General features: G+C 39.5%; 28 protein-coding genes across 52 annotated transcripts; 9 read left to right on the forward strand and 19 right to left on the reverse strand.

Moving 5' to 3' along the window:
• Window positions 1-6,985: 6,985 nt before the first annotated feature.
• Window positions 6,986-28,909, reverse strand: LOC120731223 (glutamate decarboxylase 1). Of its 3 annotated transcripts, none has more exons than XM_040028134.1 (17): window positions 28,431-28,909; window positions 20,199-20,365; window positions 18,558-18,620; window positions 17,387-17,542; window positions 16,817-17,059; window positions 16,615-16,705; window positions 12,737-12,849; window positions 12,254-12,369; window positions 12,053-12,132; window positions 11,906-11,960; window positions 11,357-11,473; window positions 11,170-11,234; window positions 10,086-10,164; window positions 9,813-9,962; window positions 9,620-9,727; window positions 9,228-9,317; window positions 6,986-8,212 (listed from the first exon to the last, which is right to left on the reverse strand). In XM_040028134.1, the coding sequence occupies exons 2-17, from the start codon at window positions 20,272-20,274 to the stop codon at window positions 8,039-8,041; spliced, it is 1,776 nt and encodes a 591-aa protein (XP_039884068.1). In that variant the 5' UTR covers window positions 20,275-20,365; window positions 28,431-28,909; the 3' UTR covers window positions 6,986-8,038. The 3 variants fall into 3 exon arrangements, with proteins under 3 accessions (XP_039884068.1, XP_039884066.1, XP_039884069.1); XM_040028132.1 differs by lacking the exon at window positions 28,431-28,909 and adding an exon at window positions 21,251-21,731; XM_040028135.1 differs by lacking the exon at window positions 20,199-20,365 and having other exon boundaries at window positions 28,431-28,907.
• Window positions 28,910-33,604: 4,695 nt separating this feature from the next.
• On the reverse strand, window positions 33,605-36,361 carry sp5a (Sp5 transcription factor a). The gene is made up of 2 exons (XM_040028137.1): window positions 35,465-36,361; window positions 33,605-35,157 (listed from the first exon to the last, which is right to left on the reverse strand). Exons 1-2 carry the CDS (start codon window positions 35,513-35,515, stop codon window positions 34,093-34,095), a joined length of 1,116 nt encoding a protein of 371 aa, XP_039884071.1. The 5' UTR covers window positions 35,516-36,361; the 3' UTR covers window positions 33,605-34,092.
• Window positions 36,362-38,565: 2,204 nt separating this feature from the next.
• myo3b (myosin IIIB) lies at window positions 38,566-108,709 on the reverse strand. 2 transcript variants are annotated; one of them, XM_040028130.1, is made up of 37 exons: window positions 107,889-108,709; window positions 107,551-107,587; window positions 101,606-101,789; window positions 99,181-99,315; window positions 97,274-97,378; window positions 96,894-96,993; window positions 96,266-96,342; window positions 95,487-95,632; window positions 88,499-88,564; window positions 85,225-85,380; window positions 81,823-81,907; window positions 81,611-81,727; window positions 81,032-81,136; window positions 80,668-80,751; window positions 80,320-80,522; window positions 80,141-80,239; window positions 79,948-80,062; window positions 79,708-79,834; window positions 78,902-79,112; window positions 77,945-78,092; window positions 76,657-76,810; window positions 76,435-76,523; window positions 74,847-74,976; window positions 68,765-68,844; window positions 67,974-67,994; window positions 66,729-66,806; window positions 65,057-65,262; window positions 62,334-62,445; window positions 62,033-62,195; window positions 61,518-61,598; window positions 59,996-60,092; window positions 58,643-58,694; window positions 57,575-57,698; window positions 47,340-47,440; window positions 46,915-46,961; window positions 46,354-46,509; window positions 38,566-39,057 (listed from the first exon to the last, which is right to left on the reverse strand). In XM_040028130.1, exons 1-36 carry the CDS (start codon window positions 107,998-108,000, stop codon window positions 46,401-46,403), a joined length of 4,056 nt encoding a protein of 1,351 aa, XP_039884064.1. In that variant the 5' UTR covers window positions 108,001-108,709; the 3' UTR covers window positions 38,566-39,057; window positions 46,354-46,400. The 2 variants fall into 2 exon arrangements, with proteins under 2 accessions (XP_039884064.1, XP_039884065.1); XM_040028131.1 differs by having other exon boundaries at window positions 107,708-108,000.
• A 112-nt stretch (window positions 108,710-108,821) lies between these two features.
• ubr3 (ubiquitin protein ligase E3 component n-recognin 3) lies at window positions 108,822-146,395 on the reverse strand. 2 transcript variants are annotated; one of them, XM_040028128.1, is made up of 40 exons: window positions 145,783-146,395; window positions 144,265-144,404; window positions 143,829-143,981; window positions 143,482-143,637; window positions 143,083-143,123; window positions 142,785-142,851; window positions 142,571-142,701; window positions 141,094-141,322; window positions 140,159-140,338; window positions 139,195-139,328; window positions 138,995-139,081; window positions 138,847-138,912; window positions 138,664-138,753; window positions 138,330-138,458; window positions 138,156-138,208; window positions 137,930-138,063; window positions 136,546-136,631; window positions 136,295-136,436; window positions 135,005-135,101; window positions 133,977-134,118; window positions 133,555-133,659; window positions 133,263-133,433; window positions 132,627-132,659; window positions 131,385-131,830; window positions 130,063-130,151; window positions 126,411-126,560; window positions 125,864-125,997; window positions 125,305-125,415; window positions 124,803-125,003; window positions 124,104-124,240; window positions 121,379-121,464; window positions 117,869-117,974; window positions 116,085-116,185; window positions 114,979-115,103; window positions 112,824-112,931; window positions 112,476-112,601; window positions 112,212-112,391; window positions 111,712-111,921; window positions 111,429-111,568; window positions 108,822-111,249 (listed from the first exon to the last, which is right to left on the reverse strand). In XM_040028128.1, exons 1-40 carry the CDS (start codon window positions 146,214-146,216, stop codon window positions 111,132-111,134), a joined length of 5,568 nt encoding a protein of 1,855 aa, XP_039884062.1. In that variant the 5' UTR covers window positions 146,217-146,395; the 3' UTR covers window positions 108,822-111,131. The 2 variants fall into 2 exon arrangements, with proteins under 2 accessions (XP_039884062.1, XP_039884063.1); XM_040028129.1 differs by lacking the exon at window positions 132,627-132,659 and having other exon boundaries at window positions 145,783-146,394.
• A 1,291-nt stretch (window positions 146,396-147,686) lies between these two features.
• mettl5 (methyltransferase like 5) lies at window positions 147,687-149,894 on the forward strand. Its single transcript, XM_040028138.1, has 7 exons — window positions 147,687-147,943; window positions 148,029-148,143; window positions 148,234-148,418; window positions 148,960-149,042; window positions 149,214-149,265; window positions 149,345-149,394; window positions 149,755-149,894. Exons 1-7 carry the CDS (start codon window positions 147,844-147,846, stop codon window positions 149,794-149,796), a joined length of 627 nt encoding a protein of 208 aa, XP_039884072.1. The 5' UTR covers window positions 147,687-147,843; the 3' UTR covers window positions 149,797-149,894.
• Window positions 149,453-157,743, reverse strand: ssb (small RNA binding exonuclease protection factor La). The gene is made up of 12 exons (XM_040028136.1): window positions 157,602-157,743; window positions 155,608-155,674; window positions 155,417-155,520; window positions 153,628-153,802; window positions 153,272-153,379; window positions 153,063-153,166; window positions 152,366-152,437; window positions 152,232-152,274; window positions 151,993-152,133; window positions 151,296-151,482; window positions 151,059-151,166; window positions 149,453-149,974 (listed from the first exon to the last, which is right to left on the reverse strand). The coding sequence occupies exons 2-12, from the start codon at window positions 155,665-155,667 to the stop codon at window positions 149,895-149,897; spliced, it is 1,182 nt and encodes a 393-aa protein (XP_039884070.1). The 5' UTR covers window positions 155,668-155,674; window positions 157,602-157,743; the 3' UTR covers window positions 149,453-149,894.
• A 1,015-nt stretch (window positions 157,744-158,758) lies between these two features.
• klhl23 (kelch-like family member 23) lies at window positions 158,759-163,540 on the reverse strand. Its single transcript, XM_040028139.1, has 4 exons — window positions 162,985-163,540; window positions 161,549-162,778; window positions 160,421-160,573; window positions 158,759-160,341 (listed from the first exon to the last, which is right to left on the reverse strand). The coding sequence occupies exons 2-4, from the start codon at window positions 162,771-162,773 to the stop codon at window positions 160,031-160,033; spliced, it is 1,689 nt and encodes a 562-aa protein (XP_039884073.1). The 5' UTR covers window positions 162,774-162,778; window positions 162,985-163,540; the 3' UTR covers window positions 158,759-160,030.
• A 1,355-nt stretch (window positions 163,541-164,895) lies between these two features.
• Window positions 164,896-172,066, reverse strand: phgdh (phosphoglycerate dehydrogenase). Its single transcript, XM_040028140.1, has 12 exons — window positions 171,770-172,066; window positions 169,870-170,021; window positions 169,717-169,782; window positions 169,564-169,618; window positions 169,277-169,375; window positions 169,058-169,190; window positions 168,818-168,966; window positions 168,566-168,718; window positions 167,550-167,688; window positions 167,154-167,281; window positions 166,837-167,059; window positions 164,896-166,135 (listed from the first exon to the last, which is right to left on the reverse strand). The coding sequence occupies exons 1-12, from the start codon at window positions 171,905-171,907 to the stop codon at window positions 165,981-165,983; spliced, it is 1,590 nt and encodes a 529-aa protein (XP_039884074.1). The 5' UTR covers window positions 171,908-172,066; the 3' UTR covers window positions 164,896-165,980.
• Window positions 172,067-175,218: 3,152 nt separating this feature from the next.
• Window positions 175,219-180,223, forward strand: ccdc173 (coiled-coil domain containing 173). Its single transcript, XM_040028144.1, has 9 exons — window positions 175,219-175,478; window positions 175,845-176,041; window positions 176,179-176,352; window positions 176,438-176,643; window positions 176,748-176,904; window positions 176,976-177,115; window positions 177,225-177,417; window positions 178,006-178,170; window positions 178,256-180,223. Exons 1-9 carry the CDS (start codon window positions 175,430-175,432, stop codon window positions 178,607-178,609), a joined length of 1,635 nt encoding a protein of 544 aa, XP_039884078.1. The 5' UTR covers window positions 175,219-175,429; the 3' UTR covers window positions 178,610-180,223.
• A 1,839-nt stretch (window positions 180,224-182,062) lies between these two features.
• ppig (peptidylprolyl isomerase G (cyclophilin G)) lies at window positions 182,063-189,360 on the reverse strand. 3 transcript variants are annotated; one of them, XM_040028143.1, is made up of 13 exons: window positions 189,236-189,360; window positions 188,596-188,662; window positions 187,477-187,551; window positions 187,283-187,390; window positions 187,123-187,167; window positions 186,944-187,031; window positions 186,790-186,819; window positions 186,552-186,691; window positions 186,285-186,459; window positions 186,015-186,200; window positions 185,842-185,932; window positions 185,577-185,716; window positions 182,063-183,942 (listed from the first exon to the last, which is right to left on the reverse strand). In XM_040028143.1, exons 2-13 carry the CDS (start codon window positions 188,654-188,656, stop codon window positions 182,958-182,960), a joined length of 2,124 nt encoding a protein of 707 aa, XP_039884077.1. In that variant the 5' UTR covers window positions 188,657-188,662; window positions 189,236-189,360; the 3' UTR covers window positions 182,063-182,957. The 3 variants fall into 3 exon arrangements, with proteins under 3 accessions (XP_039884077.1, XP_039884076.1, XP_039884075.1); XM_040028142.1 differs by having other exon boundaries at window positions 189,213-189,360; XM_040028141.1 differs by lacking the exon at window positions 189,236-189,360 and adding an exon at window positions 188,741-189,177.
• Window positions 189,361-189,965: 605 nt separating this feature from the next.
• On the forward strand, window positions 189,966-195,007 carry fastkd1 (FAST kinase domains 1). 4 transcript variants are annotated; one of them, XM_040028148.1, is made up of 16 exons: window positions 189,966-190,054; window positions 190,142-190,306; window positions 190,408-190,836; window positions 190,914-190,982; window positions 191,061-191,186; window positions 191,276-191,674; window positions 191,763-191,873; window positions 192,026-192,157; window positions 192,238-192,724; window positions 192,807-192,921; window positions 192,997-193,125; window positions 193,224-193,355; window positions 193,461-193,574; window positions 194,241-194,385; window positions 194,470-194,584; window positions 194,704-195,007. In XM_040028148.1, the coding sequence occupies exons 3-16, from the start codon at window positions 190,499-190,501 to the stop codon at window positions 194,785-194,787; spliced, it is 2,496 nt and encodes an 831-aa protein (XP_039884082.1). In that variant the 5' UTR covers window positions 189,966-190,054; window positions 190,142-190,306; window positions 190,408-190,498; the 3' UTR covers window positions 194,788-195,007. The 4 variants fall into 4 exon arrangements, with proteins under 4 accessions (XP_039884082.1, XP_039884081.1, XP_039884083.1 ...); XM_040028149.1 differs by having other exon boundaries at window positions 189,994-190,306; window positions 190,408-190,591; window positions 190,697-190,836; XM_040028147.1 differs by having other exon boundaries at window positions 189,993-190,324.
• An 877-nt stretch (window positions 195,008-195,884) lies between these two features.
• klhl41a (kelch-like family member 41a) lies at window positions 195,885-199,535 on the reverse strand. 2 transcript variants are annotated; one of them, XM_040028151.1, is made up of 7 exons: window positions 199,121-199,535; window positions 198,231-199,033; window positions 197,998-198,155; window positions 197,807-197,914; window positions 197,521-197,706; window positions 196,268-196,414; window positions 195,885-196,138 (listed from the first exon to the last, which is right to left on the reverse strand). In XM_040028151.1, the coding sequence occupies exons 1-7, from the start codon at window positions 199,314-199,316 to the stop codon at window positions 196,027-196,029; spliced, it is 1,710 nt and encodes a 569-aa protein (XP_039884085.1). In that variant the 5' UTR covers window positions 199,317-199,535; the 3' UTR covers window positions 195,885-196,026. The 2 variants fall into 2 exon arrangements, with proteins under 2 accessions (XP_039884085.1, XP_039884084.1); XM_040028150.1 differs by having other exon boundaries at window positions 198,231-199,530.
• Window positions 199,536-199,966: 431 nt separating this feature from the next.
• On the reverse strand, window positions 199,967-206,607 carry bbs5 (Bardet-Biedl syndrome 5). The gene is made up of 12 exons (XM_040028152.1): window positions 206,399-206,607; window positions 206,115-206,197; window positions 205,804-205,869; window positions 203,253-203,302; window positions 202,816-202,943; window positions 202,594-202,729; window positions 202,103-202,198; window positions 201,121-201,183; window positions 200,873-201,007; window positions 200,627-200,710; window positions 200,368-200,391; window positions 199,967-200,267 (listed from the first exon to the last, which is right to left on the reverse strand). The coding sequence occupies exons 1-12, from the start codon at window positions 206,458-206,460 to the stop codon at window positions 200,166-200,168; spliced, it is 1,029 nt and encodes a 342-aa protein (XP_039884086.1). The 5' UTR covers window positions 206,461-206,607; the 3' UTR covers window positions 199,967-200,165.
• Window positions 206,608-208,273: 1,666 nt separating this feature from the next.
• col28a2a (collagen, type XXVIII, alpha 2a) lies at window positions 208,274-227,367 on the reverse strand. 2 transcript variants are annotated; one of them, XM_040028153.1, is made up of 37 exons: window positions 225,148-227,367; window positions 224,834-224,971; window positions 224,006-224,580; window positions 223,388-223,408; window positions 223,178-223,237; window positions 222,171-222,224; window positions 221,432-221,476; window positions 221,322-221,348; window positions 221,196-221,240; window positions 221,022-221,066; window positions 220,450-220,539; window positions 220,058-220,111; window positions 219,138-219,206; window positions 218,984-219,052; window positions 218,774-218,842; window positions 217,340-217,408; window positions 216,487-216,555; window positions 216,289-216,357; window positions 215,896-215,964; window positions 215,713-215,784; window positions 215,558-215,626; window positions 215,404-215,475; window positions 215,145-215,213; window positions 214,961-215,029; window positions 214,813-214,881; window positions 214,629-214,697; window positions 214,426-214,494; window positions 214,194-214,262; window positions 213,923-213,991; window positions 213,754-213,834; window positions 213,610-213,645; window positions 213,488-213,524; window positions 210,304-210,861; window positions 209,929-210,218; window positions 209,593-209,833; window positions 208,830-209,006; window positions 208,274-208,735 (listed from the first exon to the last, which is right to left on the reverse strand). In XM_040028153.1, exons 2-37 carry the CDS (start codon window positions 224,961-224,963, stop codon window positions 208,728-208,730), a joined length of 3,753 nt encoding a protein of 1,250 aa, XP_039884087.1. In that variant the 5' UTR covers window positions 224,964-224,971; window positions 225,148-227,367; the 3' UTR covers window positions 208,274-208,727. The 2 variants fall into 2 exon arrangements, with proteins under 2 accessions (XP_039884087.1, XP_039884088.1); XM_040028154.1 differs by lacking the exon at window positions 220,450-220,539.
• Window positions 227,368-227,918: 551 nt separating this feature from the next.
• On the forward strand, window positions 227,919-231,059 carry LOC120731237 (ATP synthase subunit beta, mitochondrial-like). The gene is made up of 10 exons (XM_040028158.1): window positions 227,919-228,085; window positions 228,595-228,768; window positions 228,849-229,023; window positions 229,207-229,328; window positions 229,429-229,613; window positions 229,745-229,903; window positions 229,991-230,113; window positions 230,197-230,409; window positions 230,519-230,720; window positions 230,827-231,059. The coding sequence occupies exons 1-10, from the start codon at window positions 227,980-227,982 to the stop codon at window positions 230,922-230,924; spliced, it is 1,557 nt and encodes a 518-aa protein (XP_039884092.1). The 5' UTR covers window positions 227,919-227,979; the 3' UTR covers window positions 230,925-231,059.
• Window positions 230,487-234,553, reverse strand: zgc:172182 (coiled-coil domain-containing protein 89). Of its 3 annotated transcripts, none has more exons than XM_040028162.1 (8): window positions 234,465-234,553; window positions 232,755-233,227; window positions 232,478-232,608; window positions 232,276-232,412; window positions 232,100-232,176; window positions 231,381-231,480; window positions 231,203-231,296; window positions 230,487-230,680 (listed from the first exon to the last, which is right to left on the reverse strand). In XM_040028162.1, exons 2-7 carry the CDS (start codon window positions 233,222-233,224, stop codon window positions 231,210-231,212), a joined length of 1,002 nt encoding a protein of 333 aa, XP_039884096.1. In that variant the 5' UTR covers window positions 233,225-233,227; window positions 234,465-234,553; the 3' UTR covers window positions 230,487-230,680; window positions 231,203-231,209. The 3 variants fall into 3 exon arrangements, with proteins under 3 accessions (XP_039884096.1, XP_039884095.1, XP_039884094.1); XM_040028161.1 differs by having other exon boundaries at window positions 234,360-234,534; XM_040028160.1 differs by having other exon boundaries at window positions 234,333-234,534.
• Window positions 234,554-234,631: 78 nt separating this feature from the next.
• Window positions 234,632-287,670, forward strand: lrp2a (low density lipoprotein receptor-related protein 2a). 2 transcript variants are annotated; one of them, XM_040028156.1, is made up of 81 exons: window positions 234,632-235,402; window positions 240,236-240,343; window positions 240,645-240,767; window positions 241,051-241,167; window positions 241,587-241,697; window positions 241,834-241,947; window positions 242,036-242,152; window positions 242,703-242,846; window positions 242,960-243,079; window positions 245,496-245,624; window positions 245,948-246,117; window positions 248,525-248,748; window positions 249,176-249,382; window positions 249,470-249,672; window positions 249,816-249,956; window positions 250,156-250,359; window positions 250,924-251,116; window positions 252,126-252,251; window positions 252,370-252,500; window positions 252,700-252,837; window positions 252,944-253,225; window positions 253,363-253,602; window positions 255,066-255,185; window positions 255,635-255,751; window positions 255,844-256,224; window positions 256,563-256,577; window positions 256,875-257,123; window positions 257,700-257,911; window positions 257,996-258,180; window positions 258,281-258,509; window positions 258,643-258,820; window positions 258,960-259,088; window positions 259,842-260,008; window positions 260,215-260,358; window positions 260,453-260,562; window positions 261,031-261,208; window positions 261,310-261,523; window positions 261,614-261,853; window positions 262,049-262,237; window positions 262,927-263,859; window positions 263,939-264,104; window positions 264,182-264,340; window positions 264,426-264,715; window positions 264,810-265,010; window positions 265,198-265,224; window positions 265,329-265,364; window positions 265,464-265,706; window positions 265,794-265,919; window positions 266,973-267,092; window positions 267,681-267,812; window positions 269,157-269,358; window positions 269,438-269,733; window positions 271,107-271,773; window positions 272,856-273,026; window positions 273,111-273,334; window positions 273,440-273,617; window positions 274,180-274,376; window positions 274,472-274,717; window positions 274,867-274,995; window positions 276,375-276,494; window positions 278,276-278,392; window positions 278,938-279,054; window positions 279,232-279,369; window positions 279,523-279,645; window positions 279,743-279,871; window positions 280,673-280,804; window positions 280,907-281,038; window positions 281,123-281,266; window positions 281,347-281,512; window positions 281,592-281,720; window positions 281,813-282,036; window positions 282,133-282,312; window positions 283,655-283,774; window positions 283,954-284,044; window positions 284,194-284,261; window positions 285,082-285,199; window positions 285,309-285,429; window positions 285,612-285,719; window positions 286,222-286,338; window positions 286,438-286,509; window positions 286,602-287,670. In XM_040028156.1, exons 1-81 carry the CDS (start codon window positions 235,333-235,335, stop codon window positions 286,770-286,772), a joined length of 14,049 nt encoding a protein of 4,682 aa, XP_039884090.1. In that variant the 5' UTR covers window positions 234,632-235,332; the 3' UTR covers window positions 286,773-287,670. The 2 variants fall into 2 exon arrangements, with proteins under 2 accessions (XP_039884090.1, XP_039884091.1); XM_040028157.1 differs by lacking the exons at window positions 265,198-265,224; window positions 265,329-265,364.
• Window positions 287,671-288,252: 582 nt separating this feature from the next.
• Window positions 288,253-294,009, reverse strand: rdh1 (retinol dehydrogenase 1). Its single transcript, XM_040028159.1, has 6 exons — window positions 293,860-294,009; window positions 291,471-291,506; window positions 291,019-291,349; window positions 289,787-290,045; window positions 288,896-289,059; window positions 288,253-288,804 (listed from the first exon to the last, which is right to left on the reverse strand). The coding sequence occupies exons 1-6, from the start codon at window positions 293,980-293,982 to the stop codon at window positions 288,584-288,586; spliced, it is 1,134 nt and encodes a 377-aa protein (XP_039884093.1). The 5' UTR covers window positions 293,983-294,009; the 3' UTR covers window positions 288,253-288,583.
• Window positions 294,010-294,387: 378 nt separating this feature from the next.
• Window positions 294,388-299,667, reverse strand: dhrs9 (dehydrogenase/reductase (SDR family) member 9). 2 transcript variants are annotated; one of them, XM_040028164.1, is made up of 5 exons: window positions 299,535-299,667; window positions 296,708-297,024; window positions 295,187-295,445; window positions 294,940-295,103; window positions 294,388-294,641 (listed from the first exon to the last, which is right to left on the reverse strand). In XM_040028164.1, the coding sequence occupies exons 2-5, from the start codon at window positions 297,018-297,020 to the stop codon at window positions 294,418-294,420; spliced, it is 960 nt and encodes a 319-aa protein (XP_039884098.1). In that variant the 5' UTR covers window positions 297,021-297,024; window positions 299,535-299,667; the 3' UTR covers window positions 294,388-294,417. The 2 variants fall into 2 exon arrangements, with proteins under 2 accessions (XP_039884098.1, XP_039884097.1); XM_040028163.1 differs by having other exon boundaries at window positions 299,531-299,645.
• A 3,900-nt stretch (window positions 299,668-303,567) lies between these two features.
• abcb11a (ATP-binding cassette, sub-family B (MDR/TAP), member 11a) lies at window positions 303,568-313,534 on the forward strand. The gene is made up of 28 exons (XM_040028165.1): window positions 303,568-303,836; window positions 304,240-304,326; window positions 304,444-304,459; window positions 304,547-304,595; window positions 304,736-304,977; window positions 305,065-305,149; window positions 305,585-305,718; window positions 305,813-305,984; window positions 306,095-306,219; window positions 306,290-306,464; window positions 306,554-306,667; window positions 306,756-306,866; window positions 306,942-307,067; window positions 307,155-307,358; window positions 307,477-307,647; window positions 307,735-307,924; window positions 308,658-308,739; window positions 308,824-308,932; window positions 309,025-309,186; window positions 309,283-309,387; window positions 310,477-310,638; window positions 310,735-310,938; window positions 311,022-311,263; window positions 311,348-311,504; window positions 311,598-311,795; window positions 311,899-312,105; window positions 312,415-312,561; window positions 312,680-313,534. Exons 2-28 carry the CDS (start codon window positions 304,278-304,280, stop codon window positions 312,878-312,880), a joined length of 3,939 nt encoding a protein of 1,312 aa, XP_039884099.1. The 5' UTR covers window positions 303,568-303,836; window positions 304,240-304,277; the 3' UTR covers window positions 312,881-313,534.
• Window positions 313,535-314,874: 1,340 nt separating this feature from the next.
• On the reverse strand, window positions 314,875-317,552 carry LOC120731244 (glucose-6-phosphatase 2-like). 2 transcript variants are annotated; one of them, XM_040028170.1, is made up of 6 exons: window positions 317,262-317,552; window positions 316,474-316,542; window positions 316,286-316,395; window positions 316,099-316,210; window positions 315,905-316,026; window positions 314,875-315,814 (listed from the first exon to the last, which is right to left on the reverse strand). In XM_040028170.1, exons 1-6 carry the CDS (start codon window positions 317,315-317,317, stop codon window positions 315,300-315,302), a joined length of 984 nt encoding a protein of 327 aa, XP_039884104.1. In that variant the 5' UTR covers window positions 317,318-317,552; the 3' UTR covers window positions 314,875-315,299. The 2 variants fall into 2 exon arrangements, with proteins under 2 accessions (XP_039884104.1, XP_039884103.1); XM_040028169.1 differs by lacking the exon at window positions 317,262-317,552 and having other exon boundaries at window positions 316,474-317,255.
• Window positions 317,434-322,103, forward strand: spc25 (SPC25 component of NDC80 kinetochore complex). Its single transcript, XM_040028171.1, has 7 exons — window positions 317,434-317,551; window positions 318,996-319,163; window positions 319,557-319,622; window positions 319,803-319,949; window positions 320,052-320,177; window positions 320,871-320,969; window positions 321,252-322,103. Exons 2-7 carry the CDS (start codon window positions 319,016-319,018, stop codon window positions 321,374-321,376), a joined length of 711 nt encoding a protein of 236 aa, XP_039884105.1. The 5' UTR covers window positions 317,434-317,551; window positions 318,996-319,015; the 3' UTR covers window positions 321,377-322,103.
• nostrin (nitric oxide synthase trafficking) lies at window positions 321,838-329,292 on the reverse strand. 2 transcript variants are annotated; one of them, XM_040028168.1, is made up of 16 exons: window positions 328,034-329,292; window positions 327,859-327,944; window positions 327,671-327,754; window positions 327,411-327,473; window positions 327,226-327,307; window positions 327,082-327,144; window positions 326,275-326,373; window positions 326,032-326,157; window positions 325,130-325,228; window positions 324,911-325,036; window positions 324,343-324,451; window positions 324,169-324,257; window positions 323,917-324,042; window positions 322,646-322,904; window positions 322,454-322,546; window positions 321,838-322,362 (listed from the first exon to the last, which is right to left on the reverse strand). In XM_040028168.1, exons 1-16 carry the CDS (start codon window positions 328,127-328,129, stop codon window positions 322,226-322,228), a joined length of 1,737 nt encoding a protein of 578 aa, XP_039884102.1. In that variant the 5' UTR covers window positions 328,130-329,292; the 3' UTR covers window positions 321,838-322,225. The 2 variants fall into 2 exon arrangements, with proteins under 2 accessions (XP_039884102.1, XP_039884100.1); XM_040028166.1 differs by having other exon boundaries at window positions 322,454-322,549.
• A 939-nt stretch (window positions 329,293-330,231) lies between these two features.
• On the reverse strand, window positions 330,232-353,322 carry cers6 (ceramide synthase 6). 2 transcript variants are annotated; one of them, XM_040028175.1, is made up of 11 exons: window positions 352,945-353,322; window positions 350,726-350,831; window positions 350,498-350,628; window positions 343,805-343,862; window positions 342,445-342,495; window positions 342,238-342,330; window positions 338,631-338,759; window positions 336,315-336,421; window positions 334,677-334,833; window positions 334,501-334,524; window positions 330,232-331,210 (listed from the first exon to the last, which is right to left on the reverse strand). In XM_040028175.1, exons 2-11 carry the CDS (start codon window positions 350,807-350,809, stop codon window positions 331,052-331,054), a joined length of 993 nt encoding a protein of 330 aa, XP_039884109.1. In that variant the 5' UTR covers window positions 350,810-350,831; window positions 352,945-353,322; the 3' UTR covers window positions 330,232-331,051. The 2 variants fall into 2 exon arrangements, with proteins under 2 accessions (XP_039884109.1, XP_039884108.1); XM_040028174.1 differs by lacking the exon at window positions 352,945-353,322 and adding an exon at window positions 351,813-352,265.
• A 164-nt stretch (window positions 353,323-353,486) lies between these two features.
• On the forward strand, window positions 353,487-387,329 carry stk39 (serine threonine kinase 39). Of its 3 annotated transcripts, XM_040028172.1 has the most exons (18): window positions 353,487-353,748; window positions 355,086-355,198; window positions 355,458-355,566; window positions 357,068-357,206; window positions 357,519-357,574; window positions 358,596-358,705; window positions 361,700-361,801; window positions 362,162-362,295; window positions 362,439-362,487; window positions 363,735-363,800; window positions 367,937-368,059; window positions 368,781-368,810; window positions 369,232-369,288; window positions 370,052-370,113; window positions 380,194-380,246; window positions 380,444-380,512; window positions 380,787-380,851; window positions 385,887-387,329. In XM_040028172.1, the coding sequence occupies exons 1-18, from the start codon at window positions 353,643-353,645 to the stop codon at window positions 385,959-385,961; spliced, it is 1,518 nt and encodes a 505-aa protein (XP_039884106.1). In that variant the 5' UTR covers window positions 353,487-353,642; the 3' UTR covers window positions 385,962-387,329. The 3 variants fall into 3 exon arrangements, 2 of the variants coding, with proteins under 2 accessions (XP_039884106.1, XP_039884107.1); XR_005695316.1 differs by lacking the exons at window positions 380,444-380,512; window positions 380,787-380,851; window positions 385,887-387,329 and having other exon boundaries at window positions 353,488-353,748; window positions 370,036-370,113; XM_040028173.1 differs by lacking the exons at window positions 380,194-380,246; window positions 380,444-380,512; window positions 380,787-380,851; window positions 385,887-387,329 and having other exon boundaries at window positions 353,488-353,748; window positions 370,036-371,067.
• Window positions 387,330-389,715: 2,386 nt separating this feature from the next.
• On the reverse strand, window positions 389,716-444,877 carry b3galt1b (UDP-Gal:betaGlcNAc beta 1,3-galactosyltransferase, polypeptide 1b). Its single transcript, XM_040028176.1, has 2 exons — window positions 444,780-444,877; window positions 389,716-391,528 (listed from the first exon to the last, which is right to left on the reverse strand). The coding sequence occupies exon 2, from the start codon at window positions 391,295-391,297 to the stop codon at window positions 390,311-390,313; it is 987 nt and encodes a 328-aa protein (XP_039884110.1). The 5' UTR covers window positions 391,298-391,528; window positions 444,780-444,877; the 3' UTR covers window positions 389,716-390,310.
• Window positions 444,878-450,885: 6,008 nt separating this feature from the next.
• xirp2b (xin actin binding repeat containing 2b) lies at window positions 450,886-484,773 on the reverse strand. Of its 3 annotated transcripts, XM_040028177.1 has the most exons (9): window positions 469,183-469,638; window positions 466,891-467,053; window positions 466,188-466,316; window positions 465,432-465,521; window positions 465,072-465,129; window positions 464,886-464,974; window positions 454,128-463,557; window positions 452,611-452,741; window positions 450,886-452,351 (listed from the first exon to the last, which is right to left on the reverse strand). In XM_040028177.1, the coding sequence occupies exons 2-8, from the start codon at window positions 466,939-466,941 to the stop codon at window positions 452,650-452,652; spliced, it is 9,939 nt and encodes a 3,312-aa protein (XP_039884111.1). In that variant the 5' UTR covers window positions 466,942-467,053; window positions 469,183-469,638; the 3' UTR covers window positions 450,886-452,351; window positions 452,611-452,649. The 3 variants fall into 3 exon arrangements, with proteins under 3 accessions (XP_039884111.1, XP_039884112.1, XP_039884113.1); XM_040028178.1 differs by lacking the exon at window positions 469,183-469,638 and having other exon boundaries at window positions 466,829-466,920; XM_040028179.1 differs by lacking the exons at window positions 466,188-466,316; window positions 466,891-467,053; window positions 469,183-469,638 and adding an exon at window positions 484,497-484,773.
• Window positions 484,774-488,546: 3,773 nt separating this feature from the next.
• csrnp3 (cysteine-serine-rich nuclear protein 3) lies at window positions 488,547-511,901 on the forward strand. 3 transcript variants are annotated; one of them, XM_040028182.1, is made up of 6 exons: window positions 488,548-488,830; window positions 489,714-489,753; window positions 506,586-506,754; window positions 509,330-509,589; window positions 509,797-510,093; window positions 510,285-511,901. In XM_040028182.1, the coding sequence occupies exons 3-6, from the start codon at window positions 506,592-506,594 to the stop codon at window positions 511,425-511,427; spliced, it is 1,863 nt and encodes a 620-aa protein (XP_039884116.1). In that variant the 5' UTR covers window positions 488,548-488,830; window positions 489,714-489,753; window positions 506,586-506,591; the 3' UTR covers window positions 511,428-511,901. The 3 variants fall into 3 exon arrangements, with proteins under 3 accessions (XP_039884115.1, XP_039884116.1, XP_039884117.1); XM_040028181.1 differs by lacking the exon at window positions 489,714-489,753 and having other exon boundaries at window positions 488,547-488,830; XM_040028183.1 differs by lacking the exons at window positions 488,548-488,830; window positions 489,714-489,753 and adding an exon at window positions 502,830-503,217.
• The last annotated feature ends 817 nt before the right edge of the window (window positions 511,902-512,718 follow it).

A 512,718-nucleotide genomic window follows, 5' to 3' on the forward strand; every position in this document is an offset into this window, starting at 1 on the left:
AGGGATTCTGCTCTGTGTGCACAGTTGAAAGTCGGAAACAGCCTCTTCCACCTCCAGATCACGTAGTCTACCTCACCAGCAGGACGACTCATGACTCAAAATGTCCTCTTTCTCACTGACATTTTCAGATTAGGAAACCAGACAGTGTGGAGAACAGGAAAGACTGAAATAAGACAGGACGTCACACCCAGTTTCAAGCTTGTCACGTGCAGTGTGTTTGCTTAATTGTTTTTAGTGATAGTTTCATTTAGTTGAAATCATTTGAATCTCTTAGGTTGTCAGTTTCAAATCATGTCTGGTGTTGTTGTTTGCACTTGTTGTTTGCTGTTCTTAAATAAAGTGACTTATGATATTTAAGGTTTGTGGCCTTTCAAAGTTTGTCTGGGGATGTTTTATTCATGCTGAGATTCACCAAATTAAGCGTGAGGTCACATTTTGACATTCGTAATTTAAAAAAAATGTGCTGTAGTCCAGTTAAGGCTTCTTTTGCAAATGACCAACCCATGCACCATGAAGATAGAGGGATTTAGTTTGCAGTGCTGTTTGACTAATGCTGAGGATTTTGAATTGTGGATAATTTGTATTTCAATTACATATTCTATACATTTTGTGGCTTAAAATTACAAAAATTGGAGAATTGCTGCATTACTGCCGCATTACTGCCTTCTGCAAACACAGTATCAGTTGTCATGCTTTGCCAAAGAGCACGGTGCTACAGTTTAAGATCCTGTCCTGTCACCTTCTGTAACATCAACTTGACTGAGAAATGTCTGTAGAATTCTCAGTTTATTCACATCATGGCTGATTTCATTTCAGTATAGCTCTGCCAGAGCAGATATGAGAGACCGAAGATGAAAAAAAACTATCTCTATGATCAAACTGTGATGGGAGAGATCATCAGCTCTATAAAGAGCATGAGCTCACCGAGTAGATTAATGCATATAAATTTGAATATCTCTGTAGTGCAGCAGCTCTTATCAAATAATTTGAAATAAACTTGCTCGGCGCTGTTATTCCCCTCATCAGTCATCAGTTATCCTGTCAGTCTCCAGATCCACAAGAGCTCAGCCTGATCGTGTGTCTATGCAGGCTGTAAGCTGGATTGTGATGTAAGACAGGAAGTCAGGCTTTACTCTAATAAATTCTGAGAATAATGTTTTATTCTTTATACTGAAATAATAAAAATACAAATAAGGATTGCAATTTAATTCTGATTTTACAGTTTATTTCATGTAAAAAAAATTAGGAAACAGTGAAAATGGAAAAGAAATTCAGTTTTCTTAATTATGAAAATACTGAAATGTGTATAACAAGTTTTAAAAAAAATCACACGTTTCCAAGGAAACAACAGAAAAGTTTAACACATACACAAATGCAAATATTACTAATGTTCCCAGTAGGTTCTGCTATGCTTTATGTTTAGGACTAAAAGGCAAGCTATGGGATGCAGCAGTAATTGTCGTAAGCTGTCAACATTCACATGTATATTTTTTTAATGATACAAAAACTTCTTAAAATCCTGCTCAGTCTTTGCATTTTAGGGATGGTAAGCATTCCACCTGCTAAACATCAGCATGTCATATTAGAAAGCATTCAGCTCCAAGCAGACTATAAGAACAGCATCACAGGGCTGCAAGAGCAACATTCCTGCATTAGTAATTAAACCAAACAATAAGATGCTCAGTAAGAATTCTGTTTGCTGATGTAAAAGATGGAAAACATTTTTAGTTATGCATTTTTTTTCTTTTAGACAATCAGTATTTTTTCTGTTGTTAGATGACTGTGACTTTAAACTTATAAGGTATTAGTTAAATGGCCATGAGGAGTTTATGCAAATATAGCTGCTGCTAGAATATAAGACTTCATCATTGCTTCAAGAAAAATGTAAACAACTCATGTGTTCAATCTTCTAAGTAAATAAGCATTTTATTTCAAATTCCATTTAAAAGCAATATGATATCAGTAGCTGGAACAACTTTTCAGATAAAAGCACAATCAATTCTTTGTTTTAAAAAACCCTGGTGATTACCATTTTTATCACTGGCCAAATTGTAATGTATTGACTATTTGCATTACTTATTCTCATTATTATTATGATTACTTATCATTATTTTATGTTATTTTCTTATTTTATGCTATTTATGAAGTTGAAGGCCTTTGGCTTCATGTCCCTTTCATTTATCATGCACTGTGATCAACAGCATGCTAATAAACCATTCATTCACACTTAAACCTTTCATTGTACACAGCGATTCCTCGTGTCACCTTGTATGCCAGTTAGAAATATACTTTACATGTTGACGCTTGCTCCTTCCAGAAGCAGATAAATAAACGCTGTATTTCAGCAGCAGCTTGCTGACGCCTGAAAACTGCACAATCACTGATCTGGATCTGGTTCTCAGATTTATACTTCTTCAGTCCCTCAACGAATTTATAGCTAAAGCTGCAAAGAAATGCACCGTCCTTTTGTTCAGGCGTTTTTACCACAGATGCCTAGTTTGAGCTTGTGAGGAAGACATTAATGGCCCCTCTCTGGTGTCCACACACACACACACAAACATGCACACATGAACACGCACACTGCATTTCGACACAGAAAGCAAAGCCAGAGCTACAAACATAATAAGCCATTACTGTCAGGGTTACTTGCTTAATGCCGAGCATCTGCGAGAGGTCAGTTTTTGTAGCATGAAAGCATCTAATAAATACATGCTCTCTGCTGACATAATGTACTCTGCTGTTCTGGGAGGTAGAGATAAAATGCTAAGTGAATTAGAAAGACCTGCGTTAAGATGACAAAGCAGTGGAGCCAAATACCTGGACAGGCCTTTGTTGCGTTATCATTATCATTGTTGCTGTTTATCATTTTAATTTAAGCAGCATGACCAGACACACGTTTCCCGCACTATTGTTCCTGTTCAAAAGAGGAAAACTATGATGGTTCACTGTGTGGTATTGTGCAGAAAACAGCGCCAACACTTCTGCCGAGGGTTTTTTTAGTTCATCTAGCATGCGTGGTAGCAATCACCATGGGGAAACTTGGTAAGCTGCTTTGTAATTGCTCCAGGGCTTGAGCTTATTCCTTTAGAAAATGTCCAGCAGAGACATTTACTAGCAGCCTTTCAATTTTAACAAGCACCACATTAGGTTTACACTCCCCAGCTATGGAGACAAGCAAGTTACAGTCTCTGCACTATTAATTTTCTACTTTCTGCCAGGATTAATCAAGCTGGGGGCGCGCAGTCAATAAGAGCAAGCTATTTAGATAAGTTTAACCCATTATAATTACTTTAGAAGTGAAAGGCGCCAAGGTTTGATAATTGATTCTCTTATCACCCTGTTGTCAAGCGAGGCTGCCGTTTGGCTTGAATTTGAGAGCATGCACGGATTTCATTAGCACATAAACACCTTTTAAAGGAGAGAGGAGCACAGGATTATCTCCCTTAACCAAAAAGAATAGAAGCAGGAACATTTTTACTTTTGCTAATAAAACATGAATTGTTTGCTGCATGTGTGTATTGATGTTGTGTGGAGAAAAAAGAAGTGGGAGGGGGAGGGCGAGGGCTGGCAAGCAGCCTGCAGTCAATATCATCATCATCATCATTTCATTAGACTTGCCTCACACAATGGGACTGTCAGTATCTATCAGGAAGCTAATGTGGCAGTGATTCCCAGGGGTGGGAGATATATTTGGCACATTGGGAAACCACTGACAAGAATCATAGATATATAAGAGAGGGGAGCAGCAGCTGAGGGGGGCTGGATGGGTAAAGTGGGTGTAGGAGGAAACTTCCGCATTAACCACAAAATATTCAACTAAACCAAAAACGTGTCCGCTGTGGAAATGAAGAAAACAAAACAAAAACACGGAAACAAAAACGCAGAGAGAATGATCACAGCCTTTTATTTCACTTCACTTGCAGTCTCATAACGAGTGCTGAATCCTCAGCGCGTGTGTGCCAGGTGTGAAATGGAGGGTGAACAGACTAGTTCAGAGACAGACATTAAGTGTTTCACGGTCTGGTGTTTAGAGAGGCGGGCCGGCCACACTGCACAGATTACTGCGAAAACAGAGCTGCTACATCCTCCTTTTATTTCACTCCCCCTAATCTTCTTTTCACCAATGTTTAATTATGCCTATAATTAAAACTGATGGAGTTACTGATATTGGATCAAAGCCCTTCACATATTGTTTCTATAGTGTAAATCAACCATAAACCTCCTCTTTCCACATTACATGTATTAATGGGATAGTCTTACTTGTCTGATGCTATGATGAGGAGCATCCAGTCCGGAGTTACTAGACTGTAACAGCCTATAGTAGCTGAAGATTGGGTTTCATTTGCATTTAATCATTATAACATTCTCCAGCACCTGCTCCCAAATTAGCCATGTTATTATCCTTTGGCACATTTAACCTTCAACAATGCCCCCATCCATAGAGCTGCAAGCCAAAAGAAAAAGCTCTCCCCCTTGTAGATGTGGCAAGAAGTGATTATTTCTTTTGAAATACATGATTATTCCTTTAATTCTCTGCTCTCTGTAACTTTACAAAGCAACCCCTGACATCAGCTCTGTAATGATCGCTGCACTGAAGCGTGAAACGAAGAACCAGCGTCTGCCGGGTGGAGGAAGGGAGGAGAGCCGCTAAAACAGTCGAAATAAAACACAGCCAGGCAGATCCTCGAAATGGGCTCTGCGGGGGGAAAATGTTAAGAAATCACAGTCTAATGCATTTTATGATAAAAGTGTGAGTGATGAGAGAAGTGAAAGGATTGGCAGGGGTCGCTCAGGAAATCTCAGCTGTGAGATGGTCAGCCAATAAAAAGTCCCTCCAGGGTGATTAATCTGACCGGCGACTGGTGACAGCTAAGTGGACTGGAAAGATGTACCAGAAGAAATAAAGGGGAAAATCATGTCAGCTTCTCTTTCTTTTCCCCAAATATTCTGCTACATTTTTTTTCATATGTTCAGTTTAGTTATCAGTGATCCTTTACGTCTTACCCATTTTGATGCATTCAATAAATCTTTGGACCGTGAATATCCCGGAGGCCTTTTTTTTCTTTTGTGAAAACATGATGAAAAATCATTATGATGATGAACTGATGAGATATCCTAGAAACCTGTCTGTCATCTAAGTGACAATAAAGTCACAGCACTATACACAGTAAAAATATCCTATTAAATTACAGTAAAATACTGGCAGCTGGACTGTCCAGCATTAAACCGTTATTTTACAGTGTTGTTAAATTAAGCTTTACTGTATAATATTATCATCTGTTTCAATCATTTATTTTAGTGTTCCTACTATGTCCATAAACTGTTTATTACTTTAAAGTGCATCTTTATGGCGACACCAATAAGTTGTTGGACAATTATCTTTCTAGATGTTTGGGAATCACAGAGATTTTTATACACATCATTCAAATTGACTGAACAAACTAACAGAAGGATTGTTTTTTATACTTGGATGAAAATCCTATTTAGTCACTGACTTCTATCAGCAGTTACATCATCAATGAACACTAGTGACCCAATACTGTTGGCAGCCCTACATGCTCATGTCTTCATCATGTTTAACAGATTATGTGGTATAATTTCATATCATGAGCTGTTTCCCATCATTCTGGTTCAAATGAATCTTGATTTCATCTGTCCAAAGATTCTTTTTCAGAGCCTTGCAGGATCTTATAGATGTAGATGCAAAGTCTATATTCTGGTCGTTCTGTTCTTGCATGTAACCACTAGTTTGCACTTTGTTGTAAACCCTCTATATTTCCATTCATGAAGGATTCTCTTGATTGTAGACTTTTACAATAATGTCAACATACATTTCAGTTGTACAAGCAAGAACACCTCACCTGGCCATGAGAATGCTTGTCAGTCATTTGTCCCATTATTCATGAGAATTTGAAATAAAGCAGAAAGTCTGCACTTCAATCATATCTTAATTGTTTCATTAAAAATCTCCTGTGATGGTGTACGGAGACAAAACTACACAAACTACATTTTTGACATTTTGACTACAACTGCATTCACACAATAAGGCACATTACTGCATATTCTATCAAAAAACCTGGTGGTGTATGGGTGTCTTCCTCAAGCTTGGGTTATCTAGAAGCACCGTAGCTTTCCCAGCACTGCACTTTTCTGAACAGAGACCTCTGATGTTGAGTTTGGAATCTGGTGGAGCCAGTCTTCCAGGTAAAGGGGGTTACAGCTCTTAATCAATTTATTACCCACTGGGACCACTTTGGATTTCTATTATCACTGGGATGTCTCAGTTATGCAGTGTATATTACATATAGTCAATCCACATAACCTTAAAACACACAACTTTTCTTTATTTGATGTATTTGTAATACTTTGAGATCATTTCTGTATTTTTTTCTCCCTCAATGTGCACAATGTGGAAGCCCAGTTTCTGGTAAAGGGATTGGATGTTTGTTGAATATAACTGGATTGTTATGGAAGAAAAATGCTTACTTTATAATAATAATAATTATAACTATTATTGTATGTACAACAGTGGGGTCTGTTCAACATAAAGGAATAAAGACGTAACACCAGTTTTGTTAACCTAAAAAAGCCATTCTGACAAAGAACTGTGATCACAGACACCCTAAAGCTTGTGTTTTTATTAGCCTTGTAGATACACCAGTAATACTTTGCAAATGATTTGCCAAAGTACTTACATTGAATATGACAAGAGACATTGCGTCCCTCTAATTCGGGAGTGTACAGTTGTTTAATAAGGCTTGTTATAGTAGCAAACACTGTGCACTTCATTGTTCAGGCAAAACATACTATGATAAACAATCCCCATTTCTCAACACAAAAACATTCCTATGGCGACGACGTTCAGACAGACAAAAGTTTGCATATTATACTTTTACTCCACTCCACACATTATAATACAGACAATCATGTGTCCCTCGAATCAAAGCTGCCCCACGATCAAGGTTTAGCATTGTGCTTTTTTATCATTAACAAAGCACCGGCAGTAGTGGCCACACTGCCAGTCAGTGAATCACAATGACATTGCACGGTTACACAAACACTGATTGCACTAAAGTTAAAGGCATTAAATGAAGTACTCTTATATAAACATCTGAGTCTCTCTGTAAGGGAGAACAAGGAACATGTACATATTCATAACTCTTCTTTGGTTCACAAATACACTAAAAGACATGACTGTTATTCAAAACATTGCGATATAATACAGCAGCGTTTCCCAAAAAGGAAGGAAGGTAGGTTACAAATAGCAGACAACCTATTCACAATTATAATCTCTCAATATAAATAAAGTCATGTAGCTACCACATAACATATGGTTGATTTACATATAGGATTTTCTCACTGTAAAACTAGGACACATTTGGCACAAAGGCAATGTAACAGTACTTTACACAATCTACACAAAAAATTCTAAAAACACAGCAACCAAGTACAGAACCTGTTACAGTGACTGTGTTATATATATTCCCACTTGTGTATATCAAAGGGAAATATTAGCTAAAATGTCATGGTGCAACTGTCTTAATATTTACCTTTTACCGAATGATAATTATCACATATAGTACATATATACTATATAGCGCCCCGAACTGTCATCTGTGAAAAAAATATTTAAATTTTAGATCCTGACCAGTCTTTCATTTTTCATAGCAGCTATATACAGAATCATCAAGTGTTCAGACATTCTTGCTATTGCATATTTCATTGAAAAAGTAACCCATCTTAAACTCAGCTTCATCTCCTCTTCATGTATGTTTTTATCAAGAATGCCACTGTGCTTAAACCTTTTCACTCAGAGAACCTGTTGTGCAAATATGTTAAGTATATGTCACGGTTGCAAAAGACAAGAGACAGAAACACACAGGGCATGGCGTTATTATTTGTTGTGCATTAGCAGAAAAGACCCATAAGCAACATCTCTATATGTCTTGAGGAGATAGACGGGATACGAAGCCAAGCCTGAGTCTCTCCAGAGTTGGAAAAGACAAAATGTTAAGAAAAAAAAATACAGGTATGACTCTTACAAGTCATTCCCCAGTCGCTCAATCTCCTCGACCAGGAAATCGATGTCTGACCTGGTGGCGGCAGGGTTGGAGATGACCATGCGAAAGAAGTTGACCTTATCTCCTTGTGGCTGGTAACCCACCATCGTAGTGCCAGACTCCATCATCATTGCTTTGATCTTCGGAGCCACCTGTTGCAAAAAAAAAAAAAAAAAAAAAAAAAAGTTCAGAATGATCAAAACACTAACCTGCCACACCACCTATATAATCAGCCAATCACATTGCAGCTACTCAGTGCATTAGGCATGTAGACATTGTCACGACGACATGCTGAATTTTCAAACCGAGCATCAGAATGACAAACAAAGGCGATTTAAGTGACTTTAAATGTTGCATGTTTCTTGGTGCCACATGGGCTAATCTGAGTATTTCAGAAACAAATAATGTTCCCACATAACGATCTCCAGAATTCACCAGGAATGGTCAAAAACACCCAAAATATCCAGTGAGTGAAAATATCTTCTTGAGGCCAAACGTCAGAGGAGAATGACCAGACTGCTTCAAGATGGTAGGAAAGCAACAGTGACCACTAAAATAAATAACCACTCATTACAACCAAGGTATGCAGAAGAGCATTTCTGAATACACAGCATGTTGAACCACAAAGCACATGGGCTACAGCAGCAGAAGACCACACTAGGATGAATTTGTGCTGCAGCATTCAGACGGTAGAGTCAGAATCTTGTGTAAATAAAAGTAAAGCATAGATCCATTCTGTCTTGTATGGCTGGTTCAGGCTGTTGTTGCTAAAGAACAGTCAAAGTCATCAAATCATCTCAAGCTGGCTTCTTGAACATGACAACGAGTTCACTCCACAGTCACCAGATCTCAATCACATCAATGATGTTCAGCTGAAAAGTCGACCGTGTGTTCTCATCAATATGGACCAAGATCACTGAGGAATGTTTCCAGCACCCTGTTGAATCTACACTACAATTAATTAATCCAGTTCTGAAAGTAAAAGATTGACCAACTTGGTACTGGCAAGGTGTACCTAACAAAGTGGTCAATGAGAGAATACATTCAAAGCAAATGTATATGTATGCATATTCATATTTGACTTTATGAATCCATAAAACCTGGCAGAAAAGTGGTGCGTAAATCAATCTAAGAGAGCAGGGGAGCTGCAGATTGAGGAGTAATTACCTTGTGCAACCTCTGACGTCTCTCTTCACCATCAGGTAAACTGCGCAGGCTTGGTGGAATGTACCAGAAGCAGACATTAGTGTGCTGCGGCTGATAAGAGAAAATGGGAACAACATTTGTAATGAGTGCTGATAAAAAGCTGCCTTCTGTATTTTCAGCGTTTCTTGTCAACATGTCAGCAAAGCAAAGCGACCCAATCAATCCCAAAACCAAATTAAGGCATCAAGTGCTGAATTATTGCGGTTATTCATCACAAATGAAAAATATATTTTGTGGAGCAGAAAACTCGGATAAAATAAAGCACAGACATTTTTCATCTGTTCGAGTTAGTGCTGCAGGGAATCTCTGGATGTTCATTTTTAAAATGTTTGCTGTGGAAACAGTCATCTCACCTCTCCTTTGAACACCATCTTGAATCCCTCTCTGTTTTTGATTTTATTGTAGAGGTAGGCTGACAGATCCAGGCACTTATCAATATGCTGCTCAAATCCTACTGTTCCCTGTAAGGGGGGAAAAAGAAGCTGTTACCATCTGCTTCTGCATATGGCAGCAAAGCTGACAGAAGCACTGCAGATTAAAGCACACCTTTGCCTTCCACATCAGCCAGAACTTGAAGATATCGACATGCCGCCCACACTGAATGGCTTTGTCACCGGTGTCGTATGTAACGTCGTACTGTTTGTCTGGCTGGAAGAGGTATCCAGCACACATAGAGTTGCAGCCTTGTAACAGTCCCTGCAACGGAAGCGATCGTGATGAGACATGAACAAGATTGTTTTGGTGAAAGTGCACAGATTCGTTTGTGTGTGCAGAGGTGGTACGGTGCGGAGCAGGAAAGTGAAACAAACACATACTCACCCGCTCTCTGACTAGAATGGCAGAGCACTGCAGTGGCACTCCCATCATCTTGTGAGGGTTCCAGGTGACTGAGTTGGCCCTGCAGAGATATTGAAAAAGTAAACACAGCTCTGTGAGGGTGTGGAAATGTGTGTGTGTGCTTATGGAGTCTGGTAGTGAAAGGTAAAAAGATACCGACCCTCTCAAGATTTGAATGTAATAATTTTGCATGTTTGCATTTTGAAATATGGAGTCTACAATCTGTAGCTGGAGCTGAGAACAGATTGCACTCTTGGCTTGAGACTAAAATACAGATTTTCCAGTTTCCTCTCTGGCCAAAGAAACACACTCTACTAAAGACACTGATTTCAATCAAATGGTGTCTCTTAGTATCTTTGAAATTACTGATGTGTCTCTCTGGGTTGTCCCAGTTTCGTTCAATGCAACTATTTTCAAACTTTCCCAAAAAGCAAATAAAAAATACTTCTTGAATGCCAGACAGTGCCTCTTTTGACAAGTTTTGAAGCATTTTTCAAAATCTTTGCCTGTTTTTTTTTTAGGACTTGCACTCTTCTTACATCTTATTGAGACAGGAATGTTTAAAATTCTCAATGACAGAACATATAATACTCAAAAAAAGAAAGAAAAAGACATATGGGCTGTCTTAAGGCTCTGCACCTCATTATTTTCTCTCTCTGTAAATTTGATCACATTTATCACAATATATGCTACTCATCTGTATGTGCCTGTATATTCTGGCCTGCTGGTCTTCTCTGAAAAACTCGAAGTCACATAATTTTCAGCACCTAAATTTTAAGTGGCTGAAAGAATAAATGAGGTCACCAAGAATGCCTCTTTTCACTAACACGACATAGCTGAGATCGTGCGCTTCCTTTGTTAAATTAGAGTGTTGAGATTTTTTTTCTCATTATATGCAGCTTGAAAACGCCTGGTAGGCAAGCTCTTGATTTGTGCTCATTAGACAAAATGACTGTCTTAAATAATATAGAAAAGATGCTGCTTTTTACAGGCTGAGTAGTGAAGCAGATGTGCAAGAAATTCGTCTAAACCCGTGTTTGCAAGATCAGGCGATGTGTTCATTTACCTCTCCACTCCATTCAGCTTGTGTCTGTGTTTCCTGGACATCAGCAAACCTCCTCCCCACGCACCCTGCACGGGTCACAACATGGTAATAACACTGAACATATTGATATTGATCATAATGCCACAGCAGACTGCTGATTTGTACAGCTTTGTGTTCATTTTTTCCTTGGAGATCAATATTCTCTTACATCCACATGAAGCCACATATTGTACTTTTCACAGATGTCGGCAATTTCATTGATGGGATCAAAGGCTCCGTAGACGGTGGTACCAGCGGTGGCAGTCACAAACAGTGGAACATACCCCTACGATGCAAAGGCACAGCACACACAAAAAAGAAAAAGACAATTCTTGGTTGAATTCAGGTTGTTATGTTCTTTTCTTTCTGCCTGATTGTTGACATCAAAGAGATCGGCTAAAACACGTTGCTCAAATGACGCTCTCTTTCCATCTGCACCTATTGTTGGGGCAAAATTGCTTCCCCATTTCTTCTAGTCTACGCATCACTTTGCCTTTGAAGGAAAGAGATACTTAAAAGCAGAGGGAGCGTCGTATGTGAACAGACAGAAGCATTAACTTTATTGAAATAGCCTCACTGCTCCAGCATACCGAGTGTTTTCTTTGCTACAAGCAAATTCTGCAGCTCATGTAAGTGTTTCTTATTTTAAGCAGTAGCTGAACAGAGGGAATAAAAATGTTAGCAGGGCGATGTCTGAGTCCTTGCTGCAGACATTTACCTTTCGCTTGGCCTCTATTACTTTGGCTTCTAAGTCAGCAGGAATGACTCTCCCTCTGGAAAAGAAGAGGATATGCAGTAGTATCTCATCTAGATGTTAAATATGTTTCCTAAACTATGTGCAGGTAGGTTAAATAACAAAACAAACCTTTCATCTGTGTTCAAAAGGATCAGGTTCTCTGTTCCGAAGCCCAGAGCTGCGCTTGCTTTCTTGATGGAGTAGTGGCTCTGCAGGGACAGGAGTTCATCACTCATCACTATGATGCTGATATTTATTTGCCCACCTAACGTAAATATGCTCCGGTGGTGAGATATTAATATTCAGTGACACAGTTAGTGTTTGACTAACATGCTCTGAGGTGAAGAGGACCAGTCTGGGTGCAGCTGCCATGCCTTTGGTCTTCACTTCTGGGAAGAACTTGTATCTGGCAATCATCACACTGTACATGTTGGAAATTGCTCCTCCTGCAGAAACAAAACATGGCTTAAAAATTTGCGACATATGTGATAATATGGATATTTCAAAGGCAAAACTTCTTCTACTACTTTCTTTATTTGTCCCTGACAGTTACTAATAACTTTGTAGATTCACATACTTAAAAATAATTATGATGCATTGATAATGGTAAAGCAGCCAGCTGTATATGAAGCAGTTAATACTAACCTCACCTTTTATTTTTTTACACATTTGTAATTTTATAATCCCAATGTCTGTTTCTTTTGTCTTTAAAACGGGACACTTTGCATCATGAGTATAGTTTGATGATTGCATTTTTACTGTTTTCATGCACATGTGCTTCCATTGGAGGTTGATCATTGGTTGAGATTTTACCTGGAGAAAATATCCCATCACCCTCTCCATCTGGCCAGCCAACAATCTCTCTCATTTTTTTCAGAGTCAGCTGCTCCATTAGCACAAAAACGGGGGCGATCTCGTAGGTGAACCTGAACCAAACCAAAAGCAGAGAAACTTGAAGAGCTACATGTAAATGAAACCCGGCTGTTTGATTTCCAGTTAAAAATGTAGCACAGTCTTTAATTCTAATTAATGTTTTAGAGATGGACAGTATTAGATTAAAAAAAAACCATCAGCTCAGTTGTGAGGTGAGGGGCAGCATGAAGTGCATTTGGATACTTTAATTGTATACAGCATGAGCAGTAAGTTAATTTTTGGTGACACTGAAAGGGCCAGTCTTGGTCAGAACAAAGAGTATTTTTTAAAGGAAAGTAGTCATCTGTTATACTCATGGGGTGAAAAAACGGTTGTTGGAGATGCCAGCACTTGGCTGCTGCTTAAAAACAATATGAAATTCATCTTATTTTTGTATGCCATAAAGCTCTTCTTCTTCTTTTAGCCTTTAGGGGTCACCACAGCAGATCATCTCAAGCGGAAATTTTGCAGCTCTGGAAGGATAAGACCAATATGTGCCCATCAGGGGTTATAAGGAGTGGACGAATTCGCCCAGAGGTCAGACCACGCAATGCTCAGACAAACTTAAAACCCCCCACAGAGAGCTACATCTCAGACTCTACAGGCCATGGGTATGTTAAATGTTAAACTTTATGATAGTGCAATTAGGAAAAGACTGAACAAGTATGGTTTGGAAGGGTTGCCAAGAAAAAGCCTCTCCTGGTGACCAAAGAACATGGCAATGTGTCCTAGGTTTGCAAAGTTCGATTTGAACAAATCACAAGACTTCAACACAAACGCCTCATACCAACTGTCAAGCATGGATGTGGAGGGGTAAGGATTTAGGTTTGTCAAACATAGTCCAACACGAACTCCTCCAAAGTATTCTAAAGACAAATGTGAGGCTATCGCTCCAGCACCTAAGGTTTGGCCTAAATTGACAAGTTACAACAGAATGGGTAAAAAAGAAAAGAATCAAGATGCTGCAAAGGACCGGTCAAAGTCCAGACCTCATGTTGAAATTGAAGTTATTAAAATTTAGTAACTGAACTTTCTCTTCATCCTGACTGTATAAGATTTGTCATATAACAAAACAAGATGAAAACCAACAACCTCAAAGAAGCACACAGCCAATTTGGAATTACAGCACAAAAAGACTCATCCAAATTCTCCAAACCAGTATTCTTCTGCTTGCACAAATATCTGTCCATTCATGTAAAGACAGTAACTAAATCATTAGGAACATTGCAGTATGTCACACTGTAACTCACAGCATCTTCAACATATATAGACCCATGGCAACATGAAGGGGAAAAACATAAACAAGTCAGATTCGTTCATGCAGACGAGGCTCACTCATTCTGATTATGTAAGACCAGGATGTGATTGTCAGTCTATTAGTGTCAGTCAATATCTGCCAGGGGTAATTAGGGTTGATAGAGTAATTAATAAAGGTAAATTGGTGTGTAAGCAACCTCCACCCGTGGGTTCAACTCCTCCACAGGGGTGTTGTTAGCAACACAAAAGGTGAGGGTACTTTTTGAAAGCCACATGATGGACTGATGTCTCAACCAATGAGAGGGAAGAAGACTTTGAAAAGCATTAGTCTACTATAAACCTTCACATCTATTACCCTCTAAAAGCTCCACTAATCTCTAGATAATCTGTTGTGAAGGATGAGCTCTGCTCAGAAATGATGACAGATCGGTTATAAACTTTTAAAAAAAAGAAAATTGCCGTCATTTATTGTGCTGAAGGAGAATAACTAAGCTGACCAATGAGGCAAAGGGATTTTTCAGTTTGGCAACCCATAATTTGTTCTTAACAATGGACTGATCTATAAGACATTAATGAACAATTAAGTTATGTCAACAGCCATTTTTTACAACCCTCTGTCGGCTTTTTTATGTAGCTTAATCACAAGCAAAGTCCAATTTTCATCTGGAGTGCAAGCAGTGTGATTCACAGATGACTTGTCCATGCTGCCAACCCTCCTCGTCTGTTTAGTATATAAGTGGTTTTAGCTGATAGATGCATGTATTGCCATTTAACAGTGAGACTGTAATGTAATGTAAAAGCACTTTTTCTTTTTCTTTTTAAAGATCATTTAATTTCTAATAGGAGACAGGAAACAAGGTCCATGGCTAAAATCAAACCAGGCTTTGACGTTCAGGTGGATGATGTCTACCTGAAGTTCAAAAATCACCAGCACATGTAGTTTTATCACAAGCTTTGTCGTTTTCATGTCGATAGCACTTTTATGAGAATGTTTTATTATATTCTCAGCTCGTTCGGGTCACTAAACCTAAAAAAAAACCCCAATAAGAGACTTTAAGGTATCATTACACTGTGACCCCGAAAGACCTCCCGGCTGATCCTAGCCTCCCTCTATCAAAGGAGTTTAACTTGTTTATGTCTCTGTATTCCAACATGCAGGAAAAATAGACTGGAAAAAGTCATTTCATACTGTAAGTCGTCTGAGTAACTCACTATGATCTCATTGTTATTGTTGCTTTTTTGAATATTTAATAGCCGTTTGATGTTTTTGTTTTTTGTTTTTTTTTTTTAGAATAAATTTCCCCTTAGGAATAATAAAGGTGTCCTTTTTCTCCTATATAAATAAATGATATTTGACTACAGATCAAACAGGTGCACTGACATGTATCCATTAACGTTGACTGTATTGAAGATGTCAGTAAATATAAATATCTGGAATGGGACTGAGAAATTTGTGATGTTTGCTTTATAAAAATTTGTTTTCTTGCATAACTTCATTTGTGGACAGAAATCTAACAGTGCTCTATATGAACATATTCACTAAGCTTGGTAACATTTTCAGTATGACACTGATTTGTGAGTCGTGTTTGTTGGGGTGCTCAGTGATACAGCTCGCCCTGTTACATTGGTACAATGTACAATACTGATTTGATCAGACATCCCTCAGACCTTCCAGCTCTGATAAACAAACCTGCAATGTTTAGTATTTCCATGTTTAGTATTTAAGTATTTCCACCTGTTATTTTATTCATCGGCTAGATTTTGCAGAAATTACCAACAAAACGAATCGCTCATCTTTTTTATTTTACGCTGATGCATGCAAATGCAGCACTATTGCTATGTATGTTTTGTTCCTTCCCCTTTGAACGCATTAGGTGGCAAAACACCGCTCATTCTTCTCAGTCTATAAAGTATGACGTAATGCAGTCCAACATGTCCACAGACTACAGCCCTGACTGCGACCACCTGCACAGTCTTCTCTGACAAAGAGTCATTTAAAACTCACGTTCAGGATTGATTGCACTATAGCAAAACTGAGCAGAGCCCCAATAATGGCTGCTGTACCGATCCTGTGAAGGGAAAAGACTCATTTTTCTCTCCCGGCATTGTTATGTCACAGGAACCAGCAGCACATGGAACAAAGACAACATGTAAACTGTGAATGCAAATCAATATGCAATTTAGTTTGCCTGCAGGGCTGAATTATGTGACCACAGCCTAAGCGCAGGACAACATCGACAATACTGCCAGTGAGTAGCCATCTGAATGTCTTCTTTTGTGCTCTTTATTTTCTTGCTTGACTGACAATCTATTAGAGCATGCTGGGCATTCCTCTGCCAAACACAGTAATTACTGTATGTCCCTTGAAGTATTCCCCTTACTGGGAGCCTCTCTCTTCATGGGCCATTAAAAACAGTGAGTACAAAAAAAGAGCTTTAAAATAGGCTGAATCTAATGAACCTAATAACTTCAAAAACATCACATTTTTATTGCGCTGATCCCGGCTGTATTGGAGTACTCACATATTAGTGTTGGCTGTAGATGTAAGCCACTCTCCTGCCAACCCCACAATATCTAATCCGGTGGACAGCTGGTTAAAGAACCTGGGGTGACCTGCGATTGATGAAGATGCAATAAAGATACTCAGAAAACACTTTATTATCTAAGAATTTGTGTGAGTTAATGAAAGTTATTGATTAGCGCTACAGCCTGCAGGCCTCATACCTGTTCTCACTCCATATTTCAGCGTGTCTCTGCAATCCACTAGGATCTGCTCCAGAGACTCAGGCTGGTCAGAGAGCTCCAGGTTGAAGCCCTCGATGCCCTCCAGCAGCTGGTGGGGATGGTGGAAGTCCAGGACCTTGGTAGACCTGTCAAAGGTCTTCCGGATGTAGCTGGTGAGGATTTCCACGACCTCCAGCAAGAACTGCATGGTTGGCTCCTCTCCATTTTTGGCAGGTAGCAGCTCTAAAAAAATGACAAAGGTCATCTGCATTTATTTGTGTTTTTGAGTTCATCTTTTTTTCTTCTTTTTTAAATTATTCTTTCTGATTTTTACATGTTTTACAATTTTATTTTTTATTTTTGGGAACCTCAGGATCTCTCTACAACTTATTACTTTTATGTTTTCATTTTCTTAAACCATCAAATTCAATAAAGACATTTTTGAGAAAATTATTCTTGCACAAGAATCCAAGAATTTCCCACAGGTTTATGGGTGAATTTAGGCCTAATATATAATGATGATGTTAAAATATAACGAACATACGGGTTTTCTTTGTATTTTAAGCCTACCTCTGGCGTACAGATTGGAGAAGTCGGACTCTGTTCGCCTGAAACGCGCCTCTCCGCCGCTGTTATCGCAGGACAGCAGGTTCTTGGCTGTGCGCTCCTTGAAGGAACTCACAATCCTGCTCCTCTCCTCCAGATTGTTGTTCTTCTGCAGGAATCCTAAATATGAAGAAGAGGAGTCCGGAGGATGAAAACACTTCCCAAACATGATGAGAGCTGCAGCTTTTTCCACTATAACATGCACAATAACGAGTACTTCTGTTTTCGTGTTTCTCCAGTTTATCTCGTCTCTCCCGCTTTCTCTGTCCTTTCTCTGCCTTTATTTTGAATGAGAAGAGGCTCCCATTCTGTCCTATTCATGGACGGGTGGGGTTTGATACCTCTTTGGGAGGCTGAAGCCAGTGACATCAGCACCAAACTCCAGCCAGGCAAAAACAAATGGCTGTCGTTTAGTGGATGTAAATTCTTATTAAGACACGTTGTGCACTTTACTGTGCAGCGGAGAACACAAGTAGTCATACATTCATACGAATATATGAATACAAATAAAATAATACAGCTAAAAACCTCTGACATTTACAGTCTTACTTTAATTCTAAATAAGAAATCGTTGTTTTTGTGTTTCTTTCTCTATTTTGGCGCGTAGTTGTGGATTCTATTTAATGACCATAATAAAAACCAGTAAAACGTGTCGGTGAAAGATACCAAAAAATAATTGTAGTGCGCACTGGTGCGTGACATTCACCAGTATGGTAGCTGTCCTTGGTTAGTTAGTGTCAGGCTCAAATGGACTCTGAAGGTGGAAATCGGAAAATCCATCCCGCATAATTCCCTCTTTAATTTCATCAGCTCTGACTCGGGCTTCAATTGATGGGTTTTTGGCAGCTGAAGCATTTTTTCCCCATTTTGTGTAAAATGGCGAGATGAGATTGGGGGGTGGGGGTAATTTAATAAACTGCATAATGCTGGTTAGTCTTGCGGGTTTTATTTCGCGAGGAAGGGAATTAAAAATCTAATTAGAGCAGCAATCAGCGCTGTTTCCAAACGAGCCGCGAGTAAAACGATGCAGGCCGTGAAGCCTACAGTCATGTTTGTAGAATATTAGCTTCGATCATTGAGAGATGCAGATTTATTCAGAAAAAAATATAATATTGGAAAAAAAGGGCGAACTTACCACATATTTTCATCCCCAATTTTCTAGTACAGCCATGCGCAACTCCACACCAAGCATCATAACCTGACATTTAAAGGAGGGAAAACTATTAGAGAAGGCCTCACAGAAAGAAATGCACTCTTTCATTTTGAATGCATTTATTTATTTTTTAGCTTGAACAGTTACACATGAAAATAAATGATGAGAAGAAAATGAGAATGATGAAGAATGCTAAAGCAAAAGAAATAGTTTCTTTGGAGTATTTTAACATTTAGCAGCACTCTGGGGGGCAGTGCTGTATTTTCAGCGCCTGTCACCGTTCATGACCTGGGCAAGGACTTAAAATTAATTAGCTCTTTGATCCCATGCCAGCCTGATTGAGTGAAAAGATGCTGGTTAAAAATGCAAGCGTGGGTAGACATGAGCCTGCCGGCCAGTGACAGATAGAGAATTACTGTGTTATCAAGTGCTTCCAGCCAGAGAGGGGATGGGGCACCTTGGATGGGAAGCAAAGGCGAAATCCTCGAAAAAAAAAAAAAAGAAAAACACAGCAATTTAGGGGAGGAGGGAGTGCAGGGGTGGGGTGGTAGGAGTGGGGAGATAGGAGGAGGAGGAGGTGATCGGTCCCATTCCCACATCCCAATTTAACCCTTGCTTTGGCTCATTAGATAAATCATCGCTGGGCTCAGCTCACTGGACGCACTTTAACAGATCCCCCCCCCAAGCCAGTAGAAATGAGACAGAGAAAAGAAAAATAGAAAAATGAAAAATAAATAAATAAAAACAGGCTTTTCATATAGGATTAAAAGCACACAATACATTTGCAGACGTGCAGATATATAGAAAAGCCAGGCAATGCATGGGCCTAATGTGAAGCAACCAGCGCAGTGCATTAGAGACACATATACTGCACGCGCAAAGCCATTCCTACAGGTTATCCAAGATCACACAGGACTGGAAGAAACACAGCAAAACCTTAAATTCACCAGCATCTGTGCTTATTTCACGTCTACACCTGTTACATGATTTTAGACCCCAGACTCGTGCTTGTATAACCGCTGCCAGTGAAAGGACTGCACAGTGCCCTTTCTCGAAGGCTACAGCGCTCAAGTGTGCCATTAGGAGCAATTTATTAGGGCAGGCTTTTAACAGCAACTTCAGACGCAATTTCTATTATTCCATGTAGGAACTTTAATTTAGAAATGAGTAAAAACATAAAATTATTATTATTATTATTATTATTATTATTAATAATAATAATAATAATAATAAATCCTCTCTCTCTCTCCGGTGGTGCTCCTCCGGGCTTGTCTTCCAGGCTAATCGCCTGCAGTGTGATGTTAGTAGAGGACATCATTTTCTGACAGCAGCACTGGTCTGCCACGCAGATGCCGGGAGGGGTGGAGGGTGGGGGTGAGGGGACCGTATGGTGAATGAAATGCAGCGGTGATTTGTGGCGAACGAAGCTCTCTCTCTCTCTCTCTCGCAAATGGCAGCGGAATTTTTCTCTTTCTTTCTCCACCCCCCCTCCACCACCACCACCACCACCACCACCCGCACTCTCTCTCTCTTTCTCTCCCTCCCTCGATGAAAATGATTAATGGCATTGCCCACAAAGTAAATAGCACACGTGAAATAGCATTTTATCTGTAATGGACCTACTTGAGCCCGGTGGCCGTAAATTTGTCGAGTTGGGATCCGGATCGCCGCCAGAAGAGGAGGGTGCAGACGCCGCCATCACTCCCGAGACCCTGTGCCAAAGTCCTCACCTCAAAAAGCCTGGTCACTTTTTTTCTCTCCTTTATTCCCCTCCCAAAGCTGTCTCTGGGCTATCCAATGACAGGGGAACAGAAACAATACCGCGTGTATGACTTAAAAAACAAAAATGTGCCTCTTCCTCTTTAACACTGAAAGAGATGCTCAACTTGGAGACTCTGTGGACGACAAGGGCACAGTCTCTCTAACAAGTTGATTTGGGGTTTCAAATTCTCAGCCCAAGCTACAAAAATAAATGTATAACTAAAACATTACCACTTTACGTTTACGCACAACTAACAGTTAACCATTTAATTAAACCCTTTCTGACAGAATCACATCATTTCAGTAACATCGCTCACTGCTCAGGAGATCTGAATGATGGTTATTTTTTTACCACAACAGAGCTTATTAATAACCCTAATTATTCTGGCTAAGCTATTAAAAATGTAAAACATTTAACCATATTGTTTCTGGATGTTAGGCCGAAAGTTTAAAAAAAAATGCAAATAATATAATAATAATAATATTAATACTATTATTTATTTATTTATACTTTCTCCAATTAATATCATGGCCTTATTGGTAATCAGTCATTAGCTTGAGCCACACTAATATCAGTGACAAATATTAGTTCAAGGTGATCATTCCTCTCACCGGCCCAGGTTAAAGTCAACCCACGGAAATAGACGACGTGCATCTTCATTCCCTCCCCCCATGCGGTTATTAAAGATTCAAATATTATTTTTATATTCGAAACCTTTTCAAAAATAAAAAATACAAATACGTGCAATTTGCGTGCAAACTGGGCCAACGTGTAATTTAAACCTAGAAGTGTCAAAGGAACCTCTCCCGCTTTATAAAAACACCTGTTAGAGCATCGATGGCAATAAAGGAGACTTTTGTTCCGTGCTGGCTTCCTACAGTAAACCCTGAAAATGAAGAATGAAGCTACTTACCGCGTCTATGTGTGTCCAGGTGAACAGGTACAGTCCAAAAAACAAAAAAGAAAAAGAAAATTTTTTTGTGACTAAACTGAATCCTGGACGAGAGCCTGCCGCGCTCTTCCACTCAAACAAGACGAAGAAGAAACAATAGACCCGAGTCCCGGCTCTCCGTTAGATCCGACACAAGGTGACCTTGCTTGTGTTGATGAGACTTTGATTTGCTGACATTTAAAGCGAGCTTTGTCTTTCTTTTGTCACTGCGCACGGATGACTCACGGTGCTACCTCCAGCGGTGCAGCATATCTGTGAGGCAGCAGAGCAGTCTGCAGGTGTGACACTGAATGGCGCCGCTTTCGGCCCCCTAAAGAGCCACTTTTTTGGGGTGTGTGGGGGGGGTTGCTTGTCTCCGGATCTATACAGCTCTGGTCTGAATCCTAGTCACGAACATGGAGTTGAAGTTTGATTCTGTGAGCATGAGGAGGGATCAGGATCTTTAAAGGGGGGAGGAGGGGGAGCGCTGCTTTTTTTTTTTTTTTTTTTTTGCTCTTGTGGAAAAAAACAAGAGGGCATCACACAAAGCGACACAATCACGAGCCTGAAACACTCATTTTGTTGCTCTTGTTTATTTATTTATTTATTTATTTATTTATTAGAACCCCACGAACACCACGGGGATTCTTCTATTTCAGCACATCGAACGGGGAATCAATAAGAAGCCATGCCGAGCAGTCCCAACGCCACGTGTGATTAAATGCAGAACATAGAGCTGTCACAAACATCTTATTTCCACACTTTCTGTGCAGACAGATCGGTGCTGAGCGGTGAAGATGTAACCTACGACACCAGCGGCGCGCTGACACGGGCGAAAAATCCACAAGGTGGCAGTGAGAAACCAAGAATGGGTACTCCAGGAGCCCAGCACAAGTGGTCTATTTCCAGAAATACTCCATGAATCTAATTATAAACTGGCCCATTAATCTGGAACACGTCACCGTCATACGTGAAGGCACGGGACATGAGTGGACACGCACGAGGCGGCCAATCAGGAGCAAAGATCACCCACTCCTGGATTCTGGGAGATTTGTTATCCTTGTTCTTCTGATGATGGATCATCTTGAAACCGATTAAAGGTCACATCACACGCTGTGTCACCATCTATAAAAACTGTTTTTGAGACTGTGGTGTTTTCAGCACTGGACAGCTCCATTACAGTCTGTGGAAAAGGCTTTAAGAAGCCTACAGCTGCCCAGCTCTGACTTCCCTGAAGACAGTCTGGGCCGGAATAACCTACAACTACAGTCAGGGGAAGTTGAATTGCTTGAACTTTAACAATATCCACATGTCCATGTCTAAAGCATCATTGACCACTTTAACTCTACATCATGCTAATGCTAAAAGGTTCATGGATGTAGTGAAGGAGGACATGCAGAGGGCTGGTGTGGCTGAAGGGGGTAATAGGGACTGGGTGAGATGGAAGCAGATGATCTGTGGCAAGACTTAAAGAAAGAAGAAGATTTACAGGGTACAATTTAAAGTCCTCATACTATGAAAAAATATGACATTTAAGAATTTGAAATTATTACTAAGCTTTCTGCCAAACTAATAATTGGATTTATTGGATAAACTTGGATTGTGGCTGTGTGGTTGTGGTTAAAGGCAATTATCTCATAAACATCAAGAATATAAGTAAGTAGGTACATTTTATTTATGTAGGATATTTAAAACCAAAGTGCTTTATGGTTAAATAAATGGTTCAGTGCAGTAACAACTTATCTGCCAACCACAGTTCAGATCAGCTGTTTCCAAGACCTTGAAACACAAAAAGGCATGTATTTAGCTTGGGTTCAAAGACAGTCACAGTTGACGCATTTCTGAGGATCATTCCAGATTCTTGGTACAGCGACAGCAAAGGCACAACCCCCTTTTTTAAAAGAAGCTTTGACTGAAGAATGGGACAGAGTGACTGGGAATCAGGCCTTAATGATCTTGAGGGAGTGCGTGGATGAAGTGTATCTACCACATATGCAGGTGTGGAAACATTTAAGGCTATGAACACAAACAGTCTCCCTTTATACTGGATTGTGTAACGCAGAGCCAATACAAGGCTGCCAACACTGAAGTAATGTAATCTCTCTCTCTTTTTCTTTTGGATTTTGGACTATTGTAGACAAGCAAGAGCTGACTGATTAACTCCACAGTGTGGTGCATTACAGCAGTTCAGTCTGGATGTAACAAAATCACATATAACCATTTCCAGATCTCATTGTTTTAAGAAAGATTTTAGTCTGGAGATGGTTCTGAGCTCAAAGAACCAGCTTTTGATCGCAGTATTAATTCATCTGTCGAATTTCAAATTAGTGTGCAAGAGCATCCCAAAGTGGGAAAATCTGTTTTTAATCTGTGCTTCAATAAAAGAACTTAAAGAGCCTAAGTTATCCTTCAGTCCATCAATTAATACTGGAAGGCCAAAATATATGACCTCAGTTTTGGACCTGTATAACTCCAATAAACTGTGGGACATGCATTAATTTGTATATCCAAGATTCACTCATTGAGATGCTGCTGTGTACTTAATTATACTAACAGATTGTAAGTGGTCCCATTTTGTTCTGAGGGAAAATGCAGCATTTTTTTGTGTCCTACTCAGCACTAATTAGTTTCTGAGGATGCACTTTGCTAACCAAGCTTGCTAACATTAACTCATAACTTGGCACTTCAGCCTCTCATCCAGATATGTTTCATAACTCAGAAATGCTAAAACAAAGGCTTTAGAAGCCTTGGCTGCTGCTACTTTTAATCTTCTATATACAAAATACAGCTAATGTGCAAATAATTTAAGGTTCCTGGTTCTGAATCTACTGATTGGCTGGGGTCTTTTCTGTGTAGAGTTTGTATTTTCTCCTCGTGCCTGCATTGATACCCTCTGGGTACTCTGGCTTCCTCTCAAAGACCAAAGACATGCACGTGAGTCTTTGTCTGTATCTCTGGGTTAGCGCTAAAACAATTCAATTTCAGTTTAATTTATTTATATAGCTCCAAATGAAAAGAACAGGTGCCTCAAGAGACTGACTGAAAACTTGTCCTGTGATATGCCCCAGCACCTCTGTCACCCTAAATTGGATAAGCAGAAGAAAATTGATATTTTGCAAATATCAAAAGCAAACAAGCTTTAGCAAATGTATAATTATTTTAAAAAAAAATGTACAGCATTCAGTAATTTGCTATCATTTCACTTCACTTCCAGCTTTATGCATTTCTTCTCAGTCACATCTTTATACACCTATCTGCTTCCAGGAGGTCTTTACTAAGAAGCAGCTGCTGAAGTGTTAAACAGGGAGAGTGTAACCTGAAAAGGAGGAATTATAAAAACAACAACAACAACAAATGATTAAAAACCAGAAGGAATAAGAGTTAAAGTTGATCTCCACCAGAAGCTGTTTAAACTGTCCACAAGAGGGGGCAGAATTCAAGCGTCTACTATATATAGCTAAGTGAGAAGGAGGAATGAAGGAGCTTTCAAGGAGGAAAACTGTTTATCCATTTCTGTTTTTGTGGCAGTAAGAAGGAGACCGTGCGGGGTCCAGTTGCTTCCCCCTGAGCTTGGACCTGGAAGTGAATCTCCTTTGATCCTGACTTTAGTCTTTCCATCTCTGAGTCAAGGCTGCACAGATCTCAAGTGCCACTTTATAATCAATGACTTTACCAAGTCGTACATTATAAAGTTCTCACATAACAATATGCAGACAAGAGACGAAATTACATTTAAACAGCACAGATTAATCATTTGCCATTACGGTCACATCTTTTGCTAACAGTTAAACCCAGAAAAACAACTCTTCTTTTGCCTGCAGCGAACAGACCCCTGCTGAGAGACGAAGCAAGGTGACGTTCAGCTCTTAACCTGGAGCTCAGCGCTGTGGATTAAGGGTAAAATGGGCTAACACTGCACTGTGTGAAAATCATCGTTTGATCTTATTAAAGCAGGTGAAACTATGACACCATCAACAGCAATCATAAAACTTTCAGGGCCGTAGCCAGGATGTTTAGAAGACCTCAAGCTATCAGTCCAAATCCCAGAGTTTCTCCTCTTCTCCAAAACCAAAACGAAAGTGTTTAAAACTGCTTTTATTTCTTTCACAAATAGAATTATTCAATTAAGCATTTAATTGCTAGTTGTTTACAATGCAGCATGTAAAATAAAATACTAAGTAGTTATCTTGGAATCAATGAGGAACAGCTTAATCAAAAATTAACTTATAGAAGGCCTTTGTGCAGCCCTCTATATTTAAGCCATCTTTGACCTGATTGGCTGTCCTGTGAAAACAGAAGGTTTGGACAGACTGTGGGTGGGGCTTACTGCTCAAGATAATCAGCTCTCATCAGGGAAACTGAAGCCCAAGCTTGTGGCTCACAGGTATTGGTTATATCTGCACTAACCTCATTATCTGAAACTTGTGATCTTTATAATAATAACAATAATAATCTCTGACAAAAAATAAGGAAAAAAATAACAGATCCACTTTAAAGACATCTTCTGTTAATGATTAAATGATAGATATCTGTAAATTTACATACTACTGTATGCTGCTTGCTCAGTCATTCATGATTACCTTTACACCACATGACAACATGATAACTAAGCATGCGCCATAAGTGCACCCAGTAGAGTTTTTTTCATTTAGGATGATGCTCAGATTCAGCCTGCATCTGAAAAAGGAAGTCAGTGCAAAAATGCCCTAATTCACTATACCAGCCAGCAGGGGGCATCTTCTCTGTTTTCACAAATAAATATACCATCGGAGAGGGGCACACTTGCTAACTTGCTTTAAAACATCAATAAACACGTTTCTGATTAGTTCATGGTCTGAGTCGATGGTTTCAAGTCTTATTTAACAGGACATGAGGTTTATTTTGTACATTTTAATCTAATTTAAGTTAAAAAAGCATAAATATTTCAGGTGTTTGTATCAACTCTGAAACTCTGAAAATGGAAACATCAAGAAAGGCTGGTTTGAGTATTTCAGAAACTGCTGATGTACTTGGATTTTCCCAAGCAACCATCCCTAGAGTTTACAGGGAATAACCTGAAAAAGTGAAAATATCCAATGAGCAGTTGCAGTTCTCTGGGCCAAAAAAACATGTTGGCTATACTGCAGAGGCCCAGATTTGCATTTGGCCAAAGCCATTTCCCACATATCATTTCCCGCTTTCCTGTCGGCTCTACTATCCTGCTAATGAACGTTAAAGGCAAAAAACAAAAAAACAAAAAAAGATAAATGCCTTGTTGCTGTCAGGGAGAATGCCCAGACCGCTTCAAGCTGACATCAATACAACAGAAGAGCATCTCCGAGAGCATCTCCACACGTCAAACCTTGAAGCAGACGGGTTACGGCAGCAGAAGACCACACTGTTTCCCACTCCTGTCATCATCTAAAACTGCTTTCTTGCTCATAACAATGACTTCATTGTACTTTAAGGCCTCGACGGTTAAAAAATAAATAAATCTCAAACCAAAACGTATTTGGGATGTGGTGGCAAAGGAGATTCACATCATGAATGCGCACGTGATAAATCTATTGCAACTCTGCAACGCTATCATGTCAACATGGACCAAAATCTAAATGTTTGCAGCACATTGTTGAATCAATGCCACAAAGAATTAAGGCAGTTCTGAAGGCTAAAGGGGCTACTACCCTTTTTTAAGCAAGGTGTACATATAAAGTGTCTAATGAGTGTACACATTTAATGTACAGACACAAGAGTGGCATCTTCTGTCACTGTACAGAAAACAATACAAACAAACTGTTTAAGCTGTTAGGAATAAAAACGGCTTTTTACTTCTTTAGTTGAAGTTCACAGAAAAATAATTCCTCAGTGTGGGTCAAATTTAAACAGGGTCAAGGACAGAATATAAACACTGTTAGATCCTGACTCCTTAGGGAATAAAACATGTCCAAGGGGAGCTGCTGGTTCCAGTCACTGCACTGCATTGTGTTACTGGGGCATACACTGAGCAGCTGAGTAAATGCTTATCAGCATTTAAACATATTTATGTAATCAATAAAGGAGAAAAGGGAATTAGTTATAAAGAAAATGACATGTTTTAATTACATTTTAATCACTGTGTACTGATGTATAAAACATGGGGCCCAGCGTGAGACTCAGTCTGTCTGACCTCTTACACATAAATCTCCATTCACGAGTCCCCCTTTTTAATCACAACTAGCATGAAATTTTCTCTTTATCAAAACACTTTTATATGTCTCGATGTAAGAAGTCAAAGTTAGAATCCAATTTAACAATTTTTCATGGTTTAAATACCCAATAGCCTTTTTTCCCCCCTTAAGAGCCAATTAAAACGTACAAAAGTACAATCCTTTAATTTTCTCATAAAAATGTAAATGGCTCAAAATGACTGGTAGCAATCAGAGGAATTATTTCACACTGGAAAATAAATCTCAGCGTCTCCATATAATCATACAGCAATGACATCTGCGATGTAGGAGAAGTACAACATAGGGATTATATTTCTTTTGTGTTTCTGATTCTCTCTCTCACTGTTTTGCTTTACAAATGGGATGAGGTCATCCTGATTAAACTACAATATGAGGTTTACTACCGTCGCCTGATCGAGTCCGTTTTTTAACCACTGAATACGGTTTAAACGGGCCTCCTGTGAGACATGAAAATCACAATCTCCTTCTCGCAGTTAGGGACACTCGGCTGTGAATGCATAGAAGAGCTGAAATCGAGTTTCTCGTGTGATGCATTTCCTCAGCGATTAAAGTGTCAGAAAGCATCTTTCATTCCTATGAAGACAGTTTTAGGATAAGGGCGGAAATTACAAATCAATTTGCTGACTATTTGTTTTCAATGATTTGTTTGCTCACTTTTATCCAAGCCTTGCAAATTCACAGTATGTGAAACTATTGCTTTTCACAAAAGGGAAGCGCCAAGTATTCAGGAATTAGCCAAGCAAGGAAACCACAAGGTAAGGCCCCTCGTTTCAGCTGGCTGGCTAGCATTCAGATTTAAAATAAGGAGGTTTAATATTTTCCATCTAATAATGACAAACAGCAGCTAAGCTCAGTCACAAATGTGTTATTCATGCGGATAATGATAAATAGGACAGAAAGCCTTTTACTGTCTCCAATCTTTGCAAGACATCACCAATAAAGAGGAAAACACAAACCTCTGCAGTCTTCTGTCTCCAGCACCGAAGCACCAAAAACTGCAGTTCTTCCAATGGAGGCCGCTAAACTGGATCTCTTAACAGTGTTTGGGGTGCTGGTTTCTTATTGGAGCATCTTGATGAAATTATCTGACAAACAAATGATCTGGCCCGCTGTGTGGTACAGCCCATATATGCTCCTGTTTTTGTTAGTGAAACTTTTCTTGCTTAGGACTTGATGGATGGATGTAACTTGCTAGCACTGACTAGCTTGGCAACCTTCCGAGCTAAAAATTAAGCTAACACAAAAGTGGTAGTTCCTCCACTGGCTCAAACATGGAGTCAATCCCTTTAGACGCCCATGTAAAACGTTAAAACTTTACCTCATTAAAAAAAAAGAGTCATGTTTAGATCCTGGTACAAAACATTTTTACCTTCTATGGATATTCCCCCCCCCATTATATGAACTCTGAGTGTGCTGGATGTGTTTATAGCTCATCCACATGAATATTTGACTGAAGGGTGTGGCTGTTTTGATTGACAGACATCCCAATATTGGTATCTGGAGCCAGCTGGTGTCTGCTAGGCTTCATCCACTATGTTGAGTGATTAAATTGGACCTCTTCGCTCTGTGTATGTGATGCGGGAGCCCAGCTAATTTCTGGTTTGCTTCTGTTTTAGTGAGAGAAATTCCAGCATTTACTTGTGCTTTAGTAGTACAGTTTGTGATTACTGTTTGCTAACCAAGCTAACGAGTGTTAGCTGATAACTTAGTGCTCCACCCACTGATTATAATGTAGCTAAGTTAATGGCATATTTGGTGAATAATTTTGACTCAGAATAAAGACTTGAGGCCAAACTTAATGAACAAACTAATCTGTATTCAGGTAAGCAGCAGAAAACAAACGTCCATAAATCCAAACAAGGGAAACCAGACAGCAGGAGAACAGTATGAGCGATACAATGTGATGAAGAGCTGAGGAAAACTAAGGGCTTAAATAGATACACACTAGGTTATTGGGGAGAGGGGACACAGCTGTGTAAAACAAAACACAGGTGCACAGAATCTAGCTAACAAGTCAAGGGGAAACAAAACTAAAGAAAACACTAAATTAGCGGTTAACAAATTAAAACAGGAAGTGACTAAACACAGGACGCATAAATGCAAACACAGAAGGAGAGGAAAAATGAGTTCGTGGAATAAATAGTTACTAAAAGTACTAAGAAAACACAACCTGGAAATATCATGAAAAAGCCAAAAGAAAAAAAAAGAAAATAAGGCCTGAATATGAAAATATAAATAACAGAAAATATCAAAATAAACAAAACTTAAATACTAAACTTGGATGGTCACAGACCCCGAAAGATGACAGTTAACTTCTGTCTTAAAGAAGCCAACATGGCAGCAGACAGATAGTTCGACCTAAAGCTTTAAACTGTGGAGTCTAAAACCGAGAGATGACATCACGGTGGCTACGGCTTTTTTAGGCCACTGTCTAAAAGCACACTACTCTCTGTTCTTAAAAAAACACAAACAAAAAAAAACAATAGCCATCAATCTTCAAAATGTTGACAATGTTTTTATTTGACTGTGAAAACTGTTTTAAATCATAGCTGAAAAATAAATTATGCTTAATGGGTCATCCACATAGGAAGTGATTCCCTCATCATGCATCACTCTGTAGCTGTAGACTGGATGCAAGGACAATTCAGCCAATCCGGTTGCCTAGGAAACCCAGTGTTATTGACAAATATAGCTGTCTTGATTTCAGCTTACAGACTCAGTACCTATGAAATGTCTACACAAACCTTTTCTCTTCTTGCTGAACTAAAACGTAGCATCAGCTCCAAGGCTGTAAGATTATCGGCTGTACATGTGTGTCCTCCACTGACTGCAGCAGAGTTGCTGGTATCAGGTTTTTGCTCGTCAGTCATTTTATTCTGAACGTCTGCAGAGTGAGGAAGGATCACTGGCTGAACTGCTATGATGGCTTTGAATATCCTAATGTTACACTAAAGTATTAGCAATGTTCTTTGATCATTTACCCAGCTTTTGTATTAACGCTGCAGTTACAGCAGCTTCACATTTGCGGAGCGGCATACGAAGATGTAACCACTCACAACATGCAGATACAGATGTATTTGTCAAGAGCTGTTAAGTAAGTGAACTTTTAGAAAGCTAAAAAAGATTCACTCACAAATTTAAATCTGGTCACACGTGCACTCATAATCAGCAGAAGTTTCACTTACAAAACGTATCTGGAGCTTTAGTGGATCTTGCCTGTGAAATAGTCACTGAGAGTGAAAATGGACTTTTATGAATAAATACTTAATGAATAAACAGACACAGTTATAAATATTTTCAAGGCAAATTCACTAATGTTCTCATATGGTAACGGCTGCTTTATAGTCAGTCATTCATTATGGTTGCAACAACAATCAGTAGTTTAAAACTGTACCCTACTTGGCTTGAGATTGGGTTAACTATACCATGTAACTATATACTGTTTATAATTTTATACTATTACTTGTTATTTGGACCCAGTACTTTAAAAGGTACCGGTTTTACACACATCTTTAGCTTACCGTCTTAGTGTATTTGTTAAAGTAAGCAGTTCATTTAAGAATAAAAAAAAATATATCACTGGGTAAAAACATCCTTCTGTCTGGATGGTTAATTTATATATTTATAAACCACTTATAGACAGTCTTAAAGTGGGTTAAAGAAGGGGAATCACACTGAGTATAATGATGGGAATGAACATTTAACCTGTGATTATACCTATCCCAGCAAAGCTAATGAAGCTTTTCTGTCAGTCACATTTAAGGAGGTATTTGTGATATGGAATTTAAAAACTTCATAAATCTTTCATTCAACTTTCAGAAGATAAACTTAAGCCACAACATACGATATCCTCACTACAAACGGTTAAGCGTTATGGCCTCCAGCAGAGTCGAAGAATAGCAGCCAAATCGCAGCCATTGTGAGGAGCCGGGTTGGGTGCAATCAACACATCCATCCATAGGCTTCGCTTTATAATAGGATCATGAAATTTGGATAAAGACTTTTACAGTTCAAGTGGTCAAATCACACTTTATATGGTAGCTTTTGATATTTTTTCTACTTTATTCTTCTTCTTTGGCCGAATGTGATACGTTCATATCCTGCAGATTCTTTGGAAAACTAGAAGCAGGCTAATGAAACTCACAGCCTCACACGAACAACACGTCATAAGGGAACGACAAAAACCGGTCTAAATACCACTTTTAAAACATTTAATTCAACATAGAACTGCAACAGTTGTGATCATCTGTTGGGTATTTAAGGCCCAGTTTACAATTATTGGTGGCGTATTGAATATACCTGAACATTTCAAGTAGTGATGACCATACTGTATTTAGCATTTTTCATGTGATTATTCATTAAAACTAATGGGATGAATTCCTGCCACTTAATAAACTTTTTCAAGTTTATTCCACCTGGATTCAGCCCGTCTGTGGTTTGTCCTTTTAAAGAATTTAAAGTTTAAAGAATGACGGCATGTTTGCATCCTGAATTTTCAATTCTGGTGAAGGAACAATACTTGAATTTAAATCAACACATAAAATAGTTTGCAACAGAATAATTAAGTAAACTAAACTAGAGCTAAAGCTGCATGTGCACTGGTGGATAAAGTTCGACAAAGTGACTGAAACATTGGCTCAGTAGGTCGTGCTTTCTAAATTGTCCGTGACTACACTCTGAGCGTTAGAAAAACAGGGAAAAAGATCTGTGAGAGCAAATGTTATTGTTACAATTCTAAGAATAATATTTGCCTGCTTTTATGGATAACAGCAATTTACAAAAGGGGGCGCTGTTGAGGCAGAAAACTCTTTCTGAAAACTCTGAATGGCAGCCCTCCTTTTCATGCTGACATTCTCAGAGATCCCACATAGAGGCAAACAGAGTGACTGCTGGCAGGCAGTGATGCTGCTCTGCTTTACTTACTGAATGAGTAAATTAGATGACTGGATCTGTATCACTATCTGATCTGTAAAAAGTTCAATACTTTTTGTTGTGTTGATAAGTTGTATGAAAAGGAAGAGCCTCAAGGTTCGAAACCCAGGATTTTTTTTTTTCTCCGAAGGTCGACACTTTTACTCCCCAACAACCAAGAGATGACGTGGGCGGAGGAAGTCAAAGTGAAACACTTGAAATAACTGATGAGAAAGCAGCAAATGAGCATGCAGTTGTAAAACAGAGAAATGCTTTTGAGCAAGGCATTACCACAGTGGTAAATGTGACATCTAGTATGCCACAAGTGCCATAAAAATCCAGCTGCTGCATATCCCGGGGTCACCTATTCTATCACATGTTCAGACTAAGAGTTTTTCTGTTGATTGGTCACATTTCCAATTACAATGACACTGCAATACAGGAAATGTCCAACACAGTGGCACAAAACAAATCCACCACCTATCAGAGTGCATAAATACTGAAGAGTGTTCCTGCAATTGAATGTCTGAGAATAAGAAACCATGATAATATGAGCTTATGTGCAATAGCCCAAACACGACAGTGTTACAGGTCTGGAAAACACTTCTGATACAGAAATTTGGAGCTTAATTAAATATTTGAAGCGGTCCTTTTCATTCCTTTTACGAAGACGGATGTTTAATATTTATTTATCCATCTTTTTACCCAGTTGGTGGCCTAATTTCAGCACTCACAGGTACATCTCGACAAGGTGGCTGCACATTTTTCCATTATTTCTGTGGCGATTTTCAAAATTCACTCCCCACCAAATCAAATTCTGTCGCCTCTTCGCCTAAATTTTTCTGGGCTTTTGTTTTAAAAAACAGCAGCAAAGTGGGACTCGACAGAGTTCTTTTACATTTTCAGAACAGCCTCAAAAGTAACGATAATACTAATAATAGTCATAAAAAAATCACTGTCCTGCTACTTTTTTTTTTTTTTTTTTTACCGTAATCAAAAGATGGAAACATTTACGTTTGGAATAACGAGTATTTAAAAATATATAGTCTAAAATTAATGACTGGATTTTACTGGCAGAAAACTTTGACAACATTAAGTCTGCAACATTTTACAAATCACACACATTATTCCAGGTGATATGAATAAAAAATATATATACCGCCTGGATGCCTCATCATCACTCATATAACTGAGGGATATTAAATGAATTGTTCTGAGATGAGGAAAACGTCATAACTTTTATTCTCACACAGCATTTAGGTCATATTAACAATAGCAGATCTTCTGGAGAGCATGCTTTTATAAACACCCCATATGGAGCAAAAACAGACACTTTCATTCAACAAAAGCTATTAAATATCATTTACAGGGGAGTGAAATCTTCCACCGAAGACATTGATCAAAACACAAGTTGAAAACTTGTCTTCCTTGATATGATATAGACAGTGAATTCAAACTTATGAGCTCCTCCATGGTCCCAAATTAACTTATGAAACTTTATATATATATATATATATATACACACACACACAAATGTGCTACACAGACCAGCAATGTTAGAAACTATTGTCAGGATGTAAGAAATCGACCAACAAAATTAACCAAGTACCCTACAAAAATGCAGCTCACTGTGAACTTGTAACTAGTGTAGCACTGACTGTATTGCACTATTTTAAAGTCTACTGTTTAAGATGACTATAAGGTGTGTTACAACATCCTGGTGTCCTCTCTTTTCACGTGATCTAGTGTCTTGTCGTGGCATTTGCTCTTTTTGTTCTGGTGAGTTTTGACGTGTTTTGCCAAGTGGTCACTCCTCATGAACCTTTTGCAGCAGTCCGGGCAAACAAAGCGCTTCTCCCCTGTGTGAGTCCTCAGGTGTCTCTGCAGCTCATCCGACCTGGTGAAACTCTTCCCACAGAACAGCCAGTTGCACACAAACGGCCGCTCCCCCGAGTGCCACCTCAGGTGCGCTTTGAGGTGAGAAGTTTTCCCATAAACTTTCCCGCAACCCGGTATGTGGCAAATGTGCTGCTTCTTCTTCCCGGGCTCGTCGCTGGACGTGGAGGACTGGCAGTTCGGACACCTGCACCTCCTGCACCGCCGCGCAGTCGCGAGGGGGGACTTTGTGTGCAGCAGAGCGGCGATTTGCGTCTGGTATTGCGCAAAGTCCGTGTGTCCCAGAACCAAGCCTCTCTGCAGCTGGAAGCGGTGAGGACCGAGTGAGGAAGAGTGGCTTACGTGGTTCCCCTGCTGGAGGCTCCACCACGGAATATCCTCTCCAGGGTTTGGGGACAATTGTCTCTGCTGCTGGTGCACAAGGCCGGAGGGTCCCGTGACAAAACTTGGCATCGCGGGCGGAATGGGCGCTGGAGCCGCGTAGCTGACGGCGGGGACGTAGGTTGGAGGGCAGGTGGACTGCATGGAGCAAGGCAGCATCTTCACGGGGGAGAAGTCATAGGGGTACGAGGGGTCCGCCGGAGGGGTGAGGGGCAGTTCGTGGTGGGAGCTGAAGGGGCTCTGGATGTGCGCAGAGAGCTGGGGCTTGGAGGATAGTCCGAAAGTAGAGTTGTTGGCCAGGCTGCTCTGAGGGTTTCCCTCGTTAGTCCACGGGTGAAATAAACGCGAAGGAGAACCCAGCGTGGGATCGTAGGGGACCTGGAGGAAATCAGCGGGGTTTGATCCGTGGTTATGCCCGATCCTGTTGCAAGTGGCAGCCAGGAGAGCCAGCGGAGAGTGCTTACAGTTCTCTGGGGAAGAGTTTGGAGTGCGATCCTGGATAACCGAGACACACATTTTTTTAACGTTATGATCTCAGTTTAACACATTTATGACACATTTATGCCACTTTTAATTATGACGAAATGGTCGGTCTGAGTTGGTCTGAAATCTGAATCTAAATGATGAAGTCAATCGTGATGATGCGACACAAAAGTTGGCGGCATGTTGCAGCAGGACTCATTAAGCCCCCAAACAATTAGCGTCGGAAATGAGAAGACACGTATTTTGAGCATAAACTGGAGTTAGCAACTTCACAAGTTCTTAAAAGTGGTGAAAAGTGAAGAGAAACTTGCGCACAAACCTGAAGAAAAGCCTGAAGTGTTTCATTCCGCAGTACAGCCACTGCTGCCATGGTAAACGTCCTCCTCCGCTCGGTAAAGACGAATAAAAAATAAAAGCACTAATTTAGACAAATATACTCATTCGCGGTACACAAAAAATATATCTTGTCGAGCAGGGCTTCACTCTCCAGTGCTTCCTCTCTCCGATATATCCTTGGTCTATCTGAAGAGTGAGGGATCACTTCTTAGAATTTGATAAGGACTTTGGTGGGCCGCCAGCCAGTCAGAAATAAGATTTATTACTTTGAAGTTTGCCGCTGCCCAATCATCAAAGAATAGCGGCTCTTTGAGAGGGGAAAGCAAATCCTTTGAATCCACAAAGCTCCTATGGTGTGTTTGTTGGTCTGGATAAAGGAGCTGATTATTAGGGGGGCTGGGAAGGGAGGAGATAAAGGCGGGACAATTAATGAAGTAATCACTATGTGGGAAATGTATATACACAAATAATTGGATTTTCTTGATCAAAGACCCCCATGCCGCCTGGAGACCCCAGTATTGGATGCTGTAGTCATCTGATCCTCTTTTTTGTAATTAAGGATTTGTAGCAGAACCCTATGTGACAATGTGACATTGTTATCTCTGGAGATCTCCAAGAGCGTTGCCTCACTGTTTGATGGAGGAAAGAGACCAAATCAAGTGACTCAACACAAAGTTCTCATCTCTGAAGAATCTGCGTCTCTTTTACATTTCAAGCTTAAATTACAAAAAAAAAAAAAAAAAAATCTTTGTTGTGCCTTTGAACTGAAACACTTAATTATGCCCTCTCTGAATTATTTAAATACTTATTTCCCCTTCACTCATTTCAATCAGTTGTTTTATCAGAACCTCAATCCAGTTCATTCTTTCCCAACCCAAACTAAAAGCCTGAAGGAAAAAGAAAAAAAAAACTCCCAGCAGGTGATTTAAATGAACGTTTTTAACTTGTCAGATAAGTGAGGTGACAAAGGTAGCACTTAAAATGTGGACATCTCAATTATGTTTTCTTCTTATGTCTTTATGACTGAACAGGAGGTCCCGAAAACCAGAAAGAAACTAATGATCCCATTCCCATCCACTGCAGCTTCTCGAAAAGAAAAAAAAAAGAAACCTGAGCTAACACATCCTGTAATACTGCATCCTTTTTGTTTCAGAGCATTTAATGAAGGCAAAAGTATGCAGTTTTCATAAGATAACATCCGCAACTTCTTTTTAAATGTTTTGCCGAGCTGGAAAAAAATGGAAGTTATAGTTCAACTCTCTGATCTTTATCTGGCTTCCCTGCAGAAACAATCACTGTCCTCTCAACTAGTTTGGAGCGGCAGATTTTGAATTAGATCTGTTCCTTTGAAGGGATTAATGTTCCCAGTTCTCTCCCACGGCTTTACACACAGTCATGAGGGAAAGGGGGAGTCCTGCTGGGCTTCACTGGAGCCATGCTAAACTACAAGACTGGCTACAGGAGTGAGTGGTGTAGTCACACTGTTAACCTTGTTTACATCAAGCTGTGGCAGCCACAGAGCTCGATGCTGCTTCAAAATATGCAAAAAATGTGGCAATCAGGAAGGTTTTAAGACAACAAGCTTGAAAATCACCTCGCAGATTTCATGAAATTATAAATCTGAACAAGCAGTACTAAAAAATGGTGCTATTTACTTTTAATGTGTCACTTTAAAATTGCCCCAACCGTTGATCCTCTAAAATCACACTTTGTTTTCAACTTATCATGAGATGATGACCAATTAAGACACTGCATAGCTTTATTAAAGCTCAAAACAGATTTATTGAATAACCGAATTAGGAGACATTGATAAGATGTAGTTTGGGGTTGCCAGGCTGTGAAAAGTATCCTTTCATTTGTGCTTTTGGTTTATATTTGCTAATAATTTAGTCACCAATACTATAAATATTAATTTTTTTAAACAAGTGTAGCCAAGGAAGTGCAGGCAGAAGAAAAACCTGTTATAAAAAGATTTATAACACATTAATAACGGGTTTATGTGTACACCTAAAAGGAGCAAGCAAAAGAAGGAGAAGAATAAATGCAGGTTTAAAATTTTTATAAAGCTGTTAAAACTTATAAAGGCTTCATAAATGACACCTCATTGCAATTTTTTGTGAGCTTCACTGGTGCGAAACTGTTTGAAGGATCTTAGCACAAAGGAGCTCAAACTACATGAAAGGTACACGATAAAACTACAGGATGCTGTAAATTTGCTTAACCAGCTATTTGTAAGACTTCAGATGTCACTGGTTAAAAAAAAATATCCATAGTCTGTTCTGTAAAGATGTATTTGTGCAGCAAAGTGCTGCCAGTTAGTTTTTACTTCCAGGTTTAAATGTCAGATAAATGTCAAAAGTTGCAATCTGCTCTCTTATGCCAACAGTAAAGGAGGAATCCACCCTAAAACAACATTTTTCTACTACAGCAGCCTGGTTCATAGGCATTAAAAACATCAGATGTTAATTCTGATTTAAGGTGGATTTCCACTTAAATCAGCTTTACATGCGAGCTGTCATATGCCATGCAAGGCATATTTCAGCCATATGTGACAACTGCATGAATTCTGCGAACCATCAGCAGTCAGAAATTATTGATATCTTCCTTTGAGATGTTCGTTTCACCCCTAAATGTGGGCTCTTACATTTTAATGCATCTCAATAGGACGCCACCTGAGGGAAGGATTTGGCTAAGCAGGACTTTGATATAGTTTGTAAGAAATTCATAACAGTGTGCTTAACACATTGTCCAGTCCCTGAGGTAATTTACTTGCTCCAAACCGTCACCATCTTATGGCCATGCCTCAAGTTTTACAGGGCCGCCTCAGCGACAGTTTGGCTAAAGGAAATTTCTGCCCGCGGCATTTGATGGGTAAAATTAACTTGGAGGGACCCCCCCCCCTGCAACAGTTTGCTGCCTGGAAAGGTTTGAACATGGACTCAGTCAGCACCAACTATGTACTTCATACAGCCTTTTCTAGTATAAAGTGGAGAGCTGAGCATCAGAAATAACGTTCAAGGTGCAGATATGCAGGAACCTGCATTCAGGAATCTGTATATAGAAGAACAAAAAACAAAACACTCATAGTAGTTATATATATATATTTTACACTTTCTTGACAGTGCAAATCAAAGAAAACAGTGGGGTGGATCATAGACGTTCAACAGGTGACAATCATTTCTGTAAAGGGCAATTAAGGCAAAGAAAGAACGACTCATTAAGTTTTTCATGCCATAAGTTTTTAACAGTATGTGCAAGTGCCAGCACGCGCTGAAACAATTAGCTGTAACCAAACTATTGTGTCTGATCTAAAAGGGGAGAGGGAAATAATTCATCAATCTAAAATGAGGAAAAAAATGTATAAAACAACAGATTTGTGGCGGGTAAATTGTTTTGCTTACAATATCAAAATACCGTTATACATCAGTAATAAATATGAATTAAAAAACATTTAGACACATTTATTTGACTCTTATAAAACAACAATTTACATGAAATAAATATAAATTTACAACAGATGTCAAGTGCGATGTTGGGAAGCAGGTTGTTTTGATCCATAAGACAAATGAAGGCAATCTGCAGGATAAGAGAGAAAAATAAAGATGTTAAGCAGTACATGTAAAATGCTTTTCATTATCTTTACCCAGGTTTGCACTAACATCCTATTTTAGCAGGGAGAATTCCACCTTATTCTATTGACCTCTAACTTTGGATGTGAAAAAGTGTAGCTGTGTACGGTCTTGACATTTTTGAGTGAACTGACAGCGAGAAGAGAGGATCTGACAGAGTCGCGGGGCGACGCCACAACACGAGCCCTTTTTAACTTTCCATATTCTCTGGACAGTTGGAGAGAAAACAGGTTCCACATCTGTCTCATGCAAGAGATATCAGAGACTTGGGGATGAGTGGAGGTGGGTGATGGGGTGCTGCATGTGTGAGAGGGAGTGTGAATGTGTGGGAGAAACAGAGAAAGACTGGGAGAGAGGGAGAGGCGCTCGAGGCTACTGGGTACTTGAGCCGCTATAATGGTGTCTCGTATGAGAAAACATCTGTGAATTTCCTCAGTGATCTACAACAAAGTATAACTCAGAGCAGTCACTCAGCAGACCTTTGAAGTTGCTGTCTGACAGAAAGCTGCCATTGTTCACAGCCCCCAACACACAGAAACTCCAACTTTGGTCTCACTAATTTTCCCTGCAACGCGATACAAGTCTCTTTTTTTTCCCTCTCTCTCTCCCTCTTCCAGGCCTACGAAGCCGGGGATCTCTGCATATTCAAGAGCAAACAGCAAAGCCTTGGCAATGTGCAGGGTTGGCTTGGGGGTCAAGTAAGGCGGGACAGGTCGTTTTACCTTCTCTGAGCCCACCCTGAATGTGCTAATCCAGTCCAGCCTTAAAGAGGAAAACTCTCTCCCCTCTATGATGATGATGATGTACAGACTTGAACAGAGTGAGTTACAGCCTGCGGCGCTCTCCCAGGAACATTATAATAAAGCAGCCTCACCTCCAATCACCAAACTCAGATCCAATGGACACTCCTGTGATAATCAAGTGCTATCAACCCTTCAGTTTACTGCACTTAGCTTTTTAAACATTTGTTTATTATATGACCGTCATCTTTCGTTGGAAATGTTTGTGAGCTGCTACAAATATATAACCTTTTTCCACGATCTACTAAGCAGCAGGTGGCAACGACATAACCGTGAGAAATTTGAACCTTACACTAGAAATTCTTGTCATCCTCAAAAAGCGTTACGTGTCTGCAGGCTGCATGTTTTCTTTCCCTCTCCTTTTGTTTGCCATTCCCTTAGGTACGCAGACTGCAGCCTGATGTCAATTTGGGGATCTCCAACTAATTAGAGGAGGGAGACCCTGATTGGACAAACCAGGAGGGCACACCTTGATAAGGAGACTGACCTGTGGCTGGGCGTGGCTCTCTTCCCTCCTTCGAATTGTTTGGCATATGTGTAAAACGCCTCTGCTGTCTTTCTTTTGTTTGATGGTTGTGGTGGGAGTAAAGTGGACTAGTTAAGTTTGGGGACCCCATACATTTACTCACGTAGAGTCTTTTTGTTAGAAACACTAGGTAAGTAGGTTGGTGCCACCCATGTAATTTTGAGCTTGTTTTGAATTGAGGTTTAGAGTCTTTCCCCCCTGTTTTTGTTTTTCTAGGATAATAGCTCAGCTAAGTTTTGGTTTTGTCTTTTTGGTGTTTTTTTTGGCACAACCTAACTGTCCCTTTCTCCCCCGCATTTGTTGTTTGAATTTGGGTTATTTATTTTGTGAGCGCGCTGCCATTAAACTTTTTTATAACACCTGTACCGGGTTTCCAGAGTTGTTGTGTTATCCCCTTCTGCCCTCGAGGAGACGTAACAAGCTGTCAGATATTGTGGCAGAATATGTCACTATATAGCTATGCAATGCTTAATGCCGTTTTTGCCTTATAGGAGTTTCAATGCAAGTGCCCCCCCCCCCCCCCCCTTTTATATGTGTATTTCTATAGATTTTTATATTAATATGACATCTCTGCAGGTTTTTTTGCCAGTCAAATTTTAAATTGTAAATTTTGAGTTATGTATCCCAAAATTTCAAGTTAATCAGAAGTAAGCCAAAATGTCAAGATACTTGGTCAGCAAGGCAAAATTTTGAGGTACTAACCAAATTTTTAATCCACTTATTTATTTTCCAGTGGCAGAAACAAATTCAGATCAGGCCAACCGACAACAGGCAAAGTAGCTCTGACCTCAGAGAGTCAATAATACATCATTGAATGTTGCCATGATTACTATGCAGAGCTAGCCATGAAAGTTAATATACAGAGAAAGTGGATCGCCCCATCAACTGGTACACTGGCAGATATAATGGCATTTCTGAAGAGAGGCATTTATTAAGCTATTCTTGAGATTTTAGAGTTGTTCAAAATGAACTTTGTTTTCCCCCCATGTACAATAGTATTAGGAGTCATGAAAAAATGCCTGGGTCTTTAATTAGAAGATCTTTAATTTGCTCAGATTTATATAAAATTAATGTTAGTATGACTTAACCGATATTGGAGGAGCAAAAACAAATAAAAGATAAATAATCTGCATGGAAAAAATGTCCTCCTTCTTCACACAAGTATTGTATCTACCTGAAATAATGAAAGATGAATACTGTGTTAACTACCTGTCTTTTATGGCTATCTTTCATAATTTTGTATTGGTGTTACATAAATATTTCTTATTTCCATTTTGTTGTTAATTTAAGTTGTTTGAAATGTGCTATATAGTTACAGCTTGTTTGCCTAAAAAACCCTGTTTCTATTCAAGAACTGTGTTAAGCCACTTCTCTACTTTAGAAAACTGAGCAAATAAACTAAAAAACACAATTTATAAGCAATTTGCAAATGTCCACCTTTATTTTAAGAGTCTTCTGGTAAAAAAAAGTATTTCATGGGCCATATAAGGAAAGTATTAAAACAATTACACTGTATACTACTTTAGTGTGACCTCAATCAAGGTTGTTTGGTTGAACACCAGGTGACCGCTCCGGTTCCTCCTGGCAGTGGCAAAAATGACAAGCTTTCAGCTATGCATCCCAAACCGAAACAAGGCCGTGGTAATTCTCACACTGTTACCAGTCCAGCGTTTATTCAACGGCAGCTGGTCCCACCATCTGGGAAAGCAATGCTGGGGCAAAACAAAACAGGTTACACCTTTGGCCATGCCAAGTCTGCTAGTGCCCCGCTCCCTCGACAAACTGAGAGGGGCTAATCATAATTTCACGCTCTGATTTGTCAAATCCCATTCCAGCACCGGAGGCACCCAAAAAACTTTTAAGTCAATAAATTTCATGGCATACAGGATAACAGCTTTCCCTATATTGTTCCTATTGTTCTATGCTGGCTTTCTCCAGCTTTGTCCCTCTCACATCAAGGGTAAGATGTCTCCTTTGCAAATGAAAAGGTAGCTGTAATTTGGACCAAAACATTTAGTCACTTGTAAGATTAGCAAACTCTTTCCTCCTCTCATGCATGCATTTTACATTCATGCAAATGCCAACAACAAAAACAGCGCATGGAGCGCCCTCGACAAACTGCAGGTGAGAGGAAGCTGAAACAAAAGCGACTGTAACCCTAATGGCATCCCTTGTCATTAAGAGACCTTTGATGTATGTGCTCAACGGACTCTTTTATCTCCTTCTTCCTCCTCTTCCTCTTCCTCCCTGTGCTTTTACCCGGCTCAACAAGTTTCTTTATTACTGCATTCTTAGGGCATGTTTCTCTTTTTTTGCCCTTTCACATGCATCTGACATCTGGCTGACACTCTTGCATGTCACTCTTTCCAACGCTAGCCAGCAAACAGCACTGCAATGCTGAGTTTGTAGCTATTTTAGTAGTCTGCATTATGAAGCAAGGCATTAATTCTTTACTCACAAAAAACCCCAACATATGGTATGCAACCATAATATAGCAAGATACATTTAGTGTGGTGGAAATGTGACAGATCTGGATATGAAAAGCACGTAAACTGCATTAAAACAGTATTTGAAAAGGCTGCACATGAAATGCTGCATCGAAACTCTCCCTTTGAACTCAAAGGATAGAGAAACAGGACAATGTTGGCCTAATCGTGTTCCCTCTTTGAAGTGAGACATCACTATTAGGTGAAAAGGTAAGTATGCTTCTTTAGAAAATAAAAGCTTTTCATCATTTGTTAAGGCTGCAGCGCAGGCGATTTTCATAAAGGTGGTTTAAAAACTTTGGATAACAGTGTTTGGAGCTGCCTTGGATGTAGCTTTAATGAATGTGCAGCACATGAAGCAAATAGCTAAAATGGCAAGAATAACACCAGCAGTAACGTTAGCCACATTAAAGGAGTCCTCTCCCGCACACCAGATGTTGTCAGATTTAATGAGGGAAAACAAGAAGGAGCTGCTTTTTTGGTTTTTTTTTTTTTTTTACAAAAACGTATTAAAGAAAACACAGGTGTCAGGCCTCCAACGCTGGCCTAACCTACCCGCTGTCCCCCAAAATGACCCGGAGGCTAAACAAACACAGGGGGTTTGGTTCGTCAGGTCAGAACATCCCTCATCGGAATGACAACAGCATTTCATAACATTTGCCTTTTTGCAACACATAATCAGCTATCCGAGGCAATTACGCGCACACCTCTGCTCACCTCCTCTCATATGCTAAAGCAGGCAATCAGCCAGGGAGTTAATTTGGCAGAGGAAAACAGGGGAAGAAACACCCACTCTGGCACCATTTGTCACTACAGTCCAACCTTGTTATTCAAACTAGCGAGCCTATTTGAAATTCCTCTCTGTGGTAAAACAGGGCCAAAATAATCAAGGGAGCATGATCACACTTAATTGATTCAGTGTACTTTTAAGATGCACTACAGGGTGCTGGGGTGACCTATTTCAGACTGCTCTTCAGAGGAACCAACTATCCCAGCAAGGGAGTAATGCACAACGAGGATTTTAATTATTGCAGGATCTGTGGCTACGACCGGAGGTGAAATGCTTCTCAAGTAACTGTGACACTACATTATAACACTGCCAGTGGTCCGGGGTTTTTACGCTTTGAATTTTTATGGACTTAAATATGACAATAAACTGAAAAATAGTTTTTTTTTTTTAGCTTAATTATAAAATCTTAATTTAGAAAAACCAAAAATGTTCCTTTCGTATTTTATTGTAAACTGTGCCGTGTTCAGTTTTAGAGTATTTCAGCTATTTATACTTTACTTATTTATACATTATATTTATACTCTCACCACTTAAATTCACCAAATATGTGGCTGTCAACACATGTCTTCATTTATAATGGGCACATTTTGTAGTCTAGTACTCCTGGGAGATCTGGGATACATAACTCAATTTATATGACCCTTGTACTGTGGGCACAATTCAGTCTATCATCAGAATATCTAATCAGTCTGCCTCTTGTGATGCTAGTTTGTCGTTTTTCTTTATTTTATAGCTCTAATTCTTAAAACATTACTTAAAAAAATAATCTGGATCAGAACAGAATTTATAAATATCACAAATATTTTCAGATATTTTTGTCCTGAACTCCCAAACTTTGTCACAAGGCTATAAAGCATAGAGAAAAAAAGCCCTCATCAATTGACGTTATGCTATAAAAAGCTCAATCAGCTCAAGACCAGCTCAACCAAAGGCTTAATAACATTAAATATGCGTACCTTGCAGTAAGTCTACTGAAAGATGTAAACACCTTTTAGCTACCTCTATTTATGTCTTCCTCACAGGAGACAGTATGTGCAACTTTTAAACCTATGTGGATTAACCACATCACCACTAAAGACGCTGTGGCTGTTTAAAACAACAAACAGCATAGTTATGGTTGGAAAACGGCAGATTTAAACCACAGTGGTGTCAAGTGACAAAAAAAATAGAGACAAAAGCGTCAACCATGCAGAAAATTAAAAGGAGACTTGAGAGGTTAAAGAAGGAAAATCAAAGATTACTACTACAGCTTGTAGTAGTAAAGTAGTAAAGCCTCAGTGTCTCAACCCGAGTCTGACCCTCACAGCATTGAGCTGTAGGATTTGATGAACACCCTGGACCTCGTTAAACCCACCAGGATTCCTGTGAATCTGAACCTAAGTGGAGCTGGGTTTGCTATCAAGGCAGAGCTCTAATGTTTTCCCCGCTGAGTATAAGGAGGATGAGATCCTCAGTCATACCACCCTACTCTTCCTATTAAGATCAAAATCTCCTCTCAGGCCCTCGGGTGTCAACAAAGGGAGATGCAGTAAATGATATGCAAATTGAAAAGAAAAAAAAAAAAAAGCTCTACAAATCAACTCGCCAGCCCTGCATTTCCGACACTTCACATCTTAAAAGAAAATTCCTGTATTTAGGGTGAAATTCAAAGTGAGTTCTAGCTCTGCCTCTGTGAAGCTATGTGTGGTGATTCCAGCTCTCAGACAGCACAAAGCCCCTTTAACTACAGGCAACTCGCTGTGGGAGAACTCGTCGAAAGAGTTTTGGGTTTCACGAGGATTTGTCTCCGGATCCGTCTTAGACAATAGACATAATGCTCGGGAATAGGTAGATGTTTCCACGTCAGGTTAACCCCACTGAGTTGAGCAGCGCACTGCCTGCAAAATGAGGGGCACTTCATTGTAACAGAGAAACGATGGCTCAATTCAACCCTTAGAAAAACAACCGAAAATTATCAATGGCCATTTAATGAGCTTATAATTTATCTAGTCATGAATATAAGAGGATATATAAGACGTGCTTCCTTTTATCTTTTTTTAAACTAAACTATTTAGACTAAAGAATCAATCAATAAACCAATTAACAGCTACATGGACAATAGGAATATTCACTATATGCAGCCCTGTGGAGCTTGGATATTTGGGACAATGTTACTTCCTCTTTATCCTTCTCTTATGTGTGTTTTTATGAATTTCTGCACCATTTTTATTGCAATTTGAAGATTAAATGCAGGATTTCAGCCTCTAGAAATAAAATTCTTTACCATGCAGTAGAACACATATAACAGAAGCTCGGATGTGTAACTTACTAGAGTTAAAGTTATCGTAATAAAAGAAAAAACAAGACTGGAAAAATTGTGCACACGAGGTAGAAATCTAGTACGTCTAGTCTAGTAGAATCTAGTAGAACTATGTGTTCCAAACTCTGAGTCGAAGGAAGAAACTATCCTAACACTGTCACTGATGACGAGCAAATTGCTCCTGTAAACACCTTCTGATCGCTTTGCATTAGCAGACGAGGGCACGGCTCGCGCAGGTCGCTTATTCTGCACCGCTGCTACTTGCTCCACATACCGAAGCACATCCAAAGCAGAGGATGTTCTTTGGAGTGTCTGTCTACACGTCTGAAGCGTCTGTCTTACCGGCTGACATGGTTGTAAGGTTCAGCTCTGACTGACGAGGGGCCCAACTAGAAAGGGTGGGTAGGGGCGGTGGTTGAGTGCTCTTCCTCAGGGATCGACTCCACAGTTGACAGTAATTTGTAGTACTCATCTTCTCCATCCAGCACTTTGATTTGACTATGATTTTTTTTAAGGAGACAAAAAGATAGTGGTGAGACATTACTGTGATAGAGGAATGGTGCCTTTTTTTAGTTTAATATTGTGTAAAGCTAGACATTTGCAATAGTATTATTTTGCAGATGCACCTGAGATGAGGTGTTTGCTTAAGCATACTGCTCTGAAATAGAACGTCAATTACAGTACAGGCACAGTGCAGACCTTCAACAGTTAAAATTAGCATGATGACAAAGGCCCTAATATGTAACCCCCTCTCCAATGACGCAGAGCATCTCCTCATAAAAACCCTGTTATTTTCGGCTCTCCATTTACATTATAAGAAAACAACTCCATTTCTGGATTTTCCTATTCCACAAAGGGCCTGCTCTGTTTAGAGTTGCTGTAAGTAGGAAAGCAGTTATTTACCCAAGTTTTCTCGGCTTCCTCTTGCTCCCCTGGTAATCCAGAGTTCTCTGAGGAAAGGGCCAAGAGCACACAGTCAAAAGATGAGCAGAGAGTCATTAATTTTTAATTCAAAGTGATTTTGTGTTGAATGCGAGCAGATGCTGATAATATCAGAAGTCACAGCATAATTTTTTTCTGATCAAAGGGCTCAAGTGAGTCTGATGAAGCATGCATCTTGCTCAGCTTTGATAAACCACATCAATTATTCACCGTGAAGGCAGACATCCTGACATGAAAGCAACAGATAAAGAGCATAAGCACATGTTCAAGACAAGAGGCAGAGAAGCGTGGGGGTGGGGCTCCAGGGTCTGGCACAGGTAGGTTTAATTGTATTATCATGTGGAACCAAAGTCAGACAAAGGCCTTTATCGGCACTTTGAACTCACATTTAGCTGGTTGTAGTACAGGCTGTCTTCCGGGCTGTTGAGCAGCTTGGGCTGCTGGCCCCGCCGGCGAGGAGTTCTCTGCTGCAGCTTCATCACTGGACCTGCAACAGAGGAAACGAGGGCAGTGATCCAACCAGGCAAAAACAACAACAAGCTCCAACATGATGCCGACGATGATGACAGCGGCGGTAAACCGATTCTGCCTTCTTTTTAAATCGGCGCCCGTGTGTGACGCAAAAGTGACAGAAACACTTTAAATTGACTTAAGTGAGATTATGTCATTTCATTGATGAGATGACTCAATAACAGCTTATTATTATTACATAAACCGCATCTATCACAGGTGCACAGCGGGGGATGTTTGTAGTAGCCGAATTACAAAAGAAACAGGCAGAAGTGACACCGTGCGTTCATGAAAAGTTCACCTTCACACTCAGAGAAGAGTTCATCCTGGTAATAACGTCAGTAGTTTTAAGCTAAGAAAGATCTCATATTTGTTGCTGACAGTCCTGGATCACTCAACTCTGCAGGATGTAGGCACAGAAAAAGTAGGTCAGCATTTAAAAGTGCAGATAATCTCATTAACTGTATTTCACTCAGTAATGAGTACTGCTCATTGCAAATATTCAATGGATGTGTGATTGTAACAAATGGAAAATAAGTATTTGGAATCTTGGGTACTTAAGAGTTTATAGGGTATTAAATGACTATCTTTACAAGATGAGAAATCTTAGTATCTGTTGTTTGAGGAGAAACATTTGGGCAGCACCTTCTAGTCTAGCTTTGTATTACTTTGGTTAATAAGGGATTATTACCGAGTAATAGCCAATTCAACTCTTTACAATACAGAGGAAACTCCAACAATCAGACAGCCCCCTGTGTGCAAGCACTTTGCAACAGTGGGAAGGAAAAACTCAGGTTTAGGGAAGGCCAGCCATCTGCCATAACTGGTTGGGTGTGAGGAGAGGTAGCCAGGACAAAAGAGCCACATGCCAAGTAGTTAATAGTAGTAGTTATAAGACTAATATCACATAATTGGTACTAAGAGGGTAGAAAGTGGGTGTAATAATGTGGAAACAAGTGTATGATTATGAAGCAAAATCAGTTAATAATAGTATATTGGTAACAACAGGACCTGCTAACAATAAAATGTTAATATCTGTGCATTAAAAATTTAAAATACTAACTTGTGGCCTTAATCTCATAAAACAGTAATATTAGTTGATGGTTTAACACATAAGGATACTATTCACAGTGCTGGAATTAATGCTGACTTATGCCTGCAGCATTCTTCTTAGAATAAATAAAGGTAACAGAGTACATATTGTGTTTAATGCTGTGACTTATTACCCAGAAACGTGTGGTAGTTTAATAACCAGAAAACAATTCTCCAAAATGCAAAACTGCCTGTTTCTATCCAATTCCATATTAATAACCTATTAAAGGAAACATCAAAAAGTGTGCTGCTGATCAGTTATACATCTACTAATTGCAGCAGTAGTAGTCAGCGGAGGATTGTTCAGTGGAGCATTGATAGTTTTCTGGATTACACGAGTATGCAGAGGCTTATGATTAGCTACACAGAATTAATTAACTATTTGACAATATACACTATTAGGGTCAGGTGGCAATTTCCAGTGTACCACAACTGAAATTAGTGAAAATGTCAAAGTGTTAATGGCAGAGGCAGAGAGCTCTGCGTGATGGTAAAATTCAAACAAAGTAATAAAGACTGGAAAATAAAGTGGAATCCAACAGGGTGACATTTTGGGAAAAAACACTAGTTAGATGAGACGAAGGATGGCTGCAGGGAGAAAAATGTGATGATACTACAGTGTCATGTCTATCAGAGCTTATAAGCCATAGATCAACATAGTAAAACCAGTGCAGTAATACCTGCATTCTTACTCATATCCAGTAGGGGGCGACTCCTCTGGGTAAAAAAAAAAGGAATCTTAGTTTATGGAAGTCTATTGGAAAATGGCCTTAGTTCTCACTTAATCTACGTATGTGGTAAACACTTATCTGATAAATTTATAGTCTCAATAGCAAGATTTAGGTCTTACAGAATATAAACTGATGCTCATGTTGTAAATTGTGGCCCCCATTGTACTTCAAGAGACGATAAAGATGAGTATGTTTTAGAGCATGGCTACTTTGTAATTGACAAGTACTGCTGTAAGAATGTGCAGTGCCCTTTTCCCCCCTGAGTCAGAGCCTCCCCTTTCTTCCAATATGGTAAAAAAGCTAAAGTCGAGGCTTCCAAGCGGGAGTCCATAAACCAATGGGTGAAGTCACTGTGGCTATGCCCATATGTGGTCTATGGTTATGCCACCCAAACACAAGTGAATGCAATTTAACATTTAAAAGTTTTAGCGGTTTTAAAGAGAAGTGACATCTATTTTATGGCCAATAAATACATATTTTCACCGTGCACACTTCAGTAAGAGCCTGACTAAGCAGGTCTGCAGGATTCTAGACGTAGATTTTCACCCTTCCAATTTCCACTCAAATGAGTGACACATGGAAGCTGCGGTCAGTGTGTCAAAAGGAATAAAAAGCAATTACTACATTCAGATCCTGTCTTACTGAGTGATTTCTTCTCTGCAGATGTGTGAAGGCTGTTCTTCCCAACTGCACCACAGAAAGGGAAATCTTATTGGCTTACCAAAGACAATTAGAAATGTGATAAGGTGGATATTCAAACATAACACAGTAATAAGGGCTGGCTGCTCTTCCTCACTACACCTTGCTTAGCATTTCAAAGTTCATTGGTTACAAAAGTGTGTTTTTAAAGCTCACCATCTATATTTAATGTCTGACAACGTTTCATCCTCTTTGCCTGCATTTCATGTGAGACAGGACATTTCTTCATCATGTCTTGCTACCTCTGCTTCTCTACCTTGACTAAAGCTGCATTTGCCTTTTCCATCTTAACACTACTTTGTACTCACTTTGAACAGACCTCATCACATCTCAATCCTATACATCAAAGAGCAGGATCCCCCGCCACCCCTTCAATCTTTCCTCGGCTTTCTTGATGTTATTCAAACCAGCACAGGTTTACTAAAGTCACACTTTGTAAATGCCCAGAAAGTTCCTGTCAGTTTTGAGATATTAGCCAACTTTTACCGTGAATCTTATCTACCCATGCCTCAGAGGTGCTAGCTGTCCGCTATGTGGATCCCCGTTACCCCTGAGTATTTGAGAATATTTGGAAGAAATCTCATGTACTGAGGCAAATAGCTCAGGAAAAAAAAGCAGCTGTGTTTGGATGCATCAGAAGCACTTAGGTTTTAGTCTCACATTAAAATTAATTGGACATTATGCTCTTGCTTAGCCTTTGAAACCTGAAAGAGCATGACATGCTGCAACGAAGAGAAAAATCAGCACAAATAAAATGTTCACACTTTACGTCTCAGTTAAACAATGTCTGTATGTAGGACGTTGTTCTGCTAATGATGCAGAAAATGGTTTTGATAAGCAAATGTTTTATTCCCCTGAAATTGCATCAAAGCCCTCAATCACAAATAATGAATCCTAACGTCCTTGAACAGACTTTTGAAATTAAATCGTATTATGAAACAGACTGCGTACTCTGTGCTTTCAACAAAACACATTAGCTGTGACAGCACGTCCACAAGTATTTAAGAATAATGCAAACTCTTACCTGCATATAGTGCAATTAGGACAATACCCAATTCCCTGATGACATGAGTGATTCATAGATTATGTTGAAAATGCAGAAAAACAACATTTGGAAACCTCAAGTGAAATTAAATTAAAGGGGATTTATGTCTTTCCTCTTTCTTTACATGTACATATATATATATATATATATATATACAGTTACAGCTTTGGATACTCCTTATAAACACGGCTAAAGATAATAATGAGGCCAGAGTATGTACAAATAATCCCTGTGAGCCAAAAGCTCAGACATCAGTCTGCTTTTGAAGCTCTGTTTCTTTTTTTTTTTCTATTTTTTCTACTCGTGCTTTTATATGTCTGTTTATGAATATCCTCAATATTGTCTTCTCAGGCACGCGGCTCTTGCTGTGAGCACAGCAGTCCTACCCACCTGCTGTTCAAATCTTCTGTTCGCGAGGGACAGCCAATCAGAAAGAAGCTGGGCTGAAGGGAAAGGGAGGTAAAAAGTCTCAGGGGGCCATGCCAAGGCCTACTATGAGATGAACAAGGATTACTTTAAACTGTGAGTCTTTCTCAGTCAGTTATTCTTTTACATTTAAAAAAAAATATATAGGGTAGGAAATGAGCATAATAGGTTTCTTTAGCTGATGCTTTAACTGTGTCCCAAGAACTGTAGCAAGTGAAAGCTAAACCCGATGACTGGCTGTAAAGAAAACTGTGGCCAGTAAGTTTACTCAGCTGCAGCTAATTAACATAAATCCTGCTAAATAAATAGATAAATAAATGTAAACACTGTTTTCTACCAGTTGGTGTCTGTAAACATGAGCTTCAAACGGCTTTGCGAAACAAACAAAACTCTGCATCACTTTTAGTCGTACTGCGAGGAATGACAACATCTGTTCGTTGGCCGATCCCCCCACAACTCTCAACAGCTAGTGAAAATTTTGTTTTAATAGTGTTCAGGTCAGGATAGATTCTAACCCCTTGAGGATATCTTTTTTCCCAGCAAATGTCACAGTAGGTGAAAAGTATTAACTGATCTAAAACGAAAAGACTAAATACCTCCAAATTACATTCCCTACAACCGAAGCTGTGTTTACTGCAAATACCACTATCAAGGCAGAAGCCAAATGTGGAACCTTGTCTGTTTTCCTGCAAAGTTATGTAAAAGCTACTCAGATGGATTTCATGAAATTTGGTTGAGAGGTGGCATTTGTGCAAAAAGAAGAAAAATATTCAGCATTGGCTCGGGATCGCTTACTTCAGATTTGTGGGATAGGGTACTGGCACTGGAATTCGCTCTTTTACAGCTCCTCTTTGTCAGGATGGTGACGTAGAACTTTCAATAAAAATTTATTGAAATGTGGCAGAGGTGGTGAATTTGGAAAATAAGGGCCTACATGATAAAAAAATGATCATGTAGGACAATGACCTTGTAGTTTAGTACCTGCAGTCACACAACAACGACTGCACTCTTTGATGTTTTTAATGGAAAATGTTGCAAAATCTCTCAGCAGCTTTATTATTTTATCAGTTTCTACTAAGACATTTTTTTTCCTACTGACATTGATGAGATATTAATGTGTCTGTTTCTACGGATGCAGTTCTTATCTCTCAGGTGCTGTATCTAACCCTGCAGATCTCACAGGAGGTTTAGCCTCACAATTTATCCATCCTGACCTGCAGCGATCAGAGCGTGTAGCAGATCAGAGGATGGGTCAGGCCTCCCATCTCTGTGCCTCCATTTGGGAAATCATTGTCATTTGATCCAGGCCAGCCCCAGAGGAATGCTGCTCCTGCAGATACATTACAGGCAGGGAGCCTGCCAAACTGGCTTCTGGCATGGGAGCGCAGCTTGGACACGGGCGGGCAGAGCTGGGAAGGGGTCAGGCAGCGGCTCACACCAAGGGTTTGCTAAATGATCGTGGGTAACGTTTGCTGTTTGGGGTGGGGAGGAATAATAGCCAACTGGGAATACAGAGGCAGTAAGTTTCATGCAATATTGATTTCTCCCTATCAAAAGAAAGCCAAGCAGTGTTTGCTCTTCTTGGTGAAAGACTTACATATTGTACATGTTTGCTTCTTGAGATAAAAAGAATTCTTTTTTTTTTTGGGAGATAGGTACTTCTTTTATTTTCAAAGACTAGCAGATGAGACGTATTACATCTCTAAATACCACTTTGAAATCCCTTGAAAATCAGAACGCTCTTCAGAAACAACATAAAAGAGCCGCTAAAAGGGATTTTTAGTGGAATAAATTAGAGATGTATCGATTTACTTCCAAAGTCACGTGCTGCAATCACCTGACTTCTCCCAGACCACAGAGAACCGCTCGGGTTTTGTTTATTCAGATGGAGAGAGCAGAGGCACCAAAAGGCATGGATTATAAGGAAAAATCATCAGCAGAGGCCTTTGATGTCTAAATGAGGCATGTGCAATCCAGACCCCTCTCTTTACCTCACAACCGCCTCTTCACACACATCCACGCACACATTAGCCCAGACAGCATGCACACAAACGTGCACACACATGCACGCAAACAGTAACAGATATTATTCTTAACTTGCAAACAAAGACCCAAACCAGATATGCAAAGTGGAAGAGCATTTCCAGAACTTTCTCTCATTCCTTTAATAGCCAGTCATGTGCTTTAAATTAGAAGCCGAACTGATCAAGCCTCGCAGATAATGCAGAAAAAGGGGACAGATCCTCATCTGTTTTCACTAGTGCAAGCAGAGGATGTTGTTACTTACAAGCAATTTTTCACACTGAAATCAATCATTTCCACTGACAGCAACTTTTGGAACTTTGACTCCTGACAAAAATGCTTGCTAGGAGGAGAAATCTGATTGTGGGAGTCGATCATTTGTCACAAGCTTAATACATGTAATCTATAACCCTGACCAAGAAGGACAAGTAAAAAAGAATAAAGAACGATGAGGGAGAGATGAATGACAAGAAAAGCCAAAAACAGATTAAATATGGAAATGAAGGGCACTGAGCCTTTTCTCTCTTGATCAGTGGAATACCAGCAAATTTTGCTAAATAAAATTAGTACAATAACAACCTAATAACATTTTGTGCTTGGAAAAGTTTGCTAAAGTACACCAAGTGACTCAATCGACATGTGAAAAATCACAGAGAACTCTGAGCATCGTTTTCCACCTTGATTTTAATGTCTGAGGAGATTATTCTGTTGGAATTGTGATGATGAGTAGTTTGGAAGTACATCCTGTTAACTACTCCCACTGACATTAAGAGGATTACGTAGGTAGCGTCAGACAGAGGCAACTCCTTCCGTTAAGTTGAGTCTTTCCTATCCCTTCCAAATCTCTGCTGCCGCTACGTCGAGCCTGTAATTTGCCTAAAACTGAAGGCATCCGGTGGAGACGCGGCGATATGTGGAGACAGACAGATAAATCAAAAGGCTGAGAGACAGCGAGAGGGAGGGAGAGTATTTGTCTAGAGAACATGGAGAGGGTGGATCATTTGTCTGGCAGATGCATGTTGATACCGTGATGCTGCTTTGGTGGTGATGGTGTTGGTGTATGGGGGGGGCGTTGTGGAGCAGCACCTGGTGGCTGCAAACCTTGTGGGAGGACATGCGGGAAGACGTTTAAGAGCTGAGAGAAGGAGCAGGCGGAGAGGAAAGTGAAATGTTCTTGTGAGTGTGGGATGACCTCAGTGTGGGGAAAAACTGCGCCCACATTTCCAACAAGCGCTCCCAGCTGCAGCTATAAAGCACAGAAACAGCTCAGAGCAACAACCCAAATCAATTCTTATTGACTGTACCGTGTTCTGTGCAGAGGGGATGCAACTATAACCATTAAGACATTACTTTAACTATTTTCCTGTTTTTCTTCTTCTTGTTTCATCCTTTCAAGCCAGCAGGTTAACCATCTTCTGAGGCACAGAGGTAATTGGGCTGTGTCGTAGCCCCACTTTATCACTGTCTCTCTCTTGACATGTATGTTTACCACAACTATAATCTTCAAAAAGCCTGTTAACATAAGTAGCTCAGCTTTCATAAACCATAAAGTCAGCTCTGACTGATCCTCGGCACCATCCTGTTTACCACGCTGAGGAGCATAAGCAGCGCTCTGATCATATCTGCTGCTTGCTAGCAAAGGCTTTCTTTCTGCACACATCTCTGTGACTCATTTCCAAACATGTTGCATTAATATTTAGTGCTCAGGAGACAGGTGACGGAAGGTGACATCGCCTTGAACGTGTAGTTTACAAGACAACACTGCGTATGTGTAACTTTTTCCGCTGAGAGAGCGAGAGAGAGAAAAAAAGAAAAATCAAAGGTTGGTGTTGAAGACAACTGCGAGCGCCTGGAGTACAAAGTGTTTTAATGCTCTCTCCCCATCATAAAATACAGCACTGTGGGTATCTGCCTAAAGAGGGAGAACAGTCGCTTAGCCTGGTGTCGGATACACAGTGAAACAGATCTCTCAGTTGAACACCAGGCTTTTTAAAATCATGCAGGAAAGACCCAACGTCCGTCAAACACATTGAGAGGTTCCAGGTCACGCCCTGGTGTTTTGGCTTTAATGGGAGCAGCGTGTAGAGAGCGCGCGGGTGTCTGGAGGGGTGGAGTAATTCGATTACCACGGTTAATTCTCTGTTTTTTTTTCCCTCTACTGGTGTCCTGAAACACTCCAGGTCGAACTCTAGCCCGAGAGAACCAATGCGATCACCAGAGGCGACGGCAGGATGAGACACAGGAAGAAGTCTGGTCTCCAAACATCTGGCAGGGCAAGGCTTCCATGACTCGCTCAACCTCGGGATGAAAAAAAAAGACCCTCAGATCTGCAGGGATCAAAGTGTGCCCTGGGTGCATGAGCCACTGTGGCCTCCCTCAACATATTCAAATGGGGTTTCCTGAAAGACGTCAGAGCCACAAGCAGGAACATAAATGAAGCAGGAAAAGAGGCAATGATGAATACCTGAAAATCTCTCCACATATAATATCTAAGGAATTAGTCCAGGCTATTTTTTCTGTTGAAAATTTCAACATAATTGAACTGTCAGATCTAAAAAACTTACACCTTACCTACTTAAAAAAAGCATTAGAGTTTGATGTGCTGCAGGAAAAGAGACTAAAAGACTAACCTTCATTTACCCCCAGGATAAATCTCAGAGGTTGCAAGATCACTGCAAAAATCCCCTTGTTACATCAACATGAACCCTAAAAGTCTTTTGTACAATGTTTCACAGTGATCCAAAATCAAGTGTAATTTTTCTTCAGTGCACATGAGCGACCTGCTTTTTTTTTATTATTTACAAATAAAGAGGAACATTTCCAGAAACATTACTTTTGCATTTTAATTTCTTAAGGATGGACATTTTATGCATAGCAATCAAAGGATGCTTAAACAATTGCAGAAGCATTTCTTCTGCATTTCTTTTTAATCTCTTTGCATTGCTTATTTGCTTGTAGTGGCTTTATTCTCCTTTCACCTCGCACCGCCCAAAAATGTCCTTCAAACTACTTAATCTAGGAAAGAAAGCAATTTGACACAAGCCATCTTTACAGGTATACCCACGAAGCCTTACTGTGGGCATGCTTTATTATTGATGCAATGATGCTATGAATTCATTGTTTTACATTTGAACAAATTCTTGGGCTTTAAACTGTAAAGAAAAACAAAAAAAAAACAGAAAATCATTCAGCTATTATTTTAAACTTACATGTGGACCGACTGGAGGAAAAAAACGAAGCAAAGCGCCAGTTTAGGCAAAATACCCTCACATTCACCGCCATGTTTCCTCTCAATAATCACTTTGACATTATAAATTCATCAAACACTGCCTCCCTTCAGCGGCAGTGATGCCTGGGAGCGGGGGTCACCTGTATGCAGCATTACCGAATTAGCCGCTATCTAACCCAGACCTGCTGTGGCGTGCTGACACTAATCCCGGGCCTGCTGGAGAGCCCTGTCTGTGTTACATTATCATGTCTAATCCCCATAATCTCTCAGCCGCAACGCTAAACACTATTCCACCTCGGTCTCTTACCTCATACCCCTTTAATAACATTAATGAAGGGCCGGGCCCCATTACCAAGGCTACCCTAGCGGTGGGCTGGGTGACGGCCGTAATCAGAGGCCCCCTGCACAGCCACCCACTCAGCCTTCCAGGCAGCAGGAATTAATGTAATTCGTCGCCTGGGGCAAAAAGCAAACCAAACATATGTTCAACAAATCAGGGTTTGTGTATTTTCGTGTCACCGTTACTGTGCAGGTCTATTAGAGTCACTGATGAGATCCTTAGTGAAGGGCCCGCCATGCAGGAGAACGAAAGCTTTGAAGTGCTCGTGCCACTTCGAAACTCCCCCCCCCTCCACTTGCCTTGAGACGTTTATGATGAGCTGACCTGAGTTATTAAAATACCACAGAAATGATCGCCCATAATGCCGCTCTTTTTTGCTGTCAACAAAGAATGGCAGCAGGGGATTGGCTGGGATGAAAGGTTGAAAGGGGTCTCGTATTAAAAATGGCACTTTATCCATTAAAGCGGGATTTCTGCTGTCTCTTTGTGTAATTACCTGCACCCGCCAGCTCTGTGCTCGGGCTTACCTTGTTTACACTGCGTGTCTTGCAGCCTTGCCGTCTCCCTGCACGGCTTCGTTACAATGTCTTCTGCTCTGCCTTTGTCTCTCTTGATGTCTTTCACTTGTCTGTCTTGGCTGTCAGGGCCAACCTTGAAAGAGGAGGCGTAAACACACCCAGAAGAGCAATGTCAATGAAAGCACTGAATGAATATATACAAGTTAAAGCATGCCCTGTAATGCGTTTTTTTTTTTTTGTTGTTTTGGTTTTTTTCAATTTAGTCATGTAGATGTTGTATTCATTTATTTACAATTTACAATTTGGCACTCATATAACTCAAACCCATTAATGTGCTTTGCAATGTTAATCAAATGCTAATGCAATTGCATATCCCCCCCTTTACTAGCCCTACCTCCTAGCAAACAGCACCACACTGACTTAATTGTGAGAGGGTGAAAAACAGCACATACAGACTTCCTCTCATATTTAATTTTATCTTTGAATAAAAGAGCTATAGGAAAGTATTAATCTGCTTAACATTTCTAAGTACATCCTCCAAAGGATTTTGCTTTTTTAATCTTACATATGCTCAGCAGAGTTACTGGCAAAAACTGTACATTTTCCTCATTTCATCCTTTCAACATCAAATGGTGAGCAGCAAAAATTGGATCAGACTTCAAAGACTGTGATGTGCTCCAAGTCACGGAGTGGCTCTTCTATTTCACATATTGAATCCGAGCAGGATATCAAAGTGCTACCAAAGAACCTCAGGTCTTTACTAAAAAAGGGGTCTAACATCTGTAGAAAGAAGAGCGCAAAGACAAATCACCTCAGGGAAGAGCGAGCATTTATTCTCAGCCGTGAATTTCCAGCCTTTTGATTCTCTCGTTCCTGTACCACCCTGTCTTCTTCTCCGCTGAGATGGAGGTTGGAGCAAGAGAACTCTTTTGTCTCAAGGACTCAAAAAAATTCCCAAAGAATAATCTGGGTTAAAGCTGCTTTGTAGAGGAGCAGCATTGTTTTATTTTATTTTATTTTTTACATACACAGCTAGTAAGGCATAAGGAAAATGCTCATTGATATTCTGCTACTTACATCTTTTTTATGGGTGTAATCTCCGTCTGCCTCTTTGTTGTCCGGGCTGTACCTGTGAAATTAAGACGCACTTTTAACTAAAATGAACGAAAATGATCACTGCAAAATAACGCATATTGCATCAGCTTATTACAAAGAAATCCAGAGCTGAGGATGATTTTTATTTGTCTTTTTTGCTCCTAAAACATCTCCACTTTATGATTATGCAATTTGCGGAGCAAAAAAAGAGCCGATGTGTTTCTGCGCCCGTTCGCTCATGTTGCATTATTTAAAAAGCAAACACCAACGAGACAACATCTGCACGCACAATGCCGCGAGCCAGTGGTAGTCATGCTTCGGGTCTAGAACAACAAAAATCTCATCCAGTTTGGAACTGGCAATGCAACCGGAGGCTCTGCTGTTTGGATGCAAACACAGAATTCATGCATGGCAGACAGGAGGGGTATCAAAAGGGAAAAGAACAGCATGTAGGTGAGAACACAAATCTTACCGCAGGAAAATGGGCCAGATCATGTCAAAATAAATATATATGGAGAGATTCCAACACTGATTAAACAGAATTGTTAAGTGGAGGTTTGAAGTTTTTTCCCACCAAGGAATATGATTGTAAACATGGAGAGAAAAATCCCCAGATGAGGCTCTGCTCGGTTTGAGTATACAACGAGCATAACATTTTCAGATGTGTAAATCTAGTATTTTGGAGTTTTGGAGTCGGGAGAGAAATGCGCAACCTTGACCAAAATGTCGCAGAAGATTTAAACAAGATATGCAATGCATCTCTAATTTTACGGCTTTCTTTCTAAGAGCTAATGTCAAAGGTCTGAAATCATTCGGGGATACTTAAAACAATTTTTAGGATGCTTAGAGACTTTTTTTAGTGACAAAAAAAAGGTAAAAGCTGCCATCAACACCTCGTGTGCCGCTATTCATTCAGTGGCTGCTCCCCCGCTTAGCAAATACTTTCTTAATGTCTGGCCTGCCCATATGCTGAATAAACACAAGCTCGTACATCTGGACACCAGTGCAGCACCCAGCCCCGCTTGTGGTCAGACAAGTGTGCTATCTTGGTGGAAAGTTATTTATTACGTTTATAAAACTGAAAGAGGTGGTGCACAGGGAGGAGCTTTCTCCTTTGGGTGAAACAGCAGTTCATTATGAGGCAAAAGCAGCTCATCCAGCAAAGGCTGAAGATGAATGGCAAGCATGGGAGGCCTCTTGCTCAGTCAGCCATGGCTACTGGTGGACTATTGTCTGTGCAATGAGGAGCAAATGAAATTACAAAAGAAATCAAAGTACAGGAAAAATGAGACCAATGAGAACAGATGCTGAAGGACAACAAATGTCAAAGCTCACCCTAAATGCTCCTCTTTGGTGGTCTTTTCTCCAGCCTCAGGGTGACATCTGTGCTCCTGGGGTCCACAGTCCCGACGCACCCGATGGCCCCTGTAAGCTGCGCAGGATATGAATGCCAGACACGCTGTCAAATGGTCAAATGCCTCACCCCTGTCCTCATATACATGTTGCATGCTCACACAATTACACACAAAGTGTATTTATTATATATTAATCAGGAGCACCAAACAGTTTTGTATTAAGAAACTCTGGATTCACCCGCGAGGAAGTGAGATGTGTTTAGCATGCATATATGGTCTGTGGCGCTGCAGTGAGGAAACTTTGTGCGATTATTGAGACACACTGAGCTCAGACGGATGGTAAAAGGAGCCTGCTGACTTACTCCGTCGACGGGCTTTGTGTTTTTCTGGTAAAATTATATGCACAGGAAAAGAAGGCTCAAGTACATTGTTGAGCAATGGTTCTATTTTGCATGGTCTAATCTGATCGATGGTGAGCATGTCCCCCAGGCCCCGCTGAGATCTGAGAAGCCACCAGGCTCATACATTTGAAAGGCATCTGTTTATTTTCAGAATGCAAATGCAGCCCACCTCAAAGGCTATAAGCTGCAGAGAACACACAAAGTGAATGTGCTGGAGTGCTCCGCCGGGGGGCTGAGGCCCCACTTATGTCAGGTTCAGGTTCTCCCCCCACCCCGCCTTCCATCCCCTTCCCGAACCCCGGCGGCCACACACAAACACGCTTCTCTAAAAAGAAAGACAGCGGCGACAGAGAGGCTTTCCCAACACCAAAACCATGTTTACCCATTCTGCAGCTTTATTTACAAGGGTTTAATGGAGGACATTTACACAAGGTGTGCAGGCGACTGAGATGCTCCATGTGCCAGATGAGGGCAGCCCTTAGGAGAGCCAGGGGAAACAATGCCAGATCTCCTCCCTCCTGCCCTCCTCTCTCCTGCCCCTTTTGGCACCCTCCCTTGTCCTCCAGTGAGAGCCTCCGAGGAGGGGGAGGGGGGCTGGGAAGGTTAATGTGCCCACTTTGATCTTCGTCAAGGCACACTGAGTAAGAATTAATTTACATTTCAGATGAAAAGGTTGACAGTATAAAAAGGCATCTTGTTTCTGGTATGTGAGAGCTGTGTAATAGGCCAGGAATTTGAGAGAGGAAGTCGTGAGGAAACAGAAGGGATAAGCCCCTCTCTTGCCTTTACTGGGAAAGAGATGAAAGGAAAAAAAGGATCTCAGTATGCACTGTTCTTCTGAAACATGGGGACCAAATGCTGCCCAAACTTTCAAAAGCTTTTCTGTATGCATTATTAATTAATTATTACTATTTCGTAGGCCACTCATGGAGATCAAAAAGGTGTTTCACAAAGATGTAAGGTTTCCAGGCCTTTATCCCGTTTCCTTTTGAAAATGTATGAAAACAGTGGCGCGAATTTCCACCGGACATGGGGCCGCGTGAGAAATTCCAGATGTCTCCACTTGAATATTTGAACTTGAAAATTTAAACATTTCTTTACCTGATTGTATGCGGACAGCTGCCTCTTCCCGCTCTTTTTTGATTTGCTTGAGGTTCTGCCGAGCAACATAGCCCCTCCAGGCTAAGGGGAAAAGAAAGAGACAGTGTGTGTATGTGTGTGTGTGTGTGTGTGTGTGTGTGTGCGAGAGATTGCTGACCTACCTCTGTGAAACAAAATAGACTGCGCATACTACACAAGATCCCACTTCAAAACACTGCTAAACCAGGTGGCAGAGGGATGGATCCCTTTGAACTCTCTGAGGTCTTATTGTCTGCTCTGAAGCATTGCTCTTAACCCTCATAGGTCAAGCTGTGGTTATCAAACTATCTCTTTTATGAAGACTCACAGGCACATAATAGGCTAGATGTCATTAAGAAACCACCTCACATCAAATTTGCACCTGTTTCATCACGAGCGATAAAAGAATATATCACAACTCATTTTTCTTTTCATATTTTTGACTTAAGTTTGAATAATCGCTCATCCTGTTTACTGTTTAATCAAAACCAGCGTACCTGACTGGATGATTGTGGCCCCACGGCTTCTCTTCTCCTTCTCTTTTCGATAACGCCGGGCCCCGAGCCAGCCTTTAGTGTAAGCTTGCATCACCACCACCCGAGCTATTACTTCCCGCAGCAGCAGGTTCAGTTGTTCCACATGGTAGTATTTCAGAAAAACCTGACAGGACATTTTGCTCTGGTTAGGACATCCAAAGCTTGATTATGTCTATTTCTTTTATGTCTTTACAAATTTTAATGTCTTTTACAAATAAAAATAACTTCAATATTAAACTTTTTGTTTTAAAAATAACCCCACCTTTGTCTTTCCCAGCACCCAGTCTTTTAATTTGGCCCTCTCCAGTATGACAGCAGCGTTTTCTTTGCTAGTTTCAGGCATCTCGTGAGCCCGAAATGCAAGATAGTAATATCTGGAAGAGGAGACAATGAAGAGAAAAAGGACACCTTTGAACAAATGTAGTTACTCAAGCAGAGATATTGTGTTTTGCTATTATTTTAAAAAAAAATCTGGGAGTATTTGGAGCTGATAAATATAAAAACTAAGCATTATCTTTGCACAGGAAGTCGTTACTTTGTTACATAGTTTTTACGTCCTCAAAAAGCATAACACAATAAAATCAATGTTGGATAAAACACTGAGTTAAGTGAAAAACTTAACTCAGTATGCAGAAAACCCAAAATACAGTGTCCCGATATGAGAACACAGGGTGTCAAGAGGCTAACGAATTGCTGAAGCTGTTTTTATTACAAGCTGCATTCACAGATTCACTGACACACAACTGACAGAGCTTTATTCGACATCTTTAAGCAGTACAAATGCATGCACACAAATGCATGTAGCAGGCAGTCAGATGGATGCAGAGAAGACTATGTGCGAACTAGAAGACCCGGAATCAAACTATGAACTTGTGGACAACCTGCTTTACCTCCTGAGACACTGACATGCCAATAATAGAACAATATAAACAGATTTAAAGAATTTTAAAAAGCTACTTTCAACTGCTTTCTTAGTGACAAGGGATCACATATTTGATTTGGCAACTTTTTTAACACATTTTTAACGTATGTCATTCCCATAAAAGATTGTTCTGCCACTTATTTATTTATTTTTTGGTTAGGCAGTCTAAAAGTTTCAAGTTAGGTATCTAAAAATGTTGACTTACATCCTCAAACTTCTGATTTTTTAAGTGAAATAAGCCTCCATACCCTCCTAATGCAAGCTCAAAGGGATCTTTGTGTTCTCCTGGGATTGAACCAGGAATCTTTCACTTATTAGGAAAATATATAAACCACTAAACTATAGAGAATAAATCAAGCATGTGTCTGAAACTGGAGCCATCTGATATACAAATCTTGAAATGTTGAATATTTGACAAGATATTGATAATTTAGCTAACTTAGTTTTGGTAGATTAGGGGATGATGTAGTGCCTACTTACTTAACTGCCTTCAAGAAATGACATTATCAATGTCAACATCTTGTTGCACATTGCTACTAGAAGTACTGTTAAGAGGACCACAGTTAAAAACTTCCTGCTGCTCAGAAATCTGAGTCAAACATGACTCTTTAACAGAGACCAGCGCTGGATCTCTTTTCAATGCATCATCATCTCCTATTTCAGTGGCCACAGAAGATCCTCATTAGCGCAGGCCTATCAGTGTGCATCACCCACGCCGCTGTTTATTGCTCACATTGTCTGGATCCATCCACTGATCCTGCTGTTTATAAAATACCAGCATAGGACAGAGTGGTTCTAACTGTTTGCTCAGGGACATCAAGGCTCCAGAAATACTCGTTCATCTTTCGTGTTCTGGCAGTGGTCAAAAAGAAGAACAACAACAAGAAGAAAAACTTCTTTGAACTCCCCTCCCCGCCTCAGTCTACAGCCTTTCATTCTAATTCCTGTTGATACCTGTTATTTCTTTGATGGTAAATACAAAGCACTGCAACATCAGACGAGCCTTTGATATGGGAGCACAAATTTAAATCAGTTTTCACTAAAGGTGCAGTTTAGCCATTCAGGTCTGTCTGTATGACTTCTGCCTGGCTCAGGTAGGATGATATGGATTCAATAGCAAGGTTAAAATATATTTACACACTCTCCTTCTCACACAGGCACACTTGAGGCACAGGAGACAACAGGGACCTCATCGTGCCGGGGGTTGTGTGCGATCTTCCAGTAATCGGCCTTCGATACTGGGAGCAAAAGTAGGACATGCAGGGAAACACCATGTGGTCATTCAAAGTTTCAGCTCGCCAAAATTAGGCCCACATTTTTAAAGCTTCCCCCGAAGCAACGACACTAACCAGTCATCTCAAAGTTCTTCTTTCCACAAGTCTAAGTTAATTAAATTTTATATAATCTTAAAGTCTCCACATTAGAGGTGGCTGGAATACTTTTCAAAGGAACACTGATCAAACATAAGCTTTCTGGCATTTTCGCACAGCCTCATCTAAATGTGTGGATTTTTTTCCCCTTAAAATTTAGGTGTACGCTTTTAAATTGGAGGAAGTGTGTAGTGCTTAGTAACAGTTAAACGGATCCTGTCCCATATTTTTAAAAACCCAAAACAACACCCTTACGTAAAGCCCCCCGTTAATGATGAGACTTGTTTTAATTGTGCTCTAATGTAATACCGATGGGACAAGGAGACCATGTTTGAGCTTTTTCAGGTCACCGAGTATAAGAACAAACTCTTTATGAATAGTAAAAGGAAATCTATTAAAATGCATCACCCCTTATAATCACAGTTCCTCCTTGTTTGAATTTAATCCATATCTTCCAGACTGGAGTATCCACCCAGTTAAAAGAGCTGCAGGATTTAGTCTTGCACTATCACTAATGACTGCCAATTAGTCAGCCTCTTGCTCTGCTCAACATGTACCCCTATCTAATTAAAGAACCCGTGTTTTTGTGTGATGTAGAGCACGGCTCACTTGTTCTACGCCATCTCTGGGGTTGTGTCAGCGTGCGTGCGTGCTGCAGAGTGGAGGCGCCGCCTGTCTCGACGCCACTCTTACCTGTTGACAAAGTCTTCAAACAGGATGCGGTGGGAGTAGCCTTGGCGGCGGATGTTCACCGTCTCCAGGATCCCAGTGTAACGCAGCTGCACCATCACCCGCTCCTTGCAGAAGCACAGTGCCTGCCTGTCGTCATTAGGTTTGATGCAGCGCACAAAGTGTGGCTGACCCACGACCATCTTAGACAGCAGGTCCATCAGGGAGTACTGCACAAACACAACAATGAGGGCAGAAGCAAGAGAAGACACGAGAGAGCAGTTATATCGTTTCATATTATCAGGGTTCAAAGGTCAGATCAGATCTGCACTGGAAGAAGCATTCAAACTTTTTCCAGACAGTCTCATAACAAGCTCGATGGTACCCACGAGAATGAATCAGTATGAATCAATAAACAAATCTATCCCAACAGGACACAACAGTGTTTTCAATTCTAAAGTAAAAGACATCATGAATTATTTAGGGATTTGAAAAAAAAGCAACACTGTGTAATTCTATTTGCAGAATTGTTGGTATCAGTTATGATAATGTTAAAAAAAATGCAATGTAATAACAAAACGAATTAAAGTGTGCAAGTAGATTCTCATTCATCCAGGTCCTGGCAGTCTTCAGCACTTAAAAACAAGGTATGTGACCTGCTTTGGGATTAAATATAGGGTTTTGTCCATCAGTTGTTTTAGAATTGACGTCTTCAAAAACCAAAAAAAGTCCACTTGCTTTCTTTTTAAGCACTAATTAAAGATGTATTTACATTTTATGAAATGAAAGGTGTGTTACAGGTTCGTAGTCTATGAGTATGCTAAGGTCCTCTCACTTGGATCCAATTGACCAAAGCTGAGCACATTTCATCATCAGGCCATGAGCATGACATCCCTGCAGACGTTCATGTACCTGCCAATTCTGTGTTAACTCGTTCAACTTCACACTCGTCCTACAAGGCAATATAACAGAAATGACTACTCATCCATGGTGTCTGCAACTATTTGTGTCCACAAGTGAGTACAACCCCTACTTTATAAAGCTGCAGTGGACTTGGCAGACAGTTACTGATTTACACAGAACAAATTCATTAAATTCAATTTTGCTGTCCACCAGCCATCTTCAGCAAACATTCCCCAGCTAGTCCCCAGAGCAAGCTGAGGACATCTTTTAATGCTTTTCATCAGAGGTAAATTGACAAAGAACACATGAATACCCATAATTCATTTAATGTAAATATTAGATCAGTAATAACTGAAGGATCCATTGATATCACAGACTTTGCTGGTTTGATCAGTTACGACATCATATTAATAACAAGTTAATCCACTCATCAGTGGAAGGCTTTTAGTTGTTTTCAGACAATCAGTGCTCCTGCTTTACGTCATTGAATCTTGCTGTTTGGAGTTATTGATACAGCATAAATTAATCATATTTGTATGAGCTTCAAATTAGTCTGCAGCTTCATATGTTATGAAGATCATTAGCTGCTCAGCTGAACCTGAAAAGCAGCTATCATTTTATTTTCACATTTGAAGCTTTTCTTTGTTACTCTTACAAACAAAGTACACAGTTTAAAAATGCTCAACGGCAAAATGAGACCAGCACGCAGACTTCAGTCTCATTTTCCTGCTGATGTATGGTGGAGTATGTGTCATCCGGGCAGTCATTTTTAGTGAGAAATGCAAACACCTACACGGAAATAGGAGGCCACTGTCTGTCTCCTCATCTTGGTGGTTTCTTCTGGGTGGCGAATCATCTCCATGGTGTCCACCTGAACACAAACAGTCACGATAAGCACGCTGCACTGATGATCAGGCCAGACTTAGGCCACTGCAACATAAAATGCAGCAGATTCAAATGAGATGCTGTTCATTTGCCACATGACATCTTCAGCGGGCTCTGCAGAAATAAAGGTATTATTACAGCAGGTCCCCTTCCTCTAAATGGGCCAGTTGGGAAAACACAGCTGTACTAACTGTGCCGTCTGTATAACACAGCCTCATAAACACTTAAAGCTAACAATCTAGAGAATAATTCGGCACTGCTGTGGGGCATGGGAAAATTGCAGAGCATTCTGAGTAATGAGACTAGCCGTCACCGAGCAGACAGTCATCCTGATGACGGCGGATTAACGAGGACACAATATAAGCTTCCTAATGGCCTTCGCAGTTCATGGCTTCATCAAAATTAATGATGCAATAGATATTTTATAGTAAGTGAATATCTTAATACTTTATTTCATCCTTGCACAGAGAAAGGAAGGTACGTGAAAGGCTGTGTGAGCTGCATAGGAACGAGACGCTCCGACACTTTGTACTTCTGTATGATCTGCTTTCAGAATAGCAAACGGCTATCGGAGACTCACTTCCACTGTTCTAACAACTGTCACTTTAATCTGAGCGCACTGGTAGCTTCTCGTAAGCGTCAGTTTCTGTCAACTTTTCTCCAACTCTGATTGAGAACGAGACGCATACATATTACATCAGTCTCACAGAGTTATTACTAAGAAGTCCTCTCTTCTTCAAGAATAACTGAGTAGGTGCTTAGTGGAAGCTCAACAAAGTAGGACTGTTATTATTCCCACTGTTATTCTGGCCTTTGTTTCCGTCTCACATGAAGCATTTTTATAATCTAAAAGACACATCGCAGTGCATTTGTTTACATTAATAACTCAGAAATGTGGCTGTGTGGAGAAAAAATGGTTCAAAAGGGATGATTTACATTTTCCAAAAGCAGCTTGTGATTGATGTTTTATGACTGGAGCTGCACAGTCAGTCTGTGAAGCGCAGTTTGAAGTTTTAGTTTTTGGATTACAATAATGCGATGATAACTTCAGTGAACTATGTTGGGGGGTTTTTTTTTTTCAGATCTGTCCTGTGGTTCAGAGGTGGTGCATTTGGATTCAGAAAGTTTTACTATTATCAAACAGGGGTCTTACCTTCAACAGGTATTTGGGAGACTTTGAGTACAGCACATGTTGTCGAATAACATGGAAGGAAAGGAAGAGAGAAATGGAAAGACAAGAGGAATCTGAAAATCAGTTTTAAGAGAGGTTCGAGTGTTAAAGCATCATGTGACTTCGTATTTCCTACACAAAGATCAGATTAAAGTTAGTCAACATAGGCTGAATATTTTCAGTCATTTAAGAAACGCGATCTTAGAGATATTATTAGCTTGTGAAATTCTGCCCCTTAAACAAAGAAGGTCCAGAAATGAAAGTGTTAAAGTTCAGAGGGAGAGGCAGTAAGAGCTTTTTCTTTTAAGAAAATTTCCAGCCACTGATGCTGCCAAGACTCAGCTCAAACAAACTTAGAGTGAACATGAACAATCAGCATTGCTGGATGCAACAAGAGATTCTACATGAAATATCATGGAAAGAAAACCGTCAAGCCAATGCAGTGATTTAAGCTGATTTAGGAGAATCTGCAAAAGTCATCCTTAAAATTTAAAACGCTGCCTGCCAGCGACAAAAACAACAATATTCACTAAGTCTCAGAAACTACTTTTATGATGTAGACACTGAGTGCCAGATGGCGATGCTGTATCACCACAAGCAAGACAGCAAACATAACAGGGCAGTCAATTAATGTGGCTATGCTTCACAGCACAGGTTTTTACTGGGTTTCTTATGGTGCAATGCCTGTGAGCAACAAATAAAAAAAAAATGTAAAAAAAGCATTATGGGGCTTTTTTTGCACGTGATGATTCGGGCTACGGCTGAATGCTCACCTTGGTGCGTCCTGAACCGAGCTGTGGTGGGAGAGATCTGGAGGCGGCGGTGACTCTCGCTTTGGACGTCGCCAGATTTCCTGTTGAACACAAGAATGAAGCCAGTGGACTTTCATGCAGTAATATGTGAAAGCAAATAATATTTGGGAATGAGCCAGCGGCGTTTCAGTAAACACTCCGGGATTGATTTTCTTTTCGTTTTTATTCAACATACAAGAAAAAGGTGTATAAAGCGTGCACCACTATGTTGGTGTTCATAGAGCAGGAGAGTATAAAGAAAAAAAAACTAAGCTGAATCCATGGGCTCAGGAGTGCATCTGTGTGCACAGCAGTCCAACAGCCCCACACACAGTGGAAAGGATGTGAACATAGCATATGCAAGACAGTCTGAACATTTCAAAGTTTCTGCACAAGATGTCCAAATGTTTTCTCTGGCTATATCTTCAGAGGCTAAACTGTGATTAATAGCAGTGAAAGAAGCCTTTGAAGCAGGATTGGTGACATCAAAGTCCTAATCCATGGGTGGCAGGATTTTTATAATGAGTGGGAAGTATCTTAACACATTTCAAAGGGTTTACTCCATGAATAAACAATAGCTGCACAGATGTGCCACACACACCTTTAGAAAAATACGTCTGCAGACACAGGAGGCAGCATTACCCGAGCAGCCGTGTATGGCAAGAAGGAAAACCTTTTTAAGTTTTTTTTAAAGATAAAGCCAAAGTGACAGCCCAACAATTGTTCTAGATTTTCTACCGCACACAGACAAACTTCGAAAATGCAAATACGCTCTCGTCTTCCGCGATATCATTTCAAGACTCGCATCGGTTGGTGAGGACATCGTCTGACAGCGAGCCAGAAACTTAAACACCGGATCAGCGCCTGCCTTTTCCCAGAGGACGCTGCACTATCAAACGTGTATTAGAAGCTTCAATCAAAAGCCGGACTGATCAAAATCAATTTAGGATGGATTAATTAACAGGCAGTGCACTTCTAAGTTTAGACAAAGGGTGTCCTACTGGTGCCAAAGGGTTTTGCACTGAGCCAAAGCAATGTGCCGTTCATAGCACACATAGATACACACACACAAATATGTGCGCACACACTGCTGTAGTCAAAACAACCAAAAACATATGATGTGAGCACTCTTCAAAAGAGTCTTTTAAGCTAGTACTGATGTTGCTTTTAGCTTTTGACAGTTATCTCCCAATTTCTATTTATGCATCTGCTTGTTTATTCTGCTAATAAATCAGTTTTTTTTTGTATCAGGCAACAAACTAAATGCAAGACATTCTGCCATATTAAAATATGCTTTTTATATTTGTTGTAAATACGTTTGGAAAAATAACCAACGGATCAAAACTGGAACCCAAAAATAGAAGAAAGGACAGAGTAAAGCCCGATATGATGGAAATGTGAGCAGTTAATTGCTCATTATGAACACATGTTTGTGAGAAGGTCTTGTGTTTAGGATACCGGGAACAGATTTTACAACCTCAAAGGCCCCTTCGGCAAAACCTACACACATGCACGCACGCACGCACAAAAAGTATGATCTTTGAGAACAGGGGCTGTTAAACTGTGTCGGGTATATTACCAGCACACAGGCAGGGAGGGCCCTGCTCCAATTAGCCCAGAGTAAAGCTGGATGGATTAATTGGAGTGGGTCTTGTGCAAATGAAGTGCGCTCTCTCCTCTCCCCATTAGTGCTGCTGGGCCAGATCATCTGAGCACATTTGTCATGATGAATTAGCGGCTGCGAGTGGAACGGGCTCGTGGAGTGTCACTGTGCTTTTACGCCTCTCACTTCCATGACACCATCAAGAGGAGATGAAGGGGCTGCGCTGCGATGAGAGAAACTATGACAGTTGTACCTAAGCCTTGCAAATGGACATTCGCTGCTTTCTTCGTGTATTCCTTGGCGGGTCGTATTAATTCATTCTTCCGGCGGGTTTCATATCCCCTCCTGACTAGATGATTAGAGCATTGGTTAATAGTCAGTATCCTCAAAGATTTCTGCCTCCTGAGACACGAAGCCAAGGGAACACCTGTGATGTCCGGCCTGAAAAGAAGACCTTCTAATTTAGATACAGTAAGGAGCTTGTCTAATGATGTGGATAATAATTATTCAAACACAGAGACGAGCTAGAAAAGGAAGATTTGTTCTTTGAAAGCGGATTCAGCTGAAGAATAGGCTACATGTGTTTTAAGTTACAGATGGAGACAGCCCTTATTCTCAGAGTTCTCATGATAAAAATAAAACGAAAAGAGAAAAGGAGTGGAAATATAAGAGGTTAATAATTGAAAAGGAGGGCGAGCAGGTGAGGGGAATATTTCCCAGGTCATTCAGACTTGAGAAACAGGTGGAGGAGCGTCCCACTGATCGTTTCTGCTTCACGCATGTTGCTCTTGGCATGGACTACCAAGACGCAAACAGAGAGAGGCAGAGCGGTGTGTGGGGAGTGGGGGGTAGAAAGAGAAGAAAAAAACCCTTCCTTGGCATCTGTGCGTTCACTTTGAAAATTAAGCCCAGCAAGAATCCTGTAGGAAAAAAAAAGCTCAAGCTGGCAGTTGTATTGGGGTTCTATTGACAAGAATAGTCAATGTGCTCGGGATTAAAAAGCAATCCCGCGTTCAATATGACACCTCCCTACATGCTTTTATGAGTGCCAGTGTGCGCCTTGTACTTCAGAAGCTGTGGATCGAGCTGTCGACACGGGGGACAATCAAAGTTGTAAGAGAGAGCAGCCTTCCTGAGCTGAGTGAGCAGAGCCTTGCTGGATATTTCTGCCCGCTCTCCCGCTCTCTTTTTGAAAACATGTGATCTAGAAACTCAACTCAGCAACCAAGCAAATTAGATTAAAGCACCCGTAACCCCCCGCCACCCTACCCACCCTCTATAACCACCACCGTTTATGCCTAGAGATGGCTTCGGGGGCTGTTGATTTAAATGCCATCCACTACTGTCAAAGCAGATCAATCATAAAAAAGCATGGTGTAATTGGCTTTTAGTGACACAACACAGTGTTGCATTTATCAAAGGATGTTGTACCATGTGACTTAGGAGAGCCGGCTTCTTGCTATTGATGTGCAAGGCCCGTCAAAAAAAAAAAAAAATCCCTCTGCTGACTCAAAACATTCCCCAATACTGCGATTAGGAGAGAATTCAAACAAAAGTATTACTTGGTGAGTGTCTCTCCTGCTAGAGAGAATATGTGGAAGTGCAGTGAAAGACTGCAGTGTCTGCCGACTGGGATGAAAAAAGGCAGAGAACAAAGAGCCAAATATGTCATATCGCTGGGAGAAGCCTGTCACTTCCACACAGGAGGATCTCCTTACATGAAGGGAGACGGAGGGAGATGGCAGAGGATGGGAGAGCTGCAACTGTGGCTTTGTGTGAAGATGTAAAACCAATATGTAAAATTGTTCAATATGAACTCCACAGCCTTAAAGATCTTGCAGAGCATATTAACGGCATGAGCTTCTTTAGCAACTGCAGCAATTGGCAAATGGCATAAATGCTCCAGCTGACAAATATTAGACTTCAGATTGTGATGTGACGTGGTAAAACTGACCATTAAAAACAGCTTTTTGCTTTTAAATCTGCAAAATAACTAGGGGAGTTAGGTATGAGATAAATGTAATCAAAGGGACATTAAATTATAGTATAAACTTGAAAATAAATGGGAAAAACTCAGACAGAGGATAAATATTTCACATTTGTTCTGAAGGATAGTGCAGGATCTATGATATATCTACTTATTTATTCTGCAAATACAATAAGGAAAATACAAAGATGCATACAAACTCAGGGAGGGTTTATTTGTTTAGAAGCTGATAATAAGAAGTCACGAATGCTATGTATTAGGTGCTAATAGCGTCCCTTTCAAAGACGGCATGCAATAGTAAATCTTTATATACAGAAATTATCCCGTGATTAATTTTTTTAAATGGTGGCTTGCTAACGAATAATTCAAATGACACCAAATTACATCAGTGCAGGTCCCGTTCATACCTGTTATTTTTCAGCGTACAGTATAAGATGTTAAAACCTTATCGGTTGAATGAGAATATAGCATGTGTGTGCCTGCGCGGCCCACTATCTGTGAACTCCATCCTCTGACAAAGAACTGGCAGTCTCGATGAGCAGTGTGCATGTGCAGATGTGCTATGCTACAATCAGCAGGGCCAGGCAGCCCTGAGGCCACACACACACGCGCACACACACACGTCCACTGTACTGTGACCGTGGGTTGCCCAAGCCCTGGTAGACCCAAGTGAGCTCTGCCAATTCAAACACTGTGATCCCCCTGATCTGGGAAAGGCCCTGGCTCTGAGGAATTTGTCCATGCAAATACATCCCATTTCCTCTGACAAAACACCACCACATGTCCAAGCCTCAAGGACCCACATTCTGCAAGGCTCAAGTGCCCTCGCTATTCACCGCCTGGGAACTTTTTACTTTCTGAGGCCTTCACACTTCCCTGCTACCCTTCAATCATGAACTGCGTCGACGGTCGGGATATCACATTCTCAAATTGCGGTCGCTTGTTTTACAGTCGACAGAAACCAAAAAGCTAAATTTTCTGATTTATAGGTATTGTGTCCTCACTGCAGTGTGACATGTGCATCACCACAAACATTAACCTCCAGTGCATTCATGCACAATATGTGTAGTCCAAAACCCCAGATCCAGCATTTCGCTTTCATCTCTGCATCCAGGCTGCTGCAGGTCTACGATGGTGTCCCCTAGTGGTGACACACTGAGGGGGCGGCCCAGACAGTGAAACCACCCTGGTGTAAAACAGATTTCCATCAGATCGCCCCAGATAATGGTAATTTCACAGATAACAGAGAATCCATAATGTGGAGTAAAATGCAAATTAAATCTCCCCACAAATTTTACCCCGAAGAATAGATTTATAATTTTCTCATGCGTTACTGTATCTCACTTAAACAGTGCTCCATCTTTTCCGGCACGATAAGACCGAGCAGTGTTTCATAGCTCTTTATCTAACGAGATGATCTGCGGGTCCACAAGCTGCAATATGAAAATCGGACCTCTGACTCTAAAATTAAAAAAGATCTGTGTAAGCACGGTGTTTCTAAAAGAATCTTAAACATTTCAGGATAGTCAGGACAGACACAAACACAGTTGAAAAGAAAAAGGGAAATAAAGAAGCTTTCAGGAGTGCAGCAGTAAACACTGCAGCACATCTTAGTTTCTATTCAGTGCCTTTGTGCACTGAAATTAAGTGTTCACTGAATTGGGTTTTATAGAGTGTACTTTTCTGAAGCTCGTAATTGCAGAAAGGAAGTGGCTGAAGGCTCCCTCGTGCACAGCCAGCAATTGAAGTTTGCAGACACGCTGCACAGATTTCTACAGGAGTCTCAGCTTAGGTGCCTTTTGTGAATCGAATCTCCTTCTAATGCCACTGGGAGAGAAAGCAGGAATTTACAGGTGCCTAAAAAAGGAAGTGAATCACATAAAGTGGCTTAGCTGAAATAAAAGTAGGAAGTGGGAATCTGATAATATAAAACATCTATTAGCATTTCAGCTAAATCAAGTGACCAGGAGGGCCCCAGCCCCAGCTAATGACAAGCACATTACTCTACCTTCATTTAACCAACAGAAAAGAGGTGGGAAGAGTTGCTTTTGTGTTCTCTAAATACTCTTTTTTCATCCCCTGGGTATTTAGAAACCTTATCATAAAAATATCCCACTGCACCCACAATCTGTAGATAGCATTCAGCAGAGGGAAACCAAGAGGGACAGCTTAGTGAAAATAAAAACAGAGCGCCATGCGGAGAGCTGAGCCTCTCAAGAGATAATGGAGACTGCAGATTTATCCGAGCACGGCACGCAGAGGCTTGAAATGAAGGGGGGCTGGGGGGGGGGCAGCAGATGCCTGGGAGTCGCGTCTTAAAGAAACCCACTTACCTGAACATTTATGAGAAGAGTAGACAGCAGCACTATTCACTGAGTGATATAGTCCCGCAATTGTTAACAAAAGGAAAGTTTCCATTTCCTCTGTGGCTAGTGGTTAGTTGCTGAGATTTTCTAAATAGCATTATATCATACCTGTTTTAGTTAAGGGGCTGGAAAACAGCTGCTGCAAAAGTTTGTTCTCTGACGTCCTCAACACCACAACAATGTCTGCAGGGAGAGTGTCTCTGTTTTTCTCCAAAAAGCCATTCACATTGTACATTACCTGTTGAGTAGGACATGAGAAATACACGTATGTGTAACAGTCAATTCACATTTTCTGAATCTGAATTGTCATCACTCTATGATAAGGCTGAAATTAATGCTGGGGTATAGTTTAATATATATATATATATATATATATATATATATACATACATACATACATACATACATACACACATCTTATTATGTGATGGTAAAAAGATCCCAGAGAAAACTGATGTTCCTTTTAACCACAGAAAAACCACAGGTGTGAGCAATAAAAATACTGATGGCTGAAATCCATTTGAGGTTCAGTTGCCGGTGTTGCGCATGCTGCTTCTGCCAAACTGTCAAAGCTTACTGGAATACAGATGTTTTTAGAAACACCTGCGTTTTTCCTCAGTGACATGCGATAGGTTTGCTGTGCCGCTATCCAGTCCTGGATTTATGAAAAATTCCAATAACACAGTTCACACAGCTTGGTGATTCCCAAAGAGCTATTAGCTGAAAGCTTGGCATATCTCGGCATGGTGTGCAGTATGTCATTAAAAAATCTGAGGAAACTGAACAACTAAAGGACAAAGGAAGAAGTAGCAGCACTAAAAAATGTCTAGCAGATGAACAGTATCTGAAAGTCATGGCCTTAAGAAATAGGAAGAAATCTACTGTTTGCTGAACCCTCGTCAAAAATGGTTTCCTAGCAAAGGATGGCTGTCAAGAAGCCATTCTTAAAGAAGGGAAACAGGAAAAAAGGGCTGAGGCCTATCCTAGCTGTCATGAGTTGACAGGCAGGGTTTCTAATCCGTCACAGGGATGACACAGAGAAACAGACAACCATTCACATTCACCCCTTTGGCCAAATTAGAATCACCAGTTACCTACACAGGCAGATCTTTGTAGTATGGGAGCTCGGGTACCCAGAGAGAATCTATGCAGGTGCAGGGAAAGAGGGTAGACTCATTGTAGGGAGCCCCAGCTGGGTGGTAGATTTGAACCCAGGACCTGGTTGCTATGAGGCTCCAGTCCTAACCACTGCTGCACTGTGCCACTCTTCATATGTTCGCATGTCTCATATTATAATCCACTCAAAAAAGTGTCTCTTTTCACATTTTCTTCATATAAGATATTTATAAGAAATAAGTATGAAAAAAGTTAACATTATGAGAAAATGTGAAGGATCAAGATAGACTTTTTAGTAAAATTTCACAGACTTATAGGATTTTGTTTCCTATTTTTCTCTATATGGGATGTAATATTTTTTTAAGTCACAACAAACCTAATCAGACCCCAAAACAGATGTAGAGAAAAATCCTTCCATAAAGTATGCAGATGTTTATGAAATACTCAAAGTAAAGGCATAATCAGAATAGAAGGTTTTACCAAGCATTTCAAAGGCCTGAACACTGGTTTACATGCTCACACCCATCATCATCAAGGCAGTAGATTGTTAGTTAAACACATCCAATGAAGTATCTGATACCTGTCCGGCATAGTGCTGAATTCCAAAACAAAGCTCCACTCGTTTTGGTATCCAAAAATATTTGCAGCGCAAATTGTCCTCAAACTTATCTGTAAAGAAGACATGTAGCAGAAAAGTACGGCACGTGAAGGCTCGTTATGCATTGATCTGTGAACTCTTATGTAACTGAGTCATTTTATGTGCTACATCTCAGCATGTTTGCGACTGTAGTTCCAATCTTACCCACTAGGGTCTGGTCGGTGGCCTGAGGGAAGCGGCTCTCTTCATCCAGCAGGGACAGCAGACCCATGGGCTTCTGCAGAAACATGTCCAGAATGGGCCTATTGTCCTCATACTCCACCAGGCTGGCATCAACTTCCTCGCTCTGGTATTCCATCTAATTAGAACCAGTGAATGCAGAATAATAATCTAGTTATGGTTTCCCTAAATGACCCAATTAAACAATCTAGGCTAAATATGCAATGTGCATGTGTGGTTTTAAAAAAAAAAAAAAAGAGAGTTTCTAATCAAGCAAACCACACACTTGCAGCCAGCTGTGTGTGTCTACGGCTGAAGTTTACAGCGTAATAGAGTCTTTTACTGAATGCATAAAACAGAACAGCTCCAAACCAACAAATAGAGCCACTTACTTATTCATAATTTATTTCAATGTGCAAATAACCCAGAGTCAAATCACATTATTGCATCTGTTTAATTTCAGATCAAAAAGTTGTTTTAAATATATATTTTACTAATAAAGTGGAACCAATGGATCTAAACCATCCTCATGTTTAAATCATTAAGTCAGAATAATCAGTTTCTGTGTACAGCAAGACTGAAGACATCCACACACAAAATAAAGATCCCTTTTCCACCGAGCATTAGCCCTACATCAGGGGAGGATGTTTTCCACAAGCTAAAGGCCTTTTTTTCAGAGATCACTGCTATAATTAATCTGAACGGGGAAAATGTAGCTTCCAATAACACTTCTGGTCCTGGAGAGAGCTAAAAATGAGAATGTAAATGAAAGTGCAGAGGCTATTATTAGTCCATATGCCGTGCGGAGTTTGGCCTCAATAAATAATAGTTTGTATTTTTCTAAAGAAATGCACACTGAGCTATCTAATGAGAAAATGTGCCACATCACTAAACCGAGCCACTTTTCTTGAGTTCTCTTTAAAAAGGACTGTTGCAAAGTTACTTCAAACAAAAGGGTTTCTGATTGATGTCAATTCATCTCCATCGAGGAAAAAAGGCTTTTCGCACTTCAGGGTAAACAGCTTCATTAAATCAATTAAGAGAGTAATTTGGGGTGACTTGTAGGAAAAATTAATGTTGAGAGCTTTTCTGCATTGGTAGCTGTGTAAACACCAAATTTATTTAAGTGACTAATTTCCATAATAGTGTTTTAAATGGAATATTCTCTGCATATTTTGTGTTATTCTTTCACCCCAAACACATTACAGTGGTATCTTCTACTTTGTGCATTAGAGCGGATCATTTAAAACCTATTTATGCATGAAGAACTCACCTGTTCGAGAGCAAATATGTGCTGGTTGAAATAAAACTGAATCTGCTCGTTTGCGATGTTGATGCACAATTGCTCAAACGAGTTCTTCTTGAAGTTTTCAAATCCAAAGATGTCCAGGATTCCCACATTCATGCCGCTCTCTACGGCACTTCAAAGGAAAAAAAGGGGGACAAACAAACTTATTCTTCTATGCGATGGAACAAGCAAATCCCCAGCAGCCATATTAATTGATAAAACTTTAATGATAATCCAAGTTCCACCCAAATACGGAGTCTGGTCTGGATGGCCTAGTCTGACGAGAAATCATAAACACCGTCTTTGAAAAAGTCAGATCTTCTTAAATGGCTTTTATTTCAGTCTCTATTGATTTAACCTCCAGTTATTTTCAATGTCTGCACTAACAATACTCACTTCTGCAACACAGCATAGATATTTATGATCCTGTATTTTATATTCAGTGCTTGGAGCTGCTACTTTCATGATCAGTCATTACCCACAGTATGTAGAGGTCACCTTTAACCAGTGCTACCAGGTTATTAATGGCAATAAGGAAACGGCTAAGATGACTGGAATGCAGACGGGAACTCTGGCTTCATCTCTGAGAGACGACTCCTTGACAGTCAATGCTCATATTTATGAAGGAATTCTTTTGGATCAATGAAAAGCCTCTTTGCAGTCTCTCTGAAGTCTTTTTAATCATCTGAACATTATTTTCTCTGCACGCAACTCTGTATCAAAAATTTATTAAAACTTTTTTTCTTTTTTGCTCTCCTTTTGCTTGTCTTGTGCTTTCCCATTGATATTCCCCTCTTCACGTTTGCATCTACCTCTGCAGACTTCCAGAAAGGTCATCAGAGCTTTGCAGAAACTGAGTGAGAAATTACACCCCAAGAAATTACAGAAAAGACAAAAACAGTGGGCATGCAAACAAATTGTTCATCACTAGCACGCACTGACCAGACATTCATGTCAGGCTGCAGGAGTGAGTTGATGCGATTCACTATCCAGCTGAACAGGCGTCCGTACAAGGCCTTGGACATGGCGTCTCGGACATCGGCGGCTTTGTCCACGGTGTTGGAGCGGATGATGGTTTCGCCCCTCGTGACCACACACTGAGAGGTAAGTGCTTCCTGGAGCTCCTCGGGTCCAATGCTGAGGAGAGACGCAGCTGAGAAAAAGGCGAGACAGTCAATCAGTTTCACAGTGAAGAGATTACTGCATCTTATCACAATACTATAATAACAAACTATAACATGGTTATACTGCAGATATTTAAAGTGGAAAGTGGAAAGATTCCCTTTTCTCAAATTCTACAACATCACCTCAAATCAACAGCTCAATGATCCCAAACACACATCTAAACTGTTTTGGGGATGGATAACAATTTGTGGACTTTATTTAAAAGCCAGCTGAGCTCTACCAATTCTCCCAACAAGATTAGTCAAATATCCAAGCTTGCTGATCATGGTGCAGCTTGCTAAGGGGCATTTAACCAAATATTAGTGAGAGGTAATGTATATGTCTGAGCCTATATGCATACTTTTGACCATGTGTGGTTTAGAGAATATCCAAGATACATTCAAACTCACACTACACCCTACAAGTTCTTGTTTTTAAAGCAACTAAAGACGTACAATCCTGTTTTTTTGCAGCCAGTGATTAACTTCCTAAAACACTTCAGGTCGTACAACTTTATGGGAGTCACCGATGACCATTTTTTATTTACAGTCTATGCTTACAACACACATTGCCTAACATCTCACCGTTCTCTAAGGCCTCTGAGTTAGGCACTTCACTAATATCGGTCTGATGCTGGGATGTGATGGAGGCAAATTCAATATTCCCAGTATTCAAAATTGCTGAGAGAATTTTGTAAGCAGAGTCGACCTCCTAAAAACAAGATATCAAAAGAAAATTGTTACATATTACGTATTTTATATATTACAGCTCTCAATAGATCTGTGCCCAAACATTGCATATGTGATTGCTTGAGTGTTTAGTACCTCTTCTGTAAAGCCGATATTTCGGAAGCACTCCTGAATGGCATCAAACTGCTCTTTATATTGTTTCCTTGACACAATGTCTTGCATCACTTTGCAGTGCTGACTGTCAATGTACCTGCAGATTCATGTTATGACAGTCAAATTAGTTTCCACATTGTGAGGAGCGAATGATGGGATTATTTGCATCACAAACCTGGGAGGTGTCCCATCTGGCAGCCTGTAAGTCTTCAGCTCGTCTTGGTGGTAAAGGCCGGCATATATGTAATAGAATATGTGGAAATTTTCCTCCCCTCTAAAGGAAAAACAAGCAGAAGTTAGATGAATTACTCAAATCCAACCGCAGGAAGGAAAAAAGCAAGGGCAGCTGCTTACGGAGCCTGTTTGATGACCCTCGACTTCTCCAGCAGGTATTCAGATATCTTGGCCCCAATAACCGCTCCTGTCGGCGTGAACTTCATCTCCAAGTACTTGCCGAAGCGACTGGAGTTGTCATTGATTGCCGTGCAAGCGTTTCCAAAGGCCTCGACGAGAGGGTTAACCTGCAAAATCTTCTCACGGAGTGTCCGATTGTTTGCCTGAGAGCAACAAAATAATTATTTCATGAACTCTGGTAGATTTTTAAGATAGTTTATGAAGTAGTTATATGAAGTAGTTAAGTCTGGTATTAATAAGTTAGAAATGATGATGAAACATAGTGACCAAAGAGCTACTATGCAGTACCTTTCCCAGGAAAGTAAGATGCTGAACAATTAAATGAGCACTTTCTGTTTTCCCAGCACCGCTTTCTCCGCTAATGATGATACACTAAACAAACGAGATAACAGTTCATCAAGCGGGAACACTGACATCATATACCATAATTTTTTCATATGTTATTTACCAACATTTCCTTGCTCCTTTGCTTTTGTCCAAAAGTTTCCAAATCGACATTAAAAAATAACTGATTGTAATTAAAAGAAATTGCTCTAAAGCATTTGTAAAACCTACAGTACTTTTTACAAAATAATTTTCATTATTATTCTATCAGTTTTAGGATTGCACAGTACAATGCTTCAACCTATTCAGTCACTTTTCTGGAAGATACCTGGTCTTTGCAGAATGTCACCATGCCTTGGTAAGCTGCATCTGCAGTAGCAAAGATGTGTGGAGGGTTGTCAGCTCGCTTTACGCCATGGTACAGCTTAGAGAACTAAAAGGGGCATAAAAGTATTCATGAAGACTTTTATTTTTATTACGGCTTTGAAGAAATTAACAACCAACAGCTTGGAGAAGACAAAACTCTGCAGCGTCACATAATATCAATATCGGATATCCAGTGAAGAGAAAATTTGAGGAAAAATGCATGCAAAGTTGCTGACTATGCATTAGAGATGTTTAGAGTAATTTAAAAGATTAAAAATAGTTGATTTAAACTGACTGAGCAGAAAATTAATTTTTAAAAATCTGATTTGGGGGCCAGATTGTTGCACTAACTAATATGACAATTGCCATAATAGTTGCTGTTACTGTGAATAAAAACAAAATAATAATAATAACAATAACTAGCCCTACAAATACAGTATCCACTAAAGCAGAACCTGCATCATGACTGGCATCCATTCATCATTTCCACTGTGTTTGTAAAAAAAACACAAAAACTATTTGTGACTGATGTGTTACCGACCTGAGGAGAGTAGATGCTGAGATTCTGGAAAGGATTGAGAGCGATGAGGATGTCACCGACGTAAGTGTACACCTGCAGCTCATCATACCTCTTGTGGAGATGGCTGATGATTGTCTCCTGCAGAAAAGAAAACACACACACGCAGCCTAAAATCAACAACTTTTCAGCTTGGGCTGATCAATGCATGACGAGATAAACACATAAAATCCTACCTCGTCTAAGAACTCCAGGTTCACCAGATCATCATCAGGACAGCTCTCTATTATGATGGTTTTACGAGTATTGATCCGGACGTGCCTGTATGAAGTCAAGGACACGAGATGCCTTTTAAGCCTGTAAAGTGACCACTAAATGAGAAACAGTAGTGTGACTGGCTGAATGTAATACCCAGTCACTTCCACGTTTTTCACGAGGCCCTTTAAGCTTTCCCAGGGGACAAAACTCCTATTATCACAGGATGTGGTTGCACTTTATTCATGTTTTGACCTATCACTCTCCAAAGAGCCCCTGTGGACAGAGGTCAACAAACCTCCAGCTGGCTCCACGAAAACCTCAGGGGAAACCACAGAGTGTGAGAAAGAGAGTAAAACAGAGCGGTGCTTGTGACTGCCTACTGCTTTGTGTGCTGTATGTGTATATGCACAACACAGAGTGGACATTTTGACATTTCTATAACACGTAATGCATCACAAATCTTAGCATGACTACCAATAATAGTCGCTTAGGACAACATGAATGTAGTCAATTCCACAGAGAAGAGACTGACATCAGCCAAACCTAACAGCCATAAAATTTTGACCATTTTTATCAGCGTAATATGGTTTAGTGGAGTCAATAATCCCATATACTACCATGAATCCAGACTCCAATAGTTAAGTCTGCATACAAAGCCTTTTACAAGTGAGTAACTACCAGTACTAGCTAGTCAATCTAGCCCTTTGCTGAGCTTAACCCACTTTGTTCCAATAAAGACTTCAGTGTGAAAATCTTGCTGGGAGCCAATTGTAGCAACATCCAGTCAAAGGCCATCTACAGTCTAAACAGAAAGTTAATAAAGTGTCACAAATCTGAGAATAACTGCCAAAAATAGTTGCTTAAGACAGCATAAAAAAATCAAACTTACAATCTTTCTTAAATTTAGGGGGTTATTTAGTGTTTTTTTTCAGCAATCAAATATTTATATTGTGCTAATAATATAAATATTCATTGTCCAGCCTCCTATGATAACCTTTTTATAATACACCAAATCACTGAAGGTTCTATTATGACATCATGTTGCACAGCAACCACACACCATTGGGCTAAAATGACCCATTTCCTTATCTTCCATATATGACACTTAAGCTCTGTAATGTTTTAATTTCACAACAGTAACAGTCTACTTTAGTAAATACCAATACACTCATTTTGTTATGCATCTCCAAATTGAATTTGCATTTCCATATAATAAATTACACTTATTGTCACATTACCTTGTGAAATCAAGGTTTCTGTATTTGTAGACCATATCAAGATTTTAATATTAGAAAAATATTTGTATATTTGTACTTTAAGGCAAAGGCATTTAAAGCTACTAGAATGAGTCTAGCTGGAATATAATTCCAGCATGTTATTTACACGTATAGGTAATTGTGAAATCCTCTTTGACCATGTGATTTTATATTTAATTGAACAAAATCTTTCATACCAGTTTTTCATTATATATACTTGAATGGGGTGGAAAGTGTGTGGCTGAAAGGGGAAGCAGTGCATTTATATCTAAACAACATCTAACACCCCTAGTTTTTATTTACTTTGGTTTTTTTATTTTTGCTTTTGTAAGTGTGATTAAGTACATCAGTTTATTAGCAGCACGACAGACTAAACAATACTGCAGCATGCACTTCTATAAATAACCAGTAGCTTTGTGGTTGGTACTATTTGGATGGATGGTATTTCTTTCACCACTTTTGTTTCCAGAGTTATTAACGTTCCAAACAAGAAAAAAAAGTAAATACAATTAAAAATGAATCTGACAGATTTTTTCTTTCTTTCTTTTTTTTTAGAAACCACAATAATAATATTGCCGAATGTACTCAGCGAAATCATATAGTAATACTGAGATAGCCATAACATATCTTAACCTAACCAGCCCAGTATTGGTATCATGACATTTTGACTTGTCTATGCTATTTTTTGTAACATGCAGCTGAAAGCCGTCCCAGTTTTCAAACAATATTAATAAGCATTTAATCAAGTGTCAGGTCAGATAAGTGGGCCATATTTAATTTCACTTCTTTGACTCGTAAGCCTGAAGAGCTTATGATAAAACAGGGTTAAGCAACAGTAACAAGTAACCTCTAAACGTGGACTAGTTAGGTTGCATTGTGCAACCTAATTTTAATGCTTGGTGGTTTGGGGCTTCAACAAAAGCACAAACAATTGTTTTTTTCTTTTCTTTTGTCACATTTGTAACATGCATCCATATTCCATTATAATAAATATACAATCATAAGACTAGCTCGAAATATAAATTCAAGCTTCAGGTTAGGAGCTTTTTCCTCATCTACTTTTTGAATTAATTCTCTATTCTGAATATAGTGTAAATGCAACAGCACAGAAATATGCTCGGTATGTGGTCCCTATAAAGTCAATCCCCGTCATCATGTCCCTTAGAGAAAGACTTGAGACCTCTAGCGTCTCACTCGCTCCTGCTTTGAAGTAAATCACACTATTCCACCTACGGCAGCTACTTTTAAGTTCTCTATGTCTTTATTCTTATCTGGAGTCATTGTTTGCTGATCTGTGGCATGAGAGACTAAACCAGGCGAGCCCAGTTCTCGCCCTACAAGCTCCTAATCCCATTATCCACTTTCACTGTGGACAGGAATTCGGGATCAGGCTCAGGCACAGACTCTGCACACTCCCGGGAGTAAACAGAGCTGGCACAACATCAAGACTCTCAGTCAAGGGCAGGTTCAGCAAACTCCTTTATAATGAAGATTAAGCAATGCCAAAGTCAGTATTTCTCCAGTAAACAGGAGACTTTCTGCTCTGTCGCTTGCTGCCATGTGAGTGTCAGGGTGAAGATTTAACTTTCAACATGTGCCTTTTCATATGGCTGCGTTCATTTTTTACACACATAAGGAGGTTGTAAGGTAGTTGCTATTTTAATTAATGAAGGAAATAACTAATTAGCTCATTAAAAGTGAACAGGCTGTAATGCTGCCATGTCACCTATTTCTGGGTGCAAATCTATATTTAATTATTCCATCATTGGGTTAATTGGTTGGAGAAGTGATGTGTACCAAGTACATCCACTGGACTAATTGGGACTTATTAATCTAAGGTTACTCAGCACAATAACTCCTTCTGAATTAGTCACACTGCCCTTACTTCTCTTTAATCACATACTGTAATTTCCATTACTCTGTTTCATCTTCATTTCTGTGCTGGAGTGTAAGAAGATGAGACCCTGCCCCCTACTGGACAGAAAAAATATCAGCACCCAATCCATGCCTATCAGTGAAATAGAGATCTTCAACATCCAAATGAACTAATACAGTTTGCATCTTTACTATTTCATAACAGGGAGATTTAAAAAAACAAACAAACATAAGATTTGGGATACTTACTTGGATTTGGTTTTGCAGCCTATTTGTTGCTGCTCTTGGATGAGAGCTGCTAACTGCTGACGGAGAGCTATGTCCTTGCCATGGGCCTGCTTGATGAAGGGGTGCTCCAGAAGGTGGGTCACAGATGGACGTGCCTCAAAATCCTTTATCAGACACCTTAAAGCAACAAAATATCACACAGTTACCTCTAAAACCCTCAGACAGACAAACTGTCCTTCATCAGTCTATAAATCAGAGTTAATTAAACAGTTAACTGCAGTCACCTGAACATTGCGGGGAGCTGATTTGTCTGGATCAACTGTGAGTGATACTCATACCAGTGCGGTGGCGCTTGCAAGTGTTTTTAAGCGTGGGTCACTAATCGATCCTTCTCCGAGGACCACATGGTCACTATCACCATGGCCCCGAGTCCAAACAAGCCCTGCTGTGGCACAGCGGCAGGTCCTATCTGTGATCTGCAGTGTTTGCCAGCAAGTGATGTCACTTTGTGATACAGGCCTGCCTGCAGCAACCCTTCAGCCACTGATGTCAGTTTGCTGATACAAACGCTCTTCTAATATTGACTCTTCAGCGCCACACACACACTGAAACACCCGCAGAACACATTTGGCTTCACCCTCTGACAGTTTTGATATATTGCTAGACTGGAAATCACTACCCGAGTGCCACGATACATCTACCAGACATTCAGATTCGTGCTGTTCGTTTACAGCCAGAGACTTAAAAGATTCTGAACACCAACAATTGCACTCAGAGGAAAGATAGGAGTAAAAACACTGATCTAGCTTCTAACACCTAATCGACACTGAAATTCTGTTTCTTTTATCAGTTTAGGCTCAGAAAGTTAATTCCATGAATTCATTAGCGTCAGAACATTAAGTGGAGGTTGCTGCTATTAGCAAGGCTGTGCTGCTGGGAGACTGAAAGGCAGGCCACTTTGTCATAGGAGTCAGTTCTTTGGCTGCACAAGTGCAGACACCGGTGATGGATTTATTATCCCCCCCACCCTCCGCCTCAGTTTCCTCCTTCCATACACACACACATACACAACAAGCCTGACAGGACTGTCAGAGGGTTCACAAAAAGCCTGCAAAGCTTGATAACATTGTCCAGCCTCCTCACATTGAACTCTGGTGGGCTTTGTTTGAGGAGATTAACTTTGATATGATATCACACAATCCATTAACCCAGATTACAGAGCTGCAATCCAAAGAGTAGCCAATAAAAACCAGGACAATGACATTGTAAAAAAGTAATATCTGTGCTGATTTAAGGAGAAATATGCCTCCTGACCAATCAAAAACTGAAGTGACATAAAAAAAATCCAACAGGCCTTTGAGGCAGATGACGTCTGCTTGTTTTTACTCTTTTTTCCACCAATGCAATCAGAAACCATCCCTACACAAATAACCCTCCAAACAAATTGAATTTATTTTCTCATTACGGTTAAGGCCTGCACGCCTCTCTGCAGTAGATATTAGGGTTGTATTTTCTAGGCCTCCACTACAAGCCACCTCTGACATTATTAGCTTTGCACAGTGTAGGAAATGATAAGTTATCCGGCCCTCAGATAGCACTGATAACTCAGGTGAATTAGTTTGTTCCTCTGTGGCAGATTTATACAAAAGAAAGTCAATGAATAGAAAGAGAGGTTGATAGAATCGGGCAATAAAATATCAATTTCAGTTCCCTCTATATTTACATGCACATTCCCCCCTGATGTACAGATCTGTCTCCATATGTTTTACAGTTTCACACACTCATTGCACTACTAAAATAGTAATGCAAAAAAAAAAAAGAAAAGAAAAAAGATTTGTCTTATTATTTGTCTTATGTGTGGAGGCACTGTGGAGGCACTGACATGGTATTTTTTATTTGTTTATTTGGATTCCCATTAGGGTAAGGGCAGCTGATCATTTAGGGGTCTCCATTAAAAACACACATCAACACGCTTCAGAACGACATTAATAAAGCACTAAAAATAATAAAAGCAAACAAAAACAAAACGAAAACAGATTTACGAGAGTCACGTCTAAATTAAATTTCAGAGGTCATGTTTTAGTGACCTCTTCAATTAATTCTGTTTTTTTGTTATCCGTCTGTAGAAAACAGCTCTCAGCTGACCAGCACTCACTGGGTGTATCACATAATTATGACAAAAACAAGCCCAGCTCTTCTTTCAGTATACTCTGTGCATGAACAGACGACTGGTGACATAAAAACTGCCATATGTGAAAACTAATAACTAATGAATTAATAATTATTCAATTAATTACCCACAGTTTTTATTGCTTTGTACATTTGACCTTTTCTTATTTGAAGTTTCCTCTTTTATTTGAGGCAATGTAATGAAAGCATTATATTTAAAATTATTATTATTATTTTTCCAGGAACATTTAATGTTTAACATTCTTCATGAACATATTTTGAAAGGTAGTATTACTTTATCCAGTAAATGTAAATCTATACAATTTTACAGACTTTTGGTGTATGTCAGGTTCTTCTTGTAAATCTATGGCTTTAATCTCAGACCTTTTTTTGAGATAGGACAGTGGAGAGAAGACTGAAAAGCTGGGAGAGACAACAGACAACACAGTATAAGGCCACGCAGTGGATTCTAACCATGTCCTCTGCAGCAGCCTCACAGCAAACAGTCTGCCTACTGAACCCACTGAGCTTTACCAGCACCCAAGCTGAGAAATTCTCAGAATGATTATCCTCTGAGCTCAGTATTTGTTATAGTATCAATGGCACTAATACGACATAATGTAGATCACCCATAGTTCTGAGATACAGTATTTTTAGGTTGCCTTGGTACTCACAGCATCTTTAAGGTCACCTCAAAGATCTTCAGTGGCATTTAAAAGGTTAATTCATAAGCTACAGCTTGTATTTCAAAGCTGAAGCCCACTGTGGATCATAATCCTGCTGTGAGAGCAGATATTGTCTCAGTTTCACTTTTATGACATAGCAGATAACAGTAAAAATGTTCTGTTCTTGAAATGCTGCTCCTTTTTTCTCCTTAATACCGTTTGTGCTGTGGATAGAAGTCTGAGCTTCTGTCCACAGCACTTTTTTTTCCCAAATCAATTCCTGTAATGCTTCTATTTGTTTCTTGTCACCATAAATCAGCAAAATCTGTAATTTCCCGCAGGAGGCCCAAATATGAAATGTTTCTTTCTTCACAGCCGTTTCTGTGAAAACGACCACTTTTCTACAAAATCTTGACTGTACGATGACAAAGGCTGACAGGCTGAAGTCAGAGGAGACTTACTGGCTGATGAAATGGCTGAAACTCCTGCTCCACTCTTCAGGATGTCGTAACGTGGGTGAGGGATTTCTGAAACACAAATCAAAACAACATTTTAAAAAAAACAAAAGCTAAGGAGATATTAAAGGAAATTCGCATTAAATGATTATTGCTGTAAATGACCAAGATTGTCAGTATGTCTCCTGAATCATTTGACAAATGACGGCTGACAGTTAGAGTGCGACCATCAGACTCTCAGAGGAGTCTGATGGTCCGAGGACAAGCTGATCGGGGTCCAGGTCTGTGGCAGCCAGAGAAAAAGTGACAAATGATAACTGCTCCTCCACTGTCTGGCAGGAAGCATCTGCCATTGGGAGCCAAAATTATGGGAGCTAGTTATACCTCTGTCAGCAGCATTTACGGAGGCCATCCATAATGAGCCTAACACTTTTCAAGTGTGCACGATGACAGGAAGCAGGTCTGTATGAGGAGCCAAGGCTGGAAAGAGCCTGAGTACAGTCATCTTCACCAGGAGCCGTCAGCCTGACAGCCGGAGGCCGAGCTTTCTGTCACTGTCAGGCAAACAGTGACACACCTGGTCAATGCATTTACTGACTGTGTTAATTAGATCGCACATGCTGCTCTAGAAAGCTGCCAGACAAGCAGAGCAAAGAGGGAAAAACACAGTTTGAATTAAAAATGAAAACAGTTTAGTTTATGAAAAACACGGCATATGTTTAATATCTTTTTTTAAAGATACAAGGACGAGGGGGGTGTTAGGGCACAAAATCTGTCATTTTCTACAGCACTAAGTTAGTCGAGTCTTTGATAAGAATTCAGACAGGCAATCCTTTCCAAAGTGCAGATCAAAGCCAGTAACTGACTGCCTCAATGCAACCTCTAATATGAGCCCGAAGACACGTTCTCGCCTTGATGTCGTACCATACTGCTTATACGTTACGTAGTCAATATAGCAGCGCACTGCTGATAACACTGTCAAGAGCGCTCATTGTGCTTAGCGAACTCAGGCCGCATTTTTTCCTTCAGTTTTTGCGAGTACTGCCAGCTAATATTGTAAACAAGAATGGCTTATTCAAATTTTGGACCAGGCAGAGCTCGTACTGTCAGGCTCGAGTCACTGTGGATCGAGGCAAAACCAGAGAGGTGTCAACAACCCCTGACAGCTGTAGCAAGACAAAAATAAAGTCAGTAAAATGTCTGAATATGATACTAGATATGCGTAATTTTTAAGTCCTGTATTTACCATAGGACATAAAATATTACAATTTATATTCAAGGAGAAACTTAAGAAGTACTTTAAGCCTCTCCATAGTCTATTCTCCAGCCTGGACACACAATGCAGACATTGCAAACAGCACGTGTGATTACAGTCAACATCGTCATTATAAAACCTGACCGTTCTTCAGCATCTGAAACAAGCAGTGACACCCTTTAAATTTCACAAATCAACTAAAGCCACACTTAAGGTTTCAGTACCTTACACACTGCTGTTGTATTCTCCAGCTTGCATTAAGCAGAGACACAGTGGCCTTTATATAAGCTTAACAGAGAAGGAGTACCAGGGCCCCAAATAAAGACTTAGTCAGCGAATGGAGCACATACTTAAAATTTTGGCTCATCCATCACTGCCGCCACAGCACCAGTACTTCTTTGAGCATACATGCATGAACACTGAGAAACTACAGCTACATTTATCATGTCCTTGGTAGCTACATCACCAGTGCCTCCAGTCCAGGACAGTACACAGCGACGGTAAGATAACTGCATCAAAGGTGGAGATATGAGAAGCCTTTAATCGTGATTGGAAAGTCATCCAACCAGACAGTGATTTCCTGTCAGGGATTGTCAGTGTCAGATAATGGGAAATTTGGAACATTAAGTGTACAATTACTTCACTACACTGACTTTTTTTCCTACATAAAATGCCAATATAGAAAAATCAAGGCGATGTGGCAGGTTTTTTACAGTAACAATGAGCGATTTGATAAAACATCGGTGGGGTACACGGTTTCAAAATTTAGCATTATTTCTGCCAGTCATCTGTGACAGAAAATGTGGCAGGTTTTCAACCCTGATCATCCACATGTAAAATATTTCATTTTTGCTGGTGGATGAGGGATTTTGAGCTAAGAAAGCAACTAAGGATGGATGCGTTTTCTCTCAGTCTTAGCTCCATAACCTGTTAAATGTTCATCAGCAGTTATTGCAATAAAAAAATAGCATTTAAAACAAAGCCTAAAAACAGCCTTAGGCACAGATCATTGTCATAACAAGCTACGAGGCTACCAAAGTCTGGACCTTTTAAAGAATACAGTAGAAATTTGTACAAATCACTTGGACAGTCTGACAACCTAGACGGCTTTTATTTTGAAAAGACTTTAGGAAAAATTGGAGAATTGTTGGCCTCTGTTTTGGCGTTTAGGAGGTCAGCTCAATGCATAACTCATGAGGAATCCTAATTGGTGAATCAGAGGCACAGCGAGCCATTGAGTAAGCAATTTTCTCCCTTGTGCTATTTTAATTTCAGGGGAAGGAATAATCTGTATTTTGACATTTTGTTTTATTTCATTGTTTTATACAAACAACACTCTGCGTTCATATTTTTATAGACACTGTTGCTCCTGCAAAAGAGGGAAGCTGTACAAAATAAAATCCTTTATAGCTTTCAAAATTTCTGGGTTTGATTGTGTTGCAGCTTTAGGACCTAGTCTCTACAGAACAATGGCCTTTTCTACTGGGGCACAGTTTGAGGAATAAGGAACCTCACTAATTTCTAACCACTGGTTACAGCACAGGGCACATACATGCTAACATTTCTATATCCACCAGCAACCTTCAGGATTGAAAAATGAAGCCAAGCTAAAGTGCCAGATCTGCAGTTCCTTCAATGGCCACCACAACAGAGAGTGATTTGTTCACACAGGTAAATGTATGCTTGGATAGGCTGAGGCTAAAATGGGAAAAAAATGGGAATATTGATTAATTAGCTGTTGGGGTTTTACTCTACCTAGTCCACATTTTTATAGATATACTGGTAACCTGTCCAGAGTGTACCCCACCTCTTGCCCTATGACAGCTACAATAACCTCCATCTCCCTTGAACATTTACAAAAAAAATAAAACTAATATTGAGTTCAACTTATTGCTGCCGCCAACCACAACAGTTCCAGTTCCTCATGTGGACCTCTCGTCTCTATCTGTGGTGGCTTTCAAAGTTTGTTTTTTTTAATTAATATTTGGCAAAAAAACAGGTTTGTGCTGCACTTTTGGTGAGTAAAATAGCGATAGTAATACTAGTATACATATCCTGCTTTATTAGCAGGTGTCTGTTTCTGTGCGCTCCACCCACGCAGCTTATGAATGCAGCTTCTTGATCGAGCTTGCTAGCATCAGCTGCTGAATTAGCACTCCATCCTCTGGTCTAAATATGGCAGTGTTTGCCATATTTAGACGACCAGCATGGTGGCAGAAAAAAGCGCTGACACCAAGGCTTCAAAATATGGTGTCCTGAAAGCAATAGGGGACACCACTTCTGTTGACATCTGTTCTGCTGCACACACTATAATACAAAACAGCACTCAAGTCTGGATATCTTTCCTTCAGCTGAATGATTGTGTTAGCCTTTGTTGCCTCTGACAAGCCATCACTTACTTTTATTCTGCTTGTCCTGGTCTTACTCAGACACATACATGTACTATCTAATACGTAGCTAATATCGACAGGGGTAACGCTGAATAAACACAACCTTGGACATCTTTGCCAGCCGCCTCTAAGCTTTACAAAGTATTTTACACACACTTTGGTTTGACTTTACATGGAAACTGTGAGGCTGTGTGGCAACGAGAGCACTGGCTCAAGCAATTAACCTTTCCGCATATTAAATATCAGACACCATCTTCGTCTTGAGTATCTATAATTAGTTTTGCAGTTGATTTTACAGCTTTGTCCTCTGACATGCTCCATTACCTTCATTCATGGTCACCATGATCATCATACATCTGTCATACGCACTCAAAACAGCAGGTAATAGTTAAAAAAGCATCATGTACACCTTGGGTTCAATTTAGAAATTAAGCAACAAGCATATGCATGCTTCAACAGGGTGTCACAACTCATCAAGTGTGTGATTTTTCTGTCGCACAAACAGACCATTTACCAAGGTGCCCCTAATTCATCGAGCTCATCAGTGTCCTCTCTGACGGCTGTCAGAGCTTCTCTTATCATCCATGGTAGCCTGCTGGGATGAGAATCATTTCCACCAAAAGCACGGCCAAAGCGGTGACATAATGGCTATCTGCTGCTGGGCACAGGAGTGGCCCCACACATGGGCAATTAAATCCACAGCTTGACTCGAGAGACTGTCCAGCAAACAGCATAGGAAAGCAAGGAATGTGATCCACAACTGTGCATATTTGTCTTCCTTTTTACTATCTGGATGTGTTTCAGCTGAGAAAGAATGACTAAGTGGATAATACAGAAAAGATTAACTAGCCGACAGTGAAACCTTTAGCCTGGAAACACATTACTACGTGCAACTGTAAAATACCAGAGAGATGAAAATGCTTATTACATGTTTTAGCGCTTACACAGGTTTCATAAAACATGCACCACTCAAGGACAATACTCCAGGTAGAGGCTCCTCTAGTAATAGTTTGTGACGTATTAAATTGAGAAGGAAAAAAAAATTTGTGGATTGATCGAAACCTGTGACGATGAATCTCTTGGATTTCATCGTGAATCACTCTCACTGCCAACGAAGACCCAAAGGTGAAACTCATTTCCTTATTCACAAAGTCATAAAAGGTTTTTCTCATGATTTTGCCTGCGCCGCTGCAGCAATGGGGGAAAACATATTTAAGATAAATGACATGTTAACAGAATCATTTCATGGTTCGACACATTCGTGGTGATTTATAACAACTTCTAAACCTTTAAGGTCCCGTTTTACACTAAAAAGCTAAAATACACATTTTGATTGGAAAAGAGATGACGAAATGTCACTGAAGTATTTGTTTCCAATTCTATCATCATCAGAGTTATTCATAAAGGGCGAAAGGTCAAAGAAACCTCAAGGAATGATTGAAAACTGTCTGGTGAAATGGAAATGTCTAATATTATGGCTGGTGATTAATAGGGAAGTATGACTGCAACTTGTTTCTTTATATTTTGCCTCCAAGAAGCCAGACTTTCTTTTAATTTTTGTGGTCTTGACTAACAATCCCGGCTTTGTGAAGGTCTTTAAAACGTTTCTTTGGACACTGGGTGCTTTTATATTCATTTTCAGTCCAGTTCAGTTGTGGTACCTCATCATTTTTTAGAGGACTTTTGGGATTTTTTTTGCTAAGCTACTTAACACTGACCTCTGAATCATACATGCATCTGAAAGGCGCTTAACTCAAGGGATGAACCAGTGTCGCATCTACACATAACATTTTAAAGTGCATCTTTAGGCCCTTTGTTACCAGCAGCCTGTCACAAAAACACATATTTTGTTTCCATGTCTTTAGCTGAATTGACAAAATATGCCAAAGATGGCACAGTTTGACAGGCCCAAAATAAAGTTTTTGCACTATCGAGGTGATTCCCAAAGAGACATTATCCTAAAATGTATAACAGCATGTTGTGCAGTGTGTCCTTACAAATATTAGGAAACTGAGGGATAAAAGACGAAATGGCAGGCCTAAAAAACATCTACAGCAGATGAACAGCATCTGAAAGTCGTGTCTTTAAAAAATAGGAAAGAATTTGACATTTCTGTCTCAAATTCTCATCTATATGTATATATATGTATGTATAGGTGAGAGGTACAACAGTGAGTGTCTACAGCCGTCTGTAAAACATCACGGAGACTGGTTTATGATTTGCAACGGATTTATTTTTCAGCCTGACAATGATCCCAAACACACTGCCAGTGCAGTAGAAGCAAACATTAATAGAAAAGCACACAGTGGGACACTATCAGTCATGGATTGGCCTCCTCAGAGCCCAAACCTCAACATTATTGAAGCAAAAGGCAGCTGACATCCAAAGAAGAGCTTTGAATATCATTCAAGAAGCCTGGAAAACTATTCCTGAAGACTGCTCTAAGAAAATGCGATCAAACCAAGTGTTGACTATCAAACTTGGAATTGTACAAACTCTGTTTTTGCCTTACTTATTTTTTGCACATTTCAATAAATAATTGCATTTATTTCCATGCAAAACATAAAGACATGAATGATGAATCCTCCAAACTCGATCCCGAAGCGAGAAAAAGAGTTACAAATGTGTTACAGAGTCAAAGCCTGACAAAATCTTCACCCACGCGCTCTGCCATCAGCTGTAATTTCTCGTATAATTATTTTACATTCTGGTTAAAATTTGGTGCTGATGAAATGCTGCGTTAGCTCCCATAATTCCTGCTACACAAGGCCTGCTCCCGAGTCTTGGCAGGGAGGAGATAATATTGTGACTGGGAGGAGGTGACAGCCTCATCTCAATGTGAATGGAGCTAATCACCAATGCAAATTGCAATCAGAAGGGGCATATCTCTACCTAACTGAGAGATAATTGCGCGATTGTACTGATAACAAAAGGTCAACTGCGTGTAGCCACTAAGCTCTCAGATGATCATCAGACACACACGGTTTCCAGCAGTGAATATTTTTACAGATTCAATCACTGCATTAATTTTAAGGCCAAACACTTCTACGTTTCTGATGATGGAGATTTTAAACACTGATTATTCAGCAGATGCGTCCTTTCAGACAGCAAAGACGAAAATGCAGCGGCAACTGGGAGAGTGAAGCAGAGCCTACCGATTCAGCTTTTTATTTTCTAAATTCAGCACAAAATCAGTTGTCAGAGAAGCCGCAGTGATTTTTACCTTTTATCCATTTGATCATAAATTTCAGTTCAGAATTTTCCTCCTGACAGTAAGGAAAGGGTTTTTTTATGTCCCTGTGGCAGCTGCCTCCAGCTGTGTGGCAGGAGCGCCCTCTACTGGACTCACCGTGGGATCTTGAAAAGGGCTTTTACTGGATGCATCTCAGCCAGAGGGGGATCTCCGTCTGCCAGCTCGATGGCTGTGATGCCGAGAGACCACACATCGCAGCGGGCATCATAGGAGTAGTCGTACTGCTGTTCACAGGCTATGACCTGGAAACAATTCACAGGGTCCATTTTAGACAGTCACCGAGTGGAAAGTCCGTTTTTCTAGAAAGAGGGGTGAGATTAATTTTGTTTGATGTTTAGGGTATTAAATTCAGATTAATGATTCAAGGAAAATTACTTTTTTTTTAAAAGCATTGTGAACCTGAAAAAATCCTCTTAATGCCAAAAACAGTCAGCCAAGCTTATTCACAGCCCATTTAAAAACAAGCACTGAAAGGCAGGTCAGTGCAGTAGCTCCGGGTACGAGCTACTCTTTGCCACAGTCAATAATTATAACTGACACTACATTTTACAGCTGAGTTTATTCTAATTGCCCCCGAGGTCCCTCCCTACCAGCTCAATCACCGCACCTCATTTCTGCCAAAAGAGTAAGCCGAGGGGCCACAGACTCCCAGCTATTAACCTTGAGGCGACCTCAAGAGCTGCACCCGTGGAGAGGAATACACAATGACACATGGGAGGGAGAGTCACACGGAAATAACTGAGGCGCTCTGTTTAACAGCTACATCACACTGTACATGTATATAAAAAGAATCCATTAGCCACTAAAACACGTGTGCATGTTTTACTGCTGCATTACCAGACATGAACATGCGTGTGCAGCCCTTAGACTCTGACCTCAGGAGCCATCCAAAACGGTGTCCCGACTGACGTGTTCCTCCGCAGTCGTGCGCTCGTCAGTTGAGCTGAAACACCTACAAAAAAATGGAAAAGGAATCGCAAAATTCAATCTTACTTCATTAGCGTGAATATTTCTTGGGATAAATTACAGCAGACAGTAAATGTTTGAACTAATCAATAAATCCTGGCATATAATTTAGTGTGGCAACCTGCCAAGCAGCAATAATAATGGGCTATAATCATTTCAAATTATGTAGGACAGATTTTTATCAGCGTGAGTCCACTTCATCTCCATGACACAGGGGACATAAACATGCCTGGGGGTGACTCAAAGTCATTTGCCATAGCAGCTTTCTTTTAATATGCAAAGGATCAAATAATGCAATTTAAATGAGCAATAATAGCTTCGGGCTAAGGCTACGGTCCATGAATTAAAAGACGTTATGGTGAGCATGGGACTAAAGTGTGGGTTAAATGATTTATCCTGCGCTTGTGTTTGCCTTCACAAACAACGTTGCTGACACTTCCAAAAGATCACTCACAAAAAAAAGAGTCATTTATCTATAACAGCGCACTTCAGAGAAAAGATTGGAGCGGCTAAATTGCCTCTTTCAAAGATCATTACCAAAGTCAACCAGTTTGACTCCTCCCTCAGTTGTCAGGAGGATGTTGTTGCCTTTGACGTCACGATGGATAATCCGGTTGTTGTGCAAATGCTGGAGACCCTTTTAAATTAGAGGACAGATAATGCAAGGTGCTGCTGAGCATGAATCACGACACACAATTAGTCATTTGCGTAAAAAAATAAATAAATCTGCATATGATGCATTAAAAGTTGAGCTGTACAAACTACATAAAAGAACTCCCACAGCTGTTCGTAAGGAGAGACATTCATAACTGCTTGTCACACGTCCCCAGCTGAAAATAAATCCTCAGCCCGCTCTCTGCATGTTGGTTTCCCACCTCCTCCCCCTGCATTTGCAGCTTTGCAGAGGGCCATCTTACCAAGAGGGCACTGCATAAGATGTATGCGATAACAGGCTCCTGCAGACGCTGGCCACGCATCAGCAGGCCTTTGATGAGTTCTGTGACAGAGCCGCCGTTGCACAGCTGGGAGGGAGACAGAGAAACTCCAGTGACTCGTCCATCACTCACCACTCCAGATTATGATTCATGGAAAGAGCTAGCCCACACACACAAGTTAGAGAAAGCAGAGCAGCACAATAGCATTGGCATTCGTGTAGGTGGTGTTTCCTGGCTAACTGAGACCCAGATCAATGCTTTCTTATATACAGAAGAGCGACAAATTAAAGGGTAAACCAACATAAAGTGTCTCAGTATGGTGTTATTGTGTTTGGTCAGTACTTGGTCAGAGAGCAGCTTCAATATGCAAAGATTCTTCATGTCTGTGAATCAGCTAACCTAACACATCACTCCAAAACGTCTCAGAGCATTCAAACAGGTTAAGAACTGGTGACTTCTAATCAAACCAGTCACTGTGATCCTTATCCTGAAAAGCTGTAAAGCTGATAACTCAGAACACTTTATATTGATTTTCACTGACCTTCTGACTAAAGGCAAAAGCTATCCCAGCAAAATGTCTCTGCTGGCATAACTAATTCCCAGGTTTCTCAGACTGTGAGCCACAGTGGATTAATGTTTTTCCTTTAATTTGTCACCGGTCTATGTGAAAAAGGATTTAAGAGTTTTAAACTTCATTTTTTTAAATAGGGGTTTTATTTACTTGAGCCATTTGATTATGAAATTGTGACGAAATACAGGAAAAAGACACTCCAGGTAACAGATTGTTTGGTATCACAATCATTGCACTAACTGTGCATACACGCATGGTTAATTTGAAGCTTGGAATAACCCTGGCATTTCCCACCAACCTCACACTGTGTATCCCTCAGGCCTAATAACGTGTTTTTCTCTCTCATTTTCTTTGTTTCTGAAACTTGTAATGCTATTATTGACTAGCACGCTTCTTCCTTTCTGCCGTTTTGTTGACTGTCAGAGACATGGGTGGTCTTTGAGGTAAATGACAGCTTTATCCACCATTATTATGGCCGAACTGAAGAGTACACCTGACACACAAATGGCCCATTTCCCACTGAGCCAAAGCAGACATAAAGCATTAGCAAAAGCTTCCAAGTGGTATAAACCTGGTAATAAAACCAAAATGTGTTGTTTCTTTCTACACTGTTGTTTGCAGGGATTTAAATAATAGTGACAGAATATCATCTTTACCGAGTTTTAAAGGGGCTGAGAGCCAGATTTAGACAGCTTCAGACAGAGCCAGGCTAGCTGTTTCTTTTGTTATGCTAAGCTAACTGGCTATGGTGTAGATTCGTATTTAACCTACAAACATAAGGATCTAACTCTTATGGCTCAATCACACTAGAGTAAAAACTAGACAGCAACCTCCTTGCAACTATGAAAAATTTGGTGATTGCACTGAATTTGTTTGCTATAAGCAACAGACTGCAAGGAGACTAGCTGTTGATCACAAAGCGATTGCACAGGTTGCTCGACGGGAGGCAACCTATTTCCTAACAATCGCAGTCTGACTCAGAAAGACTGCAGTCAGCCAGTTTCTAAATAAGTTCCAACACATTACATTTAATCTTAGCCTGTCAGGGCCAATGAGATCACATACTGATAACAGACTGACAGAGTGACTGTTTTAATGGCTGTCTTGAAACACCAACGTCACTTTGAAGACAGCAACTAACTGTGTGCTGTGGCAGACCTGGTCCCTGTCTTCAGTTTCTTCAGATTGCCAGTTTATACAACATGGTCGCAATAATTTTCCCAACCACAGTTGCATTAATGAGAACTGACAATAAGCCCTTCATAAAGTATGAAAAGTGTAACACGTGTTATACAAATATACATAATAAAGTGCTCACCTCCAGTATCAGCCAGAGCTGTCCGCCAGTTAATTTGTCCGACTTATGAAACATGCCATAAAACTTCACCACGTTAGGATGGTTGGGCAGGGACCTCAGTATGTTGTATTCTGCCTCAATCTCCTCATCCACATCCTTTAAACAGCATCAGCAAACAAGCAGTGTTTAAGTACAGCAAGGAAAGAGATAAACCAACACTGTGATGTGTTATAAAAGGTGTATTTGTGCTTCAATATTTCAGGCTGCATTTCATTTTTAGTGAACTAGGCTACTATAATAAGAAACCTAAAATTGGGGTTATAAACTCAGTAAATAAGGAAGGGATGGGCCGCTGTGCTGAACTATTTCTGGAAGCACTTTTCTATCAAAGTAAATCTCAGTGGGAGGGAAGATCAACAGTCAGAGAGGCAGAATTTCTCTTCCTGGATGTCTGAGTGATAGTGTCAGCAGTCTAATCAGGGAGAGGGATGGGAGAGGAGGCAGCTTCATCTTCATGGCCATCAGGGGCGCATCATGGTGGATAGCGCTGCCAGGATGAGGATTGTTCCACTGACACAATCACAGGCTCGCCTCAGACCGAGTCACACTCCCACAATATGCTGCCAATTCAGAGTCTACAGTACCCTTATCACGCAAACAAATGGACGGTTATACAGAGAGGATAAAGGCGATGCAGGAGCTACAGTTTCTGGTAAGAGCACGTTAAATTTAGCACGACAGGAAATAAATGAAAAGGGGAGACATTGATATATATCACAGGAGCAAGTGCAAGTACGACTGCATCAAGATGGAGAGGGGGAAAAGTACCGGCAACTTACTCTGTTTGAATGGCTCGAATGCTGAGACAAGTTGGTTACAAAGAAAAACACAGTGGTTTTAGTTTTCTGTCGCAGTATTATGAGGTCCTGCAAGGTAGAAACTTCCTCACCAACACTATATAATAAAAGGTTACAGTGAGCCATACATGCAATGTCAGATATCATATCATTCATCGGGAAAACCTGGAGGTTTAATGTGCATAAAGCCAGCAGTTAAATTACATCTTTAAGCTAAGTTTTACTTCTACAGGATAGGCTTGTGAGTGATGTACAAAGAGCCAAAAAAGGCCATAGAAGGTAACAAACAATAAAAAAGGTGCAGGTTCAACTAAAGAAAGTGTTTAAAAATGGATTTGCAGAGTAATTAAACCTCTTAGGAGTTTTAGGCAGGTTTAGTTATGCTTTTGTTTAGCTATGAGATAACACCTGGCAGAACTGGCTGTATTTACACGTTACATTAGCATGCCCTAATCTAAATCAGTGGTTCCCAACATGTGGGTCAAAGCCCTCAGATTCAATTAACAGCACGGTCCACTGCCATGCAAGTGAATCTAGGAGGCTGACAGTGACATTTCAAAAAGAAAAAGGATTTGTCTCCAATTCTCCCTTTTGTGACAACTCCATGGGGATACATTCTTCTATAACTCAGCTGCTTTACTTGTATTAAGACTTAAAGTCACGTGTGGTTCCTTTGAGCAACATGTGGGTATCTAAACAGGTGGTCGGTTAGACCTCAACTATAATTATTTTTTTACCCCAGTCTCTCGGAGCCCCATCTAACCTGTCATCTTCATCTTCAGTTTCTATCACTGATGGGTGTCCGCTCTGCTGGAATGGTTCATCTGAGTCTGATCACCAAATAGCTTTTATTCAAATTCTGTCTTTGAATAAATAATTTATTTTTCCAAATGATCTTTCTCTTATTGAAATGCAATTATCTGACGAATAACTGCTGTGCAGTTTATATGTTATCTTCATATCCAAGAAGTCTGGGACACCAAGTTTAGTGAAATTCAGGTATTTGAATTTTCCTTGGTCTTAACTGCATGTGTAGGTAGTGGTTTACACATTCACCTAACATGCAAATGATCCCTGGTTCAAGACCAAGAGGAAACACAAATCCCTTGGGGGTAGCACCAGGAAGGGCAAACAGCAAAAGCTCAAATCTACAAAGCATATTCCTCTCATAATCACATAATCACAAAGGTCATGGCAGTCAGGTGAGGAGTTGTTCAACAGATTTCTTCTGCATTTGCAAACATTCATTTGTTCTTTCTGCCTGCTGTCTTGGTTAAATCAAATAGTGTCATTTCAGGGTGCTATAAACCAGATAAGCTGGGAACCACTGAGCTAATGGGCGCTCATCCAGAGCTAGATCTACTCCCACAACAGTCAAACCACCTTAAGATCACCATTACTTCGCTGCCAAACAGCATCAGCATAAACTCATACACCTCAAACCTTCTGACATCATACATACACATCATTACTATTCTGCAAAAATAGCCTGAACAGATACTGCATCTAAACCCTAACCAGTTCTGTGAGATTGAAAACAGTCAACAAGAAGCCGGGTCCAGCAGTAAACACACTTTAATCAGACTTACATTAATCGGGTCCAGCACTTTCACTGCTGCCTGACTCCCATCTTTTTTGTTGGTCACTCTGTAGACTTTTCCATAAGTTCCTTTGCCAATGGTTTCCACTATATCCCAGTCACCTGATGGATCGCCCAGAGTCTCCAGTCCAAGCATGCTGGACTTGTAGGGGTACAGTCCATATAGTGATCTCCTGGACAATAAAAACAGTCATACAAAGATTTTAAAAAATAAATCTTGAATAATTTCCAAAGTTTACAGAAACAAATGGAAATGTTAATTCCCTTAAAACCTTCACTACTTCGTCTTGCAGAAAGGATGCTTGTTGTGAATAACAGTTGAACCTTACCGTGACAGAGCAGCAAGTAATTAAAACCTATAAACTGTGCAGGTAAAGCACACAGAGTACATTTATTCCCTGAGGCATTTTTGTTCAGCTAAAACCAATGACTGCATCGACCTGGACAAATCAAAGCAAAATAAGTCCACAGATATGGATGGAGAGGACAACACTCTACTTACATGGCAAGTGTTATTTTCTCCTGACTCATCTGGGCTGAGAAGAATTACAACCAAAGACTCTCTGGCGATCATAATATAACAACACCAGTAGCAACAGGAATGGCCTCCATGGGAGGACAGGCAACAAGTGGCATTTCCCACAGCTACTGAATTAGCCCTCTCCACAGGGACCTTGTCACTGCACACTAAGAAGTGCAATCTTCTAAAGATCAATCGGATTGGTCAGAGATTATCTTGAGAAGCGCTGTCCTGAGTGAACACTGAAGCATTGCCACACCTCCAAATAAACTGTTGTATAAAACTATAAAGCGTTTGCACGTCTTCAGCACTAATGACCAACGGGAATGGAAAACACCAATGTAAATCATCCTTGTAGTCAACATGTGATGCTTCTGTGGCAAAATACAACATATATGGCCAATGATGCAAAGGATTAAGTGTCAAAACAGCTGAGAACAAATAACATGATGGATCAGCAAGTGATACAGCCACGTCGGGATGCATGAATCTTATTTTTACAAAACGACACATAATCCAGATAAGCGTGATGGAGAGGGATGTTTGTGTGCAATCTCACGAATGCTCCTTTTGTCATAAATGCGTTATGCATCAAGGAGGTTGTATGACCCTGAGAAAGGCTGGGGAAGTTCGCATACTGATGGGAAAAACAGTGAATGATGTTTAACCCTCAGGGGCCCAGCAACTCACACATGAGGACAGATTTATGAAATGTTGTGCATGCACCGTGAGCAATGGCATGCTAACTGATATTAGATAGATATACCACGATTCTGCAGAGACGCACAGACATGCAGCACAGAGTGACACCCTTCAGAGTGTCCTTCAAGGAGCTGCATGTGATCGCAGAAAAAGCCAAAGTGCCTGCTGTAATTATGAGTTTTTTCACGTCACACATTTAAATACAAATATACCAGATCACTTATATATTACTATTTATAAACAAATATGTTGTCTTACCCATCAATCAACATCTCTTTGCAAAACCATCAAAGTGGAGAGTTTTCCCCCCATGAGCTGTAATGTTTTTATCTCATCACATAGAAAGTTAGTTTGCCCACATAAGTGGCGCACACACTGTTGGAATTTACATAAGTAGCAGTAAAGACTAATTACAGTCATTCAGTTTTAATAATAGAGATTTAATAATATATTTTTTCTTTAAGGATGTCTACTGCAAGTTCTGTAAGTACTGTAACATCACCTGTCACTTGTTGCCACCACACCTTCTATTTTTTCCTATAACAGACAGCTCATATTTCTCTACAGTAGCTTTTCTCTGAGATATCTGCAACGTTTTCCTCCAACTAGCCTGTATGCAGATTATTGTTAAATGTACAATTAATTTAGTGATTAATGTGTAAATATTATATTTTTAGAACTTTACAAGAAGCACAAGAACTTTGATCTCACCCAATTTGAGCAACAAACCCTCCCCAAAACCTACCTTTTGAAAAGAATCCATCAAAAACATACCACATGTTAGCTCACTCGCTTAAATCTATTCATAACTCATTTAAAATTAATAAAGTGCAGATGATAAAGCTGTAAGTGAGACATACCTGCTACTGTGAACGTGCTTGCCACTGCCTCACCACAAAACGCTCCAGGCTAGTTCATGCCAATCTATAGGGATTAATAATTCACTAGTAATCTGCAACCTGATGCACAGTGCTGTTAAATATTCAGGTGGCAGATGTAGCCACTCATAATGGTGGCTGATATGAAGCATCCCCTGTTGCAGCCCAGTAACCAGGAAGTCCGTGACAGTTTCTAAGTCACATGGTTTCTGCCTATCTTCACTCAGCTCATAATGTCCTTTACACACCGAGCTGCTGCTGCTTCACTCGTTCAGACAGCTTCTGATGCTCTACAGCCTTATAAACCTTAAAGCAATATGACAAAGATATCCAGAGCCTCCAGAGACAAAAGAACCCTCCCAGGCTATAAGCATATAAGACTACAAATATGTAAGTATTTCAGCTTTTTAGTCTAAGTTTAAGCATTTAAAATGTGCCTGGATCAGTACTTTATACTAATAATAATCAGTTTCACCTGAAAAACCACAATGCTACATATTCCAGGAGCTGGAAAGTGCCCTAACACAAGCCGACACTTGCATCAACTATGTAGAAGTTTCTAACATTTTTATACCGTTCCTCATTTTGAACGTTTTCCCAAATATGGGCATTTGTCACATTTTGATTAATCACTACAGCAGTAGCAAATAAGGGGGTAAAAACACAATATGACTGTAATTTTTTAACAAACTAATTAAAAACACAGAGAGCATGTTTCTTCAGTTTTTTGTGCAAATGAAAAACATTTTTAGACACAAAAGGTTCTCTCCACGCGTGTACTTGGAGCTGAAACAGCCGCTCCAAACAACCATGCCTTCATTTAATCTCCTACACAATTACTGGTATTATATTTCTTGATTAAAACTTTTGTGACTATAATTTGTAGACAGGTACAATCTATGACGAGGGATCACAAAATAGACTGAGCAAAGTTTTATAGCATCTAAGAGAAGAAAAAAAAAAAACAGGCTGGGAGATGCTGAAAGAGAACAAGATCAATTTATTGATTTTTTTTTTCTTGCATTCCACTTGACATGTTTGCTAAGTGATTATCGGCATAATGGTGACCATTAAAGCATTTAAATTATACAATGTATTTGTGGAAGCCAACTAAGGTTAAAAATAGCATCAGCTATAAAATGTCTCTTTTCAGCTCAGCATCAGTTTTATGCTCTGTACTGGAACTGTGTTAAACCGCTCGGTGCCTACTTAATAAATAAACAATGTAAATACATAAATGAGAACCAAATCTGATCAATAAAGACTTGTTCGAGCTCTTTTTTACTGCCAGAAGACAACGAGAATTTCTTTAAATGGGCAGGAGAGACAGTGAAATAGCGCTTAAGAACAGGACACCGCTGCTCTTCGATTGCAGTGCTCAGGTTACCCTTTGTTTACCATTCTTGTCAGCACAGCTAAAAAAGGGATGCTGTGTCTGATACACAGTGGTACATGGTATTTTCAGTTACAAAACAGGAATATGTGCATAGTAACACGGTGATTATATTTGGAAAAACTACCCTGCTCTGCCTTTGCTCATCGGGCACATTTTCTGTGCATCTACATAATGCTAAGTGTAGGTCTGAGGCGGTAACAGCTGCACATGACGTGACCGGCTGCAGCACATCTTTGTCACCAGAAACAGTACAGAGTGAAAGGCAGTAATCTAATTTTCTGCTTCCATCAAACTCGCACAATTCCACCCTCTGTGGCAGAGCCTTATGGGAAGTCCGCTGGGTAAACCCCTTTGGTAAGTCTATGGAGAGGGGAAAAAAAACCAATAATCCCTTTTAAGGGGATATGAAGAGGCTTTACGGTAAACCTCCACTAGCTATGAGTCAGGCCTGAAGCATTTCGCCCTTGTTCTCACCCTGGAAGTGCCAAAGCCTCACACAAGCAGACACAAATGCATTTATTTTAAACATTAACATCTTTAATCTTAGCGGTGCACCTGCATGATTAATGATCCCTGATTGACATCTTTGGATACACAAAGCATCAACCGTAATAACAAAAAGGCACCATCACCATCTAAGTAATCAGTCTTAAATGAATTATAATTTCTTATTTATAAATAATTATAAATTAACCTCAGCCATATCATCACAAACACCACAGCTGTGCCACTGTGATGGATGTGAGTATGGCTGTGCTACTGTTTGAACGCAAGGGAAGCAATTTTTTGTTCTTACATTTGTTTTGGTCAGTCATCAGGCAGTTTGTGAAATTTTCTCCCATTCAAGATAATCAATTGATCTATTGTAAGCAGTATTACTGCAAAGTGGAAAACATTTAGGCATGACAAGCAAACCACGTAAAGTTTACAGACTGGAGTCGAGTGAGGCGGATAGCATGTAAAAGCTGCCGATGCTCTGATAAGTCCATAGCTCTGTACCTCATTTGGCATTAACATCAGCACCAAAACGGTGTGCTGGGAGCTTCATGGCCGGGGTTTCCATGGCCAGGCAGCTCCTGTTAATGTAATGTGTAGGTGACCCAGTGCTTTTTTCTTTAGTGTTACTCTAATAATGTGTTACCTGAAGTCAGGTCTTTAAGTGTTTCACACAGTGTCGTGTATGGACACCAACACATGATGTAATCAGCAAGTGGTTTAATTGTACACTTTAAATTTTAACTCAAGGGGTTTAAGAAACAGGTTTAAAACCTTTTTTTATAAGGTCTGTTCATTTTTACACAGTTTACATGCAGTTTTGAGCCATGTGTGGTCTGTTTCCACATTATTGGCATATAAAGTCTGGAGTTGATTCCAGTTGTTTAAGTTCGGCAGCTGTTGAGAATGAGAATTCATAACATAGAGGCACAAAGAGGCATCAGACCAAGTAAAGAAGGCTAAAGAAGGCTACCATAAGGCAGAAAAATACCAAACTGACCTATCAGAGCGACAGGAAGCTTCCGAAGTGGCCAAATCAACAATGCAGTAAAGAGGGTGATTACAGAATCTTTTACTTGGAAAACCACTTCACAGCATCTAACCAAATCAACAGCAGTTCTGAGGCTTTTGGTGTATTTATTGTGAAAGTCTACAATTAAAGAGATGCAAACAACATGCCAAAATAGTCGCTGGAAAACATCTAGTTCTAAAAGAAATTCTTTGGACCAATGAACTTGGCCCAAAGTTGTACACAGTGATGGGAAAACAAGACTCGAATGGGGTCGTGATCCAAAACAGACCCCTTGAAAACACAGAGGTGGTGTGACAACATGGGCCTGTTTGACTGCCAACTGGGTCACTGATGTTTATTGACCAGAAGCAGGACATCTTCTTAAATGCATGGAGTTATACTTCCTGCTCAAGCCCAATGCCTCTTAATGCCAATAAAGAGAATACTCTTAAACATCAGAGTCAGTCACCTGACCATGTCTTTCACCAAGTAAAGACAAAACTGAAGGTGGTATAGGTCTGGCAAAGCCTATAAAAGAAGGAAATTCAGAGTGTGATGAAGCTTCTGTACTAAAGATGGAAGTGTACATTTCACATCTTTATTGTTCTGCTTTAAACCCACTGTGGTAATGAACAGAGACAAAGAGAAAAGAAAAGAAAAAAGGAGCATTTTAAGCTAAAGTAAGTGTAAAACACAAAAAGTGTTGTATATATTGGGATTTTTGCATAACTATCATAATGTAGCCTATTTAACTTTTTTTCATGTAACTTCCGGTTTCTTCCCTGAATGATTGCTGGTTTACAGTATTTCACAGAGTAAAGTAAAAACCAAATTGACACAGTGATTAAAGATATTTAGGTTTAAGATTTAGGGCTGTACATTTTTTTTGTTGTTGTTTTTTAGCGCTACAGATGAGGAGTCTCGTACCTACCTCGACATTGTCGCCTCAGTATTTCCATCTCTGTCATCTGCAAAAGAGGAACCTGTTTAAGACAGAGTATCACTGCACAGCTGCATCTCCATCTCCGTGTGAGTTTAATAAAGGCCTAAAGCACACTGTCTGAATCAACTCTTTAGACCCAGCTTACCGTCCATAGCAACATATGCGAAGTAATTTCCCTGTTTATTCAGCAAAGACTTTAATTATTAACAGTATGGACACCTGAGCATGTTGTCCTGCAGACCGGAAACGGTTAACTGGCTGACCAGTATCACCTGATGTAACCTTGAATAGTCTATTCATGCTGTGGAGAGCAGCGTTTTACTTACCTGCGTGGGGGGAAAAGAAGGAGATGTCGAGTGATGCCCCCCGGAGGACGGCCTGTAACAGCAGCATCTCCCAGCCTGACACTGGTGACACGGTCTCAGCTGTGTCCTTCATAAAAACTCCCAGCCTGTGCAGATTACTTCTTTTTTTTTTTCTTACTTCTTTTTGGCCTAATTGGTAGCAAACAAAGCCTTTGTGTGACCATTGGTCTTTACCCAGAGGGCCTCACACCAATTATCCTGCTCAGTCACATGGCAGTGAAACCTCTTTTTCAGAGCACTGGGCCAGAGACTAGATGGAGCAGTGCGAGGAGAAACCAGCACAGACGGCTACTTGTTTGCAATTGTATTGTAGTTTTTCTTTTTTATAATGATAATGGTTGAGTACTGGATTTTAAAATATATTCAACTTTTTTTTGCAGCACCTCTATTCTCGTCTTTGTTGAAAACCTGACCAGATCTGTCTGTCTCTACCTCCTCGGATTTGAGCACCAATGGCCCAGAGACCTGCAGTTTTCATTATGAGTTGAACAATGACTAGTCACCACTTCTTCACTCAGCACAGTAAATAATATCATTTCTTTTCAATGTAACCTTCCTGTGGGAATGTTAGCTAAACATTGTTGCAGACCAGTCTACCCCCAGAGAAGGATGGCAGCATCCTCTCACAGCAGGAATAATACAGTAAAGTCTGAATGAGTATCTCCAGAATTTGCTGTTCAGGCTCAGAGGTGTACGTGTCATAACATTTGCATTACCTCTACAAGTCACAATAGTGAAAAGAGACTGAAGTAAGCCAAGATTAGATAAATGAAAGAAAAATATTAATCTCCTGTCCCACCACATCCCAAAGGAGATATATTGGATTGAGATCCAGTACAGAGAAATTACTGTCATGTTCAAAATGATCATAAAAAAATGAAAAAAGACACAAAATCACTGTGTTTATATTTTATTCACATATGTTACATTTTGCATTAAATGTCCCAAGTCACACTTTCTGGTCAAACTCAGAAAGTTTGAGTCAGCACCTACAGTAATGTACTGTATTCTCTCCCCATTCATACAGGAAAACACACAAAAGCTTTCAGTTACAATTTACACCCATCGTTGGCTATTTGGTTGCGGTCATTAACGAAGTGGGTACAACAAAAATAAGAGAGACAGGAAAAAACACAAAAAGCAGCATGCATGAATTCAAGAGGAAGTTTTTCAAGTGTCGACTTGTTCCTTAGAGATTCTGCGATGCAGCACAATGTGACCCAGCATTTCAAAACCAAACATCAGGGATATCAGCTGTGTGCTCATCACTGAAAGTAAGCATTAAAAAAAAAAAAAAGGGGGTCCTATTATGCCTTTTCTCTTTTTCTGTCATTTACAAATAAACTGGGTCATTGATGTGATGGATGCTGATAACAACTAATTCCTTTAAGCTGCTCAGTTCACAACAGTTTTCCCAACTCCTGTGCCAAACTGCAGTTTTGAACGTGAGATGAGGAGGCGGAGCTTACAAGCACTAGGTTTTGGTTTTTGGGACGCCAGGCAAAGGGCAGCCAATCAGAAGAAAATGAGCTTTTAAGTTGACAGAGGTTTGAAGAGACATTTTAAAGAAGAAGAAGAAGAAGAAATGATAATAAATAAGGGGCTTTTTATGTTCTTGTGAACTGTGAAGAAGCAAAGTTTCTCTAATGAAGTCTCATTTAAAATCATGGAGCTGGAAATAAGCATAATAGGCCCCCTTAATCTTGCAGGCACGGCTGGATGAAACTTCTCTTCCAGGAAAAAAAAAAGATGATAATCGCTAAGACACTTAAATAATGGTGGCTTAAAGGATGTCATGCACAGTGTACAACAGATACTCAAGTCTGATAGTCTTGCAATGTTGGAATGCAACTATAAACCACAACTACATGATGCATGATGTATAACAGATAGTTGTTAATAATAATAATAATAATAATAATAATAATAAATGTTCTGTACTGCAGTTTATGACCTGGCAATCAGAAGCGTAAAGGGAAAGCCTTTTTCTGATGGCACAGACAGACGAGTGACAAGTACTGCAGTCTCCTCACAGAAGCAACACAACTCCCACAGAGTTTCATACCTCGAGAGAACACTGACAGAACTCATGTAGCATTTTTGCTCTTGCATGACGCTCAGGACACCAGATGTGCAGTGAGATCTCTTTGCCTTCCCTCAATGTTTAGACTTATATGTTTATATGGGGGTGGTGATGATGAGGCTTAAGACAGCTGAGTGTCTTAAAGGTGGAGTTTTGAGTTAAACAGTGTGAAAAGGCCAACGCTATGAAAAGTGTAGTGGGTGTAACTTGGTGACCGCACACCTCCTTAACCATTAAACTGAGTTTGAGTCAACATTCCCAGCCATCTACGGTAAACCCAAAACACAACCTTAGGAAAAAAACAAAAACAAATTCTTCAAAGTTAAAATTAATTACTTGAACAATGAGCAGCAGCATTTATTTAAATATCTAAAACGTATTTCAGCAAAAACAAAAAAGAACAAAAAAAATTCCTGAGGATGGATTGCAACTAGACCCATAAAAGAAAGAGTCTTTGCTTGTTAGCAAAATAAACTCTAGTGTGTTGATGGGTGGACTTGTCCTGCCTCCTATCACATGTCAGCAGACAATGAGTGCACACTGCAGTAACATTGCTATACTTACCAGGAGCTTGAAACTCATGCCAGCACAGCAGAGCACATTTTGATAAATAATAGGGATATGCGTTTACATCAGAAATGGTGGTAAAGTAATCAAACTTTGCAGGGACAATCGGCAATTGATTTGTGTTTTGTTTTTTTAAACCAAATAAACTGGAGCGACTTTAAAAGCCTGACCCAAACCAATTCGGTTTGTGGGCAAATTTGTGCTTTTTTTTTTTTATATCCCCCCCTCCCTTTTTCTTTTTTGTTTTTTTACTTTTTTACTTTAATCTCACCAAATTCTGTTTTTCCCTGTAGAAAAACCACACAATAAATCACTTGAACACACACACGTGTTAAATCTTTAGGCATGACTGTACACCAAACTTCACATAAACCAAGGCTGTGGCAGAAATAGCCCTCGCTGGATGTTTGTGTTTATCACAGCAAGAGTTTCCAAATATTTTGATCAAGGCAGACACATAAGCCAGAAGGAAAAAAAATCCCTAAAAAAAACAAAACTAAAAAAAAAATCTTCTCCATCATGGGATGTGGTTTTTCAGTGGACTTTGGAAGATCTTAGAGTCCATTATAATGAGGCCCCCAACGCTTGTTGATGTGATCAAAGGTGTGTGAAACCCACTGTTGCTCCAACACTCGATACCGCTCCTCACATAAGTAGAGAGGCTTGCCACGACTGGAAACATCCCAGAGGGGGGAAAACAGGAGTGAGAAGAAAAAAAAAAAAAAAAAGGGAACTACATTTAAATTCATACTAGAATCACACCAAGTGTTATAAGTGTACTTAAAGAGTTGCTCTAAAGACTCTATGCTATCTATTAACAAAAAAGTGTGACTGGGTGTTACGCGTCTTACCGTAAATCCCGATCTTCCTCTCCGTGTGCATCAAGGTAAACAGAGCCCCACAGACAGAAACGATGTCCACGGATGATGATGATGACTGAAGCATTTATCAGTAGAAAGATGCCTGTCGCAGCGCCACAATGTTGGGAGTGCTACAAAGTGACAAGTGTGGGGGGGAAAAAAGGTTTGCTAAAAGCTGACGACTTCAACAAGCAGCTATGTCAATTCTGCATGCTGAGCCTCACAGAGAATGCTTTGAAGATGATAAAAATGGAACTATAATGGGAAAACTCACCAAAACGCATTCACAGATACCCTGCTGCTTGCAGCACACGCCTTTGAGACAGACGAAAGCGCCGCAAACAAGGCAGAGCGCGGGGTCTTTTGGCACCTTTTTGCAGGCAGAGCAGGCCTTTCTGTGATAGTACTGGAAGATGATATTGTAGTTGTCAGGCAGCTGCAGGAGACGGGGCGCTGCCCACTGAGGATCGTGGACCAGCAAGGTCTGAGGAGGAGAAGACAGACACCCAGCAATGAACTGATTTTATCTCCTTACTACACTTTGACCCAAAGGAGGAAGCCACAAGACACGTGGTCAGCTAGACACACGTGAGAGGTACAACAAAGGCTAAAACTAAACTTTAAATACAGGAATCAGATCTGGCACATTAAGTTAAATTAAAATCCAAGTATTTCTTATAGAATATGTGAGTATTTTTTGATTGTCATTTTAAGAAACCTTTACTTGCTTTGCTTGACTGCATGCTGTTAAAAATAAGAAGTTCATAAACATACCAGTGACTCGTCAGCATGTATCTGAGAGAGCCCTTTGACCTCAGCGCCCCACTGCGTCACCAAGTCAAAGGTGTTGACTGGCCACTCCAGACACGAGGCACTTTGCACGGTGTTGGCAGGCTGAGGGGCGGAGGGTAAAAGCCCTAAACATACAGCCAAGGATGCAAACTCCTCTTCCTCCTGTAAGAAGCCAAACCGCTTTGCCGTCAGTTAGTCTGAAAAGGCAGTTTTAACATTTAGGATGACATTTATGATGAATCATACCAAGCAGCCGGTTAGGTTGTCTCCATACAGGTGATGCTGCAAAAGGCAGGAGAGGCGCAGGAAGGGCAGGCAGAACTGCTGCAGGCTGAACTCGATAGACTGTGGGGACCACACACTGGAGCTCAGCTGGAGAGGGAAACAGCAGTAACACCTGATCAATAATCAGCCTACAGCTCGCTGATAATACAGTGATGTATATCTCCCCTAGAGAGATCAGTAGAGATATTAAACACAGTCTCCCACGGTAATGGGCAATTTATTGTTAAAGGGAAAACGAAAGAGGCAGAGAGGAGAAAGAGTGTAATCCTGAAGGCAGTCATGCTCTAAGCAGTCATTTTAGTGCCTCACCATTGTTGCTTCTTCAGAGTTCACCTTGTAGACACTCTTGTCCTTCGAGAGCTCACTGATAACATGACTGAGCAGTGCTTCAAAAGACTTATCAGAATTTGCAGCGCTCTGTGGAAGAAAATAAAAATGCAGACAAACATTAAAAAGGCCAAAACTCTCCGTTTAATCGGACACATAAACTTCTTGGAGGATCAACAGATATAAGCTTTCATCTACTGGTGAACATTAACACAAATCTTCCTGCTGTTTTGATATTATTATGTCTCTCTCCGTGTTCGCCGGTGTCTTGTCTCCACAAACTTAAACCTATAAGAAGGGGCTTAGACGTTAATATCTATTGTACCATTCAGTACAAAACATCTGAAAATGTTTGATGAATTCAAGGAAAAGCTAAAAACAGGTGTTGGATCTTTAAGAGTCTCCAGGAGCTGGCCTAAACTGTTTTCCACACAGTGAGTAAATCAGGCTGGGAAGTTGTCCTTTCTCATGTGAACCAAGGAAGAGTTGGTAGCTTGAATCAAACTCACTCTGATGACTGGAAATGCTCAATTAGATTTACACAAGAACTATAGTCACAGAGGCAAATCTGGACATCACAGAGAGGCTGTCAGGTTAAAGACTGTTTAATGACTGTATTGGAAACTTGTGTGATCATTTCTAAGAAAGTAAGGGCTCAAATACGTTAAAAGAAAAAACAAAACAAACCAAAACCCCTCCATCCATCTGTTCTGCTTATCCAATTCAGGGTTATGCTGGGATTGGAGGCTATCCCAGCTATGATGGGACGAGAGGCATAGTACATCCTGAACATGTGTCCAATCTAACACAGAGACAGACCATGCTCTCTGGTTTGCTACCAGACCACCGTGTCGGACATTTAAAAAACTGTTTTAAATTAGAAATAGCTACTATTAAACCAGCATATTTCTCAATATAAAAAAACAAAATCCCTCTATATAATTCTAGCAAATTCTCCACAGTCCTTCTGTTGTGCATACAATGTGCTGCACTATAGAATATAATGACTAACACAGAATAATTCTTTAATATAACATCTGATAAGCAGTAGAGACATTACTGAATGTGTGTTCTGATAAAAATTCAACCGGTTTGGCTCGTATGTTATACAGAGCAAAAGCTGCGAGCATTTATCAAGCTGAAGGTGGCGGAATATAAAACAGCCACCTTATCTCGTCTGCTGTCCTTTGTCATAGATTTATAGTGGAGGAATTTCAAGTCTACTGATTTCCTTCCTTAAGGCTGTGATATTTCTGCATCTTTTAAAAAAATAAAAAATAAATTCAATTTAATTACAATAGCGTAGATGCTGTTCTCGTTGTAGATTTAAAAATGGAAGCCCGTGAATGCCCTCGCTCCACTGCTCGTGACTGTGTAGGGGGAAGATACAAATCCATACTTCCATTATGGATGACAACACCCCAAAGAGGAGGGTTTCGGCTATTCGTCTTTTGACATTCAAACCAGCCACTCACTAACACAATGGTAATAGACTGAAGACAGATTGCCAATTAATGCAGCACTCTCCAGCAACACTGCTTTTCCAGATAATGAAGATTGATACTGTCGATTGTGGAATGCACATAATTGAAACTGCAGGGCCTAAAACAGCTGAACAGCGACTCACGCGCAATGATTTACAGTGCTGGAAGCTGGTGCTCGCAAACAATCAGGATTCTAGTCGTTCAACAAGTAGGAGATGTCATTTGGACCCAATGATAGTGTTAAGCCTCGGAAAACCACAAAACAGTGACAACAGTTTTAGCAGCACTTTAAGGTTTGTGAAGTCATTAGTGCTCGTCATTATCTATGTGGTACGACCATCTATTTGTGGCCTAAAGTCTGACATAATGACTGCTGATTCACCGACTAGAGAGGAGGAGGCAAACTGCACGAGAGGCAAAGGAGAAAGGGGGAAAAAACCAAAGCAAATAAAGAAATTCAAGTAAAAGGCCAAAAATAAACACAATGCCATAGAATAAATATCAATACAAAATAAGAAATGGGCAGTGTACTGCATCACTAGCAGAAAGGTCACAAACTCAAGTAGTTCTGTCTCCCCCTGCAGCCACCACTCTGTGCGAAGGAGAGGGGGGGACAGAAAAGTACGACGACACTAATGCGATTTCATTTTTACCTTCTTGAGTGCTCCAGATGTGCTCCAGGCCTGCCTTTCCTCTGAGCTGAACTTTGTTGACAGTGCAGCCAGAGCCTGAGTGAACTGCAGGTTGTACAACATCTTCACCACGCAGGTAAAGTGCTCTACAAAAAAGAAAAAAGGACAAAAGGTGACACTGTGAGCATTGTGCCACTTTGAATTCATGAAGATCTTCTCTCGTCAAACACGCTCGCTGGAGGAGGACGGCTGTTATTCACAGGGGCATTGTGTTGCAAAGTAATTAGCAGAGTGTTTCAGCTGGAAAATGTAGCCTGAAAGGTATTTAACTTGGTGACTGAAAAGAGCAACAAAGAGTGCAATTTGTTTTCTGCAGAAAAAGGGGTTGCTGACAGCTTCTGTCCTGGTCACTGTAACTAGTGTCACTACACACAATTATGCATAGAATTTTAAAAACTGGGCTTTTCCCATTATAGGAATCACATGCAGAGGACCTCTCGGAGACAGAAAATGTCTTGCTCCTTCCATTTCCCATAAAGGAATCCACCTGAAAATGCATGTGCATGTTAATTCACGAGCATCTCTCACCACTCTAAAATTAAAATGTATATTCTCCATCTTCCAGAACATTGTAATAATCAGTATATATCTTCAGTTCTCAGTGGTGTGCCATGTGCTACTAAGCGGCACCATCTTGAGACTAATATGGCAATCCTTAAAACAAAAATATATCTAACATACATCCAATTAACTAAAATGCAGCCATTTCCACTTATGAGCTATTCCTTCTGTTAAATCTGCCTTGTTCATGTTCCAGAACTCACTAATGATTCTTCCACTTAGGTCTCTAAGGTGGCTCTTCACAGTTTAGAAGTAAGATGGGGCAGATGCAGAAATGAAGGGCACCACAAAGGAGGTGAGAGCACCCCCATAGTCTGGGTCACGTCTTCCCGATCCCCCCCACACACAGCCAAAGCAGCAACAGCAACCGAGATAAGACATGCAAAATGCTTCTCATTTTCTCCTCAGCCTGGATTACGACTGATAATGGGGCTTCCCTTGTGGTGCATCCACTGAGAAAGCCCCTGCTGCCTTGTAGTGCCATGATGCAGAGAGAGTTACTGTACCTTTACGCAGAGGCTGGGGCATCGTTAACACAAAGATAATCAGGAGCGACGGGACGTCTCGAAACAGCATGGGTACCTCAGGCCTCTCTTCATCAAAGGAACTGCAAAAAGCAAAAAAAAAAAAAAAAGCTTAAGTTTAACCTCAAGTCAAATATCTGGGAAACCCTGGAAAGCACATACTGGACAAAGCACAAGTATCCCTTCATCAAATTAAAAAGAAATATGCAAATGGATGAGCTGTAGCAGTTCTGCATGCGTCTTTCAGACATATACAATAATAAAACCTGTCACTTCTTGTTGATTGACATTTGTGTATAGCTACCTGTATATACAGGACAGCTGGACTCTTTTTCAAACACTTTAAATGATAAAGCAGATGTCAGAATTGTTGGTTTTACAATTAGAAGTGGAGATGAGCTTGATTTGTGCTTACGGAGGTTTCTAAGCTTCGACAGTGAAATAGATTTCAAGACCAACCTGTGGCAGAAATATCATGCAAATTTTAGACCTTCTCTGCCTGTAAACATCCTGCCATATTTTAATAAAGTAATAAGGAACATCTCTGTGTAATGTCTATGTCTGACTTGCAAAAAGCCATCTATATAAGCAGGTAGATAAGGGAAGCAATGTTATTTATTGAATATGTGGAAAGGACTTTAAAAGGTATGAGAACAAAGGTCCTGCTGTGTAAATGTGCTGAATTAATACAAGGCTTGAAAAGGCGTTCCTTGTATCTTTAATGCAACCTTAGTTACATATTCAATTTGTGCGCCATGACATCTCCATTTAAATATCTTTTGTTCTGTTGACAATTTAGCGAGGTCCCCATCTCCGCTCTACCCTTGAAAGGCCTTGAGGGTTTTGCACTAGAGGAACTGCACTTAAAGAATAATACCTTCCATTACCAAACCACTCGCCAGTTAATTCCTTTGTGCACTTGAAGAAAGCCTTAGAAAAGAGAGCTTTCAACCTTCCGTCCCTTCGAACAAATTTTACTGGAATACTCTTGTTTCTATCATAAACAATAAGGTGAGAGAAATGTTTTGCATCTATGTAGAAACATCTCTCTCTGCCCTATTTAACCAGACTATATCGGGTTTACTGCCTAAGGGTGTCAATGACACTGCTCCTCCCAAAACCCTAACAAAGTATTTTTAAACGGCAAATGGGTCCACTGAGAGTGCTGTATGGCTGCGAGCACTTAACAGTAACAGGTGTAAAAGCTGTCTTACAACACTAACAGGGAGGAAAGGTTGCAAAGACTTGTACTGTATTGTTTAATGTTTGCAAGCACTTAAATTAATTTCTTTTTTTACAGCATGCAAGAAAATTCATATTTTTAAGATGTTCAAATGTAAAGTAGTCCTCAAGGCAGAGAAAGACGTGCGTGAATGAGTGCAAAGCTAGGTGGAGAGCTGAAAGGCGAGGCGCGCTGCTCGTGTGATGGCGTTGTTTCTCAGTACAGTGAATTCGAAAGGGTCGTTTCGCTCTCTGTGGAGTGCCCGGTAATTTGCTAGATGTACCAATTATTGGTATCTATGGAAACCAAGCATGGTCCCTTTTCTGTTTTTAGCACCTCTTTGTGTGGAGGAAAAGCGGCTGGGGGCAGGAGGAAATGGTGGTGTTTAGAGAGAGGACAAAGTGGCACTCTGATTGCATGTTTATGTCGATGGGTGGGGGCAGAGCTGTGTGAGAACCAGTAAAGCCTAGAAGGTATGAGCAACATATGAAAAGATTTATAGATTTCCTATTAGCAGAGGTACTTAAGGCTTTACGCCACTCACTCTGCCTCTTTAATTTGTACAATCTGAGTCAACTTCGTCCAGGGGTTGTAGGCTGAATCGATGCTGTACAGACGCATGTGCATGGCCAACACGTGAAACAGCTGATCTGAAAGAGGCAAAGACAAAACACACCATTATTATGAGGTTCATCTCTGTGTCTATTGTCACGGCAGCGTTTAACGTAGATCAAACGATGAAAGCACTTGACTCGGGCTGACTGTAGGCTAATGCTCGGCTCAGATAAAACCAGGCCAGGCCAGATGGACTCACTCTATTTCGATAGCCTTGAGCAAACTCTTCAGTCGGGCTGCACCTGTTCGATGTGAAACTAATGGAACATGAAGACAGACCTCCTGTGCACACAGTTTTGCATGTTTATACGCATGCTTTAATAGCAGGACACCTCAGAGCCTCAACTGTCTTTGTCTGGACTCCTTTCGAGTGCCAAAATGTATGCCGAGACACAAAAAGCAGGGAAATGTCCGACTATTTAGAATTTAGTTATAATGTTTCAAAGTGGAGTACTGGCACAAATTAATCAGGCTTTCTTAAATCTAACCTCAACCTCAAAATTAAATGATGCTAGTTCCAATAAACCACCAAGTTTTATATAGTCTGACTGTGAGGTACAGACATATATGCAACATATTTCTGTTTAACATTTCTAATGACCAACATGAATCTTGTTGGATTCTGGCTGACAATGAATTATCACGCTGTAATGCAGCAAAGTGCTTCAAATAATCACCACTGCAAATTTGACTTTTGTGCGTGCCACCTATACTTGGAGCAACACTGCCCCCCACAGGTAAAAAACAGGCACAGCATTAAAAAAGCAAAGAGTCTTTCAGTCTTCACTAGAACCCATTTCCTCTCATCCCTCACCACCACTCACCTCTTACCAGGAATTAACCCGGCAGAGGAAAGAAATGGAGGAGAGATGTCGCTAATGACGATTGTTGTTTCTTATGCTAGATCACAGAAATTAAAATCCCATATACTAATGTAATTAAAACTGCGGTGCTCCATCAGTTAATTGCTGTAATCTTTAAGTCTTCTTGTCTCTCAATCCTAACCCTTTATTCAATCTGATCAACCCTACTCCCCACCTTCATTTTGATTTCCCCCGTTTTCCATGAATGATAATTAGTACTGACTTTTGGCTTTAAAGCCAGAGTGCCCAGAGAGAACTGGGATGCTGAAATGGATAAGCAGTTAAGGAGATGGGCAGACGGATGGACAGTCGGTAAACCCTTAAAACCAAAGCCGGAAACCAAAGCAGCTAAAATCCAGTCAGACATGAGATTTATTAAACCATAACCACGTTTTGAAAAAGATCTTTAAAACCGTCAGCAGAGACTTTCACTGAGGGAATACTGCTGCATACTCACATCTCACTGCACAGTGGTCTTCATGTTAAAAAAAAAAAAAAAAATCACATCAGCCACACACAATCAAAGAACACAAATATCACCGCTGACACTCACCATGTACTAGAAGACCAACAACTGAGGTCAGCACGAGTCGCCTTTAATGTCGCTGCACAGTAGGAGCCATGTAGTCCCCAAGATTAATTCAAATGTTTGCAGTTTAATAAACCCAGAACTGATGCCACTTTCAAGCCTGGACTTTGCAGATTTGATTTAGCTCATCTCAGGGGAATTGAAGAGCGCTTGCTTCTGTGGTCAATCGTATCCTCGTCATTTGAAAAGACCAAACCCCTACTGGGAAACAAGCTTAGGAAAACCCCCATGGGCTCTCACAGTTAGCCGACGTCGGCTGTTTTCCCTTTAAATCCATTTCCCTAAGAAGAATGAGCACTAATGTACTGCAACTGAGTAAATTTGGCTGTCAGCATGGCTACATGGTTAATGTAGCTCAAAAATGGCAAACCTCTGGTGTGAAATCTCTTTTCAGCCACTCAGGGATGACAGGCCATTTTACTGCAGCAGCCGGAACTTTGACAGAACAATTAAACAAATGGAGAATGGCGTGTAGGCTACACGACAACCTTAACTCTCTCCAGACTCACCATTCACACTTCCTATTGCAATAATCCATCCTTTATTCGTTTTTATTTTACAACTGATTACATCTGAGATTAATTTATCTTCTAAGAACTGATAATTCAATGCAATGTTCTGATTTTCCTTTGAGATTCAGCTAAGATCACAGTTTTCCTCCTGCCCTAGACAGATGCCCTTGTCAGCTGTGACACAATCAACCAAGTCAGCACTTGACCCATTTGTCAGCTTCATTTACCCCGACTGCTGCAACTGCTCACCTGGGACACCATCTATCCTTTCCTGCCATTTCTAATCGACCCTTTGTTGTTGGGTTGTTTCCCCCCCCCCTCAGCAATAGAAGTCAAATCCAAGAATGGGTTTGACTGCAAGTCAGACAATTTATTACATACCAGCTGATGGAGAACAGGATACATCCACCTGTAGTAACACATGTCACTGTAACTGATATTAAACCTAAAAACACATTTCAGAATCTGTTATTGCGCCACCAAAGATTTACATTTTATTCTTTTCCTGCACCAACTTTGTCTTACACTGTGAACACGACATATGAGACAATTTTCCAAAAACTACATTAAACTCATCAACTGATTTTCGTTAGAGGGGGTTTAAAAGAAAAAAAAAAAGCAAAATGTGTAAAAATAACTGCATTCCTAAACAGTTAATACAACACTTTTCTGAAACTCATTAAGTTAAAGGATTTCTAGTCTGCTTCAACAACTGTTTGATATGATATTGTAGTTTGTATCATGGTTTCTGTGTCAGTTTCAGAAATAAAAGTATATACGTGATCATTACTGGGGAAAATGAACTGTTAACATAGACATATAGGCTAAATCTGATAATAAAAACGTGATGAAGCATTAAACTACACAAAAAAAAATTATGTATACTGTTCCTTGGAATACAGCCATTATCGTTTGTTGTATTGGCCTTGGTTCACCCAGCAGTAGTCTGCTTTCAGTGATAGGGGGTTTTTGCTATCCAGTGTGTGTAATAAAAAAATCCCCTTACCTGAGAACTTTTGGTTAGACTGTGGTTTTAACTTTCATGTCATGCTTTAGAGGAGATTCAACCAGCCTGGGGACCATTTTTGAACATTTTTGGAGCCTCAGATCTAACAGAAATACTTGTTTGTTGTGACCCATGTCATTTTGGCTTCATTCTATCCTTTTAATTGATTTGTTTTTGAACTTTTTTTGATGTTGTGGCCCTTTTTTTCTGAGAAAACATTTTGTTATAAACACACGTCTTGCTGTATGTTTGACAGGAGACACAGATTGTTAATATTAAAATAAATCGAGATTCTTTTTTTGAATTGTTCATTTGAATTTCGTTAAATTGTAATTCTTTTAACATTTAAAAGAGGCAGTAGTATCAAGCCACAAGTGTCACACATGGTATGGAATATAGGATCCAATACAATGAGTCGAAAATTAATAAAAATATAAAAATAAGAGCAAGTGAGGGAGAAGCTACTCACTGAGACATGAGCGTTTGGCAGCTGCACTGGCTCCTCCAGAACACAAGTTTCCTCCTCGATGCACAAGTTCCAACTCCAGGTTTGTCCTGAGGTGACAGAGACATGAGCATTAGCAGACAGGAGGTACACATATTAGACAATTCAGCTGGTACACACGTGAAACACACTAGACATGCACAAAAATACATATACATCTCCCTTGCACATATTCAGGTGAAAGTCTAAGATTCAAAATCTCCTTTTAAACAGAGACTGAACCAAGTTGGCAGCAGACATAAAGGTACTATACTGTATACATATACCAGAGCTAAAGCAGATTTCTTCAGTGTTAAGACTCAATTAAACATTATAAAAAGCACCATTTACAAGTTTGCATCAATACGATAGAAGAGGTTTCCAGGCTCGTCTACACAGCTGGCTCTGTTCTTCGAGCAGCAGCATCAACAGCATCATCGCTTACATGGATCATCCATTTAAGAATATTTTACTTTTGACCTAGCAAACTTATTTCACGTAAAATGCATGTTTATTAATAGGTGTTAATACTGCCCAATTGTATAAACTGAGACATTTGCCACTTAAGAAGAAAAAAAAAAGCCAACTTCCTTACAGGACAACAGCAGAGAGCACGGATGTCTGTGAGGGAAGGTGTGTGCGTGTGCGTGTGTGTGTGTTGGCATAAATGGCTGAGGATCAACATATTCAGCTTTTGGTTACATGGCCTGGCTCTTTTACCAATTTGATTAGGAAGATGAAGGATGCTGCCTAGTCACGCCATTTGCTATTTAATGCGCCTGTTTTGCAGCAGCAATTCCATATCAAATAAGTGACAGCTTTCCAAGACTGATTTTGCACAAGCTAAACCATTAGCATAAAAGCCTTTCCGAATACAGTTCGTGCATAATCCCCAATACGGATTTCTCATGCATATCGACACATTTTTCCTTCTGAATTTTAATTCATGCTATTTCACACAGAGAACTAAAACACTGAAAAAAATAGGTAAAAAGTACATTGATGGTAAAAACAGATAGGCATCGCTAAAATAGGACTGATCTGGGCCTGTTTTCAGCCTATCACTGGCCATTTCTTCCTGTGGGCCAATGAGGAGGGGGGCAAATCCTCGGGTTTCCTGGGAGAAAAAGCAATTTCACTTAGATAATGCAGCCACGGTGAAGCTCCATCTGGCTTTTGCTGATAAGAGCACCCCTGTGACAGAGGAATTTTCCACTCCTCAGGCAATTTGCGCTGTTCATTGAACTTCAGAGAGCCAACAGGCACCCAGACACACTCAAGGGATCATTCTGTTCAGGGCGGAGGGCTGAGGGAACCACAGCATTGGGTGGGCAAAAGGCCTCGGTGGTTACGCTTCAAAAAGGGCAAAGTTTTTGGAATGGGAGTGGGGTGGAGTCAGAGACCCCAAGGTGAACTGGAGGGCAGTCATTTCTCTTACCTGTGACCAGTCTGCTGAGAACATACAAAAAACCCAGAGAAAGGACTGTGTAATTTTGACTTTTCAGCCATTCCAGTATATTTTGTGGCTAACGATTGATGCAATTAATACTGCACACTGCTAGTTAATCCCAAGACGAGCAGAAAAGAGATGTGATTTGGCGAGCTTGCCATAACTTGGTGAGAAGAAACACCTGAAAGATGCATTCAGAGTGTGTAATCACTGTATCCTCAATCAGACATAATCAGTAGGAAGGGAGTAAGAGTGAGTATTATTTTACTGCAGACTATCGTGACAAAGCTGCTTATACTGGTTTGGAAAACACTTTTAAGACCAACAATGAGAAGCACAAAGAGAAACAACTCAAGAAACTATGCATTTCGGTCCAGAATTTTTGCTGTACAACTTATAAACTCCAGTACTGAATTTCAGTATCAGTTATTCAGAAGCCTTTCAGGAGTAAAAAACCTAGAGAAGACTTTGTTCACACTAAAGAGAGGATTCTACTGTCTGTTTGCATGAAGGATCCTTGGTATTCAAGTTGAAGATCTGACATTAACCGACAAAAGAAAGAGCAGAAAGGTATCTAAAGCGCTGCAGCCAACAGTCAGCGGTGTGTTCAAGTGTGTAAAACTGTGTGAGTTTGTGGAGAAAGAGGAGCTCCATGAAGGAATGCAGTGAATCAAAAAGAATCCATAAAGGCTAGAAGGACACCAAATATACCTTTAAAAAAAAAAAAAAAAAAAAAAAAAAAATGTATTCAGGGTGGCAAGTATTCCTCTATACAGGGAAAAACTGCTCAGCGATTGAAGGGCTGAGTTCTCGCAAAGCTCCTTATACTCAAGTGCAATCTGCCATTAGGTAAAAGGTCTGTTTGATGTAGACAAAAGGGTTCAGAAGAATTCTGTTTATTAATGTCACTCTCATGCAGCATCCTTTAAGACTGGAAAGCAGGTTAAAGAGACTACTAGTTCACAAACAACAGAAGTTAAGCTAATGCTTCTGATCTGAATGAAAGTGGGCTGTATCATTTTCCACAAAAAAGCAACTAGTTTAACAGATTATCATCTTATCCCTTCCACAGCTCCAAGCCCCTATTTCCCCTAATTTCTGAATTTATTAATCACATTTGACCTTTCCCTGTATTTTTGCTCGGAACGTTTCCAAAAATGGAGGTTTTTTCAATGCACATTCACAGAGGAGTTATTAATGTTAAAATCCTGGAAAATAAGTAGTGTTAAATTTTAAATCCCACTATAACTTGGTTCTTACCTTGCCACTGAATACATGAAGAGGAAATCATTGTCAGGGGAGCCAGGGTTCCTGCCATAGTCCATGTACTTCTTCTGGGTGGTGTTCTTGATGTCTTTGATTACTAACTCCATCTCTTTACTCAAATTAGACTCCGTCTGGAGATTAAGACCAAAAACAACAATAAATTAAGTCAAAGTACCGATTAACCTAAGGCAGTGGTTACAAACTCATTTTGCATCATGGGCCACATACAGCCCACTTTGATCTCAAGTGGGCTGGACTAGTGAAACTACATGATAAATGGGACAAATGCATTGCAAAGATTCAAAGAAAATGTCCTTTTGCTTGCATTTAATTATTTATTTTTTTGGTAATAACAAATTGGGCAGATATTTCAAGTCTATTTGTGGTAATCTGAAAGCTGAAAATGTCTGGTGCACAGGTCACGTGCAAACAAAAAGTTGAAAAAGACAATAAAACACTGGCATTTGAGAAATTTTTAGAGTTAAAATGGCATCAATCTAGCTTAAGCAAAAAAAAAAAAGAAAAAAAGGAGAGAACAGTCTCTATGAAAAAGAACCGCCCTGTTTCAATCTCCATCAATGCTACAAACTAAAGTACTGTTTTCAGTCATTAATATCACTGCCAATGTGGCCACTAGCTAAATGCAGAGTACAGATTTAAAGACATGTTGTCTGGTTTAATCATCAAACTTACTGGGAACAGGCCAGGTTTCTCCTGAAGTTCTTCCACCTCTTTTACAAGCACAGACGTCTTCTTGTTTGTGGGTGTGTGCCAGGTACCAGCTTCAGTGCCCCTCCCAGGGCGACAGGGGAGGACACTATTGGCAAACTGTCGACACAGCGGGCATGTAAACTCGCCCTTGTCAACAGAGAAACCCTGGAGGACCTGGTCATTCTGGGAGTGGAGAAAAAAAACAAACAAAAAAAAAAATCATCAAATGTGACCTACAGTATAGAATCTAAACTCAATAGTTAAGAGCATTTTCAGCTGAAAGGTCTAAACATATAAGGCTCTAGCTCCAAACATCATCATATAATTTTAATTTCCAATTAAACATGGTTAAAAAAAAAATCTGACAAATAGGAAACAGGGACTCTTGATATTTAAACATGAGTAATGGTCTGAATGATTAACCAACTGACACAGTTGACCAATAAAGCAAACAATTATTCCATGAGGTCAGGCTTATCCTCACCCTCAGAGACTCCATGTAGGACTTATGGCAATCTATATGCAAAGTGTGTCCACAGGTCTGGACATAGACGCCACCATCCCAACCTATTGACACTGACTGCAGACAGGAACTCTGCAGAAATCATAAGAAGAAGAAAAAAAACATCCATTAGAGTATGCAAATACATCTTCAGGCTCCTGTCTTTCAGGAAAATGTATTTTATTTTAAGGTGCTGAGAAGTTTAACAAACTGAATAAAACAAATGTAAATAAGTTCGTGTTACTTATGAAGCAAATGGTCATCTTTGGATTTATTATATTCAATACTCAGAGTGATCACTGTTTAGAGAATAACACACATAATGTCACAGAGGCCTATAAATAACATTTTAGACAAATTTAAGCTTACAGCTTCAACACCTAAGAACAGGTGTAGATTCTCACTTTAGTGACATACATTTAAAGTAGATCTCAGTAAGAGGCTATTTTAAGATTTAAGATAAATCCATATCCACAATAGTGATCTGTGACTTTTTTAATCTTTTGTGTATAGGCATCAGTATTTTCTGTGAATCACGTACATCTTTGAAGAACTGTTGCATGAGTGTGAGCCTGACATCATTAGCCGCGCCGCACGTGTCTGCTGGGTAAACGTGTTCCTCGTCGCTCGTCGGCAGATTTTTAGGCTCCGTGCTTTTGCAGCGGTGCCCGAGCACTGCAACACAGAAACAACCGTCAGCCCCAATGATTTTAAGTTAATATGATGAACATTTTATGAATAAGACATGGCATGTGGGATGAGATGTTCCAGTGAGAAAAGTTGCACTCTGTGGCAGTGGGCAGACATTATCCAGGCTGCTAACTAGGATTATTCACAATAATTTGTCAATTATTTTTCAAACCAATAAATTATTATTTAGACTTTTACACTTAAGACTTAGATTTCTAAAAATATATTAAAATTAAGCAGAAATACAGATTTTTTTTTTCTAACTTAAAAGTTTGATGGTGTCCTGTCACTGAAGACAGTAATGATATAGGTGATCCACTGATGGTCACTGACAGCAAATTTTGTTTCAAGGTCAGGAGCTTCATGTTGGAAGATGAAATTGCTGGCAAATGAATTACCTGAAGAGGCTTGGAGGAGAACTACTAGGCCAGTGGGTCGGTCCTCAGTGGAAGGTCCACTCTGGCCACAGATGACGCAGTCATAAAGGATCTCGGACTCCATCACTTCAGATGCTCCTAAGTCCATGGCTGCTTCAGTGTCAGGGGATTCTGCCACAATAAAGACAAAAAGACAAACATTTCATGCAAAATTTAATGTAACAGTGTTGAAAAAAGTATATTGATTAAAAATATATATATAAATACACAAATTGAAACAAACAATGACTAAAAGCTATAAAAAGAAATTCTGGGAACATTCAGAATATAAAAAACACTTGGAGGTAAGGTATTCCTGAGAGGTTTCTCTTTGCATATTTTCACAAAACTTACTCTGACCTTGAGGCCTGCTCACTGAGATTTGAACTATGTTGCCTCCTTCTCGAGCTATCACATACACAAACTTAGGTGTCCACGCCGTCCACTTGTCCAGCGGAGCGACGACAATACTCCATCAGCCTTTTATGGCTGAAGTGTAAAAACTTTATTCCTATCCAAATAAACTATCACAGTAAAAAAATATAAACGAAAAAAAGTATGCTGGTTTTAAATAATTAAAAAAAAGAAGACATGTTTGACCATGTCAGTGCCTTTGTCAAGGGTCAGTTGGTTGTATCCCTTCCACAGATCCAAAGCGTGATCTATCAGAGCAAACTTCACAAGATAAAGTAGTACCACTATCTAGTAGTGTCTCTAAACCTCATTTTGTAAGGGAAAACAAGGCCAAATGCTTGGAGTGGCCTGGACAATTTGACTACACCCTCCAGAGGAGAAGTACCTCTTGATTTTTTAACAGGCCTGACATACCTTCTGGTTTTCATCTCTGTGGAAAAGGATTCACACTACAGCAGGATAATGAACTCAAGCACATAAAGGCTTCACAAAAACTACTTGAAAACCAAAGAAGACCGAGAAGTGCTGCTGACTATCACAGACTATCCTTCACAATCTCCCACCTCAGTCTCATTGAACATTTATTTGACACTCAAAGACAAAAAGGTCTGACATACAAAGAAGCTTTCTGGAGTATTATCAGATGACACTGGGATGGCATGCTAGCTTGTGAGTGCTGGAAGGAAAGCAAAAAGTGAAACGCATGATATCACTCTCATTCTGATGCTACTTGTAATGGAAACATCTGTACTGATTTCAATAAAAGCATGTCCCCCAGTTCCCTTCCTGCATACACAGTGGGGTTTTAAAAATACTGGGAACTAAAATGGGATTTGTTTTCTACTACTCCTCACATGTCAGTCTGGCACAGTGCTAGAAATTACTTACTGATGTGAAATTCATTTTAAATGTTAAAAACTGTGTTCAATTTGAGCAATAAACATCGCGGAAATGTCGAGCTGTGTTACAAATTGATTTATTGCTTTTTGGGAAAACATGTTCGCAGGAGAGGTCACCGTGTTCCTGAGGAAATGAAAGTTGTTTGCATTAGATGTCAGTGCTACAGTTGTACCCTCAGGCCATCTGAGTACATAGAGCCATAAACGTACGTGCATGTGTACACACAGACACACACAAAAAGCAAGACAGCTAGCACACCAGCAACAGCATGAATTTGTGGCACCCTCCTAAAAATATTCCATGTTAAGGTTGGCGCCTAGTTCTTAGAAAAGGTTAGACTCAAACTATAAAATAGACCCCAAATCAAAAACCATGACAGCTAAACCACTGCAACATCCATCCATCCATCCATTTCCTCTCCTTATCCAATTTAGGGTTGCGGAAGGGGGGGCAGGAGTCTACCCCAGCTGGCATAGGGCGAGAGGCAGGGTACACCTTGGATAGGTCGCCAGTCTATCACCGGGCCAACTCAGAGGGACAGGCAACCATAAGCAACCATCAGATTCAAAACTATGGCCAACTCATATCCTCCAATTAACTTCATGCCAGGTATGTCTTTGGACTGGGAGAGGAAGCAGGACAACATGGAGAGAACCAGACACTTAAAACCCCATGACCATCTTGCTGTAAGGCAATGGTGCTAACCGCCCCATCACTGTGCTGCCGTCCTACTGCAACATATTACTAAAAGGATCCTAGTTAAACTATCTTAATAACATCTACATAGAATTGCATCCATTTGGCTTAATTAAAGATGCCATCTTTGATATTTCTGCTTCCAGCAATACAGAAGAGGAAACAGGAATTTGATGTGTGGTGAATTAAAACGTAACATTTAAAATTTCAGCTGCAAGATCTTTTTCCCAAAAAAACAAAAACAAAAACAAAAAAAAAAAAAAAAAACCAGCACTAAGTTGACTCTGAATGATCCAGAGTATTTCTGGTACAGATACAGCATTTCACAGACGGGTCTGTTTAACAGAGTAAGGCGGAGACTGAATAAACAAATAATCATAATAATAACAATAATAATAATAATAATTTTTCTTTGTGCTGATATTGTCACCAACATAATGGAAATACTCATGTTATGTTGTGAAAATCCAGCACTGAGACTGCAGCTGGTGTTCTGGCTCGGCAGCGAGTGCTTAGAAAGACATCAGAACAGTCCTTCTGAACACACTGGCCATTATTCATTTGCTAACCATGCTGTGTCAGAGGGGGGCCCTGGGAGTCCAGTCTACCATTAGTGCTTTGATCTTATGTGCCCTCACAGCCAGCAGCCACCCACACTCCCACAGGATCACCCTACTCGCAATTTCTCCTGAAAGGCCTGCAGAGACCGTACGCACGGGCTCGGCCCACTGTCACCTTGCCCCAGTGAAAAACATACAGCAATGATGAGTTTATTTTAGCTAACAGCGCTTCAAGGGCTACACTGGCAAAATGTCCTTGAAACAGAAAGTGGTAATATGTGTTTTATGATTTTTAAAAGGTCTTTCCCTCCTGCAGTACTGCACAAAAATATAAGACATTAAGGGTAAAATAAGGACGTTTAAAAAAAAAAAATGCAATGAATCGTTTTCTTATTTACTAATAACTTCTGACAAAGCACAGCAGCAAATACTAATCAATACTTCACATTTTTCACAGTTTAAGAACTTGGAGATGAAGGTTGATCCAAGCGCCGTGGAAAACTTGCTACAGCTTATCTATGGATTTATTCTGTCTTTACTGCTTTTAATTCTAGATTGACTAACTTAGATCCTTAATATCTAATTCATAAATTCTCTATTGATTATTAATTTAGAACCAATTAATAGTACAGTATTATTTACACTGTAGTTTGTGGTGTGTTTTTAGGTGACTAAGTAATTGTGCTACTTTGCGATGCAGAAACACATCACCCTTTGCATATAATTGTATATCTGCCATTTAACTTGGTGTTACTTGTCCAGACTAACTCATAAAACTTCAAGCTGCAGGGAACAGCTGTGATTGGGTTATGCCACCATGTGGTGAGAAATATATGACTGTGATACTGTGATATGATATTGCACATGTTTGCATTGTTTTTTTGCAGTTTTCATTTCATAACTGTCAAACGCCTGCGAGCAATGATCATGAAGCTGGCGCTACTGCTGCTGCTTTTCTGCAAACAGACTTTAGCTACATATCATATTTAAGATTTTTAAGCTCAGAAACTCTGAAATATACATAACAAGCTGGCAAAAAAGAAGATCAGTCAGCCTTTTCTTACCGACATCCATGGCTGTTTCCATGAAACTCTTCTGCCTGGAGGCAAATTCAGCAAGCAGTTTCTGCTGTCTCTCTCTAGCCCTCTGACGCCTGAAAGAAAGAAAAACAGAAATTTTTTGATAGATATGAAGTAGTTTGTTTGATAGGTCACTGAGATCATAACCAAATAAATGCCATGTGTCTATATTTCCATATAATCTAATCAACTACTGAAAGAATTTGCTTTAATTCCCCCAATCAGATTGTTTTGAGGGAGATACAATCAGTCCTGTGATAAATGATTGTCCCTCATTTACAGAAACAGCAATTTCTGATGGAAAGTGTTGCATAATATGGTGATTTTTTTCTTCCTTTTAAGAGGATTTATTATTAGCTTTCCCCTTCGAATAAATGATCCCTCAGTATTCTGGGAAAAAGTATGCCTATTGTGCAGAGCTTGCTTGATCACCCATAGCATGTGCATGTAACAGGGGCTATTTTCACACACACAGGATGTTTCTGATTTCAACAAGGCTGCGTTTTAAAATTTGGAAAAGCTGATTATTAAGCTAATCTGGTGGGTTTAGTTCTCACCAGTGCATACAAAGGCGAGAGCTGACTGTAAATTAAGTCCCTAATAAGAGGATATAAACAAATGCTGACAGGAGTGTCACAGCTCAATAGTTTCACTGATGGCTTAAGGGGTACCGACAACCAGACTGAAGAATGGCCTTCTTAGTTCTCACTGCCACCGCCTATATTGCTGTGTGACGGACACTGATCTAGTTCATGGGAACAGAAGAGGCTGTAACTTTAATTTTAGCTGTGGGGTGAAGCCAACCAACTCCAGAAGCAGACTGTTATCAAATCGCTATAAGCCGTTCCATCATCATTAAAGTAGGGGAAGGAGAGGACTAGTGGGTGAATGTGTGGTGAAAAGGCAAATCCTGCACATTTTAACTTTTCACACAGTCAATGGAGTGCATTTCCATTCAAGTACAAGATGTACAAAGCCAGCAGCAATAGAGCCACTATTTATGTGGATTTATATCGAATAAGAACATATGAAATCATTACATTAAAGCACACATTAAAGCGTATCTGCATCTTGCACATCTGGACCTCTAGTCAAGATAATTAGATTAAATAGTAAAGATCTCTTTATTTACACTCACATGTCTTATAAATGATAACAATACCATGACTTCAAAAGGTTCGATAAAGATCAATTATTGAATGCAATATCATAAAAACATAACAAAATACTACTCAACAGAAATTAAGAATAAAGTTAATGATGTAGCATGGAGGTGTGTAAATGAAAATCTGTGAAGTTATAATTACCTTTCTTCTTTGTCCATGGCTTTCTTGTCAGTGGGACTGTTCTTCTTTGGTGGTACTGGTGGACACACCTTTCCACAAATGTCCTGGATGCTGCGCTTGATTTGGCAGCTGCGCGTGGCTGCCTTGGTGAGGATACGTTCAATGGCTGTTATGCCGTCTCCGTGAGCGAGGCGGTTCGACTCGATGTCCTCTAGCCAAGATGCCGAAAGAGAGTTCTGCTTAGACGACATCTTTTGGTGGAGCTTGATGAGGAGGGACAGCATGCTTTCACGGATCTCCAGGATCTCTGTGACCAGCTGCGGGGGCGTGCCTGGCGGAACCCAGCGTGTCGAGGAGCTCTTGGGCCTGACAGCCTGCGTGGCTTCGGTGGTGCTGCGGTTGATTATCTCTTGGAACTTCCTTCTACGTTCTGCCACGAGACTGAACACCTGAGCTTCGCGAAGGTTCTAAGAAAGCATTGAAGGCAAACATTTCTTTACAAAAAGATGAAATATTTGGCCAATATAGTGAGACACCATTAGATCAAGAACCATAATCCATTATTTATCAATAAAAGTACAGGAATCTAGAAGAACACACATGAATAAATATTACATATCACACGTGAAGCTCACAATAAAGAGAAACATGACGCAGCTCTTCAAATTTCACAATTTTTTTTATGGAGCACCTAGACCATTTCCAATTATTAATATAACTAATAGTCTGGTCGACTTTGATGGATTGTAGGTCGGTGTCATTACCATATTCAGACGGGAACGTGCACGTAAAAGTCAAATAAAATGTTCATTATTTCAGCTGACATTTTATGAACACTGCAGCTGATAGCGCTGGGACAACCAGACTCCTAACGAAAATTCAAATACAAGCCATCTGAAGGATTGCCCTGACCTGACCTGACATAAAAAAAAAAGCACCTGAGCTGCACCGTTAAATAAACATACATCATACAGCCCAGTCAGGGAACATCAATCATTCTGACATGCGGTTAAAAAGCGTTTACCCCAAACCTGCATTACACACGTAATTAGTTTCAGCAGTCAAGAGGGAGGGGAACTGCTGAAGCATAGCATTACACACACATACACACACCATAACACAACAAGACAGACCTCCTTTGAAATGCATCAAAGAAACACATACAAGAGAAGTCTTTCAAAGTAGAGATAAAACAAAGGCTAATGCAGCTGACTGTTTCATTCGAGCATTAGTCTTTTCATAGAAATGAGTACAAACAGCTACCTCTCTCCAATTTCCTGAAAGACGCCTGGAGTTCTGTGGAACGAGTAAAGTAATCATGATATGAAAGTGGTGCATGAAGCAACCAGTAATGCAAGATGATAAATAAACCACATGTTTGACAGGACAGAGCTAAAAGAAGAGTTACACCCTCACTTCCAGACTAATAGATCACTAAGGCCTACAATCAGTCAAAATCTGCTGTGATTCCTATTTAAGAAGACAAAGTTTTTAGAGAATAAATCTATATAGTGGCAACAAGCCAAAAACTATCCAGACCATCCAAAACCCCATCAACAAGAGAGAGACCTTCTTTAAGTGACTCTCAGCTACTTTTTTGATTTTATCTTGACAACAAACTCTTTATTCAGAGCATTTAGTTCCATGTAGGATCACCCCTAGTGGTGCGGTAAGATATATTCTGAATACAGCATCTGATGGGTAATTTTATTTATTTATTAAACACATTTTAAAAGCAGTAATGTTTTTAGAAAAAAAATCCTGCTTTCTCATTCCTTTTCCATAGTTATGATGCAAGCTGGCAGTTAGCTTAGCACAGAGGATGGAAATAGGAATGTAACTCAAATTAATTTAAAGTTAATGCAAACAAGCACGGCCTGTCACCGAGTTTCCTTTTACCTGGCCATAAGAAGAAGCTTCGGTGCTGGTGCTGGGAGGTGCCTCTCTCTTTACCTCTGGAGCGGTCTCAGGAACCCGCACCCTGACAAAGTTGATGACATGGTGCAGATTGGAGAGGAGATTGGTGCCTGGGAACCAGCTGTCGTGACAGTGCTCCTCAATGCAAGGCTCCTAAACAAAAAAAAAAAGGAAGAAGACGACGACGACAATGACTCAGTGAGAAACTGGTTGGCACTAGGGACCTAGACAGTGAGGAAAGTGGTTACAAGTTAAACCAAGCAAATTATCTTACCTCATCCTCCTTGTTGTCTTGAATCTGGTTGTCCAAACCCAGTTCAATCAGGTACAGCACCATGCATAGCACGTGTTCAGACATGTTCTGATGATCCATCCAGATCTAGAACATGATCAAACCATTAGCTTACCCCAGAGAACAAATAACACAAGGTTTAGCTGTCAATGTGTTTGCTTTTTTTAAAGTTATTATGCATCCATAGATCAGCCTCTCATTACTGATACCAAGCCCTCAACTGACCATCTGTCAATGAATTTGTATTCTTAAATACATCTTGCCTGATCGATACTATGAAGATGTTTATTTGGTGATGCGCCAATTTTCAGCACCAGTTGCAAACCAAGTCATACTACAAACTGCAAAGAGAGACGATGGATATGGCTGTTTTATATGGCACTGGTAGTGTGTGAAAGACTCACCTTGTAAAGTAGAGTGAATATCACAATGTGCAGCGTCTTGCAGTGCAACAGCCTTATTAGACCTTTGTAACATGGGTGCAGAGGAGTCCTCTCCTTGTATGGTGGCCAGGGGTTGCCAGTGTGAATGCCAAACTGTTTCAAACTAGTGGACATCATCATCAAAAAGGAGGCGAGAAAACAAATCAAAAAGCAATTATTAGCAATAATCAATTTTTATACTCATTACATACCAAGTAATAATGAGAGAAGTCAGAGTTAGGTTGAGAGAAATAAGAGTTTGGGGAAGTGACACCGAATGCTGTTCAGAATAAATCACAAAAGATTTCAGTCTACACAACAGAAGAGCCGAGGGGCAGCACTCTATTAGTGATGATGGGATTATTATCACACGAGCCAGGGCGAGCCTGACATGTAATCCATCATATTCAAACAGTGTGAATGAGCAACATGAGGCTGGTATCAGACTCTGAAGGTGGCACAGGCAGCTTCAATATGTCTGAGAGAGAAATATGCTCTAGTTTCATCTGTACTGGACACAAAAACTGAAGAGAAAACTGAAAGCATGTACGTGAAAGAGGCGGATGAGTGATCCATCCAAGAATTACAAAGGCTCTAACCAATTGCCATTTCAAACACAGAAACAGAGCGAGCCACTTTTAGTTTAATGAGTATTTTCAGAAGCCAGAAAGAAAATTAACCCCCAAAGTATCTCCTTCACCTCCGCTGACATGTTTATCCTTGGAGACGTCTTCAGGACAATCAAAAAAAAGAAAGACTTCCACAACTGCGTTACAATTTAGCCTGAAATATTGAGCTCTCTCGACACCAATCTAATTGGAATCACTTCAACACCTAGCAGAGCTGACCTTTGTAATCATGTCCCTTCATCAGCAGAAAGAGAGACGACCTGATTTTTGTCATGACTGAACATGAAAACGGCAACAAAACTACTGCCGAGCAAAGGAAACATTTATACAGAGTTTAGAAGGTGACAGAAAACAGAAATGTGTGGGGAAAATCAAACTTACAATGCTGCATATCTGTCCATTGCGGACTGGACATCACGGCGATAGACTGTTCTGAGAACGACCATGATGGGGTCAAACTCTTTCTCCCACACTTCAGCTAGTGAAAAAAAGGAAGAGAAATGCTTTGCAATCTCAGGTACAAAGTGACACAGTTTCACGTTTTCCCTGTTTTTCACCTTTCACCATCATAAGTGGTGTAAGTCTGCCCCCAAGTGGTGCCCTGAGGACATAGATCTAGTGCAAAAGATTGAGCCCCATTCTTAACTATAACAGGGAGCGGTCTAAAAAGCAATAGAATAGATTTAACATATGTTAGTTTTTAAGTGACAACATTTATTCTTTCCGTGAACTGGATAAGACAATTAGTTATTTCACAAGAATGCACCAACCATAATGTGTGTATATTACCTCATATGCTTCTTGCTGGAGAACAAAGTAAACTCCCTAGAAATCAGATATCAGCTTTGTGATTAAAGTGACTGCTGTTGGTTTGAAAAACTATTTGCTGTAAGTTCTAGGCCATAAAACAAAAATAAGACAATATTTAAAAATATGATAAAAATATATATTTTATCATAATTTCTACTCAAAGCTCAGTGACCAGCTCATTAGATCTAGTCTTAAAAAGCTCTTAAATATTACAGTCTTTTTGGGTGCTGATTTAGCTCACTGGGTTGAGCAGGCAACCCATTAGCTGCAAGTCTAAAGCACAGACCCGGGTTTGACTCTGTCCTGACGCCTGTGTCTCTTCCCCCTGGTCTTTCTCCCAGCTTTCCTGTGTTATCTTGGCAATCCTATCAAATAACAGCTAAAAAAGCCTCCAAAAATATATTAAAATATTACACGCATTCTTAAAGCTAATGTTAATGTTGGCCAGTGGAGGGCAGCAGACATATCTTCATGCTGCTCAGATGATGATGATGCTATCACCAAGCAGAAAGCCCTCAGCGAGGACATGAACCCAGAATTGTTAAAACCCACAAACAAGCCATGAACTAAACACCAGTTATTTGCAATGTTGTTTATTTCCGTCCCACTGTGACTACAACTGTTGATGAAAATTTTGTTTAGCTGCTGGTGGAAAAACGTCAAATAGATTCTTAGGTTTCATATTTTAACTAAACTACTTCTATAACAGTATCAACGACATAGACGCAATTCTGTGTAACGTCTGCCTTTACCATACCAGACATTTCTGTAAAATCTGTAACAACACTTTTATAAACATCTGTTACTTTTTTTTAAGATCTGTTAGGAAATCCTGCCTTCTCCTTCACGAGAATATCCTACCTTTGGGTGTGTACATGCCCTGCTGCATGGATCCTCCAGGCTCAAACACAGGTGCTTTGAAGTCGGCTACAGCAGAGAGCATATCCTCAAAACTACAGCTACCGGGTACAATGCCACTCTTTGGGTTGGGATTTTCAGGAATCTACGAAAAATCTCTTAAGGAAAAATAAAACATATATAAATACATATATACTGTGGATAACTGAATACAGTTTCTCTTCAGAAAGTATTTGTTAATGACTGAAGGATACAAGGTCTAAGAGTGCGCTGTGCGTACGATCGTTCATGCACAACTGAGAGACCATTTCAGCCCGAAGGATCTCATCATCGGTCATCCCTGTCGGTGAAAATGAGAAGAAGAGTGTGAAGGCAAACTGACAGTGAGGGGATCTGACTTTCACCAGTACAGAAACTTGACAAAATAGGAGAAATGGCTGACAATATGTAATCTTAAAAATTTTAGTGCTGGCTGTCTTGGCAATAACCAAGCCAGAGGTGGTTACAGGCCACAGAGTTACAGAGTGGGGAAACAAAAGAAACTTTTTGTTTTAATAAAGGAATCAGGCAGTGCTGTTTGCTGCCCACATCATGAGTCAGCAAACCACAGCGAGTCGGTTACCTCGCTATGGTAACTGACCGGCTGAAACCCAGAGCCACTGACCACTGTCACGATTTGTAGATGCTTTTCTGATTGAGTGCAGCAGTAAATCGTAATCTCACTGACAAACATGTTACATTTCGTGCCACTGGAGAAGATATGCTCACAATTTGTGTTTCAGGAGCTAAATACTTTTTTAACCTAAAGCCACTATACTGGTATTTTTTTTTCCTGGGAGCTTACAAAGTTTATAAAAGTACAAGTGTATCACTGAAGCACAGGCTCAATCACCAGTTGGTTACATCTTTCTGAGACCGTAATGAAACAGACATTTAATTTTATGTCTTAAATAAATGAATAATTAGGAACAACTTACAGGTCTATTCTTTCAATAAATTCAAAATGATCTATGAAAAACTTCAAGATTGCCACTTTAAACACCAGTAAGAGCTCAGTTTTGAGGTTTGGCAAGATAATTATGAACTGAGGAGTTTTTTTTAAAAACAGACTGTGACCACTATCTCTTTAACATAATGCAGTTTTGTAATGCAGTGTTCTGTAATATGGATGAATAAGTCAGCAGAACATCTGAAAGCACTATCTCCCTAGGGAGAAATTGTATCACAGTTATATTTCAATATATGCAAAGAGAGGAGTGTCAATGTAGGCCTTTTGCGTCAGAGTATAATTTACAAAGTCCTTGGTTATCTCCATGAACAAATACTAGAAATAGTTCAAATGATATTTTCAGCCAAGTAAAGGACTTCATTGGAGAGTTTTACGTGAAAAAGTCACTTCTTATTGTAATACAGCAAAGAAAAACACTCCTGGGATGAGTGCCAAATACAGGAAAACTGCACCAGCAAAGAGAAACAATGGTTACATGAACTCGTGCCAACAGCGACACGACCTACCAGCTATCAACACCTCGCAGAGCCTCAGCAAATGATTTATTAGCTCTAGGGTAACTCTATATACCGTAAGGTAGTTTGCTACTCTGATAAAGATGCTGCACAGCCCTCTGCTGTACCACTCACCCAAATGAATGCGAAGGCTTGTTAGTATGACCAGAAAGGTAAGTGCTCCTTCTAGCATTGGTCTCTCTTGCTCAGAGTCCAACACGGCATTCTGATGCTGAGACGCCATGGTCAACAGGTCGACTACTTTAAACCTGCATCAGAGGACAGTTTATAAACCAGATGTTACCCATCTGCAAATGTTAAATGTTTTATGTAGCATAATATTATCAGAAATATAGCTTACCTCTCAAAAACACTTGAGATAAAGTAGTCAGGGTCTAGTCTTGATGCACAAACCTTCAATAATAAAAGAGAGAAAGCAGACTTAAAAACTAAATTGAAATTACAAAAGAAATACATATATACACACACGAGTGACACTCATAGCAAGTATTGTCTGTGAAGCAGGAGTCCTCACCTGCAGCAGATAGATGTCAGGATCAATCATGGAGTTGCAGAAGTGGGACTGCACGTAAGTCATAGCCTGTCCCTTAATCTGCAGTCCATTCCTCACCCACATGTTGCTATGGATTTCTGACAGGCACGCCTACAGTCACATAGAACAAAGTGTTAATTGAGTGAGGAGTCTCTGCAGACCAGTGTTAGACGTGGTAGGCTGGAATCACTTAACCTTCTCCTAACCTGAAGCCACGTAGTCTGCAAATACTTTTACTTGTTACAATAAGTGCATGGACACAGATGTGCATTAGACATGCAGGTAAAACCAAATCTATTGTCTTCCACTGTTATACCTGGATCTGGAGTGGATGCACCATGATCTTCATCAACATCTCTTGGTCAGGAAGGAGGCTGTCCAGATCCAGTCCTTGGCATTTTACAGCCTGGGGATTTTGAACCAAACAATCAACTTTAAAAACACATAAACACAGACACCAAAGAGAATAGACTGTGCACTAAAAGATGAGGTGGCATACCTTACTGAGGAACATGGCGTAGTAGCGGTGGAGTGGCAGGTGAAATGTCACTTGATTCGGAGCAGGCTATGACAGATACGCAGACATTTATGTGAAACAGCGGAGGGAAAATATTACTTGTAAATACGGCAGTTTGCCATTAATATACCTCATCAATGAAGCCAATGGCATCAAACCAGATCTGCAAGGTCTCCAGACAGTATCGAACCACAGTTTTAGTGTATTCTTGTGTTTCCTGGTAACACATAAAATCAGATGTTAAAAATTTGATATAGTATTATGTAGTAAGTGATTGCAGCTTGGGGTGCTTATAACGCATGTTCCATTAATCCTGTGAGTGAGACTTACTTTGACTTTGCAGTGTGTTAAGAGACCCCACATTGGTTGTGCACAGGCCTCAAGCTCTGCTGCGAATGCTGCATAGTACGTCTGAGACTCAAATTCCACATGTTCATTCAACTCCCGCTTATTCAGATTCATACCTATGACAGCAGCAGAATGGTTATAACCTGTTATGCACAACTTCTCAATGCACATAAAAAGTTTAAAATACAAGTCTGCGTTTTTAAAATTCAACATTTCCCCTCATATTTATATGTAACATAATAAAATGTCAACAAGTATGTGAATTACAAAACTCTCTATTGAATGTGTCAGTTTGTGGCTCGCATGGATACAGGGTAATAGTGACACTGTCCTCATAGCGTCAGCAAGAGGATACTCAGGCCCACTATACAAGGGTGAGCGTTATTTTTAGGATTGTGGTAGAGTGCAGTAAAAAGCCAGCAGCACCAACCACAATTCAAATCCAGTGATAAAGAATCTATCGCACCACAACTCTGCTTTTTGGTTGAACTGTTTAAAAGGAGGGCAACAAATCTCCTTCTGAATAAGCCCAGAAGTTTAAATAAATCTGCAGGAACACGCTTTTAAATCAAGCGTTGTGTTTGACCTGACTGTGACTGAATAACAAAAACTAGATCTATTACACTGATATCCATGTGGTTTGATATCTCTGAACCCACCATACCAACAATAGATGGGATACAAGCATTGTCTGAAATTAACTTTCTGAGTCACAGATGAAAATACTCACTAGCCTCACACTGACTATAATAACAAAATCACTTTTGTGGTGTAAGTACATTTGTTTGAGTACATTTCATTGGGATAACATAGCATTAATTTAACAAAGGCGGCTAGGGGAAAATTTGAAGCTTTTTTCTTTAAATCAAGAATTAATTAATACAAGCCACAATCTAATCCAGTGATCTTAAAGTGTAAGTAAGTGTAAGAAAGTAATAGGACTTACCTTGGAAAAACGACACAAAGCTCATCCACAGCATCAACAATGAGTGGTCTTCCAGGAACTTTTTCGCTACACTTTGGTGTGAGAGGATGTTAATGAAATCACTAACTAGGGGCCAGTAGGTGTTGTTCTTCAATAGTGCTTCACTGCAGTTCACCACAACATGCCGATTGTTCTCTTCATCTAAAAAAGAAAGACAGCGAGACAGGAAACACTGACAATTGGAATCAAATCGTATTTAGGAATCTGCAAGAAAATAAACATAAAGAAATACATAGACATGGGTCAATGTGTTATTTAAATCAACACCTGGCTGTTATTATAACACTGCCAACAATGATGAGTGCAGCATTAAAAAGGAGTCTACGCCAGTGCTACTGCTCAGCCTCCTAGTAGATACCTATGGTATCAATTTCAAACTCCTAGGTGACTTCCTTCTCAAGTTACCGCATTTGCAAAATTTTCAGAAAACTTGACCTCCGACCTTAACCTTGAGGTCTAGGTCACTGAGATTCAAACTTGTCTAACAACTATGGTATTAATTTTAAACTCGCCATGTTCTCACGTCATCGCACCCACAAACTTGGGTGCCCACGTCATCCACTCACCCAACAGGTAAAGATTCAAGCTCATTTTACTTGGAGCCAGCAATGAAATGAAACATCTGTGCAGGCTATACAAGCACCAAGAATGATTAAAAACATAGAGCAAAATTAGCAGCTGTTCTTTGTTCTTTAGGAAGCATTTATATTTAATTATTGCTTTAGAAAACTCAGTGGCTAAACTCAGTTTTATTATTAAGTTCAAGACAAAAATATCAACAATGAATAACCTGGAAAATACCATTTAAAAAAAGAAAACAAAAAAAACCTTCTCATGTTTAATAATACAACCCGAGTGAGCATTTATCAAAATAGTGAGCAAACTGGCCGACTTACCCTGAAGCTCACTTTTAATAAGGCAACTCTCCATCATGTACAGGAGGACTGTGACCATGATGTCCAGCAGCTGACACTCCTCTGTGACATGTCGAGCCAGCTCCTCGTTGCTGAACAGCTGCACACTAATGTGCACGATGCGGTTGGACATCGTATCCGACTCGTGGCTTTTCATCAGCGTTTTCATGATGAAAGCGTAATGTTGGACAAATGTTTTTGTAAAGGTGATCTGCCAGAGAGAAAGACAAGAAGCCCATAACACGATTAAGGCTTGCCTTCAAAAACTCATACATACTGAGCTTTTTTAAGCCCAGTTTGATATTGAAAAGGCATGATGAAAAGGCAATGCATGAATCCCAAAGCACAGAAGGTAAGATTCTTATATTAAACACAGGAAACATAATTTCAAATATGTGCATGTAATCCCAGCTCAAGCTTTAAACAACTGAAACGTTCCAATTTCAGGCTGTGTATGGTGTAACTGGGACCAGATATCCATAATACGGTTATTTCAGGCTGTGACCACACTTCTCTGGTGTTCAAACCTTCTGTTTACGAAGGGCAACCAATCAGAAGAAAGCTGGCTTTAACGGAGGAGGAAGGAGGGGAGGAAGTTGCACCAAGGTCTAAGCTCAAAAAGGATTTTTTTCCTGTAAATCATTTACTTTACTAGAGTAGTTTTGCAAGGACAAAAATACTGAGATGCAATAAGAATTTAATAAACCATCTATTTAAAAAAAAAAAAAAAAAAAGTCAGAAATGTCTTGTGCGATTTCAACAATGCGTCAGTTTTGCCACATTCAGTTGCTGTAAACTCATAAAGAAACACTACTGTTGTAAATGTGTGGGTGCAGGTCCTTGGCTTAACAATACCACTTTGGTGTCATGCAGCAGGTTGTGGTTAATGCGTTCGTCAGCAAGAAGATGATGACGATAATTCCCATCTCTAATTTGTTCTCAATGACATGCAAACAGCTTTCTGGTGCAGAACGAAGCCAAACGAAATGACACCCTTTGGAGGCCTTTGTGGGCCACTTTTAGCCTGTGAGCTGTATAACTGCTCCTGGTCTGCACCATGTCATAGGAAGGAATCATTTAACCTCCAAGGACCTGGCGTCCACATATGTGGACATCACATTTCAGGCCCTTGTAGACCAAAATACTTAATTTTTCTGAGAGCCTGATATCCACTTACAAGGACATTATACTGCTACTGTTCTATCGAAATTTTAAACGAATATCCTCATATGTGGCTCTTATTTTTCTAAGAAACAAAAATCAGGTAAAAAAAAAAAGCTGGTAATTCTTTGTTTTTACATTCATCGGGTCCCAATATGCCCAAATATCAAAGAGAAATTAAAAATGCATGCCGTGGAAGAGTTTGGGTCTTAGGAGGTTAAAATTAAGATCAGACAGGCATCTGAAAGGTGGTATGCGGCATTAATTTTTGCACATGAAAAATTGGAAAAGAAAATACCTTGTAATCTTGATCTGGCAACATGTTTAATAAGAAGGTGACCATCTTCTGAGGAAACTCGTACTTTATTGTCCAAAACAGCAACTCTTCCAGGAAGCATTTATGCTTCAGAGATTCAATAATACAAGGGTCTGAGGACAATAAAGAGACATAATGAATACACAGTTCAGCTCAGTTCACACATTATAGTGTGAATGCCTTTCTTTTCATGCACCTTTGGTACTGCTACTCAGCTTAACCCTCTTCCTCTGACCAACAGACTGTCCACCATCTTGATCCTCCTTGGAAGAAAACACAAAACAACATAAATTTCAAGAAGTCTGCAAATTTTCATTAAGGCATCAACTGAGCATTTTTTGACTGAGCATAAATTAGAAACAACATTAATGTTGCACAGGTCAGTGATATGGCTTTACCAGTTTTATAAAAAGAGGAATTAAAAAAACTTATTACTTAAAATAACACACATTCATTATCAGGTCAGTGTCATTTTAAGCATTAGGTTAACATACCTCTTTACTTGGCTCGTCTGGACTCCCTGGTCCGCTGTTTCCTAACAAAACAAATGGACTAATTACTATTTAGCAACAGTTAGAACATATGTCACCTGTTATTATAGCACCAACAAACTTATTTATGAAATGTTTGGTCTCTTATTCACTGTACGTGCATTTATTTATACATTTTTAAAAAGTACTGCATGTGTAATGTATATAAAACTTGGTAGAAAAAGAATCTAATATATGTTTATAGGAATGTGGACTGGTTTACAATACTAAAATGTATTCAAATAAAAATAATAATTAATAACAAATGGAGAGTATTATGATTTTTTTCTTTTTATCTTAAAGATGTGAAGCAGATGGATGATTATTGAAAAAAACAAAAAAAAAAAAAACATGTCATCTTACCTAACAGGACCATCGCGCCTGCACCTCCTTCAGCCCCAACACCAACATCAGCAGCAGCACTCTGGCCTTTTTCCTCCACTGATACCAGACCTGAATTCTTCAGTGCTGACAAATACTTGTCATAGTTCTTCTTAGCATACAAATTCTCCTCTTGGCCTGCAACAGTTAAGCAGTGAGCAAGAAAACCTTCTAATTTCTTTTTTTTTTTTTTTTTGGTTCAGATATATCAAGTAAAATATTTTTCACAATTAGTACATTGCTGACCTAAAATTACAAAAAAAAAAAAAAAAAAAAAATCAGTGGTAATGCTCTGTTAATTGAGCCCAAACCCTAAGCTGGATATTTACCCATGCTCAGCTCCTTGAATGCCTGCTGATTGGTCAAGATTTTTGTCAGCACAGTCCTCATTGCTCCTCCCATCTTTGTAAGCTCCTCAAGGAAGGAGATCTGAGGCTCCAGCTGTTGCAGGACTTTCTGTAGATCTCTCTCAGTTGAGGTGTCTGGTAAAACAAGATAAGAGATGCGAGACCCGTGAGACCCAGCACTCAGTGAAAGTAACTCTATGTGTAAATAGTTGTATAACACTTGTATAAGGCTTGCACAGCAGCTCATGTTTTCCATCTTATATAATATCATATCAGATGTAAACCACTGAAGTTAAAGCGAATGAAAGTGTCTGGTGTTGTACCTTTAATTGGTGACAACCACACATTAAAGTTACAGGTTCAGTTTACGTTGGTTAATAAGTATTGTACTTCATGTGTCTGTCATGACTGTTTTCACCTGGTTCAACATATCCATCTCTCAGATACTGTATGATACACAGGATAAAGCGGGGAAGAACCATCTCAGACATCAAGAGCAGGTCTCTGGGAATTAAGGGGATATTTTCCCCAGTTCTCAACCGATGCCTTCGACAAAACCTGTCAGGGGAAAGGAAATGTTTTTTTAAAACAGTGTCACACAGAAAGGTACATTTGACCGCTCCTGCTGTTCCTTCATGTGCACTAAAAGAAGATAAAGTTGGTCAAGAAACTGTTAGCATGTTTTAATTATCAGGTAGAAATTGAGTACAATTTGCATTCAGCTTCTGAAACAGCCCAGAAGTCTGAGCAGAAGAGTTTTCCTTTTGGTTTATTTCATGAATATATTGTTGTGATATTTACTGGATTGGGCTTTGGGTAATAATGGTTGATTGAAGTGGGAACTAAAGGGTTATTTACAGCAGCCCACACACTACCACACCTCTTTCTCATACATCATTAAATATCCATACACAAATTTTATGAGCTAATGAATCAGTATGACACAAAAACATAGTCTAACATATGAATAATTTGTTATTGAAGCTCATAAGACTGTAATATTTAAAAAAAATGATCATCTGTTCATAACACTTAGAATTATATATCTACATTCATATAATCTGTTTATAGAGATTTCATAATCTATAAATAACGCATGTAAAGTGCATTACTGCTCAATTCCACATATTTACAACCCTGATATATACATCACATATTTATAAAGATGTAGTCCAATCTTACTCTTTACATCATCCAAAATGACATACGTTTCTATATAATTTATGCACAAGTATGTATATGTTCACATATGTATTAGTGTGTGTGTGTGTGTGTGTGTGTGTGTCAGTATAAGTACACTTTATGCACCATTTGAGGGACTATAACTATAATTTCGTTATGCTTACTTAATAGCACTAAAGACTCTTGCATGTTGAATCTCTATATAGGTTTTTACTCAGTTACCCAGTATTTTGCTTTCCACGTAACAAACTAAATTATCATCTCACGATAATCAGGCCAACTCTGGAAGCAGGCTAATAGTTTACTACATTATTTTATCTAAACCGCGAGTGGAAATTAAGTTTTATGATTAGAAGGAAACTGTAATCAAGAACAGAGATATGATGTTGAGTCAGAGAGTAACAGAGACAGTCGCTGTTTAAACATTAAAATAAAATGATGACACTTACTTAACGATCATTCAGACTTTGACAGCAGAAAGGAGACCACACCATATCTAAACAGCCACAGACAGAGGCACACGGAAACCTGTAGCTACACCTCCCAGTATGATCGTTGGAGTTTAGCTAGCCTAGGTAACCCTTAGCCCGTGGGTTGTATTTATAAATGACAGGAGTATCGCTAGATTGAAAAATGTTGTCCGCCTGCAACAGCGTCTCATAAATTTATATGGAAACTGTCATTGACAACACACATGAGAAAATGTCACTGGCTGCGCCGGTTAGCATACCCGGGTTAGCTAGCTCGGACTTACCCACTCTCTCGCATGACATTACTGTCTCCACAGTCACAGGCCCCACCAGCCTGGCTCCGGAACATGTTGAAATCATGGCCCGTGTGGTCTCCGTTATTGAAGCACTCAGCACACAACGACATGCACGGAGAGATGCCACAGGTCCGGCATCGATATGCCACGAAATTAGCCGTCCAAACCAAGCCGCACAGAGTCGCGTTGTCATAGGAGCGCACCGTTTTGCAGAACTCATCGAAACCTTCGCCTCCTGCAATCAGACATTTACACCAGTCAAGAGCTTCTCCGTCCGCCGCTGGTTTTTCGGGATTCAGTACAGCGTCAAGAAGCTCCTGTAGTTGCCGGACTCCGGAGCTATTGTCAGTCCGGTTTAAGTCTGCCTTCAAGTGGGCAGCAGTGGCTTTCTTGTCCCGGCGCAGCAGCGACGCCGCCATCATGCACTCTGGCTTGTTGTCCACAAATTTATTTTTGTTGTCTTGTTTCCATGTTCTCGGGTTTTCTCGCGATACGGCTGATTACGTCGTTGTTGGCTAGAGAATTTCCTGAAGTAATTTCCGCTCGTTGTACTTCATGTACTGGAAATAAATCTACACAGTATTTGACCTACTTAAACCTAGTATTGGAATTTGGTGTTATGGAGTCCGTTATTATTTAAACATTTGAAGCTGTTATATTGGGTTGTTAGGGATTTCTTTTCTTTTCGTTTATTTTTTGTGGGGGTTGAGTTTTGAATCTTTATCAGCATTCTTTTTATTTTTTGTAGACACATCTAATAGGAGAGGGGAAAAACAAAAAAATCGCAAGAACTAACAAAAATCTAAGTGTGTAAAAAATATCTATCACATAATTTAGCTTTAAGCAATAAGACGTAAGGTACATATAATATAATATAATATAATATAATATAATATAATATAATATAATATATATTGTTATGTTATGTTAATATATGTTCAATTTTGATACGACATGAGAAGGTAAGGAATGGTAGAAAACTTTGCAAGGGTGGTGCAGGACATGTATGATGACAGTGAGATGGTGAGAACTGCCCCTGCTTGTTTCCAGTGGTCGGGACTCTTCATGGACCATGACGTTTGCAGATTACATCGTGATCTATAGTGAGAGTATTGAGCAGGTGGAAGAGAGGGTGGAGAGGTGGAGGCCTGCTCTAGAGAGAAGATGAATAAAAGAAGTAGAAGCAAGACAGAACACATGTGTGAATGAGAGGGACATAGGTGTAAGAATGAAGCTCCAAGGACTGGAGGTACTGAAGACAGAAGGGTTTAAATACTTATGGTCAACCATCCAAAACAATGGACAGTGCACAAGAGAAGTGAAGGAGAGCGAGCTAGAGTTGTCAGAGCTGAGGTTTTCACTGCAGTGACCGGAATAGCAAAATAGAGAGATGGTTTGGACATGTGTAGAGAAGGGATAATGGATAAAAGATGAAGACCACAGAGAGGATTCAAAGAGTGGATTCATGTAGTAAAGGAGAACATTCAGATGGTTGGGGATGACAGAACAGGATACTGGAGGTAGAAGGAGATAGAGGCAGATTATCTTTTGTGTAATCAAAAGAAGATACTACTACTACTACTACTAATAATAATAAAATACTACATGTGCAGATAACAAAAAGCACATAGAGTAACTGTCCGCACAGAGCAATCTGCGTGTCTATGTAGCAAAAAATATGTATTTATTATTTTTTTAAAAAACATTGTAAATTTTTGATAACAAAGGGAAATGACAGATTATTATAAAAGTGTGGTTATTAAACTAAAATTAATTTTTTTTTGTAAAACGGTTTAACAATATTGTCATCATTAATTTAATCACTAATATTATTATTAGTTTCATAAACACCATTCGCGGGTAGGAACATGTGCGCTACCACGGTTTATCGTCGGATTGTTTTGGTTGACGTGCACAGCTGCTTACCCCGTGGAACTTCTTAGCTTCAGTAGAAATCATGGCTCAAATTATCCTCTCAAGGTGATTTAAACTAAAGAAGGAAATTTAAATTAACCCACTGTTGCACGCAAAGTTGGGACATTTTAAGCGATGAAACTGAAGGAATTAGAAAGCTGTCTGCAGCAGGTGGACACATTTGAAGAGCCGAAAATCCTTCTTGAGCAGTATCCAACCAGTGCTCATATTGCAGGTATGACGGTAACAGTGACGATCAGTTGAGCGTGTAACAGCACATATTTTGTATTCATTATATACCCCCCCTCCCCGCCCCGCAGCATGTATGCTCTACACAATCCAGAGTACATTTGATGACATTGAGGGTAAACTCGTAGCAGACCTGGGATGTGGCTGTGGAGTCCTCAGCATCGGAGCTGCGATGCTTGACGCAGGGTGAGAGCATTGTTTATAAGTTTAACATAGCCGTGGCTTACTGTAGTCTATTCTCTGCTCTGTATCTATCTTTTTTTCTTCTTTCTGCAGTTTGTGCGTCGGCTTCGATATTGACGATGACGCTCTGGACATATTCAGAAGAAACGCAGAGGAGTTTGAGATTTCTAACGTGGATTTGATCCAGTGTGACATGTGTCGTCTGGAGCCAGAGGCGTACGCTGAAAAGTTTGACACTGTCATAATGAATCCACCATTTGGGACAAAACACAACCAAGGTGAGCGCATGCCTTAAATTTGAACGGTTTCTTTCTTTACTAATTTTGAAAATTCTCTTATAACTGAAGCACTAGAGACTTAAGCCCCCCAGCCTAACAAAATGCAAAATAACTCAAAGAAATAATACATTTAAGTTTATTCCGTGTTTATGTTTATGGTAGTAAGGATTAGCGGCAACTTGTCGTTTGCACACAGTTCTTTACTGTTGCAATTATATGTGCACACTACTCTCTTCACTTCATGTGTCCAGCTGTGGAGCGCTGACTGTTTAAAACCGCACTACTGTGTGTGTGTCCACAAGTAGCTGATCAGTCCATGAAGCTTAGAATGAACCAACTAGCCCCCAAACATGCTTCTTTATTTCTTTTAAACCATTTTGTGCCACAGACAGGCAGTGACGACAGTTTTGTCCACCTGAGCGTCCACTCACCAGCTGCCTAATTTGTCACATCTTTTCGGGCAGGCTGTGCATTTGTAGTCACAGGAGCATCCCTTTAACCCTTCATACAGCCCGTTACTTATTGTTCTGTTTTGTTTAAGGTATGGACATGAAGTTCCTCCGAGCTGCTTTAACCATGGCAAAGACAGCCGTTTACTCACTTCATAAAACGTCAACACGAGAAGTAAGTTCACCAGCCCCTGACAGTCTCTCAGTTCTCTGAAAGCTGATCTTTTACATCTTACTTAGCAGTTAATTTATCAATGTGACCATTAAGTATGAAGCCAAAACTCACATCTCTATCTACAGTATGAATGTTGTGATGCCTGATCTGTTTTTTATGATCCCATTGCAGCACATACAAAAGAAGGCAAATGACTGGGGAGTAAAGATGGAAGTCATAGCAGGTAAGAAAAATAAGGCCTATTTTTTCTTCTTCTTCTATTATTAAAATATTAAAATATTCACTAAATACTTTTATTAAAGAACTGCGATATGACCTGCCAGCATCTTACAAGTTCCACAAAAAGAAATCGGTAAGATTACATCAGACAGTACATGTTCTCCAGCTAAATGTGACACAGGACAGATTTCCCCCATTTTTTGGTAAATGATTTATTTGCAGTCCACATATGCAAACTTAACAAATTAGCAAAGAAGATATTTTCAATCAGTCAATGTAGGAAAACTAACTCCACACACATTCTAGATGTCACACAGGTCTTGCGAAATAAACTAAAATCTCCTGGTGAAATTAAATTATAGTGAAAAAGTTTAAGGTGAATGCAATGCAAAACATCTTCAAAAGAGAAACATGGGTACACAAATAATATAAGAGGCACAGTATTCGGGGACATAAAAGGCTGCAAAATGATGCTTTGAACATATTTCTCCAGGTTGACATCCAGGTGGACTTCCTACGATTTTCCAAAGCTTGAAGCTTTCACTGGAATGGACTCAAGTTGTCTCTGTATTTTCCATTTTCACTGTTTGTAATAAATGTTTTCATTAAAGAAAAACTGATTTTAAGTCATAACTAAGATCCATTTTCAGTTTTGATAACTTTTGCTGCAGGACCATAACCGGGATCTTCCCGTTCTCTCTTTATAGGTACAGCTGTTAAAGGGAAAAAACACAAACAAAAAAGAAAATACAAATTAGATAAGAAATAATCTTAACACAGACTACAATATGTTCCCAAGACTACATTTTGAAGCAGAATACTGAAGTGCAATATTTTAGCAGAAGGCGATGGAGCTTTTGAAGGGCAGGTGTGATGTGACTGAGTTCTGGTGATGATGCAAGCAGCAGAAGTCTGTAACAATTGACGTTTATGAACAAGTTGAGAGAAAGACCAAAAAGAACTACAGTAGGTGGGTCCTAACCGAGGTGTGACCAAGGATGGCAGTACAGTCAGGTAAAAGAGATGGATGGAGGCGAGTGTGCTTGAAAAGAAAACCTATTATTAAGCATGACACCCAGAGTCTGGACCAGAAGGAAAGGACAAACTGTTACATTTAGACAGTGGATTTGGTGCCAATGAGGAGAACCTCTATTTTATCAATTTAATTTGAGAAAATTGCAAGGATTTGATTTTCTGGAGGTAAACACAGAGGACAGTGGGTGGGATGGCAGCAGTAGGTTTAGTAGACCGGTAGAGTTGAATGTCATCAACATAACAACGGAAACTGATATTAAGTTTATAGAAAATAAGGATCCTTGGCCCCCAACATTTGGCCAGTGGATTAGAGACGTGGTGAGCCACATTCATCTAGAGAAGATTAAGTTCACCATCAGAGGGTGTGCTGGAAAATTCTATGCTTCCTGGCAACCATTCATTATTTATGTTGAGAATATGTAAGCCTGCGAAATGGATTCATGATTATTTTATGTTGACTCTATATAGTGACCCATTGTCTTACACATCTATAGTTTAGTGTATATCGTGAGTATATATCACTACTTTGTTTTCTGTTTTTCACGTGAGATCTGCTATCAAAGGGAGGGAAAGGGTGGCAGCAATGTTGTGCCTTCATCTGCATGAGTTTAACTGTTAGAAAAATGACAAACAGGAAACAGATGACAAATAAAAGAGGGCCCAGGATAGATCCCTGGCGGACTCCATTAGGAACTGAAAATGAATAGGATATGAAATTTTTGAGTTGAATGAACTAAAAGCGCTAAATGATTTTGAACTTACCCTCCTCATGGTGATCATCGCTTTCAAACTTCATCTTTTTTCCTTGGTACTGAGTTCTGCCTTGATCTCTGCCACCTCTTCCCCGTCGGCCTCTTCTTCCTCTTCCACCTTTTACGACAGACAAGACTACCTTACTAAATCATATAGATGACACTGTGGAACTGTATCTTTATTGACATTAACTGATTACATTCCAATGCAGTCAACAATGTTAAACAACATGAAAATGCATCTCACCTCTGCCTCTGCACCTGCTGAATGATCCTTGTTGAGCCTCTATTATCTTCTTCATCACATCCTTCTCCTCATCTCCTTCAAGCAGCTGCCATGTGACAGTGTTGTCGTTGATTTTCAGTTCCTCTCCGTGTTCTTTTTTGGCTTTATCTAACGCTTCCTGTGCTTTCCCGTCAAACAGAAGGGTGCCCTTATCAGGAGGAGAAAAAAATACAATATTTAAACAAATAGTATTTCTTTGAAATGAAACAGCTCTACTCATTTTCAATCCTGAGTCATGCCACCATGTTGTGTTGTGGAAAAAAAGTCTGTAAACCTGACTTCAGTTTTCTGGTTTATTAGTCTCTTTATTGTCATGCAAACATTAGAAACCTGAGGAAGACATCACCCCCTTTCTCCAAGAGACAAAATCTCTCTGTACTGTCAATGAAAACTGCTTTCTGTCCTTGGAAATTCCCTGTAATTACCACAGATGTGGATATTATCATTCATCACCCCACTAGTCTAAACAACCCCAGACATCTCGTCTCTCTTGCAAGGACACAATTTCACCAGATGTCCTCAACCCGCACAAATATAAAAACACAAACACACAAAACAAATGGTTACAATTAAAACATGTTGAATTGAATTACACAAGTAAATGACGCAAGTAGATAAGGTTATACCACATGTATGAAGAAACAGATGGAGAACATACCTCTTTGGCCCCTCTTGTGAAGTCAACCCACTTTATGTGTTCGATGCCAGAGAACAATTCATGGAAGTCTTCTCTTGAAACACCTTCAAGCTCTCCTGAAAACTTCAGTAAACGTCCTGACTGCTCATCCAAAAGCAGATCCTGCAAGTAAAATGAGAAAACATCATTACAAAGCCTATTTATTCTTTAAGTGGTGCGTTCATTAGCAGAATAAGCTCACAAACACTTGGAGAGCTTACCATTTCTTTTTTCTCTGCGTGTTTCTGCTGTTGTTCCTTTTCCCTGAATAAAAAGGACAGAAGTAGGAAGGTTATTTTTCACAAAGTGTAAAATCCAGTTTTATGATTAAAGATACTAAAGAATATGTACTCACTGTTTAACTTTTGCTTTTGTCTCTGCTTTAAACTGTTTTCTCTCTTCTACCTTCTTGGCATGGTAGGCTTCCCTGAAAAAAAAAAAAAAAAGCTGATCAATTACATTGTTTCACACAGAGAAATTCAAAGGTTTGCAAAACCCCAGTTAAAAAAAAAAATGCATCTCATCCAGATATATGTATGTAGTTTAGTATAATTGTAAAACTTTGTTACAGCTGTTTTCTATCCTCTGTATCCCAGAAATACCACCTGTATTTTTCTTCTGGGATAGAGTAGTTTTGTATGATTCACCAAAAAAAAAAGAAAAAAAAACCCTGTGTAATCTCTGATTCTCTCGGCTTCTCTACTAATATCATTTAAATGCTGGTAAAAACTTTACAGGCTCCATGTCGGGAAGTGCACAGCAAGCTGAAACATCATCAGCAGATGTGCTGTCACATTGTTCACAAGGTCAAGTACGATGGGCCTGTAAGTCTATATTGGCCCAACACACAAAACAGTTCAGTTTCTTTGTTCAATTTAAAAGATTTAAAAAAAAAAAAAAATAGAAGTTATGCAAGCTACTTCATCCGATTTAAAGGCATCAAAGTACATATATGACACATCTGCCACACCTCTTAAATCAATGAATTCTTTATTAAATCACTGACACCATTGATAGCTGCTAGCTAGTGCCTAAAAAGCATCACAGCCTACCTTGATAACACAAGCATCTCGTTGTCTTTGAATGATTTTATATCCGTGCGTTCTAGGAACTGCTTGGCTGACTCTTCAGTGTCAAAACAGATAAACACAGATCCCTGAAAAGACAGAAATATAAAAATTATATAAAAGAAGGTCTCCTAAAATTGAAAAAAAAAATATTTTTTTTAAATTATATACATCTCAAGTTCTGTTTCCCATACCTTGAACTGCCTTTGGAGGTTTCTCCTCATCTGAATGTTTACTACCGAGCCTTTGCCATTCAGCCACTCCTGAATCTCATCCAGGGATGTTTCAAGAGGGAAACCTTTCTAGATGAGGAAAAAACAAAATGTAGGGAAAACAGTAGGAATACAATCAAGGTGGAGAATAATTGTGATTTTGTCTACAATTTATAAGAGTGTGGGTAGGCTAAAGATGTATTGCACTGTTGCATTACGCTGCATTAGTTTGAAAAAAATAAAAGTTGTCTGAATGCCACTGTGAGCACAAACAAATATTTACGCATTCTCAAAGCATTTGCATACAGTTAAAAACAAAAAAAAACTAAAAAACTTACCATGTATACAGATTTGTGTTTAAGTGCATCCTTGTATTCATCGTCCTGTTCGGGTAAGGGCTTGCTGGGAGACCTCCTGATCTTTGTCTTGTCTTCACTGATTTCCAAGAGACCAGTCTTTGACTTCTCCAGAGCTGCAATGAGGACGCTGCTGTCTGTGGTTAAAGACTTCAACCTATGAAAAGAATGCAAATCTTTCAACAAACACTCAGCTACAGACGGCTGTAGGGCTGTGTGTTAACACTAATGATGCATGCATTCATCTGTATTATAAGGGAGAAGACCCTGCAGCTTATCTAATTGTCCCTCTTTGAATTCTCTCAGCCTGGTCATGTTATGTATGTGAGTGGGGTGGGCACTCCCATTTCAAGTAATAAAGCTCAATTAGAATGTAATTTGCTGACTCACACACTACATTACATTCTAAATATACACTTTAATAAAGGGATTACAGGAATGGATTCCTCCTGCTGTGTTAATTTGCCCTTGCTGTGGCCACTTGTGACCTGGCTGCTAACAAGTGAACCTGAGGCACAGCATGAGAGCATGCTCTCATCTCATCCTGCCCATCATGAATCATAGAAAGGGTCCAAACACACCGATTAGTCATCACTATCCTCCTTTTCTTGCCCAGCACACCCACCCCAAACAGCTATACTCAAAAGCCTACCCTTGTCCTTGTGGACTGAAGGTTGTTACTGCAGCTTCAGTATGTCATGTTGTGCTAGTATTTTTACACTAAGTGGAATAGAACTGCAGTCCATAAAAGGCTGTTTTTCACAACAATAAATATAATAAATAATATACTGGTATTAAGCTAGTTAATTGCCAATTACTGTCAGCCCTCAATCACACCTCCTTTAGTCATTACACGTGTGGTGAAGAGAATAAAGCCACTTCAACAATGCAGTAACCACAATGTGAACGCACATTGAAACTAACATTCACTACAGCCACAGGCACTGTCTCCTCCTATTAGCTGCACTTGCATGCTGCATTTAAAGATCCTCACACACATATATACACACCAACATCCAAAATATCCAAAACTACAACCTCTAGAGGATGACAAAACGTGGGACTTGATAGGACACACTAGCAGAAATTGTCAGAGCATTTTACATCATGTGTCAGCTTTCATTTATTAATTTTCTGTGGCTAATTTCTGTGCTTTAGCAGGCTTTATGACCAGTTTTCTGTGCTCATATTTCAGCAGATAAAGCAGTGTTAGAACTGCACTGCACAGAAGGTAAGCACAGTGTTTAATGCAGAGTTGTGATAAGCATAGTTTTAGTTAATCTGTAATAAAAAGTGTCTAATATAAGCAACCAACAAATATACCCCACAGGTATATACAATTTCACAGTGAAAGAATTTTAATTAACAAATTTACAAAGTAGATTTTAGTGCAGTGTCTCGTAATGTCAAACAACACCTTAAAAAGTGCATCTAAAATTCAGTCCTAAGTTTAGTTAGAGACCTCAGATGATGACATTTATAAATACACAATGCAATCAGCTAAAAATCTTAAGTTAAAGAGACTTCTCATCAATCAGTAAATACAAGTAAGTACATCAGTAGTACTGAATAGTAATCTAAAGATGAACAAACTGAAGATAGCGCCTGGACTTTTAAACCCCACTTATATACTTCAGAGTAGAGTTCCCCCCTTAAAATCTCAATAAACAAAAAGCATAGGTAAGCCAAAGGAAAGCCAAAAATAGAGACCAAAATAAAATAAATACAGTAATTATTTGACACGGAAAGCATTAAAGAGAAATAAACAAACCTGTTGAATTTAAGCATCGTCTCCAAAGTCACCCAGCCATCATCGACCTGCAGCTGCTCTTTGAGAAACCGGTCTCTTGGAAGATTGTGATCGCCAAAGTAGTACTGAGTAGGAATCATTTACAGCCAAATCAGGACCAGTTTTACCTGGTAAATACCAAATTATGAGTTTAAACTTTAAATTGGAAATACCTCGATCTGTCGTGCCACTTTCCCCTCCAGTGGAGACATCTCTTCTTGACTTTCTGCCATTTTGGTTCTGCATAGAAAAAAACAAAACAAAAAGAAAGGTGTCCTACTGAGTTAGAGATTTCTCTGATGTTTACAACAAATATTTAAATAAAAATATCTTACAAGAAGAGATTTTATCCATGTTATATATGAAACAAAAGAATCGAAATGTTTTTTTTTTTTCGGGGAGCTTTTTTGTATTAACTGTAAATTTTATATTAATGGCAGATTCCCAACATGTGGGTCGCAGCCCTCTGTTGGGCTGTGAAGGTACTGCAGGTGACGTCATTCACAATATTTATCTATATTTAATAAAATTTCAATTCACTTATCTAAATTCTTGATTGTCATAAGTTTTAAAACAGACTGGACACACACACACACACACATAAGATCCTATAGGATAACTTAAGATCCTATAGGATAACTTACAATTTACGATGCACTCTTATTGGCCAAATATATTACGATTTTGGTTTTACTAATACATTAATAATTAAAGATTAAAAGGAATAAGATTTGGATTAAAAATGATTTTTTTGTAACAAATCCTAAAGAACTTTTAAATTGGGTTTTGTAATTTTGTTTATAATTTGCATGAATTACACTTAAAAAGAAGCTAAACTAATGAAACAAAGCCATGACACTTAAATATTTTCATTATTTTCCATTTCATTTGATTTTTGATGTACCTCTTAATTTGTTAGAAATGAATTTTTTTGAGAATCAAGTAAAAATATCTGAAGGTCAAAAACCATGAAAAACACTTGTATGACAACCTGTGAAATCAAAAATCTAAACAATCTAAAACATGGCAAAGATTAAATTTATACAACAGGTTGTTCTAACAAATATTAGACTTTAGTACTCAAAGAGTCAACTGTTTTAAACAGAAGGTATAAAATGACTAAAAACAAAAAACTGCCAGGCCTAGGCAGCCTGAACCATGTTAATGGGAAATGGGCTTTTTCACCCTTAGAATTATTATATGTTGATATTTTATGTTTGTAAACACATTAAGTTCCATTCCCCTTTGCTATATTGAGGACAGCGCAGCTATGTGGCCATTTTCTAGGGATGTTGCTTGACATCAGCTTATCCACAAACCAAATAATATTTACGAACCTCCCTAGCCGACATTGATCAATGTTGTGCTGGCTGAAAGTTAAAATACAGCACGAGGAAGAGTATAAAGAAATCGGAAAAAACAAACAACACAAAGCAAATAAATAAATAAATAAAACCCAAAACTGAAAAACAACATACAAGCAAAACGAACTAGGGAAAAAATATGATTAGCTATTGGCCACGTTGTCATATTATTAAACGCTGGTATGAGGCCTTGCTGTTGTCTGAGTTTTTGTAAATTATCTACAAGACCATACAGGAACCATCTTTAAGACTTAATTATAATAACCAAAGTAATAACTTAATGCAGTTAAACAGTTATATGCACTATTAAATAACATTTGGTTGCTATATATTTACATTTAGATACACGCCTTCAGATAGATGCCCAGTTTTAAATCTTACAAAAGGGAACCTAAACCTAAAATTGTGAATTGTAGTACATCGCAGGACTAAACCGACGTGTTTCAGTCACCATAATTAACTACGGGCTCATCTAGCTCCACGGCTAACCTGTTAGCTTAGCTCTTTCAGTACACGGGCCACGCTTGGCGTCAACACAACAAAAACAGCTTCTTATTTGTCTATCCACGCTATCAGTACATGTTTTAATAAATTACGTGATTTGTTAGTGCGTGAATTACTTTTTTTTGTAGGTAAATTAAAGTAGTCATCGCTACTCTGCTAACACTATTCTAGCTGCAGCACGCTGTTTAAACCTGCTGGAAGAAAATCCACTCTGTTCTTTAGTAACGTTATAAAACACTCCCTGGGTAACATAAAAAGCCTTAAAAATTGTTTTCATAATCGTAAAAAGTTACACTTACATAATAAGTCGCAGCTAGAAGCAGTTTAAGCTGTTCAAACCAACAGTCCCCACTTCACTGCTCGCACGTTGTGGAACTGCGTGCTACGGAGCCCACCAAGGGCCAAAAAAGACCCATGTTCGCGCAAGCTCCCCTGTGCTTGATCCCTGCAGCAGAACAACAAGAAATTTGGTCTTTTTCATTATGTATACGTGCTAATGCTTTGGAATAATTTGCTCTAGTACATCTTTGGGTAATCAGAAAATTAAAATTAAGAAACTTAATTTCTCAGTGCACAATGTTTAAATTAATTTAATTCAAACTTAGCCAGAGTGCACTTTAAAATCACAAGACATTACCTTCTTATTTAAAAGTTTAAGCAAACTGATCGATGTGCATTTGTTTTTCAAACACAGGAAGATTCCCAAGCCTGAAATAAAAATAACGTAAGACTACAAATGTATCCAAAAACTTCAGTATTCTTTTTACATGTTCCTATACCTGTTAAACATTCTTATGCTTTTCATATTTGCGCTTAAAAATTAGAATTTTTGTTTGTTTTTTGTTTTTGCTAAGTCACGTATTTACGCGAACAGTGTGTAAGTTTGATACCTGGATTATAAACTGCGATGATATATCACAACCACAAGATGCCGCTGTGATTCTAATCACGGCGTTTAGTTTTTATGTGTCATTTTAAAGTTTTTGTTTTTCGTATTTATTAGGTTGTTTTTTATTGATGTGTGTACCTTTTAAAAACAATTATAGTAGGACTTCAGTTGCACCGATTGTTGTAAGAAAGGTCAGACTTTTATCAAGGCTGACGTTTCATTAGCTTAAAATAATTTTGCCTCTTTCCTGACTTTGTTTTGGGAGACATCTACATTGTATTTTTATTGTTGTATGTGTGACGTAAATATCACCCACCTAAGTTTGGGAAAAGACTCATGTTATTATTATCAGTATTTTTCTCTTTTGATATCAACTTAAAAAAATGCAATGTAGCTCGTCTTCTTTTAATTATTTGAATTTAAGATAAGACAATATAAGATAAGATAAACCTTTATTAGTCCCACACGTGGGAAATTTGTTGTGTCACAGCAGAAAGTGAACAGTGCAAAGTTAAAGCAACAAAAATTAATAAAAACAATGGAATAGGATGAGATAAAAAAAAAAAAAAAAGAATAAAATACTGTGGAGGTGACTGTGGAGGCCCATTTGAATACAGTGAGCTCACTGTCATGTCAGGAAACCAGTTTTTCAGTTTTGTGACATGGAGTGTTATCCTGCCGGAAGCAGCCATCAGAAGATGGGTAGACTGTGGTCATAAAGGGATGGACATGGTCTGCAACAATACTCAGGAAGGCTGTGGTGAATAAACAATGTTCAGTTACTACTAAGAAGTTGAAAGTGTGCCAAAACAATATTCCCCATACTGTAAGACCCTAATCCTGAACCTTTGTTACAAGGCAGGATGGAGCCGTGCTTTCATGTTGTTTTTGCCGAATTCCTTTCATCCAAATGTTGCAGCAGAAATCAAGACTCATCAGCATTTTTCAGTCTTGTATTGTTCAAATTTTGGTGAGTCTGTTTGTACTGTAGCCTGTTTCCTGTTCTTAGCTGACAGGGGTGGCACGCAGTCTGGTCTTCTGCTGCCAAGTTAGCCCCGCTTTAAGTGGTTATTTGAGTTACTGTTGCCTTCCTATCAGCTCAAAGCAGTCTGGTCATTCTGTCTTGGATCAGTTATTTCAACTTGCGAACTGCCACTCACTGGACATCTTCTCTCTGTAAACCCTAGAGATAGCTATCTGGGAAAAACCCAGTAGATTAGCAGTTTGTGAAATGCCAACAACCCTCAACCATTCAAAGTTACTTAAATCACCTTTCATCCCCATTCAGTTTGAACTTCACAGGATCATCTTGAACATGTTTACGTGCTTAAATGCAATGAGTTGCTGCTATGTGACTGGTTATTTAATATTTGTGTTAACAAACAGTTTAACAGATATAACAAATGAAGTGCCAAGTAAATTTCTTAAGTCCATAAAATTCACTGAACTCAAACAGAACTTTATTAGCATTTTAGTACTTTATTTAATCAAGGTACAACCTAGTACACCTCTACTAATAAAAGTCTATTTGTAGTGTGATTTTTAAATAATACTTATTAGATTATAAAATGTCATCTTCTCTTTTTTGCATTTCTTTCCAGTCTATTTTAAACAAACAATCAAACAAACAAAAAACGCTCAACATGAGGCCCCTGAGTTTTGTATGAAAAGCTGGTATTCATCACTATATTCACAGTTTGGCAAATAGCTTCCTAAAGGATCTGGTGCAGGCTGACATGCTGTGAGATAAATATGAAGTGTGGAATATTAGCTCTCTTCAGTGGAGTCACTGTTAGATCCATTTGGCACAAAATAATCAGTAAACAAAAATTTGTGTCACTAAACACCATAAACACAAATACAGCCATGTGACCTGGTCGGGCTGGGGAGAGTCCCCACTATCTCCCACGAGTCCAGCTCAGGGTTATATTTCTCGATGCTTTGAAGGTAAGTCCCTTTGGAGTACGAGTATCCACCTGTTACGTAAATACAACCATTTATTACCACGGCCCCACACTCCATCCTCCTCTCCTTCATCACCGATATCGGTCTCCACTCGTCTCTCTCTGTGTCGTAGCAGTCGGCAATCGTCGTCTGTCCACCCACCACATACAGCTTGTTGTTGAGAGACACAGAACACAGCCCATACTCTGAAATGAGAGGAGTTCACCTTAGAAAACTGCATTTAATATACTCATGCTTCTGTTTGGTCTGCTTTAGCACGCATACCTGGATGGGGACTTATTGTAATGATGCTCCACTCGTTGACATCTGGTCTGTACACCTGTGTTTTTTCATAGGTGCAGCTTCCTCTGTAGCCATAATGACCTCCGGTTACATAGATTTTATCACCCATTACACACGCAGTAGCATTTCCTACACCTTCATAGAAAACAGAGATCATAAGCATCACTTGAACACTCCAAACTATCTATCACGTAAAAAAGATGATACCTTAAGTATGTGTTTTATCACTTCATTCATACAAAGTTATATATATATATATATATGCACAGTGCAAAGGCACAGTTCACCCAAAATCAAAATTACATGTTTTTCCTCTGGCCTGTAGTGCCATTTATCCATCTGGATCATTTTGGTGTGAGTTGTTCAGATTAGTAGATATCAGCTCTATCAGATTCTGGTTTTTCCTTAATAAAATGGAAATAACTGGCACTTGACATCTGGTTATCAAAGCACTGTTTGGAAAAACTCAGCAGCTTTCGCAGAAACTGTGGCCTAGTCGTTCAAAAATCTGCAAACCTTGTTTCAAGCAGTTTCAGTTATGAACTACTCTATTATTTGCTAAGCTATACCCCCACAGTTCATCTAACCATGCTGAAAAGCATGAGTTTGCAACAGTGTGACACTATCTAAACATTAATGGTGTCTCCTTCTGTTGAGCTGTAATGTTAGCTGCCTGCTCGGTCCCTTTGGGTGGTGGATACAATTCTTAATGTGAACTCTGTCGGCTTGTTGTTCTGTGCAGAACATATAATAAATAGCTGCCACCGTAAATGGTATGAGTCACATAAATGATTGTCAATGATACTGTTTAAAAAAACACATATAATGACATTTGATTTTAATGCTCATTCTTGAACTGAGAAACAACAAGTTCCATGTATGAGCTGCTCAGGAGCTTTCAGTCAAAAATCACATGATCTTCATCAGCAGATGGTATTATGACCACGTGTTTTAAACAACAGCTTTTCATCCTATAAGAAGCCCACAAAGAACTCATACAACTCCACTAAATGGACCTTGTGGTGAAACTGCTTCCTCTGCCTTCATTTATTCATATCCTGCTCATCATTTCAGCCCTGGAGATAACACAATCCCAGTATTTCAGCATACCTTGGATCATTTTGGCCACAGAGAACCATTTCTTTTTTAACGGATCATAAAATTCGGTGTCTCGTTCTGGAGCTCCTCCCCGGTAGCCTCCGATGGCATAGATGCAGCCGTGCAACGCCACAGAGCAATGGTAGTACCTGGCTGTAATCATGGGGCAGCCCTCAGTCCATTCATCACAGTCACAGTTATAAATTGAAACAGTGTCCAGGGCCTCAACAGTGTTTGTCTTGTAGCCACCTGTCACATAGATATTTGCACCAAGTAAACTGACGCTGTAGCTCTCTCTTGCATGGTTGGGCATGTCCTTTCCTTGCACCCATGTGTTGCTGATAGGATCCCAGATGTGGACTTCACAAAGAGGGTGCCAATAGTACCCTCCAATGATATACATGTTGGCAGACATTTTTCTAGCTGCAGGTATCTCTTTTCCATTTGACCTTAAAGCCTGGATGATTATAGATTTCAATTTCCCATCATTCTTCTTTAAGTATTGTCTATACACGTCTAACGTGGTCTTAAAGTAAATCTCATCCAGATCCAGATGGATGGAATGTAGCATAATTGAAACGTGGTGTATGCGATTATCTAAGTCATGGTTTACCCATGTGGCGAGAGCATCTATCAACACTTCATCTTTCTGCACAGTGAGGCTCTGTACAGCCAAGACTTCTCTCATCTTCTCAGGGTGCAGATCTAGAAACTCCTCCTGCTGAATGAGCTCCGGGAACCTGCTCAGCATCACTCTGCGTGCCTCCCTCTCCAGCCCAGGGCACAGGTGCAGCTTAGCGAAAGCGTGCATGCCCAGGCAGTTGTCCACATCCAGGAGGCGAATGAGAAACTCCTCACATGCTTGCTTCACAGGAACGAACTGCAGCAGGTCTGCAGCCTCCAGCAGGCTCTGTACGTTGCTCTCAGTGATGCACACCTGAGCAGTGTACACATAGTCCACCAGAGCACCCAGCACCCCGTAGTCTATGCCGCTCAGTTTGATGACGCTGTTTGATCTCTCCTTCATGTCAGCTGTGAACATGACTTTGAAATAGGAGCTGCGGGCTGACAGCAGCGCCTTGTGGCAGTGAAACACCTGTCCCGACTCGCCACACTGCAGAGCGACATCGGTAAACAGCCCGCTAATGTAGAAGTGCCTGAGCGCATCCAGGAGCTCTGCCGGATGGTCACCATCACAGAAGTCATATGTGTAGATTTCGGCTTGTTTATGTGACATGATATCTAGAAAAGAGAAATGGAGAAAGTATGTGTCTAATGTAAGCCAAACACACACACACACACACAGTGGGCTGGCGAACATCAAAGCAATACCGAGGCGTCACATTCCCATTTATAATTAATTGCAGTATGACTGGTCATAGAAGAGTCTTCGCATTTACGCTTTAATCCATGTATCCAAGCAGACACACTGCTTGATTACCACTCACCCTATTTCCATGAATGACTCGAGCTTTTTTTTTTTTCTGTCTCTCCTTCCACACTGTCCTCAAGCTCTCCCGTCTCCACCACACATGAGCCTCAATTTAGCTCACGCAGGACAGTCGCAAGCAGGCAGCTCGATCCTATTTTGGTATTTGTGCGCAGCGACCATAACCCCCTCCTCCTCCTCTCTTCTCCTCTCCTCTGCTCTGTAGTCTCAAACAGCGGGTCCTTGACAAAACTCCTTCAGAGGAATCACCCAACCCCACCGTTTTCTCTCAGAGTCTAAATATAACCTCCATCCATCCACAGTCTCGTGACGCGCTCACGAACGGCACATTTTCTGTGCACCCAGCAGGCGCAAACAGAATACAAATAGTATACAAATGAGCGTCGCTTTTTACTAGGGCGCAAGAAGGAGAAAGGGAAGACGACGACGAAGAAGAAGTCATTGCACTGGTCCATTCATGTGTTCACCATTCTTGGCGTTGCCATGGTATTCTGAACCCAATTCGAGTGCGGTAAAGGCTTTAGCTAATCCTAACGAGGATTAACAGCACAGGGCTGCAGAGACGGAATATGTGTTAATCTCAGCAAATCATATATAATGAAACAATATTACTGCATTAGAACTAGTAATAACAGAGCCTTTGTAAAACCTTTTTTTAAAAGACAGATTGTTTTTTGTGCCCCATAACAAGCCGCCTGGGTTTACAAAGCAACAGAGAGGCAGGTCACTGCTGTTACCTGAGAGTTTAACGCTTAATGCTGAATTAAAGGGGACAGCGGTGCAGACTGGACTCAATGCATAACTTAATGGCTAAGTGATTTGACTGGCAACTGTTTTGCATAAATGTTCATAAAAAAGTTACCTTCCGTGAGACATGCTGTTTCTTTTCTTTTTAGTCCAATGAAGGATTTTATTCATGAATTTATTCTATCGTTTAACTGTTGTTAAAATGAGCACTGCGACGGTCCCACTCAGTATTTTCTGAACGTTTAACTTATAAATCAAACGACTGATGTTGATAAAACAGCCAACTGAGGTAAAATATCGAATTAATCTTTCAAAATGAATCGCACTTTGTCTCTTGTTACAACATCATAACCGGTTTTATGTAACACAGTAGTAAGTCTGTGTGAACGGGTGAAATTGTTTAATTTTATATTAACGTGCAAAAAAACTTGAGCTAACTTCTTTATAGTTTGCTTCCAATGAGCCAGACTTGTAATTTTGTTTCAGGTGGTCTTAGGGGATAGCTCTCTGCTTTCTGAAGGCCCTTTGCACATTGGCTGCTTTTTCACTTATTTTCAGTCCAGCTCTTGTACCTCACCATTTTCATAGAGATTTTCTGTTTTGTTTTGTTAAGCACTTTAACATTGATATATGAATCATTCAAGCATAAAAAGCCACCTTAATCAAGGGATGAACCAGTGTTGTGTATACACATAACAGACAACTTAGCAAAGAACCAATTATAAATTGTATCTTTAGCCACTTTATCGTACAAACACCTAATTTGTTCCATTAGTTGAATCTATGAAAAATTCCATCACAGTTTGACAGGCATTGCAACAACAGCATGATTTCTAAAGAGCTATTAGACAAAAAAAATGGCATATGGCAGCATGCTATTCACTGTGTCCTTAATAAAAATTAAGAAACTGGACAAGCAAAGGACAAACAAAAGCTTGCAGGCCTAAAAAAATCAAACCCTGTGTTCAGCAGACGAACAGTATCTAAAAGTCATGTTCTTAAGAAAGAAGGGGGGGAAAACAGCAAAGACCTGACACAGGACCTGAGAGATGCTTAAGGTCCTAAAGTTTATCCATCTACTGGTGACATTAGAAATCGTCTCAAGGTGGCTGTCAAGAAGTCGTTCTTAAGGAAGGGAAATGAGGAAGAAAAGCCTGAGGTATGCAAAATTACACAAAAACTTTACTGAAAATCAGTGACAACAGGTCGTTAAAGAGTGAACAATCCAAATGTGAAATGCTTGTTTCAAATCCATCATCCAATATATGGATGCAGAAGGACTGTTGTATCTGACATTTACCACAAGCCATAGCGCTTTGCTGTGGATTAAACAGATTGCTGTGTAGGCTGGACTAACTGCATGACTGATTAGGCAGCGGACACAGATTGAATTAAGTTTTTCATGCAACGATTCCACAGATTCCATTATTTAATCTCTTTATTTATTTATTGTTGAAAAATACACTACTGTGGCATCCACTGTGGTTTTCTGGGAGGATGGAGTAAAATATATCTTTGCTTAAGGATTCAGAGAACTGAGCATATGCACTGCATGTGGTAGGACTCATATTTTCTGAAGGTCTACAGAAAGTAAATGCCTATTTCTGGCTACTCTGTTTTGAGACAATGAGCTGAAATGTATTCTTATTTAGAAGTGGAAAGTAGTGAGATGAGATGATCTAAAGTGAGTGAGATTTCCATGATGCCACAGGAACAGATTTACATGTGAAAAAAAGTTGTGTTGTTGCTTGCTTGCTACAACCTACAAAGCAGCTTTCTGCCACTAGCTCTGGGATGTGTTGTGCAGCCCTTTACTGTGTAATCTTACCAAATATTAATAACAGTGGGGCAAAAAAACCCCCATAGAACCGACACAAATCACACATTGAACATTTTAATAGAGGAATTATTGAAGGGCTGTCGTACTGAACTCGAGCTGTGTAGTGAAGCATTTTTAAAATATTAAAATATAAGGCGTTCAAATTAGAAAGTCTTCTTTAAAAGGATCATACAACAAACTGAGCAGCGTACAACGAACATTTTTATTTAATTTCTACTTCTACAAGTTAATAAAAACATCTAAACACTGGAATGTTATAAAATGCAGGTTTTAAACTGCAACTTCTGAACAAGTTGTTAGCTGTAAACACAAAGACCGGATCATTTATATTAGACGCTCCTGAAAATGTTACAGATCTCACATCCTGAATGCTATTCAGTGCCTCTGTAAGTGCTTTGCGCTGTCATTTAAAAGCTGAGCTGCGCTGCATCCTTCACCACGGAGTTCAAGGCACTGAGATCTCTCAAGAGAGAGGACACCCCCACACAATACCACAGATCCCCAGAGCGGTCTGCAGGAGCACTGAAAGACTCAATCTCCACTCCCTCTGTGGCCAACACTCCTAAACAAAGAACAATTGAAGAGAGAAAATAGGTGTGAATGGAAAGAAAAGAAACATGGTGAAGGTTACAATTTAGTTCTCACAACTCAGGGCCAGCTTTCATCTAAATTTAAACTCAAAAACAAATGTGCGTAAAGAAGCAGTTGAGGAAAAACAACAAGAATGCATGCTTTGTTTTCAGACACACATTTTAACAGACAAGCAAACTATCTACCACCAACCTAAACTTTCCATTTAATTGTTCTGAAGTGAGAAACAATTTTGACTCTTTATATTGTGTTTAAGGTTACTGCCTCCAAAACTGATGGAACTAATGGAAGTCATAAATTAATTCGTAAAAGACTGAAAAGAAACTTTTCTCAGTTACTGATTGTGAATGTTGAATATACATTTGAATATACAATGAGGGAGAGTTTGTGCATTCTATCTATTGTCCAGCAGGTGGCGACTCTATTGCACTACTGGGTTGGACCTGCTTTTTCTCTCGCTTAATACTTTGTTGCATGGATTCAAACAGGTGCTGAAACAAACCAGTATTGATATGATAGAATTGCACAGTTGCTACAGATTTGTTGGCAGCACATCTGTGCTTCCACCATGTCCCAAAGCTGCTCTGAGATTTGATGACTGTGGAGGCCATTTGTGTACAGTGAAATCTTTTATATTCACAGATTATAGTTTTGATGTCTACATTTTCTTACCAGCCAGTGAGGACAGGAGTTGAGGATTCGCAGGGGCCTTAAAGAACAGCAGATTTCCAGTGAGAGAGATGGGCTGTCTGAACACGCTGTTGCACAGCTCCAGGAGGACAGGCGCTCCACCTTGAACTGAACCGCTGGCTTTGTAGCTGCAGCCATTGGCCGCAATCTCCACCTTACACACGCCTTCAGCGGCCCCGGCAGATGCACAGTGGGCCTGGTAAACCTGAAGAAGTTGAGATAAAGGAAAAAGATTTATTTGACATATATTCCACTTGTTTTTCTCATGTTTTATTTGCCTGAATAAATTGACGGTGTACCGTGATTCCAGTTTCCTTAGCTAAGCTCAGCGCGTTGATGAGGTTCGGGCAACATCCCGATTCATGATTGAGTAAGCCCACCAGCACAGCTGAAGTCATGTAACCAGTGGAGGACTTCATGCAATCCCCTGGTTTGTTGAGCAGAGTGCAAAAAGCTTTTAATTACAGGCAAAATATTTTAAAGTAAAACTGTTTTAGAAAAAAAAAAAGACAAAAGAAATTACACATAAATTATATTCCTATAATAGCTTATAAGCCCACACGACTGATTGGACAGTTTCACTGTGACACCAGCAGAGGGAAGAAAAACTGCTTCCTAGTATTTTTCCTTCCTATGAGATGAACTCTCCTTGAGGTCACTTGGTTACAGGAAACTGGTTAAACCAGAAATGTTACCTTGTGTAGTAATTTGAACGTGACTGAATGGTTTCTTCGACGCGCTGAAAGACTGAAGAACAGATCCAACGGCTTCTCCGAGTTTAATCAGTTGCTGCGACTCCTGGGAGAAGGTGCTAGCCAAGACCTGAGCATTTACCTGCATAAGGAGAACAGTTTAAAATCTGTTACAAAATCATTCTTTTTTCTTTTTTTAAAAAAAAAGGTTATAATTATTTATTTTAGTTGAGGGCTTTTTTTTTTTTATAATTTTTTTTACCAACACCCTCCAAATGTGATCAAACTGGATTATCTACTGATACTGTTTCCTGCTCAGTCTCTGTTTCTTTGTATGTATCACCACTGTTTGCTTTATGTTTTTTGTACTAAACAAACAATAAAATATATCAGTTTTAAAGCTCCAGATGTCCAATGTGCAGCTGTCATATTCAAAATAAACTGCAGCACTGACGGCACATGGAGTAAAAGAAATAAAGAAAAATTTAACTCACAAATTCCTGAGACTGACGGTTTTCTGCAAGCATTGCTCGCTTGTCTTATTTCCAGAAACAGCGCTGCAGTTTTATTTTTTATATTCTTCACAGCTTTATAATCATCTGCTTATCTGATAATACTTGACATATTTTGCTGTCCATTTGGTGCAGATGAAAAGTGAAATGATGCATCAAATTCCCACTTTATGGCAAGTGTGGACAGAACCCGAAGCAGAAAGCCTGGCTTGACAAAGAAAGCTAATAACCACTGCTGTGATATCCATTAGGTTCCTGTTTTCTACTGACCTGCTGCACGACAGTCTGTAAAACAGTCCACTACTTCCTGTACAGATAACTGTGGGTATGAAGTCTGATTTGTTGATAGTGATGCTTTTGAAGCTTGAGAATATTTAGGCTTCTTTAGCGATTCATTTTACACAAATCCGCCAAACAATCACTTCAGTAGCCCTTTAGCAAATTTATAACTCTGGTCTGAGGAGTTATTTTTTAAACACAGTATTAAGACGAGCATGTAGGACTTACTGCTCCGACCAGGTTCTTTCCCTTCACCATGTCCACGATCTGCAGGGCAATGTCCTCCCCACAGCGAGCCTGAGCCTCCTTCGTACTGGCTCCCAGGTGAGGGCAGCTGATGACATTGGGATGCTCCACCAGTGAGTGGTTCTTAGGTGGCTCCTGTAGCCAAAAACATAAATACAATGTGAAATTTAAGCAACAACATCTCTTTATTTAATAAAAATAAAGTCAATCAATCAATTTGACAAAAAGAAAAACCTCCACAAAGACGTCAAGGCCTGCTCCTCCACACTGTCCAGACTCCAAGGCTCTGAGCAGAGCCTCCTCATCGATGATGCCCCCTCTTGCACAGTTCACAACCTTCACGCCTTTCTTGCACTTGGCAAAGCTTTCATCGTTAAGCAGACCTTGGGAACATCAAAGAGAAATTCCACATCTTGCTGATGGACTTTGCGCCACCGTTATAATCGACCGACATATGATTGGTGTTTAGCTCACCGACAGTAGAGGGCAACAGAGGAGTGTGGACAGTGATGTAGTCACACTGGGGCCAGAGCTGCTCCAGAGACATCTGTTCCACTCCCCAGCTGGCTGACACCTCTGGAGGAGTGATTGGATCATAGCCAATAGTCTGTTAAGGAGAAAACAACCTGTCATCTTTTTATGTCTGTTTATTTTAAATATCACAGTAACTGTGAGCAGATATCGTATGCTGACCCTCATGCCAAATGACTGCATCCTCGAGGCGACCTCCTTTCCTATTCTTCCAAGTCCGACTATTCCGAGCACTTTGCCGTACAGCTCTGCGCCCATGAACTGAAAAATCGGAAGCAAAACAATGACCCACCTCCAAAAATCTCAAAGTACACAGATCCAAGTGTCCCATCTGATTATTCACAACTGAGTGGACAATGGAGCCAACCATGCAACAGTAATGGCTTGATGCTCCCAGTGCAAACAGCCGTTCAAACAGCACACTGGAGAGCAAGCGAGAATGCTTTTACCTTCTTGCGATCCCAGTTTCCTTGCTTCATTGACATCGCTGCTTGTGGCACATTTCTGAAAACAGATCAATATAATAATGGAATATTACTGCACTTCAAATACAACCACAGAGCTTCTCGGCAATTGTTCAGAAATGACATGACTCGTCTTGCCTTGAGAGGCTCATGAGCAGAGCACATGTCAGCTCAGCAGCACTGATCGTGTTGCCACTCGGTGTGCTGCAGAAAAACACAGTTATAAAGTAAAGTCAGTGGTATACTGGAACTGCACAGTGAAGAAAATCTGCATTTAAACTGGAGGCTTACTTCATGACAATAATGCCCTTTTTGGTGGCGGCAGGAACATCTACGTTGTCCACACCGGTCCCAGCTCTTCCAATAATTTGGAGATTATTAGCAGCACTGATAACATCAGCTGTTACCTTGGTTGCAGATCTAACCACGAGGCCATCATAGTCCTGAGATTCAGAAAGAAGCAGAGCTGTTTTAAATACACCCAATAGTTCACACAGAGTCAATGGGTGTCAGTTATTTTGAGCAGCATAAAAACTGTGAACCAGTCAAAAATCCTATGCCAGGATATGATATACTTACTAAATAATTCTCATTAATTCCTCATTTCTAACACTGATCTTTGGCCTGTTTTATGCCAAATAATTTACCTCTGTCCAGCCAGAAATGTTACAAGACAGGTTATAGTGGGGTTTTTCCCCTGTTACAATGTAACATGGACTTCTATAGTTTCCCATTGCCAGGGGGACACCTGTTAACCATGCAAATAACTTTTTTCCACAATAAAATGTGATTTTATCTCTCTGCCCCATGACATGACACAGACAGGTGTTGTTTCAGGTGCCAAGTTCTGGGTTTGAATCTGCTTCAAGACCATTCACTGTGTGTCTTTTTCCTGCTCTCAGATTTCCCTCTCTTCTTTCCACTTTCCTGTCTAAATACAGACTAAAAAGCTAAAAAAAAAAAACCAAACAAAGATCTTAAAGATTTTTTTTTTTTAATGGTTGAAACTGCAGCATTCAAAACTGATCAGGCTGCAAAATGACATCTGACTGATAACGTTGCTAAATAGTTGTCAGCAGAGTGCCAAACAGGTTGGTTCATGTACACACACACACACTACTATTACCAAATGTTATTCTTATTAACTATAAAGGACACTTAAGCCGCTTATGTTGATCTTCATGTAAATTCTATCCCATTTGTTGCATGTTGATGTATTAGCCTGTGTTGCAGCCAGTTATTAGATAAGTTAGCTCAGTGTGAGAGATGAACACTTTGAGTTACCCTTGTGGTGTATATTCTTGACTTATTTTATTCTAGAGGACAAAAGCATAATAAATCATTTAAAAATTCTTGAACAGAAGCTTTTTCTTGCTAGAAAGCCCAACAAGGATGTACAGGCATTATTTAAGCAACACAACCAGTCCATTTTCATCTCAGAGCTATGTTTTTTTTTTTTAATTTAAGACTAGATGCTGAGAAAGTACAGCCATCCAATGGTCATTCAACATTGAAATGTTTATTGAGAATAGGCTAAAATAAATTTTTAAAAATAAATACATTTTGGACTATGGGGGCTCCAAAAGGCTCACAGCCCCAGGGTGTACAATAATGTTAAGACACCCCTGCAGGGGCCTCATGTCATTTAGGGCACCAGAAGTTTTATTGCCAGCCCTGTACAGTCCATTCAGCTTATATGAGAACAGCTCATTATTTCTAATCTGACAAATTGAATTTGTTCAAATATTCTTAGACATACACACATTGGCTCTGTGGAGAAAATGCGGGATTGATGGAATAGTTTGGGTTGGGGGTAGAAGTGGAATCAATGGCCGCCCGATGCACTTGCAGCAGATAGGAGGTCTGACCGTGCGGCAATAGTCACAACACCACGAATGAGTTGCATCAGCTTCACAATGGGCGGTACTAACCGAATAAATCAGTTTTTAACTGGCTGTCGGGATCATTTAATTACACGTGTCAGGTTGAATTGTGTTACGGAATAAAAAATGCCGGCTGCTAGTCAGCAAAAACTTTTTTAGGCGTGCAGGGGCACATGCGCACCGATTAGAGCGAAAGCGGCTTTAGACTAAACTTTATAGAAACCTGCTTGGTAGGAAGAAAAAAATAAACCCGAACAGCGGGTGCATGTGAAGAAATCACGCAATATAACGCAGAGTGCCATTACTACCTTTATCTTCGCGATTAATTCATCCTTAGTCATGTTCTGCTTCTCCGTGACTCGGATGCCATTTTCCTCCAGAATCGCCTTGCAGCGAGGGTCGACACTTTCACTAATCAGCACGGTTTTGATGGAGATCGGGGCCATCTTGGTGTTTTCTCTGCGGGTCGCTCGTTGGTGGGCCACCGGTGGGTGCTGAGTGATCTGGGAGAAGAGATGGATGGATGGATCGGGGAGTTGCTTCTTTTTTCTTTTTTTTTTCCTTCTGCCGGTTTTGAATGGTCGTCTCTGATTTAAGACGCCCCCTTTCTACGTGGATCCGCCTGCAGCTCTCAAAGCATAGAAAGTCAAATCCGAACAATGCATACTGGAAATCCTGGAAATGGCCTGCATTCAAAATAAAAGTGCAGAAGTACTCTAACTGAGGCTAATACTGGCTTTTGGTTTGTAAGACTACACGTAGTGCTGGTTCAAGGTTAGCAACAGCCTCCTGTTAAAATGGATCAGCGTTATTTATTATTTTGCATATTTGTCACACATACATGTAAATACAAAAAGCAGTTTTTAAACCATAATTCAAACTATTAAGTGAAAAAAAGCTATTCCTAAACCTGATAACTACTTGTGCCACTTCTGCAGCAAGAACTGCGATCAAGCTTTTGTGATAACTGGCAATGAGTCTTTCACATTTCACATGGAGGAATTTTGGCCCACTCTTCTTTGCAGAAATGCTTTAAATGAGCCACACTGGGAGACGTTTGGTGTGAATAGCCAGTTTAAGGTCAGGTCAAAGCATCTCAATCTTCCATCTAACCTTCCTTTTATTTTTTGGGGACATTCAGTAGTGGACTTGCTGGTGTGCTTCATATCACTGTCCTGCCACAGGCTATCACACTACCACCACCATGCTGATGTGATGTTTTGTTTTGTTTTTAAATTAAATGCTGTATTAGTTTTATGTCAGATTTAACGGGACTCAAAGCTTCATATAAATTAAACTCATATTGTATAAGGTTTCTTTTGGTGAATGTGAGATGAGCCTTTGTGTTCTTTTTGCTCAGCGGTGCGTTTCTCTTTGGACTTCTCCCATGGATGATATTTTTTTTACCCAGTCTCTTTCTTATTATTAAATAATGAATGCCGACTTTAACTGAGGCAGGTGAGGCCTGCAGTTGAATTATTTTATGACCTCCTGGAGTCATGTCATGGAAGCACCTGAAACAGCAGAACGCAGTCATTTGGAGTAATTTTCATTTCCATTTTCAGACGGATAGATGTCAATGACTTTGTTTCTCAGCTGTTTCTTTAGATTTTGAGAGCTTTTAGCCTTCTTCACGTTATCAGACAGGTTCTATTTAAGTGATTTCTGGATTCAACAAGTCTGGCAGCAATAAGGCTTCGTATTAGCTAATGAAGCTTAACTTTCCAAAATCAATGGTTTATCACAGTTAATTCATTATTCCTTTTCATATAGGGCCAGGCTTGTAAACTTTTTTCCCTTGATAAATGAAATCCTCATTTAAAAATTTCTATTGACTTGGATTTTATTTGGATAGGGTGTTTTATTTTGTACATACTTTTATTTGTCAACTTGAGATTTTCTTTAACTGATTGCTAGATTTTATTTTATATGATGGGATAGGATATATTTCCTTTATGGCAAAGATGGAAAATGCTTTTGTTAGAGCAGTTAAAAACTAAGACAAACACACAATACATATAAGAAATAGTGCCAATAAGTAGAATGATATGTTGCTGAATAAAACAGAATAGGACAAAAATATATCAATAAGTATCAAACTAATCTAAACAGATACATATACTGAAGGGAAATGAGTGTAAACTGAAATAAAAAATAATATATAAAAAGGTAAAATATTGTAAGTTCAATAGAGCAGCAATGGCTTATTAAATGTAATACAAGCAGTATAGCAACTATCAGATGATATTAAGGTTACTCAGTGTAGCTTATCCATACACCAATCCCTAACTCGAGACTCTAAACGATGCATAGTTTTTAGTTATACCAGGGATAATATATGAATTGTATGCTGTACAAATTAGAAAAAATGAAACTGAAAGATTGCAAATAAAAGTGAACACATAAACCGCATTCATAGCTGGAAAGGGATACATCTTTAGTTTGTAAGTACTATGAAGTACTTTACCTTTACTAAGTAGAAACAGTAGAAAAATATTATTCTTAGCCTGTCTTCGACGTTCAGTGAAACTCTGCTACAAATTGAAAACAAATTCTAATCATGAGGTGTTGATTATGCTTATTTCTAGATCCATATTTTGTTTCTCAGAGTTTACCAGCATAGCCTTGTATGAAACACAGTTCAGAATAACCTTCAAAACTCTATCAAATAACTGAGTATAAACTATAACAGCTGAAACATAAGTAGCAAAGTAAAGGATCTGAGAGATGTGATCACCTAAAGATCAAATTGGTCCATAACTCTCCCCATTTAACAGTAAGTCAGGTCAGGCGAGTCTTAATTCAACAGACACTGTTCATCACCTGACTCATTAGGCAGCACATGACAGGCCATGTTTCACTGCTGGCTCAGTAAATTTAGCACATCTGTCATGATCACACAGCTGCATATGCCTAAAGGACCAGATTTTACAATGGATTTCATAGACCAAGATCTTAAACAAGAGTAAAGACAACAAAATGACTTAATCTGAAATTGCCAGGAGTCCTATTACAAACCAGAATCAATGTCCAAATCAGAGACTCCATCTTTGTCATCAGATTTCCCATCATCTTTAATTAGTATACTGTAAATAAAAACTTTATGAACCATTCATCTATTACTTTCAGTTACTCTTTTAACATTTTTTCATAACTACAGGCTTTGTCAGTGGGCATATTTTGACACATCAGAGTAGTAAAAGTAATAAAAACTGAGCCCTAACTGTCAGTACGTGAATCACAGGTGGACTCAGCCTGAAGACTGCAATGAGAAAAACTTTACCTGCTTGTTGTTTTTAATAAACCAAACATTGTACTTCACAGGGTTCTGATCTATGTTTGTAAGAAAAAAAAACCCAAATTTGTACAAAGTACAAATGTGGTGCTTAGAAAAAATTAATTTACATATTTGATGTTGTTTTAAACCATAGACAAGATTGTTCTTTCTAAGTGTGGACAACCACTTTTCTCCTCTTGGTGTCAGTGAGATAACTGAACATGCATCCCCATGCAGAAATTGTGTATAACTGAGGAAAGATCACAAAAAAACGTGTGTCACGCCATTCATTTTCCCTAGTTTATTACATAATGAATTCAGAGTGTATACGAGTGTGTATATATACACTTGACTGCGGTATAAAATACTGTTGTAGATCAATGGATTTATTGCCTACTAATTTGAGAAAAACAGAGCTTTCTCTCTGTATTCACATGCTCCAGTTGCCGGTGTTCCGGCTAATCACTTCCTGAGCCCCGCTGACCCTCCGAGGGCTCTGCCTATCAGTATTCAGAGGATGATTCTGATTGGTTCCGTCATTGCCTGGATACCACGCAACAAACTCAGGCTACGTAGAGCGGGCAGTCTGACGAACGCCAGCTTTCAACTATAATAAAAGAAAAGAGAACCTTTACTTTGTTTTTGTGTTTGACGTTATTTTCTATAATAGTAGCCACTCCATCCGATAGGAATGGCAGCGGTGGTTCTGTACGGCCGTCGTAGAGGAGCTAGTAAGAATGGTGAGAGCAAAACAAATATTTCAAAGTTTATTATGTGTAGTTATATAGTTAACCTTTGCTACCAGAGCCGTTTTAAGCCATTATTGAACCAAAAACTCTAGATGGAGCCGAATGTAATGCTCATTTATTTAAGCTATTTGTTTGTGCTTTTGATTTTAAATTTTGAAAGTCTTTCCAAGATCCTGCTTCACTTCACTTCAACCAAGAAGTACAACTATGAAAGTCAGTTATTTTACAAGTGGGGTGTTGTGGTTTTTTCTCTATATGAGTATAATATCTTCTAGGGACGTAGTAGGAACCTTGGTGTGATCAGTGGTTGCTGTAGCACATGTTCCAGTGGTAATTTCTTTATTAATGTGTCAGCAGATGAAGCCATTAGAGCTATGCAGCCACCAGACCTCCGACATGTTACTGTCTTAAGTAAGACTGAATGGCTGAGGATTCAAGATGAACTGTGTGGGGTTAATAAAGAAGAGAAGAGAATAAGAGAGGCAGCTAAACAGCGAGAGAACCTACACCTGCAGTCACAGGAGGTGGTGAAACTTTGGCCTGATACCCTCCATGTAAGTTCCATGTTGAGAGACATTTCCTAAGATTAGATTTATACTAATAAAGTCATGTGCACTTACTAGGTTGAAAAGAGCTGGAACACAAAGACAAAAACACACTGCATCTTACGTACACTTATGTCTTGTCACAGGGACAAAGGCTGAAAAGGCTGCAGGAAAAGAAGATTCGAAAGGAAATTGAGGAGGAGCAAATGAGACTGGCTGATTTAGAAGAAGCAAAATACCAGGAGCAGAGGCGGAAGGAGATTATTGAAAAAGCCAAGACTCAGCTCTACTGTCAAACCGACAGAGTCAAAGGACTACATGTTAGTCTCGCTTGTGCATTATTATGCCACTTGTGTATAAAACTGCACAATTTCACCTAACAAATGATTACTACTTCCTCCACAGAGTGCACTCCTGCTGACAGAGGTGCTGAAGGAGAGGGATGCTCAGATTGAGCTTAAACAAAGAAGAAAGAGTGCCAATATAGATGTGGACAAAGCATTTCTGCATATGGTACAGACTAGAGAGGATGAAGCCTCGAAACAGGAGCAGGAGAAGGCAATGCAGAGGAAGCTTGTGAGACAGGTTGCTGCAGAAGACCTGAGAAACCAGTAAGACCTAACAATCAGTCTCCAGCTGTATGTGTTAAGAATTTAAAATCCCCAAAACACCACAACCCCAGGACAATGACAATTATATGATTACTTTTCCTCAGAATAAAAGAAAATGAGCTGCTGAGAGAGCGACAGAAGCTGGAGAGCAAGAAGGATGGAGACGAAATCCAGCGTCTCCAAGCGCTGCATCAGCTGGAGCAAAGGATGGAGGCAGAAAGACAAGCAAATCAGAAAAGAAGCCTCATGCAAGCTCGCCAGGTAGGCTCATATCTGAATCTTATCTAGTATTTAGTTCACTGGACATTAAGTTTATTTAATGCATTTTACAGGAGCATATCACCAACAGAGACCTCGTAAGAGCCACGGATGCTCAGAAACAGGAAGCTGAAGAGGAGCAAAGGAAACTGTTTCTCTCTACTAAGCAAAAAATCATCAAGTTACGCAAAGAAAAAGAAAAAGAGCTGCTTAGGTAAGACAGAGTAAAACAGTATATATCAATAAATAGCTCTGGATCAAAGTATCTCCAGTGCTACATCTTCTTAAATATAATGGATACCCGTATGCATTTTCTTCTCTAGAGAGGCCCAGACACGTAGAGACAGGATCATAAACAAACTGACGGTCACACAGCAGGAGCAAGCTGTCAGCGAGGAGCAGAAGATCGCAAAGGCTGTCGCAGAGAGCGAGGCAAAACAGGCGCAGCAGCAACTGGAGGAGGATGAGAAGAAAGCTGCAATGTTGAAGTCCATCAGTGTACACAGAGAGCTAATGGTATCTCAAACCGAGCATGTAACATCCAGTGTGTTTCCTCTAAGTCCAATTTTTCTTAATGTCATGCCATTTTTTCCCCCTAATTAACAGTTTTTATTTAAACTTACAAGAAAAAAACCACAATCCTCTCTCCTGCCCCAACACATCTCATCACATAAATGTCTCGTTGTAAATGCATTCTTTATTTTTAATGGACACATTTATAATGGTATTCAACAGTATACAGAAAGTAAGGCAATGCATGATCTTAAATTGAATAAGTCGTACCTTAAATACCTTTTACTGCGCGTACACATTATTTTCCATTCTTTTTCATCCTGTTTCAGACTTAAATCACTTTCCCATGTCTTCTTAAGAGCTTTATTTATGAGCTCAACAGCTTTGGGTGCTCGTAAACTACATGGGTTAGGGTTAGAAGATCCCTGAGTTGCAGATGTTTAAATATTCCAAAGTGGTACACAAGCTCTATTTATTTCAATATACCATCACAGTGTATATATATCCTCCAATGTGTCTTTTCTGTGTAGAGAAATCCACATTGTTGCTGACAAAATTTAATCATGTGTGTAATGCAAACTGTTTTACCAGAGACAAGAGAAGGAGGAGAAGGACAAAATAGAGAGGAAGAAGGCCCAAGAAGCACTGCAGGCCAAGAAAGAGGCTGACAGAATATTTACTGAGAAGCAGCAACTAAAGGTTAAGAAAATCAGAGAAGAAGAAAGAGAGGTGCAAGACTTCAATGCTGCGCAAATGGTAATGTCGGCCAAAACTTAAGTTTTAATCAGAAAATTTGCACCTTCTTCACTGAAACTCGTTTGCCTTTGCCTTGCAAATACAGGCTGAAAAAGGTGCCAGACTTCAGCAGCTGAGAGAACAGGAACATGAGTTTGACGTGAAGAGTGCAGAACTCATCGCTGAAGAGGAAAACCGCTTCCAGCAGTATTCACAGCAAATCATCAACGCTGCAGCAGAGGCTCAGCGAAACGTGTTTCCACTTTGTAAAGCTGCGAGGGAAGGGATCGGAGGTGGGTCCGGTCCTGTTTTTAGTGGAGTCAGGCCAAGTTACCTTGTTCAGGACCACACTGGAGCTCAGATGCCCAAATACGTGTCATTGGCCACCCAGAACATCAAAAAGCTTCACGAAGCTGTAGATGTTCAGGATGCCAAGAGAAGACTTGGATTCACGTGGTGATAGGTTACATCCAGTTTGAGTGCACTTCCAGAAAGCAGGTTCAGTAAGTGTGAGTTTGTTAACTCTGATATGAGGGAAACACTGTTCCTGAGTCAGGCTGTGTGAACCTAACCTGCTTGCTATCAGGTTTCATGAACAAACTCACAAACCCCTCCTACACCTGAATCAGCCGAAACACTCGGTCTCACATCCCGAACGCCCTAACGTCACCTGCATTTTGTCCCTGTCAGATTTGGACAGGGAAAAAATGAAGATTCAAGTATATACATACAATCACTTAAATCTTTTAATAAGTGCTGTTGAAGGTTCTACAATGTATTTTAACTTCACAAGACCGTTCATTAGTGAACATGTTTGATTAAAACTGGAAGTTTCTCTTTGCCAACATAGAAAGGATTTGTTTGACAGCACTTATTGGATTGACCAATACTCAGAACAATGGCAAAGTCCAAGGAGCTCCATTCCATTCCTAAACAACTGCAGATTCCAGGATCATCAGTTCAAACAACTGTACCCAAGTGCAAGCTCTTCAGATATAGCACACAATGCCATGGTCTGCGTGAAGAACCACACTGTTACCTCAGATTAGATGAAATCTGTTAAAATGCTCAGCATCAACCCAGTAACCACCAATACTCATGTCTAGAAACTGCTTGAAATGTCCACATCGAAGACAGCTTTACATTCCTGTGAAATGAGAGGGTGACAAGCAAGAAAAAAAGCTCCAAACATCTCCAACACCTTCAAACTGAACTGAAATTTGCAGTTGCCCACACGAAAAGCCAAATGCCTTCTAGAAAAAAGTTTTACAGTCAGATGAAACAAAGAATGAGATGACAAGAGGTATGTTTCGAGGAGTAAAACCTAAGAACACTGTACCAGTTGTCAAGCATGGCGGTGGTACCATCGTGCTCTGGCTGTTTTGCTGTCAGTGGTGCTGGTACATTGCACAATGTGGATAGAATAATGAAGGACGATTATTGACAAATTCTTCAACTTTATCTCAAATTCAGAGCTAGACCATTGAAACTTGGACACAACTGGGTGTTCCAGCAGGACAATGATCCCAAACACACATAAAAACCAGTGTTGGAAGGAATAAAGCAGGCTGGCATTAAGCTTCTGGGATAGCTTTCTGAAAGTCTGGACCAGAATCCTATTGAAAATCTGTGAACTATACTTAAAAAAACAAATTTATGCCAGGAAACCAACCATTTTAAGCGAACTTCAGCTTGTAGAGCTGCAGCTTGAGGTCTGTTTGAGGTGCAACTTGCTAAGGGACATTTAAGAAAGATTAGCTGGGGTGCATGTATAATTTTGACCCTGTGTGGTTTAGACAAATCTAAATTAAATTCAAACTTGTGTACTCAGTTCTTGTTTTTTTAAGGTTATTAAAGATGTGTGCTGCACGATCATTTCAACCTGTAAAAAGAACAGTTCAAAGAAACCAATAAAAGTCCCAAATTATCATGATGAGTGTAAACTGCACTGTGTATTTGAAGCTGTCTGTGATTATCACTAAGTGGACAAAGCTCTTTTCTTCCATCCGGTTCTTTAATATAAATGTCACGGACCACACTAAGATTCGTATTAGTCCACTGGATTTTAAATAGAGGCTCTGATCTTTATTTATCTGTTGCCATGGTGAATCCTAGTAACGGAGGTCCACTGATGATGGCCTACGAGCTGAACTCAGAGACAACATACTCAGGTTTTCTGGGACTAAAAACTCAAGAGTTAATCTGCTCAGAGGTTTTTGAACCTGCTTTCAAACATGCTAAAAACATCTTGATACTGATTGTGCCTCCTTACTCTCCCTGCGTCCAGGGAGCCCATGTTGTATTTAATAAACCGTAAAGTTTTGAGGGTTTTAGTCAAGGTAAACATCCACTAAACAATGAGACCAGTGGTAAAAAGCCATCATTACCAAGGTTGAGACTGCCATGGCTTATTTCAAAATATAGAAATCTTCTGTGTCTCAACCTCAACTTTAAAGACAATTTTGTTCATTGTCCAAGTTTAATATATTCTCTTTGTTTTTTCATTGGTCAATTTTGATCTTCTGATGAGTTTATTTACGGTACTGGCTGTTAGCGACTGCTCCCCTTTAGTTTTTGACAAAATACAAGCAGAGTTGAAGTTCAGAAATAGATCAGAAACAATAACAGTATAATAACTTTTATCTACAGTCAGTGATCAGGAATGAATATGTTTTCATACCACTGTTTTGCTGGTCCTGTATTTTTAAAATGTGAATATTTAATGGCAATGTTAAACTAATATATAACTAATATATTGAGGAACAGAAGAGTAATTCACTTTGGTGTCTCAATGCAAGAAGGTCCTTGGCTTGAATCCACTAGCTCATCTGAGCACAGGTAACCATGTGATGGACTGACAATCTGTCCAGCGTGTGCCTGTCTTGCTCTATGACAGCCGAGATGGGCCCCAGACTTCCCACAACCTCTTGTGCCCTACTTGCAGTACTTTCATATCCCACTAGGGGGCCACGACACAAACTGTGGGAACCACATGACCACTGCCTTGAAGGGAAAGGGCTACACTAAAACATTGCTGCTTTATGCTGATGTCAGCATCGTTAATATAGAAATGTAGTGTAGTACATTAATCTTTTTGTGTCATTGTGAAGTCATATGTTCTACTTAAACAACAACGTTTTAAAGAGCTCAAACAAGGAACGTGCTTATGCGCCCCGATAACTAATATATTGCTCTGAAGTTTGGAGATGATCCAAAGGAAACTTAAGCTTTTTCATAATTAGTATGATCCTGAACTTTGACCTTCAAGCACTATATACTAAAAGTGCATTTTATAATCTTTACCCATATGATTTCAGCCAATTCTGCTTCAAACTTTAGCTATATAAACTATAAAACTTGAGATTTTAAGATACTCGAAGTTTCACGTTGCATGAATGTATCAATGTGAGGTTGTGGGGCATTGTATTATAATACAAAAAGTGTGTTACACAGCCCTCTGTATGCCCTTTTATATAGTACTTGATATGGTTTCTAGAATTTGTTTTTTTAAGGTCAACTTTAACCTTGGGTGCTAAGAATAAGGGTGCTTGGCCAATCTCGGTACTCATGTTCCCCAAAGCCTACTATATATTGAAGGTTGAAGATTATACATTTTAGGGAAAAAAAATTACATCAGCTTTAGCTGTTATGGCAACAACAATCACACAAAATTTGAAAATGATATCTTGAAAACTGGACACTAGACTAAGACAAACAGAATTCATACTCCCTTGCTTTGAAGGGAGCAAAAGCACATCACTCAGAATTTGTTATTTGAAATGATGGAAAGATGACTCATCCAAACTAAAAATAACCTGGGAACGGATTTCCACTGCAATGACAGAGTGATACAACCACTAATGACTCACTAATAACGGTATCGCTTAACGAATAAAAACAAAAAAACAATTAATTAAAATCAAACAGAGCCTTTTAATTCTTCAAACACTCCAGCAGTTCTTAAAATCAGTTTGAACCAAACAGAACAGAAACAAACTGCTTTTATCTTATACTTAACAGCTTGGCATTAACATTTTCTCTTTCAACAGAATTACAGGAAATGGTTAAAAAAACAAACAAACAAAAGAAACATCATGGGTGTACATAATCTGACACACAATGACAAAGATGAGCATGCAAGACACGAGTGTTTTCTTCCAGGCTGATTGACATTAAAATAACTCGAGGATACCTTCAAAATCTTTTTCTCCCCCTCTTTAAAAAAAATTTTTTTTTTTTAAACAAACTAAAATCAGAGAAAATTTTAAGTCAAGACAGAATTACAGAATTTACCACATGATGTAAAATTCAGAAAAAAAAAAAAACAACAACAAAAAGAAAACCTGCCTCCAATCTGACTTCACGCGATTAAATAATGTAAAATTTAGAAGAATACCTGGTACGTTTACAGCCCTGCCTGTGCAGTACACACACTTTGTAGTTACAAATCCTTTGTTTCTAGAATGGCTCCAAAATGTCAGCTACCAGTTAACTGTGTTACACACTCAGTGGTGGACAAACCCACAATCCCCATAAAGTCCAAACTTCAGCCAAAGGTTGAGGATGCTACAGTTTGCACCTTCAGGTATGAGCCTTTTTATTTAAGGTCTTTTCTACAGTCTGTTATCTGAATACCACAGTTATTTAACAGTCAAGTAATTAGCTTTGAGGAACCTTTTACAGTCATGTTATCTTTGGCAGAACTGTTTATTTTGTACTGTATGAGGACTGTGATTGTGCCCCACTGTAGATGGAAAGCTGACGCTGCGTACTACATATACGCTGTAGAAAATAAGAACATTGCGCGTTTAGTTGCTGTCAGAGCTGGAGCTAGACCCCGACCGATTCCTCTTGCTATCATTTCTATCTTTGCCTTTCGTACTGTCTGGTCTTTGGCTGGCCGGGCTCCTTCGGTCTTTGGACTTGTCTCTTCTTTTAGAATCTGGGCTCCTATGACTCTTCTTTTTCTCTTCTCTGTCACTCTCAGAGCTGCTGCTACTGCGTCTCCTCCTCTGGCCGGCAGCCTCTCTGTCTCTGACTTTTCTATGAGAGGATCGATCCCTGCTTCGGTCTCGCCTGCCACTCCTGCTTCTCGAGCGCCTGCCTCTGTGCGAGTCCCTAGCCTTACTTCTGTCTGGGCTTCTTGTTCGATGTTCTTTATCCCGGGATGTTCCTTGTCTCTTACTCTCCCTATCACTGTTGTGTCTTCTTTCCCGACTCCTGCTGCGCTCTCTGCCCCTCTCTCTGTCCTTCTCTCTTTTTTCTTCTCTCTCTTTTGATGCTGAAGTCCTACCTCTGTCTTTGTTTCTGCTGCTTGATCTGTGCTCATCCTTTTTGGCAGCTCTCTCTTTACTTCTGGACTTTGTCCTGGTTCTCTCACCATTTCTACCTTTTGTGTCTTCTTTATGCTTTTTGTCAGACTCATGACCCTTATTTCTGTCTTTACTGTGATCAGATTCTGCCTCCTTTTCTTTCTTATGAACATTTCTATCTTTGCTCCTTGAGCGACCTCTCCTCTCGTCACTTCTGTGCTTGTGACTCTTCTCTCTGCTTTTTGACCTTTTCTTTTCTCGGCTTTTACTGCGACTATGGGATTTATCCTTTTTCTTTGCCTTGTGTTTATCATGCTTCTCATCCTTCGCTACAGTATCCTCCTCCTTACTTTTAGATCTATGAGATCGAGTTTTCTTGTCTTTTTTACCCTCAGTTGTATGTTCAGCTTTTGAACTGGAAGTCCGTCTCTCTCTTTTCTGTGCTTTAGCAGCCTCATCCTGACCCTCATTCATGTCACCTCTGTAAAAGAAATAGTAGAAAAAGAATAATAACAATAATAAACTTTAGGAGTTAGACAAAACATCAATTTGGCAGACAAAAAAATATTTTAAAAAAGTAACTTTTCTGTTTTGTTATATAATCAAGTGCACATCCACTCACCTGCCACTTTATTAAGTACACCTGTTTAGCTGCTAATATATAATCTGTCAATCACATAACAGCAATTGAGTGTATTTAGCCCACCTTATTATTGTTAACCATGCCTGTCGTTTTATGAGCACAGTGTACCCCATGTTCTGATGGTTGTTCCAACACAATAACATGCCATGTCACAAAGCTCAATCATCAAATCATGAGTTCACTGTACTCAAATAGTCACCAGATCTCACTTTTGGGACGTGATGAAAGTTCATCATGGGCGTAAGGCTGGAAAATCAGCAACTGTGTGATGCCGTCATGTCAATATGAACCAAAATGTCTGAGGAATGTGACCTGCACCTTGCAGAAGAACTAATACAGTTCTGAAAGTAAAAAGGGGTACAACAGTACTAGCAAGGTGTACTTAAAGAAGTGGCCAGTGAGTGTACATGCACCATGTGATATAATGTTGATGCCTGCTCAGTAATCCAGGTAATTTCATCTGGATGCATCATTTTTAGTGGGAGAAACATCTCACTCAGCTAAGTGACTTCTTCAGTCTGAAACTGGGATATCATATGATATGGGAATTTTATTATTAAGTATGCACCATATACCACATGTAACTCTATGTTGTGTATGTCAATAATAATCATATTGAGTATGCATTTGGGATTGAAAATATTTAATTTTTCTAACAGACAAAACTCATAGGACGAGTCAGAGTGATGGAAGCCACCTCAAGACAACATGTGCATATCTGAAACAAAAATGATTTAGCAGGACTCTCCCTGCCCTGCAAAGTAATTCTGATTAAGGGTTTTGAGAGTGGTCAAATTGAGTTGTCATTTCTGAGGGGGGAAAAAGCCACTCACATGGCTCATTTATTAACTAAAAAAAAAAAAAAAAAAAAAAAGTCTGTCACATCTTTATGTATTAAGAGTTTCAAAGGTACTGTAACTCAAAAGAAATGGTTTAGGCCCTTAAAAGTTTTAAAAAGTGTTATAGAAATGAAATCATACATGTTGGGAATAATATTCCAACAGTTTAAATATTCATGCTTTTTCAGTGGTCACTGCAGTTTACCAACAGCTTGTCTGTGGTCATCTCAGGTACAAAGGCTCAAGGCTCAGCATGTTCTCCGTTTTATGACAAACACTTCATCTCTGCTAGGTGCACAGCAGAGGTGTCAATATTTACCAGCTTAGGAGGAAATGGAGCTAAAGCTGCTGATTGGCAGGATCCATTTGCAGTGTTCACAACCTTTTTACTGCCCTTTCAATTGCTTTATATTTTTTAATATAAAGCAATGCAAAGACCGTAAAAAAAAAAAAACCCATAAAAATCATACATGCACACTGCAATGTATGATTTTTAAATCTGAAATATGGAGCCCAACAAAAATTTCTTCTCAAGTGCTTTAAAGTGGATTAAGTAAAAAAAAAAAAAAAAAAAAAAGTCCTGCCTACAGGGAACTTCTACAACATCTTTGACTTTAGGTGATATCATCTTACCTGTCACCCTTAATCCATCGCTCTCCTGTGACTGCCCTCATCCTCTGACGCTGCATCTCCTGTCGCCAGTGTGGGGGAGTTTCACTGCGCCGAAAACGATCTCTAGACCTTGAACGAGAGCGTGATGGGGTCCGGTATCTCTAGATGGGAGAAACATAAATCAGCATCTTCAACATGCCTGTGCATAAGTAAAAACAAAACAAAGCTTGTTATAAATAAATCTTGCTGTATGACGTAAAGTGTGCAAAACGTTTGGTCCACCTACCCTTGGACCCCTGCCTTTTATCTTCCTGCCAGATCGAGTCATCACGAGTCTTCTGTGATATGTTGATTGAGAGTTGTAAGCTGCACCAGTACTGTAGGTGAGGGAAGGCGTGAAAATGAAACAAACTGTATTACTTTTTGATATTTGTGATATTGGCTGACTCTCAAACACACCTTTCTCTTGGTCTTTCGTCTTTATTTCGCTGATCCTTGTTAACCTCCTCTTTTGGCTTCTGGGCTATCTGGGGACTTATCCTCATAAGGAATCGATTTTCAGGGATGGGTGGGATTTCTTCAGGACGCACTGTAGATGTAACCAACTCATCTTGTTCCTTCTCTTCAGCACTTTCAGCTTCTGATCTGTAAAGATTTTGTGGGTCAGTAGCAAGACACTTGGTGCCATTTACACAGCAGACAGTGAAAAGGTGAAAATAAATGAAGTACTTCTTCTTGTCCTCCTTCTGTTTCTCTTTTTGCTTCTTTGCCTTCTTTTTCCGCTTCTTGGATTCTTTTTCTGACTCTTCGCTCTCGGAGGACGACTCTGAGGAGCTCTCAGAGTCACTGGAGCTACTGCTGGAGCTTGATGAGGCCCTCTTCTTCTTTTTTGCATCTTTTTTTGCTGCAACAACATAAACAGCATTATTATGATGACTGAAACTCATTTAAAAACAAACAAACAAAAAACTTTGAATATACTTTATTTAAACACACCTTTAGATTTGGGGATGAGCTCTCCACAGTTCAAAACTTTCACCTCAGCGTACGGTCGGCTGTTGGGGTCCGTCTTCTGGCTCTCCATGGTTTGAATGACTTCTTGGCCAGAGATCACGTGACCAAAAACCACATGCACACTGAGAAAATAAGTGGTAGCAATGCCTCATTACATGCTGCGTGCATTGTGCATAATGGGATTAATTAATAATTCAAAATGTAGTTGGGAGGCACTTACCCGTCGAGATGTGGAGAAGGTTTTGTTGTTCTGAGATGTGAAAGCAGGACATTCAAGGGGAAAAAAAAGAAGAAGCATCTAATCACTTTCAAAGTTCAGAAATGCAACTAATAATGCACGAGGTCAATTACAGGTAGGAACAGATGTTGCTTACATGAAAAACTGGGATCCATTTGTATCTTTACCCCGATTGGCCATTGACAGCAGGTACTCCTTGTTGTGTTTGACTGCAAAGCTTTCGTCTGGGGGGGGAAAAGGAGAAGATTGTACTGACATCTTGAAGCCAATGTCAGTTTGGATAATAACTGATGGCATTCACAGTGGTCTCTTTACCTTCAAAAAAGCCTCCGTAAATGGATTCGCCTCCTCTTCCATTACCTATGATTAAAAAACAAAACAAAAAACCATGAACCATGAAAAAAAAATCTGTTGACTCATAAGTAACACCATCCTTCCATGTCGAATATAAAATTTACAAGTCCTGTAAACTCACCTTCACTGAAGTCTCCTCCTTGAATCATGAAGTCTTTTACAATTCGATGAAAAAGGCATCCTTTGTAGTGGAGCGGTTTCTGAGTTCCCTTCCCAATGCCTTTCTCACCTGGACCAAACCACAGATCTGATTAATAACCTGTGCTGTTAATTGTCATCATTTGTGGAATAGTTTTATTGAGTAAATTCATTCACCTGTGCAGAGACATCTGAAGTTTTCACAAGTTTTGGGACAGATGTCTGCAAACAGCTCCACCACGATTCTGCCAACTGTGAGGAGACAGTGAGATCAGAGAAATTTACTTCTGTGTAAAGTACAATGGAGCACACTGATCAGTGGTTACAAGAAACGTAAATCACCGAGTTAATCATCACACAACACAATAATCTTTTAAACCAAACAAGAAAAAGAGAAAAACAAAACAGACGAGGTTATGCATCCATTCACTGCACTGTCAGTCTGTGAGTTTCATCATTATAATTTAATCTATACAAACACCCATTTTACAAAAGAACAGGTGTTATAGGTGCACAAAAAGTAATTAATTTTTAAATTTACTAGTACACATCAAATGCCTTAATTAATAGTAAGGATGGTAAGATTTGTGATGACACAAGACTGCTCACTTTCTTGCAGAAAATGCACAAAAAAAATAATATAACATCCACTAGCGCTTCTAAAAGAAGTTTTTCCTGGTCTAGAGTTCAGGATCTGAACAGAAAATGGAAATAATGTTAATAAAAGGACTGTGTAGATGTGTGCAAGTTGAACCCTGATGGAGCTTTCATCTGACAATATAATATAAACTGGCATTGATGTAGTTCCAGACTACACTGAGGCTATTTTCAGCAAATTTAATAAACCGTGTGTAGTGTTCATATACTGAAACATTTTACTACCCCATTCATGTCTTTAAGGGCAGATTACAGAGTACTGTTGAACAAAGCTAAAGATTATTGCCTTCACTTGTCACATTTTTTGACATCCATATTTTTCCCTTTGCCAGCTGCTGACTAGCTTGTTTTGGTCAGCATTAACCTCATCTTCAGACTATGAATTAACTGTGATGTTTTGCTCACTTGGTTGATCATGCAACCCATCTATAGTCCTCACTGCAGGGGACTTGGGTTTAACAGCTTGCTGTCTGTCCCCTCACTCTCTTCCCACCCTCCTGTTTGCCCTGTTCTATTCAGTACAGGCAAACCCCCCACAAACTGAAAGAAGACCGAAAGAAAATAAACCACGTGTGTTTTCTTGGTAAACCACACAAGGCTTAAAGTACCAAAAAGCAGCCAGAATTTTCTCCTTCTTACCAAGTACATTGCTGATTCCAATGTCAAGGAAGCAGCGAGGGCGCTGTACCTTGATCCCCATGATCACCTGAAAATGAGAAACAAGGTATGAACACAAGGATGACAGAACATCGAACAACCCCCACTCTGACCATTAAGACCTTACCAGTAACTTCATTCAGGAGCAGAAATTAAACATACGGATGGCTTCTTTAAATGTAACATAAAAGTTCACTTAAGTTCTGTTCGCCTGCATGATATCAATACAAACAAAGTACCGATACAGTTCCCATGCGACTTATAGCAGCTGCATTATCTGCAAATTAGCCTCGGCTAGCTAACCGCGCGATTAAGTATCGGTCGACTGGTTGAGCGGACAGCAGACACACGTTTTCATGCTTAAAAATAACAAATACCGACGCTTACACACACTCACTAACGTGGACCTTCACGTTACAGTTTCACACGCCCCCCCACCGTATCTTTTTAACGGCAGGCCTAGCGTTAGCATTAGCATTAGCAAGTCACCTATCGTTAGCCGCAGACATGTACATAGAATTTACTGCAAGAAGTGAGCGGTACATTTTCAGCAAGTTTAAACGGCGCATAAAAGTAAGACTGACGCAACAGTACATCACCTGGAAAACCGAATATACCGCACCGTAAGGCGAGCAGCTCTCCCAAACAAGCAAAATGAAGTTTCATTCAGTGCTGGGCTCAGTGTTTTCTAAAGATGGCGCGGCGAGGACGTCAATGTGTTTCCAGAGCCGTGCACCGGTCAGCGCCCAGGGCCATTTTTACCCTGAAACTGGCCTGGCAGGCCCAAATGCTCGATTGGGCTGCCGAGTCACTTTCCTGCAATGACATAAAACCAGTTACATTTGCCGTTTCATGTTGCTAAAAATTGCGACCACTTCATATCCATAGTTTATTGCGCAATTTTGTCTTGTTATATTGTATTTTATGTTACTGAGCAATTCTACTTTATTTGAGCTACTTTGTTATACGGTCGGTTCAATGTTTTGGTTACTGTAAACAAGTAACATTTTGAATGACTAACAAATAATTAACAATTTAGAAGCTCTTTCTGCTACTGTTTATTTTATTCATAAGACACAATTACGGTTTAGCATCTTCAAATTTCGATTGGATAACTATAAATTTTGAGCATTTAAGCATTTCAACATTTTAATTTACTCAAAAGTAACAAGGATTTTGACACATTAAGTCAAAACTTCGACAAAGCTTTGCCTGGGTAAAGTTTTTTTTCCATCACCAGAAACAAACTTTCATAAAATAAAACAAAATAGGTTTTATCATATTTTACCTTTTTCTATTGATTGATTGATTGATTTGCAAGAAAAAATCATTTAAATATATAAACCTGAACGAGCCACTGCCTGAAAGCCCAAATCCAGGGTTTAATAAATTCTCATTGCCTTATGTCACTGCTACGGAAGTAAAACTTCAGCGCACACATGTAGGGTAAATTTGACTTTGAGCCGTTTTTATTACCTTTTTGTATTTGTATTAAGATATGTGATGCACGAATCTCGATTATACACAGAAATCTAGGCAAGAATGCAGCTGTAAGGGCAAGTCCGAGGTTGTTGGGGGGTTTAGGTGATTGCTTCTTTAAACACGTGAGGCAGCAGCCTCCACTTCAGTCCAGTGGTTACCAGTAGAAAGCCTCCGAGCGGACAGTTTCTTCACCAGCTTCTTGGTTAAAGAGGTCAGCCCCTCATCCCGAGTCAGTGTTTGTTTCTGAGCATAGTTTGAGATGTTTTTGTGTTTTCGCAGACCATGTCATGCAGGTTGTTTTCATCCCTCCAGGCTGTAACTGTGTGGGGTTTGATCTCAGCTCACTTTGAGGAGGTCAGAGCAGTGGACACAGGTACAATGAAGAGCTGAGCCCAAGCCTGCGATGATGTTTCGCCTCCGATCTGTGAACTCCTGCCTCCGTAGGCTCCTTCATGGAGGGGCGGTGACCAGAGACCAGGTGCTGGAGCAGCTTCAGGTGTGCTCTGCTGAAAACCATGTGTTTGATGTAGTGGGCAAGAACAAGGCTAAGCTCACAGTGGACCACGTGAACTATGCTGTGCGGTTGCTGTGGCAATTTCAGAAGGAGAGACCGGAGATGCTCCGGACTGTGGACCTCATCAAGAGTCACCAACAGTTCCTGACTCTTCGGGTTTTGGCAGAAAACAAAATAGATCTCATGGATGACTTCATGTTGATCGATATCCTCTACGCTTTTCTTAGGTACACGGTCACACATTATCCAGTGTATTCAGATTATATGACTGCAAAGGTTAACACGCATGCTTTCCTTCTAATAGGCTGAATATGGAGCCACATGACTCTCTTATTCAGCAACTGGTTTCAGAAGCATGGCTAAGAATAGACCGGTAAGAAAATGTTGGCTAATTAAAAAAAAATAAAAATTTGTGTAATGGTTAAAACAGTCATGATTTACTTTTTTGCAGGTTTCCAATGGCTTCTCTGTCCAAATTTGCTGTCTGCTTAAATGATCAGCACCTTCAGCACAGTCCTCTAATGGGCCGCATAACCAGCATTGTGAATGAGAGGCTGCCAACTATTGATGATGCCAGGTTTGTTGGGCGACCCATGATTTATCAGTGTTTTGAATATAACCACCTCTTGTTGTGTCGTCACTCCCCCCGGCTTTATTATGTTTCAGGATCCTGACTGCTCTGATGATCAGCGTGTCATCCCTGGTGTCTCCCCAGCTGCGGGATGCTCTCATCAGCAGAGCCGATCACCTGCTGCACACCACGGATCCCTCGAATTACAACATCCCGCGACGAATGGTGCAGTTTCTGCGCAACATCAAGTACATTCACAGACCGCTGCTGGAGAGGTGCAATGAGATCTTCCTGCGTAACATCCCCAGACTGGATGCAGAGAATCTCAGCATCATCCTAGGGCTGTATCAGTCACTGCAGTTCAACAACTGTGACTTCAGGCTAGCTGCTAAACAAAAGCTGACCGAGCTGATCGACTCGAGCATCGATCCTTTCTCCTTCACCAAACTGTTTGTTGCTCTGGCCCCTATGGCCACTCCAGAGATCAGAGAAAGGTTTGTTTCATTATCAGTAGCGTGATATGAGGGGAAATCTCTTTAAAGCAGTTCCCACTGACCTGATATCCACTTTGATTCTTTACAGGTTGGAGAACACAGCCCTCTTGTTGGCGGATGAGCTCAATGCACAGCAGGCACTGGCTGTAGCTGAAGCACTAGAAGAGATTCAGAGCAGGAACCTTAGCTTAATGAACAAGTGAGTTGTTTATGTGTTACCACCTGTTACAGTATGCCTGGTGTTGTCTTCACCTTGTGTGTGGTGTGTCTTATAATCAGTTCCTGGATCAGAGCCTTTGTAGGTGACCTGACAGTAGAGATAATCAGTAACCATAACTAATCATTTTTCAGAATTGCATCGGTAATCCAGAGAAACCTTCACCTCTACAAGTCAGTGGAGGTGGCCAGAATCACACAAGCCCTTTTTCTGTTGCAGTATCAAAACCCCGAGCTCTTCGCCACACTGAGAAACATTTTGATCAAGTAAGTGTCTGCCAAAGGCGCAACTGCTGCTTCACAGTTTATTTGGATAAAATGCAGACTGACGCCCTTCTGTCTCTCAGGTTTTTGGAGCACAGCGTCTTCCCGTACGAAGTGACCATGCTGACCCGTGTGCTCTCCATGCTGCCCTGCCCGCGACTCGAGGAGGCCGTGGTCTCTCGGGTAGACGCGGTAGTGGAGCAGTGTAATCTCAGCGAGCTTAACACCATTTCTTTTGCCGTGGCCAAGTGGGTGCGCAACGATCAGTCCTACCGCCACAACACTCACAGCAAGTACGTCCGTCTGCTGCAGACGTTGAACCGCTGCGGGCACGAGAGGCTGCAAACAGCCGACCGGCTGGACTTACTGCTGGACGAGCTCAAGTACGTCTCGGGGGAGTGGTTTGAGGAAATGCTGCTGGGCGAGACCATGATCACGCTGCAGAGGATGATCGACCAAATAAACTGGACCAACGTCCCCGAACTGGCCTTCTTCCTAACCAGGATAAATCATCTCAGCCCTCCTCTGATGGACCGAATCGCCAGTGTGACTGTTGAACACATCCATAAGGTGCTTCAAGAGACATTCATTGGATCACCATGTTAAATACTGCATACTGACATCCTCTATTCTTCATGTCTCTTTTTTTAAGATTCACTACTCAGCAACATACGCCACACTCCTCCCCTTTTCTGTCCTTAACTATGACCCTCCACAAGTAGACGAGCTGTATGATGCTTGTATTAAGCGCTTCACTCCTCATCTCAGTAAGTTATTATGTGTGATTGCAGATAATTTTTCTTTCTTATTTTTAGGCTTACACTCACTGTATGTACTTGTAGGCTCCTTTGACCCACATCTGCTGGTCCTCCTGGCATACTCCTTGGCTGTAGCTGACCATTTTCCCGAGGAACTGATCAGAGCAATTTTCAGCATAGACTTTCTGGGAAAGCTGGATTCACAACTGGAAAGTAAGCTGCCAGTTTCCTTAAATTTGAGCATCTGTGCCACAGCTTCCATAGGTGAAATCAGATGGGACTAATATAAGTGTTTATATTGCTTCCTCCAGCCCTGCCCGATGCGCTCAACATGCGGACACGACTGCGGCTCATGGAGCTCAACCGTGCCGTGTGTCTCGAGTGTCCGGAGTACCAGGTGCCTTGGTTTCATGAGCGCTACTGCCAGCAGTTGCATAGGAAAGGTAAGAGGATGCCCTGAAATCAAATTTTCTCTTTTTATGTAGGCTTGGTTTAAAACTGCTGCAACTTAATGCTATATCATTTACATGGGAGTTGTTTGTTTTTAGGGAGTGGCTCTGTGAGTCCTGTGCAGCAGCAGATCCACAAAATGCTGGGTGAAGTTCTTGGAGGCATTAACTGTGTGCAAATGGCAGTTGTTACGCCATATTTTTACACCATAGGTGAGTAATATGAGGTGACCGTATTTTCTTACACTGTTTTTCTTTTGTAAAAGTCTTTAAATGTATTGAATGGACTGATTCAGTTCAAATATTATCAGTTTAACTCCTAATCAAAAGCCTTTCATATAGTTATATTAAATTTCTGGTCCTGAAACGACATGCATATGACACATGGTAGGAAGCAGTCTTCAATCAGCACCACAGGGTCTGTTACTACAAAGGAGGATTTTGTCATATCCAGATAACTTAAGGGTTAATAATCAGTTGTTCTGTTGCCAGTACACCCACAAGTAATTGTGATTGGTCCAATGCTGCCAGTGCCACCCCTTTCTTATGAACATGGGGGAGGGTTAACTTCGCAAGTTGATAACTACCTTTTTGTGACCATTTAACCCTAATATTAAGTGTTAGGGTGACCAGATAATAGCTTCATAGTACAGGCCTCAGGTGTGCAAAAGGTAGTCTCTTAGATTTTATTTTAAAGAAATCCTGAAAGATCATCACAAATTGCAATGGTGTAACTGGGAGACATAATCTTGACTTTCTCAGGAAAATACCATAGACAAATCCTGATCCAGATTTCCTTCTTTGTCGAGGAGCTCTGCACATGATGTTGTCACGCAGTCTCATTTTTAAAAACGCGACACGTCACTTTGTCTTTTTCAGACTTTGAATGCAAACTGGACAAACACTTGAAGCCGCTGTCCTACATCGAGCCAAGCACACTGCAGATCTCAGACAGAGGAAAAGTTCACTGGGACACAAGCTCACTGGAAAACATCAGGGATGAGCTTCCAACTGGAGCTCAGCGGTATGGAGATCCTTATATGTACTTGTATATACACAGATCAAGGATACTTAGTATGTTGACATCCTCACTTTGCCTTTTTCTCAGTGTCGCTGTGGACTTTCTTGATTCAAAGTACTTCTGCAAAAACACTCATCACATGAAAGGTGAAGCCCTGATGAGAAAGAGACACCTTGAAATTCTGGGATACCGTGTTGTTCAGGTGAGACATTTTTACTCTGGTTGATGTTAAATGTCGTTCTCTAACTGCATCCAGTTTAAATACTAGCAATATTACAATAGACCTGCTGTGCAGTAATTGGTGATGTTTCGGTTTCGCAGATCCCTCACTTTGAATGGAACTCTATGGAGCTTTCAACACAGCATGCCTGGAAGGAATATCTAAAAAAGAAGATATTCAGATAGCGTTCCTCCCGAAAGCCCTTATTTATAAAATCATGATTGAAATGTTGCTTTCAGCACCGAAGTCGGAGTTTCTGTGACTGAACACACAGCACAGAAACTCCCCCCATATTTAATTATAGTCTAAAGTTGACATGAGTCTACCTCATTCACCTTAAATGAGATTGTGTATTATGTGCTTTTGTAATTAATACGATTTTTTCTAAATAAAATCTGAAAAATTTTATTTTTGCTTTATATTTTCAATATTTAGATCAGTGAACTTTTGCAAAAAATGACTGTCCAGCTTTTAAACATCATTGCATATCTGTTACTTAGAACTAGTGTTTTAATGCATCATTATATGTTTATGATGACACGTGTCAGATTGCACAGGGCCACACAAGAGTGGACTCCTGAGTTTTTGCTATCAGGGGATCACACATCCAACAGTATTTAGATTTTTTTTTTTTTTTAAAGTTGCTTTTATTTTTCTGCATACATGATGTTGACCTCTTAAAACACCAACGTGTCTAAAATACCAAAGAGCCATGGTATATTTGTGACTGATTTCAATACTATAAAAGAAAACCATGTGTTGGGGAATTCTCAGATGTGCTATAGAGCGAGGGTTCTCAGATTGTGGTCCATGAGCACAGTAAAATGCACTAGTACATAATTTAATCATCCACAATTAAAATGAGATTCACTTAAAAAAGTTTAAACACTGATCTACTCTTCAAGATCACTTTCAGCACGCCTATCCTTTTTTTATTCCTCTATGTGCTTGCATGGGCTCTCTGCAAATGTTGAGGATGATCAGGCAACAAACAGCAGCTTTCAGTGGAAGAGTCACATCAAAGACTAATGCACAAATAATGTGTTCCAGTGTCACAGAACCAGATTTTGCCCCTTGCTGCTTCTTCCTTTTACCCAAAATAGAAATCTAGAGAAAGGATTTTGTGCAGGACTTCTAAAAGTAGAAGCTCTACTAGAGAAGGTTTGGAGGTACACATGGACACTATGTATGAGAACTGAAATCAGGTACGCGTAGAGTAATGAAACCATTTTTCTGTGTGGACTCTAATCACATGCTGGCAGCCTAAAGTAGCACTCGGTCATTAAAACTTTATAACATGATGGTACATTTTATTAAAGAAGGGCAGGCATGTGTGAAAATGAGAAAAATAACCTGCTGAATAAAAACATGTACAGAGTATTCTCTATCCTGCATCAGTAACAGTGAACATGCATGATATGTTGTTACAGTTTGGGCATTCTGGCTGCATTCAGGCGCATAGAGACACACGAGGCTCCGGCTGCATAACGCATCTCTTTGATCATGCCAGTCCACTGTTTCTTGTCATCTTCATATCTATTAAAAAAAAGAAAAAAAGAGTCAAAATAAGTATAAATGAATTAAAATATTTTGTCCCCCCGAAATAAAATAAATATCACGTAGATACTGTAATACATAATGCAAAAGTAAAATAAAAAAACATACTGCCAGATGTCAATGACTTCAGAGGGTGTACACTCTTTGTTCTCATTCTCCACCATAGCAAAGCCTCCTACAGCATACAGCAGTCCGCCACAGCTCACCAGGTTGATTGAGCTCCTCTCCTGTGGAAAATCTGTAAATGGTGTCCACCTGCAAGAAGATGCACATAAATGTAACATGAAGCAATTCCTGTGTGCTTTTAATTTCCTGAAAGATCTATTTAAAAATGAGCTTTGTAGGCCTTACAGAATGCCTTTTCTCTCATCAAAACGCTTTTTTCAGATACCACTCGTGTCATGTCTGCAAAGTCCTTGCTTCCTCACACAGCCCAGAAACATGCATGTTAGGTTAGTTGGTGATTCTAAATTGGTTGTAGATGTATTCTGAAAAGTTGTTTGTCTCTCTGTATCAGCCCTGTGATAAATAGGCGACTTATCCAGGGTGCACCCACCTCTCAACGAGTGACAGCTGGGGTAAGCTCCACAACAATCTGCCAAGAGCATTAAAGACCCTACTGCAGTTTGTCCCAGGGAAATCAAATCCTTTCATCTTTCTGTCCAGTTCATAAAAGAACACTTCCAAGGGGGGTTATTTTCAGAGATAGTGCTGGTTGTCCATCATTTTTAGTCAACCATGCAGTTCTTTTTATGTTTAGGGGTTATTATCTTGCAGTCTAATGTTTCTAATCATTCTAATATCAAAATAAAGTTCTACTTCCTGCAGAGGTAATGCCTTTACAGGGCATCAGAGGGTGTAGTAACACAGGTTTCTCCAGCATTGCCTCTGTTGTGTGAACAAGGCTTAAATTACTTTATTGTAACTTCATCATTTTCTTAATCTACGAGAGACACCTCGAAGGGACGGTTGTTGTGAATTAGCACTATATAAATACAACTGAATTTAATTTAATGACAGGCCCCATTTCTCCATGAAAATGAAGGGCTTTTCAGTTTTTGACTTTGACCTGAATCTTTAATTTGTCAATAATCATTATTTACTCCAGTTAGATTACTCCAGTTGGATTACCGCTCACCTTTGTACTGTTTAATATTGTCTCCTGGACATTGGCTGCTCATGTTTGATTTAAAAACAGAAAAAAATGGGGGGTTGTGTAAAACATTTTAATGGTAGTGTGAAAACTGTTTTTAGTGAATCTATTTGTATGTTTTTAACAGTATCTATATCTTCTACAAATCAGAAAATCTAAATCTGGTTTAAAAAAGGGAACTTGTATGGTTTATATTAGCAGCACCTACTTGTTGGTCCCAAAGTCGTAGGCTTCACACACAGCTGTCAGGCCTTCTTCATTGACACCTCCAGCAACAATGATCCTTCCTTTGTGGATAACAGCCCCAAACATGGATCTGGGTGTCTTCATGGCAGCGACCTCTTTCCACTCTGACTTCTTGTGGTTGTATGCAAACATCTTATTGATTGCTTTACTTTATTAACAGACAGAAACGATTCCAGGGAAGAGTTAATAACAGGTGAAAATCGTGGTTTGACTTAACGTGTAAATATTTGGGGTATTTGCAGCCTTACTTCTCATCGGTTTTTCCTCCAATGCAGTATACCAGCCCGTTCTCAGAGACCACACAGTGGCCGTGGATTTTTAAGGGCAACTTTTTTGTTTCTGTCCATTTCATTTTTCTGTTGACGCAGATAATAAGGGAATAGGAAATGTTCAATGCAGAACCGTGAAGCAAGGCTTTTGTAAAATGTGCTGAACTTACTCGGTGTCATAGCACATGACGGTGTCGTGAGACTCGTTGGTCTGTAAGTCTTTTCCTGCTACAGCAAAGATGAGATTCTCAAATTCACCCATAGCAAAGAGACACCTGGGGGAGGACATGGGTGGCAGAGCGATCCATTCAGCAGCAAGACTGTCCAACTGCAAACAATGATTTCAGATTAAGAAAAAGATTCAAATTGTTGCTTTAATATGAACTAGAGGAGCACTTTCTACCTGGTAGAAGTAACACTGCAGCGTATTCTCTTTCTCGTCCTCATCCACAAACAGTCCTCCCAGCACATACAGGTTGTTCTTCTTTGTTGTCAGACTGACGTGGTTTTTGGGGATTTGCTCAGCCATTGCTGCCAGAAAACATTCATTTTCCTGGACATCGTAGGCCACCGCAGCTGTGTCGTTAATCATCAGAACCACATCTCTGCCATACATGCCATATCTGCGGTTATCATTCAGGTAACCGGGCAGTTTCCCCTCCTCTCCTTCCTCTGCATCTTGCCCCTTTTTCTTCTCAGGTAGCTTCCCCGCAAAGGCTTCCTTGATGATTTTGATTTTTTTCTGGAGCTCAGGATCAGCCTTGACGAGGTCATCTTTCTCCACTTTCTCCTTGAAGTACTTCTCCGGCAGCAGTCGGAAACGGATGAAGTCAAAGGCCTCCACCAAAGACTTCACACGCTTGTCCTTGTCCTTTCTGATCCACCTCATGAGACACTCGAACACCGCTTCTTCCTTTTCCACATTGAGCGCATCTGCTCCGATAATGGCAAAGAGTTCAGGTGGAGCAAGCCCCAAGAAATCATCATCCTTGGCTATGGTTTCAAAGTGATCTGCGACGTAATCTCGAGCCGCCATTGCCAATCTGGCACAATTCAGCATCAGTCCCAGTCTGTAGATGGCAAGGCAGCTTTTCTTGTTCAGCCTTTTCTGGAGATAATTCACACAAACTGTGAACACTGAGGGAATCTGGAAGCGATTGGCAGCAGTCAGAATATCCTGCACGTTGTCATCGTTGATGTCAATCTCTGCTGAGTACATGTAATTCACAATCACCTCCATAATATTGGGGTCAAGGTTCTCAAGAACAACCTCTTTTTGGCTTGATTCCTTACCGTCCTCTGAAAAGTAGAGCTCCCGGAAATAAGGACTGCATGCTGCCATAATGAGCCGATGGCAGGGGATGCTTCTGTCTCCGACCTTTAGGATACAGTCAATCAATTTATTCTCATTGAGAAGCTCCTTGAGCCCATCCTGGAGCAAAGTGCTCTGAAACAGACGAAGATCTTCCCTCAAACCTTGGGGATCCATTCTTGTGGGACAGGAAGTAGATTGAAGTAAGGGAAAACTGACCGTCCTTGCTGGTGAAGACAGAGAACTATAGACAGGCAGGTCTGAAGCCAGTTCAATATAACTGTGCCCCTCTAAATATAGCCAAACACCCCATCCATGAAGAATTCAGGTTGGCCAAAGCAGTGCGCTCACACAGCTGTCATGGAGTAAAAACAACTGATGTGCCTCGTCACCCTGAAAGATTAGTAACAACATTGTTGTACCAAACAGAAAAACACATCATCTCCTTATTTTATTCACTTTTGACTAAATTTAAAAAAAAAAAAAAAAAATCCACACAAAACACTTTTTAAACAAAGTGGCACCACAGTGCAATCCAGTGATCTGCAGGTTTACACAAACAGCTGGCATCTATACCACAGCTGTGAGCAGGGACGTCTACATGTGGAGTGAGTCAGAATTCAGTGATAGTAATGACTTCTACGCTACAGTGTGCAAGCCCGTGTCGGTGTGTGAGGCATTTCCACAGGAGTTACCAAACAAGCAGCCGGGGGTCAGCGAACAGCTGCAGCCACAGGAGCTCAAGGCCTGTTCTCAGACCATTGTGTCCCTTACACACACAGTAGCTACAAAAGATATAAAGACATCAAAAAATTTACTTTCCACCATCTGTTTGAATATCTTTATTTATATTACATTCAAGTTCACTACAAGAAAATGTTTTATATAGTAAACGTCACAATTTACTTTTCTTTTTTAGGAAACTGCACTCAGCAAAACTGTACATCTTTTAACCAGAGCTATAAGCAATATTGTCTATACAAGCAGAACAACTACATAAAATATGTACATGTGTTTGATGTTATCTCAGCTCATTACTTCCCACAGCCCTTGAAGAGTGAAGCCGTCCTTTAGCTTTTCAATGGCGAGGCCGAGCTCCTCAGAGAAAACTGGCTCACGGTCTTGTTGCTTTGGGAAAACAAAACAAAACAGAAATCAGGTTTATAGCACTTTTTAAGTTTTATAGCAAGCTGTCATGATTGTATTATTATATATATTGAGATTTTACCTTATTGCCATCTGCAAAGTAGGCCTGCAACCAAACACATGAACACATGTAGTTAAAAAAGCTAATGTAAATTAAAATAAAGCATTCTGCTTGTAGTAAATAGTTGATGACTCCCAGACACGAGCGCCAGGCAACATAAATTCATGTTTGTTCATTATGCTGGAGGATATTAGCTAATAGCTATTCTGAGAGTGTGAAAGCTAAACCTTTGATTCCCAGACGAGTGATGAGTGTAAGGGTTGCCAGCAGGCACACTCACAGTAAATGCATCTGTCTGCTCATCGGGCTCGATTTCCACGTCATCGGGAGGCTGTTCCACTGTGAGCTCTTCCAAAGGCTGCGGCTGAAATCGTTGTTAGGACAAACAGTGCTATGACAACACGATCAGCTGAAGAGCCGGAAAAGCCAGCTACATTAAAATATCTCCTTAACAGCTGTGAACTCAAAAATAGACTTGCAGGCTATTTTTGAGTTTGTGATTCTTATATTGTGTATGTATGCCTACCTTTTCTTCCATTTCATAATCCACTCCAAAGATGGGGTTAGCAGAGTACACTTTATGCAAGGAGTTGATTTCTTTGAGTGCATCTTGGAGTTTTTCCACTGGGTCAATCTTAAACCCAAGCACGTACCCACCACTCTAAAAATCACAAAGTGGATATTTTGGTATATTAGAAGACCAAAAACTAAAGAAGAAAGTCCCAATAATAGAATTATATCAGAAGACTGTAAATGACATTGCATAGAAGTTACCTGGCGTGAGCTCTCTATCACCAGCGCCAAGCCAAACTTTGAGTCTCTTATTCTGATAGACCACTTGAGAGGAAATAAAATATGTTATACACCATCCTGATCTGCATTGAACAGGACACATTACTTCATAAGAGAAACAAATAATAAGACTTCTGATTTATGTGGCAGACCACTTTATTAGGTATATCTTGCAAGTACCGGTGGAAACTGCTTTAATTCTTTGTAGCATAGATTCAATAAGATGCTGGAAACATTGCTCACAGATTTTGGTTTATATTGACGCAACATCATCACACAGTTGCAGCAAATTTGTCAGCGGCATGTCCGTGATGAGAATCTCCAGTTCCACCACAACCCAAATGTGCTCTTATGGACTACACTTGATGAGATGTACCTAACAAAGTGGCTACTGAGTGTGTTTTATAATCGTAAACACATAAAATGCATTTACAGATAATGACTGATTGTTTCTATTGAGCTTTACTAGAAACATTTTATGAGAGAGAAACATTTCCCTGAATAAAAATCATATAGTTCTTCTGTTTGGGAAATATGTGAGCCAATCGTGTTCAGGACAATTTTAACCATGTGGTGGCAATCATATCCACGCCTAACGAAGTTAAAGATACAGATAAGTGTACTTATTATTTGTTCCTGGCTGACTGTGTCCATTCACATGACATGCTCTGATAAGATGTAGGCAAACTGGGTTGAACTAGGAATTAAACTATAATGTTGTGTAATGTGTGTAACAGAAATCTAACAATCAGAGCGTCAAACTTTTAAAGCAGATTTAATCAGATTTCAGTTGCGATTCTGTATTTATTATATCTCAGTGATCACTGACATGATAATCAAACAGTTCTTTATTTAGAAAGATACTTTAAATTAACTGCAGAAACAATTGCCTACACTGTAGTTTTTGCCAAGATGTTTGCCAAGTGGTAACAATTGCTTCTAGAAGGACCTTGACTGTACTTACAATCTGGAGGTAAGGAATGCTGACGTTGAAGCTCTCATTCATGTTTGCGTGCCACACAATCCGAACATTGGTAATGAAAAAGGTTCCAAGGTTACCCTAAAACACAGCGTCATCAAAGGAAACTCACTTTCACATATTTAGAGATTATTTTCTATAATATGTTTTCACATTTTTTTAACTGTCATCATTTAAATGTGAACCGCTTAAAACAAACAAACAATGGAAATAAGTTGATCTTTGCGTTTCTGGTACTTACTGCACGCACACTATCATGCGTGTCTTAATATGCTTACATGTGTTTGTCTGTGATATTTATTGGTTTGGGATATGTATTGGAATTAAATAAAATCAATCAAACAGCTCTTCACAAAAACATCTCAATCGCCTGTAAATACTTCTTTAAAACAATGTGGTAACTTGTTCAATTTTAGTCTGTGCATGCATATTATCTGAGAAACACTAAACAAATATTTTAAAAGTCACACTAGTACCTGATCGCTGGATAAATTCCAGACTCCATTAATTTTATCATACACTTGCTCGCGGGGCAGGAGTCTAAGCTGCTTATTTTGAATCAGTGCAGCTCGCAGTTTCAGGTCCCGGTACATTTTGGAAGTCTCATAGGCTCTGTAACAACACAAGTCACATTTTAAAACAATGAGAAAGATGTATGTTTGATAGATAATTTAAAAACTCCCTCAGTGCTGTTTTACCTGTGGACAGCGATGACAGAGGTGAAAAGCCTCGGACTTCCTGGGACCACATTTGTAAAAATAAACTCAAATCTCGTGTTGTTGGACTTGGTCAAGATGTAGAGAGCTTCAGTTTGACCTCTTAATTTCTGGAAGAGAGTAATTACTTCCTAAATTACCAACACTTTTATACACTTTAATTCTTAGCACGTCAAAACCCCCCAAAAAACAACAACAACAAAAAAAACAATGCTGCTGTAATTTGTCCTACAGGTTTGACATTTGTCCACTTTATGTGAATAATGGATAAAAAAAAACCTGTTGGCACACTTAAGGTGCATCAGTTAAGAAATGTTAATGAAATTAAATATTTTTGATGTGAGGAAGTGTAAAAACATTCTGAACAAATAGTTTAAAAACAGAAACAAAATGCACAGGTAAAACGAGAGTTTACTTACTGAGTTGGCTGTCCTTGTTGTGATGTTAATGATGGTGTTGTAACCTACAGCTGAAACAAAAAAGAAAAACTTCAGCCCCCTGTCTGTTTGTCACTGCCTGTGTCTCTAAACCATAAATCATATCAGGTCTCACTGACATCTTGCAAACCTTCCCTTTCACTCTTCTGCACTCTCTTCTTCTCCTCTTCTGTGGAACGTACATCACTATGGATGGTTGACCCCAGGTAGTTAAACTTATCCACCTTCACTACTGCTGCTTCACTGTTAAACCTGTCACCTTTTTCATTCCCACACATATACAATCTCTGACTCGTACCGTACAACTGACCACTGTCTCACAGTCCTCGTACATGTCCTGAACCATCTTCACATACTTCTTTGTCAATCCTGACTTCCTATAAGCAGTAGCACAGTTCTTCTCTGGCCAACCTACCGTAAATTTTCTCTTGATCCAAAACAACAAAGAACAACTTATATTGACCTTCTCCGTCAACACTCTCAAAGCTAACATCACATCACTATTGTTCTTTCTGAGCATGAAGCCATACTGCAGGTCACTGATTGTTACCTCTTCTTAACCTGGCTTCAACAGCTCTTTCCCATAGCTTCATAGTATGGATCCTAAACGTTATCTTTCTGTAGTTCTAACAGCTCTGCACCTCACCCTTTTTCTTAAAAATCTCTATCAGTACACTTCTTCTCCATCCGCCATGATTGTTTTAAATCTGGTGAAAAAGTTCACTCCCCTCTGTCATCTCCATTCCTCCACAGGTACAGTGAGATGCAAAAGTTTGGGCAACCTTGTTAATAGTCATTATTTTCCTGTATAAATCGTTGGTTGTTACGATAAAAATTGTCAGTTAAATATATCATATAGGAGACACACACAGTGATATTTGAGAAGTGAAACTAAGTTTATTGGATGTACAGAAAGTGTCCAATAATCGTTTAAACAAAATCAGGCAGGTGCATAAATTTGGGCGCCACAAAAAAAGAAATGAAATCAATATTTAGTAGATCCGCCTTTTGCAGAAATTACAGCCTCTAAGGTTCCCGTAGGATTTTGAGCAGTGTTTCGGGTCGTTGTCTTGCTGAAAGATCCAGCCCCAGCGCAGCTTCAGCTTTGTCACTGATTCCTGGACATTGGTCTCCAGAATCTGCTGATACTGAGTGGAATCCAACTTTAACAAGATTCCCAGCCCCTTGTTATGCCCAAATAACTCAATTTTAGTTTCATCAGTCCACAGCACCTTATTCCAGAATGAAGCTGGCTTGTCCAAATGTGCTTTAGCATACCTCAAGCAGCTCTGTTTGTGCTGTGGGCGGAGAAAAGGCTTCCTCTGCATCACTCTCGCATACAGCATCTCCTTGTGTAAAATGCGCCGAATGGTTGAACGATGCACAGTGACTCCATCTGCTGCAAGATGATGTTGTAGGTCTTTGGTGCTGGTCTGTGGGTTGACTCTGACTGTTCTCACCATTCGTCGCTTCTGTCTATCCGAGATTTTTCTTGGTCTGCCACTTCGAGCCTTAACTTGAACTGAGCCTGTGGTCTTCCATTTTCTCAATATGTTCCTAACTGTGGAAACAGACAGCTTAAATCTCTGAGACAGCTTTCTGTATCCTTCCCCTAAACCATGATGGTGAAAAATCTTTGTCTTCAGGTCATTTGAGAGTTGTTTTGAGACCCCCGTGTTGCTACTATTCAGAGAAAATTAAAAGAGGAGGGAAACTTACAATTGACCCCCTTAAATACTCTTTCTCATTATTGGATTCACCTGTGTATGTAGGTCAGGGGTCACTGAGCTTACCAAGCCGATTTGAGTTCCAATAATTAGTTATAAAGGTTTTGGAATAAATAAAATGACAACAGGGCGGGGCGATCGTGGCTCAAGAGTTGGGAGTTCGCCTTGTAATCGGAATGTTGCCGGTTTGAGCCCCGGCTTGGACAGTCTTGGTCGTTGTGTCCTTGGGCAAGACACTTCACCCGTTGCCTACTGGTGGTGGTCAGAGGGCCCGGTGGTGCCAGTGTCCGGCAGCCTCGCCTCTGTCAGTGCGCCCCAGGGTGGCTGTGGCTACAATGTAGCTTGCCATCACCAGTGTGTGTGGATGACTGATTGTGTAGAGCCCTTTGGGGTCCTTAGGGACTAGAAAAGCGCTATACAAATACAGGCCATTTACCAACAGTGCCCAAATTTATGCCCCTGCCTGATTTTGTTTAAATAATTATTGCACACTTCCTGTAAATCCAATAAACTTAATTTCACTTCTTAAATATCACTGTGTGTGTCTCCTATATGATATATTTAACTGACATTTTTTATTGTAACAACCAACGATTTATGCAGGAAAATAATGACTATTAACAAGGTTGCCCAAACTTTTGCATCCCACTGTATGTCATCTGGACCAACTGTGTTTCTACTCTATATCCTCTTCATAGCGACCCTCCCTTCATCCTTACTAAACTTTTAACTAAACAATTCAAATAGATTAAAAAAAAATGCATACAACACAAAGTCAAATAATGGAGGCATTCAGGTGTACTTACACAAATTGACTCTTGGCAGAGCCAACGAGTGCCAAATGATTCTCAAATTTGTCACCAAGAGCCGCCCTGGAAAAAAGTGAACACCATGATCCGTTATTATTTTTGTTAGTAGCTCTCAGCATCAAGGTTATCATCGTTAGACTGAAAACTAAAAATGTTAAGCAAAAAACTCAAATGTAACGAGTAAACCCTCGCTGGACAACTCACTGAAATGGAATCGAGGTCAAAAACTCAAAATGAAAAGAAAGAAAAAAATTAAACTATAACAAATCTGGTCTGGATATTTTCAGTCTCTAAGGTAGCAAAAGCACCTCGGTCTCCGTTGTTTCCTTTCGTATCTTCAATTGAGTCCAGGCAGTCTATGAGCACCTCTCCAGGACGTGTTTTCATCTGCCTATGAACAGCATGGATTACAATATTGGCACTCAGTGCGTGCGATATAAAGCCACCGCAAAAACGAAAACACTTTAAACTTAATATATTTATCAGGAAAACCTCGCATCACAGTGTCGGTGTAAATAATGACGCTAGGCAATTAGCTTAGCTAAGCTCCATTAACCAGTTAGCCTCTACGGGCGGTGACAAATTAACTTACTGTGCAGTGATGTCAAACCTAACATCTCGGTCTTCCCACAGAGCATCTAAAACAGACGCCATGACTGCAGGTTATCACCCCCACAGCTCTTTGTGGTAAAGCTTGATGTACTTCTGCAGTCGATATTCCAGCTAAAGAGGCTAATCTCAAAAAGCCATCCAAGCGTCATAATCACCACGGCAACAGACGGCAAGCCGAAAGGTCAAAAATGTGTATCCGTGCTTAAGGCGAATACTTGATCCCTAACCATTTTCAGACAAAAATGGCCCCAATTCTTCTCCATATTTGTTTTATTTCAACCATAGTGCCAAATGCTTCAAATTTAAGCCTAGCTGGATTACTAATCAGGGCTTTATTATAAGCAGGTATGATAAGGAGGACGGTGCTAATTAAAACAAAACAAACAAAACAAACAACAACCAACACCAGGGGAAAACAGCTTTATATTGAAATTATAATGTTGAGTTGCTTACATTTTAAATTGAGATAATATTTTTGTGAAAACTTTTGAAAACCTATACTATTTGCGTGTGTGTTTATGGTATCATATGCTCTGGATTTTCAATTTTACTGATTAGGATTTTATAAAACGGCAGTACAGAATCCACAAACTTTAATGATGGCAAAATACAATTGGTAGTTATACCAGTTTCCACTAACTGACATTATCCTATTTTACTGCAGACACATCAACATAAATGGAATTAGTGGAAACAGTTGTAGTGCTTAAGTTAATAGATGCAAAGCAGACAATCATCCTTTTTGATTTTATTATTAAAATGTTTTTAAAAATCACCTGAGATATACAGACTGCTCAAATCAACATAACTTAAATGAATAAACTGCAGAAAACCTCAATCTTTACAAGAAGATCTGATCTCCAAAAGTTAATTCTGTTCATCTGGACGTAGTTTTTTGTGGGAGAAACGTTTCGTCACTCATCCAAGTGACTTCTTCAGTCTCAGCTGACTGCAGGTTTCCCCGATCTTATAAACAGTACATTTGCATAATGACTGAAACCAGCCCACTGAAGGAACAATGGGCTGGGAGGTCAGTTCCTTAATCTTAATTATGCCAATTCTCATGACCATTGATCAACAACCACCGACCAAAACCCACTGATCAAAGACAACTGATCAATGGCCATGAGTACCATTCACAGAGAGTTGGGGAATGGCTGCAATCACAGCATTGTAAGATGGTGAAAGATGTACAGAGTATCAGAGATGGTCTTTCCCTTTTCACGTAAATGGCCTCCTTGACTCCGCGCTCAAACCAGTGTTCCTCCCTGTCCAGGATGTGTACATCCTCATCCTTGAAAGAGTGTCCACTGGCCTGTAGGTGTAAATAGACTGCAGAATCCTGGCCTGACGAGGTAGTTCTTCTATGTTGTGCCATCCGCTTCGCCAGAGGTTGTTTGGTTTCCCCGATGTATAAATCCTGGCAATCCTCCTGGCACTTAACAGCGTACACTATGTTACTCTGTTTGTGTTGGGGGACCCGATTCTTGGGGTGGACCAATTTTTGGCGCAGCGTGTTTTGGGGTTTAAAAGCCACAGAGACCTGGTGTTTAGAAAATTCATGAGAATGTCATGAGGATTTGCATAATTAAGATTAAAGAACTGACCTCCCAGCCCATTGTTACTTCAGTGGGCTGGTTTCAGTCATTATGCAAATGTACTGTTTATAAGATTGGGGAAACCTGCAGTCAGCTGAGACTGAAGAAGCCACTTGGATGAGTGACGAAACCTTTCTCCCACAAAACGCTACGTCCAGATGAACAGAATCAACTTTTGTAGATTTACTTTCCTGGATGATTGAGAATGCATCAAGAAGAAGATCTGATCTGCAGCAGACCTCTGGAAGCAGGACACATGTAGTAAAACACCTTTGTTACTTTATTACAGCTGCCAGTTTTACCCATGTGGACACATTGCAATAGAATCAGGAAAAACAAACAGGAAAACACAAAAGTACTCAAAACACATATATCAGCATCATATAAAACATTTCACTAATGCTTTTTTACTCTAAATATATTCAGCATATATAAACTGCATGTCTGGGTGAGGTATAAGAATAATCCATAGAAGTTTAAGCCTAGGAAGGACAATACAATATCGCCGAGGTAAGAACGGCTTTTTAATAAAATAAAAGTCAATCTGATTTTGTTTCTGTTAAACCAGGAACATGTCAGCTGTCTTTCTATTTATTAAAAATATTTTTGTGTCTAAGGCCAACTGTGACACAAGAGTCACAAGGCATCTCATTAAAATGAGGAAAGCTGAAGGTTGTAGAGCTGGACTCCTAGTGATGGTGTTTCCTCCTTTTATCCACCTGAAATGGACAATGAAGTGACAAAATGATACTCACAGAAGAAACACCAATAAACAAAAATGCACATTTACTGTTTAAAATCTACAGATTTTACCTCTTCTGAGCAGAACGCAAGTCTTCTTGCATTCATCTTCTGTTTCGTAACGGTTGCCATTTCCACCACAGCCTCCGTACCAGAACTGTGCACAAGCATTGGCCTGCTTGTCATAATACCAGCGTATGATATAGTCTCGGCAGGTGCCTTGGTCCAAGCTGAGGTCACAGCGGGGATCTAGACGAGGGAATGGTATGTGAGACACATGTTTACTAAAAAACATTTATGTGTTAGAAGAATAGACTTAGCCCTTTCCCGACAGAGCTAACGCTGATAGATTCAAGGTTTCTTTAAGTGTATAGTCAAAATTAGTTCTTGCAACAAGACATTGATAGCAAGCTCATCAGCAAAGCTACCAAAAAAAGGCTAAAAAGAAAAGAACCAATGTCTTTTAATGGCCCAATGGAAATGAAGACCTTGACCCTCAACTGAAATGCGGTGACAGGACCTTAAAAGAGATGTGTACAAATGAATTTCTGCAAATTTAACATACTGAAGCAAAACTGTAACAGTTGGGCCAAAATTCCAAAATGATGTGAGAGACTAATAAAGTTATACAGAAAACAGCTGCTTTAAGTTATTGCTACTAAACTTTTACAAGTTAGACTGCAATACTGCACAGAGTCCCCTGTACTACAACCCCACACTGCTTACAACCTTTTTTTATTAACACAGTGTATTGATTTGCCTCAGCAGGTAATTTTCATTTAGTTTTTATGTTTTTCTTTCTGTGACATATCCAGTACAGGAGTGTGGTACTCACCTCCAGGCTGAACTGGAATCACCACAGGCTGTAACTGATTTGAGTTTGAGGAGGAACTTGAAGTCAGTGTTGATGAAGATATTCCAGATACTGATGATGAAGATGATACAACAGTTGTTTTGGCCACAGAACTTTCTCTACCAGGTGTTATAAATGTTGTTTTGTTGACTCTAGACAGATGCTTGTCACCCCGCACGTGAGCCCTTAAATCTAAATCTTCACCATCATCATCCTCTGTTACCTATGTGAAACAGCAGCACAGTGTTTCAATATTGCAATAAATACATTTACTGTAAATAACAAAGTATTATGTAATTAAAACAGTGAAGACGAGACCTGAACAGGAAGAGGATCGGCACTGATGGGCAGTGTGAAAGTGTCTCCACGGCCACGGCTGTTGGTGTGTCTATGGTTTTGGATTTCTTCTTCATAACTGTTCCCATATCCATTGTTTCCAAAAATGTAACCATTGTTGCCATAGCTATTATAGGTATTAGTAGTTGCTCCATTATTTCCACTAACACTAAGCCCATTGTTACCATTCCGGTGTCCATTGGTAATGTGATTGTAAATAAAGGCACCATTTTCATCTTCACAGAACTGGCTGACAAGTTTAGACTCCAGTGCTGTGGAAAAATGAAAGAAAAAGTGGGATTATTAGGCATTTTAAAACTCCTCATGATATTTAAAGTATTTGGCTTTGACTTTCACCTGTTAGCGTGTTGAAGTCATCAATGAGGTACACGTGTTCACTGTCTGGGTCTGAGGCTATAAGATTGAGTTCCTGTAAGAACTCAGCCTGGGTTGGATCAGAGGAATTGACAATTCCCAGGGCGTACATCTCAATGTTTGCAGCGTGAGCCTCCCGCACAGCTACATCAAGCTTGACAGGCTCTCGTTTGTCAGTTTGACCATCAGTGATGACGATGGCTACTTTTCTGACACCGGGGCGGGCGCTGAAGAAAGCCTCCTGAGTCGCCTTTCTAATTGCAGTGCCAGTGTAAGTGCCCTCTCCCATGTAAAGCATTTTTCTGATCATCTGCTTGATGTCCTGCTTGCTGATGTAGCGAGCCAAGTTGAATTCTAAATGAACATCCAGACTGTAGAGGACCAGGCCAATTCTGGTGGCGTTGCGGCCAACTGTGGTCCGATCCACTAACCTCGTGACGAAATCTTTGATGATCTCAAAGTTCTCAGGCCCAACACTCTCTGAGCTGTCAATGACGAAGACAAGTTCCATTGGTCTTTCCTTGCACTTGATGCCACATCCTGAAAAGGTATAAAGTGCAGTTAGTACATGACTGCTTTATTGCACATGTGCAGTTTATGGGCAAAGGCAGACCATCAGCGGCTACTCATACTGGCACAATCTGCAATAACAATAAACCCTCTTAAACCTAGGAGTGTTGCTTCTGCAGCTGGTTGCTATGATGGCACCTGCAGTTCATCCAGTGGCCACTTGAGGCTGGCTCCATAACTGAGTCAGTCCCTACAGACTCAAATTTCAAAATAACCAACTTTACAACAAAAATATGCATGTTGACAGTCTGGTACAAACAGATTTTGGTCTTTAAAGCTAATTTTCCTCTTTTAGCTATTAAAATGATAAACAAGCTAGGGTCAGGCAACTTTATGACAAGTAGGTGTCGACTAGGCCACTAGCTAGTTCTTGCCTCAGCTAATACAAGTTCTTGTGGATTTGCAGTGTCAGTGGAATATTTTTATTCCAATTTATTCTGAAGATACCATGGCTAATTATAGTTTTTAATTTACTAAAACCCTGTTTAAGAAGTCTTCACTCCAGGTTTTGCGAGTGCAATTCTAGCATTTTCTGTTTTATCTCACTAGTGCATGTATATTGTATACAGATGATCTAATGCATTTGTTAAGCACTGCAGTCTTTACATGCACTTTGCTTACTAAACAGAATAGTATTAATTAACACCTCAGTACTTTAACCTGTCATCAAAACATTTTAATTTCTTGTTCAAAACATCCATACAGGGAGTGCAGAATTATTAGGCAAATGAGTATTTTGTCCACATCATCCTCTTCATGCATGTTGTCTTACTCCAAGCTGTATAGGCTCGAAAGCCTACTACCAATTAAGCATATTAGGTGATGTGCATCTCTGTAATGAGAAGGGGTGTGGTCTAATGACATCAACACCCTATATCAGGTGTGCATAATTATTAGGCAACGTTCTTTCCTTTGGCAAAATGGGTCAAAAGAAGGACTTGACAGGCTCAGAAAAGTCAAAAATAGTGAGATATCTTGCAGAGGGATGCAGCAATCTCAAAATTGCAAAGCTTCTGAAGCGTGATCATCGAATAATCAAGCGTTTCATTCAAAATAGTCAACAGGGTCGCAAGAAGCATGTGGAAAAACCAAGGCGCAAAATAACTGCCCATGAACTGAGAAAAGTCAAGCGTGCAGCTGCCAAGATGCCACTTGCCACCAGTTTGGCCATATTTCAGAGCTGCAACATCACTGGAGTGCCCAAAAGCACAAGGTGTGCAATACTCAGAGACATGGCCAAGGTAAGAAAGGCTGAAAGACGACCACCACTGAACAAGACACACAAGCTGAAACGTCAAGACTGGGCCAAGAAATATCTCAAGACTGGTTTTTCTAAGGTTTTATGGACTGATGAAATGAGAGTGAGTCTTGATGGGCCAGATGGATGGGCCCGTGGCTGGATTGGTAAAGGGCAGAGAGCTCCAGTCCGACTCAGACGCCAGCAAGGTGGAGGTGGAGTACTGGTTTGGGCTGGTATCATCAAAGATGAGCTTGTGGGGCCTTTTCGGGTTGAGGATGGAGTCAAGCTCAACTCCCAGTCCTACTGCCAGTTTCTGGAAGACACCTTCAAGCAGTGGTACAGGAAGAAGTCTGCATCCTTCAAGAAAAACATGATTTTCATGCAGGACAATGCTCCATCACACGCGTCCAAGTACTCCACAGCGTGGCTGGCAAGAAAGGGTATAAAAGAAGAAAAACTAATGACATGGCCACCTTGTTCACCTGATCTGAACCCCATTGAGAACCTGTGGTCCATCATCAAATGTGAGATTTACAAGGAGGGAAAACAGTACACCTCTCTGAACAGTGTCTGGGAGGCTGTGGTTGCTGCTGCACGCAATGTTGATGGTGGACAGATCAAAACACTGACAGAATCCATGGATGGCAGGCTTTTGAGTGTCCTTGCAAAGAAAGGTGGCTATATTGGTCGCTGATTTGTTGTTGTTTTGTTTTTGAATGTCAGAAATGTATATTTGTGAATGTGGAGATGTTATATTGGTTTCACTGGTAAAAATAAATAATTGAAATGGGTATATATTTGTTTTTTGTTAAGTTGCCTAATAATTATGCACAGTAATAGTCACCTGCACACACAGATATCCCCCTAAAATAGCTAAAACTAAAAACAAACTAAAAACTACTTCCAAAAACATTCAGCTTTGATATTAATGAGTTTTGTGGGTTCATTGAGAACATGGTTGTTGTTCAATAATAAAATTATTCCTCAAAAATACAACTTGCCTAATAATTCTGCACTCCCTGTAGATGTTTGACTAAGTTTAAACTAGAGGGGCACATACTGAGCACATCCTCCATCAGTGCCAATGTCAGTGCTCCGTGTTGCATTGTAAAGGCATTTAAAGACTGTGGTTTAGAATGCAGACATTCAAAAATACAGACAAACAGATGGCATAATCATATATTTTTTGGCTGCTGCTTTGGCAAACTAATAAAATACCAGCATGACAGTAATGAATTCAAAGCTCCTCTGCACACAGATTTAAAAGATTTAATTGCAGATTTTACTTTGCCACATTGTCTGTTTCTACACAATTGTTTATTAATCATTATTAAAATAGACAAGGCTCAATCTTACCACAGATTTCTTTGATCAGCTTAATAATTTCTTCTCTCTGAAAAATATGGAAAACATATGTCAGTGGAAAATCTTTTTACTTTTTTGAATGGCCCCAAAAAATGTTGAATTACTGAACTTACTGTGAGGCTTGGTTCTCCCTTTTCTCCAGGCCTTCCCTGTAATTTGAAAAAGGATGAAAAACAACATTCACGTTTCACTTTTGTGCTGTTAAAAACACATATATGAGTAATTTATTTACTCGTTGTTATTTTGGTCTATTTTACCATTTTACCAGGGACTCCAGGATCTCCCATGTCTCCTTTTGTACCCTTTATCCCCCTCTCACCCTGTAGTCCACGATCACCCTATCATAACAGAAGAATAAATTATCAGACAGAGACCAAGTAATCCGACATCAATAAAATATTTGAAAGAAGCATGTAAATTCATCACTTTTTCTCCAGGAGGCCCATCTCCCCGAGGCCCTCTAGGCCCAGTCATGCCTTGCGATCCTGGCTCACCCTGAAATTAGACTGTGTTATTCACTGAATCATACAGAAGAGATCCAAACTCAAGAAAGGTCATAAATTATTTTTGTGTTTATCCTGCGGCCGGTTTGCCAGGCAGTTCACTTGTGAAACATGTCAGCACCAATAAAATGCCGCTTCACTCTTTCATATACAAAAATGAATGAATGAATATACAAAACATATAAAAAACTTACCTTTGGACCTTGAATACCTTCTCCTTGAGGTCCAGTTGGGCCTGGAGGACCTGGCCTTCCAACATTGCCCTTAACATACAGAATTTCAAGTATATTAGTGAATCCATATTCTACACAAAGCAGCACATACATTAAATATGTTCAAAATACAACTTTCAATATTATAATTTGTCAACATTAGAATTAGCATGTAAAATTAAAAACAATTAGATCAAACTGTAATCGCTCTTACTAGTGGTCCCTGTAAGCCTTCTCCTGGCGGACCAGGCAAACCTGGCAATCCTCTAAACCCAATGTCTCCCTGAAAAAGACATGATAGTATAAAACAGGCATCCTTATACATATCAAACCCACCTCCCAAAAAACAGCGATGCAAAAACTATAATAACAGACTAACTAGATTATCCCAGAATCACGTAGCATGTAGGTACAAACCTTAGGTCCAGGAAATCCCACTCCTTCTGGGCCGGGCTCACCTGGTAGTCCTGGCTGGCCTGGAGCACCCTGGATAAAGTACAGAGATTATTCCAGTTTTAGCAACCTTGCACAACATTAACTAATTACAGAGTTGCAGGAAAAACATTTAGAAATTTGTCATGTCTTGGCAGTTGATACTAACCATAGAGCCAGGGATGCCTTGGCCTTTTGGGCCAGCAGGACCTGGTAAACCTGGATAGCCGCGATCACCCTGGTACAACAAATTCAACAATGAGGCCCAAACCTTTGTGTTTTAATCAGTGTGTCTAATAAATTAGGACTGCATTTACCTTTGGACCAGGTAGTCCATGGCCTGTTTCTCCAATAGGACCAGGTGGGCCAGCGGGACCAATATCACCCTGAACACGAGACAGTTAAGTCTGACTACAGCAACAGTTTTTTGATGCATTATGTTGCATCAGACTACACTGGTGGATGCTTACCAAGATCAGTGTAAAGAGAAAATTTATTTACCTTTGCACCTGCTATGGACCGTCCCGACTGCCCTGGCATGCCCTGCTGGCCTGGTATCCCGCGTTCGCCCTGGAAGGAAGTTGTTGAGGAACTTAAGATCCTATTCACACTTGTCTTTATTTTAACAACAAGTGTGCTGCCAACAACTGGTAGAAGACTCATTTTTTTGGCTTCGTTCAAAGTTTGGGTTAATGTGTATACACTATCACGGACGTTTTGTACCACAGTAAGATATTGTCATGTTCTGTGAAATTCTTACTTTTGGTCCAGATGGTCCTGAGACCCCAGGAGGTCCATGTAACCCACGGATGCCCCTAACACCCTGGTCACCCTGGGAGTGAATACCAAATATATTTTGTGAGTAGCATTAAGAAAACTGTGGGATACACAAGACTACTGAATTATAAACATACCTTCTCGCCTTGAGTGCCAACTCCTTGTGGCCCCTCAGAACCTCTTAAACCAGGCAAACCAGGCTCACCCTAAAAGAACGAATGGGTTTATTCAATAAATAATAAGACTTTTTTTCATAACCATTGTTAAAATGATCAGTCAGATACTGCTTTACCTTCTGCCCTGGAGCTCCATCTTCTCCTGGCAGACCAGGCAGGCCACTCACTCCTGCCGCTCCAGGTTCTCCCTGTAACAGCAGAATGTTTTCACATCCAGCTTTTGCTGTATTCAGTACTGTTTTATGCTGCTAGACCAGGATTAGCCTGACACACTTTGTTCAGGAAATGTCTTATCTTACCTTTGGCCCAGGTTCACCAACACCTGTCTCTCCTGGAGCTCCATGCTCTCCTGGTAAACCTTGGTCGCCCTTTGAGAGAAGTCATATTCTAGTCATATCCTAACACGTTTAATTAAACTTAAATCTGAAAACTTAATATTTCAGATTTAATAATAATTCTAAATTTGAAATATTTTACGTTTTATTTTATTCATTTGTAGTAGTTTTAATTGTCTGCTGTCTCTGTTTGATAACTATGGCAAGCAGCTAAATTATTTTGTCCTGATATAACAGGACAGGGTAAAGTTAGTTCTAGACTGACTAGGAATCAAGTTCTTATCTTGTCTGCGTGACTAAAGTAAACAAGTAAACCTGGATAATCTGAATATGCATCTTAAGGGTTTTTTAACAAACCTTGGGCCCAGGTAGACCTTCTCCTGGAAGACCTCTGACTCCTGGGGGGCCTCTTGGTCCTTCATTTCCCTGTACAATAATAATAATGATTCGAGGGTTATTTTAATGTGTGGTGCTACTGCATTCCAATTTCTCAGCATATGTGTCAGAACAAATAAAGGCAATCAAATAGCATTTAGATATAGATGTCGTCCTGACCTTTTCTCCCTGTATGCCCACTGCTATTGGTCCAGTTGGCCCCGGCAATCCTGGTTGGCCCAGTTCTCCCTGGGAATAAACCATCATAATCATAAATACTTACTGTTAACATTCACGTGTTCACCCAGTGTTAGCTGTAGAAGAGAGGGTGAATGGATCCCTTTCCTCTTTTGTGATCCCTGAGATTTTTTTGTGCACTTTGCATTAAATTTGTGTCCTTTTGGTTTCCCTTTCATTAATAAAGATTTAAAGTTGATTTTGATTTCAGGGAATCACTATTGTTGCACAAAAGTATGCAGGCCCAGTCTCAGCCTCCTGGTGGGTTTTAGTTTGTTCCTGAAAATGCTAGAATTAGTATTATAGTGTATAGGAAACTCATATCGTGAGAAAGACCGTAAAGATCAACAGCAATGCAAACAAAAACTCATTTTTATTTTATAGATTACACTTCATCATATCCTGTACACACATACAGAATATGGTTATGTACAGTAAGTTCCCAGACTCATTTTATCTTCATATACTGTATTTTCACATTTGTTGTGTTTATCAACCTTTTTTCAGGTTAATAAATGTTTAACTCACAAGCAGCCAATGAAAGATTGTGTATAGCTACCTAACTGTATAGTATATAGTGCAGCCCTGCTGTATGCACTACCGTTAACATTCCCACAGTAACCAGATGTTTAATCTAATGCACTCCTGTATTTTGCCTCACTCAGTCACAACATTTTTATAATTGTAGCCTAAAGGACTTCTAGAGTTTCCCCTCGTGGATTTCATTAGAGTCTTTGTTGTGAACAGTCTTTGTTGTTGCACTGAATTTTCTTAATTAACTTCATTTACAACCCACCTTTTCTCCTTTGATGCCTACACCCTGCTGTCCCCGCGGTCCCCTGGGCCCTGGCAGCCCTCGATCCCCCTGTAGACCAAAATCAGGTTAATTCCATTAGTCAAGATTGGGTCACAGCCAAATCCCACTGTTTCAGTAAAGCATGGCAGGAGGGCATGTTTGCTCCTGTTGCTGAGTGATTCACAATGATCCCATGACCCAGGAATGACATGTTTTTGTTTGTTTGTCTTTCTGACAATTTTTGAGTGTACAATACTTTTATCTAAACTAGTGTTTGTTCATTTAAAAAATCTGAATGGAGAGGAGGTTTTTTCTCAATAGGATGGTATAGTAAAAAGTATAATCACCAGAAAGTCTGAAAGTGATTAAAAACATATAACTGCTTGAGGACATTTCAGTGTTAATTCCCTCAACAAATAAAACTGCTTTTAGAATTCTTTACACAGAAACTTCAACAACTTTATAAAGAGAGTGTTGCTAACATTATTTTAGGTTTTTACTCTTACTCGGTTATCATACTGTTTTTACTTCGCTGTGGTTAGGTTGTTTTCTTTGCTGCTACACAGTAAGACCTGCTGTCATTAGTATTAACATGTCTTGCTAAGCCCTTGGTTGAATCCCAGCTATCTCTATTTGAATGAGACGTCTGTTGTGTGTTTTAAAATGCAGCATGTGGCAGCATGGGGAAAACATAGTTTTTAGGCTTAACAACAGAGTGTGTATACACACTTGAGTGAACGCCTGTATTGTGAGTCAGTGAGCTGGAACAGAGGCTGATTTTGACAGATGTGTATCAACTAGTTACCTGAGACTGAATCATACACTCTTTGTTTCTTTTAGTAATGCTTGCTGAGGAGCTTATTTAATCACAATTTATGTCTTTGTAACCTTCAGATACAGCAAATGATTCATGGAATATTTACTGTAATAGATTTTGAAGTTGGTAATGATGAAAGTAGTTAGTTTAAAGATCATTATAATGAAGGCAGATTATCTGCAGCACTCATTTTGTCTAGTAGTGTAAGATCAGAGGTGTGTTTTCAGTGCCGTGATATAGAGGTGAAGCACTCTCAGATTAGTTCAGATCAATATTTTTGCCACATTTCTTATGGTTTCAAAATAGTGTTTTCCTCCTCTATTTGCAAGATTATGCAAAACTACCAGTGTCACATTTATCAAAAATTGGGGAGAAGTGGAGCATGGCTGAAGAAAGAACCTATTAAAATGGGCTTTGGTTCAGGTTTGTTTTTCCTCCAAAATCTGCGATTAATAAATTATATCTTATCTTAAATGCAATGTAGGACATTTGCCTTGGTGGAGGATACACTAATAATGTTTAATATTTTTTCAAAAATATCATTTGTCTTTCACTTGCCTGCCTTTTAAACACAACCCCAAATTTTTTATTCTCTAATGATAGATTTAAAGAAATACCTTTGGCCCAGGAAACCCTTCACCTTGGGGTCCTTTTTCCCCTTGAACACCTTGTGGTCCTTGCATCCCCTGTAAAGATAATCAGCGTACAATATAGCTAGCTGTAAGTCAAAATACAGACTTTCTTCAGAGAGCAGATCTCCCACTAACACCAACACTGACTTCACAGCTATAAAACTGTAGCACAGACTCTGATGCTTCTGAACTTACAGGAAGGCCGGGTTCACCCACTCCTGGAGGACCAGGAGGACCTGGTCTGCCCTGGAATCCCATGTCACCCTGAAGAGAAATATTAGTGCAAATTAGTCACCCAAACACAATCACGACAATCAATATTCAGAGGAAAGTTCATAACATGACTTGCTTTTGGTCCAGGAAGCCCAATACCAGTCTCCCCTTGAATTCCTGGAGGGCCGGATGGGCCCCGTTCACCCTGTATTCACAAACATATTATTTAAACAACTGTATGTTGGACTTGGAAGCATTAGCATATAGACGTACTGAACGACAATGTTTATATCTCTCATCGTTTGTTACCACTTAATTTAAACCTTTAGTAGCTTGGTTTCATTGTATGAAAAAGATGGAAAAAGGACTGAAATGTTTTATTTTTTCCTGTGTATAAGGTTAAGAAGGCCCAAAGGTCATTACTACATCAAAGGTGAATCTCAAAGTTGGGGTAATGGTAGCTGTTATCTAAAGATAAGAAGAATAAGCTCAAAATCATGTAATCACTTAGACTGTTTAATAAAGTCTCTGTCTACAGTTTTAACCTGAACTGATACAAGGAATTAATACAAAGACTTGTCTTACAGCTACTCGACTTGCTTGTGTGTTTGCACAAATTGCATAGGGACCACCAAGACTCCTTGTAATCTTTCCAAATGCATACAGGTCCTCACATGGTGAGACACTGAGCATACACAGACTTTCCATGTGTGTTATTAAGTGCAAGCCTTGTTGGAAAAGCTGAAGATGGTGTGGGCACCCCAAATCTGTATTTAGACACAGGATATAGGCCATTGGGAGAGCCTAGAGTGAGACTTTTTCATTATGTTTTTTTTCCCTGAGCTCCTGAATGGAAGTAATGATGGGGAAGACATTGGCTCATTGCCAAGTCTTCACGCAGGGGTCTATTAGAAGACAACCGGCTTCTGTGTTATAGAGTTATTACCGAGGTAGAAAAACTCTAACCTCTTGTTTATACTCAACATAAAAGGAAATGCAAAGGTCACAGCAGATGTGCATGGTAGGATAAGTAAAAGTTGTCAGAAAGTGGCAGACCTGCTTTCCCTGGGGGCCCTCAGGTCCCCTGTCTCCATGCGGTCCTGGTAAACCCTGGATAAGAACAGCATACGGTGACTGATCATCACTTGAAATATCACAATATTGTGGGTGTGCAGTTCAAATCAGTTCAAATGTTGACACAAACATTTGAACTGTTTAGTAAATGGAGCAAAAAACAGCGTTACTAAATGCTAATTGCTAAAGTGCATAACAAAACAAATTCAAAGGTAATAATCCAAAAGAATGCAGGACATGAAATGGTTAAGCACCAGAAAAAAGAAACTGACAGGATTTCAAATGAAGCTTATGTGTAAGTTTAATAAGGAAAATCTGTAATCACTCATCTGCCTGCTTCCCTGTCCCTATCTCTGCTGAACCTGGTCACTCACAGCTCTATCCAAATCTCCATCTTCATCTTCGCCGGCACCAGTGTCTAGACTCCAGGAGATCCTGTCTTTATTCCTATCACTGCAGGCATTCTGTTACGATGGGTTATCATTAACTAATTGCCAAATAGCTCAACTAAATGCTATATTTCAATAAATCATCTTCAATAATTCCTAATGGTCTATCCTTTTTAAAACACACAAAGCATCATTTACAAAACAAGACACAAGTGAAACAAAGCTCAGGTGTGAAAAATCAACCACACCACAAACCTGTGATGCCAGATGATCACAGGGAAACAAAAGCAGCAAGTACAAACAAAACAACACAAAAAAATGATGCTTCATGATAAAATTAGGGGAAGAAAACAAACAGGTGACACTAAGGCATGAAGGCTACTACTGAACAAGATGACAAAGACAGGAGAAAATAAGAGTTGCAACTAAAAACTGATGAAAAACAGTGATGAAGACAGTACCCACTGATTCTGAGGTATAACACTTTGCTGCTCTGTTTTGTCTGCTTATTAAGTTGCTTATTAAATTTATGTTAAGATACATGAGTTCATACTAACCTGCAGGCCTCGGGGTCCTCTTTCTCCTATTGACCCCTCAGGACCCTGAAACACATTAAACAACCATAGGAAACAGACCATAAACCCAATTACCATATACACAATTAGTAAAATCCATTAAATTGAAAATGTTAGTTAATGTTAGAATGTTTAATACCAAGAGCAATGTCATACCCTGTCTCCTTTGATTCCTGGAGTGCCACATTCACCCCTCTCACCCTGCGCAGAAATTACAAAAACAGTTCAGGCTTCAATTCGCTCCAAAACATCCCACCACTGTTACTAATCTAAATTTCATACCTTATCTCCTCTGTAACCTGGTTTTCCCTGCAAATAAAAATGATTGAGACGCCATGTGTGAACAAGTTTCACAAACAATGAAGATGTTGATCACAAATAGTGTCATTTACCTCTGGACCCTCTCGCCCGGGTACTCCACTTAATCCTGCTTCACCCTTAGGTGGGATTAGAAACAGGTTTAGAAACAAAAATGGATACTTGTACATTATTAGTGTGTTAAAGCAATTCAGATAATAATTCTGAAATAATTTAGAAAGACCTCATAGTCACTATACTTAATGGAAGCCAGTAAATAAAAGTTAAGATTAAGAAAGACAACACAGACATTTCATAGTTACAATGTAAATCAATACTAGCATGTAAAGCAATGTTGGAAAGATGTAAATGTAGTTCTTAAACATTTTAATTACAAAGTAGCTCTTAATTACAAGACGTAAACATGGGTTGAAAGCTCTGCAAGCATTTATAGTCATGGAAAAAATGTCTGCTATTATACAAAATGCATGTTTATCATCATAGGCACTAAAGTTACCCTTATGAACCTAATTTCTTACCTGCTGTCACCAGTATATTAGAGGTAAGGAAGAGCAACAGCACAATAGTGATACACATATTTTTAAATACAAGGTAATATGAATATGAGGAAAATAAAATCGGACCTAATATTGAACCTTGTGGTACTCCACTGGACACAAGCGAAGAAGTGAATTAAAAGCACGAGTTTTGTAAGTTCAGGGAAGCCTAACGTCTTTTTGCAAAAGACGGAAGTATTAAGTATCTCATGAAAATTTCTGCAAGCTAAGAGCTTAACATTCAGAGCAGTCCACATATCCATCAAAGGGCACACACCTTTTGCCCTTTAGGCCCCGGGGCTCCATCATCACCAGGGCGACCTTTCTTTCCCTGGAAAATGCAACAAAATCAAGATAGAGATTTGATAATTTGTTTTGTAAATTTTGCATTCTTGTTGCTGTGCACAAAATGACTTCAGCAGATAACACTATGACCTTTAACCTCAACCAAGTTGTTGCCGAGTAACCGTGTGGAAAAAGGTCAGGGACCTTTCTGACAGATCTGTATGATCGCTGAAAATATGAAACATGAAACATCTTGTCCACATGGCCATAGGTCATTGTTTTGAGCTGCACCTGGATAGTGTGTGTCAGTTACTATTCACCAGAAATCCCTAGTTTGTGGTAATTTTACCAATAAGAGCAATTATGAGAACCTCTTAGTCTGAGTGTAAGAATGTGAAGAATCTCTCTGTGGTGAAAGCACCTGGTCTCACAGTAGTTGTCAGTCAGTAATATGACTGTCTGCCGATAACTTGACCACATTATCTGAGCAGGAGAAGGGCTTAAACTAAAGTTGTTATGAGTAAAATATGTGAGTATGTGTGTAGAACAGCTCAGATCATCTTGTGCAAGTATTCTTCTATCCTCGTCCCATTGACCATGGCAAGATTAGTGAGATTTACTATGGCCAAAGAATCAGTTTTACAGGAAGCTCTAAATGTGATGCTTCTGTCTTCCATGGGTCACATCCGATGTCACATTAGTATAATAACTAGATGAGGGTAAGTAAATATATTTCTCTTCAAATAGAAGATGAAAGTCTCTGGTCCTTTTTCATTAATCTTCTTTAAGATGGTGGGATTGAACCACCCATCCTCTTTGTTTGTGCAAATGCCTCTAAGCTGCATTTAAAAAGCAAGCAATTATCCCGTCTGAACAAAAACGACACAGCAATCATAACTAAAATATCAGGTTCGTATAAAATGTTTCTGAAATCCTTCTCACAGATGAGTGCGACACTTCAAAGAAAACTCATTGCTTATGGTGTATTTTCATACTTACTGCAGGCCCACTGGGTCCTCTCTCTCCTTTGTCACAAGCACATCTCTGAGCCACTGGGCACTTCAAAGAGCAGAGATACGATTATTAAACTGTGATAAAAGCCATTTTTTAACAGTCAATTAAATTAAATAATTTAGCTACTTAATGACATTTTATTGAATATCAAATATCTACAGTTCGTGTGAGTTAATATTTGCAACTTGTACTTACATCTTCATCAGCTAAGCCAATCTGCAAAGAAAATAGAAATGGACTTGTTGTCAGTTGTACAAACATACTTCAGACACTTATTAGGTTTCTTCTGTTATTGCCAAGATGTGTTGTCTTGATTCAGCATAACTTACGTGTCTACATGCATTGGTTTTGATAAAAATTTAGGAAATAATGAGATTTTGGTATACAAATCTTAACTTTGCATTATCTATTAACTTTTAAAGTCCTTTAAAATGATTAGTTACACTGAGTGAATGAGTGTGTGTAATAAATAAAGTGGTCAGATGCAATGGAAATGAATATATGCACATCATGTATTATTCCACAGGAAATCTAACCGCCTTAACCCAATTATTAATTTTAATTGTTAAGGCAGTTTAATATCAACAGTAATACAATTAGAGATTACCAGACGGAAAAGAAAATCCTGGGGGCTTTTCCTTTGTGGACATGAACATCTTTCATTTGTTTTTTCCACAGCACTGTCATCACTTCATCTCTATAAGATTACATGAAGCTTGCATATCAATGTACCAACTCCCATTCAAAGCAAATACATCACTTTTCTTTTTTGTTTTGTTTACTGAGAGATGAGCTTTAATACTAAATACTCACAATTTCAGTGGAGATTTTTTCGACTATGTTATTATCCTGTAAATTACGGAGAAAGACAGAAGCAGGGGAGCTGGCAAGGAGGCGGAGATTAGCAACATTGGCCGGCTCATTGGCTGCTCGGGTGATGCCCAAAGTGAAGAACTTGATGCCCTGGTTTTTGGCTTCAGCAACAGCAGAGAAAATGTCAGGGTTCCTTGGGTGGGAAACACCATCTGTAAGCAGCACTGCTACTTTGATGCTGTGGGGGCTGGATTCTTCCAGGTAAATCTTGGTCATGTTGGTGATGGCGTACGTGGTGTAGGTGCCATGCCCAATGTAGATTATTGGGGCTATTTGGGTCTTGAAATTCTCTGCTCCTCTCCAATCTCTGAAGGTCTGCTCTGTGATAACGTGGCTGCTGTACTGCAGCAGAGCAACTCTCAAACTCAAGCTGCGTCCAGTCTGCAGCCGGACACCTCGGAGTCTGTCCACCATGTTCATGGCAAGCTGCTTTTCATCCTCATGATTGTCTTTTGCACTCTCAGAGCTGTCCAACAGGAAGGCAAGTTCCAGGCTACAGTCTTCATCAAGGATGGCTGTGACCACACAGAACAAGTTATCTGATTAACTGATTGACTGCATCTCAATCAACTTGAAGAGAAAATGCTGCAATTTTTGTAACAAATCCAAAAATTTATATTGAGAAGATGTAAAAATTTTTTGCAAAATCAGTTGGGGTTATGGATTTGTGCTTCTTATTTTGTTGAAATATACTGCTTAAGTTTTGAGAATGAAGAAATATTAATGTATCACTTTAAAAACTGTCTTCTTTATTCATTTATTTCTTACCTTGATCATTGTAGATATTTGCAGCAAGAGGTTTGGCTCCAGAAATCTTGATGGTTTTCCTCGCTTGGTAAAAGTCTTGGGCCCATATGCTGGAAAGTGCTGTGGCCAGCAGCAGTGGTGTAAGAAACATCCTTGCCCCTTAGAGAATACAGCAACGACAAATTAAAGTCAAAATTACACTGTACAAAAGAGGTCTTCACATCAAATCAGAGTGTAGCAGGTTGTTTTTTGGAGAAATCAAACTCTTAAATGTAACATTTAGAAAGGTAGTAGATCTTTAAAAGTATTAAGAGACTTTCTTCACATTGACTTACAAGCCAGCTTCCTGTGCAATTGCTGCAGTCAGTCCTGTTTTCGGGGTCGTGAAAAATGCAGAATTAAAAAAGGCAGCAGGGTGGGCAGAGGACCAGCAGAGGACAACTAGCACCGTGGGTTGCACTTCATTGATTGTGAAGCAGCAGTAGTGTCAGTTCTGCTGGGAGAAGAGACTAAGAGACCCTCAGACATTCACTCCTCCTTTATAAGGAGGCACCGACAGACCAGATCCAATGGAGCAAGGCCAACACTCCTGCGCTTGCCTGAGGCAAAGAGATGGCTGAGATGTGTTTGAAAGAGTGAAGCAATGTAGTGCATGTTTGGTGAACTTGGTATTTTAATGACTACAAATTGAACTACAGAATAACACAGAATTATATTCATCATGTTAAGTAATGGATTGAAATCATTATAGTTACAGAGTTGAATTAGCTGCATTTAGATTGTTCTATAATCATTAATGTCATTAAACTCACTATAGTTAAATAGCGTTATGTTAGATGCTTAATTCTTTGTATTTGCTGTGAGCTCGTAAAATTGGAATGGTTTTAGTGATGTTTTTGTAATTAAATTCCATAAGGGTGTGGAAGGTTCAAAATTTAAAGGCTCTAAAGGCAAATTCCTCGTCACCTTCGGTCTCACCGGGGCTTTGGAATGACCATAACAGTGCTGCCTGTGGAAAAATGGGTTAAAAGGTCCAAGATTTATGTTCGCTTAAATGCCAAGCAATGAAAACCAGTGAAGAGGTGCAAAAAGGTGGCAATCAAATAGAATTTTGATCCAAGTATTCTCCACAAAGAAAGATAGATAGATAGATTCAGAAGCTTCAAATAAAGCTTAAAACCTCCAAGTGAGTGACAGGCACTTCAATTTTCAGAAAATAAATAAAAGGAAACTGCAGGTGGTATTTCAACTTCCAGACCATGAAATATGACCTTATGATATTGCAGAAGCAGAGGTGACCTTTCATTGTGCTCCTGGTGTGGTTTAGAGATGAGGACGGTTCTTGAGGATTCACAGAGCATTCTGCCTGCTGTGCTTAAAGTGAAGAGGCTCTGTATTACAGACCTGCAGGCTAGGAGTAATTAGAGGAGACTTTCTGACACAAAGGAATGCAACACTGAATGATGGTTTGGAAAAAAACACACACACTGCATCTTTGGATTATGACAAATGACAGCCTATCAGTATACTTCGTATGTAGGGTGTATGACTGTAAAGTTCAGGTGTGGTCAAAATGGATTACAAAGAATTCGGTCGATATTTCTGATCTGCAACTGCTTATCCAATGAATGTCACCAAATGGCCTGGCGAGAAAGGAAGGGTGCACCCTGGATATGTTTGCCTGTCTGTTATAGGGCTCACTGAGAAAGACAACTATTCACTTTCATATTCACATGTACCACCAATGTAAAATCATCAGTTAACCTAAACTTGTTGACCAGATGTGCAAAGGAAGAGCATCCAAAGTCCAAATGGAAAGGTCCGAAACAAAACTTTTTTTTTTTTACCAGAACCAAATTTTTTTTTGCCATCCACGAGTCCAGATTTTCCCAGAGGTCTGAATTTTCTTGAGTAAATCTAAATTCCATCCATCCATCCATTCTCTGCCGCTTATTCTTTTTCAGTGTCGCAGGGGGGCTGGAGCCTATCCCAGCTGTCTTGTGGCGAGAGATAGGGTACACCCTGGAGAGGTCGCCAGTCTGTCGCAGGGCTAATACATTTAAAATTTAATTTCAAATAATTCCAAACTTTTGAACTTATAGATGGCATAAAAATTCCAACTTATTTTCATTGGCAGAAACAAGTTCCACATTTCGCAGCACTGTCATATGTTCAGTCTCGGCTGTTGGCTTTATAAAGCATCTCTGCATCACACAGTGTGTTTTTATAAGCTGTAAAATTAGTTATATGCATTACTACTACAGTATCTCTTGCAAAATACACTATCCCAACCTATGTATGCAAGCACAATCTGACCTGAAGAGTTGTAGGGGCCATCTTCGCCTTCATTTAATAGGCAAAGACAGACATTAAAGCCATTAAAGGCAGGGTGAGAAAGAATGACATCCAGGAAATCACCATGATCCCAAGCCGCTGCAGCTTTTCAGCATTCGGGTTATCCATTTAACCAAGTGAGCAACAACAATCCCCCAACAGATAAGATTTGAGGTGTTCCTTTGCACTCATCTCAGTGAATCATGAATTTTCACAAAATGCTGAATTTATCTAATTTATTAACATGTAATTTTATTACACAAGTTAAATTTAATGGATAGTTTATACAAATAACCTTTTCCTTGATGACTTGTTTGAATAAATAAACCTTTGATTTGATATGTTTCAGTTGCACTTCACTCAAAATTATTGCTTCAATATTATTATAATTAATGCTTGAGAGGGTGAAGAATCATTTTTGTGAGTGAATAAAACTAAACTCCTAATATTAAGCTGACAAACTAACTTGCAGCCATAATCAGCATTCCTGAGCCTTTTTTATTTAAAGTTAACCCCAATTAATAAATACATAAATAAAAATAAAAAAAAAATCTGCTGACCAATAACTCCCCCTTTAATTAAAATCCCAGTTAAAAATCCAGTCCAAACCTTTCAGTTGGAGTAAATCTATATGCAGGGAGTAGTTGGCCTGTGAAGGACTAATTCCCTTTGCCTGTATCGCGACTGTATCTTATTGGAAATGTCGGCTCTGCCCTCTAGCGGTGTATGAAGGCATAAAATCAACTCATACCGCACATGCTCAGAAGGGCCCGGTTCAGCGGTTAGAGATCTGTCATAAACAGAGTGCGCCGTCACCTTCAGCCATCTTAACCATGTTGGGTGCCTTGGGACGGTGCTGCAGCGGGGCTCTGCAGGCTCTGAAGCCTGGTTTCAGCTCTCTGAAGACAATCCCCGGGAGAAATGCGGCTCTCTATTCCAGTAAGTAAAGTTTAAAACTGTGGCCGACTGTCAGCATTATGTGTCGCTTGTTACTACAGCCAGTAGATGCGAACCCGGCGGAACAGGCCTGTACCATTAAGGCTCCATTCTGAAGATCAGTGGGTATTTTAGCCAAACAAAGGATCCTAAAATACGAGCGAACCAGTTATTTAGGCATGTTTTTTCTTCAGGTATTTGTCTTTACTCCAGATATGTTTTACTTCGCTGTCTTCCATGAATGACCTTCGTAAGCGGGTCATTGTTTTGCCACAGACCCAGACGCTGTTCCAAAGTTTTAGTTAGTCTGTGTGCTTCAGTTACAACAGAATACGGAAGTGCATTTAAGAAAACCTAAAAATGTGGCAGTATTTTATAGGCAGGCAGTTAATCTGCCTGCCCTCTAGATGTACTTCAGTTCACTTGCATAGGTTAATTTAGTATGCACGGTCTCTCTGTGAAGCATGAACTGTTGCTGTCATGTGCTGCCATTCATTTCACTGTCCTTTCAGGCAGGGGTTATGCTGCCCCAGCTGCTCAGGCTTCGCTGGCCAATGGCCGGATAGTAGCTGTGATTGGTGCTGTGGTGGATGTCCAGTTTGATGAGGGCCTGCCTCCCATTCTCAATGCCCTGGAGGTGGCAGGCCGCGAGAGCCGGCTGGTGCTGGAGGTGGCACAGCATCTCGGTGAGTGTGCTGAAATGAGCCAGCTCAACGCTCCAGAGTGAATATTTGTCCTTAATGTCTTTCTTTGTGCATTCATTCAGGTGAAAACACAGTCAGAACCATCGCCATGGACGGTACTGAGGGTCTGGTCCGTGGTCAGAAGGTTCTCGACACTGGAGCTCCCATTCGGATTCCCGTGGGCCCCGAGACCTTGGGCAGGATTATGAATGTCATCGGAGAACCCATTGATGAGAGGGGTCCAATTAGTACAAAGCAGTGAGTATTGAAAGGATTTAAACTTTCCCACCCTCTGTGAATATCTCAGCTTGTGTCTGTTTTACTCAAATAAGAGTTAAAATGTGTCTTTACTATTAATGGGTTTGACAGATCATAAAGCACACATGGCACCTGTCTTATTCAATTGTAAGCATGTTTACAATAACAAACATTACTTGGCAGGACTGCTCCTATTCATGCTGAAGCCCCTGAGTTCACTGACATGAGTGTGGAGCAGGAGATCCTGGTGACTGGCATCAAAGTGGTAGATCTGCTGGCACCCTACGCCAAGGGTGGAAAGATCGGTTTGTTGATTTTGTTTTTGTTTTTTTTAAAATCCACATTTATTTTTTCACACAAGAATTCCTTGTTAATTTATTATTGTGTATGCTTCATTCCTTAAAGGTCTGTTTGGCGGTGCTGGTGTTGGCAAGACTGTGTTGATTATGGAGCTGATCAACAATGTGGCGAAGGCTCACGGTGGTTACTCTGTGTTTGCTGGAGTGGGCGAGAGAACCCGCGAAGGAAATGACTTGTACCATGAGATGATTGAGTCTGGTGTCATTAACCTGAAGGACACGACCTCAAAGGTCAGAGCCTTTTAACAAGTTAGATGTTAAAACATACGTAGTCATTGTATTGTAGCAGTAAAAGTTTGGTTTTTAGCTCTGCTGTTGGATTTCAGTTAAGTTTCCTGGGACTCTTGCATCGTGTTTCTCAGGTGGCACTGGTGTACGGTCAGATGAACGAGCCTCCAGGTGCTCGTGCGAGAGTTGCCCTGACCGGTTTGACTGTTGCAGAATACTTCCGCGATCAGGAGGGACAGGACGTGCTCCTCTTTATTGACAACATCTTTAGGTTTACCCAGGCTGGATCAGAGGTTTGAAATGGAATAAATAAAAAATACTTTTTGTTAGACCTAATAGTTATGTCATCTCACTTTAATATTTATATCATTATCCTTTAGGTGTCTGCTCTGTTGGGTCGTATCCCTTCTGCCGTGGGTTACCAGCCAACACTGGCCACTGATATGGGTACAATGCAGGAGAGAATCACCACCACTAAGAAAGGCTCCATCACCTCAGTACAAGTAAGAATTCCCAGGATGCTAATCCTAATTACATGTCAGCATGCTCTTGTTTTCTGGTTTATTTAAACTGATTTGTATTGCAGGCTATTTATGTGCCTGCTGATGACTTGACTGACCCCGCTCCAGCTACCACTTTTGCTCACTTGGATGCGACAACCGTGCTGTCCCGCGCTATCGCCGAGCTTGGTATCTATCCTGCTGTGGATCCCCTAGATTCAACTTCCCGCATCATGGACCCCAATATTGTTGGTTCTGAACACTACGATGTTGCCCGTGGTGTGCAGAAAATTCTTCAGGTAAGCTGTATGCCATAACAATTTATTAATAACAAACAATCAATACAAAAGGCAAAAACTAATGACTGTTTCTTTCCTTTTTTTTTTTTTTTTTTTTTTTTTTTTGTAGGACTATAAGTCATTACAGGACATCATTGCTATCCTTGGTATGGATGAATTGTCTGAGGAGGACAAGTTAACTGTAGCACGTGCACGCAAGATCCAGCGTTTCCTGTCTCAGCCCTTCCAGGTAGCTGAAGTCTTTACCGGTCATTTGGGCAAGCTGGTCCCTCTGAAGGAAACAATCAAAGGCTTTAAGAGCATTCTAGGAGGTAAAGTGCACCACTGATATAAAGACATTTTTTTTAAATGGCATCAACTTGGTGTGCTTTTTATAGTAATGGTTATTGTTGGTTTTTTTTTTTTTTTCTCTTCAAGGTGAATATGATGCCTTGCCAGAACAGGCTTTCTACATGGTGGGCCCCATTGAAGAAGTAGTTCAAAAGGCTGAGAAACTGGCCGAGGAACATGCGTAAACGATATCTTTCTGAGGCCGGAAAGTTTTGAGATGAACATTTGTACAGTGTAATTTCTATTTGAGGAACTTCTAACGTGTCATGCTAAGTATGTTTGTTGTGGTTCCATTTCTCTGGAAGATTAAATAAAAAAAAAAAAAGTAAATTGTGTTGTATCCATGGCTTTCTTTCTTTCTTTTTTTTTTTTTTTTTTTTCCCACCCTTCCCTCGAAATTGTCCACAAACATGCATACTTGTTCACAATAAATAAAAACCATCATACTGATTAGAAAACATACCAGATGTTTAGTCAATCATGTGGCGCAGCTTCCTATTCAGCTCCCTTTCCTGTGTGAGGAGGCTGTCACTGTGTTCCTTGAAGGCGTCGAAATCCTGTGAAAATGAAACATTTGGAACATGTTCTCAGCCTCGGTTTGGGCGACCATGAAATTTTGCAGACTGCCTATTTCAATGCACCTCTTTTAGCTTCTCGAACTTTCTCACAGATTGATCGAGAGCAGACTGGAGGGACTTCACTCTTGCATCTTTGTTAACAGCTTCTACTTCACGTGCAAATCTGAAAGTCGAGAACAAACGTAAGATCGCTCTCATTTGTGCTTCAGTCTTTCTGTGCGTGATCCTGGAAATAAATCTTAGTATGCCATGTTGAAGGATGTCGCAATTCCTAAAGTGTGTTAAGAAGAGAGAGGCTCGCTTACAGAAGTAAAAATGAAGGATGCATTTTTACCTTCAGTGTATAAAAGGTGAAGCACACAACTGGAATAGACAAATCACAGAGGAAGGAGTCCCTAAACTAATTGTCTGTATTTATAACTTTTTTCATTTATTTAAGATGATCAAACTTTCTGGCCTTCACTGTCACTGTGATTAAGAAACTTAGATATACCTTGTCATGTTGTAAATTAAAAGAATCGATCAATATAAAAGAATAGCATGAGGACTGCAACACTGGAGATCATAAAGTCTTAGTCCTGCAGTGCTGTAAGTAGCATAACAAAATTTATAGTGCAGATGTTAAAGATTCTCATTTGACACTTTAAAGTGATGGCTTGAGGCAAAACTGATACTTCTCTAGTGGGAAGGGCTAAGACACGAGGACAGGAGTAGAGGAGAAAATAAGAAAGTCAGTTAAACTTTAAAGTCTTAGAGCAATGTAACGTAAGCACTGTTAGTACCTCTCCAATGCCTCCAGTTGCACTTTCTTCTCTTCTTTGCATTTTGTCTCCAGGTTCTGGATTTCCTCCTGTTTCTCCTGCATTTAAGAGCAGTTTGTATGTTAATGAAGCCATTCATTCATTCATGAGCATTTGTGTGTGTTTATTAGTTAGAACAATGCTGTTTTTTTATTGACCTGTATCACTTTGCCTCTTTCCATAGAAAGACACAAAAACTTGTCCTTCTCCTTCATGAGACTTGTTATCCTTTCTCTCATTTTGATTTCATTCAAAGCTCGCTGTTCTTCAGCCTCTTGTAGCTGCAGCTTCAGTTCTGTTTGCAGAAAGAAAGACATTATTTTGTAAACTGTAGAGATAGACCTATAGTTTTCTACGCACCTTTGCAGTTGTCCACAGCCTCTTTGTGCTGCTGGTGTGCATCCTGTAGCTCATCGATTAGTGATGTTTCCCTGGCTATATGCAGATTTTCTTGTCCCAGGAGTTCCATCTGGCATCCAGCTAATTTCTCCCTTAAGTTTTAGTGTAAAATAATTCAAAAGAAATTAACAACTACATATTTAATGATTTTTATTACTGTTCAATAATTCTTGTTTTTCAAAAGTCTGAGATTGAATCTCATTAGATTCAAGCATTAGAGTTAATTAGAGTTAATTACCGATATTCCTTTCTCTTGTGTGCATATTTCTCTATCAGGAGTTTAACTTCTTCCTCCAGTTTTTGCACTAACACTTGGCTGTCATGTAACCTCTGTGAGAAAAGCGATTCATTCTCTGACTGCAGCTTTTCGTTTTCGAGTTTTAACTGGCTGTTATGATTTTTATACTCCTCCATGAAAGCAATAATTGCTTGATTGTTGGCAGCTAAATCCATAAATCTTTTCTCCAGTATCTTTGATTTGTTCCTTTCCTCTTCCAGTTCTTTCTGACAGCGTGCCACTTGGTCCTCATGCTCTGCATTGATTTTCTGCAGGGCTTGATATCGGAGAAACACCTCGTCGGCTCTGTTTTTCAGAATGCAGATCAAACTTGACTGCTCATCTACTCTGGACCTCAACATCTTTTCCTCTGTTAGATCCTCCGTGGGAAGACTTTGAAGTTTCCCAGGTGACTTCTGAATGCAGTCCATATGCTGTGAACAAAGGAAAGAAACCTAATGTTAAAACATGGCAATAACTTCTCTCACACCAATCTGACAAGGCAGGCAGCTGTCCATCCTGAGCCTGTGTATTTAGGCGTGTAGACATGGTTAATTCAACCTTCTCCTTAGTTAAAACTCAGCATCAAAATGGGGACGAAAAGCAATTTAAGTATTTTAAGTAGTTCAATTCATGATTCAGCAATTTAAGTAGTTCAAATAACCAGATGACTTGTGGAAAAGCATCTCTGAATGCAGAGCATATTAAAACATTGAAGCAGATTGTCTACAACAGCAGAAGACCATTTTAAATGGGGACAAGTCAGCTGGTGAGTGTATTTAACTCAGGGATGTCAAAGTCATTTTACATCGTTGGCCACAAACAGCCCACTTTGATCTCAGCCAGTGAAACTCCAATTTTAGTCAATGTAAAAAGAAATTTACTACACATTTAATCAATGAGATATCTTAATACAAGACAAAGAAGAGAAATTTCAACAGTATGTCTCAGTTTTTCTACATGATAAATAAATGCTGCGTAGTAATTGAAATAAATCTGTCAGCATGACTATTTGGGCTTCAATTGTAAGAAGTAAATGTATAAAATTACAGTCTATAAGATAATTACTTTGGTGTTACGTGAACGGCCATGGGATGAGATATTTATAATAAGGCAAAGTTGTAAAAGACACCTAAGAATATTGGAGCCTTCGCCGGGCTGATTCTGGCCTTACGTTTGACACCCCTGGTCTGACTATTAACTATAGCGGTTAAATGTACTAAGTGCAGTGCTATTGTTGTAGAGCAATCGTACAATTGCTCATAATTTTCTTTAAGTACACTACTGGGCTAAATGTACTTCTGCGACTAAACACTTTTAGGTAATTAACGGTTTTAGATACTCTGCGCATCTTAAAAGATCGCTAGCTTATACTTTTTATGTTAACCATCTCTTATTATTCTTTTTTAGCATGTTTCCAGTTTATTCACACACTTAGCTCATTTAAATTTATTCCTCATTTAAAGCATTTAAGTAATATAGCAGTACTTAAAGTTAAGAATTGTCGAGAAACTAAACTTAGTATTAGTTTGAACTAACTTTTTTGTTTTGCTTTTTTAAACACACCTTCACCTCGCTGCCCTCCATCTTCATGTTTTCCTCTGCATTGCTCTGTGAAACTGCCATGTCGAGTTCATATAATACAGATTTTCAGTCACATTTTTTCCGTACCTAACTTCCACTTTTCGTTGAAAATATCTTTTAAAAGTCTCGGTAGTTTCGGTTGCACCGTCGCTAATGGCAACCATCTTTGAACCGCCCTTTCTTCTGATTTATCGAGTCCCACTATTCGGCCGCATGAGGGCGATGTTGAGCTTATTATCGGCCGCCAACTTGGTTAACAGTAGGTTTTCTTTTTTCTTATTTTAAAAAAAAAAAAAATATATTATTATTATTTTAGTAGTAACAGTTTATATTTTTTATTTTTATTTTTGATGATTGTATTTTTCCGTGGGGCTAAATTTATATATATTTATTTTAGGGAGATCATTACACCATAATTCCGTTAGTTTACCATTAGATAATCTAATAATCGTTTGACCTCCTTTTGCAAAGCACCGCTACAAAGACTCTTAACAAAGTGCATTTTTGTCGTCATATGTGCCAGAAACATGGTCCTTGCTCGGGCTCTAACCAACCATACTGGGATTAAGCTCTCTGCCTGGGCCTTCTTGGACGCCCTAGAGGGCCTTGTTGTAGTTGCATGCTTTTTTATTTAGTCGCCCACTCTTTATTTTCCCCCCCCAAGAACCAGTAGGCACCCATTTCAATCCCTAAATCAAAGTGATAGCCCGCTGAGAGTGAAAAATCACTGGCACTGGGACGAGTCGGACCTTACTCGGCATTATGCAGATTCCAGAGCCCAGAGGGATTTATCGTGAGGGCCGAGGCTGGGTTGGGGGAGCGGCTGTCCTGGCCTTTGTGCACGCCCCTTTTCATCAACTAGCGGGCCAAGAAAGACAGAGGAAAGCAACAGCATCCCAGCCCCAGTCCTTACAGCTCCTCCATCTGCACAGCGGAGCTGGACGGACCAGCCAGGATGTGGAGAGCACTGCTACTTAAACTCCTTTTTGTCCTTATATGCTGTGTTACATGGCACCACTCTGAAGGTAAGTACTGTGATTTTTTTAAACTTTTTTTTCTCTGTCCACACAGGATGTTAGCTGAATGACTCATTGAGGAACTGCATAACTGCTGCGCTGCAGTGCACTTGTTGCACATAGGAAAAAAATCTGAGAAAACTGAAAATCAATCATATTTGATGGAATTTAAAGAGCAAAAGAAGGTGGAAATAGTATTGTTAATTCAAAAGCCTTTGGTTTAGTGCCTGCACTCAGGATGATACTGTATTTTTATTTTTTATTTATTTTTTAATTTAGCCACCAGGTAAAGTAATTCTGTCTGTGGCGCTAAATGCTTTTACACATAGTATTACTTTAAAGGTTGAGCACAAAGCCTTCCTCACACCGATTGGAAGTTATCTTGAGGAACTTTTGCCTGAGCTTTACTGTTGCTAGGTAACGGAAAAGAGCATGTGACTTACAGGCAATCTGCGAGGACTGTGGGCCACTGGTACAAATCTCATTCAGTGGAGCAGATTTTACGCTGCAAACCCACCGATTCGGCTCAGATTCCAGCTTTATTTTCTAATGCAAGAGAGAGAGAGAGACACACACACACACATGAAAAAAAAGCTCACACACTGCTCTTTATACGTGACAGTCTCATGCTTGTCTGTTGTGTTAGGAACACGGCTAAGATCTTACTTCTCAAATTGTAATCTGCTTTCTTTTTGCTCAACCCTTAGTATGTAAGCTCCTTACTGTGAATCAAGCAACTAATTACAGTGCAGCTGCTGCAGAAAGGAATCATTTCTAACCAAGAGAGAAACAGTTTCACGTTTTTTTGTTTTTTAAATAAACCTAAAGTGAGGTTAATGCTACAGCTTTTTTTTTTTTTTACTGTTATGAAATATCCTAGACCTATTTCCTCACTGGCTAAAAGGCAGAAAATCGGGCCTGTCTATATAAAAAACCCAACAAAAAACAAAGACAATATAACTGTACCGTATAACTGAGACTGTAGCATTTAAAAAAAAAACCACTTGGCATTTCCTTTGAATCTTGGCAGTTGCATGCAACTTGAAGATGAATTTTGCTGATGACAGCTGAAGGGCACAAAATGATGACTTGAGAAAAACAGCAGACGTCCAGCACACTTAGTCAGCTTGTGCATGTCGATCATTAGCTTGGATTAGTTGACTGCTTAAATATTATTTATTTATCTTTAACCTGAATTTATGAATGACCACTCCGTGTTAAACCATATTGCTGGACATTGCCTCCCTGGCTTCCCTGGCCTGCTTTGTCACTTAGAATATAAGATTGGTGATGGCTTGTTTTACTGTGAGGGGGGCAGGGTACTTTCTAATCTCTTCCTGATCCTCCACAAAAATCCTTTAGTTTGATAACTGTTTCTTCCAGGACCTTCTGGAAAACATTATCCAGGCCTTGAGCTTGATACTACTACTGAATGCTTACACTGGCATTAATAGCTAACGTGACTGTTTGAGAAGATTTCATGGTGTTGGTTTATTAACTATTATCTGCCATTTCTGCTGTTTTGGATGTGTTTTGTCAGCAAGTTGAGCTGTTATCTCCAATTATCATTTACCAGGGAATCTTAATAGCCTATTAGGCGCATAGTGCAAATTTTAATAGCTCTATAAATTGCTTTTATTTAAATATACTAGTAAACAACATGCAAATTGCAAGACAGATTACAGACTGAAACCTATTTTTAGTTCCAGTCTGTAATGACGTCAATAAAAATGTTTTCCTTCTTGTTGAAACTTTTCGAGACTTTTCAAGCTCAGCCAGCACGTGCACCTTAAACCTTGTGCCTGTGGCCAAGCGTCTTTCCGGTGTAGGAGCCTAAGTCTGCATGCAACAGTAACACTGCGGGAGAAACTGGAGCACAGTTGACACAAATTGAGAGCAAATCCTTTTGGTAGCTCCCCCGTTAAAGTCCACGTTAAAGACACCAAGGATGGAGTTTAGCCTCCAACCAGCTGCTTCGTGAGCTGTGACACACAGCGTAGAGGAGAAGTAAGATGTCCAGTAGCTGTGTTATTGGGTTGTGACAACTTAATTTATGATTCCTTTCACTTACTGTTTTGTTGGTCCATGCATCAAAAAGCTGAGCATTCCTCGATTCCAACCAGACCAAGGCTTTATTCCTCGCCCTATTTATGCCTTCCTTTTGTTCCCATGCCACTGCCAAAGCTGCCTCGTTTTTTGTTTTTTTTTAGACGTTTTTGAGTGTAGCACTAAGAGCCAAAGTCACTTGTTTGGCAATTGACTGCATTCTGCTGCATTGATTTCCATATGAAATGGGCAGCAGCACTTCGCTCTGACAGCGTTTCATGCTGCCAGCAGACGTTTTCTCAACTTTCCTCCGCTCACATCCATTGAGTGCAGAGGGCTGCACCAAAACAAGACGGCACTGATGAAAGCGTGAAGACTTCTTTTGACATACCCCATGTGACAAGAAAGAGATGTTTCACAACAGCAGTGGACAGACAAGTTTTTTTCTTTTTGTCAGAAGGTGGCATATAGTATGTTCTTCTCTGGTTCTGCAGCTTGTAAGGCTTACTTTCCTCTACTTTTTTTTTGGACGACACTTCAGAGTTACGAGTTTGCATCACTGCTCACACCTCTGTTGTGCCATTGTAATTTCACAGAGGGATTTAAGGCGTTTGGGGGACTTCATTTGGAGGAAAATTCCACTCGTGCGCTTCTTTGTCGGGCGTTCTTATCCTCATCCTCAGACAGAGCAGTGCTCTTTCCTGCTGTGGGTTTAAGTTGCTAATTAGAAAAGACAAAGCCAGAAGGAAGGGGAAAGGAAAACAACAACATTACAGAAAAGCCTCAGCTAAAACTCTCATTAGAAAACACTCATCATCACCGCCCCCACACACACACACTCACTTAAAAAAAGCATTCTTAATAAGACCTTTGCTTTGTCCTTGCTTAATTTTGACTGACTTTCTCAGTTTAACAACATAATTTAAGGATTTGGAAAAATGTTCTATTGTGAATGTAAGAAGAACCCTAACACAAGATAGTGCTGTTAAAGGTTCGGCATCAGTGCACGGTATCTGTCACCATTCCCAGAAGTAATGCTGTCAGGAAACACTGGCTGCATTTGAAAGCATCCAGTAGATTGGTTTCTTCCTGGCATACTGGCCTTTAAGGTGTCACTGTGTGCATTTATAGCTTCTATACACCTCTAGATTTATTTGAGTGGTAGAAGAAGTACTCCAAATACTTCTCTCTTTAAGTAAATAAGGAGAAATACATAAATGTTAAAAGACTTCATTGCAAGTAAATCTTCAGCATGAAAACTGATTTCAGATAAATGATGTAATGTAGTGCCAGCAAGATGTAGTCAAAGCAGAAGACTATAAAAGAAGTGTTTGCCCTCCCTGAGTTAAGTATTGTTACATGTAATATCATTAGATAACTAATTGGGAAGCATCAATGGGTAAGCAGCATGCTACTTGCTTTTACTTGCTTAAAAGTTCCCGAGTGAAGCATCATGTCACAATAAAAATTGTCACCTTAAAGTGTACTTACTTACAAATCACGATTATATTCTTATTTAAGTCTTAATGAAACATTTTTTCTGGAAAAATCACTTTCTTTTAGATGTTTACATTGATAGGATTGCGTCCAGAAACCTCTAGGATCATTGACTTGTAACAACGACCTCCTTTGAGCAAGTTTGTGAGCAATTTTATCATTAGTAAACTGAGCAGGAAAAAAGGTTTGCTTCCTGGATAGCTGCTGGCAGAGTTAAAAATGTGGCCCTTTTTTTTGTTGAGTTGTTTGTAAAGCAGTTAATTGGAGACAAGAAGGCAACCTACACAACTATTTTAGTGCAGAAGCACCGGCAGTGACCACACAACTGCTTTAGAAGCAATCAATCATTAAAATAGTCCATAACTCAAAGCAATGATAAACTCTTGGCGCTAAATATAGTCTGTGTTTCCTTTAAATAGCGTTTAGTACCATCACTCAACTGCCCGCTGGCTTTTCTGACCTTGCAGACACCTTTTCACTCAGTTAAAGCTGAATTGCACCATAAAAATGTTTCCTTGTGGCCAAAACCATTATTGTGAAATTGTAAAGGCATGATATAGGTTACTAAAGCCCTAGATTTTAGATAAAAACTCTCGATTTTTAAAAATTCTCAAGAAGATATTTGATCAAAGGGGAACGTTGTTTTCAAAATGCTGGATAAGACAGGACAGAGACAGACCCCCAACCCTGAGCATGCACCACCAATCACCACCTCACACTTCCTCTCATAAAGAATTTGGGTTGAAATGGCTGCGGTACCACCCAGTACCAGTATTTATTCTAATTACATTTCTGACTGGACAGGAAAAGCATGCACCATAAATCAGGCTGTCAAAGAGCCCATCAGAATTGCACATTCCTATTTGAACGGGGTCTGATGGAGTGCTCTGCCTCTGAACTATGCTGCTTGAATCAATCTCTCCTGGTAAACGTCAGGGAAGGTAGAGCCATGGTACCTTATCTCTACCATTGCCCCTCAGTGAGAACATCAAAAGGAAGCTTGGGAAGAGCGCAGTGAAGGTTGTGTAACTGTCGGTTGGATGGCTGGCACGTTTGTCTCCAAGGCTCATCAATGCTGTTTGCAACAGACTATATCAGAGAACACCTACCCTCCCTCCCCATGGCCTGTTTTTCAATGCATATATAAAAGACAATTGATTCATAATTTGTTTGTATTTATTTATGTTTTGTTTTGGACAGGATGACAAACAGGAATAGAACTAAAATTGAAATTTAACATAGAATGCACATTTTGGGGAAAAAAAGCTTAAGTTGAACTCAAGCTGTGATTGCATGCAGGATGTGAATTGGGGCAGTTCCGCTGCGGGACAGGTCGATGTATCCCCGGTGACTGGCACTGTGACGGGACGTCAGACTGCGTCGATGACTCTGATGAGCACGACTGCCGTGAGTTACTTATTAAATTGCATTTTTTGCCAATATGATGCCTGCAAAGGTTTTAATATTTCATGTACGATGCTTGTTAGATGTGAGTGCTTTCGGTAGTGGAAGGAACTAAATCCTGCTATCGATGAAAATATATTGCAATAAAGTGTTTCTGTGTGTACAGTAATTAGTAACGTTAGTGTGGTTGTAGCTAAGCACAAGTAAAGTATAAGTAATAAAAAAATACACTTGATCAGCAGTAAGATTTGTACTTCTGGATTTCATTCGGGAGGCGTAAGTAATGAAATGCTCTGTCTCACAGCTCAGGTAACGTGTGATAGCAACCATTTCCAGTGTCTGAGTGACGGCGAGTGTATCCCAAACCTATGGGTGTGTGACGATGAGGAAGACTGTGAGGATGGCTCAGATGAGAGGCAGCACTGCCGTAAGTATATTACATCATTATCAGATTATAAAGGGAGCTGTTCAGTGATTAAGTAAACCTATTAAAAAATACTTAGAATGAAATATTTGAAATAATTTGAATTCTTGCAAACATAAACTATGGCCATGTGGGATTGGACATTGAAATGATTAACAATGACCCCCCACATAGTCTGTGGGACTGAAGTAAGGTACGGTGATGACTTTTAAGTCCCTTTATCTACAATAAAATGAAATTTGAACTGCACATAGATGAATACAAACTTTTTTTTATCTCTTCCTAGCTGGAAGGACATGCACCAGTGGCCAGTTCAGCTGCAGTAATGGTGCGTGCATCCCAGGAGAGTACCAATGTGACCGTCTGGCAGACTGCTCAGACGGTTCCGATGAGAGAAATTGCCGTAAGTCTTCTCCAAGGTGGTTCCCCCCACTTTTTTTTTTTTTTTTATCTCAGGCTCCTGTGGCATTTTAATCAATTTGTTAAGATTAAGAGGCTCGCTGACTGACAGAATGGACCACAATATGCTTCTTGTTGTCAGAGGTTGATTGCAGATTCTTTGGTGGATTAGTCAAGCTGAAGTTCAGCTGCTATGCCATTATTGTGCCGACATGGTAGACTCGCAGCACTGCACACGGTGGTAATCTCACAGTTGCATAAAGAATGCTGTGGCAACTGCTGGTGCTGTGGTGGTGCTGTTAAATGTTAGTCTCTTATCCCTCCTATTCACAGAGCTTTTCACGTGTTAAAGGCTGAAAAGAGCACAGTTGTCAGGTTGATTTAAATGCATAACATTTGCCTGATGATGGGTTAATCTTACAGATTATCCCGAGTGTACACAGCTGAGGTGTGCCAATGGGGCCTGCTACAACCGGACCCAGAGATGTGACCAGATACTCGACTGCCGTGATGGCTCTGATGAGGCAAACTGCAGTAAGGAGACAATCAATTTTGGTGCTAATGCATCAAGTGAAAGACGTTTTGGGGTCTTCCAAAAATACAACCAGAAACATGACAAAATCAACAAATCAAGTCCTTTTTTGTTCTCTTTCTGCTGTGATTTCTTTAGCACAGCGCTGCAATGCAGGCCTGTTTTCATGTCATAATGGGATGTGTGTCCCTCAACGCTACGTCTGTGACCACGACGATGACTGTGGAGACCGAAGCGATGAGCTTAACTGCAGTATGTGGCTCCCGTCGCTGTCACCGTCACTAATTACAGTTATTTTGGTGCAGATAAACAAATGTCTTATTCCCCCCTTGCTCTGCAGCATATCCTACATGTAGAGGCAACTACTTCACCTGTCCCAGTGGCCGCTGCATCCATCAAGTCTGGCTTTGTGATGGAGAGGATGACTGTGAAGATAATGCAGATGAAAAAGGCTGTGGTATGTATACAGTAGCTAAAAAAATCAGTCAACGTTTATCTGATTTATCTGTAAAATTAGAATGAGAAGCCTTGGTACTTTAGCTGGACAAATAGCATTGAAAGGGGTAAGAACTGGAGCTGTGTAAACCTGATTCATCTTTAGTCACCATGGTTGGTTTGGCTTAGAGTGATACTATGCCTGTGCTCCCTTAAGTGTGGTATTCAAATGCCTCTTTGTGGCACAAGATTGTGCAGCCCCCCAAAGTGCTTTAGAATTCCTCCACATGGCTGTGAAGAGTGTGTGTTTTTAAAGGATGGGCTGCAGAAGCTCTCTGAGCCCCCATGTGACCCCCCTCAAAACTCCACTCCTTTACGTCAATTTAAAGTGACAGCCATTTCCCGGACAATGACCCAGCCACAGTTTTCTTCAGATCAGAACCACTGAATATCTGTTCTATTCCCAACAACTGTACCACCTTTAAAACTTTTTCCAGCTCTGTTTTTTATTGTTGCTTTCCCTTTCTGTGCATAATCCTGCAAAGTGGATGAATTTCTTTTTTTATCTACAGATAATGTACAACGGGAGTGTTACCCAGGAGAATGGCCATGTCCATCTTCTGGCCTGTGCATCCCCTTGGACAAGCTTTGCGATGGGACGCCTAACTGTCCAGATGGAGAGGATGAAACGAACACCACTGCTGGACGCAACTGCAGTTAGTATCAACACAACCAGTGTTGTGTACTATTGAGTACACATTAGGAAATCTAATCTCACAAACGGTGTCACTGAAGAATATATCAGCAGTCAGGTTTCTTTTTTGGTCAGGTATTTGGAGATGTGCCTCCCTGAGCTGTGAGCATCACTGTCATGCTTCTCCTGATGGTGGAACTTGTTCCTGTCCTTCTGGATACATTGTCAACAGCAACAACAGTCGCACATGTATAGGTAGATACTGTAGCTATCACTAACATCTTTGACTAAACAGTGGTATGGGTGAGTTGGGATTTTTTTAATGCTTTTCACTATGACAGAAATATGTTTCTTTTGCTATGTTTCTAAAAGCCAAACATGTGTAGTTTATGTTGACATCTTGATGCACCAAGTCATGTGACGGTAGAAGTATGAGTATATTTTGAACTGTTGTTTTTTTCAGGGTGATATGATTATATGGAATACATCTTTAACAACTTCAAAAAACCAAAGATTGGGTGCACAAGTTTTCATTTATTTTGGATTTTCTCTCATCCACACAGGGTGAAAAGTATGCACACAGGCTCAAATATACACAGTGGTGTGAAAACGTTTTTGAGTTTCTGATTTCCAGTGTTTTTTTTCTGTTTGACACACTTAAATGTTTCAGATCATCAAACAAATTTAAATATCAGACAAACACAACACAAGCAAAAACAAAATGCAGTTTCTAAATTAAGGTGTTTATTATTAAGGGGAAAAAATCTAAACCTACATGGCCCTGTGTGAAAAAGTAATTGCCCCCTAATCCTAATAACTGGTTGGGCCACCCTTAGCAGCGACAACTGCAATCAAGCATTTGCGATAATTGGCAATGAGTCTTTTATAGCACCAGGGAGGAATTTTGGCTCAGTCTTCTTAGCAGAATTGTTTTAATTCAGCCAGGTTGGAGGATTTTTGAGCATGAACCACCTTTTTAAGGTCATGCCACAGCATCTCAGTTGGATTCAGGTTTGGACTTCAACTAGGCCCCTTTAAAGTCTTCATGTTGTTTTTCTTAAGCCATTCAGAGGTGCTGGTGTGTTCTGGATCATTGTCCTGTGCATCAGCTTGGGTTCACGAACAGATGGACAGACATTCTCCTTCAGGATGTTTTGGTAGACAGCAGAATTCATGGTTGCAATTACCACAGCAAGTATTCCAGGTCCAGAGGCAGCAAAACAGCCCCAGACCATCATATTACCACCACCATATTTCGCTGTTGGTATGATGTTCCCTTTCTGAAATGCTGTGTTAGTTTTATGCCAGACGTAATGTGACACACACCTTCCAAAAAGTTTGTTTCGTCGATCCACAGAGTATTTTCCTAAAAGCTTTTGTTTTGTCAAGATGTTTTTATGACAAATGTGAGAGGAGTGGGTTTATTCTTTCTCTCATGGATGCCATTTTTGCCCAGTCTCTTTCTTATTGTTGAATCTTGAACTCTGACCTTAACTTGTGACATGTGAAGTCTGTGGTTCTTTAATGTTGTTCTGGGTTCTTTTGTGACCTCTTGGGTTAGTTCTTGCTGCGCTCTTGGAGTACTTTTGGTAGGCTGGTAACTTCTGGGAAGGCTCACCACTGTTCCAGGTTTTTTTCCAGTTGTTTATAGTGGCTCTCACTGTGGTTCAATGGAGTCCCAAAGCCTTAGGCTTTGTAACCCTTATATTATAAATAAGTGTCTGTTACCATCAATAAGCTTTTTGTGTAATTTGACCACTCTTCTTCGCAGAAATGGTAGAATACATTTAAACTGATTGGTTTCCTAGCAAAGACTCAGATTTTAAGTGTAGCCCATAAACTTTCAAGACCATTCCAGAGTGTTGATGTTAGTCTGCTTTATCCTTTCCAAAAACCAGTTTTGATGCGTGTTTAGGGTCATTGTCCTGTTGGAACACCCAACTGTGTCCAAATTGTAACCATCTAGATGTTTATCTGAGGTGAGGTTCAAGAATTTGGAGGTTGTCCTCCTTCTTTATTCCATCCACTTTGTGCAGTGTATCAGTACCACTGACAGCTAAACAGTCCTTGAGGATGATGCTACCACCACCATGCTTGACAACTGATACAGTTGTCTTGGGTTGGAAAGCCTCGCATTTACTTCTCCTCTTGTCATTGTGGCCAAATACCTCAATCTTTGTCTTTGTCTCAGTCTTTTGTGCTTATATACAGTCGTTCAAACGGATGATCTTGCAAGTTGTTTAGAAGTCATGATCACAACCAAGAACTTAATAGACTTGTCAAATTAAAATACATTGTAGAACCTTAAGCACCACTTATTAAACAATCTAAGTGAAAGTATGTGTATATTTGAGCCTGTATGCATACTTTTGACCTTGTGTGGATTAGAGAAATTTCAGAATAAATCCAAATATATGCATCTAATTCTTTAGAATCCATAAAGATGTATTTGCTATAATCATACCAGCATGTTTGAAGAACAATTCAAAGAAATTATTAAAAACCTAAAATAACTACAAAACACATGTCCATGATTAGTGTATGTAAGCTTCTGATCGCAGCTGCAAGCGCAACAGACCAGGCTGAGATTCGGCTCTCGGGTGTGTTTGTGTATTCAAATAAAACAACAAGAGTTTAGTTCTCACTTGCTGATACTGATTTCTGTTTAAAGATTTTGACGACTGTTCTATGTGGGGCGTGTGCGACCAGCTGTGTGAGGACCGGATCGGCTCCCATCGTTGCAGCTGTCGAGAGGGCTACATCCTGGAGCAGCACAGATACTGCAGAGCTGATTCCTCTAGTAAGTGTCACTTTCTCTCTGTTTAAACAGTTTAACATACATAACAAATGTTCACATTTTGAAGGTTCGAATGATCTAGCCAAATGAGGTCTATTAGCATAGACACCTCTCCTTTTTGGCAGCTACTGAACACATTGTGCGAGTTTCTTTGTGGTGCATTGTTGCGTAGTAAATGTTGTTTTAGTTTGTCTCTAGCCTTTGTGTAACATAGAAAGAGTGTTGTCCGAGAGGCTGACCTCTGTGCCTTTGGCTTTAGTGAGAAACCTGTGTAAAAAATTTGGCTGCGTTCTTTTCTAAGGTTTTGTATTTTGTTTCCCTTGCAGCTGGAGTCCCTTCCTTGATATTTTCTAATGGCAGAGACCTGCTGATAGGTGACATCCATGGCAACAATCTGCGCACTTTAGTTAATTCACAGAACAGAGGGATTGCAGTGGGAGTCGATTTTCACTACAATCTTAATATGATCTTCTGGACGGATACCATCCAGAATAAGGTGTTTTATAAAGAACTGTCACATTCATTGTTTTGTTTGAGCTTTTACTTCTGTGTTAGTCATTCATCTTTTAGAATGTAAGACCAATTTCTTGTTTGTGCAAATGCTCGAGTTAGACTCGCGCTGGCCAGGACCAAATTCTTTCAGTCATCCTATAAGATATCAGCAATGTTGATACTATAATAATGGGATAGCTGTTGGCCCCATTGTGGCTGGGTCATAATGAAGGGGAAGTAGATATGGAGTGGAATCCAAATGGCCTAATCTTGAAACCTGTCTGATAGGCTGGTATGATGTTCACATACCACAGTGCAATTTTTGTAATTCAATCCTGTAGGATCTAATCACGCAGTATTTGTTTTCAGTGACACTGTCCATTAATGTGGATTCTTTGGCCGGGTAAAATGTCTTTGTTCAGATTATGTCTTGGCTTGTCTCTGCTTTAAACTGTAGCCAATTAGCTGAAAGGGTGACACTGTGCTTGAGGAAGTACTTTTACTAAAGTAAAAGTAGCAATACAAAATAAAGTGAAAGTGTTAGATTTCAAACCATACTTAAGTAAACTAAAAAGAAATAAAGTGTATAAAGTATTTATTACATATCAAAATAGGCTTTGCCAGTATGCAACCTTTTACATTATACCACTGGGTTTTAGTACTGGTATGACCCGCATTTTAACATTGCAGCTAGTTTTTCCTGCACAGTGTTTCCCAGAAAGGATTTAGTCACAGCATGATTGGAGTTACGCACATTGTGGCAGACAGGGTTTCATTTCCTCAAACCTAATAGAGATTTTTGCTGATCAAATGCTCAGAAATAACTGTATATATTTCTTTTGAAGGCATTTTTCCTTTACTGTGTTTCCATTGCAGGAAAAACCCAGGTACCTTAGTAAAAACCATGGTTTACTCATTAAATATGGTGTCAGATTGCTTAAGTAGCTTGATTATACAGTCATTATGTCACAATAGGTTTTAATGTTGTTCTTTGTTTTAAAGTAACCACTACCTACAGCTGTTAGATGAATTTAGGGGATTAATAACTTCAAATTCATTCATTTGAAATTCTAATTTTATTTAAGTACAGTTTTTTAAATATTTCTTTTCTCTGTTACTTCTCACCTCTAAAGCTAGAACAATTATTTGTTTGAAAAAGTTGAGTTTCACAGGGCTCTATGCCATGATTAAATAGCTTGTAGAGCCTCCTGTTGTAGCGATAACATGACGTGCTGTGTTTTCAGTGCTGTATATTATGGCCAAAATCTCCGCTTTGGTCTCCAGATGGAACTTTGCGAACAGTGATGCTACTGTGTTTCAAGGGAAGAGGTTTTTTCCAGGCAACCCTTCCAAATGAGCCTTGATACTTGTTCAGTGTTTTTCTGTTTATGCTGTCATAAACTTTAAATTTAACATGCTAACTGAGGCCTGTAGAGTCTGAGATTTAGCTCTTGAGTATTGTTCTGTTTGACCTTGGGGTAAATTTGCTGGCATTCGCTCTCATGAAGATTGTGGTATTGTGTTAACACACACCTGAATGCTGCAGACCAGCAAACTGAAAAAGCTTCTGCTGTTATAGAAGCGCTCACACGTGCTGATGATCAGATAATCATTAGATTAGCAGCACCTGGCTGTTGCTTACCCTCTTGATTCCTATGTAAGCAGCAAAAGTGTACTTAGTTTTTCACAGTATTACACAGAGTCCTGTGAAAACTTTCTCACATGACTTTACCGCTGACTGGGCATCTGTGAATATTAGCCACCTCCATGGCAGCATGTCCGATTAAAAGTAGGGAGAGCACAAACAGGGCATGTGAATGCAACCGGAAAGGTTAAACTACCAGGCTATTTCCACATCTTCAGTTTCTCTTTAAACAGGTCAGTTGAAATCCTGCTTTTAAGACGTGTGGATCTTGTTTCAAATGAAGCAGAGCTGCTAAAAGCAGTGCCCGTCTAACCACCTGCACACTGTCAAGTTTTCCAAAAATCTGTTGAATTCTTAGTAATGGGAGACAGAAACTTGACAGAAATGTCAAAAGCCAGAAAACTTAAATAAGCAAACATACACTGTCTGATGCTTCCTTGACACTTGACTGTTCTCGATTGCACTTAAATACTTACTTGTCAAAGCTTTAAGCTATAACTGTATGCCAGTATGCAATCCACATTCATACTGGCTTTAATTTCAGTGGTGACAGACAAAATCTTGGGCCTATGGTCTTAAAAATACATACATAAATAAAAAATAAAGCTAATATTAGGGTTTACTTTAATGAGACTGGACAAGCATTATATTTAGATTCACTAGAAAGCAGATGAATGAAGCCTATAAAATGTTCCTATATTTTTTTCGTAAAGCGTGACCACCTAAAGACTAATATTCTGAAAACAATGGCATCTTTTGTGTACAGGTGTTTTCCGTGGATATGGCTGGTTCCAACATGCAGGTGGTTTTAAATGTATCAGTTGACTACCCTGAGAATTTGGCAGTGGATTGGGTGAACAATAAACTGTATGTAGTGGAGGCCAGCGTCAACAGGATTGACATGGTGGACTTTGATGGAAGTAACCGGGTCACACTCATCACTGAAAACCTCGGAAACCCTAGAGGACTGGCGGTGGACCCCACTGTCGGGTAAGCACATCTCCCAGTTTCCATTCATCTGTGCTTCCATTCCCAATCCCCACATTCAGTATCTGTCGTGCTCCATTGGCATGGAATAATGGGGTGGAGGGGGGGGGAGGCAGGTGAGATTAGCAGATTGCCCTGGGTGGATTAGTGAGGAGCAATATAAGTGATGACCCTTATTGTAATCCAATAGTTTAGTTCATGGGGGAAGGAGAGCCAGGTGGTTACAGAGAAATTGCTTATCCTAAATTAATGTACAGCCACCCACGTTGGAGACATATAGCTATTCTGTAGATGCTGGATTTAATTAAAAGAGGAAAATCCTTTAACAATTTTGTAGGAGTTTCTGTTAGACAATACATGTGCTGTACTTTTTGTATGTAGAAGCTGTGATCTAATAATCCCACTTCAATATATTCCCCTCCTTTCATAGGTATATGTTCTTCTCAGATTGGGAGTCACTGAATGGACAACCGGGCCTGGAGCGGGCCTTCATGGATGGAACCAACCGCTATGGTATCATTAGCAGTAAATTGGGCTGGCCAGCTGGTATCACACTAGACATAGAAGCTAAGCGCGTCTACTGGGTTGATAGCCGCTATGACTACATTGAAACTGCAACCTATGACGGCTTGCATAGGTAAATACTTAATCAAATGCAACAAGTAGTAAGATTTTTCATTTATATATTCTAATAGATAAACATCCCTAATGTTTTTTCTGATAGAAAAACAGTGGTTCACGGAGGTACTGTGATCCCTCATCCATTTGGCATCAGTCTGTTTGAGCACAATGTCTATTTCACGGACTGGACCAAGATGGCTGTGATGAAAGCCAACAAGTTTACAGATAGCAGCTCTGAAGTGGTTTACAGAACATCTCAGACCCCACATGGAGTAGCAGTGATACATCAGCTGAAGCAGCCACAAGGTAAGACCATCAGAGAAACAAATCTTCATTATGATGGTCCTGATGCTGCTCATACTTCTCATGGTTCCTACTAATGTAAAGTATAAGTCTACCCAGATTATATAAGTTTTCCAGTAACCTGGATTGCTTTCTTTTGTGTCCAGTGCCAAACCCTTGCAGTGTAGACAGAGGTGGATGTGAGCAGATTTGTGTCCTGAGCCACAGGAGTGACAATGGAGGACTGGGTTACCGCTGCAAATGTCGCATGGGCTACGACCTGCATGCTGATGGCAAGCGATGTTTAGGTAAGAGATTATTTCTGTGTTTAATTGTTGCAAGTTTGTTTGTTTTTTTGCAGACTTTAGTATGTTTCTTGGTTTAAAATGCCACAAATACTGTAGTGTGTATACAGAAATCAACATGAGTTTTATACTGTTTTCTACTCAGCTCTGTGTCACTAATGCCTGTTTTCTTTAATCTTGTCTGCTGATGTCAAACCCACAGCCGTGAGACAGTTTCTGCTGTTCTCCAGCCAGCTGGCTATAAGAGGGATCCCTTTCAACCTCTCTACTCAAGAGGACATCATTCTCCCTGTTACTGGATCCCCCTCCTACTTTGTTGGAGTGGATTTTAGTGCTGAGGATGATGCCATCTTCTTCTCAGACACAGCCAAAGATATTATCTATAAACAGAAGGTGGATGGGACAGGTGAGCATCTTGTATAGCTGAATTTAAACTAAAGATATGGCATAGAAAATGAAAAACATAATAGCCTTATTATGTTTGCACTGCCTTCCTAGCGTGGAGCTCTACCACATGATTTTCCAGGCCGACCCTGGGAGTTAAGGGGGTGCTCAAGAGGGCCAACTGCTGCTATGGGGGAGGGAACCGACAGGAGCACAGATCGTGTAAAATAGATCATATTTCATATAACTGATATCAGCCTAAAGACCTGAAAATAGAAATAATAAGGACCAAGAATTTTTGTTATGAAGTGAAAGTAGCTACTATGTCACACACACACACACACACACACACACACACACACACACACACACACACACACACACACACACACACACAGACACACACAGAGGAAGAAAGAAAGAAAGAAACAGCACTGCTCTGATCAGGGGTGTTGTTTTTGGAGTTGCTCTAGTTTTTTCTGTCCGGTCCGGAAGAGGAAAATGGAAGCTGACAGCCTATTTATTTAAATGTGTTCCTCTTTCATCTCTATGTTAAACGGTGCTCTGACTGCTTTGATCTGCACAGGCAGGGAGGTACTGGCAGCCAACAGAGTAGACGGAGTGGAGGACCTGGCTTACGACTGGATTTCAAAGAACCTCTACTGGACTGACCCCCGATATAGAAGCATATCCGTCATGAAGCTAGCTGATAAGTCCAGGAGGGCCATCATTCATAACCTCAATAACCCCAGAGCCATTGTGGTGCATCCTCTTATTGGGTAAATCACTTTAACATCAACGAATTGTTAGTATTTTTCTGTCTGTTTTTCCTTAAAGCAAATTCATGCTCACCATTACATGCACCAGGTACATTGTGAAGACTTTGAATATCTCATCATTTATAGTGCATAATAGCATCAAAACATTCTGAGAATGTGAAGAAATTTATGTGCACAAGGCCAAAAATAGCTAATAACCCTGATAACTTTGGACTCTCAAGTGGCACTGTGCTAAAAACAGGCATGATTCTATCATGGGAATCATTGCATGGCTCTGAAAAACTTCCATAAATCACTGTCTGTGAACACAGTTCACTGTACCAGCCACAGATGCAGGTTTAAACTCTATGATGCAAAGAAGAAGCCATATGTGAACATGATTGGGAAATGCCTCCATCTTCTCTTTGCCAGGGCTTTACAGTGGACTGAAGGAAAATGTAAAACTACAAGTTTGTCCATCTAACCTTATGCTCTAATGTTCTTGCACTAATATATTGCCTTTTTCTATACTTGTAACTGTAAAAACTGCATTCAGCTGCTGTTCACATAAATTCGCACCATATCTGTAGAGTTCACATTTGCTGTGTCTCTTCATGTCATATTGTCCCCCATGTGAAATTAAAGATTAAATTATATACAGCTCATACAGCTAGGAGGCATAAAAATGCCATGCAGTCCCATGCAAAGTGCGGTCCCTGGTCACCCATTCATAAAGTATCCACAAATTAAACTCTGCCTTGATTAAAAAGAATGATTATTTAGGACAAGCTGTTATTTCCTTTGGCCTCAAAGTCATAAGGCCCCTGTGCCAAATAGCTGAGATTAGCTGATTATGTGAAAGGCAGTATCGTAATGAAGACTAAGAAGTTGGCTTAAACAAACAAACAAATAAACAAAAATGCTCTGCGCTGACAAAAGTTCAGATAAACATGTCATAAAGTTTAATGGTTTTGCTTAAGTGGGAGAGTTTCTGAATTAAATATGTTGTGCTATTCATTTTCTTTATCAGGTATATTTTTTGGACTGACTGGTACCGGCCAGCGAAGATTATGAGAGCTTGGGGTGATGGGTCACATGCGCTGTCTATTGTAAACACTACTCTTGGTTGGCCAAATGGCCTAGCTATCGACTGGAGGTGAACAATATACCATTACTCTTTTTTACCCATAAACTGTTGCTCCTATGAACCACTCTTAGCTTCAATGTGGCTGTTGATTGTAAATTGATATTTCTTTGCTTTGCTGTCCTCACAGTTCTATGCGTCTGTATTGGGTGGATGCCTTCTTTGACAAAATAGAGCACAGCAACTTTGATGGACGGAACAGACTTTCTTTGGACCGCATATCCCAGATCTCCCATCCATTTGGTCTCACCATTTTTGAAGGTTAGGCATCAGCTTTAAGTTACCCTGTTATCTAGTACAATATCATACATTCGATCTAAATGATGAGTGAGTTTTGATTACTAAAAACTGTCTTGTCTTGCTTTGGTGATGATCATGTTAAATGGACAATTGTTGTTAGCAGATGTTGGTGAAAGATGAAGTAACTGTGGCTGTGCTCCATTTCTCCTGTCCCTTAAAGGCTATGCATATTTCACTGACTGGCGCATGGGAAGCATTGTACGCGTGCGCAAGACCGACGGTGGGGAGATGGTCATTATCAGAAGAGGCATTAGCGGCATCATGCATGTCAAATCTTTCAACTCCAACTCTCAGATTGGTGAGTACCTTTATTCACTGTTCTTCTCACTCCGCTTGCCATGCGTAGCCTCAGCCTGCAATTGTCAGTCATATTCCTGTTAATTAGCCTCCACTCCTCTTCTCAGGTTCCAACCTCTGCAACAGGCCGGCAAATCCTAATGGAGACTGCAGCCACTTCTGCTTCCCAGCCCCAGACTCGCAGAGGGTGTGTGGCTGCCCATATGGCATGAAGCTGTCGCCAGACCAACGGGCTTGTGTGGAGGACCTTTCCAATGAGCCCCCCACACTGCAGTGCGGGGCCAACTCTTTCTCCTGTGGCAACGGCAAATGCATCCCAAACAGCTACAGATGCGATGGTGTTGATGATTGCCATGACAACAGTGATGAAGTCAACTGTGGCATTAATAGTAATGCATTTTTTTTCTTTAATTTAGTTGATTATATAATCCCACATAAACCCTACAAAAAATCTTGCCTTTGGGTTTTTACTCAGCTTATGTTAATATGGTTTAAATTAAAGATGATACCTTTTCTTTTGTTTTAGACACCACTTGTTCCCCCTCTGCGTTCACCTGTGCCAATCAGCGCTGTGTGCCTGCAGGATGGCGCTGTGATGGGCAAAATGACTGTTTTGATAACAGCGATGAAATCAACTGCCCAACACACGTGCCTGGAACGTGCCCTGCCAATCAGTTTACCTGCGCCAACCACCGCTGCATCCCACACACCTGGCGTTGCGACACTGATAATGACTGTGTCGACGGTTCGGATGAAGTTGATTGCCGTAAGTGCTGTTAAAGAAGCTAACACTTTAACATAAATAGGATTTGCTTAGAGATTTATCATGGTATCTCAACACAATACACACGGGAAAGTAACTGATTTTTGTATGAATTTATCAGTTTCTCATCTAATTGTGGTGGAATTTTGCCCACTCTTCTTTACATCGTTGCTTTATTTCACTGGGGGTTGCAGGCATTTGTTTATGCACAGCTTTCTTAAGGTTCAATCACAACATTTCAGTCAGGTAGAAGCCTGGACTGTGACTGGGCCATTGCAACAGCTTGATTCTTTTTTAGCCATGCTGTTGTAAATCTGCTGCTTGATTGATTTGTAGCATGACTCGATTTCAGCTAAGCTTTTGCTGTCAGACAGCTGTCACATTTGACTCTAGAATACTTTGATTTTCAGAGGTGTTGTAGTCAAGTCGATGACCAAAAGATGGTGAGAGCTGTGGCTGTAAAACAAGCCCAATTCATAACCCTTCCTCCACCATGCTTGATAGCTGGAGATGTCTGTACTGGTATCCTGTGTTTGGTTTGCCCAAATATGGTTCTGTGCATTGTGGCCAAACATCTACACTGTGGTTTCATCTATCTGACAAATGTTCCAAAAATCTTTGATGTGGTTCCAAAAATCTTTGGTGTGTTTAAATGCAATTTTGCAAACCTAAACCATGCCGCCACGTTCATTTTTTAAAAGGAGAGGCTTTCTCCTGGGAACCCATACAAGCCACACTCGTGCAGTCTTTTTCTAACTATACTCTCAAGAAATATAACATTTAAAATGCTAAGTGAGGCCTGTAGAGTCTGAGATGTAATTATTGTTTTTTGGGGAGGGCGTTTGTATTTCTCTAAGTTTTCTATGATCTCACCTTAGGGTGAATTTGATGAGATTTCCACTCCTGGGCAGATTGCAGCATTGTGTTAACAGATGAGCAGATGCAGCAACAGATGAGCAATCTGGCAAAACCTTTGATACTCACTAATAATCAGTTAATTATGTGCATTAGATTAGCAGCACCTGCTTGCTATTTGCTCTTAATATATATAGAACCAGTGAGGTTGTATTAGTTTTTCACAGGATTGCATAGAGTCCTCTGAAAAAACTTTCTTTACATTTATATATGTGTGTGTGAGTGTGTTAAAGCTAGTCAGTAGGCTAGTGAAGATTAATATTTTATAAATATTACTTTAATGATTTAACTCCTCAGGCAACATGCACATCAACTCCCTACCAGACCCAAGTTCCCTAATAAGATCCTGTTTATTTCTTTGGAGAACACTCACTCTTTTGTGGACTCGCTGCACGTTGCCACTGATTAGATTTTGAAGAAGCATGGTTGTTTTTCCTCTTAAAAATAACATCGTTTTAAGCTAAGACTTGTACACTATTATATGCATTGCCCACTAATGTAGGAGATTAACTCACAGGCTCATGTTTTTTTCTAACATTTTGTGTTGACAGATCTTGGAAACACGTGCCATCCGGGACAGTTTCAGTGTCCAGACCACCGCTGTATAGATCCTAACTATGTCTGTGATGGAGACAGGGACTGTGTGGATGGGGCGGATGAGCAGGGATGCAGTAAGTAGCGTTCTAGATTATACACAGAGTTGCTAGCCCCATAAACTTTGCTGGTTTAGTGTGGTGCTTACTTGCAGTGTGCCAAGCATTGTGTTTAGAGCACATGTGCGTGTTTGATAAAATCAGTTTAATTTCATTTTGCCTGCAGTTATAAAACTAATAATATTAGTTGCTCACTAGATCACTTTGACTTCTGAAGATCTAATTGTAGAGTTGCTGCAGCCTGGTCTCTTACTTTGAGAAGTTGTTATGAACTGGTGTCTTATTCACACAGCCCATTTCCCTATAAGGAATTAATTAATTTGTTCGGTCATTCATGCATTACAGTATCCTCTTTAATATTCAACAAACATTTCCCAAGCTTCTTAATTTATTGATCTATATGCATAATAGCTAAGCTCAGAAATATAAAATATCAGCATTAATGTATGTGGCTGGATTTTTTTCAGTATACAACTGCACTATGAATGAGTTTAAGTGCTCCAGGGGTCACCAGTGTATCAACTCCTACTACCGATGTGATGGAGTCTTTGACTGCAGCGATCGCTCAGATGAGCAGAACTGTCGTAAGTATTTAAATGCTTCCAGTGGTCAGAGGTTATACTAGCAAAGTCCTGCATAATTATTTAGCTTGCTAATGTATTTTCATTTTTTTCAGCTACCAGGCCACCAGGGATGTGCCACCATGAGAGTGAGTTTCAGTGTCAATCAGACGGAAGCTGCATCCCATCTTCATGGGAGTGTGACGGTCATCCAGACTGCGAGGATGGCAGTGATGAGCACCACGCCTGCCCACCTCGCACCTGCCCTTCCTCGCTGTTCCGTTGCGATAACGGAAACTGCGTGCTCCGCAGTTGGATTTGCGATGGGGACAACGACTGCAGAGACATGAGTGATGAAAGAGACTGTCCCACACCACCTTTCCGGTGTCCAAGCTGGCAGTGGCAGTGTCCCGGTCACAGTGTGTGCATAAACCTCACCACAGTGTGTGACAACACTCCTGATTGCCCCAATGGTGCTGACGAGTCTCCCCTTTGCAGTAAGTCTGTTCTCTTCTTTCTTCAGCTTAGACCATAATCTTTGGATATCAGCACTTAATTGTTTTATTTTTGAGTCTGGCCTCACCAAATTCAATTACATTTTCACATCACATGGCGAAACAGGATCAATCTCTCAGCTGATTTAGTTTAATTTGACAATTTTCTGGTTCTTGTTTTCTATAAGCAGGAGGGCCTTAAATTCACAGAAATTTTGTGTTGAATGCCATCGGTTTGTCTTTGTATTCTCATTTTAAAATCAAGCATGTATGTGATTTGTCCTGTATTAACTTGAAAATGATCTGTGATTTTCCCTTCTTGCCCTTCTCACAACTTTCAGATGAACCTTTGCCAGGTAGGAACAAGCAAACTCTCAATCACTGCTAGAAATTCTGCAGTTGTAGTTTTGATTCATGTTTCAACAGATGCAGCATTTCTATTGAGTGTTTTAATAGTTATATAGATGTTTATTCATTATGTACCACAAACAGGCATAAAAATAGTTCTGGCTCAGAATAATATTTCTGAGGATACCTAATTAATGTAGTGACTGCTTTTTTTAAATTTATTATTAGATTGCTGCATATTTATTAAAGGCCTAATTTACTTTTTTTTCCAGTACTTAATTGTCTTTTCCCTGCGTTTAACTCAGATCAGGAGAGCTGCTCAGACAACAATGCTGGCTGCACCCATGGATGTATCCAAGGTCCATTTGGGGCCCAGTGCACATGCCCTGTGGGTTATCAGCTTAGCAATGACTCCAAAACTTGTGAGGACATTGATGAGTGTAATCCCCCTGGACTATGTAGCCAGCACTGCTTTAATGAGAGAGGCTCTTTCCGCTGCCACTGCCAGGATGGTTACACTCTTGAAGCAGACCAGCGTACCTGCAAGGCATCAGGTGAGGATGGATACAGCTCAAACCTTCTGTGCACTGAATACACCTCGTTTAAAAACTATCCATAATCTCATGACGGATAAAAGTAGGAAAAAGGCAGATCATCAGCCTTGTAGTCATTTGCCTATACAGCACATACTTTCTCCACTGTGCTGCTTCTTGTAAGGAGGCACATTAAAAGGGGAGCTTAGACCCTAGACTGCAAGACTGACACTCTTTTTCTTCTGTCCTGTCTCTCTTTGCTGCTCTGATTTCATAGGATAAGGCAAATAACATGTATGTCACTCACTGCCCATCACCAGTGTAATTAGGACATAATCACAAACAAAGGGCTGTGTATGGGGAGCGTGCCTGACATGAGCTCCTCTTCCCAACAGATAACCCGCTGAAAGACTTTGCAATACAATAGGACCTTATTTGGACAAAAGCTCCTTCCCAAAGGATTGTCATTTGAGTAGGGGCTATTTAACCGTCTTTTTGTATGGTTTTGGTCTGCACACAAAAGCTGATAAGTCCTCTTATTAGCACAAGAATGGAAACTGAAAAATAGATAACAGGGATTTTGATTCATGTTTATAGATTCTCGTCAGGCTTTCCTGTTGGTGGCAAGTCGGAATCAAATTGTGCAAGATGACATTACCACCCAACCCAACGTAGTCCGCTCACTTGTTCGAGATGGACGCAACATTGTCGCCCTAGATTTTGACTCAGTCACTGAGCGGGTTTACTGGTCTGATACGAGCCAGGACAGAATCTGGAGTGCTCACAAAAATGGCAGCGACAGAGTCGTGGTGAGTGTAGTTTGCAAACAGCTTTGAATGAAGTCAGATTTGACCGTCAAGCACATTAACTAAGAATGAGTCTCTAATGCACAGATATTCGACAGTGGAGTGACTGTGACAGAGAGCCTTGCAGTGGACTGGGTGGGGAGGAACTTGTACTGGACTGACTACGTCCTGGAGACAATTGAAGTATCTAAACTGGATGGCACCCACCGAACTGTGTTAGTGAGTGAAAACGTAACCAACCCCCGAGGTCTAGTGCTGGACCCGAGAGACAGGTGAGAAGAATTTGGATCTGTGTGTTTTAATCTGTATTTTATGGTCACAGCTTCTCATCACCAAAGAAGTTGATATTAAGAGAGAGTTTCTTTTTTTTAGTGCTCACCTGATGTTCTGGACCGACTGGGGGAGGAACCCCCGCATCGAGAGGGCCAGCATGGATGGAAAGCAAAGAACTGTTATCATAAGCAGCAAACTGTACTGGCCTAATGGTCTAACCATAGACTACCCAAACAATTTGTTGTACTTTGCCGATGCCTACTTGGATTTCATTGACTTCTGCGATTATAACGGCAACAACAGGAAGCAAGTCTTGGCCAGTGACCTGGTGAGTGTATGAGATAGCAGACTTTATGCTAGTGATACATCTATAATGATAACGTTTATGTTAATAATCAGTTTTCTTCTGAATAGCATGTGTGAGACACACTTTGTTTTCTTTTGCTACTCTCTATGAAAAGGTACTGCAACACCCCCACGCAATTACCATTTTTGAGGATTTTGTGTATTGGACCGACAGATACATCAACCGTGTGATGCGAGCTCATAAGTGGCATGGGGAGAACCAGACAGTGATGCTGTTCAACCTCCCTCAGCCCATGGGTCTGGTGGCAGTGCACCCAGCCAGGCAGCCAGCAGGTATGATGAATAGACTGAACCTGATCTAGTCTTTGCTTCATCTTTATCTGCTGATGCTGACCATTTTGTTGGCCACATGATGAGAGAACCTGACTTTTTGGATTCTGTCTGTGTGCATGTGTTGTTTGACAACTTGCAGGGGAAAATCACTGCTTGAGGAGCTCCTGCACTCATATCTGCCTCCTGTCTGCTGTGGGACCGAGGTATTACTCGTGTGCCTGCCCCTCAGGCTGGATGCTGGCAGCGGACCAAATCACCTGCACCAGAGGTATGCGCCCTGCCACATGGAGGAAAACACTCATCACTCAGTTTGATGAAAAAGGAAGTCAGATCAGATGTAGCAGATATGTTGAAATACTCAGGTCTTCATCAGCTGTGGTTATTGCTACAGCAGAAAGGATGGCGCTTTCATGCTTTATCTGCAGCTATCTCAATGCTGGTAAGAGAATAAATCTTTGAAAACACTAACCTGAACGATCCAGATACTTGTCAACAGTCTCCCATTTAGATTCTCTTGTAAACTGCTGTTCCAGTTATAAATATTAAGAATCATATGCGTGTCTTTCAAGGTCTTAAAAAGACAAGGGACCTTTAATTCAGTGTTCAAGGAGTCTTAGTTAGGTCACCAGCTTAACTCATCTCAGGTTTCAACCCATTCAAACCAAACAGGACACAGTCTCCCCCTGAGGCCAGCGATTATCCAAGAATGAAAATGCCCTACAACCATTCATTGATTTTAATCTGTGATGACAAAGCAAATCAGATTGTGCAACCAGCTTTCACCAGTCAATCCTCTTTATAGATAAGGGTTTTTTAGGGATGTCTAGGGATGTGTAATTTGCACCAGATATCATGCACTGAAAGCATCCTGGGGGCAAATCTTTTGAGCTCTGTCTTGGAATTTGTTTAATAATTTTAAAAGTATTCTTCTTCTTTTTTTTGCTTTGGGTTTGCTGTCATACTGTAGAAAAAAACGTTTAATGTCTTTTTAATGTTTTTGCTTTTTTTACTCCACCTTTAGTTGAGGATCCGTTCCTGGTCGTTGTGAGAGACAGCATCATCTATGGCATTTCCCTGAACCCGGATGACAAGAGTAATGATGCCATGGTTCCTGTCGCTGGGCTTCAAAATGGCTACGATGTCGATTTTGATGACAATGAACAGACCATCTACTGGGTGGAGCACCCAGTAAGTGACTGTGCAGAAATACTATACAGCTTTATAGTTCTTTATTCCTTTTCCCAAAAGTAAATAAGGAACTCAAGTGTTGTGTAGAGACATCCTGTGCATGTCATAAGGGTTCATTGTAAAAAAAAAAAAAAAGCCAATAAACTTGCTAAGAAGACATAATACAGACTCATGCTGAAGTTAATATGTCTGTCTTTGTCCTTCAGGGTGAGATCCACAGGGTGAAGTCAGATGGCACTAACAGGACAGAGTTTGCCCCTGCAGCCATTCTTGGCTCCCCGGTTGGGCTGGCCTTGGACTGGATAACAGAGAATCTGTACTACACCAATCCAGCTACACAGTCTATTGAGGTGAAACGAATAATGCCATGTTCAGTAAAAACAAAACTAGTGTTGCAATGCAGTTGTGCAGCACAATAATTGCACCTCTTTGTGTTTGGCAAAGGTCTTAAAGCTGAGAGGGGAGGTACAGTACCGGAAAACTCTAATCACAAATAACGGCTCTCCAACTGGCGCTGGTAGTCCTGTTGGCATTGCCGTGGACCCAGCACGTGGGTAAGCCCTATTTAACACAGTCCTGGCACAGATCGCTCAACCACACAGCTACTGAGCTCTAACAGCCTCCTCATTGCCATCTGCTCGGCTTCTAAAGAGATCTCAACTTGTGTTACTGAATACTACACTGCACTCTAAAACCCCAGCAGTGTGCAGTCAAGCACAAGATATTTCTAAGATTGTTTACTCCCGCATGAAGACACTATGTGCTCATTAAGTTTCTGCTCTATGACTTCATCGTCATGAGTTCTCAAATGGAAGATAGTTCATTCAGCTTAGAAAGTGTGTTATTGCTGTAGATGCTGATATTGTTGCGCCTCATATTTAAACAGTATACATTTAGCGATAACAGTGTGCTTCTCTGTTTTGCTAGAACTTTTAAAAATTTTTAAACGTGATATGCATGTGTATTGCATCTGTGATTAAATTGCAAAGGCAGACGCTGACACTGTCTGTCATGTTCTTAAGCAAACTGTACTGGACAGACCAGGGAACCGAGAGTGGCATCCCTGCCAAGGTGGCATCTGCAGACATGGATGGCTTGAACCCCGTCACCCTGTTCACAAACAATCTTGATCACATTGAGTTCATTACTGTGGACATCCGAGAGAACAAGTTATACTGGGCTGTAACAAGCACTGGCGTGGTGGGTTTTTACTTAGCTCTCTCTAAGGTGCTTTAATCCTGATAATTATTTACAATTTATTTAAAGCACTAATTTGTTTTGGTTTCCCTAAAATGCCGCAGATTGAACGTGGCGATCCAGACGGAAGCAACCGCATCACCATAGTGACAGGCCTGTCGCACCCCTGGGGTGTGGCTGTCTATCAGAACTACCTCTATTACACTGACCGCAACTTTGAGGTGATAGAGCGTGTGGACAAGTCCACTGGAGCCAACAAGGTCGTGATGCGAGACAACGTGTCTGGACTCAGAGTTCTGAAAGTTCATTTTCGAGAGAGTGAGTAACACACAGATCTGCCTCAGTTCACTGCCTATATTATCTTTGCTGTTGCTCTTTAGTCTCACTGGATTCTGTTTACGCTCTCAGCCTCTGCAGGTACATCTAATGGCTGCACAAACAACGTGGGAGCGTGCGAACAGCTCTGTCTGCCTCGGCCACAGAGTCTGTTCACCTGTGCATGTGCCACAGGTTTTAAAGTTAATGCCGACAACAGGACCTGCTCTCCCTACCAGTCTTACGTCGTCATCTCTACTCTATCTGCTATTAAAGGCTTCAGTCTAGAAGGGTCAGACCACTCTGAGGCCATGGTGCCAGTAGCTGGAAGAGGTCAGAGATTGTAATACTGTTGCATACATAATTAACTATGCAGGTTGTAATAAAATTAGTAATAAACTTTTTAAAATGTGGGTTAGTCTTTGTTGTAATCAACTAAATAAATTAGTGATCTGTTGTTGTTTGTTTGCATTCATTCCCTCTGAAGAGACAGTAATGACCTCTAATGACTGGGTTATCCTCTTACAGGCCGTAATGCTTTACACATTGATGTCCACATGGCTTCTGGTTTCATCTACTGGTGTGACTTCAGCAGCACTGTGGCGATACAGAACGGGGTCAGACGAATCAAGCCAGATGGCTCAGGATTACGTAGCATTGTGACATCTGGAATCGGACGCAACGGGATACGAGGCATTGCTGTCGACTGGGTGGCAGGTATGCCGTTCATTCATTTAAGCACATGTTTTGTTTACCACACAAGTAATGTGCAGATGGGTTTACAGCAAACTAATCTGTGTTACAGGATGTATTCTGCACTGTTTAGAAATTGTGGGCCATTTCTACCCACAGTCTTCAGAGGCTCAAAAATAATTTTGACAATTGACTGACAAGTAGCTTCACGGTCAAATGAGGCCCATTGCCTTGTTATTTCATGACAAATGAAGCAGACATAATATCTGAAGTTAATTCAGTTGATTCAGAGTGTTGAAGAGTGAATGCACTGGCCAACTCAGCAACACCAAAAAGCCTGAGAGACCACAGAAGACAACTAACATGCACAATATCACAGTTACTTCTGTGATAAAGAAAAACAACTTCACAACATCTTACCTAATCGAGAGCAGTCAAGGAGGTAGGTTAGTAATTGTAAATACACAGGATTTACAGCAAGCTGCAAAATGCTGGTTACACTCAAGAAAATGAACGGCAGAAAACATGTGAAAGAGCCGAGACTAGAAAAAGACTATAAATGCTAGTCCAGTTACCATGTTGTACTGATAACACAATCATCCCAGTAACTTATACTGCTACACCAAGCATGACCAGTTTCTTTCAAAACTATCTTAACATGACTGGGGTTGATACTATATTAAATGCACACTTTACTGGTTTTGTCTCCTAAGGGAATTTGTATTTCACCAATGCCTTCCTGACTGAGACGTATGTTGAGGTGCTCCACCTGAACACAACTTTCCGTAGGGTGCTGCTCAAGACCCAGGTGGACATGCCACGCCACATCATTGTAGACCCCAGAAACAGATACTTATTTTGGGCTGATTATGGTCAGAACCCAAAAATTGAGCGCGCGCTCTTGGATGGAACCAATCGCACGGTTTTAGTATCTTCAGGGATCATCACGCCTCGAGGCCTCGCTCTGGACTTTCAAACTGGTTATGTTTACTGGGTCGATGACTCTCTGGATATGATTGCTCGAGTCAGCCCCCAAGGAGGAGAGACGGAAATAGTCAGGTATGGCAGCCGCTACCCAACTCCTTACGGGATTACAGTGTTTGAGAATAACATCCTGTGGGTGGACAGAAACCTGAAGAAGGTGTTCCAAGCAAGCAAAGTGCCAGGAAACACAGAGCAACCAGCTGTCATTAGAGACAATATCAATATGCTGAGGGACATTACCATCTTTGACCAGCGAACCCAGCCCAGTAGTGCACAAGCGCTTAACTACAACCCCTGCCTGGAAGCCAATGGAGGCTGTGCCCACTTCTGCTTTGCTCTCCCAGGTTCTAATGCAGGCAGTCAGAATAAAAAATGCAGCTGTGCTTTTGGGAATCTTGGAGCAGATGGAGAAAGCTGTGTGGTGTCAAGGGACGATTACCTTATCTATACTACAGAGAGCACTGTCCGGAGTCTGCGACTCGATCCGGATGACCATGCGCTGCCCTTCCCTGTCGTCAATGTGCCTCGTACTTCTGTGGCACTGGATTTTGACATCGTGGACAGAAGGATTTACTTTACCCAGAGCTCTGGTGCAGGATCAAGCAAGATCAGCTACATCAGCCTGTCCTCTCCCATCTCGGCTCCTGTAGTGGTGGCTTCAGGTATGTTTTACACTCATGTTGGTAAGTTTAGTTGTGTTGATGCGTTGCTCATGGCGTTGTGATCTCTGTGGTTTGACAGATCTTGGTGCTCCTGATGGCATTGCTTATGACTGGATAAACAGAAGAATTTACTACAGTGACTATGTCAACCAGAGCATTAGCTCTATGTCTGTTGATGGCTCCCAAAGAACTATAATTGCTCATGTGTCCAGGCCAAGGGCCATCATGTTAGATCCCTGCAGGGGGTAAGATTTACGCAGACTCTATCTTCGTTCGTAAGACTAAACGGCACATTTATAAATGAATTTTTCTCCTTCAACAGATACATGTATTGGACAGACTGGGGAACCCATGCAAAGATTGAGCGTGCCACCTTAGGTGGAAACTTCAGAATAGAGATCGTGAACAGTAGTCTTGTGTGGCCCAATGGCCTGACCCTGGACTATGAAGAAGAGAGGCTTTATTGGGCAGATGCCAGCTTGTAAGAGCTGAAAAAATCTTATTTTATCTTGTTGTCCTGTTAATCTGCAGCAACTGCCATTATAATCTGTTTGCTCTGCCATCAGACAGAAGATTGAGCGATCCTCTCTTACTGGTTCCAACCGTGAAGTTATTGTCAGCACAGCCATCTACCCTTTTGCTATGACCATGTTTGGCCAGTTCATCTACTGGACTGACTGGAACACCCGCAGCATCTACCGAGCCAACAAACACGATGGTTCTGACCAGAGGGTTATGATCCAGAACCTTCCATCTCGACCAATGGACATCCACGTTTTAGCTGGCAGAAAGCAGCAGCAGTGTGACAGTCCCTGCCAGCAGTTTAATGGAGGTTGCAGCCACATCTGTACTCCAGGTACAAGAAACCCCTTTGTCTCGAGCATGTTTTTCTTCTAGTGCCTTAATTGAGAAGGAATAACACAAACTGTTCTGCAATTTTGTCACGTTAGGACCTAATGGAGCTGAGTGTCGGTGTCCATCAGAGGGCCGCTGGTACCTCGCCGACAACAAACACTGTATCCCTGATAATGGGACTCGCTGCCAGCCAGGGCAGTTTGCCTGCATGAATGGCCGCTGTATTCGAGCCCAGTGGAAATGTGACAATGACGACGATTGTGGAGATGGAAGTGACGAGTTAGAAAGAGTCTGTGGTAGGTGTTCACAGTAATCCTAAATTTGTCACGAGTTTTATTGGGTTACCAACAATCTCACTCTCACAGCAGTCCTTATAGAGCCCTCCTGAGGTCCTTCTCCTCTCTGTTAAATGCAACTCTTAATCATTTAAAGTTACTAATTCTAACAAATGCTCTTTTTCTGCTTTAAAATTTTATTTCTAAGGACATAAAGCAATCCTCAGCTATGCTGGTGTGTATTCCTGCATATTTATGATTATTTTTCCAATGACCGTCTTGAGGAATAACACAAATCAGTACTAACACATGAATCAATATACTTGTCTTTGCATGCAGTCCCACAGTTGCTGTCATCCTTTATTGCCTTGTCAGGTAAAATGAGCTTTTAATGGTCGAGTGTACAAGCCCCCATTTCCTTCAATCTCACTCTTCTGGCCAGAGCTCTGATCTCATCTCGATTCTGTTTGGCAGCCTTCCACACTTGTGAGCCTACCGTCTTTACTTGTGGCAATGGGCGATGCGTGCCCTACCACTACCGCTGCGACCATTATGATGACTGCAGGGACAATAGCGATGAAGTGGGCTGTCTGTTCAGACCTTGTGACCCAAACACAGAGTTTGCTTGTAACAACGGACGCTGTATTGCAAAGGACTATGTTTGCAATGGTATCAACAACTGCTACGACAATGGCACCTCTGATGAACGAAACTGCCGTGAGTATCCTTAGTGTGCCACATAGAGGAAAGTACTGATGGAAGTTGTTTTTGCATTAAATGTGCTTTCATTTGCGATCATCTCAGCGGAGAGAACCTGCCAGCCAGAGCAAACAAAATGTCAGTCTACCAACATTTGCATCCCACGCTCGTATCTGTGTGATGGAGACAACGACTGTGGGGATATGAGTGATGAGAGTCCTACACACTGTGGTAAGTTCAACAACAACATCAGGATCAAGTTGTTATTTTTTCCTGATGCAGTTGTTGATAACTGCATCAGGTAACTGTTGCTGTTGCTAAAAATCTCTGCCAAAGTAGGAGAAAAGACATGGATGTTATTATTAACATTTATTTAATTTATGAAGAAAAATAAGTGAAAAAACATTTATTCATTTATAATTACATTCCTTTGTTTCCCGTGGCACAACGAAGAAAAGAGCGAGTATAATTAACCTAAAGAAATATAATTGTCAGCATGTGCCATCAGGCAAATTGTTATTTTAAACTTTGGTACCAGCCCACAGTTTCTGTAAGGATAAGTAAATGGACTTGGACCGGACAGGTGGAGTGTTACATTGTAGCTATAATTTGATGTATTGGGATTTTATGTTATGTATTCATTCATTCATTCATTCATTCTGCTATTCTCCTGTGTTTTTATTACTGGTACATTTCCATCGGCATGTTTGTGGTGTTGGCAAAATGATATACTTAATCACATTAAGAAAAGGAAAAGAATGAATGAAATAAAAAATAGGAGAGGTAGATGTTGTTTATGTGCTAAAAATGGGTCATTTTAGTTCGTTGCTGGGTGGTTGCTAGGCAACGTAATGATTTAATAACATCTGACATATTGTATTACATTATTACAACCCTAAAGAGGTAAAATGCTGTATGGTCTAGGAAGCGGATAGAGAATTCAGGTACTGCAATTAGATAATGAATATTATGTAGGTTTGCTGTTTGACACAAAATTGTACAAGTGGCATCATAATGTTACTTCAGACACTTATTGGTTTTTCAGATATTTAAGTTTTTTATTTGCAACAATGTTTCTGTAATACAATGTGAGAAAACAATTTAAAAAATATGAATAAGTAATTATTCTAGTAGGTTGTCACATAATCATTTGATCTTTACTTTTCAGCTCCCAGATTCTACAAATCAGCATACTATATATTAATCCTCAAAAAGATTTATTATGAGCCAGAATGATATTAGAAATAAAAAGAGATTTCATGACTTTCTGCATCCTCTCCGTAGCTCAATCCACATGTTCCCAGAGCGAGTTCCGTTGCTCGAGTGGCCGCTGCATCCCCGCCCACTGGTACTGTGATGGAGGGGCTGACTGCAGTGACGGCTCTGATGAACCCCTCTCCTGTAGTGAGTGTTGCAAAAAAAACTCTCTCACCACCAAAATGGGCCTTTTGGCTTTGTGTGTCTGCCCCCTTCCCCGTCATCAGCTGCTCTGTTATTGTGTGTTTATGCCTCTCCGCCAATCTGCATCTGTGTGCTGTGTGAGAGAGCTCCGTGAGTGATGTAGCGGGGACTGCAAGTCAGTGGTGTATTTCTTTGTTGATGATGTGGTCAGTCAGGCCTCCTATTGTGTGCTGCATTCCTGTGTGGTGACGCCCCTCAATGTCCTCTGACAAACAGCACCTCCCCCTCCTTTTGTCCACCAGGGGTTACAGAGCCTCACTTTGGCTTTTGTTTAGATAGCTCACCATGCATGGGAATGTGGAGTTGCCATGACTATTTTGAAAGCTTTGCCAGTGTTGTATTGTGCCTTCTTTATTAGTGGAAAAGCAGATGGGGGAAGTACCTGAGATAATTGGCAATTACAAAAATAAAAAAACAGGGAGTGAACATTTACATTGGATAGAAACGAGTTGGCATATGTTATAAAGTCGCCACACTGTGTTCATGTTGGTGTATTATATACATTTTAATGTGTGTGATTTGTACCTGCAGCCACATTGATCCGAACCTGCAACACAGACCAGTTTCGCTGCGATGATGGCCGGTGCATTGCCTCGTCCTGGATCTGTGATGGGGACAATGATTGTGGTGACATGAGTGATGAAGATCAGAGACATAACTGTGGTATGTGTCCTTTAGTCCTATATCCTTTCCCCCTTTTTCATTCACTCTTTTTTCTATTTGTCCTTTTTGTGTTTGTAACCAGCATGGATACAAGTGCTGGTCCGTGCATGGGTCATTGAGGACAGTTGGTCGTCTTTGCTATATCCAATAAGCTAATGAGAAATAATCGGATAGGGTTACCTGGAGGCAGATGATTCACTATGGCAGCCCCTAAAGGGAGCATCCAAAAGAACACGAAGAAGAAGACTGGCACTAGTAACTATGGCAGCTGTCCAGCAGTTAAAAAACAACTGGGTATCCATGAGTAAAATTATGAGATAATAACCTGAAATCTCGACTAAATTTTGCCACGATCACGAGTGTGAGCTTGCCCGAGTGCCTTGAGAGAATGTCCAACTTGGTACAAATTTGGAAAAATTGGTGGTTAGAGTTAAAATTTGCTTTTCAAAGGTCAAAGGTCACCACGATCTAAAAAAACCAAATCTTGGACATGACTTTATATTCACCCAACTACAGTATCACCAAAATCTTGGGACACACTCAGCCACTCGAGCAAAAGTTCACAGAAATGTTTAACAAGATAAAATGATTAAATAAGATTTAATATCCAAGAGGTTAAAGGTCAACTCTGGTGTGATGTAATGCTTTAAAACACACGCTATTGAACATAACTTTACACAATAACTCAAAATGAAAATGGAAGGCTCGTCCCTACACCGTTGACTCAGTTAAAGAGCAAATCCTATTGACTGCAGAGGTATTAAGCCACGAGTTGGTAATTCTGCTTAATTATTTTACTACGTCTTCTCACTTCTTTACCGCCCCATCCCGCCTCGAAGACCATCCTCTTGTTCTCCACCACTTCTCGATTGCCCCCTCCTGCTTCCTGTTGTTATTCGGGATGCTGATTTAGGTACACACCACTGGGTGAGTGTTGTTTGTAGGGACAATGGAAGTGAGCTGCCAGCATCTAAGTGTCCTGTAGAAGGTCTCCAGTCCAAGGAGCTGACATTCCTAATTTCTCCTGCTTCACTCGTTACTTTGTGCATGTCTCCTTTCTTTGGCTTCCTGGCTCAAGGTGGATCAAGATTCTTATATTTCACCGACATGCGCTCCAAAAATAAGATGCCTGAAGCTAAAGACTTCAGCGCTGTAGGAGACTCACTTCAAACAATGTGAAGTGATCACATGAGACGGATAAAGAATTTGTGGTCATAGCCGCATGTTTTGAAATACAGTTTGGAATGTTTTTGGATTCACAAAATATGTAGGTTGACGCTGGGTCACCGCATTCAATATTTAACTTCTTGTAAAGCCCCTGCCTGTTTTGTTTGTCTTTTTCAGCCAATCGAACGTGTTCAAGTGCAGAGTTCACATGTGTGAACAACAGGCCACCTCAGAGGAAATGCATTCCCCGTGACTGGGTGTGTGATGGCGATTCGGACTGTGCGGATGCTTTAGATGAGCGTCAAAACTGCACGCGCAGGTCCTGCGGCATCAACGAGTTCACCTGTAATAATGGTCTCTGCATACGCAGCTCTTACAGGTTAGAAGGAACGCTGGGATATCATCTGTGATGAGTCTGACTGGAAATTTGAGTTCATTTTCTTTGCTCTTCAAATCAGGTGCGACCGTCGTAACGACTGTGGAGACAGCAGCGATGAGCAGGGCTGCACGTACCAACCTTGCCAGCAACATCAGTTCACCTGCCAGAACGGCCGCTGTGTGTCACGTGACTTTGTCTGCGACGGCGACAACGACTGCGGGGATGAGTCCGATGAGCTGGAGCACATGTGCCACACGCCAGCACCCACCTGCCCCCCGGGGGAGTTCAAATGTGAGAATGGTCACTGTATCTCCTTGAGCCAGGTGTGTGACAGGAGTGATGACTGCTCTGACAACAGCGACGAGAAAGGATGCGGTGAGTGAAAAGTATTTTGACAGCATTTCCTCGCTCTGATAAGATGTGAGCCTCACTGAGAAGAATGCTCAGCAACAGACTCAACTGAAGCTTTCCTACCTTTGTAAAACAATAGAGCCTCAGATAATTTAACATTACAGGGAAATTGTTCACAGGTGCATACAAGCACCAAAATTGGTATGTAAACTCTTTTATGATTATCTCCTTTGATAAACCTCATTAGTCTTTCAAAAATACAAGACGGCAGCCATTTTCAATCTGGCTGTTGGGAAAGGCAAGAAAACATATTTATATAAACTAGACTTGCCTTTTTGAATTGTACTAGTGTGAAATCATACACATTCAGCCACACTTATAGACATTTTACACTCCTTGCTGGTTGCACAATTCTTACCTAGGCTTGGATTTAGAGAGGGCTGTTGACTATTCAGAAGGTTCGTGGTTCAGTCCTCACCTCTTGCATCTGTATGTTGAAGCATCCTTGGGGAAGAGTATCCCAAGTATCCCATGATGTATCTGTCCAGGTTTGCATGTGTGTGAGTGTTAAAAATGTGTACATTGAAAAGTGCTTTGAATCAAAAAAAAGCGTAGTATGAGTCCATATCATAGACTAAACTAAAGGAGAACACAGAGAACACTTACTAACCCAACCTTAAGTACTTGATAGTGTAGTTAGAGTAGTTACACGAGGTAGCCAATCTAGCAAACGGCTTAAAAGCACAGCAGTGTATCAGCCGCCTGGTCTGAACCTGTCCAAAGACCTGCTTATCAGGTCAGTTGGTGATTCTAAAGGACCTGGTTGTGTGACACACAGTTATCTGACTCTTAATGTATGCCTGTTAATAATAATAATGATAATAATAAAAATTGAGGACAGGGTGTGCAAACATGAGCCGAGTGTAAATGAGATTTGACTTTGAGTTTGAATGACAGTCACTGGATGAAAGTTAAATGTTCAAGCATAGTTGTAAGTGTTATGGTGGCAAAAGGGTAATTGCGTCATTGCAGTTATTTTGTTTTTCTTGGAGTAAAGAAGATCTGAAGAAGTTCTAAATGTATCCAGTGGCTGAAGTTCTGGAGTAAAACAACTGTTTCTTAATATAGAAATGATGATTCTATATCTATAGGATTATTCAAATGAATAGCTTCAGAGAGACAAATATGCAAATTCTCCCTCTTGTATCCACTTTTAAAATATTGTTACACTTATCTGTAACAAACAAATACATCCAAGAATGTTAATTTAGCAAACTGATTATAGATCTAGCACTATAATATAGTAATTGGTAATTGTTTATTAATAGCAAGTTAAAAGGTTAAATGTTTTTTTTTATTACTTTAATTTTTGGGCTCTTTTACTTCTCTAACTGTAGGTATCAATGAGTGCACAGACCCATCCGTTCACCACTGCGATCACAATTGCACCGACACACCTACTAGCTTTATATGCACCTGTCGTCCTGGCTACCGCCTCATGTCTGACGGCAAAACGTGCGACGATGTCGACGAGTGTACAGAGACCCCCAGCGTGTGCAGTCAACTGTGTGAAAACACAGTTGGTTCCCACATGTGCAAGTGTGCTCCAGGTTTCCTCCGAGAGCCGGATGGGCGCAGCTGCCGTCAGAACAGCAACATTTCACCGTACCTGATCTTCAGCAACCGCTATTACCTGAGGAACCTGTCAACAGATGGGGCGGCCTATTCTCTCATTCTGCAGGGTCTGACCAGTGTGGTGGCCACGGACTTTGATCGCGTCGACAAGCGTCTCTATTGGATTGATGTGAGCCGCAGAGTGATAGAAAGGATGTATAACAATGGCAGTAACAGAGAGGTGGTGGTTAATGGAGTTCTGCATGGGGAGGGCCTCGCAGTTGACTGGGTAGCCAGGAAACTGTACTGGGTGGACAGCTTCCTGGATTGTCTCAAAGTGTCTGAACTGGATGGCCGCTTTGTCAAGAAACTAGCCGAACACTGCGTGGATGCCAATAACACCTACTGCTTTGAAAACCCCAGAGGCGTTGTGTTGCATCCCAAATATGGGTGAGGAATCCAAATATAATAAATATGTTTGCTTATCAGATGGTCAGAAATAACCATCTGGTACAGATTTATGCTTATTGACGTGTCACACTCTAAAGGGTCATTCTGATTCAGGCCCAAACCCATGTTGGCAGATTTTCTGAAATATCAGTAAACTTAACAAATTAAAGAAATTTATTAAATTTTTTCCCTCTTACTTTCCCTCATAAGTCTCCATTAAGGCTCTTTTCACTATGCTTAGTATAGAAGCAGACAAAGTTCTGGTGTGTTTTTACAGATTTAAAAAAAAAAATTATAAGCAAAACTGAAGATCTTCTCTTTTCAAGCCCACTTAAAATTATAAAGACTTTGTTCCTTGCACCTTTGTTCACAAATGTGGACAACCCTTTGTTTTTGTGTAAAGCCAGAGGCAATTTATCAGAATTTATTGATTTTAATTATACTATCTGAAGACTCTACCTTTAGTTTTGATGTGTAACAAGGACCAGATTACTTATGTCCAAAGTTTTCACAGTGTAGATATTAGTGATCTGATTAGAAGCATTCAGTAAGCAAATAACTCTTATTGTGGTACCTGGAAAACATTAAGTAATCCCCAAACTGTAGAATTTTTGAAATGTTTTATTTGTATCTTAATATTATTGTTGCTTTTAATTATCATTTATTGTTTCATTGTTATCCTGCTGCCAAAACATGTAGCACAGCACTTAAATAACCATCAATTGCGGTTAAAACGCTTACTCTCAATGCTAAGCGGGTATTTCCCTGACTTCCTGCAACCTGAGCTTTTGCTTGGGTTGTATTTTTAATTTCAGCTAGCTATTTGTGATTAGTTGCACTTTATAAGTCTATAAATTCAGCTTCTGTTTTGAACAAGAAGTTCGTACCTGGTTATATAGTTGTTACATCCTTTGTTTTTTTGTTTTGCTTGTTTAAAATACAGCTTCACGTTGGGGTAGTGGGGTCATTTTACAGCACAACACAAAACAGTCTACATTTTTTGGCAAAGTGCAAAACATTATATACAAGGTATGTAGGGCCTCAAGAGGTTAAATAATGTATATGTCTTATCCCCCTGATAGATTTGTGTACTGGACAGACTGGGGAGACAAAGCCTTTATAGGTCGTGTTGGAATGGATGGAACCAACAAATCGGCCATCATCACCACAAAGATCGAGTGGCCCAACGGTATTACAATCGACTACACAAACGACAGGCTCTACTGGTCCGATGCTCACCTCAACTACATTGAGTAAGTGCACCTGAAAACAGGCAGATTCTTTTACCCTGCCGTAAGAGGAAGCCAGTAACTCTGTGAATGTATTTCTTCTGTCAGATACTCTGACTTGGATGGTCAGCACAGACACACGGTGTACGACGGAGACTTGCCTCACCCGTTTGCCCTGACTGTGTTTGAGGACACTGTATATTGGACTGACTGGAACACGCGCACGGTGGAGAAAGGCAACAAATACGACGGCTCCGGCCGTCAAGTACTTGTTAACACCACACACAGACCATTTGACATCCACGTGTACCATCCTTACAGGCAGCCTATTGGTGAGTGAATCCTGTTGCAGGTATTCACCAAGGACTAAACCGTACCTGGTCTCTGTTTTTCTAGAGACCAAAGTGTTTTAATGAGTGTTGCTCTTCCTCTAACAGTAAACAACCCCTGTGCGGTGAACAATGGAGGCTGTTCACACCTGTGCTTGATCCGTCACGGGGGGCGAGAACACACCTGTGAGTGCCCAGACCATTTCCTGACAATTCAAATAGGAGGTGTGACCCGATGCCTTCCCATGTGCACCAGCACCCAATACAGATGTGCTAACAATGAACGGTTTGTTAAAGCTTCTTTAATCTTTGGCATGTTTTCTGGTCTTTTTTTATTATTTGCTACATTTTTTAAATATAATTTTTGAATTGACTGTGATACATTATTGGAAATAGGGAGGACAAGATTATTTATAACCATGTTTTTACCCAAAAAATGTCCCTGCTACTTACAGCCTTCATATTACTTTATGCATTTTTATTCTTTTTTGGGGGATTCTCCCCAAAATTCTTCATCTTTCCAGTTTCTCATCCACCAGTTCAAAAACTTGAATACATTCACTTTTTTAAGACTGCCTTTGAAGAATAGTGCCACCTAGTGTTTGTGTAAAATACATTCTCACAGGTCTTAAATACTTTTGCTGAGGTTTTGTGTATTTATATAGCTGCCCTTGTATTTGAAAATGTGAAAGTTTGGAGATGTATTTTTTCAGCCTTCCTCAAAATCAGAGTCTATATGTAGGAAATTCAATACCTTTGAATGGGTAAAGGACTGGACTTTGTTATTCAACACATGGGATAAGTAAGCAGTTTAAAGCTTTACATAATGCTCACTTCTGCTTCAACAGGTGCATTCCTATTTGGTGGAAATGCGATGGTCAGGCGGACTGCAGGGACGGCTCAGACGAGCCCTCCACCTGTCCGTCTCGGCACTGCAGGCTTGGTCAGTTTCAGTGCAACGATGGAAACTGCACCAGTCCGCACTTTTTGTGTAACGCCAACCAGGACTGTCACGACGGATCAGATGAAGACGCTGTGCTCTGTGGTAGGTTTTTTATTCATTTTTTGAGGCTTTTATGTCTTCCTACCTGCTTCCCATGTCCTAATGATTTTAAAAGTACACATTTGTATACTTTGTAGCTACACACATGTGTGAGTCACACCAGTGGCAGTGTGCAAACAAGCGCTGCATCCCTGAGTCGTGGCAGTGCGATGGTGAGGACGACTGTGGCGATCAGTCCGATGAGGACCCTGCACACTGCTCCTCCAGGACCTGTCGCCCTGGACAGTTTAAGTGCCGCAACGGACGCTGCATCCCACAGAGCTGGAAATGTGATGTAGATGATGATTGTGGTGACAATTCTGACGAACCGCTGGAAGAATGCAGTAAGTAAATTACAGCATATCAACTAAACATTAAAGAACTTAAATCTGTAATAATTTTATAGAAATGTTACCCTTTAAAATAAGTTAAGTATCCATAGATATTAGTATTTTAAAAAAATATATTGATTATTGAACTGTTTTCTCCAAAGTGGGACCAGGATATCGATGTGACAACCATACAGAGTTTGCCTGCAGGACGAACTACCGCTGCGTGCCGCTTTGGTCTGTTTGCAACGGCCACAATGACTGCAGAGACAACAGTGATGAACAGGGCTGTGGTGAGTTTTAGTCCAGTTTTGTAGCGGCAGCAATCTGAAAATGTTGTGTTTTTCTTAAACACACGCTTCATGCCTTCGTTTAAAGCGTTACTGCCTGATGTTTCTTTTTTTTACATCCAAGGTAAGATTTTTTAGGGATTTCAAAATAGGTGCAAAACAAGAAATTAGCTGAAAGAGCGAGTGAAGGGCAATTAGCCAACGCCTCAGCCTCCTGTGGAACATTACACGGTGTGATAGTGGGAGGTGCTGATGCTGATGGAGAGCATCTCACCACTTACCCTCCCCCACCTTTTACCTCTCCCAGGGAGCACGGCAGATTTATGAGCTGTCCACTGGTTTGAGTCCACTTGTACGTGCTTATATGTGTGTGTTGGTGCTCTGTCCTTGCGTGGGGGCAGGGTTCACACAAGGCTCTTTGTACTTGCTACGATCCAAACACACTCGCCGCGGCCCTCCCGTCTCTTATCAGAGGCCCTCACTCCATTAGTGCCATGCCTGCGCAGGAGTGGAGATCTGTGCTAATCTTCCTGTAAGAATGTACCAGATGGGCCAGGTGGAGGGGCTAAGAGGGCAGGACTAGCTAACACCGCGCTATCTTTGACCCCCAGCACTGTGTGGTAGCGATGGCTCAGACCAGCTCTGCTGCACTCCTCTCCCTTCTGTGCTTCTCATCTCCTGCAGCCTTATCCTCCACAGACATACACTGGCATGGATAGAGGTCACCCATCTGTCTTTGGCAGGCTGCTCCCCTCCTTCTACCACTTTGCAGTTTAATTAAAAAGAAAGATCTCTTTTATTTCAAACTGACATTTTATCATTACCTAAATGTCTAGAAATTCAGTGTGCCTGCTGATAAAGCCTCATATTTTCTCATCTCTTACTGCTGCACATAAGATTTTCTCAACAGTGAGAATACTTTAATGGTTAATACATCATAGACTGGTGCCGACATAGTGACAGGCTAGTGCCAGAGAACGTTTATAATAAATAATGCTAAACAAAGAATGCATTCAGTTTACTGTTTCTTATTTGCAATTAGTTTAAATACGCGTGTCTAATGTAATGTATGCTGTATACTGACAGCAAATTTATATTTGTGTTTTTAAAGTTTTAATTGACATTTTAGGACAAATTTGTCACACTGTAATGTATTTAGTAGATTTTTTAAAATATCCTGTCTGTATAAATATTTTAAATACGATAATACTATCTCTATATAAAAAATACAGTAGTAGATGTTTTCTTGTGCTTGCTTCTACAAGTCTTTTGTACCTCTACTGGAGGTTTGAAAAAGTTAAGCCAATTGTTTTGAGTTTAAAAAAAAAATATTGGTGTATAACAGCCATTATTGCTTTAAAGCGCCCTGGTCTTCTCTTCAGATGAACTGAGCTGTGATCCTAACGGAGACTTTCGCTGTGACAACCACCGCTGTATCCCACTGAGATGGAGGTGTGATGGGGACGACGACTGTGGGGACAGTTCAGACGAGCGCAGCTGCAGTGAGTCACCATGGCCCTCACAGATAAACACTTTGAACTATTTCTAAAAATATCAGATCACGTTCAGTTTGAGTGGTTTGGAGACAAAGAGAGATGGTTTAGAGATGTGCTGAGGACAGACAGTGGATATATTGGAGAAAGGATGTTGACAATGGTACAGGAAAAGATGTGTAGATTTTTTTTTCATCATGTAGAAAAAAAGTCAGCATTATTTAAATCCAGCACTTTCTAATAACCTTTAATCTGGGTTTTTATACTGTACTTATATTTTGATGGGATAGTCTGGTTATTGGGATGCACATACACAAGCAAAGAGGGCTGTGGTTTATAATCATGAATAATTCAACTTCTGTGGATATAAAACAATAACTGAAATGAATTATTGTTGTCATTAAATTGAAGTGATAGGATACTTCTGATAACTGCTACATAATTTAGTCAGTTGTTAGGTTGTTGCTTGGAAATGCAATGCAATGCACTTATAGCTGATATCAATAAGAAGCTTCAGGAGCCAAAAGAAATAAACAAAGAGATTTCATGTATAAAAAATGTTTAAAAATAAAGTAAAGATTATTTTTTGTTGTTGTGTGCATCTGCTCTGGGCCAAGCTAATAGCTAAATCAGGTACAAGGCATGTTTTTTTTTTTTAGATCAGTAATGTGCATGATCCCTGACAAATAAAAGCAAAACAAAGTTCCATCCTTTTCCATAAGCTGCTCTGAATGATGCCACTCCACCTAATTTGAAGTGTAAATCTATTAAAACGAGGTGCCAACGGCAGCAGCGTTATAGTGCAATAGTAATGACGAGGTATTTTTCCTCAAGTAGTAAAACAAGTTTATTGTTTCCACTTTTAGCAGGAACAATTTTCTAACATATTTCCCAAAGTATTGTGATAAGCTGGAGGTTGCTGAAGTAGCTCCCTTTTAGGTCATTGGATGCTGGCGCGTGGCTCTCGCTGTCAGACATCTCTTAGCTTGTGTCGTTGAAAGTGAAGTTATGCTGTCACTGTTATATCACAGAAAAATGTACATCAGTACCATGGCGCAGTCCAAGTAAACAGTGAGAAAATGGATCTCCTGATATGTGCGTGACATTTCCCGCCAAACTGTCCAGACTTCATGTGTGAAAGCGGTTTGGTTGTGTTTTGGTGTCGGCTGTTCCGACAGCTGTCTCTTTAACTATTTTTATTGTGGGGTTTTAGTGTAGCGCAAATAAAAGCAGGATGTTGATCCCAAAGAATAGCCTCGCTATCATTTATTCAGACATTTGGGGAGGTTTTCGTAAGAGGCTCGAGACTTCTGCCGACAGCGGAGCGGTGAGAGAGGAAGTCTTATCAACTGCTGGAGAAACAGGCTGTCCTCAGTGTTTGAGAAAGAGGGAGTGAAGGAGTCTGTCACCTTTTGCCCTGAAGAATTTAAACATGTCTGAGAATATGCCAGGTAACAGGGATAATGTTGCTACTCAAAGGGGAAGCAATGGTGTTTAATCAGAGCAGCACAGTGTTGCTGTGCTGGTTGCCCACGCCAAGAGAGTTTGTCTTCTTGAACTCATGAGCTCAGTGCAGAGTAATGTGTGCGTGTACTTCTGTAGTTAACATAAGATCCAGTATTTAATATTTGGATATATAAGCAAATCATACATTAAACATTTTATGTTGAAAAGTTTGCGACATACATAAGAGCCTCTGATGTAGTTTTCATCATTTTCTCTCAGAAGTCATATTTGTGCATTTCTTGGATTCCACCTTGTTTAATTTGTGTTTCCATGTTTTCTCCCAGCACCACGCGCATGCACGGAGAGCGAGTATCGCTGCGATAATCTGCGCTGCATTCCCGACCGTTGGGTCTGTGACCATGACAACGACTGCGAGGACAACTCGGATGAAAGGGACTGTGGTAAGTGGAGGCTCTTTGTTTTGGCTCAGGGTCGGCCTGTTTGTGAGTAACAGAGGGCCGCACTAAACAAAGAAGCAATAAAACCTTCAGTTTTGAAGCACAGACAGACAGGACCACCAACAGTCCGTTTTTCAAAAAGAGTTTATTCAGTCTGCTACAAATGAGAGTTTCTACAGTGAGCGTTGGACAGACGGGTCGTTGCTTTAGAAACTTATTCTTGATGAATATATGTGTGAAATAAAAGGTTGTCAGGGGTTCCTTAAAAACTCGTAAAATGTCTCAAATACACATTAACTAATAAGTATTAAGTGTTTTAAATTCAGGACCTAATGCCACTGTTTTTGCCTCATACACACATTTAGGTTATGCATTGTAACTGCATCATTAAGGCTGAGCTTTATAATTTGACTAATCATTTAAGGCTGTTTGTAGATGTAACCTATAGGTTAACTATGAGGTTGATCAGTCTAGAAACTGTGTAGATGATGAACCTGCTATATGCAGTTTAGCTGTTGTCACCTGACTATGCTATTCCCTATTTGCAGAGTTGCGGACCTGTCATCCTGGCTACTTCCAGTGCGGCAGTGGACACTGTATCGCCGAACGTTTCAAATGCGATGGGAATGCTGATTGTTTGGACTACACGGATGAGACGTCATGCCGTGAGTGTCTCTCATCATTTGGTTTTCTGTGTCCACTCTTTGATAACATAACTGGATTCTTTATATTTGCTTCCTGATTGTTGAGGCGTCATTAGGAGAGATGATTGTGAGTTTGGTTATTGATTTTCTTGTGTGAAAGTCACAGATTTAGTTTAATAGACTGCTTCTGACTTTCAGCAACCCGCTATCCCAATGGCACATACTGCCCCCAATTCATGTTTGAATGCAAGAACCACATTTGTGTCCCGCCTCACTGGAAATGTGATGGAGACAATGACTGCGGAGACAACTCAGACGAGGAGCTTCATCTCTGCTGTAAGAAGTTATTAAAACACCCACAGTCCCTCAAGTCCACCGCACACAAAGCCAAATCTAACAGCACGCTAACTCGTGTACACTTTTTGTACAGCGTGCTGCTCATTTGAATGGTTGAATCTGCTAAAGTAGGTTTACTCTGTTCGTCCACAGTGGACATCCAATGTGAGGCTCCATTTCGTTTTCACTGTGACAATAACCGCTGCATCTACAGCCACGAGCTGTGTAACTCAGTCGATGACTGCGGTGACGGCTCTGATGAGAGGCAGGAAAACTGTAAGTACACATTTTTTTACTCTTTACTACTATACTTGAACAGAGCTGAATATCTTTACAGCTTCTGTTGAGAATCACCATGTTTCTCCTCTTTTAGGTCAAAAGCCAACGCATGGACCTTGTACAGATGATGAGTACAAATGCAGTAACGGACAGTGTATCCCTCTTCAGTACGCCTGTGACGATTATGACGACTGTGGAGATCAATCTGATGAACTTGGCTGTCGTAAGTAATATCAGCAAAGAGCAAATTAGTAACAGAGTCAGAGTGGATAAATAAGTACAAAAAAAACCCCTTAAATTGCTAATCTAAACTGACTTAATCCAGTACCGTACGTGTAAACAGATTCAACATATGAATATATCTGTAGCAGAAGCTGTCTGATTTCTCATTGTAGTCTGGGGGCTGTTGAACAGTGTAGGCAATCAGACTGATCCAGATGCAGGACACTACAGGCTGACCTCACAACAAAACGTAGCGCTTTACTTGGGAAAGTACAAAGTCTGAAACCTCCACTAAACACTCCAGAACATAGAAGTAAACATAGCTGAAAGAAACATGACTGAACATAAAATGGAAAAAGTGGAGAAGGTAGAAAAATTATGTCATAAGGACAAAGTGGGAGGCAAGACTATTTAAACAGAATGGGCCAAAAAGGGAAGCGGAGATGAGAAGTAACGCAAGTCAGAAAAGTAAGTAAATCAAAGATCAGCCATCCACAGCTCCATAAAACCAGACAAGAAGTAGAACTTAGACTATAAAACTGAAGCTCATCACACTACAAAAACAGTGGGAACATGAATCCAAATGCTGAATCCCAAAAATGACAACGTACTACTAGAAAAAGTAAATGTAGAAATCAAACCCCAAACTCTGGGACTGTGACAGAATACATATTTTAACTTCACTTTTCTTGACTTGGTAAGAAAAAGTGACTGCATGATATAATGGTTAACACGCAGTTAACATTTGTGAGTGTCCAGCTTTACATTCAGAGCATGTTTTCATTAAATCCACTTTTCTCAGACCAAACCAGTGGGCACTCATGCAGTGCCAACATCTGTGAACATAACTGTACAGACCTGACAGGAGGAGGGTTCCTCTGCTCCTGCAGACCTGGATATAAGCCCAAATCAACAGAAAGACACAACTGTGAAGGTAAACAACACACACGTTAGTCAGTGGTGTATTAAAACTAGTTACACTCCCACAGACGTGTTTTATAGCATTCAGTTTGTGTTGTCTTTTGTTGTTCTTCAGATGTGAATGAGTGTGAGGTGTATGGGACGTGTCCACAGGACTGCAAAAACACAAAGGGCAGCTATGAGTGTTTCTGTGCTGACGGCTTTCTTTCTTTTGGCGAGCCCCATGGGACTGAGTGTGCTGCTCAAGGTAAAGGATAATGCTCTTTATAAACTTTTTAGTTTAATTCTTATGATTCACAACCTCATTTACAACACCTCACTGTCTGTATAGGAAACCCGCCAGTGATGCTTTTGCCAGACAACGTTCGCATTCGTCGGTATAACCTGTCCTCTGAGCAGTATTCAGACTATGTAGACAACACCGAGCACATCCAAGCCTTAGACTACCTGTGGGATCCAGATGGTCAAGGCCTGAGTAAGACTGCTACGGTATAGCTTTAAAATATTGTGGCATGCAGAGTATATGAGTAAAATAGGTTTTCCTCTGTTGTGCAGGTATTGTGTACTGGACAGTTCTGGGTCGGGGATCTCAGTTTGGCTCTATCAAACGTGCCTATATGACCACATTCAATGATTACGGCAACAACCCGGTGAAAGAAGTGGACCTGAATCTGCGCTACATTGCCAATCCTGATGGTATCGCTGTGGACTGGGTTGGCAGGTAATTAATCAGTAATGAGGCTTTACTTTTATGCTGTAGATGATGATCTCTACTCAGTATTTTAAATCACTGTTCACAGGCACATTTACTGGACGGATGCTGGGACCAATCGAATTGAAGTGGCTAAACTTGATGGGCGATACAGGAAGTGGTTAATCCACACTGATCTCAACCAGCCAGCTGCCATTGTTGTGAACCCATCACTCGGGTATGAGGATGTATACAACATTTGTTCATAAAGATTTAAGCTTAAAGTGTTTGGAGAAAAAATGGGTTATTTCTGCGATTACTTCTGGACAGGATGATGTACTGGACAGACTGGGGCAGGAACCCCAGGATAGAGTCTGCATGGATGGACGGTCAGCACAGACAGGTGTTGGTACAGGAGGAGGACCTGGGCTGGCCTACTGGTTTGACTGTGGACTATCTGAATGGAAACAGAATCTATTGGTGTGACTCCAAAGAAAACATAATTGAATCCATGAAGCCTGATGGCACAGACAGGAGAATCGTCATATCAGGAGGTCGGTGCACTGATATCTGCAGAAACCATCTAAACAGATAAAACCCTGACAGATTCAGCGTAAGTTATAGTTTGTGTTCTTTCTTACTTTTCCCAGACATTGGACATCCCTACAGTCTGGATGTCTTTGAGGGACATGTGTACTGGACAACAAAAGACAAAGGTGAAGTGTGGAGGATAAACAAGTTCGGGAGAGGAAACAAAGTCAAAGTTCTCACCATAAACCCTTGGCTGACACAAATCCGAATTTACCAGGAGCACCGACACAATCAGTCAGGTCAGAACTCATTTATCTAATATATATCATGTCAATTATGTAACAATTGTAAAGGTTTCACTCTTCTGTTGGATATTAAGAATGTTAGTGTAATTACATGCAACTTACTATTGATGCCAAATAAGTCATGGTTACTTTCATTCACTTACTAGTCTAAGTGAAGTGTTGGCATTCAGAGACTATTGGATTCAACGTTGATAGTTTAAGTTCTCTTTAATTCATTCTTTGAACAGAATTTCAAACCTATTTCAAACAGTATAACAAAACAAAAACATTTTTATGAGTGGAAGATATTATCTAAAGGGACATCAGGGGGGATATCCCAAATCTTAAACTCACAACTCTGACTGTGAATCATGCAAAGCTACACAATAAGCACGTAGGGGCTGGGTGCTAGCTTGGCTCACCTGGCTAAGTATGTTAGCACATGCTTTAATGCTTCAGTGGCCTGGATTTAAATTTGAGATTGAACCTTTTACTGCTCTCTTCCTACATTAACCACAGAATAAATAAACTAATCTTACGTATATCCTAAGAATAGTCACATGTTATATCCAGAACTATTCACGTCTCGGATTCAAATCGCTGGCATTAGCAGCACATAGTTGCCACACCAGTCATTAAGCTATAATGATAAAGATCCTGAATGAGCTCCCATTTGTCACAAACTGGATCAAAGTAGGTGGCCAGGAAGGAGTCTGCACAAGAAGTTGACTTAAATATAAAATCATTTATTAAACATAATCAAACCAAGACATAACGATCACCAATAAGTTTATCTGGGCCAGCTTTTATAGCCTGCAAGACACAGGTGACCTGCATTAGCTGGCGACCCTCCTACAACAACCAAGAAACAGCAGGCAATGGCTTTCGGGTGTGGCAGTATTGCAGCGCGTGTTATCCCCCACATGATCGCTCCCCACTTTTCTGTCTAATCTATGCTGTTCTATCGAATAAATAAAGGCAAACAATCCAAGAATACTAATATAAAGCCTGAAAAAGCTAAACCTTCACTGACAATAGGCATACTTGCGAGTATAAAACTGAGATCCAGATAAATTGAGTTTCTGTAGAAATCATTTGAAGTCACAGAGTTAGACCAAATCTTTGCAATTTGTTAATTTTCAGGCAGGAAGCACAATACATTAAACTTATTTTTATGTAGTTAAGCACAGACACAGGGACCAATGTAATTATAAAGGGCTTAGTTTTAAGTGTTTTCTCTTGTAGATGAGGACTAGTGAAGTGGTAATATGTCTTGAAATGTGTTGCCAGCTTAAGATATTTCCCAAAATACTTTTATTTTGCTCACTGTGTTGCTTTCGCTCTCTGATGTCATTAGTTTCCAACCCTTGTAAGAATGTGTGCAGTCACCTGTGTCTTCTTCGACCTGGTGGATACACCTGTGCCTGCCCGCAAGGCTCCTCTCCGGTGGAGTTTGACTCCAACGAATGTGACGCAGGTAAATAACAACAACCGCAGTGCATGTACTGTCTGCACCCTCACGTAAGCTGGGGTTTCGCATCAATACATCCATCCTCCACTCGTGCTTGGCTGCTCCTGTGTGGTTTTGAGAGACTGTGCTGTGATATTGTTTCATTGTTGTTGACTCTCTGGTACGCCTGGCTTTTGCTCCTGCAGCCATTGAGGCACCTGTTGCAATGCCGCTTGCATGTAGATGCATGAATGGTGGAACCTGCTACACTGATGAAGGGGGCCTGCCCAAGTGCAAGTGAGTTCATGTGCCACGGCCATTTTTACCCATCGCTGTCAGTGATACCTCATATCTTTGGAATTTTCCAGCACACTTCGGGTTGTTTTACCAGTGAGGTTTTCCTGCGGCTAAAGATTGTTATCGCATTTGATCATGATTCTGTGCAGATGTCCTTATGGCTATGTGGGCAGCTACTGTGAGATGGGAAAGTCGAGGGGTGCCCCAGCAGGAACAGGTATGGTCGTTTACTTATAAGCTAACTAACATTTTTTAATGTCTTAGTATTGAAACTAGACCCAGTGTTATTGTTAGCCAGTAGCAGCTATTTGCCACTATATTGTTATTGGCATTAGAAAGAAGAAATATTTAAAGAAGAGACGGGACCTTTCAATATCCTTAGGGATTAATAAAGTATTCTGATTCTGATTTAACTACGTTACGAGTGTTGACGTGGTATACTTTGTCCACCAGAGGGCACTCTGCGACTTTTGTCGCTAACTCACTGTTTGGAAAGCGACAAGCAACAACCAGCTGATCTGAGCAGATCGCAAAGAGTAATCTGCGACTTGTTGAGAGATGAAAAGAAGTTTATTTATAAACTGCATTGTCATATTATCTTAGTAAGGGCTCATAAATAACTACACATAAATGTTTCACGCAGAAAAATATTGGCTGCTTTTTAAATCACCAAATATCAGCATCAGTCCTGTATCCTATATCCTATATCAGTCAAGCTCTACTTAAAGCAATATTTCCTGCATGCATGCTGAAGAAGTCACATTTATTTACTGCTTATTTGCCTAAAATTTTAAGGTGGGAACATTCTGGCTCAGCATTTGCAGAATTTGTTGAGTGGATGAAATCTCAGAGTTTTTAATAGCTAGCTAATTAACACATCAGTTTGACCAATGTTTGACATAAACTAACAGGTCTGCTAAAAGTCACAAACACTAATGGGCTTGTCAGCAAAATGTTATTAGTCACGTTAATGATCTGCATCTCACTGCGAATGTCCTGTATCATGAATCTGCATATTTACCCCCTTTTTCCTTTAGCTGTAGCTGTTTTATTGGCAGTCATTATCATCCTGATTACTGGAGGTTTGGCTGTTGGAGTTTTCCTCAACTACAAACGAACAGGCTCTTTCATCCCCTCCATGCCCAAACTACCCAGGTTTCTACCACTTCTTTTCGGTTCAGTTTTTTTCAGTTAAAACTGTGATGGAGCTCACGGTATAGATTTCAGACCAAAGTTCAGGTGTTTGTGTTTTGTTTTTGTTCAGCCTCAGCAGCTTGGTGAAATCCGCTGACACTGGGAATGGGGTGACGTTTCGGTCGGGTGATAATGTGGATCTCGGACCCTCACACGTTGGAGTGTCATTCATTGACACAGGCATGCAGATGGTGAGTCTTGGATAAATGCATACAAGCAGCTAATCATTTCCAGGATCACTAAAAGTACAAAATCAGCGTTTTTGAACATGTTCGCGTACAACTTCAAGAAGTGCTTGTTTGAGAGCTTAACAAATATTTAAAAGTTCAGTAATGACTATATCAACAATCTCACCATTATAATATCCCCATAGGATGATCATTTTGCCATGGAGCCTGGGAGGCAGCCGATTACATTTGAGAACCCACTGTATGCCACTGGTCACGTGTCTGGGGACCCTGCTGTTATTCATGCCACGCAGGTACTCACATATGAATATCTTTTGCACTTTACAGGTTAGAGCAGGGACTTTCAGACCTACACAGCTTGTAGAAATTAATTAAAGAAAACGAATAGGAATTGAAATTGGCTCTAAAATCATTTTGACTAACAACCAAGTAAAATAATAAACAAAAAAGAAAGAGGTTCACAAATTAACAATAAAATAGAAGCAGATAATATACTTACATCCCACCACATTAAGCCTTGACCCTCTGAGGCTGGGTTAGTATCTCCTTATGACTATTATACAAAGTGTATACTATACATTTATTATGAAATAGAAATGAACAATATAAAGAGGAACTACTGGAGATCCCGTGCTGCCAAAATAACACTAATCTGGTGCCTCTATTATGTTACACAAAGGAGGAAAAAACAAACCACAAAGACATCGCTGTGTATTTTTTTTAGATTGTGTTTTATGAACCTTTAATTAATCTGATTTATAATCATAAACTGCTACATTTTTTGCTTTAAAACAGGTGACTGTGAATGTGAGCGGTGATCAGCGGGAGAACAACTTTGTAAACCCGACTTACCGTGGAGACCCGAGCGTAGGCGTGGTGAACACGTCTACCGTCAGCACCCAACCTGTCCATGTGAATATCATACGTGCACAAAGTCAAAAGAAATCTACTTTAAATACTTTTAAAGCACCCGTGCATGGAGCCACCTCAGTGACTGTGTTTTGTTTGCAGGAGTCAAAGTGGAGCTTATTCAAACGAAAATTAAAGCCAAGCACCACATTTGAAAACCCTTCATATTCAGAGGTATGTCCGGCCATTTTCTAAAAAACAGAAATTAAACAGAAAGTTGGGGTGGGGAGGGGCTTCTCTTTTTTACCGTCTGTGCTGTTTTACAGATGAGGGATGAAAAGCCCGTAGGAAGCAGCGGGGACTCTTCTGCCCCTGAGCCATCTCCGTTTGCCCCCCCTGCCAAACCTCAGAAGAGGGATCGCCCCAACACCTTCTCGCCTACCGAGGACAGCTTCAAAGACACGGCCAACCTCGTTAAAGAGGACAGTGACGTATAACCCCTCTCTCGCGGACGGGAATCGAAAAATGAAACACACTTTGCACAGAATTTATTTTTTTATGCAGCCTGTGTACAAAACTCAAATCGTTTTAGGAGAGAAGTACGTTTCTATAGAACAAAGAAAAATGTCTTCCGTGACTATGCCTTCTGACATTTCTTATGCCAATTTTGTGTTAATGTTTTTTGTTTCTTTATCCTGATGTACGATATGTATATCTTTGCACTGAAGCTGCTGATAGAAATGTTAATAAATATGTTGTATATTTGTAAATTTGGACAGTAAGATTTTTTTTCAGAAATATTCTGGAATAGATCCTAAATAGTTCGGCGTGAAGAAAATAACACATATAAAAGGCGAGCTGCATTGTGAATGTACAAAATGATCAAAGGAAATTGGAGAAATGCGATGGGTAATAATATCTGTTTCACCACTGAATATATACCTCATTTCACGGCTTAATTGAAGCAAGACAGATTCGATTTTATATCTCTTCAGTATGTGCTCCAATATAAACAGATGCATAGGCTTAAATACGTGTGCAAAGCATACTTTTATCCTTCTTAATCAAACTCATTTTTACCTTACATCACCTTTGCGACTTTTGAATTGATACGATTGTTTTTTAGTGATATTACTGAAATGAATAATGGCCAAATTAGTTTGGAACAGTACTTGAATGTGCCCAAGTCTATTGCGTGGATATGTAGTTGATCATCTTAAAGAGCAATATACAACCCAAGAATACAGATGTAGACATTTTCTAATAAGTTCTTTACAGATTGATCTATGTTGTATCATAATGAGGACAAATAAAAAATGTTATCTGTGAGGAAATGTCCAAATGGATTCAATTTCTGCTGCTGAGATGTGCATGAATAAATTTCTTATTTTGTAACGTGGTCTCTTTTTCTTCACTTTATTGTTACGGTCCATCTATTTTCTAGATATTAGGGAGGTCTGGGGGCAACGCCTTGGACACCACACAAATGCATAGAGGAAGACAAAGATTTAGGGTCATGTTCATCCATGTTTGCCCCTTTCTGCCTTGAGAGCTGCCTTAATTCTTCACAGCACAGATTCAGCAAGATGCTGGAAACGTTCCTCAGAGATTTTGGTTCTTACTGACATGATAGCATCACACAGTTGCTGCAGATTTGTCAGTTGCACATTAATGGTGTGAATCTCCCCTTCCACAACATCCTAAATGAGTTAGTGTTGTCCTGCTGGAAGTCGCCACCATAGGCTGTGGTGTTTAAACAATTTCAAATATATGAGCTTAAATATGTGTGCAAATATATTTTCTTGGCACACTTTAGGTCCTTTAGATCCACACCATTATACCTCCACCATGAAACACTGATACAAGACAGGACGGATCCACGATTTCATATTAATTATGTCGTATTCTGACCCGATTAACTGAATGTCACAGCAGAAATCAAGACTCAACAGGCCAGTCTTGTATTGTTTAATTTTGGTGAGCCCGTGCACATTGTAACCTTAGCTTCCTCTTCTTAGCCGATGGGAATGGGACCCGGTGGGATCATCTGCTGCTCTAGCTCATCTCCTTCAGTGTTTGATGTGTTGTGTGTTCAGAGATGCTCTTCTGTATATCTTGGTTTTAACAAGTGGTTATTTGAGCTACTGTTTTCTCTTTTTTGAATCATCTTCTCTAACCCCTAGAGATGGTGTGTGGGAAAATCTCAATCAGCTTTAGCTTAGGGTGAACATGGTCAACATATACACAGGAGAGAAGTAATGACACAGTCATACAAACTTTTACAGCGATGGTAAAGGCTGTCTGCTATTTACATCTTTTGTTTAGGAGAAGGGAGAATCACATTGACTATAAAGTCTGCAATGAATGAAGGGAGGTAGGACAAAGGGATCCAGAAAAGCTTTGCATCCCAGCCTGCTGCGTAACGTGTGCGTGGGAAGCGAGCGGTCAGCGCGTGCTCCATGCACCTCGTCACCTTAGAGATATCCGGACTGCACAAGAGTCCCATGGAGAAGGTCTGAGCTTTCACATCTGAGAGATCAATAATCAGATAAAAGTGATCTTACAGAGCATCTGTTTAGCTGATCTGTAGCTGATTTAAACAAAGTGCACTTTTACTCACACTCATCAAAGTATGTAGCTCCATATGAGTCTTTCACATCTTGAGGGAGGCGGGACCACAGCCTCCTCAGGTTAGCGTCAATAAGATCAATGCGGGTCACGTTAGTCTTGAAGAAACCGGGCTCGATGATGCTCACGTTAATACCAAAGTTCTGCATGTCCCTCCTGGTCAGACAAAGCAGACAACGTGTCTCTTTAAAGCAAGTGAAAGAATTTTACTGAGCACTTCTCCATCAGTACTATGCTGCGGCATAGTTAATATGTGAGTATTTTCAATCCTTTGATACTTTCATTAGACTGTGGTAGATGTCATTTCTGCTTTACTATATTTTTATGTGTATTTTTATGTGTATGTATTGTTTTTTTTATAGGCAGAGGTCCATGGGTCCATTTTTGGACAAAAGGTCCATTAACAGATAACAAATATCAAATATTTGTTATTTGAAAATAGGCATGAATTCAAAAGCTTTGGAAGTGTTTCTTAAAGCCTGGTTCTGCTGGAGGTTTCTTCCTGTTAAAAATGAGTTTCTCCTTCCCTCATAGGGGGCTTCTTATTGTTTGCGTTTTCTCTGTATTTTGGGGGATTATGAAGTGCATTGAGATGATTTGATATTATATAAATAAAACTGAATAAAAGTGAATTGAAGATTTCAGCTCTTTCAACTACTGCTAACATCGCTTTATAGTAGTCTCCTGATCTCCCCTTAAAAGATGCGTAACTAACTGTAGTGTGGAGTTACCAAAGCATCAGGACACTCACATTATTTTATTGGTCCAATGTCACCAAAACCATCTTGCCTACCCAAGTGTTAATCCTTTTTTTTTTTTTTTTTTTAAATTATGACTTAAAAAAAAACACCTCAGCAGTATGTTTTTAACCACATGTTCATACCTGAGGCTGTCAGAAAAGGCTTCCACTCCCCATTTGGACAGGCAGTATCCTCCACCAGTGAGAGACAGTCGTCCCAGAATACTGGCTACATTAACCACTCTGCCCCGAGCTTTCTTTAAGAGAGGCAGAAACTGGAGGGTTACGTCAATCACTCCTAACAGATTCACATCCAAAACCTTTGTGAAATCCTCTAACTTCATCCATTCTGTTGGGCCGATGGGTGTCGATCTTCCTGCATTATTCACCAGACCCCACAGACCTGCAGGATACACAATAACGACCACCAGAAAACAGCTCATGACCTTCATCTTTTAAATCTTTTGCTTTGTAATCTTGACAGATTAAACTGCTTACAGCCCATGCAGATGCTTCTCTGCATCTCCAGATGTCAAACACTGACCTGCTGTGCAAGGTTTTAGTACAAGTTGATCAATCTGCTATCTATGTTCAACCCTAGAGAAGAGTACGAGATACTCCACATACACAGGTTGGCCAAATTTTGGTTTGTATCCTTTTCTGTAGGCATTTTGTAAGTATGGCATGAAACTTCCTTGTGTGTGTGCTAATATGCATCTGAATGTTGGATGAAGCCAGGTCTATAATTCCTATTTGCTGGAGTAGACTCATTGCAGAGATGACTTTGGACATCTTTTGCATACAAAATAGTATTTTTCCCAACTTATGTAAAATTTGTTTGGTTCTTGTGGAAAATCAGATGTTTTTGCCCCCTGGGTTTCGAAAAATTTGAAAATCTATGTGGTGAAAATCTGTCATTGACACACTGAACATCTGAGAAGCAGGTGAAAACAGACATATGGGTTCTTTTCTAATGATCTATAAGATAAAAAGGTTAGGAGCCACTTACATAGAGCATGGGCCTGACAAACTGATCTATGGCATTTGTTTTACACATTTGCCACCTTTATTTTTTTCCAGTAAAAATCTTTTTCATAGATAAAATCAAATGATGGAATTACTTTTTGCCCATCAGTAATAACATTTGTTTTCAGCACATGCTGTCCCACAGTTGGTAGTCAGATCTCGGTCTACAGTCTTGATTTATGTCAGAAGCAGGTTTCTCACTCCCGTTTAAAAGGCAGGATGTGTTACATGTATCAGTAGGAGGATGATGGGTTGATGACGGGATGGATCAGCTTGGCTTTATCTCTCCCAGTGCTTCACTCTGACTGGCACCCTATCAGTGTGCACCCCCTGCTGTCCGCCCGGCTCACCTCGCTCTCCGACCTCTCTGCTCACAGACTCCACCGCCTTCCTGATGCTCGCGCTGTCCGTAACATCCAGCAGGAAGGCCTTCAGTCTGGGGGAGGCAGCCGCTGCCAAGTCTGCGGCACCTTTCTCTGTGAGGCAGGCGGCCATGACTTGGAAACCTTTTCGGTCCAGCTGTTTGGCCAGAAGATTCCCAAAGCCGCTGTCACAGCCTGTGATGAGCACATGTTTCTGGCTGAAACCATCAACCTTGTAGGAATCTCTGATGTACCAGCGGACGGCAGCGAGCGTGGCCAGAAGGAAAACACAGGTTAGGGCCAGGTGTGACAGGATTACCTAAGACACAAAAATTACAACTAAAATGAAAGACTTCACACATTCATAATGCCATCCTCTACTTTATTTTAATCTCTGGATAAAGTAATTAATTTACACAAAAACAGAGAAATCGTCTTACCCCTGCCAAATAAGCTGCTAGACTGTCTGTAAATACCTGACGGGAGAAACATTCAAAACATTTAAGCAGCAGTAATGAAACCTGAATTATACACACGGCCTCTTAATGTTTGTTTAGCCTCGTTTTATTTTTCATAAAGCAGAGCATCACATGAAAGTTCTGGACATCGAAGAATAAAGCAAGTTAACACTTAATAAATAAAAGATTTAAAACTTGTCTCAGTGTTAAAGCCTGTAACCAGATTATCAAACCAGGGCGCCACTGCTATTATTTAGCTTCAGCTCCCCCTTGTGGCTCAACTGGTTATGGCAGAATTACATCGCTTTTAAAGCCATTCACAACTGAGTGAGCCCTTAACCCAGTATTGAGTAGAACAGACTGAGATCTAAGAAAATGTGGCCACACCTGATTAATATGTCCCCAAATGAAGTTCAGTTCACCCAAACAGAAAATTGGCATCTACCCTCACAGATCTGAAAGCTGGAAGGTTAAACTGAATACATTTAATCAGTATGTCTTGATGCATTCTCAATCATCCAGGTAAGTAAATCTCCAAAAATTGATTCTGTTCATCTGGACGTAGCGTTGTCAGTGGGAGAAACGTTTCGTCACTCATCCAAGTGACTTCTTCAGTCTCAGCTGACTGCAGGTTTCCCCAATCTTATAAACAGTACATTTGCATAATGACTGAAAAGCTGGAAAGGCACCTAAAGAAAGCTCCAGCTAATCCAGGAGAGAAGGACAACCGCTGCCCAAGTGAAAACCTGTAGTGATCCCATATTTGTCAGGAGTATCGGAGTAGTTGAGACGCATTTTTTCTAAACACCAGGTTTCTGTGGCTTTTAAACCCCAAAACACGCTGCGCCAAAAATTGATCCACCCCAAGGATCGGGTCCCCCGACACAAACAGAGTAACATAGTGTACGCTGTTAAGGGCCAGGAGGATTGCCAGGATTTATACATCGTGGAAACCAAACAACCTCTGGCGAAGTGGATGGCACAACACAGAAGAGCTGCCTCGTCAGCCATTCCCCAACTCTCTGTGAACGATACTCATGGCCATTGATCAGTGGTCTTTGATCAGTGGGTTTTGGTCAGTGGTTGTTGATCAATGGTCATGAGGATTTGCATAACTAAGATTAAGGAACTGACTTCCCAGCCCATTGTTCCTTCAGTGGGCTGCTTTTAGTCATTATGCAAATGTACTGTTTATAAGATCGGGGAAACCTGCAGTCGAAACGCTTCTCCCACAAAACGCTACGTCCAGATGAACAGAATCAACTTTTGGAGATTTAATCAGCATATTTGTGATCACAGGTTTACTGACCTTTCATGTGTTACTTTTTACTTCTGCTTTACCAGATTTCATATGGTAACATTAAGTTATCCTAGAACTCATTCGAGAGGGGAATATGTGAGGGAGCGGATGTGGCTCAGGAGGTACAGCAGTTCATCTATTAATCAGGAGGCTGGTGGTTTGATCCTTAGCTCCCCTGGTCTACATGCTGGAGTATCGTTGGGCAAGATACTAAATCCTGACTTACCCCTGATGTGTGTGCATGAATGTTATGCATTAAAAAAGTGTATATGTGTGAGTGAATGAAGCTTGAAGTGAGAGAGTGCTTTGAGAACTCAAACTGAGCTGATAAGCACTAGAACTACAGCCCATTTATCTGACATCTGTTAGCTCAAACTACAGGAAAATGCTGCTTACAGCTCACGATTATAAAAGACTTACAAAAAACTGGATCATTACTTTTCATAGACACTCAGCGATATACTTGAACACTAAAACTGTAAAGAATTATTCTCTGGTACTTAAGTTTTTTACATTGTGGTGCGAGAGATTTTATTCAAAGATCTTAATCCAGTCCTCTTTGTTTCTCACACGAACATGCAGGAATAGGAAGTATGTAGTTGGAAAAAAAAAAAATGTGTACGATTTTGGGCATTTTCTCAATACATTTTATTTGATTTGTGCACCAATTGTGTTTCATTAACATAACCCTCTGAAAACTCAAAGCCAAACTATCTGCATGTTAGAAACTAAACTATGGGTAAACAGATTTTTAAAAAAAACAACATGACAATTTTCATTCATCCACCAGATGGCATCAGATCTCATTAAGCTATCTACTGAAAGTAAAATGTAACAAAAAACAAAAAAACAAAAAACGCATACAAAAATAACAAAAGGTTTCAATCGAGCCACTCCTGTCAAGTCTGTTAATTAGCTTAGTGTAAAATAAATAAACAGGCAATAACTTATCCAGATGTTAGCTGAGCTAGGTGATCACAATGGGTACAAGAGTCAAACAGCACAAATTTAAGCACCACTAAATGTACAATAGTAGAACAAATAATAATCATAAAAATAATACAAACATACCATGGTTACAGCTTTAGATGTTTCTGCTGCTTCACCCCTGGGAATATAAATTAACTGAAAGGTGCTTTCTACATCAAAACCTGGTGCTGAAGGTGAAGTTATGTAACAAGTCTGCAGAGTCATAGTCCGATTTAACAGGAGGGTCTAAAAGGTTACACGCTTGGGCCTGTGTAATACACTCAGAGTGCATGAGCCCTGGTTTTGATAACAGCACTCCCCTTTCAACTGAAATCAATTGTGAAAGCACAAAATCTCTGACTAAAGGTTACAGAACACACTCTTCGATATGTAGGACGAATACATGTTAGGATTTTTTGCTTTACTAGCAAAGGTGAGATGACACAGCATTCAAGATTATTACATGACTTGACACAAAGTTAATTGTCAGTGCTCAAAGGTTTCTTCATTACCTGACATGTACTCTTCTGAGTGCAGCTCTATTAATCAATTAAATAGATGTCATAATGTCTAGAGTCATAATTATCGTAAGAAAATAAACACACGTGCATATAATCTTCAGATTAGCCCAAAATCCTTCACTGAATGACGTGACAGAAACTACAGCGCAGATATTTTGGGTCTGGGTTTACTTTTAATTAAATACATGTCTGAGAGCCAGCTCGGCATGTACGACATCGGCAACCAAAGGAACTTGGCGTCCCATCCGGGGGAGTAGCGAGTGCGTGGATAAAGGGCAGAGATGGCGTGCTCCATACAGCCGACCACCTTCATCAGGTCCCCGTCTACAATCTGCCTGTACCTCTCGTCCACCTGCTCAAGCACTAAAAAGAGAAATGTTTCACACATGAGTTCTGTAAAAATGATTCAATTCAATTAAAGGACTAATGATCATCAGTCGGGATCATAGGCAAGAATAATGCAGCTGAAAAGAGTCCAGAAAGCTTCTGGTGCACGAAATCTTGTCTGCTGCATATTGATTCTGCACAGTCACATGAAATGAAGAGATTAAAGTAGATACAATGTCAGGCTGAAGATGGAAATGAGTGCAATGGATGAACAGCTTGAAAACATAATGCATCCGAGTAAGTCTTATCTGTTAAATGAAATAAAGCATCTCACTTGTGTCCAAGAAACCATGCCCGTAGTCATCTTTCACTTCCTGAGGTAATCTTTCCCAGAGCTTCATCAAGTTATTCTTCAACATAGCCGTGTCAGTCACGTTTGTTTTAAAGAACCCGGGCTCAATGCATAACACCTTGACTCCAAATGGTGCCATGTTGATACTGAAACACAAAATGAGATGCTGCAAGTCAGCAGACTCACAGGGTACGCATATACAGGCTTGAAAAGTCAGATGTGCTCTCACCGGAGGCTGTCATTGAAGGACTCCACTCCATACTTGGACACACAGTAAGGTCCGCCGAATGGGCTGATTCGACCACACACACTGGCGATGTTTATCACCCTGCCTTTGGCCTTCTTGATGAGGGGGAGGACACTCAGCGTCACGTCGATGACACCGAGCAGATTGACCGCTATCATAGGTTTGAAATCTTCTACGGTGAGCCAGTCGTTGGGACCAGACGGCACTGAGATTCCAGCGTTGTTCACGACGGCCCAGAGGCCTGAAGTAACACAAACCCAACAACAAGAAGCACAATGAGAGCCACAGTACCGACACACAAATCCCTGCTTTGGACTGCGTGTTATAATCATTAATGTTGAAATATAGTATACCATAAAAACAGGGTCACATGAGAATTGCATAACATTAACTTCTCAAAGCCAGTTTAAAAATTGGGCTCAGAACTTTGTTTTCATTTCCCAGGTCTGATATTCAATTCAATTTTATTTATATAGCGCCAAATCACAACAACAGTTGCCACAAGGTGCTTTATATTGTACAGTAGATCCTATAATAGATACAGAGAAAAACCCAACAATCATATGACCCCCTATGAGCAAGCGCTTTGGTGACAGGGGGAAGGAAAAACTCCATTTTAACAGGAAGAAACCTCCGGCAGAACCAGGCTCAGGGAGGGGCGGCCATCAACCATTAAAACAAGCCCCAAACCCTAAAATGACTGGAAATGAGTTAAACAGGCTGGCTCTTCCTGCAGGCACACTACAAATCCAAACACTGAGTCATTAAATACATTAACCCTTTTACGCATAGTGGTCACTACAGTGGACAGCTATTCAAAGGCTGTTTTCTTGTCTTTGTGTCAGCGTTGGTGGTATACTTGCACATAAATACAACACACAGTGTATATTATTTATTTGTTTGTCAAATTCACAAGTCAAAACATATGTTGTCCACCGAAACTGACATGTAAAAAATTCTTCAAAAAGTACATGCTTTTAAAAAAGATGAAGTTCAAAAATATTTTTTTCGTGCCTAAAGATGAATAAAAACACTAACACAATGAGATGTTCTCTTTGCTTCATTGTTCTTACAGTTCAGTTGTTCAGGGTTTGTTTTATTTTCCTTCATGCTGGAATAAACAGAGTGAGTGGGTGGGTGGGTGGGTAGCTGGGTTATTGACTATACTGACAACAGATAGGAGTATACAGACTGACACAGTCCTCACTGTGAAAAAGGAAGGCCTTTACATTGAGTTTCAGTCTTGTTCACATTTTATTCAAGAAAACAACACTGAATAATTCTTTCATTAGTATATTTATTCTACTCACGCTTGTCTAAAGCAATTAAAAATTACTGTGATGGACTACTTTTGCGATAAAAATAAAGAAATGACTGTGAAAACAGATGAATTGCCTTAACAGCCACTTTAACTAATCCTGGTTTTTCCTGGCATGTAATCCAAATATTTGACATTTAAGTTCATCAGTTAAAAAATGGGAGACTTTACACTGAGCCACTCACCCTTCTGTCCAACCAGAGTCTTGATGAAAGCTGCCACTTTGCTCACACTCTCAGAGTCGGTGACGTCCAGGTGGATGGTGGTCAGTTTGTCGGAGGAGACCTTCTTCAGCTCATCCTCACCCTTCCCGGTGTAACAGCCTGCAATCACGCGGAAGCCCAGCTTGTCCAGGTGTCTCGCCAGGAGATTACCAAACCCGGAGTCGCAACCTGTGATGTACACATACTTGTCCTCCTTGTTGGAGACTCTTTTGGTTTCTCTGTACCAGCGATAAACGAACCAAACAGCCACCAGCCCGAGGATGTACAGAAACATTTTTCTAAGGTCAAGAAGAAGGTGGAACATTATTATTAGGTTATATTCAAATAACTTCGGGAACTTTTATACATATATATTATAGGTCATGGTTAAATGATTATGACAAATAGGTGTTGATGTGCAATAACATAGGAGGTTGAGCCAAAACCCTTAGCGGCTGTGTGAGGGGGTCAAAACTATGAGTGTAGGCTGCTGATAAATGACAGCTTCATCTGATGATTAAATCATTGAGATCAATGACAAGGTTCTGAATTGTGCCAGTCCGGTTGGCCAATATGATTACATACCTTATTAGAATGACAGGGTTTCTAATAAGTTATGACTCTGAAGTCTTGACTTGTTTTCCTTATTTTAATTACTTAAAAAGACCTGTCATATTTGAATGCCTACTCCATCATTCTTCTTTGGTTAACCGGCTGCTCTTTTGTACAAATACTCGTCATATCTGAATCTACTTTGTAAAGAAAACCAGCACTTGTATTTGCATTGGATGTGAGGAATAGACAGTAACGAAACCATGCTGTGATTTACGGATCATCCTGTCACTCCTGTTTGGCCAACCGTACACCTAATGCTCTTTTCTTCAATGAAGGAAATGACCTTACACCTACTCTTCTGCATATTCCTGTAATATGTTGTCTTGACTTTGCGCACACATTCACACTCCTATTTGTCATGCATAGTTTTACATCTGTAAACCATCTGAGCATGCTACTACAGGTTAACAACCTGCTGTGACTTGACACACTCAAGCTCCGTAAACATGCTTTACAACGCTCATGACGTGATGCCTGTGGGCTTGGCAGACTTCACAGACAACCAAAAAGACTAAACTTTTTGGGTTTGGGGTTTTTTTGGTAAATGAGAAATACTTTATTTGTGAAATTATTTAAAAATGCTTTATGATTAAAGTGATGACAATAACATCTGGCAGATGCTTCTCTCCCAGACTGATAACATGCATTATAGATGGTGACAGCATGTAGCATGAAGGCCTTACATATATACACAAATAATGTTGAGCAGGTTTACAACATTAGGAAATTGCTGCGGTGCTTCAGTGCAAACATACTGTCATAAATTACGCTTAAATAGACATGAAAATAAAAATAAGAATAAGAATTAAAAGTGCTAAGTCCCTCACAATGGCGCCACTGTGAGGGAACCTGTTAGAATGAAAGATTAAATCATCTGTTTTGACTACAAACACAATCAGCAACTGGTGAGACTGCAGACGGAAATATAAAGATAAACTAAACATCTGCAAAATGCAAAGAATGAGAGATAACACAAGGCTGTGAAGAATTTCACATATTACTTTGACGACTTTTACTGTCATTTGAGAAATGAGACAAAGGAAATGGCCACGGGAAGTTTTACACTCTCGTCTAGCAGATGAAGTAGTATTTAAATCATTGTGAGTAAATTTAGAAATATTACACTATAAAAGAAATTAGCACGAACATACATTTAAAGCTACTTTTGGGTGCTCTCTTCTTTCCCCAAAGGTGAACCATAGGAGATCGATCCACATGTTTGATCTGACACAGATTTTATGCTGGCTCTAATGCACCGTTGCCAGTTATCTGTGTTTCCCCCCAATTTTTGTGGATCCTCCTGGTCTTTAAACTAGTGAATGGTTAGGTTAGGTAAAGTACCTAAAGTAAAAGGCCGAAATTTGTGTATCATAATTACAACAATTTAGGTTCAGATTTATTTTTATTTTTCCAAGTTGAAAATACCGATTTTAAAATATGTTCCCTTGAGTCAAGATGAGGAAGTAGGAGAAATGCTTGAGTAAATGTACTAGTTGACAGGTTTATCCGGTGGAACAATGTACTAAGGTGGGGATGGAGGTGGGATCAGCCTGGGTGACTGGAGCTGGGTGTGGCAGGAATGCCCTGTGGGCTATGCAGGAGTCGCACAAGCTAATTAATTTTGAAAATCTGGATTTATCTTTATGTTAGATTTTTGGATCTAACATATCTGTAAAACACTGGAGGAATAACAAAAAATCTCTCTTAATGTTGTTCCACAGCGATATTCTCACACAGAGTCAAGAACAAGAAATAAAATTCAAATTAGTTAATTTCACAAAAAAAAAAAAAAGGGAAAACAGAAAATAATCACAGTTTAGAAGCCGGGACCTGGGGGGTATTTGATACTTTTTCCTCAGTAAGATTTCTCTTAATAATACTCATCTTGACCCACACACTTCATTGATTATGAAATCAGTTGATTATCCTCCTCAGCTGCAGGTAGATTCAAAAGCCTTACCTGTGGTGGGGTGAATGCGCCTCACACCTTTGAACTGATCAGAATAAACGAGTAACTGAAGTTACTGCGTGTAACACTGAGCCAAGCCTTTTATCGCATTAACTTTAGATTCGTCACCTTTAGTTCACTTTCCCGTCTGTTATATAAAATATAAAATTTCAAGGCGCGGAAAGATTGATAAACTTCATATATGGAGTGTAAGTAAAAAAAAAAAGATATAAAAGAATAACTCACTTCCGTGTTTTCCAAAGTCAGTGCATGAAATGAGACCTGCAGCGCAGCGAGGCATGAACCTCCACCGAAAAGAAGTAAGAAGCTCATTTTTCTCACTCCTCTATTTCATTTGTTGCCAGTTCTCCGAAACTTCCGGGGATAGTGGTTGACTCTAAGGGTTGCCATGGCTGCGTGACAAAATGCACCAAAAGGGAGAGAACCTGGCGGCAAGAAGCAGCACAGCCAGTTCAGCGGAAAAATTATTGAACTGGCAACTTCAGCCGGAGCTCTGTGTTTTTTTTCCACTGAAAACTGACTGAAGAGCGCCAACCCCTGGACACTAAATTTCTCGCTCAGTTTTTATTTCACTTATTTCATTTATTTATTTATTTTTATCTTTTTTTTTTGTCTTCAACTGTATCTTTACTGGTTCTTGATGTGTAGAGCTTGGACCTGAAGAAACACAAACCCATTCCGTTTCTTTATTTTATATGGAGAGAATGACCATAATCAGTCTATCAAAGTCTACACTGTTGCTTTTGTGTCTCACTGCCAGGAAACCAGTGGGACCACGGAAATTCACAGTTCCCATTTCAGAAGTAACGTGATAACCACAGCCCGCCTCCAGCTCTAACATACTGTACCAGTCAAGCAACGATATGTTAATTACTGAGCTTTGGGAGGTTTTGGAGGTGCATTTTATTACCGTTCAAGCTACAGTAGGCTGGTTTCCAGTCTGTGCTAAGCTAACCTAAACAGTGTTAAGACCCCCCCCCCCCCCAACTCCAAATTTACCTGAATGTTGACACTTTACAGAAATGTCTTGTTATTTTTGAATATGTGAAATATCAATAAAATCACAAAAAAACTGTCCGTATATCGACTAATGTCTAATATAAAATACCACAAAAAACTGTACTATGAATATATAGAATATATATGTTTGTTTGTTTGTTTGTTTTACATTTTTACGGATTTTTAAAACATTATCACACACAAAAAGACTGTAAAAATAAGAAAAAATGTTTAAAATAATTTCACAAATATTTTATGTTTATTTAGAAGATAAAGGTGTTAATTTCCAGTTTTATTCCGTAAATGCATCTCTAAATTTGATGCATTGAGTGTAAAATGGCAAAATAAGACAAAAAGAAAAAGAAATAAAGTTTCTGTAATTTTACATGAGTTTGTTCATTCAGATATGTTGTATAATGTAGGGGTTTAAATAAGGGTATAATTGTTAATTCTTACCCTTTTTACTACATCATCATTATTATTCCTGTTTAAAAAGATTCTCACTTCTTTTTTAAGCAGTCATTTGTCTCCTTATGTTTATATTTAATTCAACGGCTGCCTTCAAGATAAAAGGAAAGATGATAAATGGAAGAAGAACACTTTGAGCAGATGGCTGGCGGTCATCTTCCCCTAAGAAATATGTGAACCTCTTCTCATTTGTGAAGAGACTGGCATGCCAGCCAGTTCTGGTATTCTCTGAGGAATGTTGGTCAATTTGCATGGTGTTGGACTGTGAGCACAGGTTTCACTAAAAGGACTGGCAATGTTTGTTGTCTTCCTCTTTGCACAAAGACATTGGTCCCAAAGCTTAGTTGATGCCTTTCTTCAGTTCTTTCCTGTCTTCCATTCCTCATGTATTAGACAGAGAAAATCACCTTGCACCTATGTGCTATCCTGGTAGAGCAAGACTACACCTGCACTGTTTCACAGCAAATCTTAACTGTACCTGTTGTCAATTGCACCTAGATTGAAAAATAACAGGTGTCCAAACACCTTTGAAGTGTCTGCAGCACCAGGGAAACTTGCCATGTTCAGTGTGACTCTAAATTTAGGGTTTTTCATTTCAATTCTGTGTGTTTGTTATGGTTCATTAAAAGCTATTTAAAAAGAACAGTTTTTTTTTTTTTATAGCACATTATTATAAAAGTTTTCTGATGTGGTCTATTTGTTAACAAAATGAAGTGTTGGGGGACAGGAAGTAAGTGTGTCCTAACTGTTTAAGACTTATCATTGTAAACATTTAAATCTAAAGTACAGTAAATATTTAAGAATATTTGATAGCAGGTGTTCATGTAAGATTAATCACTGGAGCTCTGACAGCCCCAACCTTCCTGTGCTATTATCATTCACCTGTGATGAGAACAATCAGCAATAAAAAAAATTAGTATAATCAGCTTTAAAAATTAGCACTAGAACATTTAGTGCTTGGCTTTTTCATTCGCTCTCACTTGTACATTGAAGTTTATGAATAATAAAAGTTTTGTGAAGACAATTTTAATGACTGTTAATAAAGGACAGGGATCAAAATTACACAATGATGTTGTAAATTACAGACTGAACTCTTACCCATAATGAATGTCCCCACGGTCATTAAACCCTTTTTACAATCACTTATGATAACAACCTAATACATTTGTATTATTGTGAGAAGTTTTCTGTCGTTTTCTGTTTGCTACCAGAATTAAATGTTGAGGCACAGGAACGAAGTGTGTCCTTATGGTACAAAGCTGATGTTATAAAACACAATATCATCATTCAAGTGGTTTTACAGCTGCAGATTTCTTTAAACTGTCAAATGTTTTTAAGGACAGCTAAAGCAAACTCAACAGTATTAATGTCATATTGCAGTAGTATTAAGGCATTATTACACAAAGTAAAGTTAGTGTTTCATTAAGCTCAGCTCTTTCAATATTGACATCCATAAGTAATTACTCGATAAGCTCTGTAAATAACAGTATACTGTAATTACAATAACATTTTCTGGATATTTGTAAGAGGGTAAATCCATTAACTTTTTGCTTGAACACACATAAAAACCTATTATACTGTTCATATAATCCAAAATGAACAGTAAATACTGTATTTTTAAACCCAGTTACTAGTTTAATAAAAGTATTTTGACTTTTGTTTAATGTTTAGATATATATATTTTTACATTAATTATGGAATAAAAGTTTTAACACAATTCTTTAAAAACAATTACACAATAAAGCTCAACTAATAACAATACGTTTTTGGAATTTCAGGCTCCACTGATTTTACTAGATGAGTGTTTGACCACATTATGGGGTGATTTCATTGTTTTTACACGTGTAGCTATATTTTATTAACAAAGCCTGTTTAAATTCACAAGATTTCATGTAAATATAAAACTAAAACATGTGTATTTTAATGTCTTATCTCGTAAAAATACAGAAATTTTCTGTATTTAGGTATTTTTATCTGATGGTAAATTTCCATTATTTCATAGTCTTTTCCAGGAGCCTCAGCCCCATATTACTGTTTATTTAAGTATTTATCATTTCATCATTATGTTTTACACTAACAATTACATTATTTAAAGTATTTAAACGTTTAAGAATAGTAGCTGTAAGTGTAAGTTGGGTAAGTGTGTAAGAACACAGGAGCTCTGACGGAGTGGAGCCCTGTCCTACCTGTGCTATTATCAATCACCGGTGTTGTGAACAATAAGCTGCTGTAAAGCAGGAGCAAATTCCAAAACCAGGCCCTTCATCACCATCCCACAAACGCTAACCCCTATATCCTCACTCCTTCCCTGAGATTCTGCTTATTTACAAGGATTTGTTCTTCCAACCTGAGATAGAATTGTGTTTGTTATGACGTATCAACACTTTTAAAAATCAAAATTGAGGAAGCTCACACTGCTACCAAAACAGTTGCAGTTATGTAAAGGAGACAGGTGGCTAACAAACATTTAAATGTATTCTAAGGATGTAATTCATATAAGCATAACCAGCTTTAAAATTAGCAGTAGAAGAGTTTGTAATTAGCTTATTTCTTCGCTCTCACTTGTTCATTGAAATTTGCAAATAATAGAAGTTTTGTAAAGAAATTATTTAATGACTGCTAATGAAAGGTGGGGATCAAAATTTCACAAAGACGCAAATTACAGACTGAACTCCTACCCATAATGAATGTCCCCGCGGTCATTAAACCCTTTTTACAATCACTTCTGATAACAAGTTAATACATTTGCCTTAAAGGATGTTTTCTTTTCTTTTTCTTTCATAACCTTATAATTTCTGAAAATGTTAGAATTTGTTCTTAAAATAAAGGAATCAGCCTAGAGGCAGGAGGCATAAACTGACTTCACTTAGTTAAAATTTGTCTTGCAAAGACTTGCAAATGTCAGCAAATATTGCTGACGTTTATCAGTCTAATGGAGGAGTAGATAGTATAAAAGGGGAGGCATAGGTTAACCTGAGTGTGAGATAGGACATTCCTCTGAAGAACCTCGGCGTTGTTGGTGGGTTTCGTAAGAAAGCAGAGATTCGCCAAGAAGTCCAGGTATGTGGATTCTGATACACTGATTTAAGACCCAGAGTGGTTTATTAAACCCATTAATACTTATTCATGTTGTTTGTTGTGTTTTAATCTTTTATCATTTATATTGGTATCCTGACCTGTGCAGAGTAATGTGCTGCTGAAACATTTCCCTTGTCCTTCGTATGTCCAAGCAGCTGGATAAAAATTGAAAACAATGAACAAGACAGCACGATAAAAAGAAGTTAATTCAACCCACATGCTATCAGCTTGTCTGAAATTATTGAATTCTCAGCAGATCATGTCATCCTTTTTCCTGTCTGTTTGTGCCAATAAAATACAGTGTAACTTGCCTCATTTACATTACATTTAAAGTATATTAAGTTACACTGATATTTATTCCAATGTTTAACTTTTCTATCCACAGAAAGTAAGTATACAACTGCCTGAGTCAGAGCGACAAAAATGAAGAAGAAGGTCAGTCTTACATCACCCCCACTTGCAGATAAAGAAGGTGAGTGAGTTACTTTTAGTGGAAAAAAAGGACTAAATATCATTACATATATCTTACTAATAGTTTTGCTTAAAAAAGCTAAGCAATTACTCTAATTATAATTTCCCTTCTTTTCAGATGACAGTCAAAATGGGTAAGTTTGGGTTGGGAGACATTAACATGCTATGTGTTTGCAGTTTTTCTGTCATTTACAGTCATAGGTTATTTACATGTTTTACAGGGAAGAGAAGAAAAAAGAAAATGCTCTGAGTGTTGGATACTTTCAGCTGGTAAATATTTTTTCCATGACTCTATAAAAGCTTGTTCTTTTCCTTACCTTTGCTCTTGAATCATCAAAAAAAAAAAAGGTAGATAAGCACGAAACATTCTTTATTCCCACAAGCACAAATCCACAATTTCCCATTTTCAGTTCCGATTTGCCACTTGGAAAGACATCGTGATGATGGTGGTGGGGAGTGTGTGTGCCCTTGTACACGGCGCAGCCTCACCGCTCATGCTCCTTGTTTATGGCATGATGACAAACACATTTGTGGATTATGAGCGCGAGGTCCAAGAGCTGAAAGATCCCAACAAGACGTGCAACAACAATACTATTTACTGGGTTAACGACACCGTGTATGAAACGGATGAAAACACCACACTCTACTGCGGGTAAGTCATTTGTTTATTCCAGATGAGATTGTTGCTACAGTAAAGAGTTATTGTTGTTACTGCTACTCATTTTTGTTCTCTTGGTAGGGTGGATATTGAAGCACAGATGACCTTGTTTGCGTATTACTATGTTGGGATTGGATTCGGTGTTCTGATTGTTAGTTACTTTCAGGTAAGTATGCATGTTACATACTCAGCTTTAATTTTTGATTCTTTTTTGTCGCTTCTGGTGAATAATTTTAAACATCCACTTAGCACTCAATTTAAGACCATTTATTATCAGCTGTTGGCCTTTGTGCTGTTAATGAGAGAGGATATCTTTAACACGGTCATCTCAGGCTCATGGCTGTGTAAGAACAGCATCCCCCCTCCATGTGCTGCTCACACCTTCTCAATATAAAGGGCAGCCAATCAGAAGAAAAGTTTCCTGAAAGGGAAAGGTTTGTTTCAGGTAGTGGACGAACTGATGAGCTGCACCAAGAACCAGAATAAGGAGTAATCCTGAATTAAAGAATAAAAATATGGAGTTTGTTTAAATCCTTTCTGAAAATGCATGGCTTGTGTCTGTATAATGTGATGTCCTTTTTTTAAAAAAATCACATTTTAGATTGCATTCTGGGTGACGGCGGCTGCAAAGCAAACACAGAGAATTCGAAAGACCTATTTCAGAAAAGTAATGCGAATGGAGATTGGATGGTTCGACTGCAACTCTGTGGGTGAACTAAACACGAGGATATCTGAGTACGTTGTGTCTCTCTCTGCCTGCTGATCAGCCTGTTATCACTGTTTTGCTCAACATGTTTTTATACATTCTGTTGCTTTTTTCTTTTTATAGCGATATCAACAAGATTAACAGTGCCATTGCTGATCAGGTGTCTATATTTATTGAGAGGATCTCTACATTTGTTTTTGGCTTCATGGTTGGGTTCATTGGTGGGTGGAAGCTGACTCTGGTGGTCATAGCAGTGAGCCCTCTGATAGGTATAGGTGCTGGACTGATGGCTATGGTAAGCGTTTGATAGTCAGTTAGCAGTTGGTGGATAGATACCTTTTTTCCTGTTATGTTTAAGCTTTGATATGTTTTTATTTTGTGCATTTCTCTTCCTGGTTCCTGCAGGCTGTGGCCAGACTGACAGGACGAGAGCTTAAAGCCTATGCAAAGGCAGGGGCCGTGGCTGATGAGGTCCTGTCATCCATCAGAACGGTAGCAGCTTTTGGAGGGGAGGAAAAAGAAGCTGAAAGGTATTTTGTAGTACAATATAAATGCTAATACTTTTATTTGTAATGATGCTAAAATACAAATTTTGCACAGGTATGACAGAAACCTTGTGGAAGCTCAAAATTGGGGAGTTAAAAAAGGAACAATCATAGGAGTGTTTCAGGGATACCTGTGGTGCATCATTTTCCTCTGCTATGGTCTGGCCTTTTGGTACGGATCTAAACTGGTCATCGACACTAAGGAGATGACGGCTGGTACTCTTATTCAGGTATAAAATGTTAAATTCTAAATGGTAATACTCTGTAGAATACACAGATGGAAAACTGCTGACTTTTAATGCTGCTGTGTTTGTTTTAGGTTTTCTTTGGTGTACTCATGGCAGCAATGAACCTTGGCCAGGCCTCACCGTGCCTGGAGGCCTTCGCTTCTGGTCGCGCTGCTGCAAAGAGTATCTTTGAGACAATTGACCGGGTAAAACCAGCTAACTTACATAACCAGAAGACCCAAATTAGTCAATGTTAAAATAATGAATAAAGTTTATTTGTTGCTACTTTCACAGGAACCGGAAATTGATTGTCTATCAGAAGAAGGTCACAAATTAGACAAAGTAAAAGGTGATATTGAGTTCCACAATATCACTTTCTACTACCCATCCCGGCCCGACGTCAAGGTAACATTCTTTGCTTGATATTTGTTCTGTCATGTTTCAGTTTTACATGCACTGAAAGTCAACAACCTTTTTCAGATTTTAGATAATCTGAGCATGCAGATCAGAGCAGGAGAAACCACCGCATTTGTTGGACCAAGTGGATCTGGAAAGAGCACCACAGTCCAGCTCATTCAAAGGTTTTATGACCCAAAGGAAGGAACGGTAACTATCTGAGAAACTTTTCAGACACAGGCAATGAGATGTTTGGGGGCTTTGTTGTAACGTCTTGTAATAAAATATCCTTCTTAGGTGACTTTGGACGGTCATGACATCCGTACTTTGAACATCCAGTGGCTACGCTCTCTAATTGGGATTGTTGAGCAGGAGCCAGTGCTGTTTGCTACCACCATTGCAGAGAACATCCGATTTGGTCGACCTGGAGTAACCGTGGATGACATTATCCAGGCGGCAAAAGAGGCTAATGCCTACAATTTTATTATGGAGCTACCACAGGTACATTTAAAAATGATATACAGCACAATTGCAGAAGTTACAGCAGTTTTACAGTCATGTGCTGTAATTTTGTACTTTTTAACATCAATGAAAAAAATCTTTGCCTCTTATACTCCAGAAATTTGAAACTATGGTGGGTGAAGGTGGAGGCCAGATGAGCGGAGGGCAGAAGCAGCGTATTGCTATAGCTCGTGCGCTCATCCGAAACCCCAAGATCCTCTTGCTGGATATGGCCACATCTGCCCTGGACAATGAAAGTGAAGCTGTAGTCCAGGAAGCACTGGATAACGTGAGCCATTTTTTATATTTCATACATTTTGACTTCATTAGCATCTTGTTTAGTGGACTGACACCCTAATAACAACCATATCTGCAGGTGCGCACAGGCAGGACGACGATTTCTATAGCTCATCGTCTTTCCACGATTAGAAATGCAGATGTTATTATAGGATTTGAGCACGGGCAGGCTGTGGAGAGAGGAACACACAGCGAGTTACTGGGGAAGCAAGGCGTCTACTTCACTCTGGTCACCCTGCAAAGCCAAGGCCAAACCAACACAACTAGTGGTAGGATTCATGTGGTCTGTCAATTACTAGATTTGGACTTTTGGTGCAAGAAAATGAAAATGCGTGGATCAAAATTTATGGTATAATCTTCAAATGTTAAACAAAATCAAATCCCCAAATATGTCCAGAATATGATGTAGAACATTTAAATTAAATTTAAACATTTAAATTTAGAACTAAATTTAATCTGATAGAGAATATGTTCCAACCTTTGGTGATTTCTCAAATTCATTTTGTATGTTTTTCCCTGTTGAAGACATATTTACCTGGACTAGACAGAGATTGTCATGCACTGTTGGAAATTCAGGATAACAAGTTGGCTGCCTGTTGTTTGTCTGATACAGTTAGAGAGTATAGTTGCTTTACATTGTGATGACGCATAATTAAAAGTTCTGCACCCTTTACACCATGTACACATCCTATTGTGCTGTTCTACACTATCGCATGCAAATAAGACCTTCCTGCCTGGTTGAAAGAGCACATTTCAAAGCTCTCAGTCACATAGCAACATAGCAAAAGGTTTGGGCCTTAGGTTGTTCATGACACTTACAGCTTTGGTGCTGTGGTGCTGTCTTGGCCATATGCAGCTTAAATGCCACAAAAGAACTGGACCTATGCTTATGCTGAATTAATGGCTTCAGTCAAGGCCAAACATTAAATGCATTTCAAAGGGGAAATCCTTTAAAGGAAAAATCTCAAAGGAAACTTTAATGTTTGATTGTTTTACTTCCAGATGTGATCAGTGAGGCTCCTGAAGAATACTTTGATCTAAAAGCAGGGGGGTTTAGCCGTGGAAGCCGTAGATCCAGTAAAAGGTACAGTAAGTCCACTTGAAGGAGATCATGAGAAAAGATCATCAGTAAGAAAATACTTTGATATTCTCTATATTACACCTGCAGGAGCTCTCTGCGGCTGCGATCTTGGAGCCAGTTGTCAAATGACTTTGTCCCTGATGCACTATCAGGCAGCCTCAAGATTGCTACGGACACGAATATCAAATCAGAAAATGTACAGAGATTCCTCTCGTGCTATGTAATATGCCAAGACAATTAATAACTGTTCTATGAAAAACAATGGTCCTTACACATATCTTTTAACAGCGACAAAATGATGTGGAAGAACATGTAGAGCCTGCTCCAGTTGCACGTATCCTTAAGTACAATCAGCAGGAATGGCCCTACATGCTGCTTGGCTCACTGGGAGCTGCGGTCAACGGTTCTGTCAACCCCATCTATGCCATCTTGTTCAGCCAGATTCTTGGGGTAAGAGCTGTTCTCATGAAGAACGCATGTCATCTTTTACATGTACAGCTGGTTTGAGCATGGGCTAAAATATTTCACCGGTATTTGTTTTTACAGACTTTTGCAAATCAGGACTTGAATGAACAGAGGAAACAGATCAATGGGATATGTGTTCTGTTCTGCATCGTGGCCGTGGCTAGTTTCATTTCACAGTTTTTGCAGGTATGCTGTTGCAATTTTAGACATATTAAAAACAAAACATAATCTAGAATAGCAGTTGTGGAGAAATTGTTTATGTCTCTAGAAGAAGATGAACTGCAATAATGTGATAGGTATGACAAAAATGAAGAATTAGACAGGCGACATGTGAACAACGCCTGCCATTCTGCACATGTTCTACATGTGTGTGGCTATCTGATGACTGAATTGCCTGCGCGTGCCATGAAAGCAGTCATAACAGAGTCAAGATAGCTAAAACAGGTGGGGCTTGGGTTTTAATTATACTGTGGTTTCTTTACTGCACAGAAGCAAAGGCAACATAAATACCAAAAAAACAAACAAAAAACTATTGGTAGGGTTATTAAATTAGAGTGGAGCAGAGTAAATCTTTAATGTACCAGTGAGGGGACATTTGCTTTCCTCTCCGACAGAAAACACACAAACACCATTCAAACCACAGTACAAGATCCAAAGGTCTGACATTGTCATCATAAATCGGGTTCATTAAAAGGACTAGATGTTACAATCCCTGACAATACATTGCTTTAAATGGAGAAAATCTTGGGGGATGGCTGTTATGAGGAAAAGCAGCACAGAAACTTTACCAGCGGCACACATTGTTGTGTGCCTCAACTTTCTTTCTTTTACCCAAGATAATCTGCCATTTTTCCTTGGTTAGGTTTAGGGATTAGATATCTGATCTAAATTATCATATTAAAATTTGGGACACATTGTCAGTAGTGGACCTTGGATTCATCGGGTGTTTCGGCCATTATCACTAGACACCCTCATCCAAAGAGGCCCTGCCAGGGTTGATCAGGCCCCGGAGTGTGTCACTGGTTTATGTTAAAGGGCCATGGGAAGGGAAAAAGGGCCATAATTTTTCTGAAGAAGGTTAGCAGATTGGATAAAATAGGGTTAGGGGTTATCTTACAATGTAAAATGCCTTGAGGCGACTGTTGTTCTGATTAGGCGCTGTATAAATCAATTTTAAAATGAACTGAGTACAGAGTAATGGTAAGAATCAATGTGTGGTTAGAGGGTCAATACTGTATTTTATGGATTTTTTACAGTTCACATTTAATATTACAGGGATATTCTTTTGCTAAATCTGGAGAGCTTCTGACGCGCCGCCTGAGAAAAGTGGGCTTCCAGGCCATGTTGAAACAAGAGATTGGCTGGTTTGATAACCCTATAAACAGTCCTGGAGCTCTGACCACCAGACTGGCCACAGATGCATCCATGGTTCAGGGGGTAAGTAGGAAACTACAGGATTGTTTTCACAGTTTGGTTTTACAATTAAAATCTTGTTTTTTAATATTTTTTAACATGCTTGAATAATTTCTGTAGGCAACAGGATCCCAGATTGGCATGATTGTTAACTCAGTGACCAGCATAGGAGTCTCTTTCATCATTGCCTTCTACTTCAGCTGGAAATTAACATTGGTAATTTTGTGCTTCCTGCCGCTCATTGGGCTGTCTGGGGTATTCCAAGCCAAGATGCTGACAGGTTTTGCAAATGAAGATAAGAAGGCAATGGAAGAAGCAGGTCAGGTAAGCTCATCTTCCATTTTAATATCACACCAGTACACAGGCAGCTTTGAATTTCTTGCGGTTAAGTGATTTCTCTCCCACAGGTATCCAGTGAGGCTCTTGCCAACATCAGAACCATTGCAGGTTTGGCCAAAGAGAGCTCATTTGTGGATTCGTATGAGCAGAAACTTGAATTACCTTATAAGTCTGCCAAGAAGAAAGCCAACATCTATGGGCTCTGTTTTGGCTTTGCTCAGTGTGTCATCTTTTTGGCTTATGCTGCTTCATTTAGATACGGAGGCTTCCTGGTCAGGGCTGAGGGTCTGCAATATATGTTTGTTTTTAGGTTGGTAAAAATCTTGCTTTTTGACATGTTCAGCTTTGTGATGTGATTGCCAAACATCAACACTGTGGTCATGTGTTTCCCCAGGGTGATTTCAGCAGTCGTGATCAGTGGGACAGCATTGGGCAGAGCTTCCTCGTTCACTCCAGATTATGCCAAAGCCAAAACTGCTGCTGCCCAGTTTTTCAAATTGTTGGACAGAGTTCCTAAAATCAGCATAAGCCAGTCAGATGGAGAGATATGGGTTGGTGAATGTCAATAACTGTACATTGAAATGGTTCATGAGTTTTAAGATGTAGCCCGTGTTACTTTTGTGAATCTTGTCATCCATCTTTAGAAAAACTTCAGAGGAGAAATAAATTTCCTTAATTGCAAATTTACCTATCCGACACGACCGGACACCCAGGTGTTGAAGGGCCTCCGTGTGTCTGTGAAGCCCGGGCAGACTTTGGCGTTTGTTGGGAGCAGCGGCTGCGGGAAAAGCACAAGCGTTCAACTGCTGGAGAGGTTCTATGACCCTGATGAAGGGCAAGTGGTGTGTGTTGACTGATTTAAATGTTAATTTCATATACACAAAATGTATTCAGTGTGAGCAAAACCATTCACTCTGTTGTAACTGTGTCACCTTTTCTTTTCAGGTGATTGATGGCGTCCCATCTCATTCAGTCAATGTGCCTTTCCTAAGATCTCAGATTGGGATAGTGTCCCAGGAGCCAGTTTTGTTTGACTGCAGTATAGCTGAGAACATACAATATGGAGATAACACCCGCAGTGTCAGCATGGAGGAGATTATTGAAGCTTCTAAGAAAGCTTATCTTCACGACTTTGTGATGACGCTTCCTGATGTGAGTAGGACTGAAATGACTTGAAATGTTGTCCGGTCAGTCATTTTTTGATTAAAAAGAAAGCTGAGTAAGCGAACTAAGCATAAATTCAGAATTAAAGCTAAATTGAATGTGACGTTGATTGCCTATAGTTCCTTTTAGAAGGTAACTGGCAGAATGTGCAGACAAGCGTTTTCCAGATGCTAAATGCACTTAGTATAGGTTTACTATCCTAAAAAAAATCAAACAAACACACATTTTAAAGATGACTTGTGGTGAACTTAGAGTATAACTTGCTGCTTTTTACGCCTCTCTCTTTCAAACTGGTAGAAATATGAGACTCAGGTTGGTGCCCAGGGCTCGCAGCTGTCAAGAGGACAGAAACAACGCATCGCTATTGCACGTGCTATTGTCAGGAACCCCAAGATCCTGCTGTTAGATGAGGCCACGTCTGCCCTGGATACTGAAAGTGAAAAGGTATCTTTTAAGTCCTCTAATCTAGTTTTTTAAATGAAAGTTTGACAAAACATCCATATCATATATCCATGACACTCAAAAGGAACTCGCTGATGACAGAGATTTTTTTGTCCTGCAGACCGTGCAGACTGCTCTGGATGAGGCAAGAAAAGGACGAACCTGCATCGTCATCGCTCACCGGCTGTCAACCATCCAGACTGCAGACATCATAGCTGTGATGTCTCATGGAGCTGTCATCGAGCAAGGCACACATGATAAACTCATGGCCAAGAGGGGCGCCTATTACAAACTGGTCACAACAGGGGCTCCGATCAGCTAGAATTATATGAGCTTATTGTATTTACAGAGCCGTTTAGTTGCAAACTTGAACCATTTGGAAAATCGTCCTTCATATCCTGCTCATTTAAATGCACAACTTTACTTCGTTTTCATAAAACTCTCCCCAGGATAAAAAAAAAGAAAATATACAAATTTTCTTTTCTTCAGTACACATCATCATCATTAAAATCAATACATCTATCAGCAAATCTCCCATGTCCAAATACAGATACAATTTCTTTACAAAATTTGTCAGTTTACTCTGTACAATTATATCCTTAATGCTAATTAACTCCATCTCATAAGCATTTGGTCTTAACCTAAAATATACAGGCAGATATTTCTGTCTATATTCAAATAAATAGTGATACTCATCTCCAGGTTTCCCCAAACTATGAAGGACACATAAACGTTTAATATACTTAACTCCATAAAATCTGTCCGTAAGTACTGGGATACCACCGACTCCACATCTAAACTTTGCCAAATAACACCAAATGGAATGATCTAAACCACACAAGAATCTATTTTTGTTATCAATTAATTATGTGACGATAAAGCTCTTTTTTGTATATTTATTTGCCTGTAATGAGTGTTTATAAATGAAGAAGATGAGGATAAAGACTTTTGCATGTATTAAGCCACGTTTGTATCACTGAACCACAGTTATTGTTTTTTTTTTTTTTAATATATATATATATATTTTAAAATTGTATAATAATACAATCATTAAAGTAATCTATTTCTAATGTTTTGGTACGGCTTTTTCTTACCAAAATATCAACATTTCTCTTCAGTTTAAAACAATACATCTTACTGTATTGTTTTAAACTTCACATATAGAAGTTATTATGGATATTTAAGCATCTATTTTCTTCTACTCAGCTAGTTCATGTGACGGTAGCATGGAGTCCATCCTAGCTCCCAGAGAGCAAAAGGCAGGGCACACAGTGAATGTGTTATAGGTCTACTACAGGGCTAATACAGAGAGATAAACAACCATTACCACCTACAGCCAATTCATTGCCAATTAACCTAACCCAGAAAGAAGGCCCCATCTGGCAAACGTATTTGAACCCAGGACGGTCTTGCTGTGACACAGCAGCGCTAACCACCATTTAATTGGGACCTTTGGACCTTTTGAGGTCAGAAAGAGTACTTTATCTGTAAGGAGGAAATATTTTGCTCATGGGTGCTGAAATCAATTTTTTTTCATTTTATATTTAAACATAACCAATAACAGAGGTCTTTATACCTAAAGCAAGTTCTCCTTTAAATTGTAGCTGTATTGAAAGAAAATTCTTTTCTTAGGCAAATTAGTTTTCATAAATATTTATATTAACTATGCTGGAGCTGGAGTGGACAGAGTTCAGGCTGCTGAGTGGTTCTCTGTTGCTGCACCCTCAGTACCAGTTGATAATAAAGCACCCAGGCACACAGATGTTTCTTCGAGCTGGGCTTAATGAGGAGCCTACGCACTTAGGACAGTTACATAATTCAGAGCCAGCCTCAGGTGCCGCTGGATGCTAAGCAACCCGGGATGGTGGAGAAAAACGTGGAAATACGTTCTGCTGGGGAGTTTAACTAATCTGCCTAATCTAGTTACATCAGAGCTTCTGTTCTGCTTCACTTATTTTGGCTGATTAATATCTAAGTTCTCCTGAAGAGAGCTACAAGAGATTATTCAATGCATGCAGAGCAAGCTGTATGTCCATACATTTAAAGTGCTTAAAAACTAAAAATGATACTTTTATAACTGACATTTCTGACATAATATAAATATCGATAAACTGTCATTTCTGACAATCTAAAATTTCACCTGTTCTTTCATCTGAGCTGCAGTGGTAAGGGATCTTACTTGTTATCTATCTGACTTTTACACAGAACTGATGGGCTAACAGGTCACAATAAAATCTGGAGGTCTGATTTTGTTTCAGGCTGTTGTGATGTAAACTGTCAAAATGAAGTTTTCAAAAACCATTTGTGCTCTAATTTGTGTGTAACCTCTTAAACACGGACGTAAACCCTAAAAAGGATGGATATTCGTAAGGAAAAAATGGGAAAACACTTCAGGCAAAAGCATCTCCCGAATGATTCCAGGGTTGTATAATGTCCCAAAGAAACTCTTTAATAAGAAAATGAACAGTCTTTACAGTTATTGTGATTTACATATAAAACAAACACCATAGAATGGACTCAGGTAAGCAACAGATCAAGCAAATGAAAATTTCAAAACATGCTATTCAAACCCACAAATGCAACTTTTTTAAACATACACTGTTTCAGTCCTCGTGTGATTATCTCCATAATACACATACATATTTACACTTGTTTGCCAACACTACCATTCAACCTTGCTGATATCCTTGATCAATAAGTGTTGGGGGTAATATTGTAAAACTTGAAAGCTGCTCCACAGTCTAAGCTAGCTTCCTCTCTTCATGCTCTCTGATGAGCAAATTAACACAGTAAGGAATAACAGCAACCACACCGAGAGGTATTGAAGCACTTTTACAGAACGACAGTATATAAAACAGAGCCTCATTGTGAGTGGGCATTTTAATAAAGTTGTACAGTTGCAGAAATGTGAGCGTTGCAGTCACGCACATGAGTTTAAACATACTTTTGCAGCCGTTCTTCCCTTTGCAGCTCTGAACGAACATCTCAGAGTTCACTGCCAGGCCCAGCCCAAACAAGGCTCCCAGGTTTCTAACCAGACCGGCAAAAGGCGTTGTGTCGAGATGGATCCAGTCTGGGTTAGCGCACCACTTCTTGGCTTTGCTGACTGACCACATGGGATCGATATCCAACAGTTTAAAGAGCAGATAAAAGCAAACAGCGAAAGAGAAAAGAAAAATGTTGGTTTGGAGGTAAACTTTCAAGCTTGCATTGTAGACTGAGGGGATGTGATCAAAGGCCTCAGCAATCAGCATGCCTACACATTAAAGAAAGAAAAAAGGTCTTTAGTCCGAACACAAAACAACAGATATATCAGATATTTTTTTGACAGCAGAGTGGAACACACCAGTGAAAACACCGAGGATAACTTGATGTGGAAAGTGTGTTGCAATAAAAATCCTGGAGATGCAAACACTTATCTGAATGACCCAGAAAGTCATCCACAAAAAGGACCTCAGAAGACAAAACCTGTAGGAATAATACATATTAAAAAAAGACAAGACAAATAATTTAATTGTAAAGATGTATATAACCTCTCACCTTTGAAAGCTGTGTACAGATGAGGCGCGGGAAGGCCGAGCAAAATTTAAAGCAGAAGTGATCATCACATACCACACGCATGATGAGCCCATGGCGTGACCAGATGGACTGCCTGTTCAGAAAAACATTAAATAAAGTTTTCTACACTTTAATAGTTTTAAGTACTGACTCGTACATGCATACTAACCTGGCCCTGTTTCACAAGTTATATGAAACTGGTCCAAATGTGGTTTTGAATCATTGTGGTAGAAGGGTGTTTCTTGCACCCACCAGTATGGTCGGTGCCCAAATAAAATCCTGCAAAAGAAAATATAAGAATAAAGTTCAGAAATACATAAAATAAAGATACAAATGCTAACCTAAGAGTAGGTTTACCATTTAAAAATAAGGTTGAACCAGTCTCCAATGACAGCCACCCAAATCATCTTGGTGCCAACATTGTGACTGAGATGGAACCAGAGAGGGAAATAAACAGAGAAAATATTACGAGGGTCACCCACTACTGACACAAAATCAATGAAGTCATGGTATTGCCAGTAGTTGTTCTGCAGGTACTGTATAACCTGCACACCAAAGCTGTAGACAAAATCCATGTGGTTCCCTATCTATGTACACAACTGCAACAGCTTCTTCTTCAATGCCAGCTAAAGCACCCTGAGCCCTTTCCTACCTCAGGAACTTTATATCAACCTGGTATCATAAATCATTAAATGAAGCCATGGCAACAACTGCAACATCTTTGCTTTGAACCCAACATAAAATAATGTTGCCATTAGGGCTCAGCATTTTAAGACATGTTACAAAACTGTTTACACCCTGAGCATGTAGACATTAGATTTTTCACAGAACATTGCTTTTACAATTGTTAAATATTAGCCATTGTACACACGAAGAAAGACAGTTACACGTAACCTGCTGGATCCTTTCAGCCTCATTAATATTCTCATTCTCAGTGAACGTAGCAACAAAATGAACTTCCTATAATGCTGCAAGAGAAAAACACAGCCCATCTGGCATCTGGCACAGTAGAGTTCACTGAGTACATCTGTTAGCATTCAGCTATCTTCCCATTCTAATCAGAGCACAAATACTGAAATAAGTATAATGTTGTTTTATATAGTTTGGACGGAATTTCGGATCCATCTGAACTTCCACATACTAACCACAAGGTGGGATATCGTTTCAGCAAAAAACATCCTGAAAACATTATATATATCATTATAAATATAAATTTAGCAAGAGGAGTGGGCTATTTAATATTTTTAAACCATGTTTTCTCGGTTTAAAAACATAACAGTGTTTAGCTAATTTGAAAGCAGAGGAAATAATATGAATGATTAACGTAATTTCCGGTTGTCGTTGAGTGCCCGCCCCCTACGTTTAGACCGCGGATTTTTGAAAATAACGACCTGCGCAACAGCAAGACGTAAATCTAGAGTTCTCTTCAAAACATGTGAGTGTTACACGGAAACGTTAATGGACTGACTAGTTTAAGCCACATTTGTAAAATATCCTTTGGTTTCATTTGCAAGCTAATCGATGACGAACTAACCGCTAATGTCCCCCCGGCTAACGTTAGCATTGGCATGCTAATGTTGTTAGTAGGTTTTGGTGTAGCTGTTACGTCACCGGTTGTCCGATATGCACAAATAATGTTGTATTTAAATAATAAAGCCAGCTGTTACTAGCGACAGGTCGATTGTGAACTAATTAAATAACTAATTATGCCAGTAAACATTTAAAACTGTTTTACCTGACGATGGTTTCAGCTGTACTCTTTGATATGCTTTGAAATGTTTTGGTGTCATTGTTTGCTGGAAATAACAGCCACAGTGCATAACTATAAGTCTTTTAAAAGATCAATGTAAATACAACACAGTTCAGCACAGCCTATTCTGTACTGTTGTTTACTTTTTAATCTTGCTTTTATCTCCATAACGTCTGGGTCATTGTACATTGGTTAAGCCAAAGGGAAAAAAAAGTTTACTAGAGCACTAACAACTATAAAATTAACAATTTACCAAGAATACACTGCTAGATTACACACAGCCGCCTGAGGGGTTTATTACTAAGCAATGTTTTGGCCGAAAGTGCCACATTTCCTCAGATTCTTTTATTTACAGCATGTCTTAAAAGCCGTGTAGATTCTCTGCTGGGGGAATGTGTGCAAGTTGTTAAGCAGTAGCTGTACATCAGATTCTGTGATTTATATGCATACATGATGAAAGAAATGTTTTTATACTTGATCTTTAATCTGCTGCTAAGGCTGTTTTACCTTGCTGGAAGCTGTTTACACAGCTTTGTAAACAGAGCAAAGAATACAGAGAATACCAAAAATACCTGTTCAATCGATTAGATCAATTTCATTTTAATCTGCTCACAAAGCAAGGTCTCATCTTCGTTTTAGGCTACAGGAAAGTGTCAGAGCTGAGCACACAGAGTAACCCTTAATGTTCGTTTCCATCCATTTCAAGTTTCAGAGCTCTAATGTACAGACTTCATGTTAGAAATAAACAGCAGCATTGAGAGCGCGTTCAGCATTAAAATAGTTAACTCACAATAAAATAAAAAATTTAATTAAAAGTTTATTTGACTGCTTTGTGCGCTAAATCAAAACCAATTAACTGCAATTAATTTCATGTCTTATTCACAACTTTGTTACTTGTTGCTGTTTATTTATGATGTTCTTTTTCTAATGTTCTTTATAGATTTTTATTACTATTTCATCTTTATCATTACGTGATAATGTCTTTGATTGTGGGCGACACTCATATCCTGGACAAATAAATTACTCTGAGCAGCTTTTTCTGTATTCTGTTCTGCGCCAGTGTTGACCGACCACTACAGTTGTCTGGCTCTGCAGTGAAAATTGTGCTTGTGTTTGTGTTTTACCACAGATTCATAACAAAGCACCGTGATGTCCATCACTGACCCAAACATGAGCGATAGGTTTACAAGTGCAATGGAGGAGATCCACAACAAGGAGCTTAAGACATACACAGACATAATAGACACAACGGCAGAGTTGGCCCAATCCCACAGGCAGTTTGTGAAGTCAGCAATTGGTAAGTTTTTTTAAATTTATTTTTAATGTTGAACTACATATACAAACATCTGTTCAGCTTGTTTTCATTATTAATATCCTTTATTTCAATAGAAAAGAAATTGCACATGGACTTTTTAGTTTTTAAGACACCCTATTGTCCCCTTTTTTTCCTCACTTTCCTATCTTCACTGCTTCACTATCCAATAAAGGCAAACATGTCAAAGAAAGAATATTAATTATGAGTAACATTTAGTCTTACAGGTTTAATAACAACTAGGTCCAAAGTTGTGTTTTTGGAGTGTTTTAAGACAGTCTGAGTATCGTCCAGCACAGTGGATTACAACATTATACACATTTTCTTACTTGATTAGAGTTGTCTGATATGGCTGATAATAAATGTTTTCTGTTGCAGATACGTGTTTAAAGAAGTGTAAGGATGATGACATATTGTTTGAAACAATACAGACATTCAAAAAAGGTGAGTTTCAGTAAATTAGGCACACAGTATTAGCATGTACCTTAAATGTAGGTCATACTGCTGAGTTCAAGTGTACATGTGAAAATGGTGGTTTGTAATACTGCTTCCACATCTTCACTTTATCTCTGGACTTAGTTGTACTGACACAACTTGTGTACTGACACAATGTTTGCCTCGTAGACCTCGAACGGAAAAAAGTGGCTTTAAAAGAGAAACGACAGGCAATATCTGAAGTGATATCTGAGATTCAGGAGAAGGATATGCAGAAAGAGGACATTATCCAGAAGATTGAGAAGCTTAAAGAAGAACAAACCAAGAGAAAAGAACGTACGATTGTGTGATTGTGACACTGATGCTGTAACGTATAAATTAAATATTAAACTGTGACTGTATTGTATAGTACGCTTATTTTTTCTGCCTACATTTCAGTGATTGAATCTCAATACAAAGCAAACAAAGACAGACTGAAGAATCTCCAAAAAGCCAGACTCGTCTTTCAGGATCATCTGGGCTTGGAGGTACGAACAATCCTCGGCAAAACACAGCTGGTTAAAGGTATGCAAAAACCATGCATTTTTAATACACATATGTTTGTCGACTCTTGTTTATGTTATCTGTAACAGATTTTTGTGCAAGAGGTTTTGGTCTTGCTGTTCCTTTTAGGCTGATCATGACTGATATGGTTATGATACTTTCTAAAATAAAACAACCATAAGGATAAAAGCTCTAGCTATTCAGAAGTGACAAATCAATATTATTATAATTATTTTGATTTTTTTTGTCGGAATGGAATAAATACTCAGTACATGAGTACTAGTTAAAACAGTGGAACCACATTCATCATGTTTCTGAAACTGTCTGCATGCACATATCCAAACTAGAGTAATTCTGACCTACAAACTGCTTAATTGTTAATTGATGGTTGAGTTGAATGCATTGAATAGAAAGACTATAATCATAAAGTAATATTTTTTACCTTCGGTGGATTAAAATGAAGGCTCTGCTCTGCATATTCCTGTTACCATGGTGAACTGATTGATATTTATGCTTGTATGTATCATCATTAACGATAAAGACATGTACAGCTCAGAGTGAATATAATCAGACCGTGAAGAAACTCTGGAGATGTGTACTGTTACTGAAAAAGTGTTGTGCAACTTAATGATGGTCAGCTGGTTGTTGCGATTTCACCTTGTGACACACGCCGCTTCTGATACGACTCAAGAACTTTGTTTTGAACTTTTAAAGGTGAAAAGTTGCAGTTTGTTTTTCGAAACATCAACCCCTCCGATCCAGACAGCGCCTATGTCATCACGATGGGGATTAATGAAAGCGGATCATACCAGAGTAAGTTAAATACCTCTACTTTTTTTTCCCACAACCCTGTGTAATGTAATAGTATTTCTGTGTATTAATTTCAAACAGATTCACAAATATAGATATGAGCTTTTTATTATTATTTAAAAAGCTATAGGAAGACCAAAAAAACACACTGATATTTAATGTGTTCGTAAAATTGGTTCAAATAAGACCAGAGAGAAACATTGGAACACTTAACCTGATATTTTGTGGCTCACTCTTTTATTGCATCCACTGTAATCAGTCATTGTTTTTTTTTCTGTTTTACAGTTGTCTCCAGTGACCCCGTGCTCAAGTGTTTGCCAGCCTTGGAAAAGCGACTTCAGGAGACCAATAATTTACCAGCATTCCTGGCAAATGTGAGGAAGGAGTTTATCTCTCAGACGCGTCGCTAAAATTGAACGCAGGGAAGGATGAAAAGCACGCAGTGACATTCTCCCTGCAATTTGGACTAAAGAAAGCACGGTGGATTCAATGGAGTAATCAGTGGAGGATTACAAATCTTTAAATAAAAAGTCAACTTCAGGACTCTTAGATTTGAATTTCAAATACTCTTTTGTACTCAGTAGCTAACACGTGTGAATTCTTCTTATTAAAAAGATTAAGTTTCTTTTTTTGGCATCATTTCAGACGAGTTCTTGTTGGAGATAAGTATATGAATTTCAGGAGCGGGACCACGCCAGTCCCCTTCGAGGCCTTGCTCAAACCGCAGCTCAATGAATGTCCAAGCCGTTCACCTTTATCTACGATAATGCTGTCAAACCTAAAATGAGGATGTGGGCCCAGCGAGTGAATTGACATTTGGACAACTGCTTACCTTTTAATCCTGAATAATAAGGAACTGACCACTTAAACATTGATGTAAACAGTTTTATTTTATTTGTTTGTTACAAATCTCTTTTTTTACACGTGCTACAGACATCAATGATGTAATAAAGCACTTCTTTATTAAAGCCTCGTGTTAGTCGACCTTGTATCGAGTGTAATATAAATTATGAAAAAACTTGTTATTTGATATTAGTGTTATGTTCAACTTTAATCCTAGGAGCATTACAAAATACCCAGGAGGCAGTGTTAAGATGCTGAATGTACATCTCACTTCATAAATATACAAGAACTGAATGTGACAAATGTTGAATAATTAACCAAATTAAAATCGGTGCATACACAGATATTGTTCCTTTCAGACTAAGTTTCTAATGAATGTTTGGCATCGCTGTGGTTAGAATTTGATTCAGGGTCGGTCAGGCATCAGATGATTTAATGCTGCTTAACTGAGGTAGCTCTTCAACATAGGTTGATGGGAAATGGCCCATCTGCCCGTTCAACATGCCAAACCACCAGCCGTTTTCTTCCTTGGAATAAATATCTAGTAAATCTCCTGTGAAACATGATTTTTTCAGTTAAACTTTAAATCTTTGCTTTTAAGAAACGCAAACGTTTTTAGTAAACTCAGGTTTAGTGTCACTTACCTTCGTTCAGAGCCAGTTCATCGTCGTGCTCAGGGGTGAAGTTGTAAATGGCCTTGCATTTTCCTATACTGCACAACTCTGGGGTTGTTTTATCTGCTAAAAAATAACTGTTTTTAGTGCTTTAATTTCCTGAATTTCCAGATGTTGTAATTTTAAACAAACAGTTGTATCTGTGCTCTGTAAATGAATTACCTTGTCCTTTGTCCTCTTCCGTGTGAGGCTCCAAGACTCCATTAACAGTGCTGCCACTCTCTGCAGTTTGACTTTCCTGTGTTGGGCTTGTAGAACTGACCTGGTCAGTGGCATTTTTTGAAGGATCCACAGACTGCTGTGCCACAAACAGAGGTGGTCCTTTGTAAATGATGGAAGCTCTCAGTGACTGCCGGGATCTGAAGGGTGTCCTCCTGAGTCTGACTGGACGAGCCAGCTGAACTAGACTATGTTCACAGTCCTTGAACAGAAGAAAGGGTTTCAACTACAGCATTTGTCTTTACAGAAGCGTAAACACAGAACTGTACAACGATGTAATATAAAATAAAAAATTCGCCTTTTTGATATTCCAGTCTTTTTATTTCTGGTGTTTTTCCAATTTAATAAGATAACTTGAAATAACAAGAGAAGTTCTCATTTGCTCATTTTCCTGCAAGCAAACTGTCCTACCTACCAATTTAGTGTAATTTAGCTGTAATTTGTTTTGCATCGAGACAGTTTGTGTCTTTATGTACTGCAGGTGGTAATGTTATGAGCCGATTTTGAATGTAAGATGATTCATCAGAAATGCATTCGTGCTGTTTATGCAGTGACTCACGAGATACAGGAAAGGACAGGATCTCTAATAATATAGAATAAAAATAATCTTGTTCATTCAGAAAAAAACAGGCAAATATTTTATCTCAAGTAAAAACATTTTGGCAATACATGTGAACCAAACATAAGTATATTTATTGATGCGATACCAAACTACCAGCTACGACAGGCCTGTTGCCCCAGCAAATCACCTGCCCCAGCAACCTGATTCACCAGTTGATGCTAAATATTAAGTGTAAAATAACTGTAATCAACAAGCTAGCAGGTGGAAGTATTGAAGGAGAGGAATGAAAGCCTGTAGAAGCAAAACAGAATACATGTGTGTGAATGACAGGAAGGGTGAAGGAGTACTGAAGATGCAAGGTAGCAGATACTGGGAAGAATCTTGTGCACACTGTGCTTTTATTTCTGGGAAAATCAAAAAGATCCTGTTTCTTACTTGCACCATCTGTCCAGTAAAACCAATATTCCACTATAGTTCCAGTTAATCTGCTTTAAATATGTTACTGATAGATATGTATGGGGTATGCAGAGTAAGAGATTAAAGTTAACCCTCTATCAAGTCTGTTCCTATTAAGCTGAGGATTCAGTCCAGTCACATTTTAGCTACAAATCCTCTGTGCCAACAAAAGGCGGCTGCATAATGGAAATCTTACCTTGTCCTTCCATTTCAGAATACTGTTGCTGAACCGGTGATGGGACTTTGGTTTCCCTTCTAATTTAGACAGCGATGTAGAGAGTTTGTAATGAGTAGCCTCCAGGAGATCCAGTTTTAGAGTATTCTATACATGAGTTGACATTAGTGAGCAATTGGGAACCTTGGATTCATGGTCTGTTTGAAGAAAACATCAAACAGCACACAGCAGTATAAATCCACATCCACTCTGGCATTACTGTCCACTATTTACCTCATCAAGCTGCTGCTCGGTTTCCTCAAGGTTCTTTTGGTTGGAAAAAGATGGATTTTCAGAGTATGTTTTCATAAGTTTTTCAATTCCTGCGACACATTGTAAGAATTAGAATGACAGAAAAACAGCAAATGATTTTACTTCTTATTTTAAAAGTTGCGTAACACAGCTTGCCTTCACAGTCTTTCTTTGTTTTCGTAATATTCTCGTCGAGGCGCTGAAGTTTAAGCTTGATTGCCTCTCTTCTTCTGTCTTTGTCCATGAATGATTTGCTGTCTTCCTCCTGAGCATAGATACCTGGTCACTTATTAAATCAGAAACATTTTTTTAAATCTACCATCGATGGTTAAATCTACAGGGATTAAAAGTAGCATGTTAACTTTGAATTCCTCCCGAAAACTTTTCAGACATGCTGCATGTTGCACCCCAATCGTACATGTCCCTATACAGTAACTACATTTTATTAAATCAGAAAAATCTCATTGAGGTTACCATCATATTCCCATAGAAGCCACATCTTTAAAAAACGTATATGTTGTATATATGTATAGCTATATTTATGTAACAGTAAATATAGAGTAGATCACGGTACAGGATTTCTGTCAGGCCCTACCAGTAACTTTTTTATCTGCAACACGCACACACTAACATAAAAAGATGCCCCCTGCAGAGATGACCGCCTGCAGAAAAAAATACTTCGGTTTGAAATGCAACAGCAGATTCTCAGACACCAAAGACTTACGAAATAATCAGCCATCAAAAACTCGACTTTGTGATCTTCAGTGGTGTTTCTGTTCTCTTCCACCAGGGCTTGTATGTCTTTATCAGTGTCCACCCTTTGGACCGCCTGTTCTATCTGTGTTTGGCCCTAGAGGTAGCACAAGTATGCATAGGTGATATAATATCCTTAATATACCAGTGATTCAACGTGTACTGGACGATGGTGGTCAGGATGTCTCACATGTTTGAGGGTCTGTCCAAAGCTGTACATTTGGAGGTTATATCTTTTTAGGATGTTGCCTAGAAGTTCAATCCGTTGCTTCTCCAGCTCCTGTATGATCTGAAAGAGCAGAAAGTGAGAAAGTCCTTGTTTAGATAATCTCCTGGCCATTTAAACCATGGAGCACATAACAGCAAATATATGCACTTGAGTTAGATGATTGCCATCTAACCCATAAATTCAATAAATGCACCAAGTGATTCAGGTCATAATGTGTGGAAAGACCATGTGCAGAGTAAAAGAAAGATCACAGGCTTAAGCCAGCAGCCTCAAGTTCTGGTACTGTGTCCTTATTAAACAACGTGTACACTAAATAAATGTGGGAATCTCTGAAAATACATTCAATGTCTACTGCTGCACAGAGTGGATTTTGATGAAAGAAATGTAAGCTAAAAAAATCGCTACTGAAATGTATGTTGCATAATTCACTGAGAACAAAATGACATAACCACGGTTAGTAGAACTCATAATCATCAACCATCCTTGAAGATTACACCAACTGGCAAAGTTAAAACCTAATATTACAGGCCGATCCAACCGGAGTCACAATGTGGCTCAGTAATGCTTATGACTGTGGATGGTGTCCTGGAAGATCCCCAGCATTTAGGCATCAATACATAATTTCCCAGAGGTTCTCAACTGGATTCACGTCTGGTTTTTGTGCTCAAAATACAGAACATACTGTCCTGGGAGATAAGCTGTGCTTTCAGAGTTTCCTGGAACCAATCAGAAGTGAAATCTTTCACACTAATGAAAAACTCTTGACTACGTCACTGAGCCCCGTTATCTCATAAAGAGCCACTCTTAATAAGAGGAACAGCTAAATGCCCACAAAATGACAAGTAGGAAACTATTTTCTCCACCTGGTAGCAGTTTTTCAATGTGTTTTCCCACTTGAGTCTCATCTGATGACCCTCCATGTTGATATTAAAGTACTCCTCATCCACCCGCGCCTGCATCTCTGCTGACTTAGTCAGCCTGTTAAGCATCTGGAGTCAAGAACAGAGAGAAAACTTTAGCAACCATGCTGACAGCTTTTTCCAGTAAGTATCCCCCCCGTGGTGAAAAAGACTGCAGTGATGAAAACAGTATGACACATTCTGTACCTTCTGTTTTTCTTTCTCAGTGGAGATGTGTTTGTTGTTTTCAACAAAGTTGAACAGATCCTCGTGTTCTCTTGTTAGTCCAATTAATTTCTTTTTGATCTAGTTTAGAAAGAAGAAATCAAATGAATATATTATTATGAACTTTAAATAACATTACAACTACTTTGTGATGTTGTGTGTCAAAGGGAATAGACTGAATTTGAAAGATAAATCATTTATCTTGGCTTCTTGTGAGTTTATTTTTGTAGATATGAAATTTTACACTCATAGCTACAAAAACACTTTATTATTTTATTTTATTATTTTATTTTGTTATTTTTCAAAACATTTTCAACGAATGCGTCACGTGTTAAAAAAAAAGCTTTATATCAGATTTGCATTGCAGTCAAACAGTTCCTGGAAACGGTCACAACAGAGTCATTTTATGCATGATCATTATGGTTCATAAGGCCAAACATCACAGTGACTAATGATGAATCTACCCATTTATGGAATGGTTATGGTTGGTCACAATTCCAGACTTTATAATGTGCCATCAAACCAAATCGTAAAGTATCATGATTCCTCAGCATGACCCTCCTTTTAATGGCATGCAACTGTTCAAACACATATATTATTAAAGCTTATATCAGACCTGTGAGTTCTGCATACATTCTAATGCATTCTTGCAGGTATCCACATTATAGCAATTCTCTGACTGTACATGTCAACATATTTTTGCAGATACAGTCATTTTATGGATTTATGATTCAGCAGCTCCACCAAAGCCAATTTCTGTCCCTGTATATGTTTACAACACGCCCTTACCTTCAGTTGCTCACTCCAGTTAGCAGTAACAAGCTTTCCGGTTCTTTCAATGGCACTGTCAAGCTAGAAAAGAGTGGCATATTGTGCTATCACTGGAAACTGTAGCAGAGAGATTTTGATAAAAGGAAAGACTGAATTACATACAGGCCTCTTCCTCTTATTATGCTCGTCTAAGACTTGTCGTATTTCCAGAATTGCTTCCTGCTGAAATGCATTTCCTACTGATCTGAAATGAAGACATAAATCTGCATTTAAACTCCAGCTCAAGATAACATTTGTTTAATCATTCGACTGGCGCAGACTCGAGCTGAACTCAGGTTGAAAACTACCTGTGGGCGTCTGCTCTTGAGTACATCTCATCTGACACATGACACCAGGCACTGTGGGTGGAACTGAGTGGGGAGCCAGCATGAAAAGGTTAGAGCTGTGGGCTAATTAGCCTGACACCTGCCTGTGTTTTGATCACATCTAACTTGGTGGCTGCATGTTATTGCTCATCACACTATTATTCCTGTACAGCGCATGGCAATCAGTCCCAGGAAGAGGTCATGTTAAACACAAAACTGACAAAAGACAGTGTCACCCTTACTTGTCTGACATTCCTTTGGAGGCCCTGATGAGTTTGCCCGCGAGTTTTTGTAGGCCTTTGGAGTAAGTAAGCTCCAACTCTGCCCTGGAACAGGAAAAAGATTGCAGCAAGGAAGAAGAAGAAATAAAACTGGGTCAAACAGTAACTCCTAAAGCGACTCAGGTGTTTTCTAACCACAGTCAGCGTACCTTTGCTGGAAAACGGACATGAGCTCTTTGCAGAAGTATTCCCCATTTTTTGAATATTGTTTCGCATTTTGATAGAGCTGGTGATACTGAAAAGTGATCAATAATACACCGTGAGTACCTGACACATTTGATTTGAATGTGGAAGTTGTGCGATCAGTCAAAAATATATACTCACAGAGCAGGTGGTGGTAGGTTCCTTCATCTTAAGACTGTGGCTGTTTGTTGACTTTGTACCTGGAACTTTGACCACCCTCCTCCCAAAATTACTCATGCGCAAACCACCTGAGCTTTATGCATTGCGCCAAAGGAAAATTCCAATGAGAGGGGTGGAAAAAAAAAACGGAAGAAGCTGCAAGCTTAAACTCAAGCTGGAAGGCAGCAGGTTTATGTGCAACCGATTCAGGACGGGGGAATATATAAACACCACAAAAAGGTCTGTCCACGCTTTTAGCAAACATAAATAAATAAAAGGATACGACCAAATATAACTACTTTATATAATGTTCAAGCTAATTAAACCAGCTGAGTTCCCTAAAAAACCCTTTAGAGAAAGTTAAAGAAAGTAAGTAAAGTTAATACTTTTAGGTTGTTAGGTTGTGATGTTTTGGTAATAATTATTCTATAAGGACTTGTGTGGTTTTATTTCATGTCTATTTGGTAATAACAGTTTAAAATGTTAGTAATTAGCAGTTTCTACTTTTTTTGGCTACTTGGTATGAAACACACCTTCCTTTGAAGGTTGAACAGCAAATTAAATCTGGTAAGTTTGGCCTGCATAAGTGATCCAAACACACAACCAGCTGGCATCCCACAAAACTGAACTGAGCCAAGTCAGACCCATCAGTTGTCTCTCCTGCTCATGATTACAAGCTGCTACACTGGTCACTTAAAATCATTCAAATTGTAAATTGTAAATTGTTATTGATCCTATTACCTTAGTCTTGAACTGTATATTTATTTCTCTTATTATATTTATTGTCTTTTGCACTGAATGGAACTGGAGCCTTGTCGTCTGGTCTCTCTATATACTGTACTGTATATAGCAGAGATGACAAAGTTTCATTTGACTTTGAAATTGCTAATGGAGTATTAGTTGTTTAATGTAAAACCTATTTAGACTGCATTATTTTTAATTATTAGGATTCTGGGGTATTAGATATCGTCCTCGTCCTGGATTTTTTTCACTCTATGTTTTGTGTTAAATGGGTTCGTTTGGCTGTGCTTCTCTTTTTATTCCTTTCTGGTTTCCTCTGCCTCTGTCATCCTGTTTCTTGGTATTCTTCAAGGCCAGGTATTACTTATTTGTCTTTCAGTTACTATCTGCTTTACTATGAATGCTTCTCTTGTTTTCTTTTGGTTTTGCTTACTGCTTTTCTTTTCCCCATTTCCTAGTTTTTACTTTTTGTGTTGGAAACCACTTTGTGTCTGTGAAAAGCACTCTGTAAATAAACTTTACTTAAATACTTACCTACACAGCAAAATCTCCAGTGTTAAATTAACACTTTTGACAGTGTTATATGTTTAAAAGTAACCTAGTCAGTTTTGAAGATTAACAAAGACTAACACTGAGCAGTGCTGATTTTCTAACACTGGAAAATAACTCAAAATGTTAGAAATATTCCAGTGTTAGAAAATCAGCACTGCTCAGTGTTAGTCTTTGTTAATCTTCAAAACTGACTAGGTTACTTTTAAACATATAACACTGTCAAAAGTGTTAACTTAACACTCAACAGTGTTGTATTTAACACTCAGAGGAGTGGACCCATATAGACACTCTCTAGTGTTAATTTAACACTGGAGATTTTGTGATTGTCTGCCCCATTTATTGGTGGGTCTGTATGTGTCCACAGAGGCTTTTCGTTACCTCATAAGATAATATATTTGTGCTCCATATGTTTGTTTCTTGTGCTTCTGGTTTTTTTTTTTACATTTCAATTTTGTTCTTACCTTTTGTATCAAATCTGCACATTATTCAGCTCTAACTACTTAATAACTTATATCCTTAAAATATTTATTCAAAAGTAACATTTCAATGTGTATTATCTCCTTCTGAGAATCCCAATCAATATTTTTGTTGTTGTGTTGACCTTGTCAACCTCTGTGTCCAGCATTTGAGTTCCTAACTTCACCCTAACGCTCCAGCAGATCTACAGTAGTATAAATTTGAGGTATTAAGCAACCGTGCACAGAGAAGCAATGGGAGGAGGTTGAATGCTGTCTGTGTGTTACTGAGGCTAATGTGTCTCACAGTAGCCTCTTTTCACAGCAGGCATTTTGAATTGTCACAGTCAAACTGTGTACACTGCAGTTATGAGCCATGCTACCTCCACGATTAAGCTTATTCAACACACTCGCACATATTTGCAATCTTCATGTTTTTTTGTTTTTTTTATTGAACTATTCAAACAATTCTTGTCTGCCTCAAAAGAGGACAAATGGCCTTTAATGTAACGCTTACCAGAAATGTACCAGAATAATTAACAAAATGCTTCAACAGGGAATACAGCATCTAGCCATGTCTGATGCACACACATAATACTGTTATTGACATCTCATATACAGTTTGAGTGGAGAATGAATTTTAAAGTGTAAGTGAATGTCACATAACTATCCATTTGTGAGTTGTGGCATATCTTTGGAGGTGTAGCATTAAAAGTAAACCCAGGTCTTTAGCATTTTGCTAATACTCGTTACTGTTACTTGTTCAGGAGTATGTCATCTTTAACACTGACATCAAAGAATGTCGTAGATGTAGAATAAATGTCCAACTACAGTCTGCAAACTTATTTATAAAAAAAATTATAAATAAATAACATAGAATGACACAAACATAGGAGAAAACACACCCCCAGTATGCCAGACCACTGTATGTTAGAGTAGCATGCTTACACCATAGAGTGAAAGGCTTTCATTCACTGGTTAAACAGAGAGTGGGTTGTATCAATAGGAGTGCTTTGATATTTCACTGAGTGCAGTTTGATGTAAATATATAGATGAGGAGAGTAAACTGTCGAAGGAAATTAGTGAAGAATCAATAACAAAACTGCATTTAGCTAAATCTATCCAGAACTTCCAGACAGGCGATGTTGTTCATGTACCCACCACACACACACACTCTCTCTCACACCCTCTCGTACGCTCTCACACACAGAAGAATTGATGGTGTCTGTAGCGTGGCTCCACTCTTGTGATATCAGTGCTCGTCGGGATACGGGGCTCCTATCAGGTAGCCGTTGGTGCCATGACTTTTGTTTGTCCCATTGGTGGCGCTGGTGTGGTGCTTCTGATTTGGCGGTGGGCTGTCATCCTCATCAGAGCTGGACTCGATGTCGCTGCGGTCGTCTTTAGACACCTGCGGAACAGAAAGGGGCGGCTGGAGATTACATTTTTTTTTCCTCATTAAAATTCTTATCTGTTTCATTATCTGAGGCAGCCAAGCATAACGGTGTTATAAATGGCTTTTGCATGTGAAACGGGAGCTGCCAATCAATATCAGGCAAAAAATAGAAAAAGAAGAAGAAGCTATAACATCTATTCGCATACATGAAATAGGGAGACCTGTGGTTTGATTGCTTGTTTGTCTGTAAAATGTTAAAAAATTATTAAAAAATAGCCACTGTGACTGTTTAACTGTTTCCTTCTACCAGTCCAAAACACACATTTACCGTGCTTATTACCGTATTAATATGATTATCATATCATTTCTCAGATAATCTGCCACACTGATTTAGAGAAAATACACAAATGGCCACATGTTGGACAGTTTAACTGAAACACGACACGGACAATACTGATTTTTTTGTTTTTTAAAACAACCTACTTTAATGTTTTGCAAGCTTTTATTCAAAATACACATTATTATTCATAGATTCAAATTTAGTCAAGTGCACTGTCATATGAGTTAAACCATTTTCTCTTCTGTTTTTTCCTTCGTAGCAACCCGGAATTTTAAACTCCTGCAGCGCACACCTGCATCACAAAATTTACAGGGATTAAAAAACTGATTCACAGCGTATTACAATTCATGATTACTGTTTATGAACCAACTGTGATGCTGTGTGTCAGGAAATCTTTTAGCCTCATCCTTTAGATAGTTACCTCGGTGCCTGAATATCAACTCTTTGCATGTGGTAGGAAAAGCTGCTGTGCTGGAGTTTAATGGCAGTATATACTTATTACAGTTCTTTTCCTCAAGAGTCAATAAAATAATTGTGCCTTTTTAAAATGTTTAGAGCGCTGTTTAATTTTCTCAGGATGTCAAAGGATGAAATAAGGTGGTCTGCTGGCTGATCACATTTTTTTTTAAATAAAATTTTTGATTTTCATTTTTAAAGATGAAACAATCTATTAATTATCATGAGACATGGTTGTGGACATGAGGAGGATGAGAATACCAGCGAGGTTTACCTTGGTGCTCACACTGACAGTAAACTGGATTTTATTAAAAACACAGAAGCCCTCTACAAGAAAGGTCAAAACCATCTCCTTGAACATCTGCTAGATGGTGCTCAGGATGTTTTATAAGTCTGATAAGTCTGTAGTGGCTGGTGCCATCCTGGGTTTCAGAGAGGAGGATGCTTGTCCAAGTTACTAGCAATATTGGACAATCCTTCACACCCCTCTCCATCTCAGGCTGGACAGCCCACTTTATAACTCCTCCTTATGACACCCAGACTATTTGCATATACATAGTATTGTTTTAATAAACTTAATTTATCATTGCACTTTGAGTACCCTATTTTGTCCTCATTATTTTATATTTTACATATTTTTAATAAAGTATTCAGATTTTACAGAGTTTCAATTTTCTGTCTTTTATATGTATATTTTAAACGAACATCTGTAAAAAACTAATTCCTTCTGGCTTTAATAAAGTTTTCTGATGACATCCACAGACTAGCAGCACAACTGCTTAAAAGTAATTCTGAACTTTGACTTTAGAACAGCATATAGCAGTGGCAAAGTTAAGAGTTTCTACCAGAGGAGATCTATTGGATAGATTTGATTGACTAAAGCTGTTCAGATGTATTCAAATATGAGTATTATATTTTAGTAAAGGGAAAAAAAGTATTACTGTATTACATTTTAAATCCAAAAACTGTAACAGACCTTAATTTGCCACGTTAAAGCTGAGGCTAACAGGAATATCATCAGTTTTGTCACTGGTGATAAAGGAAAGCCTTGGACATTTTAACATTTTGATGGGAGAATCAAGGTGAGCAGCAAATAAAGTAACACAAACGCCAAATCTTTAAAGGATGGGATTCAAACTGCCGACCTTACGTTATGTAAAGTGAGAGCTCAACAGCTAAACTGCCAGCACCAATGTGTCTGTGAAGGTTCTCAGTCATCCAGGTCATCGTAGTCTTGGAAGAGAAAGCTTGGAAAGAAAAGCGTCTGGACTTATTTGAGTTGCTTGAAGACGCTTCACCCAGACCTCTACATCGGAGAGACCAAACAGCCACTTCACAAGCGCATGGCACAACATAGAAGAGCCACCTCCACGGGACAAGACTCAGCAGTCCATCTGCATCTAAAGGACAAAGGTCACTCTTTCGAGGATGCCAATGTTCACATTTTGGACAGAGAGGACAGATGGTTTGAAAAGGAGTGAAAGAAGCCATTTATGTCCACTATGAGCGACCATCTTTGAACAGAGGCGGTGGCTTACGACACCAACGTTCTGCCATCTATAATCCAGTTTTGAGATCCCTTCCCAGATGCTTTAACGCCCACTCACATCCTGGGCCATCTGACCTCAGGAAATCACATGATAGGGTGGGGCCAGGTTTCACAATGAGCTCACCTGAAACCCTGGTTGATTGTGACCCACACCCACTTTCACACCTTGGCTCATGTGATTAGGTAGAGGATCATCAGGGAGTCCTTTGTCCTTTGGGGGGAAACTCCCACTGGGTTTAAATCTGGGACTCCCCACCATTTGACCTTAGAACTGAAGAAGCTTCTTGGATGAGGTGAAACGTCTTCAAGAAACTTAAAGAAGTCCAGATGCTTTTCTTTCCAAGCTCCTTAGACTGCCAGCACCAATTTATCTGTTGTCTGTCTCAGTGATCTTGGCACAATAGGGACCATGTGCTGTAAGATTTACCGAAAAAGCTTAAAAACCTGTTGACGCGATGGACTTAATGTTCTTAAAAAGTGATTCAACAGAGGCCTTTCATGCTTCTTAACAATAGAAACACTCGCCAATCTGACATGGCAAGGTTTTCGAATCCACTAGAAGATAGTGAACACAGAAAGAGATTCATGTTAAAGTTTAGCTAATTTATTAGAGTGGACGGGAATCGCTAAAACAAAACAATTTACTAAGCTCTTCCTACTTCTGGTGCTTTGATGACAACGGCACCAGTTAAAAAGTTAAATGAGTTAAATGACCACCAAACCTAATTGGATCGATTGTCTAGGGAACCCAAATGTCTGTCCACAATTATGAGTGAATCCATCCTCTAGAGGTTCAGATATTTCAGAGGAAGTTGCAAAAGGGTGGTACAGGAAAAGCTAGGGAGTTTTCCACCTCAGGGACCATGAATAGCATGAATAAGAAGCTTTCAGCCAGTAACCACATTAGCTGCAAGAAATATGAGGAAAAACTAAAAGTTGTACAAAATGTCATGTACTTACATGTAACGGATTCCACTTTCCCACCTTGAATGTTGCAGGTTAGCATAGGAAACAGAAAGAGAAAATCAAAAAATGGCCCATCAGAACACCACACACTATTTATAGATGCACTAGCAGCACAGCAACCTAGATACAAAGGTAAGGATTTTGCAAAAGAACTGGGTTTAGTGACTCACCTTTCCTTTGGAGATGGCTCTGCATGCTGTCTTCACTATGAGGTAGGACCAGAAGGAGTGGAGCAGCTGCAGCATGATCAGAAGCAGGTTGAAGACCCACCAGGATGGGTAGGGCCCTATAATCTCCCAACTCTCAAACAAGGTGGTGTTTAAAATCCTTCCATAGCAACAGAGGGAGACAGAGAAAATTAACTTGACATAAAGAACTAAAGCACGCCCCCTCATTTGGTGAATTAGGGCGTGTCCTGGGGGCGAGTACACAAAGCCAAAGAAAGAAAGCTCTGCTCCAAACACATTGTTAAAATCCAGGTGTTTCATGAAAAGGGAGACAGAAATGTGAGTGTTTTATTTATAGTTCAATATGAGTAGAGCAATAATTTAAAATTTAATTGAAGTTGGCACTGTAAGAAAAATCAGTGTGTTGCCTAACTTCACATGACACACGATTGAAATTTTAAGGGTCTAAATTTAACCCTGGAACAATTCTTCCAATTCGTTCTGTGAATCATCCTCCAGATACTGAAGCCATGGCAACAGCTTTACAGTAATGACAACTTTACTACGGGTGTGGTGGGGGCTGACTAAAATGTAGCGTATGGGAGCATTATATTACAGTATGAACAGAGGACAGAGGATGTGGGGGTGCCGGCTAAAAGCTTCTTTCTGGAAAAAAAAAAAAAGACTTTACTGACAAATATTTCTCAAAGCACTTCTCCAGAAAGCCCCTAATTATCGAAGACAATCTTGATTCTATAAACTCAAAACAGCATTTTTGTGCTGAACAAGAATCGATGGTATCTCAAAGAAAAGCAGACGGCTGCAGCTGCCTGACTGGAAAACGAAATTACGTCTCTCTTCACTTGTGAAAGGTGTGATAACGCTGTGGCTACAGATGACTGTGGAATGACTTCCGTGCGCACGACTAAAATAAACGTATTTATTTTATTTTATTTTTTATTTTGAATTTATTTATTTATGACTGCAAATATCAGTCAAAAAAGGCAAATAATAACTGCCATTCGCAAAGTTATTGAAGAAATTAATTCAAGCTTTTAGAGAGTAATTAAATCTTTTAAACATTTAATTAATCTTCTCTTCTCTCTGTTACAGAAATTTGGATGGATTAACTCTGCTTTATAATGACGAATAAATTAAAGGTAAAACACCTAAAAAGCAGCGCCACAAAACGATGAAAGCTCTTTTTGAGTGGAAATCACTTTGATGTTTTTAACAATCCCATCAAACTCTAGACACAGTTTTCAAAGATAAACCAATAACCATAATGATCTGCTTTTCATTTACTGATATGTTTGGCTTTCTTTGAGAGTTTAAAGCTGTGGTATCCATAGTAACTATTACTTAGCAACACAAATTCAAAGAGATTCTGTCTGAACTGCAAACTGTTGTGCAGAAAAAAGAAGAAAAAAAAAAAGCCATTGAGATCTTGATGGCTAAATTTTCAGAGATGAATTGCCAAAATAAGCAGAGCAACTCAGGCATCTGCTTTAAAAAAAAAAACGTTCCGCAAGTCGTGTGAGCACATGCATGCAAACGCAAAAGGCTAACACACCTGCACTGAAGCCTGGCTTTAGAAGGATGCTAACTATGGTACACAACAAAGAAGCAAATAACACTCACCAGATGGGGTAAACTCCCAGCCTGGAGCTTATGAAGAGAATAGCAAACATTGCAAATAGCAAGTTGCACAGTATCTGACATTTGGCATAGTTGGCCATCTTGGCAGCCTGGGGTTAAAAAAAGAAACAGAAATTAATGTAAATAACATTAAAAAAAAAGGAAAAAACTCATGTTTCCAGTTTGAATTAAAAAAAAACACTACATTAAAGTCTGTTAAATGTGTGTAGGTTACATCAATGCTGAAAGAGCTGTGTGGGAGGTGAAGCCTGTTTTGCACGTAGTGTAGTTAGATTAGGGTACTAATGTGCAGATAAACATGAAGCCAAACAAAATCCTCATGTTCAACATTTGTGGAAATTAAAAAAAAAAAAAAAAAAAAAAAAATCAGCCATTAGCCCATACATATATACAGCCACGTCCCCGGTGACGCTCTCCCATCCCTTCAGCTCTTGCTTGTTGTGGGGTCTACTAAAGGTAGAGATCAGGTGACTGATCACAAGATCAGGTGAGATGAGATGACTGGCAAGGCTATTCTTTATCCTGAAAGGCTCTTTCAGGTTGTTTTCACTGGATGCGTGGGGTTGTTGTCTTGCAGAAGAAAGAAATCCCTTCAAACGTGTTTGGATGCATGCACATTGCTCCTGTGTGCCCCTACATTCACCCTTTTAGTTCGGTCAGCAGTAAAAGTATTGATTAATGCTGGCATGCCAGTTCTGCTGACAAATGTAAGGGAGCCATAGCTGAAGCACTAAAGTGTTTTCTCTGTGCTTTCTCTAGACTTACCTCTTTGAGTGCTTTTGACCTGGTGTGCAGGACTTTTTCTTTAAATTAATAATCTTGTTATCAATAGGTCAATCCAGGTCATTGCTTCACTCAGGTTTTGGTGTGTCAGGCATTTTTTCTTCTTGTCTTTTACCATTTAAACCAGGTGTTGATTTTGGCAAACCACATATGTTCATTTCTCTTAAAAAACAATGTGGTCCTCTAAACCTAATCCTGCTCTTCATTTAATACTGATGGACACTGGTCAAAATGGGAATTGTTACCAAACTCAGTGAATTTGTACATAAACCATGAAATGAACCACAGTGGTCATGTAATATCCAAGACCTTTATATTTGGGATCTCTGTGGCTACATCTTACCATATTCTTTGAACTGTTCTTATTCCAGGGTGGAATGATGGGTGGATCTGGCTTTCAATAGCTTTCCTAAAGCCCCGACCTCAACCCTATTGAAAATGAGTGGACTACACTTAAAAGAAACCCGACCAATTGAAAAGAACTCTACCAGTTTTGCTACGATGATTGGTCAAATATTGGCCAGAATTATGGCTGAAGTTTGTTGATGGCTACCAAAAGTGTTTAGCTGAGATGCATCTTGCTATGGGGACATTTACCCAAATATCAGTGAATAATATATGAATAAGTTTGACCCTGTGTGGATGAGAGAAGATCCAAAATAAATGAAAACTTGTGCACCCAGTTATTGGTTCTTTAACGTCATTAAATATGTATGCTTTACAATCATTCCACCCCAGAAAGAAAAGAGATCAAAGAAATCATTAAAAGCCCAAAATTACTACAACATTCATGCCAATGATGAGTCTATGTAAACTCCAAACAACAACTGTAGTTTTTTCATTCATTCTTTTGACTTTTTAGTTTAGTAGCCAGCTTTGTATTTCAAGTTGAATGCGCTAAAGAACAAAAACTACCACAATACCTTCAATGCAATGCAATTTAGATCTAATCTACACTGTATGGACAAAAGTATTGGACCACACCTCTTCATCTTTGAATTCAGACATTTTCAGTTTCATTGCCACAGGTGTATAAAATCAAGTACCTAGACATGCAGTCTGCCTTTACAAATATTGGTGAAAGAGTGGATCGTTATAAAGACCTCACTGAGTGTGGCACGGTGAAATTTCTTTGCTCTCAGAAGAAATTTCACAAGCAAACTCTCAACAATCAACTGTAAATGGCATACTTGCAAAGTGGAAGTGTTCAAGAACAAAGCCACAAAGTGGCTAATGACATAAAGTTACAGAGTGGGACTGCTGAGATGCACAATGCATAAACTTTGCCACTGTTTCACACAAAAACTATGTACCGTTTGTGGCATAGGTTTCTATGGCTGAGCAGCTCCTGTAGGTGTAATGTGTAGGCAACCCAGTACTTTTGTTCATATAGTATATGCATAGAGTTGTTGTTACATGGTGTGTTGTTCATACTGTGTAGACTGTGTTTAAATCACTCTACCCACACACCCATCTATCCATCCACAGTGTTTAAGTCTCTCCCCGGATCCTCACCTCTATCAGCACGTCAGCTGCATCGTGCAGACACATGACCAGAGTTCCCACTCGTGCCATGTTGTTCACATAGGAGAATACAATCAGAGAGATTGTTGCCACATGGTGCAGGAACATGATCAGGAAATCCTGGGGAAACAGCATCCAGCAAAATGTCACATAACTATAGAAAGAAGTTTTAAAATGTTACTGCATGCTGCACATATTACAATTTATGCAAACAAAAATAGCAAATACACCCCCAGCGCCCAAGCATTTATCAACAGTTTCTGCAGTAGTGTGTTTAAAAAAAAACCCAACTAGATATTCACACATCCTACTATCTCAGGCACAGATGTGTCTCAAAAAGGGAAGATCCCACTGAGAAAACAGTTTGCTTTCTTTTTACAGTGTGGTGTAGTGTTGGAGGAACTGGGCCCTGTGTGCTTCTTTATCTTCCTTAAACATATCAGGGCTGCAGTTTTAAAACATTTAAGTGTTGAATGAGGTTTTAGAGTTGAAAGTGAGCTAAAAGCTATGTTTCTTCAATACAATCCCTGCTGTAACTACACAACTAACGATATTGGTATGAGCCGTTAGGTTTTCTAGCTTTGAACAGAGCTCCAGATGACTAAGGGGCTGGGCCGGGGACAAGGGGGGCATTCCTCTAACAAATCTTTAGCTACTGAATCATCTGAGGATGGCAGCTTAAAGCACCCAGAACCAGTCCAAAGTGGCAAGTGAATGAGGAGAGAAGATGAGCAGGAAGAGTAATGATGCAAGATAGAGAGTGAAAGCAAGGCAAGAGTGTGCAGGGGGAACATACTGAAATTGGCAGGGGATGCAGAGGACCTCCTCAGCGTAGTGCTGTGCATGAAAAAAACTGAAAGGAGAAACAAAAACAGACAACATGCCAACAGTCAACAAAGAGATGACAGAGTGAAGGCATACACAGCATGGCATCGTGAGGGCTGCTGCTGCTTGCTGCTGTGAGTGCAGTGAGCGGAGTGTGTTTGAATAGAGGGCAGAGCTGGGATGGAGTGGAGACAGGAGTACGATCATGGCTGGAAGGCATGCAAATTGATGCTTAATGAGCCAAAAGTGTGGCCATTTTCATAAAAAAAAAAAGATGAAGTGGGATGAAGATGACTGAATGCTTCCATGGACTGACTTTCAGCTTAGACACAGACCACGTTGGTTCTTTAAAAGAATGCACAGCAGAGAATAAAGGGATTTTTTTTTTACTATGATCTTTTTCTTTGTTATCTGTCGTACAAATAAAGTTACAGTGACTGATATATACAAGTTTTAAATCACTCAGCGTACATGCATTCACACCCTATAGGCCTAAACCAATTTCTGATCGCTTTAAACGCTCTGTTTCAGACAGTTTTTTCTACTGATGAATCTGTATGATATCAAAGCGAGGTGCTATACACCCCTCCTGTTTATGAGAGCTAGCCAATCAGAACAAAGGAAAAAAGTTGGCTTAAATGTAGCTCCACAGACATATCAGCTAAAATGGCTCGTTTCAGACAATGGGTGAACTGAGGGGTTGCGCTATAATCCAGGAGAAGGATTATTTTGAAGAGCAAAGATTGCTATCAGCTTTAGTAGAGTTAAGTCTAGAAAAATGGAGTGGAAATGAGCATAGGTACACTTTAATAGACCTGATTATTTGTGAAAGCAGATTTTACATTAGGTGAGCTGCCTCCAGAGTCCTGGTGCTGTGCATGCAGTTTCACTGTTGTAGCTGCGCGACCTGTGCCAGAAACCTGATTTGTTCTATGTACGTGCAAAAACCTTTCACAATAAAACCACAAGACATATGCTCTGTGTGACTGCAGTAATCTCAGAGTAGTATACAGAAGTGTATTGAAGCTGGCTCTAGGGTTTAACCAAAAACTTGGTCCTAATAGTTAAACAGAAAATTGAATCTCATCCTTTTTGTGTTTTTGTGAACAATGCTAAAATATAAGACGCTAATAAAATAAAGGATTATATATTTACCTATTAAAGTACACACACTTGATAAACAAAAAAGCAGGTAAAAAAAAAAACTGCTTTAGCTGAGTAAAATAGTAATTTGAACCTAAATTAGCTTAAGCATTTATTTTACATATTAACTATAAGACATATTTGTTATGATTTTATATAAATCATAACAAATATACATTTATTAATTTGTGTACAAGAAAGTCCACTGCATTAGAAAAAAGTCAAAATATGAGAAAAAAAGACTTATTTACCTGCTTGCAGATAAGCAAAATATGTAGCCTATCTTTCTATAGAACAGTGTTTTTAATAATATACGGATCTTCGGTTATAGTGATTTATTGCAACACTGGGAAGAAAAAGATTCCTTTTTAACTACTGTCTTAACTGCCAGTAGGTGCATATATCTCAGCACACACATCAACACAAATCATTTTGTCAAATGTGACACATTATACCCTCAGTGGTTACTTTATTAGGTACATCTGTTCAACTACTCGTTAATGTAACTATCTAATTAGCCAATCACATGGCAGCAACTCAATGCATTTAAGCGTGACTTTGAACAATGGTTGTGGTTCCAGACGTAGTTGTGGGTGCCAGACACGCTGGACAAAAAAAAAAAAAAAAAAAAAAAAAAGATATCCAGTGCTTTGTTGATGCCAGGGGTCAGAGGAAAATGACCAGACAGCTTCAAGCTGATAGGAAGGCAAAAGTAACTCAAATAATCACTGGCTACAACCAAGGTATACAGAAGGCCATGTCTGAACATGTAAGACGTTGAACCTTGAGTCAGATGGGCTACAGCAGCAGAAGACCACACTGGGTGCCTCTTCTGTCAGCTAAGAACAGGAGACAACTCACACGGCCTCACCAAAATTACTTCCTGCTACAACATTTGGACCATAGGGTCAAGATTTGGCATAATCAACATGAAAGCATGGATCAGTCCTGCATTGTATTTATGATTCAGACTGCTTCTGGTGTGGTGTGGAGGTGTAATGGTGTGGGGAGTTCACTATACTTAAATGGCCTCCACAGTGACTGGATCCCAATCCAATAGAGCATCTTTGGAATGTTGTGGAATGGGATATTCACATGAATGAATGTGCAGCTGACAAACCTGCGGCAACTGTGCGATGCCGTCATGTCATTATCAACCAGACTCTCTGAGGAACGTTTCCAGCATGTTGCTGAATCTATGCCAAGAAGACTTAAGGCAGCACTGAAAGCAAAAGGAGGTCCAACCTGGTACTAGGAATGTGTACCCAATAAAGTCACCTTTAAGTTCAGTCATTGGCTGAAGGGATTATTTAAATGTAGTTAATCAAAGTTTTTGTAAACTAGTTAGAATAAAGTGTTTCGGCTTCGTGTTAAAGTTTAGTTAATTTATACAGTGATGATACAATCAAACTGATTAAAACAGACTAAACATTAATCACAAAAGGATCGGGATGTCTTTTCTGTGATAGTGCTACTTACACTTGCATAAGGACAACACATTTTTCTAGATTCAAAACAAATAAGTAAGTAAATAACCTTGTTCTCTTTTCCCTTCTAACAAACAAATGATGATTTGTGCCACTGGACATGCATGATGTGTGTTTTTTTTATGACATGTGCTCATAATTACCTTCCTCCTGATGTCTGTGAATTGGGAAAACAGCAACGACAGATAGAAAGACAGCTCCAGTATATAGTAATAATGGATGTCCACAGTCAGCGGCTGCATAAACATACAAAGCAGCAGAGTTAAAATAAATATTTGATAGGTAGTAAATCCAGGAATGCTGTAACATGATCGCAAAGGATGGGTAAACATTGCAGAGTAAATGTTTACCTGGTAAGGGTAGTTGTACCAGCACTCTTTAGTGTTCCATAACCATGGAGTCTACAAGAGATGAGAACAGTACGTTTATACCTTAGACAAAGAAAATCAAACAATATAATAAAAAATATTATTAAACTTTGACTGACTTGTTGAGGGGCAATGATAGCAGCAATTCTTTGGCTCATATAAAACTCAATAAATGCTAAATTGCTATGTTCTGCTCACACCACCATAAGACAAAAATCTCGAGTAGTGACGTAAAGATGAGAAGAGTGACGGCAACTGAGATGCTAAAAAAATGTGTTATAAGCAAACAGTGACCCATCACTGGGGCTGAGTTTACGTCTCCTGCACTCCTCTCCAGACCCGCTCTATTAATAAATCCCGCAGAGGCTGGAGCCTGCAGCAGCGGCTGCCAGGGACTTAACTATTTTCACAAAGTGCTTCGTCATGCAACTTGTGTCTGTGAGAGATTTATCCTGCTCTGTCTCAGCCACTGCTGTGATTGTGTTAATATACGGATTTTCATGAATTTATGCATGAACTCTATTAAACCTATCTCGGTCACATATTTCAGTCAAATTTGCTTAACTGGCTTGTTACCATAAATGTATGAACTCTACAAAGTGTGGCTTATTGATGTGTCTGCTGGAATGTCAGGCTTTTTAAAGAGGAAACACCGTTTCAACTGGAAGCACTGGGAAGCCCCTAAACTACACATAGTAGGCTTAAGGCACTGCATACATGCATACATATTCATGAAGGTAAAAATATCTTTTAACAGGACATGAAAAATGGTCAATATGAATATTATCATTACACGGGTATAGTTTTAGGTGTGGTAACCCTAAAAGTTAAGCTAAACATCTGGTTAAATGGTATATGTCATAAAAGGGGCATTTAAAAAAAAAAAGCCATGCTTTATTGATAACACGCTTACACTACTCACCGTAGGAAAGCCACAATTTCCAACAATGACAAAGTCACTTAATTAATTAAATAGCAGTGATGACCACTTTAAATGTCATCATCTTAGTTATTTCAAGTCCTTGTTTTTGTATAAGTAGGTGGCCCTTCTTACACGGGATAACGCGACACACAACAGAAGCTCCTTTGAACATTGGCTTCCAGCTGTTAAAAACTACATGTCACTATAGTAACACAGAAAACCCCCTGACTGATTAGAGGTCATTTTTATTCCTCTACTGCCTTCCCTTTTCCTTTTTTTGTCTTTATAAAATTAGTCACTTTAATTCAATTTTATCATGTACCGCTATACTTTAAGTGGTTTAGAAAATAGCTTCACATCTCACAGATCCATATTAAATCCAGCTCCTGTTACAGAAACTCTTCTTTAAGTAAAACTTACCTTTTTAAGGAATCGTACTCCGTAGGTAAATATGTATAAGTAGAATGTAAATCTCCACCTGAAACAAATAAAAAGATCATGACTATAGACTCATCTGATCACAAAAATCTTTAGTTTTTCTTTTGGGGGTGTAACCTTAAAAAATGTGTTTAACAGCAGTGGATTTCAGTTTTGGTCTAGTCTGGAGCAACACTAGTATTAAAGACAGCCTCCTCTAGCTCTGCAGTGCACACATATTTGCAGCTGTTTATATTTATCTTTTTTTTGCACATTGATTTCTGTTTTCTACAGAATCCAAACAAAACACATTCTGAGACCATTTTGAGGAGAATAATGACCTGCATCCCAAAATGTTTTCCAGAATCTGATGTAATACCACTCGTGCTGTATGCTATTTACTTTGTTTAATCCCTTGGTGCAACACGCTGTGGCTCACAATGTGGCTGTTATGCCTGTAATTAGGAACTGGAAGTGGCGTAAGGGCTTCTTATTCAACTCTGCAGTCTAGGGCAAATCAATGAAAATAAGACGTCACTGACTTCCCTTGTGAGGTCTGGAGGGGGGAAAAAAAACACTCACTCTGTCCATTCCCAACCCTTCTCTGCTTTATGTAACCCTGCACATAAATTACAGTAACCACAGCTACACAATGATCGGGAAAGTCATCACGAGGTCTGACTTCGAGCTTACAAGAAGGAAACTGCTTCAGCTGACACATCAGTGATCAAAGATGTGCTTATAAAATACCTCCTACTTATCCCAGTCATCAATTGGGAGGAATGATTCAAGATTGGCCCCTTAGCAAGCCTCCTATCCAATGCAGCTTCCATAGTTGTGCAAGCTGCATTACGCCAATTATTTCATTCGTGTCTCTAAATGGAGTCAAATTAGCCCACAAGGAGAAACTGTGATGACTTCATTAAATATTTCAGTCCTCTGAGATGTCACTGTTATCTTATAGTATCCTTTTTAATGCATCTCCGCACACCAAACGGGTGACAGCTGGACAGAGATTTCCACAGTTTTTCTTTAGAACAGCAGTAATATTTGCAGTGGTTAACTTAAATAAATAAAAAAGTAAGGCAAAAGCTGGCAAATGGATTGAGATTGATGCAGGGTATTTCTAGTATTTCTTGACTTTTTACACCACAATTTACATTCACAAAGTGCTTTATTCTAGATATACAGATCTTTTATCTGTTACACACACATGCGCACAACTATGGATGAACTTTCACCCTCATATGAACTAGACTGACTCACTCATCTCGTGAGCCCAATAGACAGTCAGTCTAATAACACTAGTTATTGTGTTCAGCTGATTACTATAAGTTACTATAGATGCCTGAGTGTAAAGGTATGTCTCTGCATTTTTAGATTGCATAAACTCTTTTGAATACAGTTGTATAACTCCACGAATCGAACCAGAGGAACAAAGCAGAGCTTGACTTCTATGACACGGAAGAAAACATCCACTGACAGACGATGTGGATCCTGTCGTGTGAAACAAGCATTTGCATACTTTAAAGGTTGCGCGGTGTGGTTGTTTGACCTCAAATCAAACACCTTTGGACAGCTGCAGGCCCTGAAACTCCACGATTCATAAACGCTCAAAGAAAGAGAACAAGGTAAATCCACATCGGCTCCTTTGTGCAGGAACGAGCTGTTACTCGCGATGAATACTAGAGGAATTATTACCACATTGACGTGCTGCTTGTGGAAGCCATCATTAACTGCTTTTTGTGTCTGATCAACAGTATTGTAAGAGCAAATCAGCTGGACGAGTCTACCTGAAACACAGTAAAGACTGTTGCATGGCAACTGGTTGATGAAGCCTGCAAGAGTCTTTTACAAGTGCTACTGAATCACTGCTATATATGTGCAATCACAATGACTCACAAATGCTTCCTTTGAATAGTTTTTTTCCCTGTCGTCAGGCAGCGATTGAGTTTTGTCATTATGAGTTACACTTTTTCAAATTGATGATGACAGTTGAGCAAACTGGCACCTTTTAAAATTTAATTATCTAAGAGCTGCTGTGTATTTGGTGCACTCGATGGAAAAGCTATTAGCCAATTATACTTTTAACTAAACAATACCGTGTATCAGCTGTGGTTAATAGGATTATTCTTGTGCAAATTTAGGCATAAAAACTATAGTTCATACAGCGCATATGCTTAAGGTAATGCTCGGATACAAACACCGTCTTTTTATAAGTGCTTAATCATGCTTTAATAAATTGTTTTTTTACGTATGATGAAAGGCTGGATTTCAAATTTAGACAGCTCAACTAATCACGGAGAGCTCAAATGTACCTGTTTAGACAGGACATTGCTTGAGGGAGGAAATAATTGCAGGGGTGACTTTGATTTGATTAAAAACTCAGTAATGAGGCTGCTTTTATTCTGAAGGTAGCGCCTAGTGTTGGAATAAAATCATAAAAAGCAGATCGTACTGGCTCATTTAATTTACCTTTGTCACTTCTCCAGGTGGGAAGCCTGAGCACCAGCTCGCTGCAATTGTCTGCATTCATACTGTTCAACATAACAATTAGGCATGAGTCTCCAGCTTTATCAAAACTCACCAGTCAGGAAGCTTTGTCCCCTCATTGCAGTTAGATCAGCAGTAACAGCTCTGATATTATTCAGGTAGTAATAGGTGCACCGCCTACCTATGTATATTTGTCTACTTTGGTTTAATTACATAGACACGATTTTAAAAATTACTGAAATGAAAAAGCTTGTTAAGTGCCAGTTTGTTTTAACGTGGTGCTGGAACATGGCGAGCAGGCTGAGGGATAACGTGTGTAGCTGTCTTCTTTGATATGCACATGTAAATGACCCATCTCTCAGCTGCCCTAAAAGCATCTGCTGAGCACAATCATAGTTATTACTTGTCAGCTTGGAGTCTGGCAAACTGCTTCTGAAGTGTATGAGACTCCCACACCTACGTTTTGTTAGAGGGAAAGCAGTAATGAGGATGCTAGTAGTCTCAGCTGCTGATAATGATATATTTCTGGAGAGTTTAAATGCATCAATTCATTTTCGATAATCTACTTTTAATCCAGTTAAAAGTTAGGAAACATTTTGAAATGTTATTGACATTTTTAGATGTAAATTGGACAGTCTTGCGATTGCTTCTTTTCTTATTACTTTGATTTATTTGGTTTTAATCTTGCTTTAATATGCTTTACCTTTGATTCATTTATTTGCAATTATATTGGTGCGGTCATTATGTTTTGCATCTCTCTCTCTCTGACTCCTGGTTTCAACGTGCACTCAGTGCATGCATTCTTGCACGTTTGTATTGTTTATCCATCTGAAAATGATTTTGGTTAATTCCTCATCTAACAGTTTTTAAACTGTTAGATGAGGAATATGTAGTAGTTTACACATTCTCCTAACAATCAAAAAAAGCCCCGGTTTGCTTCCAGGAACTGTCAGGAAGGGCATCTGGTGTAAAAACTCAGCCAAATCGAACCCCTTGTGAAAGTAGCTTTAGATGAGGCATCGTCACCAATAATACCCACGTGAAAATTAACTGAAAACTCTAAACTATATAGAAAAGATGGATGTCTTTTGCTGAAACTGCATTTTCAGTTAAAGACAGAGCTATCTGAAACCCCTGAAAGCAGAGTTGGATTTTAAAACTTTCTCTACAATAGTCAGTGCTGGTCAAAAACTAGACAGAACTGCAATAACCACCTCAGCTTGCCATTTCTGCACATGAAATCAGGATACAGATGCTCATGTGATTTGCTTTCTTTTGTATTTTGCTTTAGGGAATTGCTTTTTTGTAGTATTTGAAACAATAGCATGCAATCTTAGGGGATGCTTGAACCATTAGGGTATCAATCAAGGGACTGCTGTTGAAAATTCGGTTTGGGTGATATCCAGATTCTGCCTTTGGAACATGGTTTGAAATGCTGACTTTAGGTAGTCTGACTACATTTCTATGTAATTTTGTTGCATAAGCACAATGTAAAAAGTTGAATTTAATGGGATGTGTTCAAAAGACATTAACTTGGCTGATATACATTCAGTTTAAACCAAGCATATTTTCCTCAGTGATTAATTATTTGAATAAGTAAACCTTTGAGTTTATATATTTCAGATGTATTTTAATCAAAAATAATGCTTCATGTTTACGAGGGCAAACAATCCTTTATTGAGTGTACTTGTCCTTTAGTAAAAAAAGAAAAGATGAGATTTAAATTCAAATATTTGAATTTAATTTGGAAGAATGTGTTTGTCCTTTTCTTCTGTTTTTAGTTTCTGTGCTGAGATGAAAAAACTGCACTCCTATGTACCACGTGGTAGGAGGAATTTGTGCATTTCCAAAGAATACTCCCTGAATAATCCACTTCAATTGGTTGTAATGTGGAAAGCAAAAAAAAAAAAAAATTACTTGGATTTAGTAGCAGTCCATTTAATTATGCATCAAATATTAAGGGGCACCTGACATAGATAATATAAGGTTAAAAATCATCATTATTTAATAGTATTAACTCTAGTAACAGACATTCTTTGTCACTGTCTTTAAAATAAAGGAAAAAAGTGGGTAATTTTATCCTTTATGATAATTTCTTTATTCTCAGTGAACGCAACGATGAAGAAGAATGGAGCAAGATGAGATCAGACAACTGGAGCTGTTGAGCACATCAAAGCGAGCTCCTGCCTCAGCCTGTAACGACCAAGAACTGAAAAGAGGAAGGGCTCTACTCCCCAAGTACACTGCAAAATCTTAATTTACTGTGAAGCCTCTTAGTCTGAGTGAGTTTTCATTTCTTTATGGATTTTCTTCCTTTCTATATAAACAAAGTTATTGCAGGTTTGTTGCTAAGAAAAAAAATAGTACACTTGCACTTGACTGGATGACTTTTTTCTCTCTTTTTTTTGCAGTCTGTCTGGGTAACAAAAGCTGGGAGACAAAGTCCATGCAGAGCCTTCATTATTTTCAGACCAAATGTGTCTACTACATGCTCCCAGTCTGCATAATGAAAAGAACAGACACAAAATCAGCCATCATGACAACTGCGAGACAAAGAATCCTATCAGTCTGTAACAGCTGTGCATGAGGGCCTAATTAGAGCACAATCACTGCTAGAAGCACTGAAGCCAGCCTGTTTGGAGGACTGCACTGTGGGCAACTGAGACTCACAACCTGGACAAACTATTGCAAAGCCCCGTGTTGTCTGCTATCAATGATGCCGAGTGCAGATAACAGTTTCGGCACGGGTGTTGCTTTGAACGAACGAATGCCAGCAAAGCATGTACAAAAAGCCCTTACATATTTCATACAGACACAAATCGAATCTCTCTTTTCATTTTTTTTTTTTTTGTGTTCAGATTCTTCTTTGAGCTTGTAACAGGAGTCCAGTAGTCTAATCAGCCGACAGTGGTCTCCTGAGTGAACAGCAGCCTCAGGCAGATCAGAAGATGTGAGGCTCCCCGTGTCTCGAACTGCCAGATTTGCTCTACCGGTGTCAGACATGACCCTGCTCTGACAGCGACACTCGCTCGTTGGCCTTTAACATCACACGCCAAGTAACTACCATTTCCCTGATGGCAAATGCTTTACTGCAGATTAGCCAGTTCTCTATTACAGACTGAGTGGGTTTGCTGGTTCGCACTGGGACTATTATCCAACAGCAGCACCAGCATTTATGTTGCAATCTTCATAAGCCATGTAAGACACAGCACTGACTAACCAAAACTGAAGCAGCCCTCTTATAAGCTTTCAAAGGACCACACCAGCATTTCTGCTTGAATTTGACCACAAAGCTGAAATAAATGATCGCTGACTGATTATCAGTTGAAGACTCAACATAACACTAACTGGAAGAGAGGGAAATTTAACATAATATATCGCCTGTGTCCAGTGTGTTTCTCCTGCGCATACCTCAGCTCAATTTAACATCAATTCAGCTCTTGAGAAAGAGCCTCCCTCTCATCTTAGCAGGATCCCAATTTAAGATTTTAAAATGCTCTTTTTCTTCCCTTGCTGTTCTAGTCTTGATTTATTTGAAATAATTACTCCATGAGATGACAGTGAGATCCAAAAGAAAGGTTGATTGGCTTACAACTTGAACAGTATCAGGAGTTTATCTTAAATTCAATTAAATTCAAATCTCTTCTCCTATCTTGTTCTATGCTTGTCCGATTAATTCTCAAGTTGGACAGGACAATTTTGTTTCAGATCGAGTTATTATTTTGGTTCTCTGCTGTCCTCTGTGTCATTTCTCAAATCTCATATCTTTAAATTTGACATTGATTGTCAAAGAAAAAAAAAAATAACTCCAACAAGGTGAAGATTTTAATGAGCATCTGTCACTACAGCCCTCAAATTTCCCCTTTACATTCCTGCCTCCATTTCCCTAATTTGTTTTTTATGAGTATGTGCACCCACACAATTTACCTTCAGTTCCATACCGTATGAAAATGAACTTGCAGAGACATGAAACAAGCTCGATTTTTAAAATCATTAACCATGCCTGCTTTTACTGCTGTCACAGATGTGTTGTTGATAAGTGGTAAAACAGCGCAGCCGATTCAAATGACTACACTCACAACAACTGCGACCAAAAGTTAAGCACCAGTGCACAAACTCTGATGTTTACAGAGAAAAAGAAGCGTGCAGAGGAAACATGGCGTGCAGCTAAGTGAGGAATGTCTTGATTATAGTTTGTCTTACATGCTCTCACAGAATCTGGCGAGAGTGCTGGGCTTCTCTTGGTTGCGTCGTTGTCTGAACCAGCGCTGGATGGTCCGCACATCCCAGTCGAGCTGCTTGGAGAGACCCTCCAGCCTCTTCTCATCTGGGTGCTGTCAAGAAAATATAAACACTCCATAGGTTAGATGTAGTTCAGTTATTAAGCTATAACTGAATGATAATTAGAAAAAAAATGAAAACGTGGACAACCTTGGTTATAGCAGTGAAGACCTTTTCCAGGATGGCATTGGGTTGTGCTTTTTGCGGCCCGTTAGTCTGGATCTTCAGGCCCATGGCACATGGTCTGGCAATAAACCTGCAAAAAACAGATCATGACACCATTTACATATTAAAGGACTCAGTCTCTTTTCTTTTATTCTTTAAATTAAGGACACTGGAGCAGTCAGTAATGCATACTCTTTCTCTGCAGGTGCTGAATAACAGTGTACTGTAAAGATCTTTTGACCACAAACGGTTTAACACAGAGGGGAAAAAACACCTATGTGTTGAACTGCTGAAGTGTAGTATCCACGTAGTATTGATGAAGAAACAGTAAATGACGCCACAGTGTGACTTGTTTGTCAAGATGTGGTGAGAAAGTACACAAGAGTTGACAGTCAGCTGCTAAAGTTAACACGTGGCTGTCTACATGAACAAAAATAATAATACTGATATTAAAAACTCCCCTTACACAGACATATATTTCATGAACGAAAAACCAGCAAGTCAAACATCATCGGATCATTTTAACTTTGTTACTGAGCGTAAATGAGGGCTTAGTGTGGAAATGTAAGGCCTCACTCACTACTTTGTAAAGAAACTCTCATGACAAGCATTGCTCTGATGACACCATCGTGGCTTAACGGTCAGACACATGATCATGCAACATGCAAAACATCACAAATGGAGCAGTGAAAAAAAACCCAAAACACAACTCCCCACCGATAAGATAGGTTAAAGGAAACGGTTTTTAGAACGATGGTTTGCAGAAATTATGGTTTGGGCTAAGAGGACGGTGAGTGGATTGGCCAGGTATGGTAACTTGGCCGCACAGCGTGTGCATGTGTGTGTGCCTCGACAGATGCATCAAATGCAGACAGCGCGTAACGCTGCGGCCCTGCAGAAAGAAAGATGATCACCCTAGTGATTTGTGGGCTAACCAGACAAGATGCCATTGTTTAGGTACCAGACTGACACACATGGACAGCGGAGTGTGCTGCATCGTTCGCCGGAATATTTCGACAATAGAAGACCGTATCACAGCCACCTGGATTAACGCATGTGCGCGTCGACCCACCTTTCGAAAACCAGTCGTATCATAAAGATGCAGAATGCTAAAGGACAAGCCAGATAGAGATCCTCGGCTTGCGGAAACGTTGCCTCATCTGTGTTTTTTAAGTCAGCCCAGGTTACATTGTGAGGGAGCCAGAATCTCTCATTCCAAAACCACGCCAGAATACCGGCCATCTCCCTGCAGCAGACACTGTGACCGGGTCGAAAGAGAAATGATGGCCCGCTGTATCTAGGAGGTCTCTCAGATGCGATCTGACGGCACAGGCTCTGCTGATGATGAGATATCCGTGTGCGATCGCCGTCCGTCCGTTTCCCCTCAGCTATTCCAGTGTAGGGAAGTAGACTCAATCAGCTCCTCTGCAACTGATTGGTGCGCTGACATGTCATGCAAAACAGTCAGCGCACATGCCGGGGCTATACCACGGCGTCATCAAGGTAAAGCACTGGGGTAACACTCAGCCTAACACAGTATAACTGATTCCCCTTTCATAAAATACAGAATGGCGTTTGCTTTATATATACTCCTGTTTTATAGGTGTGATGCTTTTATTGTTGGAGAATCCTGTAGTAACCTGCCGACCTGGTGATGACTCACCTTCAGATACTGAAGATACAGATTTTTACTGTCAAACTCAAACTGATCTTTAATGACTTTTAGAAAGAAAAAAAAAAGACAATAAACATTGACACAGTGGAGCATGCTCCACCGTTTACCGCTGTGCTTGGTAAATTCTGCCACCTACTGACAGATTTCGTGTAGTAACCCTGATTCCAATAACAAAAAAGAAAAAACGGTAAGGGCAAAAAGACAAAGACATACTTAAAGCAAATTCATTTTGGTGGTCAATCAGCCAAGGAAAAGATAGTGGACAGAAGTAAAGAAGAGAGTGCAAGAAAGGTGGAGTGGTTGGAAATGAGCATCACAATGAGAGCAGCAAAAGTGAAATGGGAGATTTACAAGATGGTAGTGAGACTTTCTTTGATGTATGGTTTGGAAATGGAGACCAACATGAGCTGGAGATTTTGAAGATGCTAAGATTTTTTGTTGGGGGTGACCAACAAAAATTATCTATGAGTTAGAGACAAAGACAAAGAAGGAGGGATAGTGGGTAAAAAAAATTAAAAAGAAAAATTACCATTACATATGTTAGAACAGCTTTGAATTGCTTTTGAGTGAGAAGTGGATCCACGCTGTCCCAGCAAAGTGTCTCCACAGCATGTAAGAGCCATCAGATCCTGTCTGGGGCCAGATCAATCCAATAGGGCACCTTTGGGGTGTGGTGGAAGAGAAGATTCACATCATGGATGTGCAGCCAACAAATCTGCAGCAACTGTGTGACGCTATCGTAGTGGGTAGTGGACGCACACAGATCAATAAACAGTCTGATGGCGCCATCTGCTGGACAGTAGTATGATCGTCACCAGCAGTTCTGACTGCATGTGACATATTCTGGACATATTACTGAAGTTACACACACGCGACGTCATCCTCACGTCAGTATTTTAACACATTCATTGCTATTTTAACTCAAACACAATTTCCTTAATATATGTGATGTAACCATTCTTCTAACAGAGGTTTTAAATTAGGTGTATAATAAAGCATCTTAATCACTAGTCACTGTCTCGAGCGCGCGCGCACGCGATCCGTTATTTTCCGGGTTGTGCTCGCTCTGCGGTAGAGGCGGCTCTTCCTCTCCTGCAGCTGCCAGCTGACACTAACACTGAGGAGGTGAGGTCAAATTTGACTCTCTCTCTCTCTCTCTCTTCCTCTCTCGCTGCCCGTCAGTCTGAGAGAGAGGCTGCTAACAAGCGCAGCATCATCATCTTCATCATGGCGGATCAAGGCGACTGTACAGCTCCTGTCCACCACCCGCAACCACCGCTGACAACCAGCTGGCCAATTACCCGGGAGTCCTACGAGCTGCAGGAAGTCATAGGTTAGTGTCCGGGGATGTACTGAACGCCGTGTAACTATCGTGGAAACCCAGCCCGCGGCGGGTTATCGGAGGTGAATGACGACGAGGGCCTACCGGCTTTTTCATATGCAGCAGCCTCCCGCAACGCTTTGCAATGCGGATGTTACCAGACACAGTCAGGGACTACCGGTTCACAGCTCACGAAGCGGAGTCGGGTAAAAAATCTGGGCCGCTGCACGCGCGTGAAACTGTCACGTTCAATAAGTGGCTCCGATCACCGAGCTTGACTCCAGCTGTGCTGATTTTATGGCACGTGTCCAGTTTATTAGCAGCTGCTTAAATCACAGATGCTGCGGATCTGTGAAGGCCACGTCGTGCCGTCTGTGGTGGCAAATAACTTATTATGGCTACATGACGAGCTAAATATACAGCTACTTAGTATTCATACAGCTAATAATAGCAGTAATGGCGATCATTAAAAACTATGGCAATAGCGGAATTGTTACTTTTAAAACAATAAAGCTTGTTTTCTAATTATTATTTTGATTTGTTTAATAAAGTTAACACGTGATCGCTTAAGTCCAAAAATTCAAGAAATCCAGTTTATACTCATATTAATTAGAGAAAAAAAACTTTAACATTTTTTACATTTATCGATTCAAATGATTAACACAACTTTTCTGTTGTGGACTAATGGGTTATTGATTAATTGAGACACATGACTCAGTTAGTATTTATTTTACAAAGACATTTGAAACTTAAACCTAACTTATTTTATTGCATGAATCACCTAATGCTGAATTATATCACCTGAGACATAATACTGCTAACCTTAAATGCATAGAAGAAAAGCAGAGGGAAGCCATATGCATATTTTTGGCAACTGCATGCACTGTGCACATGAGCTGACAAGTCAAATCATGAGTGATAAGAAGTAGCGCCTCCGCTATGTGCAGCTGACAGTGATGAGTAAGTGAGACCCCCCCCACCACACACACACACACACACACACACACACCACAATTTGTGATGTGTTCTCTGGCGTATCTGCTTCTAACAGTTTGTAAGCAATATGTCATGTGTCACAGCATCTTGGTGTGAACAGCTCTGCTACTCCACAGCGTGGCCTGATTTGTAATGAGTCGAGTAAACGACTCATCACATTGATTAAAAAAAAGAAGAAGAAAAAAATAGAAGTTCTGTTAGTAACTAAAACAGAAAAGCTGGGAATCTGTGAGCCAGACAAATCCATAAAGCTACAAACTGATGCTGAATTTAGTCTTCCAGCTGTGCGTAATGCAATTCCCACTTGGCTCCTGTTTACTTTGTCATAGCTTCATTGTGGCTCTAATTCTCAGGCAGCGGGGCCACAGCTGTTGTGCAGGCAGCCCTCTGTACCCCCAGACAGGAGCGTGTAGCCATAAAGAGAATTAACCTGGAAAAATGCCAGACCAGCATGGATGAACTATTGGTGAGTACAATAAATACGGGCTGTTTTCTCAACCCAGTGTTTTGGTTTTTTTACACCACACCCGATTCCTGTAGTACTACTTAACTTCTGCTACATATTGTTATTGTTCTCATTTATCTGTTAATGCAGTTTGCATAGAAATCTTCTAACTTTCCTGTTGTTTATGCAGCACGTTGCAGATTATTAAGATAAAGCAAGTGCCCTGAATAAATAAAATGTCCTGTATGTGAAATATCCTGTCATTTGCTTCTACCAATAGAAAGAAATTCAAGCCATGAGTCAGTGCAACCATCCCAATGTTGTCACATACTACACCTCCTTTGTTGTGAAGGATGAACTCTGGTTAGTCATGAAGCTTCTGAGTGGGGGTAAGCTTCACCTGACACGGGTGGCTTAGTGATGCATTCATGCCATTCATGTGATAACATAAGCCTTAAATGCCCTTAAGATTGTGGTTTATAAGGTAGTCGACCAGTGTAGTTTCTCATGATTTGTTTTTTTTTTGTTTTTTTTTCTAAGAAAATAATTAGGCAAATTTACCAATTGGGTTCTTCTTCAAGCATATCTCATGTGCGGTGAATTAGAGATCCAAGAAGACTGTTTCAGTAGCTTAACCTTTGTGTTTAATCTGATTAAAGAACAGCAGTGTATCAACCTGTGTTCATGCCTAGTTGACAAAAAGCGTTACATCTGAGAAATTTCAAAACTTATTATAAGGCCAGTTTCAGTATAATAATCCATTATAATTAATAAAAAATTTTTTTTATCAGGTCAGTTTAGTTTTGCTTAGACTCCAGTGGGCTTTGCTCAGTTCAGTTTTTATTAGTTTGGGTATCATCATTTGTAATTGGTAAGGTTTAATTAACTTTTGCTTTATAGTTGGAACACTTGTAGATATTGTCCTCACAATACAACTTTGACCACACTCATGAAGACTAAAATTAACAACATTTGCTCGTCGTTTTTATTTAATTTAATTTTGTAACCGTTATATATCTCTGGGACAACAATTGAAGACCAGTGTCGGGGTTGTTACTCCCAAAAAAATAAAGCAGCACGTAACTTAATTACTCTCCACAGAAAGTAATAACTCATTACCGTACTTTCTCATTACTTTGTAAAATTACCTGAAACATAATGTTATATAATTACCATTTAACAATATAAACCTAAGGATCCAATCCTGTACACCAACACAAATCCCTAAGTTTCTTTTAGTGTTTAATTATGAACAAAAAGCTGACAACACAATGGAAAGCTGAAAACGTAACAGTGATTCTGCTTTACAAATGTGCACAGGTAGAAAGTGAGCCTGACTGCTCATCACTGCCTTTAATACCTGTTGACGGTCAGGCTCTGGCTGCTGGGCTGGGTTCTGCATACACTCAGGTTTATCATCGCTCTGGGTTCTTGGCTAGTTTTGTGTTAGCAGACTGTCCGTGCAGTGCTATTAGGAGCCAAAGTTACCAGTACAATGTGGTTGTTTCTTTTCTGTACACAGCTTGCACTTTACCATTGTACTCTTGCTCTTTTGTACAATAAAAATAAAAGTAATGTCCATATCTTCGCAGTAAACCACTCTGACATTTTCCAGCACACGAACTGAAATCAATGTAATGTGATTGCAGTAACACCCAACAGTGGTAACTAACTAGGAAACCATAGGTTTAAATCACTGAATTAAGTAATTTCAGCTGTAAAGACAATACAATAAGCTGCTCCCTGCAATAAAACAAATCTAAAAATACCAAAATATACAAATACACAAACACTGAAATGTAACATAAATTAATCACTCAACAGATTTTTGTTTCCCATTATTTTCTAAAAATTAACCATGTTTTCTTTTCTTGGCTGGCATCTTTTTAGGATCTATGCTCGATATAATTAAGCACATAAGCAAAGAAGATGATAAAAATCGAGCTTTAGAAGAGCCTATCATTGCCACTATTTTAAACGAAGTTCTGGAGGGTCTGGACTATCTACACAGAAACGGACAAATTCACAGGTATTGGTTTATATCTTTTTCCTCTGTTTAATCAACATTGTTTGATTGAAAATATGATCCGCTATCTAAAAAACCAAGTGGTAATGTTGAAAATGAACACAAATACGTTCATTCATTGGATTGTAGCTCAGCCGTGATCTGTACACTTTCTGGTTATCAAGGTCAATGTGAGTCAGACTTAACCCTCTACGACCCCCATGGGCATAGTTCTATATGTTGATGGTTAGGGCGACACGTTAACAGGAGTGGAAGAATCAATGCTGCTCCACATGACTTTGTTGTTTGACTGCATTATTGTTTTGTTGACCTCAGGGATGTGAAAGCTGGGAACATACTACTGGGGGAAGACGGATCTGTTCAGATTGCAGGTTTGTTGAATACTGTGTAACACTCTCTTAAACCTCTTTTTTTTTTGGTTATTTTCACACTAAATGCATGCACTGTATTTGTGGTAAGATGGTGGAATTGATTTCATAGGTTGTAATAATTAACAGAGAGCAATAATGTATGTTTACGTTTTCCTTTTTTTAATTCGAGAATCATAATTCTTTCCTAATTATTGTGTGTCAGCTTAATCAGTTACTCCATTGAAGCTGTCAGCTTTTTAATGCTGTCTGTTATATTTAATTGAAGTGACTGATTATAGCCTTTAATAAAAACAATTACAGGAATTAGAAAAAGCAGTTGACTCTGTAATAAAATAAAAACAAAATATCTGCAGGTTACCAAATAAGCACAGCAGGAAAAGCACAAGTGTAACCTGTTGAGTTAATTAGTTTCAGGGTCCTGATGTGAATGCATTATTTTGGCTGATACTGGATTCACACTATGTTGCCTGTTGTTCTTGTTCTTAAACAGACTTGTTGCAAAGCTTACACTCACTAGCCATGTTATTACGTTATTAATTGTTATTAATTGGATTCACCTTGCTAGTACCGGGTTGGATGTCCTTTTCCACTCAGTAGCACCTAAATTCTGAAATAGATTCAACAATAATGCTGACATAATATCACCATACAGTCACTGCAGATTTGTCAATAATAATAATAATAATGATAATAACATTTTATTTGTAGGCACTTTCCAAGGCACTCAGAGACCGAAATCACAGTATGCACACAAATTTTGAATCTACCCTCTTTGACCAGCTCATTACATAGGCATGCATGCAGCACTCATTCCAGAGGAGATCAGCTTTTCAGACTGTGACGCAGTAAACAAGCTAAAATGAAAATGAACAATTCTGATGTATTTGATGTTCAGTATTTACTCTTTACCCTGCAGCAGTCACACAGGGTTTTGACACAGATTTTTAAATGAGCCAATTACCATGTGTTGTTGTTCTAAAATCTTCTCTGTTGTTCTGATGCTTTTCTTTTGTTTTTACAGATTTTGGAGTGAGTGCATTTCTAGCTACAGGGGGTGACATGACTAGAAACAAAGTTCGAAAGACCTTTGTTGGCACACCATGCTGGATGGCACCAGAGGTGATGGAACAGGTGAGTCTGTTTCTGTCGAGGCAAGATCGAGGCAAGAGCTGATGAAAACTTTTATGTTATGTACTGGAAAAAAATGCAACTGGTCTGTTTTGGGTTTTTGTATTCTAGTCTTTTATTAACTGTTTTCTGTTTGGTTTCACTATCCTTGGTTTTTGATTATAGGTTTAGGGTTTGATTCCATATTTTTCATCCCTTTACCTTGTGCAATATTTCCTGTTATTTTTGAGCTCTTGATGTTTTGTCCCAGAGTGGATTTTCTTTAAACTTAGCTTTGTTAGTTTGGGTTGGTTGTTATCTTCCCTCAATGTTGTTGTGTTCTGTGCCTTCCTTTATATCTTCAAGTCTGTGTTGCCCTATGTTAGTTCTTTCATGTATCAGCATTTCTTTGTTTTAGCTGGTGTTATGCTTCAGTTCCTGTTTTACTTTTTTAGTTGTCTCTTACGTTTTGTCTTGTTTTACTTCTTCCCCAGTTTCATTGCCTTGATTGTCTACATCTGTGTCTAGTTTGCTCCAGTTGTTGTTCATTTCCCTAAACACCCCATGTGCATCAATATACAATTGTTTTCTTTTTGTTTTACATATTTATTTATTGGTTATAACAAGTTTTACACAATACGCTGTGATAAAATAAGAGAATAACAGATAAAATAATGACAAAAGACATAATGATTGAAACCAAAATAAAGAAAATCATAACGGGGGGGTCAGACAGACATATCAAATTAGCACAAATTACATTTGTCAATATAGCTAAAAATCATGGGAGGATGATTATGGAAAAGCTGACTTATTATAAAGAGTGTTCTTGTGTGCTTACACCTGTCCTTATAGCTCACTGGGTTAAGCAGGTGACCCATATGGCAATAGACCAGCGGTCCCCAACCTTTTTTGTGCTATGGACCGTTTTAATGACCGACAATATTTTCACGGACCGGCCATTAAGTTCTTGGATAAATACAACAAAAAAAATGATACAACCACGACAAAAACTGTGGTATTTTGTAAATAATCGACACGAATTCACAGTGTAATTGTGTAACTTTATTAGCAGCGTCCTCTTGAAACGCGTCCTCCTGCCCCTTAATGCTCTCTGATCGTTATGGCAATGCGTAAATATTTCTTTCAAAATAAGATACACAAGTACAACACGGGAAAAGACCCTGGGAAACAGAGTTAATGATAAAAACCCTGAAAACCATAAATTTTACACCCGAGCCTCAACTCTTGCGGCCGGTAACAAACGCAGCCCGGTAAAGTTTTAGAATTTTGTCCATATGGCCCAAAACATATCCAGTTTGTTTCTTAATACATAAGTTATTTTCTCCAGAGTTAGTATAGATGTCAGTCCATTAAGCCGCTGAGAAAGTGCTCATAGTACAGTATTTTCATGTACTCTTTTGGGTTGTGTTGCGTTGCTTTCTGGGCTTTTTATTTGGTTCTTGTATTTTGCTTTTAGATCTTTTCATCAGACTGCTCACTTTTGATTCATTCAGTCTGCCTTTGTTTCCTCCCTTCAACACTCCACAAACATAAAAGCAGCAGCTAGGCTGCTAACAAGCACTTGCACATCAACCCTGTGCTTGCTTCCCTTCACTGATCATTCATCCATCTTCTTCTGGTTATCCAATTCAGGGTTGCTGGGGGGCTGGAGCCTATTCTAGCTGTCATAGGGTGAGAGGCAGAGTATACTCTTGACAGGTCGCCAGTCTGTCATAGGGGCAACACAGAGAGGCAGACAACCGTTCACTCTCACACTCACACCTACAGCCAATTTAGAATCACCAATTAGCATGTCTTTGGATTGTGGGTGTAGCCAGAAAGAACCCACATAGACACAGGGAAAATGTGCAAAGTTCACACAGAACCCAGGGGGTTCTTGCTGTGAGGTGACAGTACTAACCACTGTACCACCATGCTAGCTCTTCGCTGGCTTCCAGTGAAATTCAGATTCAATTTATTAATCACTTACAAGGCCATACATGGTCAGGGTCGTGCACATATCACAGACCTGCTGAGACCTTGTTTTTTATTAAGGCCTATTAACTGTTATTTTAAATCCAGCTTTTAAGGTTGGAACACATAAACTTTGAAACAGCCCTGCAGGTCAGCTGATTAAGTGGGTTTTTTTTTTCAACTTCTACTGAAAACCTTTTTTTTTTAGCCTTTATTATGATTATGATATTAGACTGGAAGGTGAGGGAAGATGAGCAGTAAATGGCCTAGGACAGATTCAGACCTAGCCTTCTGCAATAGTCTATTGCAGTGGTCTTTTCTCGTGTTGTAGTTGTGTGTCTTATTTTGAAAGAAATATTTACGCGTTGCCATAACGATCAGAGAGCATTAAGGGGCAGGAGGACGTGTTTCAAGAGGACGCTGCTAATAAAGTTACACAATTACACTTTGTAAATAATCGACACGCATTCAAAATACCACAGTATATGTCTTGGTTGTATCATTTTTTTTTGTTGTTGTATTTATCTGAGACCTTAATGGCCGGTCTGTGAAAATATTGTCGGGCATTGAACCGGTCCATAGCACAAAAAAGGTTGGGGACCGCTGGTCTATTGCCATATGGGTCACCTGCTTAACCCAGTGAGCTATAAGGACAGGTGTAAGCACATAAGAACACTCTTCATAATAGGTCAGATTTTCCATAATCATCCTCCCATGATTTTTAGCTATATAGACAAATGTAAGAACCTTAGTGTGAATGTGTTGTTTTTTGTACTGTATGTTGGGATATTTACACTTAAATATAAATGTGTGTCTTCATCCAGACTGTTAAAACACATAAAAACTGCTATACAAAAAAGTTGTTATTATTATTATTATTATGTAAAATGTATTTGCCTGATCTTGTCTCTGCTTAATGCTAGCCCTTTTTGTAATGGAATGCTGTTATTTTTGACATGACAACCAATAGCAGCATTGCCTTAACATGAAGCCTTAAGCATTACTTTGGTATTACACGGTACTGTAATTCTGTGTCTGCAGGTTCGGGGCTATGATTTTAAAGCAGATATATGGAGTTTTGGAATTACAGCGATTGAATTGGCGACAGGCTCTGCCCCCTATCACCGCTACCCTCCCATGAAAGTATGTGTTCATTCAGTGTTATTTAATCAGTCTTGTAACATATACTGGTGCTGGCAAAGAAAAAAGAAAAGGAAACTGGCCATAAACCTTGATAAACCTTCTCCTAAATAAACGTCTTTGAGGTTTTCTTAGTAATGATGAATTTTATGTGGAAAGAGAGCAGTTTGGCTTGCTGCTCTTTCTGTAATTGGGAAACCTAAGAGCTAATAAACAGGCAGCGTTTCATCTAAGAGATACTCATCTTTATGTTCCACAACATTTCCCACAGTTTCCTGCTCTTAGTTTCTTTTCCTCATCTACAGATTTTGTACTGGTGGTGAAATGTGTTGGCAGTTATGACCACTTCTGTTGTCTTTTCAGGTTTTAATGCTTACCCTTCAGAATGATCCACCTTCTCTAGAGACAGGTGTTGAGGACAAGGAAACTTTAAAAAAATATGGCAAATCATTTAGAAAGCTAATATCTATGTGCCTTCAGAAGGATCCTGTCAAAAGGTTAGCAACATGTTTATGTATCAGGCAAATATATCAATGGAGAGAGCTGATGCAATTATTGGTCAGTGAAATGACCCAATCGTGACTAACATTCAGTAACTGTAATGATGCTTTCTTTTTTTCTTTGTTTGTTGTATCTCTAGGCCTACAGCCGCAGAGCTTTTGAAGTGCAAATTCTTCCAAAAGGCCAAGGTATTTGTCTCATCTCACTATCTTTTGTTATTATTGCTGTCCGTTTGGATTTATGCCAGCGACGAGTCAGATATACACGCAGTGAATGCTTTTTTTATGCATTTTTGATGTTTATACTTACTTGGATGAATCAGCAATGACATAAAACATAACCTAGCTACTATTATTTAATATATATGAGAAATAGTAGTATTATTGCTATTATATAAATTATTATTAATATTATTATTATTCAGAATTGAGTACATTTTGGGCAAGTTTAAATGTTGCTCTCTTATAATAAGCACTGTGTATTCCTGAAATTTTTTTTACTATAATAGTGATTAATTAAGTAGTTAAATGGTGAATAGCCAAAATCTTTATAACAAAGTTATAAGATTACAAAATCCTTTTTTTCCAAGTAGATTAGCAGTTAGAGAAATAGTCTTTTTAAGGTCATTTTAATTTTGTGAAAAGTACTGCAGCCTCATCTTGCTGTTTCTGCATAGCCAGTAACCAATTTATACCAGGGACTTAATAAATCCATTTATAGTACTGTGCAAAAGTCTCTAGCCACCCCTCCATTTTTTTATGTTTTGCTTTCACAGAGCCAGACCTTCGAATACGTTTTAAACTTGAGCGATAGTTCTCCAGCTCTCTGAAGGACTTTCTTTCTTTAGACATGGCGGCTTTTTTCACTGATTTTTGGTCCAGTTTTTTACCTGACCATTTTCAGATGATTTTCAGATGATTTTCTTTTGTTAAGCCACTTAACACTTAAACACAGTGGAGGCTCTTATCGTGCGTTCAGCCAGTGGTGTTGAGGATCTTATCGAAATTGGTTGAACTGTATATGTAGGAAAGTATCGTAAGATTTGTATCCACCATGCCTTGCCATCTGGAAAGTGTCCGTTTGACAAAAGCTTTTTTTTTTCAGAACGACAATAGTCCCAAACACACTGCCAAAGCAGTAAAAGCATAACTGAATAGAAAAACACACAATGAAACCTTGTCAGTCATGGATCCAAGGAAAAGCTTTAAATGTCCTTCAGCAATGTCCTTCTGTTTTTGCCTTATATACAGTATTTTCTTGCATGTTTGCAAATGTTTCAATAAATCGCTGCACTTATTTCCCATTTTCCTTGCAAAATATAAAGAAATAAAAGGTGTGTCAAGACTTTTGCTCAATACTGTACTTCTCACGTGTCGTCCAGCCTTTGGATTTCCATCCGTCTAACTTAGTTATATTTTGACCATTTTTTTCACAGAACAAAGAATATCTGGTGGAGAAGCTTTTGAGTCATGCACCAAAGATTTCTCAGAGAGCGAAGAAGGTATGTTTGCGTAAACATTCCCCGTAAAATAACTCAGCTATTGACTCGACATGAGCGAATTATGGCAGCGAGGAGGAACTGACTGAAGTGTCTGTCTCCAGCAGAGTGCTGCATTTCCAGTCAACACATGCGATGCTCTACGACTTTCTTCAGCACCTCAAACACTTTACACCCTGTTGTGTAGATTATGTAAAAATATGGGCAACTGCCACGTAACAGTCAGACGGTACAGCTGTGTGTCAGTGGTTTCATGTGAAGCTCTTTGCATGTGTCACGCCGGAGACAAACAGGGTGAAATTAATTGTTGTGGTTAGGTAACAGAAAGGAGCAGATTATTGCTCAGTTCGCTTGCTCTGTTTCCCACTGGTCACAGTTTACTGAGAGGAAGTGCAGCTTTTGGACACAGCTGATATTGACTCCACATAACATTACGCCTGGATGGCCAGGACAGAAGTGGGAACACGGGGCCATTGCCAGAAGGCAGAGTGCAAGTGAGCGTAGAGGTGGAAATTCACTGACATGGTAAAGGAAGGACATCGTAGATAACATGGTCATTTCTGTGTATGACGTCGTATTTACGCACAAACATAGCTTGGGATCAATAGAAAGGGAGATGACTATGGTGGGTGGTATGTGGAAGTCATAACAAAGAATGCTAAATGGATATAAACAAGTGCTGCAGTATATCAGAGTTTGACAGTTAAGTTTATTACAGCCATCACCTTCTAATTTAGGCTGTATTTATGGTCACTGATACACAAATTATGCAAGCTTTGGAATTGGAGCCACATTACTTTGAACTTGCACAGCAATATTTGTGCCAGTGTGAAATGGTATCACTTTCAGAGAGTATAAAATAGATTCTGTGGAGCCTTTTAATCACAAAGTGGTGATGCACAACAACTGTGTAGTGCAATGAATGCATTTTTTTACATGTGTATTCCTCTTAAAAGTACAAAACAGACAGCATGCAGGGTTTACAGGTAGTGTCTGATACACTTGATAGCTTTGCTTTGGGAAATGTGTGGGCTGCAGAGCCAGTGTCCTTGTTGTTTTGTCCCGATTTGACCTGCAGAGTCATCTACATTATAAACTCAGCAACATTACCCAAAGCTTGCAGACACAAGCAGTATTATAGAAACACTGTCATTGCAGGATGTTGCGACCTTGTGGCCCTGGTTTTGTTAGATCTTATCTCAAGACTCTCAAATCGTCTAGATCGTGTTCTCAGTGCACCTCTCTTTGATCTGTATTTTTCCCTTCTCTTCACGCCTTAGTAACCAGTTGCTCTTTTTCTAATGTTTTTCTCCTATGTGGTATTTTACTGTCAGCAAATGTGGGATTCTTCTCTGATGAAACAAGTAGACCTAAAGCCACACAGCTACTCTTTGACTCTTAAAAGAAACCTGGCTTCTCCATTAACCTGCTCCAGTGAATGAAAAGGAGATGGCAGATTCTGTCACCAGCAAAGTAATTTAAGATGATAATGGAGCTAGAACATTACTCCTTTATCTAACAAATGGAACTAGGATTCAGAAATGACTTGCGGAAATGAGAAATAGGAGAAACTGACTCTTACAGAACATACAAACAGGCATTTGCGAGGGATTTTGCTTTATTTTAAATAGAAATGTTATACAGGATCATAGCCAGCCATTTAAAATGAAGGTGTTTGTGGGTCCAAAAAACAGCAGAGGGCACCCTTACACCCAGTATTGAGTGTCTAAAAGAGAAACTAGCAGGCTTTATATTAGTTTAAAGGCCAGATAAAACTAATGTGTGCTTGAATCATTGATTTGTTGCATAACAAAAAGTAACATGTGATAAGATTGGGATTGATATCAAGTTCAGATGTATGGTCTGGTGCACAAATGATGATGCAGTACTGATTGACTTCTGCTTGAATGCTTTCTGCAGCCTGATTTCTAAAAGAGCAAAACAAAACACAGCTTTGTACCAGAGTGTGTCGCAGTGTCTGAAAACGCCGTTATGAGTGACCGCCAGCATTTTTAGATTCTGAACATACAATGTTTCTGTTCAATCTTATTTTTAGCCTACATTTTTGGTTCATTTCTCAGTATTCTTCTTTCTGTGAGTGAATGTCAGCTGGGTTTCATGTATGGCTGCCCAGTGCATTGATCTGTGTCTGTTTTGCTCAAGGACCCTGAGCAGAACTGGGGGAGTCTTGGTTCTGTGTCAGGTTTGGAAAATAAACCTGACACCACCACAAGGGTAGTGCTTCTTTAACTTTGACCCCATCTAGAGCTGGGGAATTTTTATGACTCTGCTGCCAGTGGCTTACAGTTTTGTGTGCTCCCTTCTGTAACACTGTGGTGCCCTTGTGTCTCATCTCGCATGTTGCTTCTCTTACATGCTTTAACTGTAGAAATGCAACAAATTATAGGCTTTATGTATTTAGGCTTTGATTTGCCATACTTACTGTTTTTGTCTTGTTATACTTGATACATTTTCAGTTGTATAACTACTTAACTATAACTACTATAACTACCATAGTTAAGTCATTTATTTTTTCTCTTGTATTTATTGTGCTATGCCAAATTATACCTACTGAAATGGTATAAGCAACTGGTGAAAACAGCTAATCTAGTTCTTTCTTTCTAGTTCAGTGTAGGTTTAGTCAATATATATATTTAGTTTTTAGTCACATTTATCAGATGGTATAATACAGCACGTGTATGAAGGCTGCTGACTCACAGTCATGACAAGCCGGTCTCCAGAAACATATGCAATTGTGTTTGTGTTGACAAATGTAAGACTAAAAATAAAGATATTTTCTGTAAATTTTAATTTCGTTTTGTAAGTACACTAAATTGTTTAAGTTTGTTTTTATTTTTTATCTCAGTTAACTAAATGGGTTTTGCATCTATTTGGAAACATATGAGTTTATTTGTGACTATAGATGTTATATACTAGTCAAAAAAAGAAATGCAAGGTTATGTTTGAACTACATTACCATATGCATAAACAAGACATTTAGTATGAGTTTTTGGGCCTCCTCTGGGCGTGATGGAAGCATTCACTTGTCTGCACATGGTCTGTACAAGTGTCTGGCTCTGTTGTTGAAGAACTGCTCTCCAGTCCTGGATGAGTGCCTACTGCAGCTGTGCAGTGGTCATTGATTGTGGCTGCCTCTGATGAACATGCCCACCCAGCAAGTTCCAGGCATCTTTAGTAGGAGACATATCAGGAATAAATGCTGGCCAAGGAAGTAGCTGAATGTGCTCCTGATCCAGAAAAGCTCGAGCTACTCTGGCAGTGTGGGGGGTAGGCACTGTCTTGCTGAAACAACTGCAGGGTGGGGTGCTGCTGCAAGAATGGCACAAGTACAAGTTGGAGGACCGCATTTTGGTACCTCTGTTCAGTTCTGCCAAGAACAGTCACATCAGAGACAATGCTCTCGTGGACACTGTGGAAGTGTGCAGCAGCTCAGATACACATGCCAGTATCCAACTTGCCAATAGCCCAGACTCGGTCAGATTCAGTCAGTCGTGGCATGAAGACACTGATAACAATGTTGTACATACACTGTTTTGTGTGCTTTAAGACCACTGGCTTGAAAATGCTGTAAACTGAAGCAATTCTGCTGTGTGCAAGTTGATTTGTCTTCCATAAACAATTTAAAAATCATGCAGTTGACTAAAACCAATCGGGCAGCATATGTTTGGGTTTCAAAATGACGATGTAATGCAAAGATTGAAAACTTTTTCGCAGCAGTTGTATTTCTTTTTTTTTGACTAGTATATTTTCTAATATCTAAATCACAGGAAAAAAGGATGTTTGATTTTGTGAAGTTTGTCCTAACAAGAAAAACTTCTAAACTTTAAACTCCTTTTTTGGTTACATAATAAAGATCTTTTCAGAACCAAGCAGTACCTTTGCCACTGCAGTACCAAACATACTTAACAGACTAAATGACTTGAATGTGGCTTTGTACGTTCACCTTTCATGTCACAAATGCGCAGCCACGTTATGTAAATCACTGAGGTCAGTGCTCTTATTTAAAGGTCTGTAAAAGCTAATGGACTCATGGGTAAAGCACAATGTACAGACACATGAAGTCAAAGGAGCACAAATAATTTAATTAACATCGTGTGCTGGATGTCGTAATGCTGCAGGTCAGGAGAGTCCCCGGCTCCAGTGGCCACTTGCACAAAACAGAGGATGGAGACTGGGAGTGGAGTGACGACGAAATGGACGAGCGCAGCGAGGAAGGCAGAGCAGCGGTAAATCAGGGCAGGGTAGGTGAGACTCCACAGAGGGAGGCATTAATCAATGTGTTTACTCTTTTATGATCATCACCAGTAAAAATCATCATCAAAAGAGCCAAGATATTTTCTCGGATCAGTCTGAAACTGTAACAGAACTATAACTTCTGCACATAAATTCCGAATATGAGTTATTAAGGTGTTGCATGTCATGTCCAACCCGCAGATCAAACCATTATGCAACTTTCCCTTCTGTCTTAGACACTGTGCATTCTGCCCCTTCCTGATTGGTTAGTTTTTTTGGATAGCAGATGGCTTGTCTCTGAGAGAGCCTGTCATGAGGTCGCTGTAATGAGCTGGAAGATAGCTGTAAGGATTTGAGGCAGGAGGAACTAGGCAACTATGATCAAAGAGCCCTTTGATAAAGACTCCCAGCTTTAATGTATGATGCAATAAATAATACTCTACCGGCAGTAATGATTTACGAAAAGGGTTGTTTTTAAGGTATATATATTCTTCTTTTCAACACGGATGTGCTTTGGTTTGTTTTTTGCAAACTTCGGGCTGCTTTTCAGTGTAAAAAGAAAGGTGTAGGCATATGTGGATGGATTGATATATACACATACAGTCTGTGAGCAGTGTATGGCTTATATTAATTTTTTGCTCTTTGACAAACTAAAACAGAACATATAACATGATTATTACCGTGTGTCTGACAGTAAATATATGAAAATGTTTTTTTTCCCCCCTCCAGTCACGAAGGGTCAAAGATGACGCCAAAGATGTAAGTTAGATATTCCTCTCCTACACCAATTTGAACTTGCAAAATATCTTAGAATATCTAAAAAGACAAGTTGTCATAGACAAACCGGCCATATCCTTCTGCTTCTTTACAATTCAATAAGTTGCCAAAGGGGTATTTTTATTTTTAAATTCGCTTGACTGTCCTACTTGAGCTGCTGCTTGTGTAAGAATCATGAACTCACTTAATTAATGTTTATTTCTCTGCTCGCATTTTTATGCAGTTTCATTAAAAAATGCCACGAATTTGATTTAACCTGTCTCATAAAGAGAGCAAAATGCTCCTCATTGATTGGTTTGAATTGACTTTCCTCTGTTGTCTTTATACGATGAGCTCTGATTTGATATTTACCAAGGATGTAATAGCATTTGCACAATTATGCCTCACATTTTGTTCCTCCTAGAATGAGGAGGATGCCAACAATGTCCCTATTGAAGGCTTGTCTATTCAGCATCCCCAGGTGAGGGATTCGGCAGCAGCACCAATTTGTCATGATTCAATGACCTTGATTCCACTGTGATTGTGTGTGTTTGTGTTCATTTCTGCGCGTGCACACTTAGAGCGTGTCTGTCTGTGGACGTGTCAGTGGGCGTATATATATGTGTGTGTGTGTGTGTGTGTGTGTGTGTGTGTGTGCTTGCGTACATGGAGACGGTCGGTCTCCTGGAGGGATGCTCTCAGCAGTAATAACTCAGAGTAAATGGCTGTCTGCCTGACAGTGCTAGCTCAGTGACTGGGTGTATCTCATCTGAAAACTCGCTGCCATTGTATCCCATTTTCTTTGGCTTTTGTCAGTCTGAAAATGAGCCAAAGCAGTTTGAGGTGTAGTCTTGTGTCCCAGTCAGGAATTAACTCTGACAGCTTCTTAGCAGTCATTTCCTTTCCATAATATCTCATCCTTGCCATATAAAAAGCCCATTCGTAATACGGTTTTGATGACAGTGATAGACCCTTACACAGTAAACCTTCATGTCTTGTTCCTTTTCTTCTCCCTTAAGACTTTCCCTGCTGCTGCAATGAATTTAAGACATTTTCCAGTAAAAAAAAAAAAAGTAATCACATAGTGTGTGCACACATTTCTTGTTTATGTTCATCTTGAAGTTTGCAGAATTTCATGCTCTCTCGTGCATGCTTTATGTGACTCTTACTCCTCTTTTTCACAGTGAATGCTTTTGCCAGTCTGATGTTTAATCTGCTTCATCACCAGATATTTTCTCATGCAGGTTGAACCGTATGAGAATACACCCTTCATTCAAGGTGCTGTGAACATGGTACTACGGCTAAGGTGAGACTGAGAGACACACATACACACGTGAAAAAAATCGTCAGTGAGATCTATTCTTCTAAAAGCAGTAAAAGCAAAGAAATGTGCAAATTTGTTATCTCTGAGTTTAAACAATGCAGGCTTCTAATAGACCTAATGATCTTTGGCTGCCACAGAAGGGATTTGGCATCACTGCTGATCCCCTTATCTCATGTTGTCTTACCGCTGTAGTCAGAGGGAGGGGTGTTACACATCATTGCCTCTCGCGGCGCTCCACAATCTGCTTTCCTCCTTCCTCCCTGCGCTTATAGCACCTCACTCTTTTTGCTGCATTATTCAAGACATTGCTGTTTATGGAAATATTTCCGTGACTTAGGGCAGGCTTGCGATTTGGTCACATAATTTTGGCAGCAGGTGGGAGCTCAGTTACCTGTGTGGTGTACGGAAATGCATTTTCTATATCTTGGTCTGTATTACTCAGAATGAAACAAACAGAGAAAAGAAGTAGAGAGAATGGATGCTGAATCGGACGGACCAATATGCATTTTTGGACAGCTGAAAGTCTCCCTCTAGCTCCCCGATGAGCTCGGTGCTGAGCACACTCTTGCTTGAATAGGCACCTGAAGGTCTCTCCCCAGGTGTCAATTTTATTCTGTGCTTACCAAGAAAACAATATCTTGCATGCAACAGGTGGCGGCTACCTGTTCATTGGTGAAAATTCACTATTCTAACCTGGTGGTGAAAACGTGCAGAGATTTGATGGTTTTGGCTTTTTCTGCTCTTCCATTTCACAGCTTTAAACATGAATTTAGCTTTAAATCAACTTTAAGGAAGTTACATGTGTTTTTAGTAGTACACCATTTTTCCTCAGCCAGCAAATGACATTGTGTCCACAGAGAAGAGCATTCACTGCGCTTGGTATCATTGTCTTTTTAGGTGAATTTGTGTAATAGCGATATAGATGTGATATCTAAAATGTAAATCCACATGTTTGATATCATTTGGCAGAAAAAGGTACTGAAAAGCTCCCTCTTCTTTCAGTTACTCGTATATTATAATATTTCTGTGTCTTTATCTACATTTAAGGTTTAAAATGCTGTGTTTTGATCATTTCTGATGTTTCAGACAGCAGATGTAACAGTGGAATACCAGAATTTGTCATTTCTAGATATTTAATGTCCTACTGAACATGCATTTTCTGATTTCAATTGCAAGCAATTTGGTGCTGGCTGAGAAAATGTTTCTTTAGGAGTTATTTGACTTTTTCATTGTTAAGAAGCTTTTGGCTGGTATGTTTTAAAGCGAATCAGTGGGGCTTTATAAGATGAAAGACTGCATATTTTGGGATTTTCTTTGGCTGTGCTCCTGAGTTGTGGGGGCAGAAAGATATATTTCTGGCTTTCGCAAATAGGAAGAGGCTGCATAAGAAGCAGTGGATTTAAGAGGGCCGATTAAATAAAGGCTTTAGCTGGAATTTGTCACAATATTTAATGTTTGTTTTTTTACTATGTTTTTAAAAGTTGAATTTAAAACCTGAACTGAATTATTACTGAGGTTTCACTAGCAATGAACAACTCAGATTTACTAATGAATTGAGTAGTTCCAACTCTGACTAAAAATCAGTAAAACTGATTATGAATAAAGGTTCTTGACCTGACGTTAATCTCATTTATGAGCTGCCACTGTGTAGCAAATGCATCTTTTAAAAATAGTTGTCTATAATGAATAATTAGACAATTTCATGTTTGTTCTTTTTGTCATTTTGGGAGCCTAAATCATATTGAATGTTGTTACTTGTGAATTATTTTACTAAGTCTTTGAGAAGCTACATAAAAAAACCCTCATCAATTAGGAGAAGTTTAAAGGTTTTCAGATGGTGAATACATCAAAGTAATTGCATTGCAAAGACAAAAATAAACAATTAATTGGTCTCCCTTCTCAGCTAATTAGCATGAGTTCATGGTAATAGGATCCCCTCAGTAGCAGAGGTGTAGGAACAGAAGCGCTGTGATTGGTTCACTCTTTCTGGGTTTTCTTTTTTCTTTTTTTGCAGTGTCATTGAGAACTCCTGAGAATAGCAATGTCAGCAGTTTAAAGGGGAAACGCTTTTGGTGCAATGTCACTGGAGCTTAAAAAGCCAAAATAGAACAGATGCAAATTGATTTAGCCAAGAGGTGACATTTCCTTGTGTTTTCTTAAGACTCTTGTTTATAAAAGGTAGCTAGAAGTTGACAAATGTCACCTTAGCTTCTGAAATATCATCTTGATATTAAATTTCAGAGAAACATAAATGTAGTGTGTGTGCTTCTGTCAGCCTAAGCCTGGAGATATGGGTTTATTGCTTGCGAGCTTCTTGACAGTTGTTTGTGAAGCAAATAAACCTTTCTGTCTCGCTAACATTTGGAAGATTTATCCACCTCACCATCTGCACAGGCAAGCTGCTAGTAGTGGAAGTCGCTGGCACATTAATAAGGCCATGATTTCTCACCAGTTCTGGTTAATTATATGTTTTTGTGTTTTAGATGTTGTTGAGACAAAATATGAAGCGGTTACTCTGGATTCACATTTTTACTTTTTTTTACTTATAAATGACAGACTCATTAATAACAAAATGAGCTGTTAATAGCCAAGTTCACAATTAATTTCCTGAAGAGTTTCTCATAAGAAACTTTGCAATTTGGTATAAAGAAAAATGTCCTTGATAGACTGACTACTATTTATAGTTAATTAAAGTCTTTCTCCTGCCATCACCAGCCAATAAAAACAATCTCTTTTAATCAAAATTACACATTTTAACCCTTTTTTGACATGAAAGAAATCCTTTCATTCCTCAAAATTGATTTTATTAGGCAGTAGAGCAGGATTTTATTAGTTCCTGCTTCACTGCAGCATTTCTCTGTACTTGTCAACTCAGGAAACATTATTTTTACTGCAAGTGCCCTGTGTTTGTCAGGGTGAAACAGATGCAGGATTTATGGTACTGCATTTATGTCCATTTGTGAAGGTGTTTTCCTGCATAAAGGTTTATGCAGCCTATGCAAATGAACTTGTTTTCAGTCCTTCAAAAAACCAACAGCACGTAGCTTGATGTGGATGACAGTGTGCACAGGACGAATGTTGATTTGTTGGAAATTGGGCTACAACAGTTGAGTTCACTGGGAATAGGAGAACTGCAAAAAAAAATCGTTCCTTTTCCAAAGGGTCGCTGCAGCTCATAGATTTGTATATGTGATTTGGCACAGTTGCAAGGCTGTGTTTGTGTCTCAAACCCGTGGAGTCAAATTTGTCTCAATAGGTTCACAAATGTGTATGATAAGATCCACAAGCATAAACTAAGATTTACAAATGTGTACAACTGTCCATCCATCCACCCATCCATTCGCTTCCGCTTATCCTTTTCAGGGTCGCGGGAGCCTATCCCAGCTGTCATAGGGCGAGAGGCAGGGTACACCCTGGACAGGTCGCCAGTCTGTCGCAGGGCCAACACACAGGGACAGACAACCATTTGCACTCACATTCACACCTAGTGACAATTTGGATTATCCAATTAACCTATCCCCACAAGCTGCATGTCTTTGGACGGTGGGAGGAAGCCGGAGTACCCGGGGGGAACCCACGCAAACACGGGGAGAACATGCAAACTCCACACAGAAAGACCCCGGCCTGATGTCGGAATTGAACTCAGGACCTTCTTGCTGTGCGGCAACAGTGCTAACCACCGTGCCGCCGTGTGTACAACTGTCTGTGGATAATTTTGAGTACTTACAAATGCATGCTTCAGTCCACACATGTACACAGTAAATTGAAGACATGTAGATATATTTTTAAAAATACATCAAAAATTAAATAAATAATCATAATTTACACAAAGCCTCTTAAATTCAGTTTCTCAAATCTGATCATTTTCACTCTTCTACAAGTATCTAAAAATATTTGTGATATTTCACTTACAGATGGTTAAATATGCACGTATCACCTGACAGTCGCATATCATCAAGTACACGTGTCGCTTCTAATGCTGATAGCTTGACATAGAGTCACAAATTCACGAAAAGATACACAAAGCTATATTTAATTGCAAGTGGAAAACTGGGACACCTGAGCATCCTTTGTGTTTCTGTGTTCTGATATTTTTTTCTAAATGCACTGAATAGCTCATGGATTGCATGCAGATTTGTAACCCTTTTGAGATTAATTTAACTTAAACAAATGTTTCATGTGCAAGGCAGTGCACCATTGACCTAATAACTTCAGCATGAAGAGCACAGAAAGTGTCTGTAATGGAAACTAGAATTGTTTCTAACACTAGTTTTGCTTCAGCTCTTTGCAAGAACTTTGTTTTTTTTTTCCATGAATAGCTAAAGGACCAACAACAGCACAAACAAGAGTAGCCTGCAGAGCCGTTATTTGTGACATTGCCCCTGGTTATAGCTAACACCTATAATATGTAGATGATGGTCTGCATAACTATACATACTGGGCGACCGTGGCTCAGGGGGTTGGGAATCGCATCTGTAACCGGAAGGTCGCTGGTTCGATCCCTGGGCTCTCTGTCCTGGTCGTTGTGTCCCTGGGCAAGACACTTTACCCTACTTGCCTACTGGTGTTGGCCAGAGGGGCCGATGGCGTGATATGGCAGCCTCGCTTCTGTCAGTCTGCCCCAGGGCAGCTGTGGCTACAACTGTAGCTTGCCTCCACCAGTGTGTGAATGTGAGAGTGAATGAATAGTGGTATTGTAAAGCGCTTTGGGTGCCTTGAAAAGCGCTATATAAATCCAATCCATTATTATTATTATTATTATTATTACATACAGGCAAATATGGACACAAATGCATTGGATTGGAGCTAAGACAAGGAAATAGCATAGAGAAACCAGTCAAAGTTCAACATAAATGCTCCTGGTTTGAAATAGAGCCAAGGATGGAACAAAACAGTGTCAGAGCTGGAACATTAAAGGCATACTCTGTGTATTTTAGGGGTCATAGCTTCAACTTGACTAATCTAACACACATTATGAAATCATAATTTACTATTGATAGATAAATCTGGTTACCAATTTCACAAGTTAGCCACATCTTGTTTAGTCAAGAAAATTGGTTTGTTGGGTTTGTTGCATATGGAACTGCAGTTCTGTGAATCAGTGTTTCTAAAGCGGTCACTCGTTTAGTCTTTAACTATTAGAAACCATATTCTCCACAATTGTAATTTGTGGGGTTTTTTTTAGGAAAATACATTAAGTTGAACTATTCAGCTGGTGTGTGCTGACATAAAGACTAGCTTACTGTAGTTCAGAGGCATCAAATTCGTTTTGCAGTTTGCCTCAATTTGATCTCAAGTTGGTTGGACCAGTAAAACTATGGAGAAACCTCTTAATTGTTAATTGCCTTATGTCTCAGTTTTTACACCTTAGCAGTTAAAAGGCTTACAGGATATTGCTGTTACCCTACTCTGAGGGTGGGCAGGCTTACACATTAAGAATTATTATTTCAAGGAAGTACTGGCAGCTTGTCGTGTAATTTAAAAATTTTTAAAAAAAAAGTTTGAACTGTAGCTCAAACAACAGCTAAAACCTTTATAGTGATTTGTAAAAAAACAAAAACCCAAAATAATATTTTTTCTGTTATTTTAATGGAATACTAACAATAAAAGTATATTTATTTTTTATTTTTTTTGTTTATCTATTACTTACTGTGGTGTCTTTGGCGACGTTTACTGTTGAAAATACAGTTTTTTAGTCCATAAATTTGGAAGAAAAATTAGTTTTTTTTCCAAAGCCATACAGTGGGCTTGATGTTTGACACCCCCGTTGTAGCTTAATAAATATTAAAAGATTAGATGATTTTTAAAGGACAATTTACACATTTAGATAATCATTTCAATGAATTTAACTGAACTACTTCCTCGTTTGTACTCTTTGTTCTTCTATTAATATGCAATCTTTCCTCGAAGAGTCAGTTCCCTACAAAATTTAGTTTATCTGTTCTGTAAAAATGATTTACTTTCAGCATAGTGGGACTTTTGTTTGTTGGCCTTGGCTTCATGGCGTGCGTTACATTTGCATTTTCTTATCTAAAAATTCCAGCTGGCTTCATTATCAGAAACCTCAGTGACAGCCGACAATGCTGCGTGCACCGCACAGGTTTCACCAGTTAATGGATTGCACCGGAGATTTCTCTGCCTGTCTCCATTATGTAAAATAAAATGTTCATTAAAACAATATGATCTACTTATTAGTGGATAAGCAGTCCGTGCATGTTATGATTGTACCTCAGGTTTTTTTTTTGGGAAGAAATGGGTACTCTCACTTGTTCTTTTTGTTTTTTTTTACAGTCACGTGTGTAACTTAGCTCACAGTGTTGTCACATAAAAGTGTTGTTGATGAAATGCAAACTTTACTGTGTGAATCTTCAGAGGGATATCTCCATCCTCAGTCTGCTATACAGGGATAATCCCGAATGATCCAGGTGGAGTCAGTAGACAGAACATTTTCTAAACACTCTCCGCGGGCTTTCTACAGAGGAAGCAGATTTAAGTCCGATTTTTTTTTGGGCATGTTTATAATCATCTGAAATACACGTTCCCTCATCAGCCTTGGCAATGTACACTCTCAGCTTCCACCCTGGGAAAAGAGATGCTTACATCCATCTGCTCCACCAGAATTTTTTTTCTTTTTCAACAGCAAAATGTTTTTAAAAAAGTTAATCTGACTCACAGTTAAGTGCTAGTAAATCCTGACTCTCCCCATTTCTTATGCTCTTGCCACAAACAAACTCATTATGGATATGTCTTGACCTGTTTGTGTGTGTGTGTTGACTTATGGCTCTGATCTAATCTAAAATCGGGGTTGTGGACTAGCTGGCTGAGTTATTAAACCAGACTACACACCATATTAATCTTCCCCTACATGCAGTTGTTTTGAGAGGTAGTGCTGTCAGGCCGTGCCTTTATCAGAAGAGAGCTGCTCCCATGTCACAAATGCATTTTAAAGACAGATTTCTAATGCATGGGATGCAAATGAATGCAAGCTGATGCTGCAAGAGGCTGAAAGGCACATTTTATCAATGCAGTCAAACTAGCTGGATGTTTGTTTACATTTTACTACAGTCTACAGTTGAGGCTATACTTCCTCAAAATTATAGTTGTATTTTAGAACTGTATTCTCTAATATAATATATGTATTTACATTTACAATAATCACAGACATATGTTAAACTGTGATCATGGATAAATTAGGAAATACAAAGGTTTTCTGCAAATTTCAAAGTTTCAAAGTTCTAAGGTTTTACATATCAGGATATAATAGTCATTAAGTAAATAGTCTTAAAATTGAGTAGATACAACAACACATGACAGATTACACTAAGACAAACTACAGAAGCAGTTTGCAAAAAACTAAATGCATCCTATGATTCAGTTGCTTTAGCAGCAACAACTTCAGTTTCTCATACTGCTGATGAAGAATTTTATCCCACTACCCTTTACAAACATTGAGGTTTGCTGGCATTTGTTTACGTACAGCTCTGTCAACAGTCAACTACAGCAGCGGTCCCCAACCCCCGGGCCCGGTACCGGGCCGCGAGAGTTGAGACTTGGGTGTGAAATGTGTAGTTTTCAGGGTTTTTAGCAGTTTTTAGCGTTATTTTGTTATCGTTTTTTTTTTTTTTTCATTAACTCTGTTTTCCTGGGTCTTTTCACGTGTGTTATGAATAAATCTTCTTTTTTTCGGTACTGGAACTAGATTTATTTTGTTGTATTTATCCGCGACACCTTAAAGGCCGGTCCGTGAAAATATTGTCGGGCACAAACCGGTCCATGGCGCAAAAAAGGTTGGGGATCGCTGAACTACAGTATTTCAGTTGAGCTGAGGTCTGGGCTTTGACTGGATCATGGAAACACCTTCGTCCTGTTCTTTTTAAGCTGCTCTGTTGTAGATTTTCTGCTGTGCTTGGAATCTGTTGAATTTCTAGTTTCAGCCAAGCTTGAACTCAGTGATTGCAAAGTCCCCAGATCCCTCGTCTGCAAAACGAACCCAAATCAACACTCCTCTGCCACCGTGCTGGTATGAGGGTTTTTTGCTGATATTCTGTGTTTGGGTTTCTCTCTATGACGCTGTGCATTATGGCTAAACATCTTCACTTTGGTTTGATCAGTCCAAAGGACATTTTTTCAAGAACTCTTGTGCTTTGCTCAGATGCAGCTTTGCAAACCTAAGCTGTCCTGGCATGCTATTTTTAGAGACAAATTCAGTCTTTTTTCTAATTTTACTGTCATGAGCATTAACTTTTAACAAGTTACATGAGGCCTGTAGAAACTGAGATATAGCTCTTGGGATTTTTGCATATTCTGTGAGCATTGCACGATCCACTGGGGGGAGATTCCTGGGACACCTGAATGCTCCACATCAATGAAGAGGCAAAACGTCTGCTTGTATAGGGGTGTTCATATTTGCTGATGATCAATTAATTAAGTGCAATTGTTTATCCCGACATGGCTGTTAGTCTCCCTCTTAGTTTTGTATTTAGAGGTTGTATTTACATAATTTTAAAACCTGATAAGGAAGAGATGATTCGTATTATGCGACTGTCCTACTTTCCCAAAATTATGCTTCTAAGGAAGATTTTGGTAATTTAGCTTCTAACAAAGAAACACATTAATAAATTAATAATTTTATGTAATAGCTGCTGCTTTTCCTAGGCTGTTCATTCGCTGTTATTATGCAAACTGCCTCAGTGTGATTAGCATCATTTATTGACACCTTTAATTGTGTAGGCTGCTAAAGCGGGGGGTTTTGCTATCACTGTGATTATGAGAAAGAAGTTTTCCCTGCTTGCAGTGTTTTAACATCACGTCATTGTTTTGATTCTGCAGCCCACAAGTTCACTTTTTTCATTTGACTCTTACCACTCTCGTTAGGTTTTTTTAAATGAGAAAAAAACTCATAGTATGTACTGCGCAAACGTAGAGACAAACAGACATCATTCGTGACCAGCAAGCGCAACACTTAGCACTTGATGGTATATAGGACACTGTTAGGACACAGCTTATCCACCTTAGTAGAAATGACTGAAAAAAACTCCATTACTTGAAAGAAGAATTATGAATATTTATAGAATATAAGAGTAAACAATTGTGAAATTGTTCATTATCAATCTAATAATGAGGAGTTACCATTGTGAATGACTTATTACAGAAGAGGAATATAGTGAAATATGATATGCAGAGAAACTGGTGGAGTGGATGAAACAGAGTGTTGCAGAGCAGCAGTGACACTGACATCACACAGGGAGAGAGAGACAATTTTCGGCTTAAAAAGCTGAAAAAATTGGGAGGGTGTGTTTGGTTTTTGACATGCAGAGAGCGAGGCTTGTTAAATATGCATAAAACGGTGCAGTTGCGTCTGTGTGAAGTGCCTTGCAGGCTTTGGGTTATTAGTTTGCAGCTCTCCTTAGTAAACTAAATATTGTTTGATGGGGGGGCAAATATGGTTTTAACACAATCGCTGCAGTCGTTACAAATGACGACACAAACTGGGAGGGTGAAATACAGATCTGCACGGCCACTGCATGAAGAGCACATTTATTTATTTATTTTGCACATGGTATGAAAAGCCCGACAGACAGATGAAATGACTGTTACCCGAGAAGCAGTGAATAAGAATAACAGAACAGTAGTATATCTGTGACCCCGGTAGGTCGTCGTCTTGTTTTTCGGAGATGGGTTCATATAAGGAGGTGTCCTGATGAGGTTATGTTCTCCTAATGGACTGCTTGTAACTAGAGGGTGAAGAAACGATGACTGCGTTTGCTGCAGTTTCACCCCAGCTCATAGCAGGACGGTCATTCTAGAAGATGAGATGTGCTCTAACTTTCTGCTTGCTGTTTCTACTTCTGAACTGTCTACTCTTGAAACCTGGGGGGAGTTATCTCTTCACTGTTTGATCACTTCTCTTAGATCACTGGAGGCATTTTCATTTCTGCTTTCATCCTGCTTGTTTCTAACATTGTGCTGCTCAGGTCATGTCTTCGCTCTGCTCTGCAACAAATTTAAATCTACCATTTCAGGTACTGCTCTGCAATCACATCCCCTTGTCTCTTTTTCCAGGAACTCCAAAAAGGAGCTGAATGACATCCGGTTTGAATTTACTCCTGGGCGAGGTAAGAGCTCAGCCTCAATTAATTAGGAATATGCTGTTCCCTATGTGATAATATCACCACATTAGATGACTGAATTGTTCTCTGTATAATGGGTAATGGCACTGGGCTCTGGACAGCATCTGATTCAGTCTCTAACACAATCACCTGCTAAGTGGCATGTATGAGGTCCAATATTTGTCATGTTATTCTCTCACAAGACACTGCTGATGGGGTTTCCCAGGAACTGTTCTCAGCTGGACTGGTCAATGGGCACGACGTTGTTATTGGTAATGCTGTGCCTCTTTATTCTCATAAATTGTGTTGTTTGAATACATAGCCTGCTTACTGGAAAACATCATCTTGAAATAATTTGTTAAGAGAAAACCTATTACCAGGATGAATTACATTTAAATTGGATCTTGGAATAACTAAAACTGGTTTTCTAGTCTTCATATTTACACTAGACTGCTCTTTCATTGTGGGAGCAGGAGCTTGTCCTAAAATTTCCTCAGTATAAAACGTGTTTCTTATTACTGAACACAATTGTTTCCTCTATTACAGTTGCTGCTAACCTTCAAAAGATTGTCGATGACCCAATTACCTACAAAGTACTGACCTTTAAGCTGGTGAGTTTCCACATGATTGATGGTTCATGACAGCTGCCCTGGCTTTGTCTTGGCTTGTGATGTCCAGCCATAAAGAGCTTGCTCGGGAAAGCTTTAGCGAGAACTGGAGTTATTAGACAGAAACTCTGCGTAAAACTAAAAGTTGTTCAGTTGATGATGTTAAGAAATTATTTTAGAAGAAGTGAAGGAGAAGGTTAGAGGATTGATGTTACAGAAGACATTAAAATTATTTACCCTTTTTCTCTAAATCTGGACTTGAAATGTTTGGATATTTTGTTATAGGGATAAAGTTCATTCAGGCTAAATATAACATACATTTTCACATTTATTTTACACTCTGCACACTTTGTTAGCTACACCATGCTAGTTCTGTGCTGGCTCCAGTTTCTTTTCTTCATATCGACATGATGGCATCACATAGTTGATTCATTGTTTTCTGCTGCAAATCCACGATAGGACTCTCCCGTTCCACCACATCCCAACGGTGCTATAGTCGATTCAAATCTGGTGACTATTTGAGGCCATTTGAGTACAGTGAGCTCATTGTCATGTCAAGAAACCAATTTGAAATCATTTGAACTTTGTGGCATGGTGTATGATCCTGCTGGAAGCAGCCATCAGAAGATGACACTCTGTGGTCATAAAGACGTGGTCAGAAACAATAGTAAGGCTGTGGCGTTTAAACGACACTCAGTCGGTACTAACAGGCTCATGAAAATATCCCCCACACCATTATATCACCACCAACCTGAACTCTTGATAGAAGGATTGGTCTTTGCTTTTATATCGTTCACACCAAATTCTCACCCTACCATCTGAAAGTTGCAACAGAAATTGAGACCGTTCTTTAGTCTTCTTTTCTATTATGCAATTTTAACTAACATGAGTGACACCAAGGCGTGCTCTCTTGCTACTATAGCCCCTCTACTTTGAGGTCGGACATGTTCAGAGGTGCTCTTTTACATACCTTGGTTGTAACAAGTGGTTATTTGAGTTACTGTTGCTTTCCTATCAGCTTGAAGCAGTCTGGCCATTCTTCTCTGAACCATCAACAAGACAGAGAATTGCCGCTCATTGGATATTTTCTCTTTTCTTTGGCTCATTCTCTGTAAATCCTGGAAAAGGTTGTGCAGGGAAATCTGAGTAGATCGGTAGTTTCTGAAATACCGATAAGCTTTCCATCTGCAAAGTCACTTAAATTGCCTTTCTCCTCTGATTCTGATGCTCAGATTGAATATCAGCAGGTCATCTTGACCATTTAGGCTTACATGCATCAGTCTAAGTAGATTTAATTGCTGCCAAGTGATTGACTGTTTGAATTACTGAGCAGCACTGAGCATGTATATGTACTGTAAAGTACTGGATTGTGCAATGGGCAATATATAGCATTATAGCAACATCATTGTAAAACAAAATATACGATGTACTAAAAACAAACATTCAAATGCAAATAAAAACAGCCTTAACAGATCAATAGTCAATGTTTATCAGTTCAACTTTAATAATATAACTACATTAGGTTTTGTTTTATTATCTCAATTGTGACAAAAATCCAATACAGCATTGATTTTATTTTGTGATGTATTGTTACCGTTGTGTAACGAATCCACATTAATGAGTTCTTAATGAGGAAAATACGACCTCCACATCTTCCCTTTTGTGGTTACTATAAAATTTTGTATCAAGTCTGTATTGTCTGTGGAGAGGAGTGACATGATTTGAGTAGTCAAACACAATTTCTTTTTATCAGAATTCTTTTTTATTTGTGCTCTTCACATTGTGGATTATTGTGAGTCTTTAGATGATTTTATTTTCTTTGACGACGGTGCATCTTTGTTGCACCATCTGAATACACCATATGTGCTTTTAAGAAGTCCCTTTGTGCAGTGTGACCTGTTAGAATGTGATATTAAGAAAGGAAATAATGCCAGTTTCTTTGTATTTGACAAAAAAAATATGTAAATTATGTTTTATTGACCTTTGTGTAGTTGTGGGTAAACAACATCTGTGCTTTGGGTTGCAGTATTTTACAGTGTGACCTTTCTGCCATTTGCCTTATCAGCAGGTGGACAAATCTCTGGAGAGCCAGAGTGAGAGCTGTACTGGGCATGCCATGTAGATATATGGGCATGCTTTCATTTCCACGTGTTAACTCTGCACCTCTGCAGGCAGTGCTAAATTCAGACTGCAGCTCAACTCCGCCTTTCTGAACGAATTACGAGTTACGAGGGTGGTGTCACAAAACCCAGAGAGTGAGAATAATTACCCCTGCAAGGGGAACAATTCATAACACTTTATGCAGACAATTTATGGTGTGGGTGGCACTATAGCTGCTTTATGACTGAACTGAACAAGAGATCAGAATAGACTCATGAGCTCACAAAAACGGACTGTTTTAATAACAGTGCCTCCATGGTGATTACACAACTGCAGAGCCCGAGAGTGTATGGGTGGTTTTCTCAGATAAGGTGCAAATTGGTGAAGGACATTGGATGTTGGGTCACGAGCTTAAGCTTTTCACGAGGATGGCTGGTTCAAAAAAAGGAAAATGTATTTTCTCTGAGCAGTGACACAAATTAACATGCAGAATATATTCAAATATTGCTTCAGTCAAGGGGATCTGTGCAGCCTAAAACAGAGGTGAGACAAGCTGCTGCAAGTTAAAGAAATATGGTGAATTATTGGAGGATGGTGTTTTATGTGTAATCATTGTTTTTCAGAAAGGTACAATGGGTTGCCAGGGGTTTGAGCCCATTTTCCCACCTCAGCTTTAATGAGGTCGGCTCTGATGTCGGTTGTCTCGCTTCCAATCAAGCTCACAAATTATCTCAGAAGTTGTGCATGGCCAGTGGAGGTCAGTCAGGGTTTTTTATGCTAGATTCTAAAACTATATATATGTTTACTGGCCTCAGGAGCACTGTTGTGTAGCAGCACGAAAGAGCTTTCCACAGACTAACACATAATTTTATTCTCTGCAGCTTTGAGACTTACCTTAATTGGACAAACGAAACGAAACCATCAAACACACAACACACCAGATGATATATAAATAACAGAGTCCACATCACTGATATAGTTTACTCCTAGCTACACAAACTGCTTAGCAGTACTGCTTTAATCTGATATCATGCAGCAGCCACAGCAATGATAATAACTGATAGACTATTGTTTTTACAGCAGCTATTTTTGCACAAAATAGTGGGTAAACACATGTTATTAAAGAGAGCAATACTTGTGTGCCATTAGGTAGAAAACTTTAATTAATGGGATTAACAACGTCTTTGTTAACCTAACATTTCATATCGTAATGTTCCTGTAAAAAACAAGGACTATTAGGAATTGGTCAGATGTGACTAGCTTATATTTCTTGTTCACTCTTATAATTATAACCAACCATTTGCACAAGCCAGTAATTCTAATAAGATTTTTTTATGACTGCTGATACAAGCAGTGAGAAAATTCTGCTGTATTAGGTGTTTTCTGTAAGTTCGTGAAACTTTAAAATTTCTGTGTTATGGAAGAAAACTTTATATTTCATTGCTAAGCATTGTCAGGTGTTAGTTTTTATATATAGTTGGTAGGAATTTTAATAGAGTAGCTCAGGAGCCTGCCTCCTGAGTAGAAAATGTCAATGTTGGTGACTTAGCTGCTTAGAACTTGAATTATTAGAGAAAAGCCCACACCAGTGAATGACTAATGGTAACTTTGCTAACCTACAATGTTAGCAACCGTCTCTTCTCAGTCATTTGCAGTCACCTCCATTTTAGGCTGCACAGATGTCCTTGACTGAAGCATTACTTTAATATATTTTGCATAGTAATTTGTATCACTGCTCAGAGAAAATGAATCAGCCATCCTCATGGAGAGCTTAAACTGGTGACCCAACACCCGATGGGCTCCACCAATTTGCACCTTATCTGGCAAAGCCACCCATACACTCTCTGAGGGCTCTGCAGTTGTGTAATCACCATGGAGGCACAGTTATTAATAGTCAGTCGTTGTGAGTTCATGAGTCTATTCTTATCTCTTGTTCAGTTCAGTCATAAAGTTGCTTTAATGCCACCCACACCATAAATTATCTGCATAAATTTTGACTCTTTGGTACAGAGGTCGAATCAATGATTGGCTGCAAAATGAACCCAAATTATCACCCCTCCTCCGCGGTGCTTGACTGTTGGTATGAGGTGTTTGTGCTGATGTACTCGCCAAACGTGGGGTCGTCCATTATGGCCAATCTTCTCTCTCTGGTCTCATCTGTCCAAACAACGTTGTTCCAAAGTCTAGCGGTTTGTTCAGATGTGCAAACCTAAACTGTGCTGCCATGTTCTTTTTAGAGAGAAGGGGCTTTTTCCCTTACAACCCTTCCAAAGAGGCCATGCTTGTTCAGTGTTTTTCTAATTTTGCTATCATGAAGTTTAACATTTAACATGCTGACTGAAGTCTGTTGAGGTGAGATGTAGTTCATGGGGTTTTTGCAGTTTCTCTGAGCATTGCTGACCTTGGGGTGAGTTTTCTGGGACATAAAAATCTTTCTGATGGGCTTCAAATTGCTTTGAAATGGCCTTATGATCACTCCTAGATTAATGGGTAGGCACACTTGCTTCCCTAAGACCATTGCTGATATCTTTCCTCCTTGGCATTGTGTTAATGCACACCTGAATGTTTCAGACCTGCAAACTGAAGCTCTATTTATCAAGTAAATTTGATTAACAGCCCCTGGCTTCTACTTACCCTCTTAGTTCCTATGGAAGCAGTGTGGGTGTCCTTAGTTTTTGCATCGCGCTCTGTGAAAAAATTATTTTCCACATGACTGCATGCTATGTGGACAAAAAATAATTAAGAAGCTGACGAGTTCTCAATAATAACCATTACTACCAGTTTAAAACATAGCTTGTATCCGGTGAGGAAAATTATGTCATTTTTTTTCTCATTTTGAAAATGAGTCTCAGATTTGGTTCCATATTAAACTCAGTTTCAGTAGTTTCAGCTCCCTGCTTCTGTTGATGATCCTCTGACTGTCTTCTTTCCCATGCAGGCTTCCAGCTGTGATGACACGGAGATCCCTGATGAAGTGAAGTTGATCGGCTTTGCGCAGCTCAGTGTTAGTTGATGCTCTCTTCGTGACTGCAGCAGGTGAGACAGGGAAGACAGTTCAGGGCAGACAGACTGAGGAACACTCCACCACTTCCTGCAATATCTTCCCTTCCTCACTTCCTGACTCCGCCTCACCTTCCCCGATGCCCATCTCTTCCACCACCCTCGTTAGCGCCGGCTTCCCTGCTTACTGTCCTATCTTTAAACTTAACGACATTCCACTGCCCAGCGCACAGCCGAGGAACCTAAAGGTGTACTCAGGTGGCAAAAGAAGGTGATTAAGATGTAGCTTTGAATGTTCTATTTATTTATTTCTTGAACTCATTTTTGTTTTACATCATATTACCTCTGTGTTCAGCAAAGCTCTCATTATTTATTGAAATGAGAAGGGGTTTTTTCTTCCCATGCTGATTTGTTGCCACAGTGAAAACAAATTTGCTTTGACTCACATCTCACAAACGCACTCATTCGAGAAGTTTCCCTGAGGTCTGTGTCAGAATGTACGATTACGTTAATTTATGGGAAAAAGCACATTTTCATAAGAACATAATGAATGTCAAAAGAGAATGAATTGTATTTCCATATTAAGACCTGTTTCACATTAACAACCATTTGCTTGAGTGTGCAGGAAAAAAAAAGGAGACCTGGATGCTACTGTGTATAATTTGCTGCTCTCAACAGTGTTAATGCTTCAAAATGCTAGAGGTGCCTTGTTCATTTTTCTGTGCCTAAGAAAGTAGTCGATAAATGAGACCGCACAAAGAGGGGGAACCTGCTGATTGCCATTCCACCAGTGTATTATTCCAGCAATGACACAATTCAAGTGAAGTATCTTAACTTAATGAGGCAAGCTAAAATGCACTTTTGGGCTGAATGCGTGGACCTGACAAACAGATGCTTAGCCCCGGGAGACAAGTTAATTTATGTGCTTCTGTCGTCAGACGAACACACCGTAACAGGACCTGCAGTCATATAATCTGTTCTTGTTGATGGGTTTTCAGATGCTAATCAGCAAAACACAATGGTTGAATTTCCTTGCTCTGTCCTGCTGCACTACAAAACTTTTTCGTTCCCCGAAACATCATAGTTACTAAAATGTACTGGATGACGATGCATCTGAAGATGAAACCAAACGGCAACTGCCGAAAAGGTGACGAGCCATTTGTTTGTCCAAACAAGTCCAGTAGCTCTAAATTTTTTTTTAGGTATTGAGGTGGTCAATATTAACTTCTACTAAATTCTTTATTTTATGAAGTAATTTATTGTGTTTTCTATGTACAGTTCTGTGTACCATTTCAACATATTACCCCTGTTCCTTCTGTAATCAGCTGATGTCAAGTTTCGGATTAAGAGCAACCAATAAAGAATTGCTATGATTTAAAAACAAGTGTGTGAAGTATTTTATTTAAAAAAAAAAACAAAAATCTGTCAGCTGCTATTAGAATGAACCTCCTACACTTCAATCGATGTTTGTTTGTGATTGCAAAGGAGTTGAATAATTTACCATATTTCTGCAAATATGCTTTTTAAAGTACAAATCTGAATTCATAAATATAAAATGCACAGTTTTACATTTTAGTACACAAAAAGTATAAGTTACTGTGGCATAATGTGGTACGGTATGACCAGTTGTTTATTTCTGTTAATGTTACAAACCTATACTACAGAATATCTGACATCATATAGTGATCTGTCTGGTTTTCTAGCTAAATAATAAAAAAAAAACCCTTAATGTAGACATGTTAAAAACAGTTCTTGCATACACATAAATTACACACTCACCGGCTACTTTGTTAGGTAGACCTATTCAACTTCTCACTCAAACATCTAATCAGTCAGTTGCATGTCAGCAGCAGTTATGAGCATCAGAATGTGAATTTATAAGTGACTTTGAACATGGCATGGTTGTTAGTACCAGATGAGATGGCCCGAGTATTTCAGAAACTGCTGATCTACTGGGATTGTTCTTGCACAACCATCTCTAGGGCTTAGAGAGCACAGTCTCAAAAAGAGAAAATATCCAGTGAGCTGCAGTTTTCTGGATAAAAATGCCTTAATAACCAGAAGAGAGTGGCAAAACTGCTTTAAGCTAAAAGAACGGCAACAGTAAGTCAAATAACCGCTGGTTAAAACCAAGGTACAGAGAGGAGCGTCTCTTAATGTTGGACTTTGAATCAGATGGACTAAATCAGCAGAAGACTATATTGTGTGACGTTAATGGATCCAATAAGTCTCAATTTCTGCTACAACATTTGTCGGCCCTTTAGTACCAGCTATGCTATTTCCTGACCATGTCCATCTCTTTATGGCCACAATGCACAAAGCTTGTATCATATCAAACTGATTTGTTGAACATGACAATGAGTTCACTTTACTGAAATGGCCCCCAAAGTCACCAGATCTCAGTCAAATAGAGCACCTTTGAGATGTGGTGAAATGGGAGATTCACATCATGGATGTGCCACTGAATATTCTGCATCAACTGTGTGATGCTATGATGTTGTTATGGACCAAAATCTCCGAGGAATGTTTTCAGCATCTTGTTGAATCTGAGCCACAAAAAATTTAAAGCAGTTCTGAAGACAAAAGGCGGAACTAGCAAGGTGTGCCTAACAAGTGCCGTGGGTGTATGGATTCCAGGCTTGTTCTTTAGATATTAGCTTTGGTGAGAGCTTTGGTATAGACTAGGCCTGTAACTGGTTAGAATAAGGAAGTTTTTTTTTCTGCTATTTTAAAATTTTTATTTTTTTTAAATCCCAACTTTGCTTACATTGGGAGAAGGTTGGGCTGAAGATTGAAAGAGGAAGGGGTATAGACTATGATGTAACCTACCCACTCTTTTTCTTTTCTTTTTCACTCTCTTTCCTCTTTTTATACAAGTCTAATAAATAATTGATTAAAAAAAGCAAACTGCCCTCCACAATACAAAATCTCTAAAAAAAACAAAACAAAAAAAGCCAATAAAGCTGCAATCTTTCACCACCCGCCAACTGATGAAACTGGAAGAAGGCACGGAGTAAAAGCAGTATTATAACTTTAATTATTCAAGTATTTGTTTTTTAATATAAAAAACATACAATATATAACAACAACCCCTTATGGGATAGATGGTTTCACAGTAAATGCCACATTAGCTTATAATACTACAAAACCTTTGAAAGAAAAATAAAAGGAAAAGGAAATTTGGCTGTGAGACGCCACGCTGTTCAAGAGACAATGTTCTCGATGATGTCAGAAGCAGTTCTTCCATAATTACTGATACGCCAGATACATATGATAATTCATCAAGTCGGTAATGGTCTTAGTTACAATTAAACTGATACTTGTACGACATGATGCTGCATTTCTCTTGATGCGTGGAAGAGGCTGATGAGCTGAAATAGCTGATGATATACAGCGTACATAACCAAGGCAGCAGCTGCAGTAATGAGAAGCTGATAGCTGAAACACATAATTACCTCAAGAGTGAAAATGTCAGAGTGAGAAAACAACAAAATGCATCTAAAAACTGAAATATACAAACAGCTTTCTCAGAGAAAAAGGTGGTGAAATGAGGACAAAATGTAAACAAAAACATCAGGAAAATTCGAGAAAAAAGACTGATTAACTGTGCGGGCTGATTAAAACCCAAACATTTGGCCTTATAAATTGTTTTCATGCCAAATTATCCTTTCAGCTTCTGTTAGATGATTGATAATTGACTGCAGCCTGTTTTCAGCTTTGTATGATTTAAAAGTGAGAGCACAGCATGCGACCTGGTTTCGTTTTTGTTCTAATTAGAGTTACATTTGCATTCTTATTGTAAAAGAACTCTTCTCTCACTTCTAAGAAACATTTCTGAAGTGCATCATACAAGGATCTAATCTATGGTAAGTAGATACTTTATTGATTTCCACACATTTTTTTCTTTTGGTTTGCAATCTTAGAGAAGGTCAGGCTTGCTCGGTCAGCAGCTGGTAGAGATTCAGTGTCATGCTCAAGGACACTTTAGCATAGAAAATGTTGCCGACTCAAACTGTTAGGCCACACTAATTAATGCTTAACGCTGATTGACTTAATGCCTTTAAAGAATAGTCTACATAAATTGGACCTGGAGTATATGAACAAATTACTTTCACTAACAACACCCCATTTTAATTATGCATGAGAATACACACTTTACAAGCCTCATGCATTCATTAACAATCATGAGGTGAGATATAGACGTAGATGGATGTTAATGGAAACGTCTGTCTTGAAATAGACTCGCAGCAGCCCTCTCAGTGTTTACATCATTCGGTGATAATACTTTAAATGGTGAAAAAGGCAAAGAAAAAGGGAAAAATAACATTTTTTGTTTTGTTTTGTAAGTGTCTCTCATGTCCCCTAACATCTCAAGTGTTTCTTGCTGGACATGTCATTCCAAATACGGTGCATCTCCTCCGGGGAGATCTGGTGGACGGTGATAACCCGCCTGTATCTGCAGAGGCTGTAAGCCATTTTCCAGTGATTAAAACCACTGTTCTGATAAGGGTGTATGCCCAGCTTTCGCAAACACAGTCCCACATAGACATCCTCCAGGTGCAACAGTCTTGTGTGTAATGAAGTCTTGTAGATTAGCTCAGCTACATCTGCTGAGAACACGTAGCCGGTGCCCGAGCAGAAAGGTGGGTATTTGCTTTCAGGATACAAGTCTCTGGGCATGTACCACTTGCTACGCATATCTCTAATGGGACCACCGTTTATTACGTAGCCAGTGAAATATCTCCTCCTTGGTTTGGTGTTGGGTTTCAGGAGCTTGTAGATTAGATTGTCCATGTTGACAAAGATGTCACTGTCTGTCTTCATGACATACTGTGCTTTGGGGCAGAAAGTCGCCACCCAGCGCATTCCCATCATGGTCTTGAGGGTTAGATTGTGGTAGGAATCGATAAAGTCCTCCACCACGATGTCATGGAAGATCTGACTCTCCTGTTCCACCATCTGGTTCAGCACAGGGTCCGTGTTCCTGCCCAGCAGAAAGATCGTAAGGATGCGGACGTCGCCGAAGGTCGACTCATCGCCCCAGGTCTCCCTGATGGCCTGCCTCGCATCAAACTCTTTGTGGGTGGTGCTGATGAGAATGACCAGAAAGGGCGTGACGCTTTCGCATTTCTTGGGCTCATTGATGACAAACTCAAAGGCGTGTGGGTTAAGGGGGCGGGTGCGGATGTTGTTGAAGGTGATGTTTTTATGAGGTTTCACAGTCTTCCGTATAGGCACTGACATGTGGCCAACGTACGTGGACGTCGGGCGAGTTATGCTCAAGTACCACAGAGCGCTCGCCCAGCAGACCACTGTCAACAGGTATAAACATGACACTTTGGAAGGCATTATGCTGCATTTAGGTGTGTTTTAATGAGTACGATCTCATAAGGCTTTCTTTCCATTAGTGACGTTTCACCTGGCGAGGCAGCATTAAGCTGCTCCAGCATGCGGTTTGACATTAATGGTCAGTAATGGATTACTTCAGACAGAAAGGATCGTTTTTGGATTTTAAAGCACTTTAAAACTGTTTGGACGTCCGCCTCCCTCTTTGTGACACTGCTGCTTCTCCATTTACATCTGAAAGAGAGCGAGAGAAAGAAAACATGAATATAAAAAAAGCATGTGTCCCTGAAAATCTTTAAATGAAGTTTGTTTCAATCAGCTGAACTCAGTAGAAGCATTTCCCACAGCGCAGACTTAGTTATCAAGAACAATTCAAATAAATGAGGAAATGCTGCTGAGCCACTCAAAATCACTCACTAGATGATTTCTAATTTGTATCTTTGTAAATCAAGTTGGAGGAAGAAAGAAAAGTACTTGGATGAACTCAATATCTAATAAAAAAAATATCACCGCAGCAAATATGTGGGATAAATTGCGAATCATCTGCCGTCTGGAAAAAGCAAATCATTGTCAGGCACGTTTATTTTCTGCATTGTTAAAACTCACTTATTATTCAGTGGGAACCCACATGAGTGTGAGGGTTTTGTGAATGCTGTGTATCAGGCTTGGTATAGATCGGGTGAAATGTTGTGATTGTGTGATCACGACTGTCACATTTTGAATTTCATGTATATTTGTTTAGCACATTAGTAAAAGTGTTCAGATCTCTTTTATTACTCAGGGCAAACGTAACTATTACTGATCAAGTACGACCTTAAAACCACAGGCAGATGAACTGAATAACACTTTGTCACAATGCAGTGCTCTGCTGGGAAACCTTGGGACCTGGCAGTCATTATGTAGGTGTTTCTTTAATACTCAGCATCCACTTAAAAATGTTGCGGACTAAGCTCCAGGGCAGCAACTTTCCCCAGGAGGACAATGCACCGACAAACACACCACAAACAGCCCAAGGCTAGGTCAGAGATGTTTCAGCTTCATGAAGGGACCTCGCCAACATGAGTCTGGTCATTGTAATGACTAATTGGAAAACTCTCCTACAAAGAAAGGCTTTGCACTAAGAATACCAAAGTGTGATAAAAGCAAAATGTACAACAGTATAGTTTTTAACACTATTAGATTATTACACAGTAGCAGCTTATCCACTGACACTAAAGCTCTAGTCCCCCTGAGTTGTTTATATAGCTCTTTTCTAGTCTTACTCACCACTGAAAGGACTGAAAGTACTTTAGATTACAACTCACATTTTTTAAATCATACATACAGGACTTTATACTATGCACTCCAAGTTCTTTACCCAGCTCATAGTTATGGCCAATTTAAAATAACTAATTAACCAAACATGTGTTTGGACTGTGGGAGGAAGTCAAGATACCCTTAGGAAACCCACACAGTGATGGGAAGACCAAGCAAACTCCACAAGCAAAAGCCTCAGCTGGAATTTCAAGAAATGTCATAATCCTGGGCCTGTTTGCCCAATGTTGCTAAGTTGTTCTAAATTGTGATGGAGCTTCTGAGGGTTAATGGGATATCGTGCTATTCTTGGTTTGAATATTAGTTTTTTTCACATGTTAATATTGGATTTAGCATTCTATTCTAAGTTGTATTAGTTTCCTCCCTCAGTGTTCCCCAGCTTCTTGTGTCAAGTCCCCGTGGTCTTAGAGTTTGTTTACGTCCTGTTTCTACAGTCGCGTCTCTGTCAATCTGCTTCCTCTGTGTTCGTCTCTGTCTCCCGCGAGTCTCTTTGTCTCGCCTCTGTCATCTCACTGTGTCCGTGTCTCAGTGCTAGTGAATTCCTGTTTTTTTTTTTTTTGCGTGACAGTCACTTGTCCTGTGTGTGTCGTGTTCAGTTTTGTTACTCAGATTTAGTTCATCTGTGTTCCCTGGTGTATTTAATCTCCCTGAATTCCTTGTGTGTATTTAAGCCCTGTTTCCTTCTGTACATTGTCGCAATCTCCATCATTTTGCGTGTCTCCCTCATGTTTAAATCTCCTAGTTGATTATTTATTCCATTCCAAATTTCCTAGTTTGTAATTTTCCTTTAAGTCCAGCAATAAAGCTGCTTTTTTCAGTTCAGTTCTGCTTCAAGTCCTGCACATTGGGTCTATGCCTCAGCCTGCCACATACAGCGTTTGTTGAAAAGAACCCTCCTGCTGTGAGGATGTGAGGTGACAGTATGGTAGAAATATCAAGTGAACTGAGATGGAAGAAAAAAAAACATATATGAATCTGTCCTTAGGTACAGCACACCTGTATAAAATTTACTTCACGGGCACCAATACGGCTTACATGGTTGAGTGGGTGACCCACATATCAAAGATAACTGCAGAGGCAGAGACTATTTCCCTTCTCCCCACTTTACTGTCTACTCTCTGCACTACACTTAAGAATAAAGACTGAAAACGCCAAAAAATACAACTTTAAACATTTACTTCAGGACATCCGATCACTTTTTTTGTCTAAGCAGACAAAACAATAACACCTTTCATTCACTTTATTACTGTAACCTGAATTAAATACTCGTGCCTGCATATCACTGAGCAACAGATCTTGTGCAATAATCTAAAAGACAGCATTTTCAGCATTCAGTACATCATCCCAGTGTGGAGGTTGACATTTCACAAGAGTAGAAAAATGCCCTTTAAAAAAAGACAAAACAGAAAAAACTCAACCAAAAAGCAAAAGTATGCTTTACAATCTCTCTTCTTCTGGGGCTCAAAAGAGCTCTGGGGTTGGCAGGATTCTGCAGCGCGATATGGTGGCACAAAGGAAACACTGTGCCATGATAGGACCCTCCCCTGGGATGCCCCCTCCCCTGTTTTGTTCTGTGCTGCACAGCTATACAGTCTGCCTGCCACAGATGTCTTTCGCTTGTTTATTTTCTGAGCAGTCATTCTGCTGCATGGACGCTGAGATGGAATTTGGCTGTCCTTTTGCGCAGGTGGCTGAGCTCCCTATAAAGGATATGTTAACATGTAGATCATGTCTCACAGCTTTTTGAAGCTCTCGCTGACTTTTCTTTTTGTTCAAGGTAGATCACACTACGCATTTCACAGGAGAATGGCCTAAAATGCAGTAAAGCCCTATATACCCATCTTCAAAGCTGGAAAGCAGTGTTACGGCGCCAGATCCGCGGCCCCGAACCGTAGTAAGGAAACCTCTGGCAGTTACTTGAAGGCTCCGTGACTTGCTCGTAGCCAGGTGTTTTGTTCCAAAAAGTGATTTCCAATGTTTCCGTGTATTTTTATGTGTAATATCTTTACGTATGTTGGTAAATAGACTTCGGTGAACAGCGTTTACAAAGGGGTTATATATAGAGTTAAAAAATTATCTGTTTTTTCAAGTATCTTTACAACTCTGTGTTATTGTACTTACATTATAACCAATCCGGTCCTTTATCCCCACTTAAAATATTTTTACAGAACTATTGTAATATTTGCTGCCATTTCTGCTGTCCTCTTGGCCAACTTACTCTTACAAAATACATTTTTAATGTTAATGAGATTTTTTTAACTGCATAAATAAAGGTTATTTAAAAGTCACTGCCAAAAACTGATTGCGCCTTCTACCTTGTTACAGGAATGTTGTTTGTGGCTCAGTGTGACTTTGTGTCATCCATGAGGGATGCATTTGACACATGTTTCATATATTATAGCCCAGCAAGTTGCTTATAGCAGTTCAAATACGAGCAATCACTTTTTGGCAAATACCGGAAATCAGTTTTTGGCAGACAATCACTTTTTGGCACAACCAGCAACTTGCTTACTGTACAAGTCAACTCCACTAGTGAAAAGATGGAAAGAGGCGTGGGAAAACTGCTTCACCGAACTTTATTTCTTCTCCAAGGCACGAACACCGCGTACAGTGGGCTGAAAACAGTTTACTCACAGCGAGCATCACCGACACACTCTGGCTGCTGAGGAAGTTTTTATATTTCTTTTACTACTTTTCTTTACATCCCTTTTTCTCTCTCTCTTCACACACCCACACGGGCGGTCCCGCTACACACATCCCGAATACATTTCCCATCAGGCTTCACCCTTAAAGGGCCATGTCTGTAACAGCAGCCTGAGCAGACAAATATAGCCATAATGACATGACTTTAATTCCATTTACCAATAGAGCGTAATTACCTGCAGTCTATACCCTCATACAAAAGGTCTCTGTTAGACTAAAAGACAACTGAGCCACAACAAAGACCACACTTGCAAAACAATGTATTTTCCTTTGTAGAAAATAATCTATCAGATGAATTAGTGCTTTAAGGAAGATAAGCCTGTGAGAAATCGGCGCTATAAATGAATCAATAACAATTTTTTTTGTTTAAACTCTGTGTGAGGGAAAACAAACTGTAGACAAACAGTGTCACGAATTGGATATTATGGTCAAAAATGAATGTTTATGATATAAACAAGACTTTTACAAAAAAAAAAAAAAACCAAAATGCAATGATAAAAAAGTAAAATTAATTTATAACGCTGTTTATTCTGTATATTGTTTTCAGCAAACTAATTAAATTTATGCTCAAAGTACAGGTGCATGCAGGTGGCAAAAGAGGTTGCAATCGTAGTTGTTCAAAAGAACAACTGCACAGTTATTTACAATATGCACTTTATTGACACAATAACAGTTATCGCCAATACACGGCTGTGTTGACATCCCTACTTTATAGGGGCAGATCATCACTCCGAGGCCATCTTAAAAAATGTGTTTACTCCTCACTTTCCCCTTGTGTCTTCCAGCCAAACTTATTTCTCACAATATTGGCCTGGTCCTCTTGTGAAATCACTGTTATATCTCATTGGATTTACAGTGGTAAACAGTTGTTCCCTTTAATAACACTTTACTCAGACACGAGAAATACACAGAGGCGTCAATATGTTCTCATCCCAGAGGAGGGATGAGGGTCATGCACAGGGAAGACAGTATAACAAGGCCAGGAACGAGGAATGGCTGTTTACTCTGGGGCTAATGACGCAGTGAAAACAAAGAGCTGCACAAACACAAGGCCCATGTAGACTTGCTCAGATGCATAATATATATCACAGCAGGCTGATAGAAAGCTGACACCTGAGTCTGATACCTTAAAATTTTATTCTCCAGACTGAAGCAAAGTCTACCAGACAAATGAGGCAGTGATTATGTGATTGTTCATTTCGCTGTAAAGCATAACCTCCACCGGCTTTTCAGAATAAAAATGTCTAAGCTGGTCTGCATCTCTTACATACCTGCACAGGATGAGATTAAATGACTAGTAAATCTGTCCCTGAGTCAGACTGATACGGGAGAAATTGCTTTTTAATACTAGTGAAAGAGTCAGGCATGAATTTAGGATTCTGAATGGCAAAACAAAAGAGACTGAATTTTATAATGCCTTGTTGCTCTACGGTTTGATAGTGTTTTAACCAACTGATAAATCACTTGTGTAATGATGATGGTTGGGATGATTGTGCATCATTTAATCCACCTTTGTGGCTGAGATTAAAAAATATATATGTACAAACAGCCAGTTTTCTTAGCTTGTAGTAAACTGCTGCACAGGTGATAGGCATGCAGATGTTAGGCCTGATTGTTAAACACAATCCAACCAAAGCACAATCTAATCTTAACGATCTTAATGAGACCCAGGGCAATTATATGCTTTCTGCTCTACTGCAACTTCTTCAGCAACAGTTTCTAGAGAACATTTTGCTTTCATAAGCTAAAGTGGTAAGATAAATATTTAATAAAATAAATATTTTAAAGAATCAGAGTAAAATGCAGTATATATAGTATGCTTTCCTACTCAATAAACCCCAGAGACTGTTATAAGACTGTTGTGACATGATGCTTAAAAGTCATTAACAAACTTAAGCATCCACTTGTAACTTTAACATATATTGACAGATTGTCCTACAATTATGTTTCTCAAATGGTTGCTCGAGGAAGTGATCATATCAAGGTTGACCCTGGAGAGGATCTAATGCTTTTATTTAGATTGTAACATAGCCCAAATGCACAGCAAAAGTAAAAACTACATAGAAGCTTCTCAAGGTGAACACAGAAAAAAAAATTGCCAGGCATGCAAGTACACTATATACACCACATACACAAAGAAATGGGACCACACGTGATAATCTTTCAGTTCAGGTGCGTTCAGTCCCATTACCACACGCATATAAAATCAACCTGGCCGTGCAGTCGGCCTCTACAAGCATTTTGTGAAAGAATGGCTCATTCTAAAGAGCTACGTGAATTCGATCATGGTACTGTAACAGTTAGTTCAAAAAATGTCTTCCCTTCTTCCCTCTGTGATCAGCAGTCAGTGGTTTTATTGGAAACAAGGAGGCTTTACAGTAGAAACCACAGCAAAGCGGCAGACAACCTTAAGTCTAGTAGTCTAGTAAGGCTCTGCTGATTCAAATCTCCTCTGATGTTAACATCAGCACAAAAAACCTGTGCTGGGAGTTTCATGGCATTGGTTTCCATATATGAGCATCTCCTGCAGGTATGATACAGTATAGTGTATAATCAACTGATCTAACTGACTAAAATTGGACTAGTCTAAAGCAGCATTTTAGGCCTTAAAGCACCTGCCAAGTTTGAGACAAGGTGTCCGACAAGGTATCAGGTCTAATGATAATAAAAAAATGTATTTTAATCATGGGTGAGATCAGGATCCAATCACTGTACCAACAATATGAAGAAAAGTAATATTGAAGATGATGAGCACCATCTTTTAGATTCACACAGTTTATCCATATGAGTGAAGCCATATGTGAGTGTCTCTGCTTTTGTTTCTCTTGCTATAGCACGGAGCAGAGCCTCCAAGTGCGTTCCCAGACCTTTGCAGCGCTATTATTTCAAGCATTCTCCATAGCATAGGATGTCACACTGTCACAAATGAAATGTCCCATTCTGTGTGAACAGATTGGCCCAGTTGGCAGCAAGATGGTAAAATAAAATGGTCTATAAGGAAGGAACAGGTGCACACAGCTTCGTGTTTAGGCACGGAACCTTTAGGACACGAAGCACGACAGAAACACAACAGGGAGGGGAACGGAGAGGGTGGCGGGGGGCATAATTAGCCTATACTACCAGAAGAGATTCAATTTATCGTGATTTATTATATCGCAACCAGTAAAATTGTATGAGGAGCAGGGCACAAAGACATTCATTCATCAACACGACATTTCTTTCTGCGAGCGTCTAGGTTGACTGTTTGGTGGACTAGTTTCTAAAAAGGGCTATTACGCACTCCTCTGCACACAACAAAAATGTTTTGATTCATGGCCCCGTGACCATCTGTAGACAGGTCTCTAAAGTGTTTTTCCAATACCGACGTCTCAGAGCTAATAGATTGCCAGATTGAATTAACTGGTTCGTACAAAGCTGGAGTATTAAGGAGGGCCTGTGCCAAAAATTTAAATTGATTACTTTGGGTTTCATTTGACTTGACACTTTTTGAAAATTGCTAGTTATACTTTTAATGATATGTCATTCTAATGGCAGGACTTTGGACATAATAATATTATAATACATGCTTTACATTTTAATAAGAACATGCTCCTGCTTCTTATTTATTGTTGGTTTTATGAAGGTTGGACTCTCCTTGTCCTGACCTGGCTAGTAACAAATTAAATGATACAGCTAATGAAATTCTGGTGACAGGACCGCCTGATGAAGCGGAGATCTGAGAAAAAATAATACGACTATTGTAGCACAGCAAGTGGTAAAACCTTAAATCTTCCCGCCCAGCAGTTTATTGGCAAAAGCCACATTTGCTTGCTTGTAACTGAGACTTCATCATCCTTGGAAAAAATGGAAGAGTGACCATGCACTCGTTTCAGGACTATTTATGTTTTCCCCAATTGAACCTCCACATTTTATGAGCCTTTTTTCTGGTTTTATTAAACATAAATCAAGCAAAAAGCTCCGCTGAAAAGACTTTTTGTCAACTATAACACTGGAACCCTTAAACATGAATGAGCCTATAAAGCTTTTTCATCACTCCGTCTCTATAAATGTTACATTGCAGAAAACTGTTGTGTACTGTAAGAGCTGCTCTTCTGGAAACACAGATGGCTTTAGTATATCAAGGGAGAAAACACAGACCTCTACTGAATAATGTGGCAACAGCGATGACAACAGGCTTTAAATAAAACCACTGAATATGTAGAGCCAGTTCATTTATTTTCTTCATGTTTTTATGTTCTTTTTGCTTTGCTAAGCTAGCTTTCCTGTTTTGATGCTAACAGATAAAGTGCATACATTATGAAGTTGTAATCACTCATCACGGATCATTCTGAACAGCAAGTTTGATATGAAATGAAATCACATAACTACAGGGAGTGCAGAATTATTAGGCAAATGAGTATTTTGTCCACATCATCCTCTTCATGCATGTTGTCTTACTCCAAGCTGTATAGGCTCAAAAGCCTACTACCAATTAAGCATATTAGGTGATGTGCATCTCTGTAATGAGAAGGGGTGTGGTCTAATGACATCAACACCCTATATCAGGTGTGCATAATTATTAGGCAACTTCCTTTCCTTTGGCAAAATGGGTCAAAAGAAGGACTTGACAGGCTCCGAAAAGTCAAAAATAGTGAGATATCTTGCAGAGGGATGCAGCAGTCTCAAAATTGCAAAGCTTCTGAAGCGTGATCATCGAACAATCAAGCGTTTCATTCAAAATAGTCAACAGGGTCGCAAGAAGCGTGTGGAAAAACCAAGGCGCAAAATAACTGCCCATGAACTGAGAAAAGTCAAGCGTGCAGCTGCCAAGATGCCACTTGCCACCAGTTTGGCCATATTTCAGAGCTGCAACATCACTGGAGTGCCCAAAAGCACAAGGTGTGCAATACTCAGAGACATGGCCAAGGTAAGAAAGACTGAAAGACGACCACCACTGAACAAGACACACAAGCTGAAACGTCAAGACTGGGCCAAGAAATATCTCAAGACTGGTTTTTCTAAGGTTTTATGGACTGATGAAATGAGAGTGAGTCTTGATGGGCCAGATGGATGGGCCCGTGGCTGGATTGGTAAAGGGCAGAGAGCTCCAGTCTGACTCAGACGCCAGCAAGGTGGAGGTGGAGTACTGGTTTGGGCTGGTATCATCAAAGATGAGCTTGTGGGGCCTTTTCGGGTTGAGGATGGAGTCAAGCTCAACTCCCAGTCCTACTGCCAGTTTCTGGAAGACACCTTCTTCAAGCAGTGGTACAGGAAGAAGTCTGCATCCTTCAAGAAAAACATGATTTTCATGCAGGACAATGCTCCATCACACGCGTCCAAGTACTCCACAGCGTGGCTGGCAAGAAAGGGTATAAAAGAAGAAAAGCTAATGACATGGCATCCTTGTTCACCTGATCTGAACCCCATTGAGAACCTGTGGTCCATCATCAAATGTGAGATTTACAAGGAGGGAAAACAGTACACCTCTCTGAACAGTGTCTGGGAGGCTGTGGTTGCTGCTGCACGCAATGTTGATGGTGAACAGATCAAAACACTGACAGAATCCATGGATGGCAGGCTTTTGAGTGTCCTTGCAAAGAAAGGTGGCTATATTGGTCACTGATTTGTTTTTGTTTTGTTTTTGAATGTCAGAAATGTATATTTGTGAATGTGGAGATGTTATATTGGTTTCACTGGTAAAAATAAATAATTGAAATGGGTATATATTTGTTTTTTGTTAAGTTGCCTAATAATTATGCACAGTAATAGTCACCTGCACACACAGATATCCCCCTAAAATAGCTAAAACTAAAAACAAACTAAAAACTACTTCCAAAAACATTCAGCTTTGATATTAATGAGTTTTTTGGGTTCATTGAGAACATGGTTGTTGTTCAATACTAGATCTTCTACTATGAAATAAAAGAGTTATAAAATATGATTTTGAAATTAAAAAGCTTTGAAAATTAAACTTTGTAATTAAAAACTTGCTGCAACAGTGGCACAGAAAAACATTGATTTTACAATATTATGTCTTTTTTCTTTACAAATAAAATGTCACTTTGGGTTCACCTTCTCTTAATATAAGATAAGATAACAGAAGAAATACATTGGCATACATTGGGGAAGTTGCATGCTCTAATTTGCACTCATCTGTTTGTTTATCAGGTACAATTATTCATCTGTGAGTTAATGCAAATATCCAATTTCAGAAACCGCAGATCTGGGATTTCCCCACACAACCACCTCTGGGGTTCACAGAGAATAGCCTTAAAAAAAATATCCAGTACGCAGCAGTTCTGTAGATGAAAGTGCTCTCCCTGTTAATGGCAGAGGAGAATGGCCAGGCTGCTTTGTTCTGATAGGAAGGACTACTCTGACCACAGAAGACCACACCGAGTGCCTCTCCTGTCAGCTGAGAAAGGAAACAGTTTAAACAGGCTCTACAAAAATGGACAACTGAAGATGAGCCCTTTAAAGCCTGAACCATGAAATAATTGCCAGAAATTTCAATATTTATTTTCTTTTGAAAAAAGTGTGTATTTATTCAACCTTCTGATTAAATGAAACAAATAAATAAATATTAATTTGAATATGTGAGTTTACATTTTTATAGTATTTGTTACTTTTTTGGGGCAAAAAAAAAATCAGTGATCATGTAGAAGTCTTAAAAAACTCACAAAAACTCATGTATCAAATATCACTTGGTTTTAAAGAGTTAGAAGAATGTTGCCTGGTCTGATGAGCCTTGATTTCTGCTCTAACATTCCGATGGTGGAGCAGAACTTGGCATTGGTCAGGGGTTCAGACTTTTAATTGTGTGGGGGATATTTTCCTGGCACACTCTGGGCCTCTTACTACAACTTACGTGAGTATTGTTGCCGACCCTGTCCGTCCCTTTATGCTCACAGTGTACCCATTTTATGATGGCTACTATCAGCAGGATAATACGCCATGTCACAGAGCTCAAATCATTTCAAATTGAGATTAGAGAGCAGCAACCAAGACTCAGTCACTGAACTGACCTGGTCTCTGTGTCCCTTATCTGTTAAATAAATCTATAGTGTGAAAGCCAAAAAATCAGTTTCACCTGAGGCTAAGCGAGCTGATGAGCTCCTGCAGGTCAACCTCAGTGCAATAACTGCTAAATGAGGTGTCAGGAACTGATTTTTAACCCTAAAAAAACCTTTTTATTTTTGTCAAATAACAAAGTATATACATGCATATAGCAAATAATACATAGAGGGAGAGGATTTAAAATCAGATGAACACAACAATCAGATTCTCTATTTTCCACAGACTCTCGCCTTTATTGCTTCCTGACTGAAATATTAGTGGGATGCTGTCATTTGCATATTTTATGCTTAGGGCTTCATCTAAATTGTGTTCTGCTATTATAGCAAGCCAAACACTGGGGGGAAATCTATACAGGCAATCAAATAAGTGATGCAACATTAAGCTGAATGAAAACTTTTGATAAATTCAAAACATAAACAGGATTCACTGTTACTTTATTCAGAAGAGGAGAGATAATATCGTATGGGTATATTCTTAACTTGAAGTAAATGAATATATTAACAAATACTAATAAGACTAACTGATGATGATTAAATATACAATGTAAATGAGAGCTTGTTTTAAAATTTGAGAGGCAGAAGACACAAAACAGACAGGCGGATATGTGTTTTTCCCCATCTGCGTTATTAAGCTACCATTCCACTGGCTTGCTCCAGGTGAAATTACCAGCCTGTTTAAGCCGGCAACATTCACGGTGGCTGACTTAATCAGATACCTTATTTTGTCTACGTCTGTCCAATCTTGAGAATTAAAACTGCTCAAAATTAATTGGCCATCAGCAAGTGTGATCATCTTTACAAAAGCAGATGTTTTGTCAGTTGTCTGTGCTGGTTTGGAGCATTTACGTGTGTACTAACGCAATGCCAAGGACAAAAGACATCAACAAAGATGTTCGTGAAACAACTGTGGCTGCCTATCAATCTGGGAAGAGTTATAAGGTCATTTCCAAACAATTTAAAGTCCATCATTTCACAGTGAGCAAGATTCACAAGTGGAAGCCATTGAAAACTGCAGCCAATCTTCCCAGCAGTGGACGTCTCAGCAAATTCACCCCAAGGTCAGAACATGCAATGCTCAGACAGTCTGCAAAAAAGCTCAAGAGTTACATAGTAAATGTTAAAATTCAGGACAATAAAATCTGAAAAGATACTGAACAAGTATTCTATGTTTGCAAGGGTTGTGAGAACAATGCCTCTTTTCTCCATAAAGAACACAGAAGCATGGCTTAAGTTTACAAAGCTGCATCTGAACAAACCAAATGACTTCTGCAACAATGTCGTTTGGACACACGATACCAAAGTGGAGACGTCTGGCCATAATACAGCACCACATTTGACAAACTCTAAATATCAACTGTCAACCCTGGTGGTAGAGGGGTGGTGAATCGAGATTGTTTTGCAGCCACAGGACCCTGGCACCTTGAAAACTTTCTTTTTCACATGACTATGTGCTGCGAGACAAACAGAGCAATCATAGTAACAGCAAGTAACCCTGTGCCCTTAATTATATTCCCGTATTGTTTGCCATTATTGCATGATGCTCGGGGTGGCATTGTGGTGCAGTTGTTAGCATCATTACTTTACAGCAAGAAGATCTTGGGTTCAAATCCATGGCTGACGTTTGCATGGTCTCCTTGTGTCTGTTGCTACTTTGGCTTCCTCCCATAGCCCCAAAACAGGCATGGGTGCATGGGGTTAAGCTAACTGATGTTTCTAAATAGGCCATAGGTGTGAATATGACTGGGAATGGTTCTGTCTCTGTGTTAGCTCTGCAATAGTCTGACGAACTGCCATGGTGTACCCTGTCTCTGACCCTGTGACTGCTAGGTTAGCCTCTAGCCCCCTCTGTGACCCTGAATTGAAGACGAGGAAATCGATATTTCTTTTTTATACTTGCCAAATCATATAGTGTTCAGAGTTGGCCCTGAACACTGAACACTTTTAGTACACCATAAGACATTATGTGTACAACATTAGGTATACGAAGTGGATACTGTTCAAGTGAATTTCATGAGAAAAATGACAAGCATTGAAAAAAAGGATCCACTGAATATTATCCAAGCAGCAATTATACTGCCTGAAAGCATACTTAAAAAACCCGAGCTAAGTAGAAATATATAAATACAGTTTCCAGGAAACATAACCATGTTTTTTTTTTCTGTCTTGTGCTGCGCTTTTGTTTTTGTTATATTTTGCATAACAGTTAATTCCAGTGCAACTAATTGTTTGCTTGCATGAGGTTGTCCTCGAGCATCTCCACTCCTCTGGGACACAAATGTACCTATTAACAAGCCGGAACATGAAGCTTTCCAAGGGATCCACCTTCAGACACAGAAACTATTGCTGGGGCTGTAAATAAACCATTAGTGGTGTCGGAAACAATAAGATTCATTTCCAAGTTTCACCCTGACTTGACAGGCAGGCATGTACTCAGTGCAAGAAGCGTAATAACGCTGACACAGGAACGACAGGTGGGATGAAGATTTAAAGTTTCCGACTCAGTGGGTACTTCTGGGACTCTTCTCTGCTATCAGGTGTTAGCAATGAGGTTGAGTTGAATATTTTAAAAGCAGAGCAAACACAAAAAATCAACTGGGGGCTTCTGTTTTCTCTCAAAACAAATGCTGGCCACTGCCCACCTTTGTTGGTTCCCTTCAACAAAGGCACCCAGTGCAGCATGCAACACACAGAATATAAAATGGTCTGCTTTACAGCTTGGAAAGGACATGCTGTCGTGGTGCAGCTCCTTGCCAGTTTTAATCTGTCAACCACCTCATCAATATTTGAAACAACTTTCAAAACTTAGAGCAAACAATGACTTGCAGAAAGCTTTCTAGATTCACAGCTCACTTTTACACCTGTAATTCATCCCAGAAATGTTTTTACAGGCTGTTAGTTTGATGGGCATTTAATGCCGCAGCACAGGAAAGTGGTGCCGTGGAAATGTCAAGAATTGTAAGAAATAGCATGCAGCGTTTCTCTGGATTCCATGGAAACTGTCAAGAAACTAAATAAAATGAATAACCCGCACTAATTTCTCAATTTATCACAGGCGGCTGGAAGACTATGAAAATAGATAAAACAGTTTATTGCACTTTACTGATCTGAGGGAAATGCAATATAGAATAATGATATTGTTAATTAACATGATCCCATTAGACTGTCGTTGTGAAATGGTACATCAATGGGGTCGGCTGCTCTGCATCAATCAGATCAGCCACTTTGTGAACTACTGTTTCTATATAACTGGATAATGTGTCTGTATCTGCTCATCCTGCAAACATATGCTCAAGGGCTGCTGATTTAATGCTGTGATAGCCAGCAACTTAATTATTCTGACGTGGTGTAGTGAAGGTACAATATGCAATAAATAATTGTAGCGTATACATGAGATTGCTGATCTGATTGTACTAATATCTACAGATTTGTTTACGGGTGAAAAATGATTAGATTAGATAAGGGCATAGCGTGCACCACTGCTGTTTAGGACCCGAGTAATTCAATAATTTATAAGCTCCTTGGAAGTTCTTTAATCTCAGCAGCAGAGATAAATAAAACCCTGATTACTGAGACCGCTCAGTGCTAAAAAAAAGAATTAATTTATATTAAATTACTCATACAGTACAATGGCTGTACACTTTAGTATGTTAGCATCTTTACACAACCAAAATTTGCATGCATTTGCTTTCCTTTGAGTCTTCCCTTTATACTTCCCTCTTACTGCCTAAGGCTCTTGCAATTTTCAATAAACTGAAATGAGTGAGGGGCCCTCCTGTGGTGGCCATTTTGTGTTTGGACAAGCTGTTTTTGTGTGCTGTGCAACAGACAGCTCTAAAAGTAAACTGGTCTATAGGGCGTGGAGACACTCCACACTGAACTCACTCCACACTGAACTCAAACATGTTTAGTAGAAAAAGGAAGAGACATTCCTTTTCTTGAAAAATGCCATACCTATATCCCCTTCACTACTGAAGCTGTGCTATGAGCAACTTATGTGTGACTATGTGTGATTATAAATGCTGAATAGTACTTTTATTAGTATAAAGGGCTGCTGGTTCAGTTTTTATCGTACGGAGCTTTTATTAAAGATGTATTTCAGCAAGTCCAGGAAGCACTTTCTTTGTTGTATGTGTATAAATGACCTTTAGGACGCTCTGTGAAAACGGGAAGCTGTTTTCTCCAAACTGTTGCTGGACTGGTAGCTTGATTCCTCAGATATCATGTGGACTGAGTTATGCATTTCTATCCCAAATAGAAAGTATTAATTACTGACTTACTCCTAATTACACAGTGATGTCTTTTACTTACCGGTATTCAACCCAAATCCAGATCTGCCACTCAAGTCTTTTTTTTCTTAAAAATGAAAAACGGATGGATTCCTCAAATTTTATACAAAACGTGCAGGTGTTTTGCTCACAGCTACTTTCAGCTGCTCCCGTATTCATACCTGGTCACTGTAGCACATAGAGCCACATGTTTGATTTGGCAGATTTGCCCTTCCTGACACAATCCCCAAGGAATTTGTGCCTCCTCCCAAAAACACACCAGGGACCTTTTGCTTGTTCAGTGAACAGGTAAACCAGTACACTATGAAGTCACTGGGTGGGATGACACTTTTGAATGTTTAAATATTTGATATTCACATCTAATATCACTTCAATCGAGTGACCGATGAATGTTAGTTGTGCTAAAGGGAATGCTATGTTAAACAGACACCAAGGAAAAAAGTAGGTTTATGGATTTCAAACTCCCACACTAAGAACATCTGACATGTGACAGTACAAAACCACCTCAGTATTTTTTAATTTTTTTAAGGCTTAGTCATATTACAGTAAAAACAGGATGGCAACCTCCCTGCAACTGGGAAAAATATCTTCCTGTCTGGTGACTGCATTTACATTTTTTTTTTTTTTACATTCAATGACTGACTGTAAGTAGTTATGGTGACCAACTGGTCACCCGGAGGTTAAAGATGCAACAGCCTATCACTCAACAAATGGATTCTGACTCACATGGACTGCAATCAATTACTCTGAGGCAGACTGATGAAGGGTTACAAGTAATTGCCATTTAATATATAAACACAGACAGACACGTTGCAATCAATCTGGGTCAGTCTGCACATTGAGCGCAACTCATCTGTGATACATCTTATTACAATATCGAAGTTGACTCAGCTGGTTGCCCTCTGGCTGCATTCTGGTTATATTCCTATAAAAGCAAGCTTGCTGAGTGCCTATGTCATTTTCTGGTTAAACTGCCATCATGCAGTAACTGAATCACTATTTGTGGGGCTAATTTTTTTAATTTATGTTTCAAGTTTCTCCTCTAATTGGTTTCTAAATGTAAGTAGTCAATGTGAACTTCTGATTAATGCAAATTTCTGTGCATATAGACGGCAACATATCTGCAACAGACTTGCGATTTTCCCTCATTTGAAGAATTTACCCATCTTGTAATTTCCTATAAATATCTATTTAGTTTAAATTCTGAATGTGACAAATGTCTCCATCTATTCCAAATACAAGTGTACTGAATGAGATACTTAACCTCGGTGAGCCTCAGTATCCAGTGACAGCTTTAATTTCAGTCAGTTATCACATGAATACTTTGAACTACATGAACTATATCTATTACACGTCTTTTACCAAATTATAATAAAATCTGGTCCAATATATAAAAAGGAAGGTACAAAATATTTCCATGTCTACAGTCTTATAATTTATTCATGACAGTGACTCTTTCACATTTTCACATATATCAACATTTTTATGTGGTTCATACTTTAGTATAATAATTGTGATGTTTCAGGAAAATAGAAAAGACTTTCAACTTATTTAAGACATTTTACTGTAAGTTACTTTCATTCTTTTATGCAAGTAAAAAAAAAAGAAGTACCATTTAAAATACAAACACTTTGTTTCTTAAACATGAGATTAAAGCAGAGCTGATATTTTTTAAGCATTGTAATTTATCCCAAACATGACTGGCTACCAAAGTACGCAACCCATGCTCTAAAAGATCATGAACTAGAAATATAATGCCCCAAATATATAACTGCACATTGTCAAGCTAACAAAACTTTGAGTGCTCAGTGTTACAGAGAGTGCCCCGGATTTTTGGCATTAACTCACAGCCAGGGGAAAAATCGCATCTAGGCTGTCCTGGCACACAGGCTTACACACATCGGCTGACCTGCCATGTCCTCATAAACCGGAAACTCATTCATTTGTACTGTACTTCTGGATGAACAAATGGCATTGTCTACTAGCCATTAAATTACCTGAACTTCTCTACTATTCAATCAATCACTGTCAGTCATACAGCTGAAGTAAATCAGGAACCCTGGGAAGTGCTGTGGATTATACAGTTGAAAATCATAGTTTACTTGTTTGTGTGAATTATAATGATTCTTTCACACTTAATGTCTTACCATATCCATATAAAGCTAAAGGCTGCAGGCAGTCCTGGGGTTTGTTTCTCCTTGATTACGAGGCATAATGTCAGTGCAGATCAACTTAACTGGAATCTGACTTCTTGCTGGGAAGACAAAAACACATTAGCTAAGGGTAACACTAAGACCAGTGTGCTGCCTTGTTTCCAGAGCTTGGTTTGGCTCAGATGCACCAGATGCTCTTTCTGATACAGCGCTGACATTTGTCCAATCTTGGTCTCAACTTGTGTACTGGGTGCTGAGACCACAAAAGTTAGGTTTGTGTCTCTGAACAAAATCTTAATTAATCTGAAATTTTTAATTTATATAGTAAAGAAAGGAAAGAGGATCTCATTCAGGATCTCATCTTTGCTTATTGTCGCTTAAAAGGCCACAAACTATTTGATTAATTCATTATTTTTCAATCCCATTAATCAGTTTGTTTTTAAAAACCTTCAGTTGAAACTTTTGTAAATACTAAAACTCTGTAGAGATGATATTTTACTGCTAAAGCTACTGCAGCTGCCTATCTACACCTTAGCTGTACCACTATAGTCACGATATAAAATGCTGCCAGGTTGTAAAACTAAAGCACAAGATGAGACAAACTTGATACCAAAGTGGTAGATTTCTTGAAAGCTTGTATGTATATGGACAATTTAACATTTCGTTCTTTATCGACAATAAATCGAAAAACAGGAGTCCTAAATCTTTTAGAATATTTACCTTTAAAGTATCTGTTAATAATTAAATAGTTTGCGTAGTCTTTCAGCTTTGACAAGTATGTTTTAATTTATCTAAACCTTTTAAGATAGTTGGAGGTTGTTTCGTTTTATCCTAGTTTAAACAATAAGGACATTGTGTTACTCAGTCAAAGAACAGCATTACCAAAATCCTGAAGCAGATCATTACTTGTTACTGAAAATATTTTCAGACAGAGCGTAAGAAACGACAGCGTCTTTCTGGGATGTATTCCAGTTTTAACAAAGTGAGAACAAAGGGAGATACTGTTCATTGTGTTTCACTGTATACACGCTGGAATAATCACTGACTCCTTTTGTCCCCAGTGATGAAGGGGCACGGCAGCAGTAGGAACTGAGGCTGTAATTCTGTATGTTAAAAAGTGAGACAGGCCTGATCAGGTGTCATCAGTTGTGCAGAGTTGGTGGAAATGCAGAGGCTTAATGACAGAACGTTTTCTATGGAGCCTCTCCAGCCAACCGTGTCACATCACAGAGCAGCCAGGTAGTCATTAGAGGAACAGATGGTGCTGCGGCTGATTGGTCTCTCTGCTGACCCATTTGAAGGTATTTTACCTCATCATGCCCGTCCGCATCGCGGGCAGTGCAGGAAATAGTGAGGACAGCGTGAGACTCAAATGAGAAAATTATAAAATAAATAAAGACATGCAAAGCACTCTTAGGCCTGTTTCTACTTTGATGTGTGGGAAACTCTGAGGGGCTCATTGAGCCTGTGAATTAGTCATGACTAAAAGTGCAAAACATGTCGTCTTATTACATGAAGCCACATAACCGACTGTCATTTCGCCTTCTTCAAACGTTCTCGTTGGACAAAATCTTTTGCCAACTGAGACTTGAGATGGATTACTTGCAAAATGAAAATGTCAAAGCTGAACTGGATGAAAAAGTAAAGATGATGCTTAGTTTATGGGATGAATGGAATATCAAATTCAGAGAACAGCTTCACTTTCTAAGCAGCCAGTCCCTGGTAAGATGCTGAGATCCCTGTAAACTTTTTAACAACCTGATTTTAACATGAAGAGCAAATATCCAAAAATAAAAAATAAATTTAAAAAAGTCTGCCTGTAATCTCTTTTGATGACACCTCTGATGTCCTGAAACTACACGTGAGCCCATACATTTTTATGCGCGCTACACATAACACAGGGTGCTGGTTTCATGCTGTAGACCTAAGTTTAAGACAGAATGAGATGAAACAGGATGCAGGCGCAGCAGCCATGGCGCGAATAATGAGGGCTAGATGGAAGAACGGTGGGTCACTTCTATAGTGGCTGTCACTGCATGTTTAGCATCAAAAGGACAGAGCAAAGGGTGCTGAGATTCTCTTCATTTCAAAGCCACAATCTTCCCACAGGGTGAATAAACCAAATAAAAGCATACAGTATCATTTTCAATGTCTGTTAGAAAATCACAGGAGAAATCCTTTTTTTGAAATTATTATTCATTTTGAATACTGTCAAAGGTGTTCTCCAGATATATATGACATTTTGCAAAATTTGTGAAAATATCTTCAATTTTCATCATTTTTAAGGCAAAGTTCTACCATCAGACCGAAACTCTTCCACGGCATGCATTTTTAATTTCTCTTTGATATTGGAGCATATTGGGACCCGGTGAACGTAAAAACAAACAATTACCAGATTTATTTATTTTTTTTACCTGATTTCTGTTTCTAAGAAAAATGAGAGCCACATATGAGGATATTCATTTAAAATTTCGATAGAACAGTAGCAGTATAATGTCCTTGTAAGTGGATATCGGGCCCTTGTAGAGAAAAATTGAGTATTTTGGTCTAAATAACCCAAAATGTGATGTCCACATATGTGGACGCCAAATCCTAGGAGGTTAATGTTTATTATCGGTGTTAACAAATTCCCAAGCAATTTTCTGCGCTGCCTGAAACGGGGGCTTGACTGCAAAGCACATAGTTCAGTATAAAAAGTGAGTGGGGTGAATTTTAGCTCTGATGAGAACTAAAGGTTGTGTTTCCCACACATAGACTTTAGTTGGGCAGACTGCACAGGTGCCTTGCCATCCCTGCCAAGTGCATGCGATAACTCGTTATATAACTTTGTATGTTTTTTTTTTCCCATCAGTCCGAATGAACAAGGACATCTGAGATAGATTTACCCAGAGACAATCCCTCGCTGTGCAGGTTTTATTTCACAAGTATTAATATGTGCGTCATTGCCTGCATGTATTACCTGGAGCTTTATCCTCTTAATTTTCTTGAACTGAGCTAGCATTGGTGTGTACATATTAAAGGCTGCTCTTTAGTCTTCCTAGCTATGGAATCCAATCCATTTAAAAAAAATAAATAAATAAAATAAAATGCAGCGCACGGGCAGATTAGCTGTTCAAAATTATTCTATGTTTACTATTATTAAAGCCTTTAGGCTGCCATACGTTTTCCTTATGAACACAGTTGGCTTTTAGTTTGATTCATTTGCACAAACAAAGGTGGGACTCAAAGTTGGCTGCTGAGTTTTACTGCCACTGTTTCAAAGTAGGTCAGCACATGATAGATACTTTTCCCCCTCTTTTTCGATTGTTCTTAAAATTGTTAAAAATATGTTAATCAAAAACATTTTTTTGATACTTGTGACCCAAGAACTTGTATCATGTCAGATGCACTTCAGTCCTAAAGTAAGAAATGTTTCTCACCCACAACCAGTGAGCACAAAGCTGAAGCTTAGGTGATGTTAATTATGTAAAGTGTTATCTGGGCTCTGCGTGTGCTATCAGCACAAACGCAGAGATCTTTAAGATTTAATCCTGTCAGTTTAGCTGGCCGTTTTATTGTGTCTGCTTTTGAACGATGTTTTGCATTCTGCTGCTACTTTCTGCATTGTGTTGCTGCCGCCCACATTGATGGTCTTTGCATTGTTGCTATGAATTAGTTACAGTGGCTCAATCTATTTTTCTCTCTTTGATTAGCAATGCATTGTCAATCCGATTCACACACACCGTAGGCGACCAATTTAACACCCTTGCCGGAGTATTGTGACTGTTTTGGATAATAAATTTTGCAACACTTCTCTCAAGGTTGTAGTCATTGTTTTGGAGACTCTCCAGTTGAATGACTGCACAAAATAGACATTATCAAATAATAATGACAACACAAGTGATATATTGTGTATTGGCTTTAGAAATGTTTCTCCGCTGAGTGAGAAGAGGTCAAAGCCTCTGAATCAACTCTGCACTCTGTATTCACATAATAAAATCGGTTCTTCATACATCGACTGGATGAATTTTCTAACTCTGCAATCTCAAACCATCTTTTCAAAATAACTGAATTGCACGAGGTGAAAAAAGTATATTTTTCTTCAAGGATTGCAGAATTTATCTCTGAATGACTTTGCCCCCAAAATGAACCGTAACTACAATTTTTCTCTGTCTGAGAAATACAAATTTTGCTTTACTATATACAAAATATGTTATATAACAAATGACTACCCGAACTTTATTATGTAACAGTTAATCGCATATAATGGTGGATATTATTTCATTTCAGTCAAAACGGTGTTAGGTGACAGGCTGGAACAAATCTCTGCAGCTTGCTACAGACTGTCCTTGAGTTAACCACCTGCCACTCCAAACCTTCGAAACACAACACTGAATGAACACGAATGGCTCTTAAAACCACACCTGAAAGTAAATTATGCAAAAGGTTGTGTGGGTGAAGGAAATTAAACTGCAAGTAGCAGGTAGTGCGGTAACTGTCAGAGTGCAGCGTGGAGAATAAGTGCCTTAACTGGGCCAACTTGGAAGAGATTGTGGTCATGTACGATTGTATTAATGTGTATGGAACTGCTGTGCCTGCCTATACTAGCAGAAGGTAAAGTTGCATGTTCACACATGTTAGCACCGTGTGTGACCAAACTAAAGGAAAAACACACACAGTTAAGCCCCTAATTTGTTGGCCCCGACACAGTTTTGGTGTTTTGCCTCTGTTCATCACCACAGTGGATTTTAAATCAAACATTAGAGATGTGATTGAAGTGCATACCTTTGGCTGTAGTTCAGACAGTGTTAGTGGAAATTTGCATTAACTGTTTAGGAATTACAGCCATTTTTACACACAGTCCTCCAGTTTCAGAAGCTCAAAATAAATTGGACAAACTAACACACATTTAAATATAAGTGCTGTTTTTTAATACTGATGGATGGATGGAAATCCATTGCTGCTTGTTTGTGGGTTTCCCTGCATTCAGATTTATATTTAATGACTGAAAAGCATGCTCTATTGGGTCTAAACCAGGTGACTGACTTGGCCACTGAAGAATATCCAATTTCTGTGACTCGAGAATCTCTTCAGAAGCTTTTGGTGTATGCTTCAGGTCATTATCCAGTTGGACTGTGAAGCGCTTCGATCGGTTTTGCAGCCTTTGTGTGAATCAGAGCACAGAGTATAGCCCTGTGCACTTCAGAATTCATCCTGCTTTTCTGTCAGCAGTCACATCATCAATAAGCCCAGTTACACTGGCTCCCACACAGGCCCATGCCATCACATTGCCTCTACCGTGTATGACAGTTGATGTACTATGCTTCAGATTTCTGTCCTTACCAATACCTTTGCCTTCCCATCATTCTGGTAGAAGTTAATCTTGTTTTCATCTGCCCCAAAAAATATTTTCCAGAACTGTGTGGGTGCTCTTAGATGTTTTCTGGCAAAGCCTAATCGGGCCTTCTTGGCATTGGTGTTATGTATTGGCGTACGACCAATAAAGTTACTGTGTCCCCCAAGTTTAATCCTACTGATACACTGATTTATACTATTTGGTAATGAAAAACTTAAACCTCCACATCGCAGATAAAGTATTGCAGTGTGAGCTCAGTTGAATTAATCTCAGCAGTTCAAGGAGAAGGAGTGACCGTGATAATCAGCATGACTCAGGAAGACACTGAGTGGGCCTATGCAGGTCAGCTTGTGGGAAGTACCCCTCCTGTTTCTTTGAAACTAAAAAGAACTCATCCATCAGGTTGTGCAGTTAGGTTTAAAGCATGGCCCTTGAAAATTGTAGCGTAATGTTTGCTCACAGTCAACTGTTCTAGTGTGTGGTGAGTTCACTGATACACCTACAGGAAATGTCCTGTTTGTCCTGCAATCTAAGACAGATGCTTCTGCACTCGTATAACTGTGGCTACGTTTCTCTGTGAATGTACTATTTGTGCGTGGAATATAAAATGATATATAGCTATATACAGTATATAGCCGATGACCCTGGACCTTTTGGTTCTTGAATGTAATTAATTTACACCTTGTTGTAAACCCTATGTAATACATTTCATGAAGGTGTCTCTTAATTGCACCCTTTGACAATGATAATGATATGCCTACCTCCTCAAATTAAAGCTGACAGTCTGCACTTCAATCACATCTTAATTACTTGATTTAAAATTCACTGTGGTAGTGTACAGCAGCAACATTTCAAAAACTATCTTGGTCCAATAATCTACAGACCAACTGTATATTTAAAACAAAATATATGTTCATTACATTACATCTAAAATATGAAAAGGGCAAAACATTCATGTCAATGTAGTGACTATTAGTCAGTAAAAGACAGTAAAAGCTACATCATTCCATGGTAGGAAATGTCCTATTTTGAGAACTCAGAGACGGACCATTCACCTAAAAAAAAAAAAAAAAAAGTACTTTTCTCTCTCTACCAAATCAAACCTGCAAAGGAATCGTGTGCCTGCCTATGTGGCTTGTGCTTGTGAAAGAGTGACAGCATGAAAACATTAACAACCTTCGCTTTGGCTGTGATGTAATACTAGCTGCTGGCTAACTGTTTCCTGTGGTCTACGGGAGTCATTTAGTTAATCTGATTTGTGGTAAGGTATACCTTTAAAAAAAAACATGGTTAATTCTGTTAAAGTCAACAGAGGTTATTTAGTTAAGCAGAGAAAGCAGTTAATAGCAACAGTCGACAAAGTTTTTAATTATATAGAATCCAATCAAATTCTTCACCGTCATTAGCCTCTGTAGCTTTCTCTGCACTTGTAGCCAAGCACTACTGGTCTCTCTTTCCCACTTGTAATAGTTCACCAGGCAACATTACACGAGAACATAATTTGTCATTATTTTCTTAATGACAAGCCAAATCCAAACTGACTCTTCCAAAACTATCTGGAAATTGGAGACCTAGAAATATTAATGAACTCTGTGTCAAGTGAAATCTGGTCTGTCAGGTCATAGTGGCTGTTGCACAAGATATGACTGTATTACCAGTCAGCTGGTAGCCTATAAATGTATGTGATAAATGAGCTAGTAATTTTAAAGCATAAACAAACCAGAGTGGACATTCTGGCTTGTCATAGCAATGATAAAAATGAGCTGTCATCGGTTTGGACAAGTGATGAATCTGGTTCATTACCAAATGTTTTTTCTATGACAAACTTCCTATTCTAGTTGTTTTCTTCACTATATGCGGAAATACCAAAATATCAAGTTAATCAGTTTTACATGAAGGGATTTGCCTTAAACACACTTTGTGTAGAGTATAGCACTCATACAAATACTCTGACCTGGTGGCTTATATATCCAGACTGCCACTGAACTGCTGAGCGACCTGGATCATCTTAGTTCAGAAGACAAGTTGAACTGTGTCCTTTTCTGCTGTATATAAAAAAGTATTCCCTGTAAGCCCCCGAAGAGAGGAGAATCGGCCATAGATCATCACTCTCAGAGTTATAAGAGATTTCTCCTAGAACGCTTCCAGGAGGCAAATGTTTTTTGACACGGTGTATCAACCCAGGAGGTTCACTCGGTACTCATCTATTACACTGAAAGATCCAGTAAGTTTAACAGATTGCTAAAGTAGAGTGCTGCTAATGGCAAATGTTTTTTCCACCACAGATATTATATTCAAGGTTGCTTGAATATAATGTCACAGTACATTTTGTAAGTTATGAGGCAGTTAGGGATGTAGAAGTTCTCTGAATCCATAGTTTGGAGACTCTATACCCTATAGACTGTATCTAAAAGATGGATGCAGCCAGTGTGACAACATCCTCTGGTGCAATTTTGAAGCCTAGAGCTAAACATTTTTGGCTGGTGCCATCTTGGCATTTTCAAAGCTGACAAGATGAGCAGAGGGTGGATCTGACTCACAGGGACAGGCACTTCCACAAGGTACCGTAGGGACTTGTCTTTAACAAGGACTATAATTTACAAAATGAACAGATGCTGTATTAAATTTATAGCCTGACACCATGAACTCATCAGGCAGGTGTGCACTGACATCATAATTCCAGTGAGCAGTAGGGATGTTTTCTTTACATCCCTACTCAATCATATTTTACGACTATTTATTTACCTGCCCCCATTTAATTGCCCCATTAGAAATAATAGTATTTCCTAGAAGGCATAATATGAACTTAAAATAAACTAAATTATTCTGATGTATTTCTAATTCATGATTTATCTGAACAGGCTCTTTAGTTGAACTTCATATTATTGACCAAACTCAGGTTACAACTGGGCCTTAACAGCTCCACATGGCTAACCAGCATAGGAAACACAAGCACATAGCTAATTTTGAGTTGTTCGTAAACTTTACACCAACATAAAAGATAACACTGTCTTAAAAAAAGGCTAAACTCATGCTCAGCTAACCTGTGTGTTTTACGGGAATGTTTAGCAAACTCTTGCATTATCATCCTCCTCTGTAGGTGTTAGCATTCACTTATGCAGAACATCAAAGTCAATGAAAAACCCTGATAGTATTCTTTTGGTACCTGACCTAGGTGGATTATTTAATTACTTGATTGTACGCAGGGGTTAGTAAAAGGAAAACATTATTGGTTGCGCAAAGTGGTACACCAAACAGACTCCGAATGACACTCTCACTCTCAGGTTAATGGGGGTCTATAATTGTCTGGTATCAATCCAGACTTTGGTGTATCGATAGAGTAAAAGCAGCTGTGGGAGCTGCACATGTGACAGGAAGTAATTAAGTTTCCATTATGCAGAGCTGATCATTTCTACATGCCATTAATGCACTCTAAAGATTTTCCTCTTGTCCACTTCAAAACACAAGGTCACATTTAATGTAAATAGCTACGCAGTGACCTTCCCGTCACCACAGCGTTTCCCTTCTGTGGGAACATCAGCATTAATGATGAATCATTATGGAGTCTGGCATTTTCGTGTCATTATCTGACAGATTGCAGCTTCTCCATCAACCCCAAAGACACCTACATCTGAATCCTATTATACCCCTCCTTCTTAGCTGTGGTAATGTGAGGAGGATCACCAAGCATTTAACACGTTACACCTGTGATAAGCTGCACTTATGTTAGACAGCTGAGCAAAGCGTTGCACTGCGAATACTAAATTTGATGTATTTCAGCACACCCACACATGGACACACAGGCAACATGGAAATAGTGTTTTTATTACCATATGTACCCACACACAGACAGAAATCACACAAGTTTCTTTTGTGATAACAACGTTGTGATTGAGCATGAGTTTCCCCTTAAAAAGGTTTTCTTCAATTCACTGACCCTCTCCTCTCCCTCATTCCCCAAGCGCAGTCATGAAATATGTATTCACATTCATTACGTTTGGACCCAGAATCAACACCCAGAACCAAAGCACTGTCTTCCTTTGCCAAACCCAATACTTAAGCATACTTCTCCTAGACTATAGCCTGTTCAGCACTCACAATAGATTTCTGATCAGTTTCTGTGTTGAAGCTAAAGCTGAGTCAAAAGTGATTAAAGTAAATCTGTCACAAGCTCAGAACTTTTGCCTTTTTTAATTCTTAGAGAAAGAACGGCACATGAGAAAGTATAGTAAACATCTAGCTAATACTCTCTTTCTGAATTGGGATCTTTTTCTGCATACTTTTCATATAGTATAACAAAGATGTTATAAATGGATTTTAAGCTTCTTTGTTGAATGGTTGCATCATCCAATTTGGCTGTGTGTCTGCGCAAGCTTGAGAGCCAGCTGAGTCTTGTGACGACTGGAAGCAGGAAATGAGAATGATGGAAAGATTCAGCCCTGGGGCTCCTGTACAGGATCTGGAAACCAAAAAGAAGGCAGTGTCTCTAAAGAGAAAAAGGCATTACCTACTCTGAAACATCATGTCATCTCCATGTGATGTAAAAGAGGGAACTTTCAGTCAACCTCCAAAATAATATGACTCTCGTTGCTTTCTATTGCAATGTCTAAAAATAAGTATCACCCACCCAAGTCCATCATTTACAAACACAGTTATGAGACAGAACTTCACAAATGCACTTGCTCAAGTGAAAACCTCATTAACGATAGTTCTCAGGAGTTTTGATTTGTTTTTCCAAGCAGATGGCGGTAGCTACTGAGAAAGAAATCATAATTCCAGGCATGCCACAGAAATACATGTACTTGAACCAGTCGGCCACGTGTCCACATGGGATCTCTTCAGGGACTAGAATAAAATGAACGCCTAATATTCAAAGCACTTCACGGTGACATTCACTTCAAATGGCTTACTCACTGCGCTAAAACGGAAATGATGTCAGATTGTGAGGCATCGGTGGAAGTGTGCCACCTTTTATCATAAGGAAAGACACACAATTGAAAGTGAACCTGGTGCAATCATGCTCCTCTGTGATGCACAAAGTGCTTTAAACCCGCATCTTCAGAGAGCAGATTGCACTGTTTGAAGTGTTCTTCAAGGATTTGTATTTCGTCCAATGGGCACTGCAGTCGAAGATGATGAATGAAAGGAAAAGTCGAGAAAGACACTGTAAACGATGCACCAAATTCTTGTGTTATGTTCTTTCACCTAAATTGTCAAGCCACAAATGTGCACAAAACCTACGGCTCAAATTAAAAGTGACAGAAACCGTGATCTTGGTGCATAGTCTGTGTATGCACCCTCTGACGTTGCTTTTTAGCAGATCAGGCTTGTTTGTGATCGCAGTAAAGTCAAAAGTGTATACACAGTAATAATATATGCTTCCACTAAGCCATTTTGGCTGGGAGCCCCAGTCTGTTAAGTGGTGTGCAAATAGAGAAAGTAAATTACCATAATACCACATTTTGGGCTGTGGTAAAAGGCATCAAGGACACAGAAACGGACAGCAAAAATGAAAATGTAAATGTGCGGAGCCAACAGCTGCTCCCAAACACTATTCACATTAAACTCTGTAAAAGGTCTCAAGGATATGACCTCAAGAAGCTCTTTATGATGACTGCATGATTTGCCCCACTGCTGCACCAAGAGGCAAATGGCGCTTAATGTGTAACTTCAAGGAATTTCGATTGAACTGAAGCTTGAGTTCATCTTTTGATTCAATGTAATTTTATTTGTATAGAGTCAATTCATAACACATTAGATTTCAAGGTACAGACCTTACAATAGCCTGTCAAAGAGGAACCCAATGATTTACTGGTAGAAAGTAGTACAATAACTGCCTTGAAGGCAATGCAATGTGTTGTTGGTGCCAAGGACACAGCTCTCGCCTGCTTTCATTCCTACATATCAAAAACATCCTTTTGTGTTTTTTGTGAATTCTCCTCATCCTGAGAACCCCTTCACATTTCTCTGGGATCAATTCTTGCTCCCATTTTATCCTCCATCCATACAGTATGCCTCTGCTGGGTCAGCTAATGTGTAAATAAAGTGGTAATTTCCACTGTTATGCAGATGATATGCAGCTATTATGTCCCGCTCACGCCTAGCAACATAAATGCAATCTCACTTTTCCCTGCTAAGAAATACTATTAATCTTGAAAAAGTCATCCATGCCTTCATTTCCTCACATTTGGACTATATAGTTCCTGCTACACATGTCTAGAGTAAAAGCCCATCTCCACTTCCACCTCCTTCAAATCTCAGCTGCCAGATGAATTCAGACCAAATCGCTATTATCCTTGCTACAGTGCACTAGCATCCTTTTATATATAGAATTGATTTTAAATCTTTAACAACTTGTAAAGCTTTACATGACCTCACATTATTACTGTAGTCATGCCTTGTGAACTGAGCCGCTGCCTGGCTCAGGTGAGACCTTCATAACCATTTCCACAGCCTGATAAATGTTAAATGGACTGGTACTTATATAGCACCTTTCTATTCAGTTGAACACTCAAAGCACTTTCTACTGCAAGTTTTATTCACCCAGTCACAAATACACACTCATACAGTGCTTTTATTTCTAAGCGCTGTCTAATGTTTGTTGTCATGGATGTGTCAGAGGAAAACTCGAGGTTCATTATCTCGCCCAAGGATACAGACCCCTCCAGTTGTTTCCTGACTGGAGGAGTCTGAGAACAATCCACTGACCTTACGAATGGCAGACAACCTTCTCCGCTACCTTGTTGCCTCAATGTATCGCAAGCCCGATGTCTAAAAAAATTAATAATAATCTGACATTTTCTGTTGAGTCCCACAGCTTTGAACTCTTTACTCCAAACTTTAGTAAATTTAGTATCCATTTTTGTTTATTTTTACAGTATTTGTTCATCTTGCTTGCCACATTATTTCCTCCTTTCAGTTTTTATGCTCAGATTTGTTGCTGCTCTGACTATATTTCTGATTTCTTTCTGATTTTTGATTGTGACCTAGCTCATTGTATGCTACAAGGAACTTTATAACTATTTTTTGAAAAATGCTATGCAAGCAAATGTTTGTTAATAATAACAATGAAGCATCTACAGTGTCTGCAGGTGTGCGATGATAGAGAGCACCTAGGACTAATCCTGATCTAACACAGACCTTTCCTATAATCACCTTTTAGGAACAGACTGATCCAAATATTGACAGAGTCAATAACAATGCTGGTATTGATACTGGAGCAGTATTAGCATGAAAGAATCAGAAAGTAACTTCACAGATGTAAATAAAAACACATAAAACGGTGACACGTGTTGACAGGAAATTCTCCACTGCGGTAACACCATCAACTAGTAAAAAGATTCGAAAGACTACAAAAAAAAGAAAGAGCTTTGTCTCAGAACGAGCATCAAAACTAATGATGAGAGGACGAGGTAAATCTCTCAGACAGAACAGGCACGTACATTCCCGGTCTCCAAAAAAACCCAGTTTCAAAATAGCTGAAAAGTGTGCTTTGTCTTAAAATCTTATACTGGAAAGTAAAAATCACAGTAATTTACTGATCATTAAGATATGTTCAAATTTTGATGATGATTCATCTCATAAATCATCCTCTGAAAGTATTTACTTGGCATCAGATCGATATCTGAAATTGCAGTATCACACACACCAATAGGTGAATCTTTTCTATTTAACTTCTCCATTATATTTGTCATATTTCAATCTCTTCCTGATAGTGTTGGACTATACTGTGCCACTATACTCATTTGTAATATTCCCTAGCTAGCCTATTGCAATTTAAAACTACCTTTCATAGCTATAAAAGAGAGACATTTTAAGGTGCATGCTTATTCTTTTTCTTCAGTGGTAACCTCTTGGGAAATAAGGCCAAATGTACGAGTGCTGACTTACTCATTTTCTAACCGATCGTTATGAAGGCTATTATCAGACAATTAGCTTGCATCAACTTTGCTACTTTGCTTTGAATTGACACGCTAATGGACTGAAGTGGTAGCCAGGCACTGTCCAAAAGTTAGGTTAAGACATCTGTTTGCCAGCATATTTAAACTTCAAAAACATTTAATAGCTTGTTTGTGGATCACAGATTTATTTATTTTTTCTTAACAGAGCCTCACTGTTTCCCATTTTTCCAGTCTTCAGTCTCTATTGATTCATATTTTCAAGACTGAGAAGAAAAAGACAACTATCTTACTTATATCAAGAAAAGAAGTAGCTGTTGTGCACACCTTACTTTACGTGTAGGTATACATACCCTGACATTTGAGATGTATCAAATTCAAAAGAGAGAATGCATTATACTCTGAGAAAGAAAACCTAAATTTGCCAAAATCTCTACTTGTTTAATGTGCACACTCCATGTTTTACTTTAAAAAAAAAAAAAAAAAAAAAGACTCTTTGAGATTTCTATATAGTTCCAAAAAGCTGGATGTGATGGATATCTGACTCAAAGGTGAAAAGAAATCCATATCCATCACAGCAGGGTTAAGAAAGTCTAATACTTTTCAAAAGTGAGAGGCTACAGTCCCACTGCCAAGAGAATAACATGCAGAACACAACAACAACCTGCCATTCATCACTCGCCAGCTTCAGGTTCAGAGAAATGTGTTTTTATGTAGGGTATAAAAGACAATGCTGCTGGCTTGTGTAGAAAGGCCAGACTTTGCGGCAGTACATCAAGACCCAAATCTTGCAGATAAAATATGTTTGAATTGTTTATCTACAATTATTTTCCTTGCAAACATATTTAGTTTCTCTACATGACTTTGTGGTGTTTGTCCATTTTTTTTTTTCTAAAAACCCTCTATTCTTGACAATAAACATTGCCATTTGTTTCAGTCAGGCAGTTTGGCTGCAAATCTGAGCTTGCCCACAGGGACGGCTAAAATTCACTTCTACTGAGCACAGAGAATTTAAGATCCTCTAGAGACTGTGTGCCTCTAAGACCAGGCATATGCTGCATTACTTATAATTGTATTCAAAAATACAATTATAACTATACGACTATAAAATTGTGCTAATACTAATCTAATAGATATATACTGTACAACCTTGACTGAGGTAAAGGTTTAATGAATTTTGAGCAAACCTACTTCAAGTAAGTTCTAGTTAGGTTACATAATGGGACAATTTATAATATAAAACATATGGATCAAAGCATGCAGGAAAACAGATGGACTGCATGATACAATAATTAAAAGCAAGGCACCAAGAGAGCTGCATGAAGGCCGGTATGCAATTTCCAAATTTTGAGAAAAACACTCAAATCTCCACTAAAGTTTTATGAGTTCTTCCTCATGGTTTGGCAGTTTGACACACAATCAAACAAACACTTGTCACATGCCTCCGCCTCGGCTCTCGCCGTGACAGAGAAAAATGCATAATAGCAAAGTGCATAACAACTCTAAGTGCTGCAAATAAAGTTCATTTCAAGTTCAACTGCCTAGTGCCAGGAGACTCTGTGACCAGTGCAAACTGAGAATGAGATAGGGAGGAACAAGCAGAGTTAGAAAAAATGAAACAAATAGGCTCAGGTACAAAGACTCTTGTTTGTACAGCAACTGGGTCAGCACAGACATCAGTCAGATGGGAAACATTTTATCCCTTGAACTGAACTCTTTGTGCTGGAGTACTGAACTCCTGATTTCCTAAACCTTACAGTTACTACTTTTTTAGAATCTACTTTCTAGCTCCAATTATTCCTCAGAAAAGGGGTAAATCTCTAGCAGCTACATATGTAGGACTCCCAATCAAATATGTAAATGATGAACCACTGAGAACAAAGCTGTTCTGTTTCCACCCAGCCTCTGAGACACAACAGTGCCACTAACAATGAGCAATCCGTCTTCATATCTCATCTGTTTATGACCGTCTGAGTTTCAATATGTTGGTATTTTGTTAATTTTATGGAATGTCATAGTTTGCAATATAAGCTTCTATATGCAGAATATGTACTTACCAATGAATTTATTAAAGATTAAAGCATTACTGGTAGTCTTATCAACTTTGGCTGTCATAAACTCAATGCTTTATACCCCATTGGCATTTACAGCTGCCACTTCATTAGGTACACATGCTCAACTGCTCATTAACACATACGTCCATGCAATGGAGACTTTCACATTAAAGTGAAAAGCATGGATCCGTGCTGCCTGCTATTAGCTGTTCTGGCTGGTGCTGTAATAGCATGGGGGACATTTTCTTGGCACGCTTTGGGCCCGTTAGAACCAGCTGAGCACCACAGCCTTATATTAGACCATGTCCATGCCTTTACGGCCACAGCGTACGCATCTTCTGATGGCTGCTTCCAGCAAGATAATGCACCAAGTCACAAAGCTCAGATGATCTCAAAGTGGTTTGTTGAACATGACAGTGAGTTCATTGTACTCAGATGGCCTCTACAGTTACCAGATCTCATTCCAATAAAGATCCTTTGGGATGTGATTTGGTGAAACGGCAGAGCTTTGTCATGGATATTCAGCTGAGAAATCTGCAACAACTGTGGCTGTATCCCAATTCAGGGTCTGCAGCCTTAAAGTACGCAGCCTCAACAATCCTCAAGGGCTGCGTACTCAAAGACCGCTAAGGCTGGAAGTGCGAGGCTTGTGTAATGGGACGGTCTAGCCTCCGTTGCGCTGATACTGTTGTTTGTCAATAAAGTTAAAAAAAAAAGCCTCCGTTGCGCTGCCCAGGTTGCCTAGCAACCATGATACTAACCACTGGAAACGTGTCATACAGCTGTGTTTGACAGAAATGAAGGAGAAAATCTTTTGTTCATTTGTTTGTTTGTTTCTACATGAGCTTTGATCATTCTCTGTAAGATTAAGCTCAGCTATTGAACAGCGTATATTTTAAAGTAAAGGCTTTAAAACCAAGTTAGTACAAACGTCACTAATGTCACATAACTTTGCCGACATGTGGCCAACAGTAATGTTTAATGTTCTTCGTTATTAAACATTTGCACATAAATAAGTGACATAATATTCAGTACTTAAAGTGTACTCTTCGGCCGCCCCTCATCCGCCGTTTTTTTCTGCAAATTTATCCACACCCATCGCCGCGCTATGCATTCTGGGATATGTTGCGCCACGAAGTCTACACTGCCACAGCCTTAAAATTCAGGGAAATGAAGGACGCATTTCAGGGCCGCATTTCAAGCAGCCTTTGAATTGGGACAGCCTTCGGCGCGCCGCTGTGACGTAATCGGCCTTGAAATGCGTACTTTAAGGCTGCAGACCCTGAATTGGGATACAGCCTGTGTGATGCCATCATGTCATATGGCCCCAAATCTCTGAGGAATGCTTCCAGCACCTTGTTGAATTGATGATATGAAGAATTAAGGCACTGCTGCATGTAGTAGGGAAACTCCACCACAGCCTAAGTAGTCCCATCACGATGTTTAATGTTGCTATATTGATGCTTTTGGTTTTGTTTCTTCTGATGTTAACGTGTCAACAACTTGGTAAATGGACTGATTCTTATATAGCATTTTCTACTCTCCTGGAGTACTCAAGGCGGTCTATACAACACGCCGCATTCACCCATACACACCCATTCACACAAGCACTGTTATCTATACTTTCAGTGCTTTCTGTCATTCATATGCATTCATACTGCGATGGATGCATCGGAGAGCAAGTCGGAGTTAGTATCTTGCCCAAGGATATTTGGTATGCAAACTGGGGGAGCCAGGAATCGAACCACCAACCTTCCAATCAGCAGCTGCTCTACAGCCTGAACTACAGCCACCCCAACATGGCCCACCTACATATGAATAGACACACCTCCCTTCTTCCATTCTTTTACTAAGCATATAAGCATTAACATCAAACTAAAACTCCTGTACTCATACTGTAAACTCTGCTACAGGCTCCAAAACCAAGGCTGTCAGTTACTTTTACCACAGACCAAACAGCCTCCTCCACAAAGATGGATCAATGTGTCCCATGTATCTGTTTTTGTAGTAAAAGCTCTGCGAACAATCCTCTAGTAAAAAAACTGCATTTTATCATGACGTGACAGGGTTATCCAAGAAGGGTCAATGTGCTCAAAAGAAAGCCACAATATCCCTCTGTTCAACAGGAACATGACCTCCCTTCTGATTGAGGTGGATCTCCTCAAACAAACACTGGTGCCCTCATTGCTTACAAGCTCTGCCCGTGACAGAAAATACACAGTGATACAAAAAAAAATAAGTACAAGAAAGAGCACTTCATCATAGTGTTAAATTTACTTTAGTTTTTAAATTGGATCTACTTCTATTTAGCAAAAATGTATATTATTTAAACAGATGACTTCAAATTTCGCTATTTATAAACCCATTATGACATCTACAGATGAATCTGCACTCGGCATGACTTCTGTTTCAAAAAAAAGAAAACATGAGTTGATAAAACAATTCTGAAGTAAGTTATGATTATAATCCCAAAGAACACACACCTACATTGTCCAAATGTCCAAATGTCTCAAAATGAGGATAGTAATTGGTAGTGACAGTCAGTGATGAGTGAAATTGAACTGCAGAGTAATTACAGAGTTGGATTCATCATAGTTACCGTCTGTAATTATGTCTTGGCAGTTTTACTGTAATTCAGCGATGAGACAGATTACAGTGAAGAGAATGTGCAAGACGCAGCAGAAAATCTTCACAACAACACACCACGCTAAATCGAAGTTCATACTGAATGCAGTGTTTCTATATGTGGTGTGAAAAATAGCAAATATATGCTCTGCTGTGTATGCGGCAATGTGTGAAATAGAGATTAATAACAGCAGCGTTTTCTGGGACATTTCAACATCAGACTGTCAGTTCTCCACCCTTGTATGTCACACGTTTCATTAAAAGCGGTGTGTCTGGGCTGCGAAATGGAAAAAAGTAAATGCTCGCACAGAATAGGCAAATACAAATAAAAGAAGAAAAAGAAAATGAGCTCGCGTTTTGAGGGGCCTGTTTTTTCATGATTTTTCAAGGCCAAACTACAGTGAAACTGTCAAAAACAGGCCAGTTGCAAACTGAACACTGACACTTTGTTCACCTCTTAATTCTTAAAATAAAGTACAGCACACTCCCAGCACCACTGAACCGACATTTTTATATACAGTCTTCTAAGATTTAAAGGTAGAAACTCTTTTCTAAATTTCAGTATATGCTCATTGTTTCCACTTCAAATAAAACTAAGGATCTCCTGACAGACCTTACATAAGAGCAATAAATCACAGAGGCATTACTGGATGCATGGCATATAATGTGAGCAACAAAACTATGTGCAATCCATATGATGGATTGCAGCAAGAGTACTGACACTATCAATCAAACCCAATAACTGAAACTCTGTATGAAAGGACCAGTAATTTATTTTTAACCTTCAGCTGATACCTGGAAGTATTTCTGCATCGCATGAATTACTATATACAGTAGATGTTTGCTGTTTGAACAGTTTAGCACTTTTTACAGCCATTTTATAAAAATCTGAAAAACACATTGCTGATAGACTGCTTTTCTGTTCTGTGATTATTTAAATTTAGCGCTTCACAAGTCAGTGCACTTGAGAGAGTCAACAAAAGCTCTGTAAATTACTGTGAAATCACATTACTCTTCGCTGAGCTAGCTGATGTAGAAAAACTCCAAGGGAACAATACCTGAATGTTTGGGAGAATGCTATTTGCTGATGTGATGGCCCCTGAACTCTGTTTTCCAAGACGTCGCTGAAGGTATCAGGGAAAACTCAGCTGGAGATATCAGTTGGTTTGGCCCATCTGAGCGTGTACTATGAAGCAGGATTGTGTCTCATCCAGGTAACTTCAGGGTTAACATTTCTGTACTATGAAGGCCGTTCACTTCTTACCAGGGTACATCGCCATGGTAACCTACGCTGCAGACATAACCTGCTCCAGATTAGAGATCAACCGATGTGAAATCGCTGCCTACTGACCAATTAGTTCTTTGGGGAATAGCATTTCTCTAAGATCCCCCTACCAGGGTCTGAAATTTTTAATAGTGTCTCAAGTCTTTGTCTTTCTTAAATGAACATCAGTAATGAATTAGATTCTTAAATGCATATTTATTCCTTTTTTCCCCTCCCTGTTGGCTGTCATCTGTTTTATAAGCATTAAGAACAGAGCACCAGTTTGCACTTGTTCAGCTCGTTCCAAATTTGCACGTAGACCAATCTTACATTGGAATTCTATTTTTTTACATTTATTCCTTCTTTGCTCACAGATCATTAAAACACCACCGAGGATGCAGCTGAAAGAATAGAAAGGAAAACTGTCTTTTAAAGATCAGTTCAATGAAATACTGATTATAATTCATCCGTGCATTAATGATAGACTCATCATATTGAAAAATCTGTCAACTTGTCTGTCACCATTATTTCCAGCCTTCCAGCCTTTTCTTCTTACACACAGTCAAACACAGACACTTACACCGCTGTTTAGTCTGTAGCAAGTGTGTTTATTTCCATGTGTAATGTGTGTTTATCCCCTTTATATTTTTTCTCTCAGTAGTTTCAGCTTCCTCTGAAAAATCAGCAGTATTCACTATCCAGAATTGTGATTAGCCAAATGGTGCCAAAGCCAGCCCCTTTAAGTGAAGGTGCAGAAAAACAACATGGTTGAACTTAGAAAGCTAGTTGTGAACTTGCTATGATGTCTCAGCCTGATTGCTAATGTCAGGTTGAGGGAATGCGTGGTCCAACTAGTCCAAGGATCCAACAAGTTAAAAATCATTTACACTGTGTTATTGAATGAATGCTCCATTTTGAATGAATTCTGAAAAAGAAATAGGGGTGTAGAGTTGAGTCATTTTCCACCACTGATCCAGTTAAAAAAAACATTTCATATACTTGCTTTCTAGACTCCTTCATGCTATATGAGAAATATTCTATTTCACTGTCCGCTGCTGTCTTCTCCCATATTTGCCATAATTTATAGAGGTCTAACAAACAAATGTAAGATTTAACATCTTAGGTTTAATATACTCTTGTCAAACAAAAAGCAAGATGACAGCCTTAAGCAGTGAAATCCAGAAGGACAGCAACCAATCCATAATCAGTCCCAGTAGTTGCAGGCCTGTTTGAAAAATTATTGAATAAGAAATTAGAAATGAGTTGTTATTCTAGAGAGCAAACCCTCTGCAACTCTGAAGTCATTACAAACACATCAAAACATTCTCTATCTACACTTTGTCGTGAAACGTTTCCCCTTCTACAAACCAATTACGCAGGGAAATGGGGAGGTACTGCAGATACTCTCCTGAAATACAAAGGATGGCACTGCAGAAAGGATTTGGGTCTTTAAGCACTTGGACACAGAGTGATTAACCTTTATCTTTCAACCTGTCCCTGTCAGACATCATTAGTGAGGGGACATTCACAAGAAAAGGTGGCCTGAAACAAGGAGGAACATAATGTGGGCTACGTACGCCCACGTTTTGTCAATTTTAATCCAAAGAAGCTGGTGAAATGTGCTCTGACAAACAAATACAAAGCATTAAGAAATACAGCACAGCACCAGAAAAAAAATTAAACAGCCTTCATTTTTCAGATTAGTAAATGCACTGTAATTAATTTTAATTCATTAGTACTTCTCTTGGCTGCTCCAACCTTTCATTTAAAATGAATTATTTTCCAAATCCCTGGCTTTTAATTGAGGTATAATTTATTAGATTGTTTTGTTTTTGTTGCTGTTTTTTTAACAATTTGTTTGCAGTATTTCTTAACGTTCACTCTGACTCGCTTCAAGGCTTTTGCTTTTCCTTCCCTCGACCCAGCGCTACATAGCAGCATGACCTCGTGGGCAGACAGGGCCTGGCTAATGAGGAGGCAGTGGCAGGTGAATGCATATTTCTTTCCATAATATTATCCCTGGGGGATGTGCTTATTATAGGTGAGCTGGGCAACATGTTCTCCATGTGGCCCTTAGGAGAACAATTTTTACTGTATTGCTACTAATACTTATTTCAAGTATGTATCAAAGCTTACTGTTCATTAAATGGAACCGTTTTGCTCATGTTCAGCACCACATTTTTATTCTTGGGCTCTCCTAGAGTAGATCTGAATGATTCACAGTTCAAATTAATCTTATAATCTTACACTGAGCCATGTGCAGCCCCTAAATTCACCCAATATATCAAACAAGCTTTTTTTTTTTTTTTAGTTCCTTCTTAGTCCGTTTAAGCCAGCTTGCTTTTGATTGGCTGCTAACTTCATGAACATGTTTTTACAGTATCAGTTGGTCCTGTTAGTAAGTTCTCTTTTTAAGGTGGTTTCTACCTATTCTATAAAAATTTAAAAAGCCCCCACGAAATACAGTGCAGGATATATTTGGAGGATTTCAAATGGAGCTACCAGACTAAACAAGGAAACTAGTCTCATTGCTGCTTGATAACATTTTGCACAGATCGAATGGTCATGACTTGTGTTTTGGAAACAACAGAATTATATAAACCCAATATAAAAACCTTACATTAACCCCCCCCCCCCCCAAAAAAAAACCAGCCCAAACCTTAGCGTACAAATTAAAGTGATGACCTCTAGTTTCATACCCCTGACACTTAATAAAACCTCCAAAGCAAATGGATGGAAAAGGGATAAAAAGCAGGATAACAAGAGCGCACTAGTCCCTGAAAGAATATTACTGTAATGTCTAATTAAATGTAAAATTGTAATGTTTATGGATTTATCACACAATTAATAGCATGTTGTGAATTCTGCTCTATGGTTTAAGAAGTCAGTGTATAAATAGTTGAGTCAATCTTCATAGCTGTGGCTCTGGACTGGCCTCATTCATTTCTTGTGTGTAAGTATTGCGGCTTACAGTACATACACAACACAGAAGAAAACAGCTATCTCTACTATACAACTTATATAAGCATATTTTCATGATACATCGTGTATATTTTACATAAGCATGAAGAAATAAACTAATGCAAACTAGTAAGCTAATAAGCTGGAGCTATTCAGTTGCTCAGAAAGTGTTTTATTTTCCAACCAAGGTGACTTTTGGATGCTTCTTAGCTACTGCTTCACACAACATAATATTTTTTGCTTTGATGTGCCTATGACTAAATCCCCTGAATGCACTGGGATGACATTGACATTCTCAATGCACAGCTGGCACCACTGCTAACTACACTGCCTAAAACACTGAAGTAAAATGACTATTTTTATTGTTATCGCTGGTGTTGTTATTGTTTAAGACAGCTGAAAAGGTCTAACTCTCATTACATAAACACTAAAGTGAGACTTGTCAGCTGTAAATCTTAGGGTTTTTTTTTTTTTTTTTAATGACAAGCCCAGAGGCTTCAAAATAAAAACAATGAAATCTCAACTTCTGATCAGTAAAAAATAATAATAAACAAATATGACCCTCTTTGGCCACTGAATATTTCTGCAGGGAAATGACTTTTTCTTAAAGACCATATACTAAGCATTATTTATTAGCAGCATTCGGCAACCTGAAAGACTGGCATTTCCACTTACATAACAATTGACTTGTTCTGCCTCAGTGTCAGGAAACAAACACAAAAAAACCAACCTTTCTTTATGTGTTATGGTAAAGAGCATAAACAGAAACCCGAGATCCACACACTCAATGGCAGGAAAACAGAAGAATGTGTTAATAGAGGGAAAATAATACTGAAACAAAGGGAAACTAGGGCTATACAGACACACACAGACACACTGAGGGCTAATGAGGGAATTAGACACAGCTGGGGAACTAGGCACCGGCTAAACTAATTAGGATAACGAAGTGGAGAAGTAAGACTAAATGCATAACACACGAGACAACTAACCGCCAAACTAAATCAGGAAACAGCTAAAAAGGGACTCAAACACAATAGTAAACTTAACATGATGAAATGAAAACGAAAGGAAGACATGAAGGGAAAACTTCAGGAAACGAATACTCTCGTTAAAAACATAGTGACTGCAAATAGGAATGCTAAAAATACACATAAAGATGATAATATAAACATATTACGAATCAAACTGAAAATTCAACCAGAAAATATTCAAATATAAAAAAAGTTCCCAAAAACAGTCGAACCCCCCAAGGATTTGACTGTTTTGACTGGGATATGTTTTGGACTCATGAGATATACATTTATTTGAACACTTGTTTAAAGACTGTCATGTCACTTTTTTCTTGTAAGGGCAAATTTGATTTGTTTGTGTGACTGAGGGAAAAAATGTGTATTTTAATACAGTTTACCCACTTTGTTTATATGACTTTGACTATGTCAAACAGCTTTTAAAGTGACTTTGCCAAGTGGTCTGAGACTTACACATGCTTTTTCTATTTTAATATGCTGAATATGTTAATGAATACTTCTTTGATCTGTCAAAGTTGTTTTTCCTGCTGCCTACAGTAAGTGACTGGGCTGGAGGAAAGGCTTTTACAGCACCCCAGGCTGGCCAGGCAATCATGCCCCACCACAGCTGCAAAGCTATATTCAACTCAAAAATATCCTGTTTACAAAAGAAATTTTCATTTGGCTGGAGGCTAGAGTTTAAAATAATAATAATAAATTTTTTTTTTCTTTCTGTTTCATATTCTTCCTTTCAGTCCTGGCATATTTTCTGTACCTCATTTCAGCTTTCAAATATCCTTCAGGAGCAGATATTTAATCCTGGTCTAGTATGGTTCAACTTGCTGTAAGCAGACAGAAAACATAACATAGAGTTTTCCCCACATGACACTATCATCCAATATCTCCCCAGCAAAGTGATAACAGACGATTTCAACCCCATTATCTAAAGAAGCCTATTTAATTTGTCGGGGATTTGTTCCTTTTTTTCAAATGCAACACCTCTTATTACTGTCACTGAATATAAAATAATATCACCGAATACATGTTCCCCACCTAACTGCCCTCCGAGGGAGAATGCCTCCTGAATAAGTGACTTTTACAAAAACTCGGGGGGCGTCATTACCTTGTTCAAAAATGTATCATCTACAATTACTGAGTTGATGAAGGAAAATGTTTGTAAGAAGGAAAAGTAAAAAAAAACAAAACACTAGCTTCCTTGCAGTGCTCCACGGGCATGCTGGAAGAAGAAGTGCTTGAAAAACTTGAAGGGAAAGATCATATGCTTGATTCCTTTGACTAAAATTGCTCTCTTTAACTCAAAGCTAGAAGCCCCCTTTTCAAGCAACCACTACAATGACAGCTCTAAAGCTTTAGGATATATATATATGTTTATGACACACCTCAACTTGAACAACAAAGCACATTATACTGTATGATGTGGGACTTAGAGGTCTGCAGTCACCATCAAGGCTCCACTTCATTAATTGTCTGGGGATTCTTGGAAATATCAGTTCCAAGCAGGCTGCACGCTGATTGGTGAAAGGTGCAGGTTTAGTGTCACCTTCACAGGCTGTTCCATTACTCTGTGCCCTGAGAGGGAAGAATGGCACTGAGATCACAGGAAGCTCATAGTTTTTGTAGTAGCAGCTCTGGATCAATTATTTCTAGTTTACTGCGGTATTTCACTATATAGCTGAATTAATACTGCATATAGTTGGAATATTAACTAGTTGAGACCTCCAGAAACCACCTATTCGCTCTCTGAAAGGCTCTGCGTTGTGCACTTGTGGGCAGCTTTCTTTTGTCTGCTTGCCATGTTGGCACACAGGGCCCTGAATGACACCAATATAAATATGGATAAAGCAAGGCTACTGTCAGAATTCAGTTCATGTTTTAAGACATAAATGCTCTTCAGTCAAGGTCAACAACCAAACAGATCTTTGTCACTTTGAGCTTTCAGTGCCTGGAGAATTTCTCAAACTGGATCATTTTGTTTTAACCTTGAATGAGCTAAAATGTATAAATGAGTAGAGAACATTTACCTGGCTGTTAACTTATCATTATATCATATGTTGCTATTATTTATTTACACTTATGCCAGGCCTTTATTGTGTAACTTGGACAAGCACAGCCAGTCAAAGGAATCTGTGATTTTCACATTTTATCTGTAAATAATTTGTCTTCACAGATTGACAGACTTCATTATTTCCAATGAAATTCAAACACCGCTGAGAGCATCTATTTTGGTATCTCATAACTTTAAATACAAGGTTGGAACATTTATATTTTTGGAAAACAGCAGCAAAAACACCAATTAAATCTATCGACATGAAGTTTGAACTCTTTCTGGTGTTATGCAACCAGCTGTTATACAATCACAGTTCAAATGTTGGCTGACTTGACAATGTAACAATGTGCTGTGGTGTTTTTTGTTCTTGGCTTTTGGCAACAGTACAAAGCTGTGATCCTGTGAAAAGGCAGCAGAGAATATTTTGGATTCTTTAATGAATGAGAAAATGTAATTCAGGAAGTCACACTATTAGAATAGGTTACTTTTAGGTTAAGAGGAGGAGCAGAGTTACTTTGGGAAAACTTAGTAGCATGCATACATCAGTCTTTTGTTGATTGGTAGAAGGTCAGATTATTATTACCAATCACCCAATCTACACATGAGCAGTTTTAGCTCTGGATGGAATGATATTGTCTTGGTTTTAATTGAGTAATTTCTTTAATTTTGTTATTCTTGGCCTTTGTGTATTCCGTCACTTTAACTTCCTGTCTTTGTTAGTTTTCCCCCTCCTTTGTGATTGTATGCCCTGCCCTGATTAGTCACACCTGTGTTCAATTAGCCTATCAACCCCCCTCAGTATACACTCAATGTACCTTGTTAGATACACCTGTTCATCTGCTCATTTACACAAATATCTGGTCAACCAATCACATGGCAACAACTCAATGCATTTAGACAATACAGACAAGGACAAAATAAGCTGCTGAAGTTCAAGTTGAGTATCAGAATGAAGAATAATAAATGGCACAGCTGTTGGTGCCAGGCAGGTGGGTCTGAATATTTCAGAACTGCTCATCTACTGGGATTTCCCCAGACAACCATCTCTAGAGTTTACCGAGATTGGTCTGAGAAAGAGAAACAATCCAGCGAGCAGCAGCTCTCAAGGTGAAAGTGTATCGGTGATGCCAGAGGAGCACGTCAAGCTGCCAGAAAGGCAAAAGTAACTGAAATAATGACTTGTTACAACCAAGTATGCTGATGACCATCTTTTAAATGCACAGGTTGAACCTTGCAGTAGATGGACTACTACAACGTTCAGATTTTAGGGCTAGAATTTGAGTTTAAAAACCACAGCCTACCTGAGTATTGTTACTGACCGTGTTCATGTCTTTATGACCACAGTGTACCCATCTTCTGATGGCTGCTTCCAGCATGGTAATGTGCCATGTCACAACTCAGATCCTCTCAAACTTACAATGAATTCACTGTAATAAAATGATCTCCACGGTCAATAGATCTCAATCCACTTCAGCACCTTTGGGATGTGGTGGAACGGGAAATTTTCATCATAGATATGCAGCACAGATATTGTGCAAATCTACAGCAATCGTGTGATGCTATGATCGCAATATGAACCATATTCTCTGTGTAATGCTTCCAGCACCTTAAATCTATGACATGAATATTTAGGGCAGCTACAAAGGCAAAAGGGGTTCCAACCCAGTAGCAAGATGTCTGGTAAATATATATACATCTTGTTGTTCACTTAAAACTAAACAGATTATCTCCTTCCTTCTTTAGTCAAGTTATCCAGACTTTACTTCTATTCCTTGTGTTCTTTATATACCTCCATGTTTTCGTTGTTTTGTTTTCCCTGACGTATTATCGCTTCGCTTATGACTGTGTGAACTGTTTTATTGATGCTGACTTTTTCCTGTTCTTCATTTGAACTGTAGGTATAATCATTGTTTGTTTTTTAGATGAAAGATTGGATTCTGGACTTCTACCCTGCCTCCTGTCTGTCCTGCATTTGGGTTCCCTCCCTACAGTGACTGTCACAGGCAGTCTTTATCTTGTGTTTAATCTGTGTTGTTATTCTACTCTGTAAGGTGAATTAGGGTAAACCGAACCAGCAAAATCAAGATGAGGTCCAGAGATTATCCCTAGAAAGGATGTAATGAGTGTAAATGTTTAACTGGCTGATTTGGGCACAATCACATCACACTGAGCGTTGTGTGAGTGTGTCCCTTCAATTGGAGTTTAAATAAAGGAAAATAAGTCTGGAGTGGCTGGTTTCTGTTGGTAAACAGACCAAATTTACTCCACTAACTGAGTATGGAGGTGGATGAAATTTTGCCCGCATAGCTCTCCTCACTATTAGAATTATAAAGTATTCCTAAAAAATCAGTCATAAGTCCATAGAATGATTATCAAATTATACACAAACTCTCAATTCACCGTGAAGATGTTTGTAGGGACAGAAATATCTAACTAACTATACGTCATCGTCAACGGTAATCAGTAATCTGACCTTCAAAACCTTTGCTTTCCACTTTATACTACTCTGTATAAAGGGCACATCTCTGAAGACTGGAATTGGACAAAATGTCTGATAAGGAATACAAAATTCCTATGACAGTATCCTGGATAAAGGAACACTGAGTAGTGTATCCATTCTATTATCCTTTCAAGAGTCTAAGGTAGATAAGGATGGCTATTCAATCCCTTCAAGGGTCATTTGGGTTATTTGTAGAGGGGAAAAAAATTGCTCTCTGTGCATAGTAATTTGTTACTTCAGAATAAATTTGTAGGGATTGTGAACTGCTGAAGCACGAGAAAAATAAATCCGATTTGAAACAAATTCAGAAACTGTTAAAGACGATGAAGCTGCTCTACCGGGATGTGGCTGAGACTGACTGGCAGTCAGAGAATATATGCTGAAGGATTACAACACTGCTTAGTTATGGTTGACTACAGAGCATCTTAATGCATATGGACTGTAGTGGAAATATCCATGAGCAACAAACAGTAGTGGAACATATTAGTAGCACTATTAGTATTTATAGTAGTAAGTATTAATTAATTTGTATTAATAACACACCTTATCATTATGTTTTTTTCTTAGGCAGTAATGAGAAATTATTAATAAATCAATAGGAATCTAATTCTGCTCTGGTATTTTCTCCCTTGGCTGTATTAGTTTGGCTTTTGTTTTTATTTTATGTGCTGCCAGCAAATAGATTTAGATTACTACACCCAAAAACAAACATTTGCACACCAGTTAATGTAAGCCTAAAAATACAGGCTGTTAATGCTTCTCATGCTCTGCTCCTTAGAACAATCTTGCTAGCTATATGACTTGCAGGAGCACTGCTAAAGCTGATTTTGGAACTTTTCTTCTTTGTCATTTGAGGGTCATGGTTCCTAAAGAACTTGTTCATGGCTCTTTTTGTCACGGCATTAAAAATGGTTTGGTCTGCTGGTCACTGGGGAAATCAAGTCACACAAGAACAGGCCCCAGTTCAGGCTCATTCCTCTAATAAGGTAGCTCAAAACCAGTCACTGCCTGGAATTGTTCCTATGTACCTCTCAGTAAAATGCAATTCTTCTATCTCAGTATTTGTACTTATGAAACAGAGTAAAAGAAACACTGATCAGATTTATTCTAACGCCACAAGTTTTATGTGGTATGCTAAACAAGGCAAGATCAGAATTTACTGTATAAATAGCTTGACGAAATCAACCAATATTGTCATTAAGGAATTTGTGCAACTTTACCACAAAACAAATCCAAAATGTAAGTAACAGGAAATATCTAGAATTGCATTCCAAATCATGACGGGCTTTTTTTTTTTCTTGATGCATTCTCATAAATGAGAAGAATATCACTAATGAGAGGGAAAAAACACAGAGGCTCCTCCAGAGTCTTGTTGAAAGATTGAAAACAAAAAGTAATTACAGTAGGTCTGTAGGAGGATCAGAATGATTAAAGCTGGGAACATTCGGATGCAGAGACACACTAACAAGACGCTGAAAAGCAGGAGAGTGCTATATGTGATAAAGGACCATAAAATACAATTATGTTGGAGACAGAAAACAAGTCAAAGTCCAGTGAAAATAATGGAGTTTTATATTAAAATGTAAAAATTTAAATTTAAATGTACGACGAAGTTAAGGCACATTTCTGCGTGATGCATTTATCTAGTTTAGCTGTAGCATTAAAAAGACATTGAACAGCATTTTTGCTATAACTTTTTATTCTGAAATCTATTTTGTTTGTTCTTTGTAATTGCCACTGAAAAACAACACCATCAGCATTTAAATTTGTATACTCTAATTCTATGTTTCATTGCTGCTACCGCACTGCCTCTGGGCTGGAATTTTCCGGTGATAAGTAGGATTTGTTTTGCTAAAGACAAAGTATCTCAGCAACCGTGAAAAACAAATAGTATTTGCTAGCTGTTAGAAAAGCCATAAGCAAACACTGACCTGAAAATACTCCATGCCATTTTTCTATACCACCGAGGCGAAAAAAAAGACATAAAATTAAGAGGCATTTAAAAATATATATTTAATACAATACAACAAAGATATCAGTGACAGCATAATTCTATATATAAAAATAAATATTAACAAAAATGTAAGGTGTAAATATGAAAATATTTTAAGTTTGTCTTAAAAAAAGGTTGTGCCAAAAAACAAAAAGAACATTTCTACTTAGTTTGTCTGAGGTGTTGCAGTGCTTCTGGTGACTTGGCTCCACATTTTTATTGCTAATCAAATTAGCGTTTTTAAGCTACACAGCTACTTTTTCTGTCTAGTTAATGTTAGACTTTTCTCAGCTTCAGCATTTGAAAAACAACACATTTTATTAACAAATAATGGGTTTACCATGTGAATTAACCCTATCTGTTATAAAGTTGTAGAGAGCCAGGGCACATGCTGCCTAGCTCCCATGTTCATTTTATTGTTTTTGTTATTAACCATAGTTGCTAGTCGCTACCTTAATGCTACTTGCCTGTCTGCAGGGAGCTGTGTGAAGTTGTGTATCAGCTAGAGGCAGTGTTGCCAACTCCACAGTAAGAAAAATCGCTATTGGTTGTCCTAAAAGTCGCAAAATGATGTCATTGCCTAATTTGCATAATTGGCCAGTCTAATGTAATTGTAACTTACGTTGTAGGAGAGAAAGAAAGAGGACTATCCTCTGCCCATGAGGGTTTTGGGACGGGCGAGGCGCCCACGGCAGCACCCGCTGCTTGTTGAGAAGAGCGATACTTGTTTTCACATCAAAAAGTCATCATAAGTCTCCAATAACACCAGAAAAAAGTCACCAGATTTGTTGCTAGTCGCTTTTTAGAAAAACAGTCGCTAAGGGGGTCTGAAAACTCGCTAAATATAGCGACAAAGTTGCTAAGTTGGCAACACTGGCTAGAGGAGGCAAAGCTGACACTGCTGGCATTAAACCTCCTGTAAATGTTTAATAAATGTCAGTAGTTTTTAGTCGTGATTAGCATCTGAGAATGGGTTTTACCGTGCATACATTAGGTTTGATACACTGGGTAAAAATTTAATTTTCTAACCTTCGTGTCATCACTCACTTGTTAAATCACTTCGTACTGCACACTTCTTCCACCAAAACGCAGCAAACATGGCCGAGACCCTAATGTTATCTAGTGGTCACAGTACAATGCCAAAAAACGAACCATAGATGGATGCATGTTAGCGTTGTTTTCATGCATAACAGAAACCGTATCAGGCTGTGTCTTACAAAGTAAGAAATCATAGTCAGATTGCTGCAAAGAAGGAATTACATGCATTTGTTTTTGTTTCGTTTTATACAAGACAATTATTATGGTTAATAAAGTTGTTTCCCTAGGATTAATTTTATTGTGGTAAAAGTAGCAGAATAACTACTTTAGCTGATATAACTGTACGGATCAGGATAGACACAAAAATAGGACATATAAAATGTTACAGTTTTGGGATTTAGACATTTTAATTCATTACTCTGAACATGAGGTATTTGAACAGCTAAAGTAAAAGCATTACTACTGGAGGGAGTGATTACATGGCTTCTGCGATTGGGATGTTAAGTGCTGTAAATCTTCTGGGGTTCTTGAAAACAGTTATTAATGCGCAAAAGCACAAAAATTGTTATTAATGTCATCTAATAAACTGAGTTTAAAGAGGTCAACTTTTCTGAATGATTTTGGTGTTTTCCCAAGGGGAGAGGCTACTGGGAATGTTAAGGGCAAAATACTTGCAAAGTACTTCAAATTGTGCACTTTGCAAATATGTGCTGTAAGCATTCAGGTACTGGAGGGCTTCCCATTCTTCTCTTTCACCCATACAGCCTTTCCCTTCATCCATCCTTCTCTACAGATCTCTTCACATCAATGCAAACTCTGCTTCATCCTTTCATCCATCCCTCACTTTTCTCCCTGAGCTCTCCTTTTTTAAAGTTGGACCTCAAAAGGTACTGAACCTGTGCATTATGAAGCCTCTTTTTTTCCAGGCTCATATTTTTCTTTTCCCTCTCAGCCTAACTTGATGTGCGACAACCTCTTGAAGGTTTTCAGCTTCCGTACAATCCAGTACCTCAAATCATTAAATATTAGACCCCATAACAGCCTTGCTGATTTAAATTATTGGTTGGATTTTCCTGACACTTTCAAAATAAAACTGTAGAACTTATATAAATATTTTGTGTGCCTCTTACTGCGCTGATTGATTTGGTTTCTGTTTAATCTTGCAGCAGCTCCCTGTCTGATCATCAATAAAGCAAGTACTTCTCGATATGTCTGAGAACTGATAATGTTATAAAAACTTTAAAGGAACAGATTTTTCCCCTGGAAGACCACACACCAATTGAGTTACTGTGCAGAAACAAATTCCTCCCACTGACAAGATGTTAGTGCTCATGATGCCATGACAGCTAACTGCACTCTTCTGGCTGACAGATGATGTTGGGTAGAAAGAAAATATCCCAATTATTTTTTTTTTTTTGGATTGTTACAGATTTTTTTTTTTTATTTGCTTTTTGGGCTTTTAGATTCCAAAACTTGGCCATTCTCAGAGGAAGAAATATGTAAATCTGATTTGGAGGTGATCTGTCACATTAGATATTCTCTGGATTGACTGAGAATATATCACATTTCACATTTGATATCGATGGATGCAGGTTTGAGCTAAAACAATTTATTTGACATTTTTTAATTTAATACAAGATCCAAATATCAGTATCACTTGACACTGGCCCAGTTGACTGATATATTGGTATACCTGGAAAAAAAAATGACATTAACTGAACTCAGTGGCCAATAATGTTGATTATATCATTTTTTTTTGCCGGTTACATTTTTTTAAGTGTGATAAAGAACCTTAAGACACATCACAGCTATTTTTTTTTTAATAAAAAATATTTCTTTGTTTCCTTGGGGGGAAAACACACAAAAAGGAAAAAACAAAACAAAGTAAAAAGGCTAAATTAAATATCAGTACTGGCATTGGATAGCAGCCAGATTTTTATATCCCAGAATTTCACAATCTGCATCCCTGGTTGATACTGATGTTTTTGCGTGTATTTAGTTTTTGGGTTTTTATGTGGTTGTTTTGGTCTTCTTGTTGTGTGTCTTCCATTTTGTTCCAGTCATTATGAAATACAACTGTTTTAAAGTCTTTCAGTCCTTCATGACAGCATAGTGAAATTCTATCATGCACATTTATGATCTCAACCCCAGACTGCAAACTGATGAGATACAATGCACAACCATTGATAGTTGCCAGTTTTTTTGGCAGTCAGGAAAGTGATCATTGGCTGATAATGATGTACAGCCAATAAAGGTCCACCCCTAAAAAAGAAAAAAGATTACTGCTGCCAACGCAGCATGTTCTCAATTTATTTGCCATCCAATAACATTCTCGAATTAAAGGCCATCAAAGTAGAATCAAAATTTAACACTATTTTAGAGTATGCCAGATAGCATTATAGGGAGCACTGAAATTTTCAGAGTTGAAGAACAAATTTAATCCATGATAATAAATAATAAATATATCAACAGATCCATTAAATATGTTAAAAATTTTATAAACACACAATTTGATGATTATTAATGGAGTTTGCCATAAACGTCTATACGACTGAAAGGTTTTTTTTGCTACTACAGGAGTCCAGGAGAAGCTTTTAGGCATTTCCACTTTTAAGACCCAGAAGCGACGTTTAAACAGTCCTATCCACCCAAAACATGCACAACAGTGATAACACTGTGTCATCACAGTCAAATAGCAACAAAGTGGCAAAAAGCCAAACTGTCAGAAACAGAATATTTTAGAACAAAAGACACACGTCAGTAAAGAAGCAATTCGCAGTACTAGAATGGTACCACGGTGATCCCTGATTGTTATCATTATGACTGTTGTCACAGTATGTGCAAATGATCACCACTTCAAAACACAAGCTTCTTGTGGTTGCTTTCATTAATTCAATCAGTCAATTCCATGCTCCTTACATGGTGCAATTTCACTAAGGGTCATTAATAGACTAATGGCTCACTTTTACACACAAAACACCCACTAAGATGCTCACACTGTAAAAGATTCATGTTATTGGTTTAACATCTCAACAAAAAAGCATTACATTTCTTAGGAAGATAGGGAAGAGCCACTCTCAGAAACATACTAGGTACATGAAACCATAACTTTGCTCTGTATAAGCAGGTATATCATCCTGATTTACAGTAGCAGAGTGAGTGACACTCAAGAAATTAGATCCATAGATTGTGGTCCTGTGGTAGCCATTGATTTCTTTACAGCACCTTTTCCCTAAATGTTATGGGGCTGCTTTGGTTGTGGTCATGTTACTGTTTACTCCTTGGATCATTACTTTACTATTATTTGTGTTTTAATTGGACTATGGGGAAAAACTGCTGTTTCCTATTGAATGAGCTATTCTCAAATACGCCAGGAAATGTTATACGTTTCTTGGTAAAGAGTCTGTCAATCTGTGCTTTTAGGGAAGAGAAAGAGCTGGCACAAATACAGCAAGAAAATAAGCTGTGCACATGTCAGCCTATTATTAGCCAGCCTAAGTCCTGGCTGTTTTGGATGGGTAAATACAGAGCTATTGTCCTGACTTCATTCAGTTGCCCTTTGAATGGCTAAAATTTACCGTGCAAGAATAGAACTGTGATTTTTACACAGATCAACATAATAAACATGATAGCTTTTTATGTATAATTCGATTTCTTATATACAATGCATTTATCTAAACTATACCTATTTCTCCAACCACTGAGAATCACTAATAATCTAATATATGACAATGCCCTTATTTTTACAGATGATTTCTATTCAATAATAGAGTCAGCTTGACATTATCTCCTTTGTATGCTGCCATTTATTTAGAACAGCCTCGATGTAAAATGCACTCACGTGCTCTAAATAAATGCTGATTGTAAGCCCAGTGTAACACGGGAAGCACCACTGACTAAGCAAAGATACAGTACTTTAACCAAGGGTTAAAGCTTTAGATTCCCGCGACTAATTACACCTTGCAGAAATGTGATTAGTGAAAGCAGTCAGAGTAAGCAGAGCACAGACACGTACACGAACCTATATGAGCAAGTATAGGCACATGATCAGCTGCATACAACGTAAACAACAAGACGCTGCTAGACGCAGAGTCAGTCTGGCAGTGAGCGTTAATGGCTGTATGGGCAGATGGACATGCAATGGAAACCATCATATGGCTGCATCACAAAGAGGATTAGCATTTGATCCAGCTAGTGATCTAAAATGACCCAGCAGATGCAGCAAGAAACACAACTCTTAGGAAGAGCTTGCAGTCTCTTGGCTCTAAACTTTAAGCCTTCCTATTATTCTCATCAGACTGTTTGCTACATAAGTGATAAAATGATATTTCAATATTACCATGGAGACTAAGTAAAGCCTCAAATTAAGCATAGGTATTAAGGTTTAAGGAAGCTCACACAGCTTATGTGAATTCACTAAAAAGAGGTCTTTTCACAAGGTGATGTGAGGGAAATTTAAGAGCATCCATTTTCTTCTTTTTGGAGATGTTGCCACTGGACACCAAAGTCTGATCCACTGAGCATCACTTACTACCAACAGATAATAAATAACAATTATGATACAACACTTATACAAGACGACTTTTATTTCATTTATTTAAAGGTTTATATATTTTGGGCAAAATATCCAGCAGAACGTTTTTCTTTCCATATATCTAAACGATTTCCTAATGCTTATATTATTCATCAGTCACGACAAATATAGCCCATCTTTAAAATTTTAATATTTTCTTACAAGATTTATTTTCTTTGCAAGCGAGCGTCAAGAAAAAAAAATGCATAAAAATTGAATAAATGCATCCGTTTAAACTTTGATTCAGGTGCATTGTAACTTGGCTACCTATGCCTGGTGTCCTCATTGCCCCGGACAAACTACGCATTTCTAACGGTGAGTGCAGAGGTGACAGCCGTGCCAAAGAGGACGGAGATCAGGGAGTGCTCAGCTGGGATTGCACCGAAGTCGCCAAACGGCATCCCTAAAGACCCAGGCGGGTATAACCCGAACGTACTAAAGCAAAGACCAAAGCTCAACAATAGAGGGGACACCCGAAAACCTGCGGATGAGCGTTCGGAAATGTGGAAGGACAGATGATGCGATGAATCCACTCATACTGCAGAAATTTTAAAAAGTAGAACCATCCCTGCGTAATGCATCCCACAAGATAAGAAAAGCGTAATCTTTCACTGCTTATTGGCACGGAAAAGAGGAAAACCGTCCTCGTTGTACATACCTCACTCACTGTCTCCATCCCACTCAGACTTGTGGTCCTGATGATATGATACCGCGTTGCTCCAGCATCCTAAAAAGCACCGTTGTTCGACTGAGGAGGGGGGGTGAAACATGACGGCGGTGGTGCAACTGGACTGACGTACCGCTCTATGAGAAGCGAACGACCAATCAGAGCGCAATCCGATACAAGCCTCACCAATCCACTCTAAGGAAGAGAGTGAGGGCTGCTCAGAGGTACTACTGTAGTAGCAAGGTAGATTGACGCTGTGGGAGAATTCATCGTCAACTCCTGCAAACTGTTTCAAACCAGACAACACGTTCATCCCGCAGATAAAACAGCTGAGTGAATGAAGTGAGTACTGAGGTATTTTGTGTTTCAGTTTGTGTCTTTGTCCACGATGTTTAGATAAAGCAGGGGGCAAACACAGGTAACAATATAACAACAAATACAAGATTAGCGAGATCACCCTCAAACACAATAACACAACAGGTAACCCTGGGAAAAAGTTCATTATCAGTCCAAAAGACTAACTTATTGGCAATGACAACGATATGCGAGCAATATATGTTACCTCGCCAGGTCCTCTGGATGTTACTTCGGGTTCTGGCTCATAGCCAGTCACGGAACCCGAAGTAACAAATAGGTCTAGTACTGTAGTTATTGTGACATTATTCTATAAGGTAACTAAGAAGATTCTATTAACCTCCTAATAACTTTACTTACTGCCAAATGTTTCTTGGTAGTAAGTATAGAGGTTGTACTTATTACCAAGTACAAAAAGAACTGGATTCCTATTTTGCCTTAAAGGCATAAATCTTACAAGGTGGTGACTTGAATAACCATTTTCCCTCAACAATAATCAACAGATAAATTCTTAATACACAAAAACGACACTTTAAGTGTTCCAAATTAAATTTAAACCATCTTCCCTATTCAATTGTGTTTTTCTTTTTTCTTTTAAAGTATTTGACTACTACTAGACTGTCAAGAAGCACTTTGCAATGACTAAAAAGGAGCCAGTATATTTCTAAAATCCGTGCCAATAAGCACCTCGTTAATGCTGAAAATGTGTACCTAGATATAAAGTGCACCATATGCAATAATGCTGAAACACTGGATGGATATTAGCACTTTTAATTTTTTCTTAATATACATTTTCTATCCAGAGATGCTTTCTTTTCTTTATTAAATAAAATAAAATTTGCTGTTTGGCAGTTTAATAGGAACCAAAGTCGACTGTGGCCTAAGCTCTATGGATAAAAGTTTTCATCCAATGACTCTTTGAATTCAGGTGTTTTCACTCTCATTACCACGGGCATATAAAATCAAGCACCTGGCTCTGCAGTCTGCCTTTACCAATACACTGTAAAATGTAATATTGTGTTTAATTAAAAATATTAAATAGGCTGAACTCAGTTTTTATCAATTTGTTATTAGAACTCGATTTAAATAAGTTACCAGTACTTTTTATGCAAACGCTGATAAACTCAATTTATTTGAGTTGTCTTAACTTAAAAAAACTAAGTAAGATGGAAGTTTTGCTTCTCAGTGCGGAAGGATGAAAGATGTGTTTTGAAAATGCCACGTCACCACCGTCCTCCTCCCTCTCGGATCAGTCCGCATGTTCATGGTACCAGCATTTTTTATGGAATATGTTAAGCAAACCTGGAAAAGCGTCAGCTCAAGATATTATTGTTGTCATTGCTGTGGATCTTTACCTGATACACTGACTTGGTGAGTAAATGTTTACTCTTATTCAAACTGATTTTGTGGCTTCTCTTAGTTTAGCACCAGGTTTATAATCTTGCTAGCTAGTTAGTGTTAGCCTAGCATTGCTGCTGCGGCTGGGCTCATGTTACTTAAAAATTAACACCACAGCCTTAAAAACCTCACATAAAAATATGTCTGTGAAATTTTCTGTTGATTGTTTGAAATAAAAAAGTGAGATAAGAGCCCAGACAAAATTCTTCGGGAGGTGCAGCCGTTAGGGGTGGGGTGGGGTGTGGGGGGTATTTTCAATCCGTTGCCATAACTAACTAACTAACTAACTAATAGGGATGCAACGATACACAACATTCACGGTTCGGTACGGTTTGATATTTTTTCAATACAAAAAAATGTTCATGCTTTTTTAATTTGTCATTTATTAAAATTATAAATATATATTTTAACTCAAAAGTACAGTTTTTAAATTTAATGTTGCTGAAACAACAAAGTAATAAAAATAATAAATCTATCTGATCGAGAAATCACTCATCTTTGGAAAAGAGAGTTTATTACAGACAAATGGCTCTTTCCAAATAAAAGCTATACTATACGCTTCTTCTGGGCTATATTCTCAGCAGCATATTAAACATATCAGGTCACCATATGGAGAATCATGTGCTAACGGCTGTCTAAATGACTCGGGTAAAATTTGTAGCATGCCTGCTTGTTGTTTTTGTCTGCTTCGACTTGTCTTTGCACTAGGATGATGTCGGAGTACAGTGCAGTCATATTCATTGTGTTCCCACTAGTGCTGTCAGCGTTAATCTGAAATGACGTTAACGCCACAACACGGCAAATCTCCGTTATCGAGCTACCGCGCGGATCGCCCCGTGCGTGGGGCTGGACAGCGTCAACACTAACGCAGTAGTTCCCACCCATGTAATTGAGCATTGCGTGGCACATCCGACATACTGTTTTACTTTTGTCCATGATGCGCTTACCTTCAGGGTCATGCTTCACATGAAAACCAAAATAGTTCCAAACGCCAGATCTGAATGAGGGTGGAGGAGGTTCAATTTGCCATGTTGCAACGAGAGCTTAGCTTCTGTCTTGCTAGCTTGCGCTGCACTCAATGTATCTGTGCTCGACAGTGCAGCCTAGGCGGAGTAGTCGAACGCAGATCCACTGAGCTCTCAACACAGACGGCATCGTCAGAAGAAAAGTTGATAAAATAAATTAAAAATTTTGTATTGTTCGATACATATGCGTACCAAACCGAAAGCACTGTATCGAACGGTTCAATATCGATACGAGTATTGTTGCACCCCCTACTAACTAACTAATTATATATTATATATATCTCATGTTTAACCTGAGTAGCAAAAGACCGCAGGAGTTAGCTGTGCTCGCGGACTTTTATCAAGCCTTGACCTCCCGGTCAGCTGGATAGCAGAGCTCTTCGAAAACGTGGAAGCACTTTTGCAAATATGTGATATTTTGATAAATTAAGTAGATATTTGAGCATTACACAGCTACATTCTCGCTGCTGAAAATATCTTAAAAGGTTATTTTGTGACCCAGAAAGGGTAGTCTGGGGAAAAGGAGGATCGCATTTGTCAGCCACGGTTGTCGGAGCCTGTGTGTACTGTGCGTAAAAACGTATTACTTTTTCTGGGTCACAAAATAAACTTTTAAGATATTTTCAGGCGAGAATGTAGCTGTGTAAAGTTCAAGTATCTGCTCGATTTATCAAGACATCACATATTTGCAAAGATGCGCCGAAGTTTTCAGAGACGTCCATTTTTTTTCATGCTTTGTGGCAGCTTTTGAACATCTGTGACATCTATTAATGTGAAATCTAGCCTTTATTTAACAACATAAGCAAAATGTTACAATGATTGCACAGCCATTAAGGATCAAATCAGTTTCTGAAAAATGTTCTGTTTTTTCTCCCTCTGCTTGCTTCTTACTGTCTTTGAGGCTCGGGACCAGCACTCCTGTTGTTGGACAGAAAGACATCAGTAAGTATTTTGGTTTTCCAATATATTAGCAACTGTCAGTGACATTTATATTAATCAGGCTGAACTTTAATCATACTTTAGATCAGCCTGTTTTACTTATTGTTTTATTTGTGCTTTGGTTTGGGGAAGTTGTTTCTTTACTGATCTTTTCCTGTCTTCTGTTATTAGACTTGAGATATGACTGCACTATGCTGTTGCTGGTAACTCCAGTTAATTCTACAAGACATGCTGTGTAAGTAAACAAACAACAACAGTTTGGTCTGCATTTCTTGAAAGATCACATCCCCTAAACTTAGTTTAGAGGGTCTACACTGTATATAGTGAAGTCTGCAAGTTTTCTAACAGCAAAATTTGTTTTGTGCCCAAATCATTTTGCACATCATTAGAATGAAAGTTATTGGCCATGTTTGCATAGCCCTTTTTAAAATGACGCTTTCATGACATTATTGTGTGTTGGGTGGTGGTCACGGCTATCCAGACTGACAATTGGGACATTGAATTTCACCTCTCCGGTGGGGAGGGAGCCTGAGATTGTGTAAATTGGAGTCTGTTTTATACCAAATGCAGAAAAAAATGTTTTAAGAAAGCAATTAAGTTCATGTTCCAAAAATTATGATTGTTTGCTTGCAGGACAACAGGAGAGATGAGTCCTCCGTCACAGATGGTGTGGTCAGTGAAGATGGTCGCCTGCAGGTTCAAGCTCATTGCATCTCCAACCCACATCCACTGCCACTGTACTTAAGGGAAGTTAAAGACTTTCTTCTGCACCTACATTTGGATCACCTCGATCCATGATAGTCATTCAGGCAGTAATGCCTGGACTGGAAACAAGCCATCCTTAAAATATTACAACATTCCAGCTCATGTGTTGGAATGAAAAACAAACGTGTTGTTTAAATTAGAGACTGCATTTGTGACAGAACAACAAATATTTTATTTTGATTATATAAGTAATGTAAGTACAAAACAAAGTTGTGGTAGGCCTAAACTTATTTTCAGAATAATTACATCTGAGACTTTGTTTCATTGTAAGATTATAACAGTGATGGCAATATAATTGTTTGTTGTCCAGCAGAACAGTGTCCAGTATGTTGGCTGTTATACTTTGTTGTGTTTGAAAATAAAAGTTGGGCTCATTTTAACATCATTACAAAAAGTGTTGCTAATTATTTTTAATCATATTCAGGTTACCACAAATTGTTTTTTCATTTAGTTGAACTTGAAATGTTTGTCAGTAGGTAAACAATTAGTATTGTACAGTCAGAAATATCAAGTTATTCTTAATACTGCAGACTTGCAATGTATAAGTTGTCCTAACAGTCATCTTAAGTAAGCTTTACTTAATTTTTTGAGGCAACGAGTTTCCTTAATTTTTTTGAGTTCTGGGAACTAACAAGGCTGTACAGTGTACTCAAAATGAGTAAGTTGCCCTAACTTGGTCATCTTATGTAAACTTGATCCAATTTTTTTGAGTTCTGGGAACAAATGAGCTTGTGCAGAGTACTCAAAATAAATAAGTTGTCCTAATTTAGTCATTTTAAACTAAGCTTTACTCAATTTTTTTGAGGCAACGAGTTTCCTTAAATTTTTTGAGTTTTGGGAACTAATTAGATTTTACAGTGTATTTGTGAAAGAATAGGTCATTCAAAAGAGCTCACTAATTTCCCATCTGGTACTGTAATATGATGCCATTGTAGAAGCAAGTGAATTTGTTAAATCACTCCCATCCCAGATATTCCGTAATCAAATGAAAGTGCTATTATTGCAAAGTGGAATCATTTAGCAATCACAGCAACTCAGCCATGATGTGGCAGACCATGTGCCAATGCTCTGCAAATTCAGTAACTGCAGAGTTCCAGATTTCCTCTGACATTAACATTAGCACAGAAACTGTGTGCTGGGAGCTTCGTGGCATGAGTTTCCATGGCTGAGCAGCTCCTGTAGGTGTAATGTGTAGATGATCCAGCATTTTTGTCCACATCGTGTATACCGGGGAACAACCAGGAACTAAGGAACCACATTTGGGTTTGTTTAACATTCACAATATTGTAAAACACTTTCTTTTCAGTTGCTGCTACATCACACTGCATGTGTTAAAACTGCCTCTCATTTGCCTTTTTTCAGTCTTAAGTATCCAGTTATCCCTACATGATAGTGGTAGTCTGGTCCACTCCAGACACACCTGTGCTTTGAGCTCTGAAATCCCCTCCTTGTAAGCATAGCTAAAAAGGTGATTATACTGACAGTGTAAGAGGAGTCTACTAGCCTTCCTCTTTGTGTTTGATATGGATGAACTCTGGACATGTAGCATTTCACATATAGCACATTGATTCAAGAATTAGATTTGTGTTAGAATGTGAAAGAGACAAATGCAAAGATGAAATTCAACATTTTATTGCTCTTAGATCAGCAATATAGTAAGTGAACCAGCATGACATCATTTTCTTGTATAAAGCAAGATACAATCATGTAATCTAAAAAATAATATTCCCTTGTTGCAAAATATTTGCTTTCCAAAATAGGATACAAATGTCCAAAACAAAAATGACAATAACCAATTTGCTTGTTTATATTATATACTTGCAATATCATAAATAAATTAATTCTGATATACTTTAGTAGTCTGCACACCAGGTGCTAAGAAAAGAAAAATGCAAAAAATGTGAATAGGTTGAAAGGTTAATGGTACAAAATCAGAGTCCAAAGAGGGTGATTGTTTCAGAGAGCTCAAGTGCACTTAGTATAAAAAAAATGGCGAGACCTATACAACAATCAAATTCATTTTGAAACAAGATGAATTGACTGTGGAAAACAAACAAGCACAAACAAGTTCTGAGCCAAATTATATTTGAAAACAAAAAACAAAAGTTTGAGAGCAGTGAGAGTTATAAAGTTTAAAATCCAATAATAATGACTAATTAAGCACATAAGTTAATTTAAAATCACAGTTTTGGTGTTATTTTAATGCAGATATTAAATTTGTCATGTTTTTATCATAATTCAATCAACCATAATCCTTTATAACTTACTGAAACTAGGTTGATATCACGATTGATACTGGTTATTGATGTGGTTCGGTATATCAGATTATTAGGAAAACAAAAAACATGTGAATGAACTGCAAAGAATGAAAAATGACACACGGGAAAAGCACAACAGATAAAGGCACATAACATCATCTGCTTTTCACACTTTGTCTGCATCTATCTCTCGAGCACTTACTATTACAACCTGCCTTTCCACACCATTTACATTTATATTATACACATTTTCCTACTTATCAAGTTCCCTTTTAAATCACTTAGCTGCATAACCTTCAACCAAACCCTTCCTTAATTATACCTATGGGACAGTTCTTTCCTCTTACTGCACCATTTAGACTTTTGTGCCTCTTCTTTGGTTTTATTAGACTAAACTTTGGGTGACTTTATTTCAAAGAACACTCCGGGGAACAGTCTTTCTGTGTTGCTGTGTGGGTGACTTTGAGGAGCTTTCTGGAGGGGGCCACTGTGGTTTAGTTAGCTGAATGTCTTCCTCTATTTTAAAGGCTTTCTTTGGGGGATTGGCCTGTGGGGGCCAAACTACAGATATTTTGTTGCAGTGTGGTTTGCTTTCACTAAATGTTTTTGTCATTTCATTTTTAACACTGTGTGCTTTCTCTACTGAACTCATGCTGCTCGCAGAATATCTCCATTCAAGTTTCTGATTTGAGGGGATAGGTCCACCACGTCCTGCGGGGAGTCTCTGCCCGAGTCCATCATCATAGTTCCCTTTGGACTTCAGGAGTTGTTTGTAATGGGGTAGGCAGTACAAATGTCCATGGAGAGAGACATAATTTCCTAGGCTACACACAACAAATGAAAAATCCTCTGTTAAGAGATGCACTACATCAATTATTTAACAATTATTTTAATGTAATTTTAGAGCCACAAGTCCTACTTTATTGATTTTTCCTTTACAGGATGACTGGATACTATACATACTGTATGTTGTAGACATGGTGGCAATCATTATGTTGTCATTAAAACACAATTGCATTTACCAATACTGCAGTGCTCAAAAAGCCCCTATAAACATTTATTTGAATGAATGGCAGCCTTTACCTTAATTTGTTCCTGCAGTGCTCACAGCAGAAACAGGACTTATGGTACTTTTTTTTGTCCACTATGAGAGCATCCATCGGATAGGCTCTCCTCCGGCACACCGTGCACAGCTCTGACCTCGGAACTCGAACCTGTTTCAAGGAGATAAAATTCACATTGGTTATATCGTGAACAGTCTTTGGGTTGCCTCATAATCAAACATTTTTATTACAGTTAAACTAATACAAAAACAGCAGAATAGATTATCTTTGGATTCTTAAGAGTAGTCACATGTTGAATGTAGTTTTTTTTTTTTTTTTTATAGTAGTCACATGAGCAAATGGTTTAGTGGTTGTTAGGATTTAGTGTTATTCACCTGAGCAGTCAGAGATGTCCATGTATCTCTATTGCAGATTAACCCTGTATTCCCAAATGTATCACAGTTGATACTTTTTTTTTTTTGTTTACTTAAACTCATATATGGGAACACTATATCTATATTTTCAATTTTTTTATTTTGTCAGAACATTTAATTAATGCTCCAGTTTCAAAAAAAATTGACAAATTCTGGCAGTTGTTTCATGTTTCAGGCTTTACAGGGTTAACAGAGTCTGTGACTACTTTCGGGCAACATACTCTATAGTGTATTCATACCACTGGCTTACCTTTACAAAATGTAGCATGAACATATGAATTATGCTTTTCCCAAACAATTTAACACACACACAAACACACACACACACTTTTGTTTTGTTTTTCTAAAGCTTTAGAGCAAAGCGCTCTCTTATTATGTGACCTAATGTAACCTGGTCATGTTAATGTTTGAAGTGATTAAATGTGAAGCGCACTGCATTGCAACATTTTTCAGTGCATTTATTGTACTGAATAGATTGGATGGATTTACACTGACATGCATCCCCATGTGATAATCTGTTATAACAAAGAGCACTTAAGCTGTCCTTAAGCATAGTTTGTGAAAAGCTTTAAAAGCCTTTATTTTTTTACTTCATATAATCTTTTGGTTTATGATCAAGCAGATGCAATACCAAAAACATTTGTGTCATCCTGAGCTGCACTATTGTTTTGCTCTTGTTAGCATGAAACAAATAAAACAACATCATGCCAGCATTGCTATTTTGAGCATGTTAGCACACTCAGATGGGTTTCAGAAATGTGGTCTATTTGTTTGTCTACATGGACATGAGATTTGCACTGTTGCAACAATCTGCACTACTTTTTTAAACCACTTTGATTAACTATGCTACCTCATTGCCTACCTCATTGCCTGTGTTAGAAGCAATTATAGTGCCCATGCACACAAAAAAAGATTAGAATTGATGCACATGAACTCAAATCTAAAGAGTAAATTTTGGACCATTTCATAGTGCAGCTTGGCTGTAAACTGCCTGCACAATCCAAACAATACAACAGGTAGAAATTATACTTTTCCAACACAGCGGCACAAATTGATTTTTAAAGAAAAGCCATCCGTAATCCATGCCATTAGTTTCTGCTGTTTCATGCCACACATTTTTTACCAGATGAGGCAATCTTCGTCTGGTGCGACACAACTTGCGATGTTGTTTCCTCAGAAACAGTGTATCCAAGACTCTTGAAGACTGTCTCGCTCTCCGTCCATGTTTTATGGAAATTCCTCAGCAACTTCTCTGTAGCGTCTTCATCGTATGTTTCTGTTCGCCTCGCTGCAGCAGCTTTTCTTTTCACTGCATCAGCATAGGAGAAAGGAGCTTTGGGTAGGGTTGACACACTCTCAGAGTGCACAGTGACAGCTGTCCTTGTTCCGGTGACCTTGTTACCAAATTCATCAAGATGTGAGAAATGCTCTGTGATTGATTCGGTTTCAGAGAGGGCTGATGGTTCGGCTGGCACAGTTCCTACCTCATTTTTCTGCACAGGGAGGGGAGTGCTCTGCCTTGAGCCTCCCTTTGTCTCTTGAGGACTTTCTTGCTTTGAAGTGTCTGCTGTTGTTTCACTCAGGCTTGACACAAGCTCCTCCTGATCCTTTATCTCTTCTCTGAATAAAGAACTTTGCTCACCGAGTTCAAAAACATTTTTAATAGCCTGGATGTCAAAAGCTGGCATTTCCTGTTCCAGGCCGTCTGCTTTCTCTTTGTCACAATCTTTGCTTTTGGAGTCATTGTGAAGGCGCTCCGTGAGTGGGATAAGCTCTTTTCTGATATATGTTTTCTCTTCTGGTGATGCAAATTTGTTTACAAGACTCGACAAGTCAGCCCTGGGAAGCTCATCCTTTTCTTTGTTCTTATTTTCTGCTTCACACTCACTGACGTCTGGGCTCAGTCGCTCAGGAATAGCAATCGGTTCCTTGCGCACATAGATCTTATTAACTCCTGCTTTTTGAGCCTCTTCAAAAAACTCTTTCTTCTCTTTGACGGATGCAGATGATAATTCTGAAGCCTTAGCAAGATCTGGGTCATTTTGACCCAATGGCATATGGGTCTCAGACTTACTTTGTATTTCATTTGCACTCAAACCTTGAGAAATGATACCTTTATCCTCTACTGCTGTATTATTAACACAAGCCTGCAGAACTTCCTCGGATAAACTCTTTTGGGGCTTTTCCGTTGCCATCGGTATCCCTGAAGCCTCCATAACCTGGGACTCGGTTTTGATTTGTCGATGGAATGAAGCAGGCGGCTCCACAATCTCAGATTTCTTTTCTGGGATTGGGCTGGGAAATAGTGGTGGTGGGGTGATGCCACGCGAGAGCTTGGCTGTTGTGTCTTTAAGTCGAGCCAAATTTTCAGCTTTGTCAAAAGTTGGAGAAGGTGTGATTCTAGTGATACGTGATGTTGGAGTGTCACACCTGCGTAGCGGCGGCGTGGGAGGTGTGGGTGGCCTGTGCAGGAGGGTGGGTGATGGCGTCACTCTCTGGGGCGAGTCAGTTCTCCGTTTGGACTCGATGGTGATGAATGTCGGTGACGGAGAACGTGTCCTGAGTGAGGGTGAGGGAGCTCGAAGGTCAACGGACTTGGACAGACCCACTTCTTTCTTTTTTTCACGTGAGGATTCTTTCTTGGTTTGGCTCTCAACTTTGGCTGAACCGATGCTGATCTTGGATATTTTTGGTGATGCTGCACCAGAAACCACTCTCTCAGATGCTGGCTCACTTTCACGCCTGTCCTTGGTTTCATCTTCTAGATCTATTGGCTTGGCCTCTGCTAATCTCCTTACATTGGAAACAATATCTGTACTTTTTTGAGCATCCCTTGCATCTTCAGATCCCTCCAGTTCACATTTTCTTTCCTGATTGAGCAAACTCTTTGCAGATTTTGCATCGGTCTTTTCTGAAGCCTTTTGCATCTCTGTGAAGTGAGAGATTAACATTTGGACCTCCTGCTTTTGAGATTCCTCTGTTTGTGCTATTGTGGACTTAATCGGTTCATTTTGTTCTGATTCGCCAGTCACTGTAATTGGCACATCCATACTTTCTTTTGGTGGTTCTTTCCCACTCTGCTGAGTAGCTGTCAAACCTGTCTTTTGAGATCCTTCTACATGCTTTTGAACAGTTTTTTGCTGTGTGGAATCCTGATCATCTGTGCTGTCTGTGGTAACGACTTTTCTCTTGACTTCTATGTGCTCTACTTTGTGAATCTGGGTGACTGCAGTTGTCTTTTGCATTTGCTGAGTGTTCTCAGATGTTGTTTTCTTGGTTTCTATAACTTCTGTCTTTGAGTCGGTGAGAATATCTTTACCTTGACCTGACTGTGCAACCCCTTTAGACTTTTTTGACTTCTTTTTCTTCTTCACTGGATTTGTGTTGTTGGTTTCTGATTGGTTGTCAGTACTTACAGTAACAGCAGGTGGAGCAACACCAGCAGGGGGAGGATGTGGAAGAGGAGGAGAGGGAGTAACTTTCTTAATCTCCTGCTTTAACTCTGTCTTTATGTCTTTGGGTTCATCGATCACTTTCACCTCAACAGGTTCCACTTTGAAATCTTGTGAAACACTCTGTTTCTCAGTCTCACTGGACGATTTTACCTCTGCTTGCTTTTCTTGTTTATTGCTCTTTTTCGCCTTCTGGTTTGGCTTGCCTGTTTTAACATTTGCATTAGCAGCTGCCGTTTCTGTTTGCGTTAGCTGATTAGGAATGCTTTCTTTCTTACAAGGTGAAGGATCAGCTTTGTTCTTGTTGATATAGTCCAATGATTTGGATTCCTTGGTTTCCTTTTTGGACAGGTCATGCATTGTTTCTATGTCAGGTTTCTGGGCAGTGGTTTTCTCATCTTGTTTTTCTTCAGATTTGTTGGACACCTTTGTTTTCTGACTTTTCAAGTCTTTCTTTGTACGACTAGCTGTGCTGTCTGTTTTTGCAATGTCAATTACTTTTGTCTGCACTTTTTCCACCTTGACAGATTGAGCAGACTGTTTTGAGGAATCAGTTTTCTGCATAGTTGTATGCATCTGTTGTCTAACAGCTGAAGTGGATGTGGTCTTTTGAATAGAGACAACCTTGGAAGACTCGTTAGAGGCGATTTGCTGTTGAGCAGAAGATAAAATTGTGGAATCTGTGAGGATATTCTCACTTGCATTACTCCGTGTTGAATTTGTGGCTATGATCTGCTTAGATAGATTACATGACAGTGACTCTGAATGAACACTCACTGGTATCTTTGCATTGCTGCCCTGTGTGATTTCTGAGCTGATGCCATTTGACTGCTCTGCATCTTCAGTGGAAATCATTTGGAGAGCAGAGGTGACTGAGTCATATATAAAAGTGGGCGATGGAGTGGTTGGTGGTGTGTTTTCCTCCCTCAGCTTCCGGTACTTTTCTTCAGCTTTTATTAACGGTGTGTTAAATTTGCTCATTTTCCCTCTCATAAAAGGAGGAGGAGATGGCGGAGGAGTAAATTTCATGGGAGCAATGTAAATTTTCTTTAATGGCTGTGGTGACTCTGGAGGAGGAGGAGGGATCTCATGTGAAATAGTTTTTGATGTATGCGTTGTTGTTGTTTTTAATGTGTTTTGGCTCATTTCCACTTGTTTCTCAGTAGTTTTTGCCACCTCTTGTGTTTTGGTGAGTTCTACTTTAGGTTCCAGCTTTGGCACTGGATGCAAAACGGGAGCTTTCACTTTTTTGACTGTCATTTTTTTTGCTTTTGCTGGTGAAGGATGAATTGGTTGTGCTGGCATGGTCTCGAGTTCTTGTTGAGATGGAGGAGGTGGGAGGAAGTCCTGCTCAGTAGTTAGCGGTGGTGGTGGAGGAGGGAGGTGATCGATGTCAGTATCAGCGGAAGGAGGATGAGGACTAGGAGGAGGAGGAGGAAGGTCAGTATCTATCACCGGTGGAGGCGGCGGTGGGAGAGGCAGATCAGCTTCTGGTGCTTTTGGCTTTAAGACGTAAACATCAGTTTTGACTTTGTTTTTACCAAGTTTTATCATGGCCTTTGGGTTAGATTTAAGGTTACGAAACTCTGTCTTTAATGTTTTGATGCCGTGATTTTGGGTAATAGTTTTGTGGTCCACAACAGTTGTTGATTGCTGAGCCGACTGCTCCATAGTGTATGTTTTTGTAATGGTTTCATTGGAGATGGTGTGATTTTCTTTTGGTGCTTCAACAACATTTACCGTTTTAATCTTCTGTATGTTTCTTTGTGCATCAGTTTTAAGATTTTTAATGGGTGGGCTCTGCTTGACTCTTCTATATGCTCCCAGACGGACTTTTGGAGTTTCACGCTGCGCTGTTTCTAGCAGTGATTTAATAGTGCCTTTTACATCCCCCTTTATCACTTCTTCTTTCTCCAGCTGGCTTTGCTCCTGAGTCTCATATAATGACTTAATTGACATCTTGACATCACCCTTTATATCACCCTCGAGGCTTGAGCTTCTTTGCACCCTCTGTGTAGGTGGGGACTCCATGAAGAGCTGAATCGTCCCTCTGACATCACCCTGAACATCTATTTCCTGTTGACACTTTTTCATCTCACTGGATGCATCTTGTAGACTTTGCATTGCTGTCTGAATATCACCCCTCACAATTTCTTCCTTTTCAATTTCCTTCACTGCTTGCTTCGCCAGTTCCAGAGATTTCATTGTTGCCTTCACATCTCCGGCAACTAAATCCTCAACAACAGTTTCAACTCTTGATGTTGCTGATTTCTCAAGAGATCTTAGAGTCCCTTTGATATTTCCTGGTATGATATCTGGCTTCTCCACCTCCTTGTGCCTCTTCTGAGCCCTTTCCAAACACCGTAGAGCTTTCGGTATGTTGCCTTTCACCACCTCCTCTTTCTCTACAATGACTGTCTGATTCACCGATTCAGACAATGAATTCAAAGCAGCTCTTAGGTCACCTTTCACAATTTCCTCCTTTTGGATCCTTTCCAATGAGGCAGCTGGCTCTGACATGAAAACCTTAACTGTGTTGTGAACATCACCCGGTATAACATCCTCAACTGTACGCTCAATTTGAGTTTGATTACAGCCAAGCATGAGTTTTGTGCCCTTGATGTCACCCCCAACAATCACTTCTTTTTTTGCTGTTTCAGGCGGAGTATCATCAGGCTCTAACTGGAGTTGTTTAAGATAGTCCACAGCCCCAGATTCAATGCACGTAGAGTAAAAGCTGACATTTCCCTTTTCAGTGTCATCTACCCTTATCTTCACTGCCTGATCTGACTTGTCTGGGCTGGACAGCCTTTGAAGAGCACTCTTTATATCCCCTTTGACAATGTCCTCTTTTTCAGCAGAAAGGTTTTCTTGTTTATTTAGAAGCGAATATAATGTCATCTGTACATCTCCTTTTTCATCCTCCTGGATGAGTATTCCATGTTTTGCTGATCCATCCTCACTGAAAAGTTTGTTTATAGCCTCCTGGATGTCACCGCGTATTATTTCCTCCTTTTCAACAGTGCTAACTCTTTCTTGGCTAAATAATTGCTGTACCGTTGAGCTGACATTACCTTTCTCTTCTGAATCTATGACTATCTGCTGCTCCTGTCTTTCCTGTCTGTTCAGTAGGTTCATCATGATAGTCTGCAGATCTCCCCTGATTACTTCCTCTCGTTGAATCTCAGGAGCCTGCTTGTTCATTAGCTGGTATTTTGCCATCCTAACGTCACCAATTTCATCAGTTTCAATGAGAATTCCCTTCGATTTCACCATTTTCTGACTATAAAGTTCCTCGAGAGTTCCCTTGACGCTCTTGCCCAGGATTTCCGTCCTTTCCACTTTTGTCTCATTAAAGTCGTCAATTGGTGTCGTCTCAAAGAGCCAAGTTGTTGTCTTTACATCCGCTTTGGGGATCTCCTCTTGAGGCATGTTTGCCTCCTCATCCTCATCTGCCTCTTTAATGTGGTCAAGAGGATTTTTCTCAAACAGCCAGACTGAATGTTTAACATCTCCCTTTGCAGTCTCCTCCTTTTTAACAGTTTCAATCAAATTTTCAGAGCTCATACTTCTGATTTTGTCAATGGACTGAGTTTCAAATCTCCACTTAGCAGTTCTGACGTCACCTTTTTGAATTTCACTCACATTAACAGTTCGAACACATCCCTGTGACAAAGTGTCAGACTCAAAGCGATGTTTATTCATTCTTACGTCGCCCCCTTGAATGTCCTCTACTGTTTTTATTAAAGGCTTCTTTTCTTCAGCAATCTTGTCAAGAGGCTGTGTCTCAAATTTCCATTTAGCAGAGACGACATCTCCTTTTTGCACATCCTGCTGTGTGACGGATTTAATTATATAAACCTCATCTGTGTCCTTGATAGCATCGAGGGGCTTTGTTTCAAACAACCATCGCGTTCCTACAACATTTCCCTGTGTCACCTCCTCACTTGTGACAGTGGTGACCTCGTGGTAGTGGCCCTCTTTGTCCTGGATGGCATAAAGGGGCTGAGTTTCAAACATCATTGTGTAATTTCCTACATTGCCCCTCTCCTCCTCATCACAGACGATTTTTTGGATTTTCTTCAGCTCTGTGTCCACGTCAGAGGAAACCTCCTGAATTTTATCTAAGGAGTAGGTCTCAAAAATAAAACGACCCTTATCCACATCTCCTCCTTGTACGTCGTTCACTGTGTGGCTGCTCATCGTCTGCGCTTGACTGTCATGTATGGCATCAATGGATTGATTTTCAAAGAGCCATTTGCAGCTCACAACATTTCCTTTTTGTATGTCTTCGGTCTGAACTCTCTTGAGCTTTTGCATCACTTCCTCAGATGTAGAAGTGGTGATATCAGATGTTTGATTCTCAAAAATGTACTTCATCCTAGACACATCTCCAGATGCAATGTCTATCTCTGTGACACGTTTAAAAGCTCCCATCTCCTCTCCAGTGAGGTTCTCCAGTTTCTCTGTTTCAAAGAGAAAACAAGCCATTCTTACATCTTTTCCGTTGATGTCCTCTTGTTTTACAGTGCGCGTGTTCAGAACTGTCTCTGTCTCATCATGGATAGCATCAAGTGCTTGCGTCTCAAAAAGCCAAGTGCAGGTTTTAACATCCCCCTTATACATTTCTTCAGATTCGTTTTCATCCTTTACCTCCCCTCTTTCATACAAGATGTCCATTGGTTTGGTCTCAAATAGCCACTTGCAGGTTTTCACATCACCTTTCACAACATCAATATGTTTACTTGAACCCACAGTTTCTTCATCTTCAATGTTGCTGAAGTACTTGATAGCGTCAAGAGGCTGTGTTTCAAACAACCACTTTGCAGTTTTAACATCACCCGACTCAATTTCCTGTTTGGATATGCCCTTGATAATTTGATATTTGTCGATGCTTTCATCGAACTGATCAATCGGTTTTGTTTCAAACATCCATTTATATGTTGTTACATCTCCTTTAACAACTTCCTCCCGACGCACTGTTTTCACCTCGTGGAAGTGACCTGCGCTGTCTTGCATGGCATACAATGGAGTAGATTCAAACAATTCTGTATTTGATTTCACAGAGCCAGATGTTACTCCCTCTATTAGAATCTTTTGAGACTCATTCCTGCTGTTTAAATCTGTGCTCTCAAAGATTTGCTTGTAGCTTGACACATCCACTTTATCAATTTCTTCCAGGTCAATTGTTCGGACGACTTCTTTCTTTTCCTCTCTAATCTGCTCCAGAGGTTGGCTTTCAAATCGCCATTTCTGATGTCTAACATCACCCTTCTCCTCATCAAGTTCTACAGTCTTTTTCAGTTTTCCCACCTCTGCCAACTCCTTTAACTCTTCTGCTGGAATTGTTTCAAAATAATGTCTGGTTGATTTGACATTACCTGCAACGACATCGTCTTTAGTCAAAGGACGTGCATTTGCATCATCTTTCAAAGTATCCATTGGCTGGGTTTCAAATACCCAACAGTTCTTGCGTACATCTGCCCTGCAGCTTGTGCCGTCCTCCTGTGTGAGGTCATCTTCGACATTCACTGTACGAGTGACCTCTTTCTTCGCTTCTCTTATGTCCTCTAAAGGTTGACTCTCAAAGCGCCACTTTTGGTGTCTCACATCCCCTTTTATTTCTTCACTTATTGCTGCCTTTTTAAGTTTTCCAACCTCGGGGCAGTTCTTCCTGACTGCTTGAGGGCTGCTTTCAAAAAAGTGCCTTGCAGATCTAACATTGCCCCCGATAATCTCCTCGATAGACTGAGGTCTGGCATTGGAGTCATCTTTCAGAGAATCCATTGGCTGTGTTTCAAACACTAAGCAGTGTTTGCGCACATCAGCTCCCATGATCTCTGTCGTTTCCATTTGTGAGCTTTCCAACTCACTGAGAGAATTTAATGTTTTTATCTCAAACAGCCACCTGCCCCAGTCTCCTTTATTGCTGTCCTCCATGGAAAGACTACACACAAGTTTCAAAGGAGCATTTTCTCTGTTTGTGATGTCCAGAGGTTGGGTATCAAAAAGCCAACGTGAAGCAATTGAGCTCTCCAATTCAGTTTCAATTTTGCGCACAGACTTAATCTCCAGCATCTGACTTGATTGTCCCATAATAATACATTTGAACTGAGTGTCAAATGTACTTGTTACTGTTTTCACATCTCCATTAATCTCCTCTAACACTGACCGCAGACACAGCAGGTGGCTCTCATCAATGGTCTCAGTGTGCCCAAGGACTCCCATGAATTTATTGTCAATCATGTAAATGGTAGCATTTCCATCCTCCTCTGTGAATACAATTTCCTTCGTCAAATCCTCCTCTTTATGCATTTTGTTTAGGGTGTCCATAGTTTGAGTTTCAAACAACCAAGCTGCAGCGCGGACATCTCCTTTATCAAATTTATTAAATTTGTTTCTGTATTCTGTGGAATTTGTGTTTTGTGAGCCCAGCTCATCCATTGGCTTGGTCTCAAACATCCATGCTGTTCGCCTTACATCTTTTCCCAGAATGATTTCCTGCTGAGTTATTTTCTTATTGTCTTCATCGTCATCTGGAATTTCATCTCTGATGGCATCCAGTGGCTTATTTTCAAACTTCCAACGCATTGCCTGCACGTCCCCGGGAAGGATCTCCTCCCATTCTGCATATTCTTCATCATTAATATCATCAGGACTGCCAACATCATCTTCATACATGTACTCCTGGCTCTCTACCTGGTTGTTCTCAGTTTCGTTATAATCAATGTAGTACTCTTTCTCAATATTCTTGCGAACCTCAGGGTGAATGTGCTTGTAAAGACGTTTCAGCTCATTCATACTCCTCTGCTTGATGTAAGCCTCTCTGAGTGGGTATTTGGATGGGTTTGCTGGTTCATGTGCACATTGGTACTTTGGAACATTTTCGCTGTCTGGTGGCATTTGTAATAAGTCTGGAGGTGGGGGTGGAAGGAAGTCAGAATCCTCAGCTGGTGGGGGTGGAAAGTCCTCATAATCCATCATTGCAACCATTGTGTCTTGCAGTTCTTCAGTATGGGATGCTTCACACACCTCACTAGCCACTATGTTGTTTTGAGTCGCACTTGAGGACCACTTTGATCGACTGATGTCACGTCCAGTCTTTACAAGGAACAAAAATGACATTGACAGGTAAATGATCCATCGAACTAGGAATTACAGATAAGTGACATATTTACTGAAAAGAAAGTATCTAGGATCTTAGGTGAGCCAGTGTTCTGTTATTTAATTGGGTCAAGATATATGATTTACATCATCTCCATGCATTTCAATAAAGCACTGTATGACCCCTCTTGAACATATGGAAGGGAACACTGCCATCCTGGTACAGACCACTCCCATCAGGATAAGAACAAATCATCATATTATAAACATGAATACTCAGAACAACTTTGTACTGACACATTTCTTTAAAGGTATGGTGAGCAATAATTTTTTTCCAAGGGGCCACATGAGAACCTGGGAATGGCCTCTTGGAAAAAATTTCTCCTCACCCTGCACCAAGGGGACAATTGGACCTAAAAAGTGACTGGGTTCCCATATTGTCAGGGTCAAGGGGTAAGTCTTTCCTTTAAATTGTCATGATTTTGTATATATAAATTACCCTTCACCGAGTTGTGAAACTACACAGCAGACTGACAGTTTACTAAAATAAATGGAACTGTGCGATGTTCATCTTTTCTTTTTTTTCCCTTAAGCATAGGAATCACTAAGAAGAGTTAATGCTATACCTAAAGATGTTAAATCAACCACCTTCTCAGTACTATTATCAATATTTTGACCAAAAATATTCTATTTTGCTAATATTTTTTTAGCAACTGTCTCTCCCTGTAGTGTTATAATGTAGTGACAGAGTCTGTCACTGCCACACTGGATTCTGGTTCCTTCAACTTAAACATGGAGATGTATGCAGGACTGCAGCATTTCTGCAGATCTCCTACAGCAGTTATTTGCCTCAGTGCTTACTGATTATGCAAACAGAACTTTTCCTACTGCTGTTGCTTCATATTAAAAATATTCAAATGGCCAAAATCTGCAGACTTTTATTGCCTTGTCACATTATTCATTTAATATGTCAAGAATACAAGATCATGTTTATTTTCTGCAGTTCTCGACAGCAGATCAGTTCTAAGCATTTAAAGAATAAAGGCAGAAACTCCAGTGGTATGTTGCGGGAGTGAGACTGTATACCCCCAACCCCTTGCAGAGCCTTACTGTCATTGGTGTTTGTTTGTTTACATTTAAATAAATAAACATATAAAGTAATGCTTCCATTGTATTTTTGACAATTAAACAGCCCAATCTGTAGAATTAAATAGGTTTAACTTCATGTAACTTTAAAAAATGTAACAGTTCCAAGTTCCAATTAAACAGTCCAAAGTAAAGATTCCTTAATTTCATGTTCTTAATAGTTAAGTGCAAATCATTACCTTAATTGGTTTTTGTGGCGCGGCCTCTTCTATTGTTTTTTCAAAGTGATCCCTCAGTTCTTTTGTTGTGTACCTGGGAAAATCCTCTTCTAAAAGTCAGCACAGCCAAAAACAACAAAGGCAAGGCTTTAATCAGCACAGTAGTGACAGCCGATACAGAAAAGCATATAGAAAAGGCATTACTACCTGTTTCATTTTGATGGTTTTCATAAGTGGATGCCAAGTTGTTGTCGCTATATGACACCTGTGAGCAATTAAAATGGGAACGGGTAAAGAGAAATTAGGGGAGAAACTGCACAGAGATAGACAGACAGAAATGTAATAAGTGAGCATCATCCTTCACATCCTGCACATTTTTCCACTAAAAATAATGTTTTTAATCTCTGCCCAAGCTGTTAAAGACTACTAAACACACATTTATTAAACCAGTCAGACTGATTTCTATTAGTTACAGTTTTTACTCAACAAAGCAATCAATGAGTTTAGATCATTAGCGAGCCTTATTGCACTGCCTGCAAGAAAACAGTGAGTGGAATGATTATTTACCATCATTTCTTGATTGAAATTTAGCTGCTGACTGCCTGGGAGGACCTGTCTGGTGTCACTTGACTCTGTCACCTCTGAATGAGACATTTCCTGTGAAGAGAAAGGGCATGGCATTCAAACAAGGTGAAACTGTGCACATGCCACATGTACACACATCTACATGAATATATGTTTGTCCTTGTCATGGCCACAGATGTGACTTGACTCCATTCTAATTCCACTACAACTCCATCCAACCAGAGCATAATAGCACACAACTGTATACCATGCAGAGAAGATGTTGGACCAGATTGCTTACTGCACTTTCAAATGATGAATCACAGATGGAGGCAAGATGACAAAGAATGTGCCAAGCTGTTCGCTCATGCTCTTCTATAGCAAAAAAAAAAAGAAGAAAAAAAATCCATTGCTTTGCAAAGTTTCTAAGTTTCTATCTAGCAAAACGAGCTACAGCATAAGTGAAAATGCCCGGGAGGTTTTCATGGAAGCTGTTAAAAATGTCAAGCAGTGTCTGTAACTTAAGCCCACACACTTTGGTACTCGTGCAACAAGAGATACTAAGAGCCTCACTGTTAACATTCAGTCTGAATTTTGAATTTTTACTTGCAAAGTTCCTCATGCAGTGATGCAGATGGAAAACGGAAACAGCTCAGGTCAGAGAAAATGTTCTAATGATTTAATCATAGGCATTGCTTTCATGCTTTTTGTATCAACCTGATGAAAGTAAAGTAATGCTTTGTTCTGCGTAATGTGTACCTGCACGGTTCTGTGATGGAAATGAAACTGGGTTACATTATGTGATGATGCAGTTTCCTGGGTCTCAAATTGTTTCCTCACACTTGCAAGTCCCCCAGGCAGGGAACAGACCCCCGACTCCTCCATGACCTAATGAAGCAGGAAATATCGTTAGCTGCCTCCACTTCTACATGACCTGAAATCAAACTGCTGCTTAATAGGGTTATTCTGTCTGGCATGCATGCAGCACAGACTGCCGTCAAACATGGTGTAGCTAATGCGGTTTGCTTTTTGTGTCTGCAGACACACGCAAAGGCGGGCACAAACTTATGTTCTGTTTATGTAATTGTTTTAGAATGGCATGACAATTTGTGAAAGCTTTTGCCAAGTAAAGCAAACAATAATACGGCTTTTCTTGAACATTTTTTCTATAGTAAGCCTTGCAATGGCAGTTTCATGTTTCCACTCTATTTATAAATGTTTGCACTGGTCTTTCACTAATATAGCATGGCATCACCAATGATAATGGTGGGAATACCAGCTCAGTGCAGCACAGTCACTGTACAGCAACTGGTTCCTTGCATAGGCTTGAGACTCTCCAACAAGAAAGCAAAAAAAGCAATACAACTGACTACAGAATCGTAGTTTCTAATTACGCATACCGCATGGTCTGTCAGGTACTATAGCTACATGCTGAGACATGTCCATGCAGAAGCTGAAGTACCCCGCTGGGGATGGTGTTGTCTGCCCGCTTGGAGACAGTTGCCTGGTACATGGCCTCACACTTGACCGGTGGGATGACCTCTGAGTCCACAGAGCGAATCCCGATTCCTCTGGTTTAAATCTTACAGGAAGTCCTGCCCCGGTTAAAACTTCGCTGCCAGCAGCTAAGGCACAAGAAGCCAACTGTTTAAGAATTTGCTATTTGTGTGTTTTATTTGCTGTCATCAAATTATTAAAGGATAACATGACATCACAGTGACGCTACAAAAAATTCAGTTAAAGCATTATTAAAAGTATCTAAAGCTTTGATGATTGTCCTGTCATTTGTGCATAAAGAACAAGAGTTTGGGTATAAATATACAAATTTAAGTTGTATATAAATGGATTATATATTGATCTTCTAGGAAATATTGTACAAGTATTTCCAACTGAAAGCACATAAAATCATTCATTTGTAAATATATTCTTGGAGACAACAGGGGACTGCTACGATGCAGGTGGTGCTCCCACAAATGACGTCCTTTAAAACATTTGCACACCTGTTGCCTGACATCAAGTTGATGGATGTGCAGGATTTATTTAAAAGGAAATAAACAGCTCTACAAAGTGGATTCCATCATCATCATGATTTGCTGTCATGTTGGCCCATGGCTCCTGAGTGGAACGGAAATGAAGTGTACCTCAGGTGTATGGTGGTGCATTGAAATGGTCACTTAGATCTCAATGAATTTTTAAGAGGATCATAAGCAGAAAAGTTATTGTATCTTTTAATTAATGAACTGCCCCCCTTTAAAAGCACTTACATTATTCGTCAGGTCAAAACAGGAGTGCAACATGAGTGCGCTGGAGCCGTGTTAGTTATTATTATGTATAACCTGGTAACTTACAAATGTTTTATATTGGGAACGTTATTAGCCTCCAGAAACCAAATAATATCTTGAACATAGCAACGCTGCTGAAAAGACAAACAGCATCCCTTCTATGTCTGGGACATAGAAAGCATTCACACCTCATTTCTGTGGATGTGGAAATAAGAAGGATGGATTTTGCATTTTTATAGCTGTACAGTTGAAAGTACAACATCAAAATATTCATATAATGACCAATTACTAACAATGGAAGTTGAAATAACACTAACAAAACAAAGATTTTGCTTTGATGAATTATGATTATATAAGCATCCTATTCTAATAATTATATCCACACATTTCCTAAGTATCTCTTATTCAAGTCCCAAGCTCCAGAGAACAGGAATTCAGATATGCAAGCTCAATAGTGGGCTGACAAACTTCTTTAATATGGCAATCTGTGAGTAAATAACTAAATATCATTGCATTTTTTAATGACTAGTTTTCCATTAGCATATTTGTTTATTTTCCCTGCTGACTATTTTTGATCTGTAGCTCACCAGTCTACTATTTTAGCCTTGGAGGAATGTTAACATGTAAATGAGCTAGTGCATTAAAAATACTTTTAAATTAGGCTATTCCTGTTACTTCAAATCTCAATTTATAGCATTTAAACTGAAAAAAAAAAACCCAGAACAAAACAAACAAAAAAAACCCCACTGAAATACCTCCAAGGCCATAGACCCATTGACTCTAAATCACTACGGTATAGGAACAAAAAATTTGTAGAAAAAACATGCTTAGGCTATCTCATGACACTGACTGAGAGCTCAAATAACAAGAAAGTGAAGTAATCTCGGCGCCATGCAAAAATAAATCACGCCTATTTTAAACTTAAGTGTGATGGGTCGTGTTTCTCTTTGAAATATAGAGGAAAGCTATGGGGGACGAGATTTTCCTTTACAAAAACATCAAGATAAACCATATATACACATCAGTGTATACCCAACTACTCCTCAGTATTCCCTTTTTTCATCACACAGCTGGCGACATATCTCCTAGAGGGTTGGCCTTGAAACAAACAGCTTAGCAGCTCAGAGTTTGGTCTCTTTGGAATTAGTTAAAGTAATGAATGTATACTCTCCTCGAGCTAATAAAAAAAAATCCTCAGCGTTAATTCAGCATTTTAGTCACGGTTTGATTTATATTTTGGCCCAGTGTCCTGTATTTTTAGTGAAAAGGTGCTCAGCATGAAGGCAATATTGATGTGTTGAATCAAACAAACACAAATCCATAGTTTCCTCTGCAGGTATCAAAAAGACAACAATGTAACAATGTTCTGTATCACATAAAAGTTTCTATGCATTCAGAATTTCTTAAGTCCAAATCAATCATGTATTCATTCCACATACACAAATACCTCCCCGAGACTGCTCATTACCTACCAGAGAAGGAAGATGGTGAATTATAAACACAATAAAATAAAAACTCAGCAAGTAAAATCCCAAAGGAAAGGCCACTGCACCCTCGGCATGCGGGGTCTGTCCAACCCAAAAGCAAATCCCAGTCAGTGATGGAGACCAGCTCCAGTGTTATGTGTTCACTTCTGTCCAACAAGCAGATAGTGACAGCTGATTTTATTTTAGACCCTCCGCCCACATGCAAAGGATGGACCTGGGTTTTTTTTTTGGTTTTTTTTAGAGAGTGAGGCCTCCAAGCCTCCCATGTCAAGTCCCCCCCCAAAAAATCCATATGGAAATACTTCCTGTGACTCCCCTGCTGATGCTTGGGTACTAATAAATCAGGTCACCCTGGTTTCATCATCATCATCACTTTGTATTAGAGTGCACTGCATACTCCAGCAGCTGCCACCGCCTGTCATGATACGCAGAATTATGCACAGACAAATCCACAACAAATACGTGGAGGATCTCTTATTATTCACTGCTCCTGATAATCCCGCAGCGCGATGCAAAGTGGATGTCAGGCAGGTGCAAATTCAAGTGACGGTTAAACAGTGTTGAAATGTGTTGGCCATGCGCTGTGCTTTGCGGTTGGTCTGAAATAGGGTCAGTGATGTAATGCTATTTGTTAAGGTAAGGAGGGTTAAGGAGGCCATAAATACGACAGGAGACACGTCTCATCCCACCAGCTCATCTCGTTTGGCCAAGCTGCAGACGGTGGCGCCAGCCTGACTGGTACTTGTGGATGGTGGGTCAGAGTTTGAGACCATCACGACCCTATTCATGCTCAGCATGTGTAACTCACACCTGCAATTCCAACCAGCTGTTTTTTAAAGAGACACTCTTGGTTCTTGCTTCCACAAAATCACACAAGAAATGTCCAAAATAAATGTGTTTTTAAATCAGTTTTTCAGTGCGGCTAATATGATAGTAAAGTTGCATCTACTCCCAGATGTTTACTGTCAGATCTTGAAAAGAGCGAGAAAGGGCTACGAGAGAATCTGAGAGATATTTCAAGGTCTCCTGTTCTTTTCACGATGACCCTGATTTATTCAGCTTGAAGTCACGTCTCTGTGATCCATAGCAGGGTTAAGTCATGCAGTGAGAGGAAAAGGAAAGGAAGCATATTAAACTCCACCTCTCTCTCACACACACACACACATGCGCACAGGAAGAATTGACAGCACTGGCAAATAGAAGCGATTTTTACCCGAAACTACAGGATTTTACATGTTAAGAAGAAAGAAAGAAAGACGGACACTTTTTTGGCTGTAGAACAGTTCAAACCGAGTCCACGTGTCTCCAGAATAAATAGATCAGTGTAAATTGATAGAGTCCCTTTTGCTGCAGAAAGTCCTCACAAACACATTGTACAGTAAATGGACAGTATTTACTATGTCTGTGTTTACAACAAGTGCTGGAAGACACTTTGAACAAATGAAAAAATTTAGAAATTCTGTGAGTGTTTGTTGCTGGTCATATTTCTACTTTTCTTCCGCCGTGAAAATAAATCATTCAGGTGGGATCGTAGCCATTTCCAGCTGTACGGTACTTGTTTTTGAGTAGTGTGGCAGATGAGGCTACAAATTCCCGTGTTATTCAGTATAGCACCAACAGATTAAATCTTAAATCTGATCCAGTCTAATCCAGTCTGCCGGGGTGCATAGCCAAAACAAGACATGTGCAACTGTCCAGGTCCGTGGGCATCAACTCAAAGTATACAGATATATACGTGAACATGGGGAAAGTGAGTAGTAACTTGGGATGTTGCACAGACTTGACAAAAACGAATAATTTACATGCAACAAAGACAGACTAAGTAAGCGAACGCTCTCATCTTTCTGAAAGACTTACATCAACATGCCCTTAAGCAAGGCACTAAACCACTGGCTGCTTCCTCTTGAGAAGTGGCACCTCGCCAACACAAGTGTTTGGTGGAGAGCTTTAAAGTGTGAATTTGTAAACCTCTCTGCTCTTGCAACTACTCACCCAGGCTGTTGCTGTAAATATCTTTGAGCTTTTTGTCACAGTGCCTGATTAAATAAGTGAGAGGCCCAGAGGAAAAGCCTCTGAGCTGTTTACATTGCAAAATTTAATTAGATTTCTGAAACAAAGAAAATGTCACACTCACAAAGGCTGACAGACATTTCTGTCTGATGTACTGTGCGACGCCTATACTGAAGCGCTTTTTGGTTTCAGATGATCTGAAGACTGTAAAAACGTAATGTCATAGCCAGATGACGGCTTTATTTATTTAACAATACGAACACAAATATCTACAGCAAATGTGACAAAATGTGACCATAAATCCTCAATCAAAGCGGTTTCCTGTGTGGTAAATAGTGTGACAAATCTAAGCAAATATAACACACAGAAAGCACTTTCAGATTTTATTGCAATAATTGTATTGCAAACAGCCCTTTGCCATTTTATAGATTTTATTTTTATTTTATAGATTGCATCAAGAAATGTGCAGAAATCTGCTCTTGCTAATTAAGAGATGTTATGACTCATAAATTTGCAACAATATATCTGCATATGTAGCAGTGAATTATGACATTTACTGCGAATTTCCTTTTTTTTATTGCTCTATGCTACGCAGCTGCTGATAAATATGCATACGTCTCATCTGTACCATGTGGTTTCATCCATAACTTGGATCATTTGGATGGCACTTATTTCACTGTATTCTGTAAGAATATTGAAACCAGTGTTTTCATTTTGATCCTCTCTCCAGTCTTGGTGTAGCTCACATCAGTGAGCGCTGCATGCCGACCACAGGCTGGTAGCACCATGGGGTGCATGACAATGAGCCACATCTCCGTCAGATGCCATTAGAAGTGAGCCTATGAAAAGATTCACACACTTACAAAGAAAAGCCTTTTATCCTGGTCCAGATTTCCTTTCTTTTTTTAACTAGCTTCCCATTTAGAGTGATGAATAGGACTGCCTCCATAGCCACGAAATTAGGAATGTAAACTACTGTAGCTGTCTGGCTAAAAGTACACCAGTTGTCTGTGTTTTGTGATTTTTCTTTTTCCTTTTTAAATGATTTGCTTTGATTTGCTCTGTCATCACAAGACACGTGTTATAGCGCAGTAAGCAGAAGCTGCGATGAGGGATGCAGACCTTAAGCCGAAAATGCCTAAAAGATGATGTCAGGTTTGATAGGCCATATTTTAAGAAACCATCTGAGCTCTGAGAGTCCTGTACACTGTGGTGTCATGTAGAGTAGCAGCAGCTTTGCGAACCTCCTGATAGTCGCTGCTCTGTGTGTTGCTGCCTGTGCTACACACAGATAGTATCACTCTTTTGACTGCAGGCCACCTGGTAATGCTGATGGAAGCCACACACTAGTCCAGCCTATCAGGAACATAACACTTAAAAATAAAATGGCTAGTTTACAAAAAGATATAATATAAGGAATGGTGATGACGAGGGATGGAAAATGATCTTTATTATTCCAATCAGCAAATTATAATGTTTAAATTGCACTCTTTTCAATCTGCACTGAGTAGTGCAGGAGTAAAACAATGTAAACAATGTGTCTTTGACACACGTTGTTTATTGGTGGCAGACAGAGGCTGCCAAATATGAGAGCAAGATATTTGTTTTTTATCAGAGAGACTTTCATCTTTGACAACCAAGGTCTCTTACAGGCCACAAAACATTGCACAACTTAATTTATACCAGGCGCACAGCACACCCACCACCCAGCTCTTTGTATTTCCTTTGGTTTGTCCTTAAAAACTATGAAACATTGGCAACTGAAAACAAAAATTACTGCAGTTTTATTTTAATCTGACTTTTTCAGATCAATGTCCACAAGGCTGCAAGTCCTGATGGCATCCCCGGGCGTGTTCTCAGAGCGTGTTCTGAGGAGCTTGCAGGAGTGCTTCCTGTAGATGTAGGACATCTACAGGAAGCGGTGTCTGAAAAGGGCTGGGACAATCATCAAAGACCCCAGTCACCCATCACATGGACTCTTCACCCTCCTGCCCTCTGGGAGGCGCTACAGGAGCCTCCGTACTAAGACCTCCAGGTACCGGAACAGCTTCTTCCCCACAGCTGTCAGACTCCTGAACTCTGCCTCCTGACATCTGACCCACGTTAACTCATGGACTGGACATACACACACCCACAACCACCTACACACACAATGGACAACTGTACCCTCATACACACAATAATAACATGGACTGAACCACCACTCACAACCACTAGCACTTTATATAGCCTCTGTAGAAATTATCCACATATTTCACTTATCTTAACTGCACTACTGTATAATTCTGTGTAAATAATCATTCTGTACAATTCGATAATTTTTAATTCTACAACTGTTTATAACTTGCATAGTTCACATTTCTGTATAGCTGTATATCTCAGATTTCTGTATAGTTTTTCATATTTATATCCTGTTCATAGCTTGTACTCACTACAGCCTGTACATACTTATAGTTATAGCATATTCATAACATACTTCATACCGTGTACATTATAACATACCATAATAGACCCATTTCTGTAATATACTCACATATCTATGTTATTGCTAATATATATTTGTAATATATCTATATCATGGCTAAAGCACTTCTGGATGGATGCAAACTGCATTTCGTTGCCTTGTACTTTGACATGTGCAATGACAGTAAAGTTGAATTCTGTTCTATTCTATTCTATTCCCTTTCAACAAGTTAGTGTGCAGTCATGATATCATGTCTCTGAGACTTCCTAGGCACCACAGTACTAAGCCTAAATCACCAGTGACACAATAACGCCAAATTAGCTAGTTATAATGTTTAGAGTCTCGAGTATATCTTAGTTGCAAATTTGAATTGAGTAAACTTTATAAACTGGTAGGTGCTGGAAACATTCCTTGGAGAGAGTGGTCCATATTGCTATGATAGCATCACACAGTTGCTGCAGATTTGTTGACTGCACATCCATGGATCACCTGTTGCACAACATCCCAAAGGCAGTAATAATACTCTGGTATGCTGTGTTGTTTAAATGATGCTCAGTTGTTACTAAAGGGCAAACGCTGTGCCAAGAAAATATCCTCCACACCATTACAACACCAGCAGGTTGAATCATTGATAAAAGCAAGGTTAGATCCACGCTTTCCTGATGCTTATGCCAAATTGTGACCCTATCATCCAAATATCACAGGAAAAATCAAGACACATTTGACCAGGCAACATTTCCTTTAGCCTCGGTTTCCTGTTTTTAGGTGACAGAAGTGGCACAAAGTAAGGTCTTCTGTTGCTGTCCATCTGTTGGACATGGCTGGGCATGTGCATTCAGAAATGCTCCTTTGCAAACATTGGTTGTAACAAGTGGTTATTTCAGATACTTTGGCTTTCCTACCAGCTTAAAGTAATCTGACCATTCTCTTTTGATCTCTGGCATTAAAAATGCATTTTTGCCCAAAGAACTGCTAAGAATCTGCAAACTGCAAAAAAATCCTAGTAGATCAGCGGAGTCTGAAATACTCAGACCAACCTGTTTTCCAACAACAACCATACCACATTCATATTTCTTCCCTATTCTGATTCTCTGATATGATATTTGTGCTAACGAGCACTTAAAGATGTGTACCTAATACAGTGGCTGGTGTGTGTATATGAAAAGCGTGTCACCATAGTTATTACCATCAGCAGTAATTATATATTCAAGATTCAAGAGCAAAGGTCTTTATTCATAAACGTCATTTTCGTTATGTAAACCCAATGAAAATGATATGATATTGATTAAATCGAGCACAGCATTAAAAGTAGAACCCAGAGGAAGGATGCAAAGCAGCTTGCAGATGCAGCAGCAAACCACGCAGCATGCCCTATATGAGTTCTGCCAGTCTGTGTGGGCCATTAGTATTCAAGAAGCAACAAGCCAAATGTATCAGATTTTTAACTTGCTGTCACATTATAGAAAAGGAAATCATCAAAAACAGTTATATTACTTGGGAATGAGCCACAAGTAAATGATCAAAACTCATTTTCTGTCATGTTATCCCTGATCTACCTGCAGTGTGCAACTGTTGGTGTCTTATCACTACTGTTATTTATTATTATTATTATGTGAAGTGAACTTTTTCATGGTGCTGTGCTGGTACGGCTATAAAATGCCTGGATAACCTACGAATGCTTTTTAAAAACAGACACATTAATGGCTGTAATGAGGAGTGATACATGAATTGTTAATGAGAAGCAATGAATCAGAGGTTGAAGAGCTTTTTCTAGGAAACAAGGCAAGTTCTAATTCTCAGACCTGCATAGACTTACACACAGCACATACAAGATATTCATAGATTTGTAATTTTACTTTTTCAAAAAAGCAGATGAAACACTCTACAGGAGTAGATAATTATAATGGACACAACAATCTTTCATCTTATCTTTATCTTTCAGATAAGAATATGCATACTTCTTTATCTTTATGTATATGCTCTTAAGGGGGACAGCAGAATTACAGCAGGGAGGATAGGGTATAGTGGTTAACTGTTAATCGGCACCAGAGGGTTCAGAAATACCTCTCCTTTGGTTTTTAAACACTTTGCAAATTGAATAAGACCCTGGAGCTGCTACTTTTTTGGAAAATGGGGCAGAACAAGTCTGAAATCGAGTCATTGCCATCCTTTTGCTTCAAACCTACAGCAAGAAACCTTCTCACACAAAACTCCACCTCACATCAAAAAAGTTTAAAAGCTGAAGTAGAATTTTTGTAATTTTTGTAAAGAAATACCAAACATGCTACTGTATCATGGACAGAAGAAACAGAAAACAGAGATCCTTGCGAGGCTTCTTCCATCAGATCAAAATGAATCTTTCCTAAATGTCTTCAACATTTCTATGCTTACTTTCAGGCTGACACTGTGATCTCATATCTCTCCAGCTACCACTCACATGAAATAATGCAAAAGCTTCTGCTCGGGGCATAAATAAAGATCATCTTTTCTACCTGCCATGCCAACATGTCTATTTTTTGACATTTTAGTGCTGCTCTGCACAGATTAGATGTTCATTTTGGACCTTGAAGTAGTTTATAGTATTGGGCAGGCAAAGCTTCCAAGACTCTATGTTTGTCCCTGATATATTTAGTTTGGTGTTGGGTCACTGGGTGCTGTAGAAAGGTGGTTTCCAACATCGCTAAATACCAGCAACACACACATAGTCAAAAAAACAGTGTGAAATATAACGTAAACTGAATGCTGTGGATCGGCTAGACATATCATTAACTTTCACTGTAAGCACAATATCGCAGTAGCTTAATTGCAGTATTTAAATCAAGTAATTTCATGTTGCATCATCCAAACTAGAAGCAGCTTGGTAATGTCAATAATGTGTTGCAGGGATTGGTAGCCTTTGGTTAACACTCAAAATAAAACACTTATTTACAGCCATCAGCTATAAACAGAGGAACCCTTAAATGTTTTATGACACATCCAATAAGCAGCTAAGAAATAAATGAAAATAAAATAGAGACCATTCTCAGAAATTGCAAAAAGATACATTTATATAGAAAAAGGTCTTTTGAAAAATAACATTTTGGGCTTTTTTCTAGGTGTTTATTTTATCAAACTTTTTTTTTTCCAGCTTTCTATGTCCTGAACTTTTTTACAGTCTGGCTTGTCCATATGCCACTTACTCTGGTCTGATTTATAGAATGTTTTATTCTTGAAAACATGGAGAAAATTGAGTTTTTAGTGGCTGTTGACAGTATTTTTGGATTTATGGAGTGGTAAAAAGATATAGAAAAATCCCCTTTGTGCCACCAAAATGAAGCCTGGCTTTATCCAATGCAAATTTTGATATGTAACAGCTCCCTTTCCAACTTTGTAATATAAAAATATACAAATCTCTTCAAATAAGTAATTATCCGAGAAAGTACGGGGATCTCCGTTAAAGATGTTACTGTATCCGTCTTTAGTGTCTCAGCTTAAGGTCCAACCTGCCTTTCAAACAAAACATTTAAACAAAAAAAATGTTTTAAAATTCCAGATTTAGACACATTGTATTGTTAAAAGGTGCACAATGCTCCAAGAGTTTGCAGATTTGTGCCTCCAGTCTTACAGCTGTTATTGTTTTCTGTACATCACAGAAGCAGGCTGAGCTGTTAGAGTTTGTGCCTCATAAGACACTGAAGACAGAGGGATTTCTGTGAAAGCTCCAATCTCTCATTCCCAGCTGTCCAAAGCTGGCCTTTAGGAAAAGCCTCATTGGAGGATATTGATGGGTGGAATAGAAGCAGCTCATGTGTGAATCTCTTAGAGAGGAAAGCATGATTTATACTTCAGCTTTCTGTCCTCATTCATGTTCTCATCATTTCATGCACAATCGAAGCATAACTGTCTACACCTAATTTTAAATTTGCTTTAAAATTAGTTGCATTCAGCTTACTGAGCAGAAATATTGCTTTCTAAAATACAGTGAATGGATACATTTAAACTGCTTTGTATTTGGTTGTCTCACAGTAAGAAAGGACAACTTTAGGCAGCTGCTAAGGAAAAATGCACATCAAACTGCGTGCAGCATCTTTCAGACTCTCCAAATGGTGTCATGTTAGTTTGTCCAAAAACATGTCCAAGGATTCCTTCTTTCTTACATGTTGACACCGAGGGAGTTCGCACGCTCATTAAAAAACAATGAAAACGCTGGGATGTCTGCAAAATAAACAGACACTTTACATAAGGCCGAGGTCTGTGATACACAGAGGCAAGTGTCTTCCCTGCAGCCAGCTTTCAGAGCGCCAGCCATTGAGAACAAAGAATAATGTTTCAAAGGACAATGTGTGTGTGTGTGTGTGTGTGTGTGTGTGTGTGTGTGTGTGTGTGTGTGTACGTGTGTACGTGTGTGCACGGTGCATCCATATGTGTTTGCGTGTGATAATAATTGGATGTATGTTAATAAAGCAGCATGGCTGATGTTTCCTCATGAGCAAATGGCACAGGGAAAGCTTTGACTTGTTCACGCTCCAGTAAAAGCACAGACACACACACTCGCAGGCGCACGTGCACGCACATGCTCATGGGCACACAGATATGTCAGTGCATGCGCTCGCTGTGATGTCTTGGGACTTTCAGCACTGGGTCTACCAATCAGTCTGTCACTGACTTAACTGAGAAGCACACAAGTGAAAACAAAGAAAAATCTTTACAGGTTAAATTAATTCAGTGGGCTAACATTGAGAAAAATTGTATCTGAGAAGACATTCATTCAATGTCCATTAAATTACATGGTCACTTTATTAGGTAAACAAACTAGTACCAGGTGGACTCTCTTTTTAGCCCTCAGAACTGCCTTGCTTTTTGTGCCATAGATTCAACAAAGTGCTGAAAGCATTCCTCTGAGGTTTTGGTCCCTGTTCACACAGTTGCTGCAGATTTGTCAGCTGCACATGCATGATGCCAGTCACCTGTTCTACTATATCCCTATGGGGCTCTATTGGATTGAGATCCGGTGGCTGAGGAGGCCATTTGAATACAGTGAACTCACTGTTAAGTTCAAGAAACTAGTTTGGCATTAATTGTATTTTGGACATGAGATGTTATCTTGCTGGAAGCAGCCAGCATAAGATGGACATAAAGGGATGCACATGTATGTGGCATTTAAATTATTCTCAATTGGTAGTAAGGGACCCAAAGCATGGCAAAAAATATCATCCTCACCATTACACTATTAACTACAAACAACTGATAGAAACCAGGGTGGATTTAAGTGTTTAAACCAAATTCAGGCAGCATTTTTCCAATCTTCTACTGCTTCATTTTGATGAGCCTGTGCGAACTGTAGCTTCAGTTTCTTGTTCTTGCTGCTTCAAGGGTCAACGCATTTAGAGATGCTCTTCTCCATACCTTGGCCCTAATGAGTGGTTATTTGAGTCACCGCTGCCTTCCTTTCAACACCCAGGCACTTTATTGGTTATTCTCCTCTAACAGCTGGCATCAGAAAGACAATTTCACCAAGACAACTGCCACTTACTACATATTTTCTCTTTCTTTTTTGGTCCATTTTTATAAAACTGCCTCTGTCTTGATCATGTTGTGAATGTGTGTGTGAATGGGTGGATGACTGGATGTGTAAAGCGCTTTGGGGTCCTTAGGGACTAGTAAAGCGCTATACAAATACAGGCCATTTACCATTTACAAAACCTTTTCCTCCAATTAGATAATAAAAAAAATACATTAACAGAAGAAAAACACACTGCAGCACAAAGCTTTTCTATTGTGCCTTCCCCTATGCAGAGGCTTAATATCTGGCTGGAATGCATTACAAATATTTCAACATGTTTGCACAACTTGGGGCATGATCACCACCATCCATGAACTGGAGAAAGCTTTCAATAACCTCTAGTAGGACTCACCAGTTTCCCTTTAATGCAGTTTTAAAATTGTTTTAAAAAAGGAAGATAATATTGAGGCACAAATTAAAAGACATTTTTGATAAATCCCGACCTTTTATTAAGAAACGCACCAGCAATGTAACAACTCTTTGTTTATGACTGACAGCAGATTACAGCAAACAAAAGAGAGAGGACTAAGAGAAGTACATACTAATTCTTCCCATAATTAGATCTGTGGTATCCAAAGGAGGATTATAAGGCATTACCAATTAAGTGACCTGGTTTCTTTTGAGGATTACTCTTTAGAATGTTTTAAAATATTACCGTGACTGTGCTATTTTGCTTCACACACACTCTGAGACCCTTAACTTTTAAGTCGAAGAACCTGAAAAAAATAAAAACACTACAACACCAGAGGCAAACTTTTTTGGATCTGGGACATTTTTTGCAGAGAAAACACATCATTAAAATCAAATGGTAAGTATGTGTTTCCTACAATGTGGGACTGTGGCAAATGGTGCACATGGTTCCTAAATGCCTCCACTCACTGCTGTCCATCAATTAGGGTATCAGGTTTCTGTAAGCCTTTTCCCCATATCTGACAAGACTTTGTTCCTTAACCTTTGAAGCTCGGTGCAACCAACACAGATGAACAGCTGAAAAACAGAAGTAGAAAAATCCAGTGGTAAAGATCTTCACATGCTATTTTGACAAATCCTGCCTGAAGGAAACAACAATCCAGGCGGACAAATGTTGACATGTTTCGATAACAGAGCTGAAAATTGTTCAGGGAAACCATGATATTTTATTCCGGCTGATTCACCTGCAAATGTCCAAATGCTTTTCACAAATGAAAAGTGTGAAATAAGATGACAATGACACATTTAAATTTGCGAAAATGCATAAGCAACATTCATAGCAACAGGACATATATTTAGCCCCTGCTTGTCCTATGACATAGTCATGCCTGACACCCAATCTCGGCACCAATAGCCACCACAGAAACTCAAAAAGACCTAAAAATAACTGTCTCAAGTGACAAAAGACTAACCGCCATGACTCAAAAAAGGGTGACCTACATTGCTGTCAATAAAATATTCAGTGCATTCAATTTTTTTCATATTGCAAATTTGTTCAAATCTCTATAGGTCTGAATCGAGAGAAGAGATTCTGTGGCAATCAGTGTGAAGTAAACAAAGTAATAGATTGCTTGGATTTTACGTTTACTTTTATAATGAAAGTCTTGTTTAAAAAAAAAAACAGTTCCCCCACCGGGTTACACATTTATCAGTGAATATGGCTAAACATAATTCACTGTCTCCTCACGCAGATAATAGATGCAAAAGTTGGCATTTTTTGACAATGGTATTCATCTTCTGTGACTTCTGTCCCTTTTCCACTTGTCAACCCTTCCACACTCATCAGTCAGAAATCTATTTGCACACCATTCTTCCATCTCATACTGGTCACATTTCTCTCCTACAAGCTGTTTCGAGGCCAAGCAGCTTAAAATCCCTCTTTCCATTCGTGTAGGCTATATATTCAGCAGCTCTCCAGCACTTGGATGAAGCCTGCTTAGTTAGTCATGCTCTTACTTAGTATGATGTGCTATACTCACATTAAAGAAGCAACAGTCTTGGGCACTCCAAAACTGAGCTGATTCCAAAATGTTCCCAGCATTTCTCCAAAACTTGTTGGCCGAGTGAAGAAGTGACTCTTGGGGAGTAAAATAGCTACAGAGGGCAGTGATGCTCTTATCTAAATGTTAATGATGACATTTCTACAAGAGGTCCAAAAGGCTTTCTTATGTCTCTTCAGCAGGGTTTCTCTGAAAATACTCTGATTTCGACACCGTTTCCTTGATTCAACATGGTTCTTTTAACACGGAATGAGTATTTTTTTGTACAAATTGAGATATTATTATGTATCCCAATTTGCTACACATGAATATACTATATGTCATATTGTTGAGCATGTTTGATTTTTTCCCCATTAACAAAATCCTAAAAGGCATTTTCCTTTGAGACCTAATGATGACCTACAAAACTTAACAATCTGACAATTTAATGGAAAAAAATATTTTCTATTGGCTACAATATGTGTATATATATACACACATATATCTATATATATGTATATATAAACACACATATATCTATATATATGTATATAGATATATGTGTGTGTGTGTGTGTGTGTGTGTGTGTGTGTGTATTTATGGGAAGAACTGGAAATGAAGTTAGATTTTTCAGCACTGCTGCAATGTGGTGCTGCCTAGTCAAGATCCTAAATGATATCATACAATATAATGCAATATAGTTATGAGATAATCTAATTTTTTAAAAACTGATGGCAAGTGAGCAGTATAAACAGGTTGGCAGTGAATCCGTATCCAGCAGACTGTATCAAGCTTTAGTTCTGCTCTGCAGTGTTTTGGGGGAAACTCAAGAGGCGGCTTCTTCCCCAGCATCAATTACCTGACTTTCCACAGTGATTTATATTAACTGAAAATGTTTACAAAACACAAATGTCCATTATGCAAAAATATATCACGCTTAATTAATCTTTGCTGCAGCGAGAGTTATTTAATCAAAACACACATCAGCTTGAACTTAAAAGAAGAAAAAAAAACAAGCTCAAGGGAGTTTAATAATAGAGTCAGAAGATTTGCAGCCGAGTCATAATCAATGTTTTATTCATGTTGCTTGAGAAGCACATCATCTTTATTTGGATTTAATACATTTCAGTCATTTATTTTTTCATTCATCATGCTGTGTTAAAGTGGGGCGACCAGTTAAAACAAAGCCTCTGTGGGTTTGTGTGCATGTGTGGCAGGGTGGGTGTAATTGCTTTGCAATGTTTTAAAAGTTATGGGGAAAAACACTTGGCCAAATTGCATCATCCAGTGGAGGAGAACAGGAAAAACCTATGATAACAGATCTCTGCCATCCATGTGTGGTCTTGCCAGCCATCTTGTGGTAAATCACTGTTACTACAACATTTGATTCATGTGACATTTTCAGGGTCATGTGGCCTTGGGAGTCTTTTCCCACATACTTAAGAATAAACACAAAGAGACAGCTGCACAGCTAATGCGAGAATAAGATCAACTTGGGAAAAATGTTGTTCTCATAACTGTAAGGTGCTAGTTACTGAACCCTAACCATAAACACCCTTTTGGTTATACAACACTGACCCACTAAAGTATGCAGGATTTTGGAAACAAACTTCTATTACAGGACCAGGAAGTCTGCACATATATATCAGTTATTATACTGAATCTCATGCCTGTTCTCATCCAGTCTCAACACAGATGAGCCACATTTATATAAATCCAGCTAATCTGCTTTAGCAATAATTCAGATCCTACAGTTTCTTCCTACAATAGCAAGCCACACACAGTATAGTGTTAATCTGGTTCAGTTATTTATATAAAAGAGGAACTGGCAGCATGCTGTTAGATGACCTGAAAGATGTGAAAAATGTCAGTCCAAGAGGCTAGTACTCGACATGGCCCACATCTGTTCTCTAAATGTGGATTTAGCACCGTGCAGACATTAATTTGTAAAAGATAGACGGATGTGCTGTCATTCGAATTCATCAGGAGTCCACGGTGTTGGAATGTGACATGACTGGCTCCCACTCACTGCTAATCATGCATTTGTGTGCTCTGCTAGATTGTCTTCATCTATTAGAATCGCTCACGTTGGAGTGATTATGCTCATTGTTCTTCTCACAGTGTAAAATTACCGGGAACAATAGCATGCAATGAGAAGTTGCCATTACTTACATTTTACAAAATCATGTTAGCTGTAGGACATTCATCAGACCCGTTGTTTGGTATTGCCAAAACTAAAAGAGATTAAAAAATGAACTACTCTACATTTGTGCTCACTGTGCAGACACACTCCTAATATATGTATACAAGGCTAAAGTATTCAGGGTTGGATCTTACCACAGCCCTCTTAAGATATTGAGCTCCCATGTTTGTATTGGGAATCTATCATAATAAGGGCTGTCAGGTGGCACTGAATTATCATCAGTGTTAATTGGCATGCACAGGACATCACATGCTGAAAGCAAAGGAAACCTTATAAAGTTAAATAGTTTTGACCATCTGAGCATCTTGTTACATTTTGGTTTCATGGGGCATTTAGATGACATCCAAACAGTTTATGAAGCATCCAATATGTTTTAGTCACATGGAGGCAGTAAGAAAGCTATAATCAGAACCGCAAAAATGGCATCCACGACTGAAAAATGTCATATTTTCACCTTCTCTACAGTTCTGTTTGGACATCCACTGAGTACTGAGAAAAATATCTGACTCCTTAGCATCTAACTGCTCCTATGTTAGCCTGGCTAGTGCTCACTTTGCTATTTGGAGTTTTCTGTATGAGGTAGCATTCAGAAGCTTTATATAAGGTTTAAATATTATAAACTGTAGGCGGAACTGAACGGAACAAGTGAAAATTCATTCCTGAAGCACAAACAGCTCTTGTGTGTGTGTGTGTGTGTGTGTGTGTGTGTGTGTGTGTGTGTTTGTGTGTGTGTGTGTGTTTGTGTGTTGTCAGAAATGCACCTGTGGTGCCTTTTAGTTGAGTTTGCCATTTTGCTACAAGCCTAACCATCTGCTACATAAATCTCAGATTTAAAATGATAATTTTAATTAAATGATCCCACATGTGAATTTCTATGACATTAGAAACAAATCTAATGCAACTAAGCACAGTATGTCAAGGTTACCCATTCACTAAATCACATTCATTACTGAAAATAACTGGTGTACAGTAGTAGCAATAAATCCAACACTGACTGCATGGTATTAGCAATGTTTTACTATATCAGCCTTTGATTCCAAGTGGTAATTAGTACCAATAGAATGACCTGACACCATTATCAGCTTCACTGCATTCACAGGCACACATAAATAAATCAATAACTGTACTCACAGTTGGGGAAAGTGAAGTTGATGTTCTTCTCCCCAGTCCACCTTCCAATACTGAAGTCTCTTTAAATCAGACGTGTTTAAAGTTCCCTTTTAAAATAATTGATCGATTAGCGGGCCAGCAAGAGAAAGAGACAGGAAAGCGGTTGCTAGTCACTCCGGTCCATCTCTTGATTGAATTTCCAGTGTGGTGCAATTGTATCACCAGGTGCTCAAACTGCAGGAGGGAGTGGACACAGGTCACCACACTCGACAGGGTTCTACTTTATTTGCAGCCTTAGGGGCTTCTATCAGCAGCTTTATAAAGGCAGAGAATTGACAGACTGTGCACAAAAGCTCTCTAGAGCTTTCTGAAGAAAGCCTCAGTTAATGTTTCTGGTACTACAAATATCCTTATACAAAAATGCAAACACCCAAACAAGCACAGACATGTGCACATCATCACATCCTAGTAACACAGACAAAATAGAATAACACAAGGCAGAAATATGAATGGGCATGTAGATGCGCACATTAAAACCTTCTTATTTCTGATATAGAATAAAAATGTTAAAAAAAAAACCTTCTGGAAAATACTCACGATAAATATATCCTCTGAGTTATGTTAAATGAAGGACACTGGATATCGGCTGTTAACCTGAGCGGAATGCATAATTCAGAACAGGTCAGAGCAGAGTGTCACATGCAGCCTGGTCCTTTGTCCATTCACAGCCATCAGGTTACACTGGTGCTTTTGACAGGCAGCTGATCACTTTCCTTTAGAGTAAACCTTGCTGATGAGGGGGATCGGTGAATGACACACTGCCTTTCAACTGTGATTTCATGCTACTCACATTTCTCATTACTGTATTTTGTGATAACATAACAGGCAATATTAATTTCAGTTCATTTCGGTTTTATTTATATAGCACCAAATCATAGTAGTCATCTTAATTTCACAGGATCAAAAAATGCTCATTAGCATGCTGAAACAGAGCTGGGCTCGTAGTAATATATGGGAATTTAAAAACTTTTGAAACACATCTGAATCCATTTAAGTCACACAAGTTGGATCAGTGTCATTTTTATCTCCCATTAAATGTACCGACAGTGTTTCTTTTTTTAAATAATGTGCTGTGATTAAGGCTCATTTATGGTGAATAATTGTGCTGTTTTTGGTGTAGATGCATTTTAAATACGCAGGCTCTTTCATCTTGGTTTATTATCACAATTTTTTATCTGACATATAAGAAAGAGAGTCATATGGAAGGCTGTAACTGAATACTGCGTCTAAACATGGATCCAAAACAGAAGAAAAAAACATGTAACAGAGTTCTTAAGCAGAAGATGACATATTCATACTGCTTGTTTTAACCAAATCCTGTGGGTATTTTGGCTACCAGAGCATAACAGTAGTAATAAAGTAGTAATAGGTTAATTTTTTTTATCAAAGTTGCTTGGCCCTCAGGGACTATTTTATTAATCTAAAGCCATGAACATAACATAATGTGATATACATAAATGTTTAAGTGGGTAGTGCTGTTTTCTATATAAAGCCTGTGAATATTTTTCAGCTTGCTGCTACCAAAGACAGACGATGTGAAATGCCAGTGCATTTAATACTCCTTACAGAGAGGATAGGCTCTGTTTTAACACCACCTTATTAAAAGTGGCATCTGTTCAAACACTTGAGTGTACTCTGAAATAAGCAAACAGGGTTGTCCCTGTTTCAACATAATGTGAATCAGAGGATATCAGAGCGTGGCTGCTTCTGTGGACAGCTGCACTGCACTGTGTCTGCTAACCTTGTGCCTGTGTTTTCTCCATTTAAATGTATCCCAGAGTGAGCTCTTTAGCATCCTCTGCTGTTCTCCGTGAGGAGAGCAGGGATTTGGTCTGATCTTGTTAAATCAGGTCAGCATTATTCAGACATCTGTGGAAGCAGGAGAGCAAATGGGATAATGGACTGACGAGATAGGTTTAAGGAAGCGAGTGGGTGGAAAAGGTGGGGAGTGCCAGCTTTGTGTATTAATAGTTTTGACAATATAGCCCTTTTCACTGAAGACATTCTGTATTGTCACAGCAGGACAAGCAAATGTGCATAAAATGATTAATAATGGCTGAGCTGCATTTAGAGGGAGTACACTCTTGCCCAATTATCTAGTTGGATAAGCAGTTAAGAAAGTGGATGGATGGATGGATGGATGGATGGATGGATGGATGGATGGATGGATGGATGGATGCTCACTGTCACACTTTCATGGCTGACTGGGATATTCAACAGAACAAAGTAAATTTTCTAGTACTGCCTGTGATTTTACAATGACTCATAATGTCTGGTTTTAAAAAGGCCTTTCACTGGAGGTTTGAAGTATAATTCTGAAAAGCTGTCATTTAGTTTTCCTTGATATGCATAAATCAGAACCAAAAGCACTGAAATAATGTTACTTTCTCTCCTCTTAATCTTGGCAGACGGAAAACCAGCCTTATACAAAACCCAGCACTTCCTATACATACAACATACTTGCCATACATACTTAGTGTATGGGAAGGATATAATTATGTTTACTCCAGAAAATTATGGTTATTGTAGTATACAATCACATTAGTCTATATAACAGGTATCAGGTACAGTAGTGTCCGGGTACACTTAGCCTGTAGCAGTTTAAAGGTATCATGCATTATTGTCAGTGCCACGTGTTGTACAGGGTCAGGATATAAACCTTGGAAAGGTGTCATATCAGGTACACTGCCATGTTAGAGCTTAGTGAAAGTATAGTGGCACTCTCTTGGAAGAGAGCAAAGTATTTAGAAGCCAAAATATATGAAATAACATACGAGACTGGAGCAAAGTTGGAAAATTATATTTGCATTTCACATATTATATATATATGGTGCAGTAAAATAAGGTTAGGGGAAAACATTTATTCATTGCCCAATGCTGGCACATCTACAGTCGTGATGATTAATTTGGATTATCCATACTGGGGAAAACAAACAAACAAAATAAATAAATAAATAAAGAAGCGACAGGTTGAGCTTTACATATAAATACTGGTGAGCTTTATGTCTAACTATTGATAATATTTGTAGAGCATAATTTATGAAACCTCTACTAAATTGATACATTATAAAATAAAGGTAACCATTAATCTGCAGCACAAAAATGTATAGTATAAAAAAAATGTATGACCAAATACTCATATATGACAATTAGGGTACTGGTTAATAGTAATGGTATTGATGGAGGCCGGTCTACCTCATTTTGGATCAGCTGGTAAATGAACGTGACTTCTCCCCCCCTTTTTTTCTTTTTGCTTGAGACTGAAAAACAGTAGTTTTGCCACAAGATGGCAGTGTGCTTTACTGCTTAATATTACTCCCAACCCTCAAGAGAGCCTATGATGAGGACTTTATGATGAATATTTGATTTATTTTAATAAATTAACATAAAAATTAACAGAGCTTTTCAACTGCATCCCGCGCTGACCTGTCAGAGACCCCCTTTTTGTTTGTTTTGACGTCCTTTTATTTCCTTCTTACCTTACATAACCAAGCACAGACTAATTAAATCTGAAATGCATTGGACTACGGGTGTTTGTCAAGGCAGCTGTTTCTTTTTATAAGCCTCTTAACTCGATCAGTTTCATTACCACGTGTGACATGTTTGAAAACCATAATTATTCCACAGGCCGCAGTAACACAATACATGAAGGATGTTACACAAATGCTGCAGCTATATTAAGCTAAAAAGTCACTCTAACCCTAGCAAAGGTACATTTATATTTCTAGACTACATTTATGGTAAAATATTATATGATTGTACACGTATTGGTGATAATAGTGTGAGAAGTGTTTAGGCTATATTTATTTTTCTTTCAGTTTTAGCATCATTTCAGGAACTCTGCCTGGATTATAAGCACTCTAATGTCTCCTGATATGTTTTTATCCACAAACACACCTTTTACGGCCACAGTCTTTCCACTGGTGACACACGGCGATTTGCATTGAGGCTCCAGTGGGCAGGCAGCAGCAGCGCTCTGCGGCTGATTCCTGGTTTATAAAACCTTGATTGGACGGAGTAAGTCACGTTGGCCGTGAAGCTGTGAGTCTGATGCTGCACCATTGTTCTCCGAGCAGCCGGAAGGAGTGCCTGTCTAAGCACCGCTGTACACCTCAGTTGTGCCGATACTTCCAGTATCATTCGGGAATCCGGGGCCGGGTTTAACGGTCTCACACTGGTGGGTGATTTCCGCAGAGGCAAAGCCGTGACATGGTGCTGGGGGCAAAACTGTGAAATCCATTGAGAAAAGGGCGTCATTGACTGATTGGATACTGATGATAGTAACGAAATGAATGGTGAGTATTATCAATCACAGGTAACAGGCCTATATTTGAACACTTGCATATTTGATGAAATTACGGACAGACGGATTATATTTGTTGCTCGCGTCTTTTTACTATTTCCTGAGGTAAATTGACGATTTTACGTTTGCCTGCTGTTTGTCAGTGCACTGGATGGTACATTTGTTTAACTACACTGGGCATCACAGCTCAACAGTCACTCTGCTTAGGACATCTGCTACAACTAAATAGCCATTAAAATTTAGGAGCGATTTAATACTTTTTCTTCAAATTAAACTGGTGTCCATTTTATTGCTCAAACGTTTTGCGCACAAAGAGTTCAGCTCAGTGTTTAGATTAAAAAAAAAAATACTATGAGCTCCTTTTTGTGCGTCACTTTTGAGTGAGCACATGTGTGTAACACAGACAGGCTGGTATATGGCCAACTGTCCTCTCATGTGGACTGCTAGAGGAAGAGAGTCTAGTCCCCTGCAGAGCCTTGTACAGAACAGGCAGGGGAGGCAGCGAGGCTCTTCCCCTCCTTCCTCCCCAGGGATACCCCCACCTCCCCTCTGCCTCCCAACTATAAAAGGAAAGAGTAGCTCACAAAGAGATTTAGATAAAGCTCTGTCAATCATTCATATGTCAGTGCTGATATGGCAAAGTTTCCCTGGCGAAGCCTGTGTACGGCTGGTGTGATAACAACAAGAAAGGAGAAAAAAATAGTAAATATTGTGATGAACTTTACATCAGATGATACAGCAAACTCCATAAAAACATATTTCTTAAGGGCACATTTTGCACAGTCTCTATAGATTTTCTAGCTGTCCTAAAGACAGATTAGATTTGCTGCAGAGGATCAAATACTATGCACATCTCTCGTCTTTATTCCTTACAGAACAGAAGCGGGTCGTTGCAGTCTGATATTCTAGTTAAAGGTAAGAGAAAATCTTGCTTATGCTATTTGAAACATCATATTGCCAGTTTTCTCAACACATTAACATACTGGATCTGTGCCTGTGAAATAGACGGTGTTCAAAGCTCGCACAACTGTTGCTATGCTGCCACAAAAGACCCTCTAATAACAAGATATGATGTGATGTTGATGCAGACAACAGTGTTTAGTGAATACAGACAGCTGCGCTATTCTCTTTGGTTTATACTAGAGAGAGATGCCTCTGATATCACTGTGATGAAAAGGGGACATATTCTTTATAGAATATGCTATTTTTCATGTTTCGTCTTTATTTTTTCTCAATAAATCACCAATCAAAAAGAGCAAACAAAGACCTCATCATGCAGCTCTAATGTATTTGTATGTAATGCAAATCTATTCTTATTTGAACTGTCAGATTTTTTTTTTTTTTACATCAGACTTGAACATGGCAGCATCATTATCCAGCACAGCCTTCTTTATTGTTCATCTGCCAGTCTTTTTTTAGTCTTAAGTCCAAGTTTGTAGCCGTGTCCAAGCATGCGGCCATGTACTGTACATGCAACCATTTTTCATATTTGCGGTTGAGATGTGAAAGGTGAGGAGGTGGGCTTTGTGTGAGTGTGTGTGTGCATGTGTGTGAGTGTGTGTTTGGGGAATGGGGCCTCTCTTCTTGTGTCTGTGTATTTTTCTTCCTCAATCCATCTGTTTCAGACGATCAGCATCCAGTCCTCAGAGGAACAGAATTTAATTAGTACATGTGGCACAGAGTGAAAGGACACTGAAACATTAAGTAGATGTATTTACTTGTGAAAAGCTGTATCATTAAGCTGGCTTATTTGAATAACTGATTCAGCCATGCTGGTATTACATACTGTAGCACAGATGGCTAAAGCTCGATAACAGTAAATGTAGTCCATTGAAGATTCGCAGGAAAGGTGTGATGGCTTAGCAGCACTTAGAGGAGTCTCTCAGCAGGAGGCTGGTGTGGGTGAGCTGTCTGCACACAAAGTTCACATGCACGTTTAAATCTATTTTGTGTCCTTTTAACAGCAAGAATTTGTGGCTTTAAATTTGACCTTAAAGGTTAGGCGAGATGTTCTGAGTTGGGTTAAGGGTCAAACTCTAAGCTGTTGCATTGAGGATTAACAAGTTTGTGGGTTGTTGGTTTTTTAAAAAGTATTTGTTAAACAAAAATCAAAGAATATGCTGAAATTCGAAATGTATTATTTTGCTTTTCAGTCCTCTCATTCCTGTTAATTCTTCATTAACATCGTAATTTTTGGACTATGTGCAATTCTTTCTCTCTTTTTTTTCTATTTTCCAAGGTTTCCGAAATATCTGAAAAAAAGTCATCCACCCTCCCATTCCCATCAGGCTAAACACTAAATTTAAATTTAAAATAACACTCTCAAAATAAATACATTACTTTATACATAAACTACACCTTGATGCAGCTCATTTACAATATACGGACACACTAGACAGCCTTTCCTTAGTTGCCACACAAACAGAAGATATAAAAGGTGTGTGTACATTGCAGGAATTAGAAAATGTAACATTTTTTGGTGTCTTTATTGTATGTTATACACAGTTTACCTTCTGGCAACAAAAACCAATTGGCTTACTCAGTAATTCTGCCTCCCAATGTGTTTTTCATTAATTGCACGTGTTAATTGATGCCTCTCTTCTTCACAAACACAGAATTTAAATCATAACATCGACAGCTTGTATAGAAAGAATGGAGTCTGAACTAATATCAACCTTTTAGATTACATAGCAGCTTTGTGTCCCTCAGCAGGGTTTGTGGTTCCAATTTAGAAGCTTTTGAAGTGATTTTTTTGTGTGTGTCTTTGGCTCCTTCCTGGCTGCGCTGTGCCGAGTTTTCACGGTTCAGGATTGTGCTCTCTTGAGATGTTGCCATGACACCTATTTGGAATCTTTTGTCTGTCGCCAGCTAATCGAATGTCAAGAAAAAAAAGAAGACGCATCTTTCTGGCTTAATGAGTTTTATTTGTTAGTGAAAAGTAAACCATTGCATAAATGCTTTTATATATCCAGTGTGAACGCAGCCATTTCAACAGAATTAAGTGAGCCTGTAATTATGTGCTTTAACTTTACATTTCATTTCATTACTACAGGATATATTTCAGTTTTAATTGAAAATAAATGCTGTTTTTTAATGTAAAATGACAATTGAAAAGAGAAAACAATCATTTCCAAATCATTAAGAGGCTACGTTTACATGAAAATGGTGGAAAAATGTAGCAAATGTAGAAATTAAGAAATGGTGATGTTTAAAAAAAAAAAAAAAAAAAAAGAAAAGAAAAAGTTTTTTTAAAGTTGAGACTTTGGCATGTTTGCGTCTGTGTTGCATCATCTCTCTGAACTGAAGAAACCAATTACTGTACTTTTAAAAGCAAAATGTTTCCCTATTTTTGCTTCCTATAGCTTTTCAGCTGCTCGAAAGCTCAGCAGTCCTTTGGAGCAGTTTTCATTTCATAATATTGTGAATGGCTGACAGGTGACAGGCTGGATTAGCACCTTGACACACAATGTGGTTTGGTATTGTCCCGCATACTAAAATAAGCAAGGCCTTACTTGTATAAGACATTTGGATGGCAGCATATGTGCTTGATATAATTCAGCATTAACTGGTGCTATCACATATGTGTACAGTAAAGTGCCCCTCCCATACGCACTAACGCACCATCACATAGCAGCAGTGGCTTCTAAACTATGGGATATTGCCAACCTCTTGTGGGGAGAGCGCCTCCATAATTTTTAAATGAATAACTTATATTTATATTTATTTCTTTGCTTGTTGGAGTGTTTTGAGGATGTAGTTACAAGCTTTGTTTACTGACAGTTACATCAGGTATGTATCTGTGTGATTTGTTGGCTCTTTCTCAACTTGTGAGAAATGTGTTGCTGGCTTCAATTTTAAAATGAGCACCCATCCAAATATTTTCTTCTGCTTATACAATTTAGGATTGCAGTAGAACCGAATCCTGTCACAGCTGTCACAGCGCAAGAGGCAGAGTACACTCTGGACAGGCTGCCAGTCTGTTGTAAGGCTAACACAGAGACCGACAAGCATGCACACCTATGGTCAATTCAGAATCACCAATTAGCCTAACAAGCATGTGTTTGGAGTGGTGTAATTGGCTGAGGAACTCACACAGGCACAGGGAGAACATGAAGAAATGCCCTAACTGGCATCTTGATTCAAACTCTTTCTAGGGCATTAGTGCTAACCACTGCACCACCATACTGCATGAGCATGTATTTTACATATAAAACCCAATATGGTGTCTTTGTGCTATTTTTGGTTATAAAGCTGGTTTAAATCATTTGCATATTATCTGTTCCTATAATTGTGAATGGCAGAATCTAGAATATAAATGTTTTTATGTCAAAAGGTGGGAACTACATGTGACTAGCAATACACATTCACTAGTCACTTTGTTAAGTACACTTTGCTAGTACCAGCTGGACCCTCTTCAGAATTCTTTGTGGCGTTCAGCACAGTGCTGGAAAACTTCCTCAGAGATTTTGGTCCATACTGATATGAGAGCATTGCTATAGAGAGCTGCTATAGATTTGTTGGTTGCGTGTCCATGACGCAAATCTATGGTTCCATCACATCCAAAAGATACTCTGCTGGAGGGACTGTGATAAGATGATTTGAGCTTCATGGTGCTTTATCCTGCTGAAAGCAGCTATCATAAGATGGGTACACTGTGGTTATAAAGGGATGGATGGTCAGCAACAGTACTCAGAGAGGCTGTGGCATTTAAACAATGCTCAGTTGGTACTAAGAGGGCCAAAGTATGCCAAAAAAAAATATCCTCCACATTACACCACTACCATCTGAATGTTGCAGCAGAACTCTTCAGAGACTCATCAGACCAGGCAACATTTTGTCAAGCTTCTGTTGTCCAATTTTGGTCTGAATTGTAGCTTCAGTTCCCTGTTTTTAGCTGATAAGAATGGCAAACGATGTGTCTTCTGCTGCATGATGCAGTGAGTTGCTGCCATGTGATTGGCTGATTAGATATTTGTGTTTAATAACAGTTGAACTGGTGTACATAAGACAACATCTGTGACTGGATGTCTGTGGTGGAGTTACTCTCAGTGAAAGCTAGGATATATTATTTGAACTATATATTAGAAATTAAATGTGTTATATAAGAATTTATAATCCTAACTAACAATACCTTAAAACAAAATTTAATTAGGTGTGTATCCTGGATGCTAATTAATACATATTTCTATCAAGAGATATTTTGTGTCATTTTTTTTTTTCTTTTACTCAAAGTCACCGCATATAGTAATCGCATTCAAAGCTGGCCTACTTAACCGTTTTTCTCAGATAACAGTGAATGTTTTGCATATAAAAAAATATTCAAGATCTCAACATGATACTGGCTATATATAAATGATAAGGCTTGTCTGCAGAATATGAACTCCACATCCCACAGCTTTCCCAGCCTGCGTGAAAGATAAAAGCAGCCCTGTCTCTATGAAATGCTTCGGCAGCTCTGTGTCTGCCAACAAACCGGCTTTTGCGAACTTTCAGGAGGCATGGGAAAATACAGTCATAAATAAAATATAGAGGTATGAATAATTTAGCTCATCATTGTGATTGACGTGAGGGTGAGGGTACCTGATTGTGCCTCCACTGTGTGAGACTTGAATTACAGCAAATCAAAACATCAGTCTGAATGTGGAGCGTCTTCGTCTTCATACTTGTCTGCTGTGCTGTGTTTTGATCATTAACACTAAACAACAACAACAACAAAAGGAGTTATCGTGAGATGTTTTCTTAAAGATTCAATTTCAGTTCAGTCCTGCAGTTTTGCTTTATTAAAACACTGTTAATACTGTTTGGTGTGAAGCTCCCATGAAGCTATACCTAGAATATTCCCAACAGTAATTTGCAACAATAATAATTACAGTCATTCGTATGACTGCCAATTATTTCCACCTCTTTGTGACTGAACACTGGTGCGTTTAAATGTGCTACATTAGAGCACCCTTTTCTGTCGACCCATGCGTTTAATCAGGATCCATGCTTCCTGTATTCTTGTACAAGGAGGAAGAACGGATCAATGATTCCCAACATCGGGTTGTACTGTAGCTGCAGAGGCTGCAGCAGGCATCACCAGGCTGTAGCTCCTCCGTGTGCTGAGTGCTGAGCAGTGGGCTACACTCCCTCTCCCCTTACCCTGCCTTTCCCCTCTCTTTCTTCTAACTCCACCCCCCCCCCCCCCACCCCCATTTTTTTTCATGTGTGTGAAGCAGATCTGTCTGCAGCCCGAGGCAAGTGCAAGTTAACAAATGTACAGAGCGCATGCGAAGTCTCATTTGCATAAATCTGTAGATGTCGCAACATTTCCTTAAACGAATTCCTTTGTGTTTAATTGGGGATATTTCCCCCCCCCCCCCCCCACCTCATGTGCATTCTTGTGTACGTCTTTCAAAGATGATTGAGAATGCGAACGACTCTATTTGACAACTGATCAATTATTTGCAAAATTTGTCCACCTGACCTTTATTGCACCGCAATGGAAAAATTATGAGATGTTTGCTTACTGCTCTGCACCTAACCTGTGTCATGGCAGACCAACTGCAAATATAACAAAGCTCAAGCTTGACTGCAGCGTTTGCACATCATTTTTTTTATATGTTAAACAGCTCCATGATCTAAGAGAGTTCCATTATATAAAAAAGACAACTTATAATGACTTATTTTCTTTTTCTGTTAACATTTAGTTCTTTTTTTTTTTTTTTTTTTTTTATTCTAACCACCCACTGTATTGATTATGTTTGGTGTGTGATCCCCGTGACTGTGTGGTCTCCAAGTACAGAATGGAAATTAGTATGTTTATTACTGAGGATGTTTATTTAGGACAAACGACACTTCACCCCACACAAAAATATTCTACTGTATTCTCTAATCTAGAAAACGTTTTAAAAAATAGGAATATGTGAGCATTGCGTTTGTGTCACTCGGTGGCAGGGATCCTCCACTGACATCATCTGTAGCTGTATAATCATCCAGGCCACAGCCTCTCCTCAGGGGAGTCCAGCTGAGACCTGGTCTCTCTCTCTTTCTGCCTCTATCTATTTATTCCTCTCTCTTTCTTTGCCAAGCTTTCTTTCTCTGTTTCAAGGTTGCCGTTTATGGTTGAGTGTGACACCAGTGATAGATGACTTCGAACACAACGTCAGACTGCCTGCATGGCTGAGGATCTTTTGTGGTTTCGGGATTTTTCTGTGCTTTGTGATCCCCCTCAATTGGTTCTGCTGGAATGCTCCCTCAGTCACCCAGACAGAGTTTGCTGCAATGAAAATAAATGTATCTGATAATCAAGAAAGAAAGATGGAAAGGGAAAAAAAATGAATAAAACGATCTGCCAAGCCATCTGGGCTGTATAAATGTGGACTTCATCACTGCGGAAATTCTAGTAGGCTGTGATGCTACCAGCCATATTGAATATCATGGGCATTTTATGGATGCAGACAGAATAAGAAAGCAAGATTTCCTAGCGTATATGCGGTCTGTACTCACCCAACCTTTCCCCTATTAACCCATTTGGCAACCTTTGTATGTGTATGTGTCATTAAGGCAGCTTTTTGTCAAAATTAGCCTTAGCCTATATAACTTTATTATCTGGCCATTTCACAAGAATCACATTTTTGGCTTCTTGACTATTGTCAATCCAATCTGCACTTGTCTTTTTGGTTTCTGCCAACTCCTATTATAAAAAAGGCCTGTACTGGCTGTTGCACTGATTACACTCTGTAATCATTTTGATTCCAGTAAAACTGTAAGTAAGTAGAACAGCCACGGGACATTTCTGTGTATACCACAAAACATAAAAGCTCAAAAATGCTTAAAAAAGCTTTTCAGTGTATGTGCCCACTGAGCAGTCATAGAAATGAACAGTGTACCATTTTGGATCTTGGTTTCAGTTTTTCTTTATTAATCTTTGGTGTGTGCTCTTTGCATGTAGAAGTAATTATCTCCTTCAACTTACATATGCATGTCACTCAGTGGTTAAGTAGTTAAGTTGCAGAAAAGTCAAGTTGTTAGAAAAGACTGTCAAAATGACAATGACAGCCTTTTCTAACCTTAATCAACCGGTTGTGGTACACTGTATTGTGCTAATACAAATTGTTCCATGAATCAACTAAGAGAGACTTATTCTGCGTTGAAACTATGGGTTCCACTGCAGATGTGGTGGTGATGTAACATCGATCTGCCTTGTCTGCTGCTGCCTGTTGGAGTCATCCATCATTCAGTATTGTTTCTTTATGAACTATTCTCCATTAAGATGTGCTTTTCCAGTGATTCCATCAGTGCCGATGTGCATATTTCGTGGTGCGTTGATCTTTGCATTCTTTGCAGATGTGAGTGGGGTACCTACCTTATCTGGTGTTTTTTCATTTTGTCTTTTCTTAGCAAATACTTTTCTTTCTACGCTTTTTATTTTATTTTATTTATTTTATTTTATTTAGAAAGAGGGGCACTACATATTAATGAACATTTTAACAAATGTAAATATGCCAGATTATAGCCTTGGACTAATTTCCATCTGCAGACCCTCTGGCAGGTTGGTGTTAAACACAAGTTAGTAAAAACATACAGAGACACTATTTACAGGTCATGTGACAAGGACAAAAGCGGTGATCACATTATACTAGAACAAACAATGACAAGAAGAGTGGACACAGAGGACAATATAGATAACAATAACGGAAACACATCAATTATATTGCACAAACCCCAGTATTGCACATGCCCTGACTGTCCTGATATTGTACTGACCCATTACACTAATAGTTGTTTCCCTTTTTGTAATACACTAACTCTTTTTCACGTCCAATATAAAGCATGATTATTAAACATGATCACATGTTTGTGTGTCCCTCAGCCGCCCTTTTAAGTGACTCTTAAAGAGGGGTGACTTGTACTTTCCCTCACTGACAGTGGAAGACTATTCCAGAAGCTCACTCCCTGATATGACAGAGCATTGTGTGAAAAGGTGGTCCGTCTAAATGTCAATTCACAATCACCTCTAACAGTGGCTCGAGTCAGTCGAGACCCGGCAACACTGTTAGACTTTTGTTTAATAAAATCACTCATTGGTGGAGGCGCCAGACCATGTATAGCTTCGTATATTAGACAGGCAATTTTAAATAATTTGAAATTAGTAAAATTTAGAAACTTGTATTTATCTAAAATTTGACAATGGTGATATGAAAAAGGTTTTTTATCTAATATTTTCAATGCTCTTTTGTAGCATACTTTGATTGGCCCAATAGCAGCAAAGCTCGTATAAGACCAACTTGTAATACAGTATTCAATATGAGCCGGTATCATAGAGTGCAGGAATGTAATCGCTGTGTCTGTTAATGATGTGTGGTTATGTCTAAAGTTCTGTATATTAACATTTATAGTTTTCACCACTTTTTTAACGTGTTTTAAGGATAATTTTGAGTCTAGTAGCACTCCCAAATACTTAAATTCCTCAACATTAATTAGTTCTTGTGCACCCAAGCAAACTTTTTTCTTTTAGGTTTACTAAAAAACACTGATATGGTCTTTTTAACATTAAGGCACAGGCATGAGTCATTCAGCCATTTTTGTAAATCATGTAATGCCAATGAAAGCTGATGGGCTGCATCATCAGCAGTTTTGGCTTGTGTAAAAATTACCGTATCATCAGCATACATAATCGTGTCCACATTTTTGCACACATTGGGCAAGTCGTTTATATAAAGTGAAAATAACAGGGGGCCTAGAATTGAACCCTGAGGGACACCTTGCGTACAGTAAAGATAGGGTGACTTGCTATTCTTTATTCTTCTTTTTGCAACACATAAGTGGTAATGCTTGCTTATGCACCCTCACATCAATTGTCAGTATTAGCTTTGGAGGCAAACTGCTAACTACTTGGATATGAAGCTATACTGAAAATTTGAATCTACTCAACATATTGTTTTTATTGTTGTTTGCCTTTGGAAAAGCAAAATGGAAGCACTGAAGTGCTTGTTGTGAATGACAGTAGATAACATTGTGATCTGCCCTGCTGGTACACCTGAGGGAGATACTTGGTCATTGTTGATCTCGACAGGCTGAAGAATCAACCATCTGGTCTTTATGTATTTGAACATACTGTGAAATAGTTCTGTTGGGTGCCAAGAAGGATAATGACTATGATGAAGGTGATGAACAAGGTGGGTGCAATAATTCATCCTTGGTTCACTCTATTTTCCTCAAATAAACGTTGTGATTCATGGCCACCGTTGCCAATGAATTGTTGATATGTTTTCATGAAGACAGACAGTTCAAAGCCAAATGTTTTAGTAAGATTACTGAAGAATTTATGTAATTGTTAGTTTTAAATGTTGGATGTTAACTGAAAACATGCATATCCAGGTCTTGTCTGCAAGGCCCTGGCAACAGTGATTTGCCTACTCCACTATAGCTGCTAAATTTAAAAAGCAGGACTTTAAGATGTCATGATTTACTTTTAATTCGCTACAGTAGAAGCTTTTCATGTTGTCTATAATTACAACAGGGCTGCATTAAGGCAGTTCATTTGTTTTAAACCTTTCTTTTTTTATATATATATTTTTCAGTTTCTTTTATTCTTCAGTTTCCTACATTTAGATAAATGAAAAAGGCTGTTGGAGTCAGAGCAAATATAGGTCACCACCACTGGTGCAATGGTGTAACAAATGCCAACTCTGTGGCTTATTTTATGTAATAGAAGAGCATATACAGTATCCATAATGCTCATGGGTAAATCATTAAAGGAATATAGATAAGGCTGTAAATGGCATATTTCATGAAACGTTCTGTAGAAAGTGATAATAAGAACAGCTAAAACTAACAATTGTATGCATTATAACAATAGGACATATTTTTATTGTTGCAGCCAAATTATTACTTGTATTTTGTTATGACATGTTATGTTCTGACAAAACAAAAACAAAATTTGGAAATGGGACAGGTTGGTTAGTTTCTTTGTTCCCATTTTCAGAAAGAAGCTGGTAAAGTAGAAAATATAGCTAAACATGCTGCAAAGATAAGACATCCATGGCATCCAGGTTGAAGAAAGTCCTGATTTTTATAAGTTGCTGTGTCAGTGTTTTCAGGTTACTTATTTTAGCAATGATAGAAGAGTAATGAGGTGGCTAGTGGTCCCATCATAGCAAGGAATTTCAGGGTTTGAATAGACTGGGTGGCTGAGGCTTTCTGTGTAGAGTGCGCATGGGTTCTCTCCGGGAACTCCTGCTTCCTCCCACAGTCCAGAGACATGCCTTTTAGGCTAATTGGTGATTCTGAAGTGGCCGTAGGAGTGAATGATTCTCTGTCTTTCTGTGTTAGCCCTGTGATAGAATGGCAACCTGTAAAGAATGTACTGCGCCGCTCGTCCAGTGACAGCTGGGACAGACTCCAGACCCCCCACAACCCTAAATTGAATAAGCAGAAGAAAATGGATCAATTGATGGAGCAAACCACTGTAATGAAATATGTCAAAGCTTTTGTTTAAGAGAGGAATCTTGCTTTATTATTAATAAATAGATATTACACCCACTGGTAGAAGTAGTATACACTGGTATTGTAAAAGAACTTTAAAAAAAATATATATATACATAAATACCAAAGGTGTAAATGTGATTTATTTAAAATTCATGTTGGATTTGAATAAGATAAAACCTGATGTAGGTATATCACCACTTGCCTCTTTTACAGAAATATTCATATGGATGTTTTTTAAGTTACAATGGAAAACATAGTACATTTAGTAGCTTTGCTTTCAAGACTTGCTTTGCAACACAGAATTCGATGCCAGCAGGCATAAATCAGTGTTTCTCATGTGCCCACCTATCAATATAACAATATATGCCAAGTCATTGACATTTATTTTCTTACAGTCGTTAGCAGAGCAATCATTTTTATAATTAACAAAGTATGAGGATAAGTAGTTCAGGCTTTCCATTAGTACGCTCATTTATATCAAAGAAGAGCATATACGGTTAGATGCAGTTTTCCAGTTCAGTACAGTAACCATGCAATGAATGCAATCCATGTTTTAAAAAATGAGAAAATTATCTCAATCAAGGAAAATGAAGGCAGCAAAATATAAAATGACAGATTTAAAAATGAATGAACTTTCTTATTGTTGTCCTGCTTTTAGAAGAAGGCAGTTAAGAATTAGAAATATTGCTTTTTCACCAGACTGTGGTCTTACTGGGTTTATTAGATTGAACAGGTCACCCTGTTGTTGTGTCTGTGTGTTACTTGTACCTTTTTACTGGTGCAGTTGTTAAAATGCTTGCTTGTTCTTTGGTCCTTCTAATTCAAACATAATGGCAGACTGTAATCTCTGAGTGCATTGTTAAAGTCTGCACTGTTGGTACTCTTCCACTGGCTTCCTGTCTGCAGTAAGTAACCACATATTTAAAAAAAAAAAAAAAAAAAAAAAAAAAAAAAAAAAAAAGCCAATTCAATGACCACTTCCATTCTAGAAAAAGATTTTGACCCTCAGTGTAATCACTCTAATACTACTACTAATGCAGCTACTGCTGTTTTCCATAGTGTAGCATGTTATATGGTAAGGGAAAAATCATCAATCAGGTCTTAAAACATCACCAAAACATGATAAAATAACAAAACGTGTTCCTTATTAAGTAGTATGTGATTCATAGTTATAAAAGTCATAAAATACCAATTGTGGTCTTTGAATGTGCATGAAAATAATGTGGCAGAGTATAAAAGAAAGAGGTGAGGAGACAACAGATCTGTAGAGTAGGAGGAGCACAGTGCTGTCAAGCTGAGGTTCAGCGAGGACACAGATGACGATACAAAAAATTGCAGGAGCAGATTAGTTCTGTTTCCTTGAATTCACATCAAAGAAACAGCAGAAACTCACTGACGTGATATTATCAACTAATAAGTTTAATTGAAACTGTATAAACTAACTCAGTATTTAAATAATATCCACTTCATAGCTTAAAAAAGCTGAGGAGTATGAGGATTTCTTTAATATTGTCAATGATGCAAACAATGTTGCTAACTCAATATTTCCACCATTTGTCTGTCCTGTGGTTGTAGATTTTCAGAGTCTATAACATACTATTATTTCCACTGCACTGTATGTGGGGTTTATGTCCAGAAATAGCTGTTTGTTTTACGATCTCGATACTGTATTATCTGGGAGGGGAAAAAAGCCTCTTGTCTTAAAACTATCCCGTAAGAGGAAGTGCAGGACTTTTATGTTGACATACGATCCGTTTGAGTGCGAGAATGATGTTGTGGCTCCTCGACTGCACTAGCCGAGGCCTCACTGACTCTTCAGCAGAACTTCCTGGCATAGGAAGTGTTAGGAGCACGCTCTCTACAGCACTGACAAATCTTGTTTCCTGTGGATCTCACTTGTCAGCCTCTTTCAGGTACACAGCATCTTTATAACTCCAAGCTACTTGCACACAGATAACGATCTATTTTTGCTACCTTTATCCAGGATAGTCTTTACAAATCAGCACATTTTGATTGTGTAGTTTAATGCTTTCTTTTTCCCATCTCTCTCTGCTGTGTTGTTCTTGGCATTGAACATTTCCTCTTTTCCTTTTTGTTGCCTCACTCTGTTTCTTTTTCATCTCTCCCTCCCTCCACCTCTTCCTCGTTATCCTTCTCCCCCTCCCCCTTCCCTTCTCGATATGCTCTCTGCATTCCCCCCCCCCCATCCCATTTTCCCACTGGCCAGCATCTTTCACATAGCCCCCCCCCCACCACCACCACCACCACACCACACCACCGACCCTTATAAATTTCTCCCATATTTTTTCATTCTCCTTTTTACTCACCCCCTCATACTTCTCCCACCTCACTCCCTGCTCCCTGCCCCCTCCTCTCTCCAGCTCATGTTGGTAAAAATATCTGCAGACAGCAGGAGCAGAGGCACGCCTGACTCTCTCCCCCTCCCTCCCTCCCCCCTCCTCTCTCTCTCTCAGACATCCCACCCATGTGATCTCACAGACTGCCTCTGCTCTGCTCCACTCTTCTCCAGTCAGGCTCCTGCCTTTCAGCCGGCTGCAGCTAATGAGCCTTTGTGTGGCCAAAAAAGAGAGCAAGAGACAGAGAAAGAGAAGAAGAGAGAGAGAGAGAGGCAGTTAAAATGAGATAGACTGTCATCTTGCAACAATAAAGCATATGGTACCGACAGTGCAGTCAGAACAGGAAAATTACCAGTGTGTCTCACACCCCTGCACCCTTTTTTCTCATGCCCGTGGAGCTCAGGGGTCGTTGCAAGTCAGTGGACTGAAACAAAATGGGACTCTCTTCATTCATCATGTTTCACTTTTTTTGAATAGCCACATTTGTGACTGTGCTGCTGTACTGCTGTGAGAAGAGGTGAACGGAGTCACACTCAGCCAGTGGATACAGGTCAGTTGTTCCTGTGAGGGGGCAGGCCATGCACAGAAGTGAAATGTGGCCACTGTAGGATTGATGTGTCATGACTTGCTCCAGATGCCACAGGCTTATTGGCATCACTTGGGATGAGTGTTTTGAGCTTTGCGTTGTCAAATCGGCTTATTGTTATTGTGGGAACCTTGTGAATGATGATGGGTAAATAATTATATTCATAATGTGTGTGCTACAGTGCTGTGCGCGCAGCTGATTAAGGATAAGAGTTGGGTTCCACAGTTGATGTGTGTGCCGACAGAGGCAAACACAGGGAGGGGCTTTCCAAGCTGGCTTTTTTGCTGCATTATTTTCTCTGGGATTTTCTCTCTTGTACAATAGTGTGTGCTGCCCAGCCATGATTAGTGGTAAGGCAACAGTGAAGACAAAGAAAGAGCTGTTGGAGAGCAGCAACCATCTCTGTTTTTTATTTAGCCACGATGAGAGAGGTTCACCCCATGTTACCCACAGCTCTGTGGTTTATGATGTCATTTGTATGCAGTGTTAAGATTTTAACTTTTCATGCTATCACAGCTGAATACAGATGAACTATTATACACTCGTCTGAAGGAGAAACTGTGTATAAATGCATCAGCAGAATTTGCTTAAATATTAACTTCATTCTCTAACGTCAGAGTTTTATTGTACACAGTATGTTAGACTGGAAACATTGCCATATGGGAAAGCACTAGTTGTGAGAGTACATTAGAATCTCCATGGAAACCACTTTTGGTATCAAAGCCTAGTGCAGCCTTATCTATGGGCTAAGCATACGAATAGGTTTCCAACAATAGGTGTCTAATTAGGACCCTCAGTAGAAAATGGACTAAAATTGCACAGGTCATTTCTGGTGGAAATTTCCATTCCTGTTGGCTGACAAATTAAGTGGATTGTGAAATAAACCAGTTTCTTTGCTGTTTTTGATTTGAGACCAGCAGATTCTGTTAATGAAAATGTAAAATATCACAGGGCAGGCTCGTGTAATCTAGTCTGTCTTCAGTTAATCTTACTCACTTTTTTTTTTTTTTTACAAGAATATTTTGATCTTGAGTTTCCTCTCAGCCATTCATTCACTTTTTTATTTTAGTTTTTAGTTTTAAATCTACAAGCTCAGGATACAGACTCCCATTTCTATTTAAAATAAATAAATAAATATATATTTCTCTTTGGTGAGAAATCTTTTCAGTGAGGTTACCCTGACTGACTCCTCTCCTCTTCACATTCTCCCAGATGGAGGACGCCTCACATTCCTTAGTTGTAGGTAGAGCTGTTGACTCTGGAGGTTCTCCAAATGCTGGTGTTGCCATGTCACTGCACTGAACAAGCACATCCTCCCGGGAACAATGACCCTCTTGCTGGCAGTGCTAGTCCTCTCTGGGTTGCACCTCTTTCACAGGCAGCATGTCTCTCAGGCAGCATTTGCATCTGTAATGATTTGATAGCAGAGCCCAGATGAAACACTGAGGCTGTCTGTGAATGGAACTCCCCCACAAGCTGCTCTGGCAGATAGACGGAGTGGGACTGGGTGAAGATGCACACTGTCTTTACTGATTCCAGGTTCTCAGAGAGAAAGGCAGCAAGGGAAAAGCTGCCAGTCATAGCAATCCTTGCTGTGCTACTGCAGCACTATTTCACTGGCCTTATTTTGAAATGTGACATGACGTTCCAACTACTGCTGTTAAAGCAGGGAAAACAAGTAATTTACTATGTTAAAATGTTGTTCCTAATCAATGTCATGTAAATACTGATTACCACTAAACAAGTCCTACAATGTTGCAGGTCATTAATTACACACTAAAGAATAATAGCAGGATATTTATCAAAAAAAAAAGAAGGAAAAAGGAGCAACTGATAGTTATTGCAGTGCCGTAGAGCCAGTTTCTGTAATCATAATTAGTTTTATTTTATTTGACTGATGAGCTTGTTCTTGTTTATTTGTCTAATTGCATCATCACTCAGGGGAGTTAATGGACCCTCTCAGTTGACATTGAAGTGGTCTGCAACACTACAACACAGCATGACATGCTAACCACAAACAGCCAGCTGAACCTACACGCAGATAACAAACTGTGCACAACATTGCTGTCCAATATTACTGTAGAGCTCATGTTTAAAATATGTTTTCATAGCAGCGCTGTGGCGGCTTTCTCTGGAAGATTTGTTGCAGTGATCATGTCTATTATTCCATTTTTGCTAATATCTTTGCGGTGCTTTATGATGCATGATTACAGAGTGCATTTTTCAACATTGTGTCAGCAGTTACAGCTTTTCACAGTATAGATTTTCACTCCAATTTGCGATGGCTCTAACTGCATTCACCTGAGGCCTTTTCTTTATCCTCTGTAGGAAGTGTATGAGTTAACTGTAGCTCCCTTTTGAAGGGAGCCTTCTTTTTTTTCTAAATAAGGGCAGAGCATTTTGAAGAGAGGAACAATTTATGCAGGAAATTGGAACATGCAAAATTGAAGTTGTTTTTTTTTTTTTTATTGTTTTCAGGGGGTTTTTGGAGATAGTGACTAGATGTCCCAGGGTCTAGATTTTGATGGTGGACAATCAGATGAGGTGGAAAAGGAGAGGAAGAGTGATGCACGATTGACGTCTTGAAAGGGAGTGTGACAGATTACAATGACTTTATAGACCAAGGACTAAGTTTTGTTTGAAGAAGGTAGCTTAGTGGACCAGAGTACCGATGTTGACATTTTTGAATGAGGTGAATCTGAACGTGTGGGAAAACAGAAGTGATGGAGGAAAACAAGAGCGGCACGATTAGCCCATAGTACAGAGGGGAATGGAAACTAGACATGAAATTGTTGTCATATTTGTACATGAAAATGAACATCTTTGGGTTTGCACTTGTATTAAAATTCCACATCCCATGCAAGTGAAAATTTTAGTGTATTCTTTTAAGAGAAAGCCATCATTTTAGACCAGTGCATATATTTTTAATCACTTCTGTGTTTTATAGCAGCAATTAAATTGCAGACACCTTAGATTTTGCATATTGTACATAATTTCAACCTGCGAAGTAAAAACGCTAGACAAGCTGGTCCATTTTCTCTTTTTTTTTTGAACCTCTCAATCAAAGAGAGTGGAATGAACTTCCTGTAAAGAAGACATAGTATATAATTCGCAGCTTTCGTCTTTCTTTTTCTGCCCCTTTGTGCCAAGTGATCAATTGCCAGGAGAGTGCCTGGGAGCTGAGACAGTGGCAGTGGAGATTTTGTGCATGTTTGAGTAAAAGTGATGGTGGGAGAGTCTGGCTGGTTGCTAATTGAGCGAGTTGAAGATTATGAGGGCTCCGAACTGGATATTAAATAATGTGTGGCCCCTCTGCTGTCTGTCGGTTTCAGGTGCAGATGCGGCGGGCCATGAGCGGAATACTGAAGAGGAAATTTGAGGAGGTGGAAGCCTCCTCCTCCCCGTGCTCTTCCGTGCGGGAGTCTGATGATGAGGTCTCCTACAGTGAGAGTGGGGATAGCAGCGACAGTGTCAACCCCTCTGCTTCAGGCCCTTTCACCTGTGAGTGCCTGCATCTTTTAAATTTGTGCAATATATTCAGTGACAGTAAGATTAATGTCATCATTTTGCCTCGTGATAGACAAAGCTAAAGGACTGAAAGGGATTTTTACGCAAAATCTGAGCCAGCCTTATTTTGCAGCCTACAGTTATTGCAGGATGCTGCTCAAAGAAGACAAATGTGCATGTCTGTCGATAGCGGAATGTAATATGAATTTACAGTCATGGCTGTGCATTAGAGAGGAGAGGAGGCAAAGAGTCTGGTGCTGTAATAAAAGGGAAGCATGCACAGGCAGCCTCCCTCATTAGTAACATCATCAGTGTACTGGCCCAGCCAGAGGAAATAGCTGATTTTGTATCAAGCTGCATGAGTGCAACATTGCTGGTGCTGCACATGTAAATGCAATATCTATCTAACGTATCTAAAAACAAGATTATTGTTTTAAATAATGATTGCTTATTGCAATCTAGTTTTGTTTGTTTGTTTTTAATGAGAGCAGCCCTGTTGAGAACAGACTCATGCATAGTGGGTTATGCATTATTAATTGTTTGAAATCAGCTGACTGATCAGTTAATTGTTTAGTCTTTAAAATAGATAAAACGATTTCTAGATCCCAGTGTAACTCTTTATTAGTCTTTTCTTAAAATATAAAATCAGCAAAAACAAAACATATTCAGTTCAAAATATATGTAAATAACAAAACCCCAGCACATTTCTAGACAGAAAGATGAAATCATCAAATGCACTTTAAAATATTTACCTCTTTATGATGAATCCATTGAAACATTTGCAGATTATTTTTCTGTAAGTCAAGTAATGAGTTTCCTCAGCTGTAGTTTAGAGTCCAATATTAATAGGATAGGGGTGAGATACAAGTAGACAAGTGAAATGGAGAAGCCACTAAAGATATGCAAATATAATTTTGAGCTGCGATTTTATAGGTGACTCAGAGGAGCCCCTTTGTTAAAAGATCTCACAGTATGTCTGGGCTTAAAAACTACTTTGAATAAAAGAAATCAGTCTCAGAGAAACCTATCACAAAAGACACGTCTCCTCTCCAGGTTTCAAAGGATACTGAAGTCACTTCTAATAAAGAACACGGTGCACATGTGAATCTTACGGTTAAAGACATGCGATGGAATGTGAATGAAATAGATTAAACAATACTAGGTCATTAATACTTCGGGGGATATTGAAAACATTCAGATGCTGGCTGAAAAATCTCAGTAATTTGATTCTTAAAAAAAGAAAAGAGCCACATTTGGGCAGCATGTTTGTGTTCCTGTGTATCTGCACAGTTTGCTTACTTGGTTAATTTGGTGTTACTATTATTGTTGGGTCTTCCAATATACAGCGTTTTGATGTGTGTGTTGTTGGGATTTTGATGCTATATAAATAAATAAATAAATAAAAGATTTTTTTTAAGCCATGTAGCAAGAAAACAATGTGAAATAAGAGTTTTTGATGATGCCTTTTTGCGTGTATGAATGACATACATAGGGACGGGGGCCGTTTCCTCAGTAAGGGAGTTTAGAGACAGAAGTTTTGTACTGCATCTCTTGAGGTTCTTCTTGGCCTCTGTGTCAACCGCAGCCGCCGGTAACCGGGGCCTCGAAGGTCAGCTAATAGCAACAAGAGAGCTGCGCACTGGGAGGCAGCGCTCTTGTGAAGTAACATGCGTGTAGTGATTGAGTAGCTTGGCAGACGGATGAAACACTTAAGTCCTGAGTGGCTTTGCTTTACATCCTTTGCTGTGGTGTTGGGCAGAGAAGAAGAAAAACATCTGTAGTCTGTTTCTTTTAGAGTGTCTACGAAACAGTCAGATCAGAGTCTTGGGGCATTTAAAAGAAGACCTGTTAGGACAAATTTCATATATGAAATATATTCATCATATGAAATCTGATTACATAGCTCTTAACATCTGTTAATTGTTTATCTATTGTTTTTATAGGTAATGCTACTCTTCGCTTCTTCTGCTCTTCTCAGCAGCCTTGCTCTCTTAGCTCTACACGTGTAATGAAATGCATTGTCTGCTTTTGCATGGGGTGGAGAGCTGTTGGAACCAGATGGTTTCTATTTGTCCTGTCTGTCTGATAGGGGGGTGAATACTGGGAACACTGCTCCTGTGAACCAGCTCTCTCCATCTCTGGGCCAGGCAGGGGATTATTTATGCTCCAGTGTTGCCCTCTTCGCTGCACCTCCCCCTTGTAGAGCACTCCTTAAAAAGACACACTAAAGACTTGCATGCCAAGTGGAAGCACAGAGACATGATGAAAATCTGTGCTAATTCACTACACTGCTATAGTAAATTATATGTCTATATCTATATCTCTCTATATAATAGAGAGATGTAGACATATAAAAGAGAGAGGCTATTTTACATGGATGTAAAATAGTTCTACTCTAGCAGAAAAAATGGTAAAATATATTTGAAAAAATCAGCAGTTATAAGCTCTTGAAGTAGAGCTGTAATCCTTTCCACGTGGCGTAAGTTAATTATCAAAACCATTTTACAACAAAAACAAGAATTGCATGCATGCACTGTACTGTGTTCAGACTTCCTGTTTTCCTTTTCAGCTAACTCAATATTGAAGAGGGAGAAGCGCTTGCGGACGAGAAGGGTGCATTTTGAGAATGTGACAGTGTACTACTTCAGCCGACGGCAGGGCTTCACCAGCGTGCCCAGCCAGGGAGGCAGCACACTGGGCATGTCCAGCAGGCACAGCTGGATCAGGCAGTACTCCGTGGGTGAATTTGCCCTAGAGCAGAAGAGGATCCACAGAGACATGCTCAGAGACCACTTGAAGGAGGAGAAACTCAACTCAATCAAACTCAAGGTGAAAGCATTTTTATTTGTTTCTGAACAAAATCCTACCTGTAAATCTTTTTTTTTACTGTGGATTTCATGACCTACATTCAGCAGATGTCATTGTTTGTGATGAATTTTTCCTGAATGATTTATCGTTTCAAATAAACCAGATTGTTGATGCTGATGTTTAGCTTATTATTTGTGCTTGAATATTTTTTCCTTTTTGTTTTTAAAGCTGACTAAGAATGGCACAGTGGAGTCTGAAGAGGCCAACACACTCACAGCAGAGGACATATCTGATGATGACATTGATCTGGACAACACAGAAGTAGACGAGTACTTCTTCCTGCAGCCTCTTACCACTAAAAAGCGTCGGGCACTGCTGCGCTCCTCTGGGGTAAAGAAGATTGATGTGGAAGAAAAACATGAACTTCGGGCTATTCGCATGTCCAGAGAGGACTGTGGCTGTGATTGCAGGGTTTTCTGTGACCCTGAGACCTGCGCCTGCAGCATTGCAGGGATCAAATGCCAGGTAAATCCTATGACACACATGCTTTAGCTTCATGTTCTATTTTCTGACTTGTAAACAGAAAAAAAAACATGCGGCCCATTTAAAGAGAATGTGCTTACATGAATAATTTATAGACTACATGAAAGAACTTGCTTACGTGTTATTTTAAAACAAAATCTGTACATTTTTTTTTTTTGCTTTTCTGTTTTCAGGTGGATCGTATGTCATTTCCATGTGGCTGCACAAAAGAAGGTTGCAGCAATTCAACTGGAAGAGTGGAGTTCAATCCCATTCGCGTCCGAACGCATTTCTTGCACACTATAATGAAACTCGAACTGGAGAAGAGTCGTGAGCAGCAGCAGCCGTCCCCAACCAACGGGTACCACGGCGAAGCGAGCGACCTGGGAAGTGGAAACCCTTTTGCTCAATCACAGCACAGGCTGGAGTACTCTCTGTCAGATGCAGTTCCACAGGCGGCCAGCATGCACCTTCAAGCTGCAGACGACATGGAGGAGACACTAGATGATGAAGACGAGGAAGAAGATGAAGAGGACGAGGAGGAGGAAGAGGAAAACGACGAAGATGAGGACGATGAGGAGGACAGTAGCAGCGTTTGCAGCGGGCTGTCTGATTCCAGCACACAAAGCTTGGCTAACAGCGACTCTGAGGACGAGGAGGGGGACGACGATGATGAAGAGAAGTCTGAGAATTTTGAAGACGACATGACGACACCGTCGGTTTCTCATACTGAAGTTGTGCCCTTATCCTCTGTGCTGTGTTACAGTGATGGCTCTGTGGGACATGACAACCACATTAATGGGAACACTTATTTAATGAACTCCTCTCCGGCTGAGTACTATCAGCTGGGGGGCACGAGCGCCATCTCCAACGGCCAAACCAGCCAGCCTAGTGAACCTTATGGGGAAAACTTGGCATTCCAAGATCCAGTTAGTACGACCAACGGCAACGTGGCCCAGAGACCTTTCAGCGTCACTGCTGAGCAGTACACAGACTACTCTAATCATGCTGAAGAACAATACGCAGTCAATCACCATTTTACTCTGAGCGGTGGTGCCCCTACCACCCCGCTGACCTGTTATACACCTGACCCGAAGAATAAAGTTTTGTCCAAAGCGGCGTTTGAGGACCAGGCAGAAAACGAGAACCAGGCTCCATTTCAAAACTACCTGAACAATAACAATCAGAGTTCCTACAGCAGTCACAACTCATGTATGACAACTGAGCAGCCACCACAAGAGTCAAGTCTCAACGGACATTCTGACCTGACCTTACTAGCAAACAACACTAAGAACCTGCCTTTACCAGACCACTGCCCTGAGGTCACAGCCATTTAGTGTGCCTCACCTTTTTAAGTATTCTTTAAGTAGTATTACGTCTTCAAGAGGAACATGATCATGGCCTTTTTGGATTATCTGACCTTAAATTTCAAAGCAATTCACTGCGCCGTAATGCATTTTCAGCTGTAACTATAAAGCCACAAGTTCATTATGTAAAAGGCTTTGAGGTGCTTTTCGCTGTCTCCAGTACATTGTGTGCTTAACTGCAAAATCGAACGTATCAAAAAAAACATCAAAGCATAATTTATGTCACGCTGTGCAATGTATCCTGTAATTTCAGATGTAAAGTTCTAGTTTTAAGCAGATATTGTACTGTAGATGGAACTTTTCTATGTCTGCTATATGTGTCAAATGTGCAAAAAAAAAGGCTTATTGTCAATTTATTTATTGTTTTTGAAGTATGTGTATACTTATTGTAAATGTTTTGATAACAATACGCATGCCGTTTTCGGAATCTCAGTGATGTTTGGGAAAAAACGCCATTGTTTTATATTAAAAAAAAAAAAAGTGTTGTATACATAATGTACATTTTTCTTCTTGTTTTCGTCACAATTATATGCTTTTCTATGGTTTTGAAAAGCATGAAAAAGCCTGAAAACTTATTTGTATGTTTGGAATATGATATCAATAGAAATGTCAAAATCGATTCACAGCCTTGTTGGGGCGGTGTTGGGGTCCAGTGGCATGCAGTTGGTTTGAAATGACTTCAGTTTTCTCCCCGCTGTTTACTCTTAGAATAACACAATTAGCATGTGTCACTATAAAAGAAGATTTTTAATGTGAAGACTTTTTTTTTTTTTTTTTTTTTTTTTTTAAATACAGGGATATTAATGAAGTCATACTTTGACATATTTCCAAAAAACTATTAAATATTTATCAGTAAAATAGAATTAATTTGAACAGTAACTGGTCTAGTGGACAAAATATGTACTCTAGAAATGTGCCAGTAATGCTTATGGGATTTCAACATTATACTGTCTAACAACTTAGATGTTTATTTACGTAAATCCCATAAAGATTTTAATTTTTGTTTTGTACGACTAACTAAAAACAGATTTTCTCTTCTACAGAAAATCCTTAGTAAAATCAGCCGATGGGGCATTTCATCACTTTAACAGTGCTTTATATTTGTATTTTAAGCATTGTTTGTTTGGTTAACAATATACAGTTATTAAAACTATAAGGGGTAAACATGTTCAAGGTTGACAATCAAAACTTATTTTCAAGTAGTACACAGTAGGGCTCCTGGGGTCCTGTAAGCCATCAAAAATGACAACCAGATACGGAA

The sequence above is a fragment of the Simochromis diagramma genome, unplaced genomic scaffold, assembly GCF_900408965.1.
Source record: "Simochromis diagramma unplaced genomic scaffold, fSimDia1.1 OVJJ01000343.1, whole genome shotgun sequence".
Lineage (NCBI taxonomy): Eukaryota > Metazoa > Chordata > Actinopteri > Cichliformes > Cichlidae > Simochromis > Simochromis diagramma.

What these genes read in the sequence shown, in the direction of transcription:
- col28a2a (XM_040028153.1), bottom strand. Translation starts at nt 224,963, where the DNA reads ATGTTTCTTACACCACTGCTGCTGGCCACAGCACTTTCCAGCATATGG. An exon ending in AGGGCCCCCAGGGAAAGCAG is followed by an intron (nt 219,207 to 220,057) that starts GTCTGCCACTTT and finishes TTGTGAATACAG; the next exon opens with GGTGAACGGGGCCCATCCGG. An exon ending in TTGGCACTCAAGGCGAGAAG is followed by an intron (nt 215,476 to 215,557) that starts GTATGTTTATAA and finishes ATTCACTCCCAG; the next exon opens with GGTGACCAGGGTGTTAGGGG.
- ppig (XM_040028141.1), bottom strand. An exon ending in CTTCAGATGTCTCTGCACAG is followed by an intron (nt 187,391 to 187,476) that starts GTGAATGAATTT and finishes GGTTTGGTCCAG; the next exon opens with GTGAGAAAGGCATTGGGAAG. An exon ending in CGATGGATTAAGGGTGACAG is followed by an intron (nt 183,943 to 185,576) that starts GTAAGATGATAT and finishes TTTCTTTTACAG; the next exon opens with AGGTGACATGAATGAGGGTC.
- b3galt1b (XM_040028176.1), bottom strand. Translation starts at nt 391,297, where the DNA reads ATGCCTTCCAAAGTGTCATGTTTATACCTGTTGACAGTGGTCTGCTGG.
- ubr3 (XM_040028128.1), bottom strand. Translation starts at nt 146,216, where the DNA reads ATGATGGCGGCGTCGCTGCTGCGCCGGGACAAGAAAGCCACTGCTGCC. An exon ending in TGCCAGATCAAGATTACAAG is followed by an intron (nt 141,323 to 142,570) that starts GTATTTTCTTTT and finishes TCTCTCTGGCAG; the next exon opens with ATCACCTTTACAAAAACATT. An exon ending in TACATGCTGACGAGTCACTG is followed by an intron (nt 111,922 to 112,211) that starts GTATGTTTATGA and finishes TCTCCTCCTCAG; the next exon opens with ACCTTGCTGGTCCACGATCC.
- klhl23 (XM_040028139.1), bottom strand. Translation starts at nt 162,773, where the DNA reads ATGTCACATAAACAAGCCGAAATCTACACATATGACTTCTGTGATGGT. An exon ending in TGTGGCCAAAATGATCCAAG is followed by an intron (nt 160,574 to 161,548) that starts GTATGCTGAAAT and finishes TTTTCTATGAAG; the next exon opens with GTGTAGGAAATGCTACTGCG. An exon ending in TACAATAAGTCCCCATCCAG is followed by an intron (nt 160,342 to 160,420) that starts GTATGCGTGCTA and finishes CTCTCATTTCAG; the next exon opens with AGTATGGGCTGTGTTCTGTG.
- ssb (XM_040028136.1), bottom strand. Translation starts at nt 155,667, where the DNA reads ATGGCAGAAAGTCAAGAAGAGATGTCTCCACTGGAGGGGAAAGTGGCA. An exon ending in ACGATGCTTAAATTCAACAG is followed by an intron (nt 153,803 to 155,416) that starts GTTTGTTTATTT and finishes TTCTTTTCATAG; the next exon opens with GTTGAAGTCTTTAACCACAG. An exon ending in ACCTCCAAAGGCAGTTCAAG is followed by an intron (nt 153,167 to 153,271) that starts GTATGGGAAACA and finishes CTGTCTTTTCAG; the next exon opens with GGATCTGTGTTTATCTGTTT.
- LOC120731223 (XM_040028134.1), bottom strand. Translation starts at nt 20,274, where the DNA reads ATGGCGGCGTCTGCACCCTCCTCTTCTGGCGGCGATCCGGATCCCAAC. An exon ending in CTCCAATCTGTACGCCAGAG is followed by an intron (nt 17,060 to 17,386) that starts GTAGGCTTAAAA and finishes TCATTTTTTTAG; the next exon opens with AGCTGCTACCTGCCAAAAAT. An exon ending in CTTTTGAACACAGATGAAAG is followed by an intron (nt 11,961 to 12,052) that starts GTTTGTTTTGTT and finishes CTTCTTTTCCAG; the next exon opens with AGGGAGAGTCATTCCTGCTG.
- ccdc173 (XM_040028144.1), top strand. Translation starts at nt 175,430, where the DNA reads ATGGCAGCGGTGGTTCTGTACGGCCGTCGTAGAGGAGCTAGTAAGAAT. An exon ending in GTGTACACAGAGAGCTAATG is followed by an intron (nt 177,418 to 178,005) that starts GTATCTCAAACC and finishes CTGTTTTACCAG; the next exon opens with AGACAAGAGAAGGAGGAGAA. An exon ending in ACTTCAATGCTGCGCAAATG is followed by an intron (nt 178,171 to 178,255) that starts GTAATGTCGGCC and finishes TTGCAAATACAG; the next exon opens with GCTGAAAAAGGTGCCAGACT.
- xirp2b (XM_040028177.1), bottom strand. Translation starts at nt 466,941, where the DNA reads ATGTACCAGGCAACTGTCTCCAAGCGGGCAGACAACACCATCCCCAGC. An exon ending in ACAACACCATCCCCAGCGGG is followed by an intron (nt 466,317 to 466,890) that starts GTACTTCAGCTT and finishes CTGCTTCATTAG; the next exon opens with GTCATGGAGGAGTCGGGGGT. An exon ending in ATTTCAATCAAGAAATGATG is followed by an intron (nt 465,130 to 465,431) that starts GTAAATAATCAT and finishes AATTGCTCACAG; the next exon opens with GTGTCATATAGCGACAACAA.
- nostrin (XM_040028166.1), bottom strand. Translation starts at nt 328,129, where the DNA reads ATGAGTAATTTTGGGAGGAGGGTGGTCAAAGTTCCAGGTACAAAGTCA. An exon ending in CTGAGAAAGAAAAACAGAAG is followed by an intron (nt 326,158 to 326,274) that starts GTACAGAATGTG and finishes TCTTGACTCCAG; the next exon opens with ATGCTTAACAGGCTGACTAA. An exon ending in CCGAGCAGCAGCTTGATGAG is followed by an intron (nt 324,043 to 324,168) that starts GTAAATAGTGGA and finishes ACTCATGTATAG; the next exon opens with AATACTCTAAAACTGGATCT.
- mettl5 (XM_040028138.1), top strand. Translation starts at nt 147,844, where the DNA reads ATGAAACTGAAGGAATTAGAAAGCTGTCTGCAGCAGGTGGACACATTT. An exon ending in AACCAGTGCTCATATTGCAG is followed by an intron (nt 147,944 to 148,028) that starts GTATGACGGTAA and finishes CCCGCCCCGCAG; the next exon opens with CATGTATGCTCTACACAATC. An exon ending in AGTTCCACAAAAAGAAATCG is followed by an intron (nt 149,395 to 149,754) that starts GTAAGATTACAT and finishes ATATTTCTCCAG; the next exon opens with GTTGACATCCAGGTGGACTT.
- LOC120731244 (XM_040028169.1), bottom strand. Translation starts at nt 316,691, where the DNA reads ATGGATTTTGTCTACAGCTTTGGTGTGCAGGTTATACAGTACCTGCAG. An exon ending in TTCAACCTTATTTTTAAATG is followed by an intron (nt 316,396 to 316,473) that starts GTAAACCTACTC and finishes TTTCTTTTGCAG; the next exon opens with GATTTTATTTGGGCACCGAC. An exon ending in TCTGTACACAGCTTTCAAAG is followed by an intron (nt 316,027 to 316,098) that starts GTGAGAGGTTAT and finishes TTATTCCTACAG; the next exon opens with GTTTTGTCTTCTGAGGTCCT.
- abcb11a (XM_040028165.1), top strand. Translation starts at nt 304,278, where the DNA reads ATGAAGAAGAAGGTCAGTCTTACATCACCCCCACTTGCAGATAAAGAA. An exon ending in GTGCTGGACTGATGGCTATG is followed by an intron (nt 305,985 to 306,094) that starts GTAAGCGTTTGA and finishes TGGTTCCTGCAG; the next exon opens with GCTGTGGCCAGACTGACAGG. An exon ending in TTATTATGGAGCTACCACAG is followed by an intron (nt 307,359 to 307,476) that starts GTACATTTAAAA and finishes CTTATACTCCAG; the next exon opens with AAATTTGAAACTATGGTGGG.
- dhrs9 (XM_040028163.1), bottom strand. Translation starts at nt 299,589, where the DNA reads ATGCCTCGCTGCGCTGCAGGTCTCATTTCATGCACTGACTTTGGAAAA. An exon ending in GACTCTGGTTGGACAGAAGG is followed by an intron (nt 295,446 to 296,707) that starts GTGAGTGGCTCA and finishes GTGTTACTTCAG; the next exon opens with GCCTCTGGGCCGTCGTGAAC. An exon ending in GCATGGTTTCTTGGACACAA is followed by an intron (nt 294,642 to 294,939) that starts GTGAGATGCTTT and finishes TTCTCTTTTTAG; the next exon opens with TGCTTGAGCAGGTGGACGAG.
- phgdh (XM_040028140.1), bottom strand. Translation starts at nt 171,907, where the DNA reads ATGGCCCCGATCTCCATCAAAACCGTGCTGATTAGTGAAAGTGTCGAC. An exon ending in AATTAATCGCGAAGATAAAG is followed by an intron (nt 170,022 to 171,769) that starts GTAGTAATGGCA and finishes TCTGAATCTCAG; the next exon opens with GACTATGATGGCCTCGTGGT. An exon ending in TGCAGTCATTTGGCATGAGG is followed by an intron (nt 169,191 to 169,276) that starts GTCAGCATACGA and finishes TCTCCTTAACAG; the next exon opens with ACTATTGGCTATGATCCAAT.
- klhl41a (XM_040028150.1), bottom strand. Translation starts at nt 199,316, where the DNA reads ATGGATCCCCAAGGTTTGAGGGAAGATCTTCGTCTGTTTCAGAGCACT. An exon ending in TGCAGTGTTACTTCTACCAG is followed by an intron (nt 198,156 to 198,230) that starts GTAGAAAGTGCT and finishes CATTGTTTGCAG; the next exon opens with TTGGACAGTCTTGCTGCTGA. An exon ending in TACGACTTTGGGACCAACAA is followed by an intron (nt 196,415 to 197,520) that starts GTAGGTGCTGCT and finishes ATCTTCTTGCAG; the next exon opens with GTGGACACCATTTACAGATT.
- fastkd1 (XM_040028148.1), top strand. Translation starts at nt 190,499, where the DNA reads ATGATGTTTCGCCTCCGATCTGTGAACTCCTGCCTCCGTAGGCTCCTT. An exon ending in CCAGCAGTTGCATAGGAAAG is followed by an intron (nt 193,356 to 193,460) that starts GTAAGAGGATGC and finishes GTTTGTTTTTAG; the next exon opens with GGAGTGGCTCTGTGAGTCCT. An exon ending in CTTCCAACTGGAGCTCAGCG is followed by an intron (nt 194,386 to 194,469) that starts GTATGGAGATCC and finishes CCTTTTTCTCAG; the next exon opens with TGTCGCTGTGGACTTTCTTG.
- sp5a (XM_040028137.1), bottom strand. Translation starts at nt 35,515, where the DNA reads ATGGCAGCAGTGGCTGTACTGCGGAATGAAACACTTCAGGCTTTTCTT. An exon ending in CACTTCAGGCTTTTCTTCAG is followed by an intron (nt 35,158 to 35,464) that starts GTTTGTGCGCAA and finishes TCGGTTATCCAG; the next exon opens with GATCGCACTCCAAACTCTTC.
- cers6 (XM_040028174.1), bottom strand. Translation starts at nt 351,982, where the DNA reads ATGGCCGGTATTCTGGCGTGGTTTTGGAATGAGAGATTCTGGCTCCCT. An exon ending in GAGTACGATTCCTTAAAAAG is followed by an intron (nt 342,496 to 343,804) that starts GTAAGTTTTACT and finishes CATCTCTTGTAG; the next exon opens with ACTCCATGGTTATGGAACAC. An exon ending in GGTACAACTACCCTTACCAG is followed by an intron (nt 342,331 to 342,444) that starts GTAAACATTTAC and finishes ATGTTTATGCAG; the next exon opens with CCGCTGACTGTGGACATCCA.
- zgc:172182 (XM_040028160.1), bottom strand. Translation starts at nt 234,419, where the DNA reads ATGGCAGTTTCACAGAGCAATGCAGAGGAAAACATGAAGATGGAGGGC. An exon ending in AAAGAGGCAAAGTGATACAG is followed by an intron (nt 232,177 to 232,275) that starts GTCAATAAAAAA and finishes TCTTAAATGCAG; the next exon opens with GAGAAACAGGAGGAAATCCA. An exon ending in AGTTCGAGAAGCTAAAAGAG is followed by an intron (nt 231,297 to 231,380) that starts GTGCATTGAAAT and finishes TCATTTTCACAG; the next exon opens with GATTTCGACGCCTTCAAGGA.
- rdh1 (XM_040028159.1), bottom strand. Translation starts at nt 293,982, where the DNA reads ATGACTCTGCAGACTTGTTACATAACTTCACCTTCAGCACCAGGTTTT. An exon ending in CATCTAAAGCTGTAACCATG is followed by an intron (nt 291,507 to 293,859) that starts GTATGTTTGTAT and finishes TTCTCCCGTCAG; the next exon opens with GTATTTACAGACAGTCTAGC. An exon ending in GCCTTTTCTGACAGCCTCAG is followed by an intron (nt 289,060 to 289,786) that starts GTATGAACATGT and finishes TTGTCTGACCAG; the next exon opens with GAGGGACATGCAGAACTTTG.
- LOC120731237 (XM_040028158.1), top strand. Translation starts at nt 227,980, where the DNA reads ATGTTGGGTGCCTTGGGACGGTGCTGCAGCGGGGCTCTGCAGGCTCTG. An exon ending in GGAGGTGGCACAGCATCTCG is followed by an intron (nt 228,769 to 228,848) that starts GTGAGTGTGCTG and finishes GCATTCATTCAG; the next exon opens with GTGAAAACACAGTCAGAACC. An exon ending in TTACCCAGGCTGGATCAGAG is followed by an intron (nt 229,904 to 229,990) that starts GTTTGAAATGGA and finishes ATTATCCTTTAG; the next exon opens with GTGTCTGCTCTGTTGGGTCG.
- spc25 (XM_040028171.1), top strand. Translation starts at nt 319,016, where the DNA reads ATGTCCATCACTGACCCAAACATGAGCGATAGGTTTACAAGTGCAATG. An exon ending in ACAAACCAAGAGAAAAGAAC is followed by an intron (nt 319,950 to 320,051) that starts GTACGATTGTGT and finishes CCTACATTTCAG; the next exon opens with TGATTGAATCTCAATACAAA. An exon ending in TGAAAGCGGATCATACCAGA is followed by an intron (nt 320,970 to 321,251) that starts GTAAGTTAAATA and finishes TCTGTTTTACAG; the next exon opens with TTGTCTCCAGTGACCCCGTG.
- csrnp3 (XM_040028181.1), top strand. An exon ending in TCAACTCAATCAAACTCAAG is followed by an intron (nt 509,590 to 509,796) that starts GTGAAAGCATTT and finishes TTGTTTTTAAAG; the next exon opens with CTGACTAAGAATGGCACAGT. An exon ending in TTGCAGGGATCAAATGCCAG is followed by an intron (nt 510,094 to 510,284) that starts GTAAATCCTATG and finishes TTCTGTTTTCAG; the next exon opens with GTGGATCGTATGTCATTTCC.
- myo3b (XM_040028130.1), bottom strand. Translation starts at nt 108,000, where the DNA reads ATGAAGGACACAGCTGAGACCGTGTCACCAGTGTCAGGCTGGGAGATG. An exon ending in TCTTATGCAGTGCCCTCTTG is followed by an intron (nt 96,994 to 97,273) that starts GTAAGATGGCCC and finishes CTAATTTAAAAG; the next exon opens with GGTCTCCAGCATTTGCACAA. An exon ending in CCAGATGGGACACCTCCCAG is followed by an intron (nt 80,063 to 80,140) that starts GTTTGTGATGCA and finishes ATGAATCTGCAG; the next exon opens with GTACATTGACAGTCAGCACT.
- lrp2a (XM_040028156.1), top strand. Translation starts at nt 235,333, where the DNA reads ATGTGGAGAGCACTGCTACTTAAACTCCTTTTTGTCCTTATATGCTGT. An exon ending in GTGGTGCATCCTCTTATTGG is followed by an intron (nt 251,117 to 252,125) that starts GTAAATCACTTT and finishes TTTCTTTATCAG; the next exon opens with GTATATTTTTTGGACTGACT. An exon ending in TGAGAGTCCTACACACTGTG is followed by an intron (nt 265,920 to 266,972) that starts GTAAGTTCAACA and finishes TCCTCTCCGTAG; the next exon opens with CTCAATCCACATGTTCCCAG.
- stk39 (XM_040028172.1), top strand. Translation starts at nt 353,643, where the DNA reads ATGGCGGATCAAGGCGACTGTACAGCTCCTGTCCACCACCCGCAACCA. An exon ending in CAGAAGGATCCTGTCAAAAG is followed by an intron (nt 362,296 to 362,438) that starts GTTAGCAACATG and finishes TTGTATCTCTAG; the next exon opens with GCCTACAGCCGCAGAGCTTT. An exon ending in TCAAAGATGACGCCAAAGAT is followed by an intron (nt 368,811 to 369,231) that starts GTAAGTTAGATA and finishes TGTTCCTCCTAG; the next exon opens with AATGAGGAGGATGCCAACAA.
- bbs5 (XM_040028152.1), bottom strand. Translation starts at nt 206,460, where the DNA reads ATGGCGTCTGTTTTAGATGCTCTGTGGGAAGACCGAGATGTTAGGTTT. An exon ending in CAACAAGGACAGCCAACTCA is followed by an intron (nt 202,944 to 203,252) that starts GTAAGTAAACTC and finishes ACTCTCTTCCAG; the next exon opens with AAATTAAGAGGTCAAACTGA. An exon ending in ACTTTGCAGATGGCAATAAG is followed by an intron (nt 200,268 to 200,367) that starts GTAAAATCTCAA and finishes GTTTTCCCAAAG; the next exon opens with CAACAAGACCGTGAGCCAGT.